General features: G+C 45.7%; 1 protein-coding gene across 1 annotated transcript; it reads left to right on the top strand.

Moving 5' to 3' along the window:
* The first annotated feature begins 214,621 nt into the window (after positions 1 to 214,621).
* Positions 214,622 to 528,511, top strand: CSMD2 (CUB and Sushi multiple domains 2). Its single transcript, XM_072885005.1, is given in 72 exon segments — positions 214,622 to 214,681; positions 214,684 to 214,764; positions 214,766 to 215,117; positions 243,976 to 244,192; positions 262,076 to 262,188; positions 296,723 to 296,917; positions 303,624 to 303,831; positions 355,915 to 356,027; positions 362,884 to 362,961; positions 370,126 to 370,213; positions 371,405 to 371,529; positions 373,954 to 374,075; positions 380,223 to 380,326; positions 386,085 to 386,197; positions 394,383 to 394,565; positions 406,624 to 406,950; positions 409,210 to 409,404; positions 410,999 to 411,137; positions 411,903 to 412,090; positions 412,481 to 412,669; positions 412,881 to 412,997; positions 419,069 to 419,284; positions 421,401 to 421,589; positions 425,627 to 425,796; positions 427,473 to 427,629; positions 428,014 to 428,205; positions 429,555 to 429,681; positions 435,832 to 436,034; positions 437,922 to 438,113; positions 440,618 to 440,756; positions 441,278 to 441,465; positions 448,777 to 448,971; positions 449,954 to 450,070; positions 452,246 to 452,359; positions 452,503 to 452,598; positions 454,769 to 454,972; positions 455,516 to 455,640; positions 464,366 to 464,462; positions 465,463 to 465,567; positions 469,397 to 469,515; positions 469,609 to 469,678; positions 472,036 to 472,152; positions 473,132 to 473,341; positions 474,974 to 475,162; positions 477,865 to 478,042; positions 479,810 to 479,955; positions 483,801 to 483,881; positions 484,636 to 484,749; positions 486,566 to 486,754; positions 487,500 to 487,646; positions 488,598 to 488,786; positions 494,189 to 494,374; positions 494,695 to 494,889; positions 496,284 to 496,457; positions 496,815 to 496,988; positions 499,712 to 499,885; positions 500,711 to 500,899; positions 503,472 to 503,645; positions 505,920 to 506,102; positions 512,937 to 513,113; positions 513,943 to 514,122; positions 515,346 to 515,519; positions 516,719 to 516,892; positions 519,936 to 520,009; positions 521,462 to 521,573; positions 523,491 to 523,670; positions 524,102 to 524,167; positions 524,763 to 524,924; positions 525,506 to 525,618; positions 526,370 to 526,457; positions 527,629 to 527,767; positions 528,352 to 528,511. Coding segments are annotated over 72 exon segments (11,130 nt in total).
* Positions 528,512 to 576,716: the final 48,205 nt, after the last annotated feature.

Raw genomic sequence — 576,716 nt, 5'->3', positions numbered from 1 at the left:
CCGGCCGCCCCTCGCTCCCGACGTCCCCGGCTGCAGAAGATGGGGCTGGATTGCCTGGAACAATCCCAGCAGCCTGCTCCTTCTCTTTCCCAGGCTATTTTTATCCTCCTCCCAATGACAGATTGAGGGCTTCAAAAACAGCCCCATGAACTCTCTCCTGCTTCCTCGCCATGGAAATTACTGCACAGCGGTTCAAAATGGGAGAGCAATTTGCAAAACAAATAAGTCTCCGATTAGCTAACAAGCGGCAGGCTGACCTTACAGGGACCCTTTCATTAGGAGACACTTATTTCCTGATACTTCTCTATAGAGCACCGATTAACTGCATTGGGATGGAGGGAGCTACTTCATACTGTTTTAATGAATTAAATATATGCTCCTATTTGGCTCTTAATGTTAAAAAAAATATTAAGTACAGTAATTGTCACATTCCCAAAGCCAGTCATATCTCTACCTAGCAGTTCATCACTACTTTCCCCTTCCCACCGCAAAGTTTAATCCATTAATGTGCTTCTCATGTCATGGTATTTTCCTCCGCTAACGCCAGCCCATCAAAGCGTCCCGCACCGTCCGGCTGGGTAAGCGAGGACAACAGCAGCGGAGTGAAGGAGAAGAATAAACGATCACAAATTTTACCGGGAGCTCAGGAGCTCTCTCGTCCAGGTCTCCTCCTGCTCTCCGAGGGTACCCCAGCACACAGAGGAGTGCTCCAGGCCCTGTCCCAGCCATTAGCTCCTGCTGGGGCTTTATCTTCTCCTCTTCCTTCTCCCGGCATCTGCAAACACAGCAGGTGGGAGCTGTGCCTCCACCACCGGGGCTCAGCCAGCCCGCGCTCCTGCCGGGGAGATGCTGTCAGAGCAACGCGGCTCCGAGGGATCGAGGGAGGTTCTGGGGACAGGTTAGAGGGTCTCAAGAGGAAACGTCTTCTCCTGGGATGTTCCTCAGCCTGCTCTGCTGAGGTGATACCCACCTCTGACTTTCTAGAAGCACATCCCCTCCTGGGATCTCCACGGGGCTGGGAAAAAATAACGACAAGGAAACAGAGGAGGAAGCAAGCGACAATGTCCTGGCCACAGGGCTGGCTGTCCTGAAGCTCTCCCCTGCTGCCCACGGGGCTGCAAACCTCACACGTTATGTTGATGTGCCTCTGACTGGCATGTAATTTAATTACCGCATGCTTAAAAGATTAAATCCACGATTAAAAGAATTTATATGGATTAGCACAGGATGATTTTAAATCACTGCCAGCTCACGGCAAAGCAAACCAGCAATCTGCAACCTACAGCAAAATCACCGGCGATGCGAAGGGCTGGGCGGCAGCCCTGGCCCCGCTCCCTGTGCCAGCCGGCCCCGCGACTCCTCGGGGAGGGGGAGAGCCGGGCATGGGGACGTTCCGAGGCCCCGCGCCCCTTCCCGGCACGGCTGGCTCCCTGCCAGCGGCAGCACAGGCACTGCTGCAGAGACGGGAGTGCTTTCACCTCCCCAGCACGCTTCCCTCCCGATCCATCACTCCATCGCGCACTTCGCTGCTTGACAGCATTCCTCTCTGAGTCCCCAGTCATGAATTTTAGGCCGTTGTTAAGCCCATCTGTTATTTTTCTTAAGTCACTTATTAGATGTCCCTTTATGGGGGAAAGAAAGAAGCTGGATGGGAGGAAAAATAAAGCATGCAAACTGGGAAGATTTACAAAATAAACTGGTTTAAATCAAATTCACAGGTCTCCAGCTAAAGCTGTGCTCCAGAAAGCGTTATTGTTTCCCTCTCAGGGGTGAGAAGGAGAATGTGAAATTTGTTTTCCTGTGCTGGGAAGGGAAGGGAGGATCAAGGGCAGCATTTTCACCAAACTACTTCTTCCAAAACAGCCATTTACAAACCTTCATCCCTTCACCCGAGCAGCCGCCTCACCCGGCTGCTGTGGGCATCCCCAGCCCAGGCAGGGATGGAGACCGAGCAGGTCCAGGGCCAGCCCAGGGAAACAGCTCCATCAGCTCAAAGAAACATTTTGCAGCCTCTCTGAGAAAACGTTGCTTTCCTAAACAGCGACCAGAGCGACCACCTTGCCCCTACCGCCACAAAGCACGGCAGCTAACGCTGGCGCTCAGGTTTGCCCTTGCTCCTTCGGCAGCACGTGCCTCGCTCCCCTCGCGGGCTGGCCGGCAGCCGCGGGCACACGCCGACGTGTGCAGCCGCAGCGCCGTCTCCTGCAAATCCCCGACGGCTGGATGCGGTTCGAGATGCCGGCCAAGGACACTCATCCCGCCATCTGCTAATAGCACGGCCGTGCGAGGAAGCCGAGAACAGCTTCCTGACCTCCAGACCTCTGTGTGGCTGCTGCATTAGGATATACTCGGTATTTTTGTTTGCAGTATTGCAGTGCAATACTGGGCCCTGTGCAATCTGTTTGATTTGAAATATTAGTGAAGAGATTAGAAACAGTGCTCATGATTTTGTGATGCATATGGTAATTAAAGTGTTACATTGCAATTATGATGTAATTAAACTGTGGGATGCTCTTCAAGATGCAATTGCCACTCATTTGCATAACTGATGGATTTGCTTATTATCACCCTTTTAATATATGTATTAAAAAGAGCATCAAAAGCATCAGCTATGGAAGCTCGCAGCAGCTCTACCCAGCGCCCAGCCTTCCTCCAGCACACCGCAGGGCGCAGGCTGTCGCTCCCCAGCCCCACCCGTTGCTGATTCACCTCCCCGGGCCGGGGCTCCCCCGGCCAGGACTCGAGAGTGGCTCCGCTGACCAGCAGCCCCCCTAAAGCCCAGCCCTTGGCGAGCACCCTGGTTGGAGCAGACGTACCTTCACGCACATCCACCCTCCAGCAGTCGGCAGAGGCTCGGTGCAGCATCTCGCTGGGTCCCCCCAGGCAGCCGCTAAGCAGCCTCTGGGTCGCCTCCCTCCGCACAAAACGCTGCCAAGCTCTCCCCTGCTCCGTAGCCGCCGGGCTCTTATTTCAGAGAATGATGTTTTCCCCTATTCCAGCCTCCCTAAGCCAGTTCTTGGTTATTCACCCTTTCAAGGATGCTATTTGGGGGTCCCTGTGTGGAAAGCCCCAGGAACCCACCAAACCTGACCTTTCCAAGCAATTAATGCAAATCCCTACACCCTGCTCTACCCACCAGCTGTACACATCTGGCACGGTGCAGGCACCGAAAGGCATGCTGTGCGTGCAACAATTATCCTCAGTCATGCAAACACCTTTCTGGATCTGTAGATTTTTGTAGGTACGGGGAAAAAAAATCACCTTATAAGACTGATTTTCTCCTTTTTAAACTCATCAGCACTTCCTCTGAGGAGCTAAAATAAAAATACCCTCAGAATTGGGCTGTCCATAACCTTGTCCTGATCAGACGGCTGTGAGTGGGTGTAAGACACGGCAGGGACGTGGGGACGTGCTGGGGCGGCCCGGGAGTAACGGCTCAGGAAAAGAAATCTTCACTGAAAGCCAAATCCTGTGTCTGGACTTTGCTTTTATCCAGAGAAGGCCATGCCTTAAAACATCCCTGACAGCTGGTAATGCCTCAGTCTGACTCACTGAAGAGCGCACAAGAAAAGGAGAAAGGACTTTTCAAATGGTTCCTTTTATCTGCTGTTTTAACCTGCACCGAGAAACACGAGATTCCTGAAAAAAATGGTGTCTGGTATTCTGCAGAAATAGATCTATCAGGAAAATAACAGTGCTGCTTTGAGAGGAGGAGGGCTGGGGCTCTGCGAGGTGCAGAGTGTTTCATCCCCTGCCCGGGGAGAGCCCGGAGAACGTGCCCAGGCTTAACGCCCTGCAGCCCAGCGGGGCACGGAGTTTTGGTGGCACGCAGGCAGGACACGGAGCAACTCGCACCATCAGACCGTAGAGAGACGCATGGCTATAAACCTCTGAATTGCCAGGCTTGCTGCTCAAAACGTTCTGCATTTTCTTAAAAATACATTTGTCTTTGCATAATTGCCTTCCCAAATGATATCTTTCATTACAGATTCTGTTAGCCTGCCTAGAAAAAAAAAAAAAGAATATTGATTTAGGCAAATAAGACTAGCTCTGTTTAGACTCTGAATGCATCCACGTGGTCCAGGATCGGGCCCCTGGCTGCAGCAGGACCAGGTGCTGCTCAGCTGCCCGGCACCGAGCTAGCAGGGCAGAGCAACGGGGCTCTTCTGCTGCTGCAGGGAGGCGGTCGGCTCCCTTCTCACCGAAAACGCTCTTCAGGAAAAACAGAAAGCGTTTTGCTATATGCATTGGTGAAACTCCAGCTGCACTGCCCAGGGGCATTTCAGCAGTCAGCAAGTCTTACAAAACAGATACAAAATGAGCACGGCTGCTCCGGTTTTGAGGCATTTTAGGCATTGTGCTGCAGAAAAAATTTCAGTTTTGCTTTTCAGCCCCTTCTGAGCAGAGCTGACCTGAAAAATCACAGCCTGACTCGCAGCCTGGCCAGGCTGGCAGGCACGGCTCTGCGGCGGCCGCCCCAGCTCGCTGCGAAGCCGGAAAGCTGGAAAAGGTCTGCTGGAAAGCAGGGGGACCTTGGGGTGCCTGCGCTCCAGGTGCCTGTGGGGCTCTCATTCATCTTCAAGGGAATACAATCCCTGCAGGCCTAACTTGCTGCAGATTTAATACATCTGGAGCTTAATTTCAGTTACATAAGGACTTGTCAAAGTTAGGAATAGAAGTCATCAGTGGAAAGATTTAGATGTATGGCTCTGTACATCTCTTTTTAAATTTTTTTCTTCCCCCTCCCTTAAAAAGCCACTGTCACGAGGCAGCAGCACTGCCCGCGGGGCACTGGTTGGGCTGCGGGGCCGGAGTTGGGACGGCCTTTCTCCAGCCCTCGCCCCACGCGCGGCAGCGAGCAACGGCGCTGTGAGGATGCGCGTTGAGGTTGTTGGTACCCGGGGACCTTCTGCGTGGGATCCAGGGGCGGTTTCTGGGCTCTGCCAACGGCCACGACCGCAGCGAGGGATGAGGCTGCTGCTCCCCCTCCAAACCGAGCCGCATGGTGCGGCGGGCTTGGGAAGTGGCAGGTGATGGAGGTCTCCATCAACCAGGTCAAACACCATCTCATCAATTGCCAGCCCCCTGTGAGTCGTGATCTCCGAGAAAAAAACATTTATAGTCATTTAGAGGCAGGTAGGGGAAAAGCTTTTTCCCTTCCCTCTAAGCTACAACAGATCTATGATAGGGCTTTTCAAACTTCGGTATCCCTACGGTAGCCAGTGTGTTAGGCCTGGAGGTGTAAATAAATGACTCCTTGCCAGATTAAAAGATATACGTGACAGCCGAGAAGTGCTGTAGCTGAGCCACATCCGAGGAAGTGCTGAGCACGAGCCGGGCCATAGACCGCTGGTGCGGGGAGGGCACTCGTGGGGCTCCCTTGCACTGGCGGACCCAGCTGGGACCCCCACGCCCCAGCAAGGGGCTGGGATGCTGGGCTCCCAAAAGCAGCCCCGAGGCCCAGGTGAGGGGCTGGGCTGCAGCCTGCAGCAGTGCCCCCGCCCCGGTGGCACCCTTCCTCTCCCAGTTTATTTTGGTTTAGTTGGGAAACTGTAGAAGCTTGCTAATTAAAATTGATGTCGTGTTCACCAGAGTCCAATTCCGCATCGAACTCCTGTTGCTTCCTTCTCCATGAGAGCAGGTCTGCCATATTCAGCCAACTTTTAAACTCATTAGCAAAAGCAGATGCTTAGATCTGCAATCCCTAATGACTGTAAGTGGGAGAATTAGTTTATTGATTGATGGCCTAATTGTTGCCACCATGACCACAAGCCATAGCTTTAAGCCCAAGTGCTCTGTGCTGGAGGACACCCAGCCTGCTGGGGGAGAGGGAGAGGGAGCAGGCACGCGGGCCAGGCCGTCCAGCAGCACCCGTGATGCGACCCACGTGCAGATTTCCAAATTATTCCAGCATTTCAACAGTCAAGCAGAAGTTAATTAAATTACACTTTACCTAACAGAGGTCAAAGCCTTGGAGCACGTACGGATGTGTAACCTTTTGCGGGGTGCACCGACTTGCCTGCGCTCTTCGCATGGTAATGAAGAGACTGCCGGGGCCTGTAAACAGCAGCGTGTGCTACCCTTCCTTCCCTCCCTCCCCTTTCCCTCCTTCGGTTGTCCATGAAAATGTAAATAAAGGGAAGGAGGGGAAGGTCACAGCTCAGTCCCTGTGCAGCCCTGCAATGGCTGGGAGATGTGCCGGGGTGACCTTCAGCCCCGCTCCTGTGCCAGCCCCGTGACGGACAGTCCGCAGAGAGCTCGCCGGCGTGATTAACCGTGGCTCTGCTTTAATAAAAGCATCTACAACCTGGCCCTGACCCAGACGGGCACAAACGCCCCTGAAATCTAAAGGTCCTGAGCATGTGCCCGAACGGCTCGTGGAGCAGGGACAGACTTAAGCCGCAGGAAGACATTGCTGCCTCGGGATGCTGTTGGGGAGACAAGATGCATTGCTAACAGGAGCTGGCTTTGGCCAGTGTCTTATCGGAAACAAGCCCGAGAGCGGCCCCGCAGACCCGCAGAGGCTGTGCGAGGTGCCGGTGCCCTGCCAGGTTGGGCAGGCGGCAGCCGCAGGAGCTGCTGCACCACGTACCCGAACACCTGAAATGCTGACACGGCATCCTGACTATCCAGCAGACTTCGGGGAAGAGAAATAGCCATGAAGAAAGCAGTCTCTGCCTTAAGAGTTTGGTTGATGTTTCTCTAACGCCTAAGAATCAACAGAAAAAACAGATTTGCAAGAGGATTTAAGAGGCATCAAGTTGCCTGGATACCAGATCCTGTAAGTACCCAAAAAGTAATTATAAAGCAAGAAATCTGTCTCAGCTAAGCAGGTGGACGGGAAATTGGAAATCCATTTGTGAGAGACTTTCTACTTTCTAACAAGACAGGTTACAGCTCACCCCTGTTCACAGCAGCCGCACGCTCCTGCTCCCAACCCTCCCTGCCTGCGCTCGAGGAGAACGATGCAGCGTTCCCCGGGCAGTCCCGCCGCTGCATCACTCGCACGTCGCATTCGCGGCTCTCCCCAGCCGCAGCGCCTGCCTGAGCGGTCCTCTGCTTGCACTCCTGCGTGCAAAGCCACGGCGGCGGCAGCTTATTTCGGACCAGCTCATCCCCCTCTGCAAGGCGAAGGCTCACACAACCTGACTTACCAACGCGGTGTTTGCTCCCGAGCTTGGCGCGCCGCCGCTGACCCCTCCAGATGGCTGGCACACGTGCGTCCCCCGAGTCCCCAATTAGCTGTGCGGGCTCAGCTCTCCCACGGCAGCCGCACAGCTCCTGCTCTTGGGCCAGTGCTGTGTTTAGAGCTAGAGCTGCCCAGCAAACCTCTCCTGCGCGGCGGTGAGGCGCAGGGAAGCTGGCAGCGAGGCGCAGGGCTTGCTGGAGCCACTTCCCTCAAGCTCCCCCTGCCACGTTTTGGGGTCTGGCCGACAGAGCCAGCTGGGCCCTGCCGCACCAATTAAAATAAAACCCTGATGGCCCTGCCAATGAGAAACCCACTTTGAAACCTGCAGGCCTGCTATTTTCCTCTTGGGGAAAGGTTAAAAAAAATTAAGAAAAATAAAAAAACCGCCCTCTGCAATCACAAGATCCAAATTCCTTTGCAAGGACTCGCTTCAAGCTCACATCAGCCGATAACGAGTTTGCAGTCCAAGAGCAAGGACTCCTCAGGGTTGTGTTTGGACCAGAGCGGTCAGCCTCATGGAGCATCCAACAGAAGTCCCCCGTGGCCTCCCCAGATGTTTCTGCTCTACATCCCAGCTCCAAAGCAAATATTGCTCCCAGCAATCATTGAGAGTAAGAAAATAATTTGTTTCATACCGATAGGGTTTCAGGTGCTTTTGAGGGATAAGCCCCAAAGATTTACATATATAAGAGTGAACACATTTACACACTAAGATCAGTATCTCATGCACAAGGACACCGAGGTTCAAGGGAGCACCGCTTTTAGAGACCAATTTCCTCACTCTGTCACAAATATTTCCATTTTAATAATGTCCAAAGCAATAATTTTTCAAATCCCATTTTCTTCTTAATGCTCATTCCCACTTTTTGCGTTTCACTCAATAAAACATAACTACTCAACCTCCCTTTGCTTTCCTGCTGCTTCTCATCACTTCCAGCTTTCGGCCCCGATGCACCAGGACACGGCGAGCCCGGCCTGGCCACAGTCTCTGTTCGAGGACAAGTCGCTTTCCCCAGCACAGATCTCTCTCGGTGCACGTCCCGGATACGACCTGCTTAAATCCTTAATAATAATAGGTGCAGTATTTCAAAAGGCGTCTGGCAGGAAGGATTCGAAGCCTGCTCAGATCACATCCCTCTGCAGGCGTAGGCTGTGAGGGACCAGGAGAGGTACAAAATGAGCAGAGAAAGCTCCCTCCTCGCTGGGCTCCCCACCTCAGAGCCTCAGCCTCCCAGTGACCCCATGTTGCTGAAACTTGGCCGGGCACCTTTAGATACTCGGAAGACCGAGGTGCAGGGGAGCTTCAAACGCTTTGAAGGAAAGCGTTCAGTACGAACAGGCTGATCTCAGCCCCACGCTCTGCCAGCCTGCGCAGGCTGTCTGCTAAACGGTGCAAATTCCTGGGCAACAACTAATATAATTTAGGCACTGCGGGAAAGGAGCGGCATACGACAGAGCCCCTGCCCTGGCAGCAGTTCCCCATCCGGGACGCGCGGTCCCCGCTGCAGCGGGAGACGTTATTCCGAGCAGCGCTGCAGCTATTACTGCACCAAACGTTGCCTTGGGAAACACGCGGGGCGTGATTCAGTGCTTTCCCTGGCTCCGTGCGCCCGAAGCCCATTGTCCGGGGCACACGGTGGGCACCCCAATGGCAGCGGGTGCCTGGGCAGCCGAGGCGGCTGCAGCCGCTTCTCCGGGCTGAGCCTCGGCAGGGATTTCTAACCACCACCCAAACCCATCTACCTTTCCGGAGCACAGCCTGCCAGTGCAGTGCAAGGAAGTATAATTATGACTACAGAAGACTTTTGCAGCTGTAATTGTTTCTGTGTGGCCCGGAAGGAGATGGGTTGTGCTGGAAGCAAGAGAGATTTTGCTGAAGCATGAAAAGAAAAGGCATTTAGTTTAGGTAACAGCTCCAGAGGCTCTAGGGGTCAACAAACTGAGAGCTCCAGGAAAATACTTTTCAGGGCAGGACAGCCTGGAGACAGAAGAGGAAAAAGGAATCGAGACAATACATTTATTAAGTGGCCAATTTACCCCCTCCCAGTCTCTGCTCCTTTTCAGCAACAAAATAGGAACCACAGAGGAAAATTAGGGGCAGCACTGCCAGCAGAGTCACCAAGCAGGCAAGGTACAGGGGCATCGTGAGGAGGAGAAATAAAGACAGGGGAATGCAATAGCGACAGTCAGTTTGACCTGCAAGAAGAAGGGGTAGGAGCAGAAACCAAGAGGAAAAGCCTGGAGACGCTGTTCCGCCCCAAGCCGCACAGACACACAGGCTCCTTCTCCCTCTCATTCGCTCAGGAAACTTCCATTTGGGGATCCCTCCTTTTCACGCAATATTTCTTTCTACAATAAGTCTCATAATTCTGCGTTTCTGAAGTCAATATTTTTGACAAGATAAAGGGCAGGTTGGGAACGCTCCCTGTGTAAATCAGCTCATTAATGCTGCGATGCGAAGGGCTTCGCTGCCTTACTCCGGCCGGAGAACTGCAGACAAATGCATGGGAAATTGCTGTCACCGGGGAACTGAAGGCAGCGTCATCCCATGCTATGGGGCTGGCTCAGACGTCAAGGAGGGCGGCAGGGATGCCGTAGGTGTAGGAGTGACCTACAGCAAGAGGTGACCTTGACCCAGAAGATTTCTTCTTTTTCTTTGCACCTCTCGCAGCACGGGCAACCTTTCTCTTTTTCAAAGGCAAATTCCAGCTCCAAAGAAATGAATTGCTAAACGTTTATCACAACTTGCCTGGAGGTATGTAAAATACAAGAGGAAATCTCTCCCCCTCCCCTCCCACTGCACCCTACCCTGAATGCAAGAGGAAAAGTCATTTGAGTGATCTTAGCGGAATCAGAACAAGCATTTACTGGTCTTTAAGGACCCATAAAACACTTCAGTAGTTTGCTGTTTTATATCTGACTATCTTCTACATTAGCCATTTAAATTAAAACATTTATAATTAATTGAACAAATCATTTCCTCTCGCCCCCTTTGGGGACTGGAGCGCGTAAGTCTTCAGTAAATTTTAGTCCCTTAAGCAACAGAGTCTCCATTTCTTTTATAGGCCTTATTTTCCTGCAGGGTGGGAATCAAGGGCAGGCAGAGAGCAGTTTTAACTGGAAAAATCAATTGATAGGAAAGACAAATTAACGCATATTTTTTCAAAAGGGGAAATGAAAAAGAGAGCTCGGCACCAGCAGCCTGCCCGACAGGCAGCTGCCTGCCCTCCCCTCTGCCCGCAGGAGCCGGCTGCGATCGGCCTCGGCAGCACCGCCGCACGCAGGAGCCGCGGCCGCTCGGGAGAACTGTCCCTAAATTTCGTGAGCGTTATGGTGGTGGGAAGCCCAGGGCTGCCCGGGCTGGCGCGACCTGCCGGGGTCCCGGCTTCCTGCTGCGATGCTGGAGCTGCACCAGGGCAGCCCCACAGCAGCGATGGGGAAGAGGGAGAGGAAGGGCTGCGGGTGGGGGCTTTCCAGGAGAAAGGGGGCCTGGAGCTGAGCGTGGATGTGGTGGCACGGTCCTGGCCCAGCCTCGTGCAAGGACAGGGGCACGCACAGCACCTGGATGCAGGACAGTGAAGAAGAAACCTTGATGTGCAGGGTTAGCCCAGCTGGGAACCCTGCCTGCGGTGCACAGAAGAGGCAGGTCGAGGGCTGATTCTGCCTATCGTTTCCAAAGAGCCGCTTTCAGATAAGAAGCTTAAACAGAAGGATTATCTGGGCAGCATGATCTTCCCCATCCTAGAACTGCTGCCGAAGACATCATCGGCAAGACCCGGCAATGCTGGGACCCGGGGCGTTCCCTGGACAAAAGATGGTCCAAACGACCCTACCTGAGAGCGCCCAGCGAGGGGGTCTCCGTGGCAAAGCCCCACCTCGGAGGAGGCAGGCTGGGACCATCGCTGCAGACCCCCCCCACAGCGGGACCCGGGGCAGAGGCAGGTGCACTCACCAAAAAACAAAGTCAGAGCCAGCAAAGGGAATCGGAGGAATAGACCAGGATAAAAAAAGCAAAGTAAAACCAGACCAAGGCTCAGGAATCCCGTAATGAAGAGGACCAGGAGCTGACGGGCTCTGGCAAGGCAAGTCGGATGCTCCTGTGCTGGCTGGCAGCTGGGCAAGTGGAGAGCAGAGTCCAGGTAAGCAGGGGATGAGCAGAAGGACCAGGACCCGGGAGGGAGAAAACCGACCCAAGATACACTACGCACAGGACGGCTCCCTGTGGGCGACAGACGGGATAACCCCCCATCGGGCTCAGGGGCCAGGCCCCAGTCGCCCAGGGACGGCTGGTCTGGGCGGCCACTCTCAGCTGGGCTGCCTGCAGAGGCGAAGGAGCCCTGCAGGAGCCCTGGTCTTCACTGAAAATACAGTTTATTTTGATGCCCTGGAAATGCCTTTGTCAGCAGATCTATTCTTTCATTGTGAAAAAGCCTATTAGCTTTTGCTTTCTACTTCTATGGGAATTTATTCCTCCATCAGATCTTCAATATAAAAGTGCTTCCCTTACGGAGATTGATACCGCGTATATGAAAAGCTCCGTGTGCCTCTGGGCAAGGCAGCCCCTTCCCTTAGGAAGGATGAAGGATGGCTTTGAGCGCAGAACGCTGAACAGCTCGAGATGATGAAATCTCAATTCCAAGGTCTGCTGTGACATCCCTGTGACCTTGGGCTGTCACCGGAGTCCCCGTGCAGCGCAGGACGTGCTGAGCTTTCAGCAGTAGAGCAGTCCCTGGGCATCGCTGAAACCTCACCGCACCCGCACGCGCCCTGCGCAGGGGAACGTCCCCCGGCAAGGGGCGAGCGCACTGGTAAAGCTTTATGACCCCGTTCCCTGCTGCTCAGCAGGCCCAAGAGCGAGGACAAATCTGGGGGTCATCTGCTCCGCTACATGGGGTCCGCCGCTGCCCTGCGCAGCTGGAGCAGGCTCCCAGCCAGCATCGGAGGGGAACGTGACGGGCAGCTCTGCTCGGCCATGGGCTGAGCTCGGCAGTGAAGCAGAGCTCCGAGTAGGGCTCTGCACAGAGGTGACACGATGATCTTTAAATTCAGTCCAAGCCAAGCAAAATTCAAGCCCCTTCTCTCTGTCCAGCTGTTAATCAGGAGGTAATGCTACTCGCATTGCCACTCACGGCATTCAGCACAGATTTTGTCCCTTTGCTCGCAACACAAATAGCACCAACGTGTGCAATGCCTCTGGAAGCGCCCACAAGTCCCTCTGCCTGTACCTCTGGACACACCGGGCTGCCCGTGACTGCGCCGGTATCAACAAATGAACAACGGGAAGAGAAATGTGCTCAACCAGCTGCATGCGTCTCCTGAGCCGGCAGAGCGAGCAGCAGGCTGGAAACAGGGCGCTCGTGCTGTGCACGGAGACAAACTTCTTTAACAGCCTGAATGCAGATGGAGGGAGTCACGCCTGCCTTCAAATGGCTCTGGCGTCCCCCGCGCCGGGCAGCGCTGGCACAGCACGCGGGGCGAGGGTCCTCTCCACTGCCGTAACCCCTTGAGCATCGAGGTCAGCTTGGTCCTGTCCCTGCCTGCCCAGCCCTCTGCCACCACTGGTTCTCTCTGACCAAAAGACAGTGCTGGTGTGGACATCACCCCCCCCCCAAAAGGAAATCGCCCCCGCTCCTCCTGCACCCAGACCCACCCGTCTCTCCGCCCAGCTCTGCTCCGTGCCCAGCAGCAGCCCCCACGCTCCTGGCTCGCAGGGAGCAGTGGCCTCGCAGCATTCCAGCTCCTGCAGTGGGGACCAGGGTGAGATTAAAATAATAAATTACAATAATCATCTGCTCGGGCCGTTACAGAACCACGTTGCCATGGCAACCTCCCGCCGGCAGTGAAGCTGCCTTGCTGATGGGAAGCATTTTCTTGGGACAGATGCAAATTCCTCCAACGCGACACGGGTGCAGCGTGTCACTGCTCGGGGAAAGGCCAGCACACGGGGAGAGGGTGACGAGGACAGGCGGTGACAGGGACAGGAACGAGCCCTGACTGCCCATACATGCGTACTGCAGAGGGAGGCGAACACAACCAACCTCACCGGAGCGCTCCGGCACCTCCGCACGGCTCCGGCGAGCACAGCCCTGACACCAGCGTGTGACACTGCCTGGCAAGGATGGTTCTTTAAAGCCAAGTGACAGAATAAATTCTCACCAGCAAAGAGCCATCACGTTGCTTTTAATTATCAGGAAAGGTCCCGAAGCATCGCAGTCTGTTTAACTCGGGCTGATGGAAACATATTTGTCACAGCTCCATTATTTTTTTCCTGCTGCATATTTTTTTCTCAGAGTAAACCAGCTGGAGAGACAAACCCACACGGGGCTGGGGGGAACAGGACAGGGCATGCTAACCCTGGACAACTAACCCGTGCTCAGGCTGCAGCTCTGCCGGCCGTGTCCCACTGCTCAGTCGGGACTCAGGCAGGCTCTCGGCTGGGGAACGCAACAAAAACACTGAAGTGGGAACCTCTCCTGGCTCTGCCTGTGCCTGCATGAAACACAGGATTCACATTAAAAAAAAAATTATTTAAACTCAAAGATGCCCAGGCTGAGTGCTCCTCTGAAATGCGGTGCCCTGGAGAAGAGGGTCACGTCACTGCTGCCTCCCTTTTTATCCGCCCAGAGTCAAGTTTAATATGCTCCAGCCTTATACCAGGCACTCTCAATTTAATCATCAAAATACCTTGCAGGGGATTAACTGCCAGTTTCCTCTCTTAATCACTATTGATATAATGAGATGACAGTCAGCTTTGCAGGGGGGCGGGGGGGACAGGGACATATTTGTCAGGAGGGCTTTTGCCGCTGCTGTCGCTTGCTCTCCGTCTGGCAGAGGCTTAGGAGCTCATCTGAGACGGAGGAGATGCATGCGTGACATGCCCATAAGAGAGCCGGACTCGGGTCCTCAGAGTTGAAGCAAGAAAGGTGAGGTAGAGATGCAAATAAATCTTTGAAAAACCCCTGCCCTGGGAAAAAACCTCCCTCAGCTGCTGGAGCATCTCCTGCCTGCTGGGACCCTGCCTCCGGGCAGGTCCAGCTAGGGGCAGGCGGAGCACTGCTGGGGGTTCAGGGCTCAGGGCTCCTTCACAGGCAGTTTTTCAGTAGCGCCTTCCCCTGGGCGAGGGCCAAGCCCTGTCTGCAGGGAAAGTTTGTACCAAACCCTGCCTGGGACCTCCTGCTCTTTGTGCCTGAGCCTGAAGAAAGCAAGGGCAGAGCATGACCCCTCGGCAGGGGACGGAGAGCCTTGCTCCGACGAAAGCGCTGGAGGACCCCAAGAGCCTGCCAGGGCTGCCCTGCCCCCCCTCCCCTCCCAATCCCCCTCAGCTTCCAAAATAACAAGTAGGAAATTAAAAATTTATTTTGCCAAGCCATAAATCCCTCGATAAAAGAAACGCTAAGGCAGCAGGACAGCACCAGACTTAATCCTCAGAGAGTTTTGCTCCTTTTGTCCTGGCAGGACGATGGCTTTCGGAGAGGACAGCTTCCCATGGGAAGGCTCCCGCCCCAGCTCACCTCTCTGTCCTGCTAACACCTGAGCCCACGGACATCACCCCAAATCCCAACCCCAGGATGGCTTCTGCCACCCATAAGGAGCCAGCAAAGGCTATAAACTCCAGTCAACATCTACCCCCTTCCCGCTGGTGGAAGCCAGGTGGCTGACACCGAGACAATAGCCCTGCCTATAAATCATATTTTGCCCAGATTTAGAGGAGAAAGGAGCTATTATGAGAAATAGATCAGAAGTGACACAGCTCATTATTACGAGGTGAGTCCGAGTTGGAGACAAGGGCAAAGTTAATAGAAAACATATCCAATCCACAATGGTAGCTTTAATTGTTACCACTAATGAAGCCTATTTAGGATGGATTATGTATCTGGCACTTCAGATGCAGCCCTCAATTCATCTTCTGCGTCAGATGTCTCATTGCATCAGATCCGCAGGCAGAGGGAGGGTTTTTCCCCTTCTTCTGAACAACTGGGGTTGAAAAACAAATTCTGCGTAATCCATCAACCGAGAGGACCAGCTGCCCAGTCCAGGGCAGGGACTTTGTGGAGATGCTCACGGGGGGCAACTCACCTCCCCAGCATGGCCGGGAGCTGCTGAAGGACCAGCGGCTGCAGCATCGGCACCGCAGACCCTGCTCGAGGGCAGCCACCTCCCCACCTTCCCGTCACCCTCCCTACAGTATTTCCAGCTACAACAGCCACCAAGGCGGCTGCTCAGGACCCCAGGAGGTGGCAGGCAGCTGTGGCTCTGCCATGGCCCTGCCCTGGACCAGCCCCCTCCTCCCCAGCCTCCTCCCAGCCAGTTTTCTAGGCACACTTTTGGAATTAAGGACAAATTGTAATTACTTTCCTCGGTAACATAAACCTTTGGAGGAAAGGGCTGGTGATAGATTTCAGGTTTTATTGGAGCTGACAAGGAGCATTACTTGCGCTGCACGAGAACTGGCACCTCGTCAGACATGGAGGGCTGTGGCGACCATCCCCTAGGGCACCAGCAGACACCAGGATTTTTTTTCTTAATATGGGAATTAAGCACGTTGTCTTGTTCAGTTCCCTTGGCTCTGCTGAGCAGCAAGCCCAGCCCTGACACATCGTCCCTGCTGGGCACGTCGGGCTGTGCGGCACGAGGGGCCACCTCCTCCTGCCCCAGAGCGGGAGCTGAGCTGCAAGGAAACACCCCGCTCCACTCTAGTAGAGGGTGAAGCCACAGCAAGGAGAGACAAGTGACCTTCACAAAGAGCAGACAAAGTTTTCTAACACTGAGTGTAACACCACACCAGACTACAGCACCCAGGGAGGAGAAAGAGCCTGTCACTGCAGCCTGATCCCACGCTGGGGCAAGGGCAATGAATTTCAGGATCCCTTCTCCCCCGTTTCCCATGGCCACATCAACAAGGCTCCCCCCACAAAGCAGCTGAGGCTGCACCCGCCTGCCAGAACCGGTGATGTCCCATCCCCACATAGGGGCCGAGCAGGAGGGCTGCTGCGTTCCTGCTGCATCGCCTGCCCAGGCACGGGATGTTCCCACTGGCGGGGACACAATCCGCACCCTCCGCTCGGCTGCTGCCACCGGACGGGGCTGTGCGACTCCTCTTGATTAAAGTTACAATCAACCAGTGAACTAATTGAGCTCGTTCAGTTTGATCTCTTAAGCCTAGCTTTAAAGACCACCTCTTCCCATGAGTCACCTGCACACATTAACCTCTGCTTTTCTTGCTCAGACAATATTTGCGGTCCATCTGCTTTTTCCCCATTTAGCTGTTACTTGAAGCTATTTACTGAAACTGTTGACTGCTTACAAGGAGGGGAGGTCTCGGGTGCGTTTCAGCCCTGTGCAGTGACGGTCTCTCCAAACTATTGCTTGAAAGGTCACTGCAACCCAAATATCAGAGAGCGCAAAAGCAAGGAGGAGAGCGAGCCAGGGCTTTGGTGTTAAACTCCCCACAGAAATGGGGTGCTGCTTGGGTATGCCCAAGCCAAACCCCGCCGCAGGAGCTGCCTGCTCCCCGGGTCAGGGGTTTGCCTCTCTCTGCGAGGAGGCACAGCCCCGGTGACTACCTGGGAATCGGCAGCAAGATGCTCTGAGATGGGGACAACATCAACATAACCTGCTCTGAAAGGCGAGAGCAACCCTTCCAGCACTGAGCTCCTGTTTACTCCGGGGTTTGCGTTAGGCCATGCCTCAAGTGTCAGTAATTCACTCCTATTTAGTCTCGATTTAGCTGGATGTAGTCATTCATTATCATGACTTCGTCATGAATTATAATGACTGCTGCAGCCTCCCCCGGAGCAGGCAGCCGTTAGTCACCCAGCCTCAAATGGGATCATTCTCCCTTTTGTCCCCATTTTCCCTTCCCAGCAGCACTGTACAAATAGGCAGCAAATATCTTTTCAGTGCACTCAGGATTTTCTGCAAGGCAAATCAGGGCAGAGGAATTAATTGTGAAGATGATTACTCAGCATTCAGGTGGGTGCCGTGCCCGTGCCCTGAGGAATTACTCCATCGCCCTTTAGCGGGACACAATGGCACCGGCTGGAGCGATGGCAGCTGGTGCAGGGAAACAGGGGCTGGCAGCCCCAAGGACCCCCACCCTTCCCAGCATGAGCACGGGGAAGGTGTGTTGGACCTCCCACGCTGTGCGGGAACCTGAGCATCCCACTGTCCTCCAGCTTTGCTCACCCTGAAAACAGGAGACTGAAATCAAGTGAGTAATGGGAGTCATTGAAAGTCTGAGATGGATGGATCCGTCTCATCTTCCACCCGTTGCACCCATCATACCGCTGTATTTTATCTCTGTGTCCCTTTAAATAATGCTGCTCGCTTTCCACTGGGGAGGGAAAAGAAGAAGAAAAAAGATTGATTAAAAAGAAAAGAAGGTGAGGGGGGAAAAGGATAATTATGTTCCACAAAAATTAAGGAAAAGAAAAATGATGTAAAGAAATTACTTCTCATATAAAAGGGTATTTTATAATGGACCTTTAAAGCATTCCATCAAGTAAAACCAACACATTTATTTGAAGTGTTAAAGAGGAACCTTCAATCAGATAACTTCATTTTTACACTGTAATGAATTCAATTGACCTTTGTGTTGCAAAGATACAGCGGTTGAGGCAAGGGGGGAGCCCGGCCCGGGACACAAGACACGGTGTTATCGCTGTGGGTGCCTGTCTGCCGATTCCAGGCTGCAGTGCCCTACGGGCAGCACGGCCGGCCGGAGGAGATGCCCTTCACGGCCACAGACAGGGAGCTGCAGCCTTACTCTGGGGCTCTGGATTTAAGGAGTCTTTAAGGAGACTTCAGATGCGGCGCTCGGGGAAGGGGCCGGCCAGCGCGGTGAGAACAGACATCACTGGAAACTCGCTCGGAGAGGGATGCTTTTGTATGAAATCCAGAGATTAAACCTCTGCTCTCAAAGCAATTATTACCAGCTAATGTGAGCTGGGAAGTCACCTCTCCCTTCCCACTGATTGAAATCCCATTTTGTCCCCCCATGTTGCAAATGGAAGGGCATTCACTTAGTAACCCATGAAAATTAGAGATGAAGTCTGTGGCTTGAGCTTCCCCATCCACAAGCATTCTGGATGCATCGTAAGTGCACACGGAAGTGCAGCCAGAGGGATTTTGGACGTCGCATCGCTGAGGGATGTTAGGACCTCAGATCTGCAAGCTTTTTGGGAGCACGGGTCCATCTCTCCTGCACCGGTACAGCAGAGTGCCAGTGTGAGAGCAGGCAGCTCTGGCAGAGCAGCCCCTGCCCCAGGCCAGGCGAGGCACCCACGCCGGGTCCCTAAATCACCCAGTGACATTAAACAGTCCCACCCCACCGTCAGCCGCTGCCCAGGCTGGTCCCAGTCTCAGGGTGGCTCTCTCGGAGGTGCAGCAGCCCCTGCGCCAGCCGGACACCTTCCCCAAAACACCCGAACCTCTGCTGCTCACGGGGGGCGAACTGCAGCCCCCACCAGCCTTTTCTCCCAAGTCATCTCCTGGATAAACAGCAGAGCAAGTGCTAATAAAAATGGTGGCTAAAAATATAGAAAAAGCATTTATTATTGAGGGAAGAATCCCTTGAATTGCACCCGGGCTAATTAGCATTTATACAAAGTGCACTCATCACAAACATATATTAACCTTTGAAGCATATATAAGAGCAATTGGAAAGTATATAATGAGAGCAGAGAGATGCCAGAGCACTAGACTTCCCTACTGAAAATGCCAGCCTTGCCTCCTCTTGGTTGAATTTTGAAGCAGTTTCCCCACAATTACAAGTTTTTCAGTGCTCCCGAGGTAGGTCCTTGACACCCCCCGGCTCTCCCCTCCCCGCTCAGAGCCGGGGGAATCGCCCACCCTGCCCGGAGGTCACGGCTGCGCCTGGACGCTGCCCAAGGCTCTTCATCCCTCTTGCTGCTATTCCACTGCGCTACGCCCCCAAGAAACCGCAATCGGTTCTCATGGCGAGCCATGCCAGAGAACGCAGAAGAAAAATGAAGGATTTTGTCCAAGATGTAAATTAAAATAGCAATCAATGTTGCTCCTGAAAGCAGAGAGAATAGCAGCCATGATGCTGAGATGTCCTTAATTATTCCAGTCAGCAAAGTCATTAGCAAAGTTAGTTCCCTGGCTTTTTTTTTTTTTAATTGGGGATGGTATGAGAGGCCCAGCACCCTCAAGGAAAGACAGAGAAATGTGAAAGACATCTGGGCAGCACTCGAGCTGGAAAGATAAGATGTGGTGCCGATCGCCACGTGCCAGTTGGGCTGGGTGGGGGAAAGGGAGGAAGAGGAAAAGAAAGCTTCAGAAAGAAAAATCCTGTATTTCTTCACCCCACTTACCTGTGTGGTAAGGAAATGGATAAGTGGTCAATGTCACACCTCATTTAACAAGAAGCTAATAATGATCAATACCTGCTCCTTAGCCTCCCCTGTCCCCACTTCGCTACTGGAACTGGCACACCATCACCGTGCGATGGCAGGGCATCAACACACGCACAGCCGAATGGATGAATGGGCATTTGCATTCAAAGATGCAACTTCAGACTGCAGAAATAACGCTGTCCTGTGGGGAGAGGCATAAAACCAGGTCCCCCAAACAGCCTGTGGGTTGTTTTTATGTGTAGTATTTTATTTTGCTATATAGTACAGTAAATATATGTATTTATACACACACACATATAAGCCCTTGGGGAGTTTCAGGGCTCTTTACGAGAGGGCACTGCTCCACCATGGGCTGTACCCCGGGGCAGGACGGCACGGGCCAGGTCTCCCCATGGCACCCCAAGAAGCTTAACCCACTGCCGAATCCAGCGAGGGGTCAGGGAAGGAGGAGAAGGGGAAGGATGCATTTCAAGAGCCATCACTGAAGCCAGGGCTTTTGTTTGCTCAGCAATCAAGAAGCACTTCTGATTTCAGTTGTGTGCAACTCTTTATAAATCCTCCCAGAGTCAACAAAAGCCAAAGTCATTTAACTCTGCACTAATATAAAAGCGAGCAGGAAGGAGCTCACGCATGGCAGCGAGCACAAGACTTTCCAGAGGAACAATGAGGAGCAATTATGCTTATCAGGAGCCGGGGTGGGATCCGGCACGTCTGCAGGCTGGTGCCAGTAATCACAGTTAATTTTACAAAGTCTGGATGACATATAGGGAAGATTTAGATGTTCTAATTACTCTGCTGAATACCAGGGGTGCTGCTGATGAGGGAGGCAGGCACATGCACATCCACACATATGCACTCAAAGCCAATTAAGAAAGAAAAACAGCAACAAGGAGCCTGCAGGCTCAAAAGCTCCTTATAAAAAATAGGTCTAAGCTGACCTACCCCTTGCTGTAAAACACAGCAACCACAAACAAGCTAGAAGATGTCCGATGACCGATTCCCAGCAGTGAGGGCCTGATAACTTTGTACAGGGCAGGAGAGGATTCAAGCCATCAGCCAAGCTACAAGGCTTGATTTTTAGCTAATAGCATCCCGGTACCCAATAGCATCCCGGTACCCAATAGCATCCCGGTACCCAATAGCATCCCATACACGGTCTTCCACCCAGCAAGGACCAGGAGCCAGGATGCGGGACAGCAGTGAGATGCTGCTGATCAGTAAAATCCCACCTCTCCAACCCACAGATTTTTTTAGCTCTCGCTGGGTGCCTGCAACACGCTCCATCTCTGGTGGCAAAAAAACCCCCAAACCAAAACCAAACCCAAAAGACACCCCAGCCCATCCCTTACAAGTCTGCATCACGGCACTGAGCTCCAGCTGTCTGTGACTGGCACCGTTTCTGGCCAGCTCACAGAGAAGCACGCGGGATTGCCACAGCAAGCCCCAGGAACGGGCCAGCCAGGGCTGCCCGGACAAAGCTCCCACAGAGCCAGCTCCTCTCACCAGCACGCCCGGGCACCGGCTTACCTGGGGCTGGCCCCTGCGCGGGCTGGCAACCCTGCTCCTCCTCTGCGCGGTCCCAAGAGCTCAGCAGGCAGTGCCGGGGAGGGAGCTGCGCCACTCAAAAGTACATCTCCATACACCTCTTTCTAACTTCGGACCATAACGGCTCCATTAAAAGCCCCATTTGGGGGTTTGTGTGCTTCTGGGTCAGTCGGATTTTCCTCTCTCCCCAACAGCATCTCCACACTCTCCTGGTTCCCCAGCTGCTCCAGGGCAGCTCCTTCATGGCCAACACGCTCCTGCCCACCAACCCTGTGCCCACAGCAGAGAAACTATGCCCCTGCAGCAGTCTCATCAAGTACCGGGTGGAAGGACTCATTTGCTTGTTACTAGAGCCTTGAACCCGATGGAGCTGCTGATTTAATCACAACCTTTTCTCCTGACTCGTCTGAAACCCACCTATAGGCCCAACCGAAGACCAGAAAGTTGTTAATAGGATACAGGTGCCTCTCTCTGTCCTCTCCTCGAGACTCTGTTGGTAGCAAGTCCCTTGCAGAGGAATATGGAATAAAGAACTCAAGCCTATAAAAATGAAGTGGACCTTTGGTCCTGGCTGGGGGTGTGGGAATTACCCAGAAAATCCAGCAGCAGAAGTTTGGAGGTGCCTTAGTCCTGGGAGCAATGGCACGCTGCACCGAGGACGCTCTGCAAGGGGAGACCTGTCAGCGATGGGGAAGGGGATGCCGGCTGGACAAAAAGGGCAAGAAGCAGAAGTTTTAAACAACCCCTGAGAAGCAATGCTATTATCAATGTTATTTATTGCAGCAAGTGGCATTAATATTACTATACTTATTAATACATAAAGCTGTAGCATTATTACAAAAACAGCTGCAAAACACTGCATTACTATTAATGCTGACATTAATATATTAATAATACATTATTACTGGCTTGTTTTGTGGCTTACACTTCCTCAAAATAATTTTTTTGCTCTAAGTTTTGTTCACGTTTCTTCAATATTTCGGCAAGTATTTAGATCTAATCAGTAATCAGGGCCCAGTTTTCTTAGACAGCAGACAGTGTTTGCCTGAAGAAGTTGGAAGCTTTAAACGTGGCCCAGATTCAGTGCTGGGAGAGGAGCTGGCTGATGAGGCCAAATCCTGATGCTCAGAGAGGGGCTTTTCAACACAGCCATCAAAAAGGACACATGTAAGAGGGTTACCCCAAAGCAGAGGCCGTGAGCGCTGCCCTGGGGGGCTGCCACCACCTCACCCCCTCTTTTGCAAGCCCCAGCTTGCTGCTCAGTGCAGCGGGGGTCCGAGTCCTGCCCTGGGCACGGTGACTGAGCCACCGAGACAAGGCAGCTTGGCACACAGGCTCTGCGAGAAGAGCATCATAAATCCTGGCACGGGGTAAGTTACGTTCTGCTGGGCTTTCTCCCAAATCGCACTCATTCCTCACACTGAAATCCTACCCTGTTTTGGCAGCAAATCTGCAAAAATGAGCAGGCACGGTTCCGCGTGCTTGTGCGGGAGGAAAGTCAGCGTGACAGAGAGTAAATGAGGCAGCACCAGGCTTTCAAGGCGTCTCAAGATTTCTTTGCAAGCAAAGTCGGGCATGATTGAGTTTAAAGTTACCTAAGGAGGAACTGGACCCTTTGAACAGCACGAGCCATTCGTCTGCTCACCCTGGCCCAGGAGCAGAGCCGCTGAAGCCAGCCGAACCGGCAGAGCAGCAGCAAAGCAGCCACATAAAATTACCCAACCTCCAGCCAGTGCTGTGCTCCTCCCAGGATGGTCACCAAACCCTGCTCTGCACTGGCTGCAGCCCGTGGGGCTGCCGAAAAACTCCCTGTGCAGTTTAGTCTTCACCCACGGAGTCAGAAATCAGCTGCACTCACTGGATTTAATCAGTCTCACTGGATTTAATAACTAAAAGCAGGATTGCCACAGCCACGCTTGTAAAACGGCCCGTGCTGGCTGAAGCTTCCTCCTTTGGCACCAGCTCCTGGAGTCAGGTGATGGTGCAGAAATCTCAGCTGGTTTTCCAGTGGTGCTTACGTGTGTGGATGAACGCTAGAAAGCACAATCTGAAAGACTTCACAAGCAGAAGACGAACATAAACATCAGTATTTCCTTCTTCAGTCTTGTCAGTTATATCCCAAGCTGCTGATTTATTTTAGGGCAGGGAGGGCTTGTAATTAGTAAGGGCTGCTGGTCGTGTCATCCCTCACTGGAGGTTACGGTGCAGAAAGGGAGACATCAGCAAAGGCAAAGGACTTTGTCATGCACGATATGGCATGTTTGAAATGCTGATTTAGCTCATGTCTCAGAGTAATACAGGTAACCTCTCACTCCCCTCTCCTTGTCTTCTAGTATTTAGAAAACATCTTTTAAAAACAGATAAATACATAATGGAGAAACTTTTCATTTCCTCTGTGGTCAGGGGCAAATATTTTTATTCACAGAGATAAGAATTTGATGTTCTGGATAAGTGCAGACTTCTGCTGTCCAGAAAGGAGACATTAATGCAAATTCCTGTCCCCTTCTATGTTTAATAAAAGTATCACTGCCTTCATCTTGTTTCCGAAAGTCCTCCCATCAAACATCAATGCAGTGAGCTGGAGCTGACCCTCCGCCTCCTGTGCCGGTGGGACCGACGGACGGGTGGGATGGTGGGGGGTGGCAGCATCACCCTGCTGCCCGGCTCAGCCGTCAGCCCAGCTGCTCCCGCTGCGACGGTACCCACTCCCGGCCGGGCTGATCCCGTTCCCGATCCCAGCATTGCTCTAGGTGCAGCACAAGTGAAAGCTCACAGCTCCTCAATCACTCGAGAACCATTTACAAACGTTGCTTCTTGCAAAATTGGGTGGGTATGAAAAATGCAGGCTTGGCCACTGCTGAGAGGGACAGACAGACTCCACCGAGCCTGAGTGCCAGGGCAGCGTGGCAAAACCGGCACGGGGCTGCACCTCCACCACCGGCAACGGCTCCATGGTGCAACGTGCTTCTCCCCGTGCCTGCTCCCCTTTCCTGTACAAAGAAAATAACACCTATTTAGTAAGTGCTTTAAAGATATATGGCGGCAAACTCCAGTCAATAAGAAAGCTAAATCCTTAGATCTTAAATATAAATGATCAAAAGTCTCCTAAAAAAACCCTTGAAAAATTAAAGAAAAATCTAAAAGTACACAGCTGAGTTTTAACCTTGATGCCACACAGTCTATGAAGAAATCTCTGTTGCTCTTGATTTGTGTGGAAAATGCTCTGATACGCTGCGGATGGACAGCGGGATGAAACATGAAGACAGAGGCAGAGATCGTGACCCCACGGCCTTCCACGTTTCATGAACGCCCAGCAAAGGCAAGCAGAGTGGGAGTTGCTTTGAAATTCATTTTGGTCTCAAACAAGCCAGGACCCAGGGTGCTCCTTCCCATAGCTTCTTTGATTCACAGTTTTTTGCAGCTGGAAGGGGGGAACAGGCAGAGGAAAAGCTGTGTGGCTGCTGCAGCAGGCAGAGCTTTCCTCCACCTCCCCCTGCCTGCGCTGCCTGGCTCAGAGGGACCCAGCTCCTCGCAGCTGGCTAAGTGTAGATACTGCAAGTTTCAAATAAAAACTGTACTTATCTTGCTGGGGAGAAAGCACTGGCTTTTAAATGCTACATGTTCAAACAGAAAATATTCGTCTCAGCCTCTGAAGAGCTTTACACAGAACAGCCTCATTTTTTCTTAGGGTGTTTTTCCTCCCTCGCAATAAAAAGCATCCACTATCAATATCCTTTCAGGATTTTCTTTCTTTAATGCACACACACGTTTTCCTCTTTCTGGCCCTTCTGTAGCTGTGCCATTGCCAAGGCTTTGACCTTCCAGAGCCAGCTGGAGCTGGGGATGCCCTGCGGCAGGGTCGGCCGGGCAGCGATGAGGCAGGGGGCTGGACAGCCGCGTGGCCAGGATCTGTGATCCCTCGGACCTGGGGAGACAAAAGCAAGCGCAGCTTCATTTGTACAGCTCATTCCAACGTTGCTGGCCACTCACAACTGCTCCACGTAACCACCGCTGGTCCTGGTGCTCCCTGTGAGTACCAAGGATCTGTAGTGACTGGACTAAGAGGGCACTGGCGGGTGGTGTCACCTTGGGCTGCTGGTAGGACAAGACCTAGTTTGCCTTCCTGGATCAGCCACTAGCTTACTGAGAAGAAGTAAAACAATTCTGCTACGCCTTTGTTCTCCCAGATGACATCCATCTCCAAGGATGTAAAAACCTTCCTTAGCATTAGGTGTAATTAAGGCTACTGGCTGTGCTGGTCCAAAATGCATCCGCTGCAGGCAGCGAGCTCACCCGAGCAGGGCTGCATGCTGGCCAACAGTCTCCACAGAACATCAAACCCCGTAAGATCCATCCTCGGCTCCACTTCTTCAAGCTGCATCGTGATTTCAAAGCACTTAAGGGTGCAAAGCAGTTGGAGCAGCTCTGTATTTCATTGCAAATCAGCAGTGGGGTGTTTTGAAGACACGGCATGTTTAAAGTAACTCGACTTGGGACTCACACAGGACATGAGTGGCAATTCCAGTGGTCAGTCCATACCCACCACAAACGGTGGCTTTCTTGAAATAAGTGTATCTATGGGGCAGCTTAACCGTTGCTCTGGGAAAGGCACTGAGGGGTACCACGGGTTTCAGCTCCGGCAGGCCCAGCCCTGAGCGAGCTCTGCCTTGGGCCAGGGAGCTCACCAGCTGTGAACAGAAGGTGCTTGACTTCCTTGGCATGTCTCTATTTATGGGGAAGTTTTATTTATTTCTGTATTCACTTGGTAATTGTCTAGTGGGTAGGAAGTGAAGGTGGTTAAACCGTTTTTTCCCCGGTATTTTTTAATGCATTTTTGGCATTCCTACAGGCCCTGAACCAGCAAAGCATGAATTTGACTTCGAACACACTGAGATGACATTTTCTAAGGCACGGGGAGGCTGAGGCCCTGATCCCCCATGGACCAGTGAGACCCCAACCAGCAAAGCCCCCCTCCATCTCCATGAGCACGTTGCAAACATCCCCGCAGATGCCAGCAGCGCAGCAGCAGCGGACGCACAGACGGGACTGAGGGCGAACTGCCCGACCCGGGGCGCTGCCGTCCCAGTCCCCGGCTGGCGAACGTGGCTCAGCCCCCAGGCTGGGACCCCCCGGCAGCGCAGGCTCCTCTCGCTGCCTTTGCCCCGGGGTGCCTGGCTGGCACCAGCTGCAGGACACAGCAGGGACACACGCTGTTCTTCTTCTGGCCCAAGGGGAAGACGTCACCGCGCCGTGAGTGATCTGCGATTTCTCTCCTTCTGAAAAGAACTGAAAAGCCTTGGCGGTATTTTCACAAAGAGTTCAGGGGAGAAAGAAATTACACTGCTGTAAAATCATCGGGGTTAAGAAACCAATTTCATTTCCAGCTCTATCACTGAATACGAGGAGAATCCAGTCATTATCGACTTACAAAAGTTTAGGGTGAGAATGCACTAGAGCTGAGAGGGGAACGAAGCCCGGACCTCCTGAGAGCCAGTCTCCACCTCACAGGCACATCTGCAGCCACTCTCCTCCCTGAAGAACACTCGGCGCTTTCTATTTTTATCCTCTTTTCAGTGCACATGCCTACCTGTGCCAGAAAGGAAGAAAGAGGAAAGAAAGTTCATCTCACGTTGAGAGTCAAAGGGAAGATAAATAAAAGCCCCGTTTGCTCGGAGGCAGCCCTTCAGGATCTCAAAAGCTGTTTCTCCTCCAGTGCTGCCAGTCCGGAGCGGCACCGGCCACAGCTTTGTCATCTCTCACCTGGCCTGAAGGCAGCAATCCACCCCTGCCCTCACGGGCATCGGCAGCCTCTTTCAAAGGGCAGGAGACAGGATTCTGTCCAGCGTGTACGGTGTGATCTTTGCCTTCTGCTTGCTCTTTCACTCCCTTCCTTTGTCCCCGGGCACTGGGAACGGGCTGCTCCGCAGGTTAGTGCCATGAATCAGCACCCAACCCGGCGTGCGGAGAGGAGGAAGGAGTGGAGGAAGAAGGGAAGACGTGCACATAAGCACAGCCCCCATCCAGGAACAAGTGTGCCTGTTTGGAAAGAAGCAGGGCACTGCTGATTCGAATCCTTATACAACCCATTTTATAAAGTCCAGCATCTTCCAGGCTTTAACACCTGTATATGTAGGTCATTCTCTCACTCTGGGAGGAAGATAAGTGTGCAATAAAACATATGAATGTGCGGCTTTGAAATGATGATAGGGAACACAAGCTGAAAAACTACGCTTGGCACAGCGGAGCAGAGGAGGCACCCAGAGCCCCTGCACCCACCGTCCCCGGGAGAGCTCCAGGAGCTCTGCTCCCCAGCAGCCCAGGGGCTGCGGGCAGGGCTGGCCAGCTCTGTCCGCAGCCCAGGCCTTCACCCTGCCTGCACTCATGCACTCAGTGAGCTGGGGATAAGGACTGACCCTCCTTTACTTGACTAAATTAAAGATAATATCTGAAAATGCCAAAACTCGCATCGAAATTAATGGGACTTAGATGCCAAAATACCTTTGTGTATGTGGCCCTCTAGGTCTTTATCTTGATTCAATATTCTTTGGAAGTCAGTGTAGAGTGAAGGATAGGTTTTCATCTAAGATTTTGCTGACTAGAAGTCATGGGCTGTAGGTATATCTCACCTGGTAATATCTTACCCGTCAGAGCCCTTTCAAAACTCTGGGTAGCGCAAGCATCCATCAGGGCTGACACATTAATTCAAACAGTGTTATTTTCACATCATTTAAGGCCTCTCTTCCCACTTTTGTTTTGCAATTGAAAATATTTTTGAGGCATAACACAACTGCCATCCTCACCCTGCTGTCTGGAACCACTGCCACGGTCCGCAGGGACTATTTGCATTCCAGTCAGAATTAAGCATTTGAAGGGGTTTAGATTTAATCCCATTCAAATATGCATTTTGCTTGGGATAAAAGAAAAAATAGCGCTCTCTTGCTGAAACAAATCAAGCCCAGGTGATGCTGATGGTGGCAGGGGTTGCTTTACACCTCATTGTATATGCAGGGAATAAAGATAAATCACACAAGCTGGGAGCAGAGTTAGGCTCTGGTTACAAGTAACGCAGCCTTGGCTGAATCTGCCATAGCAATATTAATGCATCCATTTAAAAGAGATCACAGCGTGTGTGCTCAGACAACACCGTACCATCACGTAGGAGTGGGCACTGGGAAGAGGCAGTATCTGCTCTTCACTAGGAGGCACGTTAGACCTAGAAGAAAATCAGTGGCTAACGTGGACCTGATGAGCCCCAAGCATCCTGCGTGGCACGCTGGGTCCCAGCAAGGTTTGTGGCCCTGTGCTGGACCCGTGTAGGTGAGAGAGGACTATCTGTATGTCTTGTCTCTCTAATGGTGGCATAAATGATGCCAAGACTCAGAGCAGGGGGTGAGCAGAGCTGGAGAGGCTGGTGCACAGCCTTTCAGCAGCACGCCCAGGCAGCCGAGCTCCACGCTGCTCCCCGGCAGCCGCCCGCCCAGACTCGGGCCGTTCAGCTGCTGCTTCCTGGAAGAGATGATTCTTGGTCGTCTCTGCAAGGCTGTGCCCAAGGGAGCCCTCCTCACAAAACCGCTGCCTGCCAGGACACGAAACTGCTTCCCCCAAAATTAGATCTCAAACAAGAGGCGCTGCAAAGACTCAGCTGCAAGCCACGGCGCGGGGAGCGGATGTTGACTTTCAAGTGACTCACTCATCCATTCAAGTGCCCAGCAGCTCGCCCTCTGCAAGAAGCTCAACTCCACTGACTTTTAAAAGCAAACTGGCTGCATCCTCGCCAGCTAAAATCCTGCTTTCCCCATTTATACCAACCGGAGTGGCAGCCGCCTCCTCTCCAGAGCCCCGGGCGCTGAGGCCGGCCTCGCTGAGGACCGAACGGTGGCTGCAAGACGTGCTGGGAACCCATTAACCTTCAAAGGCCACAGGGAGACCTCAGCGCCAGTGCTGTTAAAAATGCAAATTGGCCGCTGCCTCTGCGCCTTCCCCTGTAATTACTTTGGAGAGGGTTTCGTGGGATCAGCTGGGCTTCAAGGGGGTCTCTCCCAGCCAGCTGCTGAGCTGTCCCGCTCGCTGCGCCCGGGCTGTGCAGAGCACCCAGCGAAGTCGCCAGCCTCCTGCGCCGCCCGGGCACGACAGCCCACCCGGGACGGGAGACCCGGCTGAAGGGGCTCCCTGCCCTCTCCCGCCATTCTCGGGGTGCCCCTGCCCCCCAGTTATTAAAAGGCTTATTCCAAACCTCCCCTCACTTTCTGTGTTTGTATCTGAGCCATACCCCTCTTCTGCGAGGTTTAATTCAGTTTTCCTCAGTTTCAGCCAGATTTGGAATAACCTGAAAAACAACGTGTCTTTGAGGATCTCCTTCCCTTTCCCAGCTTCAGGCAGAGAGACACAAAATAGGTCCCAGATGGAAATTCAGGGGTGGGCCATACAGAAGGCTGCTTCCCTGATGGGGAGAAGACATGAGGCTCCAACAGTCATGGACTGAGGTCTTCTCATTCTCTGTCTCCTGGTGAAGCTTGGAAATCTCCTGCTCTGGAGCTGCTACCTCCCTCCCAAGCACAGTGAGAGACAGAGACACCAACATGGGCTTCCCAGCCAGAAAGACAGTCTGATACAGCTTGTTTATGACAGGCAGAAAAGTCAAATTACTGAAAACGTAATCTGGAAGTTAAAAAATGGGGACATGTTAAATGAAAAATTAAGCATTTATTTTTGTAACATTGATTTTTTCATCAGTTTAAAAAATGTTCATTTTGAACACTTTTTTTCCAGCAGGGGAAAAAAAAGCACAGTATATAATAAACATTTCCCTGTTAAAAAAGTTGATTTTGAAGCAGGTCCATATTTCATTCGTTCAGCAGTAACTGCTCCACCATATATTTGGATGAACATTTAAGGAAAAATAGTTTGCTGAGTTTTTTCTATGCCTGTGAAGGACTCGGGTCACATCCACTCAGTATTTGGGGAAGAAGCAGGACCAATTTGCCTCCGTGCAAATTTACCATTTGGCACGGAGCGCTCTCTTTTGAACAGACACGAACAGCTCGACGTGGGCACTCCTGCATCTGCTCACTGCTCGGTAACCAGACACAATTTACAGCTGCCCTGATCGTACCCAGCTACAAATGACCACCCAGCCAAAACTCCTCTTCTGTCTGCTAATTATAAAATTAACTTAAACAAGCATAAAATAAAGGCTATCAAGCTGAACTGTTGGACAAATAGGAGGAGAGATGAAATTAAGGCATAGCCGATGCTTTGGGGCACGCAGCTCCGTCCTGGAAGATGGGCTACTTTGTACTCACAGGCTTCTGGCGTGGGAAAACTCCCTGACCGTGCCTCAGTTTCCCCTTGGCCATGAACCCAATGACTGCCAGCCCGAGCCCTGTCCCAAAGGGTGAGGACAGTGCAGTGACCCTCTGCAGGAGCGGCACCAGCAGCGTTCGGCTCCGGTGTGGGTAGCAAGCGTTAAGCCGTGCAGAAATGTTCTTACACGCGGATGAAGGCGGCTCCTCTCCTGCACGACGGCCGTTGCTTTCACAGTTGCCCGTTCTCGGAAGGGCACACGTGTCGCTGCTCAACAAATACATGCCTGCAAATAGACATTTTATTAAGGGTTTTTTGCTTGTGCATTGTAATTTAATACAAAGCATTTTTTTGTCCCAAGAAGCAGAAAGGAGCTCTCGGATCCACTCACTTTCTCATCCCTTTGTGTGATAAATCACAGCAGCATTATTCTGGCCTCAAACGTTTCCAATGAGAGGGGATATCAAAGTGGGTTTGGTTTCCTGTGTGAGCTTTTAAACGCCTTGTGGTTTCTCAGCACATTTTCTTCTCTTTGTGTGGTGCATCTACCTCACTCCTCTTCTTTTCTTCTCTCCAGGAAGGCTGAGATTTCTTTTTAAGCAAAGAAAAAAGATTTTTTCTTCTTCTTCTTTGTTCTGCTGCTACTTCCTAAATGATTCCTCCTTCCTCTCTTGGGTCCCTGCTGCCCTCTCCCCGAGGCAGCACGAAGGGTGAAACTCCCGAGGCCCCCGGGGATCACGAGAGTCCTTCCCACAGGCTGCGGCTGCCAGCGGGCCGTAGGCAGGGCTGGCACAGGCAGAGGTGAGCAACTCAATCCAGCACAGGGGCATCCACGGCCAGAAACTGGGGAAACTAGCCGGGATGCAACAGCAGGAGTTCCCCGGCTCTGCACTCACGGCAAAAGAGCTGAAGCTCCCGGGTTAGCCCACCCAAACATGTCTCTCCTGGTCCTGCCCATGTGTTGGTACCCAACAGCATCCTCAGCTGCGCAGGGAGAGGCCGGCCAGCTGGCCATGAGAGCTGCCCCGTGGGTTTGGCCTCTCTCCTGCTGCCCCAGGGCAGGGGCAGAGCTGTGCCGCAGCGTGGGTGCTGGCTGGGTGCTGGCTGGGTGCTGGCTGGGTGCTGGGTGGGTGCTGGGTGTCTCTGGCTGTGCAGTTCCTCCAACGGCTCTGCTGCGCCGTGTCACCTAACACAGCAAGGCTATGGTCTCCGCCAGCTACTATAAAGCAATTAAGAAATAATTTCCAAGAGCACAGTGTCATTAGCACCTCGTCCTTTGTAACCCCAGCAGCAAATCGAGGTTTAGTGCATTGTCTCAAGTCAGACTGATTTCCTCTGACAGTGATCAAATGATCTTAATGATTTGTCAGGCAGCCATCATATCCAAATCTGTTTATGATGAGGACCAGGAAGCAAAAGCAATTCATTTAGTTTGTTTACCATCAGGATGGGCCTGGACACCCCAGAGTCATTAAAAGAAGAAAAGGCATCTCAGAAAAGCTAGAGCTATTTGATTACACCAAACAGGCAAACCATGAGCGGGCTTTCTCCAGCACAGCAAAAGACTTTCAAAGTGCATAAATCAAAAACTACAGCAGCGTGAAATTTGACCAAAGCAAGCCAAATTAGGTGTCCAAAGCCCTGGGCATGAGGGTTTTTCTTTAATAGCTTTGGTGACCTTTAGGGGTGGGTAACCTCTTGGCATGAAATGAGAATTTCTCCGATTTGCATGGCTTATCTGTAGATAAGTTGCATGTGTAAGCGGGCTGGGAGAAAGGGAATGAGGGGGTGCTGGAAATGGGAATCACACTTTGAATCAAAACACCCAGGAGAACTGGAGTGCCATGGACACACGCTGAAAAAGCTGACGGCCTTCAACCCACCCTGCAGGTTCTGTGGGACCTTGGGAAGTCCAGAGTGAAGACAGAGGCAGTGGTTAAGGAGGAAGAGGATGGCAGCAGAGTAGAGGTCCTTGAAGCCCCGTACCAAGGGTGTCAAGGTCCAGCTCTGCTCCCGGTCACAGGGCCCTGGGAATCGGTGCAACGCCACTTACCAAAGCCTCAGGGCTCTGTTTTCTCCAGACTGGCACCGTCACACAGACACATCGGACATTGCATCCAACCTCGTGCAAAAGAAGTTTTGGTGTCATGTTCCCGTGAACAACGCCCTTTCTGACAAACTGGCACGTCCCGAGGAAGCTCAGCTTTGCTGGAGCGCTCCCAGCCAGCTCTCTACGAGAGCTAAAGCAGTTTGCAAATCCGCACCTCATCTTCTATTCCATTTAAATGATCTACCATCTTTAGCAGGGCTGAGCCTCTCCAGAGCCTGTATCCAAGGCAACAAGAGCTACCAGGGAAAAAATGGATCCAAGAAGTTATTAAAATCACAATATCCTTTCTGAGCAAGGCAGAGATAATGAGCGTGTGTTACGCTGGTTCCCTGCACCATGGGCTGGCTACAAGCCACCTGCTGGGTGAAGCTCCCTGGCTGGTTACCAAACACCAGCTTTCTGGAGGCATTTAAGGTCCTAAAGATACCGAGCAGCGCCTTCGTACCTCAGCCCAAACCCATAAAACCCCAGAATTTATTCACTACCTGTGGAATCAGCCCCCAGCGCAGGACAGCAGCATTTCTAAGGGTTAGGAAGGGGCCTGTATTTCAAATTTACAGACATTTGGGGAATTGCAAGATGGTGAGGAATCAGTAGTTTTGCAAAGAGGAAAATGTGAAATGCTGCCCTGGCTTCCATGCAGCGCTCACAGCACCCCAGGACCCGTGTGCCACGGATGAGGCTGGGACCCCAGGGTTTCTCCTGGGTCTGTCCCTTGGCATGTCCTTCCCCTTTCCATACAGCAGGAGAGAGCACGGAGATGTGACGAGCCCAGACCTGGAGGCACCGATGGCCCTGAAGCTTCTGCGTTGGGCAATACCCTGAGCACCCCCCCGAAATAACCCCAAAAAGAGGTGGCATCAGCGCTGGGATGTTAGGGGTGAGGGGCCGCGGCAGGCAGCCACCGATCACTCTTCCTGCTTTGCATACGAGGCTACACGATGGTGCTGCAGTAATGAATCACTTCTGTGTGTGTCGCTAAGCGCTTTATAAATCCCAGGATTAGGAGAACATGTCAAAACGCTCACACTCTGCGTGCGCTTGGCACGAGACGAAACCTCCTGGAGTCAGACTGAGAAAAAGATCGCGGTGTAATTTGTTTTGATGTCTCAGGACTCCAGATCCTCCGGTTCCGTCACAGGACAAACTCCCACTGATTTTACAATGAAGGACAGCTTTGCCTTGCAAGCTCAAAGTCAAAATCTGGGATTATCTTTCCTCTCCGCCTCTCCAGAGCAATGCACGACATTAAAGATTTGATTTGCAAAGAGATTGTGCAAACATTTCTCTTTATCCGTCCCTTGGTTTGAGCTGCTCGAAGATTTTAAAGCAAAATGCTGATCTCTCCTGGGATTTATACTGAAACCAAAGGAATCGGCTGAGCATCAGTTCCATAAACTGCATCCATATTTGCTCAAAAAGGGAGCGAATCCTCTTCAAAATAAGCCCATGAGCAGCAGGCAGCCAGTGAACTGAGGTGATCATTGGAAAGGCTGCCAGTGACTTCAGCAAACCCACAGCAAGCCTTAGTGAACACGGTCTGAATTTCTGCTTACACCAAAACCAAGAATCAAGAGATTTTTGTGGATGTTGAATTTTGTCACAAATATTTATAGAGTCACGGTGAGCAGGTTTCAAACAGATCCAGGTAATTAATGCCTGGCATTAATGTGCAAATGCAGGCTGACATATAAACCACCTCCCCGGTCAACACTGCGACAGCTCCACCAAAACCACCCCCGGCTGCGCGTCTGCCGCGGTGGTGGGTGTTCCGTCCTCCGGTGCAGACGTGCTCACGCTGGCACGGCTCTGGCTTGGGAACCAGAGCCATTTGTACCAGCACAGTGCACCCGTGTACCAGAACAACTGCATCTGTACAGCGTCTGTCTTGTATAATTACGACAGCAAAACAACTGAAACATTTTATGATATACCTCAGCTTGCAAAATTATACCAGTATAGCTTTTAAAACGACGATTAACCAAAATTCACAGCCTCAATCACCGAATCATTAATTCAGTGGTTTTTAGTGTATTTTTCAAATGAAATGTTCAGCAAAGAGTATTTATTCATTCTTCATTGCTTTCTAGCTGTAAAAATAATCAAATTAAATTTCACTTTCAAATTCAAACAAGACTTTAGAGGTAGAGGCAGTCAAAACAAGCACGGGAGAACAGCAAAAATGTTTATGACATTTGCCCACCCTTTCCGGATCAAAACTCAAGGCTTGGATCACTGGTTTAGTCTGGCAAATCCTGGTTGAACAATAGGAGCAAAAAACCCTCACTAGAAACGTTTGACCTTTCTTCTTGGTGTTCCCTCCCTCCAAAATAAAAATTTTGATGGAAATACTTGACAGAAAATGAATAAACTGGGTTTGGGGTTTGGCTTTTTTTGTGTGTTTCTGCTATAAATAAGCCCTTTACCCACGGCCACTTCATTGCAACATTCACCCAGCTCTGACGGCAGCTACGGCAGGGACGCTCGGGACCCGCACGGCGGCAGGACCCGGGCTCTGCCTGCGCCAGCCGCTCCCCTGTCACGAGCCGCGCCGCAGCCACGTGCCCCCCGCTCCGCAGAGCCAAGTACCAGCGAAATGACTGTTTCTCTAAAGAGATGATCACAGCAATGCCCCAAAGGCCCAAACCTATATTTGTTTGTTTTCCTTTCATCCTCCCAGAATTAAAATATTTATGAGGTTTCTCTAAACTGCAGGCCTGGAGCACTTATATACGCTGGGTTAAATACCCACACACCCTCTCTGAAGCTTTGGGCTTTGCTTTCACCTCCAGCCTCGCTGTCTGCACTGGATTGCCGCTGTGCTTTCCCCTTCTCCTTCCTATGGTCCCTTCCCGGTGCCCAGCACCCAGGGTCGGACTCTGCGCTCCTCCAGCACAAGGAGCATCACCCCAGCACCACCCTGGGGTGCCCCCGGCCACGTCCTGCGCGAGGTCGGTGCCGTGACTGGGGGTAAACCTGGCGAAGCGGGAGGTAAATGCAAACCTGCTGCGTGCGGTGATCAAGGGCATCTTCCAAGAAGCCCGTTGTGCTGAGCTGTTCAGAGACATGGCCGGCATAGACCATGGCTGACATCCACGGCTGACCCACGGCATAGACATCCACGGCTGACCCACGGCAGGCCCCCACCCCCGCCCCACCTCCCCTCTGGAAAGACTCCGAGATGATTTGGCCATAAAAAAGTCGGGCCACTGCATGTCCCTGGGTCTCTGCTGTGATTTCCCTGGGGTGTCTGTGTTTGCAGCTCTGGGCTTGGAAAAGAAAGAAAGGCCGGCGCCAATTCCCACGCGAAGCAAAGGAGAACCCACCGGCACGGTGTCACCTGGCTGCCCCCTGCTCCTGCCTTCGCAGCCGCGCTCTGCGAGCCGGCAGCAGCCTCCGCCTGCAACATTTTGGGGTGCTCAGCCATGTGTCTATGAAGCAATTTCCTCTGCTCTCAGACACCAACAAGGCTTGCAGGGAGATCTCTGCAAGGGGCCAGAGGGAGAATTTCTTCTTCCTTTTCCTTTTTTTAAAGGGATGTAAATAAGGAAAGCAGCAGCAATCAGACTGCCGTCCCTAGGACAGCATCTCTGGAGCTTATTCTCTTCACCATGGGGGTCTGATGAAGGCAAACTTTCCCGACTCACTGCAGCACATGCAGAAAGAATCTGTTTCCAAGGAAACAGGGATCTTTTGCATGTCCAGCATGTGGTCAGAGACGGAGAAAGGTTGTGGAGACAGAGCCTGCCTTCCTACATGGCTGCTGCCGCCCTCTCTTCCTCCCAGGCAGGCACGGAGCATCCCCAACACACGCCATCGCACCCCAAATGGATGGGCAGCATCCATTTGGAGGGGAGGGCTGGTGCAGCTGCAGTTTGTAACTGCCAACAGCAGGCTTCCGTGCAGTATTGGGGTGCTTGTTTTAATTTGGAGAAGTAGGAGATGGGCAGTTTTCATCTCTGCATCACCTGTGAATTTTAGGGACCACAGCATCCTCCAAAAGAGTAACACCTTCAACCATAAGGAGGCTAATAATCCAGGCAGGACTTGGTCACTCATTCTCTGTCTTGCCTAGCCAGAGCAAATTGCCCCAAACCAGGAGCTAACCCCCAAAACGTATCACCTCTCTAGCCAGGAATAGGAAGCGGGTGCCTTTTACCGGTCCAGGACTGAGATGTAGGAAGATATCATGCTTACCGCTTTGCCACGTAGGGGCTGAAGCACAAAGGACCATGCCACCTGGTACACTACAGCATTACCTACCGCCAGCCTCCTTTTAACCGGGGAGATGTCAATAAACTGGTGTGAAGAAAGCCCGTTCCCCAGCCCCCGGAGGGGCACTCGCCCAAGCCGCAGTCCCGCTGTGCCGGTGACGTGTTCACAGGCACACGGGGGGCACAGGTCGTCTCTTTAATCACCTTTTGGGGCCACCTCCTTGCAGCTGCCACCCCCAGCAGGTAACGCCAGACCAAAGCAGCTCTGCCCGCAGAGGGGCTGCAGCAGATGTAATTTGTGCTCTCGCACGCTGTGAGACTCCCGGCTAAAAGCTGCGCGTGGCTCTGAAGCCGTGTGCATCTGCAGCTATACATTTGCAGACACTGTCTGTGTCTATAATTAATTAATGTTTGTACAGTGCTTTTAAGATAAAGTGGCATATAAGTACCAACTATCGTTATTATTAGACCCGTCCTGATTTAAACCCATCAAAAGCCAGGAAATTGGGGGTTTAAGAGCCTGGCAGCCTGGTCACACAGCACTGCTAAAACTCATGTCTTTATGCTCTGCGTTTTACTCAGCAGAGTAAGTTAAGTCACAAACGTCAGCTGGGGATTTGCAGACTTAGCCCACAACTTACTGGCTTCTGTATCTTGAAGGGAGAAATCTCTCACGAAAGGAACCTTCGTCAGGGAGTCAGGAAAAAAAAAAAATCCCCTTAATGCCTCAATTCAAGGGACCTTCACGGCCCCTTCCCAGGCTTCAGCACCTGCACCCGGGCAGCACTGCCATCAGGGCCGGGTGTCAGCAGCGCTTGCCCTGCTCCAGCCAGCGCTGCCCCGAGCGCAGGGCGGGAGCGAGGACAGCCGGCTTCTCCGCGGCATCTTCCCTGGCTGCCCTCCGAGTCCAGGGTTTTTCCCCTCTGTGCTCCCGTATCAGCACTGAAAACCCTGCTTACAAAAATACTCATTTTAGCTGAGTTCATTTTAAATGTCAACCTCTAAGAGCTGGGGAGGGCTAATTAGTAGGGGGAAAGGGGAACGGGGATGTCTGGAACTTTAATTTCACTCAGTGCAGCCAACCCTGAAGAGAATTCAGAGCTCACTATTAGCTACACGCCTTTAATTTGACTCCAAATGTTGGTCAATAACACTAACGAATGGGAAGAAGTCACAGCAGAGAAAGTGCTAATGCCAGGCAGGCCGGGGTGTCTCGGTGCACGGTGCTAATTGGGGGCTCCAATGGGTGAGGCTGTGGAGGAACAAGCCTCTGTCCAAACCACCCGGACAGCCGGCGGCACTGGGCTGCAGAGAGGGGCTGGCGGCTGAGCACCCCTTGGAGCGGGGCACGATTCATGGGACACAATAAAAGGGGTGTTGGAAACGTCATGTAACTGCCCTTGCAATCAATTGATTCGAGTTCCAGAAAGCAGAAAGAAAGAAGGAAAGAGAGAGGGGAAGAGAGAAGGCAGGACGGAGAAAGCAGAGGCTGCTGCATCCTTCCCCCGAGCCAAGGCTGGCAGAGAGGAGCCGTGAGCCCTGCCAGGTCCCCACCTTGTGCCTCACCTGCTGCTTCCCACCTGGTCAGCAGCAAAAAGAGAATAATTTATTCCTTTTGCTTCCAGAACTGCTTTTTTTCCATTTTCAATTTTTTTAGTTTTTTCATTTTTATTCTGCAGGACACTGAATCAGCACACGCTTTATACCACCTCCCCTCCTTGTCCACAAACTCCAGATCTGCAGTGATGTCTCCTCAAACAGACACAACAAAGTCCTGCTGATAACCCCTGCAGTCCCCTTCTCCATCTCTCCCCTATCACAAGCTGTTTCCAACCTCCGGTCTATAAAACCTGTCCTCTCTCTCTAGTACCAGCATGTATGTGGGATTGCACATGCACCAATGGTTTGGACAAGGCGAGGACCTTCCCGTGCAACCCAAGAGAGGCACCATCTTCTAGGATCCTGGACATCACAGCTGAGCAACTGAGCATTCTCATAGCCCAGTTCACATGGCACTCCTCTGATACTGGACAGACACCAAGCTGTCAGCGGGACTGAGAAGGCAAAGCAAAGTGGTGGGGGTGGTGAGTCCTGGGGCTCCCTCCCTGTCTCAGCCCCAGGGTTTTTTTTCAGCAAACACTTTCTAGAAAGAGATCCAAAAAGCTTTTGGATTTCTTGGATTTCTGGATGTTGTGGGACTCTGTGACACCTAGCTCCTAAGGGGTCCGGAGCCCTTTTTGAGCCCTGCAATCTGAAAGGCAGCCAGAGCCCCTCACCCCAACCCTACACCAGCCACCCAAGCGCTGCTGAAGAGCTTCGCTGGATTCTGCTGGTGGGTTTAGCCACACCGGTGTCTGGCAGGAGACGCCTCGGAGCGGGCAGCCGCGGGACGGGCAGGGGGAGCAGGATGTGGGCAGAGCCGCAAAGGACCCTCTGCCACCTCTGGCTGGGCTCGTCCCTCGTCCCCCTTTAGAATGGAGGTCCACGACGCAGGCGCGCCTGCTCCACGCTCAGCAGCCTAGATGTTCATGCAACGTCTTCGCAAAGCCTGGGCTCATCTTCAAAACGTTCCCGGGGATGGAGGGATCAATCGCAGCACTTTCTGAAGTGTCCAATAGTTAATTGCCTTCTCTGTTTAAAAAGTTGGCATTATGACTTGGGTTAGATCATTTGAATTTCCCTGTTCATTATTTTAACCCCTCTGTGATACAGACAGTTTCATACCCAGCTGCATTCTCCCAGCGCAGAGCATCTTTGCTGGGCCCTGGGAAAGGCTTCAAACACGCGTGTGATCTGTCGTACGCACAGAGCCCAGCCCGGGACTGGAGGTCTGCAGTGGGCTCCTCTCCTCTCTCCCATGCTGAGGCAGAAGGCTGGATCCTGCTGACACATCTTCCTGTCTAACCTTTTATCTGCCAGGGGGAGGACGTGGTTTCAGATGCTGCCTGTGAAAACTGTTATGAAATATCAATGATATAATTTTATCTACCTGCAGAACTGACAGGCATATTTCAACAGTGGTATATTATCAATTATAAGCCTAACAGAGCATGTTCTCCCATCTGATTGTTGGAAAAATCACTTGTCAAGGGCTGGTAAAGACCACAGCTGTCTTCTTCGGATAGACAGCCCTGCAAGAGATGCAAAAGCTTCTGTGGTACAATGCTTTTTCTTTTTCTTTCTTTTTTTTTTTCTTTTTTTAATCTTTGGTATAATAGAAGAGAACTGAATAAGGTGATTTCTATAGTGTCTTTACACCGACAATGTTTTACAAAGCAGTGAGTTAGATACTGGCAGCGCGGTGACAATGTTAATCAAACACCGCAGTCGCTGTGGGCGTGGGTACGGCTCCCGCACATCCGACGGGAAGAGCCAAGCCAGCCCCATCGGGCAGGAGCCTCCTCTCCCCCCCGCAAGTGCTTCGTGCCTGGGGAACGGGGGCTTTGCTGTCTCTGCAGCAGCCAAGAAAAACCGTGTTTCCAAGAGCTCCGTAAGAAGCCGTATGCAGTGCCCCTCCAGTTCCCTGCGCCGCGGGGCCGGGAGCTGAGCTGGGGCCTGATCCCCATTTCACCTCCGTCGGCTGCCGCAGCCGTCACCCTCTGCAGTGCCCATGGGCTCATCTCTTGGACATCATCTCACTCTCCCACTGCCTTCTCCAAACCTCAGGGTGACCCTCCCGTAACAGGAACCGGGGGTCTCCCTTGGAGAGAACGAGCAATAATGCTTCTCCTAACAGGCCTGTGCTCTGCAAGTTTTCTGCTTTGGTGCATAACCACCTATGTGGACACAATGCCAATTAGAACTACTTACAGACAGGACGATGCCAATTATACCTACTTACGAACAGGACGGGGGATTTCTAATTATTAAAAAGCTTTAGCGCTTTGAAAAGCTACAACAAGAGAGTGAAAAAGAAAAGACTTAATCAGTTTTGCTTTGGAGTTGCCTCAAATTTGTAATTCAATCAAACCTCCCATAGCAGTAAGGATGTCTTTCTGATATTCACAGGAGCATTCCAGGGGCTATAATCTCTGAGAGATTTATTCATACTTTCTGCATTAGCTTAAGACTATTTTGGAAGAAACACCTCTCCCTCCCTCCCTCCCATCAGCAGAGCTCCAGAGAAGATATTAATATTAAAACAATTCAATTACTATGACTTGGGGAGAACACGGGTCCTGGAGAAAGGGCTGTTCATTACGCCATGCCATGACAGCCCTCTCTTTCTGTTCCCAAGAACCCCAAGTTGTTGTTCTGAAAGAGTTTACTGAAAATTGAACAGAGCTATCGAAGACCACTAGAGGAGGGAGCCCAGCTCGCTCTCCTTACGAATAGCAGCTTGGGGTATTGCACTGCTATTTCACAAGTCCTCACAAGTCCTGAGGTCCTGGTGAGACCCCAGGTAACACCAGGGCTTCCCAGCACCAGTGCAAGCTGCACAGCATCCTGCCCCCGAGCAGCATTGCCTCCCCTGCTCGCTGTCCTGCACCTTCCCACAGCCCCTGCCTGCCCCCTCACAGCCCAACCCTTCCTCCTGCTTCAGTAACCCCCGACTCCTAACACTAAATCTAGGCAGCACCCCAGTATTTCAGGGCTGTCTGAATAGGCACATGGCTTTGAGGGTGCTTCAAAAAGCCAGTACCAAAATCCTGCATCTCAGGCCTCTCTTGCAGCCCCCCATACGGACGGCTCCAGCACCTCAGCCATCAGCAGCACTTTGCAGAAAGCAGCTGGACCAAGGCTGGGAGGAGGAGGAGGAGTGAGACCACTTCTTCGAGAAGGATGGGGAGTACTTAGCACTTCAAAGGACACATCATCTCCTTGCTTCACAAGATCACAAGGAAGAAAGAATAGCAAGGCTAGAGGATAGATTAACCTTCCTTCTCCCTCCTGCTTCCTTGTTCTATCCAATCCATCCTTCCCACAGCAGCTAATTAAACATGAAACAAGAAGAGGGGGTGCTGAGCCTCAGCAGCTCCAGCTGTATGTACAGTAATTCTGCTTCTTCAGCCTTGCAGCAGGAAATACTCCGGTGCTGATGGTGCTGCAGAGAGAACCACAGCACGGTCCAGAGAGGGACCAGAACAGACCTGCCCGCAGGCCCTCGTAGGCAGCAACGTGAGTCCACCGAACCGCTCTGCCGTGCCTTCCTTTCACAACGCCAAGCCGAGAATCCCTCCTGTTGAGTTTGGTGCTGTTATTTCTGATTGCACCAAGCATAAGAATACAGTCACGGTAATCAAATTAAAACCCATTGCTCCTGATTTACACTAGCGCGAGAGATGAGTGTTGAGCTGCCTTCTGGATAGGAGGATTGCTCACGAGCTGAGCTGGATCCCAGCGGGGGTCTCTCACTGCTGCACGACACGGTGCAATTCCTCACTGCTGAGTGGTGTCAGCATGATAAACCCAACATACGACCCCGCATCGCCAGGGAGAAAAGCCTTTGCAGCGGGAGGGCAGCTCAGTCCCTACGACACACCGTGTGCTGACATCTTCTGTAATCAAGGGATGTTCACCAGTGTTGATTTTGCTAATGAGTTCACTGCTGCAGGCTGAGACCCAACAAGCTCATTGGAAATGAAGCCTCCAATTCTACACAGCTCCAAGCCCCAATGAAAAAGGAGTCAGAAGGGGCATGAAATCAAACTGATGGCAGAGAAGAGGGATCAGATTTTGAAATGGAAAAGAGTCAGACACCCAGCTGTCACACTCAGCTGTACATCTCTATCCATATATCCAGATCTGTGACATCTATAGCTCTCGATATCAACAACCATATATGAAAGCACGAGAGAACTTTGAAAGAAAAATAACATCGCTGTGATGAGAATGTTTTATCTTTCTCTCTGGCTCTCAGGGGCAGCAGGCTGAAAGCTGTGATACGTGCAGAGAAACTGCCAGCAGAGGGAAGGAAGGTACCAACAAGGGAGTATATATTTTCCCTGAGGACACTGTTATTTTTCCAGCTTGCCAGTTCCAGCGAAGGCCTGCTGCATGCGTGTGCATATGCCAGCAGTCTGCATGGGGTAAAATGTACCTTTAGAATAACCTCCCAGCAGAGGGGCAGAACCATCTTACCAACCTTGAGCCAGGCTCAAGGTGCCCCAAACACAGCTCAGATGGGCACAGCCTGGCAAGAAAATGAGCTGGGAGCCTGCTCCAAGCTGCGGCTCTACCCTGTGCCTGCAGTGGGAGTCGGTGCCTTCTTCCCATCATGGCACACATCACACGCTCCCAGGTGAGACATGTAATTTTGCTGTGCCAGCAGAGATGCAAAAAGGGGCTACTCCTTCCAGCCTTGCAGGCAGCCACAGAAGCTGCAAGCCTGGGGAAGGGGCCAGGACCCAATTCACAGCCAGGTGACACAGACTTGGTGACTGTGAATAGCTATTTTTAACCTAATGATGTGTCCATTCCGTTCACTTCACTGATGGGACCTCATCAGGGGATTTATTACAGCAAATTCAAACGCAAATGCACACCACTGGGTTAAGCTGGCCAGGGACGCTCTCCAGTTTCTCTGCAACACTCGCCCAGGTGGCCTGACCTCCCCTCTCACTTTGTGACTCAGAAAAACTAGAATAAAGAGACTTTGCAAAATGGGACAAGATCTTCAGAAGAATAATGGTTTTCTTTTGAACATGTATGAAGCACAAGGTATTGTTACTTATCAGAGAGATTCAAGAATACAAACTTGCAGCTCCCCACACTGACACTTCAATGTATTTATTGTCAGAGAGGCAGCTCTGCAGAAATGAGCCACCTCTGCCACTCCAGGTTCTGCTTGCTTGTAAGAAAAGCAGAAAGTTTTTTCTATTACTGCCAACCAGCCCATTTTCTTCAATTTCAAGCTTCGCTCTCCCTCCCTCTAACGCCAATGCTTGCACCTCTATGAAACAGCAGCTCCCAAATGAGGCAGCGGTTCCTCGCTGCTTCCGTCCTCCCTTGATCCATCTTCCCCTTGCCTAAATAGGCAGGAGAGAGGCAAGGGGAGCCAGAGCATCTTGTCCCCAGACCATAGATAACTGCATTATACAAAGATGCTAAAACCCTTCCCGTCTAGTTCCATTCCTAGATAGCCCTACAAGTGTGAGTGCACTTGAAAGGAGCCCAGGAAATCCACCTGCATTTCCAGGAGCAAGCAGGAACTGAAAACTTCACCACTGCAGCCTCTCCCAGTTGTCAGCTACGCTGCAGCGCCCAAGCCTGGCTAACCCAGCCCCACGCGCGCACCCCTTCCCCGCAGCTCGCCTCGCTGCAGGGCCCTGCGCTCCCCGCTCCCAGAGCGCTTTGAGAAGGACCAGCCACCATATTTATCGAATGCAACTCTTGCTGATTTTCTATGTAGCTTTGCTCAGAAACAAGAAAGCTGAGCACGGGAAAGAACAGAGCTCCAACAGCTGGAACTCACTGCCAGCATTTGGAAACCAGTGCCCTCATCCGGGAAGGGCCAGAGGTGATGAGTGGCTCCCATGATGCAGGTAGGCATCTAGAGCATGCGCCTTAACGGCACTCTGTCACCCAAAAAAAGGACACTTGCGCTGGAACAAACTTAAAGAGAAGGTGCAAAGTTCTTTGTTTGCCCATTTTGCTCCTTTAGCTACTGGCCCGGTACTATCTGGATTTTAATTCATCCAAAAAAGCATCCCTTGGGGGTTTTCTTGTTGTTGTTTTTTGTTTGTTTTTAATATAACACTTACATACCTCAGTCCTAGCTTTTTATTATAGTTCCTACGTGCTACCACCATTCACGAAGAAATATTTCCATACCTACATCTACCAATGCGGCACAGGGATGGCAGATGGACAATCTGCTCTGCTCATCCAGGCTACAGGAAGGCTGCCGACGGGGTACCAAAGTAAGGGAAAGGATGCCAGTAAGAATTCAGGGGGTACATGCATCCCTCTGTTGCCAGATTTGGAAGAGAGGGGCTAAAGCCCAAACTCAACACCAGAAATGTGAGAGAAGTTCACCTCTTGGCATTGCCTAAGCCTTATGCCAGGCTGAGGTGAGCCCTCCGACCAGGTCCCATCCGCTCGGAGTTTTGGCATGTCTGATCATAGCCTAATTAATGTCACACCACACGATGGTGAAAAATGAAAAATTAAGAAAAATATTTCCAACGGGTGTGGCATTTGTACTGACAGAGCCTTCCATAACCAGTGTCAGTTTTTCTAGGAAATACATAAGTAAGAAGAAAATCTCAAAAATGTGCTCACTATTGCTAAGAGTTTCCAGCTTTTGGCTACTTAGCAAGAATAATCAGGTTTTCATTTTTTGTGTGCTAAAAACTTATTTATCTTGCCATAATCCTGAGTAGGGCTTTCTAAGGACTATCTAGATATGAAGAGTACCTAAATAAAGTCAGACGACACATCTGTACGTGTCTGAAGCCAAGCGTGTTTGTGCTCAGAGCAGCAGGACTGGCAGCTAATCAAGTGATGGAAAGGCCCCTTCAGGTCCATGCTCACTTGGCTGTGGCAGCTTGGCTCAGCAGCTCCTTAGAGAGAGCTCTTTATTCACAAGCTTTGTGAACACAGAGGTAGGGGGTATTTTAAGGCAGCACAATGACCTCGGAAAAGACAACTGGCATGATTTGACTGGAATAGAAACAAGGGACTGAGCTGCATTAACAACAGGAAATTGCACAGAGAAAGAGCTTGCAGTAAGAGGCAATTCTCATGTCCCATTGCAACTGGGGATTAAGTGTGCATGTAGATAGGGTATAAATATGCAGATCTGAAAACCAAAAATTTACCTAAAAACAGTTTTACTGTCTTCAATCCTCCTGCTTCTTGCAGCCACCTTGAAGGTGTCCGCTCTTATCTCCAAGGTACTCGGTGGTTTCCACCCAGCACACGTGAAGAATCCCCTAAGGAAGAAGGGCAGCACTGTCATCATCAGCTTCTCCAGCACTACAGCGTTTTCTGCCTGTCCCAAAGGCGCAGCACATCTGGAAAGGAGCGCTGGCACCCTTTGGGAGCTGCTTGGACAGAGAAAAGAGCTTCTGCAGAAACAAAGCACTTTGTGCCTTACCTGCAAGTTACACACCTCTCCCTGATCTTCTCTAACACAAAGCAGCGGGGCATTTCTGGAGAACACCCCAAACCAGGTGAAAACATACTCCATTTATTGCGCTCAATTTTCCCCTGGAGAAGAGAAGCACCTGATGAACCACAGGCCCAGTGGTATCCCTGAAAGATGTCCTGACATTACGGCAATGAAAGTGAATCCCCTACACTGAACAGACCTTTCTGTTTTGCAGAAAATAGCTATTATTGTTAGCCTTGAACATCCAGAGGGCTGATGTCTCAAGTTCACGAAGCCCTCTCAGTGTTTACACTAAAACTTGGTCTTGAAGACAAAAGTCTGATACTGTTCTGAGGTTGGTTTGATCTTGTCCTTCATGGGCCTTGAAGGTAAATTCACCCTGCTTGATTCGGTCTTTACAACGCAATTATCAGCCCATTCTAATGAAATTCACCCCAAGCAGAGAGCCAGCGTGAAGCTTCTCGTCCACAGCCAGGTCGTTCAGTTTTGCGCAGAGGCCATGAACGAAATTCAACCTTTTCTTCGCTTCGCAGGTCAATTCGAGCTCTTTCAGATATGGATGTGAAATCCTTTTGCAAACATCAGTAAACATTTGCCTGCTCAATTAGACAACTCTGGAGTCATCCCCTTGCTCAGAGGGGGCAAAGCTTCCTGCAGTGACTAACAAACAGCTCACCTTGTTTTCTCCGTGCCTCCTGGCTGTTAATGGCCCAAAGCCTCCCTAGCCAAGCAACAACCCAGAATTATGGGGAGAGGGCTCTTTTCTCTGAAAGTCCTGGCTCTTGTCAGGACTGCCTGTCCACTTCTTACTGTGATCAATTGCTTTAGTCTCTGGTGAGGTTTCCTCTCCTTTTCAGGGGTACCGAGTAGACAAAGCTGTGATCAGCTAATAGTTTGAAAACGTATACCCCAAATTTTTAACTTCTCTTGGGATGGGGATTTTAAAAAACTGACTCTGGTCTGTGTTTGGAGATGTACGTGAACTTGCCCCTTGCCATCCTGCAAGGCCTTGAAAATGCCAAGCGTTGGTTCTGAGCTGGAAGGAAATTAATTACCAAATAATTTACACCGCGTGGCCTCCCTGCCGCAGCACTGGCTGTTTGGGAATTGCTCACGGTGGCAACCGGGGTGTGCCTGCAGTGGACTACCCTTCCCTGCCCCTGCACCCTCGGCTGATCATAATGCGGTGCCTCACTGGAAGCAGCGAGGTTGGAAGAGACAACAGCAGTGAGACAAAGCCAGCACTGCTGAGAAATAATAGCTCAAAAATATCCCCGCAGCCCTTGTGTTGAGGAACAACGTACATTTCAATCCGAGTGGCAGGCGGCCACATCTCTATTTCGCTCAGTTCATCTCCATACAGCCCATTTCACTTGGACAGCATGGAGAGATAAGCAATTAGAGCCCTAATCAATAACATCCACAGCCCTCCCTGCTTCAAGCTACTTAATTGGCATCCCAGAGTCAAGGGGAAGGTGAAACTAGGTCTTTGAAAGCAAACAGAGGAAGAATCCCCGGGTGCTGGATTTAACAAAGTACAAACAAATCCCAGAGCAGGATGTTCTGCTTCAACCCTAAGTTTTGTTCAATACCAGCAGACAGGGGAGCACAAGGGGGGAGATACAGGCACGGTGCTTCTGGTGAGGATAAACACTTCCGATCCAAAGCTGGCCAAGTGTGCGACATCTAAAGTACCCTCCCCGCCATGGATCCCCACAAATACAATTTTGTAGCATTCTCTGGGGACGCTTCCAGGCTCTACGGCCTAAACAGCATCTCCTGTCAGCAGGCTGCAACCTTGGCACTTGTAAAAGCACAGAGCACGTCTGTCTGCAAGGATGCAGCTGGCTGCCGCAACCGGACGCATCTGCCAGGCTGGCCTGAGCTCCATCATCAGCCTCCCCCAGGTGCTACGCATCCTCTGACATCTGAGCACCTACAGACTCTCATGCCATCATTACAGAGGATTGCGTCACATCCACTCTGATGTTAGCCGGGACAAGCAGCATACAGGCTCCTTTCCCTCACCTACCATTAGCGATGGCTGAAACTGGGGAAGAGCCCAGGCAGGACTGAATCCGCACCCGCTTACTCGCCATTCCCAGAGGTTCTTTCCGTTCCCCAGTCACTGTCACCAGAGAAGACAACCAGGGGATTCCCACGCCAAGCCACCTCTCCCCCACCCAAATGCTCCTCAGGTCCTCCCAGCCCCAGATAGTCATGCTTGACCTAAATTTTCTAAAATAATCTGCATATGAAACCGAAAACAAGTGTGGAAGGTTTGGTCTTTGAGGTAATTTGCTAAATCTTAATAGTCCATAAATGACTAATTTAACAGGAACTATCCTGCCTTGAAACCACTACCTGTAGAGGTCATGAGCATATTTTTCTTCTCTTGAGGGAAGGGATAGAAAAAGCAGCTCAGCAACTACAACTACAAACTACAGTTTTGTTTAAATTCTCTCCAGAATTGTTGCGGCTTCATACCAAAAGACCCAGACCTTTTACCAGGACTCCATTTTTTCCATGAAGATGACCATTTCATTGAACAGGCATTCTCATTACAGAAAAAAGAGCATGGGAAAATCTGAATTGACACTTGGCTATTCAAGATGTATTTCTGTAAAACATTTACACGCTTAATCCTAAGTGTGTGCTTAAGTCTACTCCTGCTCCACCTGTTAGGTATGCGTTACCAGCCAGCTAACTCAAGTGGAGCATAACAGAGGAGCTTGAAGACAGGTCAGATCCCCATCCTTCGTAAACTGCCTTATTTCCACCAAAAGGGAGGCCAGCCCGTTCCAGCTGAGGATCCATCCCAAGCTTTCCTACTGAAACATTAAACTGGAGTAGTGTCCTCAGCCAACCCCGAACCACTGTTCTTTCTAGTAGCAGTAGCGGGATGGAGATGCCACATTCATCAGTGATCTCTTGCTTTGCCATTTCCCTTGACTTTAACTGTCACATCATCGAGCGCCGAGGGCTGATGTGGAGCAATACTCCATTTTCCCTCCCCTTCTCCCTGACTATGCTGCAACCTCAGCTCGAGACAGCACTAAGTGGGAACGTGTCAGGGTGGTGGAGTTGTTAGTGTTTACAGATGCATTGCTCCGCTTAGCTTGTCACTGTAGACTCCACCTGGGAGATAAATAGGCAGAAATTAGAGGCAGATCGGAAAAAAAAAATCTTAATATATCAAGTTGCTAGAGGGAGGCAGCTTCAGAGGGCCTGTGAGACAGAACAGCAGCAGCAGCCCCTGGGTAAACACTCAACTCCTGCACGGCAAAGAGCCTACGTGGGCTTAGCTCAGCTGGAAGAGGCACCTCGACAGCCGGGTCTGACGTCGCTACACAAACTCCTCCGGGATGAGGGTGGACCAAAGCCCATTAAGCTGACCGAGGGTAACGGGGGCCACTCACACTAGTGCTTTTGGAGCTGATGGCAGCACGAGGAGGTTTGCTGTTACTGGACTGGACACAGAGGGTGAGAAACCCCTGGGGTACCCAGAAGTACGGCGTGGGAAACGGGAGCCATACTATGGCGTGCTGCTGGAGGAGAAGTCTCCTCCATCGAGGCTGCAAACAGTGTCTGAAGCAATTAATGGGTTATTTTAACAGAATATGGGAGGCAAGAAGATTAATCCATGCCCTGTTACGGTCACACAGTGAGGTATTGGCAGACTGGGAAGAGAACAAAGTTTTCCAAATCCTTACAGCTCTCCTGAGCCATAAGCCACAATCCCAGCTAAATGGGTATCACAAAACCTGCCTGTCTCCACCCTTCTCCCTCCTGCAACACTTAACATTTCAAGACAAGAAATTATTTATCATTGAGCTTATTGTACAAGCTGGCATGATTTATTTAAACATTTGCCAATAAACACCAGAATGAGAGGCAGTTTTTCCAGCATTCCCACAGTGGAGTACTAGAGGAAACAATAACAGGCCCTGTGATTGTTACTGCGGGACTTCTCCTGCCAATTACGCTGAGTTACAACTTTCAGTTATGGGATATAAAATAATTAATTTCATAAGGTCCAAGAAGAATTGCTTGCTCTGTAGGAAGAATCTTCTTCCTCTGGCCTTTTATGCCAACACAATATATAATGACTAGAGTTTAAAAAAATGTTGTGCAGACTCCACATAACAGAGTATTTCATTGCTTTCCCTGCTTGCCACGATCTGAATAACAAAGACAGGTCGGCAGGGTCATAAAAAACAGGTGAATGTTCCCTTCCTGCCCACATTCCAGTGGCAGGAATAGGACTGCGCTCAGAAGAGCACTGCATGAAAACAAGGTCCATTTAGCAAAAGCTTTTGGAAACTTGTCATATAAGCTTCAGCTTAATGAAAATAACAATCAAATTAAAGATCTGCAAGTTCTTCCTTGGGATTTTTCAAGTGATGAGATTTAATTAAAAGCAAGCAAGCAAAAAAAAGCACGTAGCATTGTATGGACTAGAAGAGTAACCCAGAAACTGAATTGCATTCAGGTCAGCGTGCAGAGACTGGAAGGAAAAAAACGGAGTCGTGTGCCCGGGGAGGGGGGGATAAGCTTTCTCTCACGGCCCGATGGCATCATCTGCAAGCCTGGTCAGAAAATTCTGAGGTATCGCTTCAGACTGGAGTAGTCTCCTCCTGCCCCTCTGGTTTAACTGGGCTGGAGAGCGGGTGAGGGCTGGGACTAATGAAGGAAAGGGCTCCCAGCATCACGGTGCCGAGCCGGTGCTGTCCTCTGGGAGGAACAGGGGAGTTTGCTCTCCCTGCTTAGGCAGTTGCGGTGAGCCACCACATCAGCCGGAGGAGTTGGACGTGGTCGGATGGAGCACAGCCAGCGCTGCCGCTCCGGAGTGAGGAGTTTCAACCCAGCACATGCTCGTGCAGTTAAAGGCTGTATCACAAAGCACGCGCACAAGTAGGAACAAATAAAGTTGCCCGATTCTTGAATGACTCCCCACCACCACCGGAAGCATATTCTCTGTACATATATATATATATATGCTGTAAAAGCAACTTGTACAGAAACAAATAAAATAACCCCCAAAACCCCAACTGAGTACTTTCAGCCCTCAATAAAGATCTGAAACCTGTAGATGAAGGATCAGATTACATTTTGGATCCAAACTAGGTTGTATTTGCTTCTAAAGCCAAAAATAAGCTCTTATTCCAAAACCACAGGATAAACAGAAGCCTTTCCATCATCGTGGAGCATTCTTCAGTTTGATGTTCCTTTCAGAGCACAGTCCCTCTCATACATAAATGCCATGGTAGGATAAGGATTCAGGAGTGGTGGGTTAATGTAATAATGTTTTGCAAAATGAGAAAAATAATCAAATAAGCCCTCAAATGGAAATGCTGGCATTCATTCCCAACAGTGCAGTGTCAAAAAAGGAGATTATAATTACCTCTAAGCCTCACAACAGCAAATGCACTTTCCCGGGGGAGTTTTACCTCCATAAATTAAAAATATCCTAATTTACAAGTATGGGCACCATTAAGCCCTATAGAACTACTGCCACAATCCTGCAAATTGTAAAGCCCTATAATCCCACACCCAGACCTCGCAGCACTTGTGTGTGGTCTTTCCAGCTGATTAGAAGTAAGAACTCTGTATTCAAGTGCAATTCTTCCACTTTAAGCCCAGGCGGGGTATGCTAAGCAGGAATGACAGACGACTCTAGATACTATGCGAACCTCAATTGGAGGATCTCAAAGCAGATTTCAGCTATTACAGAAAACACGATAATAATCCCCCTTGCAGCAGACACCCACAAACCTGCCTGAACGTGAAAGGAGACGCCTGATTTTCCACGGACGGGGTCCTGGGTCTCAGCTCAAATGCTAGTTTTGCTTCTCAGTGAGACACAATGCAACAGTGACAACATATATCAATGCTATTTTTTGGTTGCTTCATTTATTTTGTGCCACCAAAGTTGAAGGATCCCGCCCTGCCCCTTCTCCCCCAGTGTATTTGCTGACAGCCGGTCACAGGCAGGACTGGCGATGGGCTCAGCAATCTCATGGGATTGCTGATCCTCTGCTTTGACTATCAGAAAACGCTGATGGGTCCAGAATCCTTTTGGACAAGTTGCTTACACTATACGCGTGGATCTAGATACCATTTTTGGTGTTGAGGCTTTGCAGTAACTCTTCACGTTCTGCAGCTGCTCTGTAGTGCTCCGCAGCCCCCCAAACTAGCAATTTCCTTTTCAAAAAAACCCCAAACAACTTTATCACTTGCTTTTAAGATCAGGGCTGTGGGATTAAACAAAAAACCCCAGCAAAACAGAACCAGCTACCTGTTCTTTGCTCCTTCCCCAGAAAGAAGCCAGTTCTCCCACGCTGTCCCCAAAATAGGAAGCGTGAAAGAGGCAGAAGGAGGAGCGCAGCACGGACCCCTGGAGGGGGTCAGGGACCTGTCTCCGATCACAGGACTACGGTCTGAGAGGAGCCGCTTAGGATTACTTTACAATCCACCTATCAGATCTTGTAACCAGCAGAAAAGATCTCCAGATAGCTTTGCCAATTAACATGTTGGTATTTTCCTAAGAAACCATTTGATGGATATTTTACTTTGCTGTAACCTGAGGGAAGATGCTGGGGTTTACCTATGGATTCCAGAACTTCAGGAAGAATTTGCAAATAATTGTGTGGCTCCTCCTTCTGCTTTGACTCGGCTCCAACCACAGCAAGAGCACCAATATATTTGCATTTACAAGGGCTTTTTGCTAACTCCATTTAACGACTGCGCCAGGGTGTGTTTCCAGGCCCTGACTCCCCTTCGGCCTCTGGGGTTTCCGAGAGGGCCTGGCTGCTTGCCACGGTCTCTTTGGTGCACACACTTATTTAACCATTGAATCTTACACTGCTATTTTATTTACAAAACCAGAAACGCATGTGAAGAGCTTGAGTCATCTGTTAGTCAGCGTCTTGCTGCGCACGCCGGGTGCAGTGCAGGGTACAAGCCAGGAGGTCAGCAGCTTGCAGAAAAGGAGGTATTCTGTATGGAGAATAAACTGTCACACCAGGAAGGACTAAGACTCAGGGCACGATCAGTCCCTGCAGAGATTACAGATGGAGGATACACTCTTCCTGTAAATTAAGTAATCGGTAGCATGGAGGGAGGCAAGACTATCTACCTTTGCTTGCAATGGACCTGCACAGCCCCGAGGAAGAGGATGCAACATTCATGAGTGCGTTGTGCCTCCACCTCTGGAAGCCCCAGCAGGAACCACAAGGGTGTCAAGGCAGCTGACGGCAGCAGCAGGACCTGATGGGATCCCTCCTCTTGTTGCTGAGCCAGAGAACGTCACGGCTACCTTGATCCGATGACAGATGTTACGAGACCAGTGAGCAGGAGAAGAGGAAGGCTAAAAGCAGGGAGGAGCAGGAAAGAACCACAAGTTTTTGGGCTAAAAATCACTCGGAGGCAGCTACAGGAAGCTGCTCCAGGTGGAAGGAGCGGCAGAGCAGAAGGGTCTCTCGCAACTGGGAACAAGTGAAAACCAGTGTTAGAGAGACAGCGTGGAAACGAGAGCACAGCACAGGCTTCATTATTGGCATTGATTTTACATGGCAAGTATTTAGCTATGATTGCAGCAGGTGTCGGAACAAACCCCTTCAATTAGATCAAGGCCTTGAGAGACTCTACGGAGAGGATGATAAAATCAAGAGCGCCATTTCATGCCAGACCCATTTGAATCTGGCTCTGCTGGGCCTCAAGCTTTGACACATCTCAGCTCATCCGACTTGTGTTTTATTCAAGGTCTATGTACTTGTTCTTATTGCTTTTCTCCTTCGCCACGGAATTTCTAACATTTAGAAAATAACCAGCTGTAGCAAAACTTCTATTTCCTCAGCTTTCCTCCTTATTACTGCTTCTTTGGTTTTTAAGTCTTCAGGCATTTGACAAAAATACTGCCTTTTCCACACAGCTCTGTGTCCTACACCCACCAACAAGCAAAAATAACCATTTTCTTATATTAAAACAAAAGTTTAATCAAATAGTGTTTTTCTAGATGCCTGCTCACACTCCACAGTATGAAATTAATTCCAGAGAGAGTCTTGCTGAACTCCAAGGCCTGACAAACTTTTCATTCTGTAATCGTTTTTCAGAGGAAGGGAAAACAAAATACATAAAATAGACAAATGGAAATATCACTAATCCCATCATGGCCACAGAGGAAAGGGTAATAAAGAGAAATATGACAGAGTGGAATTTTTCTGCAATGACTCTGCTCAAGTTCTTTATCTTCTGAGCTTTCCAGACCACTGCCTCACCTGGGGGAAGGCAAGGCAGCTCTGCTGATGGCAGTGAAAGCTCTGCTTCTGACTTTCAGAAGCTTTTACCGCCCATTACTTTTTGCACTTAAGAACAACAACGCAAAGTGGGGAGAAATGGTAGGAGCTGTCAACACCATTCTGCATACATGAAGATTTGTGGGTTTCTTTAATTATAGGAAAGTTTTTGTTAATATAGGGAGATCAGTGTCAACTTTAATGGCATGAAAAACTTTACTAGCAGTAAGAGCCACCTCATTGAGTATCAGCCTTTGCTTGGCAGCACAGATCTGGTGTTGGACACTTAGGTGCCATTTAAACAGTGCATAGTAGTACTGGACTTCAACATATGCTTAACGGTAAGCAAAATGCTGAAATGCTTTGATGAATTGAGGTTCTGCAGAAAGAATATAATCTATCCTTTCCTAACCCAGACTCATTAAAACATTATCGATTCAACTACAACCATGAACCACCAATAGATCAGTCCTGCAATTATGCTGTGTCCATCTCTACAGTGAAGAGACTGGATTTCCTCACTGAAGTCTGGGGCTAGCAGACAAAGTAAGCTGCAAAGAGATGACATGCCCCACTCCCCTCCCACCCCCCCCCCCCCAAGCTAGTTTTATGAGTCCCAACCCTGTCAGCAAATTTCCCATATCCACCAATTATAGCTAGGGGGAAAAAAAAAAAAAAAAGGAAAAAAGTTCTTCTCTATGCACCCCCCACCCGGCACCCAAGCATCGCCTAGAAGATCAACCAGACCTTTATCTAAGTGTTTGGTATCTTTCTTTGAGGAAGAATTCAGGGGATCTCACAAAGGAAAGCAATTTTTAATGCTATTTATTTGTTTTAAGTCTTGTTTATTTAAGAATATTTGTCTCAGTGGTTAAAAAAATGAATGTTTACCTGTTGCAAAGGAGAAAAAGTAGTAACACTTGCTCTGGAAAGTAGCTAAAAAACCTCCCATGAGTCCAAATGATTTATTCTCTCTGTGGTCCCTCAGACTCCTCTTCTATTAAAAAATGGGTGAAGTTTAGCCCTCTGAAAATTAATTGCTGACAACTTTCTCCTATGATGTATATCTCCAGAGGTTTTGTTGGCAACTGATAGTTGCTGCTCTGCACATCTGTACTAAATACTGTCTGCTGGCCATAAATCCTCCCTGCTCCCTTGAGTCATGTATGCCTCTCGTCCCATATATATTCCGAATGGAAATGAAAGCCAGCTGGAGAGGCAGGGGGGAGAGGGGAATTAACCAGGCAGGCAGCCATTTCACAGCCAGCTACAGAAACCCAGCACCGCACTGTACCTTCAGCTAACGAGGAAGGCTAAGCGGAGAGACAGCAAGAGCTATTGATGATTTGGGATGACCATCAAAGCCCAAACAATAAAATCACTTCAATTACCGCTTCATGCATGCAGGTTAAACCTCCTCCAGCTTTCACCATCATTTCAGTTCTTCCCCTCTTCCCCCCTCCCCTTCATGTCCCTAGGTAAAAGGAAAAGCTATTTTTGATGTAAAGGGTGGGGAAGAAAAAAAAAAAAAAAAATCAGCAACGCCACCAACAACCAAAACCTCTTAAGTTCCAAGCTCAGAAAGCTCAAAACTCCTTTTGTTCTTTTGAATGGGACAGGAAAAGAAGTAACGCATGCAAAATGGAACAAGGAATCAGTATTTATATTCACAAAGCCAAGGCAAAGGAACAGCTACTTGATAATGGCTTTCCTGCCACCAGCCTAGGAGATCTCAAAGGGAAGGATAAAAGCAGGGCATGATCTAACCAGCTCAGCTCATGCAGAGTAAGAATCTTGCGCCTTTCATCCGAGATGTGTTATTTGGCAAGCATAATCCTTGTTGGCTTGATGGGAATCTCCTGAGCTTGAAAGAAACCTGGGGTCTAAAGATCTCTGACATCTGGGAGCAGGAACAGCATCCATCACATGTATAGATTTTTAGCTAGCCCACAACCATCGTTTCAATTTTCTTTCTTGTTAACAGTTGATACTTCTGCAAGTAAGGAGACACCAGCAATGTGCATATCAGAATGCCTGGCTGTGCTTCAGATTGTCATTTTTGACATGGCTAGTCCGAGTGATTAGTTTGGATCTTCTTGTCCCACCTCTGGGAGAGCTGGCAGTTTCATTGCAGTCCCCCATTTCAGAAGGGAAGCACTGCTCTCACTTAACTGCTGAAAAGTCCGCACTAACTTACTCATCCACTGCGTTATAATTCCTTCTCAATGGCTTGGAAACCAAAACTCTATGCAGCTGGGAGCTAAGGCTCAGGGAAACATCACCCATCCTGCAGATGCAAACCAGGACTAAAAAGTTTTCATCGCTGAGTTTATTTTAAGGATAATATTTTGCTCTCAAGTAGAGTCTTTCTTCCAGAAAGCAGACGCAATGAGGACATGAAACAGCAGGGAAGAAGAGTTGTTTAGCGTATAAACAGGAATAATAATATTAAAATGAGTAATGGAAAATTTAAGCAGAATATTAGGGGAAATATCTACCATGGAGCATCACTGAGCTCTGCCAGTCTCTGATCTGGAAAACACCCCTCGACATGGCAAAAGCATCAGTCCTGTCCTGCTCTGAAGAGCGTCAAGATTGACCAAAAGCCAGCATTTCTGGTCAATCCAACAGGCATCAACATGCAGCCATGGCTGACTTGCAGCACCTCCACAATCTTCCCAGCCCATGGTTCAGCCTGCAATGTCCCTGTTTTCAGGGCTGAGGGGACAGAGGGAGCCTGCGTCTCATTTTCCTGTTCCCTCTCCAGGGAGAATTAGTATCCCTGTTTTGTAAGGTGAATGGCTCCTTGCCTTCTTACCTGCAAACTCTGCAATGTTTTCCCGTAATAGTTGCCCCAGGAATATAAGCCAGACACATTTGTGCAGAAAGAATGACAAGGATTAAGTTTTGTTTTATGTTTCCTTCCTCTCAGGTAATCTTTATGCCAAGAAGAGATGCAGATACATAAGGAGCGGAATACGACTCCACAATAAAAGAACAACAGGTAGAATCAAGCCATTTTAGAAGCAATAGCAATTTTACAAAGAAAAAAACAACTTAAAATATAAATAGTTATAGCAGGAGCACATACCAAGGAAGCATATGGTACAGTCTATTTTACTAATTAGTTTTCAGACCCTGTTGTGGAAATTAGAGGTGATAAACAGCATTTCTCTTTTAGGATCTAAAACTGTTTGAAAAACTATAACAGAGTTGAGTAATTGCAGGAGAATATTCATAAAGAGATCTAAAGTCCCTGACTATTTCAGTACAGTGTACTTTTTATTTCTTTAAGAAGTGAGTAGTAATAGCCTACATTCCTTCACATATGAAGGATTATAATTCATCTCATCCTGATTTTAAACTGGCAATTTTAGTGGGGTTTTTTGTTTGGTTGTTTGGGTTTTTTAAAATATTTATCATCTTCTTTTGTCCCCACGCATTGCCCAGTGAGATTCTCCGATGTATGCTCTCACACTGGACAGGCATAAGCTTGAGAGGTCCACAGACACCCTGTCACCCACAGACAGACATCCAGTTTCTAATCGGCTGTATCTGGTTGCACACAGCACATTTCATCAGCTCTCTGATCAGCTCACAAGTATTAATCAAGCTTCAGCTCCCGTTTTGTAGAGCAGATAAAACAAAACGTTGCTATTCCCATTTATATCTAGAATCACAGATGGTATGTGACTTAGCAGTAGAGCTAACAACTGAACCAGATCTCCCAACCATCCATTATTCAAAGAGGGTAAGCGATACGCAGTGTCAAAGCTCTCTCCCCCAAATTCATTGCTGTGCCTGGCATATTCGCTTTGCACAGGCAAGCAGCAGCAGAACTGTTCAGAACTATTCTTTTCCAGCCCAAATGCACAGAGATCTTCGTGGTTTTAGCGCCTACCAACAGAACTTTCTGCAACCTTTCAAAAATTATCAAAACAGCACTTTCAGGGCAAAAATCTGCAGTTTTGCGTAGAAAGAATTTGTTTCCTTTTGTATTGCAATAGGCAGCATAAAAAGAACTGTTTTGGCATTAACAAAGGAAGGCATTTATAGAGTAACTCAGAAACAAAGAATGGGTTTCCTTCCTGGTGGATCATGAAACACTGCAGGGAAAATAGGACTGCCATGAAGAGAAAAGCTAAATCTAAAGACTCTTTGTAAAAATGGCACCTCCGTCCTCCCTGCAGCTCCAGCGTTAAGCCATCTCCAGCCCCTCCTGGCTGCAAACCGTCCAGCGCAGCTCCACAGCGCACGTCACAGCAGCCTCAGCGCTCAGGGCACGAGAGGGGAATGGCCTTGGATCCCTGGGAAACCAGGTGCTTCAGGCAATTTATTGCATTTCAGAGAGAAGAAAGTCTACCAAAAAAAAAAATCAATGAGTCTAACTTGAAAAATGGTCACAAGTCATAAATCCCATCTTGCACCACAGAAGCTGGGCTCAGTCTCCACTCTCTCCCCCTCTCTCCAGTTACAGGGGTGTTGGGCTCCCCTCATTTCAAACATATTTTAAAACCACCTAAGAGGAAAACAGGCTGGCGTCGCATGCAGCACCCGGCTTTCGCTGTGCTTAAGACTAGGAAGAGCAGACGTGCCAGGACTGCCATCTCCTCTCTCGGGAGCCTCGGGCAGAGGGTTCGTACCAGAGCCAGCGGGGCAGCAGCACGGCACCGCGCAGGGGATGCTCTTTGCCCGGCTGAGTCACTACCCCAGAGACGTAAGAAACGGACTTCCCCTCCACTACCCGAAGCAGCTGCAGCTCTCAGCCCATATTATCCTGCATTACCCTATTCAGAGACACTCATTCCCTGCAGCAATATCCCCTAGACCAAGAGGAACATCTGCCAAAATATTTCAACAGCCTTTCCAACGAGCATTCATGAGCCATTCTGGCACAAACGCACACCTGGAGCCATTTCTGTGAAACCATTTCTTTTTAAACCCAGCAGGACAGAACAGCTGTATTTTATAGGGCTTAAGCTTTATTGGCAGTAGTGATTTATTTAATTGCACTGTGGCAAGAGCACAGTTATGTTTCTCAACTCACTCTTAAGAAAAGGCCAGAAAACTATCCAAGTGTCACTGGGCAAATTCCCCAGTCCGTAGGCAGAGCTGGTGACTTTACACACGTGCCCTCCTTTATTAACGACCCACAGTAAGTCAGTAGTTTAGACCCAGCTGCTGCTCTCACTCGCCTCCCCAGAGTGCTCCTGCAGTGCAGATTAAGGAGAAAGGCACAGCTTGCTTATGGCCACCCAGCCAGCGTGCCGTGTTTGCACCAACATCGAGGGACCCGAAAGGACCACAGCGGGTCGCAGGGAGAACGCCACCTCTCAAGTTAAAAAGAAATGTTAAACATTGCAACTATGGAGCAAGAGTAATAAAATACCAGATGGAAGCAAGGGATCAAAGGGGCTGTACTGCAGACAGCTGTTCCCAGCAAGCACAACAGCAGGAGAAGTTACTCAGCACCTTTAATCTGGTTAAGGAGGGACTTGTAACTTCATTGAAAGCCCAGTGGCCTTCCTAATACAGTCCTGCTTTGCAGGAAACACAATGTGTTGTCAGAGCAGCTCATTCTTTCGGATGCCCCTCGGAAACCCACCTGCCACGCTGACAGCACAGCACAGCCCTCCGCACGTCCCCAGGACTGAACTCCTGGGCTTACAGCTGAGAGATGGCATTTGAAAGCAAAGCATCTTATCACTGCAGAAGTGTTGCAACCCCGAGGACAGCACCAGCCAGGAGACTCCAGCCGGGTGGCAACGGCTGGGGATTTGAGGTGCTGCCAGGCAATCCCCCCCGTGGACTTCAGCCTCGGCACCTGCGGTGTTCCCATTGCCTTCAGTCTTGCAGCAAACTCTGGTCCACCACACGGCAGCTCTTCCAGCCTCACTCGCCCCTCCATTACCTGGCGGCAAGAGCCCAAACCAGCCTCTTGCCCCATCCGTGGACAGGACAGCAGGTCTATTTATAGTATAACTGATTGCATCTGTCTTTGTACCCCCCCCTTTCCCATTACATCATGTCTAGGGCTTGATTTCAATCACAGACCTATTTTCACATACAGCCCTAGCTATTTTTAGGGCTAAGTAAGTAAATGGCTCATAAATAGCTTCTTGATTCATAACAGTTTATATTGCTATTACATGCCCTACTTCTCTCCTCTGAAACTTTTGTACCTCCCTGGTGTCAACGTGCCACGTCGCAGCTTGCCCTTAAGTGTTTTATAACAAGGGAAGTCTAGTTCAAGTGAAAGGGATAGAGAAGAACCAGGTTTCTGCAAATTGCCTCAGCAAACAGTCGAACATGCACTTAGACATGCATATTAGGGGTACTGTGTGACAACTTAATTTCACACTGGTCATGATTAGACCTGGTAGGAAAATTGATTTCTCTCAGTCCATTGCGCACATTCCAGTTCAGAACAAACCACCAGAACTTTTCACAAGAGCAAATTTTTAGAGAGAAATTAATTTCAATTGACACAGCTCTTTTCTTTTTTTTTCTCTTTAGCTAATCAAAAGCACCCTCCTAATTAAAACAGTATGTAAACAGGAGAGTGAAAATACAACTGCTGTCCTCTCTTTATGCTTCCCACCTGGATAGATTTACAACATTGCTCAGCCCAGGAGAGGATGTTCTGCTCAATAAAGGGGTGTGGAATAATCTCCTGCAGGGTTATGAACCGAGAGCAGCATGAAACGGGTGGGGGAAGGAAGGAGCTGTGTAATTACTGCTGGGCAGCCCTCGCAAATATTAATCAAAGTCACAAACGAACCCCTTGTGCAAGAAGGCAGTATGAGGACTGGCTGGGAGCCAGCTTGACACAGGCTCACGCTGCACAGGTCTCATTCGTAGCTACCCTGCATTTCAGGCATTTAACTTCACCTGTTGGGCTCCAGTTTCCCACCTGGAAAACAGGGACAACCACCCTTCCCCACTGATGCTGTCGTGCAGCCTGCCCTGGCAGACGCACGGCACCCGGGGAAGGCTCTGCCACTCCAGGCTGGACCGCGTTGAGCCAACAGCCCCCTCGAATCAAGCACTGAAGCTGAGCATCTCCCATAGCATCTACCCCAAACACCCAGCTGCAGCACCAAGTTTTAACCACAGTAGCAAGAGGTCAGTGATCACGTTGCTTATTTGTAAGTCAACCTTCCTTAAAGAAATCCAGCCTGACCCCCAAAAGAGGGTGAGAAGAGATCTGCCTCCCCTAACCCCAAGGCCTTCAGGGCACTTCAAAAGCTTAAACACTGAAAAATACAACAAGAAGCAGCCAGGCCAAGAAAAGAAACTTATTAATAATGATGACAGTAAGAAACCCGCAGCATGATTTTGCTGCTCTGCACCACATATTTGTTTTGAGTTAATCTTATTTGCTTTCTGAGGGTTTTTCAGGTATTCAATAAACAGAACATGAAAGCAGTGACAGGTTCATCAGGTGCCTCGTACCAGCAGGGAAATCCTGGTCTGTCAATGAAACGCTCAAACAGTCCCACCGCCAAGAATATTCTGTGCAAACTCTCCAGCACAGGCTGTTTCCACCTTCGGTGTGCTTTTCATCCCATTGCTGGCAGAGGGGATCCCTTGGGGGCCACCCTAGCTGGACAGGCTTTGAGATGGGCTGAGCTTTCCCCACCTGCAACGCCCTGCTGGACCAGGATCCTGCAGCAGAACGAAGGGCAGCACTGGGCCCTGACGCTCTGACAAGCCTCAGGACCCCTCAGCTGCCCCATGGCTTCACCAAATCAGAGTGACACTATTTCACAAGTCGTGCTTAATGTGTGACAGCACACAATGGAGGGGGAAGAAAAAAACTCAGGGCCATAAAGTCTCTAGCAACATTTTTGGGACTGCATGAAGTACACAGACAACTGCTATTGTGTCTAATCTAAGCTCCCTGTCCCAGAAAAAGGTTATCAACAACTTCCCAGGTGACAACTTTATTTGTGTATTTATTCTTAAATATAGAGAGATCTCCTAGAGAGGTGGCAAGTGACATTTTATTTGGCATCCTTCTTAAACTGAGAAGGATTGCTCTATAGTTTGCAACTTACTGTAGATGTTCGCATGTCAGTGAAGACTACAAACCTATTTTAATTAAAAGTGGAGCTAGGGACTGACAGCTGAACTGAGCTGCTTTAAAAAGAAGTGCTGAGAAAAGCCTGGAATGGGTTTTAAGTTTCTATAATAGCCCCATGTTTTATATCAAAGGGAAATAGGAACATCCTTCAATTGCATTTTACACAGTTACCAAAGGACAATGAACTAAAAGCCAGGAGGTTTAGAATAACTCCACTTTGTATTAACTCGCCTTCAGGATGTTTGTTTTATCAGCGAGATGCCCAAGGCTCCTTACACTCATGTCATGTCTTCCAGAAGCACAAATCCCCTTCCTCCCCCCAACTTTCAGAACCACAGTGCTGGGAGGAGAAGAAGAAAATAGTTTTGATTTAATATACTTAAACTAAATTTGGCATTTTGAGGAACAGCTGCTCTTTTCAGTGGACAATGAGTTAAAAATGAAGCCCTGGGCATCCCTGCACAGCATGCTAAGAGGAAAGGGAGGAATGTCATCTGATGCCCTCTTTGCTGCAAGATCCACTGACCACAAGCAGAGCCAGCATCCCAGCAGCAGAACCCGGGCTGTGGACCACAGCTGACTGTGCCTGTCTACAAGAGCAGCATTGCAACAGCTCTCCAAGCACAATCTAATTGAAACATAAAAACACACTTCGGATTTTTTTATAGCATATACAAATATTGTTTCTCCTACTGGAACATTTGAACATTCAGAATGAGAGTGTGGATCAATAATTCTTCTATTAGATAATTGAAACATGCCTCTTGATTTACACTAATGCACTTGTTAAGCAATAAGTAATCAGGCTGTGGGCAGGTCTGCATTGCTGAAGCATGGATTTGATTAACGGCCTGCGAGAAGGTGAGGGGCAGACTGGCCCAGCTCAGCTCAGCTCAGCTCCGTTCAGGTGGCTTTACCTACCCGAGAGCTGCCTGTGCAGCAGGAGCCTCGCGACCGGGGCTCCTCAGGGCAATAAGCCATTGGGCAAGCACTGGTACGGCTCTTGGGTTTAGGGTCATTTAGGGTTTTAGGGTCTTGGTTTAAAGGGTCATTCTCTCTACTTAAATTAAATGCATCTCTTTAGATGTCTGCCAATGACAAAAGCGACCCGAAGGAGGGCCCTTCAGGCGGCTGTTGTGCTGATTCCCCTTTCACAGCATCTGCTGACATGCAACTCTGCCTGCAGATGAGGGGCAGGTCCCCTGTTCAGCAGTGACACCTTGGCTCCACCGCCGTCTGATAACCCCTGCCTGACAGCTCGAGGTCCTCACCCAAAACCCAGAGCAGAAAGGCAAGCCCTGCGCACGGTGGGGAGGCAGGAAGGACAGCCTTGGGAAGCCATTTTACTGACACAGACAGCGTGTGCTGCCAAGTCCCAGCACTAAGCCAAACAATTTGGTTCCTCAAAGATAAATACTTTGACATTGATTTGAGGTAAATTAGGCTGTGAATGCCAGGTTCACTAAGCCTCCATCCTACTGCATGTGTCTCCAACTTCGCTTCGGAAGGGCACTGCAGCACCAACACTGTTCCAGGTGTAGCAGCTTAGCCCTAGCTCAGTTCTTGTTCAAGGGAGAGATCTTGGTGCAGTTCCCATTGACCAAGACATCATTCCTGGCTCAAACTTTATTGAAAAGTTCAGCTCAATTGTACTTTCTTGAAACTTAAGCCCTAATCAATTCATGAGAAGTCAGCCAGCCTTCAGCCTGGTTCTGTTCCAGCACAAGCACGATTAATTCCCATCGGATGGGGAGCAGCAGGATCTGCTTGCACTCATTAGCGCGTTACTCAGCTCCTCAAGGACCAAACACCTCTTGTGCCATTTTGGTTAGAACTGCCTGATAAGTCACATGGAGTTCCTCAGGGGAAGTCAAACGTAGGACTTTTGCTCACTAGAAGAGGTGGTTGGAAACCTGATGCTCCAAGGACTGCCCGATTTTCCCACACAGGAAACAAAACCTGCCAGATAGCTTCACCGCAACAGAGCTGGCTGGATGAACTCCTTGCAGCAAGCAGGAGACCTTCAAAGGCTGTGCCCGAGAGGCTCTGGCAAGCGCATCTACATAAACAAGGTGGCTAAGATCAGCTCCAAAGAGCCACTTGAGCTGTGTGGTTTCACCCAGGCCTTCCCTCTTCCTTGTTTACCCAGCAGCTCGCCTGTAATCAAATTGGATAATGGAGTAAATCCCTTCAATTACACTTGTCAGAGCAGAGGACTGGTGACCTGCAGAGCACAGCTCACCCCTCCGCCCAAGAGGGTGGCCTCCATCTCCTCCAGAGGAACGCGTGCCAATCACACCTAATGCCACCACACACAATATAATGAGCACAGGTCGGCAGCTGGGGGAGAAGGGGAGGACAATGACATTATTTTACTGCCCTCTGACTAATGATGTGCTAGCATGCTCAAGCATTAAAGGTGAAGCTGCCAAGCAGTCATGGGAAGCATAATTAATCCCTTGCTTATTAAAGCATGTGGCATCTTAAAGAAATGCTGACAGTGTTCCATAAACAGCACCAGTGCGTCAGTCACACCCCCTGCCCCTCATCACAGCTTGCCCCATGGAGAATGCATCGAAGAGTCTAACTTGCAAGAAGTGGTCTTTTAATGAAAACAACGTGGGTTTGAGACATGTGGCAGAGATGTCAAGTAACACCAGCCGAGGGTCCATCCATTCTACCTGAGAAAAAGAGTTAAAACATGCATCCCTCAGATTATTTGGCCCAAGTTACTTCAAAGGCCTTTCAGTACTTCATATTCTCCTCCCCTCCTTTTCTTTCTAAAAGAGGAAAGAAGGGGGATTCATCTTTCTGCTTTCTGGTCAGCTTTGCCAGAACCCCAGCACTCCCTTCACACTCCTGCCCTCCCCAAAGCCCAGCAGGGACCTCAGCCATGCAAGAGCACCAGGAGGTCACAGAGCCCAGGAGTTATTTTCAGAGCAGCACAGATATCCACTCGCTCATCTGCCTGTCCATCAGCCCTCGAAGAAGCATCCTTGTGCTCACAACTCAGTATAAGAAGGTGCAAGAAAACACCCCAGACAAAGTTGGATAAATAGAGCCAGGGAAGAGTCTGAGCAAGCCACACAGCAGGCCCAGCTTGCAGCCACCAGCGTCACACAGGCAGCCTCCCTACACCCACAGCATGCAAAGCCCCCCCAGCACCCATCTCACCTCCAGGCATTTCTCTGTCTTTTCTGTTCAACAAACTCAAAGTGCCTTCCCCCCCACCCCGTTCAAGCCACATTAAGTCCTCCGTACCATTTCCAGAGCACACAGAACAGGAGCCTCACCTCCAGCCTGCCCAGCTCCGTAGCTCTCTGCCGAGGAAGGGGCTGCCCACCCACCCCAAGGCAGCCCCACGTCAGCCCCTCTGAACACAGAGAGCCCCAGCTGCCCTGGGCTCCCCTTAAGAACCCAGACCTTCCCAGCCCAGGAGGCACGGAGCAATTGCACTAGCTTAGATAGTTTTCAGCTGATACCAAAGCCCAGCTGGACACATTTATTTCAGCCTAGTTCAACCGATTTAGAAAATTCTTAAGCCTAATTGTGCAAAAAAATTCTAAAAAGAGAAAGTTTGCTTGTGCTTCAGTGACCAACTACTGTGAGTAGACAGGGCCAGGGGATTTCTTTACATTATTTGCTTCACAGCAACTACAAGTAAATGCATCAACATTTTCTCAGGAGTAGATCAGAAGTCAGGACAAGTCCCTGCAGCCACAGAAATAGGTGGGAAGATCCCAGCTGACTGTACAGGCTTTATGTCTCAGCAAGGAATGAGGGAGGTTATAATGACAATTAAAAATTGAGAGAGCAGGAAGAGCTACACTTTGCTTCACTAGGGCACAGATCCTCGAGTTAAACACACATATTTTAATGGAGAAATCTGCATGCATAAGTAAGCTACTCTGGGCAGTAGCCAAGCAACTGGTGACAGGAACCGTTCCACCAAGAATCACTGGGAGCATCGCATGGTCAGCCACAGCCTTCCTGGGAGCATCCTTCTGCGTGAGCGAGTGCTCTGCCAGCGGGGAGAGGCGGTTGCAGCAGAGGGTGGAAGACAGCAGAGTCCTTCCCCCTTAATGAAGATGCATCAATATTAATTGTTGCTAATGTCAGTCGGGACCTGCAAGTGGATCAGCTGAGCTGGAACATGCCAACGTGTTGCTTTGAAATGACCCAGCATTGATGCACCCTCTGACAGGGTGGCACCAAACCAATAATGACACTGTGGTGGCAAACGCACCCTCCGCATGGGCCACCTGGACAGCAGCCACCCACAACCGGGACTGATCCAGCAGGCGTAGGGGAACCAAGCGAAGCCAATGGGCTGTGCTGTACTGGGCTTGGGAGCAGCCCATGTGCCACGGATTCCTCCCATTAGTGTTTTTTTTTAAACCAGCTGCCCTCAGGCAGGTCCTTGGCTCATTAAAATGCCTCTCCAGCCAGTGCAGACCACGCAGTGGTTAACACCTTCCTGGGAGCAGGGGCCCCACCTTCCCCTCTGGGATGGTCAGTGGTTTTCCTCTGGGGCCTTTGAACACGGCCAGTTCTTTTAGTCTTTGTCCCTGGTGATGGCATGGGTGAGTCTTCCTCTTGCCCATCTTCCAGACACTCTGCACGGATCCAAAGCCTCTGACTCTCAGGGCCGGTCTCTCCCAGAGCTTGAAAGGAGGCAGATTGTACTTTAGCTGCTCAAAGCTTGCAGAAGGCTAAATGAACTCCAGTTACATCTTGCCTTAATGGCTCCTGCAGAGCTTTGCAAGGATGCAGAACAGCTGGAAATGGAGAACATGCTGCTGCTGCCCTGCTTCCACATCTCTGTGCTTTAGAGAGTCACAGAGAGAACAAGAGAAGCTGCAGAAGTGGCTTTGTGCCAGGCACGGGGCTCCTGTGCCTGCTCTGTTCCCCCCAAGCACCAGCCCGCCTGGATGAGTTTACAAAAACACCCCCAGGCATCCAACTTGCAGACAGAATTTGGTCTCAATTTTTTCTGGACATCCAATCTGTGTCCCTTCCCCTTTACTTTGCTGGATAAGCTTCTGAAGTGATACTTACAGGAGTTATTCATAAAATGAACAAGGGGTTTAAGCGTATAACATGAAATTGCTCTTATCTACTGCACACAATGATAAATCAGGCAGCTGTGCTGCTGACTCTCTGGGAAAATCTACCTCCAGAAAGTCTCCGCTAAGTTTCCTAATGCATTCCGGGAAAGCTGCTGGGAGGGAGGGAGACAAGGTGGGGGTCAGGAAGAGCTGCCTGATTTCAAACATGTTCCAGAGCACCTGCTCTCAGCTTGTTTGCTAATCTCTTGTGACCGATCATTGAACCAAATCTTGCTTCCTGGACAGGGAAGCAAGAAATAGAGAAGAAACAAAGAAAAGGGCAACACTTCAACAATAAATAGGACATCAATTAAACAAGGGAGCATTCACCGGCACAAACAGCTCAAGGAAGAGCCATCGATTCCTCCCCCTGACAGTCTGGACTTGGTTAGCACATGCCTGGTTTACTGTGATCCCCAGGGAGATAAAGTGTCTAAAATCCTCAGCAAGAAAAGGACAGGTTTCCCGATGTGGTCACGGTGTGTCTCCTTTTAATCAATTTTTTTTTTTTTATTTAGATAAAGAGAAAACAACTGTCACTATGGCTTGAAAATATATTTGATGAGAAAAATCTAAGGGATGACTACAGCAGTTAGCAGACCAAGTCTCTATCGCTGCCTCATCTTGCCTGGCTGAGAGATGCTAGCACAGATCACCCGGAAATTCAGCAGCTCTCCAGGATTTCAAAGCACTCAGTACTTCTGGGAGGAGTTCTACTCCCCTGGTTTTTACTGAAGAGAGAAAATCATGACTTTCTTAAAAGGAAGTAACTTGCTCGAGATCAAATGGAGGATCTGTCCCCACAGCCTTAGGCCTTTCCTCTGCTTTATGGTTCAACTCATCCAGTGCTCGGGCAGGCTGCTGCTGAGCAGCTCTTGCAGCTTTGCCAGTTTGTATTGCCTAGAGATGGGTGCTGGGTGTGCCAAGCAGGAGCGGCTCCTTGCTCCAGAGCTCCCTCTCCTACCTGCTCCAGCTAAGCAAAAATTCATCCATCTTTCAGCATGGGCTTTCAGAGCTTTTGCAGGAGAGACTGACACAGTTTAAATGAAGAGTAAGTGCCTGGCTGCAGACAGAGCCTTGCTGGAACAGGCTGTAGCGACTGATGCCAGGCTCTGATCCGAGCTGTTGTGTGACCTTCATTCCGGACCCATAAAGCACTTTGGGCCAAGACTGTCTCTCTCTACACGACTACAGCAACAACCACAGCACGGGTCATCTGATTCCCAGCATGCGACTATATGAATAGTGAAATGACAGATAGACGCATAGTTAGTATGCACAAATTTAAATTGTATTCCTGGGCTAGTTCCAAAACACAGGTGGTGATTGCTGGACACCGGATACATTATCTGCAGAAAAGCAAAAATTATAGTGATCAAGAAGAAAGGAGCACTATCATCCTTCCATCATTGCCCCTCTGAAAAAACTCAACAGGTCAGCTGCTTCTAAGCCCGCCCTGATCAATCACTGCAAATGCTAAAAGCATTTAGAAGACGGCCTCCTTTCAGCCATTTGTCAAGTGGAATCTGGCAGGTTTTAGTCCTTTTATTAGTTCTGCTTGTGAGAGAAATTCACTTGAAGCCAATGCTTAATGCAGTAAGAAAGCAGTACATATTTCTAGGGCAGAGATACCCATTATTCAGCTGTGTGCAGAGATGTGAAGGGGATTTAATAAAGCCCTGGGCTGGAAGAGAGAGGGTGCCTCAACCTGCTGTCCTGTACACATGTTCCTTTAAGTTTGCACTTCAGCCTCACCCTGGAATGTATTGGAAGTGGGGGGGGGGGGTGGAAAGCATGGTTGTGTGGTGAAAGGAAGCACAGAGTGAGCCCAGCACGCCCGCCTGCGAGCTGGACCTGCTGACTGATCCAACAGGCAGGAGCAAACCTGGACGGAGAGAGATGATGCAGGGGCACTGCCTAATGATCAGCTCCGTGCAATGGGGTAGTGCCTGCAGAGAGACGGCGTCTCATTGTGCTGAACGCTGCACCCAAGGACGGAAGAGCCGCGGGCACCTCACTGGCTTTTTAGCTGGGTGAGTCCACGCCTGCCCCTCTGATGGGGCTGTTCTCGCACAGTGCTGCCTACGGCCCCATCCCCTGGTGCAGGGTCAGCTGTACCTAAACCACCTCTCGTACGCTTTAAGCCTGGAGAACTGAGGCATAAAGGAATTACGAGAACTGCCCAGAGATCACACAGAGGAGTGTGTGTTAAATTTGGGGACTGAACTTTTATGTCCTAAAAACCCTTCTGGATCAGTGCTTAGTGCCTTGTGTCGAGCCTTTGCTGGTTGCACAGCAGCTGCTTTGGGGGCTGGTGCTTTCTACTCCCATGCATTTATACAGTGCCTGGCACGGAGGAGTACTAGTGCTGCTGCAAAACTAGCACTTATTATAACCCCCAAAATTAATATCCTTGGACAAAAAGTGGGAGAGGAGGAATACAAATCGGACACAACCCGCCTGGGACCGTTCTCCTCTGCTCCCTTCCTCCCTGCAACGCTCTCATTATTTTCCAGCAAGGGCAGTCTTCTTTTTCTCTCTCTCACTTGTCAGGATCAGATGACATTTGAGTTGTGCTGATGAGACCTACCAGGGCGAGACACATGTTTGTGGTCGCTTTGGGCAACCAGCTGCCAAGGCCTTTAACTGCTCTCTTCTGATTTTCCTACAAAGTCAACCTCTCTGCCTCCCTGGCAATTTGAGTCATGCTACCCAATGCTCTGCCTCCTGGGGATTTGTGCATGAGCGTGGGCTGCCCTCACCTTAGCCAGTCTCTCTTCCTTGAAGGAAAGGGGCTGATGCCTTTTTCTGGGGGAACTGGCAAGTGCTGCACAGAGATGCTGGGTAAGGGATGGCTGTGGGTGGCATTGCTCTGGGGAGAGCTGCTCTGCCGGGGGACCTGCTGTCCTGCTGCACAGTGAATCTCTTTGTAAGACAGCCATCCTCAGCTGGCTCTGTCCCATCAGTTCCATTTCCAGCTGTGGAGCTCTCCTGATTTAACGCCAGCTAAGGATCTAGCCCACGCTATCTCCTTCTGACCTAAAGTACGTGAGAACATTGTCGAGATGAGCGTCACACACAGAAGCTGTGACTTGCGATGCCACTCTTGCGAAGCACTGCTTACCCAAGTAGCACTTTCTCCGGTGATTAAGTGTCCGGGTCCCGTGGGGCTGAGCGAGCACAGCTAAGGACACCGCACAGGAACAAGGCTGCAAAAATCAGCTCCTTGGCTCCGGTCCAGCAAAGCACTTGAACAGTGCTTAACATCAAACACCGTCCTGGCTGCCATCGATCACAAAATTCACAGTTCTTCAGTGAGGCCCTTGCTCATGCGTCCCAAAGCAGCGGATGGGGTTGTCGCAGTGGCATTTCTGTAACATGGGGATTCACAGCCACAAACGCTTTGGGCCTGGTTTTATTCTGCTTTGCACATTCCCCAACGATTTATATCAGTGCATAAATCAGAAATAAACTCTCAAGAAGAAATTCTCATTTAACTTTCACAGAAGTGTTTTGTATTCATTTTGCAGAAGTATAAATGACAACACAAGATGTAAGATGGAGGAAGTTTTATGAGTGTCCTTAGGGGAGAGATCCTAGATCATTTAATCAAATGGATCCAGACACATTGTCTTTGCTGGAAGCGTGACTGGTGACGACTGTTTTGAAGAAAAGTCACATACCTTGTGACCCAAAAGAGAGACAAACATTCAAATAAAAAAGATAAACCTACAGCATTTGGGAATGGTAAGCAGGCAGATCTAGCAGGCAGGCACGCACACAATGTACGGGGCAGTCAGCATCTTGCAGCGATGACAGAGCTGTCAGCATCTGAAACATTTTGAAAGGGAAGCCCCTCTAAATGGCACACAGGATGCAGCAGGTTCCCAGCTCAACCCTCTCCCAGGGCTGAGCACCTTCTGCCACCCTTTTCTCAGCTCTCCTCTTCCCAGAGCTGAGAACAGAGCACAGTTAACCCCTTGCTATGACCACAGAACATTTTCCTTATGTCCATCCAGCTCTAATATTCCCAGAAAATGCAAAGAGATATAACGATAAAATAAAATCTGCTCTTGGACGTTGCGATGTTAACACCGATGTGTGTCACAGATTGAGGCCAGCTTGTTTTTCCTAATATAAAGTACTACCTCTAGCCTGTGAACGATTTCTGAACTGTAGTTGTTCTAGTTAGTAAGAAACATTTAGGTCAATTCCAACAGTGTGCTGGTTACTACAATTACTATTTTTCATTGTATTTGATTACACATTTGCAACTATTAAATACAGTATCTCTAGAGTACCTGTGTAGACTTTTAACTCCGCAGAAAACAATGAAAAGTATTTAGCACAGAGAAATGGCCAGATAATGCAAGGCTAAAATCCATGCTAGCCCCACGCATCATTTATCTCCTCTCTGCGTGTGCCTGGCTGACCAAGCGCACGAGACACACGCAGGACTTGTTTTCCTTCATCGTCTTTTCTCTCTGGACCGAAGTCCTCTTTCCTCAGTTGTCCTGTACGTGCCATGGCTGCTTGACTCCCCCTGTTCCCCATTATCACAGGCAGGTGGTCAACATCTCGGGAGGGCGGGACAGGTGATTATCTCTATCGGAGTTGTCCAGAGAAGGAAAATGCTGCTTTGTGGAGGCTTTTGGCATTCTACAATGTGGCTTCATCCCAATTAGGAATGAAAACTCAGACTTTCAAAGTTGTCTGAGAAAAATAAAACCCAGGGAAAACCCGTTTGGCGAAGGCTCTAGTGTTAGCTTTCCCGTGGGTGCAAGGGCTCTTACATTCACTCCCATAGAGCCAGGACTTTACACTACCTTAAAAAAAACCAATTCACTTTGAAGAAGTGTTTCTGTGTCCTACAATGTTAAATTGCTAATGGGAAAGGAAATGTATTCATGATTCAATGTATAAAAGTAGCCTTGGAGGAATGCAGATTGTATTTTCCCTCTGCAAACATTTGATCATCCCAATAAAACAGCAGCCCCACCTTTTCCACCAGCTCAATAAATCACAGACAATGGAAACAACAGGTTTACAGTTGTCATGATGATCGTTACTGAAGGATTTTATGGTGTACTGGAGAGACGGGGGTGCTTGTTTATAGGCACAAGGTGCCTTCTGAAGGACTGCGGGACTCTCTAAAACTCAACTTGCTGCTTAAGTTTCTGGTTTAAAAAGGAAATTATTCTCCTGATTCAGCCTCTGCCTCAGTCGTGATTGCATTCACTGATGCTCCAGCCCTTCCAGGCAGTCCTGCTCAGCAAGAAGCTGAGCCAACAGCTCTCAGAACGAGCAGAGGGCTTCTGTAGGCCATGACAGCCGCCATTTTGCAGTCCTCATACAAATAATTGCACTAGTATTGCATGGCCTTGTGCTAGTAAAGCACCCGCAAACCTGAGTCACATCACTGTAAGGCTCTGATCTCTGCTTCTGCATTTGTTACTGTTAATTATTACTACTGATTAGGATTTAAGCTTACAGCAAAGATCAAGGCCATGTTATACAAGTCCTGGATCATATTCAGAGCAGGAGGCAGCTTTTGTCCAGAAGCATTTTCCATCTACCATGTGCTGTATATCCCCAGGACCATCTGAGACACGAATAACCCTTTGGAAGAAGATTACCTCTTACCAGGCAGGTACAGAGGGAGCTGCCAGTGACCACCCCCCTCACTTTTGCATTGCCTTATGTATGCTGCAACATTACGTGCCTATAGTTTACTTTCAGCTTTAAAACCTCCAAGGAGATGCTGTCTGCTGCCCTGTATTATAAATAAGGCCAGGAAGGCCACGGCACTAATTTGAGTGATGACTTTAAGGTCTAAATGCTCCTTCGAAAGCCTGTTCACTCCCAGACCGATGCTGACACAACCCACTGGAGCCTACGTTCACGGGACAGCAATGAGCCAGAGTGGAGCTGGGGCAGCATCGAAGGGATGCTTCATGGGTGTATCTCTTGGGCTAACGCTATTCCCTCCACCATTTCTTATCTCCATCCTTCTGGGTGTAGGAGCTCTGTGTTCCTCTACCATAACATCTTTTTTCCCTTCTCCGTAGGATTGCCGACAAAGTTACATTTCACCCTCTGGAATGACTCTGTACAGTGAAGTATCCGTATCTTAACACTTGGACACGACTTTCATTTTATTGGAAATCTTCTGTGCTGTTTTATGGCCAGCTCTGCAGACTAACTGACAATAAAGCAAGAGGAGGAGGAGTGTTTCGAGAGGTGCTGAGCAGCTCTGACTTCTGCCAACTCAGTGCTTCACAAGAAAGCACTCAGCATCTGGCAGGATTGAGCTTTTACATATTTTTTGTAAACTCTCCCCCTGCCTTTTTGCAGTATAAATTAAGTTCAATACCAGAGCCAGTGTGCAATGCTGCCCAGGGCAGAGAGAACTCATGAGCTGAGCATTGTACTGCAAGAGCAACTTCCCTGTCCACCTCGCCTCTGTTTCCTTTTTTGCATTTTAATACTTGATCTTTTCTAAAAATAGCCACAATTCTTAGCCCTTTTAATATGGTCTTCCTAAAAAAAAGTTCTTAAAGATCTTTGAAAGCTTTGCTTTGGATTTAATAAGCTGGACAAAATGGTCATCCCAGCAACCAGGCTGAAGAGCACCCTGGGAACAGAAGCACCCAGCTCCTGGTGCAGGACCGATCTCCTAGTACTGGATGGAATACAAACATGCCCTGACTGCCTAGAGGATAACAGCAAACATGGCTGCCTCAGTAAAATAATGAAGATAATAAATCAGGTGCCTATTTAGCACCTTTTTCACAGCAGCTGTTCTCCATCTTCCACCAGAAAGGAAAGAAATAGGGGAGGAAAAAAATGACAGATCTAAGTTGAACTGAGACATAGGAACTGTGAAAAAGCATTTCAAATCAAGACTTATAAGGAGCGCTCTGGCTGGTTTCTCCCAGATTCATTAATAAAACCTTTTGTTGGAAAGGTGTTGCTGCAAATGAAATTTGGTTTCAAACGCTACAACTGCTTCTTACAGGTTTTCCCCCCAGGAGCCAGGTGCAGGCAGTTGGGTTCTCTGACTAGTTTTCACTGGTGTGATGTCCCAGGCATGTTCCTGACCTGCCTGAGCCACCATGGAGAATCAGCGTGGTACCTGAACCAGCACCCCGGGCCGTGGGCTATTTCTGAGCTCAGTTTAATGGTACTACACCTACGTGCAGTATCCGTGTATCGTTGCAAGACACAAATCTGGAGATAGGGCGCTGAGAAGGGATATGAGTGACACAGTGTCGTGGAAACAAATGCCTCTGAATGAAGACTGCAAAAAGATTAATCTCTTTAACTTATCAGGAAGAGATTCAAAAGATAATTTGATTACAGTGCGCAAGCACTTTCACCGGAAGAAACTATCAGATACTGAGGGCTCTTTAATCTAGCAGAGATGAGCACAGAGAGAATCTCTTGGTGGAAATTAAAGGCAGCCAAATTTGAATTCAAAATAATACTTGCATTTTTTTAAATGGAGTAATCAATCATTGGAACAACCTGGGAGTGGTAGGCTCTCCATCAGCTGGTGCCTCCCAGCATAAACCTGGCTCTCTTTGAAAGATACTTTTGGTAGGGAAAAACTATCTTCACAGCTTTGCCTGTGAAAGAAATCAATAAGGGATCTCCAGTCCACTACCAACAGCAACAAGGATTACCTTAACCTATGCATTAGGGTGCTTTAGACTCACCTGGCTGTACCCGGAGCAGGTGAGGAGATGTTCATAAGTTTCTTTCTATTTGCAGACCTGTGGGAAACTAATGGCGGGTGGGGAGCAAAGATAAGCAGGCTGTAGGCTGGGATGAGGGGGCACCACCTTCAGCTGGTGCTGCTCCCTCCAGAAGAGGAGAGCTAATGGAAAGAAGGACCTCCAGCAGCCACCCCACTCAGCACACAAGTGGTTACTGTTTTGATGCATTGTTCAAGCAGTCCTATTAATGATGCTCACAGTTGGTATGATGTTGCTCAGGACTGGAGGCAGCTTTAGAACACAGCTCTCCACAGCAAATTAGCCACTAGAGTTTGGATGTTCACTGACAGGAATAGCTTCGCATCCTTTATATACTCCTGGGTGGCTTCCCCCTGAATTCAGATATCACATCATTTGTTTAACTTACTTAATAAAGTAATTAATACTAGGGAGTTCTGACTGCTTGGCAGAATATACTGTTACAGCTAACAAATTTTATGTCTTTAGGCTTCACAGCAGAATTTGATTTAATTTGTCCCAAGGTTAAGAAAGACAGGAAGGAAATTTGATGGCTCCAGATCACAAATTCACTGCAATTTATCATCTTCACCATGTGGCATGGACAGACACCACTTCCAAGTTAAGGTGGTAGAAGTTTACCCAATCATCTTTGCTTTAAACCTGCTAGGGGCAAGGGGAGCAGACACTGCATGCAGTTATCCCCAGAACTGGCATGTCCTCCCCACCTTTTGCATGAGGGTCCCCAGAATTTTGGCATTAACTAGTTAAGACATACACAGTCCCAAGGAAAGCTAGGGAAGCATCTTAACCAGGCTTTTCCCCTAAAAGTTCTGTTTAAACTGCATTTTAAAAAGTTAAGAAATTCAACAAAAGGGTTTGAATTGTTGGGTTTTTTTCTTTTGCTGAAAGAGAAGAAAGGGAACACATAGCACAGTGGTTGTTTCTTAATCACATCCAGGTTGCCGGATGACACGTTTCTGCAGTCAGATTTCCCTCCTTAAATAACAAAACCGATAGAATAATAATTTCTCTACTTCATTATAAGCTAATGTTTACAATGGAGAAAATATAGTTATACAGAGGAGCTTCCCACCCCCATTTCCAGTGTCACAGCCTGGCAGAGCGCTACACATTTGGTCTCACCACAGAATTATCTTTAGGACTTCAAGAGGGCACTTCCCTCTGCTCAGCAGTGGGTCTGGGAGCAATGAGGCTTTTAGAGCCTCAAAAACTAGCATAGCAGTGGCCTGGCCAAGATCTCACAGAGCAAAGAAAAGGAACCAAGAGTTTTCCACTCTGTGAGCTGTATACCTGACCAACAGGTCAGGCTCAATTTCCAAAGCAGGGGCTACAGCATTACAACAGCTTCCAAGAGGACGTGTATGAGGCTATAGCTTGTGAACAGCATTATGCAGCAATTATGTACCAAAAGAGCTCCCAGATGTGCCGTGAATGCAGTAACAAAATGTCCCAGTTTATAGCATTTTCTCCCTCTCTCTTTCTTCTGTCATTGTCCTTTAGGAAGCAAACATGAAGAATAAAGCTCTATTTTTAGAAACAAGTCTAGGTCCTAAAAAGACAGTAAATTAAGTGCAGAGATTTCCTAGGCATAAGGAAATTGCATACTACATGCCAACTCAAGCATCCCCGCTGGGACAGACCCACTCCCCCGCTCTCAGTGGAGCTGGGGCTGTCCCCGTTGGAGCAGCACCACGGTGAAAGCCAGGAAAGTCCACAGGATGGAAGGCAGACCTTCCACAGGTTTACCCTCCCCTCTCCCTGCACTCATATGACTGAGAACTGAATTTGACTCTTCCTTTTCTGTGACAAACGCTTAAATTAACCTAATCGTATTGTCAACGATTCACAGAATACCTTGAAGGGCATAAACCACTTACTTATGAGATCTTCCTAAAGATTAATTCCATTTTGAGGGCTGATTTCTGCATCGGGTTTCCACTGCGGTTTCTCCAAATGGCTCCGTACATGAATCTCTGGGTCAGAGGCATTTGTCATTATTCCAGGTCAGCAAGAAGCTGGGTAAGAAAACAAGAGGAAAGCATTACTATAGGTATGACAAAAAGTCACGTGAAGTTGTCTAAGAAGTTGGGAGAACTTGGATTATAGAGATCAGAGATTCTAATGCAAAAATCCAGACTAATGTCACCAGTCTTTAAATCCATATCTTCTAAGACATGGGGCTTGACTCTCTACTCTCTTTCCTGGACAAGTTGTCTGGGACTCACTTCGATCTTGCCTGGATGCCCTCAGCAAGGTACCAAGCACCATGATTAAGTCACCATTAGTGGTTTCGCAACCAGGCCACTCCAGGTTTTGCAGTAAAAGAACAAACGTTTCATCAGGAATAGTAGCTCTGTAATTCATAAGCGGTGCTGGAGCCAGCTAGGGCATGTGTCCAGGATTCTGACTCTAATTACTTATGCTGCCCTGCTCAGGCAGTTCCTAACATGATTTATTTTAAAGATGACAAAAAATTATTATTGCTGATCACTTAAAATAACTGTCTTTGTAAGTACCTGGCGGTTTAAATCTAAGAGCATACGAGGGCGAGTCCAGGTCCTCAGCAGAGATGCAAGCCCTTCAGCTGAGTGGTTAGTTTCGGACACAGTGGACCATTTACTGTGGTTTTCTCATTAACGCCTGCGGGCGAGGCTCTGCTGCAGGAACCCCTGGGCCACCTCCTCTACACGCGGGAACCTGCCACCGACCCTAGCCTAACGCTTCCCCCTCACAGTCCGAGGCTGACGCTGGCTGCGCCTGCTGTTCCCCATCACGTATTACACAAACTGGCTCACTGCATCTTTTTATCCTACTTAGTTCTTGTCTCTCATAATATTTAGAGGCTCTTTGGGATACAAATAGATTTGTATGTACAACCACCTAGAACAAGGAGGGCTTAGGTCCTCAGTCCAAATAACAAATAATAGTTAATATAGTCCAGGCATGACTAGCCAGTTTCTACCTAAAAACGTCAATAAAGCAGGGCCATATTGATGCAGAGAGACATAAAATGTGAACTCCTTCAATACATGCACTTATTTGTCTCAGTTTGTGAGGCTAGGAAGGAAAGAGCTGTTAGCAGTGAATAGTATTTTATTAGCATCATAAACCCCAAGAGCAAAGTTTGTGTCACAGAGAACTGCACATGCATTTGAAGGCTTAATTTATGTTCCTGACTCCTCTTTTTTTTTTTTTCCCCTTCTCTTTTTTCAAGCAGGGACATAATATAATTTAAAATAAAGACTAAAAGACTCTGAAGACACCTTTGGGTGAAAGGGCTGTTCATGCAAAAGGTAAACCTACACCCTACTGAAATCCTGGCAGCTAGAAAGAGTTCAGTAGTATTAGTATGTTAATCTATACTGCAGAGGTACATGGAAGCTTCAGAAAAAATACAGTTTCACGTACACCAGGTTCCGAGCAAACAGTATCTTGAAATGCCAGCAACCTTGAAAGGCAAAGCCCAGAAGGAAGAGACAGATGGGGGTGAAGTGACTTGCTAAGGAACTCCAACAAATTAGCAATGGAAAATTAGTGGGAATAGAAAAGAAAGCCTGGCTATTGTCAGCTTTCCATGAATTTGAGCTTCAGCGATAAAGCAGCAGATCTTCAGCTGGTGCAAAGCCGTGCTGACAGGAGACACACACTGACCTACACCATCAGAATCCAGTCCTGCACAGCTGGCTTGCAGCACTGCAAAGACCCATCTCCACCAAAACCAATTCAACATTAGGGGTCAAAACTCCTCCAGCTTTTGGTCATTCTCCTGGACCTCTAACAGTATTTTCCTTTCATTTGGCCCTTTTGGAGATGGGTCAGGTTTCTGGTGATGCTAGGAAATAGATATTGCAATACAACTGCAATCAACCGTTGTTAATCAGCAAATTACAGCTTTCCATGCATTACAAAGCTTTTAACTACCAGCTGCTTATTCTAGTATATTTATGCGGTAACAATTCTGCAGAGCAAGTTCTATGCCTATTACAGAGCTGTTAAGTCTCTGTAAATACAGCTTTAATGACCAGTGAACATTTATTAAAGATTCTGTAGCCTGCCTGTTATGGTGAAGTGAAACCAGACATGTAGGTGAGTGCTATAGGCACAGCACTAGAAGTTTTATGACAAAAGAAACAGGCTGCACAAGCAGCTGTGAAAAAGCTGTTCTGCAGGGCACAGGATAAAACTGAGCAGCACGGTGCAAGTTTTTCAGCAGACTGTGACTTGCTACCTATTGAGCAGTAAAAGTATTTGTGGCTCTGAACAGTGAGGTGAGGTAAATCTCATATGTCACAGCATAAGCACAAAGGCTCTGGGAGTTCAGGAAGGACTAGCCTTTGTTGGGAAAAATATCCCCATGCGTTTTGCTGGAGCAAGGCTTGTGTACCCATATACAACTTCAGTTCTGCATCAGTGTCGAGTAAGGGCAGGAAGGTGTGGAATAAGATTTGGGGAGCAGACCCAACACAGCGTGACTATCTTTGTCTTTGGGGTTTTCTACGCACAGCCAAATGATGACTGTCTACAGGGGCAAAACTACCCTGAAGAATAGGCTAAAGCCCCTACTAAGGCTTTATGATATTCTTAATTATTTGCTTTGTGTTGGTGCCTAGGGAATCCCCTGCCCTTTCCATCATGCTCTTGAATCCCACGCTGTGGCGTTTGCTGTACGGGCACAAGACAAAAGATACTTGCTGCCACAGGGATTTTAGTTTTTAGGGCAGCACAGCAAAGAGCAGTTTTAAGATGTGATTTGCAGAACACCACAGTCAGCTTCACAAAGGTTAATGGTATACATCTTCAAGGCATAGTGAGTCAAATCATTTGCATGGCCACCAAACTGGGCTGAAACAAAACTAGTGGGTTCACCAGTTCCTGTCTCTCCTTCTGAAGGAGAAAATAGCAATTTACTTGTCCTGGAAGGGTTGTAGGAAAAGGAAATGAAAAAGGATTATTCTACAGTTCTTCCACCTTGTAACTGTAAATATTGCTCTGTATAAATACCATGCTGTAGAAGTGTATCATCTCTTTCCTTTCCCCCCCTTCACAATTTCAATTTTTTATTTTTTCCTCTCTTTTATTTCACAGTTTTTAACCTTGCCCAATTGTCCCTCTTAAATAATAATTAACTGTCTTGTTCAGCCAGAGAAGTGTTTTAAAGCTCTAGCAATTTTATTTTGACACCACAGGAGACGATGGGAGGGAAAAATTAAATCAGAAGGTTTCTCAAGAGTTGCCCCTCTAGAAAAACCATTAGTTGCCTCTCCCTGGTGAAAGGCGAATGCTGCTGCCAGATCCGTAGAGCAATCCTACAGTAACCAGCAGTGTTTACACAATAATTAACTGAAAGAGAAGAGAAAGAAGAAAATAAACAAGTAGGCAAGGCTGTTAGGCTGCACTCTCCAAGAACGCTTGCTCCCAACAGACCCACGTCTTGAGTCGTGAAGATACGCAGTGCTTCAGCGCAACAAAACGACGACCGCCACTGGGTGACCCCGAAAAAACAAGTAATGAAGTTGTCTCCCTTGCGCTTCGGGGCTGAATACAATGCAGACTGCTTTGCAGCCTCAAAAGCAGGACATGGGTGGAAAAACCCAAGAGCAACATACAACGATAAGTGAGAGAGTACTTATTTTAATTATAAACTGGACCAAATAAATTAGAAATTCAATTACAATGCCGTTCACCGACAAGAAATTCAAAACACTCAGGCTATTAGTTGCACAAATTAACTGTAGGAGATAACAGGATTTGTGGGGCGCAATCCTGTACCCTAGTTGTAATGAAAACATTAAGGTCGGACGTGAGGCAGAGTGCATCGGGTACGGTCTGAGATATTCTCATGCTCATTGAGCTTGTGAGAAACAGAGAAGTAGCAAAACATTCTTTCAGAGCATTTTTCTCATTAAAATACCTGGATTTTGGAAAAGGCAGACCTGCTCTACTATAAAAGTATTTCTGTGGTTTACATTTAGTATTGACAGAAAACAAAATAGCCTCACCTTAAATAGCCAAGGGATTGCAGCTTGGTTTAGGTGCTGCTGTCTCCAGGAAAGCTAGATTCTGCCCAGCTACATGGGTGTAAATCCCTTGGCTATAAAAGGATGTCTCATATTTGGCATGACTGAAACTAAGAGCAAGATCTAAGCTCCTGAGTTCCCCCTGGTTCATAGCTCACTGCCTCGAGAAGACAATCCCAAGAGCCACAAATTATTAAACCACATTCCTTCATGCTTCTCCTAAAGGGTCAATATTCTGAGTCTCTCTCATCTTCCTGGCCTAACCTAATATGAATAATGCACAAGCTACCAGTGGGTCAGTTGCTTACTGGACTGTGGCCAGCCAAAGGGCTCTCTCAGCAGATCAAATGCCAATCAAGTTCATTTCAATATTTATTTTTAATCTTCCATTCTGAAATTATAAATATTTAATGCTACGCCCTTACCAGGAAAGCAAAGCAAAGCAAAACCAGAGGAGAGACTGGACCAGGCAGATCAACTCTTTCATGCTAATTTGTGCCCAGGCGTACGCTGCTCCTTATGCCCATTAATATTCTTCAATGAACACAGCTTATTTATTTGAGTCCTCCGAGAGCCTGCAAGGACAGAGGTCAGAGCCAAGGAGCACAAAACAGACACGAAGGCAGGTTTCGTTCCTGAAGGCTTTTCACCGAGGTTAAATTTTCTGGCCCTATACAAATATTCAGTGGTAACATCACGGCTCTGACAATGCCCAATTACCCTGACGCCTCTCCGGCTCAGACCTGGCCTTCCCCAGACCCCGTGATGTTGACCCACAACACCACATACCCCCTTGAGGTACCTGTCAAGCGCTGGAGGCTTCCCAGCAGCTCCGTCCTGTCAGAGCCTTACCAAAGATTTTGGTGCTTTTATATATATTTACCACAGCAAAGAAAAGCCCCTCAGCCTTCTTTGCTGATAATCCCCAATCGCTTGTCCATTTTCCACACGTGTGAAGACGAGATGGGACAAAGCCGAACGTGGATGCACGTGGATGCAGCACCGTAGGGCTGCACCGGCCCGTAGGTTTTGTTGGCAATCAAATCCTGCCTACCTGGGAAGAAGCAAGGAGAAGAGCAACGGATTAAAGAGATGTAAATGAATTGAAGATGTAGGAAATCGGACTGAAAGGTAACTTACAGTTCTCCCAAAACCCACCTGCTGGCTTCCCTAATCGTGATTTAAAGACACGCACCCAATTCCTAATAAACAGTAGGAGGAACAAAGGCTTTTTGATGGGGATTCTGTTTTCCAGGGAGAACCATTTAATAAGCTTCACTCAGGAAGTCTCTGTTCCCAATAAAGACTTAACAAAGTTAATTAGACTAAACAGTAATTATTGTGTCTCTTCATTGTTCAATTATCTTGCTGAACTGGTGTTTCCTGATTAATTTTCTGATTAAAATGTATTAAATTGAAAAGCACTTGCAAACATGAGATGACAGGTTCTCTCCCGCGCCGCAGGATTTCCGGAGGTCAGGAAGGCAGGATGGCTGACACCCGCCTCGCAAACCACGCCAGCTCCGCACGCAGCGCAGAACCTGGTTCAACGCACTCTTCACAAGCACACTTGCAACACGCTCCTCCAGTTTACGATCCACCAACACGTTACTGGTGCGTTCCTCCTTTACACGTCTCCTGCTTATCTCTTCCAGACCTTTCTACTCCTTTCCCACTTTACCTTTCCCTTCGGTTTCTCATGCACAAACAAGGCACGGTGGTTTAATGAGTTACCGTGCGTAAGCTGAGCTCTGGAGCAGTCCAGCTCTGCTGCGGAGCTATGCACGGCTCCGTGGCAGCAGCCGCCAGGCAGTCCCCTGCAGCCTGGTCTGCAGCACAGGACGGAGGCCTCGTAGCCATGAAAGCCCGTTTCAAAGTCCAGTTCCTCCCTTCCACCAGAGCCACAGTCTGGGCTCCCTAAGCGCTGCCTCACATCCAGCCAGCTCAGACTGCTGCCTTCTGTCTGCAAAACGCCACGGAGACACACACTGCACTCTCCCACCTCCCACTCGTGACAGCAGACAGCACAGAGGAGTAAGCCCCATAGCTTAGCTCACAACACGGTATCGAGCAAGCCAAGTGAACATCTTTGCGTCAGACGTTGCATCCCCACGCCTTCAAGCATCGCTCTGCACTTCTCTGAAGGAGCTCAGCTCACCTCTTACGCGCTGCGTTTAGCATCCCAGTCTGCCTAAAGTGTCCTAACCAAGGCCATGCTCTGCATCCCTCAGGCAAATTCTCCTGATAGGACCAACGTACTTCCATGGATGACCTTAAAGAAAACTCCAACCTACAGTATTTTGCTATCTAACAGCAGAAGACATCTTCACAACTGGCACTTGAGCCACAATAGCATTGCTTTCCAGAGGGACTGCTTTAGTATTCGCTCGTAGCAATCCAGTCATCACTGGCATTTTGATCAGCCCCTAATACTATTTGCATATCTTTTATAATACAAATCAGAAAAGGGGATTAATTTTTCACTTTTATATCACCTGTGGCTGGGAGGAAACAAACAAATTCATTGCCTCCTTCCCTGAATCCTTATGATTAGGTTATTAAAGCCCAAGACTTTTTATAAATCATTGAAAGGACACAGCTGAGCCCAAATCCCACAGTGGGCTCTTTTTGTCTTCCATAATGCTGGTAATTCTTGATTAACTCCCATCTAGTATGAGGCAGGAAGGATGAGAGACATCTTAGAAGCTCCACCATGACTAACACCAGAGTAATTCAGCTCTGAATGAAATATGCATTTTGATGCACGGTTTGCATGGGAATGGGTGGGCTCCCAGCAGACAAGCCAGGAGGCACAAAGAAGATTTCTTCCCTTTCTGGCTTCTCCTTTTGGAAATTCAGCACAAGGCTCGTAGCTGCTGCTGGGACCGACCCAGCCGTCTGCTGGCCGAACTCAGGACAGCGCTGCTGATGGAGGACGCGCAGGGCCAGCAGCCATCTGTGGTCTCCTCGTTTTGAGTCTCCGTGCTGAAAGGCAGAGAACTGGCTTTCACTTTTGGATATTCATTCCTAGTCCTAAGAAAGGCATGTATGTGAATATGGAATAACAGCACTAGTGTTTCAGGTTTTCTCCTGCATGATACTTTGTTTTGGTCTATTTTAAGTCACACTTATAAAGACTAAAGCCAAGATTCCGATAAGGAGTTAACTTTGTTTATGATGTACTAAGCTTCTGAAAAGAGCTGCAGCTCAGCTAAGAATAAGTATCTATCTAAGAGCTAACAGCTTACACCTCCAGATAAAACACAGACAGAAAAAGCACTTACAATAGCTTCATCAAACACAGTTATACTGAAACTGTTTTCACAAACATGTGACATTTGCCACTGGTTTAGATTCATTCCAAAGGCCAAGACAAAAAAATTGAAGTCTAATAGCCCAAGTAGTTTTGGTTTTCTCTTTTTAATAATCATATAATCATAAGTAATGAATCAAAGTGCTCCCTGGCTCCTAAGCTATGATTTGGCAAACAACGACAATTATAAAACCCAAACCTAATGACTGCATTTTAACATAGCCCTGTACTTAGCAGCTCACGGTAACATTTATCCTGCATCAGGCTGAAAGGAGATGTCCGCAGGGAGTTAGCTGTGAAATGTCTGATTTCAAAAGCCTGCGGCAAGTTGATTCATATCTATTTAATTTTTCCAGGCAGTTTCACTGGAATGCCGTATATAAATCAAATACAAGGCTAGCAGAGAGACGTACCAAGCTGTGGAAATACTGTATGATTTTAATTAAACTACATGCACAAATCAGGCAGTAGTGAAGGTGGAAGGGGAGAGAGAGAGACTTGTATCACCCTGGATAAGCCAATATTTTTGTGCAAAAAAACAAATAACCATTTACTGTGAAAAGTCTGATTTCAAAAGCAGCATTTTGTCATTATGCTGATATTCATAATCAATTTAAATCTGGAAGAAACCATGCTTCAGCACAGAAAACAACGCAGCCTGGAACGGAAGTTAATTAGACTGTATCAGCTCAGCCTCGCTCGTCCTTTACTTACTACCCAACTTCACAGGCTCTGGCAGGCAGAGTTCACTCTCTGGCAGTCGTGCTTTAAGGACAGTACCGGTGACCAGCATTCCGCTGATGGTTACAAGGCTGTCCTCTGCGCTGTCCTACACAGCCACCAACCATCACTAGAGGAGAAACTAAAGACCCCTGGCTCAGAAAACTGATCCACCCACAGCCACCTTCTGTCCGTGGGGAGTCACGCTGAAACTGGTGGCATTCAACGGCACGGCTGGACACAGCTGCAAAGCACATGGGCTAGCGAATGGGAAAATAATATGGAAGCCGTACAGCGGCCCTTCTGTTAAAGGGCAAGACTTCTGGAAGAAAGCCCAGTAAAACTATTTTTGTTCTTTGTGGCCATGGGACTCGCACGTGAAGATTCAGCGGAAGGACTGAAGCTTTACTGATTTCTGTACAGAAGGAGGATGACCCAGTAACCAGAGGGCTCTAGAAAACACAGGAGTGTTGTTCCACCTTACGTTCCTCAATGAAGAAGCCATTAAGCAGTCTACATTTACTTTCCCCTCTCCCCACACCCTGTAAAGACAAAAAACAACTATGCCTAATAACCAATAGGCAGTGCAAGGATAAACGCATAAAATATCAGGTACTAAGATAACGGGGCCTATAAATACCTTGAATAGATAGGCACCTCCTTCCCTATCTAAAGGCCAGGGAAATACAAAAGTTGTCTGCTTTGAAAAATGAAGTAACATACCAAATTGCATTCAACAATTAAATCATCGCCTTGAATTGAGAAGTTGTGCTTGTGCTTACGATATGTCTGTGTTAAAATAGATTACAATAATTCCTTTGTATTTCCACCTAAGTATTGCAGCAACCGCTGACATCAGGGACAAAATTTGTCGGGCACGGCAGGAGACAATGGCTAGGAAAGCCTCTGCCGCACAATCTGTAGCCTCAACAGACAAGACAGAACAAGTGTAAAGCGATACCGAGGCCATGAGAGCAGAAGCGGCGCGTCATGGCGTAGGTCGTGGCTGCAGCTCACTCCCAGGGCTTCCCCGCTGACTCAGCTGCCTCCTTCGGAGACCTGCACAGGCAGGTCGGATTCTGATCAACCCAACGCTCCAGGCAGGGAGCCGCAGCATTCAGCACATCCACTCAAAGACATCTCTTATGCAACAGGGAGCCATTAGCTCCGATTAAAGCCACAATATCCCAAATCCCGTGAGGTTCTGTGGTGTTGAAGCTGTAATGAATTTTGCAGGGTTTTTCTCCTCCTTTTCCCCACCTCAATCACTCTCAACTACAGGGCATGAATAATACAATAATGTGTTGCCTGGTGATTGCTGTTGTGTTTTCCTTTACAAATGCAGTCAGGGAAGGAAGCAGGCTAGAAACGGCCTGAAGGAATCATTTGTTTAAAGACGACTACCAAAGGGCTGAGGTTCTGCAGATGCAAGACGCTCCAGACACTGATCGCAGCCTGTCCTAGGAATGTGGTTGCGAGGGGCTCTCAGAGCCCGCTGGCCCTGTCCCACGGCAGAGCACTCTTGACAACCCCAGTCCGTGTCTCCCCATGCACTGCAGCACTGAAGGGAACAGAGGGCTTGGCTGAACCTGGTGTGTGTAACTAATACTGCTGTGCAAGGTGCTTCACCACCTTTTACAGCAAAAACAAATAGGGCTGTAATAAAGGAAGAAGCTCTCAATAAAAAACATGCTATTTGGAGCCGAGAAGTTTTTCCTACTCTAAGTGAAGCAAGCCCATTCCCCAGAGTGCTTCTAGTCGGTGATATGGAGTGGAGCCAAGATTATCTTCCAGGATCGGTTTGCTCCCATCAGAAAGAAAAGCTCTTCCAGCTTTTACTTCTCTGCGGCACTATGGATACACGTAGGCATTTTAAAAGAATGCAAAAGAAGCTCCCACCCTCTCTTTGAAAACCCCTTCTTGTCCTCTCCCTTGGATGCACACAGGCCCAGAAAGACTGCATGAAAGTATTCAAAGACACACTCCATTCAGAACCAGAAACCATTCAGCGTGGGTTTCTGGAGTGGCTGATCACCACTCTCAAATTCTCTTCTTGGGCCAATTATATGCTGGTCTGAAAGCAGCAACTCCAGCACAGCTATTCCAGACTTACAGTGAAGGCGATAAGCAAGAAATTGGACTTGGGTTCTATTCCGTGTGCTTTCTGAAGTGAGTCATGCTGTGAACTGCCTTGAATGAAAGGGTCTCGCTTTCTGACCTGCATATGGGCTATACCCTGACACTTGTCTAATTGCCTACTTAGATTGCAAACTGCACTTTGGGAGGCTGTCTCTCCCTTTGCACAATCCAAAGAGCAATCTCAGCTGTAGCCTTTAGATAATGCAGCAATACAGAAAAATAGCAGAACTAAATACTCTCAGAAGGTATTTACTCCTCCAGTCTAATGATGCTGCCTTATACAAGCATGAGGTACTTAAATATAGATACTGGGACACTGTACTGTTGTGCTTTGGTGAGGAAGGGAAAAACAGGACAAGTTGCAATATTCCAGGTCCAACCTGATCCCAAACAGAGGAGCCATTAAGAACTGGAATACTTCAATAAGAAACAAAACCTCAAGGAATAAATGTTCCTAGTGTATTTAACGATGCACCAGCCTCCGGTGTATGTAAAGAGCAAGGCAATTAATAAGGTATATTTAGCATACTAAGCTGAGGTGTGCAGCTCCCACAGCAGCTGAGATACAGGAATTTAAATAACATTTATCTTAAAAATCGGCCTGGCTGTGACTACAGCTGGTGAGTGCTCTCTGCTGCTCTGCAAATATGCTGCTTTTCTCCCCGGGGGATACTTGCTCACTGCTGCATCGGTCCCGCAGAGAGCCGCAGCTCTGGGCTGTGATGGTGGGTGCAGCACAGAGTGGAGGGTCGGGATGCTGTTGAACCAGCCCAGGTGCCTTGGGAGAAACTGCGGAGACTTCACGGGCTGTTCCTTGGTTTGTGCAGCCTGAAAACATGAAGGGAGCAGATGGTGCTTTTCCCCCCACTGCTCAGTCTCCATCCAGATTCAAAACCAAGAAAAGGAGATGCCTTTTCAAAAACAAACAAACAAAAAGTAGAACTGCAGTTCTCCAAGCCGTAGGATGCTGTGGATGGAAAAGTTTTCATGGTCTCGTAAAAAACTTGTTAAACTTTGTGGAACAGAAAGCGTACCAAGAACACAGACTTGCAAAGCTGTATCATAATTCAGATGTTCAATGCTAGATACCTGAATAAAGAATAAAAAAACCAAAGCCTTTAAACAGCTATGAAACTCTCTGCTTAAATCCTTGTATTGCCACACTAGTTGTGCCACGGCATCCCAGAAAACATTAGCCACCCTGTGCAGCAGCCTGCTCCGTAACGCAAAGCCCTGCCTTCCAGTATAGGGTACAGCCTTTCCAAGCATAAATAGATTTAAATGGTTTTGAGTATTTGTACAGAGAACAAGAATAGCCAGAGTTATAATTAGTAACAATAAAAGTTTGGGAGAGGATAGCAAACTTCATATTTCAGTGTTGAAAACATGTCCTAATCACAAAGGCTTAAAGCAAGACCTCCTTGAGTGAGTTACTCCACTATCCCTGACTCCCATACCCCCTGCAAGGATCCGAGGCGGGCTCAGGAGGAACGCTGAATTAGACAAGCACACTTCTCTCTGAAAAGTCCCACTTTTTACCTCTGAAGCAACGATACCAGTTGGCCCACAAAGACAGAAAACACCCTGACCACTGCTGAGTCAGCACAGGAAATACCACATCCATGAAGTTTTCCAGTATGTACTGCTAGGGAGGAGGCACAGAGGCATTTACCTCCTCAGCAACTTGAACCGAAACCCCTCAAATACTGTTTATAACAGAGTTATTTTTTAACTTTTATTAATTAAATAGTATTAGGTTTTATGAGAACCACTAAAAATAAATCAGTAGTTGGGACTACACCTGTCTTTGAACAGACAAAATGTTTTTACTGCCTTTGAACTCACTCGCTGACTATTCCCAGCCTGTGCCCACCCAGTTTGCCACAAGGTGCCTGGCATTCAAGTCCCAAGGATAAAAGAAGCTGGTTAAAAATGAAATTAATATCCTGCATAGAAGGCTGTATTGCAAACTGAATCAAAGGAGAAAATAAAGACCTGAGCTAAGCAAAATCGGTATGCAGATGATTAGTTAAACTTCCAAGACTTGACATTTTGGAAGCAAAACATTTGGGAATCATGTAGAGAGCCTGACTCTTAAACCAGACAAAGGTTTGGAAAACACACCTTGTGTAGGGTTGTTTTATTATAATTTTAAAAGCATTAGTTTACTGCAGGACCTTAGGTGTAACTGAGGGGTGACCTGTCCTTGAGTCAGCCCCAAAAACAAAGGACGGGGACCTACTCTTGATGGAGAAGGTGAAAATCCCTCAATGCACTTTTGTTTCTGTTGGCACTTACACAGCCCAGCGCCTGTGGCAAGCAGGGACTGGATTCGATGAGCCTAGCACCCAGTGACACACACCAAAACACAATCCTCAGTGACCCAAAGGAAGCCATGGTCCCATCGTCCCTGCTCTGCCAAGTGCAAGTAGATCTCTTTCTAAGAAACCTCTGGAAACAAACATTTGTTGCTCTCAGGCTTCACGGGCAGTTGATAACAGGGAGCTACAGACCCAGCCAAGTCCATGCACGGCTTTCATAGCAAGCCAACACTCACAAATACTTCCCCTCCTCGCAGAAATATTTTTCCCAACTCTCCCCTGCACTAATAAACAGTCATTTTTCTCATGATAAAATCAGTCCTGCAGCACTGGCTACGGCAACTCACTGCTGACCTTAGCCCTCTGTTCCCCAAGATCTAACAAAACTATTAGAGGTCCTTAGAAATTGGAACAAAACATCTGTTTCCTTTATAGCAGCTGCCACTTGGAGAATACAGCCAAAGCTCTCCTGACCTGAATGCTACCTGTCTGTGGAAACGGCAGTGTTTCTAATAGCAGCCATAAGGATACTTGGCACTTCCACAGCTTGTAAAGTGCTTTGCCAACACCACAGCGGCCCCAGAGCCCCAGCATGTAAAGACGTTCCTCTTGGAGGAAGGCATGCCATGGCGTGGGGATGGTTTTCCCATGGTCTGCAGGCAAGAGGGGAGAAGGTCTGGGAAGAGCCTGCAAGTGCTCCAGCTGCTGCACTGCAGCTTTCCTCCACCACCGTGGGGAAGGACAGGCGTGCTGCTGGGCACGCTGACCCGGGACTGCGGGCAGGACCACCGCGGGGGCTAGACGATGGTGGGCAGCCCTCCTGAGCTCTGCCATCCGTGGGGCAACTCACAAGATGGCTTCATCTAGCTGTGCCCCTTCCTTCTGCTGTCCCTTAAGTCCTCGGAGCCGGGAGTCCTCAGAGCCTCGGAGCCGGGATGCAGCCCTCTCCCTGGAGGGGAGGCACGGAGGCCCAGGTGCCCATTCCTGCCCGTAGGCATCCAGCTGAGGAGTTTAGTCTCCCTCGGCCACGGCTGTAGTCAGCAGAGACAGACAGACAGACAGTGACTCAGGGCTGAATCACACCTCGGAGGTCTGTATTCACTGACTCGGGCGACAGCCACGTTCCCCATCTCAGTTAAGTGCTGACGAAGGCCCCAAGCGACCACACCGATGTGCTTTGCCTCCCAGCCCCAGCTGACCGCTGCAGTCACCAGCTCTGCTGCTGCAGGGCATTTATTGCTGCCCTTCCATCTGAGATAATTTAATTTCTGGTGGATAACTGATCAGCAGCAACAAAAGAAAAGAGACCATTCGGATTATAGGAATTAAAGCTTTAGAAAGGGGCAAGATAAGAAAAAGGAAAAAAATAGAAAATATATCCACCATTCTGAAGCAAACAAAAGCCACTATAGATTAAACAAACAATGCATCCCAAAACTTTTCTTTACAGCACTCTGACAGATAGACAGCAGACTCAAATAATTAATTGTGTCTCGGTATAGCCGCATGAGCCACCGTATGTGAGCATTGACAAAGCAATCTTTTTTTTTTTTGTGGCAAGTTGCAAACTGTGCAAATCGTCAACTCTGTCTAAAGCTGAGAACTGACACCTTTTACTGCCTTCTCCTGCTCTTGTGATAACGCAGACAAATCTGCAAGGTACGGGATTATTGTGGGGGAGCAGATCTGATGACAGCTTGGGTCTGGAGCCACTGCAAAATCACTCTTTGCAGAATGTAGGGTTTGATGTAGGTGAAAATTCACAAGATCAAAGAGGCATTTGAGAGGAAGCTGTTGTGGGAAGCCCATGAGACATGGTCATCTCCCTCTTGCTCATTTAGCATGAGGCTGTAGCAATGGCGTTGTCACTCTCACAGCCAAGCAGGAGTTGGCAGAACAGCCACAGATTAATAGGCTTGGAGGACCATAGCAAAGTATCCTCGGGACTGGACTTTGCAGGGCTGGTGGCTTGGCACAAACCTGGCAGAGCAGGAATTGCAGTAAGGAGAGAGGAACATCAGCACAGCTGGATAGGGGAATGCATGCTCAGTCCTTCCTTGTGCTGGCTTTCTGATTTCTCACAAGCATTGAATTTATGCATTTTGTTTTCTGTATCGATATCTATTAACAATTGCACTTGAAATGGCTGAAAAATATTATACTGCAAAGCCGAGGAAGCCTCTTGGAGATAGTCCAGACTGGCAGAGCTGAGTTAAAATGTAAATGCAGAGTGACTCTTCCGGGGTTAGGCCAGACATAAATCCACAACAGCTCTATTAAAGTTGCTCCCAGTTCACACCACAGATGAGGAGACTTGCTTCAGTTCTGGGGCTGATCCTGAATTTACCCCAAATGAAGAGAAAACTGGCCCCTTGAGATTGAAGTCTTTGCACGCTGTCTCTCCACGTCGCGCGCACAGCTCTCCCCTCCTTTGCATTTTTGTTTCAAATGAAAGAAAACACCACTGTCAATTTGACAACCAACAACGCCGTTAAACCCACCTGCCACTCGGTCACCTGAATCAGCCTGAACACCAGCCAGGACCACACAAGCACCTTTAACTGCAATTAGAGGGGTGGTGGCAGGGGAAATACTGGAGTTGTAAATATTCATCTTTGCCTCCAGAGCCTCCTTTGCTAAAGGTCATTTGAGATTAGATAAACAGGCTGTCACTGACACCGAATGATCCCGTCTGCATTTTGAGGACATTGTAAGACACAGGTTTAATGGACCCAGACGATACAGGTGATTCACCAGCGCAGTCAGTCTCTCCATAATGAATTCCTTTCTAACTCCCAGCCTCTTCCCTCCAGGAATCCCCCAACACCTTTAATTTAGAAGTGCCATAATCCATTCCCCTTCTGCTACCTCTTAAAGTTGATTTCCTCCTTGGCGTTCTGCAGTCATGACATTTTCACTGCGCTAGCTGCTTCTTTTGTTTGGCTGGCTTTCGGATGAGGAGCCGCAGGCCCCGTTTCTGCTCTGTTCCTCCCTCCTGTCAAGGTCCTTACATGGATTGCTTTTGAATTTTCTGCCTTTTCCCTAACTCACAAAGACACAAAAACTGCTGCTAGAGACTGGCACACTCCCATCTATCCCAAGCATCGCTGGAGTTCATGGTCTTGCCATACAACAGGAAATTAAGTAATAAGAAAAGATACACACCAAAAATACTCGGCTACAACAAAAATCAATCCTGCCCTATAGGATATTTTAGTGCCTAATTACGGTACCCAGACTTCACAGTGTTGGCTTCAATGACCGGCACGTAGTCTTTAAACGAACCAGAGGAGACTTACTCTTACATGCACCAGGTCCATGAATCCTGGTCTCACCACCGACTTCCAACCCAGTTTCCACACCATGCTAAGCAGCCCTTCCTTCTGTGCAAAGGTGTTTCCCATCCCACAGGAACTTCCAAGATCAGGAAAATAAAATATTTTCTTTGGTCTTTCTTTTGACAGGGTCAAGGGGAGGATGACAAAAGACAGAGTGCAACTGGAAATGTTTAAACATGATTTAGGAAGAGAAATGGATGGTCTTCAGGTCATGGAGGAGGACTCATGCTGAATTTTAGCCCTTACATTGTTAGTCTTTCCATTCAGGTCAGTCACTGCCGAGTCAAACTGCAGCTTTCTCTTGGCACAGCCCACTTTTCCTTCCTCGCATCTTTAATGACGACGTATGCACAGGACTCCTGTAAAACATGAACTTTGGCTCTCCAGCCTTCCCCTCCAACACACGAGCAGCGCACCAGAACTGCAGCTCTCCATCCATGTCCCAGCAGGGGCCCAGGGCTCTTGTTTTGCTCAGATAATGCAAGGTGCCTACTTCAGCTCTATACCTAACGTGGCATGTGTCTTCAGGAGATTATTTGAAGTGGTTATTTTTATGCCTAGAACCTTCAAAGGCGGAGTTATTAAGTGTATTTAAAAGGAAGAACTGGCCCAGATAAAGCTGGGATGTAATTAGTTACAAGCTACTGTACTTTGATGACAAAGCAGCATTTAGCACGTGGACTGTTCAGCAGCAGGCTCTGTAGGGTGTGCTAATTACTGATAGCAGTCACAGCAAGGGGATGCCTGACACTCCTCTGATAAAGCAGAGCCTTCTATAACTCGACGGCTTGGGTTTAACTCTTGGGGTTTAACTCTCAGCCAAAGCCTGGACTTTGGCACACAGCTCTTTACAATTAACTGTGTATTTGAAGGCACAGAGAGAGGGGAAAAAACCCCAAACTTTTCCAGTCGGCAGAGGGAGGCCAGCTCACACCCTGGGATCCTGGCTGGTAGCAGCAGCACAGTGGGGAAAAGAAATTCATTTTGTTTTCCCAAGGAACCTGCTCTCTTTCTTGATGTAGCTTCTTTCCGGCTCAGGGCATTCACCTAGCAAAGCAGCGCAAAGGCTGGAGATTCGTCACCAACCTGTGCAGTTACATCAGGTTTGACTCAGCCTCACTGATGTCAGGAGGTGACTTTCAGAGACTTGAAACAGGTTTGGCTCTGGCCCAAAATAAAACTATATTCCTTGGCCCAAGAGAAGATAGATAATGAATTGTAGACAAGTGGGAAAGAGAAAAGAGCTGGATCTGCGAGGCAGAAAGACAGGCCGCTGGCAGGAGGCACCAGCACACAACGTAACACATCTCAGACACAGGAGGTTTTGGGGAGAGGGTAGAATTCAAAAGCAAGTAATTGGGGTCAGCTGTAAAAGTGGTTTGATAAAGACTGCAGAAGTGCTGAACAGCTGGGGGACACTGAGATGTCTGGAGAGGGAGACAGCACGGGCTGAGAGCCACAAAACCAAAGGCGGTAACGATGCTGAAGTGTCTCAGCACTGCTCCTCGACCTCTGGGAAACACGGCAAAGGAGCACAGCAACAGCAAAACAAACGTAAGTGTCCGTCACCATGTCAGCTGCCAGCCTGCCACTGACAGATGGGCAGCTCATAGCAAATGAGCCCTCACCATCCTCTGCGCCTTCTCAACACAGCATCCACGTCCCCGCCGCCAGCCACCACCCCTCCCTGCCGCGAGCTCCATCCTGCGCTGGTCCTGCCTCGCTGATCTGCGGGTAAGGCAGCACGAGCCAGAGCTCCCAAAAGATGCGAGGTGACCTGGAGAGGGGAGACAAGAGCACAAACTCCTGAAGGCCTTTCACTTACAGAAAGACCCTGCAAACATCACTTAATCATGCGAAACAGATCCACCACTCACCTCAAAAAGCAGAGACTTGTATTTAAATAGGACAACAACTAGGTAGACACAGGAGCGTTTTAATGAACCAAGAAATAAAATTCCCCCGAACTCCACTAAAAGCAAAAAATTAAACCACCCATCAAGATTGACAGGATTGCAGCGAGTTCCCAGGCAGGGCAAATGGCATCCCAAGCTCAGATCTCTGCTCTCCAGGCTAATGACCGCAGTGTGATAAAATGAAATTATATTTCTATTCTGATGCTGGGGTGATTTTTTTCCATTTATCAAAGTGATGGGCTTTCATTACATTTTTGATAGTTTTGAGTTTGTTTGGTCCCCCTGGGAGGACCTGAGGGTCTAAGGCATATCTTATTACTCAGTTTTATGTCTTCAGAGCGCGTCGCCTTCCTGACTTTCTCTAGAAGCTGCTTTCTCTTAAATCCGACTTCCAATACCAGCAGGTAGTGTCTGGACAGACTGCTTTGCAAACACTGACAGGCAAGCCTTTCATCCCAGAGACATTTAAGGCTAAAACCACCAGCTGAAAGAATGCAGGATAGATCCATGGACCCCAGTGTCACAGTGCTGGTTTAGACTAAGCAAGGAACTCTCTCTCTCCAGGAGGCAGACACACACTTTACATGCCCATATGCAGACAGGAAAATCCAAAAGCATGACAATTCTTTCTTCATCACATCCAACTTTCTCACTAGGCACCAGAATATGAAATTTCACCTGAGGCTCACCTGTGGTACAATTACTTGTGTGGACCAAAGCCTGATGTTTGTGCGTTGCTTACTCCATCATTCGCACATTTCTAGGAAGATACGTCGTCCATAATATCTTTTTGAGTTCCTTAAATCCAATTACCTTCTTCCAGACTCTGATCCTAAAGAATTTCTATTGTTGCTATCACTGATGAATGTACAATTAACTCACTGACCTAAAGCTGTGACAACAGATCTCTCGACACCAGGAGCCTGTCAGCTGCAGATGGGGCAGGAGCCCGTAATTTCTCTTGCCACACTAGTGACATGGTACTGGAACAACAAATCTCAGCAGTGCAGGGTAGAAGAGGAAAATGGAAACCATTTCCATATTTATTGACAAACTTAATTTACAATCCGAGTTTACACTTTGGAGAGAATATATATTTTCTCTCTAAACGTATCAGTCTTTAGCAGTCAGCCCAGCAATAATGATTTCTGTGCCTGCAGACACTTTTACACTGGGTACAGCAAATTTATATGTAACACTTTTGAAAGAAAATGGTATTAAAATTCACCATTTAGGAGCAAGCTGTAAATTAACTGTTACTGAGCAGACAGGGGGTAAAAGCAAATTTTGCATGCATGTGTATGGCTTTTCTATCAGTGTTTGGTTAAACGCCTGTCCAGCCGAGCCCTGTATTCTCACTTGGAGTCTGACAAGCCTTTGACTCACTCACTCTCCTCATGTTGAAGTGGCTGAGAAAAAAATAAAGAATGTTCTAGCAGGTTTCATCTAGCAATATTAAAGGACTTGACAAATAGCAATTAATTCCAAGACAAAAGCCCCTTGTGAAAGGGGGGAGAATTATTGCTTCCACCTCACAACTGCCCAAGGGTTGGAGCCCAGAGGCAATTATCAACAAGATGGAAGGTCCTGCAGGAACAAAATACTCAGAGAAAGAAGCAGCCTGAGAAAATACAATACCACCAGCCACGTTAAACCACTCGCTGTTTCTACACGACTCCGCCACGCCATCACATTACATCCTCACGAAGCACCCTGGAAGAACAGAGCAGCGCGCTGAACCAGCCTACAGTCATCCCAGCACACCCAGGCACGACAGCAAACAAACTGTCATTGCCAGAGTCGTTTTGAATGACCCATGGGCAGAACTTCTCTTAACATTGCGACTCCGAATACTTGTGAGCGACCTTGCAAACATACTACTGCCTGGTGTAAGCTATTCTACACTAACAAAACTACAGGAGTGCGAGTTTGCGATGAGGACGTGACAGACTGGGGGGAAAGTGGGAGAAGGAGATGCCAGAAAAGTTCTGTTTCTGCCTTGGTTCCTATGAAAACAGTACTCTGAAGCTCACGATGTGATGCTTTTTTCAGAAAGCCTTTCCACCTACTTTTGGACTCCTGCAGGAGAAAGGCCCTCACCTTGGTGTTTATAAAGGAAACGTGGGAACAGAACCCCTCAAGGCAAAAAAAAAAACAAAACAAAAAAACCCCCCCAAAAAACCCACAAACCACCAAAGAATCCCTTTTGTTTATTTTAACTGTCTTGATGTATGCTGGCTTCATGATTGCAGGACTGGTCTGTTATATTTTCATTTTTTTAATAGTTGGATCGTGATGCCAATAAGGACACAGAATAAATGAGGTTTGTTTTTTCTTAATATCATAGATGGGTCTTCAGCTATGGCACTGTTCCTCTGAAGTCGTCAGAACCAAATTACGCTTACTCAGGATCTGGCCCTGTGACAAAAATATCTTTTTAATTTCCATTTTACTTCAGGAAGAGCCTTAAAAATGCCCCTTTCTACCCATATGCTTCAGTCCCAGCAGAACATTTACAGCTTCGCTTGCAGCCCTGGCTAATAGCCATCACATTTCTAGGAGATGAGTATAGTACTTCAGGTTGTAACAATAACCGGGAAAGCTGGGGCTACACAGGGCAAAGCCAAGCTGGTCTGTTCTCCAGCAGCACAGCCCAACGCACCCTTTGTGACACACAGGAGGACTGTGGAGGACCATAACCGTGCTTGTCTCCAAGCTCTGCACTCTGAGGGGGCTGGAGGGACCTACCCACGTGCTCAATCTATTACTTCCCTTAACAGAAAGAAAGATGCATCGTATATATTTTAACAAGAAAACAATTATCAGGTAACCCTGGAACCCAGTATTTGTTTTGTATCAGTATTCATTTAGTTGTCTCTTCGATGACTGGCCATGCAGCAAATATAAGAGGAAAAACTTAAACCTACCAGGAGATTAATGACAGACTCCAGGGGAACAGATGTATATGAATAGCAAATTAGGGCACTGAAAGCTTCCTATAAAAGTAACAACAAGAGGCTTTGCTGCAGCAGAATATACCAGCAGAGATGGAAAGGACACTAGTTACATGGCTGAGGCCATCGTCTCTGTTTGGTGGGCGCTGCTCTGCTCTGAGGCGGCAAGATTTAACAGAGTGATCAGTTCCAAAATCGGGTGAAACAGTGAAAATAAGCCACTCTTTGGGGAAGGGGAGAGGAGGGCATACAATACGGGAAGCAGGGAGCATCCAGGGACCCATCAGCCAGTTACTCCTCTTATGCTTGTCAACAGCCTTTCCTTTCGAAGCAGAGCTCAAAAGGCAACACATCCTAGCTGAGTTCAGCCTTGCTCTTTCCTGAGCTGAGACACAAAAGTTGCCTCTCCACTGACTGATAGTGTCATGCTCATCTGTTTCAGTGAAAACAGTGTTTTTCCCTACAATTGATACACACTGATAAAAATTGGATGGTTTTTGTTATGAAAAAAATCCCAAGAAAAGCATCATACACCCCTTTTTGAACGAGAAGTTTCTTCTTTCCTTTCCCACCCCTTAAAAAGTAAAGTTATTTTGTAATTTTGTATCTCCACAGAGGCTCTGTCACTGCAAGAGAACTGTGCTCTAGTAAGAGGAAGGAGACCACACTAAGCTCTTGGTCTGGGGAGGGATGGAGGGAGACACAAATTCCATAAAAAAAGAGGGATGGGAGAAAGCACTTCAGGTGAGCAAAGAGGTGCAAGCAGCTTCCAGCTTGTAGAATATACTCAGCCTGCAATAGCTACAAGATAAGCTATCCGGACTGTCAGAAGGCAAGTTTAAATGTATTTCAGTGCACTCATGGGAAATGCAGTGTGGGTAATCACACTGTCTAGAGAAGATGAAATTGGTAGGAGCAGGTATTTCCAAATCTGTGCCTCTTCGGCTCATTGCTAAAGGCATTGACTGCATGAAACCAAGTAGATGAATTTTAACAGCCTCCCTAAATCCACACACACTATGTCCATCTCTGAGCACTGCCTATGGAAAGTACAAACCTTCCTGGGAGATGAACTAGCCAATATACTGTACCTTGGTCTAGACAAGTTAATATTTCCCCTCGGAGGATATGGTTTAGAAAGATATGAACCAAAATGGCAGGACTAAACAAAACTGTTGCTGCCTGGTAGACTATCACAGTTAAATGATTTGATCTCCACAAAGGCAGCAAATCAAAGCACAAAATACCACAAATAGCTTCCGATAGCCCTCTCTCAAGTCTTTTTGAGCCGCAATGTGTGTCAGAAAGGGTAGGAACTCTTCCCTTTTCTTCTGGAGCATTGCCTGTAAGGTAAGTGCTCACACAGATTCGTACCATCACAATTTCCTTTGTGTGTAAACATTCACAAGCACGTGCAAAGCCTCAAAGCCCTGGTATGCCCACTGAGCACAGCTTGATACTCAAACCCACAGACCTTATATATTTTTTTTTGTATATAGATACGTATGTATGCACATATGTATATGGCTCAGAGGTGTGAAACCAGACACACACCTTCTTTTGCCCCGTACCTCTCTGGCAGCAGTGTGAATTTATCGCCCCAGTCAGACGTTACCACACCACGCTGCCACCACCCAGCACCACCACGGGCGCCGGGGCAGGCTGCCATACAAGCAGGGAATTTTTTTTTTTCCATCGCTTTCTCAACCAGAGCCTTCAGAAACTGCGAACACTGACAGTCTGGAAAGTGAGTGAGCATGGGAAGAAAAGAGAGTGAGTAGTTGCATCCTTAAATGTGACATCAGAGGCTTTATTTACAGCCACAGTAATTTCAGCCCCATGTGTCCCAAATGCACACAGAATGCGACAGCATCAATACACCGTCTCTCAGCCTGAGCATCTCCGCAGCAAAGGCAGAGGAACAGGACAGATGTTCGTATGTCTCTCCTTTCCCTCTGTGCTTAATTCACACATTAAGGGAGTGGATGGAGCAGGCTTGTGTCTCCTTTCTTGTACTGGAAATGGGGGGGGGGGAAGAGACTTCTCAGTCTGGCAACACAGCTCAAAGAGATGAGCTGTCAGGATGGGAAATGTCACCAGGTGCTAGGCTGCCTTTACCAAGCCGTGACACAGGGGAGAAGGGGAGTCTACTCTCTGATCTGCCGTCATAAATCCAGAGCGACTCTCCCGAAACCACAGCAGCACGGGGCACGGCCAGCCCCGGCAATTTCGGCACAAATCCCCATTGACTTGGCGAGCGGTTAAGAAAGAGTTTTTGCCCTTAGCCCCCGGGGATTAGGGAGTGAGGAGAGTCTATGGGCACTTCTACTTTTGCTACAAACAAAAACAACCTTCTCAGCCCCAGTGGATGAAAAAACAAGGGCTACAGACATCTTCCTCCATCACTTCTTTGTTTCCTCATTTACAACCCAGAAAAGAAAAAAAGTCTAAAGCCTTTACTGAAAATCTAAAAAGCAGCGTTAAACCAGTCTGGTACCCCCGCAGTTCAGCCCCGCAGGTCTCCGCTAACAGCCCGAAGCTACGGCCCGTGCACTCGCCGGCGGCTGACAACGCTGCAGCCGCAGGAGCCGGGCCGGGGCCGGGGCCGGGGCCGGGCCGGGCCGGGCGAGCGCGCAGGGAAGGGCCGAGCAGCAGCATCGCAGCTCGGCCGGAGCGGGGCGAGCACCCACGCGTGCTGCAGGCGCCGCGGCAGGCGCGGGGTGCCCACGTCCCCTCCTGGTCCCCGCTCCGCGCCTCCTCGCCCCAGGTGCGGCTCAGCCGTGGGAGGGCCCTCGCTCCAGCCGGGCCAGGGCCGTCTGCACCCCCAGCCCCGGCCCCGCCGGGGTGTCTGCACCCGAGTTCCACCGGCCGTACCGCCAAAAGCCGGGGTGTGTGTTCTCGAGCACCATCTGCTGGCTTCTTTTCTATTAACAAGCGAATGATCCATAGAAGACACCTTCGCACCAGCTAGCCCACTCTGAGGAGGGAGGAACACGAGTGCCCATCTGCACCACAATCGTGCAGGTATTTTCCTGTGAAAAACACTGGGCTTTGTTAAATAAGACATTTTGCATGGGCAAATGTCGCTGCGCATCTGTATTTTTTAGTGTGGGATACTCCCAAGTGAAAAGAAAACGTTAATTCCGAATTGTATTTTTACTTTGCTGCTGCTTGGGAAGTATAAAATGAAATATTTTGATTATGTGGAAAAGCAATAAAGGGAGAGATTTGTTTTTTCTTTTTTTGGCAGAAACGGTTTGCTGAATCTGACCCAAATTCACAAACAGCTTTGCCTCCTCCCACTCAGAAACTGCATTTCTCGGTGAGTAAACTCTTTGTTACACAAATTACCAGGTCTGGTGGTGACACGGCAGGAGCACGCGTTCCAAGCGAGGGTTCAGCCTGCCGGCTCTTGCTAGGCAAAACAACGGTTTTCATTGGGGATTAATTCTCTTGGAGCTAAAGAGGGGAGGAGGGAAACATTTTTAGTCATTGCTTGTTAGGCATCAGGAGGTCTGTCTGCAGCTAAGCGTGTAGGTTTGCACTTGTTCTCCTTCTCTGAGGATTACTGACTGTGGCTAAGCCAACGCATCATACAAAAACATATTCTTTTCCCTCAGTCCTCCTTAGCGGATGAATCGAAACAAAAATCCAAAATACAGATGTTGAATCTGAAGAGAAAGTTCAATTTACATTTCAGTGCATCTCCTGAATGCTGCCACAGGGTGAACCTGTACAATATTGCAATCTCCAGCTGGGAGATCTACGGTTAGACTGGAGGTAAGACTGCAACTCTCAGGATACTCAAGCTCAAAAACAAATCACCGAGGGACAGCCCAGAGGTTGAGAATCATTCAGGTAACAAAGTCTACCCACTTCTCGCTTGGGCAATATACTATGAGCCCTTTTCTCTTCAAGCATGCCCATATTCTAGTCACCATTTCACCTTTACATAGGGAGATTTTCCCTACTTTTTCCACAACAGGAGATTTTTAAGAATAGGTTAGGCAAGGAACCATCCAAAATGACCTATGATCTCTGGAGCGTCACTGGTTTACGTTAACTGAGGGTCCAATTCTGAACCTCCATTCTCCACTACTCTGCGGTATACCCAGTCAGAGAAACTAGAATAGCAACGTTTTCATACGCTTAGATGTCAGTGACCTAAGGAGATACTACGGAGTAGAAAATCAGGTCAAGAGCCAGGCCAGGACTCTGGATAAATAAAGTCACTCTGTAGGAGGACACTTCAACAGAAAACCTAGTGTGCTGTCACTGCAGGGACCAACTGTTCTACACGTGGTACCCATTCCTTCTTCCCTTTATACGTTAGTAGGAAACAATGCTGAAAGAGAAGTCTTGCCTTTAATCTGAGGTGAAACCGAGATCTTCACATATCACAGGAGACTTCACATGCAATAGGGATGAATAACGTCTAAGAAAAAAGTAGATGGACCTAAACAGATGGATTCTATATTGGTATTAAAGTCACACTTCATTCTTCATCCAGTCTTACCTGTTAAAGTACTTGTGATGAAATTTGTTAAATGCGAGTTGTTCCTATGTTACCCTGTGTTACTAAATTTTCCTTTGCGACAAGACTGTAGATAGCAATCAGTAACCTCTCTGCTCAATTTTTCCTTCACAGACCTTCTTTTTAGAATGAATAAAGAAAAGCTAGTAGGAACAGGAGAAAAATGGGTTGATATATTTTGCCATTAAACTGGAGCTAGGCTTCAGGTTATCATAAAACATGTTACCCGGTGAAAAGCACATCTCACTACTACACATTTATGGCCCTGCTGCTGACGTGTATCAAATCCACTAAGTTTAAAAGTCAAAACAAGATTACCCTGTCCTAATAAATATTGATCACCTTACAAGTCCTTGTTTTAAAGTCCTTAATTAAACACAATATCCCACTTTGCCTGTTTCCCAGTAGATCAGAATCGATACTTTATCATTAATGCAGTCCAGCAAAAAGAAAGGAGTCCAGTCCCCCAGCTGCCATAAAGTGACCACACCGGGCCGTCACCCCGTTATCTGCCTTACAGAGGCTCTAACAAGCCCACGTGAAATCAAGATGCCGCCGTGCCGGGCACAGAGCAGAGGCACAGTGCCACAGAGCCGTGCTCACTCCAGTGAGAAGTCCATAAGCAGCTGGAGATGGAGGAAAACACCAAGGGCTATTAAAGAAGGCAGTTGCAGAGCCAGACCTTTGAGTACCCGATCAGGGTACTCGCCACTACACAGATTAATCCTTGATAGCTGGCTTGATCAGCAACCAGGGACAGAGGAAGGCAGGCAGGGAGGGAGACTTTGCCAAAACCCCAGTCCCACTGCTTGCTGCTCCTTCATTGCTAGAAACAGGATTGTGCGCTTGCTTCACCCACATTTGTCTCTCTTTAGCCTTTTGGCCGAGTTGAAGGAATCTCAGCGCTTCGACGCTATTTGACGGTATGTATTACAGGTGTTGTCATGGCAATGATTTATGCAAGAATTAGTCACTGCAGCACTTCTACAATAGACTGAAGAACAATAGGAAAAACTGCACATTTTGAAGTTCCTGTGATACAGAGGTCGAGGGTTGGGGAAAAGAGATCAGATTCCTTTCACCCCTCTGATTCTGGCAGTGACATTTAAACAGCTCAGGGAAAAGTCAGTGCCTAATCACAAGTGTTATTAATAGCAATCTGACAATAACCCAAACTTAATATTAACTGTGCTAGCAGTTGCAATTGTATATTCACTACTGGCCCATTTCTGAATTAATTGGGGATTGAGTAACAACTGGAGCAGAGAAGAAATTATTACATTTGCATTGTTATATAATGAGGAAAGAATCAGAGTTTATTGACAACGGGGCGGTTTATCCCATGGGCCCCATTGCTGTCAAAAGTTCTGCTGACTGTTATGAGCCATGGATCTGTGCTAGGTTACTAAACTGTAGCAAAATTTAAAAAAAAAAAAAAAACCACCCAAAACTATAAGAAAGGAAAAGGTTCAAAAAATGAGCACTCAGAAGTTAGGAAACTCCAGTGCTGAAACTGAACCATCTGAATTCCCACTTTGTTATTACTTATTAGAATATGATTTTTAATTGAAAGATCATGTATTGGTTCATCTAGCTAAGTTTTGGCAAAGGCATGAGGAAGTTCAAACAGGGCTGTCACTCACCTTTAATAATAAATAATAAATAGAGCTTCTGCCTCTCCCTGGAATGGAGTCATTCCTCTCTCTCATGCACTGATAGACCTCCATCCCCACCAAGGCTCTCTGAATTACAGGGCAGTTATCCTCATTGTTCCCATCTCTTCAGAATCAGCTCTGAGATTTACAACTGTCAGGGTCAGACCAGAAGTAAGCTTGACTAAAGAGATGAAAAGGTTATTTAGAGCCGAGTTTGAAAATCTGCATCTCCCAGTCTTTGTGCGCTGTTCTCAGGGACTTAAGGTTGCCTTGTCCTCTTAATACCTGGAGCCTCAAATGCAATTTTCCCATTTTCCTTACAGGTTTTGAATGGAGCCTCATGGCCCTGTGAACAGGGTTACTTTCAAGCTCACTTTACTGTTAACAACCACTTTGGCCAAAAGGAAGAAGAAGCCCAAGAGGTCATTTTTCCAGCCCACAGTCATCAGCATTGCTACGTATCACTGTCACTTCACAAGGCCACACGGTGCAATTACTTCCATGCTCTTCCCTCTCCATTTTGTGTGCTGGCTGGCAGTAAATCTTTACTAAATTCTTAACAGTTTTTAACATATGCATTGTCACATGGATTTACCATCAAACTCAGCAGTTAAGCCCAGTGAAAGCATCAGAGGCACAGAATGTATCTGTCCAAATTATAGCAGTTTGTGTGGATGTCTGTAGAGGATAACAGATCCATACTGCCCGCTAGTGCTTCAGTAAAAGGTATTTTTCTCTGGTTGCTTTTAACTCATTTCCCTTGGATCTTTCTGAAATAAGAGTGCAATTGTTAGCATGAGGAACCAGGCAGGGAATGGCCAGGCTTTGCCAGTTTAAAGCTCTGAGTAGGGGAAAGTGAACATCAGAGCCTGTCCTTATTCTCCTTTATTCTTCAAGCCTTCTGTACCATTTCACATTACAGGAGTGCTTCAATTTAACTCCAGACAGGAGGAAAAAAAAAAATACAGAGACAGCAGAGCAACTGCTGTGACTTTAAGGAACTTGGTGTTCCACGGTAAACATGACAAGCATTGAAGATGGGTGGGAATGTCCTTTCTCTGGAAAGTCCCCAGCTCCAGGCATTTCACACTTGCAAGAAGAAAAAACCCAAAAGGATTCTGGAAGAAATATTTTGGTATGTGGCACATGGAGATGTAAGCTTGGAGGAATTCAAGCCAGCATTAAGCATCCCTGCATTCTCACAGGCTTCTCGGATCTGGTCACTTAGTTCAACATTACTATCTAACACATCTCTCGAGCACATAAATACTTCGGCTGCACTGAACTCTGCTGTGCTGGAGCTGTACAATAACCAGCAGTAAGAACCCTATACATCACAAAGGAATTCACATTAGAGCTGGATGGAGAACGACTATTGCATTTAGCAGAGAAAATGTTTTTAATTCTGCGTGAAATGGAGCAGGCACTGCCATCCTGAGGAGCACCATATGGGACACCAGAGCTGGGAGCCAGAACTCCCGCGCTTCCAGGCTTTTAGCAAGTTGAGTTGCTGGGCAGGCGCTCCAGCTCTAAAGCAGACCTAGGTAGGATAAAACTGCCAAGCAGACTGCATTCAATAGCTGCCTTCATTCCTCCAGAATCAAAATCACACTGTTTCTGCAAACAAATTTGACAAATTGGCAAATTCTGAGGGAAAACAGAACAGCATCACTTTGTAGAAGAGTTACTGCTAAGCTGTATTCACAGTCTAGAATCCAGCTCCCATAACAAACTGAACTTATCAGCACCACTTAAACTCCAAAGTCAAATTAGCAATCAAAAACACTGCAAAAATAGCAGGCCAGATTTTATTCAGTGAAAGGTATAATTCTACCGATGTCAAAAAATGCTCTACCAGTTTGTGCCAGCTGAGATCTAACTCCCTATATTTTGCATTTTTTATGCATTTTATTTTGCCTTTCTATCCCCAGCTTTCCTGCCAGTGCCTGACTGCAAGCAGCGAGGACTGGGTAGGCAGAACTGCCAGCCTGACCCATGGCAAACCTGCCTGGATGTTCTGGCAGCGGATTTGATGGGCCACGCTAATTGCAGCTAATTGTTAGACTGGATGTTCCCAGGTTTCCCCCCTGACTAGCTGTTTGACATCTTGCATTTGCTCTGGATGGATCTGAATTTGTAAAGTAGTTACTTATGGAATCCTTTGCTTACCTGCAGCTGTCATGCTTGCAGTCACCCGCCTCAGAATTTGTCCTCTTCCACTCAGAGGGAATGGCTTTTAGCAGGAAACTAGTCCCATTTCTGCCAAACAAGTTGAAATTTTAGCCTTCTGGACAACAAATTCCTTTCTCAGCCCTATTCTGCCCCTGTGGTGAGCACAGAAACCTCCAACCCTGCTCCACAGCTTAGCAGTTATCATTTCCCCACCTCTAGCAACAAAGCACCTGCCGGTCAGCCCCTCTCCAGACAACCAGGAAAGGCCTTTTACTCCAACATGGACAAAGCAGCTGCTGCCCAGCAGGCTGGGATACTGATGCCCTGGCACCACCCGAGTGCTTGGCAAGGCAAAGAGTGCTCCAAGCTCCCTCTGTGCAAAGCTTTTCTCTTCCACGGCTGCTATGGAAAAGGCTGGACGTGACTCCGAGCTCTCTAATACGCTCACCCAGCCAAACTTAACTGCTATCAGCTAGATTGTGTCCATAGCTGTGGATGCATTGCTAACCAACGGCTGGTCTCAGGAGGCAATGCTTCAGAGATTTCCCTGCATTCCACCTGCACACCCAGCACATAACTTTTTGCTTGTCTGTGTCGACTGCAAACCCTGACAGCACGTGGACTGGCTGATGGTACGCACCAGTACAGCTCTGTACACCAGTACAGTCTTTACGCTGCCCTTCCTGCCCTGCCAACTCTTTTCTGCAGAAAGAAGGAAGCAGATGTTTGCTCTTGCAAACTCAGACCTAAAACCTGGGATAGCCCTGTCTTGCGTGGCTGAATAGTTCCTCTCGTAGTCTGCTCCAAAGTATTTCCTGTTATGCTCAATTGATGGCTTTGCTCTTCCTCCTTTCTGCTGCATGACTACTCATCCGAAACACTGGTATAGTTTAATTTATTGGAGTGGATGCTTCCAGACCTGCAGTTCAAGGACTAGTGTCAAGGTACTCAACTTTTTAACTGATACGCAGTTTTGCTCATACAAGTATCTTGGCTGGGTGAATGAAGGGTGAGCATCCAAGAAGAAAAGAGTTCCCCAAATATTTGCCCAGCTCTGAGGATCATAATTACTCCAAAGTTAAAATGCAGGCCTGGGCTATGGATGTATGACTGCTTTTCTAATGATACTGCTCTGAATTATCTCAGCACTCCTTCCCGCTTCCCCTTTCCAAGAAAAATAGTCTCCTTCTGCAGCTATACCCCGAGAAACACACCCTTTTCCCCTCCACACACGCTTACTGACACAAAACAGCAAATCAGTTGATTAGCTTCAACCACAGCTCTTCATGTTTCTCAGGAGGAAATAAAGAAAGGACTTGATATCACAGCCCAGTCCCTGACCTTCGCAAAGCTAAATCAGGCTGAAGAGCTGGCTCTGCAACCCCCAGCACAGCAACTGCTGCAAAGCAGGGACACAAACACCATCTGACACACACAGCTGTGCTCAGCTGCAGAAAGGAAGGAACTTCAGCCTCAGCCTCTTCTGTAACTGTCTCCTTCCTAGCAATGACCACTGCAACCAGCTGCGTAGACATTTGTTCATCTACTCAAACAAGTAGCCGAGCAGTAGGGAAGCAGCCATCGGAAAGCAGAAGAAAGGCAGGCAGGCTCGGCCAAAAAGTCTGCTGGCTGGCAGGGTTTTATCTTGTGCCTGGAAACCTGCAGTCCTGGACATGCCTGAGCCCACGAACGCAGCCACAGCTGCAAGCAGCACAGCTGGGTGGGAAGATTTAACATGCACAAATAAGGAGCTGTATTTTTTTTTTCCTGGGCAGCTTTGAGGGGAGGCTTGTGGCAACATCTCAATGTGATAATTGTGATGAAAGAGGCAAAAGGAACCTAGTATAGAAACAGAATAAACTTGAATCTCTTAATACAGGGACCAGGGAGCTGCTTCCAGGGAGCTTCTGTCCCCCTCATTCTCTCATTTTGACATTGTCATGTCCGCATTACATGACAAAGTGACAACTTCAAAAAATGGCAGGCAAAAGAGAGCCCTCACACACAGTAATTTCCCAATGAAAACACTGTGTCTCTGGATCACTGATTAATCAGAGCCAAAGGCTGAAGACAAATGTCAAAGGCCAAAAATGGCAAAAGGTTCTCTCCGGCGCTCAAAAGAGCTGCGGCCATGGGTACCTGCCTTCGGATGCCAGCAGCTCACAGATGACACACAGCAGCACCGATGAGGTTGTATACCCTGCTTGCAGAAGAGCTTATTCAATAAAGCCTCACCTTGCACGAACACAACTACATGATGGTTGGTTTAGAGCTGGTGCACAGCATCCAGCTCGCTGCATAGAGGGTTCATGTCAGTGTGACACAAGGGTCGCTCTCCTGTCTCGGAGTGAGAAGGACAGATGTTGGCACAAAAAAAGCAGAAATACTTGCAGGGGAAAAATGTATTTACCTTTCTTTCTCCAAGAAGTATGTCTAATGTAATCTACATAGGGGATTCAAAATTACACAAGCAATAAAGAGGTAATTACATTCATACTCATGTCTTCAAGTGGTCTGGCAACACATGGTGGCATAAGACCAGAAAGTTATAGCAGCAAGGTGATTAGGGACAGGTAACAGCTAAAAATATAGAGTGAGATTAATTAATAATTGATGGCGTAGGTAGAACACTGCAGAAAGTATAATTAATACTGAACAAACTTGACATAACTGCCTTGTTAAAGGCTAATAAAGTGTTTTGGTGCTCTCCAGGATCTGTGTTTTAAACACTCATGGGATCAGACCATCCACTACTGTAAATCAGCATAGCTCCGCTGACTTCAGCAGAGAGATGCTGGTTTGTCACCTCAGGAAGTCACGCTGTAGTATCTCCTGACCACTTTTCACGTGTCAGCCTGTATGTGTGTGTTTGCACACAGATACGCACGCACATTCATACTGTACATATATGTAGCGCTTTGTTCCCAGAGTACGGTTTCATCCAGATAGTCTTTTGCAAACCTTATGAACTATAACATACTGTGGAAATGCATATATTAAAGTTATGAAACGTACTTCTTAACAACGGGAATTGCCGGCAAGTGATTCAAGTTGGCCAAAAAAAGCCATCATAACCAGTTATAGAGTCAGAGTCCTGAATCCCCAGATAAGTAAGTAGCAACTCACTGACTAATTGCTGGATACTGAATAGTCAGAACCAGTGTTCACAGACACCTGTAGTGTGATTTCCAAAGCTCACAAGAACTGACAGGCAGAAAAACACTCCATTTGTCTGTGAACTTTTCAAGTGCCAGGGATCATCTTATCCCCATGACATTTGCAGGGTTGGTAATGCTGGCTAATATCCCCAGCTGCAACAAATAATACCTGAACAGCAACAAAATCTAAGTCCCAAGAATCAACATCATCCCATGTAGGTCAAAGAAACTGAGCTGTTTTCCCCAGATCACAGAATGGGAGAGAAAGGACCATTTATGACTAACATTCAATATGAAGCACTAGCATAAAAACATCCAAGAGGATGCTTTTACGTCCTACATAGGTGCAATACAGAGGGATTGTCTTTAGAGCCGATGACACTTGTAGAAGAATCACAAGCAGAAAGAACCAGGCCACCGCTCTCAACATCAATACAAGGAGCCCTCCTCTTGGTATCAGCCCTGAGACTGATTGATTGCCTGTGCCTGCCCTGGCTCCTGCCTACGCCATCGCTCAGGAATCAGAACTGCCACGATCATTTCCTGACTCCAAGTCTGGGCTTTTAAGAAGCTTCAAAGAAAGAGCATGACAGGGCTATGAACAGGCTTTAGAAAATGAATCAAGTTCAACAGAAGTCCAGCTTAGTTCTGAACTCTCTCTCCCTTCACTTTAAAGGGAGCCCAGAGACACCAGCTGACTTACTGCTCAGCTACACGGGCTCTCAAGCTGGGTGCAATGAATACCCTGATATTTAGTGCGGTAGCTCAAGACACCTGGCACGCAGGACTCCTTCGTCCTACCAGTGACTTTGCTCTGCCCTTGACAAGGACCAATACATACCTCACAAGGCCAGTGTGAGGATTAATTAGGTAGTATTTGCAAAGTGCTTTGAACATGAAAAACTTGAGCTCTCTGTGCCTCTGTTTACACATCTGTTAAGTCAGTATCATAATACCTACCCTAGAGGGTTGACAGTAAGCTTATTTAGTTTTTGTTTGCAAAGCACTCAGATCCTAGATGGAAAATGCTGCAGAAATATTGAGTGCTATTGTTATTAGACAGACACACACTGGAAACTTTTTGGCCAGCTCCAGGTTCCAGGAATAAAGTGGGAAAAATTGAGGGCCAGCTCTCGATCCAAGACCAGCTTCTTTGGGTTCTGTTTCATTAGGGAATCAGTGAAGGAACAACTGATGAACCAGATTTGTTTTAACCATGGTGGGGGAGAAGGAGTCCAGCCAGCGCCAGTGTGATGGGTACTTGTCCTGCTGTAGCACTGAGGCCGATTAAACTGGCACCCACACGTGTGTTTTGGAGGACTCTAGCAAAATGCTGTCCTTCCACGGAACAGCAAGGAAAGCTTTTTCAAACAGCATTTGCAGTTACTTACTGGGAACAATGCAGCCTATGAACCACAAGGCTTTATTTTAATCACCATAAACTAATGGATGTTCCAAGGTGTTCGCTTTCATCATGGGGCACCGCCATGTGCCTTCAAGCTCCCAAGGCAATCAGTGATAAAGCTAACTGCAGGAGGGCAATGGCTGCCTCTTGTTCTTTCTCAGAAGTGAAATGCATCTTCTTTCTGGAGACAACTCGCCCCACCAAATTCTCCTCTGCTCGGCATAATGAGGGCATCACTCTTTGCAGGTAGTTTTTTGAAGTAGCTAATTATGCTGTGCTGTGGGAAGCTGCTGCACATTCCTCATGTTCTGGGTGATCCAAGAGAGTTTAACTAGGAATAATGGGACAAAACTGTGCGCAGAATATATTAAGCTGAGCATCAGGCAAAGACTCCTAGCAGGGATGCATATGCACTAGGTGGTGCCTGATAAGAAACAGGAAAGGGATCATTTTAAACTGGACAGGACACAGCAGCAGTAAGTGAACAATCCCCCATGGGTGTAATAGCTTTTATTAATCTCTTACGGGACCTAATATGGGGACATATCTTTCACCGAAGAGAGAGAAGAGAAAACTGAAAGAAATAAGGAGTCCTCCTTGTTTATACACCGAAAAATGTGCATGCAGTGCACCTAGTTGCTGGAGCAAGAGGCAAACCAATCATGAAATGACAGCCTGGAACGCAAGAGCTTTATCCAGGCTTGGAAATAGAAAGCAATAAACACACCATGTGTTAACTGAGCTAGGGTAGAGGACCAAGAGTTAGCCTTTGCCTCATCTTACTCCAAAAGCCCCAGAGGCAGAGAAGGAGCAGGCACATGGAAGAACTTACCTGAACTCTCCAGCTCCTGCTCCAGAGGGAGGAGCCTCACTGCAAGGTCAAAGGAGGACTCCTTTTCACAATATTGGAAGGTCTTGTAACCTAGGGCTTGGAAAAGGCAGTAGGAGCTTTTCAGTTAAATTAAGAGAAAGTGAGCCACACTTTCTTTCAAGTTATAACAAGAGTAGATAGCAAAGTAGACAAAAGCATTCAGGAGTTTGTGTCCAAGTTTCATGTTGCACCCCTCTCCCAGCGCAGGCACACTTGCAGAACAAGGCCAGTGAGAACGGAACATCTATCTAAATGTTGCCATCTTTTCCACATTCTCCAGATTGTGTGTGGAAGGAAGAAATCTTTTTTTTTTTTTTTTCTTCTGGTCATATCACTACTTTTTATTCCTGGCTAAATACAAAAAGTGTCAGGAATGCAGTCTGTTAACTGCTCATAAACAGAAAGCAGAAAATATATTCTAGCATATATGCTCTTTTTTCTTCCTTCCACTATAATACTCTGGACAATCTCTTTTACAACCTCTTAACACTTAACAAAGCAAATCCATGCCTCAGCTGACCTGTGCTTGTTTTTTGCAGGTCATTCTGATCTGTACTTGAATGCAAATGTTTTTCAAGTCAGTCCTTCAAGTCTCAAAATAATGCAGCTCTCCGGGGGAGCCTACCAGATGCACTCAGATGGATTTTAGGATGAGATTCCAGCAGGGCTGGGTCTAATCAGCAAATCAGAACTTTGCTTCCTAAGGCTTTTTGTTTTTCTGTTTGTTTAACATGAAAGACAGAGCAGCCCATATGAATAACTCAGGATTAGCAAGGATAAACCTGACCAGCACATTTTAACAATCTCGGAGCCATAAACCAGTATCAGGAATCTTAGTGAGGCCCAGGCAAGTACTGCACCATCAAAGCCCGCGGATCCCTGCTCACAGGCTGAGGATGCAGCAGGAAGAGCGACGGAGATGACCTGCCTTCCCGCATCCCTGGGAGGCCCAAGAAGAAATGGGGAACCTTGCGTTCAATGCTGTGTACACAGCTGAACAAAAAGCTGTGCCCCAAAGAAATGCCATCATTCACGGTCTCCCTCCTCTGACCGAGTTGCCCAACAGCGTGAGGCTGATGTATTCCCCAGGACTTTTAACACTCAATCTCTTTATCATACATGATGGTTCACAAGTGAACGAGACACACATAATAGAGCAAGATCACATCAGCTTTGCTTCCTTTTGAGGCCAAGCTAAACACATGAGGGCACAGACTGAACCATGCTTTGTGCAGTAGGCCACTTTCCCAAATCAGGGCCTACAAGATTCCCTAACGAATAACCACAGCAGGAAAAAAATGACAGCCCCCATATTGAGTCCCTTGCAACGTATGACCACCTCTACCTGCTTGATCTGATCTTCACCTATCACTCCCCACCCCAGGGAAAGAAGAAGGGTATGAGGCAGTAAGTGAACAGAATAGGTTATTTTCATGTTGTATGCATTTCAGGCTTTGCCTGAGGCACTCAAAGATAGTCTGCAAAGCTGTCTGGAATCCCTTGGTGTTTGTTAGCAGCTGCCGGTCCCAGCAAGTGGCAGTGATAACGAAGAGTGTAAATGGAAGAGTGAATTTAAAAAAAAACAGGCAGGAAGGCCCCCAGCGATAGAGCTAGCTCCACACAACTGCAGGCAGCACTGCGTTTTGAGTCCTCATCCTCCAGGGTTGTGGGCCCAGCAGAGACAAGAGCTACCTCCATTCCCTTGCCTCTAGCAGCCCTCAGCTTGCAAGAAGGTAGAAGCATCAATTTTTGGCAAAGGATGGATGAAGTATGAGCACATGCAGGTGCCTGCCCTCAGCCCTACTGCCTGCAGCCTCTCGCCCCAGCTGGACTCAGCAGGGAGAGGTCCTCTCTGAGCGAACTGCTGCAAGAGCAACGTGACTTATCTCTATAAAGAGTCATGTTTAAAAGAGGGCAAAAATCGCCCAAGACAGTGACATTGTTCTTTCCCTATTGAATCTGACCACTCTACTCTCCGTATGGTACTTCTCGCAACACCCTCAAAGGAAGGAGAAAATAGGAAACTGATACTCAGAAAATCTTGTATCACTTGGAGTGATATTCAGGCAGCCTAAATACCACCCGCACACTCATGCCATGTTTTCTGTCAGCTGACTCCAGTTTTCACAAGTACTTTCCTCAAAGGAACCTGAACCCAGACCTCCGGCTTTGGCCCTCTGTGACTTGTCCCAGGTCACACAGGCAGTCCGGAGCAGGGCATGGCACGCTAACCACTGGACTGTCCTTCCCCACAGGCCTCTAAGTGCATTTTCAAGATACCACTTTGGATAAACTTCATTGGACAGGATCATAAATTCTGTCTAAATAAGAATTAATGATACTAATAATGAAGAGAACCCACAAATCTTCAGTGAAACCAATGAGTATTTTGGGAGACAAATGACTCTATTACCGAGGCTATCGGAGAAGCCCTGAACCATAGCCACAGCGAGTACAAAGCAACAGTGCTCCCTGAAGCTAAGGGAACGGTGCCAGTTTGTTTCCCCAGAAGACCTAACCCCTTTTGAGTTTTTCAAAAAAGCCTTCAGTGGCTGTACATGGTCTTTGCTTGTCCCCGAGTCATTATAAATGACAATAAGTAATCACCGCTCTGTCACAGACAAGGCAACCAAGGTTATATGATTTGCTTCATGTTGTACAATCAACAGGACATTGAAAAAAAAAAAAACAACAACAAACCAAACCAGAATCCATACCTACCTTGCAAGGCAGTGCTAGGGCCAGTTGCCCTCACCTACACCCTCCAGTCTTTGCCGTGCAGGAACCAGGACCATCAGACAGCAACAACTTCTGTTCCAGCCACACAACATCTGGCTGCAGCTTCATCTCCATCACGGTATGCACTGCAGCTCCACAAGCTTCCTCTGAGGTGGGGGGAAGGCAGAGGAAAGGAGAGAGCAGGAGAAATCGCCATCCCTTTCTCCTCATTGCCCTTTCTCTGAACAAACTCACTAGAGTGACGCATGAGACACAAAACATTACAAATAAAATCTTCCCAATCTGCAATGTCCCAGTAACTTAATACACCAAAGGCCTCAGCTGCTCGCTTGAAATTTTCCACAGAAATGGGGCTCTGGATCCAACCTCCCAGCTCTGTTCCCTTGTGCACAGAGTTATGCAAAATGGCCTCTTCAAAATATAGATATCTGCCACTTTTGGCTACTCTGTGAAGTGAATCCCTTGATTGTACAATAATTGACGGGCAGGCTGAGAGACAGGTGAGTGGCAGAGTAATTGAAGCAATGTCCCTTCAGTGATGAAGGGATCATGTAGCATCTGTATTATCCTGAAGGTCTCTGCTACCCAATCTTCTCTCTCTTGCTGTCTGGATACAGCTCTTCAGTGCCCGAACAATCCAAATACGAAGACAAGTGAAGAGCAAAACCCTAAAGCTTCATCACGCAGCAGGAGCGCGAGCAGCTCTCCCAGCATGGCAGACCCAGGCAGGGCTGCAGTGTGTTATAAACATACATGTGTTTAGTAGAGCTCTCTCCAAAATAATCTCTTGGACATACGTTTATACATCTAACTAAACCGACAGAGATAAAACATGTACATGTACGTGCATATACATACACACAGCGTACATGGTTATGCAGAGCTCAGCATCACAATGAAACAGAGCTGTGCGTTCCTATGACACGTGAACGGACGGGTAGCTTTGAATCCAGTGCCGGATCCGACTCTCCCTAGGAGAAGAGACAGCCTTTGTTTCTAACAGTGAGGTCTCTAGTCTGAGAATCCCCAAAAAGCTTTCTCAGCCCAGACCATACACACTTTGCTGGAGTCCCCAGGCTCACATGGTATGTTGGGGTGGATTCAGAGGTTCTAAGGAGCTTTCGAGTGCAGACACCTGCCAAGCCAGCAGCAGAAGACAAAGGCCATGTCCCTTCCCCAGCAGAGGTTTCGAAGCCTTCCTCCATCTACCCGTGCCGGAGGGAGCGCTGCAGGACTGAGGGTTTCTGTTACACCATAAAAAATATAAGTGAAAATAGCCCCTGAGCTCATCCATTTTCAGACTAGCTAATTTGTCCCCAGGGACTGGCTGGAGGAGATGGGGGGAGGGAACCAGCACACTCTCTTCTGTTATAAAAATAACAAAAAGTGATGAATGACCCTCACTGCTCAGGATGGGAAGATGCAGCTTTTTTCAGCCTGAGACAAATTACTCCTGTCACAGCAGGTAGCATAGCGATTTACCCACAATATACCCAGGCCAGCTCCTCGGTGACCTGGCTTTACCAGCCTCGCTTATCTCATCTCCAAAGATTTTGTCTTGTTTAAAATCAAAATGAGACCAATTGGGGAACAAGAGGCGAGGCTGCGTCTGCTCACAGCGGCAGGCAGGCCGGCCAGCCAGGGACACGAGGAGATGCATTTACATCACCCTGTGCTTTCTGTTAAAGAGGATGTAAGGAGCTCGTAAAGGAACCTATTTGCAGCGCACAAAGACAACAGGCTCCATCACTCCTACCAAACCTATACGCGCCTCCATATATTCCTAAGCGCCATCTATTGGCATTTCTTCCTATTAACTTTCTGCTAACCCATACCCAGACAAGAAGCATTCTCTTTACAGGCAGTAACTAGAAAATTGTGACTCAGATGGAAAAGCTAACAGCACACAGGAGACGCACAGGCCCAGCACTCAGTGCTGGGTTTGAAAAGGGCTGGCTGAGGTTCTTTCCGAGTGTATGTGGAACACCCGTTATCTGCCAGGCATCTAACCCCACATACAAGCTTATAGATTCATTTATTCAGGACAGGGAATTGATAGATTTAGTTTGATTTTCTTTTCATAAGCCTTCCTCCCCGAGCTACATTTCTCTTTTCATTAATGTGCTGATGGAGGAATAAACTTTTAACTCCGAGGATCAGACCTGTCAAACAGAATCTCCTCTGCTCCCCAGGAAGGGAAGGTAGCTGGGGTGGAGGGGGGCTCCCAGCTAAGGAAGGAGGCTCGGCCAGTAATTTTAGGAAAATTGCTGCAGCCGATCATAAGCATGCTGAGTATCATTTCCGTAGTTCTCCAGCCACTGCTTCCATGGGAGGTTTAGTTATGCTTTTAACTTGTTCGTTTGCAGTGTCTAACACAGAGCATGCTGCAAAATCCCTCTTAGGAACAGAAATGCACCCTGGGGGAGTGAGAGGACAGACACAAATAGAGTGGGGACAAAGGTATGAAAGAAATAGAGATTCGGACAAATATATATGGGAGAAGGGAAAGCCTGGCCTTACGGGAAGAGAAACGGCAAGAAAATTTAACTAAAGAACCGAAAGCATCTCTGTGATACAGTTGACAACACCCCAAAAGAGATTAATCTTGACCCCCAAGTCAGCCCTCCATAACGTCTTTGTGCTTGCTGGGCTTGGGTGAGTTTTCCTGTGGGACTTATGTATCTGAACAACAAAAAGCACAGTCTATATTCTTCCATTTTGCATAAAAGCATAGAGAGTTTTCCCATACTTATGCATGCACACAGCCTCTGCTCATACATACATTCATAGAGCTTTTCTTCTTCCATTCCACACAAAGTTGTTTTCTTTGCATGCATGCATACAGACGCGCGTTATGGTGACGTACAGGCAAAACACACGTACATTACATCTCTAGACCTTCCTTACCTGCAAATACACTTTACAGATGAGGCATACATGTAACAAAGATCTAGTCTCACACGTGAAGTCATTCTTATCCCCCCTCTATCCGTCTTCCACCATGACTCATCATGCAGGTGAAAGATCCCTAGCAGAAAAGACACTCAACTCGCCCTTATGAAACCAGCTCTTTCCTCTTGTTCCACTTCTTTGTTCCAGTTTAACAACTTCAAGGCCAGGTGATGAACATGGTGCAAGCGGAGGCCAGCCAAGCTCTGATCAATAGTATTTGACAATAAAGTAACCAGCCCTTTTTCACTCTTCAATTTGACTTTGGGCCTTCCCATCACCATGCTGTAAAGAGAAAGGATTCAAAACACTCTCCTGAAGGGTACAGACTGGATAGCAGCTGGCATTGTAGTCTTGCAAATGAGAGCAGCACTGGGTTTATCTGCACAAATAAGAAAAATCCCTAGAGAGTTTGGAGTTCAGTTCTGAGTCATAGCCATAAGTCTAGGCAACTAATGCAAGCCTAGCCCAAATTATTAAGAAAATAATAATTTTGGGGCTGGAGACTATTCCTGCACAGGAGCTGCGAGACAACAGAACCCCACAGACACATCAAGGAGCTAGTAGAAAGATGACCATGTGATTTTAAATCAATTTTCTAGTCAAGACAAATCCTTCTCACCAGAGTGAAATGCAGTGTCCCAAGCATGAAAGTGAAGGTGTTAATTCCTGTGTAAATAGGGTGTGAAATGCCACAACATCAGATAGGGTTTCTACCCACTTTGCTAATTACGTTCTCTGCCAGTTTGCTCTTTGTGTCATATTTCACATTGGTACAAACTGCATCAGTAGGACAGAGCTCTGCTTCAGAAAGCAACGCAGAATTTTTAGACTTGAGTGGAAAATTTGCCAGAGGCTGTATTGTCAGAAGGGGGGAAAAAATAACATATGATATACCACCATTACTATAATTAGTTATTTTTCATAGTCAGAAGTCATAAATCCTACTTGGGGCGTATACAGATGGACAAACAGCAGAAAGCAAAAAACAAGTTTATTGTATCAAGCAGCCATTAAGTAACCCTCAATGGATGGAGTACACTGACATTTTACTGACAAAACCTTTCAGTATTTTCCCCCATACTAATTTTTTTGTGCAAATTTGACTTGTTAGCTGGCCCTACTTTATAAGCACACCAGTGCAGCTGCTTCGTTCATCTTGGAGTTAGCTCACATGCAAGGGTGTGAGCAAAACATAGTCACTACAGATTGTGTAGGTGTCCAAGCTTGCTTACCAAACACTGGTAGCACTGATGGCCTCAACAGCCCCAGCTAATAAACCAAATGCCCACTTATTTTCCCTGTGTAGGCTTTGCAACCCTCACCAAGCTGTGTTGGTTTGATGCCAGTGTTAGCAGAACCTGGAAAGGGCAATTTTGAAAGTAGCTCAGATCTGACTACAACACGCTGAAGCTACTTGCAGGAAGTGTTATCTGCAGGAGTGGTAGGCATGAATTCATTCCTTAATTTGCCACACTAACTTTCCCCTTTAAGCAAGACTATGGCTACAGGAACCAAAAGAGAGATGTGGTAATCCCATCTCAGCCTTTCATGGCCAGTTTACTATCTCCATCTCAGCCACCACAACGAGCCTTGTCTGGAACTTTCAAAATAGAGAAGTGCTTCTGACCTTCCCAGTGTCTTCCAGGGTTAACATGCCAAGAAGTACAAGGAGTAAATATGCTCATTTAGCACAATACTCTGCCTGTCACAGACCAGAGACCTTCCTCCATCCTAATGCCTGCTTGAGCAAGAGCAGTCTCTTAGAAAATTATCTGAACTTGATAGAAAAAGTCTGCATTCACATAGAATCCATTACAGTCCTTGGTCAGTTGTTCTAGTAGTTAATTATCCTCAGAAGCAAAAATATGTACCTTCTTGGTTTGAATTTCTCTCAGCTGAGCTCCTTACCCCTGGACTTGCTCTTGTTTTATCCCAGACAAGTAGAAAGAAAATTAGCTTTATTGACTTACAGCAAGTTACTCTTCATTTATTCCAGGTATACATGAAGAGAATCAGCCCCACCGGAGTTACTGCTGATTTACAATAGGTAAGTAGGTACACAATTACTTCTGGTGATTTACAACCAAGTTACCTGTTATTTATTCTAGGTATTTAAGGGTATATCCACATGGGGGCCCTAAGGAAAATTAAACCAAATTAATTTTAAAGTAGATTAGTTAAACTGTGTTACACCATGACACAAACCCTCCTCTTCAGAATTAGAAAGGCCTTAATTCATTTTAGTTCATCTTAACTCCTTCCCCAGTGAGAAGAAACTCAGCCCAAGTGGTGGTACTAGGGAATTACAATGACCGAGAAGGAGAAAAATTAGCCCTGCTCATTTGAAAAGTGATCATTGCTGCTTTACACTAGAAGAAAAGAGTAAGTCCCACTGACCTCGGTGGTGCAAAACCTCTGACTTGCACTAGAGAGTCCTTATGCTCAGGGCAGGTTAGAAGAGCACAGAAAGTAGTCACAATCTTTATTGAATTCCTATCAGCTCATTCCCAACACCCCTTGACAGCCCTTTTGCCCCCCCAGCCTGCTCCAAAGTGGCTATTCTGGAAGGGGGTAGGACGGGGCTATTACACTTTATTTAACATTTCTGTTTAAACTTCTCTGGTTTAGCTGCTTGATCTCTCCTCCCAGAGCTTCAGTTTTTAATCGGAGGGAGTACAAGGCCAAGGGGAAGTGCCAGGGTCCTGCAGAGCGACCCTGCAATAACCATTTCAGTATAGTCCAGACTGCAGAGACAGGGGATGCTGACTGGAGGCTTTGGGAGAGGAGGCTATGAGCCTGCTGTGCCCACACTGGCTTCTAGCCACAGAATAGTCCACAAATCCAGTGGTCCTCGGAAAGGATGCGATGTCTCAGGAAGGCCCCTTGCAGAAGGGACTAGGTGAGCTACAAGGGCTCTCCAGCAACACCTGACTTGAGAATAAGCCTGTCTGATGTACGCAGATTTCCTCATGGAGATCCATTCTCCGTATTAGAGGCCAATCTCCCATCCCCTTGCAGGAAAGGCAGTGCCACCCTAGGGATGAACTGAAGTGAGAGATGAGACATCTAGGAGGGAGAGCCTTCGCTTCCAGCTGAGAGTCAGAAGCAGCACAGAATGGACCATGAAAAACCTCCATTCTCTTCCATCTTTCACTCTCTCACACACCCTCTCACTCCCTTAATATTTTGTAGTCCATGTCTTCCTCTCTCCTTCCTTTTCACTCTCATACAATGCTTTTCTGTTCCAAGCTCTCTCCTTTACCACCTCAGCTCACACATGTTCTTCTTTGTGCAAGAGAGAAAAATCTCTTCCTTTCTCCTTCACTTACTCTGCTTTTCTCTTACATCCCATCTTTTCTCTGTGACCTTTTTCCTCTTGCTGGTGCTCTCCCAAGCATGCCCAGGAAGACAGCTAGCAGTGTGAAAAGTTGGAGGAGGTACTAACAAACAGTTTCAAGCAAAAATACCTAGGCCAGTTCCCAGACATAAGATCAGCCTGCCTAGATGAAAGATGAGGGAAGACAGAAGTGCACACAAACACATCCCCAATAAAACTACAGTGACTGCCAAACAGGGAAGTAACCTTTTCCAGAAGAAAAAGAACAAAGCATTCTGCTGTTATTAGCTATACGCATTTAACGCATTTATGAACTTCTCTATCAATCACCAGGCTGGAACATGAATTTTGGAAGGAACTGGCTATTTACAGATGACAATAAGCCTTCTCGTGGCCTTTTCTTCTCTTTCTTTAATGAACAGCCACCTCACAGAGGAAGGGGCTAGGTTTCCTAAGCCAATTATGTTTGCAAGCACGTAAGCAGCGTGCCCGACTGGGCTGCACCGGGGCTACCAACGATGACCCTCGTGTGTGCTACAAGAACAGACATCAGAGCTCCTAATCAGAGCTGATCGGTTATGGCTTTATGGCAGCCTCATTACTGGCTCGTGGGTTTCACAGACTCACTATAATTGTTCAGTCTTTTCAAAGTTATTAATTCCAAATGATCAGATATTAATTAAAATTTCCCTTTTGATTTCAGGGCAAGAATCCATCCGGGAGCTTGGCAGGTCTGATGAGGGAACTGACATGCCACAGCAAGGGCAGACTACCTGCGGCTATACAAAAGGCCAGCATCCAGGGATGCTCAACATAGCTGTTTGCATCAGACTTGGGTTTGGTACATCCTCATACTGTCCACCTGGGACAGTACTCAAAAAAAAGAGGTTTAAAGACTGCAAGAGTGTTGTTTTTTTTTTTTTTTGCTTTGCCTTTTACAATAACCTGCAAGCGTACATTACTTACACAAAGTCAAGTAAAGCAAAACTCTCAGATATGCATGTGATTCTAAGGACACGGCAGTATGATCACCGTTATAGATAAAAATCAAATAAGATATTTCCCAAATCTAACAGATTATGCCAAGTTTGATGATACACGTTAGTTTTTTGCTTCCAGTTCCTGGCATTACATTATTTTATGAGAAACTCAGCCTTCAGAAAAGCAGAACAAAAATTCGGCTTCCCACCCTTGTGCCTTTGAAGAAAGTCTGGTAAATGTGACTCTAGTGTAAATGTTCAAAATTCAGTAGTTAAGAGAGGAGAGGTCACTGTTGGAGGCAAGATGACCTGCATTTTAAAGGGTGCTGTCTGGCTGGGACAAACGTTAAGTCTAGGGACTAGTCCAGTCACACTGCATATAAGATCTGAATTTGAATTCAGCTCAAGCACCTGGGGTTCAAGGAACTTGCCAACTTCATATCAAGTCTAGATTGCAGTTCAGGACATTCAGATACTAAGGGTAACCATGCAGTACAGGCACACCCTCTATCTGCACAGCAACTACACAAGGCATCCAGCTCTTCCAGATGCTTCCAGCAGTATAAATAACACCACAAAACTCCATTGCCTTCAAACACAAGAGGTCTGGCTGAAATGCAACCTCTGAAGTAGAAACCTGGTGTTTCTGAGGTGCTTGCCTGGAGATAACTAGAGGTCAAATGGACTAAAGGAGAGTGCTAGTGTTGCAAAGGCCAAGAAAAAAATAGGAAAAAAATTAACAACACACAGGTCTTGGTCTACACTGCTGAACGGGGTGAATTTCACCTTCAGTAAATTACAGCACAGCTGAACCATGCTTTTTTTTTTTTTTAATATACAACCTAATTGCAATCTAAATGCAGTAGAGCCCAGCAGAAACAGAGCAGCCCGGCAGTATCTCTTTGCATTAGCTGCTGGGTTATGAGCAAAGGAGACATTTATTGCCCCATACATTCCCAGGATAATCACTTAACTGACTCAGCCCATGCACCATACTTCCTAGATAATAGGCTAAAGCATCACTTATTAGCCCAGCTGTACCTTGTGAGCAGCTCTGAAACTGCGGCGGCAAGTAGTACATGGAGTCCTAGGTGCCACAGCCTGCTCGGCACAGGCCGTCCAGAGGAGGAGTAGACTCCTTAAACAGAAAGAATAAAAGGTTTGTTTTTTCAAAGACACAAATGAGATTGGCAAGGCCCAATTCCTGCTAGATTTTAATGAGACTTAAGTACTTAAGCTGCTCAGGAAATCCCTACTGACAATAAATGCACCATGGGCTTCATATGTACCCAGTGGCATGGATGTTTGGAAACCAGAAAAAGCAGCAGGCTGCTCTGGCTGAATAAATACTCTTTTCTCTCCCACCCCACCATAGTCTGCGCGCATCCAAAGATCCTATTGACTTGTTGAGCACTACAGAAACTTCCCGAGTCCCCACCGAAACTCTTGGATTTACCTTCTGCTCTGTTGCCAGCTCACCAGGGATCTGGGTGAACTCTTTTCACCACTCTAACCCAGTTTTCCCATGAGGATAACAGTCTCGGCTCTGGAAGCACAATGCTACAGCACAGTGCTGTCTATTATTGGTGGCTGCCAGTCATTGTCGATCTCTAAGTAGCTGATAACCTAAACACTGTTAGTTTCCAAGGGAAGAAAACACAGGCCTAATCCTTACCTGAATTTGTACAGCTTGGATAAAATTATGTCTTAGCCAGGTCCCAGAGAGCACCATGGACAGTCAGTCATCAGCACGTAGAAACAAGACAGACAACGGCGAACGCAACTACGGTGGCCAAACAGGCATGAACATGAGTATACTGCATCTGGAAACAGACAGATATCTGTCACCACAGATATTATATCTGTCACCACAGATATTACGTTAGGCACTACCTAAGCGCAGAGCAAAAACTAGCCCTTGCTTGGAGGATCTTAGTCTGTTTAGAAATGAAAGGCAAAAGGAGAAAAGACAAAACAATTCACCTAACATCACACAAGAGTCAGACAGAAATACAGGAGACCAGGCATCTTCCCTGCTAGTCCAGGCTCCTTTGATGACAGTAAAAACACCGCATTCAAAACATGACGCGCACCAACATGACACAGTATTTACATCGTGTGGAAACTGCTGGTATAGAGGATTATATTTTTCCCCTCAGCCTAAAAGCATTTGGCATCCTCCTCCAGGACACCCTCCTCCAATCTCCAGAAAGTCTGTTCCCTACTCACTAATTCTGGAAGCCAATCGTCCCACTGTCCCATGCTCCACTCGTCACACCCTGGGTGAAGGTCGTCTTTGTCTCAGTTCGGTGTCTTTCCCTGGGGTGAAGAGGATGCTCTTTGTCTGGCATTAGGAGGAATCCATTCAGCCACACTCAGACATAATTAATCCAGGCGAATATCAAGAGAAAAGGCAGACATAATTATACAGCCATGCTTGAGAATTAACCCTGTGTTAATTGATTACACAAAGCTTCCTCTGTGAAGAGTATGGCTGCAGAGTTTGCTACCACCTCCACCTTTTATAGAGCTGCTGTTGCAATTCCTTTCACCTTGAGAGGGGATTATGACAAGGCTTGTCTTTGGAACAAGTCTTGTTAAGAAATAGGAAATAAATGGGGGGAGATTAATCTGAAAAGTCTAATGAATATTATCAGCATGATTCCCCAGTGAGGCTCAACAGAAGAGCTGGACACGCTTTTACTGTTATCACTATTAGAAAGGCAATAGTGCTTGGAGACCCCAGATTCTGCAGGGCTGGAGGCTACGCAGCCTGGGACCAAAGGACAGTCCCTGCCCTCAGTTGCCTTTTGTGAAGCACTTGTACAATGCCTGAAGTCACGATCCCAGCTTACCGCTGGCTGCAGGTAGCGCTGAGCACCAGCACTGAATCAGCCTCGTAAACCATCTGGGCATGTAGGTGGAGCTGGCGGAGCACAGAAGGCCACAGGTTGCTGGATCAATAGCTCAGAGCACAAGACTGGACTCAAGTTGTATCGGAGATGGAACAAACCACACTGCCACCTGCTTAACAGAAAGGCTGAGTATTTCCAAGGGATTCAAAATGTCTTTCTTATGGGGCAGATACATGATGGGCCGATGTCATTTGGACTCATGCCCCCAGTTGTCCCAAGCAAAGTCACAGGAAGTCACAGGCACATGATGCAGGGGCTCGCGTAAGATGGGTCTGGTCCAGCCTGCACCTGCGAAAGGTCTGCCCAAGCAGAAAACTGTGCACTGAGGGGTCAGTACCAAGGCCTGGGCAACCCTCACATGCTATGTAAGCCCTCCAAATGAGGCTTATATTCAGAGCAGCTGGTCTTTATTTTCTTTTGATTTCTAGGAGAGGGAAGGCAGCCATAAACAGAGGAAAACAAGCATATCACTTTTCTCCCGCGTTTGCTGCGGTAACAAGCTCTCCATGAGAGGCAGTGTTTGCTGCTATTTCACCGGGCAGCTCTTGGTCCTGGCTCTACCCACCCCCCTAGGGCTATCTCCCAGGCCCATTACTGTCCTGGCAAATCTGATGGCTCTTCAATGAGAAAAGCTCTGTTCTGCCACCAGAATTGTTTATTTTCTCCAGAAGCTGTGTGATAAATCAACCTGACACATCCTAGCCGCCATGAAGCCTCCTCAGCTGTAAGAAGTGTTGTGCAAGGTTTTGTCTGCACTGCTTGGTACATTCTCAACATTTAACTTCTATTTGCAATAGTGACTTGAGCAAGGTGAGATTGATGAGGGTGACAACACTAACATCCCCTGCTTTCTCCCCATTCACTTAAAGCTGGGAAATCCACCCTGTCTGTGCTATTCCAGCCCTTCACAGTACTTCCAAGATCATACCAGAAGCATACCCAATGCGAGATGTATGTTTTAACTCTGAAATCCTAATTACAATTCTCAGAGCAGAGCCACCCCAGTGCCCCCAAGGAACTCTGGGCGACGTTCCCAGCTGATGCCGGTCAATGCAGGACTGCAGGGAAATGGCTCTGACTGGCGCCGGAGAGAAATCCAGACCACTAAACCACAACTTCTTTGTTCCTACTTTGCACGAGAGCTACAAGGTGACCACTCGTGTCCCATGTGATGCTAAACAGCAGAATTTCTGAAGAGGATCACACCAGAACATAAAGGCTGTCCAAGTTTTGCATGCTGCAAACACTATGAGTTACAGCTAGAAATGCTTGTATACTTTATTTCTTGTTGGATTTTCTTCCTTTGGAACATAGGAGAGCAAGATAAGTTAAACCAGCAACCTGAATTTAAGCTACCCTAAATATGTCCCAAAACCACAAAGAGCCTAAATCCATCTTTCAGGGCCCCAAAGACTATTCTGATGCAAATACTCACAATAACCAAAAAGTGCTTGTATCATCATCCCTTGCTCAGAGATGCCAAGCTCTCAGCAGACTTATTCTAACAGACACTTGTGCAAATTTTAAAATCTGGGATAAGCACAAGATGGAAGTGCATCCTAGTACAGGTGTTGTACCTATATGGTTCCACCTGCGATTTTTAAAAAGTACATATTTTCTCAGTAAATCAGCAGCTCTGAGTTCACACAATCCCTTAATCCCTGGGTGGAAGATCCCCATTATCTGTCCAGTACAAGACACATTATTAACGGATTACGTTTGCAGCAGGTAAAGGTCATTTTTAATGCTTTTAATGATTTAAAAATGGATTTTGCTTTCAGCTTTACTATTTTCAAGAAGCTTGTCTGTGAAAACCCTACCCAGTAAGTAATATGCATTAAAAGGTAGAGATTCAACTTGTTCAGTTCTCTAAAACAGAGCTCAGAAGGAATGAATTGTAATTTGTGGTTGCCCAGTGGAGATTTAGAAGCCAGTCTGGACAAAGTACAGGCCAGATTTTCAACCAACCTCCAAAATTAAAAACTTACCTTTAAAGAGCAAGTTTATACACATTTGCTGTCCTCTGATTTGCTGGACAAATACCATCTTTGGCTGCACAAATATCACAGGGCATTGTTTATTTGGTCTCTTCTGCATAAATTTGGCTGGAAAGTACAAACATCTTCCTGCCCAGCCTTGTGATTCGATTACATGATGTTTGTTCATGCTGTAGACAGGAAAATACTTAAACCTCCCTGCAAGTAGATATCATCAAAGTCTGGCCCACACACGAAGTTTACTGATAGGATCTCTGGAAGCGTGGTTCATTCTGCCAACACAAGAATTTACACTGACCAAAGCAATCCGGGAATTCTTCCCTAGCTCCTTCCTATTTTCACCTTCTCCATTCTCCTCTGTTTCAGGACTGCTGCACGGCACAGCCTTATCCCAGCAACCCAGAATGGCAGAGGACAGGAAAAATGACAGGAACCCATTAGGGTTGAAAAGCTCTGCTACTGTCACTGCTCTTTCTGAACTTGTCACCTTGAGAGGTGACATCCAGCAGGTCCAGTGCAATCAGTGAAAGAAGCCTGGAAGACAAGAGCTCCACGAGGCAGTGCCGGAGCGCCTTATGATAGGTCTGGTCAGACAATTCCTGGGGACCAAACAGGGCTGGCTGGCCACAGGTCCCTTTAACCTTCAGGACACGTATCACAGCAGCACACTGTGGAACATCAGATGCCCCAGGTCTGTTCTGAAGTCCCTGGGAGTCAACAGGTAGCTCTTGTGCTGACCTCGGAGGAATCCGGCCCTTCCTTCCCAGCAGCTGCCCCAGCTGGTGACTGCTCTGTCTTTGAAGATTCCCTCAAGAGCAGAAGTGACAAACAGCAGCTCTTCATCAACAGTCACTGAGATGAAATGACTCATTATCAAGTATGATTCTTTTCAGGTTCTCACACGAGCCGTTAAATTGGAAGCACTGAAGCACTTTTCTTTGTATGATATTTGATTTCTGTTTTCTTTCTTTAATATTATTTAAACTTTAAGCCCAGCTACAAGGTATTTCTAAATAAAGGGAGAAGGGAGACAATCGCAGCTTTATTATCAAGCTCCACACAGCTCCCCCAAATTGCATTTGTTCTTTCAAGTGTCCCCAGTCTTTTTTTTCCCCGCATTGTGTAGCATCCCTGCCTCTCCAATGTGATAACAGGAACTGCATCGTTGATGAGGAACCCTTCTGCTACTCATTAATGCTGAGAAGTCAGGAGGCATTAGATGTGCAGCCAGAGTGACCCAGCTCTCGATGACAGGTAACAACCATGTACTTGTTTCGACTTACAACATTGCCCTCACCTGGTCTCCTGTCACACCCACACAGCAAAGAGATCTCAGCAGGGACTTTATGCCTTCTAAGATGTAGCATTTCCCTCTTCCCAAAGAGGGTAAGCTTGATAGGCCAGAACAGAGCCAATCATGGCGTGCACACCCCAAAAATCTTGCAAGAAAAACACATTCTGTCCAGAGACCTCAGCTGAGGTCAGAACAAGCTCAGCTTCCTCTGCACGGGCTAGAAAAACATTGCTTATTCATATGGTTGCATGCACAGACCTTTATGCAAATACAAATACTTGTCATCTTAGGAATTCACACTAATGCAACATACTGCCTGAGAAAAAAAACCTCAGGGAAGTAACAGGTGTCTCCATTAAACCAAAAATAAAGTGTCAGTTCCTCAGTGCGACAGTGCTCTCATTCTCCCCATAGATTTACCTTCTGGTTAGATCGCAGTAGCCACAGCACCATAGTGCCTTCCCACTTGGTGAAGAAAACAGCAGGTTGCAGCAGTCCCTAGCTATTCTGCAAGGTCTTGTCTGTCCTAGAGAATCAACTTGTCCTATCTGACCAAAGGCAAAACTCTTTGGCCAGAAGCCAGTCTCCAATGCAAAGCCAGAACAATCCATTGGAAGGAGTGGAAATACGCCGGAGGAGCTGACATCAGCATCTGGCCCAGGCCACTCCGCAGTTATTCGGCACACTGTGATTTTATGAATATGGCATTTTATCTCAGCAATCACATTAGCCTTGTGCTCAGGCGTTTCAGTTGCAAGCCTTAGTTTCCAGAAGCACGGCATCTTGGGATATGTTACAGGGTTGATACGAGAGCAGTTGGAGGATTTTCACTGCAAAACAAATGCAAGCTGTTTAGGGCTCCTCAGCAGATGACGCTCAAAATTGTCTGTGTTGCCTAGCATCTTTCTTTGCAAATCACCTATTGCAAGGACGCGCGTGTGCAAACATGCACGTACACATCACATACAAACATTTGCCCACAGAGCACAGAGTGGATGTTCTAAGAGCTTGTCAGGATCTGAGGATTTGGGTAACCACGTAGGTGTAGTGGTGTAAGCAGCTAGCACATGACAGCTGTCATTGTGATCAACACCAAGAAGAGGAGACAGACCTTCACAGCCAGAGGCATGAGTCGGTACCGATCGTGCACAGCCACGTGCGTAAAATCAGATTCAGAGGAGATCAGGCCAGAAAGCTGCTGAGGCAAGCTACGCTGGTGTTAAAACGTGCACTGCATAGGCATGGGATTTTCTACAGCTTCTACACCGGAGGTTTGCGCTAGCACAGTGCGTGGAGGAGGTGAAATTCAGGGTCTGGCCTGAAGCCCACAGCGGGCCAAAGTGAAACATCCCCTGACAGCAGAGAGCTGTTGCACAGCCTGTCCTGCGAGTCCATCACAAAATGAGCTCCAGGTTTTTTGACCTCGCACCCAGCTCTTTGCAAGACTCCGATACTGATCTTAACAGCATAAAGTTTACCATCAAGAGAGGAACGCAGTTCCGTTGATTTCTAGCCAGTCTCTCATGGCTTCAACAGGTATTCTGAGCATGGTGTATGTTTTCTGTGGTTCTATATCCATTAATGAGTTGGACAAAAGGCTGAAGGCTGGCTCTGCTACGATCAGTCCAAGGAAGATCCGGTAACACTGCAGGTAACAAAGGCCTAAGATCCTCATCTGCAATGAGCTAATGTGCCTTAAACTAGTGACTGACTCTAATCTTAATTCTTGGGAACCTGGCCAAGCACAGTACTAGAGATCCAAGTTTTGCAGAACTCAAGACACAGTTCAGTTAAGACTGCATTTTGCCCAAGTTCACACTCAGACATACTCAGATCACAGGAGAAACATGCCATTGCCAAGTTGTAAGGTTTTCTTATCCCCCAGAAAAGAAGCTTCCTGATTTAGCAGTCTTTAAAGGAAAGAGAAAGTAACCTTGGAGTGGCAGGGGATGAATTGGAGTACCAGCATCCACAGCCTGAGCACAGGCTCATTAGTCATTGTTTTTCCCTCTGATTTTCCCCAAGCTATTTTGTTTGTATATATCAAAACATGACTGATTACACTCTGGAAAAGCAAAGATTCTGGTCAACTTTCCCAACGTAAATTACAATTAATAGCCAGAGTTTTACTTTAAGGCAGTTGTTTCTAAAGATTCTTTCAAATATTATTTGAGTGGCCTGCAATAAAGGAGTGCCTGACCCTGCAGGGATATTGTCTGCCCTTGGCTCCTGTGGATGGCAGGCAGGAATCCAAGGTATTCAGCACCTTGCAGAATAAGCCCAGAAAAACATCATTTGACTTGGTCATGCAGTGCGGTAAATTCCCTTCTGCTGCTGGACTGGTTTGCTTTGTCCCAGGCATGCAACACCATATGCTGCTGCACTCCACAAGTGCCTTCTCAGGGTTTCGCCAGCGTATTTTATAGCAGCGCTGGAGTACTGCCTACCGCACCTGCGTTTCAGCTGATCCCTCTCTTGACTTCAACAGAGCAACGTGGACAAATCAGCCCAGGATCAGGCCCATAACAGCTGAGTGTGTGCTTAACACAATCACTGCATTACCAGTAAGTTCAGTTATTAATTCAAAATACTTCATAATAGCTTTGATAAGTGCTTTGGGATAGGGGAACTTTAAAACCTCATGGAGAAGTCACATCACACTATTCACTTATCGTTTTCTATTATTCATAACAAAATCATCTGGTATCAGATGTAGCTGTATGCCTTTTAAATGGAAACTGTTTTAAAGCAAGTAAACCCTTCCATTTGTAATTTTTCAAACAGTACATAAAAATACCATAATGCATCAAGTCTGCACAACTGTTCTATGGACTATTACGCACTTTAAACTACCCCTGAGATGAGGCATAATTTAAACAAAAATAGCTTTTAAAAATAAAATCATTTTGCATCTAGATAGCATCTTCTTGCTCTCCCTGTGCTTCACAAACTCAGATAACTTCCTATAATGTTCCTTTTGATAGCAAAGTAAATTAAGAACAGTCTTTAATGACCACCAGACACTGAAGCACTGGGACTGCCTGACAAGCGCAGCACAGCCAGTCAGGAAAAGAATCTCTGAAGTCCTCCATTCCCACCTAGTGACACCCACTTGCCACAGGGCAGTCACACACCAAGACCTGGACATCTGAAAACCTGGACGATGCTCTCTAGTAAAGCTGGTCCCAGCATGGGCTGAAGAGAAGCTCTATGTCCATGGTGTCCGTAACTAGAAATTCACCCACAGGATGCACAAGAAAGAAGAAAGGCCACTAATAATGCTGCTCAGAACCATTATCTGTTGCTAATGAACGTGTCAGGGTGGTAGGTTTCTCAGACAGGTCCTAAAGGACATTTGTGAATAATGCATGGTAGCTTCTGTCTGTCCTAGCCAGATAGCTCAGGGCATTACGCATAGCAATTATTAAGCGGTTTGCTGTAACAATTTAAGTTATAATGGTAAATAAACATTAGCAATGTTACAGGCCAGATCAGGGAGTCACAGTTATTTACCCCTAACTGCAGATTTTGGCCTTGTAAGTTTATTTACGATGTCAACTGTGTCCTGAAATAAATGAAAGCCACTCATTTCTGTAGGCACCTTCTCTATCCTGAATGCATTACTCAAGTCACACAGCAGGAGTCAAAAAGCATCACATTTCCTGGCAATTGAAAAGTTACATAACAAATTTGTTTACCCCTAACTCCTATATTTGGCAAACAACCATCGCTTTGTAGATGCCAGGCAATAAGGTTACAGGATAGAGCGAGCGCAGCACCCTTGTGCAGTGAGTGACAGACATTACCACAACACTGAGACTAGGACTGAATCTTATTGCCTCTGATAATGAGACTTTCTCTTGCTTTTGGATATGTCACTGTACATACTTCATTGCTTTGCTTTGAAGCTGTAGGACAGGGCTTCTCTGGGTGGACAAGGGGCTGACTCCTTCGGCAAGGCTGCTGAGAACACCACACTGGACACTGCCATCAGACCCACAAGTCAGCTTTCTCGTGTTTCATTTTCAGAATCTGCGGATTTTCAGCTGGCTGGGCACAGCTGTAGACTCGCTGCCTGTTTTCACCTGACCTGATTATTCTTTTTTTTCCAGATTGCTGTTGCTGCAGAGCATAAGAGGAAGAAATCAAGCCATTTGGGTTCTGGTTTCTCAGCAGCCCCCTCCTGACCCTGGTATAGGAACAGGCATCTCCAATTGGGCTTACTAAATATAAGAATCTTCTTTGTAAAAAAGGAGATCTCCCATCTCCAGTTGTGGCTTCCTGAGACATTTTGATAGCCCTTTTCACCAAGAATCACAGCTACCCCTCAAGTTAGAACCTCAGATCTGGCTACAGAAGACTTCCCGGTGAGACAAAGGACGTTAAAGACAGGTAAACATCCTCACGCTTCTCTGAGCAGCACAGCCCGAGAGTGGCAGGAGTCAGACAGGTGATCACTGCTGGTCAGCAAAAACTTTGTGATGCACAGAAATAAAGGGGAAAACAGGAGGAGTCTCAACAATACCGCACTTGGAGACGCAAAGTGCTCCCAGCAGTCCTTCCCTCACCCCATCCATGCCATATGAAGAGAAATAAAGCAGGATGCGTCTCATTCATCCAAGGAAGGCAGACACAGGCACAGTGCAAAGAGAGGTTTCTCAAAATGACCCCTTCTGTTTGGAGACTAGCCTTAAAAAGATTTTTCTAACAGAGGAATAGTGAACAAATCTGTATTTGTATGTTGCAGAGCCAAAGAACCAACCCTAGACGCTATCTATAACAAGCGCTGCCAAACAACATTCAAAGCCTATCAGTTCCTGCAGCCAAGATGTGCTGGCTGGGTCCGCCATGTCATAACCAGGCCCGTCTGAATTGGCTTGAATAACCCTCTTGACAGACAAGAGCAGGAGAAGAAAAAGGAGAAACTGCCCCGTAGTTTGGCCCGAAACAGCAATGGATCTACAGCCTATTATGCAAAATGCAAGCAGAGAAAAATTAAGTCAAAAGGGGAAGAAAATTGTTTTTGCTTGTGCCAGCATCGTTCGATAAAAGCAGCTTTTTCCTTCCCTACAGCAGTCATTTTGTTGTTGAGCTGTGTTTTGTCTCTTCCCCTGACCCTGCCCTCTGCATTTTGCTTTGGATAAACACTTGGAAAAGAAAGTTCAGCCAGCAACCCTCAGCACAGTCCATCACCTCGCAGTGTCCCATTCACACATCTTATCGCTCCCTGGGGCAGTTCATGGACCACCTAGTGAGAATGAAGCCTTGCTTTGCTGCGCACTGGACAAAAGTCGTCTTTCCCAGGCTTTTTTCCCTCCCGGTTTTCAGGGGAGGGCACTCTGTGAGACTGAGGAGTTTGTTGTGCTGTTGATGTTTAAAGGACAATGAGCACAGGAAACTGAAGGGGAATACCCTTTGCTGCTGAGCTATATTTAACCGCTCAACTAACAGTCCATGTGGTCTTTTCAGAGCTGAATCTGATCTACTCAGGATATTCTTTCAGGGGTTCAGAAAGAAGGAAGAAAACCCCTGTTTTCCTCAGCAGCAACTTTCCCTAACTACTTAAACACTCACCTGAATCACTTACTCTTCTTTTGCATCTCCAAAACATCCACATAATCTGGATGCTTAGCAAGAGATTTGATCACCACCATACCACGTTCCAGCTCCCTGAACAGAACATCAGGCTGCACGAGAAATCCTTCAGAGTATTTTAGATTAGCAAAGACCAGAATTAACTGAATTTGGAGATCTGTATTTAGATTAGATACAGATATGTATGGAATAGGTCCATGAACAGTGCAGGTCTACTGAACACATCCCACCTGTGACATTAGCTTTGTGCTCCCAGTAGGAGACTTTTTAGATCCTATGCTACATTTTGGCTAGCCTTTTCCTGCTTAGTATTTCCCTGCCTGCCCGGCAAAGCTGTTAAGGACTGGGCACTAAAAGGACTGTCAACAAGGACTACCATCAGTATCAAGTAGGTGAGAATTGAAATATCTTTTCCCTACACCTCAGATTTGTTGACATCTTTTTTGCAAGACACTTTTGCAAGTTTCTCTTCCCGTTTATCATTTGAACTTTACAGACCCTTCAGCCCTGCTTCCACTACATTGTACTTTGCAACAAACAATATTGAGCAATAACGCAACACCTGAAACTCAATGTTTCATGACCAACCATCACATGGCATGTGTATATTCAGGGGCAGTATGAAATACTCATACAATGCCATCGCTCTGCTGACAGTTAGGCATTTTAAATTGGTTTTATGCTTGGGCAGATGTAAGTTAGGCAGAAATCAGGTCTCCATCTTATGCTGGTGAAACTGGAAGAGATGCTTCACATAAAAACACAAGAAGACTTACTAGAAATTTTTCTTTATAAAAAGATATGCTAGCTATTCGTCTGTGTAGTCTTCCTTTATTTTTCTCACTTGGTAACAGATGGACAGACTGCAGAGAGCTACTCTATTGTTCCTTTGCTTGACACAAACTGACTTACACCAGAGCTATTTTTAGAGGATGTTCTAATAAGTACTGGTTTCTGCAGCATCAGCTCACTTGCTGTTTCACTAATCATACCAGTTTAGTCCCCTGGTTCAGAAAAACCCGTCCAGTCCAAGTAGCGTGAATACTTTTCCTCATGGCCCAACACTAGCAGTCCCCACAGTTTCAGGAATTTATCAACAACCCAGTATTGTCTTTTTGCTCCTCTGCTGCTTGCTGCTCTCTCTTTATGGCCACTTTCATCCCGTTTCTCTGCCAGCTGTGATCCTCTCCCCAGATGAAAAACGGGAGAATGAACTTGCTGTCCATAAGACTGTTGTGATTCCCCATTAGATATCTTTGAATGTGACTTCCATCTTCACACACTTAACGCCCACCATAAGTAAAGCTTAATGACTTGCTGCAGTTGCATTAATATACTTCCCGGGTTGGTGTGTGTCAAGTTTTCAGAATAATGCATGGGATTGGCATAGGAGGTATAATCCTAGCACAGCATGTGATTAACAACTGTTATCACTGCTATGAAAACAGGAACTTTGGTGAGTAATTATCGAGCTAATAGAGACACCGGGTATCTCAGCAGGAGAAGATAAAGTGCTACACTGGCACTTTGAAAGTAGAAGCTGATCTAAGAGCAGCACGTGGCTGGAGCCCTGCACCCAGAGGGGAGCCCGCGGAGGCAGGGCTGACACATGGGCCTGCCCAGACCCCCAGCAGAGACCCACTGCTTTGCGGCAGCTGACCCTCCGACTAACGCCTGTTCATACAGCTAAGGCTCGGCTGACTCGTGACGGTTAGCGGGGTACCCACTGATAGCTCAGTAACATCAGTGGAGTCTCATTCTCAGCCTAAAGCTCATCTACAGTCTCAATTCTGCTTAGCATTTCCTGGCTGATCCTCCATCCCCCAGAGTCATCCTAGCCTTTCGCATCCTGCTTGGAGCTGTTATTCCAAACCTTTCCGTTCCAGCTGATTTCGATGACGATTTAGTGATTTATATCAGTTAAAGTCTAGCCCCAAGACTCACGCCAGAGTTAATCACAAATCTCTTCCTGGGATTAGCCATGTCTACACAAACGTGCAGACACTTTTACTGATGAGCCCCTGCGCCGTGTTCCCTGAGCGTTGCAGGCAAGGCTGCGGTTTAGGAAGGGGCATCCCCGGGCACTAGGGGCTCTCATTCACAGGGCTGCACTGTGAAACCTCCCACACACCTTTGGTCATTCTATGATTATATAACTTAATCACCTAAAAATGGCGATAGGTTGAAGCACAAGGAAAACTGGAATAAGAAATGTACAGACACAGAGGAAAAGAGAGCCTCTGGGTTAGGGGAAAAAAAAAAAAATCAATAATTGCCATGTCACAGTATGACCCCTTCTCTCAGAATGAATGTTCAGTGACCTTAGTGTCACTTAAAAATGTACGTGTACTGTCTCTGTCACTGATTCCACGTTCAAAATCTTGGTTTCCTTTTGTGTTTAAGTCCTAAGAGAGGACGGACAGATTGAGCTACTCCTTACCCTGCCCATGGTACATAATTTATCAAAAATAATGACTCCTTTTTACTTACAAGTGCTTTGAAGATTCTCTGTATCATGTCACAATGAACACAAAAAGAGACCTTTTTTAAAAACATTGATGAGATTCACACCAAGAGGCAAAAATCATAAAGCCTAAATTAAACTGAAATTACCTCATTATGTAACTTCTTGTTGGCAGTGGTGGTAGGGATGCAATGTTTTGGGGTGTGGGGTTTTTTTTTTTTTCTTTTTTGAGGGCTGGGGGCTCTTTTGCATGTGATTTGGATTAGTTACTGCCTTGGTCAGGTTCATTTATTATTTTTTGTTGTTGTATTTCACAAGAGCCACTTTGATTATTGTTTGTTTTGGAGGGGAGGGGTAAAGCTAGATGATTGCATTTGCATTTCTTGCACTTCAAGGAAGTGTCTCATTGCAAAGACAAAAACCTCGATCTGCATCCTCTGGATTCATACCAGCATAACAAAGATCACATCCTACCCAGATTTTTCAAAGATAATAAGGACGCCTGCCAAATATCTTGAGATCAGACCGTGCTATTCCCTGCAACACCGACAGCTAAAAATATTCCAGCAGCAAAATTCTAGTTTTTACAGTAAAGCTGAAGGAAAAATATTCAATTTCCTCCTGTGCTTTTTTTGAAAATAAAAGTGTCAAAAGAGAGATCTCCCAGAATCTAGGTGCTTGTTCCATTTTAAATCTTGACATAAAACTTTCCTGTCCCCTACCTCTGTCTCCTGTGATGAGCTGGTGTAGGATGCAACATGGTGAGACTTTCAGGAACCGAACCGTTGTCTGTCTTCTCCAGGAGATTATTTTAAGCATATTCATTACAAATGAAACATTGAATCCTCTCATTAAAGAAATCAGACACTAAACAGATCAAGAAAGAGAGCTAAGAAAAATGATACACTGTAAATATCTTAAACCAACTATGTAAAGCAGATTAAGGTTACATGCTGGTTTTAAAGGTGCAGATCAGGCCAGTAAAACTAATTTACTAAGCTATCAACAGTATGCACTGGGCAATGTAAGCATTCCTGCAATCTGTTTTCTGCCCTCCCGGATGAAAGCTTCAAGGGTCCTTGGTGTTGTAACATCAGCTCATTTAAGGATGTGGACACAGCTGAGGGGGGACCAGAGACAAGCGTTCTCCAGTAGGTGACAGGAGCCTGCAGTGAAAGTCAAGTACCACAAATTACAAGACCACCCTCCATCATAGGGAGCCCTATCAAGGGCACAAATCCCAAGGGAAGCTCATTGAAAGTTGGATATAAAGCCCTGAGTTTTTTGGTCTGTCATGTTCACACCTTAAAATGGGTTTATCCCTAAGAACTTTTTTTTGCTCCTTTTAAAATTTTCTTTTTTTTTTCCTCCTAAGAAAAAAAAAAAATCAGTTATTTCCATTAGGGGTTTTCAGAAGAAATTAAAACAAAACAAACTTAAGTTAGTTCAAAATTACAAGTACCTTAAACTTTTCCCCCAGAATTCTGCTAGGGGACAGGGCATGCCAATGGACGGACAAACAGCTCAGGCAGGGGGACAGGCTTCTGAACACCACCACGCTCACTGAGTGGCTCTGGGCAAGTTTCAGTTAATTCCTTCCTTCATGTTGTGCATCCTTAGAAGGGATTAATGCTGCCTCTTTTTTCAGAGCATTTGAAATCTTTAGATGAGAAGAGTCATGCAACAGTATTGAGTTATGATGGGTCAATTTTTCATCCCTCAGACTGCTATTAACAGTGAAAGCAGAGAGCATGGCACGACATGTTGGTTTTCCCTTCTGACCCACTTCAGGAGAATTGTTTCTGAAGCTGCTATCGCTTGAGGTGTCTCTTTTCACCATTTCAGCCTTTTTAATGCTTGACCTGACCACCCTCCTTGTTTCTACTGCTGCAATTATACTAATAAAGAATAAAAAGGCTTATGCAATCAAGGTATCTTTTACCTTCTCCTGAGCTTGTAGGACAATTAAATGACAGCAAAAACAAACAAGGAGAAGCTGCTCTCCTTGCTTTTGTGATTTTCTGCACCTTGGTTCCTATTAGATCAGCATGCCCAGGCTTTCCCCTTCTCAGACACAACCTTTCTGCTTCCCTTGCACTCACGCAACGCACAACCTGTTCAATAAACTCATCTCAGCCTGTAGATGCCAGCTGTATATTGACCACACTCAGTTTACAGCATCTGTAATACCACTGTAGATTTGCTTTCCCTTAACCAGCCACTTTACCGCCCAGCTTGAACAACGCTATTCAAAATGCACTAATTGCATTACTGGACTTGTAATACACAGCAGGACAATTGAAACCTGTTCTCTTTGAGGTGTAATGCTATGATACCTCCTGAACTTTGTAGAATGCACAGAGAGTATGACGAGTTGCTCTCCAATTGTATGATAATGATACAAAACATCCTATTTTTACCTGTATTTCAAACAGCTGCTGAATTGTAGAGGCGACAGTATTTACGAAAGCAACCCAAGGAGATGAAATAATTTTATTATCTGTCTTTTGAAGAGTAGATGTTTTTGGTGGTGTGTGTTGTCGTGTCGTGTGTCCCCCCCCAAATATCTAGACAGTTCCTGCAGACTGCAACATATTCTGTTGTTTCTGTCAAGTTTTGGACAAGCCTCTCGATCACACCCTCCCCCCCACCGAAAGCAATTCTCTTTCCTTTCTATTTTTTCCCCTCTTTTCTTTTACAGCATTTGCTGAAGGAAAGGCACATTATCAGTAATAGGGATTGCACATGATGGAATCTGATTGATAGGCTGTAATAAATTATATTATAATTCAACCAGTGGCTCCGATAAGGTAATCTGATATATCAGAAGTGCAAGAAAGAGGAGGAAATATCTGCAGAAAATGATTGTAGCTTTTGGCTATATTGCTGTTTTCTTCCACACATCTAGCATAGAGATTGTGGCAGTGAACCGAGGTACAAAGCTACTTACATTTAAAGGATATACACATCAATCATATATTTTGAGGAAGCTAAAGTGGTATTTTTAATAGGTCCATCACCATTAAAGTGCATCATGAACGGAGGCTGGATGCAGTCCTCCTTCTAAAGCTTGGTAAGGACTGCAACGCTCTCCAGCATTAGGATGGCAAATGTTGGCTCAAGGCCACAGGGGACGGGGCTGTGCCGGGGTCACCCACTTGGAAGTGCAGCCCCAGAAGGGGAGTTCCCTACCAGCAAGCAGACTGTCAAAGGGTCCTCTTCCAGCAGGGTGATCGGAATATAAACTGCTTTCACTGAAACCTTTTCATGTTTCTCAGAAATATTCAAAACCACATGACACTTAAGTAGTGAAGTAATTTCTTAATGGAAATTAGAGGTAATTAGCACAGCAAGACCCTTTCTATCCTGTAGACAGTACAGCGATAACAGAACCTCCATTTTGGACTTCAGGGAAAGCAAGGTCAGCTCAGCTCTTCACCAAGTCATGCCTTATCATCCTGCAATTCCTCTTCAGGTGAAATAAATACAAAGCTCTCTCACTATCATACCATGCTGGAAGTTCTAAAAATAAACCTTCCCGCTACTCCAGGGTTACTGGAGGCAGCATACACTCAATTTTTGAAAAGCAACGTTAACTTTGAATATATTAGCAAGTAATAAAACAAAAAATACATTTAATTTGAGGAAGGAAAGAACAGACTATTTCCTTTGTCATGAAGAACACTAAAGATTTTCTCCTTCCTTCCTACAACTTTGCCACTTCCCCTTGGTTTGTTGTCCCTTCTCTTTAGTCACCCAAGACATTTGCATGGGTCATTCTTCCCTCAAGCATAAATGCTCTTTTACTTTAGATGTCCTAAGTATGCTATGTGAATGCCTTTGCATCCACAAATATAGAGCAAAGCTCTGCTCCAAAGGCTAAAGCCTGAACAATGACAGAGCAGATCTGTTCTTGCCCCTCCAAGGCTGGCAGCAGTGTTAGAGACTAACCTCAAAGTCTTGTTCAAGTCCAAGCTCACACAAATTTCATTATCCAAATCCTCTCTCATGTCTCTTTGCCTAAGGTTCCCCAGTTGAGCTCTTCTGGAGGTTCAGGACCTGACACAGTTGTGAGCTGGAGATACCGTACAACTGCACGATATGGCAGACCTGGGAAGAAAGCATCTTTTGCCCAGGCTTGACTGCACTGCAGGTCAAAGGTGTGTACAGCTGGTGTAATTTAAAGACCCTGAATCAAAGCCTCTCAACTCTCACAGCTTTTTTTTTTTTTTTTTTTACCAAAATAATGACATTTTACCAAATTACACCACCTATCAAACTGCCTTGGTAAACATTCTTCACCACCCAGAGGTGTTGAGAGGATCATCCAAGATTTCCAGAGAAGCACAAAACCCACAGCCTGTAGATTGCAGAGTTTTGCCCTTTTTAGGCAATGGATTCCTTTAGCATGTAATTTTGCACAGAACAGTTCGCCTGCAAATCCCCCTCCATGCATTGGCATGTATTTTATTTACTACACAGACACATTTTGATCTGCTTATTATAACTTTTAAAACCATCAAGCCTCAGCTGGACATCATAGTGTTGTCTGCCAAGACAGTAATATGCTGGCCTCCCATGTTCCCTAATTGGGGAGGCACAGCTATCCTTATTAACCTCATTATTTTGCTCAGGAGGGATTTCATCCACATCCTTTTTCTTAAAAGATGATGGTATAGCACATTGCGTTCCTTATTCCCAATTCAGTTGCTGAAAACTAACTTAGAGTTTCTAGTAATAAAGAAATCTCTTTTAATTTATCCTCCATTTTAACTACCTGCTTTGATTTATGTCAGATTCCTCTAGCAATTCAGTTTGCCATCCTGTCTGCACTCCCACTTCCACTGTACTGGGCTGCAGGGATTTTTCCATTATACTTTGGAAGTCAAATGGTAGAATCAGTTTAACAGGGAGCCCCATAAATACATGCCCTGTGCCTGAAAATCAGTTTGATGTGCATGGAAAGAGAACTGGACTGGAAGGGTGGGATGAAGAAGCTGAAGGTTTGAAGAGCATTGCAGGTCATAGCTGCACAATGGCTACGGTACCATCGCCCGGCAGAGCTGGGTCACACTGCCAGCGGTGGCACACACTGCTCGACTGCGCCACTGGAAACCCCTCGCACCAGACCTGCTCATAGTAGAGGGAATGTAACAAAAACAAACTGAAGTGACTTCTTTGTCAAGAAACCTACCCCATTAGTGAAATTGGTGCTTTTCTTTCCTTGTGTTTTCCTAAACCATTCATCACAGTGCCTTTATACTGCAGCTGATATGTTGCAAACTGTCCTCAGCTGCCAATCAAACTGAAAGAAACTTCATTATAAATGGAACAGAGCTCGCAAAACAAGATAGCACACAAATACAAAAAAGCAAGGTGGGAGGAAAGCAGATCCTAAAAATCACCAATTCTTCCCATCTAATATCTTCCTGTATTTATTTCCTTTGGAAGACGATTTCTGCCAAAAAGTAATAATGAAAACAAATATATATCCCAAACAGCCAGATGCATCAGTTCTATTTCTCTGGGAGATTTCTTGGGTGAATCTCAAAAATAAATAACTGCATATACATTACTCTGCTATAATGACTCTGCAGAACAGAACTTCCCTTTTAATTCATTGGATTTTCTATCCTTTGATATTCTGCAGTCCCGTCAAGCAAAGACAAAGCTGTGTAATGTCCACTACTTCAATACTCTTAGTTACCTCCTCTCCTTGCAGCGCCAGAATAATTTGAGAAACAAACCCACATGGATCTGGATACTTTGCAGGACCTGTGAGCTTCATTAGGAGCTGCCATTTGGGAACAGAACAGTATTAGCCTCATTTTACAGATGGAAAATGGAAGCAAAGGGATACTTGCCCCAGCCATATTAAAATTTAACATGCTTCTGAGCTAGACCACAACACGTCAGCTAGGTACATTTTATGCTGCACATGAGGAAGAAGATGGGGGCAGACCTCTCTGAAGACTTCTGCTTCAAGCTACAAGTCCATCTTTACAAGAGAGATTCCCATGGATGCTTTTATGTACCTCAGAGTAGGTCAGCAAGTACAGGAAGGCACTAAATACCAAGAGACGCTCAAAGATGAAGCCAACCAATTTGAACATTTGGGGCAGGGGGACCAGCTGTCTGAGCTACCACTTTTAGGCTCAGGCTGCCCTTCTACAGTGCAGACTCCCACGGCCTGGGGCACAGCATGCGACAGTGACGAGAAGCACACGGGGCCAGCCACTCCCATCTGTAATGCTCCCTGCCCTGGTGTCACAAGAATACAGCATAACCCTATATATAGCATTTATTTCTATGCAACAGACCATCACCCACCTCTGGGTTTCCAAACACTGTGCTGACTACATGTCTAGTGTGTGTTTACAGGGGCTGCGGAAAGAGCAGGAGATTTCTTCTGCCCTAAACCTGTGCATCTCTAGAAAAGGCAGGCGAAAGACTGTGGTCCAGATGCAACATCTTAAAGAGAAAATAGCTACAGTTGTGTGGAATAGGATGGCAGTTTGAAAGACATCTGTTTTCTGAATATAAAAAGGATCTTTATTTCTGCTTTAAAGTGCCCATAAAACCTTAAGTATCCATGAAAGGCTAGAATAAATGCAATAGACCTTTCTATAGCGTGTGCAGAAGGATTTTTTTAAAGTGCGTTTTTAATTATTAAAATAATGAAAGTAGCATATTTATCACTGCAGCAGCATCCCCTCACCACAAGAGTGTTTTCTGGGATGCATTTTAGGTGCAGCGTAGTTTTCCTCTTTATGGAGGTGAGTCCTTTCAGTGAAAGGAAAGAAATTCCACCAGTGAATCAGCTCGTTATTTTGTGCAATTTAAAAAGGTTTCCTAAAGGGTGAGTCAGGGCAATAAAGGACCCATGCTAGCAACAACAGGAAACCAATGCTTTTCCAGAAAGCAACAGCAGCCTTAAGAAACAAAACACAGGCAGAAGTTACCGTCATCACCTTGTGTCCCTGCAAATGGTCTGTGTGAGGATAAAGCATCACAGAGGACAGCTAGTCCTAACTAAATCACTCAGCTGCACATCTGGGGCTGGCAGGAGACGTCCACTCAAAGCAAGCTGTTCCCACAAAGCACAGGAAAAAACACAACCTGTTTCTTGCAGGTCTCTCTTGTGTTTCCCCTAATCCTCCCACCACAACGATCACAACTTCTTCCCAATGACACCTAATCAAGCAAGAGCCAGTGCCCTGGTTAGGCTGGAGCTATACGAAGGCTGACTGGCCAGTTGGTTGCCGTGAAATGGGAAGGTTAACAATTTGACTCTCTTTCTTCTCAGTGTAGAAAGTAATTTCATTATGTCTCCAACATTCAGTTACCAATTTCCATGAAACTTGGGGGAGAATCGGTAGGTACTAGAAAGGAACTGACGGGACAGTACAACGCACAACTCGCAAGCATTATTCCTTTGGGAAATCTCCCTGAATAGTGGCCGTGCAGATCTGGACACCACTGGTCTATCATCCCACAATAGCTCATCTAACTCAGCAGCAGAGAACATGTAGTGATGACAAAAAAAAAAAATCAACATATAATAATTTAAGAATCAGCAGAAAATCTAACCTCTTATTCAATAAATCTAGACCAAACAACACCCAGCACAGCCTTATCACCTGTGTCAGCAAGACCAAAGCTAACACAGGAATCCTCGTCTTTGCTACATGGATACTTTCATGTCCCTGTGTAGGTGGGCCCTTAAGCCTCTTGGTTCCTCTAACTATAAAATAAAGATAACAATAGTTTTCATCTACAGGCAGCACAGTGAGTATAATTTAATTGAACTCTAAAAGATGTTCACATGTGCTGGTAAGTCCAGCCAAGTTTCAATAAGCAGCTAGATCTGCCCAAGGAAACCCAGGGAGTCCATGGCAGAGGAGCTGCAAATTCAAAGCTGATTCCCCAGTTCAAGACCTTAAATAGAATATTTATAATTCCTCTCTTTTAAAAGAAAGAAAAAAAATAAAATATTTACCAGGCAGAAAAAACACATAGAAAACAAAAAGGAAAGTGACACAGACTTCCCAAACAGACGAGAAATAAAAAATTTAAACACCATTCCCTGAAATGCAAATTGTTCCTGGACAGATAAAATTATAAGGGAGGGGGTGTGTATTCAAACCCCAGAACACTGAAGACAGTAAAGCACTTCCCTGCTCAAAAGTAAAATGCTTTTTGAAAAGGTTTCATTGAACTCATTTGTGGATAATGTAAGTTACAGCTTCCAAATGAATTTGGCATAAATATTTTACATGACACTACAACAAGCTTTGTGCAGAGAGCCTAGGAAATGGGGGGTTTATTTGCCATTGTGCTGGAAGAATCAATTTCAATTGATCAGTTTCCGCAGCCGAAGTGGCCGTGCTGTTTGCGTGCGCCTGTTGTTTTAGTTGAGCTGTTAAACTGTAGAAATGGAAATGGCTTTTTTGGTTGCACAAGTAGCAAAGAGCAGTCACTTTCTTCATATCATCCAAGGGAACATGCGTACAATTTTGTAGAACGTTAAGTGCTGGAGAAGCTTTTGAAGTGACTGGGGACTTGATCTGAAACACTGCTGAGAAATCTCAGGACTATAAGGAATGAGGCCATGTGCTTTTATTTATTTCATAGGATGTTATTTATCCAAGAGGCCCTTAAGGCCCCAGCCAAGATCCAACTCTCCCTTACCTCTGTGCTCTCTCTCAGATGGCTCAAGACCCCTCCCATCATGCATATTACAGCAATGACCAGAGGCTGCAACTGAGATCGGGTCCCGTTATGCTTCATACAGGCTTCAAGCAACAATCTCTTGTCCTCAGGACATTATAGTCTTAATAATACGGATGAGAACAGGATGAGAAGAACTTCAGTTACCCTGCTTCAGCAGCTGGAGAACCAAAGCATTCAGACCTGCCACTGCCACTTGTTTCATCTGAGTACAACTGTATCGGGCCGGTTAAAATTAAGAGTTGTTGTCTCTGCAACTTACATGTAAATAAATCACCTATTTCAATATTAACAGTTCAGCACTCTGATACGCGCTCAGATTTTGGGAGAGTCACTAAGAAGAGATCAAGTGATCTCGGAGGTCTTCTCCACGGGGCTAGATGGGCTCACACACAGGGTATAAGCGCACACACCTACAGACCAGCGATGAATTCCTTGTTCTGCCATAGAGTCAGAGCCAAATGACAAATCAGTAACAAAGCCAGGACAAAAGTGACAGGAGTCCTTCAATTCTCACCCTCTTGTATTTCCTAGAACACCCTTCCCTCCGAGCCTTATTAAATATAATTGCTTAAACAAGGACAGCTATTTTTACCTTTCAATTTGTCTTGGCAAGTGTCTAAGCAAAGAAACATGAACAAAAGGAACCTGTCTTCAGCTGATCATAATGCCATCAAATTAAAAGTTTATGTTCTTTAAACATGGCAATGCCTGTCTTTGACTCCAAAAAAACATGGTTTGACAATGGAAAACACAGAGCATGTTAGCAGGAGTGGAGGTGGAAGCCAGGTGCATCAAAAGGAGTGAAACAAGCAGAAAGCTAATGAGTACAAAGGCTTTGACTTGGCTGAGTGGGATGCGATTTGTCATACGCAAATGCATTGTTTTCATATGGGAACAACAGAATGTTTCAAGGGTGTTTTTTTTCTTCAAATAGGACAAAAGAGGAGACTCACCACAGACTATCATTCTGAACCAGCAGTTGCAACTAAACTTGTCATATGGCTATTGCTTCAAATAATAAGAGTTTCATCTGGACTTCTTGTCACTTTTCTACCTGTCCATTACACAGCAAAAAGGACTACATTCATTCCCAACAAATAACTGCATCCCAAAGGCTTTGGAAAAGAGTGAGGAGTGATTAACTACTAGCAATAACTCAGCTAGGAACGTGGCTGACGTGTCCTCATGTGGAGTCTCTAAATCACTGCCTGCATCAGTGAAAGATTTGCTGGATAGGGCACAAGACACTATCCTGATGCAGTAATTGCTGAATGCTGCATTATGCTAGCTGTCAGATGAGATGATCTTGTAGTTCATTCTGGCCCTAAAATTTCAGACTCCCACAGACTCTGTGGCATCATTTCCCAAGATGCATGTGCTAAAATTAGGAAAAAGGGTGTTCTGAGATGAATTCACCCTCAAGGCAGGCTAATTTCAGAAACTGTAGCTACTTACTATGAAAACATTTTGGTCTGGAAATCTTACAAGATTCCGAATGTCTTATGCATTTTGTTGCTGTATGGACAAGAAATACAGACTTGTCCTTTCAATTTTATCAGCTGACATTACAAATGATAGAGAATGGTGAAAGCTGTGGCAGGGTGGCAGTTCAAACTCTGCTGCAATTCTGGAAGTATTGGGGTTCTTGTCATGCCCCTGCTAGACGTTTAGGTCTACTCATGTTCCAGCTAAACCATCTTTACCAAGCTACACTTATGCATGCCACTGTTCATTTGAATTGTCTCCCCTAATAGCAGCAAAACAAAAGAAATAAATAAAACCAAGACAGACACAAAACAGAAACCACCTCAATGATGAGCACCCTTCCCTGGCAACAACCTCATTTGCTTCTCCTCTAATTTATTAAAAGCTTTTTTTTTTTATTGCAGCACCACATTTAGAAGGGAAAATAAAAGGCTTTTTATGTTGCTGCCGAGTTCCGCTGCTGCCCACAGGGTTACTATCTGCATATGCAAAGAATTGAGAAAGAGCCTATAGACATTGTAATTAACAACACCAAGGACTCCTTCCAGCATACGTCTAGTCACACCAGTTCTTGCAGCAGCTCTCTGGGCTCCAGCAGCCCTCACAAAACTAAAGCACATAAGGATTATACCCATAAACCATAAGCCTGGCTTGGGCTCTTCACTACGGTGATACAAAGCCGCACCCATCCAGCAGCAACACCTGGGGAGTACTTGCTGCAGGACACGTCTCCCAGAGGCCTTGGGTTTGCCAGGGCATCTCCCTTAAGCTCTTCTCAGGGACAGCAACACCACCTCGCATCCCAGGTGGGAGAGCCACAGCCCAAGAACATATAGTTGTACCCACACAAACTCCCTAATTGCTCTGGCGGGGCACGCCACAGAAGGAGCACAGCTTGTTTCTAGGATGCCAGTTTGGAACTGGCTAGTCTCTCAAACCAATTTTGCTTTCTCCCTATAAAGTGAACAAGTTTGCTAAGATGAAATCAAAGAAGAATTAACATGGAGCATCCAGAAGACATTTCCATCCATAACATACCTCTTTCATTCTCTGTCTGCCTCGTTAAGGAAGCTTCAATGAAATCTTTTCAAAAACACACAGCACAAAAACAATGAAGTGATTGCAGTTTGTAAGGAAGTGGGATGCAATTAGCATATGAACATCAAAATGTTTCTGCAGTCTCCATTAGCTATGTGTTGTCTATAACTTTTTAGATTCCTACTTTTTTTTTTTCCAATTCTGTTGCAATTCCTACCCCTCAACTGAAGTCCAAGGTTCAGATAACCAACAGCAGGAAAATCGTTCAAGGGAGTAGTCCCAAGCAGCACAGACTCATACTGGATTACACATGAGAGTTCCTGGCTATCACTTCAGTGTCAAAGACAGATGCACTTCCGTTGGGTCCAGGTTCCAAATGATCCTCCTCTTACTGTCTCAGGTCAGACTTCAAACTTTGCAGCCACAATTCACCGTGAGGACAAACCAGTGATATTGAGCATTTCTAACTGCAGTGCTCAGGTTAAAAGGAATACAAACGTCACACAGACATATGAATGCATCCCTGGTAATGCAATCCTCATCATAGCAATAATGAGGACATTTCAACAACCTCAGCTCTATGGTATACTCTCTTCTTCATGTATTTAGGATTTCTAAAGCAGTATTATTCCCAAGTTCCTGCTTATGTACCATATAAACAGGTTACATGAAAGCTGTTCTGAAGATACAAAGAACTAGGGCCCTGTGATTTAGCACCATTGAAACTGGTGCTCAGAAACCCTGGAGCACAGAGTACGGTTCAGGTAATAGCTAGAACAGGGAAAGGTGAATAAATATGTCGCTATAGAGGCCTAGAAATACTGCGAACAGAAACAGACCTATAGTTCAACAGAGCGTTGAGAAATAGCTATCTATACTGAAATCTGTAAAAGACAACAGCTCAACAGGGATTTCATTTTCATGCCCTGGGACAGGTACCTTCTGATGCAGTGTGACTGATACAAAGGTGCTCTCCAGAGAACGGACTCTGAGTCTGGGTGACTGGGGATTGCATACAACTGGTTCATGCAGCCTGTGCCTGCTTTGAGAAAGAGCGGCTGGCTCAGGCCAAAGAAGCTCAAATGTGCAATTAATCTGTAGCCTGTTATTTATCAGCTCATTAAATAATCAATAGTTACCTTGTGAGAAGGCTTCCTCTTTCCTCGATATATCTCATTCTGCATGATCTTTGCTACCCTAAAGCAAAGGAGGACACTTCTTTTAGTCTGATTTGGCACATATGCCCGCGTGCCTCCCCACGTCCTGATGGTTTAACTCAGGGCACACCAGATGGAAGGGTGCTGACTGCTACGCTGAGAAGTTAATAAACATTTCCCTCCAGACACCTGGGTTAATTTCTCTTTTCTCTACAAATTAAGGACATTTCTTCTGCCCTGTCCACCACTTCCCCTGGTCAATCCACTGACTCCCTTAGGTGCTCTCAGGTTAGGTTTAAACACAGCTCCTTAGTGCAGCTAGGCTCTCTCCACCTCCTGCCCACCTCAGTGCCACCAGTGGCCAGGACATTGTTTCCTGTGCTTTTTAGACAGCACCTGGACCACCCCTGTCTTGACAGTCCATGTGTCCCAACGCTAGTGGAAACACCTGCAAACCTTTCATTTTACTGTCAATAACTGCTTACTTCAGGAAAAGGAAATAATCCCTTGCAGCCATCCAGGAGGTTTAAAATAAGGACTTTCAGCATTAAAGCTACGTAGCTGAAACTAAAGAAACAACTCCATTAGTTAGTACCAGCAGTTAACTAACACAATTCTTATAAAGGTGAAGTGAATAGAGTTTCTCCCACTCTCTAAAGGCTGCAAAGACAATCTACCTTAATGAAGAGGCACTGGAAAGCAATTCAAAGCCCACGCAGCCCTGAAGTGGCAGAGCTCTGCAAGTGAGTTTCAGCCTGGGTGTGCTGCCATCTGAGCTCAGAGCTATTCCTGCTCTCAGCAGCCCCTCGTCTCCCATTTTCTGACCCTTGCTGTTCCCTCTGGCTCGCTTCTGCTCCACTGTGTGTTGCATGTTGCTAAAGTACCGGTGGCTGTGAACCCTGTGTCTTTACAGCTATTTCATGGAAGGGGGTTCCCCTCTTCCCCAGTCATAGCCAAAGGGAAGGTCATTTCTGCCTTAGCTGTGATACACATGTGAGAGAAGGTTAATAAATATTTATAGGCCTCAATGCTCAGAGGTGCAAACAATCAAGTCTTTTGCAAATGTCACAGAATGTGGTAGAGTCTACGCAGATCCCTGAACACCCAACAGTGTGGGCAGATCCTGCTTTTGCTAACACAAAGAAAGAACATTAACTACGCTGGCTTTCATAGGCTCCAGGAAGGTATCTTGTGTAGACCAAGCTCCCACTCTAAACATCAGAGCAGTCTCTCACAGGCCTTTTGGCCAATTCAGCTACCACTGTTATTTACAGTAGAGCAACTCCAAAAGAATATGAACAATTCTAGGACCCCACTGTGCACTGCATGCACATAACAGGCAAGTCTGTCCCAACTAGCTTGCAAACTGAATAGACAGAAAGGGCAACATCGCTCCATTTTGCTAACAAGGCAAGGGACTTGCCCAAAGTCGTACAGAGCCTCGTACCCATTTTGTGTCCCAATAACAGTATTTCACATACACGCTCACGTTTAAACAGATTTGGTAACACACCAACTACCACATCTATTGCTGAAGTTTGGCTACTGAAATATTGTCCTGTATCTTCTGTTATGCATTACATTGTGCAATCTGTGCATGTTCAAAAGCACTTTCTACCTCTGCAGAAAGAATACTGTGGAGTCAAGAGGTATTGCTCCTTCCATCTATCACAGAATTGAAGCAGCACATCCCCAAAATTGCAGAAAAATGTAGGGTGTGGCGTTTACTTTATTTCAACTTGTCATTTGGAGAGTAGAGGTCTCAATTCTAATACGGAAAATCATAGACACTGCAAAGGACAATGGTGATTGTACAAACATAAGCAAAAGAGACAGAAATTGCAGTTATTCAGTGAACAAGCAAAAAAGAAAAATCTGTGACCTGGCAAGTGACCTTTTTCATGCTATTCTGTTCTCTGAGAGCTTAAAGTGTTTGTGCTACACCTTAAATAGTTACTAGATTCAGGGTCCACTTTGCACTGAAAAAATACAATCATTTCTCATTTTGTGCATTAATGGAAAGGGGATAAATCAATCTGATCAGCTTTGGGAAGGAATTTTTAATGCAACATACAATAGCATGCTGTCACTGTGTGAAGACAAGCCATAAATAACATGGGAAAAGTAAGCAAAATCCTTTCCCCACTTGTTTACATCTTAGGCCATGTGCAGAACCACTGTTGACATTGAAGAGATTCATTGTTTCCAATCTGGATGTCCTGGGGCTTTTGAAATGGAGGACTTCTAAATTACTGCCAATTAATTGCACTATTTGTATTCTTGGTAGATCTAAAGTGAGATTTAGTTACTAAGTTTTTAAATGAACAAGTGTTGCAGCCTCTTTAGGTTTTTTCCCCCCACTAACTTATGCATGCCATTTATTTTAATTATTTAAACACATTTGAAGTGCATACTAAATGACATACTTCTCAATAAATGACACAAGTGCTCAGAAACTGCTTACGGTGTTGGCCTCCCCTGCCAAATGGCGCTGTCCTGACTGCAATCCAAGAAGCCCTACTAGTAAAATATAATTTGAGTAAGTATATTAAGTTTTTTCCATGGATTTCCAAGAGTTGTCCCCAATGCCAGAAGGGGCTAAAAGGCGGGGGGAGGAAGGAATGAGAGCGCCATCCACATGAAACGGGGTTGCCTCAATTCCTTCCACTAAGTGTTAGACAATAGACTGCTCACGATCACAAATGACTACCTGACACTTGAGAGGTGCACTTGGATCCAAGTGTGTGCCACAGCCTGCAACAACCTGTCAGCACCCTGTGGCACAGTCACCCCAGGCCTGCTTGGAAGGCAGCACCGTGGGATCCGGCCAGATGGAAGCCTTACTCTGTAACCGCAAGTATGGGAGATTCCCACACTGTACCAGGCTCTACTGATTTGGGCATGACTCTGCACAAATGCTAAGCAACATCCATAGGAACCAGGAACTGAAGTGGTACCGAGGAAAGATTTGCCATCCGGGAACCAGATCACCAGCCAGATTTGCCACCCCACCTCTCGGCCAACCCCCCTCATGTAATTCCGATGTTCCAGAGTACAGGCCCCATGCTAAAGACTCGCATCCCCTGCAGCAGTCTGGCCCAGTGGTAGTGGAGATACAGAACATGCCCCATATCGCCCTTTTTGGATGTTTAAGAGACAAAATTGGTGACAGAGGCAGGGATGAATCTGACGTTTGGACTATGGTCCAGAGCTCAATGAAGTCCAACAAAGAGTTCCTGTTGCACCAAGTAGGAGTTTGGTAGAGCCCAGGCAACATAATCCCAAAAGCCATAATCCTCCATAAAAGCCAGACAGAAACATTCAGAGTTCAGCTGTGGTTATCTCCCTCCCCAGAGCCAATTCCAGAATTTGCTAGAGAAGTTTCTGAGAGCACCCAAGTACTACACTCCCTGCCTTTGGCACAGTATTCAGACCGCTGGAAGACCAGGAGTCCTTGCTGTTGTATTACAGCGGTGTTGCTGGTTTTGTGAGGCTGCTTCTGTTGTTCTTCCTAAGCTCACTTTTGGAAAAAAGCCAGCACTATTTGCTTCTTGGGCAGAGAATATGGAATTACCGTAAATCATATTGAAAAATTAGATTCATTCACCGCTGTGATAATTGATCTCCCAATCTGTCTCGGAGAGTTAGCAGCTGGTAAGAAAATAAAATGCAATTTAAATTTTTATTTATTTTTAAAAACCCTTTAATCCAAGCATGGCAACAAATAAGGGGAAGAGGAGGGAGCAAGTTTCTTATTTGCCAGTCCTAATATTAAATACTGATTATAAGAAAACAAAAGAAGAGATGATTGTACAGGTATTTAAGAAATTGGCATTGGCATTAAGCACCATATGCACTGCAGGTGGGTTTTATACCCTGGCAAATAATTATGTGCAATTATACCTCAGCCCTACAAAAAAGGATTATGGGCAAGGACTTGCGTGGAGTAGAAGCTCTCTATTGGGGTGTCACCTGAGGCTGACACTCTGTTAGAAGAGCTGGTATTGATGTTGCCAAACCAGTATTCCACAAGTGACTCCAGCAATTCAACTCCTCTATAAAAGCCTCTATAACTGGGCCCATCGGATTCACTGGCAAGTTTTGACTGCGTTCAGTTCAGGCTCCCAAAGAGAAAAGAATCGGACCCAAAACCTGGCATTCATTGCTGCTGTTCTCACCGAGCATCTTCCATGTCAGTCCATGCTTAGATCACATCACACATTACAGATGGAGACAGGATTTGATTTTTACATTGAGATTAGCTGCAAGGAAATGCATTTTTATCTGCTGGGAGTAGAAGGAAAGAACTCCATAATTCACAATAACCCAATAACTTACAAAGTGATCAGCCAAACAGTGTTTTCAGGTGGTTGAAAAATCTCATGCTGTCATCAGTAATAAAATAAGAATGATAATCCTCTTCCCTGGCTTAAGTGGACCATCACGAGCGATGGAATGGACATGATGTCATTAGAAGCCCAAGATAATGGTGTAAGGTTGATGGGAAGATCCTGGCTGGAGCCAGCTCAGTCTGGCAGCCCCATTTGAAAGCAACAGGTAAACACAATAAGCTCTTAATAGTTGTCATCCCTTGCACATGCAATATGGAACATCTTTTACATTATTTCCCTCCGTCCCTCATGGGGACGAGTAGCAGTGAGGTTTGGAAGAATCTGGCACTTAAAGGAAGGCTTCAGACAGACAGTTCTCCACTCAGCACATCAGTGGAGAAAACAGAAGGCCTGACCCTGACATTCAGTTCAATAAGTTAGACTGAAATGATTTCACCAGTAATTCATGACTATCAGAGGAGTATAATTCATCCCTCTTGTACTAGAGGCTTTGATACATCATGAAACAAATTATTAGCTGGAGTGGTCGTCTTTTCTAAATACAACTGTAAATAATATCATAGAAATAAAAGAGTGCAGGGAACCCAAACTTTTCAGCAGTATCATTAAAATTAAACCTTTCTGACAGCACAGTTCGGGTTAATCAGTCTTACAATTCAAAATCATTTTCTTCCACCCCTGTTTCAGTGCTGAGGCATTTACAGAGTATCAGTATGGTATAGCAACAAGAGGCGATCACATAGCTCGTAGTATATCCACGAGCACCCAGGCAGGCCAAGTGTATTTTTCTATTCTCTACTAATCTTCATCTCCAGAAGCTAAACTGCCATCTTACTTGCATGATCATCCCTTTCTGGCTACAGTATTGTTACTGTAGTTCAGTAGGTTAAGATGATTTTTATTATTATTCCCACTATTTCTGATTTGCATGCTAATAGTATCTAGGAGTTCAAATCTCAATTAGGAACCCACACAGCCAAGAGATACACAATTCATTCCCAGGTTGTAAATGTGTTAATGTACTTAGATTCACAATGAAGGGCAACTCAACACATGACAATATATTTTCTTATTATTAATTTTGTGTCATTGAAAGGCTTCATAGTAGTTGGTTAACACACATTACTTGATAGGTTGATTGCTTTTTATTGTTGTTATGGATTTGATATTTCAATCACACACAGTTGCCTGGGGCCTTACAGTAAGACCTTTTCCTTTTATAAAATCAAACAAAATTAAATAAATAAGCATTGGTCCAGCAATGCCTCTTCAATAGGCTTTTCTTCACCATCACTTTGATGGAACAAGCCCTGCAAAACCACTATGAAAACACTGAATTCATGGAGCCAGTCCTGAGCAAAAGCAGCAGGGAGTAGGCTAAACATGGGAATCAATTACTGCCTGAACAAACTCATATCACTTGAAATCACATCATCACAATCTCACACGCTAGGTTCTTATCCTGAAGTTCCCAGTTCTGCTCTGCACCTTCTCTACAACTTTGGAAAAATCCTGTTGTGCCTCCAGCCCTCAGTTTCCCCTTTGTCTGCGAGGCTTCTCAGAACGTGAGGCTGTGACTGCCAGCGCACACAGGGCCACGAAAATGGGACCCTCGTACCCAAGGACAGCAATAAGCTCTTGACAACAGAAACTACAAATACTGAAGGTAAAGAGGAGTTTTGCCTGGGCAAGGACAGAGCAAACTGATAATCTTATTCTGCTTATTTATGAGTTTTTATTAATGGTGTCAACAGGTTATTCTGACATGACTTCAGTGCTCACGCTTTGTCTCCCAGTACAATGACACCTGCCACCTAAGCAGCATCTGACATGCAGGAGGTTTTTTCTCCCTTATTGCACTCGAGATGGCTGCGACAACGACCTGAAGGTAATTATCCAGCAAGGTCACTGCACCATGGAGTGCAGGAGAAAAGAAGTCATTTCTCACTCCACTATTGCTATAAGGCCACAAGGTTAAACAATTGATGAAAAAACTCTGAGAGATGTTTTCCCCTTTTCCCTTGCAGACCCTCATGCATTTGTGAATTCTGTTTCCTCCCCTGCCCACAAGCTGGATAGCATTCGGATAATGTTTATTACATCTTGGGGAGGTAATAAATTGGCAGTGTAATACAAGATGCTTCAGCATGACTGCAGCTCACTGTCATACAACAGCTACGAAGAAGGGAGAAATGGAGAAGAAAGCTCCTGAAAATTTATGTGTAACAGCCACTAAACAAAGAAACCAGGCTTCAGGTGAAATCATATTGCAATTTATCTCTAACTAGCATTACAGCATAAGAAGGCTCTGGTACTAGAAAGCATTTAAGTACCACCTTAACTGTACACGACTACTGCTTCCAAAGGCATTGGACTGAGTCACATCCCTGGGACAAGGGGCTCCATTTTATTTGCAGATGGAAGAGCTGTGGCCCCTCCCACCAAGCATCTCTGAAGCACTTTAAAAATGCTGATAAACACCATAAACACCTCAAGCTAAGCAAACAGTAGGTATGGCTGGCCTGGAGCAGCACAGACACTTCGTAACAACAGCTCCTCCAAGGTTTCTGGCTGGATTTTGGCACCTAACACGCTGTGAGCAAAGAAAACGATCCAAGCATTGGTGTGCTCACCCAGACCCTTCTGATCATTAGCTCTGCAAGGACTCTGCATTATTAAACAGAATTCAAATAAGGTTTCTTAATCATTACTTATTACTATGGTAACACCAAGCAGTCAAACAGGATTATGCAAGGTCCTACACATGGGTGAGGGAGACACACCTCCTGTCACTGAGCACCTCAGAGCTGAACAGGTCGGTCAGTTAGCCAGGGAAGGGGAAGAGAGAAAAATCTAGCTCAGGGTTTTCCCCACTAATTAGCAACTCAACAATTAATATTGCAGGAGAACCTAGAAGCCCAAATCTTTCAGTGAACCCCTGGGCTTGGTGCTATACAAAACACAGGGGAGGAAGCTGGCTTTGGTAGAGAATTTTGATTGCAAAAAAACCACATAGATGACTTTCGACTTCTTTGCTATTTAAGGTATGGGTAGTAGCACAAGCTACCATAACCGAAGCAAGATGTGTGAGCATGCAGAACATTAGTGGTCCCACAGTAACCACTCACACTTAAGATCTCATCTTGCAATAAATGGAAAGTTTCTCATTCCTGAAATGAAAGAGAAGGAAGTTACCCCAAACCACACATCACACCAGCGGACACCACTGATTTCCCCACATGGACATTCCCTTAAAACCTGACCTTGGGTAGGGTACTCTCCCTGGGGTGCACATTTGTGTCGGCACAGAAGTCAACCTACTGCCGTTATTTCTGGCCCTTGTTTTACACCACAGCCTCCAAGAAGCTCTTGTTGCATTATGGGGGGGTGGGGGTGGGTGGATAAAAATCCTTTTATATCATTACAAGAAAATTATTAGAGAATTACTCAGCACGTAAAGTAGAACATATAGGAAAGGGATGTTCTCATCATCACTCCTCAAAGCATCTTGTCTATATTATTAGGAAATGATGTATTTGTGCCACACTAATTCATATGGATTGTAATTTCAGGACATAAATTACCCCATCATGTGTACAGAGGAACAGCAGCAGAGGTGCTAAATGTTTAAACACGTTTTGTTAACAAGCTTTTTCTCTCCAGCCTCCCACCCCCCTTTTTTCATCTGCCAGTAGCAGGATGGGGAGAAAAAGGGAAGACAGCATTGTTGGAAGCACACCCCAGCAGCAGGGGAGACAGCGGGTTGTGAAGGGAGACAGCCTGGGCACAGCCAGTTTTCAAAGTGGGAAGCGCAGGGCTTGGAGGTGGAACACCCAGCTGAGAATTGCTCATTTTCAAAACACCTGTAAAAATGCAAGGGCTCCGAGACCAGAGCCCCCTTGTTAAATCTGGCCACGATCATTCACAGGTTTCAAAGCAACTGGGAATGCAGCAGAGCTGCTCCTACAAACACACTCTACCTTTGGACAAACCTCCTCTGTTACAGTTGTAATGAGCCCATAAGCCTCATTAATTTCCACAAGTCATACTGACCCACAAACCAGGGCCAAAGGGTTCTGAGCAACATGTGATCCCATCCGACCACGAAGGAAGGCTCTGACAAAGGAAGAGTGTTAGATATAGCCGCCCCTTTATTACCACTGTAATTTATAAATCTACTTTTTTTACTGGGTTGCATATTAAGGAGTTGCCAAGTGCAGATATACACATATATTCATTAGAGAAAGCTATGCCCCAAAACATTCCAGGTTACTTCTTGGAACTTATTCATAGGTTCTCTCATAGGGAGAATAGTTTAATGGTGCAAGAAATATGTATATAAAAAGCTGTATACATTCTGCTTTCCTGGTAATAGAGATATTACGGTCCATCAAATAAGTAAATTAATTTAGTGTACATGAAGGAGGACAGAAGTGAAGGAGAATTCCCCTTGTGAAACTCAGTATCCAAGCACCAAGCTCCTCTTTCCTTATCTACTACCCTTGTACAGCTTCCAAGAGTTTTCTAGAGCAGCCAGAACATCTACACAAAGCGTTTAGAAAGCTCTCAGAAGCATGGGACAGCACCTCTTCTCCCTCAAGTTTGAATAGTCAAATAGTTTTTCTTCCTTGCATACCCGATACCCACCCCAACATAATTAAATGCAGGGACTTCTCCACCCCAAAAAGACAACAAATGTTGCATTCCTCCCTGCTATTTCACCATCAGAACACATGCTTTCTTCTCGTGCTCAAAACACACAGGATCATCCCTGTGTGCCCTGGATCTTTATTTTGGAGATGGTTCACTTCCTTCAACTATTTCTTGCCATCATCTTCAAAGCACGTTTGGATGCCAAGAACCTTTATCAAACATCTCTGTCAGAAGTGGTGCTTGAACAGCCCCAAGCCAGAAAGACCATCTGTGGATTGCAATCTAAATCACAGATGACATGAAGACTGAGAGGGTGGGTCTGCATTTTCCCTTGCCTTGGACATCATCTCCTAGGACCCTCTCAGATTGCCCATGTGGGCATGCCAGAGTATTCCTGTGGTCAGCAGCACCCATTCCTAAATCCGAGGCATAGCATCAGCATAAGTAAAAGAATCCTCTGGAACAATATCAAAAGCTCTTTGCCATTAGGTACAGTAATACCTGGCTTTGTTCAGAGCTGCAGAACGGCATGAAGAAGGGGTATTGCTGCATTTCAGGTATATATGCAGCGGGGTATTGCTGCATTTCAGGTATATATGCAGCGGGGTATTGCTGCATTTCAGGTATCCCATTCACCATTGCAAGGGTCATTACCAGAGAAATTCACAGGCACCAAAGAGGATGGCTCTGTCAGCAGCTCCTTTAAGGAGCCTTCCTGGCCTTCACTGATATCTTTGGAACAAGATATAATTTCCAAGAAGCAGAGAGGGAGAACAGCAGCAACTTTTAAACAAACCAACTACCTTGCCTTTGGCATTTCTTAGACCTATTCTCACTCTGTTCAGACAGCAGGACTTTGAGCAGGGATGACAATCAGTGGGTTTGCATAACAAAAACACCGTTTACTTGAGCAGTGGGGGAGGGAATCTCTTTAGGAAACCAGATAATCCAGAAACTAGTGCTAATAAGTTATTGACTTTCCTACAGTTCTTCCAGTATCGGCTGATGGCTTCCGGTAATCACTTTGCTTCCATATTCACAGAGTCCAGCTGCGTCTCTTCGAAGAGCTCATTTATGGCAGCTTGCGATAATGTGATATTTTAGCAATGTCAGCTCTTGCACAAGATATAAAAATCCTCCAATTTACTGCCCCTTGCTCCCAGTGCACACAAAAAAGGGAAAGAAACCCATAAAAGTCTCTCATTCACATTTAGGTGAACATGACTCCTTTTTCCTGTCCTCCCTGCGTTTGTATCAAGTTCCCTGCCAAGCACGGAGGAACCACATGCCCTTTCTGCTCTGTTAGAACCATTTAGCTTCGGTAATGCTCTGCCAAGCAGTGCAGATGAAGTACAGATGCAGCAGGCAGGATGCTAGCCCAAGAGCTGTGAAATGTTATTTCTGCTCCTGCCTCTGACACCAACCTGCTCTTTGTCCTGGTCAAGTCATATAACTGTATTTATGATTCTGAGCACAACTGGTCAGATCTACACGGCACTACATGACACAACTGCAGCTGGAATTGACATACCACAGAGGCTTTAAATTAGCTAGCTTGAGCACAGCTAGCAGATTAGTGTTTGGAAGCATTGGCTCTAAGATTTACCTGGGTGATATTCAGGGCAATTATCCAAGCTGCACTCCATGTTAGCAGAGCAACTGTTAGCAGATGAGATTCAAGGAGCAGTCGCCTCTAATTGCACTGCAGATTGCAAATTTTTGGGACCTGAAGTCTCTCTTATGCTGTGTTTCCAAAGCACCTGGCAGAACGACACGCTGATCCAAGGAGGGCTTCCAGGCAAATATCTGATACTAATTAAAAAGATGAGCAAGCCAGACCTTCAGCCCTATAAATCAATATCCCCCGCTACTACCATACAGTCAATTTACACCAGGCATCTATTCCTTACTATGGCTAGTGACACTTCTAACACCAGACAGACCTGCTCACAGGTAGCTCAAAACACCATGCACTCGCTGTACCAGTTAAAACAAGTTTTATTAGCATGGCTAGTGGAGAACAGACTGAGCGCTCCTTGGGCTAGCGGCACTCGTGCCACATTAGTGGCACTTGGAAGCACCCACGTGACTTGGGAAAGTCAGGAAAGGTTTTTAAAGCACCAAAGAGGTTCAGAGAGCATGTGTCCCTGAAAGACAGCGTAACATCTGCCCTGCTAACTTAGGCACATTCATCTCCACCCAGCAAGTCTAGTGTCTTTCTGCCTTTGCTGCTGCTCATTTTGGAAAACAGAAAGACTTGTATATCAGTGCTTTTGAGAAATCCTGCCTAAATAATCGAAACTGGGCCCTTTTGCCCTTAAAAGCTCAATATTTTCTAGAGTAGTGAAGAAAGTTTCTTGATATGATGGCAGTAGGGAAAGAGGGGCAGGGAAGACTTTCTGGAGTTGGGAGGGGAAGGAGAGAATAATAATTTTTTTTTTCCCCCGTTACCTGAAGCAGCTTTCAGTGCTGAACTAAAACACTGCAGGGACTCCAGGGGGAATCAGATCCTGTCAAAGGTTCCTATTTCACAGCTGATCTTTCAAAGGTTAGGGCAGCACATTTGCCAGGAGATAGAATGATAACTTTGTCCTTCAGACTAAAATAACAGAACTGAACATATTTTCATTCAAACAAGAGCAGAATTTATAGGATAAAGGGTAAGTAGGTGTGGATGTGTGCATTGCAGGAGAAGCAGAATGCAAAGTCCACAGAACATTGCTAGAAGTATCACAGGAGATATTCTGTGCCCCAGAGAGTATGTACTCAGGAGCTCGGCATTGTTTACGCTACCAGGCTGAAGGGATGCCAAAAGCTACAGCAGGGAAAGCTGTATCTGTTATGAGACATGCTAACTACACTGCAGTTCAGGGGAAGGGGGTTCAAAGTACAGTGTATGCAAAACAAGCTGGAGGAGGAAGAGCTGATCTACCAAAGACCTCAAATCATTCCATCCCAGTGAGAACAGCAGGGGAGAAATCAATAACCCGAGCAAGAAACTGTAATAACAACTGACATTTATACAGCATCAGATACCCAGGTGTCCCCAAACACTTGACAGATATTACAAGCTGAACTGATTTACAAGCAGGGGATCCGGCTCCTCGCAGAACATTGATTCCCACACCAAAGCGAAGGAACTCCTGTGGGTTTTGTGGCAACCTTCGCCCATCACTCCATTTCAGGGGCGAATGTCCAGATGCTCTGACCTTCCACACCCCATACAATTTAGCACAAAAATTTCCTCCACCATGGACAAGTCATCTCACATTCAGGGGAAGCAAATGTTTGTTTTGTACGGCTGGACAGAAAGCATCCCAACATTGTGAGGACAGACTCATAAGCATCTTTGCAGTGCTCTGCTCACCTTGCAATCTCCTCAGCCCTTCACATCAGGAGTCCAAGTTACACATCACTCTGCTTTATATTAGACAGGAAACTATTTCAAGCAGCCCCTAGCCATGGATTTGCCTTTGGCACAGATGCTCAGCAGAGGCAACAATGACATTTTGAACAGGATGTTTCCCTGTCTTTGCCTCAGCCTTGCATTTCTTTCACAAAGAAGAAAAATGAAAGTAGGAGAGGACATAAGAATGAGATTCAAAGGTCCAGTCTACACAAAAACCCACTCTCTTGTACCTAACGAGGAAAGCACAGGTCCAATGGCACTAACAACTCTAGGATCCAGATGCCTGTTAGGCTTGAGGCACTCAGACTTATTACAGGACAGCCTCTGCAACTTCTGATGACACTGCCTGCAGCAGGCAATGACTTGTCTACTCTGGAGTCCAAACAGGCCCAGCAATAACACGGAGGTGCTAGAAACTGTACATTACAATGTAGAAAAGATCTGAAGAGCGAGACAGAATCAGGCTGAATGTCGAGCAGAAAGGGCTGCTGCTAATGGCACCCAGCCTGCTTTACATCGCACCTCCTCAAGGGTCAGTTCACCCACTTCAGAGCAGAAGGTTATTACAGGAGCTCGCAGAAGGCAGAGCCACTGTGCCAGGTGCTGTACTTTACACATAGCAAGAGACTCCCATACCCAACGTATGGAGTCCCAAGCCTCTAAGACATTGCACCACTCCCTTCTCTCCCCTTGCGCTACAGGCACTGCTTCGGAGAGGGATTTCAATTTAATATCTAACATAGAAACACTACCTTTCCACTTTTCCTTCACATCTTTGAGCTGATGCAACTGTTTGGTTCTAATAACAATGTAAACATATGGGGACTTTTTTATTATTATTAATAAAAAATTCCTTGAATTTTTCATGTGTTTTTCATCTTGTGTTTTCCTCCTCAGGGCATCCTACCTGTACTGCACCACGTGCGTAGGAGGAAGCAAATGAAGCCAGTGCAATGAGCTAGCTGGGCTGTGAATACCAGCAGAATCGCCCTCTGCACTGAGAAGCAGCACAACTGCAACACAGAGCCCAAGGAGAGACAGTGATGTCTGCAACTCCTCACTACTTTTCCTTTCCTTGAACGGACACTCGTTTCGATCTCCCATTTACCTTCCACAGTTGTAGCTTAAGTTAGCACAACACCACTGATTTCAGCTGATGCCGGCTGTGGAATCAGTCTTTTCAACAGTCACCTGTCAACTTACTTCTTTCTGCAGAGGCAACTGCTCCTTCTATAGATTACTGATTTTTCAAATTAAATATGCAAGAAAGGTGGGAAGTTCTGTGTGGGGAAAGCAAAATAAAAGCAAAACCAACAGACATCCAAAATTTTTAAAGGGTTTCCTGAATTCCCACTTCACATTTCTCCCTCAGAACATCAATGCTGATGATCATCTCTGCCACTCTGGGACGTGTGACAATTCCTCTGCTATTTCGATAAGCCCTGGGAGAAGAGCGGAAGATGGCTTTGCATGCAACCACTGCAAAGTTTTTCAGCTCACTACAGCTTGCAAATCACAAAAAATGAAACTCAACAGGAGGTTGAGACTGGTATGACAGAAAACACTCCTCCTTTCAGGCAATAGATGTGTTTGCAGGCCTTGGGTAGTTTCAAATGGAGAGCAAAATTGTTCTAAAATATTCAGTAATTTTTTTTTCAGAATCAGTTTCAATCCATTAAAGTAATCAGTTTGGGTTTCCAACTGCAGCTAGGAATTTGCAGTAAGCCAAGACACTGGGAACAACCCTGATTTTCACAACTCTCCAATCACTCTTCCTTAAATCAGGCCTATTTTAGGTGCGTCTCTAAGACAGACAGGTTGAGGCATCTGAAGTTACTAGAAAATTCAACCAGAGTCTCCGTCATAAGAAACACTAGCATAGGCTAGTCTGCTCAGCTCAACGTCCAGTAAAACGTACAATATGCAGACCTCAATGTTATAACAACTCGTACATGCCCTCCCAACCCCAGAGTTTGTGCCAAGAATCCCCAGCAAGCACCCACAGCCAAGATCCAGAGGAGTCCTTTTGTGCTAGCAGAGACGCATGCATGCTGGAAGAATGTAGACTTCAGGTAAAAAGAACTCTTCCTTTTCAGGCATTAAAACAAGAGTCAAACAGGAAATTCTCACCCGTGGAACCCAATGTTCTCAATGGGATTTAGCACCAGGACACACTTACAGGACTGCACTCCTCAGCAGCTCAATGTTCCTGAAAACCTGGCTTCAGCTGCTTCTTTGTGCTCTGGCAAATATCCTTGCCATTGACGGGAAAGGCACAGAAAGGCCTGAAGTAGCAATGGAAGCAGAATTTGTCTTTTTGGAAGAACTACACGCCAAGGATGGGACTTACTCTCAGTGAAGACAAAGCAATACCAGATCAGAAGTTTGATTAATCGCTTTCAAGAGAGGGGTTATGGGACATTCTGGTGCTGATACTGAAACCAGCATAGGAAACACTGGCTATGGTATGCCAGAAAGGGATCTCGCTGTGGCTGTTGGAGGCTGACTAAAATCCTATTGCAAAGAATATAATCTACCAAGGGGTGCGCATCTAGCCCCTACAAAGTCTGAAGGGTGTCAGAGTGAAACTTTCTCAGCTAAACCCGCTGCTGTTTTTCTGATTACTGCTAATGTACTTGCTATACTTGAGCTCCTTGGGTATAAACAAACCTGGATTAAGTTTTCTAGTATCATAAACAAATAATTGTCGGAGAAAATTAAAATCTCACTGGTATTTGTTCAGCAGTGTAAGAGTGACTTTGTCAGGCCTAACAAGCATAATTAGTTCCACTGAGAAGCTTTTCAGTTCTACGTGGGAACACTAGAGCTTGGTTAAACACCTATCGAGACATCGTTTCCCAAGTCAGATTTTTCAGCTGCACAGGCTGGGTGACTCAACAGGCTTTTCCCAATTTGCCAGCCACACAGTAGCTGCCCCTAAACCCCAAAAGAGCACACAGAATGATTTTTGCCCGGTTGCAGTACCTGGAACGGGGTTGGGATGAGGGCATGTGCTCTCCTCATATCAAAACTTCTGAACACAAGAGATCCTATGAAGAAAAAGCAACATGGAACCTGACGAAGAGCTACATAAAGGAGCTTAGACAGCAAGCCGCATGCAGATCTTGTCCCAAGTGTTAACTTTATACAGCATTAACTGCAGGAGTCAGAGCTGAGGTGGTGGCAATGACTGTATGCACTCTCCATCTGCTTCAGGCAGCCTGAATTTTGGCTTTTTAAGTTTGCTGCTCAGTAATGTGGTCTCTCCAGTTGCTACATGAGACCAAGGGAGACCGTGCTATCACTCACACTCCCAAAAGCCTTGGCAGTAAACACCCGCCAGCCTGAGAGGATTTACTAGGAACACGCCAGTCCCCAAATCCCACTTGTTAAAGTTTATTGTTATGGCAAATCTCTTGTGCAAAGGTAAGTTGTTGTAGCAACAGTTTGTCAAGCTTTTAACTTCACAAGTTTTATATTCTCCTACCCCCAGACCTGTCATCTCCCATAACGGAGCTGCTTAGCGAGATGTCAGAGGCAAGAGGCCTCCGCCAAGGCTACCTGCAGAGCTCCATAATGCACCAACCTCTCTCTCCTGTTCTCTCCAGACACCTAGCCTGCTTCCCTCCAACATTATGCATTCATTGCAGACAGTTTTGCATCTTATTTTAAAAAGAACTGAAAACATGTTACAAACAAACCCACTGCCAAACAAACTCCATAGTCTGTGGCACAGACTAAGTGCAGCATATCTATCCTTGGCAGAAAGTTAGGATGCGGTCTTCAACAGTTTTGATCAAGCCTTCTTTTTCTTATCCGTTAGGAATTCAGTTTCAGAAGAAAACTATTCATGGACTCCTGCCTAAATCCAGGCGTATTTTGACTGTACCACATTTATGATGCTTATTCAGTTTCTGGTACCCAAAGACAGTGCCATAGTAGGCAGTGGTCAGGCACTTACAAGCAATTGGCACAAAGAAATTATGAACCAAATAATCCACACAAACATCCTTGGAACGTAACTTATCCAGATGATGGGGAGTTCCTGGGAAGCCTAGTTAGTACCAGTTACTCATGCTAAAAGGGCAAAGCTACACACCTTCCTGTCCGCTTTATTCATCCCGCCATGCAAAAAAGACATTAGAAACATTTTACCTTTGGTGCACCTGCTTTGTCCCCGTGCACTGAGCTTGGAGTATTACAGAGACATTGCACCAAGCATTGATGAATCTGAAGCACTCAAATCTTTTCAAGGCTCAAAGCCTTTTCAAGGCTTCAATAGAGGGTTTAATAGCCCAGAGTAACACTTTAAGCCGAAGCTGCTGTGAGAACTGCAGGAACCACACCAATTCTTAAAATTCTGAAGTGCTACTGACAACACTGCTGTTTTAACAGCACAAGTGACCTTGTCACAGTGCATACCCTCTCATCTCACATTGATGGAGCCAGTAGAAGACAAAGGAGATGCGTCACTTGCTGAACGCGGGCTCCAACAACCCTTTCTCCAAAGTTTTTCTACTTATCACACAATAAGAAACCCATTCATATAAACCGAGGTCCTTTTCAGGCAGTAACATTAAAATGATGACCTATTCTGAATAGGCCTAAGCAAGATCTAAGTTTAGATTCAAACCTGGGCTTCTCCAATAACTTCAGGCACTTTAGTGCCAGTTCTGTCTTGCCCTCATATTATTTTTATATCTGAGGGGTAGCTCCTCTGCAGTATTTCCTGACTTACACTCAGTGAAAGGTTCAAGTTTAAGGCACTAGTTTTATTACTCTAGAAACTCATTACTACATTGCTGAATAAAAACCATCCAGCATTAAACCCAAAATCCCAGTCAAAAGTGTGCATACAAAGCAGTATTTCTGGGTACCTTGTAACCCACTTTCCTATACCTTATATCTCAGTTTCTTTATCTTGATAAAAGCTTGAACGTAAGATAGCCGGGCATCTATCAGAACTCAGAATTCCAGCATTTCAGTCTCTTTCCCCCTGCTTTTCTTATGCAATTAATAGTTCAGCATCAATCCACAAAGATAAGAGAGAGACCATTGCCTTATCGCTCAACATACCTCTCTCCTAGAACTTCTACAACTGTCTTCACTTAAAAAGAGCAGCAAATTTCTTACGGAGTCTCTCTCCATCCTCTTTCCTAGAGGAATGACTCCACAGTTCTCAATCCCAGACAAGCTGCTTCATTACTTTCACAAGGAACAGGTGATCTTCACACTATCACCTGGTCCTACTTCTCACAGCATCTTATTTCAGCACAAGCACCTTGGGGTAATTACAAACAGGGAATGACAGTAAACCCAAGGTCAAAGACTTTTTTGCTATAGCCCTTGTTGATAACAGAGTAATACTATCCTGCTTTCCTGGCAGTTCACACAAGTATGGACTATAGGAGGTTTTAGGCCAAGAAAGAAGCTAATGTCAAGTTTCCTAATACTGCAAACTATTTAGGAAGTGTAATCATGCTAAACCTAGAAGCCCAGGAAGCATGAGATTCACTGCAACCTAACCCAAGTATTTTTCTGAACACAGTGTGCATTTTCACTCTGGCCTCTGATATTCCAACTCCTTGCCCTGTCCAGTGCATGACAAAGCCCTGATTACTCCCTTTGGCAGAGAGGGTAAGGAGCCCAGTGAAGACTGAACTAGCGTAAAACTATCCCATGGTCCTTCCTAAAGTTTTAGCCTTGCTATCATTTTTCTGTGCAATTGCACTAGGGAAAAAAAAGGCCCCATTCCACAGTTCTCGGCCATTTACTGTGTGTTCTCTGTGGTGTGTTCAACCAACTTTTAATCGGAATATCATACAGCTTGCAGCTTGTCCTGGTTTCAGCTGAGATAGAGTTAATTTTCTTTATAGTGGCTGGTATGGGGCTGTGTTTTGGATTTGTGCTGGAAACAGTGTTGATAACACAGAGATGTTTTAGTTGTTGCTGCACTCGTCAAGGACTTTTCAGCTTCCCATGCTCTGCCAGGCGCAGAAGAAGCTGGGAGGGGGCACAGCCAGGACAGTTGATCCAAACTGACCCAAGGGCTATTCCATATCACATGACATCATGCTCAGTATATAAAGCTGGGGAAGAAGAAGGAAGGGGGGACATTTGGAGTGATGGCATTTGTCTTCCCAAGTAACCACTACGTGTGATGGAGCCCTGCTTTCCTGGAGATGGCTGAACACCTGCCTGCCCATGGGAAGGAGTGAAGGAATTCCTTGCTTTGCTTTGTTTGTGTGCGCGGCTTTTGCTTTCCCTATTAAACTGTTTTTATCTCAACCCTCGAGTTTTCTTACTTTTGCTCTTCCGATTCTCTCCCCCATCCCACCGGGGGGGGAGTGAGCGAGCGGCTGCGTGGTGCTTAGTTGCCGGCTGGGGTTAAACCATGACACAGCTAAACACCTTAAAATAGTTTAAGCTTTTTATAGCTCTGCTGTTACCACTGTCAACCAAATTTGTGACCTCAAACAATGAAACCGGGTCATTTTGACAAGAACTATTTTCCACGAAACTCCATGGACTGCCATTCACTATATTCAACATATGTGAAAGGTGCAAAGTCTCAGTCCTGTTTCAGAGAGAAGAAAGCTGGGCACAGACATTAAGCAATACAGAAAAATGTTTCCCAGGAAAGTGGCAGCAGATCTGGAAACTGAATCTTGGTTCTATTCTGCCCAGCTTAGTGCTTCAGCAGCAATCTCTCTGGCCTTCCAATGCACTCATCTCTCTTTGTATTTTAAAGCAATCATGTTTAAGACCATATCTATGGCAAAAGACCAGTCTTTGTTTTCTTGTGTGTTGTAATAATAATGTAATGCACACATACATGATACAGTGAAATGGTAGCTCTGTTGTAAATTGGTGTACTGTAACCATGAGCTAGACAATATTTACCTGTTACTGCCAGACTTTATTCGACACCAGTCTGTAAGTCAAAATTCCCCAGCACAAAAGCAGACAGAGTGTTTAATACCAAACACAAAGGGAACAGAAATGGTTACGTGCAGAACACCTCCCACAAAGTTTGATACTGCTGGAGTGGCAATAGGAGCAGCCATGGGGGCAGCCCACTATGTAAAGCACAGGGAAATTATAAACAGACCTGTCTAGTTACAAACACCTAATTAAACTCCTATCCATCTAAGCTCCTTAAGGTAGGAAATTTTATTTGCTATGGAGCTATGTAACATGTTCAGATAGCATAGGTGTTTACTGCTGCTTAAAGCCGTCAAGAGATTAACAGAAGACTTGAGCAGGTCTCCCAGAGGCTTCTATTAGGTAGTCGAGGCCTGAGGAAGCTTACAGTTCAGCGGGTAACTACCATCTTAACCAGAGCTTCATGTATGAAGAACATGCTAGCACCTCCCACACAGCTTGTTATGGATGTGCCAAGTTTGCATCACATCTGTACGTGCACACACATTCAGAGCACAAGGCATTCCCACTCCCGGCACACAGTAACAGGCTGTAGCATTAAAATAAACCTTATGGCTGCTGGACCCAAGCTCTTTGGAAAAGCAAGACATTCTTGTGAGCAGGAGAACCAGTGAGGCCTGGACCCACATCTCATGGCTGATGGCAAAAGCTGACTGCTGCTTTTGCCCATGGCAGGGCTGTCTGTGAGTTCTCTCTCCCACTAGGGATCCCCCCCAAAAGGGCGAGTGCCATGTCAGAGGATGCAGACGCCTGCTCTCTTCTACCACTCCTGTTTCCAAGGTCCTGTTAGCAAGAAGATTCTCTTTGGTACTTCCAACCTCCAGAGGACTTTCACCAGAAGTAGCCATACAAGCACACAGGCACCTTTTATTTCACAAGCATATTTACACTTCGTTCAGTTGTATCCTCAAAAAGGCATGTGTTCCCCACACAAGAGACTGGAACTAGAACCTTAACACAGGCTCTAACTTAATATCTTTCCTTCCTTTTCTTTCTTCCTGTTTTTTAATCTTTTCTAGCGCCACGCTAGATTTCTTTCCTGCAAACACCCAATTTAGATTGCATCAGGAAGAGCTAACAAAAAGTGCTTCACTGTCTTGTCAGCAGATTACAGAAAGCCTTCTCATTCAAGTTTATCCAGTTGGAAATGCAAGTAATTGATGTGAACTTGAAAAATATATGATTTGGAAGAGGGGGGTGGGGGAAGCTTCTCACCAGCACTGCTGTTCCACCCAGCTTGTAGCTCAGTCAATCACACAGGGCTGGTTAATCGGTAGCTCTATTATCACCTTCCTTTGCTGCATTTACTTCAGGCACAAAGGTCACCAGGAGGGAAGCTGAAATGAGAACAAGGTGTAAATATGCACATGCTGCAGCTTCTTGTTTGTCACTGGTATCTGAAAATGAAGCTGCAGTGAAGGAAGAACAAAATATTCAATTAGGACAGTGGATGGTGACTCTGCTTGCCTGAGCGTGGTTGTTGTCTGGGGAGGGGAGGACTGGAATGAGGTACGTGTTCCCCCTCCCTAGTTCACAGACTCCTCTTTTGACAGCCAGAGCTTCATTTCGAAAGGCAGGAGCAGCAGGGAAGATAGATGCGCAAGGAGCACCTCTGTTTAGGAGTGGTAACTCCTAAGGAGGGCTGAGATGCACTACTACACGTTGATCCTCAGAGCCTGAGGCATGAAAAATGTCTAAGCCAGGGTATCCAGCTGTAGCTGCATCATGAACATCTGTTACAGTACAGTCAGGAGATGGTAACAAGAAGTCACAGCACAGACATTGGAAGCACAGGGGTCTTGACATTCCCTCCAGATCTCCCAGGTCAAAACCTGATCCTGAGCCATAGTAGTAAATTGGAGCCTATTTGCTCAAGACATACAAGTGCCTGAATGTGTGGGTTAACATTCTGACATTTCCTTCATGCAGTCTTCCACCATCTTAAAAACTGAATTACCCTGCACAATTGCCATTTCTTGTACCAGAAAAACAACCTATATACAGCCCTGCTCAATTATGCAGTGTTCCAGAAGTGTAAACCAAATAATTCAAAAATATAATTTGAAGCTATTACTATTTATATTGTGGCAGAGACCCCAGGCGAGCTCACAATCCAAACGTAACAGGTGTTGCACATATTTTATTTCAATTAAATACTGTAACAGGGAGACCAGCCCAAGGCTAGAGGGAGCCAAATTATGAAATTGCATGAAAAATACAAATAAAATGTATCACATTCATTCAAGTGAGGTTCACAGGAACTTGGCTGGCCGGTCCTCTGGGCAGCTCTCTCTAATATTAAGAACGAGGCAATCTGTCCTCACCAGAGAAAGACCCTCTCAAAGTGACATTTTCTGCTGACATCATGTCCAGCCATGATTTTTGCTGAAGGGGAGGAACAAATCCTGGAGCTCTACCACCAATATCTCAGATGAACCCTCGCAGGTTTGTCTGAGACTGTGCAGAGAGCCGAGAACTGAATTTGGGCAACTGCTGTTCAACTAGAAGAACGTACAACTTGTCTGCAACAGCAAGGTGACAGGTCACATGAGGCCATCAGTAGAAAGCCTTTGGCAAGGACATTTTCCAGGTCGATTGTTAATTTTGGAAAGAAAAAAAGATGTACTCCACTAGAAGCTCTCTGCTACCTGGCCAATGCAACTACTGGACATCGCTTTCTAAAGGCAGCTCACTTAAGAGTCCAAGAAACCAATCTCTCAAAACTTGAAAATAATTGCTTTTCCTCCTCCTTCTTCCTCTATATTATGGAGTCCTGCATCAAATCAGATAAATAAAACACAGTTCAAACTGCCCACACTGCCAATAAAGCTGTGATACTTTGCCTTGGGATCAAGCCATTAGCATGAGAAGCAGTATCTACAAAAGATGACATTGATTTGGGGAGAAATATATTGGGAACAGTGGAAACATGACACAATAATATCCGCCTTTCCTTTTCTTTTAAATTAAAAAAAAAAAAAAGCCCACAACCCTTTCCTTAGATTCTCCCCCTCCAAAAGATGAGACAAGTTGAAGCCAATTTTATAGCATCCCAGTGAATATTTCAAATATGAGTGTTTCCATAAGCTAATTGGTGCCCATTATAATGGAATTAAAACGCAAATGGATTGAAGGCAATCGAGCCTCATCACTTTCATTATTATCTTTTCCCGAAAGACATCTCAGATTTTTAACTCCTTTGACCCTTAGACAGGTTGCCTGCTGGCCCTGACACATTTTTGTCACAGAAAGAGACCTCAAAGAAAGGCCCAAAGAATTGTAAAGGGCAGCTGGAAAGGCAGCACCCGCGATGAATGGTTCCAGAGGTAATCAGCACCGCACCATTACAGCACACTTGTGCTCCCACCAGCCTGCACCCAGCCTCCATCCCCTGCCTCCCCCCATCTTCTCAACCCAGCACACAAGCCTCTTGGGCCCACAGCCTTGGTCCACCTGTATTTGCTACACACTACACAGCTGCTTTCTGGCTGTTTCCTTGCCAAATCCCACACTTCAATTGCTGTTAGCTTCCAGTCCAGCACACTGGATGCTGAATGGACCAGCATCTCTGCCACCCAGAAAACCTGACTGGCTGAACATTGCTTCCTAAGTGGGACAGATACAATCATCCAATGCAAACTACAAGAGCTTCACCTTGCAATAATCTCCAAAATATAACTGAAAGATTTCTGTCTTTTTTTAAAGTTTAAAAACTAAAAAGACTGACACAAGCAGCAGATGAAAAATAAATTCTGCCCTTTCCTTTTGTCACAGCTATTCTACCTATCCAGAGACACTGGGATTTTACTTTCAGGTTCTCCTCCTCCCCCCCTGCCCTGGCATTGGTTTTGCCTTTTTTTTTTTTTTGTGGCTGACTTCTCATTCCAAGCAACACCAAAGCCACCCAGGCTACCAGCACTGAACAGCTGCTTGCTTACTGAACAGCCCGCGTGCATTGGCACCTCTTACAAACACTGTCAAAGAGAACAATTTGTTACTCATCTGCAAGGTTCCCAAGGAAGCCTCCTTGACTGAAAAGTAACTTTTCCCCCTTTACTTTGCACAGAGGAAGAAAACAAAATAAACCAAGTCCTGCAGACACCTTCCCATTTATTGTCACCTCCTCTAGCAGCGTGCAGGGTGCACTGGGGACTGCTGTGAATAATTATACGCATCAGGAACAATTTCCTACTTTTGCTACCCAGACTCAGGCATTGGCCACTGCACAGGGAGACTAAAAAGGACTGTTGGTCTGTTCTGGTATTGGCATCTCCTTCGGGAGGGCTGTCAGTGCTAATAAGAGTCCATAATGAGCACGCAGGTCTTTGAAGCAGCTTGACTAGTGATCACAAGGAATGCCAGTCATCTTGAGCTCAGTTTTAACTCCCTCCCACACATGGCTTTTGTTAGCTTGCTGTTTACAGCTTAAAATTATTGACATCATAAATGTTGAATCATGAGGCTGAAATTAAAAGAAAAGATTCCTGCTTTGCTTGTGGCTCCCTCCTTTGTTGCATACCTCTCTCTCCCCCTGCTTTGGTTGTGTACCTCATTCAGCTTATGTGACATGTTTAAGTCTCAGAGGGATGAAAGCTATGGCAACAGGAGTTGTACATCTAATCCCTGATGCAGAGTGCTAAAATCGTACCATGCAGCATCACATTTCCTATTCACAAGATTGTTCATGTTTTCATTCATGTTAAACTTGGGAGAGAAGTTACAGAAACTCTGTACAAGGGAAAAAACCTCAGGGCAGCAGGTCTCATACAGGGTCAGGGCACTTGGTTTATAATGCTGAAGTAGGTTCATGGGGGCAGGTGGAAATCAGGCTCATGCCTGGAAGTGGGATTTCAGCCTGGAAACATAACAATAAATGGTATAGCCAGTAGAAGTGTCTGGGAATTACTAGGGACTTGCTTATATTGCATTTTTGCTCTAGGTCACTACTTCTACCCATGTAGAAAGGTTGATAATTCAGTATTACACACCTGGACAACACTCCCTAAACTTTGATTTGCTTCAGCTGCTCTCACATGCTAGCCACTACCTGAACCAGCACCCTCAGGTCACAATGCCACAAGCTGCTACAGCTGGGACTGAGACACCCTCACTCCACAGTTAAGATACAACTGCTTCTCCATGGGCCAAACCCAGAGAGCTTGCTGGGCACAGAGAGACGGCCACCAAGCCTCAACTCAGTGCCTCACCATTACCACCATCAGGAACAGGGCAGGAACTCCACAGAACATTCACATTTTTTGGAGACCCCCCCTGCTCTCTTTCGACCCTGGAAGAGGTAAGTGGTGCGGGCCCATCTGTCCTGTCTTTGCTAACCAGGACAGCTCCACCTTCGCTGGGCGAGCACTCCCTTTGTGCAGGCAGCCTGCAGAAGGCTGCACACCCCTGCCTAGCGGGAGTGCAACACCAGCAACCTGCTCTTACCAGTGCCTGGGCAGTCCTGCCCAGCAAAAAACTATGAATTAGACAAGCATTTAGAAATACCTGAACTCAACAGACATTTAAAAAAAAAAAAAGGCAGACAACCAAACCTGGAGTGTGCTCTCCATTCAGCTCTGCACTGAGAATTAATATGTGATTCACAGCTTCCCATCCGTGGGCTGAAAACCAGCTGCTTACAAATGAACATTTTTGCAACCTAGAGGATGTACAAGGCCCACTCTAGGATAGCATCTGCATACGGACTGCAACCGATACCAGCAGACAGTAGAACTATCACCTGAACCCCAAAAAGAGGCACGTGGACTTACCCCAGCTTTCACCCAAAGGGGCTTCTCCTTGAGAGAGGTTCAGCCACTCCAGGAGCAAAGCTGGGATCCTGGCACCTACAAAGAGGTGAGCCAGGGAGCTCTAAGGGACACCCCCAGCCCTTCCCCTCTGCCCTCCCTCCACAGCCATAAATAAAGGCTTTGGTGCAAACTAGATAATGCTAGTCTGGTGTGGGCTAGAATTAAATTTACGTGGGATTAAAGTGCAACCCTTTTGTAATTAGAGGCAGATGTAAGTAGAGAGCAATTAAGGATAATATTATCAAGATAGGTCAGATAATAAATAAATAAATAAAAAGCTTTTCTTTTTAGGAAAAGAAGCAAAGACTGAGATCCTGTAATTGGAGCTGGCAAACAACAGGAGGAGGCCCCCTCGGAGGGGTTCCTCCCTGCAGCTGCCCCTGCCTGCCATGGCCCACCTGAGGCGCGTTGGTGGGCCTCGCTGCTCGCCCACCTCAGGTGGGCACGGGGGCGACTGCAGGTGCGGCTGGGTGACAGGGCGGGAAAGGGAGGGGAGGAGCCCAGCCCCGCGTGTGGTGGGGGGGGCTGTGAGGCGGGGCTGGTTCCAGAAGATTCCAGAGTCCTGTGCTGGTATCAGGCAGCACCAAAAGTTCTGCAGGAGATGTCTCAGGCAGCTTTTCTGAAATTGAGGTATGTTTTATGTTCAATTTTTACTTTGGGAGAATTTTTTTCCTCCTGGAGGTGGTGCTGGTCCCTGTGTGAGCCACTGGCTGGTTGCAGGAGCCATGTCTTTCCCCAGTCTCTCTCCTGTAAGCAGCCAGGCTCCTCGCTTCTTGTTTGAGGTTGCTGTATGTTCTGGGGAGGCTAGCAGTAATTTATGTATGCAGTGTGTTTTCCTTGGAAAAACAGTAACTCGATGAAAATTGTCTATGTCACCCTAGGCTTCACAGTCAAGTCTTTAAGCCTCAAGTGTGCTCGTGATGCAGGAATGAGCACAAAGCAATGGGTGACTCCTGAGGAGCATGTGTGCTGCTGCGTTTGCTGAGCAGGTACCTGTTTACCAGGCACACATCCCTGGTAAGCCTGTCGCCTCTGCTAGGAGACGCTTCTTTTCTCTGCAGTTCTTGAACGGTGTCCAGGGGTGCCTTGCTTGAGTAGATTACAGGGTTGTTAGTATGCATGCACCATGGCACCCTCTGCAAACATGCACCCCAAGTGTTAATAAGCAAAGTAAACAGCACAAGCCTCCATGCTGAGCTGCTGCAACTCTTAATAACCAAAACCTTTCAGAGTTAATGTTTGCCATCAAAACAATCTGCTGACTATGGCCAATATTCTTTTTTTTTAATCTTTTTTTTTTTTCTTCAGTCAGAATGATGAACCGGCAATGCTGTTATTTACTTACAGCTAATATTCCAGTGCTGTTCATTCATCGTACTTAGTTTAGCTTGATAAATACTGTATCTTTTTACTTGCGGTGTGGGTCTTTTCTTAGCCTACATGGCAAATGGATGTCTCCTGCTGGCAAAAGTTAACAAAGAGTTAACGAGGAAGAGCAATAGACTTGTCATCTCTTGGGGGGAGCACAAAGACAGGCCTCCTAAACATCCCCTGGATGCGTGATGGGGTCATTGCGGTTTTATTGAGGACATCTTTTCTGAGCCCTGAAGGAGGAGCACAATCATCCACCATTAAAATTAGTGAGAGGTGTGAGTATTGATGTGGGCTCTAAATCAATGCTGAGCAAACACAACACACAGAGCAAACCTCCGCTGTGTGAAGCGCTCCCTGGCAGCGCAAGGGGCACAGGACAGAAGTGGCCATGCAGGTATTAATTTGGTAATAAACTTTAAATTGGGGTTGGATTTGAAACAACCGCCTAACACTGAGTCTGTCTTTATAATTTTCTGCATTAAGATGTTGCTTGCCTGAATTCCAGTTTAGACTGGAGAAATGGAAGAGGAAGGAAGTTGTTCCACTTTAAATGGGAAATAAAGCTAGCAGTGCAGTTTGGCTTACTCTGGTGGTGGAGACTTGGGGGGAAAAGGTGTGAGCATCTGAAAGAATCCCTGATGAGCATTTCAGTTTGCATAGAAACATGCAAATAAGATGGTTTTTGAAGCCATGTGGAGAATCTTGCTTTTTCAAGCTGCATGCTAACATCTGCTGGTTACCTCTTATGGCTAAAATCATAGGTTACCAGCACTGTGTTTCTTCAGTATATTTTGAAATCTTGCTGTTCTCTATATAGATGGTGTAGTTCTGTTTTTATTCCAGGAGTGCCTGTGGTACACTGGATATAGGTTTACAAATATATGTGAAAATTTTCAAAAAAACCTGGTGTAATGTAGAAACATTCCGATAAAGATCGTAATGGCATCTTCAAAGCTTGAGCACTTAATTCATTTGTGAACAGAAATCAGACTTGGGGGAAGTGTAGGCACTCATGCACCTTCCAGAGGCACTTAAAATAAGGACAGTATGGTTAAGGTGAGTGATGAGGGACAAAGCTCTCATCCTGAAGTGGTCCCTGTTACAAAAATGACTTGGGCTGTAAGCAATTGCTGGGGCTTATGGAGCAGTCCCTTGCAGGAGCAGTTTGTCCTTGCCTGGCTCCTAGGCTTTGGGACAGGAAAACTAAATTACAGAATCGTATAGGTTGGAAAAGACCTTTAAGATCATCGAGTCCAACCATAAACCTAACACTACCAAGCCCACCACTACACCATGTCCCTAAGCACTTCATCCAAACGGCTTTTAAATACTTCCAGGGATGGCAACTCAACCCCTTCCCTGGGCAGCCTGGTCCAGTGCTGGACAACCCTTTCAGTGAAGTAAAATTTCCTCATATCCAGTCTAAACCTCCCCTGGCGCAACTTGAGGCCATTTCCTCTCGTCCTGTCACTTGTTACCTGGGAGAAGAGACCGACCCCACCTCTCTACACTCTCCTTTCAGGCAGTTGTAGAGAGCGATGAGGTCTCCCCTCAGCCTTACTTTAGGCTAATTTTACTTATGTTACCGATAAGCTTTGAGCTAGCTCTGTACTATCATTTTACATGTGTCAGGATTTGCCTGGGTAGGGAAACAGATTCTTGCGAGTATTGCGAAGCAAGGTACTGTAGACTCTGTATTTGAAAACAGTTCTGTGTGGGCTCTCTTTTAGAATAGCTGGGAAATGGTTTGGTTAGTTTACCTGTGTAGGTGAGCCCAAAAATGCACAATGCGCTTCCCTCTGATGGCAGAGAAGTGCTGATGTAATTCAGATTGTAGTATGTTTGACAGCTTGCATACATTGTGAAGCACCTCTCCTAAATTTTCAGGTGATGAGGCTGTGCTGAGCAAAATGGGCTGGCTTCCTCTATGAAGGCTGTTTGAACCTTTTGTTAGATGAAGTCTGTCCTTGTGACTGAGATGCTTGTAGCTCCACAAACCTGGCAGTGCATCTGTAGGAAATAAGTGCTAAATACACAAAAGCATCTCTTCTTCCTGGTACGCGTTGGTCCTGGGAGAATCCATCCCAGGAAACTTCATTAATCAAGAGAACTCCCAAACAGTTTGAAGATTACTTTAATGGAATAGTTATAGCTAATGTAACAAGACATATTCAGCCCAGAAAATATCAACTAAATCCAGACATGGGAATTAACTGAGAGTATATGAGGTAACTTAATTATTTACCTAATTCTGTGCTTTGGATGTACCTGGGGGCTCTCACTGTTTCCCCATAAGCAAAGAGCAGCTTTGAGTCTGCATAGCATTTGCTTTAGATTGAGTGAAACAAGAATAAATATAGCAACAGAAGTAAAATCTTTATTAGAGAGCAGGTGTGCTGATCTCCTCTTCAGTGTGCCACATTAATTTGGCCCGCAGCAATTGCAGCTGCCCCTGCTGAAGAACCTTGAAAACAGAAAGGTGCAAGAGCAAGAACACAATCTCTGTGGAGGTATTTCCCACTGGTATTTCTTAGTGTGCTGTGGAGATTTAGATGCAGCTTTCATTTTAAAGGGGTTGCCAAACAGTTGTACTCAGGCTACTTCAAAGCAATACTCGGAAAAGAAAGCTTCTTTCTTCCTCATGTCCCAGAGGAGGTAGACGAGAGGCTGTTCAGGCAGTGAACGCAGTCTACAGCTGAATGTCTCCTCATCTGTCTGCTATTGCCAGCGCTGCTGTGATACAGGATGGTTTTTATTCTATGTTGGGAGTCTCTGAGCAAATGAAGTTTAGGAAACCTCAGTCCACCCATAGCCTCTATTGTGGGGTAGTTCCATTTATTGACTCTTACGAGGACATTGTCCAACACTGTAGTCCCTGGTTCTGATTTTCAGAAAGTGTAAATAAGTAGAAAGCTGCATAAGTACTGAAGGTGCTGCTGTTGAGGGAAGCAGGACCAGTTGTGCTTGCAGGAGAAAGAGGATGATGGAGGATAGTCTCTTCTCTTCTGGTAGTAACCAAAACTACTGGCCAAATTCTTGTTGAAACCTAATAATACAGATTGCTTATTTTATTAAGATACTTTATTATTATACTAAATAAAGGTATTTTAAGAAACCTTTTCCTGTTCCAGGAGGATGTATTTAAGCTAAAATTTCGCACTGGGAAGAGGTGTTGGTTTTTTTGGCTTTGCTCTTCCTGACCAGGTCTGTTACCTAAACTGGCCAGTAGAAATGATACCTTTATTTCTTTGCTGCATGTTAATCCTTGCATTCTAGCTCTTTGGGATACAGTCTGTTTCCTAAAAAGCATTGTTCTGGATAAACATGCAGAAGGGCTTTTGGCTCTTCTGTTCTAATGAGTAATTAGAGCAGTAATATGCCATGGGAAGGAGTTTCTTTGGAAGCACAAAGGGTAGAGGAAGCATTCTTGCTTAAGCAGAGAGGAGGAAGAGTATCAGAGAGAGGGTAAGCTTTGTTTACAGGCTCCTGAGCAAAGGTGATATGAGCAGTGAAAAGTTCAGCAACGATAGACTTGTTAAAAGTTGCCCTTGACTGCTTACAGGCATAATTTTAATTTAAATGTAATAAAATCCTAAAAGCGAAAATTAAGATGCGGAAAGCAGTTAAAAAGCCTGTCTGAAGACATCTGCAAAATGGTTTTATTCCAAGCAAATATAAGAAAACTGTTTGGTTTTTTTATTGTCAAACAATAATAGTGCCTCCATTTATACAATGCCTTTTACAACCGAATCTTTTTCATAGATTACTTCCAAAACAACACAGAAGTTGATTTATTTTTAAACCCTGTCCTCATAACCCTTTTCTTCCCAGTGGCGTAGCATCTCTTCATCGTGGCAGTGAGCAATTGAGAGCTGAGCACAAGGTTATGTAGTAAGTGGGGGGCCTGTTTGGCTGGGTCGGAAGAAAGCAGGGACTCCACTTCTGCACGTCAGCCTGTTTCCCTTTGTACTGGGCCCAGTGGCAATGCTCTGACATGAAACCATTTACTCTGTGGGGCCCAGTGCAACCCAAGTTAGATGAAGGGTGAGGGAGGCTTGTTCTGCTCAGGGTACCCTTTATCTCCATTGGTGTGTTTTGCTTTTTTTTCTAGGCAGTCCCTTTTCCAGCTGTTTGGTAGTCTTTTTCCCAGTCCACGTTATGTCTAGATGCCAGTAGATGTGCTCTCTGTGTTCACAACTCTCTTCTGCAGTCATTTTAGCATAGACGGATCCCTAGCAGGTCTGTGGATTCCACTTCACTTGACTTCCCTAGCAGGCCTGAAAATGAAGTGATCTGCTTGCTTCTCTTGCAATGGAGACAAAAATAGAGTTGTCTGTTTCCTGTAGTATACCCTCTAAAAATCCCACTGCTCTCTACAGAGGATAAAGAATACTTCTGCTGTGATACAGGTCACATAGACACCAACCCTGTCAGATCTGAGGATCTGGCAATATTTTGAAAGGGTAGTCAGCATAATCCGTAGATTGTTGCGGGGCGGGGGAATTGAGGCATATAAGCGCTCTCGGCTGCACATGGGTAAATCCCTTTGACTTCAGCTGGAGATGTAAGGCTGTAGCCACAGCCCTGCACAATATAAAGGATCTTGTGTGTAGCTGTGAAATGCCCAGTGCTCTAATGAACTGGATTTTTCTGTCCTTTTCTGTGATGGGAGGTCAGAGCCCTGTGAAATAAGGTTGATTTGTCCTGTTTGTTTGGACTGCCTTGACTTTCTGCTTGGATTTAGAAATATGAATGGTTAAGAAGGCTCTTGGTGTGGGGACGTGCAGAAGAGATATAAGGTACAGGTGGGAGCTGGAGACAAACTAGGAAACTTCAGTGTAGTTGTGATAGTGGCATTGCAGAGCCTGATCTTAGTTGGGCCCTCACTGTGCTGGGTGTTGTACAGCAAGAATCAAGCCTGACCCCTAGAAACTTATCAAGTGGCGTCAGGGGACTAGACTTGACCAGAGTCACCCAAGAGGCTTTGCAGTATCTGTATCTTCTAGCCCAGAACATTGGGACAAACCATGCTCCAGTTACATGATGGCCTTGCAGACAAATCAAGACAAGAAGGACCAGATGAAGCTTGCCAGCACAATGAGAAAGAAAGCAGTTGTGACAAGATGTCAGACCATCCAAAGGAAAAGTTAGTCCTGAACGATTAATTTCAGACATAAGAGGCTATAGCAGGTATGTTGCCAATTGTTCTTGGGTACCGATTTTAATCCCTTGGGTATCTACTGCATGCCTTTGCCTCCCCAAGGGAGCAGCTGGCTGGATAAGTGGTAATTACATGTCTAATGTCAGGAAAGAAAATCAATGGCAGAACCTAAAACTAGAAGCCCCAAAAATCCTGACTTTAAGCTTTGTGCTTGAAAGGCAGGAATTGAATCTTTCCCTGGGTGAGGAACTTGAAACCTATGCCAATTAATAACTTCTATAAAATAGTGCTTTAGTCTAAAAATGCTGACAGAGAATTTAATGCACCTTATGGAGGGCGGGGGGTTAGAGCTTAATTAATTAAGTTTTGGAAAGTCTGTAATCCTTGGACAAAGGGCTCTGTGTAAATGTAATATGCAACAGCTACTATTAATGCAAGCTGTTCTAGTTTCATATGAACTGGGGACATGAGGTGCTTTTAAAAAGAGAATCACTGTGGTGACACTTATTCAAAAAGGAGAGACTGGGAACCTGGCTCATGATGTGGTTACAGTCAAGGCAGAAGACTTGAAGACCTCTGCCTCCTGGGGTCTATGTGAGACTTGGGCTTCTGAGCTTCTTTCCCTGCTGCTTGGGAGTGATCAGCCTACTATAGCTGTCAGTGTGTGTCTGTATCTTAAGCAATTAAAGTTAACTGCAGGGACCACAGCCCCTCAGTTAACTGCCAGTTGGTTGATGTGCATCAGTTACTAAATAGTATTAGCTTGATCTGTGAGAGAGTAGTTTTACTGCACTAGTGCAACATGCTAGCAGCACGTGCACAGTTAAACTTTAGCCGATCAAGCAGTACCTCATCCATGATTGTCCACATACAGCTTTGTCATCTGCTGCCCTGATGACAATGGCAGGGTTTGAGTAATAGGAGCCCTTGCGTCGCTGTAAGTGCCCCACAGGACAGGACCTTGCAGTACTTCAGAACAGCGAGGATGTCATGGAGACTTAAAGCTGCATAACCTTGTGTTGAGCAAGTGTGAAGGACGTGAGCTGCTGCCAACCGGGCTGGGGAGCTGCCTTTCTCCCAGGGCAGCTACCTGTCTGCACAGAGGCACGGTGACTTGGGTCACCAGGACATGTCTGTCGGTGCTGGTGTAAACAATGCAGGGGCTTGGGACCTCTCTAGAGAGGAGCTCTTCTGGAGTGCCATCAATGCTACCATCTGTGCTGCTGCCAGGAGCTCTCACAGTTTGCTTCATCAGGGCTGCTCTTTATCCTCTCTGTTCATGGGGGGGGGTATTAAGTCATGTCACTTCACCCCAGCATGGTGGCCTATTTGTCCCAGCTGAGGCTGGCTGCCCCGCTGCCTGGCTTTGAAGGAAGCTGGCTCTGAGGGTTGTGCACTTAACTCTGAGCATGTCCTCCCCACTGAGCTAGAGCAGAGAGAGATCACACAAACCTGAAGCTTTCTGTCCCTGCCTCCTACTGCAAGTGATACTTGGCAGCTGGCAGCTACTTTGAAAGCTAGAGGGACAGAAAGATTTGGGGGTGGCCATCTTCTTCCTGAGATCCCTGTCCTCCGAGGGGTTAGTGCTGTGAGCACAGCGTACCTCTTGGAGCTGCTTGGAGAACAGTGGGAAGTGACAGAACTTCCCAGAGCTCCTCACTGGGGCTAGGCAGGAGCATATGGGCCTCGCATGCATGGGTTGTCTCTGTTGTTGGAGTAATTGCTCATCTGGCTAAAAGCCATTCCAATTCAGATGTTGAAAAGGAGCTGCTGGTGACACTTTCCATGTTTCAGTCCTCCCCCCTCACCACCTCCTTGCTGTCCTAATTAAATTTAATATTAAAGTAAAACATTGAAGGCATTATCATAGAGCTTTAATCTGACACACATAAGCCTCTTTCTAATTTGTTAGGTCATTAGCAAGGCAAAATAAATAGAAATGAGTTTGTGGAGGCTAGAATGCTTGAGGAATCAGCATTTTGAGGATGGGGCTATTTGTTGTTTTTTTTAAGTGAGCATGTGCTCCGCTGAGTGGGCTTGGCAGCATTATGTTGTCTAAACCTGGCATTTTAACAGCATCGCACATAGTTGTGCCAAATGTGGCAGTTGTACTTGTTTGTGCTCTGGGAGTTTGCAATGCCAATCCAAGAGCTGGGATTCCCTGTTTTCCTTCCAACACCATGAGACTTTCTTAATGTATATTTGAATTTGACTTGTGGGTTTTTGAGCCCTTTAACTCTTTGCATCTCTTACCTGCAATTGTGAGGATTTAGTCTGTCTTGTTTTGCTCGATGAGAGCATTAATCATTTGATTACAGGAACTGAAGCTTCCAGTAAAGCAGAGGTAGTGCAGTCAGCTGTAGAGATAGGTGTGCCTCTCCTGCATCCATCCTATGTAGTCACTGTGTCACAAACTCTCTGAAAAGCCCCTTCAAATGGCACTGAGGCTTATCAGAAGTAAGAAAGGATTGCACAACCTAGGAGATCAGAATTCTTCTGTTTTTGTTAGTGATGTAGGAGTAAGCTGCTCCCTTCAAGGTGGAATCATGCAACAGGCTTTATCAGGATATTTGGTGACTCTTCAGTAAAGCATTTACCTATGTGCTACCTTTGAGCCTTTCTGAAAGTGAGTCTCAAAAAATTGTAGAGACAAGGCTACCGTCATGTTAATTCAAAGTATTGCTGTCTGCACTTCAAATGCAGGGAGGAAGCTTGGGGAAGTCGAGGAACTAGGAGCCTGCCATGACTCCCTGTAGTCCTGAACAAATGGCGTGTTCTGTGCGGTTTGGTGTGTAGCTGTAGGGTGGATGTGATGGTGCTTTCTCTGTCGCAGGGAGAATTGAAGACTGCAGTCATTAACCATTTGAGTACCACAACGTGATTTGTATGATTCAAATGATTCAGTATTTGGAAGGCTTAGATATGCACATGAAGGTTTATCCCTTGTTTTACATGCATAACATTTAACTCATGTATAAAACCACTCTGAGTATTGGTTGTAAAGGTGCTAATGCTATGAACGACTGGTACTACTAGATGTGATTCATGCCATTCTACCTAGTATATTGGATTGAAAGTCACTAAAGGGTGGAAGAAATATTGCTCTGTATTTTAAGGGAGCATGCAGCATTTCTGCAGTCAGAACAGTTATAAGGGCTAAGGAACTACAAACAAATCACTTTTAGCTTAATTTATAAAATAAAGCCTTGCCGCATAGGTTGTGCTGGCCTGAGGGCTATTTTGACAGACTTGAAGTTTGGAGTAGAAGTTCAGTTGCAGGTGTGTCCAGGCTCACTAGGTCTTTAAACAGGGGGGGAACCAGAAGGTCTAATTCTCTCTGGTTCAGGAGAGGCTAAAGGTTTGGCTCTGAATTTTGATAGGTTTGTCTTCCATATCAGAATCCAGAAGAGATGAAATACCGGGGTTTTTATATTGAATAGAGGTCATTATTTAGCCTTATGTTGCAGTGAGCACGTGGTGGAACTGAGCTACAGTGTTCACAGGGTACTGCAGTAGCGGGTGTGAACCTAAAATAATACTGTTTTGTAAAGAAACAATGAACTCTCCAGGAAAGTGGATTTTTTCTTTTGGAAACCTTTAATAACAATTACTGCTGAAAATTATTAAAAAAAAAATTAAAAATATTTTTGAGGTGAATATTTGCTTCACCAGCTCCACTTACTGTGTTGTGGAGACTTGGCCGTGCAATTCACGCTGCCTCTCAATTTCAGGCAAGGAAAGGTTCTTTCATTAACATTTTTTAGAAGGCAAAAACTTGAGCAGTAGTTGTGCATTTGCTTGATGAATCTTCTTCCCAGCATATGTTCAATGCTTGGATGAATGAGTTATTTAAGTGTATTTGAAGGTTATGACAGACACCTGTAAACAGGCAGATATTGATAAAAATGTCATTTGGAACCAGATATCTGCCTTTCTTGCAATCCAATTACTACTGATGGCGAACAGCCCAGAACTAGCAGCAAAGTGCATTAACCCAAACTGTGATGGGCAGGCTGTCCTTAGAGGCAACATGATCAGGGCCTTATTTACCTCTTGCTTTGATGTAGCTCCAGGAGTTAATGGAGTTATTTGTAATTTACACTAGAGCAAAACAGGACTGACTCTGGATGTGTATCTATAGGCATACTGCGGACTTCTTAAAGCACAGTGTATCAGCTAAATGGTGCGAAGGCCAGTAGCTGAAGGCTCCGGTCTTACCTGCTCCTACAATTGTTTCTCTGAAAGGCTTACTCCAAACAAGTCAGTTCACCATGGAAGATTCCTTGTCTTTTGCTGCACTGTAAGTCATGCAGAGAGAAGAAATGCCTGTAGTTGTATGTTCTTCCCTGTATACTCATGAAAAGAACTGTGAGACCATGTTCTTGATCAGGGTGCTGCCGCCTTTGTGTGAAGTCAAACATAAATAGATGTGGCCATTAACAATTGATCTGCAAGATCTTCTCAAAGCTTGTAAATAGGATTGTTTTCTGCTGTGATGTGAATTGCTTGTGATGGCGGTAGCGTTTGGATACGTTGGAACTACTAACATACTTTTTAATAGGAAATGGACACTGAAAGTTCTATCAAATTACTGTTGTTCTTAACTTTTTAGTATTCTAAGTGGAAGCTCTCATTCTGGTTATCTTTCTCCAAGGTGGAGAGTAATATAATATGGATGGAAGTGGTACTGTTGTACAATTCTCTAGTTAGGTTGAAGTCCAGAGCTGTCCACAATGAAATTATTATTTGGTGGTAGTCTTAGCTTTCAGAGGAGAAGTGAAACCAAAAAGACAAGGTTAATGGAAGTTGCATTTCATCTGGATTGCTCTTATTTCCTGTTTTATAAGCTTGTGTTCTATGCAGGTGCTTGGCTTATATCTTCATGCTGTCAATAAACCCAACACGCTTGAAGCAGACAGGATTAATGCAGATTTTAAGGGCTATATTTAGAAGTAATTTAGCTATCATCAGTCAGAAGGGTGGGGAGAGATGTGATGGTTATTCATACTGATTGAATATTCTATTGATAGAGATACTTATTAACCCTAAACATGTCTTTCCATCATGCTTTCAGGTCTCAAACAAGAAAAAAAATCAACCCTTGAAATTCAGATAGAGGGAGGCAGAATTCAAGTGGAGAAATGAGCTGGGAGGGAAGTAGCAAGCTGGCTAATAAGACAGACCACTAAAGTTGGCTGGATGACACTGGAAGAAGTGCTACATAACATGACAAGCAGTAATGCAGGAGGAGGGATGTAGACAGCTGGGTGATGGGTTTCTTTTGTTGATGGCACAGGTGTTCAATGTGTTTAGAATTTGGGATGTGTCTTTTAACTTTCCTTTCTGAGCAAGCAATGAATGTACTTGCTCAGGGCTAACTTTCTCCTTTTTTTTCTTTTTTCTTTTTTTTGCCAGAGACATGAGGGGGAGGGAATAGTCTGTTAGTGAGTGATCTCTGCCTTATGAGCAAGCAAGATCAAAATGCTCCTGCTCTGATTGATGGTAATTAGGCTAAGGAGCCATGGGGCAGGAGGAGTCCAGTGAAGAACCAAGTGCTTGGCACTCAACACAATTTCATCTCAGTTTCTAAAGACTCTGCCCTGCACTCTCTGCTCCCTCACTGCATTTCCTGAACAGAGATTTCATTTCAGATAGTGCAGTCAGCTCTTCACACTTTTAGGAGCATTTATAAAATGGAATTACCAGAAATAATCACGGTAATTAACATATAGAGTTATAAGGAGGAAGATTAATTACAAAGCTGTAATTCATCTGCAAAATATAAACCATGAGGAAAGCTTGAATAGGTTAGCAGCAATGAGGTACGCTTCGGAGAACTGTGCACCCAAGGAATTCAGCCTGTGCTGCTCCACAGACTGAGCTTCCTGGCATGGGGAGAGAAAGGAAACGAAGGCAATGAGAGGCAAAGTGACTGGTCTTTGTCATCCAAAAAATCAGACAGATGGGAATGGGACCTGAAAGACCTGACTCTGCTCCTTGCTGTGAACAGGGGACAGAAATCCTTTTTCATTATACTGAGTGTTTTCTGCATTAGAATTTTAAAAGTTGCACAGGAAATCAGTGGCATTGCTGAGAAATGCATCTGTCTCCTGGACTCCTGTCTGGTGCCTGATCAGCAGTGTACTCCATCATGGCTTTCAGCACTGTGTATCAGTTTACACCAGCAGAGAAGCTGGCCAGTTTGATATAACAGTCTATTGAATAGCTCTAGGTTATTTTATGAAGGGAGGAGAGTCTGGGAGGTGACGGTAGACTACAGAATGCTATTCATTCCAGGGCAGGGGTTTTTGGTTTATTACAATGATTGTAGGGGAGGGCTGATTCCTACAACTAATTGCCTTTTTTTTTTCTGAAGATGCAAGCAGTTGATAATGACAGTAATTAACACTGTAGAAACAAGGTCAAACCCAGGAACATTACCCACTAAAAGTCACTTTCCCGAAAGTCATGTCAAAATCGTTTCCTTGGAGTAGCTTAAAAAAAAAAGAAAAGAAGAGGCAACTGATGATGAGCTGTTTGAATTATGTAAATACTCAGGTATCCATGGGGTTTGACCTTTTTGCAGATGTAATTTAGCATTCAAGACACTGTCATCCTGCTGCCAAAGTGAAATTAGATGCTTGCTACTGCAATTGATAGCTGATATCCAATCTCCTTCAAGAACAGGCAGTACAGAAAGGCAGGCAATGCTATTTGCTACAGGAATGGGAAGCTGCATTTTTAAATATAAAGTGGTTGAAGAGTTTTGGATCCAATTCAGATGAGCAATATGCTTTTATAAAAACATGCACCTGCTTCTTCAGGTCATTATACCCCATTTTATGCATCTGCAGTCCTGCAAGATGGCTGTGGGCTCAGTAGCTATCCAGGATTGTCTCACCTTGGGCTTGCTTCGTACCAGTGGAATGGCTCTGGGCCAAACCTGCTCCTAGCCACAGGAATAGGGGACAGCGATAGCATAGCCATGTTGCCCAGAACTGCTGTGTTTCCAGCTAGCAGTCAGAGATGGAAGGAGTCCTAACCCAAGTGAGAGCTTTTGAAGTGATGCCAGTGACTGTACTACTTCCAGCACAGGTGCAAAAATGGCTTCTGTGCCTGAAGCACAGGGGAGTGATACAGATGAAGTGCTAAGCCCTGTGCAATCCAAAATCGATGGAAAGTACTGGTGTCCATAGCATGTGGGTTATGTACCTGTGTAAACCTCGCTATCTCCATTTGTCAACCTGGTCCCATCCATGCTAGCAATAAAAAACCAAACAAAAAACCCCTGTTGTGTTCTGCAGAGAGTTTGGCTGCTTGCTGGAGGTTGCTCCAGTTCCCAGTGTGCCAGGTGGCTGAGCCAATTGCCTTCCCACCAGGTTGGATCCAAATAGCCTCATTGGCCTCCCTTCATACTGAATCAGTGTCTGCTGTAGTAAATAGAAATGACTCTGAAGAAACACCTGCTTTTTCTGGCCCTCATTTGACCACAGCATCTGAAAAAAGCCTCTGCTTCCCTGGAGCTGGAGGCAGGTAGCTCACATGAACTCTTCTGAATTGGCCCAGTTCACAGCCCTGCTAAGGCATTTGTTTTTGCTAATATCAAAAAGGCTTCCCTAAAGTTGTGGTTGGACAGTAACGCTTCCTGGCTAGAACAAAGATGTCCCAAGACTTCTAATCCTTTCCTAGCTTCTGTGCAGCAGCTGAGAGTAGTTTGGCTTCAGATGTACATCTGTCCTTCATACCAGTAAAGCTCTGCTGCTTGCACAGAAAATACAGACAGTGGAAGCTATCTACTAGCTGCCTGGCTTGCATGATTGGAAATGTATTTGCTACTGTTTGTCATAGGTATACAAAGGAAAACCAAAATGCAGATCTTCAACAGAGCAATTTTAGTGGTTTCCTGTGAGCCTGTGCAAATTAGTAAATGACTACAAAAGAGCAGCAATGAAAAATTAGGCTGTATGTTTCTCTGTGAGTAGGCTCAGAAGAACACTGCAGGCTGCTGTTAGCATTTTTCTTCAGTGTTAGCCCAGCAATTTCCCTGAAGTTGTTCTGTATTTCCACAGGAACAAATGAGAGCTAAAGCTGGCTCCAGATTCCTGCCTGTAATTGCTCTTCTGTTGTTGCCAAAAGTTAACTTCTAATCTGGTGCAAATTGTTACTGTTCAAGCACTTTCCACCTTGTGCCTTCAGTGCAGCTCTTTCTACCCAAAACTGGCAGAGAATTTGGCCCATGTGTTTTATTACACTTAAATCCCTTTCCCTTTCTGAAGGGTAGTTTTTGGGGGTGGGGGGTGCTTTGGCCCTAGCTTCTAAATTAGGCTCATGTACTCTGAATCTGGATAAGAGCACTTAACTGGATCCAGCTGTGTTGCCTTTACTGTTTAATGGTTCAGTTCAAATGCAGGTTTTGTATTTCATGCTTCATTATTTTTTCTTCCCCATTGTGTGGCCATTTGTAAACTGAAGGTGAATTGCACAACGTATTCCTCTCAGGCATGCAAAGAGGACAAATATCGAGGATAATTTGAAAACTTCTTTCCCCTGTTTGATACATTTGTAATGTTTGAGTGGCTTTTACAAATCAAGTTCTGACACTTCTTGCAGTTGAGCTCATCTTGTTGCATTTGGAAGTAGAGTTTGGGGAGCTGCTTCCCTGTCCTCTGTTCCAGAGGGGCATCCCCTGGGAAGTGATCCTGCCCATCCCTGCTGCTGTGGTCGGGGGAGGAAAGGGGCATGTTAGCTGTCCTGAAGTTGGAGGTGACGGTCGTAGCTAATTCCATCCCTGACGTCGGGCCTGCAAGTGTTTCATGTATGGCTTGAGAATATATAGGGAGTGCAGAGTCTAAAACTGCCACTGTGTGAGCTTTGGTGTAGGAAGGGAGTGTCACAAGACCACAACTGCTGTTTCCTGGAGGACTGTACTTTGAGTTGTGGGGAATCTGCTAAATTTTTTGGGTAAACTTTTGCATTTTTTTCTTCGCAGCAATAGCTGCTGAGGCACCATGCACCCCTACAGCTAACTTTATGTAGGATGGTATACTAATAATCAATATTTATTTAAAAAGGGACTTTCATGTTAGGGAAGTAATTCAAATAAGCCAGGTTTTAAAGTGTAAACTGTTTTCACCTTTCATGCATTCTGGTGAGTGTTTTCCATTTGTCATGGATTTAAAGAGACTCATGTGCTAGCCTCTGTATTCCCCCCCCCAAATCTATTTGAAGGAAAATAACTTGCAAACAAACATTGAGTTGTATTTCAAGAAATACTTTCTAAAAAGTTAAGCTGAAATGGTGCCTCCACTTTTAAAAGCAAAAACTCTGTCTTTGTAGAGGGAGGGAAAGAGTTATTTCTGTATTTGTAAGTTGTTAATATCAATGATGTGCTCAAGAATAGATGGTCCTTGTGTGCATACAATTAAGGATAGAAATGGGCTTTACAAGGGAGATGATTGCATCCATAACTCCATGTGTGAATTAGTTTGTCCCTTGGCAAGAAAAAGATGGTCCAGAGTTACGCAGTGCTGCCAAGTTACAGCTTGCATGGTGAGCGTAATGGCAGTCAGTGCTGTTTGAGGGATCCCGGTTCCTGGGGAGGTTTTCTGGAAAGGCCAGTAACTCTTCAGCCTGGAAATGCTGCAGGAAGTTACTGGCAGAGCTGGGGTGGGTCCCAGGTTAACTCTGCTTTACCCACCAGCTGCCATTCTTCAGTGTACCAAGAAAGAGTCTAAGTACCCTCCCTTGTTCATGAATCCATACGCCTCAAGGCATGTGCTCTTCATAGATGCTGTGGCTGTGGTAACACAGTGTTCTTGGAATGTATTAACTTGTCCTGACAAAAAGCTACTAACCAGACAGGCAAGACTGTATCTTACCCTGTAGCTGTGCCTGCAAAGCAGAGGCAGAATAATTTTCGCTCATTAAAAACAAACATTTGAAAACAGCGCTGCCTCCCCTCTGCTCAGATGGTCTGTCCAGCACAGGGAGAAAGAAAATGCTAACCCACTGGAAAAAACAAATGTGCATTTGGGTTTTTTCTCTCTCTGCCAGAGTTAGCAAATTAAGGATGCTCCTAGCTTGGCATCCACACTACATCTACTCATGTTTCTGGAGGCTTGAAACCTTATTTATGGATAAAATAATTTTGTATATATTAGATTTTGCTGCCATTAGCTGGCCCAGTCAGATGGGCCTTTGAAAAAGAGAATCCTCTGAAGGGGACAAGAAGCTTTTTTCCTTAGCCCTTGGTGACTGGCCACCCTGCACTCTGCTCTGTGGCAGTGGATCAGTGTGCCAGTAAATCTGTGTTTATCAGCTTTGCTGCAAAGAACTTGTGTGACTTCAACCAAGTAATCTCTCAGTTTCTCCCCGTTACAGGAAGTAAACTTGTCTCCGTGGTCTATGAAAGGTGAGCTCTTGACAATCTCAGTCACTGCCCTTTACTTGATACCAGAACAGTGTCCCACAATCTTTAAGCTGCATTGTAACCCACTGATAGATTGTCCAGGAGCTAGAAAGGACTGCTTTTATCTAGGCTTTTCATTCTTCCACAGTCTTGTCTTCATCAAGTAGCAAGTATCTCTTGAGTTCTCATGAACTTTTTCATGAAAGTTCAAGTGGTGGCACGTTACTAGAGCAAATAACCAGGACAGAGCAGACTGAAAGCTTAAATAGCCACAGGAGGCAAATGATGAATTTGATCATGAGAAATCCCAGCTTGTGTTGTATTGGTTATCTTGGTATCTCTCCAGCGAGGGTGGAGACATGAAATTGTGTCCATCAGCCAAACTCTAGTGATGCTTGTGACTTGAGTATACTGTGAGCTGAGAGTGAAGGTCAAACAAGTGAAGAACAGTTTCATCTATTTGCAAAATGTCGGTGAACGGAATCTGAGGGGAAGTATGCTGTATGATTTCCAACAGTTTATTCACCTACTTCTCATAACTAATGGGTGAGATTTACTTGTGTAAATGTAACAGGGTAAAGACAAATTTGTAATTCTCCCCTCTTTCTTTTAACCCCAGTTAGTTAAGTCTTTTAACTTTGTGCGGTTACAGTACTCCAATAAACGTCTGCTTTGGAGGTTTATTTAATATGGACCTGAGCCTGTGCTTGGCCAGACATGTGAGGTGAGTGTCACCCATCAGAGTCCATGCAGAATGGCCCCAGCTTGATCGTGAAACGTGAGTTATCCCAACGTGTGCTGCCTGTGTGGTAGCTCTTCTCAACCCTTCTCATAGCTCCTGTGCCCTTCCCCTTGCCCTATGCAGGGCACTACATGGCGCTGCTCAGAATTTGGCCTATCTCTGCATATAGCTGGGGACACTGATAAATGTTTGGGGCTGTGGTTTTCTTCTTGCTGTGGTAATTATAACTGTATCAGGAATAACAGTTTGCTTCACATTGGCTTTCTCACCATCAAGCCAATTCTCTCTGATGCAATCAGTTGCTCACTACACTGTAATAACCTATTTTGTTTCCTGCAGATTTGCAGCTGAATTATTTGCAAAAAAAGACACAGAAAAATGTGATTGTCTTCATCCAGTGCTGTCTGTCTTGCCACCTTTTCCTGTAGACATGGCCCTTGGTTTTGTAATTTAAGACACATTTGAAAACAGCCAGTCAGAAGATCTGTTATTTAAAATATAACCATTCTTTATTTTCAGTGTTACTGATATCATTGTAACTTGTATTGAATGATTATCAGGAGGTCTCAGTCCTGAGAAAACCCCTTCTTATGTTAAGTACTGAATAAATGTGCTGAAAACACACCTGCCTCTGCCAGCATTGAGTGATTGGGGATGAAAGCATGAAATTTGACATGCAGAGCACAGGAGTCCCCGAACGAGCGGCCGCTCTCGTGGAGGGATATTCCCAGAGGGGCATCCCCTGGGAAGTGATCCTGCCCATCCCTGCTGCTGTGGTCGGGGGAGGAAAGGGGCATGTTAGCTGTCCTGAAGTTGGAGGTGACGGTCGTAGCTAAGTCCATCCCTGACGTTGGGCCTGCAAGTGTTTCATGTATGGCTTGAGAATGTAGAGGGAGTGCAGAGTCTAAAACTGCCACTGTGTGAGCCGAGTTATACCACACCCACTTTTTTCCTGTTGCCCTCCTAGCTTTGTCTAGGAGTGTCAGGCTCCATGAGTAGTATTTTGGATGAAATATCTTTTGGAAGTGATAAATTTTTTTTGCCTCTTTACAAGACACTTCTATCTCAGTGAATGGTTTGACTTCAGCTTACAAAATATGGAGGGGAAAATACTAAAGTCAATAAATTCTTCATTTGCACACAATTTAGTCCCCAGTTGATAACAGGCATGCTTCTGAGTGAGGCAAAGAATGGCAGTAGTGAAGGAGTAATTTAAAAAAACTCACAAAAATTAAATGCTGTTTACAGGACTCCGTGCCTATGGTTAAGTCATTCATGAAATTGTGCAATAAAATCTAACTGCATTGTCAGCTCCGTCAGAATGACATTGAAATGTACAAGTAATGTATAGCAGGTTCAGATTACACCTTGGGATTTAACAATATTTTAGGTAAAATTAGGCTTTGTTTCGTCTTTTAAACAGGAGGTAAAATACAGGCTGGAGCAAAGGAAAGAATGTAGCAGTATTTCTTGAGCAGGCAAAATTGCATGGATTAAGACTCTTTCTAGCTATTCTGTTCCTTCTAGTGGAAGGATCTAGCCAGTTATCATGATTTCTTTTTACTAGTATAAGCTGTGTCTCTCTTAAGCAGGTTCACTAGTAAGTTGTTTCAGCAAGGCTGTAAACTGAAGACCAAAGCTAGCTCAAACCTGAAATTCAGAAGTGCCCTAACACTGTGGCAGTTGCACTGTAGGATACACTTAGGGGTTTGTAGCTCTTGTTTGTCCCTAGTTTTTGTGGAATGACGTAAATGCTACTCAAATTCACCATGAATTGAAGGGAGCTTTAGTGGCTGTATATGAAGCCAATGTCATCAATTGTCCCTAAACTGGCAGCATACCCTTAAATGTTTAACTTAATAAGTGGGTACTGGCACAGGGACTGGAGGAGGTCCTGTATGCAAAAAGCTGAATGTGTACCCAGGATGGTGCTAGCAGTGGCTGAGTAGAAAATATTTCTTTCAGGCTTTCAGGTGTTCACATGTACTAGGTTTTGGCCAAACACCACTTTAAGTAAATTAACACTTTAATCAAAAGCTAAAATTGAACTGAGTGAACTTAATTGCCTTAGTGCAGGAATCTTGATCACAAAGACTTCTCTTCACTTGATGGGCTGGATGACTTTTACATTTTTTTGGCTTTGGTATTCCTGGTTTTCTCAGCCCACTCTGTAAAACATTTCTACATTTGCACTTTTTAAAAGGGTATTACAGTTTGTTCTTGCCATAATGTGTTTATTTTCTCTTCCTTCTAACAGATGTTAAGCAATTAGAGAACATGGCAGAGCAACATATTTATACAAATGAAAGGAAGTAAGGAATAAATGCTCTGAATATTATACTTCCTAATAAGATTAATTCAGTAGCATACAAATGGTGAAGCACAGCCACCGCAGGAAGTGGGCATTTATCAGTGACTTATGTAATATGCAAGATATCTTACTAAGGTAGGGAAGTAACTTTACACACCCACCCCATAGATCCCAATTTTAAGCTGTTACAAATGAGTGGCAGAACGAGCCCATTGGAAGAGAATGACCAGATAACAAATTGTACAGAATGTTTTAAGAAAGAAAACAAAACAAAACAAAAAAAAACACAAAAAAACCCCAGAGCTGAAGTGGTAAGACCAGTTGATCTGTTTTTCTGAGCTCACCATTCCATTACCTACAGTGATGTTATACTGTCTTGTGAAGCTTTTTTTACTCCTCGAGGCTTGTGCCTAGCCAGATGTGCTCTGCTGTAAAATTAATATTTTACTGTTGCTTGTGCACATTAAGAATTATTAGTAGTCTGAGCCAGTCTTTTTAAAGCATGTGTAGCTACATGTATCAGTTTTTCAATTCCAGTCCCTGGTAGAGAAGTCTTACAGCAGGTGTGGATCCTGTACTGAGCATGATGGTGGGATGAGCTGGGGGGAGAGGCTGCGACGCTCAGCCCTTCAGCCTCCTACTGCTACATAAGGTGTGATGCAGTCTGTTGCAAACTGTTTACAATGTGTTAGAACTCACGGGCGTTAGTGAGCCGCTGGAGTAAACCTGCGTATAAGCAATTATAGCAAGGAAAGAGATCATCCAGTTAGAGCTCCGGAGAGAGCAGAGAGGGGTCAAAAGAGTCTCTGCAGCCTGCTTAGGTTTGTGTCGCTTCAGAGAGTTGCGTGTTTGAGTTAGTGTTGTGTGTTAGCTGAAGTCTTGAAAAAGACTTTGTGACAAAGGCACTTTCCTGGCTTGGGAAGAGTAATGTAGCAGTTCCTGCCAGAACTACAGCTTCCAGAAAATTGGACTGTATGGCCCCATCCCTGAGCTGTGCCAATATATGTGATGTGCAGAGAATGGGAACACTTAAGTGACCAGGGTTAAAAATACTCCTTCCCCTCTTCCTTTTTTGGAATCCATGTCAGATTCTTCATAACCAGTGGCAACAAACTTCTAATGGTTTCTTGTTAATGCAAGAAGCTGGCATCAAAATTTTTCTTTATGGGCCAGGAGTTTGAAACCCAAGTTGGTGGTAAGCTTTCAACCATAATTCATCTGCTTCAGTTTGAACAAATGAGCTAGAGAAAATAAGAACATTAGAGTTGCATTGATAGCACCAAATTCTGCATGAAGAGTAGGGCTTGGGTTAGAAACCTGCTATTTCTACTAGAGAAGATACTATAGGAAGTCGGTGGACAAGCCACTGAATTATTAATCTGTAACTGATTTGTCTTTAAGAAAATTATCCTGTCTTGATTTAATTAAAAAAAAAAAAAAAAGCCATTGTTTACCATGAATTGCAGCCTTTGGTAAAATGCTTGTGGGGGAATGTGTGCCTAGTTTAGTTAACTGTTCCACAAACAGGCAGATTACAAGACCTATGGGGGAAATCGCACAGAGAAGGTAGAAGTTGGTCTTAATAGTCACTGTATAGGGACAAGATGTATTGGCAGTGAATGTTTGGAAAGGGATGCTTTGGGGAACAGTTGGTCGCCTTTTTGTTAAGAAGATATGCTATGTAAACATGAGTAACTTACATGTGCAAAAAATTAAAACATGCAAAAGAAAGTAAATCTCTTTGCTCAAGGCAGGATCAGCTCTACCTGTGTCAACGATCTATACCTTATCTAGGCAGATGTTTCATGTGATGTTGATCCTGCCTTAGGCTAGGAGATGGACTAAGTGACCTTTGTAGTTTCCTTCTAGCCTTATATTCTGTGTGTATGTCTGAATGCCGAAGCAGAGTGCTCCATAGATCGTGCCAAAAGGAACAGGAAAGCACAGTGTGAAACATTAAAATGTATATAGACTGCTTCCTGCTGTTCACTTCCTCAGCTGGATACTTCCCTCATCCCAGGAGACAAAGTCTGCTCTCAGAGGTGAGAGAGGAGTGCATGTTCAATAAGACACTTCATTTCTGATGAGCCCTGCTTTTGCAGAAGCATCTGTGAAAGATTAACAGGGGCATGTTTCTGAGAGGTGAATATGAAAAGGAGATTAAATTGGCATACCAGCATGTTGGATGTGTTCCTAAGTGTGTTTCTCCTAACCTTGGGCTATCCCTAACCATAGTGTTCTGTCAGATGGATTTACCAGTTAAATAGCATAGACCCCCCCATGCAACTGCAGTTAGATTGATAAATATAGACTTGATGTAGTCTGCTCCCTACTAAGAGATTCTAATAGTACAATATAATTATCCACGTCTATCTTTGCAAGACAGAGTTTGGAGGGCAATATATAAAGCACAGCTGAGAGACTGAAGGAATTTAACATGTGGAAACTGGCTTCTGGTTCATCAACATAAATGAGCCATCTCAAACTTGTAAGACTATTTGCTTGTAGCGTTTTTAAGTGTCACAATTCTTAAGGGTATGGGTTCAGAATTTCATGTTTACTTGTTATGCTAGACATACCACATCTTGAATCACAGCACAACATCCCCTGGTAGTGTTCTTGTGAGTCCTGTTCCCAGAGGAAAGAAATTCAGTTCATCAACACTATTTGGGCATTTTCTTTGGAAGCCTTCCATCCAGATAATGTGACTCAATTGGCAGCTTGCAAGAGCTGGGATGGGTGCGCTTATGCTGAATCACAGAAAAGTCTTGGAGATTGAGAGGAAGTAGGATGGTGGGAGAATAATAAAAAAAAGAGGTAGTGTTGGATTTTGGTGGGCCTGGGACTATATAGGGGGATGCTTCTTGAACTGTTAATTAAGAGGTAGAAATAGTTGAAGAAGTAGCTAAGAAGAGGAAGGCTGTCCCTGCCGGAGTGGCTGTGAATAGTGGGCAGCAATGCTTTTCACGCAGACAGTTTTACAAAAGTTGTCTGGCCTTGGAGATGCTAATGACATCTCCTAGTTCTCGGGCTGGGCTGGATCTTGGTGAAGAGCAGAGGTTTCTGGCCAAGCCCCCTCCTCCTTTAGACACCTCTGCTAGCCTGGGACTTGCTGCTGCAATCCATAGGCAGCCCAGTACTCCGTTGCTCTAGTAACACCCGCTAGACTTGGGTGCCATGGTGGGTCCAGCCTGTGAGGGTGATGGTAGAGCACTGACAGGGTGTGATAGCCAGAGAGCTTTCTCCCTCAGACTGGCCTGCCTGTATGAGACATCTGTGTATTTGCTGTTCTTTCTTAGCTAATGCACTTGCGCTTTTAAGCTCAGAGGCCATTTCTTATCTTGGAACGATCCCCCCTCCTCTCCTGTAGACTCTGAACTGCAGTAATCTCAAATGTTAGCAAAAGAACAAACTTTTTAGCCTAGAATAATTGTATTCTCTATTGGTGACAGAATCTATTTTGGTTTTTCCCCCTTTTAAATGGCAATTTTATATGGTAGAAAACTTTTTAATTCTCTTCTGCAAGCTACATATAAAATATAACAGATAGGCAAAAATGTGTTATTAAAGCTATCTATTTTTCTTGGCATTCCTGTAATTTAATAAACTGCTTGAGCTTTATTTCTGCAGTTTATGACATCACAAGAATAAAACCCATCTTTTGATTAATAGCTATTCAATCAATCCCCCCTCCCCACATTATCTTAAGTTTAATGGACTTGGGAACCATGCAAGCTAATTTTGTAAAAGTTTGGTTTGGGTAGCTGGAGCTGCAACTCTGGAAAAACTGCAGTGGTAGCAACACAAACTGCGTGAGACTTTTAGAGGAACGGGAGAGAAACACTGTTCCATGCCTGCAGGTGAAGGTGGTTCTGTCTCCAAAGTAATATTGCAACTCTAGGCGTCTGCAGCTCCTACAAATGTCTGTTGCATCCTCCAGTTTATTCTGTCCTTACTGGAGCAGCAAGGGTAGGATTTTTACCCAGGAGGGGGAAGATCTTAAGCAAAACTTACTACTACTCAGTGAGGAGTTCTGCAAATCTGATCAGCAGGGCAATACAAGGGATATTTGAAAGGGGAAAAACTGTTGTGTTTGAAGCCAGTAATTGCAATGGCTTCTGGCATGTGCTAGCAGGTAATGAACACAGCGGTTCTAGAGGATCTGGTAATGCCAACTGGTTTTATGTACTAAAAAATAATGCCAGTTATTGTATACATAAACAAACACTTTTATGATATAAATTGCACAACCAGATTGCTTCCTCCTTTACAGTGAAGGAAGATGACCTAGGGCAAAAGAGGTGAATTGCGTTTTGATATGATTATGTATAATAATAGTAGGAGACAGGCAAGAAGATTTTACAGCCCCAGATACAAGGTTTCCACTTGCATTGTCATCCCATCTGTAAGTAATTGGGATCAATAGAATTTGAACATGAGTCTTGAGATTTTTTGAAGGAATTCAGGGAATCTTAGACTATTTAAAAAAACCACTTTTGAGTAGACAGAGGCTAAAGAAAGGGAGGGAGGGAAACTGTTAGCATGCTCAGCTAGGCTCTGGGTTTCTGACTTACGTAGGCTTGATGAGTCTTGAAATAAGAAGTTTATTTTTCTTATGGCAGCTTTCATCTATGTACGTCAGTTCTCTGAAAAGCTGTATAAAGGTTGTGTTGGGGACTTGGATCAAAAGCAATATGGCTGACCTGGGACATGAGTGTTGGTTCGGAAAAGGAGCTCTTGATAATAATCCCGGTCGGAGTTTGGCATGGTGGTGGCATATCCATGCTCACTGTACTTTCAGATTTTGTAAAGCTCTAAAGTTCTGCCTGGATCAGAAGTGCAGCTGGGCTGACTCCACCATGACCATCACCATGCTGGTCCTGGAGTTTCCATCCTGACTGTGTTGCAATGTGAGGCGCTCTAAAACAGAACAGCATTATGGATTATTTTTAACATTCATAACTAGTTTTGGTTTTAATTTGGGTTGGTTGATTGCCTGAGAAGGATCTAGTGTGCAGTCAAGTATAGGCCACAATAGGGCTTCTACATCCATTCCCTTCTGAGACTTTATTAAAGCACCATATAAATCTGCTAAGACTTTTGTAGATATGTGGAAGAATAGGATCACTAAGAATGTGTCTTGTAATAAATCCATAAATGGTGAAGAGTCAACAAGATGAAAATGAAAGTGACCCTTTTTAAGAAGGGTTGCTCTTCTGAGACTGTGTTGCGTTAAATACATGCAAGAAGGGCACCGGAGGTTCTCAGCAATGCCATGTCACGGATGACCTTTATTCCCAACAAGCTCTCTCTGCACTGAGTGTTACCCGTAGTACTCTTGCTGTAAGTGGCATGTTACGGGACTTCAAGGATCTTGGAACAAATCCCTTGAGCCAAAGCAGTGCAGATGGTTTGCATGGATTTGGATTATTCAGTGAGTGAGCTGAATGCGGAAAGGGAGGCAAATTTTCTGTCAGGAGCCAATATGGCTTGTTAGAGCGAAGGACTAGCACTGATCCTTCTACTTTTTCTTCCCAGATTTGCTGCTGAGAGCACAAAGTTTGCAAGTCAGAAGCACCTTTACATTTGAGTTTCCTGGTTGAGGAGGCTGGGAGCAGTGATGCTTCTCCGCCAGGATGCGGTAGTGCAGCTTCAGCCTCGTGTGTGGAAGCTGGCAGGAAATGCAGCCCCAGCCAGTCATCATCGGGGCCATTTGATATGTTGGAGTGAGATAGAAACTCAGGTTGCCTGATGATGCTCCAGCTATTGAAGCATCTCATGGTCTGTCATGCCCCTTAGCCTCATAATCCTTTTCCTGGTGAAAAGAGCTATTGCCACCACTATCATGAGGGGGAAATCAGGGTACCCTGGGCGAAGTCCTGCGTGCAGTCATGCTACGACTGTGCAGAAGGCAAGAGCCTTGAAACTGTGGCTTAGCATGCTAATATCTGAACTGTTCCTTATTTCCCTTTGTCTCAGTCTTTCTCCTTGCTCATATCGACTGTTTATGAGCTATAGAGTGCTCTAGAAAATAACCAGCTGTTCCTTTAAGTGGATTTGGTCTATCCTTCAAGTTGACAGACGACTTTTATTACGTACCATTACTTAATGAACTCTTTTGTGGCAAATGTAATTCAATACAGATTCTGATTCCTAGTTTGTCATCAGTCCTTTTATAAAGGAAGAAAAATGGAAAAGGACTTGATGATTCCTTTATCTTGTTATGCTAATTGCATTAGGAATATGGGAGAAAAACAGCCAGTGGACTTAACAGCAGAAAAATCCAAGCTTCTATTCTACTTAAAGAAAATGGGAATTTACTGGGGCAGAATGTATCTGATTTTAGCCAAAGCAAATTCTGATCCAAGTTTAGGTTTTGAAAAACATAAGTAAATAATTATTTTTGTTCTGTAAAATTCCTTTTGAAAGGAAACCTGTAACAGACATAATGGAGGATATGGGGAGTGTGTTGCAAGAGGAACCCAGAAAAATTCAGGACTGGCTTATGAAAGAAATAAGGATTTAGCCAGGGAGCTGCATGTGACATCAGGTAGTAGTGGGATGCACTGGCAGGGAGTTGCAAAAGGGTCAAGCTAGAGGAAAAGTGTATGTGAACTTTGTGCCCTCTAGATACTGGTTTGTGTTCCTGAGAATGTTTGCCTGTGGTTAGTGCTCTTAAACTGGATGGATGAAAACCTTGAGCTCTCATTTCCCAGAATCCAGCTTTTTATTTGTAAAATTGGGATATTTTCCCCTTCCTGCCTCTTAGAGGTTTGGGAGAAGTGTGTTGCGGAAAGGCTGGAACTGTGGATTTCAGAGCATGAGCAAAAAGCTCCTGAAAACTGGAATACTTCTGTAGCTATATATGGGGCCCATAGCCACATGTTGAATAATGGCAAAGAAAGAAAAATACTGATGAGCATCTTCATTAGGTATCTTTGATCCTGTGCTGAAAACAAGGCAAGCATTTTGGGTAGAAAAAAACCATGCAATCCTGCCTTAGTGTGCTAGTGTTATTGACTGAGGGATACAGCTGCGGTTTAGGCCACTTGTGCCTTAATGATCCTATGGCCTCATTCCTCCTGGGGCCCTGGCGGTAGCTCATTTTTGCATCTTGGCTAATCTTCAGTTCCCTGAAGGGAACAGATTTCTAGCCTGAACTGTGGTACAGTAGTGATATATCTGGTTCAGGTTACTTGTCACTAACAAATCAAGTGTTGGTGAGATGACAAAAGGGGTCTCTCTACTAGTGTGTCCCCTCTTCTAGTCTTTTCGGATATGAGGTGCATTGGAACTGTAAGATCATTGTTGCTTTTGCTGGTGGGATTTTGTAAGCAATATATGGGCTTTGGCTTCGATTTCTCCTGGCTGCCTCGGTATTACTTTAACAGTCTTTCAGATTGTGTTATCAACCTGTCACCTTACCCACAAGGCAAGGAGAGGGAAGAACGTTGATGCTTTGTGGAAACACTAGAGGTTCCTAACTGCTCGTCTAATTTATCTTAGTTGAAATTTTGGCCTACAGCGGGTACGTGGAGAAAAAAGGGCTAGTGGGCACATCTTGCCAAAGCGTGAATTTCTTATTATAAACTGTCCTAGATCGCCTCAGCCATCTGGGTAACCCAAAATAGATGTTGATGCAGCGTGGAAAGAGGAACAGTGAGAAGAGGAGTAAAGTAGTTATAATGTGGAAAATGTCACCTGAAGGATCCCTGTAAGACTGTTTATCAACCTTACAAGAGTAAACATACTCCATGTGAATTCTTTACTAGCTTCAGCTAAGTCTACACAACTCAGTTGTACTATTTACATTAAACAAGATTAAAGGGAAGGAAGATCTAAAATTTTTTTTAAAGTTGCAAGATTAGTTTTACTTACTAGGAGGAGAGAAAAAAATCTGGTGCGTGTGTATCTAGGGCCAAGTCTAAAGCTCAGTGAATGGAAGGACGCTCCATCTTTTGCTTGAATTATGGGCCACTATTGAAGTCTGTCCTCTTACAAAGTGCTTTGACTGCCTACAGAGGTTAAGCATGTCTGGTCTCACGGGCTCCTCCAGGAATGAATGGCACTCTACATTTTGTAGTACCTGTGCCCAGGCTTTTGTTAAGCAGTGTAAAGAGTTAATTTCACATCTTGACTTGTATGGGTGCAATATCCTTAAGCAAAGTATAAATTTGTCTCCTTGAATTTAAGAGCAGACTGACTTGCATACTACTGGGTATAGGGCTGGATGATTGCAAACTGACAGATCTTTGTGACTGAGACGTTATTCACTAGTTTTAAGGCCGGGAGAGACTTTTGTGGTAATTTGTTCTGACGTGCATCATGCAGGCTGTAGAATCCCATCTAATTGCTCTTCTACTTCTGACCCAGCAAACTGTGGCTGAAATATAGCGGACAGAGAGCCATAGTCATCGTCTAGAGGAAACTGTGCTGTGCTGGCTTGGCAGTAATGGTGCAGGCTCCAGAGGAAGCAGAAGATATTTTGCAGGGGTAAAGGCTCATTGTCAAAAGTTAGAGCCTTGAATCTCCTGAGTTAAATAACCAAGGGGATACAGTTAAACAGGATTCTCCATACCAGCTTTATGGCTTGATCTTCTTTAATAGTAAAAGGCAGATTACCATCAGGATTAGCATTAGAGTTTGAGGTAATAAGACAGGAACACGTCATGCATGGAGCTGCACCACCCAGCTATTGAATGCATTTGTGTTAATCTCACTTTGAATATACAACTAAAGTTACTATCTCTGAAATTTGTGGCCAAGACTCTTTTCCATCAACCATCTTTATTGCACCAACACTCAATTCTAAGCAGCTCAGGCATTTGTCATAAATAAAACATTTTTATTATTTGTCTCCATCTTCCAAAACAAAAAGCCCCTTTGTATTCTGTCATCCTAAAAAAAAATTATTTCAGACGAATTGTCATGCAGCTGTTTCTCACAATATAAATCATAGGGGATTATTCTAGATGGAAGTGTTCACTCTGGGGAAAACATAAAATCCTTATAGGACCCTAGGACTTAGATAGCAGGTTTTTCTCTGAATACTAGGATAGGAAAACTGGGTTCATTTAAAATTTTACATAGCTCTCACTGGAAAAGTAGTTGAGGTTAGTCGTCACAGCTCCTCCAGGTGTAGAACTAAACCTACAACAGAAAATGAAATTTAGTCAAGCTTCAGGAGATTACATCCAACTTCCAAATTACTACTTTTTCTTCCTGATAATGGAACTTTTAGAAGCATTTATCCACTTTTTTTTTAATGTGTAATATAGTTTATGGGAAGGTGATCTAGGGTGGGCATATGTGCTATTCCTGTTTATCCCATAAGCATTTAACAGGAGATGATATGTAGAACTTGACTCTCTGGAGATTATTTTACCAGACCTTGGAACATGTTGATTTTAACTACAGTTTTTATAGAAAGCTATCAAAATGAATCCTTTAATTTCATTTTGACAGTGTCAAAATATTTTGTTTTCTATCATGTTGAAGCATTTCCTTTTTGTTAAGTTAGTGTTTATACTTTTTATCCATAATATTGATTGGAAGTTGTAGGTGGCATCTCCTATAGCACAGTGTTTCAGCTTCATTCACCCAAAACTAATTACTTTGGTTTTGTATCAAAATTATTTTAGAATTTAGACCTTAGAGTAAATCTTTGTTCAGATTTGGAATTTGGTGAGAATGTAACTGGGATGCAATTGCTGATTAAATCTTTAGCTCTGTGCAGGTTTACAGCAACTAACAAACTCTCCCTAAAGTACTGGAAAAATAGAAGGTAAATCTGTGTGGCCATACCCATAGGAAGGAGAAAATGGATACTGGATCCCATCGCCTGCCATTGGTGATAGATCCTGGATGTTGCTGGAGAGTGTAGGTGGGGTCCTCTGCTGGTATGGATAACCAGGCTGAACCAGAGTGATGTAGTTCAACATCGGAGCGTAGGGTGGCTGGAAAATCTGCTGTGGGCTGTATGGAGCCACCTGGGGAGGAAAAAGAAATAGCATGCATAAAAAACCAGTGGGACAGGAATACTGACAAAGCAGTAGCCCCATAAATGGAAAGTGGACTTGTCAAAAATATTTTTTCAGACACACACAGTGGTCTCTCCCAATTTTATACAAAACTAGAGCATAAGCAATAAATGTTTTCAGTTAGAGGCTCAAGGCCATCTCTTGAGCTATTTAGAGCACATAGTGCTCTAGCAAACTGTATTAACTTATACCAGTTCAGCATCTTGTCCCCAAATCTATTTTTGCGATGGCACCAGTGTCAATCTTGGCACATGACAAACTGCTCTGACTAATCTATTGTGCTTAGCATCTGTGTTCTGCAAATTAAAGCGTGTTCATAACCATTTAAACGCACCTGTCTCGAATAGCATCCAAAGGAAGGGTGCAGAGCTTGCTGATAGGGGATCCTTGCTCTCTGATGATAGGGACCCTGTTAAGCATACATAAGGTGTGATTTTTAAGACAGTCTGAGTTGGTCCATTAATTACTTTTGTGTAAACTTTTTAGGGGAATGCTACGCTCAAAGAAAAGAGGTTGAGATAAGTGTATTTCTTAGCTTTGGGCAAAAGTCTTCTCTCTGTCTCCCTAAGTCTGAGACCTCCAGATAGCTCTGCTTTCCACGCTGTATCTCTATTCTGCCTGGGAAAAAATGCAATTGACTGGTGGATGGACTGTGCGCTCATCTTATGCTCAGTAGGTATCTGTTGTGCTTCATCATTGACTTAATAGAAAAAGTGAAAATTCTTGGACTGTAAGCTTCCAAGGGAGCTCAGTCTGGCAAAACGCGTGTGCTCTGGGTCATGTCTCCATCCTCTGTCTTTTGTAACAGGTTGGTGACAACTTTTGACAGCTTGTAGGATGAACAGAGTCCTGCTAGAGAAACATAGCTTTGTTTTGGTGTGGTTTTTGTGGGTTGCCTTTTTTTTTTTTAGCGGAATCAAAGGGAACTAGGGGAGCATAGCCCATAGGAAGCCACAGCTACATAGGATTCCCAGTATTCATTCTTTTATTTCTTTCAGCTTGAGCATTGAGCTTCTTCCTAATCTTAGTTGGCTTTTTTGCTTTGATATGAGGTTCTGTTTCACTAGACTAAGAAAACAGTATCCCAGTCTGTAAACAGGGCAATTGCATGAAATACCTGTAATTAATTATTAGGTCAAAATATTTGTAAATACAAGATAAAAATGGGAACTAATGAAGGCTGAGAGGGATCAACATTCAGTATCTGTGTCAATAATACATAATTCTTTGATATCATCACAACCGTCCCAGAGGACTGCATTATATGTGCTGTTAAAGCTTTGTTTATGACCTAAAGCCACTTAGTATAGTAGGATAGCAATCCGGTTTCTTACTCTACCCTGCAAATCAGAAAGCAGCTGTCAAAATAGCAGCAGGTAGTGCCCCGAGTCTGTCAATATAGGCCTGGGAGTGTTCTACTGTCTTCTCACAAAATGTGGGTCTATGTTACGTTACCTGAAACTGTGGAAAGTTTGAGTGGTTGGGAAAGATGGGAAGTGGAGGGAAGCTCAGACTCTGCCACACTGGCTGATTGAATGCTGTGGTCATTGAAGTAGTAGAAAAGCCTGAAGTACTTGCATTGTATTTAACATTTTTTTTATCTGATGTTGCAGTAGTTACTGTAAAACAAAACAAGGTTAAAGATATTAATAAACATGCATTTTCTTCATTAATCTGTAGAACATTTGCAATTAAGAGGACATGCTTTGCCTGTAAGCAAAATCTGTTTAAGATATGTTACTTCTGCAGGTTATAGTTCTGTAACACAGAGACCTAAACTCAGCAATTAGCAGTTCAAATTCACTTGTAGGGCCATCAAACTCTGACCCACAGGACCTGGAATAAAGCTAATTGCCTGAGCCATAAGAATGAATAAAATCATAAGGATAGAACAAGAACCTTTGTCCAAGGTTCAAAACTCTCTGAGATAAGGCAATTGCAACAGAGAGTAAGTTGATTGTGTCTTAAGTCTCCAGACTGATAAATCTAGTGTAGAAGCTTAAACAGTAGATCTGGACATGCACCATTGTGTTGTCTAGTCTAAGATGCTTCAAGGAACATAGTTATCAATACTCTGTGGAAATCAGGATCTATTAAATGTCTCACACTGCGAACCCAAAAATCATGACATTACAAAAAAACCTAAAGCAACAAAAAAACCCCCAACAACCCAACAAACACCACCCCAAACCCAAAAACTAGCTTCTAGAAAATACTGACCAAATACATAAATCTCTGGGGTCATGACCTTCCTATATCTATTTCAACATGTGAGAAGGACCTTGGATACGTGCTAGTTAGAGGGGAGAGAGATACTAGCATCCTAGTATAAAATGAGAGGTCTCGAATGGAAGAGATTAGTTCAGTAGTTGTCAGTCTCTTACACAAGACTTGGAAAGGACATCACCACAGAGCAAATGCTGCACTGATGCCTGACCAGCTCCTGCCATCTGCTTTTCAACAGGTTCTGGTTTATGTCTTAGTTTTCCCATGACTCCCAGCTGATGTTCAAGGACCATGCCCAGATCCATACCTGGATTCTTTGTGACTGCATCAGCATCAGTTTTGGAGCAAATCTTGGCAAATGGTGGGGGCTGCTGCTTCTGTCCCGTGGCTTGACTTTCTGCTGTTGCTGTTGAGGACGCAGATGTACTACTCTTGGCAGAGCTGAGCACGCTATCCTCTATGAACTCCTTCTCTACCTTTGTTTCCTCAGCCGTTACCGGATTGCCTGCACCTTTGGCAGTGTCTGTGTATTTCAGCAGAAATGGCACCTCTAGCTTGCTGCCCTCCATGCTGTGAGCGCCTGTCACGCTGCCATCCTCCGGCCCCTTGGAATTCTTGTGGGATTTTGCTGAACACAGAAGGCTGGTGATAACTGATTTAGCAGAAAGCTGAGTGTCACAGAGCGCTCTTAATTTCATCTCCCTTTCTCTGTTTCCAATCACTGCTCTGTATATACCTTCGAGTCCCTCTGGTTCATCTAGCAAGTAGTTGCTGTAAGAAAGTGGAATATGGCTGCTGTTAAAGGAGGTTTGACTTAAAATTGAGCTACTTTTCTTGACTCCTCCTAAACCTTGCATTTCTGTCTCATTAGTGTTCTATGTAAGACTCAAGTATTCCTCCTTAACCAGAATAAAATTTCATCTTTGACACTGTTCTTTTCCAAAGAACCACATAAAAGGGGAAAAAAAATTTATTTACTTAGTTAATGCATCTATCCAAGAATAACTGAAGTGAAGTTGGATAACAGCATTATAGATGTGCAAAGAACGATTATACAATACATGCTTAAAAATATTTGTGGGTCAAAATATGTTTTGATTGTAAACAAAATCTAAGTTTTGGGTCAAACAAGATGAATCTTTGCTGGCAGTGGGTGCGAACGAGTTAAACATGCTTTGAGTTGGGTTACACTTGCCTCGAGGAAGAACTAAATGGCTTCCTGTGCCATAGCGTTAGAGGAGTTGGTAATCATTACTGAAGTTATCCTCACAACAGTTTGTAAAGTGGAGAAGCCTTACTTCAGTTACACAGGTAAGCCCTGTGATGGTTTTCACGTCGTCTGTCAAAGATGGTAAATTTAAGCTCATGATTCTGGACGTGAAAAGAGTTTTCTGGATTGTATGCCTTGTATCCCAGTGTCCCTAATGGGAGAAACCTTGTTTGTTCTCCAGGCTCCAGCTTTGCACGGTTTCAGCCTTCAGGGCTCAGTGGATCCTTAAATCTTTGCAGGGTGAAGGCCTGAATTTCCTTGGACTTACCTGCCATCACAATTCAGTTACCACCTGTAAGGCTTTAACAGGGCTGGGTGTTGTAGTATTTGTAGCTCATTAACCATCTTTCATATAGGGAGATAGGATCATCAGATGGTTTAATCTGTAGGGGGCATCACAAAGTACCTCTATACCCCCCCAGAGTCCTCTGGGACCTTACAGTGGGACTGCTGTCAAAGCTGAACAATTTTGTGTTCTTTTAAGGCACGCCTAAGCGCTTATAATGGTTACCTGCTCAAAATACCAATTAGTGCCTATTGTGGTTACCTACTCAAAACGCCGATTTAAATTAGTTTGCTCTTTCACATCCAAGTATGTTCAATAACTTAATGTGTTATCTATTTACTTGTCTTAGCTTGATGGAAAGACTGGTGCTCTGTGCATGCACTATATAGGTACATATATGGTTCATAAACAGCTAAATTTAGGAATTTTAAAATTCTAAATGTATCTATCTCTAATCATAGCATCACTATAATTAGTAGGATGCTGCTTCCCCCCTGTTTTTAAAGAACATAGATATTCTCTTTAACAAAAACCTCAACAGATTTAGACTGTGGATATGAAAATAGAAAACTGTTAGGCTATTTCTGAGTACAGCTTATTTCATACAACTTTTTACCCCATCTTTCAGTGGAATTCCGGTCTCTTTTGGTTTCACAGGCTGCAGCCCTGATTCTGCAACTTCTTACTCAAATCTTGTACTTCTTACTCAAATCTTGTACTCTTCACGTCCTCTCTTGCTGCTTTGCACAACCTGTTGGCATTTGTGCCCTGACGGTATTTAGACTTGGAGATGAGGTGGCAACTATGCTTCTTGTCTCTCTGGGACTTACACATTAGGTTACTGGAGTCCTGTGTTTGAGTATGTTTGAAGACGTGAATGCAGCATGTCATGTTCCTAGCTCTGATGCTTGTCTATGAAGCTTTGTCCTCTTCTCATGCAATATCATAATGCTGGAAGCAACCATCATCATGGAAGCTCCTTTATGTTGGTAAATAGTGACATCCTCAACAAAAGAGGTTCTTCCTGTCACCACCTGCTCTGGCTGTTGTCAATAACTTGCTCTTCTGTATCCAAATGCTCCAGAACAAAACCAGGAAGGTGAAACTTGTTGTTGTTTGTTCAAAAGATTCCAGATATATTTTAAAATGAGCACGCTAGCAATTTGCATAAGTCAATATTTTAAAATTATTAAGGATTGCTAAATTGAGCAAGGTCATGTGGTGTAATCTGTGGCCACTGATGCTATTGCAGCTGACGAACTGGGTAACACCTATATTGACAGTTGGTATATACTGAAAGATTTTTCTTAATTTGTCTTTCAGGAGTGACAGAGGTAGCCAAGGTAGGGTACGGAAGCTTCTACCTCCAAGGTAGAAACCTGACCTAGGACTGTCTCACTTGAATTGCTTCCATTTTAAAGCAGTTCATTGAGCTCTGTACAGTAATTTGGTTTTTAGCACTTCAGTTTGGCTACTGTTGGAAGCTTCAATGACTCTGGGGTCTTTGAGCAACTGATGATCAACGTACTCTGCTGTACGAGTGTGTGTGCAGAGGGTACCAGAAGTACCTGAAGAGCCTGCTACGTAATTAGAGGAAAATGTTGCTGAGAGAAATGGCTGGATGAGTTGCCAAAGGTAACTCAACTCAGTAGATCAGTAGATGAACGATGAGTAGAGGATCATTATTCTGAACCCAAGGATAGTACTTCAGTCACTGGACTTTGCTGTCTTTTTCATTTCATCTAAACTGAAGTTGCTGAGTTTATCTCAGGTCCTTGAAGGCAGTGGCCAAGACACAACCACATCGCAGGGGTCCCAAAGTTCATAACCTCACAGTAAAGCAGCAAAACAAGAACTATTTTGATCTGCTGTCTCTGCCCAATTGCACTAGCTTCAGGGTAATTGCAGGTTGCGTGGGCTAGAAGTCATGTTGGTTAGGCTGGCCTTGCTGCAGTAGGCTTATTGCTAAAGACCAGATCTATATGCCTGTAAGAGTAAAATGTGTTACTAAAGATAAAATTGTTAGTAGTTCATAGTTCTTCACTGGGTTGTATAATGCCTTCTTTCCTAAGACTTCTTAGCAAATGGCAGGACCAAAATATGGGGCTAACTGAGCGTGTGCTAATTGTGAAGATATTTCAGCTGTGTAATTTAACCTACCATTATAGGCAACTCCATGGGCTTCACTTGATTTACCTGGTTTCCCTCTTCCTGCATTTATTCTGGAGATTCTTAAGATTCTGGCTTATTTAGGATATGGAGGAGAAAGGAAAGGAGCCAGGACTCCACGATGTAATCCCTAGGTTTCTACCTGACATAGTGTTAGATACTTTCCCTTTCTGTGCCTCCATGTCTTCATCTGTAAAATTATCTATTTCCTCATCTGTGAAGTTATCTTTTTTTTTAAAGATGAAATAACTGTTTACACTCTTTCATGTACTAAGCAAGATGGGCCAGGTTTGCATGATTTTTTAATTTGGACTTGAAGAACTGGACACCTGCTAATGCTTGCTGATTTCTAGCTGGGTTTATAAATTTTACTTTTTCTGTTTCAGGAGCATACAGTAAATATTATCCTATTAATCTCAAGAGCATACTTCCCTCTCTTACCATTATTTGTCCTGTAATACATGATTTGGCATAAATTTTTCTGTGCTAAATTCAGCTTTTCTTTGTAGAGATCAGCTGTTTACAGTAGCTTCCTTATAACACTTTAATTTTTGATTTTTCTCCTTTGAATGCTGCTTTCACTTCTTTCTGTAAATATTTTGATGTGTGTGTGTGGTTGTTTTTCTTTAAATGTTGTGGGGAAGCAAATGCAGCAGCTGCTTATGGTGCTTCAGAATGTGAAGTAGTCAGATTTCATGGGACACACTTTTTCCACAGAAAATTGGGTATAGTGGAAAAAGTGGGAAGAATTTGCCTCATTAGGAGGCTGTCAGACAGCAATCGATGTACCCTGTGCCCCAGACTTCAATTTCAACAGGTTACAAAAGTCTAGTTCGGGAAGGTGTAAAAAGGCAAGCAGCAGCCTTTTCCCCTAGAGCTCCTGGGCCATGCTTAAAGATCACTTACTTGCTCTGGGAGTCGATGCCGTCCCTTCGAAGGGTCCCCGACAGGTCTGAGCAGAGAGCATGCTGCAGCGGTGACACCAATGACGGGGGCTGCAGCTCTTCAGAGAGTCGTTGAACGCGTTTCCAGATCTCGTGGCAGGCCTCGTCCAGGCTATCCTGGGGAGTGTTGTTGTGGATCCAGATGTGCCTAGGGAAAGGTCCCAGTGGGAAGGGACCTTCAGATGTTACTATTGGAGCTGAAAACCTTTTCCTACCAGGGAGCATCTTTCAGCCTCTTTGCATTCACAAACGGTCTTTTTGAAAGAGGTGGTTTGTGTTGGTAATGAAGAGCCGTGGCAACCACGGAACCATGGGGTCTGGCAGCTGGTGGGAAGGGTAACAGCTGGAAATGTCCACTGGACTTGCAGCAGCAGGAATGGAAATGGCAGCATTGTGTCCTTTCACAATGTTGGGAGTTTTCTCCGGCATAAATCTCTAAATAGGCTCCAGTCTTCAGCATTCAACCGTGCCTGCCTCCCTATACCTGAGCTCCGTCTTGCTGCTTGTGTGTCTGCAGGTGGCTAAGCCCATGGAGTGCACAGAGGACTGTCCCTCAGTCCCTCATCTTTCCACTGACATGAGATGAAGAGCAGAGGCCTTGTGTGAGGGAAGCGGTGCAGACAGAAGGGGTGTTCCTGCTTTAGCATTTGCTCTTATTTTGCCACAGCCCAAAGAGGAGGAGCAGCATCCCTGTCTGAGGCCCATCTAGCAACGCATTTCACCCCTGCTTGGGCACTTTGTGTCCCTGAACTCTTCACAGCCCACTCTAGATCCACCCTCCACAGCAAGTGGCACAGAAGTCTGCTCTATCAGGAAATAAGAGGAGGGACTAATTTTCACTTGCATCTCTCAGTAGCTGAACCTTTTTTCTACTTGACTGCCTTCTGTTCATGCTGTGAACATCTTTGAGTCTGTGTGCCACCTAGGTTAGCTGGGCCCACAGGGCTGCTGCTACTGCAGTATTTCTAGTTGTGAGCTTCTGTAACTTTTCCACATTTCCAGAAGCATAGTAGCACTTCTGCCCCTCTGTGATGGAAGGGGAGAGTATCTTTAGCCACCTTGTAAGCCCTTTCACTGCCACGGAAAAAGAAATTATTCTCAGTTTTGGAGCTTGCATATTTTTCAGCATGAGTGCCACAGAATTTTGCTTTGGGTACTGTTTCTTTTCAACATCCTCTGTGGCACTTTGGGTGCTGGGCTATAAAACTTGATCTACATATGAAAATACAAGGCAAAGTATTTTTAAAATATAAAAGATATGTGCACACCTTCAGATGCAACAGCTGTGTATTGAATTCTTTGCTACCAAAATCATTACACTAAGATCTTGGCTCTGTACTTATCTCCTTTCAGATAATCCAGAACTGCACAGTCCTGTCATGTAAGTTAAATAGTGACTGCAGTTTCTTGCTAATAGAGATATTATTCATAGCTATCTCTTAACTCATGGTTATGCCTGGATAAATGCTCTTTATCCCCCAATAGTGCTAATATGTGGTTAAGAGAGAATAAATGAAATAAATTGTCTGGCATTTACTAAGATGTTTTGGTTTTTTTCCCCATACCAAATTACTGACTGTGGTACTTAAAATTTTAGGGAACATGATCATGCTCCCCGTGTGAATTCCTTCTATAGTTCCTCATATCACCAGGGTGGTTGTATTTGTGAGCCAGGGTACTCTGTATTCTTTGGAGCATGGTGCGTGCTGGAGAGAGGAGGGAGAGAGAAAGAGCAGCCCTATGGATGTGGCTTTGTGGCAAAACTAGAGGGAAAACCAGGTTTTGGCACTCTGTTTAAGTCCTTGATTTTTGCCAGAGTCTGTTTCTCTTCCTCCAGGAAGGTGTCGTGAGGACTTGGTTCAAGCCTGTGAATTGCTCTCGGCTCCATGGGTTAAACTGGACCTCGGGGGTGTTGCAATCGCTGTTGTTTATTTTATTCGGAGGAATCGCAAAGCAGATCAGACTGTTTAGTCGGGGGGGTGAGGTACTGTGTGCTAAATGGAATATAAAAAAGTCGGGTAGATATCTGCAGAGAATGTGGAAGGCAGTGAAGTCTGAAGGCGCAGCAGGCTGGTTTCAGCCCGGGCTCTGACTGCGGGTGGCAGTGCAGAGCAGAAATTGTCTCCTGGTGGGTGCTTACACCGAGGACAGGATTTCTCTGGTAGTAGAGAGGTAATTTTGCAAGGTGAGATGCGAAGTGAGTGGTAGGGGTTAGCAATGGGCTGTTAACCAGAACCTGCAAATGCCTCCCTGCTACAGATGGGTTGTAATCAAGGAAGGGGGTGACTGCAGTGATGGTTTCTGCTGTATTCATCAGTCTTGTCCATTTTGCAAATAAATGCAGGTTTTTTGTGAGAGTTAGACCCTCAACCTTCCTGGTTTGAGAAGGAAACTTACTTGGGAGGAAACCCTTGATTTGAAGTGGATATGATTTTATTAACCAGGAATAAAGTGGGATTGTATCTCCTCAATGACTGTATTATGCCTGCGGATTGTTCTCGACGCAGGGCTAGCTGACTTTGGCTCAGCCTGTACCCTGCTGGTGTGCAGAAAGCAAGTGACATCTTCAGCTGAATGCAGTTTTGGGATGGGGGATTCTTTGAGGTGAATAGCTGTACAGGGGAGAACCAATGTATGGAGCTGTGAAGTGTGGTACCCTGTTCTCTGATCCTTTTGTATTTGGATCCCTGCCTCTGAACAATAAGGTCCATTTGAATAGGACACTGCAGTTTAAACAGACATAAAGCAACTCTTTCATGTAACAGCCCTGGTTGCCTTGGCTCTTGGCATCGGTTCACAGTGTAGGCAGTGGAAGGATTGAAATGCAGAGGGGACACAGGGAAAGTGAGTGAGAAAGAGGATTGATTTGAGGGTGAAGGGACAGATTTGCAAGCCCTCGATATAATTTGTTTTTTAGCTGTCAAATAAGCTCATTCAAGGCAACCGGAACAAGACTGAAGAAGGGGGTTTTGCAGCAAGAAACTGCAGCAAATGCAAAGCACTAAGGCAGGGGGATGGGTGGCGAGTGGAGCCACCCGCCCTGGCTGGCCGCACGGCGGGGCGAGCCGGGGGGGCCGGAGCGGCGGGGGCCCGGCCCGTTCCCGGCCCCGGCCCCGGCCCGCCGCAGGCAGCGGCAGCGTCCGGCGGCGGGGCGCTGGGGCCCCGCCGCCTCCCTCCGCCCCGTCTCGGCGTCCCTCCGGGGGGAGGGAGGGGCGGCAGTAGGAGGAAAAAGGGGGGGTAGGGCTGGCGAGGGGGGATCTCGGTCTGGTAAACACCCCCTTCTCCGCAGGCAAGACCAGTGCTTTTGGGAGAGGGGCTGCTCCTTGTCTGTCAAACGAAGGGAAACGTTGAAGTAGGTTCTTGCCGGGAAGGGGGGGAGGATATTTGAGGATTTTTTTCTTTTTAAGCTTTGGTGTCATGTTCGAGTTATTTTTCTTGTCCGTGGATCTGAGCGTCATTACCAAGATAATTAAGTTCCTGAATGTGGCTTTAACGGACTGCATTTTTCCCCCATCTTGCGTGCAGCTACAGGGACAAATATACTAATAGATGTTTAAAATACAAAAACAGCGGTGGTGGAGGAGAAATGCCACTCTCGCCAGCCCTGCAAAGGGGCAGCAGCGCTACAGCCAAGTGTGCCCGTTGGCTCGGTGGAGGGGGCGCAGCCTTTCCCACCGCCAGAATCCCTTCTCCTCAACCAGTCCCGCCCGCGTCAGGGTGTTGCTCGGATCCGTGCTGCGGGGACAAGTTGCAGACTGGGGGGGCGGGGGGTGGCTCTTTTGTGATCTCTCTTGTGTTTGCAACAAAATTTGCTTCATCACAAAAATTGTGTCAATATCATCAAGTTGTTTACAGAGGCAGGGAGAAGGGGTGGGGGCGCGCCGGGAGGAGGCTGCATTGCTCTGGCAGATGTCTTAATAGCAGAGATGCTGCCTGTGTGTGTACGTATGCATGCTATGCTATGCTCCATGCAGAATGGGGGGCTGTGGGACTTAGTCCTATACAATAAACCTGTAGTGCATATTAAAAATAAATAGAATCCTAAAGCATAATTTGTGGTTTGTTTGGTTCTGGTGGTGTGGGTGCTGGTGGGAGGATTGTGCTGGGTTGGGGAAGCAAAACTGAGGCAGGTCTATTCGGTGGCTGCACAGCAGCCCCTCACCACAACACTCATGCCCTCTCCCCTCCCCAGCATTTAGCAAAGAGGAGAACAAAGATATGGGAACGATTAATCAACTGGCTAATAAAAAAGTATAAATCCCTGGGGACTGTGTGCTGCTAATGCCGAGGAGCTGGCTCTGAGACAGCCACCGGGAGGGACGAGCCAGCCCTCCTCTCCTTTCCTTGCCTCTCCTCTCCCCGAGCTGCTGCCACACTTGGTTCATTCCAGCTGCAGAAGCTCAGAGCCTTCCATGCGGTGGGATTTTTTTTTTCTGGGCTGAAAAAATAAAAAAAAAAAATAATCACAAGCCTGACCTGCTTCCCCCCCCCCCCCTTTCCTTTCTCCTCTTCATCCAGCCGAGCCGAGGACTATCCCAATCGCAAAGGGGAAGAAAAAGGGGGGAAAACCCAACAACAACCACCAACCCCCAGCACGCCCCATTCCTGCTGCCCTTTGACATGCAACCTTCCTTGGGATGGGACAAGCCGGGATGCAGCTGCAGCTTTGGAAGGAACTGGGGAAAATTGGGGATCTTTGCTCTCATGACGGTGGAAGTGAGCTCCTGGAGCCGGGTGCTGCTGCTGTCTGTGGGGCTGCTGGCTGTCTCGGTGACTGGTAAGTCTAATGGAGAAAGCAGGCAACTTTAGGAGCATTTTTCTTCCTGCTCCTTAGATCAAAGGACCACTGCTAATCCTCTTTGGGGGGGAGGATGACACCCTGTGTGTGTGCATACACTTGTGTGTCAGCACATGCTTCCCTGTAGTGTTCAATAAGGAGTATATTTTCCTCAGACCTTTGTAGCTTTGTACAAGATAGTTTCCCTCTGTATCCTTTGGGAGCAACAATTCTAAGCGATGGGATAATAAAAGGTGGCTTTATTTGATCTCATTCCCCTTCTCTGGTGGGTCAAATCATTTGTGCACGGTTGCTGTATGATACATAAGATGACTGTGAAAAATGCCATCACTGTTTCCCCCCCTGTCTTTCCCTTGCATCTTAATTCATTATTTCACTACCCCAGTGTTTGCCCATAGCTGATAAAACAGATTTAGGATGCCTTGCATGAAGATGGAAGCACTTTTCCCTTACTCCTCCCGCCTTTCAAGTTGATTCTCTTATATATGAGCTCTTTGGCCTCAGCATTGTGTTTTTTGTGAAATACATGTTTGTTGACTTGAAAGATAGCAAAAGAAGACTTGAATTTGGGGGGAGTTTGCTTAGATCCCCTCCCTAGTTTCCACAACTGCCCTTGTAGCAAAAGCATATCTAAGGACTGAAGTTTATTTCTGGTGTGAACAGCAAATATTTAGGGACTGTCCTTATGTGTGTGTAGGAGGGGGAAGAGTGGGAGAGCTGAGTGTTTGGCAGCGTCTTCTTTCGACACTGTGCAGTGCCCCGATTTCCAAGAGTTTCTAAGTAACGTTTGTCTTGTCTGCTGTATCTTAGGCTAGAGGAATGCGTGTCTGTGTGTTGATGTGTACAAAACCTTCTTGGGTTTCGTTTGTTGTTGGTTTGGGTTTTTTTTTGAAAACTTTGTTATCTGGAATGCAACACTGATTTTATTATGTAAGGCAGATTTCCTCTAAGGAGATCCAGAATAAGTATTAACTGCTCCTCCCGAGTACTCTTGCAGTGGACCTGAAGAGTTTTGCTAACGGGAAGTATCTGTCAGGAAAGGGTATGAAACCACCCCAACAATGTACAAGTCCTAAATAAAGATGGAATATTTATTTTAGTGACTATTTTGCCTTTCTGTAGCAAGAGCATTTAGCCTGTACACAAGAGAAAACCATTCCAGCAGCTTCTGTTGTGCTTTTCTGATACAAGTAGACCAACGTAGATACGTAAATATATGATTTACTATATCGGGGCTTTACAGTTTTTTTCTTTCTCAAAGCTATCTGTAGCTTATTCATACTATATCTTCCAGGCTTCTCTCTGTACCTACTTGTTCAGTATGTAATCCTTTTCTCTCAGGCCCCTAGCTCCTTTTTCTCTGCATTTAGAGTGCTGTCTGTTCTGGATCCTTCACCCAGAGGTTGGTGCTCTGTGGTGTTTTTGTTTGTGAGCAGAAGATCTGCAAAAGCTTTTTAGACCTCAGATGTTTATTTGATCAGAGCTAGAGGCATTGGTCAATAGCTCCTCTTTCCTAGCTCTTCTTTTTTTAACAAATTCTTAAATCCTACTAATGATCTTTTTGTTAAAGCAAGATACCAACTTTGAAATCAGTGGCTTACTGCTAGATATCCAGAACACAGTGAATATATATGGAGTGAAGGTGTACGGAGTGAATGCACCCACCCTTTGTACAGTCCATGGTGTGGTTTTAGGGTCTAATCCCAGAAAGTAAGTTTAGTCTGGGCTGGGACTTCTAGTACCTTCGCTGAGCAAATCATGAACCTCTGTAGAACGGAAGCCTCTTTGGAACTCTGTTCTAACCTCGCCTGTTCCTAGGGTTTGTGTAGGTGGTAATAACCAAGAGTACCCATAGTGTGGCAGTAGAGCTGTATATGTAAAACTATCAGTTAGTAGTTCTGGCCGTCGTAAAAATAAAAAGAGAAAGAAATCCTACTCGCATCACATCAGCTGTGCTATGTCAGTAGTCCTGTTGCCCAAAAATGTCCTTCTAAAAAATAACACAAAGCATGTGCTTTCTTCAGGTGCTGCTGTGTCTGAAGGCAAGATGATGTAGCTTCTGTTTGCACAAAGAACTGCGTGAGCTGGAGGGAAGGTGGTGTTTTGTGATGTGCTGAAGTTATTGTGTATGTGTGGGGTGGGGGGAGAGGATGTGGTTCCTATAGTTTCCCCTTTTAGTTTTAAGGGTGCAGTAATGATTTGACAGTGGTTTTAAGATTTGCGGAGGGCGCTGAATTTGCCTTTGGCTGCGAGTTCATTGTGATCCGTGCGTGGCCTCTCAGAAATACAGTGTGTATGATGGTTCTGAAATTGTATTTCTTGATTGTCAAAACAGGTGGGAACAGGAATAGTATTCCTTTCTGTTCCCTTCTTGGTAATTAGCTATGCATCAGCACTAGAAGGTGCATTTGGGGTATGTGTTGGCCAGGTGTGTATAGATATACACGTATGCAATTTCTTTTGAAGGCCTATTAAAAAGGGTGTCTTGATACCATTATTTACATATTGTGCTTTACTAAGAGGCACTGGCTTGAAACATGGTCTAATCAATTTAAACTCATTGGCGTTTTCTTTTTTCTTGATGGAAGATAGTTTTTGGCAGACTTCCTCTGAAGAGTGGAGGAGCAGGAAGCTGTTTATGAATTTTGATGTATGTGTGTGTATGTATGTTGTAAATCATCCTTTTATTTTGTTCTGTTGTCTTAAATCTCCAGAGGATGAAGAGCAATTCAGGGGCACTTACTCTCCCAGGGAAGGAACTTCAGTGTGAAATATTCAGTGATTTGAGTGTATTTTTTTTTAAGGGGTAAGGGTGTGAGATACTAACTCCCTGAAGTGGTGGATAGATGGTTTTGGTTTTGTGTTTGGTTTTTTTTTTTTTTTGTGGGAGGGAGGGAAGTGAGTAGTCACTAGCCTGATTACATTGATTGTGGCATATGATGAAACTACAGTGTTTTATGGCAATAGCTGAGCATATTGTTTTGATCTGAGTCCTGCTATCAATGCTGAAGCAGTGAGGATATCAGTGCTAAATGGAATGAATGATTCCCATCTACTCATTCATGTCTTGCTATTGCCTTCATTACTGGAAAGGAGTCATTTATGGAAAACGTTTAGAGGGTGCAGATGTTTAGAGGGTACAGCTCTTTTGCTTAGGATCAGGTTGGCGTCTTGGTCCTTAGAGAGGTTGGGAACACAGAAGGCGTCATGTTGCTGTACCTGCTTCCTTGCCCTTGTGACTGGGAGAGAGGATGTGATCTAGTCCCTATGTTTCCAGTGCTTCACGGTGGGGTAACACAGGTGATCCTCAGGTGGATGGGGAATAGGGCCCAATCCTTCCCTCTCCACGTGCCTGTGTATATTGAGGCTGGGCCACCATGTGGCCCTCAGGCTTGGCTGGAGTGTAGTGAATGTACTTGTTTCTCTCTTCACACTGGCGTGCACACTTGTGAGTTCTCAGTGAAGAACATCCAAATTCAGCATACTTTCCTCCGTGGAAGTATGTGCCTATAATGATGGGTAGGGAGGGGTGGGAGAAGAGGAGCCCTTGCTAGGAAGACTGCTGTGCAGTAGCTAGGACACTGCCTCAAGCCTTGGATGTGTGGGTCACGATTCATGCTGTGGCACTGTAGGCAAGCAGTTTCACTTTTGTTGTCTTGTTCTTTGTAGTGATTATTTGGGGTACAGGAGGCTTTCCTTTGCTGTACAATTGTCTGTTGCCTGTCACTGACTTTTTTTTTTTTGTCATGGTCTCTCAGTGCTGCTGAAGAACATCTAAGCTCAAGCTTTCCTTGCCACTGAGCTCAGTCTGTCATGTTGGATACCTCCTAGGGAAATTTTGTATTCTGCTGGTTGATGGTTCGCAGCTGAGCCAGCCTGCAGTGGTACAGAGGTGGATGTCTGTTCAACTGATCCTCGGTGGCTGCCTTCCAATTGTCTAGGAGTTTCTGTCAAAAGAAGGCGCTTGTCAAAATGGGTGCGGGGAATGTGATCCAGGCAATCTGCCATAGATCCCACTGGATATGCTTTTTGCCAAGGTGGTTTAGGGCTCAGGGTGTAGTTGAGCTGTTGATCAGGTGATCATTTGCAGTATCTCTGCTATAGAGAATACATTTCCTATGCAGAAGTGACTGTGCCTTATTAATCTACTTTCAGGGACAAGTGAAGAATAATTCCTCCCACCCCCCAGTTTGTTGTTAACCACTTGCACCTGTGCTCCAGGGATTTGCAACTGCTGAATTAGTGTGGTGCTGCTGCCTTGTTCTGGTTCGGAGAGGCCAGTTGTTTGTGAAATGCCAAATTTCACAGCTGTGCTTATGTTCCTGCTGATGCCTCCCCCCCAGCTACTTAAATTTGGCATGGCTCTTGACCGGAGGAAATTGTTATGATAGTGTTGAGGGTTACACAGGTTTGAGGGAAGGTCAGGCAGCCTAACCTCCACAATGCTGATTGTGTAACATCCAGCCATAGCAATAAAGCACTTGCGGAGAGCAGGCTGAAGGGTGAGTCTTATCTCCCTGTTGCTTCCATCAGGTGCAGCTAAGCCCTGAGCTAGTTTTCTAACAGTGAGACCCTCTTTGGAGACTGAAAGGATGCAAATTCTCTGGCTAGACTAGTACTGGATTTGGACTTGAGTTTTTGTTAGGACTGTGCACCTAACCTTCTGACTTTTCACTGCAATGCATACTTAAGAGGCATATTGTATAGGTATAGCTGGTATAAAGATTTTGGGGAGAAAGCTGCAGTAGATGTCTTTTGTGCCCATGGTATTACAAGAGAAGTCTTACTCCATTTTTGTCAAAAGTATCCTGAGACATAGGGATGGAGTAAGTTTTCATAGCCTTTAGTGAAATTATAACAAAGCTATGTTTAGCTGAGTAGATTTTAAATAATACTTCCTTACTATCCTCCATGTTTCTGGGCATTGGAAGGTTCAGAACTACAATTAGTAGTCCTAGATTTGAATTAGCCTTTTGACCAACAGAAGGTATGGCAAATTCAAATGGAAGGGGAAAGATGAGACTTTAATGGCTACAGAAAAGAAATTATTAAGTTGAGTAACAAAGATTCTGTACTGCTTGGAAGTCCAGCATTGAGTTGTCTATTTGACATACACAGCAGCCAAAAATGTCAGAGGTAGTGTAATCACGTGTGTTGGCTCTAATATCCAAATGCAGCCTCTGTGGGTGCAGATGAATGATGGGAAGGTTAACAGCATCAGGCTTTAAAGGGATTTAAAACCAGGTAAGTTTTTTGCTCCATCCAGAAGGACTGGCCATACGATAAAGAGATGACCTCATCAATCCTGCGTGTTAACTGGGGTTTTATAGTCTAGCTCAGTATTTTAATGAAGTCTGTGTGTTGCTGCTTATTGAAGTGTTTCCCTTAAATATATTTATTGAGAACTCCACTATGTGCACTTAATACTCGTCACCTAGATATTACAGTGCATAACTCCAGCCAATGAGGCTTGTATGATACTGTCCAATACCTTTGTTAACCTCTTTCAGAGTAGAGGCGAACATAGAATTAAAGGGCTTTCCTAACAAAGCAGTCTTTTAACCCGTATCAGTGGTAAATCCAGAGTATGGAGAGGGCTGTGGAAGTGGCAGGGAACATCCTGCTGTGGCCTGCTCAGTATCTTCTACAAGTGCCAGGCCACAGAAGGCGTGCACAAGTCCTTTTCCACCACAGTTTTCTGTCGTGGTGCTTTGAAAGGAGCGGTGTCACTGCGTGCTGCCTTTCGTCCCTCTCTGTGCCCAAGGGTGGAGAGAGGCGGGAGGAACCTCTGCCCCGTGCAGCCTGAGCCGCCCTCAGGGGTGCCTCTCTCCTGCCCCTGGGGCAGCCCAAGGAGCTGCCGCTTAGATGGAAAGCTGCTTGCTTTACGGAGTGACTTGGGGAATTTGTGGCAGAGGTGCAAACGTGTCAGTCTCGGCCTTAAACACAAGATCGCTTTTCCTGTTCTGTTTCCTCCGCAAAGGAGGGTGAAGCTACTTCGTGAGGTGCTTCCAGCGCAACTATAAGGTTATTTCTGAGGCCTCCTGTGGTGTGCAAGTGCCTACTTTGAGAAGTAGGCACTTGCATTGCTTTCAAAGAAACCAAGATACGGAGGTGAAAAAAAGTGATAGTAGCACCCACAGTTTCTGTGTTTACACAGTGTTTCTGGAGGAGTGAAGTACAGTGCAATTATGGAAATCAATGTACTTTGCTTGCAATAAACATGTAGTGCAGTAATCTGCAAAATACATGTGCTGCTGCCATGCTATGCAGTGGCAGACTGATCTGATAGTGGTTAATATGTAATTGGGAAAATCCCATTGATTAAAGAAATCAAATTAACTCTGTTTCAGTCTCTTTGCTGCTGCCATGGACACATCTAGCCAGAATGGAGACAGTATGCTGCAGGGAGCTTGTATGTAATTTTTTTTTATACCTCCCTTGCATGAAAGTGGAAAAGAGTTTTTTGGGGTGGGTTCTTCCCCCCTTTTTTAACGTGACTTCACAGTGAACAGTAGGGTGTTCTTCCTGCTCAGTGTCATTCCCTGAATTCAGTCCCTTGCAGTAATGGTTGCAGTAGTTTTCTATCGTTACAAGGTACAGGCATCATCACTGTAGTAGTAAACTAACTGCCTGGTTTTTGTGTGCACACCACTGTTGTCTGCTGGATGGAAAGAGCACTGGGGGCTGTGTCAGGGTCCTGCTGGTGCTAGTAATTTCCAAGAGGTCAAAATAATAGTGGAGTAGGGAGGTCTGATGATCTGTGACTTTCACTGGAAGAGGAGAAGGGTCTTGCAACTGAGGCCTGGAGCAGCTATGGTTGCCAGGGAGATGCGTGATAGGAGAGTAATAATAATTTAAAAAATCCTTCCCCATTATTGACTGAAAAAATCTACTTGAAAATGAACTGATGGCCTAGGTTTGGGGGAAGTGGGTATTTAGAGAGTTGAAGGAAGGGGAAAATGACTTGGAACACCTGTGCAGCATGTGGTATTAGTGTATTTATAGCATGGTATACTCAGTAGCTTCATGAGCAGTGGTCCTTGCGTGGCTAGTGCGGTGTAAACATACAGCTGAAGGCAGCCCTTGCCTGGAAGAGTGTACAATGTAAACTATTAAGAGGTATTGGATATAATTCTTGAGCATTGGAGGATTGTGAAGATAGGTGGAGACCACAACACAGAGGGGCTTTCTGCTTGCACTGCTGGAAGTCTGCTTCTTAAGCCAGGTTTGTCTAAGGACAATACATGAGAAAGACAACCAGTGCCACCAGAAGACAGCCTTATACTTGTACATACATGAGCCTGGCCTTGATAAGAGTGCTGCTGTGCAGGACTCGTAGGCTGGAGCTGCAGCCAAGTTCTCACAAAAGCCTGGTACCTCAACCCTCGCTGGCATTTGGGCTTCCTCCTTAGTAATTCTTGGTGACCTCAGAAGGCTGATCGCTCTGTCTGTAACCAGAAGGAAATTAACAGCATTCTTTATCCTGCTGGCAATTTTTTTTTCCCCTTCCCTCCATGTAAGGAGGCATTGCTGCTCCTTCTTCATTATTAGCCCTATAAGAGAAGGCACTAGGCAGAGCAGTCTGTGCCCAAAGGTGTTTTGCTGTAAGTGCAGGGAAGGTAGGAGTTGGAGCCAAATGCAGAACGGCTTGCCCAAGGTCATGCAGCAGGTTGCTAGCAGAGCTAGGAAGAGACTCTACGTCTCCTCACTCCTCTGTGTGCGTTACTGCATGCTGAACAAGCAGCACAGAAATGCTATGCTGTTGCTTCTGAGAGAGATGTTTTTGGGATGCTTTCTCTCTGCAGATGAGGTCTAAGCTATATCTGTGCTAGCGGATGTGAAGGCATTTTACAGTAGTTACACTGAAACAGAACAATTTCTCAATCCATTTATCAAAATGTCTGCAGTTCCCATTTCAAGGCAGATAAAACAACAATGAATATCAAATAAAGGTGTCTATCCAGAACACTTTAAAACAAAAGAAAGAGAAGATTGGTTCTTTTGGCCTCTGGCTTGCATTGGCTCTCTGGAATGTTAAGTCTGTTCTGTCCTAATGAAATGGCTTTATTTGGGTTTCATGCACTTGCCTTAGTGCCACCTATGGTTCTTTCGGTGTAAAGAACTTAGCTGCTTCTCATTTGTTAGTCTAGTGGGATGTAGACCAACAGGCTGTTTCAGCAAACCATGGTCCCAGCCTGATAATCCTGGCCCGTCAGTGCCCAGAGCCAGCTGCGTTAGAAGGTGCAAGAAGTACTGAAATAGATGAGAAAGATGAGTTAATCACAGCTAGAGAATTAACCACAACTGGGGATTTTCTGCTTCAGTGCTCTCCTGTTATTTGCACACACTCTCTCTTGACTTGCAGAAATCATTAAAGCCCAGTTCTTGCTGTTTTTCATGGCTGTTGGCACTTACAAATCCTTGAGGGTGTAAGCCTTAGTCATTCTGTTTCACTTCCCCATCTGTAAAATGGGGATAAGTAGAATTTGCAAAATCCTAAAATGATTTACAGATTTATTCTGCAGAGAGATCTTAGGATGTTTGTGAAAAGCTTTCAGCAGATACAAATTGCGCTAGGTTGATTAGCTACACAAGTTTTATGCTCTTGGTTCTCTCCCTTGATTGCATGGAGTGAATTCAACCATTTCATGTACAATTTGGGATTAATTGTGAACGATGTTCTGAGGTGAAAGTTGTCTGTCTGCTGAACTTCAAGAAGTAAAGTATTCATGGCAAAAAAGTCAGAAATATAATCAAATGTAGTTTCTCTTCCAGCAAGGATTTGCACAGGTTGCTCAGCTCTGTCTGTAAATCATGCTGTATCACTTGTACAGTTTTTATATGTTTATATCCACATTTGTGCCTTTTATCAAAAGACTGCCGCGCAGCTTTTAAAAGCATAGTGTACTCCAATATAGGAGGGGAAGGTAGGAGGCTTGTAGCAGACTTAGAATTTGCCAGAAGCATCAGGGAATTGAATACTGGTCTTCAGCAAAAGCAGGGTACTGGCAGAAAGGATGGTCTGGACCTTCAGACTTTAACCTGCCACAGACTCTTTGGCTTTGAAGCAGTTGCTTAAATTGTGTGAGCTTCAGCTTCTTGTCTACAGAGCGGAAAAATAGTACTATCTAATGTATTATGAAGATGAACGTCTCAAGGATGGCAGAGATCAAATAGAGAACTTGTTTCCTAATTATGGTGCCTGTTATTTATCAGCAGTTCAGCAATTTTTTTTTTAGTTAAACTAGTGAAAGCAGAGTTTGAAATATTTTTTTAAAGGCATCTATGTCGTGGCTTTTGGAGCCAGAGGGCCTGAGGTGGAGCTTATTGCCTGAAAGAGCAGGATGAGTGGATTTCCTTAACATCCAAGTTGGCTTTTTATTCACAGGAAGTTTGCTGAAGAACTTTACAGTGGAGAATGATGTGCTGTTGTGTGATTGCTTACGTGTTGTTACCACTCTCCCCTTGCTCTGCTTGTGTTACCGGTGTACATGTGCATTCCCAAACTCTTGAGGTCTAGTCGCCTGTAAGGAGGACCTTCTTTCACTCTTCTCCTAGCTGAAATGAGCAATGCTAGCTGGCAATTTAAGTATCTTGCAGAAAAGCTGGTCTTGCAGTTTGGAAATGTAAGGATGTAGAGAGTCTTATTTTGTTCCCCAGTCCTGCCTCCTTCATGTTCCTGTAACTCCATTATTGTCAGCAGCGTTCTTCCCTCTTCTCATTGCTGCAGGGCAAAGGAGGATCTGGTCCTTTGTTAGGCAGGTGCTTGATCTGACATTGGTGAGCAGTTAAAGCCAAGTTGGAGGTATGGAAAATGGAAGCTCATTTCTTCTGTAACAAAGGCACAATTTAATGTTCCTTTCCCATTTGATCCACCGAATAGTAATATCAAGAAAAATGTATTTCCTCCCAGAAAGGAAATCTTTCTTCAGAAGGATAACGAAGCCTGGTGTTTTTCCAAAGACAATGCTATTTTTAAAGATGCTACTTGCATCATGCAGCATCTTGTTTATATCCCTCTATTGTTGTTTTGTCTCCATTAGGGAAAGGTTAGGCACTGATTGTGGACACTGGACATCTGTCAGCAACCATCCTGGGATGTTTTCATTAAAGTTAAGCACCACTTGGAGAAGGACTCAGTCTGTTAATATTGAAATAATTTCCACCCACTGAAATAATAAGCATTTGAAGGATAGGGAATTTGTCCCTGATGGTGTTGGGGCTTTATTTCTAATGTTGGTTTTAACATGCAACCTCTGAAGGCAGCAGTCCTGGAACGCTCAGAGAGGGACGATCTGTCGCTTGCATGCTGTCCCCTCTGCAGGGTTACTTCCTTTTCTGAGGGCTCCACTTCCCGTGCTTTGGTGTCGTGGTGTGCAAATCATGTAGCTCTTCAAAGGGTGGTAGAGCAGCCGTATTGGAATTTCTGTACTTTGGTAGGGTGTTTTGATGAAAATACACTTAAAAACCCTGTCAGTGCTCATGTGCTGAGGGAACAATGTGTGGAATGGTCTCCCCACTGCAGATAGCATCTTGCTTAAGGCCTATAGCTAAAGCACAGTGAAAAGCATTGTGGCTTTGAGTGAGGTTCTTAGGTCTTGATCGTGAAGATAGATCATCTAGTACCTTGACATGGGTGTCTCGTAGACCAAGGTATCTTCTTTCAGTAGCACATACAGTGGCTGGTTTCTTTACCTTGGCAAGGTATGAGAGGGAACCCTGCAAGGCGTGTGCTGTTCCCACCTCTTCATAAACAGCTGAAGTGGTTCTAACTGAAAGAAGTCATCTTGGGAAGAGCAGGTTCATTTCACTGATTTAAAGTGCTCCAGAAAATAATGTTTTATGGGAGGTTCTGTCATTTGTTCCTGCTAAGTGCTGTGACAGTCTTAAATGAGACAACAAATTATGACCTTTTTTGCCTAGGAATCTGATGCTGAAGGCTATTATGGGGAGTTTTTTTCCCTTCTTTTCCATGAGTGCAGTTAGCAAATGAGACTTTTTACAAAAAATACCCAATTTGAGTCGATTCAATTCACCCCTTGTTAACTCTTTGATTGAGAGCTATGTAGATTGAAGAAGAAAGGTATTGATCTGCTTTTGGGATGGAAAACTAAGATTAAATAGAATATGTCTAAGGGTGAAAATGAGGTTTTAAATGGATGGAGGAGGTGAAAGAAAAATAAAATAGTACAATATAATGTTAATGGGAATAAGTTCTGAGTTTGTTTGTTAGTTACACATAGATGGAAGTCACAGGATACAGAAACTGGATGGAAATGACTTGGACTCTGCATACGACTAGATTGATCCACTGCAGCTGGTGGGAATATTTGTGTACAAGTTGTGGCAGATTGGTACCTAGCACAAGAATTTTTCTAAATTAGATCAGGACAGGATAAAAATAAGTCTGGTTTTGTAGTTTCAGAGCATCCATCAGTTGCCAAGATTATATTTGGACAGAGGGACATTTATCGTTAGAACAGAACTGATAGTTTTCAGTGAAGAATTTAGTTTTTGCTGTTGTATAAGTGAAATTCATGTGTAAAGGGACTGAATTTCAATATAATTGAAATGTTTCACTTTTTTACAGATAATCTGTTGGAAAGCTTTTGTAACTATTTATTGTTTAGGGCATGTGGCTGTTTTGGGGGGTGTTTTTTTGTGTGGTGGTGGGTTTTTTTTTTTTTCCCCTCCCCATTGGGTGAAGTGAATTGTTAACTTTTCTGTGTACCGTCAACTTCTGGTGACTTTCATTGATTGCTCAAGGTGACAAGTAGGCATTAGGTAATAAATATCAAGTGTGGCAATACTTAAAGGAAGTGAATGTGAAAGTGCTGTTAACAGAATCAAGTAAAAATTGGATTTATATCCCAACAAAAAATCCCAGGAGAAATTGCCTTCTGTTTGCCTCTTTGTAATTCAAATATGATAATACAAGTGCAAGCTGTTATAATACAAATGCCTGGCAGAGTGTCTTGTTAGAAGATCTCAAAGCACTCGTAAATGAACAGTACATCTCTTTATAGAGAGGGGGGGGAAATGAGAATTGTGGTAGAAGAGTGAACAGCTTTTAATAAGTGGAGTCTCTGCTTACTCAAGATAATTTTTTTTTTTTTTAATCTGAAGGTATAAGATTCTGGTCACTGTAGTGACGGCTAGTTGGCTGGTTATGGCATTAGCTGAATACTTGAAGCCAGTTCTTCTGTGTCATCTTCTACAGAACTTCTCCGTGTCTCCTTTCTGTTCTGAGCCCTAGGTGCTAAAAAGGGACGGTGGCCCCCCTGCCACTACCAAGAGTATATAGTAGATTTGTGTAACTTCTGTGTTTTCCGTGTAGTTATAAATGCAGGAAAATGTAACCAGATTACTTTATTGATATTTAAAGATATAAGCTAGAAACTGAAGCATGGTGGGGAAGGGAAAAAAACGCTTGCAACTCGCTTGGAGCTTAGGGCAGACTTATTTCTAAAGCGGAATCTATATCCACTGTATTATTCTCTTTAAACTGTCAGTTCTCCGTCAGTGTAATGATGAAATTGTTAATACTGTGAGAATTTCAAGGACTGAGGTCTTCTAAATTATTAGCGCGATGAGATTTGTAGCTAGGTCAAATATCTGGTTCAGGGCAAGTTCCATTCTTGCTGGCCTTGAGGGAGCATTGAACTTTATAGATGGACACACAGCTTCATAACTAATAATGGCAAATGAAATTGCAGCTACTTTTTAAGTCTTTTCATGATGACATGGATTTGGTAACAGGGGGAATAGAGACTAATCATGAAAATTTATCATGAGGAAATCTTTAAATTAGGTCTTCACTGTGATTTGTGAGATGGATTTCACCTTGAACCTTATTTCACCTTTCTTACATTTTTTGAGATGAAGGAGTCCTAACACCTGAGATGAAAATGAGTTTGTGTTTGAGCACAATGGATAAGCCATTTAAATGCAAATATTCTTTTACTGGAAAATAATTGAAATAGAAATTGAAAAATTTGTTTTGGAGATAATAATTAGCACCTTATAAATGAGGCTGAGTAAAAATGCTGCTTATGAGTGGAGTCTGTTTGCAAGGGTTTGTACAAATGTTTTTCATCAAATTAGCTTCCCTTTTCTGAGTTTCCATTTCAGTTGTGGGGTGAGATGAACTCCTGGGTGAAACACCAAACTTGTGGGAGACAGATAAAATCCAAGATTTACAAGATTTGCATATCGGGAATCACAGACATAGCAGAAAACCATGCCTGGCCTGTGTTGTTTTTATGGATGCCTGGTCCAAAGGTGGGGAAAAATCAAATCTTCACTGTGTTCATTTTACAGATGCAGAGAGAAAATAAGAGTAAAACTTTAAGAAGCTTTTGAATCATCCTGAACACTTTCATTGAGTCTTGGACTCCTGGGGCAAGATTTGCAAGGATGTTTAGATGCCTAAATAAGTGTATACTTGCCCAGTGGGGTTTTATAAGAGGATATGTTAGCTGCAAAACTCAGGTGCGTTTGTAAAGGCTACAGGGCATCTGTCTGCAGTTCTTAGGTTATTAAAAAAATGTTTGTAAATCTGGTCTGCTTAAGTTCCTTTTCAAAAGGGACTTGTGGTCCTTAGGTGAATTTGTTTTGGTTTTGTGGAATCTTGCACAAAGGAGTTGTCTAATCTCTTTGACGCCTTGCCATGAGTCCAGGGTCAAACTGAGGCCTCCCAAGTTGCAGCTTAGTGCCTTAACCATGTGTTAAACGATTTTCTTAGACTAACTCTTGGTTTCAGATGAAGTGTGCAAGTTTGCATGGTGAGTTGTAAAGCTATTCTCCTTTTACCAGAGTAGGATGCAGCACTTCTCTGGCTCACTCCGAAATGTGATGCATAAAGACTCCAAAGGAGACTGACAGTGGGATTCAATTAAAGGATATCGGGGCAACTGAAAAGCCATCAAGGGACATCGCAGGAAAACCCAGTGAGGCTGTTACTCGCACTAGAGACAGCATGGGAAGAATATGCATTAATTGGTTAATGCTTGTGAAGTGCTTTGAAGATGGAAATAGCTATATAAGTGCTTGGTATCATTATTATGCTGACAATGGCGATGTAGAAGAGTCGTGGCGCTAAGGGAGCAGTCAAAATTGATTAAGAGACAATTTTGAAAGAAAGTTTTGAAAGGATAAAATTGCATCCCTTGAGAAGAGGCCATTCTGGCTGAATATTGGGATAACTGTGTTACTTCTCTGAGCTGAGCAAATGCTTTCAAGTAATGGATGGTCTGCACAAGATTCCCAGTTTCATCAGGAATTATGCAGCTGTGAACTTTTGCAGATAATTACTGTTCTTTAGGTTGTTAATGACTGGCTGCTTGTGAGGGGTGGAATTGTTGCAAGTATTAGGAAACCAGTTGAGGCTTGTTTGGGGTGTGAAGGTCATATGGTGTTTAGTTTGAAACTGAACTCGTGAAATCTAGTTCCACTAAGAGCAATCAGAAAACCCTGGAGTTTCTGGGTTATGAATCACAAAAGCTTTGGTATGTGTGCAGACAACTCGAATGGATTTTCCAGCAGAGATGAGAGTTGATATGACTTTTTATCATTGAGGAACCTTCATTGGAATGATTGGAGTGGTCTGATGTCCTTTGCACAGGAGGAATTCAAACTGAAATGGGTTGAGGTTGGCAGGGGGGTGATCAGAGGAATGGAGGGTGTATCTCAGAAGAGTGAAAGCACAGGGTTTATTTAGCCTGGCAAACAGGGTTGCAAGGGGATCTAATTATTCTCTATAAATACATCAAGGTCAGGTAAAAACAAAACGGGGAGAAGGACTGTTTAAGCTAACAGAAAATGTTGGTATGAAAACAAATGGGCATAAACTGGTCATGAATTCATTTTATGTTGGAAATTAGAATAATGTTTAAAATCATCAAAGCAGTAAGGCTCTAATGCAAATCTTCCAGTGTGAAGTAGAGGACAGGAGAGTTCACATATTTATAAATGGGATTATATGGTGTGATTGCCAAGCCTGGAAGGAGACAGTGTGTAATAACCAGGAGAGCACTTTAGTTCTTTAGCTTTAGTTCTTTAGCTTAACTCTTTATCTCTGTGTGTGTGTATGTATGCGTGTGTGTATATATACACACGCACACATGAACACACATCCATATATGTGCTTCATAGTCCAATTTGTAGTCACTTGCTGGATCTCTGCATTTTTCTAACTGATGACTATAATAGTGGATGCGATTAAGGAAACCAAACTCAAGAGAGTTGAACTGGCAAAGAACACTCAAAATTTCATTTGCCGGGGACTTTGAGCACAGGCCCAGCTGTCGATCAGCAGGTTTAAGGCTCAGCAAACTTAGAAGTTGGACTCGTGAACGTTTCCCTTCAGTTGCTGTTCTTGCATCTTGTCCAACCTGTCTGAACCAGTCACACTGTAATGCTTGTCTGAAAGTCTTGTGTGTGTTCCCTGTCAGACTGGAAGCGGAGTGAGACCATCCTTTCTTACTAAGATTTTTGCACGTCCTCTATTTCATGAAATCCCATTTGGTGTGAAAAATTTTAAATTCTGAACACTGATATTAGTGATCACAATAGACATTGCTTTAAGTTTCTGCCAGGGAATATCAGTATTGAAACATGTACTTAATGCACCTAGTAAATCTGCTGGGTACAGAGTAAGAGCAGATCCAGTGTGCTAGCAATGCAGTTCTTGGTAAACCGAAGGAGGAATTGTCCAAGGTCAATCAATGGCGTGGTAAGGAAGCTGTAACTGATAAACCGAAGTTTAGCTGGGCTCTAAGGACAGGCTCATGCTTTTTGCATTCTTTGAATGTAACTTTATTCATGTGTCTTGGTATTTTTGCAGCCTGTCTCTGAGGTGTGCTAGTGTCAGTACTGCCTTGAAAGGGGAATAGCAGAAATGTGTGACTTGCTGACTAGCGTTGGCCGTGGCAATACATTTCAGTGACTTCTGCATTTATCCCAGCAACTTGTAAGAAACGAGAGTCTGGGGTCTTGTCTCCTCACAGATCTGTGGGGGATCGCAGGTGGTTTTCAAGGGGTTACAACTGATGACTGGACAGCAGAGGAGACCTCAAGGTGACTTATAACAGTGCAAGCCAAGTGAGTGTGAAACTGTCAGTCGGCCGGCTGTTTGATTCGTTTTTGCGTTGCTGTAAATGACTGGTGCAGGGAGCACAGTAGTTGTATAAGGCCTTTCATATCTGTTTTGCCTGGCAGGGCGTGGTAGCTGGGGAAGAAGAGGTCAGAGGCACTGTATGTATGCTTTTGCTTCCATGTGCTGCATGGCAGTAGTATTGCCTGGTGATGCCACGAATCTCCCTCTTCCGAGCACAGAAACTTTCTTCTCCTCATTCCAGCAGGTGTTACAAGGATAAGCTGTACTCTTTAGATCTGGCTAATGTACTCTGGAATATTCTGGTTAAAATCTGTTGCAGGTAAGTGGTGAGCAGCCTGTCAGACAAAGATAGACCCTATTACTAACTGATTATTTCTACAAATGCTTGTTCATTTATCTGCTCTTTGTATTAATGACTCATCATGGCTCTAACCTTTATTCTGAGTCTTCAGTTATTGCTGTTTAAGAAGCATCCTGTACTTCTGGTCCGGGAGGTGGCTAATGCTGTCATCTAGATAAAATACTTGATTCCAAGCAGATGGATGAAAGCGTCTCTGTTCCTGTGCGTAGTGCTAGAGAGAAAAGGCCGCATCCTGTGTCCTGGAAACACCTGCAGCCTCTGGCTTTGCTTAAAACATTACTGTTGGGCTCATCATCTTGGAGCCCTGTTGCTAAGAGGCCCTAGGCCAAAATTCAGGTCCAAATTGTGTGTGGAAGGCTCATTGCTAAGAATAGTCACACCTGCCTGGTCTGGTCTGGGGGTGTCACTTCTTCTCTTTCCTTGTCTCCTGCTGCCTCTTCTAGACCACTTTCCTCGGCTTCCTGCAATGCCCAGCATTCGGCAGAAAACCCCAAACGATTGGTGTTGCTGAATACCAAAGACATGAATGTTGCGAAGGAAAGGAGATTAATTGTGACTATTAGTGAAGCCACACAGTAGAAAGCTAGTTTGTCTGCAATATTGCCGAACTCCTATTAACTAGTTGTTTAGCATTCGAAGAAATTTCTATGTGTATATATAAAATCAAGGATATTTTTTTTCCTCCCCTTTCTTTTTCATTAAGGCTGTCCTGTAACGAAGCCGCGGTCGAGCTGTTGCATGTGTGCCTTTGCCTAGCAACTGTGCCTAGCAACGTCACAGCATCGCAGCGAACCCCGCGTTGGGGACGGAGCCGCTGGCTGTCAGGGAGCTGGTTAGAATGGTAATTTGTGATGAAAGATGCTAGAGCCTCTTTTCATGAGGCTTGCAAAGCCTTGTTCTTAATTTCTTGACCTTCAGGGTTTCTTGAATACCTACAGACAGCTTTCTGACACTGCCCTGCAAAAATCAGACAAGCTGAGAGTTGTCTGGTAGCTAAGCCGTTATATGTTGTGTGGGGCTTTGAAACCTTTTTCATTAGTCTTTCAGCCAAGTCACATTGCCTTGCACTTGAGGTGGGGTAGACTACATGCACGTGAACAATTCCTGTAACAGAGCCGATGCAGCATAATTTCAACTGAATCTGAAGCTGCTGTGTGTAATGCCCTTCTGCAGTAACAGAGGGGCAAGACTTCAAATATGTGACATCTGCGCTAGGAAGTGAATCTGCCTCTCTTAGAAGCAGCTCTGGGGGAGAAACCTGAGTGTATGCTTAAAGCATAGTCAGCTGTGGCTGCTTAATTTGTTTTTAAAGTGTTTAAAGCTCTTGTCTCTTCCTAGGGTATTCAGCTTGGAGGTGTTTTGTTTGTTTGGGGTTTTAAAAATCTTAATGTGTGAGTGTATTTCAGCCAAGGTTCCTTAAAGCCCCATTAAGATGAGTCCACGATAACTTGTGAAGTGCAGTGGAAGAGTGAATGTCCTTCATTCTAATGCAAACAAAGGACATGAAATAAAGTACTATTTGTCACTTTTGTCATAGGACAGAAGTGCATGTAGTTAGAACAGGGTACAGCAAGTAACCAGAACAGCACAAGCTAAATTGGCTCGTTTGGCCTTCCTAGTGAAAGCTTACAGCAGTGGGCGTTGGGCTCTGTAGCAGGCATGTCAATCTTGGAACACGTCTGGATATACTGGACAGATGAAAGAGCGTCTCCCTTGCTGACGGCTCTGAGTGCATTGTTAGTGCATGCCTGCTACCGCACAAGGCTTTTTTTTCTCTTGTTACCTGCAAAGCAAGTCACCAGGTTTTTTATGCTCATCCAAGATAGGGTGGTCATTTCATGCTAGAGTGCTGATGAGAGGGACAGAAGAGTGAGGACCTTTTGTAACCAGGCTTGTCTCTGGCATGGATTTGCAGTCAGCAGGCATGTTCATACTGTGTAGTGCAGCAAAGTGCTAGAGATTCTCCTCCTGGTGTTGACAGTGCTGCTATTTCCATGTGGCACGGTGCTCTGGAGAGGCCAGCCTGAATCCCGTTAGGGTACAGCTGTGTTAGCACTGTGGCATGTCCAGGCTGCAGTCAGGGATGGGGTTCTGGATATCACTGCCAGGCTAAGACTTCCCTACTGCCAGCAAAGATGGCCCCATTGCAGGCTCAGTACCTTGGTTGCAGCTCTGAGTTGTATGTCTTGTTGATATGATCTGTTGACTGATTCCATGACACTTTGATTGCAGTAGCCTAGCATGAGTTACAGGCTAGGGTCTTTAGTCTGGCTCTGCTTATGCTCCAGATCCTCCTGTGTTCACTGAATGGCTATGTGGAAGACTTGTATCTAAGTGGAGCTGGGCAATTGAACTTGGTGTGTTACATGAGCTAGGGGCGGTTCCTTTTCCAGGTGCCGCTCTTTCAGATTTGAGGAAGTGAAAAATACGCCAGCTCCCCACAGGACTGGAGGGGAGTATCATCATCCTTTTGCAGAGAAAGCACAGCCCCGGGGTGTGTGGGGTGTGAGATGTTCCCGATTCTGTTTGCATTCAGTACTAACTGCAAATGCTTCACGTAGCCATACCACTGCTTTTGATTTACGTGGTGCTTATTGTATGGGATAGAGTGGGAAGAAACAGAGATCTTCCATTTATATGAGGAATCTTATTCTTGAGTCCCTTACTCTGGTTTCAGGCAAGTACAGAGAGATGTCAGTGTGGCAAGTCTTCACTAGTGACTATGTTGATAAAGCTCAACTCTGCTTAAAGCAGGGTGAGCTGTAGTATATTTAGCCTTGCTGACAAGATTCCTATGCTTTGTTCGCTGTTAAAAGGTTCAGGGTTTTGTTTCTTTCTGTGTACGCTCCTTGCATCAACAAACTCTGCTTGCTTGGCTAAACACGATCTCTGTAGGTCAGTAGAGCGTGGAAACAATCTCTTCTGTGCGATACAGGCTGAACGGGCAGAGCCCATTTCACTACTTTGTTCGATGCATGCATGTTTCGGGAGCCTTCCAGATGAAGCAATCAATGTGGTCGTTGTCACCATGTTTTCAAGGAAGATGACGAAAACTGAGATTTGGTGAAAAGCTACTGAGGTGTTCTGTGTTGTGGCGTTAGTAATTTAGTCATTTAAATGCCTCATCAGTATTGGCCAAGCAAAGTTTTCTTTGTTACGTGCGTTTGAAATGTTTTCTAACGTTGTATCCATTGCTATCCACTGGATATTGGATCAGGTGGCGTATGAAGTGGTATGCATGCCTGTTTCTCTCCATCTAGCTAACTTGAGTTAGTGAAAATAAAATGCAATATTTTTAAGATCACAGTTGTAAATAGTCAGGAAAATCTATATTCATTGATGGGTCTTGATGAACACAGACTTGTCTAATTTTTACTTTGGTAGTGCTTATATTAAAAAGAATGCGTTACCAGGGATTTTCTAGGTGCTTATTAAAGTAACTCCAAAGTAATTTTTTAATATCTTCTGTTATTAGTCCTTAAGCCCTCCTGCCTCCCCTTCTAACAGTAAAATAGGAGGGAATCCATCTCCCTTCCCCTCACGATGTGCAAGTCTTTACTCCTAAACACTTGTCCTGTTTTCTAGCTCACTTTGATTCTGTTTAGAGTGTAAACTTTACAGATGGTAAAGTGGTATATAAATCTGCAGGAGTGATTGAGAAAGATACAGCATGCACCTGAGGAAAGCCAGCATGACACCGGAGTGTCTCTTTGATAACCCAACAGGAGTATGTGCTGTGGTGTTCGCTACAGAACCGCTGCAGTTCTTACCAGCTACACAACAGGTAGTGTGATTTTGTGTCCCTGCTTCGATAGCAATCTTTTTATTTAAAAAAAAAAATAAAAAAATCTGATGAGGGTCTCAAAGACTGAAGTCCCTTCTGTTTCCAGGCCATTCCAGAGTAGGGATGAAGCAAACTGGTGGGTGACCAGCCTGTGTCAGGTCGGCATGCCATGCTACCCTCCCTCTCTCCCTGTTAAGAACAGAGGACTTCAGCCTCAAGGGAAAATTTGGCAGCTGCTCTTGTGACCAGTGTACTCACTTAGGCAATTTCTAGCTTAACCAAATGAGGCATTGCTTTCCAGCAGCTGAAGTCTCTGGCCTCTCAGCATGTCAGGGAACTGCAGTGCAGCTGTAAGACAGGACATATGTGCAGTGTCATGTTCTTGTGATTTGAAGTTTTTTCCTGCAACGGCTTTTGATGTTACCTGAAATTGGACATTTCCTTTTTTCTCTACAGCGTGTCAGAACTCCTTTGACCTTGCTATTGGAAGTATATGCCCTTTCAAGGTTCAATCATGAAATATAAAACCAAAGTATAATAAAGCAGAAAAGACTTTCTTCAGGGGAGAAGGTTAGCCTGGCGTGGAGGAGGGAATGTACCAGTGGGGGTGATGGCTGGCTTTCCAACCACATGGATGAGGCAGTGTTGGGCTTGGGCTTAGCTGCAGCACTGTCCAGTTTTTGACTGTACACTTCAGGACAGGTATGGAACAGCTGGGGAGAGTCCAGAATGTCACTGGGGGTTCAGAAACATCATTGAACAAGGAAGCATTGAACAGGTTGGGTTCATTTATTCTATAATAATGGTTTCCACTATTTTTGGATCTGTTGACCTGAATGTTTCCAGTGTTAGGTGCCTTTATTTCTGTGTAGGTGCTTATTGCATTTCTAGAAAATTTAAAAGAATAGACATGAGGCTATGTTCTTTTCTTGCCTTTCACAGATGCCCAGAGGCATTATGAGCTGCAGGTTGAAAATCACCTGTCTCAGGAGGAGATGGGTGGGGAGAGTAAAGTGTTTTTTGAGTGCAGTGTAGGTCAGAGAAAATGCCATGGTCTAAAGTAATAACAGGATGAATCTGGGCCAGACATTAAGGAAATGGAGAGCTATGATGCTTTTGTCCAGGTTTTTCCTAATCTGAGTAAGTGTAATTTCTAAGATACTTTGGAAATGTTACATGGTCAGAGCAGCGTGGCAATACCTGAGGGTGGTGCAGTGACATCTGGAAATTCCAGCCTTCCCATTCCTCTTCTGCGCAAGTATTTGTAGTTTCCAGCTGTAAGGTGGTTTGGTTGGAGCTGTGCTGACCTTGGAGTTCACCAGCAAATGTGACTAGAAGTCCCAAACACATATAGGAAATGTGCATAATTTTCCAAGACAAATTTTTTGGTTGGGAGAGGGAAGGGAAGGCATGGCACGTGTGGGAAAAACAAAATACATTATTACAGCATCTTCACTCCACCATCATCTTTTCTGTTCTTCTCTTCTTTCTACTTGGGAAGCCCTTAAAATTGAATTGTTATGCTAACGTTGGAACAATGCCTAAATGTAACAGATCTCTGCAATAACAGTCTAAAAGCCTGGGCAGCACTAAAAGGGACAGAAAGTGATGACAGAGTGGGAGTGAAAGACTGTTGGAATGGAGGTAATGTCTCTCTCTCCAGAGAACTGGAGGTGACTAAGTTGGTTTCAGGAACGATATGTTTGATTTGCGGTATCACAGCATTGTGCCATCCTGCTGAAAACTCACATACTGCTTTTGATTTGAGGTGGATGTTATAATTCTTTCTGGAGTTGGCAGTAGTGGCATGAGCTGGATTCAGATAAAATGCATGTTCTTTGCCCTTGCATTCTTCAGTTTATCACTCCATGTGTTCAGAGAGAAAAAGGCACTGGCTATCTGAGATGTAAATCACCCCCTTGATGATGTTCTTGCATCCGCTGGCTTTTGATTAAAAGTTATAGTTAATGGAATGTCTCTGCATTATTTATTACCCAGAAAGCTTTGATATAAGACTGTAGGTTAAGTTAAAACTATGAAAAGGTGAATACTTAAGGAAACAAGCCTTAGATTTATGAAGTGTGAAGGTACTTTCCCTGTTTGCTCACTTAAATTGTGTGAGCAAGAGAGTCAAAGCTAGGCTACGGGTAAACTACTTACTGTTTGTGATTGTCTGTAATGATATTAGAAGACTACTGTGTAAGGAAGAATAATTACTTGCTGATAAGTGATTCAAAACAGTAAACATTGGAGGAAAAGGAACATTTTTCCTATTTAGATGGCAGATCAAACAATGTTTAAAAAAACCTGGAGTTCTTAAAGATGAACTGTTCAATACAGGGGGTGAGTTTTCACATGTTCTTTTTGGGGAGAAGGTTGTGAAAAGACCTGTGTGGAGAAGCTGGCGCTGAACATTTCACAACCCACTCCTGACACCCCCTGTTCTGAGGCCCCTTCAGAACAGGGTTTGTGCCTTCATGTGAAGGGGAGTGTTCGGCAGGGGCCTGAGGTGTTGATCCTGTGCTGTGGCATGTACCCAGTTGTGTGAGAAGCTGCATGAGATTTGCGTGGTTTCACAGGTGTCATCCCACAAAGCAAGCTGGGGCACTTCTGCACTGAGTTGGGCTGTTTTAACTGTGTCTCCATCCTTGAGCTCTACCCTGCTCATCACAGCGTCCATATGTGCTCTCAGGGGATGCTGAAAACCTATGTCAGCATTTGAGTGCTGTTTCTGAGTTGGGATCTAGTGTCTCGGTTTGAAGGACTTCATGCAATGAAGGTGAATGACTCTGGACAGTAATGTAAATAGAAAAAATTGAGAAGTTGCTGATGTATGAGCAGGATTTGCCCCTGGTATTTTAGGCCAGGACGGAATGTGTTTGTGTGTCTGCAGGGTATGGATTTTGGCTTTCTTGGGGAAAGGTTTTTTTTATGTTCATCTCTTTCATTGAATAGGCTAGAACAACACAAAATAGAAACATTTGTGCCTAAGTAACAATAACTAAAGAAAACAACAATACCAAAACCTACTGCATTAATGAGAAGACAGCCACGTATCACCAATAGATGATACTGCTGAGAGCAAGTCAGTGTATATGATTTGATATTTGTTCCTTTTGATTTGTGCAGTGACCATACATCAGTGTTTGCTAAATTAGATTTCTTTTCTGCTGAGAAACAAAGTGCATCAAGTTATATTTTAGGAAGCACTTCAGAAATAAATTCTGTTTCCCCCTCTCTAAAGTATTGCTTCCTTAGATATTAATATAGTGCAAATCAACAGAGTTAAAATACTTCCTTGATTTACACCGCCATGGATCTGGCCTGGTAAGTTTAAGGAATTGAAAGTAGGTGGAAGATGATGTTTTGTACCCATTTCCTTTGCACTTGTCATGTCACACAACGCCTGTGTTTGTTATTTAGCTTCTGACAACTTGGTGAAGATTTGTTGTGACAGAATTTGAATGTACAAGTTTATCTGAGTCTGTAGAGCTGCTGAAATTCTATGTCAAGTGATGAAACCCGGTCCCAGCCAGGGGCTTGAAGGGTACAGCAGCCGAGGCAGCTCACTCCTGTATGTAAGTGCTGCTTATTTGAAGGAAATAACAGAATTCTGTTGCTATGAATGTCCTTGAATGATTGAGTCTCCTCTTTCATAAATGTAACCTGGTTTGTTTTGACCAAAATATGCAGTGACCATCATGACTGCCAGTCACGAGACATCGAAGACATGAGAACCAGTTAATGCTATCCATGCTGTAGTCATTGGGGGGTGAACTGGTTCTGCTCCAGAACTCAGCTAGCCATGTTGCATTAGACAGAGGCCACTCTAAAGCTGGAGTGACTGACATGAGAATGGTCCTGTGCTCATGTGTCTAAACAAATTCAGATATACAGTGTAAATAAGCATCCCACTAGCTTCTGTTGCCAGTCATGTAGCTTGTACTGTCAAAAGAAGTCTTGGTTTTTGAGTACAAGGACATTCTTCCTGCCTTCCTTGTGGCAAGAGGCTGATCGATACCCGGAATGAAGCTTCAGGGGTTTGCAACTTGCCCGCTTAAGCAAGAGGCAGCCAGAGCTGCATTCAGCTGATATTTATTTTTTGCTTAAGTGTCCAGACATGTTAAGCTTTGTGGCATGTGGATTAACTGTGTATTATAAAATGCCGCAGGCAGCCCGTCTTTCTGTTAGAAATGCAGTTCTTCTATGAGCATATTGCAAAGTAAATATTTCATCCTTTTCCATGTGCATATGAGCCAGAAGTGAAGCCGATTAGTCTGTTTACATTGTTCAAGCAGTGTATATTGCACAAAACAAGTATTGTAAGTGGAGACTGGTAAAGCTGACTTTTAAGCTCTATTGTTGAGGAAATGGTTATGCCCCTGGATAAAGATGTTTCTCTGCAAAGCCCTAAGTCCTCCACTAGTGTGGGTTTCCTTGGGTTGTGTTTTTTTTCCTCCCCCTTAGGTTGTGATCCCTTTGGAGAAGGGCTCTGCCCACTGAACAGTGCCAAGTGTGGAAATGCCTTCGTCCTTGTCTGGAAACTTTTAAGTGCTACTGCAATAAAATTACACTGATGCGTTCATTAAAAAGATATACTCTCATAATAAACCACTTTCCAGAATTGAAAATAGCAGGTTGTGTTGGCAGAGTACAAGTTAGAATTAGCTCCCTTCTCAGGCTGGTCATCTCCGTAACAAAATAGGACATGTGCCCACAAATGCATATCCACTGATGAGTTTCATGTTGCTGTTACACCTTCAGAAAGTATGAGTCCATGAGTAATTGTATTAGAAGCTGGAATATCTACGTAAATACTTACACTGCCACTCTGAGCCTTCTGGCAAATGACATCTGATCCCTTAGCTTTGTGCATTTACCTTTCTCATTTGCTGTTGTAGCTTTTGAATAGAGTAGCAAATTGAGAGCGGGAAATGCAACCATTCTGGAAGGGTTGTAATTCCTCTGATACCAGGGCTGATGGTTAATCTGCAGAGAGTGTAAAGGAGGCAGTTCCTGGGTACAGCTTGTCCTGTCATTGCCACCGTTTCTTGTGGTCGCCAGGCATAGCCCCATCAGAGCTGAGACAGAGGGCAGGGCGGGTGGTTGACTGATCCATGAGGACGGCTGCTGCATTCCCATTCCTTGAGTAAGGTGTGTGGAGGTGCCTCGTGTCAAACTTCTGGGTTGGAGAGAACGCTCCAGAAATTTTGGAAGAATGTTGTCCTCTGTCAAATATGAATTCACCTGGAACAGACACTGGCATTGTCCTTTCATACGTTTCTACTTATTCATACTCCTGGGCCAAAGGGATAAAGAGAATTATTTTTGCAAGTCTTCAGAGGAGAAACTGAGTGTTTGCTTGTCATGTACTTTAGAATTTAGATAAGGTTTTGTCAGTTGAGGCTAAGCTGAACTAACTCAAACCTGAAAGCAAATTATAGAGTATGCATAAATTCTCTTGGGCTTCCTGGATCTCTTTCCCGTGCCTGCTGACTTTTTCCAGCAGTGTCCAATATAAATGAAGTTCCCTGCTATTACAGTTGATGAAGAATATATTGCTTTCCAGATTGTCAGCTTTTGGAAAACTAATTTTTGTTAGCAATAAGCAATTTTCTTTTAGCTGTGTCTAAAGCACATCTTGGTCAGAATCATGAACACACAAATATTTCAGTAGATTGATTTGATATGTCATGAAACTGTGTCCTATTTTTCTGTTATGTATTTGTTTTTCTTCAGCCAGATTTAAGATTCTGTACATTTTTCTGGCCTTTGTTCTTTGTTTCAATTGCTGATTATGCAAGGACAGCATAAATTTTTACTGATCTTAAAGCTTGTTGCCTTTCATGTGACGTTGGAAGTGTTTGGAACAATGTCTCTCTGACCTTGAATTTATTTTCTGAACTTCATGCAACATCAGTAGCTTTTATACCATCAGGAAGTGCAGAGATACAGCCTCTTTAATTTCCCAATTTCCTTAAATCGTTCTGATGACATTTACTTACGATTAAAATAAAAAAATGCACAGTAGAGGCAGATTCAGTATCCCCACATTGCCTATTGAGTGCCAGTCTGGTTGAAGAAAAGAGGATGTGATTGAATTTTAGAGAACTGAAGCTTATAGATCTCTGGCGATCTCCAAGTTATTAAACCAAACCAGGCCTCGTTTTACCGGTCTGTGATAACGGTAATTTTTCCAGTCCTGCAGCTTTCTGGCACCAACTTGATGCATCCTTTTGATGAACTCTACAAATAAATGGAGCTGAAGTGGAGGAGGGAGGTAGATCTCACTCTTGTATGTATTATGTATTGACAAAATGCACTGAGAGAGGCAGATGCCAGGTGCTATAGAAATGCAAAGTACTTTAGTCTGCCCTTGTTAATGAGTTATGTACCTAGCTCAGTTTTAGTCCCTGGTGGATTATGGGGCTGTCCTAACTCTCATTGATATAATAAACATGATACAAAAAGATTCCCTGGGTAGTAAATATTATTGACCATTTTAGATTCATAAAGGTGTGAACTTCATCTTGCAGAGAGAAGTTCCACTAAGCATTTCTGCACCAAAGTAGGTCAATCTAATTATAATTGGCTTTAATGAGCAGTACTCTGCAGTTCTTTACCTGTAGCTCGTTGGCACTCAGAAGTGCAAATGCCATTGCTGCCTTTGAAAAAAAAAAAAAAAAAAGGCAATGAGAAATCAAAGACATAATTTCTAATCTAATTCATTTCAACTTGAAAGCCTTGGTTATCTACATAAGCAGGGGTAAACAATCCAGCATCAGTAAGAAAAGGCAGAGCAAATGCAGGCAGCAGTGATCAGCTGCCCTGATGCTGGCCATAGGATAAAGGTGAAATTCTGCTTCTGGTCTCGCAATAGTTGCCTTGCAAACTGTCTGGAATTTAGCTTTGGTGTGGAGGAGTTATTCCATTAAAGCCAGTAGGAGTGATACCAGTTTGGAGTGAATTTTTCTTGGTGCCTCAAGAGACATTTGGGTAAAGTAGCAGTGAAGAGAGAGGAAAACACGAAGGAGAATTTGTCATTTAGGCTGTTCCCAAAACATATTTCTGTACCTGTTTCCCCAGAGAGAAGAAAATCTCATATATCCAGAAATTGTACATCAGGGCAGTTGATCTTTATCTTTGGGATGGAGTGTTCACAGGTACGGCTTTGGGGAAGGAAAATGGATTTGAGGGAGGTGTTAAGTATTCAGCTGGTGGGTACAGGACTGGGCTTTTGTTCTCAGGAGATGAAGCTCTACAGCAGCTCCTTAGGAATACTGATTGGAAGACATGTGCTATGTGTTGAGCCTGTGTGAGGAGCTGAAACCTTTCAGAACTGGGTGAGAGAAAACAAAGCAGCCTCAGAAGGCTGGGTCTAGCCAACAATTTCTTTCCTATGTACCCCCGTCAGGTCTAATAGGGGTATGTAGTGTTACTGGTGATGGCAGCTCTTCGCTCTGGGCCACAGTCCATATTGCTTTGCAGTGGTACAATTGCCAGTTTGGGGTACGCAGACCAGAGACCAAGTGGGAACATGTCATTTCTTTATGGCAGTCTGCATGGAAAGGCTCTGTATAAAAACCATTGGCTCTTCTCCCTGCTAGGAGGTAGTTTCAGGCTAGTGAGCAGTGTTTACCTGAAAGAATGTGGATGGGGAGAAAAGAACTGCTGTTCTAAGAAGTTGCAAAGGTTTGGGGGGTTTTTTTGTGTGTTTTTTTTATTCCAAATAACTATTTAAGAATGGTTTGCTCATTAAAGCCTTTGAACTGTGTCCTGCTCTTTCTGGAGTCAGGACAACTTTAATTTCTCATCTTTTGCCATTCAGTTTTCATGTAATCTTGTCCAGACAGACTACTCATTTGGTGACTCAGTTCCTCATTATGTATTACGTCCATTATAGTTTTTGGCCTTTCAAGGTGAGGGGTGGTCTGTCTCTTGTTGTCTGCACAGCTGAGCCCGGATCTTCTGTCTCTTACTCAAGTGTAACTAAGGGTAAAAGAGATGGTCAGCTTTGGCATTGTCATTCTGATTTTTTTTTTGTGGCTTCTGAACCCCTCATGCTTGAGGTACCCAGCACAGCAAGGCACTTTTGAAACGTGTTAAATCTTTGTTACACACCGTGCATTTACAGAGTATATTGGACTTTGTCGTGGGCTGTGAAAGGATGTCTGAGTAAGCATCTGTTTCCCACTTACAGTCAGGAGCTGCTGTAATCCAGCTGTAATTAGCCCATGTCGTACATCTCTGATCAGCCCTGTTTCCAGCACAAATCCAAAACATAGCCCCATGCTAGCTACTATGAAGAAAATTAACTCTCTCCCAGCCAAAACCAGCACAGCCCATTATGTTTACAGCTAGAGGGAGCAGTGCCCAAGAGACAGGTATCTGGGGTCCAAGTTCTTGCAGGGAGAACAAAGATGCATCTTCAGATTGTACCTTTATCTGTTTCCTGGGACCATGAACTGAAAAGAAATTCAGTGGAAAGAATCCTGTATGATCTGTTTTGATGGTGGAGATATTAAATGTGTATCTTACACCATTTGACTTGTACTTTTGTCTTTTCTCTTGCCAGCTCAGAACTGCAGTCACATTTTGCAGGGCCCAAACGGGACAATACAGAGTCCAGGCTTTCCATATGGATATCCAAATTATGCAAACTGCACGTGGACAATCACTGCCGAGGAGCAGAACAGGATACAGCTTGTTTTCCAGTCCTTCGCATTAGAGGAAGATTTTGATGTATTATCTATCTACGATGGACTGCCTCAACAGGGGAATCTGAGAACAAGGTACATTGTTCATAACGGTGATGTTTATAAACATGTTCCCATTTCTGCCACTGGGATTAAATCTAGGTTGGAGGCTTATGCTGCAATAAACTGGAAGTGGTGCTTCATGAGCAGTTCTTACAGTTGTTTTGATTTCTTATCTCTGATAAGGTTTGAAATGTTTCTCTGAATGCCTGACAGTAATGATTTATCAAGAGTCATTCTAGACACCCAGAGAAGTTAATTAGAAAATGGAGCAAGAGGAAAGCAGAGTTAATGTGCAGAGGAGCTTCCCTCAATCCAAAAGAGATTCTCTGAGTGGGAGGATGGATAATGGGTTTCAGTTTATAGCTCTGCCAAATGCTTTGTTGGGTGCATTTGGGTAATTCCCTAACTTGCAGTCTGTTCACCAGCTGGACAGGGGTGATATTCTCTCACATCTGACTAAACTGTTGGATCTTTAGGGGTAAGGAGTTACCAAGTAATATAGTTTAGCATGAAGACTCTCCACGGATTCTGATCTCTGAGAGTTTCAGGTACCATCCTGGTATTAATAAAAAGTTAATTGAGAGGCTGACTTTGAAAAAAATTATGTATTGCTGTAGTAGCAAATGTTATATGACATGTCAGACTTCTGCATTTGAAGGAGTCATGATCTCAGACCTCCAGATCTGAGGCATAGATGAAATCAGCTTGGTGACTTGTGATATGACTGCTGTTGTCTGATGTGGTGTCTGATTGCAGCTGAAGTCTGATGGTAATATATTCAAAAAGTAATTGAAACAGTGGCAGCATCCAGTGTTAGAATCCCTAGTAAGAATGCTGTAGTCATGGACAATCCTGGAAATTAACTTTACTTCAAACCACTTTAGGACAGATCCTTTGACCTCAGTGTCTTGTCTAACCCAAGTGGAAAATCTGAGTTAAAGAAACACTGGTGAATATCAGCTCTTTATGTAGATGATTTCAGTTATGCAAATAAATCATATCTTCATCTTGCAACTGTGCTTGAGAATCATCTTAATTACAGGACCTCATCATTTAATCAGAAGGTGGCATAGTGCTTTGCTTTGGGTATTATGTAAAGGATGCCTACATCTGGTATACAATTCTGCTCAGGAAACTTTGTATGGTGAGTAGTCAATGCTGCTCTTGCCCTGAGAAGCCCCCTGGCAAATGGCTCTGCTCATCAGCAGTGCCAGATGTTTCCTTTTTGCCCTCTAGATGTCAGTGGGAGGTTCTGTTGAAGAAGCAAAATCCATGAATGAAATTAATTCAGAATTGGGGTCATGGTGGCGTAAATTAGTAAGACACTGTAGATGAGTTGCATCCAGGCATTGCTCTGAGCTACTCGTAAGCATGATATGATTATAGATAGAAGTAACAGAAAGGGCATCTTCCTGCAGTTGACCAGTACAACGAAACTGAGATACAGCTTGGATACTGTCCTGATAATTTGTAGCCCTGCACTGGGGAAAGGTGAGGAGACAAATAAGGTCTTCCTTCTGCATCACTGGTGAACTTCATGTGCAACTTGGGTAGATAAGTGGAAATTGGGGGATGAAACCAGGAGCACAAAGCAATGTGAGAATGTTTCATCTCTAATGAGGAGATGAGGTGTTCAGGAAATGGTATGTATTTAGTACAATGGAGGAAAGTGAAATAAAAGGGGGAAAAAAAAAGGTATTGAGGAGGCTTTCTAGGGGTCTGAAAGCACTTACAGAGGACTTAGAAAAGTAAACGAGATATGGACTCTTGCATGATGGATATTTGTACTCTTGCCCTCGACGTTTCTGGATTAGTGACTTCAAAACCTGGAACTTGCTCCTTTGTGCTGTTTCGTGGCTCACTTCTTTCTTCAACTAATTTTTTTTTTGTATGTCAATCTCACCTCATTAAACTCTGTAGCTGTTGTCCAACATGTGGGTTTTTTTTTCTTTTCTCCCTTTTTTCTTTTTTCCCGTGGCTATCAATTTTGTTTTTTCTCAGACTGCTTTCCAAATGTACTCAATTCATCATCCAAGTGTAGCACTCGAAGATGGATGACCATGCGTCATTCATCAAAGCTCATGCTACCAGGAGGCGGGCCAAAATAAGCTGTAAGCGAGTGTAAAAAGGCGGGGGGGGAAGCATGCTTCTGTAGAGAAGGAGGTAGCTGTTTTGTTCAGTGTATTCGAGGCTGATCAACAGAACGGTTAACAGAGAGGACCTGTATCTCTTTGCTTCTCCCACTCTTGAGCTTATATTTTTGAGCATCACTGATGTATTTCAGTAGGTCATGCCTGCATGACTGGGAGAAGAGAATGATCTTGGTGTTGATTTCTTGTGCTGAGGAATGGAGGATGGTTAGTTGTTTCAATACCCTGCTGTTCCATTTAAGCCATATATTCCTAAGAGCTTCCTTGGCCTGATGGGTCAGTGTTGTGTCTATGTGCGTTTCTGAGAAGGGGTTAATAGTTGTGTTCATCGTGTGCTGGCAAACACCCTGTTGTCTTGCAATTTAATGTGGTGTGAAAGTTCCCTAATAGAATAAGAGCAGACTTAATCCAATGAGACATTTGCTAATAAACTGCTTTACTGTATATTAGGGAATTTGCGTTGTGTGTTTGTGATGAGTATGTGAATATTAAATGCGTTTCAGTGTCTTAATTTAGACATCCAGGGCTGTTGTCATCTTTCAGTGCCATGACTTTGCTTTGTTTGCTAAAATCAGAGCTTGTTTCCGAGTCCTTGCTCTTTCAGCTTCTCTCAAATAATTTATTTTTTCCCAACACCATACACTGGCTTTCAGCAGGGACCACTGTTAACAGAATCTTCTTTGAAACCTGAGAACAGTGATGGCTACAGATTTGTGTCTCCCTTGAGTAGGAGAGCGATGTGTTTTTGTGAGTTCAGATGAGATTTGTAACTTCCCTTCGATGCCTATATGTGGCTTTCCCTTCTCTTGAGCAGTGTTTATGCTTGTTACACCAGACCAAACTCTCCCAAATGCTCATCCTTCAAGCTCCTAACTATTCTGAACTGCCAGTGGGATCAGAGGGGGATGCATGTGGAGACCTGATCTGAAAACTGCAGTTGTTCAAGAACAATCTTTTTGCAAATTCCCATTGTGCTTTGCTGATTGTGTCATTGTTAAGAGGATGCTCCAATCAGGTTAGTTTCCTGATTGGTTTCCCACCATGCTGGGCTTAGAAGCTCAGCAGAGACCTGACTAAAATTTGAATATTTTGAGTTATTTATGGATCTAAAATTGCTATGGGATTTGGGAGACTCTCTGCACCTTTTTGTGTCAGACTGTTGTTACGTGACATAACCAGACAGTAGTTAACAAGAAAGCCACATGACATCTTCAAGCTTTTTCATCTGCTGCTGATAATTTGCAGGATGCTTTTAATGTGAGAATCTTAAATTAGTTGCTAATTTCCTTATTTGAAGTTTCAGGCTTGCACTCAGATCCAGGGAAAATACATTTACAATGTATGTTGTCAGTCAGTCATTTCGGATACCTAATTCTGTTTTCCCAAAGGGAGCCATTGAATTTACACTCCAAATAGGACTGGTCAATGTAGAGAAAGATTAATTTTTTTTTTTTTCCTTCCAAAGATGTTTAAAACTACTTTGGAAAGCCCAAGGGACAGACTATGCAATCTTTTTTACCAGGAGAGGCTGCTCACTTGTATACATGCTGAACAATGCTGGGGTAACTTCCATGATCTTACAACCTGTGGGCTTTCCTTCCCGCATGACGTGGGTAGGTAATTGCATTGTCTTCTGGTCTACCTTTCCTGTTCAAAGGAAATGTTTCAATGATACTGAATTTATTTGGCTAAGAAAATGTTTGTTTGAGCCAGTGTATCAAGAAAAATAAGTCTCTATTATAGCCAGAACCTCAGTAGTGCAGTTTACGTTTCCACAGAAGTTCCTAGGAGGTGTATATTTACACAGCTGTGAGGAACTGTCCCATTCTGATGTCTATGGAGGGTGTAAGGTTAGAGAAAAAGTTTGCAAATCATTACTGCAATAGCTTCATACTTAAAGAGGAAATCTATACTGCCTTTAGCTCACTGGCACTCTGAATAACTTATCTTCTAGCTCATGTCTCATTATGCACAGTGTCTTCTCTTAAAGTTGCCGTTGCTTATTAGAGATACTCATCCTTCTTCCCTGACAAATGACTGAAGAGTTGAGAGGAGGATTGCCATCAATATGCTGTGTATGCAGTTAAAAACCATATGATCTCTTTGGCCATATTTAATTGACTTGAAAGATTAAGTATTTTGTTTGAACTTAAAATTATGTGATACTAGTGATAAGAGTTGAATTATCTACTGGGGTGACCTATTTACAGATACAACAGGAATACCTGTATCTTGCCTGTTTCTCCCTGATAACCTTTTAATTACTCTTTGAAAAATTGGACTGGGTGACTTGTGCTTAATTACCAATCAAGAGAACAAAGCTTTTGATCTTAAACAATGGAAGGGAGGAGGGGAGGAGGAGAGGAGGAGACAAAGGGAACAGTGAAGGAGAGAATTCCCCCCACGTGCCATACGCTCTTGCTTGCAGAGATGTAAACCTGGGTTAACAGGTTTACAATCTGGGGTTCTGGCTTCACAGATACTGGATTTGCTGGGGTTCAGTGCTGTTAGAGAAATTCCTGGAGAAATAGCATTTGCCATCTGGTAATACATAGAGCTTATATTAGGGTTTTGTGTTGAGTCACCTTTGGTCCTGTGACATATTCCTTTGTAGCTACCTCATATCTCCAAGGTGGCTACAGTTCTTTTTACTAAGGATAAAGATAAATAAAATGGGGGGGCAGCTAAATCCTTTTGTCATCTTTAGCGAACTTCAGAATCCTACCTCCCTTTTCCCCTTAGCAGAGTCTTTTGTCACTTCACATTAACTTCATGGGAAAAAAAACACAACAAAAAACCCACTTAAATTTATGTTCTCTGCTTTGTAGAATAAAATACACTTTTTTCCCCTGAGAAGATACTTGTTTGAGCTGCTCCAGAGGTATTAGGGCCTTTTGCCAATGGCCCTGTGTTTTGTTCTGAGGCAGTGCTGAATATTTAAACTTCATCTGTGAGATAATTGATGGAACTAGATCTGAAAGTCCAGGAAAGCTAATGGAGTTAATGCAACTGCATCTACGGCTGTTCAATTTTGAGAAGCTGTATTCAATTTTTCCATATTTATTAGGAGAGTGTGCATCAGGATGAGTGATAAAAGCTGATGATTAAATTGGGGTGGGAGCTTTTTCCCTGCCACCATGCTGAATACAGCAGGCTTAGGAGGAGGCCTGCCTGATCTTTCTGCAGCCTGTTAAGCGGATGCAGAGGTAAGGTGATTGAGTAGCCTTGGTTCTGGTTTCGGGGCTAAAGGATCTGCTCTCTCGTGATATTGCTCGTCCTGTACAAACACAACTTGGCTGCAGCAAGGCCTGCCATTGGATTGTGGCCTGTACTGTATCTGGTCAAATAGAATCCTGTTGAAAATTGGAACCTGTTATTCATGGACACTGGATAAAATACTGATTGGGGAAGTAGTTTCCTGGCTGGTTGTTGTTCTGCATTTTGTCTGTTGGACTATAGAATTTTTTCCAGGTATGGCTCTCCCTGCTGTGTTTAGTACAGGGGGTTGTTTGTTGTTGGGCCTTAAGGTGTTGCTGTTACTCAAATAATATTTTGTTTTCAAAATAGTTTGTTTTCCCTCTATCGAAATTGTTTTTGTTTTCCCTCTAAACAGCTGATTAACCGTGTTTACAGGTAAAATCTACTAGCAAACCTTGACAATGACTCTTGCTTCATACTAAGGTATGCTAAGCGTATTAAGCGTAGAAAGATTTTCTGTAATTGGGCAACATCTAATAGATTTTAATTAAGACTCTGCACTGCAACAGTCTGCTTTTGATAGATCTGTGAGCACTGAATGCCATTAGTAATTGAGGTAGGTTTTAAATGGGTGAATTTAAGTAGTATGTGGAAATTCTGGGGAGGCTCGTGGTGTCCTTAGTCTTCCATGCCCAAGTTGATGCAACTCGTGGAAGCTTCCTGTTCCTTTGGCGTTGAGGTGGGGTAGGGAAGGAAGGGGAAATGCCCGTGAAGTGCCCTGCAGTAGGACGTTGCTGATGTGTTTGCTGGCCAGTGAAGGTCAATGTGCGGTACACTGAGACAGCAGTTTTATTGGGCTCTACTGTTAACCTCTTGTTGCATAACGTATTACACTTCCCTCCTCAGCTTTTCCTCTTGCAGTTTATCTGCGTTGTCTGATGACACGGGGCTTTGCTTTTGATAATACGAAGTAATTGCTGAAGCCCAGGTTCATATATTCTTCTCTAGATCCCTCTAGCTGATGTGTGGTTTTACTTCAGGTGGACTTCTAATACAGTGACTGGGAGCCTTTTAGACAACAGAATTAGAGTATTGTGAAGCCTGAATGTGATCTGATGTATGATCACTGTAGACCCTGCAGTGCATCGACAGTGTTCCAGGTAAATTACATCTGCATGGTGAGATCTCTGATAGCTTTCATGGGGTTGCTCCCTTTCCCTTATCGAAGATGGCTAATGATAAAGACAATAGCTGCTCGTGCTCTACTGATAACTGTTCTATATAGAGAAAGCTTATAATTTTTTTATGTATGTGGTGTTTAAAGTGATACATTTTTAGTCATCTCGAGTTGTTTATTTTAGACTGCTTTTATTCTTTAGAGCTGCTTTTATTCTTTTAGCAGGAGTGGCAATTTACAAAACCAGTGGGTGAGCTTTTGGGGTCAGAGCAAGTGAGATTAGATTTTGATTTTTAGCAGTGGAGGGAGAGAAATTGAACTAACCCATAGCCCTTGCGTGGTGCTTCTCATTTTTAGATTGCAGTGCTTTGAGAAGGAACAGGTCTACTGTATTGTCGTAGAAGGGAGAAAGCAGCACAGGGAAGTTCAGCGAGTTGCCTTAGGCAGCACAGGGAGTTACTAGCTGTTAGCTATTAGTTATTGAGCTCGGGTTGCCCAGTTGCTGGGTTACTGCAGAACCGTGTGATGAGAAGGTGACTACAGTCTGATCCTGCTTGCGTAAGAACTTGTACAAAAAGTTTCTTGACTTTATTAGTACAGAATCAGGCCTTCAAAAATAATTTCACTTTTAGTCAATAGATATTGACATCAGTTAGCATCAAGATGGCCACTTTCTTCACTGATAATTAGTGTCGGTCTCCCATGAAGCGGATGCTGTGAGCAGTGCAGCAAAGCGATGGACGTGCGGAGGTGGTGATAAAAGCAGCGCTGGCAGAGCGCTGAGGTGTGCTGGTGATCCCTCGCAAGAGCCAAAGTCAGATGTACGTCTTAGTCCTGTTCTGAGCCCAGCAGCTGCTCATCTCGGTGGCGTTGGGCAAATTACTTATCTCAGTTTTCCCATCTGTAAAAAGACATAATGTTTTGTTTTTGCAAGTTAAATTTGTAAGATGCTTAAAAGCCTGCAGTTGGAGGGTCTGTATGCTAGGGTGGGGAAAGAGAATCAAAGTACAAAACAGATAAAGTTCACAGCCATGCTTTTGAATCCATTTTCCTGAAGGGAGGAAAAATGTATGCACTCTCATGTTATCTTTTGAATGCAGTGAATCTTTAGGTCAAGAAGTTTTTGTATCTATAAGGTCTGACCTTGAGAGTTTCTCAGGCAAAGCACCTCTTTAGACAGTGTATATTTCCCTTTTATCAAAATTAATGAAAGTCTACAGGAGATGATACAATCTTACTAGATCATTGAAGATACAATGAAATTGTGGAGTGCTATTACTTGCAGTCTCAAATAGAAAATTGACAAATCTTCAGTGCCCATTGACTCTAATTCATTATGTTCCCGTTGGGCAGCTTAGGGTGGCTCGGCTCCTTTTAGACTTTTCAGGATTGGATTTTGGTGTGCTGCAAGAGCAACTGCTGACATCTGGTCCTTTTTCTTAATAAAGAATGTAATTGTTTGCAGTTTCGTAGCTGTTTGGAAAACATAAAGGCTTCTGCTCTCCAAAGATGCAGTAATTGTCCTTACATCTTTAGTGATTTTTATAATATTTAGGCTTACAGCTGATTAGAGCTGCTATAGTGGAATAAAAGGTTTAGGAAGGAGATAAATATTTTCATTTGAAGTGTTCGGTAGCTTCACTTGTCACTGATCCTTGTGTAAATTGAAGTGTGAAATGCTGCTGTTTTAGCATTTTTATATAATACTTTTTTAGCTATTGCAATCGGGCCCTTTAGCTATCAAGGTGCGTGGCAGGACATCCTCTCACTGAAGTTGGTCCTGGCTTACGTATGTGTGGCAAAGGAGGAGCATGGAAACAGAAGTGACTCGCACCAGGGCAAGCAGCAGCTCTGCTGTTGCTGGATTCAAACCCAGGGCTTTTCACCTCTAGTGCGTTGTGCATTACTGGGCTCTCCTACTAAACGTCAGCAGTTAGCAACGTGTTTATCCCATTTCTGCTTAATATTCAGCATTCATACAAGGTGCAAATGAATAGAGAATTAGATATGACATGAATCAATATTACAGTCTTTTTGGATAAATCTTCATTGACAGGAACAATGGGATTTGTTTCATTTTTTTCATCATACAACACATCTTCTAAAAATCAAATTTCTTATTAACCTACTTTTTTTGACTGCACTGGCTGTGGAGGACAACTTGCATTGTTTTTGTTCCATGTGGGTGCTTCTTTTTAACTCTCAGCTTTATAGAAAGTGAATTTCTAGTGTTTCCTTCTCATCTGTTGCCAATAAACTTTATTTTATTATGTGGTGTTAAAAATTAAAATCTTAAGGAATTAGTGTAGGCATACCTGTATTGTGGTGGGAAGTGAGACTGCAGTTTATGTGGAAATCCCCAAGATGGATCAAAGCTGGCTGTCCTGGGATCATGTAGGCAGAACAGTGCTTGCCTGATGCTGCAGCTTAATATTCACTTGGGGGAAGTAAAGATTCTCTCAAATCTGATGACTGAAGTCTAGTTCAAATCCTGATTTTTGTATGCATAAAGAGTAAAAGGGATGCACAGACTTGGCAGATGAGACCTAGATTCACTCTGTATGTCAGCTTTGGCTCTTTACACTTGCATAGCTTTAGCTGCTTGAGATTCAGATAGAGAAAACAGGAGGAACAGGGATGCATGCGTAGTAAGCATCTATACCAACAAAGCCATAATTAAAGTTCTGGCTTGATTGTTTCACCTACGACAGCATCTGAAACTAATGGTAGTTTATATCTATCTTCAGTCCCACAGTACCCATTTGTCATAAGTCTGGTGCTTGGTGCCTTTCATCTGGGAATCTCCATATGCTCTCACTGAGGCTTCTAAGCATCCCTGCAAGACTTGTGGGCGGTCAGGAATCTGTATGGCGGGGACTGGAGAGCGGAAGGAGCTTGGGGTTCAGAGGATTGCCTAAAATCTTTTAGCAGGCTAGTGGCGTACCTGAGAGTCTAGCCGTGGAGTTGCAACTTCCAGCGCTGTGGTTTCAAAAGCTGCCTTTGTGCTGAACAAGCTCGAACGAGTTAAAGGTGTTAATTCTGTTCAGAATGCTGCTGGCCTGAGAACTTTCATATTTACTCTGCCTTTCTTGCATTTAAAGCTGTTTTGAACATTCATGTCTGTTTACATTTAAAGTTCTTTAGGCTGTAGGACACTGTTTTTGCCCAGCATGTAGCAGAAAAGTTAAGGTTACTAAAGGGCTGGGGTATTTGCCACGCCTCCAGTATGGTAATGCTGTCTTGTAGTTCACCAGTTGCATTGCATTTAGCAAAAAGCCTTGTGTGATTTGCAGGGGGTTCTGAGAACTTATTTTTCCCATTTACTAGATTTCACACCCCTGATGATTTTTTTTTAAGAAAGCCAGAAATAACCTAAAACTGCCAAGTTTTGAATTAACACTGCTGAGCCTTACTTGGTTTATATCCAAACTTGTCTTTGTTTATTCAGAATATCAGCTCAGATTTGCCAAGAGGTTACTAAAATGTGGTGAACTTTTCTGTGAATTTGTGTTTTTCTTTTTTGGTTTGTAATAACAAGACGGAGAATATAGATGCCAAAGTTTGTCAGAGATCTGCTTGCATCTCACTGCTACCTGAGAAGGTAAAGGAAAAATGAGCATGTAAGGAACATGATAAAAATAATAAATCCAAGTCCATGGTCTTCCTACTCTATTGCATTCTATGGAAAATGAAATTTATTGAAATTTGATGCTTAGTACCTGCTCCCAGCTTGAGCCGTGAAGGCCTCGTATTTGAGATGGCTATGCTGGCTTTAGGCTCTATAAATAACACTTTTCTAGTGGGAATTGACCTAAACCCCATTTTAAATGAGTGAAGAAATCCATCCAGGCTGGAATTTGAGCGCTGTGACTGTCCCTAGAGAATGTGTTAGTTAACGAAGCCTTTGTCAGTGTTAGAGGTAAGCAAAGGACTCTTGTGGCTTGATAAATTATACTTGGCTTGGAGAAGGGAAGAAAGTACAGTTGATTCCTACATCATGCTGACACATGGGGTTTTGACTGTATAATGTTGGATTGAGAACTGTTTGCAAAGTGCTAGATTAACTTTTTGGAAAAAAATGTAGGTGTACGTGTATGTCGCTGTGAGCGAGTTTAAGGGACAGAGAAAGCTTTTTTTCCCTAATGCTTGTGACTCTCTTGAAAAGAAAAATGTATAGTAATGTCTGTCAGAGCCAATGGATTGTATTATTTCAGAAGCAACTTAATTATCAACCAGCTGGGCAGAGGGGATGGTTGGAAAGTAGTATGGAATAAAATGGGACATGTGGTGTCGGTTGGCAGCAAAGTAGCTTGGAGTTTCTTGGTGAAATATGAACAGAATATACAAGGGGTTGCTGCTGCTTGCAACATGCCTCAAAAGGTATTTGTTCAGGATCTGTTTGTAGCTTGACTCAAATAAAAGCAGCTTGGTTTTTGAGCATAAATCATTCCAACAAGTTGAATAAATCCAAATATGAACTGATACTGTTTTTCTTATGTCATTACAGTATCCTCTTAAGCTGGCTGAGATTTTTTTTTTTTGGGCCAGGGCTTCATTTCAGCCATACATGAATCAAAATTAAAGGACAACTGTCTAAATAACACCAGTGAGTTCTGCCTTGCAGACAGACCTGGCTTTTAAGTGTCTGCAGCATGCATGAGCTGGAAGTGTTCTCAGATTATGCTCTACTTGTTTTATTGATGATTAATGAGAAAGTTTATGGTACCAGTTATTCTGTCATTATGGTTAAAAAAAAATCAAGCTAACATCTCATTGTAATTGCTTGTTTCTTTAATAAAGTAATACAGAGAGGAAGGGAGAAAAACTAACAACCACTGAGGGAAAAAACTCTGAACCAGACAAGCCTGAAGAAATGCTAGCGGAGAGGCAGCTGCCTCCTCAGGTGTGTCTCTTTCATCCACACTTATTGCAAACGGGGGAAAAGATCTGCGCGGTTGTGGCTGAAAAGAAGGGATCAGATGTGTGAAAGAGGCCGAGGCGGCAGCAGCAGCCTATGGTACGGCTGCAGGGGATAAGCCAGGCAGAGAAGTACTGGGTGAGTGGGAGGAGGCGGCTACCGGAGCGGGTTACTGGTGGACAGCAGAGTGGTGGCATGGAGAGCCCTCCTGGAGACAGGGCTAGCGCTGAATCCTGCAGACAAAGATACGTGAGAAACAAAGACCTGTCAGCTTCAGTTTTACTGCACATACTGAAGTCCTTGTGCCTAGGGCATCTATGCTTCGCTTTTTTGCCAGCTTTGTAAAGTAGTATTTGAAATGCACGGTGATTCTCTTGGGATTTGGCCCATGATTTGGAGGAGACATTAAACTCCTTCAGGATGAAAGATGATTTCTAAAACTAAGATATTAATAGGAATGACAAGATGTTTTTCCCCCCATAGACTACTCTACCCTACACCCACCAGCAACTGTGTCTTTAAAGGAAAAAAATTTGCTACCTGTAATGAGATCTGAGATGGGATGGATTGCTGTGGATAAATTCCCTGATCTCTTGCATGTGTTCTTTTATTCTTGACATACATTCCGTGAAGCAGCCTTGAGGAGGACATCTGTGAGTGACCGCTGACTTTGCATGTGGCTGTGCTTCTAGTTTCCCCTAAGACTTTAATTTTTAAACATATATACATATGTATTTCTGAAGGTGTTCTCCCTGCAGCGGCTGGAGTACAATGCTTACACATCCTTTTCATCAAGACTGGGAAAGTTGCAAATGTTAATTAATACAACTCATACCCATTTTTCAGAGGGAAGATTGAACATATATTTAGCCTCTCATTGAAGCTAGTGAGTTTCCTCATTGCTATGTGCACACGAGCCAGCTGTCTAGCTGCATAAGGCATATAAAACTTGATTCAAAGTCAGTTGGAAGTTACTGGGCTCTTTCTGGTGGCCCCAGCTGATAATGGATTAGTCAAATACTTAATGAATGCACCTTTCAAATGACTTCAGATTGACTGCTGCCTTGTTAGCTGGGTGCCCAGTGTGAAAGAGGACTCGCCTGCTCATTCCAGACTGTTTTCTAAAGACCACTCCAAGGGGCAGCTCTCGCTCTGAGCTGTTGTTTTCTCAACATGGTGCCCTACACCTGACTTAGCTTGAGTACTGTCCTGGGATAGTGCAGGGGTGTCAGACTAGCACTTACAGAACCATGTCATTTAAACTGTATATACTGAAGAGAGTGGTTCATTTGATGGGAAATTTTCTTTAATAGGTGTCTTTAAATTACATGCAGGAAAAAATCACTGAAGTATGGTGTAGTGTAATTTAATGCTGGGTTAAACGATGCAATCCAATGCATTTTCATTAGATGTTCCGAGACACTTCTCTAGCATTTATGCTTTAAAGGCTGTTGGATTGCCAGCTGCAATAACTATTTTGATTGCAGCCCGAGCTGATGGTGGGCATCCTACCAGAAAAATAATGTGCTCTGTTTTAATTATGGCACCTGCGCTCCAAAATGGGAGCCTGCGTCATGATATACAATACAGTTGTACTTGATACAGTGGAACAGTGTAATGTGCAACAGATGGAGGTGAGAGCCATTTGCAAAGGGACTGAGATGTGGACTGTCCTGGCTGACTGTTCTTTTTCTAGGGCAAAAGAAGTGTTCAGTTGTGAGTTGAACCTGCTGAGCAGAGCAGTCAGTGGGTCTTTGTCTGGTGCTCAACTCCTTGCATAGGCGGATGGGACAATTTTCCACTGGGAAGGGACTTTGTGGCATTAGGGAAGATGGTGATATATCACGGAGGCAAGACAGTTGGGCTCTGTGTGGAGAGGAGAGCAGCACACGAGGCCCCAGTGTATGGTCCAGGCCTTGAGTCTTAGCAGCTGCTGGTGTGCTGAGGGGTGTTGGTGCTCGTGGCACTATGGAGAACCTGTCAAGAGGTGGTGGTTACAACAGCAGCTAGTTTTTACTGACAGTGGTTCTAGCAAAGCTGTTCTGTGAAATAGATTTTGCTGTCCTGCTGCAAATGGGGGAGTCACGCACCAGAAATACTTGCAGTGTCTGTGGCAAACCCGAGGCAAAGAATGAAGAAGGATGCAAATAGAGTGGAGCATTTCTGTGTTGATTTGTTTTGGTATATTGATTTTTGCCATACTGTGAAGCAAGGGCAAGCTTATGAAGCGGTATTTCTGGCACTGGTTTAGTTTGGTTCCTCACAGTAGGAGCAGAATTAAGCCAATGAAAAACACATTGAAAATCTCACACAATCAGTGTTGGCTCCAAGCAACTTAAGGGGATAATCACTCAATAATCCATATGGCCAGAGGTACAGAAGAAATGGAAGATGATTATTTGTGCTGTTATTACTGCCCTCACCTTCTTGTTATGGCCCTTAATAAAAACAAGGAACGGAGTTTGCTGCTTTTCTTTCTTCTTGGCATATATTTTTTTTATTGCTACACTAAATAACAGTGGTGTCAGAATTACTGTTTCATGCGTGAGGCCATTGGGGAATGATTTCATATTCTGTCTGCCATCACGTTGATCTCCATGCTTTAAATTTGCCTGGGCTGCAGATTTAGGGAGGAAGGCATGAGGACAGTTTACCAGCCAGGTCAAAACAAGGCAGGGCATCCTGCCAAGCTTTGCTGTTTCTGGGTCTTTGGAACAGGAGTGCTGAGGTTTTACAGGAGTGATTTGTGCAATGGCCTTGTTAAATCATTGTTTCTTCAAGAGGATATTGCCTGTGCTCTTGCTTGGAGAAGACGAGAACATCAGAAGAAGGGAGAACGTTCAATTGTGTGCATTGGTTGAAAGCTTAAGAGGAGGAATAACTTCTACTTTGGCTGCAGCTGCCTCCAGTGAGGAGCGGGAGGAATTCAGTCTCATTTCTAGTGCAGGTTTTCACTGCAGGAGGAGTGTTGTCATTTAACCCCAGTCAGCAACTAAGTACCACCCAGCTGCTCACTTCCCCCCCCCGCCCCGTGGGATGGCAGAGAGAATGGGGGGGGGGGGGGGGGGAGGGCGACGACACACACCTAAAACCTGTGGGTTGAGATAAAGACAGTTTAATAGGACCGCAAAAGAAGATAAAATAATAATGATGATAAAAGAATATACGAAGCAAGTGATGCACAATGCAGATGCTCACCACCCGCTGACCGATGCCCACCCCATCCCCGAGCAGCGATCGCTGCCCCCCAGCTAACTCCCCCCAGTTTCTATACTGGGCATGACGCCATAGGGTATGGAATAGCCCTTGGGGCAGTTTGGCTGTGCCCCCTCCCAGCTGCTTGTGTGCCCGGCAGAGCACGGGAAGCTGAAAAGTCTTTGACTTAGTGTAAGCACGACTTAGCACCAACTCAAATATCAATGAGTTATCAGCATTATTCTCATCCTAAATCCAAAACACAGCACCATGCCAGCTACTAGGAAGAGAATTAACTCTGTCCCAGCTGAAACCAAGACAAGGAGATGTGGAAATTAGTGGCATAGAGGGTAGGAGTTGCTATATAGATATTTTTCTTATTGAAGCAGTATTTCCTGCTTCCTTCTGAATAAGTTTAGTTTTAGCACTAACGGGGCCACTTTTCATCTTTTGTGGGCAGAAAGGCTGTTTGATCGAAAGGGGAAGACAGTGTTTGGTCACCTTTTCTGCTGTCAGGCAGCCCATTTTCTTCTGCTTGCTCCAGGGACACTAGGCAGACACAAATGAACATCTGAAGTTAAGGGCCTGGAGAGATGGTTGGGTTTATTAATTTTTAGAGGTTCAGGAAGCCCAGAGGTTCCCATGATAATTGTCTCTTCAGTCAAAGTGGAATCTGTAGAAACACTGAGAACAAACCCTCTGTTACAATTTCATGCCCTTATGCACAGGCCATCCTTTTCTTTTAAGGCCCTGTAACGAGAAAATATACAAATACATGCTTAAGGGCAATGTTGTTTTTGTAGTACTTAATTCCCATTGACTCCTATGGGACACATGCACTTGCTTACGGGTAAGCAGACACGTAAATGTTGCCCTGAATTAAAACCAGCATCTGCAAAGTGGGGTGGTCCTAGTATGTAGACTGTGAACAGAATCCACGATGTGAAAAGCCTAGTTCAGAAGAGAACAGATCTACTTTGGGTATGAAAAGCACAGACTACTATTAACTAATTCCTAGACAATAATAAAACACTGTGTGGTGATTAGAGGAAGAAAAATTGACGTGTTCTGCTGTCCCTTGTATCTTTTTATTAAAACTGGTCCATGCATTTCCTGGATTTTTTGAGTGCATGAAGGTTTCAATAAGCCATTTTAATTAAACTGCAAAATAAATTAATAGAAACTATGGCACTCTTCCTCAGTTCTGTGCACAGTAAAACTATCTTGAATCCTTAAAAATCCTGGAACCTTATGTTTTTAATGAACGGGAGCAATTGTTCTTTGAGCTTGTACCGACAATGGATTTTATGCTGAGAGCTGGTAAGTACTTCTTTGCTGACATTAAAACTTGACTGCCATCATTGGCTGGCAACTGCGTGAACTTTGCCAATAACTGGAAATTTTGCTGTTATGAGGCTCTCAGGCAGAGCATGTCAGCTTTCATTAGTCAGAGTTCAATCTGTTTGAAATAATTTTGAGGCTTACTAAATTAAGGCCAGAGAGTAAGAACAGTAGCGAAGTTCGCTCACTGTCTCTGGAAGTTGCCAGGGAGCTGGTGGCAACTTTAAGGAGAAATTGGGCTGAAAATTGCAGTGTACCTCACCCTGTGGTCAGAGAGAGGATGGTGGCCCCCAAAATTAAAGATCCGATTTTGTTCTATGAGTGCTTTTTTCATTCCATATAATATATAAGGAGAGGAAATACTCTGAATCAAATATATACTTACAGGTATTTCTTAAGGGGTCAGAGTACTTCGTATCACAAGTGATCTTTTGCCCTCGCCATAAGAAAGACTAGCTGCTCTATAAGATGATGTGGGATAAACCTCTGAGAATGTTTGTAAGAAGCTGTAAACTTTCTTTCTTACCGTAGCCTGTTTATGTCGTGCTACTTGTGTCCTTGTGATCCAGCTTGAATACTCGAGCTTGAATGATACCATGTGGTAGTGAGTTCCTTCACTTACCGCTGCTTCTGTGGTTTTGTAAAAGTCTGGTTTTAGGACAGTTATCAGGCAATGGGGATTGCATCTGAATTTGTCCTTGATAATGGCAAGTAAGAATCCAGTATGAGTCTGCTTTAAAACAAATGTTCGTTATGTAAATCACCTTAGTCAAGTGTAAGGAGAAGGCTTATAAGTTATAAAACTATAAGTGTTTGTGAAAAATGTACATTAGCTGTTCTTGGGCTGTGTCAATACAGTATCAGGGATTTAGTGTTTGGGATCTAATAATGCTAGTTTAAAATCATTACCAAACAGGCTTTTGTAATAAAATTAACAGTTGTCATTTAGCTCTCTGTCTGCAAGGAAAACCAGGGGGAGGGCAAGACACCTGGGCTATGGGTTTCTGCAGTGCTCTCTTTGGTCTGGTCACTAGACTTGTCGCCTTTTTATATAGTTCTTTCTACTCTGGCTTGTGGGCATGTGTCTGTATTCTAGGCAGTTCCTACAGTACATCTACTAGATCATCTTGTGCAAACGATTTCGTGTCTGGGGGCTTTGATTTCCTCAGTGAGTAAAGAGGTGTTAACCATCACAATCTTCGCTGTGGTACATATTAGATAGTAGGATGTAGGATGAAAAGTGCCGTCCTTGGGATTGTTCTTGCAGGTGCAGCTGGGTCAGGGTTGGGGAAGATTCCTAGAAGCTTCAAAACTTATCCACTGTAAAACTACAGAACAAATACTCTGAAGATAGCCACCCTCATGGGCTTTTAACTGGTGAAAACATTTTCTTGCCTGGTCTCCCCTGCTGTTTTAGATTGTGTTTGATTTAATGTAGTTTGTATAATGCTTCAGACCCTTACCTAATGTTTTCACTCCAAGGTTCTCAAAACGTGTTATAAGTATTATTGAATAATGTCTTGGGCTCACTCAGCAACCTTAAATATTGCTCCCATTTCATGGATGGGGAAAGTTATTCTGAAGGGCTCGGTGACTGCTCTGAGATCGCAGAGCTGGGGTTAGCAGAGCATTGCAGAGCAGATGGTGTTAGTGAACGAGGTGTGAAGCAGATAGACTGGTTTAAAATATAGTCAATGAAGAAATACAGTAGTAGTTATTCTGGTAAGCCAGAAGGTGTTAAAAGCCCAGGATGAGTTTGCCCAGCACTTGTTTAACAGCTATTGAATGAAGCTGTACCAGTCTGTTTTCTTTAGCTCTGAAGCTCCCTGCTTCAGGCTGTGGTGTATTGGCCAAAGTGGCAGCTGCCCCACTCTTCGATTTGCTGGCAGGTCAAAGGCAGAAATGGTGAGTGTAACCTTCCTCTTGATTTCTTCCAGGTTAACGGGTTTCCAGCTGCCTGCTCCTATTGTGAGTACAGGGGTTGTGCTGTCCTTGTGGCTTGTGAGTGATTATGCGGTCAGTGCTCAAGGCTTCCAGGCAAACTATGAAGGTAAGTCTGCCCAGTTCAGTAATTGTCTTGAATTGTATCCGCATTTGGCTTACAGTAGGATGTGAAACTAAGGTGCAGAGTGTATACCAGGATATATACATATGCAGACACTTAATCCAAGATGGGAGTGTCTGGTTCTTGTATAACTTGATCCATTTTTTCAGAACTGAAATTGCTAATTCCTTCTGAGCATAATGTATTTTTTCCTCTTAGCATCTGTGCTCAAAACATCTTTAAAAGCTTACTCTAACAGCAAAGCTAGAATGACTGAGAAGGAAGGGCAATGTGGGATTTGACAGTGGAATCTGCAGGGTTACAGCAAGCGCAGCTCCCCGTGTAGCCACTGGCATTTACAGCTGAGACAGTGGGGACTGCAGAGCAGTGCATAGGATGCTCGGACACTGCTGCATTTTTCCTTTACGTTCTCATCGCTTATTTGTTGTTTTTTCTTTTCCCCGCACCTTCCTCCCTGAGTGTTTAAATTCACCTCGTGTTTCTCTTATCGTAAATAACGTGCAGCGTTTGGTGGTTGTGGAGGTAGAGGATTGTATGTGAAGGCCTGGTAGCTTCAGAAAATCTGGGACAGTGGAAGTCATCAGATACATGAAATAACTGTTTATAGTAGAAGGCAGGTCTTGATTGTAATACGAGCTGGTACTGCTGGGTAAATAACAAATTAACCATGTTAAAATTTGAGATACACTTATGTTGATTATTTAACCTAGAATGTTGTTTCTATCCCCGTAAATGTTTTTCTTTGGAGTCCTTAGAAGTTCTCAGCCTTAATGATAATTTTTGGTAATGAGTCCTACCGGACAATTACCCAATACATTAAACCAAGAAAATGCCTCCATTTAGATGATATTGTAGTCTCTCAACATTTTCTGCACTTGATGATTGTTCAGGTTCAGGAGAATTCTGTTTAAATACCCTCTAATTTCTGATTAAAACCTTTGCTCTGCCTTGAGGCGGCAGTGGCACTAAGACGTTTTTATTAGTCTTGAAGCGATCAGTGTGTTAGCAGGTGTTCAGTGGCTAGGCAAGGGTGTTAAGGTTCATCCCAGTCGGAGACCACGCTCTGTTTACGCACAGGGTAGGTGCCTACTGGGGATGCTGGTGGTGTGTGCGGCCGTCGGGACAGGTGAGCGCAGCGGTGTGGTGAGGAAAGGCAGATCCCGTTTGCAGAATCGCCGCTAGAACGTATGTCAATCATGGTGTCTAGTAGACATGACAGAACATTGCTCCCGAATTGTGTGATAGAGGACACGTAGCTGTTCTTGTAATTTCTTGACATTTAGAGTTCATTTTTTGGCATTTAGTTACAGTTACTTGTACACTTTTTAATGGTTTTTTTTATTACCTTGATGCAGCAGGTAATCTTGTACAAAGGCTTCTTCCAGGGCTGCCCTTTAGTCGCGTATGTTTTAAATTACCTGAAGTTTATTTGACTGGTGATTAGGAGGCTTTAAAGCAGGTAACTGAGCGCATCTCCAGGGGAAAGAAGAAATGTGCTTAAAACTTAACCTGAGCCACTGAGTGACACAGAGCATTGGTGTAAATGAAAGCTTCATTTTGAGAGGGAGAGGGGCAGGCTTGCCGCCCTGAGCCTGCCTCAAAACAAGCTACTTGCTTGCTATTTGGACTGTTGTTAACTAAGACTAAAGGAGGAGATAAGTGTGTTTTTGATCAAAGGGACATGCTGCTGCTGTAATGCTGTTTCAGTTCATTGGTAATCTACGACTCAGTGAATAGCTTGTGATTCGATAATTCATGTTTAAAGACAGAACAATGCATCAGAGTCCTTGCAGTAAATGGCTCCTTTATGATCTGCTATCAAAGCATGTTCATTATTCTCCTCCTCCCTTTAAGCAATCATTGGGAAATGCACCAAAAGAAATAGTTTTAAAACTGGAACAAAAGATCTCAGGAACTTTTTTAAAGGAGGACAGGAAGAAAGTAGGTAGTTGGAGGCATCAAAGTGACACAAAAGCATTGTGCTTACACTGATGTCTGCTCTACCCTGACCCTCTGGGAAATACATAAATTGAGCTTGGCTTTATCTAACTTAACATCTTCCTAGCTTATCTATTCAGTATGATGCCTGCATGATAAGATCTCTTAGGAGCAATTTCTTGAAAACAACACAGACATCTGCTCATACCTGTGTATATTTCTTCATTTCTCGTTGTTTCAGGACGCACAGTTTAGCTGTACATTTCACTGGCTAAAAAAGGGAGGGCTTGTGTGCAGTGGTAGCAGAATGTATTAAAAAATGTTTCCACTATGAGAATGTTTAGAAATGCTTTGAGAACAGATAGGCAGAGTGAGCTTCTGACAGTCTGCAGAGCTTTTTTCAAGCCCCAGGTAAGGCAGGTGCCAGAAGTGACAGTGGAATTTGAGGAATAGCCAGCTCTGGGGCTGCTGTCCTGTGATGCTTCCTTTTTGAGCTCACAGTTTTCTGACTTCATTATATGTTATTGTGCCTTGCTGCTAGATCTTCCTTAATCCTCTCTTCCTCGTTCTCTGACTTCCTCTTCTTTCTTCATTTAGTTTGTGTGTTGCCAGCTTGTTTCTGTCTGTTTTCGTTGTCTGTTTTTTCATGTTCTCTGATCTCTTACTGTTTGTTGCAATTTTTCTCTAGATGCCAAATATTGTTTCAAAGCTCAGTAAACAGTACTGATTTCACATTCATTCTTCTGCTGTGGAAGACAGTGTTGAGAGCCAACGAAAAGGCTGATGTTCTCCTGCCCAGCCCAGCTATCTCTCAAGGAGTGGACACGGTTGCGACGGAGGATAATGCTGTTTGAGGGTGCAGCATCTCTGGGTTTAAGGCACCAGGTCACAGCTTCAGAGATCTGGCTTCTGTTCCCAGATATGATGTAGGTGGCTCTGCACGATCTCACATTGGTCGTGTAGTCTGGGTTCGCAGCTTCCAAGTTGCAAATCACTGTCAGAATGGCTCCTTGTACACACTGCTATGAATTTGTGTTCATGAATGCGCATACAGCATTCAGGAGCTACTGTATGACGTTGTGAATATGGGAAAACGCAGAGCGATATCACGGTTTGAGAGCAGGCATGACTAGTTGGGCACAAGTGACAGTCTGTCGTTAAGTGGATAATATGGAAAAAGAAATGGGGGCAACCATTGCAGGATGACTGGGAATGAAAAATGGTCAGCTTTTTTTGCTGAATTGAAAGAACAGAGAAAATTTCATTTCCATTTAAATATAATACTTTGATCTGAAGGTAGCGTTTTTACTTAAGAGATTCTTTTACTAAATATAAGCAGTTCTTATGAAGCTCCATTTCAGAACATATGATTTAGAAAATATTTAAATTAAGTGCTTTCATGCTTTTAGCATCTTTAAGTTTGGTTTTGGTGTCGTGTCCCCCCCCCGTTAAATTGTCCCTTGAATTCAATGTGATTTCACAATTAGCCTTGTTCACCCTCAGACTGTGGGATTTTTTCCTTTCTTTATGACTAAATGATTCTTCTGAAAAATCCTAACCAGCTGTTGTGGAGTCTTGCACTTCATTTCAGCTGCAGGAGAATTTCGAAGGAGAGACAGCTGTAAATAATCTAAGTTAGAATTTTACTAGGATGTGAATCTTGACAGTCTCATCTTGTGAAAAATATTCCTGAAGATTTAATGACCCAAAATGACCAATGCTTCCATTTATTGCTTCCCCTGAAAGATGTGTGAAGCTAATATTAAGGCACATGCCTAGACTACAATGTGAAATTAATTACAATCACTGCTGCCACACACCTAATGAATACATAGTAAGTTGACAAAATAAATTGGGCAAGTCTTTTGCAATAAGAGGAAAATTGATATAAATTCCACATCATTCCCTCAATAATGCTAATAGCGGTTCATGATGAATAGCAGGTGTTTTTTTGGTTTACTAATGTAGATATCAAACGAAATTACATTATTATTTGTTAAACCATTACTTCTTGGCTGCCTTGTTAGTCTTGAGGGTATGAAAAATAGAAAGGGATTTAAGGAAAGATACCCAAACCTGCTCTTTATCATACGTGACTAGAGAGCAGTGCTATAAACCACTGAGGCTTGTGAGCTTAATGAAACTTTATGCTTTTCGAGGCTGCACAGGTCCTTCTTTCTGAGACTCTCCGAGTGTTTATCAAACACTAAGCAAGCAGTCAGGGCCTGAGTATCTTGCATAAAACTTCCTTCTGCTCTGACGTTGTGTTACAACTTCTGCCGAGGTTGGGGGTGTTTGGTAGCTGGCTGGGACGGTCGCACAGGGGTTTCAAGCGGGGCGAGGGCTGGCTGCGCAGGACTGGGCTGGGGAGCAGAACGGTGCAGCGTGCGAGTGGCACCGACCTTGGAGCCCAAGGTCTGAATGTTGCGCGCTGGAGGTGGACAAAAGAACAAGCAGACAAGGAGGAAAGAGGACAGGTGACGCTAAGATGAGAAGCTGAAGCACAGAAAAGACCAGTGACTGATTGAGTTCATGGAACACAGCAGACTGAAAGTGGTTTTTCTCTATCCCAAGGGGGATAGCTGATATTTCCTTAGTCTGCTAACCAGATGTTTTCTTCAAACAGTGCAGAAATCTATAGAAGGCACACGGCTCTCACTTGAGACTTGTCCTGCTGTGGCTAGGACAGTGTTGTCTAGTGGATTTATAGTAGGAACAGCAAGGAATTGGCTTCTCACTTCAACTTTGTCCCTGTCCTGCTATACTGATGTTCTCAAGTCACAGTTTTGCGCTGTGCTTCAGTTTCTCTCTCTCAAACGGGGTTTTATTTTCATTCATGGTGTTTGAGTTCTAACAATGAAAGTGCTATATAAAAGAAGAGGGATGTGATGATATTGAATACATATTTTTAGGAATCCTCATCTATAACTTTTAGAGTTTTAACTTCCCCCCCCCAAGCCACGTTCAGTTAGAAACCCCTGGAGAGAACCAGGGCATTTTGGACTCTGGACTCTGTTGCTGCAGAAGCAGTGCTGTGTAATGCAGCAAGATTTAACAGTAGGTGAAGATTTTCCTTCCCAAGACATCGTGTTTGATTACAGCTGCAACAAATTTGATAGCTGCAAACACTAAGTGCCTGATTGAAAAGAAACAATTATGCCTAGAAGAACACTGCTTATTTTAAGAAATTAGAAGTGTTTAAATACAGAGGGAAACAGCCCCAAGTAAATGGTGCTGTTTTCCTTCATAATAAATACCCTCCTCTTTCTCAAGCACAAATATCTCATTCTTTAGAGGGTTGGTTGTGGAGTTGTGCATACATATTTAGAAAATACAATTAAAAACTGGTTCCTGTCCCTCTTTGACCATTCCTTTTGCTAAACCCAAATGAGGTTTCCTGATTCTGTGCTGCTCTGTGGATTTATTGCCACTGTGCACAAGTTGTGAAACTGCTTAATTTCTCCATTTTCCCATCTCTCATTTGGCTTTACAGTAACAGTTGCCCCATTAATGGAGGACAAATTGATCAGTTTGAGTTCTCTCTGTCTTTGGAAACAAGGGTATTCAAGATTTTTGTAAAAACAGATGATAACTGTCCAAATCGGCTTCTGATTATGATAAAGACCAACACTGTCTGGGGGGAAGGGGGGGAATAAAAAAAAAAAAGGGGATTCCCCAAGGCCTTGGGCAATGTGTGTTTTTTTTTTTTTTTTTTTGGAAGTCCTCTGATAAATTGGGAAATAGTGATCCTGTTCTTCAAAGACCAGAGTGGAGGAATTTGGATGCACAAATCCTTTGTCTTTTGAAAATGAGTCTTTAATATTAAACTCTGGGAAGTCTCTGAAAATTTGGCTCAAATTTGCTTGCGCTATGAGTAAAACTTGGGCTCTGATGGTTTGGATCGGATTCACTGGGCTGCAAGAAGGTTCTTCAGTAACAGTCTAGATTTCAGTCCTACCTGCCTGCAGTTGACACTGGGGGGTCAAAGCTGTTGCAGGGACTAGAGAGTCTCCAAGGCTTCAGGAGATGCTGGAGTAGAAAGGGTGGTAGAACAGCTGGGAGCAGCCTACCAGGGATGGTGTGTGGCCGTGCCGTCCCTGTGGGCTGGTCCGTGCTTACATGGTGACTCATGCTTGTCCAGTGGCTGCTCAAAGCATATTCTCCAACTGCGTAAATAAATTTCAGAACTGCCAGGCTAGTACTGAATAGGCTAAAATTCTTAAAGCCATAACCGAATGTAGTTGTTACGCCAATTTGCCTTCTGAGCGAACATCATATTGGGTTCATTTAAACATCTATCTGGGTCCCAATTCTCTCAGTACCTAAATCATAATTTGAAGCACACAGGGTTCTTAGTAAATTTACTAGCTTGATGCTTTTCTCCTTTTTCAGACCAAGGCAAATGAATGTGAATCCTGAGTTGCAGCAAAGTACAGATTAACCGTTGTTCTGGTGGCCGTGGGAAGGATGAAGGCTCTGAGCCTTGCTCTGCTGCTCCTTTTTTCTGGAAGTTTGATGTTGCTTTATTTGTCTGATGATTGAGTCTCTTTGAGAGATGGTTTAATGTGTTCAAAACCAAAATGGCCTTGCAGTTGAATGCATGGGTCTGCATGCCAGAGTGTATTGACTTTAACAGCTACTTCTGCTTTGGCCTGCTTAGTATTGGGCATGTTGAATGTGTGGCATAAAGCTTTCAAGGACTGTGTGATACCTTTTTAGGACTTTTCTGTTTTAATAGACATAGTTCTTTACTTCCCATTCAATCAACTGCTCCTGCAGTTTTTGTCATTTCATCCGTATCTGCTGTGCTTAACGTACCTCGCCTTAGTGGCTTTTTGTTCTTTGTTTACTATGCCTCCTAATTTTAGTATCGGTTGTGACCTGGCAAAGATTTAGCTTTGTCGCCCTCAGGCTGATCTCCCCCTCCTCCCCTGTATCTCACAAGCTGAGTTAGGGTCATGCTGGCGTCAGTCCTTGCAAGGGAGACTTCCTTGGGAAATCCTGTGATGCCGATGGAAGGTAGGTGTGGTGAATCGGCAGATAGTACCGAGTTAGTAGTGAATCTGATGGCATTGCGTGCTTCCTTTAAAAAGAGTAAAGAAAATTCATTTTGGGATGAGGAATGTGATTACAATCAGTGCTGGTTTGCTTCTGCAGGTGCTTTCTTGAGCTTCAGGCACACAATCTGAGTGGCTTGGTGCCTGTGAATATTAAAGGACGTGTACCAAATTTATGAGTATTGATAAGATGCTAAATACAAAATTAGTCTAGCATACTGATGTTGTCTTCCCCTTTAGACAATATTTTATTGTTTTAAAATTTCTTTTGCATTTCAGGTGAACAGAGAGCTCTGCTTTTTCAGGACTGGAGCAGTATTAGACTGTACTGTTTGAGGTTCTACTTCAGTGGTGGTTGTAACTGGTGAAATGATTCCTAAATGTGTAAATGGCCAGAGCCGCATGCTGAATCCACCCTATTACTGTCCGTTATTAAAGAGCTGTGCTCAAGAATTAAAGTTTTAATTAAAAAAAGTTTGTAGCCCTCACAGTTTGTAGAGATAAAACTATGGAGAGGAACAGCATGGAAAGCCATAAAATGGTGTTTCTCTGAATGTGCCAGCACTCTGAAACAGTGGGTTCAAAATGCCCCTTTGTCTCTCAGAGGCTTTAACACTGTAACTCTGAGATGCTCGTTACTATTTTAAACTAATTCATAGCAGATGATTGCAGCAGAGATGCAGAGTTGGTTTCTTCCTTTCAGCATCTTTCAGCTGTCTCTTGTTTGCAAACAGGGGAACCTGGCTACGCTTTATGCTGCTATCCAGGAGCAGCAGCCCGAACTCCAGCATCCTCTGTGATGTTGGTACAAAATACTGTTACCTGTCTGAAAACGTGCTGGTGGGATTAGTTGTATTGAATCGGTGAGAAAAATATCAATGTCAAGATTTCTGTCCTCATTACATATTGTTCTTTTTATAGTTAATTTGTTCAAAATTGTAATTCACTTAAATTTTAGAAAACTTCCCATCTGTTTGTATTGTGGAACCAAAAACCTTCCTGAAGGTTAAACCCTGATTGCTGCAAATTATACAGAGTGCTGCAAAGAGAAATTGCCCGTATTTTGTATGTAGGCCCACCATATGGAGAAGCAATGAGATAGCTTAGGACAGTAGCAGATGACCCAGGAGTTTTTACCTAATTCTACGTACCTAAAATTGGTATATTAGCTTATTTTGCTGCAGTAACTTGCTTAGAGCATTCAAACCAGCCAAAGAGATCAGCAGCTGAAATCCTAAATTGGCTGTGCTGGCCTCATGCACTTCTTAATAATACTTACTGTCACTGTATCTTATTGTTTATATCTTAGCAGGTTTGTGGGTGAGTTGACTTGTTTTGAGTCACATTGCTGTTTCCAAATGGCTGTAAAAGAACTGATTGTTCTAGAAACAAAGCAAGAACTCCACAGATTGTGCTTGAATGTTGATATTCCTGTGTCTGAAATGCCCCAATCCATTTTCATACGTGGAGATTAAAAAAAGCACGATTGATCACAATCAAAAGTCATGCCTGAAAGAAAGGATAGGAACAAAAACTAGGTGCTACCCCTTTCGTTTCACTGCTGCCTGTAAAGTAGCAATAAACCTGGAGGGAAGCAGAAAAAGCTCGAGTCTTGCTGGAGAGGGAGGCAGTGACGCAGTGACACTGTCTAATGATAAATAGCTGAAGGATAACTTAGCCCTGCAGCAGCTTTGCCTCCTGCTCCTCTTGTGCTGGAGCATCTGGCATGATTTTGCTGTGGAGCATGGTGGGGAGGTGAGGAGCAGGAGAACGCTGTGCACCGCTGTGTTCACCGCTCGCGTTTTAGGGTTCATAACACAGCACTCACGAATGCGTGCGTAGCGTGCTGTCAAAGCTCTGCCAAACCATGCAGCTATTCAGTTAGCACAGTGCGTTTTAATTTGCTTCTTGTTTGCTAAGTATTAGTATTTGGACTACATGATAAACCCAGATACCAAATAAGCAGTAAGGCAATGCAGCATTGTCAATAATATTGAGTGACAGGATTGTTTTACACAGTGTAGTGTCTGGAAAAGAAGTAGTGTTATAATTAGATTTAAAGCATAGCATTGGATTGATTCTGTCTCCAATTAAGTGTTTTCTACCTAATGTAAAAAAATTTGGTTGGTAATTGGTTTGCCTATCATATGGTTTCAGATTTTTTTTTTTATGGCAGCTCTTTGGAATTTTTCCACGGTATCTCAGTTCTGTAGCTGTGTCCCTGTTTGTCATCAGCTGTTCGCAATGTGCAACTACTGTTTCATTTAATGTACCATATGCATATTGGAAACAAGTGATTTTGCACAGTCAACTGTTCTGTTCACTCACGTGTTTGGAGTGGTGGATGCAAACTTGATGAAAGAAATAGTAAAGTGTCTGGTTGGTCGAAGTCCATCAACTGGGCTCTTTGATCCCAAATTAGCCTGAGTTCCTGCCAGTGCTTCTTGCTCGCCTTTCCTACTGGCCTGTGCTAGCACTGGAAGAACTGGTGTTGGCTTGACAGTGAATACATACCTTTGATGTCTTAGCTGTGATATCAAAAATAAAAAAAAAAAGACTCCTTCAGAATTTGGTAGTCATTTAGACAAGAGCAGTTGTTTTATAAACAAGTTTTAAAGGGCAAAAAGCCACCTGAGAAATCTAAAGTTGGCTTGGGAAGCCTATTTTGCTATTTCCTTCCAGTTATCTGTACCTGTTTACTCCTTTTTGTTCCATGGAGGAAACTGTTCTCATGGTCAGAAGGCTATTCTGGTCATCAGTGGTATTTCAGCCTTGAAAGGGAAATGGATGGCAAATTGGCATGACAGTAGTGACTCAATTATTTTTCACAGCCTTGGCAGGAACCTGTGTAAGTGCTGCTCAGTCTGATGCTTGCAGATGATGTCCAACAAATTAGCTGAAGTAAAATCAAGCAAATAAGCCAGGTGTTTGCCCATTGCAGTGGTTTTGAGCTTGGTGCTACATCAGGTAGTCAGGCACTCATAAAAAAAAAAAATCTCGATTAGAAGATGAAGAAATAAATGTAAATAGCTGTGCTGGCCACTGTGTTTCCCTGGGAAGTGTGGCTAGGGATACTTACATTTGTTTATGAAGGGGCACTTCTGTAGGTGGGGGGAGTGTTCAGGTGCAAATACCTCCTGGTGCATAAACCTGAAATTAGCTCTCTTGCCAGCTGAGGTGCATTTTGGCTTTGAATAACGGGGCCCTCTTACAAGTGCTCAAGGTCAAGTACTTGTGTCGCTGCTGCAGTTTGTAGCATTGGCTTAACAAAGCAGCAAGCTCCGGGCCCTGGTGACTTGCAGAGGCTGCATCTGCGGGAAGGACAGTACCTTGAAAGCTCCACCTCAGTCAGGTGCCTGGGCTTCATCTGCTGTCGGACGGGTGGGAGCCTGTGATTGACAGCTGTGCACAGGGTGGTACTGGGCCAAACCCTCTGCTGACCTAAATTAGGTTTGCTCTGATTTCAATGGATCGTCTTGGTGCAGTCACTTAATTCCAGAGTGGTGCTGGTGCTGAGCACGCATCAGGGTGGGGAAGCTAAGCCAGAACATGTGGGTCTGGGTGGGGGGGGGTTCAGTGGCTCTGCTGTAGGTGGATGAGGCCGGGGGGCTGGAGGCTGGGGTTTTGTTGGGCCGTTTGTTTGCCTAAGCTGATTGTGCAGCTTCTTGTGGCAGCGCTTGTTCCCAGAAGTTTGTGGTGTTAGTACTGGAGAGCCTGTGCTACTTGGTAGGTTGTTTCGTGCTGTGACAGCCTGGCGTCACTGCTCTGTAAATGTTAAGGCAAGGGAGGTGCCGTTGCAGCGTAGGATTAATGTCATGAATACAAGGGCAGAGGGATGTGTTGCTCTGAATTCCTCTTGCTGTCCGTGTATGTTAATATTGTTCAAACGAGGGTGGGGGAAAAAGTTGTACTAAAGGCTGGGTTTTTTTGGATACCCTTACTGCTTTCCGTCTGAAGCCAGCAGAAATGGCAGAGTGGCTCCCTGTTTCAGTAGACGCTGTGGCAGATGCATTGCTTTCCATTATGACTTCAGATTAAAACAACTCCCTGGGGAAGGAAGAGTCAACCTTCCTATTCTTTTTCTTTTTAGCTATACAAAAGATTTTTATTACTTAAATGAGCTCCCAGCAAGTCTGCCTTAATATACTACTAATTGATTTTAAGACTTGAAAGCAGCAAAGCTTATTAGCATTTGCTGACTCAGCTAGAACCTTCCCCTCCCCACATAGTAGAGGATGGAGTGAGATATTGACCCGTGTTGCTGCAGCACTAAATGAAGTTGAGGGAATATTAAGTGTCTCATACTGGCATTTGATTTGCATATGTAAATGAGATCAATCAGTGCAGACACAGGAGAACAGAAATGCTAATGCTTTGCAAATAGGATCCAGTATTAAGCATTTAAGCAAACATCAAGTGACACTTGCTCAGCTACAATACGGGGACGCTTTGCTGTCAAGGAGGTCCCACTGCTGCTCCCCTTGTGGTACAGCTGCTCTGTTGATGAGCCCATTTTTAGAGAAGAGTGTATAGAAATGGTGCAGAAAACACGAACGAATTTGTGAGACTTTGATACCGCTACTGCTTTCATGGCATTTGGAAATGGAGGGCTATTTGTGCTTGAGATGTACTTGCCTGACCTGTGGGTTGCTGTACGTGACTGTACAGCAACAGTCATGTTGACTGCAACCCCATGTTGACTGACATGGGGTGAAAGGTGTTGAAAATCAGTACCTGGAAGTCTCAGCCCAGCAGTGTGAGGGTGCTTCATGAAGGACTCTCACTGTGGTGGTTCTTTCTTAAAACCTTCATTTTCCTCCTTTCTTGCTCCTTTTTTTTCCCCACATATAATAGAGAGCCATTTCTTTTCAATCAAGGCATCTATTTGCAGAACATGTAGTTGTTAGATGCGTTTGGTTTTGTTTCAGCATACATTTCCATAAAAAGTCACCACTAATGAGCTGTGCGAAAATTTCAGACTTACTGCCAAGCCAATTTGGTTAAAAGCCTTGTCCGTCCTTCATTACCATTTGAACCTTACACATGCACAGTGTGCTCGAGCAGGTACAACCACGGTAGCTATAAAAAGGAAGGTGAAATGCTGAAGATAGCATCTCAGATCTCTGAAAAATCCTTGTTGCTACTAATGCAGCTGCTCTTCTTTGTTTTACTTTATCTCCATATGTTGGTTTCCCAGTTATATCTCGTCAAGGGATCAAGGTTGTGAGAATTAAGAAAGATCTTCTCCAAAGCTGTGGAGTTTCTTTTCATTGTCAGAATTGGTGGTTATGTCTTCTAATTATAGCCAGTGTTAAAGAGGTTTTTGATCATTTTTTCTTCCAAATCGACTGCTGTTGAAATTCTGTTGACTTTGAAAATCTGAATCCTGGTCTGTCTTTTCCCTGTTTGGAAAGTGTTGTGGTAAGTGATCCAACTGAATCCCAGTCTCTGCTCATAGCCGTTGGCCCATCCTGTGTTCCCTCTCTAGAATGACATTTCCAAGGGTCCGCAGTCACCATCTGAGCCAGCTTCTGTATTCTTGATGTCGGGGCTCCTTACTGTACTTCTCTATCTGTTTGCATTCCAAGAGGTTGGTATGTTTAATTGTTTTTATTATGTTTTAATTTGCTTTTAGGATGTTGTACAGAACTCTGCACCTTGGCAGGGGAGGGAGCTCTTTATAACTACAGGTTTTATTATTTCAGCCTTGTGATGTGACCAGAGGTTTGAATACTAGTTCAGTCCTGCAGCCTGCAGAAATCTACCGGCCTGGAAAATGTTTCTTGCTCCACAGGATTCACAAATGCAATTTTAGAGGTCACTGTCTAACAGTTATAAAATTTATCAGTTTGTTTCTGTGCGTAAAGAAAGGAACACAGAGCTGGTCCTCAGCTGGAGAGATCAGCTTGTCTGTCTTGCACCAGCTGGGACTTCTGCAAGAATCCTCATCTTAAACTGCTTTCAGTGGTCCATATTTTTTCTTTAGTGGGATATGTATTTGAGTGTCTACATCTTGATTTAGGCGCATAAGTAAATCTTCCATCTGATACACAGATCGCATATACTTTAGAGGAAGTTGTGTGTGTGAATTGCTGAAAATACAGACTAAAGCTGTCTATATGCAGCAAATTAGATAGGAAGAATTATCTTTAAGCTGCGGTTTCTCCATTAGTAGGAGGCTAGCTGACTTTTGATTATATAGGCAAAGCAATTCCTGCAGAAAAAGAGGAAGTGGTTTGGCTGACCAGCATTGTTTTTAGTGGCTTGCTGTGAACTGGACTTGCTGTTCCTAGCAGTGATGGCTGGGAAATAAAAAGTAGTTAGCAGAGGCACTGAAAGGAAGCCTGCCTGACTGAGTAACAGAAAACCTATCCCACAAAATCCTCTGACATGTGCTGATTGGATCTAAGCTCCTGTGAGACATCTTCTCTCAATCCGTTCAAATCCACCTAGCCTGGATGGTAATTCCTTCCCCTTTTCTTTACCCAGTGGTATTTCTTTCTGGTTTTGAGATTAAAATGTCATCTGTCCAAGTAGAATCTGACTATAAATAAGTAAATAACTTCTAAGCAGTTTGCTGGGGCCCACCTTACTGGAAGAGCCCTGCTCTATCTGTAGCTTAAGCTTTGAATTGCTGGTGATTCCTGGTGGTTTTGTGCAAGAAAAAGAAAAGTGGAAGGACCCCCAGCCCCTCTTCAGGTGACTAAGGTGCAGGCCAGCAGGAGGGGTTTCATGATGGAGGAGGACAGAAGTGTTTTCTCTTTCTGGACGTCCGTAAGGCTGGGCTGTATTAAGCAGAAAGCATCGTGTTTCAGATGAGGGATTGATCTAACACAAGGAGATCAGTGTTCAGGTCTCCATCAGTTCCACTCTTGCCCCGACACTGAGTAGGAATGGGGGTGATTCTTGGCCTTGTACTCTGCTTTGACCTCTTATCTCCTTTGCTACAACATTTCTCTTTGGTCTTTTTGTCAATCCTGCGTGCACAGAACTTGTGAACTGTGTGGTGTCATACAGGTGTCTCTTGTGCATCTGAAGAGCTCTTTAAGCAGTTGTCCTGTCCACTGAGGAATAGGACAGGATTCCTCTATTGTTCAGTCACCTGCATAACTCTATGGAAAGCAGAGAAGAATTTGAGAGCTAGAGCAGATGATATGAAAAAGGCCTGTAAGTATGTATTAGACTACACAATTAATGTATCTTCAGGAAAGCTTAAATAACAAAAGGCTGCTACTCTGTGCAGTATACCTTTCAATTTAGGGTTTTGATCATAGAATCACAAGGGGGACCTTTGGAAGGGACCTTTAAAGGTCATCTAGTCCAACCCCCCGGCATTGAGCAGGGACATCTTCAACTAGATCAGGTTGCTCAAAGCCCTGTCCAACCTGACCTTGAATGCTTCCAGGGATGGGGCATCTACCACCTCTCTGGGCAACCTGTTCCAGTGTTTCACCACCCTCATTGTAAAAAATTTCTTCCTTATATCTAGTCTAAATCTGTCCTCTTCTAGTTTAAAACCATTACCCCTTGTCCTGTCAGTACAGGCCCTGCTAAAAAGTTTGTCCCCATCTTTCTTATAAGCCCCCTTTAAGTACTGAAAGGCTGCAATAAGTTCTCCCTGGAGCCTTCTCCAGGCTGAACAACCCCAACTCTCCCAGCCTTTCTTCATGGGAGAGGTGTTCCATCCCTCTGATCATTTTTGTGGACCTCCTCTGGACCCACTCCAACAGGTCTATGTCTTTCCTGTGCTGAGGACCGCAGAGCTGGATGCAGTACTGCAGGTGGGGTCTCACGAGAGCAGAGTTGAGGGGCAGAATCACCTCCCTCGACCTGCTGGTCATGCTGCTTTTGATGCAGCCTAGGATATGGTTGGCTTCCTGGGCTGTAAGTACATGTTGTTGATACATGTAAGTACATGTCCAGCTCTTCATCCACCAGTACCCCCAAGTCCTTCTCTGCAGGGCTGCTCTCAGTCCCTTCATCCCCCAGCCTGTATTGATACTGGGGGTTGCCCCGACCCAGGTGCAGGACCCTGCACTTGGCCTTGTTGAACCTCATGAGGTTCACACAGGCCCACTTCTCGAGCTTGTCCAGGTCCCTCTGGATGGCATCCCATCCCTCAGGTGTGTCAACTGCACCACTCAGCTTGGTGTCATCTGCAAACTTGCTGAGGGTGTGCTCAATCCCACTGTCTGTCATTGATGAAGATATTAAACAGTACAGGTCCCAGTACAGACCCTGGAGGGACACCACTTGTCGCAGATCTCCATCTGGACATTGAACTGTTGACCGCTACCCTCTGGATGCGACCCTCCAACCAATTCCTCATCCGCTGAACAGTCCACCCATCAAATCTATATCTTTCCAATCTAGAGGGAAGGATGTTGTGGGGGGACCGTGTGAAAGGCCTTACAGAAGTCCAGATAGATGACATCTGTAGCTCTTCCCTTGTCCACTGCTGTAGTCACTCCATTGTAGAAGGCCATTAGGTTGGTCAGGCAGGACTTGCCCTTGGTGAAGCCATGCTGGCTGTCTCAAATCCCTTCCCTGTCCTCCATATGCCTTACCATAGCTTCTATCAGGATCCTTTCCGTGATTTTCCTAGGCACAGAGGTGAGGCTGACAGGTCGGTAGTTCCCTGGGTCCTCCTTTCTACCCTTTTGAAAAATAAGTGCAATGTTTCCCTTTTTCCAGTCACCAGGGACTTCACCTGACTGCCTTGACTTTTCAAATATCATGGAGAGTGGCTTGGCAACTACATCAGCCAATTCCCTCAGGACTCTGGGATGCATCTCATCAGGCCCCATAGATTTATGTATGTTCAGGTTCCTCAGGTGGTCACGAACCCGATCTCCTCTTACAGTGGGAGGGACTTTGTTCCTCCAGTCCCCATCTTGCGGTCCATCCCCTCGAGGGTGTGGGAAGAGAGGGTGCCAGTGAAGACTGAGGCAAAGTTGTTGAGTACCTCTGCCTTCTCCTCGTCTGCTGTTACCAGTTTGCCAGTCTTCCTCATGGGGGGGAGGTATGATTTCTTTGACCTTCTTTGATCAGCTCAAGTAGCGTGAATCCCTCTCAACTGAAGTTAAATGACTATTTAATTAACTTTACCTCCACTTCCAGAAGAGAATGCACATGCTATGTGGTGATCTGTGTGTCTCTGATTACCATGCATTCTCACCTTGAATAATATTTTGATGAAGAAAGGAGTATGACTAGCTGTCAGCCATTTAAGATGTTAAAAAAAAAAAAAAAAAGCCTCTCCTCCTTCTCTTCCACCAAAACATATCCCTTCATGCAGGCTGTGTTCAACTGAAATTCGTAATTTTAAAACCTAAGAGCATGGGACTGCTCATAGCTGTACGCAGCTGGAGGGATGTGTGCTGCTCTTCACTTGGACTTGTTGGTTACTTCAGTTGAGGCACTTTGAATTCAATCTCGCAAACTGAATATAAGTTAAAGGAAAATAAATTTATAGTTGTGTCCACGATGCATGTTAGGAGATCAGTGTGGCAAAAAGTCCTTTGCTGTACTGCTCTGCTTTATTCTCTGTGATTTACTTAGACGGAATTTTGTTAGTGAGTCCCCAAATCAGTCTCAGACCGATGCAGCTATCCCTGGCGAAACTACGTGTATTGAAGGATGCTGGGCAATTATTTTGGTTTTTGCCTTGAAGTGCTGTTCTCAGCCCCTGCTAGGGCTCTCCAACAGCTGTAGTGGTTCATGGATGGAGCTCTTTGCTTCTGTTATACTGATTTTTCTGTTCCTTGACTCAAACCAAGGTGTTTTGTATTGCGCTGTACAAAAGCTATGATATAAGCAGATACAAGCTATGTTGAGAATGGTTCAGCTTCCCCTATATAAATGGAAAGGGTGCATGTGTATGTATGCGTAAAGAAGATTTTTTTTTTCTCCTGATCTAATATTTTCTTTGTGTCCTAAGTATCAACTGCCTTTACAATTCTTGCTATTCATTACCATGTCTAAAAAATGGGTAGGGGAAAAGGCATTTACTTGAATGTGTTTGCAGCTCGTGTCTGGAAAATGCCACATACAGATAACGTGAGGCTGAGCAAAAGCAGCGATGCTTCATTCAGAGCATGAGCTGCTGCTGTGTGAGGAGACTATTAACAACAATTTTAGGGAGGTGGCAGGAAGCAGCGCCTGTAATGCTGTCAATATCTAGATGAAAAAGTACTTTTACATGGATATCTGCTTTGCCATCTCCATCAGAGATGATTCAGTGTTCAGGGTGTTCGGGGCTGTGTTCAGGGTGTCTTGGAGCGCGTAACCAGCGCAGAAAGTGCGAATTGGTTCTTTCCCCAAGTATTAGAAATGGTGAGATGAAATGCTGTTTAAAGAAGGGGGAGGAGGGAGTGTCATCGGTCTGAGTTTGTTGTTATCATTCTGATTATTATGGGCTGATGTGTCTGGAGACGAAGTGGCTGGAGCATTATCTCAGTTGCTCTGCATGTGGTTTTTTTGTTTGTTTTTTTATCAGCTGTCATTTTCAGTAGCAGCTTCTCAGGTGAGGAAGGTCACTATGGCTTTATGTTCTTGAGTCTTCCATATAAACCCTATCATGCTATTAAAGAGGAAATACAATGATTATTCAAGCACAGAAAGGCTCAGTGATATTATTATTATTCATAAGAACATGGCCTGTCAATCAGTAATCCCTGAAATGTAGAGCACATAAATATGACCTGGCTTGCTTTCACCTTGTAGAAGTACTAGTAGATCTGACCCCTGTTTCTCTGTGGCTGTGCTGTACCAAGCCCTGGAAAGTGCATTCTTTCTCTAGATGATAGTAAAGCCTGGTATAAGATAACAGGTAATCCAGCAATTAAAAATAAAATGGAAAAGATGAACTAAACATACTACAGATTAAAATATTTAAGGAAAATTATTCGACCTGTTTCATTTGCTAGATAACTCTGGTCAGTGAGAAATACTTCTGATGTAAAAGTGAAACACTTGCAGAAAATAGTTAAATTTGATGTAAACAGTCTGTCCTCCCCAATTTTATATGGAAAACTGCAACAGGTTCTAATTTGTTCCTGAAAATTGGCTTTTACACATTCTCTTTTGTACTGGAAGTATTTATCCCTAACGATTGTCTAGTAATTCTGCATCTTTCCTGCAAAAACTTTAAGTACTTAACAGTGCTTAATTATTAGATAAGTTGGTCTGACATGACCAATGCCCACTTGAAAGGAATGAAACTGAACCCCTCTTAAAAGAGAATTAGATCAGGTTCTAATATAAAGTATCATGCATATTTTGTCCAGACTTTGTGGAGAGCTTTAATGCCGTTAGCACCGAATGTCCTCCGCAGATAGCCCAAAAGCAGATACAACTCTTTCTGAGAACTGCCCAGTGTAAACTTACAGGCACATCTCTGCATCCTGAGCCTTTCAACATTGAATTACTGGCTATCCAGTTAGCTCTCGGTAAAGAGGATGCTTTGAGAAAACTTCTTCTTTCTCTGGGCAGTGAACATAATGATGCCAGCTGTAGCTGGTCAGAATGGATGATTGCAGTTGAAGTTCCTGATTTGCATCACCGCAGGCCCAGCCCGGTGCTGTAACATGCTGCATAAACTTCATTACAAGAGAAATCATTTAGTTTGTAAGAGTTAAGTGTGTGATCTTTAATTTATGCGATAGATTGAAAGGAAAATGTGTGTTACTTACGGCATTTATTTCCTTAAGTGTAGATTTTTTATTAGCTGTGTCTGAGTATCCCTGTCATAAAATTCATCATGTTTTTAGATTGGTTTCCGAAAGACATGAGGAATGCAATTATGCCCTCTGTGTGTGGACTAATAATTTTTTAACCCAGTATTTCAACTAAATTTAATAGGGATTAAGTGGTGTAAAAGACAATTCATGTCCTGTGAGTCTTACATTAAAAACAACAACGCATGCAACAAAAATGCTGCAGCCATGACCAGTTTGGAAAGATGAAGCTTTTCTAGATAATAAAACAGTGGTGAAATAGACCTGCCAATGTCTGAAAGCTCAGCTTCATGTGATGCTACCTTGAGGTTTGACAATCAGAAGAAGTAAGAAACCACCTCTGCTTTAAAAACAAAAAAAACCCAAACCCAACCAAAAAAACCCAACCAACAACAACAAAAAAAAACCAACCAAAAAACAACACCCCCCCAACCCCACTGAAAAGCTCTTTCAGATGATTTGATGTTTTTCTCATTTGTTCAACAGCTTCATCCATTCCTTAACACTCCGACTTGTCTGGTGCTTTGCCTTGAGGGATAGCAAATGCATTTTGCCTGTATTTCTGTGCCAGCAAAGATTGAGTAAAAATAAACAAAAAGTGGATACACATGCACATGACCCTTGAATATTGACCCGTAAATACAGTGTGCGCTCATGGAAGGTTGTTGGTATGCACAGTCTGGCAGTCTCACCCAGGCAGTTATAAGCAGTCCGAGAGGTTTTTCTTTTTTTCTTTTTAGCTCACACCAAAGCAAACAAGTTGCAAAAGGACAGATAACATCTTGAATGTGCTTTCTGTGAGGTCATCTGCTTGCTTTGATCATCTCATAGACGTTGTTTTCTTCCGGCTGACACAGCTGTGATAGTCGTTTGATTATTCTTGTTATTTGCATGAAAATTATAACTAGTTACTTGATAAAGTCACGGTGACTGCCTTCTGCCCCCAGGGAAGTGCTGTGCTATGCTCTATCTTGGAAATTCACAGCGAGAGATCTCATCTGTGAGGATATAACTGATATGACTGAAGAGTTGGTCTTATCTCTGTTTGTCTCTCTCACAGGAGTCTTCCCTCCACCTTGGCCACAGCTGATTGACAGACCAGCTCTTTTAAAATACCTTTCACTCAAAGGATTAACTCGTACTGTTTTCGTACACTTTGGGTACAGTTGTTCTGATTTGACTTTTAGTTTTTTTTCGCCAGGAGCCGTCTCACAGCTACAGAGCTGTCTTGCTTTTGCAGTGGAGAGGTATTGTCTGGCTGGTCTTCGGCACGGCTCAGTGGGGAGTCAACTGCTAAGCGTGCACCGAGGAGATGCACTGAACTCCTTTTCTGTTCATTTTCACTGCTGGTCCGCTGTCCACCCCCCGCAAGTTCTAGCTATTTCTTCCTAATCTTTCAACTAATTTCAAGGCCAAAACAGTTTCATCCACAACGTACTAAGATTAATAAAGGAATTTACAATTTTAGTTATGGGAAGTCTTTTATAGCATTGGTGTAAATCCAGATGTTTTTCTTCTCTGATGGGTCAGATTTTCATATCCAGGTATTTCAGTATTGAGAAATACTGAATCCAGATGACAAATCACATGCCATTAGTATATTTCAGACTGGGAAAAATATGAGCTCATTCATTCAAAATAGATCTTTCTGCCAAAGAGATATAAATACACATTGCTTCTTCAATATTGTGGCCTCCATTCTTGATAATAGGCAATTGAGAATGGAGGGTGGGGAATTTGGCAGTTCTGTCGTTACTTCCATAAACAGTAGGGATGGGATAGCTGGATATTTTCAGCTTAGCACAAAAGCTGAAGAAAAGAGAGAGGGTGGGTATAAAAAGCATAAAAACATGGGTTCCAACTAATCCATTAGAACTTATTGCTGCAAGAAGTGGCTAGTTTCTGAGCATTTTTTCCTTGTTATTTCTGTCTGATGGTTTTTAAGAAGTTAGTCTTTCAAACGCTTATTTATGTACCATGTAATGTCTAAAATATAACTTAGTATACTTCTCCCCTTCCAGGATTCGTAACTTTCCTCTGTGGCCTGTTTGGGATGCATATGTAAAAATGGTGTATCCTACTTGTTTGATGATGAGCACATGAATTTCATGATTGTTTTTTCTTGGCCTTATAGAGGAAGAAAATTTGCAGGAGTATTTTTTTACTCTTGCTTTTCTTTCCGTTTGTAGTTAGTTCCCCACTCCGTAAGCTAAGGTCAGAGGTTTTCCATGACTGCATGTTCAGTTGCAGGACCACCTGTAGTCGAAGATGCAAATGTCTGTGCGTTTGTCTTCTGAATGTGGGAATATCTCATGGTTCAGCCTTCTCCCGACCCCTCTATCCTGTTTAGACTGCTAGCGTTTTTTGCGCAGCCTGAGCACTTGCTGCTGGAGCTTTCTTTTCAGTGCTGTGTCATGAAATTCCATGAATTTTCACCTCCTGCAGACTAATCACTTTAGTGTTTGTGCTTCATACATCTTGGCTAGAGCTCAGAAGTGTCTGAGACTGGGCATTTGGAATTATCCTGTATTTTAATAGAATAGATGTTGTAGTTTGGCATCAAGTGAATTCTTATTTTATATTAAAAATTACATAAGCCTCACTCACTGCTAAGAAAACAGACTGTATTTGAAGCACAAGAGTTTTCATAGTCCTAATGGAAGTGACATAAAGGCGATTCGAAAATTATCCTGTTGGTCTCTAGAAAAGAGCAGTTCGTTCTACATGCTGTGTCAGAAATTGTATATATGCTTTTCAGAATGTCTTGGACAGAGATCCAGCTGTCAGACTCTCCCAAAATTAATTTTCCAGACATTGTGTTATGTTTTTTCAATTCTGTAAACTAACACAGAGGAACCTTTATGCTAATTAAAATTTCTTACGATCATTGATCTTGCTTTTATCCTGTTCTTCCCACGCAACCTCTCATCCTATAAAATTAGACCAGCCTTGCAGGAACATATAGTGGGAGGAAAATGAGTTTGTGCTAGCATATTTCATATAGTAATCTCATTAGCAGTTGTCCTCTGTTGTGAATACATGACCAAGTTGTCCGTGCATGCTTTCTTGATGCGTTTATCCTAAACCATCTTCCAGCATCTCCATCTGCTCTTGTTTTCATGATGGCGTGTGCATGGTGGTGTCCCCCTGAGCGGGTAGCCTCAGGTGGCTGGGAGATAAGAAAGTTAGTGGAAACAAAAACTTAATGGAAGTTAGGTTTCTTGTTCCAGACATGGAATTATGTATGAGCAGATTCTCAGTGGGCAAACCAGCTGTAATTTTTATATTTTACAGAAAAATCTATGTTAGTGAAAGTGCATTGGACCAAAGCGCAACAAAACCTAGTACAACTTCTGTGTATAGAAATGATAGCCATTAATTCTCCCTGCGAATTTTTGTTTCAGGCTACAGTGCTGAAAGTAGACGAGTGTCTTGGATAAAAGGAGGAATATCACGATCTTTTGTTTAGAAATCAAATTAAAAGGAAAACTTTATTTAGAGCTTGAAAAAGTGTATGTTATTCTTTAGAGACTAGGTTACAATGAAAGCATACAGGCTGTGCTACCCCCTAAACAGATCTATTTTTGTGGCATTTCTGGCACAAGTGAAGAATCCATTATCAGAAATCCCATGAGAACTAGTGCTAAATAGAGTTCCAGCCCAGCTGACCAGTCCCCTGAGCTGCAGGTAATGCCTAAACGATGCTTTGAACATCTAAAATATTATATAAATGCCACATGTTGTTAAGCTTTCTGTTAGGTCTCTGTACTGTGGAATATATCCAATTTCACTTGAGCCTCAGGTAGCTTTCGAGTGCTAGTAAACTTTGTCACAGCTGAAGTTTTACTGAACAGCCGTCTGTAATCCAGTGAGAGCAAAACTGACTGCTCATCTGCCTGTGCTGCTGGCCCCTCGAGGGGCGTTGGGCCAAGCCCAGCTGAGGCTCCTCACTCTCCTTCCAGGTCTCCTGGGGGCTCCTCAGTGGGACCAGTGGGAGCTGCTTTGTCAGCAGGGGAGTTGGGGTGGAGGGGGTGAAAGGAGCCGAGGAAAAATTGTGAGTTGAGTGAGGTTTGAAGCCTTTGCTCAAGAGAATAGATTTTCTGGTTGGAGGCAAAGATCTAGTAGAACTTAGTTCATCTGGTGGAAATGATCCTTTTTGGAAGAATTTGGGTGCAGTGAGTTGGAAAGGAGGATGGGGGTTACTGGGTTGAAAGGGCTCGGCTAGCCCGTGGAGCAAAAGCTGTTAAGAACTAATGGCATTAATTTGTTTGAAAGATGAGAAATTGAGGTGGGGTGCAGTTGAATGGCAGGTGTAATCCTGTAACTGGGAAAGTATTATTGCTTCTGAAATGCATTTTTTTTCCTCTATTCTTTAGTTGTTTAATCCATGTGTAGGGCGCTCTCTGTAACAAAACACATAGCAAGACCTATGATGTATTGGTACTATCACAGACCGTATATCTTCTTGCTCCAGGGACTGCCTCTCCCAAATACCAGGGTTCATAAGAAGGGCGAAGCATCTTTTGCCTCTGGGAATTGTAGGACAGTAGCAGGTTCTTTCTGTTCTTCTAATGTGTGATGTTGGTGTCCTTCTGACTTGTGGCACAACAACTTCTCTGATTTCAGTAAAACCTTTCAGCGTTTACAGAAGTAGGTGGGTGGATGTCTTTAAACATCACTAAAAGTTTTCCAAGTACTCTGCTGTAAGCGATGGAAGGTGTGCAGTACAGCAGCTCTCTTCTGGTCACAGCAGTGTGGAGTTTCTCATTTCAAGACAGTTTACAAGATGCTGAAGCTGTCTGGAAAGTTTGAAGTGTTGCAGTGTACAAATCTGCACTTAAAAAATGCTCTGGTGGAGGCTAACAAAGGCGTTTGCAGTGGGGAGTTCATTACTGAAAGGATACTTATATAACTTTCTCCCTCCTCTGTGGGATGCCTGTAACTTTTTAATCAAGTAAATCATATCCTGGATGTCTTTTACGATGTCAGCAGGAGACGGGACTGAGAAATGGCCGTAATCCTGAATATGTGGCGGTTGAGTCCAGCAGTTGCTTTGTGCTTTGTAAGAATGGGAAGGTTTAATCTGCAACCAAAGTAGCCTTTCTCTCCTACTGCTCTGATCTTTAGCTTGCATAAGCCACAGCCTGCTGTGCTGCTTTGGAATTTATTTAATAGCTCAGTTGTTTGGACATGATTAAAAATATAATGAATGGAATGAAGCAGTAATAAGATGAACAGCTCATAAAGGGTTTTAGTCTAAAAATATCTGTTTTGGCTCAGCTAGTATAGAGAAGACTGTGGCAGCAGTCACAGAAAAGTCCACTGCATGAATCTCTTAACAAGCTGTAGCAAGCTACTGCCGAGTATGAGGCGTATGTGTCGCCTTCTCTGGTTTATATTTTACAATGGGCCCCATTTTCTTCTGCTCAAGCATTGCTTTGACTTCCTAGCATTTCCACTCTGAGTGCCTGATGCATAGCTCCAGAGGAAAGAGGTTTTACTTTTCTTAGACTGAATTGCATGTCAAATAGGTGCTGTGTAAATTCTTTCCAGTGCGAGCGTTTGAAGGGGTTGAACTTGCACACTTTGCCTGGATGTGCTTTGGCTGTTTGAAGGGTTCAAGAGCTGAAGACTGTTTAGATTAAGATTTAGTGTTTTCTTAATAGAAAATATTCAAGGTGTAAACTGATAGTCACAGAAGCTGGGTGTTTTTCTGTGGTGGAGAGGTGAAGGGAACTGTCTGTAATAAACAGATTTTGTTCCTTTGCCTTCCTCTCAGCAGCAGTAGCATCTGCAGTAGAGAATGTAAGGGTGGGTGGGTGAGTGTGCCCAGCTTCAGGTGGGGAGTATAGGGAGTAAAGTAGGGTTTGCATCTTTGCCCTTGGAGAGGGTAGACTTGTGTTGCATATAAACAGCGTAATTAAAGTATCAGGGGAAAAAAGGAAGTGGAAGAAATTATTTCTGAGCTGTTTCATGTTGAATGCTCGGTGAAGTGTGCCTTTTTTCCTCCTTGTTATTTGCATGTGGGAACCTAACATGGTACTTCTGTGGTTACATGTGAACTCTTTCAGTATGATCTTTCTCAGTGTAGAATTGTATTGTCAGAGTCGAAACATTCAGCTCTAATATCAGTGATGTGAAATTCAAACAACACGTAGGTTTGCCCCATGTCGTGGAACAAGATTCAGGCCAGCTCTGAGATCTTGAGGTATCTTTTCTAGGTTCAGCCTCAGTCCTTTCTCTTTCCATTAATGTGCTCTGAGTGTCATTTAAAGCAAATCTGTATCCTGTTTCCATGACAATATTTATACAATAGACGCCTTTCTTGTAGCATGTACATATGGAATTTTCATTTGTAACATCTCTTTGTATCAATTCCTGGTATTTTCAAGGTCTCCTTGAAGTATTTGAACCATCATACTATTCTAGGTAGAATTTAGGTGAGCAGTTCTGGATAGATACGGGCCTAACCTATGAGTACAGCTTCAGTGTCTTGTCTGGGGAGAGAAGAGAGAATGAGGTGAATTTTTTCCATTTCACTGATGAGTAAAATGGAACAGGACAGGAACATTCATTGTGCGATAGGTGGTCTCTCCAGGTTTCCCTGCATCCCCCATCTTGTTTTCTTCAACCAGAAGGTGGGTTTTGTTTGGCAGAACTGGAGCTGTATACTTATGCTAAAGATTTGCAGCAACAGCTATCAGATCTTTTCATGCTGAGATGTATGAATGATGGCCAGCAGCCACTCCAACTGTAGAAGAGCTAAGTAGGTGGCTGGACATTTCTCCCACCCTCTCAAAGACATATGTCAGTGCAGAGGTCTCCAAAGTGGATGTTGGTAATCTGAACTGGCGGGCAGGCTGCAAGTGGCCCTGGAGGGCCTGTCTTGCATCTGGCCTGGCAGCGTGAGAGGCATACCATGCAACGCAGCCACGTCTTGTCTAAAAAGTGCATGAAATTACACCCACGTCCTTCAAACGACATGCTTGGAAGTGACAGGCAAGTCACCTTCCAACTTAAATTCAAGATGTTTACTTCAAGTGACTAGTCTTTATATCAATCAAAGAAAAGCTCACTTGAGGAAGAATGCAGCGCGTGGTTATTTGTTAGTGTGCTTCGGTTCTGGTGGTGTTTCTGTAACATGCTGACAGATCTGGAAGCAGTAGATATTCTCCTCTTTGCAGTAACAAAGGGACCGCAGGAGGGCTCTGCTGCAGGCTCCCCCTCAAAGCAGGAGTGTTGACCAACACTAGATAGGTCACCTGTGCTTTTATTTAGCTGGATCTTGAAAGTCTCCAAGGACAGCGATTCTGTAGGGTCTCTGGGAAGCCCGTTAGCATGCTGTACTTCCCTGCTGCTGAAGGATTTGACATCCACTCTGAACTCGCAAGCTATGATTTTTGGCTGTTGTTTTTCTCTCCTCTCCTGCCCCCCCCCCCCCTTTTTTTTTAACAGTCATCGTCTTATGGGCGTTTGCCCTTTCACCTTCCCTGCCTGCCTTAACCTTAGCTTGCATAAATGTCCTTTTAATGTCCGTTAAATAGGTTGGGATGTATGAAAGAAAAGATAGGGCAGGTCTGAGCACCCAGATCCACATAATCTACCTTTGAGTAACAGACAAGGATTTGAAATCAGAGTAAGGTCCTTGAAATCAGAACAAGCTCTTGCTCCTGAGTATATTCAGGCATTGGGCAGATCCCCTGTGGGGCTAAAAACTTGTTCTCTGAGATGAGTGCATGTTATTGCATAGCTTGCAAAATTATGCTTGTGGCAAATTTTGCAAGAGAGGCACCTGTGAATTTAGGAAACAGGACTTAGCCCTAGGCATGTTTTTATGACATAATTAGATCACTTTAGCTTTGTTTTCAGTGAAGAGTGTAAAATTACCTTCTAGATTTTTTTGATCAGTTATGACCGCAAATTAATAATGAATCTCTAGTGCCGGAAGCAGGAGACTACCTAATTGCTACGGCAGCTCAGTGGACTCTTTTGTGGCACCATCCTTGAAATGTGTTTGCTTTCTGGTTATTGATAGGAGGTGTCTGCGCTGTGAGCTCAGCATTCCTGGTTGCTTTTACTATTGACTGTTCTACTCAACGGCATAATATTTTACCTTTCCTGTTCTAAAGGGCATTTCCCCACGAACTGTGTGATTTCACTGATTAGTTAATGTACTGCTCTGTAAGGTTGATGTCCCAGTCAGTTAGTTATGCCTACAGTATTGGCCATTGTGTGGTATTGAGCAGCCAAGCTTCCTAAAGAAGTACAGAAGAGATAACTGTAGGAGGGAATAAATTAGAAGGAATAAATTATGGAGGCAGTTGAAAAATTAAAGCAGACTAGTTTTTCCATGCTTATTTGTGGGGGTGAGCCAGACCTTATGTAGTTTGAGTGGAAGCTGAAGCAAGTGGAAGCTGTGAATTACGGGAGTTTCTGGCCCCACTTCTGAGGAAATGGGTTGTTTGTGGTTTAACCTCAGGCTAGGTGTGAGCTAACTCAGTCTGTCTTGCTTGGGAAGGTGGGTGGGCTGCTGCTCAGAGCAGGGGTGTGGTGTGTGATCCCCAGCTGCCCCTCTAAAGGCTTCTGAAAGCCAGGAGTAAGGGGTGGGAAAGATGGGTGAAAGCCACCAGAAGAAAGAAAATCGAGCTGCCTGCGATGCTGGTGTGAAGACTCGGCAGGTCTGTGTGGGCACAGGGATCGCACGGTGCTGTAGGTGAGACCTGAGGAGCCCCATCGCTGCTGGCCTCCCAGCTGGCTCGGGCCCTGGCTGCTATTGCCCTGCACTTTGATACCTGCTGCTTCCAGGGAAGTGGCTGAAAAAACTAGCAATGATATGTTGTGGTGAATGCCCTTCCTCTGCTGTGAAATATTTATTAAAACAGATGTAGTTGGCTACAGTTTCTGTTTCTGGGTCATCAGCCAATAGCTAGAGAAGATCAATAAGCAGATAAACAATGTGGTCTCTAAAGTTGGAAGTGGCTTTTTTTAACAGAACAAAGAGCGTTCCCTGTCCAGGGACACGCTCCAGCAAAATGCAGAGCGGATCAACACTGGCACCCAGTGTCTAGATAGAATCAGCTCAAAGCTGGGTTTCCAAATCTGACACCCTTTTTTTCACACTGATGCCTTGGCTTTCAGTCTTGATGTGCACAACGGAGTGAGGTGCTTAATTTGATATGGCAGCTGAACTCTCTGGGGCTGCAGTTTTAATTCTGCTTTCGTTTGGTTCCTGCAGTTGTCTTCTGGTGCTGATAACCACTGCAGTATTGTTGTTCTTGGCTTGTCTTTTATGTTACAAAAAGATGCAGGTCTTCGTTTCCCTTGGAATGGTTAACCTTAGTTCAGGGAGGAAGAGAGAAAACAAATGTAAAACCATCCTCCTCCCTAGGGAAGTTTTTTCAGGTTACTCTGCAGCTGTTAAATGCCAGTTCAATGAAGCCTTTAAACATACACTTAAATCCATTCCTGCTAAGCAAAACACTTAACCACATACTTTAAATTAAGCTTGTGTTCAAGTGTTGTTGCACTGAAAAGCAGCAGGACTAGAGCATGTTCACAAAGATAAGCACATTCTCAAGTGCCTTGCTGATTAGGCTCCTGATGCAGGAGAGCATGCCAGGTTGGGATGGTATGTGAGGACCACTGGTTCTGGAAACTTAAGTATCTGCTGACGTCTAAGCATCTGCCAGCATGACGTTGTTCTTCAGGGCCCAGCAAAATATTTCTGTAGCCAGGCTTCAGTATCTGTATCTTCATTCTGGCCAGGCTTCCTCTACTGTGCTCAGCAAGTAATGACATTTATTTGGAAGTATAAATCATGAGTGTCATAAAGTCCCAAATGTTAAGGATCCCTGCTCACTGCATCTCTGAAGATACATGGGATTGTTTGTTACCATATCTCCCATGATCTTACTGCTTTCATGTTTTGAATCTCTTGTTATTTCGGTAGTGGGATGACTAAATCAAATCTAAAGTACTTCTCTCTCAGCTTATGTGGTCCTCTTGGAAGTTGCATGGAAGTTGCTGTAGCACATTCCAGGAAGGTAAATTGAAAACTGAAAATGAATTTTCGAAAAAGCCCTAGAACTACTACTACAAAGAAGATGGATGATGAACCATTCTGGTCTGTTATTATCCAGAAGTAACTATCTGGCTGTTTTTAGTGAACAAAGAAATATTAGAGGGGAAAAAATAGTTTCCATTTAGCTTTATCTCTGTTGACTGTACTGGAAATGAATCATGACATAAGAAAGGATAAAATGAAATGAAAAAGATAGCATTTATTTCCATTTCTGGAGCACACACTGGACACTTATTCTGAAGGTTAAAACTCTTCTGAACTAAACCAGATTGCACTAAAACACTGGTGAAAGATATTAGAGAGCCATGGAGTATCCCTATGGTACTTGGCACAAAAGTTACGGACCACGAGGGAGAGGATGTTGGTCTGTGTGGATCTCCGCCTCGCATTGGAATTCACCTTTGTGCTGGCCAAAGGTGCACTGTCCATGTCCTGCATAGGTGTTTCAGTTTTTGAAGCTGTGATGGAATTCTTAGATATATTCTCCTTAAAGAATCTGTTTGTCTCCTTGAATTTCTAGGAAGGTAGCAAATATAGTGCAGATTGTCTTCCGAGTGAAATGTTGCTCTGCCCCAGCCCAGCCTGGATATCTAGCAGAAGAGACCTGTCTGTTGATTCGCTTGGATGTCTTGACTTCCAACCCCCACGAGACTCAGGAAGTGCAGGAAAATGGAAAGAAGGGTTAAAAAAGCATAGTGGAGATTAATTTGGAAATGAGTGTGCAGTGATGACTGAGCCAAGTAGTTTAGGTCAATGGTTTTGTTATTGCGCTTGGTCTGTGTAGCATCCTTTCACTGGGATTTATAAATTATTCCTGCCGTAATAATGGTATTCAGGAGTTATAAGTGCCTGCTCTGGCATGGCTTGCTTGCTTTCTCTTCTTTTTTATTAGGAATGAAAATTAGTTGGGAATGAGGAGATAATGCATGGCCTCGTATCATAAAAGTTGCACTCCTTGATAAGATTTCAAGGTTAGAACAATGATAGCGTTGAAATATCTGTCGTAAACTACCATAGATAATTCAAGCAATAAAAATGCTTCTTTTAGTTATGTAAATAGGGTAATAGACTGGAATGCAGTATCTAGATGTATTAAATGTTGGGGTTATTTTATATTCAAACAATATAAACAGAGAAAATGGAGCTGAAGATTAATTTGAATAGGAAACAGGGAAGACTTCTCTTTGGAATGGTGAGCAAGCTAGGGATGGATTTGAGTTTGTTTGTTTGAAAGTACCTGAATTGGTAAGGTAACTCCAGTGTATCAATGTGATGAGCAAGAGGAGAAACATCTCGCTGCCTTTTTTTTTTTTTTGCCTTTTTTTTTCTCCTGACAAAAAGAGCTATGGGGTTTTAGGAAAGGCTGATGTAATTAGGCTGAATGCGTTTTGATGGTGGGATGCTGTCCAAGGATGCGTTGAGTCACATCTAATGACTTAAAAACTACTAATTAATTTTGAATGAACTAGAACAAGGAGACGTGGCTTGACAAGTACTGGATTTTTGAAAGATGCCGATTTTGAAAACTTCCAGCGTAGTGATCCTGGGCAAGGGGATGAGAAAAGTTGGGAACAGCCTGGTGAGCCTGTTGAAAAGGGTAGAAAGAAATGGGGGTAAAAATTAAAGTCAGTGAATGGCATGAAGCTTCTGATGCAGATCAGCAATTCTGGCAGCTCTTTAGCTGCTCTTTAGCAGCTCGTAGGAATAGATGGTGGAAGCTTCTCAAAGGTGTTGTTTCAGTTTCCAATTTGTTCAGTTCATTTTCAAGCAACACACTATGGAATCTGTGAGACACCTCTGGTCTTGTACTAATAGATTTGGATATAAAGTTTACAAGAAGTAGCTCTAAGAGGGAAATACATCTTCATTGCTCTATAAAAGCTATGTAGCACACAAGATCTTGCCTGATGCTCCCAGGGTAAGATGGAGGGTGAGATAAATCAGTGGAGCGTGTGCAGGTTCCAAAGGATGGGTCACAAAGAGCCCAAACTGAAAGGCAAGAGAAAACATAAAAGAAAAGAAAGTCTGGAGCAGAAGGAAGTTAAGTTGGGCAGAGGTTGGTCTTGTGCCCTACAGGGTTCTTTTTGAAGAATAAGTGGATTTGAAGGATAGGTTGAAAACTGCAGGGAGTGGGAAGGTTCTCGGTTTCAGTGGGTGTGTTCCTGGCTGATGTTTTCCACGTCCTGACACTCCACGGTACCTTGCTGAAAAGGTGACATTTCTGCCTTACTCTCAGATCAGCCGATCTCCTGTTACCTCTTAGGAGAGTTGTAGCTGTAGTTCTCACCTAACCTCCTCTCCAGTGATCAGTTAATGTTCTATTTGTGTCTTCTGGCAATTAACACCATGATTATGGTTCCTCTACTGTGTCATCTTGGGGAGTGGGGTCTCCAGGGCAGTGTATTTGAACAGCCCTTGGGACAGTGATGTTTGAGGTATGTTGAGGAGCTCTCCAGGTGCAACAGCAATAGAATAATGCTATTTCCCTTCCTGTGTCATAAAATAAGATAACGGTTTGGCAGCTGTTCAAATCAAGACAAATAAAATAAACTACTCTAAATTCATCATGGAAAGAAACAGACTTAGCTACAAAATGACTAACAGGACCTTCTATTCATCTGTACAAATCTGGTCTGTGGCTGCATTCATTTCCATACAATCACTGGAAAATATTATGCTGATTGCTGGGAACAAAGCTTTTATGGGGAGGAAAAAAATCCATGCTGCTAATCTACAGTGGAATTGGTAAATGGGTAAGACAAAGCTTTAATAATATTATTCTGTGCGACATCTGATGTAAATAATACAGTTCTATTAATCTCTCAAGCAATCAGAGAGTCTGGCTGTTAGAGGCAGCCAAGTATGAGCAATAATATTATCTCTTCTCAGGAATGTTGGAGTAGAATCACAAATCCATTGCTGTGAAAGCGGTTGCTGCACTAGCTCAGGGAGTCACACTCGGCAGCAGAACAAAGGCACGGACTTCTGGTCAGGGGGTTTGCGAGGACATCTCCAGACTGCACCCCAGCTGTTTGGACTCCCACCCTGCAGTCTGCTGTAGGCGTTTTGTGAAGCCGTGCTTTCTCAGGGGGCAGAGATGTTGTGTCCTTTGAGTCTTCTCCCTCGCTCTGTAGGGGAAGGTGTACTTTATCAGCTCCTGGGGGGGGGCTGACCAAATTAATCTTCTGCAAAAAGTGCCTCAAGGGCATGACTGACAGCAGATCCTCCTGTGCGCAGCTGACTCTGCTGCTTATGCTGAACCTGGCTCTGGATGTACCACCAGCCTCTTTGGAAGCAGTCCTTTCAGTCCACGAGGCAGCAGTTTGAAGAAGTGTTTGTCTTCTGCAGATGTGCACTGGTGTTTTTTTTAAAACAAAAAAACAAACAAAAATTAAAAAATCCAGGCTCACCGATTCCTGCAGCAACCCCACTGAATCCAAAGCAATCAAGGAGTTAATGTTGCTTTCCCCAAAAGCATGTGTGCGTTGTCTGTCCTGTAACAAGATATTAGTTAAGGCAGCCAAATGAAGCAGAATTTTTAAATGAGATCCTGTTTTTCAAGTATGGTTTCGAGATACGATGCAGGTCGGGGTAGTCTGATTCTTTCACAGTTCATTAAGTAGAGAGCAGCTAGTGTTAGAGATTGACTTTTAAAAATGATAGATTTTTATTTATAGCAAAGTTCTAGTCATTAATTTTAAAGGAAGGAAGCATAAAAGCAGGAATGGGTTCATTTTTTTACAAAAGTGACATTGGTAATTTAATTAAATTGGGGTTTTGAGTATCATTACAGAAAATGAAACATTAGTTCTACACTGCTTTTCAGCCCATCTGACGTCTTTGATAGCATCCCCCTGCTTACAAAACCTGCGTGGTCATTAATATTTCTATGTGAAAGTTGCTGCCGAACTTCCCAGCTCCAGGCGCTTTGTGGAAGGATGTAAATAGTACGTTGGGGAAGGAGCAAAGGGAAGAAATCTTGTCTGTCAGGGCTGTACCTGTCCCCCCGTTGCTGCGCGATGAAAGGCTGCGTGGAGAGGCTGGGGCCCAGAGCCGTGTCCCCGGGGTGCTGGCTGGGGCTCTGGGAAAGGCTGCTGGTCCGCACACAGATGTGTGGCGAGAGCTTGCAGTCACAGCGGGGAAAAAAGAAAAAGAAACTGAAGCAATGCAGGAGTAGAGATGTATGTGCCATTAAAGTTAATCAAGTTTAAGGTGGTAAGGTGGCATCTAATCTGGAAGTGGGTTAACTAGAAAACAAGGTGGTCTGTCTGGATGCAGGAAGCCTAATCCTGTATTCATTACAAATTAGTCTTTCATTTCCCTCGCTGTGGGGGATACTGCCTGCGTATCTGCTGTAGGGAGCCCTCTTAGGGTACCTGAACTCTGCTCCGAGGAGGCAGCCGGGGCTGCTGGCGGGGGAAGGCTTGTGCTGGAGCCAGAGCAGGGAAGTTTCAAATCCTGATCCTAAAGCGCTGTCCCACGGCAGGACAGAAGGGTGTAGCGTCTTTGCGTCGGTTAGTGTTAAGGATTTATGTTTCATTTCACATGCTCACGCACAGTTTTAGTTGTATTTTATTTTGCTGCATACCATGTATGCTAGCGTATCAGTTTCCTTTTAATCTTTCTCTTTTCCTTGGCAGAGCTGCAGACTAAACCTCCCTTTGCTTGTAGAAATTAATCTGGTTTTGTTCATGCCCCTGACAAAATTGTTTCCAATGATAAACCATCACTCAGCTTTGAATGACCATATTTTCCTTCCTCTGATGTTTCAGCCTTAATGAAAAAGAACTATAATACAAGATGCTGCACAAGGGCCTGATTCAAATTTGATTAAGTCATTCTCAGTCTTGGTTGTCTTCATCGGGTTTTATATTGGGCTTTAAAACCATGATTTGAGTGGATCTTTTTGGAGCGGCTTATGGGAACCTGTAACGTTTTATGTAAATTCTCTGAAACTGCTGTACAGAGGCATTGGTTAAGGATTTACTAGGATTTTAGCTGCATCTTCTCCATCTTACATTCAAGTATCCCATATTCTTTCTGATGCAAACTTTTGTTGGACTAGATTTTGCCTTCAGTGGAGTTGGGTCCAACTGCATTGTTCACAGTCTGGTTTGATGCATATGCGTGAAATCTGGATTAAACACACAGTGCAATGAAGTGTAAATCCTGGTAGGCTGAAACGTTGCTCTTTTTGTCTAGGTGATGGTTGGTAATTACAGGTTTTGCTGTCTTCTGTGTGGTTCTAAGGTATAATGCAACTCTGCTTACATTGCAGGGGCCTTTGAGGTGCCCAGCGAAGGTCTGTTGAAAAACGTTATTTCAAACAGGAATATAATCTCTGGATTCTAATCAGCTGCCAGTCGTGTTAAATAGGACTGCAGGGGGACATAGGAAAAGGGAGGGTGCTTTGGTTTAGAAACTGGTAAAACTGGTCAGGAAAGGAGTGGATCTTGTTTCTGACTCAGTAGCTTGGGGAGTGATTTTTGCTTCCTTATATATACTTGCTAGAAATGGTACTTCAGCGGTGACCGTAACTGGCCTGATGAATTCTGGTGCAATCCAGTAGGGTAAGTTTTGTGGTTATTTGCTCTTTACATTTTAAGTGATGCATTTACTTTGAGATGAGACTTCCTTCTGGATTCTTCACCTGACAGCTCTGTTACAATGCACTGTCCCTAACCAGAAGCAACTTTCTTTGGCAGTTCTACCAAGTCATACGTGCGGAAATCCAGGAAGGCTGCAGAATGGGATTCAGCAAGGGACAACGTTCAGCATCGGGGACAAAGTGAGATACAGCTGTAATCCAGGCTTCTTTTTGGAAGGACATGCGTTGCTCACGTGCCATGCCAATTCGGAAAACAGTGCCTCCTGGGATTTTCCTCTCCCCTTCTGCAGAGGTAAAGTGCCCTCTCTTCATCTGGAACAAGCCACAATGAAACAGGATTTAATGAGCTATTTCGGGGTGGGAAAAACTTCATGGACCATAAGCTTGATTTAAAAGACTTGAAAACTAAACATGATGTGGTTAATACTGAGGTTCCTTTTTATTGGATTTTTTTAAAGCTGCCAGGGTTTGGGTGAATAATAGGAAGGTTATGAAGTGCTCAAAGTATTCAAAATGCTGCACAGCTACTTTAACTTCAATTTCTTTGTCTAAAGTGGGGGGGGGGGGAAAGCAGGAGTATTATCCATAAGATAATGCACCTGCCGAAGACCATGGAGGTTTTCTAGATCAAACACTAGAAAATGAGACTGGATTTTCTGCTTTTTGCAATGTCAAGCTGGCTTCCCTCGTGGCGCGTTCCAAAGTGATTCTGGTGCTTTGCCTGTAAAGAAATGCGAGTCTGCGTGGAGTGATGTGCTGTGGGTTGCTGGCAGTGGAGCCGGCAGCCTCAGAGAGGGGATGCTGTATGGGAGGCAAAATCTGGCCTCTGGTTGAAAAGGCTGGCCAGCTTTCCTGCGAGCCCTTTAGGGGTAGGGAACCTTCGATTCCTTTGTGTTCCTTAGATCAGTGTAGAGAGCTCCTTGCTAATTCTCTGGGTCACAAGGGCCTAGAGAGTCTGTAAATATACAAGTGTCTGTGGTGTTATACCAAAACAGTTGCTGCTGCTTTGAAGTCTCTTCCCCTCAATTCCTTGTGTACTTCAGCAGAGCATCTTATATTGATTCTTTTTATTGACTCTGCTTGTGCAATCAATCAGCAGTTCTAAGCTGTAGCATAAATCTTGAATTTAAAGTGAGCAAATATTGTTTGCTTGGTGTGTTTTTAATGCTTGCTTGAATGAGTTACACAGCAGTAATATGTGCCACTTAGTGTATTTCCTGTATGCTTACCTACTGTTTTGGGGCCAAGGGCATTATACCACTGAAGGAGTGGTTTGTACAGCCAGACTGACACTGGAGACAGCTATCACTGCCATTTTAGTAGGATCAATTATGATTCTTTGCTTTTCCTTCAAATTAGGACTCTCGTTGTAACCTTTTTTAAATTTTTTTTTCTAATTTCACTGGAAGTGTGTGCATGAAAAACATTCACTGAAATTCAACCTCAAGAGTGCGCAAAGCAATACCCTTTTTAGAAGAGAAGGAAATTATCTGCATCAATGGACCAGTGTGTCCTCCAGTCTGACAGCATTCTCTGGTAGCAGCCTGCCTTTGGGCAGTATCTGCTCCTTGCCCTGCTATTACTCAGACATTGGTGTAGCAGACCCCAATAAGGGAGGGATTAACTTCTGCCCCCAACAGGTGTTGAAGTCCTGAAATGGGAAGGTTAGCATCATTGTAATTTTTGTGATCCCTGCTGCACATGGAGTAAAAGAGCATTTTGCATTTTTGTCTTGAACTGCCGAACTCGCTTTTAATTTTGACGCCACCATTTCAATCTTGAATCCAGCAATGATGATGGTGGCATCTGATATACTTCAGAATGGAGGAATATTCGGTTTTGTGGTGCTTGCATCAGTGCTGTGTGAATTGCTCTGATGGCAGCAAAATACGTGCTTGTTCAGGTGCACTTGTGTAGCAATGTGCCTGCAGGTTCCTGGAGGTATCCACTCCTTTTTAATAGATTTGGTCCTGATCCTTCAAGACTTTACCTCAAGTAAAACTTCCAAGGCATTTTTTGGAGGCAGGAACCAGAAATCTTCTCATGTAACATTTATATCTTTTTCCAGGAAGGTAGAAAGTAGCAAAGACAGTCTGCAAATTGACTTGCTGAATTTGAAAACCAGCTGCACTCCTTCTACCCTAAGTAGGCTTTCAGCAGTCAAACGTTCGTGCTTGGCTGATAAACTGGTGATACAGACTTCAGTTGTTGCAAGGGGCAAAAAGATTTCATACTGACAAACAGGTTTATGCCACCTTCTGCAGGGAAAATAATGTTTTCAGAACTGTTGCCTGAAGAATAATATATATTTCCTTGTGAGAGAAAAGATCTTTGTGGCCTAGGTAGCTTATAATTAATTCTATTAATATTGGCTTACTGGTAGTTGTCACGTGAAATTGTTAAATGTGTTTTTACATATTGTTTTATTTTTCTAACACAAGTTGGAGATGGGTCATGCTGCTGGGTCAGATCTGACAAATCAAGATAAAAAGTACCCTCTAGCTGAGCAGGTGTTAAAATCTCAGGAGCTGCTATCTCGGGAATAGACTTGTCAGCTGTCACTGCAAAGGACAGGGTTCGGTTTGGGGACTCTGCCCTTTCCTTCTCCCTCTCCTCCCTGCTATAATGGCAGAGGTATGAGACAAGTGTTGAAAACAGTTTAAGTTTTCTACCATGCTAATCGATATCCTCTTTCAGTTTCTTTATGCTCTTTTCTTTGTGCTTGTCTTCTGCTTTGTAACGTCCTTTTCTATATATTGGTAGCCTTGTCTCTATTCTATGCATTCAAATAATCAAAGATGCAAAGAAATGCATGGTGGAAAAGGAGAAACAAAGGTGCCAGGACAGCAGCACTTTGAAGGAGTGCTGTGGCTCAGCTGCTTTTTCTTCATAGGAGTTGTCTGCACGCCCTTTAACCAACTCGCAGTTTTGAAGTACAGGGTTTTTTGTTTTGGTTTGTTTTGTTTTGAATAAAGGACAAGTGTAATCTCAATGAGAAAGGAATGTAGGAAGGAATTCCAGATGCAGAAAGAATGATTTGGTGAAATGTGTCTTTGCAGAGCTGGTGAAAGTAGCTAGTGCTGCAGCACGCCAGTGGTTTTGAAAGCACAGTTATATCAAAATTGATTCTTGGACTCTGAGCTAAAAGAGACTATAAATTCAGTCTGCACAGACTCTGCTCCGGTGAGTTATGTTTCTTGCTTGCGTGGCAGGAAGGATTAAAACTGCAGTGATCTCATTCAGGGAGCACCAAAGCAGCAGCGAATGACATCTCCGTGCTGATCTGCAAAGTAGGAGAGTATGGAACTGGGTGGTGAAGGGCTGCCCAGAAGAAAACCTTGGCTGTGCCTGGTAGACCATGTGTAACTTGGAAATTTGCCTTGAGGACTGAAAGTCCTCAGCGAGTCTGGGTCAGACTGTAAAATCTGGACTAAGCTGACACTTATCCCATCTCTATAATTTGTGTCAGAAATATCTGGAATGATGTCCTTATTGCGTCTTGTGTGTTTTTACACGCTTTCTGCACAATTGTTCTGTATTCACAGAATGAAATGAGGCCTAGTACTTAATCTAAATGGGGCCTTAAGCAGAGTCCTACAAGTCTAGCTGTATTTTTATCTTGACAGTTGGTATGCTGGAGGCAAAACTCCAGCAGACTTGGAATGCTGTCTTCTGTTCTGCTGTAGCCATGGTAGGAACAACCCTCACTTGGGTCAGTTAATTTCAAATAAAGTAGAATAGTGCATTTGAAGCACCAAAAGAATATCCGGAAACATCTGAATCTGTTTTGTAAAGCGCTTTCATGCATTTGGAGAGAAGTCTTGTCCAGATTGTTTGCTGAATTTAAGTAGAACTGATAGGTTTATGGTTCTGGTAGGCGGTTGCGTAAAAATTCAGTCAGCCAGCTGAAAAGTTGAGAACATTTGCGAAGCTACATTTTAAGCATATCAAATATGCATAATCTCATTAAAAGTGGTCTGTCTTACTGTAACTCAAACAGCTGCCTAGACTGCACTGTGCCCAAAATAATTGAAGGGCTGTTCAAGAAGATTTTAGAAGATTGTAGAATATATTTAAAGAGTAACAACCTCTACAAACTTAGGAAGTGTGTATTTAGAGGTGGGTGGGAAGGGAATATGTTTTCCATTAAATACCTTTGCAATGAAAAATTTTCAAGGAATTTAAATACAAACCTCCTCTTTTAATTAAAGCTAAAACCACCCTACCTTTGGCTAGATCTTCAGCTACTGTAAGTTAGCTTAGTCCTGTAAAAAAAAAAAAATGTAGTCGCCTTGTTTAAGAATTCTCATACAGCATTGAGTCAAAATTCTTTAGCATATTTCTCCATCCCCTCCTATATTCCTTCTAGCACAAGAACAACTTTAACATACCAGACCCCGTCTCAGACTTCCCAGACCCCAATAGTAAACGTGGCTGAGAACTTGATAAGAATTGCTGCTTCCAAATCTTTGTTGCGTTTGCTCTTGGGGGTGTGTGTTTAAGGGCTCTGTGGGGGCCTGAGCTGCATGAATCCATGATGATAGTGAGAAGCAAGTGTTTGGCCAAGAGCACCTATGCCCTTGAAAGCAGCGTTCGCACGCAGAGGCTGGATTGCTTGAAGATGTCTATGGTAGTGGTGCAGGCCCTTGTTTGCAAAGGTACTTTGAATGGTTGCCTAGGGCTGATAGCAGCCAGGCAACGATAATGTTTAATGTGTTGTGTTGGAGATATGTTTACCTCTAGAGGGGCAGCTATCTTAAGAATAATTGCCCTCTCAGATCCCTGTGCGTTGCTGAAGCAGCTAATGACGCTGCTCCTGCTCTGCCTGCCTTGCTGCTAGGCGTGTGGGCTGAGAGTTCACTCTCGAAGAGTCTTTTTTGGACCTGTTTCTTTCTAGCATCTGTAGGGGCACTTATTCATGAGAAATTACATTTGAACATACCAGTAAACTGGTGAATTGTGCTTGTACTGTTGGGCTGGAATCCATTCATCCGCTAGAAAGCATTTTCATTCTGTCTGTCAGAGGGAGGCGTTTGGAAGTGGCTCTCTTGCTTTTTGCATGACCTTCTTTGGGGATCCCACTGTGAATCTTGTGTATCACGCATTGAAGTTTGAAGGATTTCCTGGTGCTTGGACTAGATGAGAGATCTTTCGGCCTAAATTTATTGATGATTCTATCTGCACTTCAGTGTCCATTCATAACTTGAATTCACTGACAATACAATTGCAGCAAATAGATAACTTTGACTGTTGTAAAAGAATATCAGGGAATAGAGCATCGAGCTGGGATTTCAGTGGCCTTTTTCAGGCCTAGTTTTGGCTGCTGGAGTGGCCCAGAAGTAGTTGCATGTCTGCCTCCACGTCTGGATTTTTGTCATATTTTTTTTCTGCCTTTCCTGCTTTCTGTGAGTTTTGCAACAATTAGCAACATGCCATGCCAGTCTGAGCACAGAAGCAGTTCCAAAGGGCCCTCCACCATCTCCCCCGGGGCTCGGAGGTGCCAGCGCACCATGCGTAGTGTGTTAATGCAGTACAAGCAGTAAGTTATAGCCTGGGGTGTTCCGATCTCAATCACTTGCTGTCAGTGAAGCATTCTGCTTGTTCGGGTGGCTGGCTGCGCTGGGATAGCAGATGGCCATGAGAAAGAAAAGTTGGCATATATGCTTGTCTTACTTCGTCTTTCAAGTTTCATGAGTTAGAGGCTGCAAGTTTCAGCCCTGCTGATAAAACCTGCTGATAGCACAAGGCACTAATTCCTGAACAGGTCTAAAAGCTGAAGGATGCTCCTGAGCAGCCTTGCAGAACTGTCCTGCCCTTTCCTCAGGTGCTGATGACCCATTGCACTTAACAAATGTTCTCACCTGTGTTAAATTTCAGTTTGGAAGGGTTTATTAAAATAGTTTGTAATGAAAACAAGTGTTTTATATTATAAAGCCCCAAACTCCTTGACTAAAGCATCTGAAATGCTGCTCTGTAATATATGTTGTAAAGTTAACAGGCTTTTCTTAGAGTTCCAAATACATGCAGCATCAGCTCAGCGTTTATGAGAGCAGTGAGCTGCCCTGATGCTAGTCAAATGAATTCTTGGTTTCCTTTATCTTCCTGCCCATGTTTTCTTCAGACCCTCCTCCTTTAATTGCTCTAACAGCTCCTGCTGATAAGATTCAGGTTGTAAAAATGAAAGCACCTGCAGCGAACAGGAGATCCAGTATGTAACCAGGAAATGTCGCTGCTAGAGTTCTGAATGAGTGCTTAAGTTTTTACTGCTACGATTTTGGTAACAACATCCATTTCCTTAAGAAATCGGAGTAAACAAAGACATGTAAGGAGGGTGTGGGGGATACTCCACTCCTGTTCTGTTAGATTTATATTAAATACAGTGCTTGTACTTCAAGTCCTGTTGTCCCAACCCCTGAGGATGTTTCTGTTGCTGATGAAGGTGCTGAGATGTAGGTGAGCTGGAAACCGACCTCTCCCCCCGCCGTGACAGAGTTTTCCCATGTCTGTGAAACCCTTCTCGGTCACTGAATTCCTAGTGGCTTTCCTCCTGCTTTGCTGGCTACACGGATGGGAGGAAGATTGCAGAAAACACCTCAAACACCTCAGAGGATCCTAATCAGCAATAAGGGATGGGACAGAAAACTCTGGCAACAACATGTGAGGAAACAAGTGTCCTGACAGCGAGACGTGTTAGGCTGAGAACCGCCTCCCCAGGGAAGTGGTAGAAGCTCTGTCACTTGGGGTGTTTAAAATTAGACTAAACAAATCGCTAGGAAGTGTACGGTGGGGAATAAGCTGGCACTTGCCAGGAGGCACTGGCTGACCTAATAGGATTTTGCATCCCTCAACATCTTTGTCTCTTAATAGCGTGTAGTAAAACAAACCTCGACAAAAGCACTGGGACTTTTAAAGCTTTGCTTTGAATTTGGACTTATTCTTTTTTGATGTACTGCTTTGTGCGTTTCAGCAAAATCTGATAACTTGCATTCTGTTTCCAGCTGATGATGCTTGCGGAGGGACTTTGCGGGGACAAAGTGGAATTATCTCAAGCCCTCATTTTCCTTTGGAGTATGGCAATAACGCAGACTGCACGTGGACTATTCTCGCTGAACCTGGAGACACTATTGCTCTGGTTTTCATGGATTTTCAGCTGGAAGATGGATACGATGTTTTAGAAGTTGCTGGAACAGAGGGATCTTCGCTCTGGTAGGTTACTACTGGCCATACTTCATTGTGGTCTGTACAGTCAAGCAGTCCCTGCTGACATTTTGTGTGCACAGATCCAAACTTTATAATATGTTCAGAGTGAAGAGAGTTTGTGCCTGCATGAGGGCAGTTCCCGGTTATTCCCAGTCACAGGTTGTAGCTGCTACCTTCTAATGAAACTCCCTGGGATGCTTTTTATTTGCTTGGTAAACATTGCAGTGACTATTGTCTACTTTGAAATCTTACTGCAGAGAATATGATTTATAGTGTAGCTGGTTAGAATAAATAAAGAATTAAAAAAAAAGAACAACAGACAAAAACCAACAAACCCAACACTTTAGAACCCAAGAAACCCTGTTCAAATATTGTCACGCTCAAACCTTGTTTTTGCTAAATTGTTTTCTGATTATAGCTAAATATCTTGCTGACAAGTTGACTTTACTGTTAATGAACTTTTGGCAAATGTTTCTACAGATCAGCTTGTCCTTCAGATAGGAGGCTGCGTATAGAATTTCAATACCCCTCTCATCCCATTGTTTGCTTGAGCAATGCTTTCAGAAATACTGTTTTTATGTGTCATAAATGCCACACTGATTTTTTCCGAGATACAAGAGCTGCCCAAATGATCAGTGCTATGAAGTCTGAAGTGAGGACTTGCAGAAGGAATCTGACATATTGCTTATGTTGCTTTTATAGCAGAGCACAACTCTGCCTCTAGTTGATCTTCTGCACTGTGATTGCACTCAACAAACAGTTAAAAGTCCTAACTAGCAGCAAATGGAAGGGAGTAGTCTTAAACCCAACATCCCTCTGGAAGGGAAGAATTAAGTGTTTGAGATAATTAGGTGTTGCCTGGGATTATCAGCAGGAAGTTAAATTACGATTATTTATGACGATTCTGCCACAGCCACAAATAACATTCATTTAAGTAATTTATACTTGCCTGGCAATTACGGGGGAATAGGATTTGAATGTTTAGAATGTATTGATGTGAGAGAACTTGCCATTTACCATGTACCAATTGTTTACTGTTCCCAGGACCCTTCTGAAAATTAGATGTTGGTTTCATGAAAAAAACCTGGTTTTATTAGCATGCATTAATATTTTAGGGCACCGTTAGTTTTTAGCCATTATGTACTGCAGTGAGGATCAGTCATCTGTGGTATGTGGTAAAGATGAATGTAGCTAGTTAAGAAACATTATTCAGCCTGGAGGTGTTGCCAGTGCAGCACTGTGTCTTGTCATACCAAAAATAAAACAATGCCTGTCAGAGTGAACCTGCTGGAAAAAAATTAATAAACTACCCATAAATACAGCATGGTAGAACTTTGGCAAATGTGTCTTAGAAAATTCAGCCCTTTGACTTTCAGTAGTACATGTGCGTGCACACGCACTCTTAAAAATGAGATTTAGGAGCTATTTTAAAGATAGTATGTTTTACAGACATCAGTTTTGGGGCCTTGTCAGAGGGGAATAATGATGTATTTACTTTCCTTCTCCCCCCCCCCAAGTGCCTATATGCTTTAATGATGCCTTTCCTCCAAATGTATTTTCACTGGGAGCTGGATGAACTCTGCAAGCTGTAACAGCCGAGGACTGTTGTTTGACTCAGCTGGTAGAGCAGGCCAGGTGAGATGCACTGTGTTAATGAGCGAAACAGGTCACACAAACATGCATTTCATCCAGGGCTCATAGAAGAAGCTGTTCCTGCTTTTTGAGGTTCATCCTGCATTTTTATAGCTCCATGAAATACCCACAGGCAAGATAAACACACCAGTCAATTCAAAGGGACCTCATTCAGTATTCTTGAGAAGTAAACTTTTCAGTCCCGTAAGCGGAATTACAAAGAGTCTTATTTTTAATTTAATTTTTCAAAGCTGGCCTTCACAACTCAGAGTCTGATAATTAAATTCAGATGACTCATTTTTCCCATTTTTTAATAATTTTTGCCTGTAGGGGGAAAAAACTGGAGCTCGTATCTCCTCTTTAAACATGTTGATATGATTCAGCTTGAAAATATAGCTAAAAACCTTTTTTCCTCTCTGTCTATGAAAACCTAGTTTTAATTATTGGTAATAAGGCAGATAGACTTGCGGCCAAATAAACCATTCCATTGAAGTATCTTGCAGCTAAATATTTCATTTCCTAAGCATTTTAAATAGTTTTAATCTGGTCCAGATGTACGCAAATAAACAAAATTAAATTTAATCTGGAGTATAATTCATATGTACTTTTAAGCTATGGAACGTTATATAATGGTAGCATTTCCAAGAGCACTAACTCAGCACATTAAGTAAACTTGACTTGGCCTGCACTTACTAAAAATCTCCTGTGTTGTCATTCACCCTCCCCTCTTTAAAAATGGATGCTTTGTTGGTTTTTTACGGGCCAGGTTCCCTTAACCCTCTTGCCTTCAGCGGTCGCCACCGCTGTATCCCCTGCGCTGCACGTTGATCTCGGCACAAGCAACTGCTCCCCGGAGAATCCTGTTACGAGTTTCATTTGGTCCCTGACCTGTTGGATGCGAATCCTGCAATAAGTCTTGAAAGGGAAAGGGCTTTGCAGGTCTAAGCACCCATATGTCAAGCAGAGCAATAGAGGTTGAGCAGCTATTTGAGACATATTAATAAAATAACACATTTACAGCTCTTTTAACTGCTATCGCAGTTTCTGTCATGGGACCTTGCGTCTAGATTTCCTTGACAGGTGAGAAATAAAAGTCTAGTGAGCAGAGAACAGGAGGAGAAGAAAGTAGCAGTGTGAAAAAGAGCCCGTCAGATTAGAAAGGACAATGTGGGGGGTCTCCAGGGTAGAAAGAAGAATTGGAAGGATGGCAGTAGCTGCCTTGTTCTCCTTTGAGGTTAGCTGGAGTGGCCATCCTAATCACAGCCCTTCTCTACTAGGGCAAGGATGCACTGGACATGGAGAGGGATGCGTAGTGTGTATGGTCTCTTAGGTCATTATTCCCTGACTTTTTCTTGTCTTCAAGACTTAGGGTTCTCTTCCCCCTCATTTTGTACTAGCTGAGAGATCTGAAAGGATTAATGAAATTCTTCTCCATAAATACATGTAAAAAAAGAAAATCCCTCAAAGCAGCTTGGGCTCCAGTCCTTAAGGGGACTGAGCTCTGTTGATTGTGTGCTTTGTGTCAGTATCTGCTCAGAGCTGACTAAATCCCTTGGCTAACGCTTCTCAGGAATATCTGCTGATTACGACTGTTTCGTGGTACCTGGTTTAAAGCTTTCTTCAGTGACGAGCATCCCTGTGGGTGCGCAGCTACACTGAAAATACCAAGGCGTTTCAAGCTTAGCGCCTAGAACGTCCAGAGACCGTGTCTGATGATAAGGAAGTCTCCAGGCTGGTCCTGGACGGCAGTGAACCTGCTCTGTGGCAGACGTGTCCCAGCCTCATCTTCTCTTTCATAGCTCGGTGATTGCTCTGAAGCTTTGGGTAGGTTTGACGTTGTTTAAAATACTGTCTTTGATCTCCTGCATGTTTTTCTGTGAGTCCCTAGGTAAGTTGCTGGGGGGATGTCTGAGGTGACAGGATGGGAACTCCTGGGGGGACGGTAGGAGCCTGGGTGCTGCAGCTCAGTACTGGGGGCTGTACCCTTTTGTCACACCTCCAGCATCCATGTGTCCCCTGAAGGTTTAGAGAAAGGAGGAGTGTGCTGTGCAGCAATTGTTTGACCGCACTCTGAGCGCACGCTAATAAAGGGTAAGTTTTTGCTCTGCCTGTGGTGGAAGAGGTCTGGGTTTCCTATGTTTGTGCATATTCGCTGCAGTTTCAGTGTATGCAAACAATGAAAATGTGGTTGTGTGTCTCTTGCTTTTCTTTGTCATGTGTTTAGATCTCATCTAGCTGGTCTGGGACTTGTATTTAATGTTAGGCATAATGACTTGTATTATTATTGAAGCATTATGCTGCTGTTGCCAGAGAAGGTGTTGGTGTAGGAAATGACTAATAATCCAATTTATGTATGTGTGTTTACAGGAATTGACTAAGATCAAGTGTACATTTTGCTGGCTATAATGTGAATATTTAGCAAAGAAGGTTTTTGCAGTCATTCCAATATAGCTGAAGCAGGCAAGATGGGTAAAGGGTAGAAGCCTTGTTCTTGGGCTGTGTAGGTGCAATGTGCACATGCAACAGAGTTCCTCTAGAGTGGGGATTTTCGAAGTTGTGGAAATAAGAAGACAGTCTTATGTTTGCTATATAAAGTTTCTTTTATGCTATTGAGTTGGCAAATAGGAGCAAGTGGAGGGGAGACACTGTAAGCTTTGGCTGTCTGCTGAACAGGTAAGCAGCTAGTGATACCCTTTCCCCCCAGAATGACGTTTGGCACTCCTTGGCTATTCATTCCTCCAATGAAACTATTTAGAACCCTCTGCTCCTGCCAAATGAATTAGTTCTGTGAGATAAAACTAACAAGTATCTCATTTGTCTGACTATGACAGACTGTCTGGCATGTTTTGAAGGTTCATTAGATGTTTCTAATTTTCAGATGGGGAAATTTACTTTGAGTTGTAGATTGACTTCTTTAATAATGAGGCTTTTCAAATCTTTTATAGCTGTGTTGCATTTTGCAACTGTATTTGGTAGATTATGAGAATCCGAATTGGTAGGGGGCTTTTAGCTAGGAAAGGTGCTCCTATTGCTGCTATATCGTAGTGTGGTGTTCTTCCGATCAAAAATACTATGGTATGAAGGGTCAGAACCTTTTTGGGTTGGTCTTTAGCCTTGTATTAGGTTCTAGTGCAGCAATTAACCTTCTTCCCCCTTGTCCTCCATAACCTTTTTTCACATAATCTCTTTGCTTGAGCTCAGCTGAAACACAATGTTGCCTGGCAAAGCACCTCATAGTATCATGCTGAGAAGCTGCCTGTTGACCTGGCCATGTGATTTGCTTTTGAATTATTTCCTTCATTTGCCACTGGGTCCCTGTGTTTCTGTCCAAATTTTGAGCTTGCTTAGCCCAACCTATAGAAATCACACTACAGCTTGGGAATGGAAACTCCTACGGTTGCTTTATCCTTTTCCTCTGTGCAATGAAGACTGTGTCCACCCTTCTGAATTACAATCCACCATGGTGCATTTCCTCTTGAACTTAACTATGTTTCTTTATTTCTTATTGCAACATTTACTGAATGTGGCTATGTTTTTGAAAGTTCAAATGCTTACCCTTGAAAGAAAGAAATGAGGCTGACAATTTCCAGATGCCACCCACTCCCTTTTATTTTTTAATCTGTTTCACGGTCCTTTAAAAACTTCTTTCTCCTCAATTGCCTCACTTTTGTATTTTGTTCCAGGAGGACGTGAGCACATACTGAATTGTCGTGTTAATGCAGAGTCTTGGTCTGTGGTATCCTTCTTCCCTATGATCCTCCTTTTGACTTAATTATTCTACCTTATGGAACAGAAGTCTAATTTCAGGGGGGTTGCATCATCTGTCATGGTGCCCCTCTGCTGCCCTCCCACTCTTTGAGCCTTCCCTTGCTGTTTCTCCTGGGAAACATTTTTTTCTTGATTTTCTGTTAATAATCCTGTGCTGAGTGAATGCAGTGGGAGAAGCAGGGCTGCAAGTGAGTAACTGCCAAATCAGTGGAGTTTATTCCTCTTTGAATCTGGTTCCTTTTCTTCAGTGTCTCATCTTCATTTTGCCTTTTCAGCCTTGGAGCCGTATTTTGCTCATCTTGCTTGCACAAATGCTTTCCTTCTCCTCCTTAGGACTATTTTTGCACTTAATTGGGTAGAATTTGGTTTTAGCTTTGTCTCCTAATTTCCTAGAAGCAAGGGAGAATGCCTTAACACGTGCACATGTATTCTTTTGCATTACTTTTCTAGCACAATGGTGCCTGATGTGAAGGCAACACAGGCATCTTGTTCTGCTTCGGTACTATGGTATGTACGTTGAGCAATAAAAACAAAAGGGACCATGTGCCAGGGTAAGCCTGGGAGGAGAACTGAGGACCTTCGAATTTAAGGTTCCTTTGCTTAATTCTATATCTAATTCTAATCTTCCTTTCTGGAGCTGAACCCAGGAGACCCCTTTCGGACACAGGCCTTTTCCAGAAAGCATTTTGGAAGTTCTCCCTTGTTGCTGCGTTTCTGCAGAGAGCTGAGTTAGGGGGAGGAATGGTTGGAAGAGTATCACCTATGTTTCAGCAGCTCTTCTTCACTGTTGCTGACTCTTTTTTTCTTTGTCATTATCTGCAGTTGACCCTTCCCTCCCCACCACCCTTGTCTATCTGCTAAGTGGTTTCTAATACTCATTAAAGTTCTCCTATGCGAGATCTGCTTTGTGCTTCCCTCTTAATGCCAGTTATTTTGTACCACTGGCCAGGCTAATCTATTCACACGTCTTGTGCTCTACCAGTAAGAGATCAGAGTACCTGTGTTTTTGAAGGTCACTGGTTCAGATGATGATAACGTTGGTTGGTGAAAACCTGTTCTCTGTACATGCTTGTAATGAACCAACCTATTTCCTTTATATCAAAGCAGCTTCTGATCCTTCGATAGCTGTCTCGGAGCTTTCAGCATGTATTTTCATCTCAGACCTCAGTCAATGTCTGCTGAAGTTGATGGAAAGACTTTGGCTCCAAAGGGCTTGTGAATCAGGCTTTAGTGTATTGTCACTTACTAACGTGCATTCCTCTTGCCACCATATTTGCAGCTCGAGAGCCCTAGGTCTGCATCTGACGTTGCTGCTGGCTATACTGATGCTGCTGCTACCAGTACAGGGTAGTGGGAGAGTGCTTGCAGGGATCTTGCAGACTTTGCATTACAATAAACAACTGCCCAACCCAGCGTGGGAGCCGGGAACGGGCCCTCTCCTCTGTCCTCCCCACGTGCTCCCCAGCAGCTGCCGTTCTTTGCAGGGATTCTGTAAAACAGATTGCCTGATGACTGCTTTAAATGATTTTCATTTCTCACTTGCCACTTTTTGATTTTTTTCCAGTCAGTAATTGCTTTTATTTGAAAGTTGACAAGCAGTATCCTGCCCTGGTGCGTGTATGAGGCTGAAGACTTGAATTGTGTGTCTTGAAATAACTTACTTCATCACTAGTTAAAGCCTAGATAATGCAAGTGTGAAAGTTTTCTTTTCCTGTGCAATGAATTAAGCTTCCTTATTGTAAGAGCTAGTTAACTACTGGATACTCTATTTGTAACATTCAGATACTTTTCTTCCATGGTAATGTTTTCCGTAGGACTGGGAATGAATAAGAAAATGTGTATGAAGTGGCTTTTGAAGTCCCTATTTAAATGTCAGTTACATCTTCACAGGGATCTGGAAAAGAGACTTCCTTATTTGACTGGTACAGTTAAATTTTATTTCTTTTTCTTCTAAAGCATTCATAGTGCTTTTAATTGGAAACAAATTCTACAAAGGCTTTAAAGCTGTTAAACATTGCTTTAGTGGGAAATAGTCTTCTGCAAAACCCCCTTTTCTTGCAGAAGGTGTACTCTCTGGAGACAACATTTTGGAGAAGATTATCGGAAACCAGACCATCCCTGTTCCTGCAGCCACCTTCTGAAACGCCTGCAGCTCTCCTCGCCGGCGGTCCCTTGCTGTCTCTGGCATGCTGTGTCAGTTCCCTGGGACGTACCAGCTTTTGTAGCTTGCTGTACTGCACTTCAGGCCTTATTTTAATATGGAACTGCAATATGAAGAGCAGGAATTTGTAGGTCGGTGAGCTGATTTCTCCCTGATGGGACACAGCTGGCACAGTACTGGGAGCCCTTGGTTCCTGGCGGTAGCTGAGAGGTAGAGCTGATTGCTTCCCTGGTGGATGCAAACGATTTGTGAGCATCTTGATTGCTGTTTTGAAGTGAAGTTAAAGGATTGATAATGTGTTGTACAAAATCATTTCTGTAGAGTAGTATTGCGCATTGTCCTAGAGCTCCTTGGCCTGTTGCACTGCAGAAATAACTTGGAAATTCTGGAAGAAAGGGCTGATCAGGGTGAGATGGTATTTAAAGATGTTCCATAGTTTAGCATATGTTTCTGGTAGGGAAGGGAAGATTTCAACTGTACCCCAGCTGAGAAGAATAATGTGCAGACTATGTTAGCTCTCATCAGCGCAGCACTTAGTTGACAATATGTACGACTCCTTCCCGCAGTCGCAGCGTGGCCAAAGACGGAGGCAGCGGAACTCGCTTTTCCTTGCTGGCTGCTCATCCCTTTGTAGGGACGTGCTTCCAAAAGCCTGAACTGCTCTTCTGCCAGGAGTGTGGCAGGGAGAGAGACCTTTGTGACAAATTGCAATGAACGGGCCTCATGACCTCTCCCACTCATGTTTCATTCAATAAAACATGATTAGATGTTGTATACCGCTTTCTGGCTAATCTTATTTTTCCATGCATTAATATGATTAATTCTATTTGCTAGATAGTCGAGAGCATTTCATGAATATTCAGGCTAGCTTTTTAAGCCAAGAAAGAAGATGCTTTTAGGCTGAAAATTACCCTGATCATGTTTTAATTGTGCTTTTTATCCCAATTTGTCCTTCTTTGTTGTTTGGTCACCTCTGAAGCAGAGAGAGAACCCGAAGTGAAGGCTACTGTTGTGTGGACTGCACCTCAAGGGATGAGGCGCAGGAAGGCCTGTAGTGTGTAGGAAAAATCCCTGAAGGTTACTAAACATGAAGAAATTAATATTTAGCTATTTCTGTCCTGGATGCAAGCACATTGGAAGCAAAAGACAGGCTTGTTTGCAAGAACACTCAATACCTGCAAGCTAAAGAGTTTTTTTTGAAAGACAGACCTTGTGCAAATGAGTAGAACACAACTGGCTGAAAGCTGAGAAAAATATTGGTAATCTCAAGAGTACCTCCTGGATGTGACCCAAAATATAAGTGACCATATAGATTGTAAAATGGTGAGTAATGCCTTTATTTGGCAAGGGAAGGAGACTTTACGTAAGTGCAAATGATGTCACAGGTTGTAAAAAGTTGGACATCTGGGATCCTCTTTAAGACACCATGCCTCTTCCTCCACTGTTACAGTGGGACACTGAGCTTTCCCAGTTTAAGCAAGGATTTGGACAGATGTTGGTGGGGAAGATCACTGACTTCACTTACAGGTGCTTCTATGAGATGTCTCTGCCTCACCCATTGTGTTTTTTCTTGTTCAGAAACCAATTCACGGCATTTTCTGTGCGAGGCTCTACCGTTGTTTAAGCTGACTGAGGATGTGTATATGCAGAGGGGTGTCCCTTTGCAGAGGTATTCACTGTGTTGAGGGAATTGGATTTGCGTGTCAAAATCTGTCTGCCAGAGCTGATAATAGTCATGTTTTACACTGCTCACCCTTATCTACAACTTCAAAGTAAAAGAGTGGAGACACCTCTGTAGCTGTTTCAGTACTTTCAAAGATCTCTTTCTTCTGGGGTTTCTTTGTGGACCAATTCATGGATGCTTTCTTATTCTTTAACACAACTTGTAAATATGTAAGTACTTTGTTTTCACATGTCACCTGCTTCACAAAATATATTTTAAATGATCTTTGCCTGCTGGCTTTTCCTCCCTAGGTTCACTGCAGCTGCTTCTCATATGAAAGCACGGGCTTGTTCACCTGCGTTCAGTTTCTGTAGCTCTCCTTCAAGTGCTGTAGGTGGAAGTCACAACTGATAGATTGTTTGGTGCTGAATTCATCGCTCTTCTTTAAATTGATTTTTTTTTTTGGATGTCTGATGCTAATGAATCTCATGTACTGCAATTAAACTACAACTCCCTTCTAATTTGCATTATATGCTAATTCATTCAAGTTGGGGAAGAATTGCATTTAGTAGCATGGTTTGCATAAGCTCAAGCTGCAGAGAAGTGTCATTTATTTTTTGACAATTCTCAGGTCACATGCATCTCTCCAACCTGTCTCTAGAAATATTTAAGTGCATGAAATACAGGGAAGAAATAGCTATAGAGAGCCTACTTTAGGAGATGTTTGTTGGCTGCTAAGGGTAATGTGGTGACGTGTGTGTATGTTATTTTCTGCTCTTTAGACAAAGTGTAGCCCTCTAGCAAGACAGAGGTGTCAGATCAGCACCTTCCAGTCACGAAAAATTGCACCAGTGAAGTGTAAGAGGCCCCTGAATGCTCCTGGTGGCAGGCTCTCTGAAGTTGGTCTCTCCGGTATAAGCAGGAGTTGGCTCGATATCTTGCGAAGTAGCAAGTTGGTGGCAAACAGAATTCTAGATGGCAAGGAAGAATGTTCTTGTGGTTTGGATTTATTTCCATTTATTGTCATGGTGGGCAAGCAGCTGCTCACCACACCTTTGTCTCCTCTTGTGCATTCAAGCCCTTTAGTCCAACCTTTTGCTATTTAGATTGCAGCTGAGATTTGGGGTTGTGAACTGGGGATGATATGAACATACTAACAGGTTTGAGATGATAACACCAGATCACAACTCGGGAGAACTGAACTTGGCCGTAACTTGTGGGCTTGTCAGAAGATCATTTTATTTCTGTTTTTCCTTCCCTTGTTTTTTTGTTTCTAAGGTAAGCTACTGAAGTTGGAGATCTTCGCAGTCTGTTACTTTAGAGCTGACTCAACAGCATCTTGTTTCCCTTTGGAGGTTTAAGTACAGGACCTATTCCCTGTTTCATCTAGGATGATAGAATATTTAGATAGAACAAAGCTTAAATATATTGCTGTTGATTGATACAGGTTTTGAGGTGGTTCTAAGGCTGGTGTTAGCTGCATTCCTTCAATCTATGCAGGTGCTCTCTTAGTCTGTACACAGACACAGCAAGGAGCTTTATTTTAGTAGAAGCTTCTGGTCTGATCTTGACGCATGAACAGCTCCACCACCCTTCCCCATGTATTCTTAGAGACAGAGGCTGTGAGATGGGGAGTAGATGTGAAGACAGTGGAGGAAAATTTCCGTTTTTCAAAGATTAGAGAAACACTGATGTGCTTTGTTATGGTTCCTCTCAATAGGACAGATTAAATAAAGTGTTACCACAGCCATTGCTGCAGCCATAGAAATGGAAGAACTATTCAGGTTAAGAATTAGTGTGTTTTCAGAGCTAGTCCGTTGTATTTGAGATATATCTTGACATATCTATACATCTGTGATGTGTCTTGAGAAATACAATGGAGTACAAAAACATAGACATACATATATTTTAGATAGCCAAACTTCTGCAATTTGATAGCTGTAGTGCTGTCCTGGAGGCCTTTTGTCCTTGAGTAACAACCTTTCAGCTAAAGTGAAAAAATTGACTTCTGTTCCTGTTGTTTGCTTAGTGCAGGCCTGAGCTGCTGCTGCTTTAAAAAATAGATAAAGATGCACCCTGGCAAGGATCAATAATAGACGGGATAAGCAGGAGAGCGCAGAGACTATTTTCTGTTCCAGATCCGAGAGATGCTTCTGGAAGTGAGCTATTCACAGGGGGGCTCCTGAATTCCTAAATGGAGAGGGAGTTCCAGAAGTGTTAAAGTGAAAAGCCTAATAGCAGTTCAGAATTGGTTAATACAGTATCATCCAGTAAAGCACTGTCTGAGATCTTAGGCGGTAGAAACCTGAACTGTGCATCCTCGGGGTGAGAGGTTCCTTTCAAGGGCTTGATGTTTCTTTAAGGAGTTAGTCCAAAACCTGATTCTGAGCGCAGGGAACAAGAATGGGCTGACAGGCAGATATGTGAATGATTTCTGTTGTGGGACATAGGAGGAAAATAGTGAATTCTACAAGTTTTCTTGCACCTTGGTATCTGTGTTTGTGGTTCAAAATTGAGTGTTTTTCTTTCTGTGCTGGGAGGTGCTGCTGCTCATGGGGCTTGGCACCGATCCATTTTTCTGTCTCACATGCTGCTTGACTCAAGCATGGACTGCAAATCTAGTAATATCAGTTTTTAAATCAAGACACTTAATTTAAATATCTTGCCTCTTAATGTCTCTGGTATCTTGTACACAGAGATCTAATCAGCCTTCCCAAAGCCCAGATGGGGGAAGCAAATAATGGTTTTGGTTTCATGTGGCTACTATATTTTGCTGCTTCTTGGCGGCATTTTGTTTTGTCATGGCAGGTCATGATCTCTTTAGCTCATGCTGAGCTTGTTTTTGACAGTCTTGGCTGTTTTACAATATGGATGTTTTGATTCTTCCTCACAGGGACCTCTCTTGTGGCTGGATTTATAGCGGAGATCAAGAAGATGCCAGGGCGTCAGTAAATATGAGAGGATTAGTAATAGACAAAATGTTGTCAACAGCTAATATCTAACGACTGTCTTCCTGGCCACAATAAGCTGGAATTTTGCAAGAGTCTGGCTAACTAGAGGCGTTACGGTTTGGTTCTGGGGTGATTCACAAGGGGCGATTCCTGCCTTGTAGAAGTCCAAAAAGGCAAACTGCAGGTAGCTGCTTTCCTGCCGCTATAGTGACCCACTGATTTGCAACATGTCACTGAACTGTTCAAAGTTGCTTTTTTGCCAGTGACCTGAAAGCTTGAGCAGCTTTCTCCCCATTTTGAAAATAGGCGTGTTGGTTTGATACTTTCCCAGTTGGAGCACAAGGGGAAATACCATCTCTGCGTGCTTTCCTTTATCCCTTTTGTCTTCATTCTGCACTTTCTTAAATTAATTTTTATAATCGTCTTTTAAATGATGGAACAGTTCAAATTGGCTCTTTTAGTCAGAATTACCTGCATTAAAGATCTCCCTTAAAAAGAAAGGCATAAAAGTAATTAATTGCTTCAATTATAATAATGTGGCTTAGCTTGTGGTTTTCTGTTAGAGAAACCTGTTTTTGATAAGTCAGCTGTTCTTAAAAGGGGAAAAAAATAAAAGTGCTTCAGGCTGGAAGCTGGCATGAAGGAATTTTGAAATAAGGTTGTTCGCTCTGTAATATAACAGAATAAATTAACACCATCGATCCTGGAGCAGTGCCGTGTGCTTGAAACAGCCTGCCGGGGCAGGGGAATGCTTGGAGAGGGTTGTGGTTTTCGTTTTTTTACCCAGTCACAGATGCTTTGTATGACTTTGAACAGATATCCTTTGGTTTTTAAAGCCACACTGGAATTTCTGGAGCCTGAAAGAAAGTCAAAGGGAAGGGAAGACTAAAGGAAAACCTTGAAAGAAGTTGCAAAGCCAGCCTGTGCAGTGTTAGATGACTGGGTGCCGGGGTATTGAAAACCTGCTTTGTGTGGGTGGCTGAGGACCCCGAGCGATGGTAGAAGGGGGGACAGGTTGGCCAAGCGCTTGCTTCAAGCCTGCCCCCCTTCACCTCATGAACGTTGGGTTGCTGCATCAGAGAGGATCTCCCAGCCTGGGGTGGACAGGGAGGTTGCAGTGGGCGATGCTCAGGTTCACGGTGCTCTGCTCTCCTGTTCCTCGTGCTTTGCTTCTGCCTGGGGACTGTTATGCCTCCCTGTGCTTTTTGTGCTGCCGGCACAGCTGCACCCCGGGTGCTGGGGCCCGGCGGGCACTTGTGCTAGGTAAGCGGTGCTGCTGGTTACTGAGCTGATGTCCTGGTGCAAACCCAGGCATTGGTGCTCTAATATGCCTGATGAGGCATCCATGTGTTTTGCATCTTACTGCTTTTAAGTGGTGCCAGAAGTGCATGGGCCTCTTATTCCAACCCCGACGCAGGGATTTTAAAAGGCTGACTGATTTCTTGTTGTAGTTAATGGGCTGTATGAGGCGTACTGTGGGAAGTGGTTCCTGATTGTAAGAACATCCAGCATGAAAAGCTCAGGCAGCTCTGTCCGCTTTGCTTGATGCGTGCACAATCACTGCAGGTAGAGGAAAGCTTGCAGTAAAAATCTTTTGGTCTTTTTAAACTCAGTTAATGCATGCTCTGACTTGAGCCTCATCTCCAGTTTAAAAAAGAAAAAGCTTATAAGCATCTATATTTTCACATTCTCCCTAAAAATAAAAACAGTTTTAAACCAGAAAATGTTTAAGCATGAGGGTCTGTATATTGTTGCTCAGTATCTCTGTCCTGTCCCCACTGTCCCCCAACAAGAAACCCTCAAAAGTAGGAAGACCTCAAGTGACTATCATTCAGAGCATGTTGTCATTGATTTTTATTTTTTTCTTAGACCTCTTAAGGGACTATAGATTTTTAGCATAAAATTAATATATTGGAATTTTTGTGGGAAGAATAAAATACTCATTAAATCTTGCAACCCTGGGATATGTATAAAACAGATCTTGCAATTAAAATTAATTTAGAAGCAAATTAACAGAAGTTTTGTTAATGTTTAACATCTTTATGGGTGCCATTCTTTGTAAATTTAAAGTAATTAAGTCCAAAGGGACAAAATAATAGATTCTGCATTTTCTGTGGATGCCAGTGCTCGCTTCACTTTTGGCGCTTTTCCTCTTTCTTTGTGCAAGTTCTGATTTTAATAAGTTGCCAAAAAAGTAACTATTTTGCTTTTTATAACAAATTATCAAGAATCCATCTTCCTAAATCTCTGAAAAGGCTACAATGAATCTTTGGTTAAAGACTTGATGCTTGCTTACCTCCACTGACTCCAAGGTGTCTGCTGCAATGAAGTTCAGGAGATTTCAAATTGGAATTTTTCTATTTTCCTTCTAAACATTCTGTTAAGAGAACTTGCAACTGCTCTGGGGTGTAAAAGTCTCGGATGGACCGGAGGCTGCATCCTGACATTCACCCTGAGGTTCTGAGGTTTCCTTAACTGAAATATAAACCAGTCTGAAATGTTTGGAATTGTGAATTTCATACTACTTCCTCTCCTTAAATATTTTTCCTGGGATACTTTTCTTGAGCAGTTTATGGGTAGCAAGCAATAAAAGTAACAGAAAATATTTCCAAGTATGTGGCTGCCATAATAACTCTGAGACCAGAACGTGACCTCGGCAGAGCTTTGAAACTCCCTTTGGCTTGCAGTTTAGAAGATGTCAGAGTTTGCAGAGTTAGTGGTTTGTAAGACTTTTCCCAGCAAAGTGGTATCGAACTGAAGTTTAATACAGTCAAGTAAGAATATCTTTAACAGGCTGCAGGCTCTACCATGGCTGTACCAAGCGTCTAATGCTATAAACAATGTAGAGCTTGGAATAGGTTGTTAATGGCACTTTATTGACTGAAGGGGTAGAAAGTTCATCGAAACTGTGGATAATTCTGGTAATTTCCTTGCAAAGTTGACTGCTGCGTAGCTGTAATTGCTGCAGTAAGCTTTCACTTATAAGTAGCAATGCTAATAAACTTGTTAACAGACGTTGCTGCTTTCAGTAGTAAAGCTGCAAGGTTTCTTTGTAAGGTGGCTTGATATGTCAGTCCTTCAGCTGCCTTGGCTCAAGTTTAACATTGAACTCCTGCAAGGGAGGTGCTCAGGTCCTTATAAAACAGGTGGGATTCCACAAATGAGGGACTGGCTGCAGCCCAGGACGGTGTTGCCTTTCTTGCTGCAAGGTGTCATTGCTGGCTCACGTTCCGCCTTGTCCACCAGGACCCTCAGGTCTTTCTCTGCAAAGCTGCTTTCCAGGCAGCGAGCCCCCAGCCTGTACTGGTGCATGGAGTTACTCCTTCCCTGGGGCAGGACTTTGTGTTTCCCTCTGAACTGCAGGAGACTTCTGTCTACCCATTTCTCCAGCCTGCTGAGGTCCCTCTGGGTGGCAGTGCACCCATCTGGTACGTCAGCCGCTCCCTTGAGCTTTGTGCTGTTCGCAGGCTTGCTGAGCGTGTGTGCTCTGTCCCATCATCCAGATCATTAATGAAGGTATGAAACAGTATTGGCCCCACTCTAACGATTGTGTAAAGGTGGATTTGTTTCTTAATAGAAAGTGGACTCTTAATGTCTGCTGCCTTTCTCTGAATGCTGTCATAGTCTGTTTAATTTCAGACCGAAGCATGTGTTTCAGGATTTCTTATCTGATCAAACACTTGGAAATACAGAATGATAGGCAAGTGTGGAGCAATCGGCTCCAGTGGTGCAACTCTCAGCAGCTGAGGAGACGGAGGGGAAGAGATGCAGAGAGATCTCCTCTGAGAAGCTGCAAGAGGAAGAGAAACTGTTACAGTAGCAAAGAGCACACAGAAGGCAGGTTTGAAAAATAAAAAATAATAAAGTAAACCCCACTGGCAGTGCTTTCAAGTAGTCAACAGTTTCTGTAGCTGGAAGACTTCAGGTTGTGTTAAGGTCATCCGCACAGACTTCTTAAAAGGGGAATTTTGCCCTTGTACAGTTCTTATTCTGCTGCCTTGGCAACTTTAATATGTCTGCTCAGGTGTCGCAGACCTTTTCATCTTCCCAAGAAAGCACACTGAGTCATGCTCCCTGCATTGGTCACTGGAGGGGAGAGACTGGCCCAAGGTCCTGCAACAAACCTGTGGCTTAGTCTGGGGTTCTGACGCTCAGCCCATGCCGAGCCCTCGCAGAGCTGTCACCATCTGTAAGCTGCTTTCGAGTGCAGCAAGGAAGGATTAATATGTTTGTCTTAGCTGTGTTGAATGCAAGGCTGCGTTTCATTCGGCATCAGGATTAAGTCAAGTGGTGAACTCTTCACTGATTTCTCAAGAAACGAGGTCATCCTGGGAGTCCCCCCCGTCGTCCCCCCCAGTGTAAGCCTTGCTGAAACAGTGGGCTGTGTTCTTCTCTTCATGCACACGTAATAGCGTCCTCTAATACAAGTGGCATTCGTGTGCATGTGCCCAGAAGAGGAATCGGTATCTTCACCCTCCTGATCTAGCCGATGGGGTGGATCATCCCAATAAATTAATCAACAATAATAGGCAGTTGTGAGATTACAGCTTTACTATCCCTGTCTCAGTCAAGTCCTGCTTCACAAGCAACCACTGGGACTCTGCAACTGATGTTTAATTTCTGGTTCCTGTTGAATAATTTCTCCAATGTCCTGTAGATTCATAAGTAGATATTTATTTATATTTTTATTATTAATTTATTTCAGTGAATACTTTTTTGTTATTTGCTGTTCCTGGAAGCATAAAACATTTTTGCAGTGGAAGTGACAGAAAATATACTTTGGCAAATGAAGCAATTTATTAAGCATATTTAATATTATCTTAACTGGTGGTTGTGGTCTCCTAAATGGTAGTGTGATGAAATTTTTATTTTTCACGTAGAGAAGAAATTAATATTTTAACCATATTGTTCATGTTCATATTCTGTGGTATTTTATGCATAATATCACCCCCCCAAAGAATTGCAAGTCGTCTCCGTCTGCCTGACTGAACTTACCTGCTGGTTTTATGTGAGGTAAGGAAGAGCACAAGCAAATATTTATTTTATCAATCTGAATGATGAATTCTGGGAAAGACAAAATTGGTTCTGTCGAACTGCTGCTCTAATTGCACTGCTGCTCTAATAACTTTAGCACCTGCTTTTTTGGTAACTATTATCAAATAAAAGAAGCAGATGGGTTTGCAGTTCGGTGGGAGTGGCGTGCTTTTGAAGAGCTGTTTCATTATCTTCACTCAAATTTGGAATGAAGATGCCCTCTCACTAAGAGCTGCAAGGTCAACAGGCACCATCCGTGCTAAATACGTTACCTTGTTGGACAGGAGGAAATGAGGGAGCTCTTAAAACTGTAGTAGCTAGCAGCCGCAAACCGGGGCTCCGCCGTGCTGTGTCGTACCGGCACGCAGAGGATGAGTTTGTTATTGCAGTGATTTGTGATCTAAATCAAAGTTAACGAGGGTGGCAGGATGTACTGCTTCTCTCAAATCTGTGCAGATGGGTACGTGCTCTGTAATGCTCAATCTGTGCTTTGTTGCAAGATGGACTTAAAAGAAGCAAGCTGTTGCTCTCTTCACCATGGTCCTGGTAGCTTTTTAGCTTCTGAGTAACTTGGTGTCTTTGTGGTCACATTAAAATCAAGCTGTGAACAAAAGCAGGTTATCGATTCTTTAAAACAAAAAGATTCTTTGCCAGCCAGTTAATGAGCGAAGAACAGTTCCAGTTTCTGATTTTTGTAAGAGAGTGTTTAAGGTGTCACATCTCAATTAACTCATGACAGGGCCCTTCCTACAAAGTCTCAAAGTCATAAAGAATTAATCTGTTCCTGACTAAGCAGAGTTTTGGGGGAGGTCTCTGCCAGGCTTGCCTGACTCAAGCTGCTGTGGATTGTTCTCTAAAACCCTTTTGGGTGGCCGTGAGCTGCTGGGAGCAAGAAGAGAAGAGGGCCTCCCTCTGATGGAAACTGCCCAGACCCAGGGCTGCTCCTTGCTGTTAGCCTGCGGGGGATTTACTGGGGTGACTCACTTGTCACTAACTAAACTGCATGGTAGTTGGTATGGGGTTCTGCTATAATGGTTTAATCTTATGTTCTTCTAATATTTCCTTTAACCTCTGAAATGCGAATAAAGCTAGTAACTTATTCAATATGTAAGGGGTGCCTCCTCTTTTAGTGGTGCATTTCCTATACTAAAAAAAAACCAACCCCACAACCCCCAAAGAAGTGCTTTCAAAGGCTCAACTCCTCACTGCAACATCTAGAAAGAATTGCGGTGTTTCATTTGTGGGTTTTGTTTTGCTTTTAGTCCCAACCTGTGTGATACACTTGGTGTATGAGTAAGCTGCTGCAAACATGACTTCTCGTGGCTGTGCTACACGGCAGGTAAGGCAACAGTGTGGAAGCATTACTGCAGAGATCATCTCTTAAATAAATCTGCTATTCAGAAATACTCTCCTGCTTCCACTACTATTGCTGTAATAGGAGAGCTTTCGGACTGTGTCTTCTACGCACAAGGAAGAAAATTGCTAGCGTAAGGAGAGTGGAGGCTAAATGAGGGTGGTAGGATGAGGTACCATTGTTCCCATTTAACAATTAAAAGAGGGAATATCTACAGAGGTACGTTTCTCTTGATGTCAGTAGGAGTGTGAGTGTAGCATCCACGTCTCCTTACTGATATTTTATGCTTTTGTGCTCGGATTGCTGCTTTTTTTTTTTTTTTAAGGAGGGGGGACTATGTGTAATTTTGGCTTTGGGGTTGGTTTGTTTCTTCAGCCTTTAGAAGTCTGACCGAGTGTGTAATGTATCTGTGATCCAACGTGTGCAAGTGCTGCTATGGCTGTAGTGACAGATGGGTGTTTGTGCCCCTGGTCAAAGCCCAGGGAAGTGGATTTCTGAAGGCTTTGGATAAAGATCTAACACTTCTGGCTCTTCTCTTCCACTCTGAAACTGCTGAGTTTCAAGCCTTTGAAGCCCCCACATCGAGATGGCAGGGAGAGCAAACCCTGTCTCTGTCAGCTATCCAGATGAATCCATTTAGCCAACTTGAAGGGAAGTCCAGCTGATTTTCTCCTGCAGAATTTATAAGGTATTCTTTACTCATCTTTCCCTTAGTAGTGACAACACAGGTAGTATTACAATAAAAATATTACCAGATCTGCTATGATGTCATTAACGTTAGTTTCGAGTACATGAAAAGCATGCAAAGGCTTGCAGTGAGCCTAAATTGTTCCAATACTGAAAGAAACCAAAGGCTTCGGTTAAAGTTTCATTGCATGCTTTCACTACGATGTGGAAAGCAGGTGAAGGAACCTACCCTAGGCCTCCAAATATGTTCCCCCCATAATAACCATATGAATCATTTACCCCCCTTTCTCCGTAAGTTGCCCACAGGCTCTTTGAAGACAATAGCTTCCTTGCTGCTGCTGTAAGGCATCTCCAAAAGTGTTATTTTTCATTGTTAATGCTTAGCTCCAACAATTATTTTCATCTGTAGTCTATATGCCAGTGGTATGAAAACAGATAGAGGTGAAAAACTTGACCAGCTTCAGGTGTAGTGTTTTCCAGGCCCTCCTGTTTTCCTCTCAGTAAAAGATTTCCTACTGTGGATAACTGGAATTTTCTTGTATATTCTGAGCCGGCAGTCAGAGTTGTCCTTCAGCCTCTCAGGTTGCATTCCAGCTGAAGAGGCTGGTAGAAATAGCCGTTAATGGGAGCTTACTGGAGTGTGTGTTTGCAAAGAAGTGTATGTTTTGAGGCAGTACTGCAGGTATTTGAAGACATTACTCATGAACAGACTGTGATGTGCTAAATTGTGTGGAACCTGTGTGCCAACTTCACAGAGCATGATTTTGCCTGAATGCCAGTTGTTTATGAAGTATGCAAGTTGAGGAATGGAAGACGCAAAGATTCTGTGTTAAAAGTATAATTGGATAGGTAATATCTTGGGCCTTTTTGATGCTTCTGTTTTAACCACTTCATATTTGTAATGTGACAAAAATAGCTGTACAGTCTGCTGTGGCCATCGCTAGTACAGCTGGGAATAGATTTTAATTGATGGATACTGTCAAGCTGTTAGCGGCCATGCAGTCATGAGAACCATTAAAGTGATATTTCTTGTCCCTGCTCACTTAAACACTGTGCTACCAAGTCATAGCAGAGTATTATTTTTTACTTAATATTGTCAGCATTTGTACTGATAGCTTACTAGGGCCACGTCCTGGATTTTTAAGTTTCCCAGCAGCGAGAGATGCTGACCACTGACTTCATCTCCAGGTATTACAGTAGATGGTGCAAAGACCCTAACAAAATCCAGTGTATGGAATAAGGGACAAGCACATCTTTGAAGTCTAGTTTGCTTGTGACTTTTTGAGCTGCAGTGTTTCCCTTGGTGCACATAGAAGGTAAGAAGGTGGAGTTTAACTACGGTACTTTGATGTGTTACGCTGAGGCTGTGCTCCGTCACGGACAACGTGGAAATGTTCTGGAGTATGCCACTTTCAATGAGTCTTCCACTGTTTCCTTTTGTGTGTGTGCTGAATGTAAGGTAGAGGAACTGGTTTTGAAGCCTCATCTTGAGTTGGGAGGAGACTGGTTAAACATCAGTACTTTTAAGTGTGGAATGAAATTTTAACTTCAGAAAAACTGGCCAGTACACCTGGGGCAAGGGCATGTGGGAAAAGACAGCAGCTTCATACACAAAGCAGCATTTAAGAATGAACACTTCCCCTGCTCTCTCCTGCTAATCTTTCCCTTTAAAAAAAAAAAAAAAGAAATTTAAAAAGTGCATGAGCAGGGAGCAGAGTGACAGAGGCTGTGCTCGTGGGCCAGGCAAGCTGGAGAGGAGCATTGGGCTTGTACGAGATGCAGGGAGCAAAGACTTCAGAGAATCTAGAAAGCAATTGACCTGCTCTCCGAAGTGCAGACTTTGCACAGATGTCATTACGAGCCAGATAACCTCTTGCCCAAGCAGTGCTTGCTGGTTATTTCACTTCAGCTGCTAAATAGCATGGGCTATCAGCCTTTCTATAACAAACCTAGTCTTGTGGATCAAATGTAGGCTTCCCTTTGATTGAGCCAAAGGAAAGAACTTGGGACAGAGTTGTTTAAAGAAATAGGCACTTGACCCTTCTGTGGAAATGGGCTGTGACTCTTCCTTTAGGAACCTGTAGAAAGGCTGCGGTCAAGAGGAGAAACCTCTTTGATGCAAGTCTTGGTCCTCCAGTCCTTCAGCAGGTTCAGATACCTGTGCTGGTTTTGGGTCTGAGTTTGTGCACCTTCCCAAGGCTTTCCTCTCCTCTCTGACCTGCAGAGAGTTGGCTGTTAGTTATTCCTGTCCTCTGGATTCCTGCCATCCCTTCCAAATTATGCTGCTGTTCAAAAGGTTGAAAGTTGAAAACAAAGAACAAAACAAGCAAGCTTATTTCCGTTTAATTGTTTAGATCAGTTGTGTAGGAGGCCCCCTGCATTTTAAATTTGCATATTGCTATATCAATGTACTATATTAATATACTAAGGTGTATTAAGTTAGTTGATAATCTCCCCAGACAGGGCCAAGACCAAACTCTTAGCCATCCATCTGGCCTCTGCGCAGTTGTCCTTCGGCATGTTAGTTATACCAGTGTCGGAAACTACCGGTGAACCTCACTGGAAGGTAAATATGTTCAGTAGAGGCAACTGGTATCTGCTGCTTTTCAGTTCCAAACCTTGCCGGGGCTCGGGACACCAAATGCCAGTTGTGGAGATGACCCGTCCTAACCAGACGATTGTGTAGACATGGTGCTATTTGGCAGGTCTTTGTGTGAGGCTGCATACGCAAGCTGGGAGCAGGATGCCGTGGTTCCCACACCCTCCTTCTGTCTGAAGCGGATCAGAGGTTTTGAAGCGGATCAGAGGTTTCAAAGCTTGAGCTGCTCACTGGTGTGGGGCAGCAGCAGAATGTAGGTGGGCAGCAGCAGAATGTAGGTCGGCAGCATGCTCTGTTCTACCTATCCTGTTGCCTCTGAGGCACGTATGGTCCTGTGGTCCTCCAAGGTCCTGTGGACAGGACCCACAGGCCAAGCAGGTCACCAGCTAAAGAGCCCTGGCAACAATGGAGTGCCTTGTGTTTCCCCTGAGGCAAGTCTGCATTATTGTTGTCTGTCAGGCTCCAGGACCTGCTGAGTTAGAGGACCAGAATTTCTCCTTTGTGGAAGGAGCATGTCTTAACTCACGATTTGGAGGAGAGAGGAGGCAGAGAAGACTCATTGCTATTTTCTTTGTGGATAAGCAGGAAACATCCATCTCTGAGCTGCACAAACCTTCCTGTTGCCATCAATCTGGAGCCAACTATATTAATTCTGAATTATTGCCCTGTCTAAAAAATCGTGGCTATCTAGCGTTTGCAGTTATTTTACTAAGGCTTATGAACTGTACCGACACTTCACAAGGAGCTGCAGTTGCACAAGTGATGAGATGAAATTGCAGAGGGTCACAGTCTTATCAGCAAAGCAGACCATCAAAGTCTTCATTTCCTCCTTTCTGCTTGGATTTTTTTCTGCTGTGAGCTCCTTTCCTGGCTGTGTCTGGCTCATGCCCTAACCTATGCTTTTCTCTTTTGTTTTTTCCTCCTCAGCCGTGCAGCCTTCTCTTTGTACATTTCTTTGTCTCTTTCTGGCTGTTTGTGCCATAGTTTCCCTAACTTCTTGACGGTGTCTACTGCTGTCCAGTGTGGATTTGATTTCCAAAGCTGTGGACGATGCTTTGCCATGAAGAGAAAGAAAGCAGGTAGCGGCTGCTTTGCTCTACTGAAGCGAACTCTTTTCCTCTGCCGTCTTCTCTGCCTTTTCCTCGCTCCCCTCGGAGGACCCGATGTTCTCTTCTTTGCGTGCTTTGTCTTGTGGTGCTTTGCCGTCTTTTTGTGCTTCTTTCTCTCCTGCCTGGACATGGCTTTCCGTATTTCTGAGCGTTTCTTTGAAGTCCTTCTACTAGTTGCAGGCTTCTGGCTGGCCTTGGCCTTCTTGATGGAGATGTAGAACTCTTGCCTGGCCTTGGCCTTCTTGACGGCGATGGAGAACAGCAGATAAGCGGTGCGCTTCCCCCTTTGGAGCTTGCGAGCAGGCCGAGCCATGGCGTGGTGAGCTGGTGCTTGTGGCGGGGGTGCGCTGGGCTGTTCTTGCTCCTTTTTGGAATGGAGCTACTTTTCCGGCATGATGGTGAGGAGGAGGTGGCTCTGCTGGCGGCAGGGTGGCTGCTGGAGCGCACTGGGATGGGTGGTGGTGATGACTTCCTCGTGCAATTATGACGCAAAGTTCCCAGAGCCAATCGGTTAGGGCCACATCTGCTTCCTGTAACTCTATTGGCTGAAGGGTTAGGGTGAAGTCATAGCTGTGGTGATGTAACAGCTCTTTCCTGGCCTAGGATTGCGTTCCTCCCCCGGCACTGGGATTTAGCTCCATTTAATGCACAGTATATTACAAATGTGTGTAATACCCAAGGAGATAACTGGATGCCTCTAATTTTTTGTCATGATAAAATGTGAAGCTGCTGTTAGCTGCTGAGAGGTGGCAGCTCATAATGTGAAAATGGTTTAGTAGCAGCCCTAAAAATAATTGTATGTGACAGCTGTTTCTTGGTTCCTGTCAGGATAACTACTGTAATTTAAATCTGCAGCTCTTGGACTACATGTCTAATTTATTTGGGTGGACTTTTCATTAATTTGAAAGGTTCTGAGGGTTTAAAAGCCTTCATTAATTACATTTTAGTAAATGAAAGTGTAATAAGGTTCTGCAGGTTTGTGTGGGAATAAAAGAAAGAAATTTCCCATGTTTTGTTTGTTTTTAAAAGGTTAAATCAGTTGTTCCCAGGAAATGGCTGGCTTTTCTGCCCCCTTCAGAATTCTTGTGACTAAGAACAGGAGTATGAATAAAACAAATTGAGATTTTGACCACTCATTGTAAGTACAAGATGACTTACTGAAGTTCCCAGTAGTGTTAAATATTCATATGTAGTGGATTGCATAAGTACTAAATTATGAAACAGACCCTACTTCTGTAGAACTTGTCTTTCTGAAAGGTAAAGATGGGCGAACAGAAGACTGGAAGTAGGGAGTCATCCCTGTGTTACGCACAGATAACTTTTTTTCTTTTAATTGCATAATTCTGTTGCAGCTAGTAGGACTTCTGTGGTTGCCGGGCTGTTTAATTCTGTCAGAGTTAGGGGCAGACGACTTGTCAGGCTACGTAGAACCTCGTGGCAAAATCAAGACTAGACAAAATACTTCAATGCGATGCTGCTTTTGTGCTTGTCTATTCCCCTTCTGTGTTTACTCGCCGTTGTTTTCAAGTGACCCCACAACAGTAAATAAAATTGGAACAAACTCAGCCTCTTTGTAGTACCATAAGGCTTGCTTCTTTCATGTCACGGCCCTTTTTTGCGCTCTCTCTGAGCAGAGAGGGTGATTTGCATTCTATTTATCTATCCCACTTTCTCTTCCGTTGTTTCTTTTGCTCTCAAAAGAGAACCTGCATTTGTGATTATTCTGGGGCAATGAAATAATTTCATTACAGCATTCAGAGGTCTCTTCAGCAGGTGCTTTATTATCTCAATAATTTAGCCTAAGAGACTTTTCAGATTCCCCAATACCCAGAGTTCAGCAGCTACAAATAAAACTCTTTTGCTCTTTCCCTGATTTGGTTTATTTAGCCTCATTTATCTGTGTTCTTTCCAGATCTTCCCCAGGAATTTCATTTAAATGTGGAATTGATGATATTCAGTAAAATTGCTTTAAGGAGTGCATTGTGTTAAAATGCACATGAGACTCTGTGTCCCGCTTGGTTTAGGTCATTTATAAAATTCACTTTGAATTGAGGCCATTAATCTGAACTCAGTAGAATGTTTGCTCATGTCCCTGAATTACCTACATAATTCATCAAAATAGGCCAACTCTGTTCAGCTAAATCCTGGGATCGGAGCGCTGGAATAAACACAGGTCAGTGCCGGTGTGGGACACAGCCGTCTGTCTTGGCCCTCTCCGTGCTGGAGAGGAGGGGCATGGTAGGGTTTAACGTCCTGCCGCTTCTGTGGGGCCTCTGTGGGCAAACATACTATAATAAAGTAGCTTTATTACTGTAACTTCCTCTATACTAGAAGGTTTTCAGGTAGAACGGTAATTGTTAAGAACAAATCATTTGCAGGCAGCAGAGCCCAGCAAAGCCCGGCTTCAGATGCGTTTGCATCTAACATGGTGTTTGTGCAAAGCTTTTCCTGTGACTGTGGCCACTCATCTTCTCTCTGGGGTCTAATGGCTAAACCTTTTCCTCAGTGGCATATTGAGCGTCTGCCCTCTGCCTGTTTTTTTAGAAACTTACAGGAGCTTAATGACCTGGAGCCCCCCAGCCTCTGGGAAACATGGTTGGGGTTCGTCAGCGGAGCCAGGAGCTGCTTGGTCCTCACGCAGGCCTGGTTTCTTTAGAAAGCCAACGTGGAAGACTTGTGCTCCATCCCGGCTTGAGCTGAAAAGTTTGCGTTATTGGCTAAGTCTAATTGAAGACCAAACTTGTTGGTGTTAGCTAAATACAGTTAGTGTCATGCTTCAGAGCAGACCCTTGAACTCAACGCTGTGTGCTTGCTGAGCGTGGAGGGGACAGTGAAGCTTGGCTGGGTCGTTGTCATCGTCTCTCCTCCCGCTTCTCTGTGCAGAGGTGGCAGATTCACAGCCGTCTGCAACTGATCCCTCAGATCTGGAGGAACGTTCCCCTGGGAAAGCAAAGAATATCTTCCCTGTGCTCCACCTTGCGTTGGTTGAATAAGATTGCTGAGCACCGAGAAACTTGGCCATCAGTGCGTTTCCAACCCTGCGGTATCTTGCTGCACCTGTGTGCTTACACGAGCAGGCTTTTGGCTGTGCAGTTATGTGGACAATGAATTCTAAGCCTGAAGATCATATTAATTTAATAAAATTTATTTAAAATATTATTTTATACAAATGTCAGTAGTTGGAATTATCCAGTCAAGAAATACAAGCGTTACCTGATGAGCGAGAGCCTATAAAAAGTGCCTGAAACAGACCCACAGCCTGTGTAGAGAGTTCATGCATGTAAAACGTTAATTGAAAACTGTTAATGCATTTGATGTATCAAATTTGAAACACAGATTAAAAAAAAATCTGGGGAGAAAACAAATGTGGTATGTGCTGCTAATAATGAGCAGTTTCAGCATCTTCAGGTTCCCTGGTTTGGTCTCCTGCAAGCGGTTTATCTGTTGGAGGTGACAGCTTGATGCTCCTGCAGTGTGGGGTCTGCTCTGCCACGTGCTGTATCTCACTGTCCACCGCTCGGCTTTTTCCTTCAGCTAAGGAGAACGTTTTACACTAAGGAGAACGTTTTACACTTGTCCTAGTGCTTCTGGAGTTGACTACAGCTAGGAATGGTTCCAAGGTTGTTGCTACCCCCCTTCCACTGCTGTCATATATGGTAAGTCAGGAACATCACAATAAAGTAGAAAAAGAGTTCTCTGATATGAGTTCATAGGGAGCTATAACTTAAAAATGACTGTCCCTTCCTGATAACGCGGCAAGGTACATTCAGTTTGCTGTGTGTTTTGCCGAGGGAAGCTCCAGTGCAGAATAGGAAAGATACTCTGTGCCTTAATAAGCTTCCAGTCTTTATTTTCACTTGACAGTGTTTACCTAAAAGCTCTGCTTTATCTCTGTTAGCAACCTGACTCTTTATTTCAGGATAAATTTCTTTCTGGGCTCCTGGGACATGGAAGCTTCCTTGCTGTTGCATTCCTGATGGAATTCATTCCTCGCCTTCCTCCTTGTTGTTAGCATCCCCGCGCTGCCCTGGGCAGTGCCTGTGGGTCAAGAGTTTGAAGGATTTCGGGGGAGAGGCTGGGTGGGTGTACGTGAAGGGGCACCGAAAGTGCATGATGTAGGTCGAAAAAAATCAGAAGACTTAATTGGGCTATTTTCAAAACAAAAGATAATTTCATCCTAGGTAGAATGCCAGAGCTTTCTTACTACTTTGCTCTTGCTTATCATCTCTAGGCGAGACGCTGATTTGGTGTGTTTGCTGTTTCTTAATGGTCTTTGGCTGGAAAGCAGTTGGGATGTAAGGCAGCGCTGTTCTTGTAGGAATTCCTTTGGGTGTCACCCAAGTTAGTTCTGAATGCTGCTACTGCTAGTTTAAAGCATATTCTTGCAAAGTAGGTGGCATTTTTAAGCCTTCAAAATAGCATTGTATTCCTTACCTTCAAAGTTCAATTGCCATGCTTGTAGTGACATGTAGGTGTTCTGTGAGCTCACTCTGCTCATCAGAAAGGAATAATTTAGTCTTACTTTCCTCAGACTAGTCTTTTAGTATGTGCATTTAGCACATGAACATAGCTGGCATGCAAAATGAGATTCTTGCGCTTAAAACCCCTTTCAGTGCACTCTGCTCCAAGCTGGCCCTCCCTTTGCCTGGGCTACTAAGACAGTCTCTGGTGGAAGCTATTTGTCGAATTCTCACAAGCATCTCCAAGGTGGATAAGTGGTGCAGTCCTTACGTGCTTGTGTGCGTAGGTTTCCCAAAGAATTCATGGAAGATGTGGGAATGAACCCATTCACGCCGGTGCTGAGTGTTTGATACGTCTCCCTGTGCAAAATGATTGGGGTGGTGGTATTTGTTTTATCATATGAATATACATAAAGGTGTCCTGAAATCGTTCAGTAAAGTGGAGTTTTGTCCATTCTCCTACCTGAATCTGAACAAGGCCTCTGGCTGTTCCGCGATACCTGCTTATTGTCGTTATCTAGTCGGTGCAGTAGCTAGAAACGTGTCCTGAGCCTGCAGACACCTAATTATGAAGAAGAGATTTTGCCATCAGTCCTGGCAGAAGAAAATCCTTGTTGTGAACCTGTTCGGATTTCTAGTGAAAAGTAGAAACTATAAAGCTTGTATATAACACACAATACTGTTTCTCTAGCATTTGACATTTCATTAAAAAACCCCAAGCAAACCAAAACAACAACCAAAAAATCTCACAGGTTTTGGCCACTGAAATGGCTCACTCATCTAAGACCTTACCTCTCTGCCTATTAGTTAATGAGTGTTGATTAAGGTATGAAATTGATTCCAATTTGTCATGGTAGGTGAAAAATTTCATGCTGGAAGGAATAAAGTAAAAGGCAACACAGGAAAATTAGCAAAAGTAGAAGACTCTACGTGAATTGCAATTAATGTAAAGGTAAAGCTATTGCCAGAGTGCTTCCAGCAGTGCTCAAAGTTATTGCCTCATCAGTAGTAATTTTGCAATATACATTAGCTGTTAATTTGGAATAACATTTTTTACTATTTCTTTAAAAAACTGAACGTGAAAACAGCCCCTTGACAGAAACTCCCAAGACAGAAAAAGGCAGGAAGATGAGAAAAATGTCACTGCTCATAATGATGTTAATTATAAGGTAAATGAATGTTGACATTTGAGAGTTCAGCTGAAAAGATCAGACGTGCTAAGGTGTAGAGGATCTATGTAAAGTATGTAGAGAGAAGAAAAGTTGTGTAATGTCTGAAAGCTTACCACTTATGTAAGAGCAGAAGAAGTAAAAGGTTCAGCGCTGTCTGTCTTTGCTGGTTCTCATAATTATACAGTGTGAATCTAGAGATACTTTTAAAAGTTTCATCTCTTGGAGTCTTTCTTAGACAGTCGGATTTGTGATTGCAGGAAAAGGTCCCAATGCAGTAATATTATCTAAAAGTCACATGGTAAATAGAAGTAATATATTACCCTTCGTAATCTGATGATATTTTGGTGAATGTTTTGCATTTATTAGAGATACAGGTATTCTCGGTTGCATAAAGCTAAGGTCAAACAACGTTAGTCAGAATACTCCCTTTCTAGCTGAGGTGTGCGCATAGGTCCTTTTAGCAAAATATTGGTGCATGACCTGTTTCTGTGGTGGCAAATATTGCTGCTTTTCCTCCTGCACAGAAGTTAGCAAAGCAAATGTAAGACATGTTCTTGCCAGTTTTGCTGTTTTCTTCTCTTGTTGAGGTTAAAGCGCTTTCACTCCAGTCTTTGAAAGTGTCGGCCGTCATCATCGTGCTCTAACTCCAGAGTCTGGGAGACTTGATTTTTGGCTTTTGGAAGCTGGAGTAAGGAGTACTTACCCTCAGGAACACGTGAAATTATGCGGTGGCATGCTTGCCTTCAGCAGTGCTGGGGGTCACCACAGATGTTTTTCTAAACGATAGCCTTATTTTTTTGCAGTCTCCTGTTTCCTGCCATAAAACTGGGAGATCAGCACGGTCTTGTTGCGCCTGGCGGAAGGGCTGTTTAACCGGGGGTGCTGGTGGTTAAACAGCTTTAAGACCTTGGGCTGCCAGACTATCAAAAGTGTTTGATGCAGAGTGCCGGTGTTACACTTGCAGCGGACGTTGCTGCTGCAATGCACCACCGCTCTGACTACGTCTCGGGAAAATCCTGCCTCTTGAGGTGCCTTGTCCTTGACCTACTAACTCTGTGCAGGACCCCAGTTCATCCCCCTGCGTGCCCTGTGACGTGTACGCTTTCAGCTCCCCCCATCCCCTTTATTGTCCTGACTGTGGCAAGCAGGGGTGACTGGGAGGAGAACGGTCTCTCGTGCTGAATTGGCTTTCACGATGCTGCTAAAAGATGCCAGATCTTCAGCTGCATGTCATAAACTATTTATTTTCTCTGTAATTCACACTATGTTGCCTTTTTATTTCTGATCCTTTTTAATATGAGTAGTTACTCATGTTTTCCACTTTAATGCAATTATACTATACTTTGCCTTTTCTCTATTCCAGGTAGCTGACAAGCTTGTTCAGCCATTACATGGTATTAAATGAAGTAATTGCAATATTAAGTTCTTTCTTCCATGCTGTAAAAAAAATGCTATTAAAGAGTAACTGCATGATACCGCCTAGAGAATTGGGGTTTAGGCTGAAAGCCCTGTAGGCACGTTTTATTGTTATTGACCACCCCAGGGTGCCTGGGAAGAAGGTAGCAAGGGCTCTCCTGACTTTTTTTTTTTTTGACCTCTGCCTCTGTGCTCTGACAAGGGACGGAATGCAGGAGTGGCTTCGTACGGCGGACTGGCTGGTGTCAAATGGGCTGTGCATTGTTGACTCCAACAAGAATTAAACATCTCTTGCACTGCTCCGATTCATCTCCCCCAAATAAGTATATTTGGCTGATATTCAGACTGAAGGTGTGAAGAAGCTCTTTCTCCTTTTTACCCTGGGTTAATTTATGGGAAGATACTGATTTTACTGCATTCTCTTGATGGCATCACCGAGGACATCATCTTGCCAGGTTCTTTCCCCTGTTTCTCTCTGGGTTGCTAACATAAAATCATTTTGTGAGGTGACATGCTTAGATGTGAGGCTGATCGCTTTCTTTCTCATCTCGATTTCGTGGCTGCCTGTGCTTCTGGCGAGTCGGCCATGGGCTCATGCCGCTTGTGCTTTGTCACGAGCATTTTACTCGTTTAACCTGAGACAGCTTCTCTTCACGTGAAGTACAGCTCTGATGTGTTACATGTGGGGAGAAATAAAGGACAGCCTGCAAAACCATCTTGTAAGTGAGGGAAAGGGACGTCATGGAACTGATAAGCAGTTTATTTTAAAGGAATTACTTTAAATGCTGTATGTAAATGCTGCAGAGCTGAAGTGCTGTGAATCCCCAGATAAGATGCTGGTGGGTAAGATAACAAAGGTTTAAGGAGTACCGATCTCAGGAATATTTCTTGATAGCAGTTGTGTTTGGATTGAATGTGCTGCCTGTTTTTCCTTGATAGCGTGATCACCTCCCTCTCATGCCCACTGTGGTTTGGGTTTTATATTTTGGTAATATTTGTCAACAGAACAGACAAAATGCTGCTACCACCCTCTGACTCGATTTTTGTTTTAATCTACCTGTTATTCGTTGTTGCTAGAGACTTGCCTTTTATGAGAGAGAGTCCTCTGTGGGAATGAAGTGAGGGTGTGTGATTTAATCTTGTGGCTGTAAAAATCCATTCCGGTTGAACTTGTTGATAATTTAACTGTGACACAGCAAATATTAAATGACTCGACTGCACTTTAATAGAGTTATCATAATGAAGGTTGATGTATACCGACAGGTAGAAGTAGTTGCTCAAACTTTGTGCATCTTATGAACAATTGCAACAATAGGGGTTTTTTTTGTTTTTCCTGCTTATTCTCTGGTATTGATTCCCCCCCACCAACAAGATTTACTTTGTTTGTAACAACTACCTTCTTTTGTAGTACTTTCACCAGTAGTTGTCTAGGGTTCCATAAAATAGTACTGGTTTTGTTTTAACAAAAGAAAAGCTGACTAGAGGAGAAAGACCTGGAATAGATCAGTTTTGGAACAGGCATAATGTTTAGAGAGAAGGAAAGAATCTCGGTGATGAAGGGTGGATTTCTTCTAAGGAATTTCTGGGGCAGAGCTAGGCTTTCTGTAAACTGAACGTGCTTTTGTGGTTGAGGCACTGGTCTTGTCAGCTGGTTTCAGGAGTACAGATGAAATCTTTGGGTGCTGGAAGGAGATCTAGGATTCTTGCTTTTAGAAAAAGAACAGAAATTATCATTTGGAACAAAACCAAACCTGTCAATCTTTGATGTTTTCATCTGTCACGGTGATGTCTAGGTACCTAGTGAAATTACTGCCTTGGGGTATCTGTATGGGAGGGCGTGTTTGTACAACTAGATGACTAAAAATAGGGAATGAGGTTTTTAGTATATGGAAGAATTGCTGACTTGAATGGCTGTCTGCCTGGGTTTTGTCTGTGCAGTAGCTTGGAAATCTAGGCATTGGGCGAGCTGAATCTTTCAAGGCTTCCCCGATAGCCAGTACTAATCTCATTACCTCAAGTGGCAATTTCAGCAGGTTAGCTCTCACGAGATCTCGAGCTGATCGGGTGATAGATCTCGAGCTGATCGGGTGATAGATCTCGAGCTGATCGGGTGATGTTTGGGGGTAATTCCTGTATTTTTGGCATGCCCCATTGGAAGGTGGTGACTGCGTGTCTTTCCCTTGCCTCCCTCCAGCCTCCCCACCATTGCTGTCGGGCATTGGGGTTCTCTGTGTGAGCTTTTTTGCTGTAATCCAGGGAAAAGGTGTTGGTGTAAGTACTGCTGTCATGAAGGGCTTTGTGCAGTGCAGCAGTAGCAGCCAGAACCCTCGCTACCTTCCAGCCCCAGTTCTCAGCCCACTGCTATTTGACAAAAAGGGGCATTTGTACTACCTGTGATTAGTATTAAACGCTGAGAAGAGATTGTGGCCTTCCAGCTATTACTGGCTGTGTTCCCTGGGGTATCGCAGGCAGGTCCCAGTCAGGAGGAGGTACTGTAGACACTGGTGCTAGACAGTAAATTGGGGTTCTCTGCGTTTCAGCCAGTACCATGTTGTGTAGCACCTAGCAGGAGATCTTGCTGCTCTCTGAAGTCAGCCACAGTAGCATCGTGGTGCGAGGTCTCTGCATTCGCTGTCCACCCTTCCCCTCCCCCCAGTTCTCTGAGAACACTGGTTTCTCCATGGGATTACACTGAAGAGCTATGGGGCAGTCAGGTCTGTCCAGGATTAATCATTTTCAATTATCTTTATGGGTGATATAATTAATTCAGACACAAGGCAACATTTAGTCAACCTTGACACGTGTCCTAGGATACTCTTAACCATTCAGAAAGTTTTCCTGTGCTGTATGTTACAGGACTGTACTAGAAGAAGAGGCAAATGAGAAGTGAAGGGTGTGGAAGCTTGTTGGTGGAGAGCTTGGGTCTTTGCCTTCCCTCAGGGTGTCCTGCCTACTACCGATGGTTAGTTGTGCTCGGGCAAATCTTCAGAAGATTCCATTAGTGGTGTCTGCCTGTGTCTGTACACAGCCCTGACAGCTGAGTTGTGCGGATAGTCCCTACAAAGCCGCGTTCTTTGTATGAGCATCCTACACCCAGGATGCGAAGCAAGGCTTCCTCTCCGAAGCCTCCTTCCTTGCGTGTGTGTGGGTGTGTAAACCCTAAGTCCTGAGACAGTCTGTAAGGTACGAAATGCATCACACGGTTTTTTGAGTCTTTTATGTCCTGATACTGTAGGACTCTGGGAAAAAGAATGGCTTTTCTCCCAGACAGATAGCAGCTGTTCTGGCAGAGGCTGCCGTGGGATTCATGCCAATTAAATCTCTGTTACTCTCTCTGTCCAACTCTAGAACAGACACAAGCGAAATCCATTGATATTAAGCAGACAGCATAAAACAACCTAAATTAACAAATCCTTCTTCCTCCTCCAAACTTTGGACTGTATTTTATAAACACCAGATGCTTTTCACAGGACTGTTGCATAGCTGTACTGTATATTCCATATATTAAATGAGTTCTAAAATGTATTGGTTTACTCCTACTGTACAGCTTGCTAGAATCCATTTCTGTGACCTTGGCTAATTCCCTTCCTACTTTTCTGGTTTTGTCTGTGGAAGATGTAAACTCTTTGGGGACGTCGCCAGTTGTGTCACTGTGATTGCTTAGTGCCTGTAGCCATGGGGTCTGTCCTGAGGGACTGTCTAGGTTGTAATAGGAACTGTTCACATTATGGAGATTGTTATGATAATTTTCCAATGTTTTCTTAAATGCAGCTGATTCAACAAGTAAAATGACTTCTGCAGACGTGAAATTTTCAGGGGCTGAGATTGGTTTATAATGCTATGGTTTGCATGATAAAATGATATGAACAACAATCTATGGTGGGTGTTTTCTGAAGTCCATCAGGACCTTTTTTTTTTTTTTTTTCCCAAACCTGCTCATAGCTTTGTGTACTTGGGGGTGATTAATACTCCAATGATAATATCCAGACCTTTATTCCTCTTGATGAAGTTAATACCATAATGACTTTGGCAGGAATGATGCAGTAGAAAAACTCTGATTTTTCTTAAGATGAAAGCGTTGCACCTGCAGACTGTAGGTTCGTAAGTCCCGAGAGCAAATTCCCCTGTTTGTCAGTGGAGGTGGTGTGCAGAGAGTGGCAATAAAGGGAAATCGGCAGGTGCCAGTGGAGACCCACGTGTTGGGATTTCTGAAGGACGAATTGGTTCCTTCGCACATCCAGCCCTTCCTAGGGCTGTGCAAAGGCTGGAGGGCATCAGCCAGGGAGGTGTGGTCTCTTGTCTAAGGAGGCAGCAGGCATCGCTGGTAACTTGATTAACCTGACTGTAGATATCTTACTGGTTGAAGATGGGAGTACAGGGGCAGGTGGAGTTTAAAATGAGTTTGTTTTCCTTTTTTGAAAGCTTTCACCAAGGGGATCTGTGAAGTAGTTACTACGGAGTTACTGGATGTGCTGGCATGTTAAGATAATCTTGACACAGGAGCCCTCACTTTGCTGATGAGAATGTGCCACTTGATCCTTAGGAACAATAATTTATTTACTTGGGTTGAATGCTTGGAATTCTCTCAATAACAAACTATTTTGTTACACCAGCCCCTTGAAAATGGATTTGTTTAAATAATTCACCAAAAAGGATAGGGACAGGCTTGTTTTATGCTCTTCTGCTCCAATTATTCAGTTGCTTGTTAAGTAAACATACGTGATATTGCAAGCACCTCTTCAAAATGTCTCTCTTGACAGGAAGAGCTGAAGCCGTTAATGTTGGCTTTGGAAAGAAAGTGTTAGGGTGAGCAAAGGGGGAAAACAAGTCTTATTTTTTCCATAGCTTCATTGACTGAATGTTGCTGAAGGGGCTTTCTTGTCTCTGCTGCCGGATTACAATAAAGCTCAAGCATTAGTTTATCAGTGAATGCAATCTCAAACCTTCCTGTAGGGTTTAAGCAGGTAACTCCTTTTCTTTCTAAAGAGGCAAGGAGGACAATGTGGTATTCAGTGCAAAAATGAGAATCTAACTTAATTTGTTGCTTTAGCTGGTATCTGGCACCTCTCACAGGGCTTTGGTATCCTGGCAAAATAAGTATTTATTACTTTGCAGGTCTCGCATTAAATAGTGTGGTGTAAAATGACAATGTCAAACCAAGTTAAGGATCTGCTTCATTATAAGAGATTTCCCTGCAATAATCCTATAAATTATACTTCTGTAGTCACTGTAGAAATTACCAGGGGGACCACTCTGCACAAACGACTGCTTCTTCAACATCATCATTACTGAATCTTTACTCCCTCATAAAAATTCCGCTCGGTGATTCCACAGATAATCTTTTTTGTTGCCTGTCTTTTATTAGCATAACCGAGCAACAACAGTGCTGGCCTTCTGAAGAGAAGGAAGGAGGTCTGGAAAGGCCTTGCTTTTTGTAAGGCCAGGATTGATGTCCTTGTTGGAGAAGGGAGGAAGAAGCCGGGGGAGCTGGGCTGAGAAGCCTTCGTGCCTGATGCTCTCTGGAGTTGAGCAGGTTCACAGGTGACTGGAAAGGGCTGATGCAGTTGATGGCATTGGCAAACTGTGAGGAGCTCCTGAAATGTTCAGCATTAATACGCTGAATTGGTCTGTTCTCCAACCCCTGGTCTCTGGGTAAATACAGTTCTGAGCCAGAAGGAATTTGGGACAGAAATATTTTATATGCTATATAAAATACAGGAAACATGAGAACAAATAAATCAGCGTGTACACATGACTTCCAGAACGAGGTCTTACCCTGGGCACGTCTAGACTTTCAAGCAGATTGCACATGAGTAAAGAGCACCAGATCAGGGCTTGGGGACCTGGGCTCTGGGCCATCAGCCTGTTGTGTCACCTTGGCCGCTTCCCCTTTCGGTACCGTAGATAATTATGTACTGACCTCTTCTGTGTAAAATAGAGAGATTTACTGATGGGCTGTCTGTGGAAGATATAGTGCTCCCAGGCCGTTTTTCTGGGAACTGTGCCTAGCTTTTGTTTAATTTTTGCCCAATCCCAAGCACCTTGATCAGAGGATAGGAGTATCAGAAATTAATAAGGTAAACATGTTCACAGTTGGAAACAATCCTTATCTGTATCTTTCTCCTCCGTTCTGCTCCTTTTGAATTTGATCCAGTGTTTGACTTAAACACTGGATTTCCTGCCTTTTATAGCTCTCACTCAGAGCTTTAATAATATTTGATCTCTCTCTCTTTTTCTGAAGTTTTAATATACAGGACATGTATATTTCAGTTTTATGAATCTTCAGGGAGGCCTCATTTACCAAGTCTGCTTGAATGACCTTGGAGAGTAATTTAATTTTTTTTTCTCCCCCCACTGCCCCTGCGACCTCCTTGAAGGCATAAAATGTTAATGGTTTATACTGGAGACAGAGGTGTTTTCACTTTTAATAGGAAGGTGCAAAAGGGGTTCCCGTAAGACAAAGGGGGATGTACTGGAATGTGCTGCCTTCTGTATCTGGCTTATACTGATGCTGTATCTGCGCTTACGTGTGGGTGGAGTTGTGTTCACACATTGCTGCTGCTGTTGACCACGGCTCTTGCCATAACTGGTGTGCTCTTGTTGCAGTTGTGTAGTTACGGCATTGCATGCACTTCTCCTGACAATGATACTCTGCTCCTGAAGTATTTTTCCATTAAATCTTCAAAGTAAATGACTTGCCATATTTTTGCAGGGAGTTTGTGGCTGAAAAGCTGAGTCCTGGCCCTGTAAGTCACAGGGCCTTGTCTAACTGTGGAAGCATCTTCTCTAAGGTCCCAAGGACCTTGCAGAGGAGAGCATGAAATGCAGAACAGATCTGACCCTGGAGTGGGTAACTTGTCGTTCCTGTATTCCGTGACGGCTTACGATGTGGTGCTTGGCGAAGATCAGGTTTTATTTCTGTTAAATACTAAACAGATAAGCCCTTGATTTGAAGACAATTAAATGGTTTGTTTGGGGGACTTGGGACAGTCCAGGTGCGTCCTCTGTCAGCTCTGTGCATCTCCCCAATACTGTAGTTTCCCCACAATGGGAGTGGGAAATGGGGAGATCGCACAGTCCAGCGCCCGTGCTGGTGTCCAGAGGAAGATGCAGTGGGCTCAGTGGGAGGAAGATGAAGATACGAACTTCTTTCCCAGCTCAGTGGTTTTAAGTTGGCTGCAGTGTAGAATATCTTTATCCCTTCCAGACTTAAGACAGAAAATAACACAAAATCGTCACACAACACAGTCCTCTCTGGATGTTCTCTTCCTGCCTTAAGCATGCAGCAAAACAAGCACATCTTTATTCCATCTTTTACAGCAAAGTTGCTCTTGTACATCTGTTAGCTGAGATGCCAGAACAACACCATCTTGTAATATGCCTGCCATGCACTTTGTGTTGAAGATGGTAAGATTGAGCTCTGAAATACTGGTTACTGCTAATGGACCTGCTTTTATTTGACCTCCTTGTACTGTCTAATTTCAAGGACATTGTTGTTCTGAATTATTTTTTTACCACTATTCAGAGGAAGGTATTTTTATGTAGTTTCCTATCTGAGCACGGGCGCTTGCAAGTGTCAGATACAGAGTTAATTATTTCTAAAGCTTAAGTTTTGGCAGCTTAAGTTTAGCACAGAAGTAATTTTTGTGATTGAGTAAGCCATTCCAGGAGGCTAATGTCTAAGGACAAACCTTCAGTGCTGCTATTAGAAAGGAGGAGGCAGAGTTTGGTTTGTGTGCGTTGCGGTGTTCATTGCGAGAGGGAATTTTAGGTCCTGACTGACAGAAGCGGCTGTCGGATAGTGCTGGAGGTGATTCTCGGGGAGGTTTCTTCCTCTCTTGCCCCCATTACTTCTGGCACAAGAGCTGTGCTTAGGAAAGAGGGAGTGGAAACAACTTCTTTCCTTAATGGGAAGGGTTCTGCTCATTCTTTCTGAATGAAAGGTTGAGCAAATATGCAAGGGTTTGCTAGGAGGGATGCAGCAATATGACAAAATGGAGCAGCTTCTTTGCAGATGTCCTGGAGTCTACCTCATCTGTCTACCAAAGTACCTTTCACAAAGAAAAATTTTCAGAACAACCTTTTCCCTTTTTATCTGTCTGAATTCAGAAATTGGAGAGTTTAATTTTAAGAAAGAAAGAAAAAAAAAATCCTCATTTCCAGCAAACCTCTTCAAGCTTTACAGACAGATTTTTTCAGACATTGTTGTATTGTTTGCTAATGGGATATATATAATTTTCCAGCAGCTGTCGCATGTCGAGGGGAATGCCAGTTCTGAATAAATACAAGATTGGAAACAAATTCCCAGAAAGGCAGCTAACAAGGTCTGGAAAAGAAAATTGCCATGGAGATGAATGTAAAAGATGATGAAGACAGACACAGTCACTATATAAACATGCGTGGCTATACCAAGGAGGAAGGGAAACTACTTTCTCTTGGTAGTAGCTGAAGGTTAGAACACGAAACTATTCCATACCTGTCAGGGTAATTTTTAAGCAATGGAGGAGGCTGCTAAACGACCGTGTTGAATCACTGTCAAATAGAGATGTTCAAGAGAGAAAAGGGTTGTGCGCTACTTTGAAGGAGGTTAAGGGTGCTTTCTGTACTTTCTAGCCTTGGCACGTGATCCTGGGGTGCCGAGTGTAAATGAGGGGCAGGTTTTGGTCTGCTATTGAAAACTGTGAGATGCAGCTGATTTACATGATGGAGCAGACTCCAGCTTGTTCTTGGCCAGCTCTGCATAAGCAGTGACAAAACCTCATTTTTTGTCTCTTGTAAAACACGCTTGCAACATAAATCTACAGTCTGGTCAAAATCCTGCTGAAGCTGATGGAAATACTACCTTAAAATGTATTATTCGCTCAAATTCTTTCTCAGCTCTAAGTATTACTGCAAAAGAGATCTTGAGGTTAGACTTTGAGTAAGAATCCATGGTTTAGCATTAGCTCTCGAGTTGCTGGCACTTGGTGGTGGGTGGTGATGCTGAATGCTAGAAATGACTGAGGGCTGTGCCATGTTTCAGGATGCTGCTGCACTTGGTGCTCTCTGTAGAGATGACGCAAGAAGGCCCTTGCTTAAAGAATTTAGAGCAGGTTTGAGGCTGGAGTTGAGGACAAAGTGGCTTCTGTGGATTTGGCTTAAAGCCATCATGCAGCTTTTCTTCAATTTTGGACTTCATGCTAAATTAATATCTAGAGTAAATAAGCAGATGGTTCCACTAAGCCCTTTTCAACAGAAATTCTAGTCTTACTGTCACCCTACTGCAGTTGGAAGTTATGAAGTAAAACAGTCTTGACCGTGATAGTTCAAAATTGTTCTGTCTGCTAAAAAGTTGGGAAATGTAGTCGTTTTATGTAAATATCCAGAAGTACAGAAGTGGTGGATCCACTTCCATCTTTCTATATGCTTTCTAATACAAGGCCGCACTTTTTCATGGTCTAAGCAAGGGCCAAGAACGCATGATACAGTAAAAGAGTTGAGCACCATGTAAGCAATCTATGTAGGCTGTAACTTTTGGCCAGGAGGGACATTGCCATCATTCCGGGTTCATGTACACTTCAAAATGATCAAAATAAAATAAAAATAAATAAAACCTTCAGCCTCTTGTGAGTCAATGAGGAGGGGGAACAGGACATACTGTTCCATACGCCGTAGGGTGCTGCGGTCATCAGTCAGTGTCCCATTCTGGAGGAACTGGTGGAAATGATCATGGGACTGAGCTGCTGCGGATGCCCTGGCACCCAGGGACTGTTCATCAGTTGATTAGTTCAGACTTTGCCTGGAGGCAGCAGCCATTAGACCTGGCTTACACCTTTCTCTGGGGGCTTTACCACCTCACCTTGTTACACAGCCCATCAGTTCCCTTCATCTTTAAAAGGGAGGCAGAAGTACTGTGCCTGTAAAGATGTATTTCAGCATCTGGTGCTTTTGTGTGCTGTTATTTATTACCAGCATTAAGTTGCAGTCTTACGTAGAAACTCTGGTCACGTTCACTTATCACGATGCTAAATGTGAAGCTAGAAAATAAGTCTTTGCGTAAGAGAATTTGCAATTTCTGGTTACTTTCTTCCTTCTGAGGCTGCTTTGCATTTTGTTGTAATTTCTACAGCCATGACTGCTGTAACTTTAGCGTGTCTTCATGGAGCTGTCAGTAATCTAAGCTTCAGTTTCCAAATCTTGTTTTCTCCTAGTTTCTGTGACTTTTTGCTACACTGTAGAAGAGCCTTTGTAGAAACTACAAAAAATAAATGGAAAAAGACGGGGAAAATAGGCTTTAGAGATGGCACATGGGCTGGTTTGGTGACAGCTGCTGACACCTGACTCACTATAGTGCCTTGTAGGTGCCTTGTGGCTAAAATCCTGAATATGGTGGTAAACCTTGTAAGCATCCTTTGGGACTTCAGAGAGGTCACTGTCTTTTGCATGCGACTGCCTCCTTTCCACCTCTTTCTTAAAGATGCTGTTTCTTCAAGAGCTTGAAAGGTTATCGGAGCAGGCTTGGATATGTCCCTTTTTCCTTCTTGAATGCTGAACTAATGCTTAACGAAAGCATACCTGCAAGTAGAACATACTGTAAACAGTGCCAGGCTGTAAAGACAGAGTCCTGTAGGAGAAAATAGGACAGTCATGAACTTCTGTGTCTGGTCTGAACGTGACTGAGCTTCAGTCTAAACTCTAGTTGTCAGTTAAGCTTAGCATCTTCCATTATTAATGTGAGATTGTCAAGTTAGGCAATGGCAGGCAGTATCAGTTCAGTGAGTTTTGTGTATTTCAGAACAAAGGTGAGGTGACCTGACTGTGCTCCACTTCCCGAAGGAAGCCAACTTCTGTGGCTGGGGAGCTGGAAAACTGGGAGGCTGAAATTCGAATTGTCTTTCCACTTCTTGGTCTCAGTCTGCAGAATTTTGTGGGCTGAATGTTGTGAAAACATGCCCCATGGCTTTCCAGCCTAATCTGTCAATAAAGAGTCCAAGTTTAATGGAACTTCAGTGCATTGTTAAACTGACAAAGGCGGGAGTGTATCTGTGCATGCAGTGATGGAAACGGTTGTTATTTATCTAGTAATAAATATAGTCTCTCTTGTTATCAATACATCTAACTCTGCCTGCACGGAGAAAAAAAATCTCTGTAGCACTGATAGTAAGGCAGAAAGGGTTTAGAGGAAATTGTAATAAAGCTGTAGCAGATTTCTTTGGGGGATTTGCAATGCAGCATTAGTAAGCTTCAATTGCATTAGCCATTCTTCTGTTGTGTTGAATTAGTGTTTGTTTTCTCCTGAATAGAATAAATATAATCATATTTGTTACCTTTTTTTTCTTGGTGTGACTGGAGCCAAATGCTATTTCCTTAGTAAAAGTATTATGGTAAGTACTTTCATGTAATAAAACGCACCCATTTCAGCAATACGGTCTCCTTTTTCAGTACCAACCGTCACAGCTGATGGGGCTGTGCTTTTGCAGTCTTGCTCTGAGCCACACGCACACATCTGTTCTGTCAGCTGACGTCCTCCGATTCAGTCAATTTGCAGCAAGGGTGGGTTGCATTAAGGGCCCTTTTACTTTGGGGGGGGGGCCTTTCTCTTCCCATCTGCAGGAAGTCCGCAAGATCTACCTGTAGGCAGTACCGTTCCAGTCACTGGCGTGTGTTGTACAGGAGGAAGAGCCTTTTTTCCTTAATAGCTGTTGATGGTGACCCGCTCCCGGAGGGTCCACAGCAACGAAGAGTGGGAATTTTTCATGCCTCTGGGATGTGGCTCTCCCAGCCTGGTGTGCAGAGAAAGTCTGTGTTCTGGAATTTGTCCCTCGGTTTAGTCTGTGGCGGAGCAGAGAAATCCCTCCCTCCTCCAGACTGTATCATTGGGTATGTCTCTTCTGAAGGATTTTAGAATTATTCAGACATCTTCAGCTTTGAAGTTTAAACCTTATGTATGACCTGAGTAACACTTTGCAGTTGAAGCTATAATATGGCTTTAGGTGCATTACGGTGAAGACTGAAGACTAGTTTTCTGTTCACGGCCAACTTGAGTGCTTTACAATTACCTTTCTGCACCATCTGCATTTTGCTCATTGCTCCAGCAAGTGGCATGTGAAGTTGTGCCTTCAGGCTGAAGTGGATTTTACTCTGAAAGTGAAAATTTAAATTTTATTAATGCCTTGACAACAAAGTATTTGCCTGCAAGATGAGCCATTTGCTTTTCTATATCTACATGTGCTTATATATGTATATGTGTGTATAGATATGTAATACCCTGTATATATATTTTAAATGTAAGAAACCAGTGATCTGTAGTGGGTGGGTATGTGAATAAATAACTGCTAAATTTAATAAGAATTCCTCAGAGACCATCTTACCTGTTCAATTGCTCTGTTGTGACAGTTTCAGAAATGCAGGTGGACTAATGAATCGCTTCTTTCATTAAAGTGACCGTAATTAATCTAGCATAGAGATCCAAGAAAGTTCAGACTAATGAGAGACTGAAATAATTTTGAAACACTTCATAGGTTAAGGAAAACGGCAGAGAAATTAGATTGTCAGATCCCCTGTACAGTGTAAATTAGTTTGGCTTTGTCTCCAATGGAACTACATCAACTCGAATCAGCCAAGGATTTGGTTTACACTCTTTTAAAGATGAGCTGGGGAAATGTCACTTAAAAAAATGAAGAATTAAGAGCTTAAATATAAAGGTTCCGGGGGGGGGAGTACTGATTTGGTTTTAGCCAGCAAATTTATCTGGGAGCAGGCAGTAATTAAAGTTGATGTCAATGACTGAAGTTTTGCTGCTGCATGGAAACAATTTCATCTTTCAATGGAATGCAAAAAAAGGGGGGGGGGGAAGTAAGCAAGCTGTGAGTGATAAACGAATCAGATTTCCCTTCCAGTGCCAGCTTTTGGAAGGAGCAAAGGCAGGTATCACTGTAACTGGGAGGCTTTGGGAGTGATTTGTTGCACTTAGAGCTAAAGCTGAATTCTGTTGTTAAAAGATCAGTGTAGCTCCATTGAGAGAAAACAAGAAGGTGGTGGAGGGTTTGAGGTCAAAAGTGCTGTGACCTAGTTACATCAGGAGAGGATTTACCCTTAAGCTGCATCCAGGAACTAAGGCTGAGGTGATATCCGAATCAGAAGAATTCTTTCATTTTCAGTACTACAGTCCTGAGTCAGTAATGGTGGCATTTCCTGACCTGGACTGATTTTGAGCAGAGCTCTCATATTCTGTCATTTCCAATAATCACGAGCTGGTCTGGTGTCACCAGGTTCACTGGAGTTTGTAGGGTCATGGTATGTCTGAACATGCCAAGAAGTTTCATTTCTAAAATAACCCATCCTCTTAAGCAAGTTTTCATTCCTTTTGGAAAAGGAGGAGAGTATTGCCTCTCTTGCAGAAAACAACTCTGTTTAAATCTGTCCCTGGGCTTAAGATGGCCCGTGAGCCCCATTGTGGGTCTTAAAAATGTGCTGATGGTGGAAAGGACTTTGGATCCCCTCCTCCGAGGGGATACGTACTTCATTTGACGACAAGACACAAGCCTGACTGGTCGAAGAAGTTCATTTTCAGTGTTTGCAGACTGCTTTTTTTACAGGCTGCTCCATAGTCAGGAGTCCCTAGGGATTTACATGTCAGCAGGCTGACACTTGCAAAGGCATGGGGTGACGTGGGAAGCGGATCTCTTGCTGCCTTTTCTGAGCATCTTCTAGGCTCGTGTAACTGTGCTTCTGAAATGACTTAAGATGCAGGTGTGTTCTTTCCATCCCTACAGCATTTAGCAAGGAACAATACCTTGATCTAATTATTCATTTTCCTTGTAGAAGTCCATTGTGATGGGATGTCTCTTGCGACTGAAAAATGAGGTCTAGAGGTGCTTAAGTATACTTTGTTTAAGAGAGTAGACATGCTGAAATAAGATGTTCAGAATTAATGGTACAGCTCTCATGATAATTTGAGTAGAGGTTTGGATGAAAAGTTAAAAATACAGGTGAAGTGAATAATAATACACAGAGATACGAAGAGCTTCTGCAATATGGCCCCTAGATGTACTGAAAGGAAAATTAATCTCTGAATAGTCAATGCTTCAGTGTAATAAAAGACCGTGAGGAAGTGGAAGTCTCTGTCAAGGCTGATGTGGTAGAGCTGCAAAGCAGCGCTGGGGGTGCTGGGGCTTGGGATGGTGTCGGTTCTGTACCCTGAACAGTTTTGGTTTAACTGAGCGTCTCTAGCCCCAGAATTAAGCAGTTTGTGTATGTTTTTCTCTTGTTCTGCTAAGGCTCCAGGAGCGCACGCTCTTCTTTTTAAATCTCCTATTGACTGTGACTGTCAGGTAGTGTTAAGCTTCCTGAGACTGCTTTATCCTGCCATGGAAACGCTGCTGAAACATCACCTCCTCCTCCTTGCAGACAGCCACATTGACTAAAGTGGGTCTCATTTGGGGTTAGTGTTAAAATCCAGCCACAGCAGGGAAAGGTGGAGATGTGCTCTGGGAAGGTCCAATGTCAAGTAAGCTCACCCTAAGTGTTGGAGACTCCAGGAGAACCCAGTGTCTGCCACGGACTGGCTGATGTTATTGATTATCGGCAGGCGTGTAGCTAGATGTGCATGTCCCAAGGGGATGTAAAAAGAGAGATTAAATAAAGAGTTGCCTTGTACTCTGCTGCTGAGAAATGCTTGCTGGGAAGTGAGAAGCCTGCTGCACAGTGTTGTAGGAGCACAGAGCTAAAGGCTGATCTTGAGTCCTTTTTGGTAAGAACGTGAACAGCGCAGCGATGCTGCCCTTTTCTTGCAAGGGCTTGTGCTTGGACATGCCCGTACAAATCGAGGATTCATGGTCCCCTGACAGGCTGTAACCAAGACCGGTTGCTGTTAAAGTCTTTATTCTAAAGTTATGAGGCTGTTGGAAGATGCAACACTTTGAAATTCATGATAGCCCTTGTGCAAGGGGAAGTGCTGCGGAGTTGCCATTGAATTTGCGGTTAACCAAGTGAAAGGGAGCAGGCTATGCAGCGTATGCCGCACGCAGGCTGGCAGCTCCCGTGGTCTCCTCCCTGATGGCCGGCCTTCCCCACGGTGTGTCTCAGCTGTGCTCGGGTGGGAGGCATTAATTCCAGATACTGGTGAAATGCAGAGGTCTGGGATTGTACATACTTGCCAAAGGGGAGGCATGGAGACTGTCGGACTGAATGCAGCCCTTCGCAAGTCGCGTATTGCTCGTGTCTGACACAAGCCACTGCTGAGTCAAAGTCCCAAGAAGGTCTCAGAGGTGCCAGTTATTAAATGTTCTCTCAGAAAAATTTTCTCTGAATCTTAAAAGCTTGGAGCGCAACTCCCTGTCCTGAGCTAGTGTTGGTGTGACCTTGGAAGGGTAACCTCCTCTCTGAGGCTCAGCTTTTTCTCTGTTGAAAGATAAACCAAAACAAGAACAGTCAAAAAAAAAAAAAAAAAAAAAAGGCAGTCCCGGTGATGTTCCTTTCTTTTATCTGTTTGGACTCACTGAAGCTGGTGTTTGACTACATCCTGATTCTGGACAGCACCAGGGCACACGCATACCTTCAAGTTCATGCTTAAATCCATTATCTCAGAGTAACGCACTTGACATAATGCGATTTCAAGTGGAGTTCTTACCTTTAGTTGTGACCTTTGACTCCCCGCTCTCCTACAGTCGGTTTGTGTAGCTCTCCTACATCCGCGCAATGAATTGCTCATTGTATTTGGGTTCTTTAAGAAGTACTGCGGTCAAATTCATGCTAATCAAATTTCAGGGTGGTTAAAATTGGATGTTCTGTCTGCAAATATCTTCTTCCACTATTCTAGTGCTTCTAGCTCATTTTGACATTTTATTGATTTTTTTTTCCTTTTTTTTCTCTCCGTGTGGAACCACATTAAAGCAGGAATTGGGATTGTAAATAGATAATGGTGTGTGAATGCAGATTAATCAGTGCTGTCCATGTACAGTAATACTAATTGTGCCAAGGGAGGAATGGCTGAATGAATGGTATAAATATTTAATGCCTGAATCCAATGTGAAATACAAGAGCAAGGAAAGAAATAAAGAAAATAGTTTAGTGGAGAAAACCACACTTCACTGCTTTTGCTCAAAAGAGGAGTTTTGATACCATTAACCTTTCTGTGTAATGCAATAAAGGTATTGGAGGAGCTGCATTTAATGCGGAGGCTTCAATTTCACTTAAGAAAAAAATGCCTTAATGCTCTGGTTAAAAACAATATTGGAAAGCATTTGGGATAAAATCAGTTACTTAAGAGATGCATTTTTCACAGGCCATCTAAACTTGCAGACAGTGTTCAAGGTGGGGGGGCTGGGGATAGGGTGAGGATTCGGAGTGAAATTCTGCAAATGCTGCAGATCTTTCTGCTTGAGCAAGAATAACGGGCTCGCAGCTACCTGCTAGCAGGGGAAACAGCTGGCTAAGGAGCACGCTGGGAGTTACAGCTGCGTATCTGCGGGGTTTTGGTTTTTTGGGTGGGTTGGTTGGTTTGTTTTCCTGGAAGTTAAGATGGCCAGAAAGGTAAGTAAATCTAATGCCTGGTACAGCAGAAGGAAACCTTCACGTAGTGCAGCAGGCCTGTTTCCACAGCAGATTAATCTACTTGGAAACAGCAAAAAGTGCCTGGCATGCTCCTATTTCTCTCTAGCTCTTTTCAAACTTGCAATCACAACGTGAATTCTTGTCTTCTGTGTATGCTGGGCCTCTCCCAAGGTAGTCCTCTCTGCCGTGTTGATACACCAAACAGCTGGGACTTGCATTCTGATCACAAATGTAAGTAGATAAACTGTTCCACTGACCTCATTCAACCACAAAATGACCCAGCTGCCCCTAGAGCAGTGTTTTTTCTCTACGTGCAGAGAAGAGCTAAGATTAAACTGGTTGTTCACGTTCAAAGCCTTCCGTCTGCAGGAGCAGGACGGAAGCTCGCTCTTCCCGTTGTTCTGGAGTATTTACCTGTGGAGATGGCCATGGGAGCCAGGAGCCTGCTGTCCTCAAAGCTCCCCGCATGTGTGCTGGAAACATAGATTTGATGTCTCTGTATCACAGAGGACCGTGAAGTAAAAAGCTAAAATCTGTTCTCTATCCACTGTGCATAGGATGAGCTTAAATTGCAGGAGAAGATAAGTCAGGCTTAGACATCAAGAAAAAAAATATTTTTAAATCCTCACTACCATTGAGTTTTTCTGAGGCTGTTAAATGCTCTTCAGGCAATTACAAGTGTTCCTATGCTTTCTGAGCACTGATTTCTGTGCACTGGTTGCTTGACATTGGTGTGGAAGACACTCGAAACTTGATCAGATTTATTCAATATCTTAATAGGGCCTGAACTGTTAGGCATCATCTAACAGGTTCTTTCTCATGCAAAGTATTCAGTGTGGTCCAGATGGTAACTTTTGCTTTCAAAGGCCTCTCGTGGGTAGAGCACAAGCCAAAGTGTACAAAAACACGGTCCTTGTGGGACTCGACTGGAGATATGGGTGAAATGACATTCAGAGAAAGGCTGTTCTCAAATTCTCAGTCACCAGGCCAGCGAGACAGAGGAAAGAGCCTGTTTCTCGCCCAGCCTTCCTGGCCTCAGCATCCTCTCTGGTCGCCTCCAGACTCAAAAAGGCAAAGCTGTGGAAATTAAATTTTTGGGTGGAAGCTCAGTTCATCTCTTTCTCCAAGTGACTCCAGGATTAAAAAGATGCTTAATATAAAATGGGTACCAAATTCCCATCAGTGAATAACGATTATTGATTTTACTTTAAAACCAGTTCTTATACTGCTACTTAGTCATTCCAAAGCCTTAGATTTCAGTTAACATGTTGCTGTATTCAGGAAGCTGAATATTTAATGAAGTGATTCATATCTCCTGGTGATGGCAGCAAGAAAGGGGAGGAGGGGGGAAATGGACATACAGAGGCTTGAAAAGTTTTGCAAATTGCTAATAGACTTATTTAAAAAAAAAAAAGAAAAAAGAAGAGAAGTCTGGAATATTGAAAAATACAGTGGCAGAGGTCCAAAAGAGAAGGGCTTTTATTTACATGACTCACTGGACTATTAGAAATTCAAACATTTATTGGGCTAATGGTAGGTGCTGAAAATTCAGAGCACGTAATGTAGTACAAAAGTATGCTGGGGAATGTGGAAAGGAGTTTCAGCTTCTTTTAATTAGCTCTGTGCATTTCTAAGTCTCTGTAATGTAGCTCCTCCTTTTTCTTGAAGACAGCAAGGCAGCATTGGGTTTATAAAGAAAAATAATGTGACCTTGAGAAGCTGGCGGTACAGACATTGTGTACTCTGTGTCACAGCGCAGTCAGCATCCTCTCCAAGAGCTCGTCGCAGCCTTTATCGTCTGCCTTTTTGTCTTAGGCTGCTGTCAGTCTGCCCGCAGGTTTGGCAGCGCTAATTGGTGCTGCCTGGCGTTATCCCCATGCATAGACAGGTTGGTGGTAGCTCCTGCAGGAGACTTGGGGTGTTTCTTTGGGTTTTGTGATTGCTGTTGACTCTTGCCTGCTGAGCATCCTTCCCATTTCATTTGAGATTCAGCAGCAGCAGCCAGGGCATTTGCATTCAAAGACCATGCAGCTGCTTCAGTTCAACTGTGTTTATCTGTAATTAAATATTCCATTATCAATTAACCATTAATGCTTCCTAATGATTATTTTAAACCTGTGGGAGCCTTATGGTGAAAAGCTAGTAGTTAACTGCAGGTGAGCATGATGTTTTCCATTAAATGCATAGCTCTAGCCATGCTATTTCTTATCTATCAGAACATTTCTGCCCCTGACCCATCCAGTCTGGTGCTGGGCAATGTCCATTTCAGTGGGAATGAACCCTTCATCCTGCAATTGTCCACCTGCAGACTTGGTGGTGGCAGCTGGGGAAGAGGAATTGGAAGACCGGCATGCTCTTGTTCTGGTTGTGAGAGGTGGCCTGCCTGCTGGCTGGCCCCTGTGAAGCAGGAGAAGGTGCAGCTTTGGGATTGAAGCATGCACCTTCTGGCATGTTCCCACCTTCAGCACTGAAGAAAGGGTGGCTGGTGTTTTTCTCCGTTAGATGTTCCACACGTGTAGGTTTACAACTGCCGTGGGGCTGGGCGGAGCAATAGCGTTCACAGATTAAATATTCCTTTTCCATTGTATAGAGATTTCTCTCCTTGGGGTATATGAGAGGGCTTGGGGCTCAGTGCAGATATAGAGCCTGAAGTTATATCTCTGCGAGCAATTAAGCTAATCAGAAAGTGAGGCCTTTATTTTCCTGAACTAATTCTATTAACTGAAATGAATTTAAAAAAAAAAAATCCAGCTCCTAAAACCACACTTCCACATGTTGCATGGTGCGTTTCCATGTGCTTGTCCCAGTGATTTCGTTAGGATTCTGGACACTTGGCAAAGATGCTCTGCTCTGGGACGTTTTGATTTAGCGTGGAGTGTGTGAAAAAGGGAGCAGCTTCTTCCTCTTTGCCGCCGTTGTTGGTGTGCCTTAGCTGCTCCTTCAGTGCTAAAATCTGAGCTGGGTGCCGGTGACCAGCAGGACCTGGGATCTAAACTTGCTCCAAATACCACAATCTGCAACTTGACGTTAACAACGAGCTGCTTAACTTCAGAAATAAAAGGGATAGGAAGATAAAAGGGAAAAAAGGGAGTCTGTTAGACTAGAGCCCTAGAGAATACAGTCTTTTTGTGTGCTGAGAATTTGAGCAGTGGTGTATATGGAAATGAGGACCTGATAGTGATTTCTTGGCTGATTTAGTCCTTTCAAAAAGCTGTCAATGTCTTAAGCAAATGACATATGGTACTGATGAAAATTTCCATGCAGGAAATTCAGGGAACCGTTTTCCTTCACCCTAAATCTTCTGTATTTCTTTATAGCAGTGCAAAGTGGGTGCAGAGCACTGTGGTTACGATTGATTATTTTCCTCTACTCCTGCTTTTGCCTTCAGTAATTACTTACGCTATTGCAAAGGTAGCAAGAAGTGCAATCCATTAATTTTTCTGATTGATTTTCAAAGTGTTAATTCACTCAGCTGGTAGAATTCTAGCACTTCATGTATGCAGGATCCTTGGAAGTTAATAGTGGACTATTCACATACCTAAAATGAAGTGTATAAGTAGATGACTAGTCTGCAGGCTACTGAATCCGCTTCTCAAAAGGATATGCATGTTAAAAAAAAAAAAAAAAAGGGTGACGGGGGACAGCAGAGGGAAATTCTGCCTCATTCAGGCAGGTTAATTTTGTTGTTCCCTAGTTCTTACATCATGCAATTGAATTACTTGGCTCTCCACAGTTATGAAGTAAAATTTGGCTCTGCATAGCTAAAGATTATTTATGAGAAGTTTGACTATTGATTCAGAATGAATAATAAAATAGCCTTTGGGGTAAGAGTATTAAGTTTAAGCATGTTGTCATAACAACCAGCCATAGGAACTTTCTCAGAATTGGTTTTAGGCATTCCCTGTTTGATACCAGCCCCTAATATGTTTGTTTGAACTTAGTTATTTGAAAAAGTTTCAAATTAAATTGGTTCAGCTGTCTTTGAATTATCCAAGGATGGCAGAATGCCGTATAGAATCCATTTTTATAACACCTTGTATTTCAAAAAGGTCTGCAAAACTGAGATGAAAATAATCCATGGAGAAATGATCAGGAACAATCTTAAACAATTTTATAGTGTAAAGAATGTTTTCAGTCATGCTTCGCAATTATGCAGAATTCAGCCACAAGATAATACAAGGTTTAAAGGCTGTACTGTAGGTGGCAGAGATGCATTAGTTATGGAGCATAATCATCCCTGCTATTTCATTAACAAGTAGAGCAGGATTACCTTGCAGTTCACCTACCATTAATAAATACGCTGCCAAGTACCATCCTGGCTCCCTACTGTTTGCCTTAGGAAAAGGTAAGTTCACCTTTGGAGGTGTTAGGTGACTGAAGGACTTTTAAAATATTTTCTGGGCTATCAGTTCTGCTGTTGAAAATGTGTAGTAATAAAATCTCAAGTATCCTTTTGAATGGAATAGATTTCCAGGATCCTTCTACCTTCATCTAAAAAAGCATAGGTATTGGAATGCCAATAATTTTTGAATAAGTGACAGTCTATGATTAAAAATTAAATGGGCTTTCATTAACAATAATAGGATTCCATAATAGCTTTTGTCATGGTACTGTTGTTCTCCTTACCATGGTTAATGTTACCATTATATACCTCAGTTCAAGGGTGCTGTGACTTAGGTAAACATTGTTCTGGACTAAGACTTGACATGTGACAAGTCAGCCAAGAATTATGATCTGGAGTTTAATAAAGCAAACAGCATAATACTTTAAAAAAAAAAAAAAAGTATAAAGAGGTATGACAGGAACAGTTGCTGAAGGACTACTAATGGGCTGTGGAGCTTTCCACCTCATGTTTGATGGCTGTAATCTCCTCCAGGTTGGGATAGATCATAAATCATTGCTTCTTGCTGGCTATTTCCAGTAAAAGAAAATTGTTCTTGCAATCCTTTCTCCTCCTCAGTTAAAATAAACATACTTTTTTTTTTTTTTAGCAGCGTTAACCAAATATGAAGACAGGAACTGAACAAGCTTGAGAGTCAAGCTCATCTTGCATACCTTAGGTGTAGCGTGACCCCTGAAATGATTTGATGTCATTTCTGTGTGATATCAATAGGACACAAAAGGTGACAGAGCTACGAGGCTCTGTTACTCTGTGGAACCGTGTAGAGCTCCTCTAGTTCAGAGCTGTCCTGTACCTTCCACTCACTCTCTGTGGTGCAGGAGAAGACTGGAGCCTCTAGGCTGTCCAGCTGGACCCGTTTCATTTGTCTGGTACCACAGATGTTGTGAGTTCCCAGCTCAGCTCCCTGCACCCTTTGCCTTAGAAGGAAGGAATGGAAAACCCCTGTAATGACAAATGTGTAACCGTCAGGTGAGAAGACAAGCCAAGGAATGCATGCGTAGAAACAACCGTGGGGTGCTTTCTTTGAGCACATCGTACTCATTCAGGATTTCCTGAATTCGTGTAGGAGGAGGATTACCTGGAAGGACAGGTATTTGGGGTATAATTCACAGAATAATATTTGGCTGTTATTGGTTGATTTCTTGCAGGTTTACTGGAATGAATTTGCCTGCCCCGGTTATCAGCAGTAAAAATTGGCTGCGGCTTCACTTCACGTCAGATGGCAACCACAGGCAGAAGGGGTTCAGTGCCCAATATCAAGGTAAGTATTTACTGCCCAGTCTCACTATTCACAGTGTGTGTTTAGCCAAACTTTTTTTTTCCTAGAAATCTACAACTAACTTCCTGCATGATCCTTCTGTATCCTGTTAACATTAATTTTCCAGCTAAGTATCTAGGCATTGTCGTGTGGAGAGCTACTGTTGGCAATCGTGGGGAGTACAAACACTTGTGAGCTATGGGAAAATTAATTTGCAGTGTGTGCTTTGTTAGTGGATGTTCCTTTATCAGCAGTTTTGCAGAATGCGTTGGGTGGGATATGGCGATACAGACGGGGTGCTGCCAGGAGAAGGGTGGTCTAGAGTCCCACAGTGACTGTGCTTACACTGAGCCCGTTTGGAATGAGGTGTAATCTGTCCTGTGTTTACTGGTCACCTCTTGAAGGATGGATTTCAGGATTGGGATCTTAAGATGCTGTTGAGGGAGAGGAAATGCTTTAGCACACGAGTCAAGCAGAGAAAAGATCCTGTTGTGTTCAGAGTTTTGTAGGCAACCATGGCTAACTGCAGTTCAGTGCATCCTGTCTGGGACCAAACGGTCACCAAAACAGGTGGGTTTGAGCGGATTCCTTGGGGATGTTTTACACCATTCTCTCTGAGGACTTCGAAGGACTTTGTGGGTGCAGTGGTGGAGCATTGCTTCAGGCAGCCGGCTCTGCAGGCAGGATCAGGGAGGGGGATAATGGAGCAGGGAAGGAGCAGGAAAGACATCCAGTTCCTCCTCCACCCTCCAGAGGTTTGTGTCGGTGTAGTTCAGGAGCTTTCCTCAAAAGGAAGGAACAGGACCTCAAAGAGAAAGTACCGTAGCCCTAGACTGCCAGGAACAGAGTGAAAGGGAGAGGAGTTTCCTTTGATAAATCTGCAAACTTGCCCTGTTTGTTCCCTGTTTGTTTAGCCTTAGCAGCGTTGTCATGGCCTCAACATGGGCTTTGCTTTATGAATCACCGTTGTTACTTAACTTCCCTTGCTTTCCTTTAACATACAAATTACTTTAAATTATAAGAAAAAAACCCTTTGTTTTTTCTGTATAACACAAATGACTGCATGCAGGTGATGGCTTTTGATATGACATTTTCCTTTGCTGTCATGATTGCTGCTTTTTATTAAAACACCTGTCTGAATCATCCTTTTTTCTTAAATAGAAAAGTAAAGATTAATGTTATAATTTCCTCTGATTAGATAAATGTCAGGGGGTTCTAATCTAGCACACTCCTTGGAAACTGTTTTGTTAGATATAATGAACTGTGCTTTTGTGTATTGAGTTTAAAAGATGAACTTAAAAATGTGTTCTTGAAATGGCATTGAAGCAGGACCTCTGTCTAGCTGGCAAAGGGAATCTGACATTCTTCACACACTTGCTGGGTTTTGTGGAGTTTGTCAGGTTCTTTCCATCTGTTAGGGAATATTTCAATACTTAAACAAAAACCAGAAACAAAACAAAGGTTTAAAGGCAGGATATTTGCAGTCAGTGGAATCTGTGTCCGTAGAACATTAAAGATGCCAATGCAACTTCAAAAAACTCAGCGTAACCCTTTTCACAGGAACATAACCTTGTTTGAACATAAATATTTTAATGGAGGTAAATAAATACCAACAAAATAGGATATATAATGCCATATAAAGTAGAGCAACTAAAACATGTTTTTCAGCAGTAGAGATGAAGCAGACCCCAGGACTGTCCAAGAGAAGGAAGGAGGGCTAGGATGCATCTAGTTTGTTGTCTGTTTGCCAAAGACATGTATATGCATCATTTATTAACATCCTATGTCCCTTGAGACAGTATCTGGCTTTGCTGATAATCTGTAAGAAAATAATTTCCCTTCCAGCTTGTTTAACATTGATACTTAATTTTAGCAGACGCCTTCTTTGTATGTTCTATTTCAGCTTTTTTTAATCCATGCCCTAATCTGGAAATCTCTTTATGAATGTAAAAGCAAGGTTAGATATAATCAGCCTGTATACAGGTTTTCTTTCTTGAACACGGTAAATTTGTTCCCTTCCAGGGAGAGTTAAAATATTTTTCCCTTTCCTTTTCCCTTTTATGTAAGGTGAATTGTGCAGTCTTGCAAACACTTTTTTTCCCCCCACACCCTGTAAAAGCAAATAAAAGGGACTGTAGAGCAATCGGTGCATCGATCTTTTTATCTTGCTCCCACTCCTTCTGCCTTCCTTCCCAGGAAGGTGCTGGGTACCTGCAGGTGGTAAGAAAACACGGCAGAAGTGCCTTACAGGACAGGTGACAGCACAGCCAGGTATCCCCGTCATCCCCTCTGTCAGCAGAGCGAGGAGGTGCTGTAAATGAGGTAATGAAGAAGCTGCTGAATTTAAAATGATGCCAAAGAGATCTAAATAATGCTCTGGCTGGTGTAGTCCATCTCTCCACATATTTTATTACATAAGTTGCATCCCAAATTGCTTTTTAGCTGATTGTTACCAACACATAATTGCATCTTTTATTGATCTCCCCGCCCCTTCTGTCCTCCACCCTCAGGTAGATAAATGTGGGCAAGTTTTAGCCTGTAGCACAGTGCGGAATACCAGCAGCCCTGTCGCCTTTAATAATGGTCTGATGGACTATCTATTGCACGTACTGCACCACATAAATGGCTTGTAAGGATATGTATATATCTATAAATATATATGATTCATTTTTGACAGATCTGCAAATCTTCATCTTTGATCACACCTTTGAGCTACGAAGGGGTTCTAGCTTATGCTGTGCAACCTGTTGAGTCTCCTGGGTAATCCGGAGACAGAGGCAACGGCAGGAAAATTGTGGTGCTTGTTGCAGGCTCTGACTCCTAAAGAACTGTTGCTTAGGCTAGCTAATGGAGGGCATAAATGAGGAGTTTCAAAATGGTTGCATTTGAGGGTGTTTCTCTTCACCTCCAACTCAAGTCAGAATCCCTGGAAGCAACCTGCCGCGGTATCCCAGATAACACTAAAACACCCTAGCAGGAAGAAAAGCGATTCAGGCAAGTCTGTATTTCATAGCAATCCCCCAGCAAGGGGAACAGAGGTTCATGGAATAGGTTTTTGCTGAAATGCTGTTTTCCAAATTAAAAATAAATAAATGTCTCCTTAAATTCTTGTTTAGAGCAACATGAAATGATTTAAAAGAAACACCCCAGACTGCCTGCTTGCTGGAAGAGCTTTGTAATGTCATCTTTCAAATTTGACAGGACACTGAGTATTCCATTAGATCTATCAGATACGTGTGAGCAGCAAAACCCTCCAGAAAACAGAGGAATTTCTGTTCATCCAATTATCCTGACACAGTCCTTTGTAGTACTGTTCCACATCCAAATTTATAAACAAAATAGATTTTTATATACTGGATTTTTGAGGGCATAGAGTAGGAGAATTGTTCTTATTTATTTATTTTTTAAAAAAGCAAGTGATATTGTATTCTGACTTGTTCTGATCTAAATTGAGTAATTTGTAAAGCTTGACTTTCATCATTATGTCTCCATGTCGCAAACAAAATGAAGGATTAAGAGGAGAGTATTCTAGTGATCTCTCTATCAATTATTGTTGAAAGAGACATGATGCAATTAGGGGAGTATGTACTTCATGGGTAATGCAGTTTAGTCTCTGTATTTTAGGATTGGTCCTTAGTAATGAATGTCTGGTTTCTGCTGCTGCTTTTCATTACTGTCGGGTGTTTTGGAGCTAGGTTTTCTATTAGTCACAAATTTGGAGTGGGGCTCTGTCTGTTAGCTGGATTCTGGCAGACAGGAATGAGTATGGGTGAACCTTTGTTATTTAGTGTGTCCTTTTAAAAATTTGCAGTTGTGTGCAAGGCCCAGATGCGTTGAAGTCGTGAACTCTCCATACCGGTTGCCTTCTGCCGGACTTTGGGATGTTCAGCAGCCCCGTGAAATCAATGCAAGTTGCTGTAGTTCAGTAGTCAGCGTGCCCCGATGAGAAGTGCTGACCCTCCCAGGGATGCATTATCCCATCCACAGTGTCAGCATCAGTACTGTGTGGAGGGCATACGCTGGTGATTGGAAAGCTTTGCTTGTCCTTTTAAGGCTACAGGCTTATTTTATCATGCAGAAATCATCAGACCTGTGCTTTTCTGTGTGTGGCTAGGAGAAAAATTCACTGGTAATTGTATAAAGTAACTTGCAAGGGAAGTTGCGGAGAATATAAAAATGGAAATGATTTTTATAAAGCTTCTCTCTTACTGATGGTGCCCCAAAGCACTTTAAAGAGCAATGAATTAGATACTGCAAAGTCATGAGCCATTGTACATCCTGCAGTAGCTCAAATTTAGCCTGAGATGCTTGGGCTTGACTGTACTTTATTGACTGGGAGGCAACGTTGGTTGTGACTATGAGGTTATCCCTGTACTTGCTTGGGAAGCGCCAGGGAATCGTTAACTGCAGCACTATGGAGGACAAGCAGAAGAGGACCTCCTCAGCGCTTTGTCCCAATGACAGTTTGAGTGCTGCGCTGCAGCGTCGGCGAGAGGCCGGAGAGCCCCAGCCCCGGTGCTGTGCTGCCCGGCGCGGGTGGAAACACCTCGGGGCAGCGCTGCCGGGTCCTGCCCAGGGCCGCTGCAGGGCAGGACAGGGTGGCCACGGCTGCGGGAGCCGGGCAGCCTCTGCAGGCAGAGGGAGTTTAGCTTTCCCCACTGCAAGAGCACTTATGTGGGTGCAGCCGGGCTGGCGGCTGCTCTCGCTGGGCTGAACAAAAGGGGGCCGGGGGCTTTGCACAGAGCATCATGGTAGCCGTGACCCCCTCTGTTAGATGGGAAGAGGCTGTGGATGCCTGGCAGAGGGACCCTGTGAACTCTTTCTTCCCACTCCCCATCTAGTATTTTGCTGCAAGGTGTTTATCTGTTGCTGCCCTGAGCCAGAGCACAGCTGAAATGATTGCTGGCTAGTGGTCGTTGTGCACTGGCAAGGGGGCGTGTGAGGTAGCCCTGTAATCCTGTGGCCTTTAGTACAGCCTTTCATTTCTCATTTGTGTTTTAAAGCTGTCACTATTCTAGTTGAGGCAGAAATAGGTTCCAGACTTGCCCAGACATTTTAGCTTTTGTAGCCCTGTGCCCTTTCTTTGGTCCCTTGATACAGTGCGTTTGTTAAAACCCTCAGGGTCAGACTACTCGAGTATACTACGAGTATTACCACACCGGGACCTGGAGGAATACGTGGCTGTTTGGGGCATTCTGAGACCTGCTGCTTTTCTCCTTGTGCATTTGCAGGTGGATTTACAGTAAAAAAGAAACAAGTGTCTGTTAGATTTGCTTTGAAAGTGGCATAGTTTTAATTACTTTTCCTCTCAAAAAAAAAAAGGGGGGGGGGGCAAAACCCCCCCAACAGATTAAAGATACTAATACTAGTAAGAAAGATATGAGCAGCATAAGCTTTTCTTCATGAATATTTTTTTAAGCTAATGTGGACCTCAGTTTGAAGTTATAACTGCTTTATTGAAAGAGAAAGCAAAAAGCTGTAACCAAACGATGAACAAAAAGCTCCAAGCTAGCATCTAGCTCAGAAAAGCACTACCTTAGGTAAGCTTCAAGGAATAATGCTTGACATCTCCCTGTCTGAAGCTTCTGCAAACAGATGTTATAAACAGATTTCTTTTTTTAAGCCAAAAAAGCATGATTAAAAAAACCTTGTTAGTTATATCGGTAATTTTTCTTGACAACTTTGTCTTAGAAATGTGCTAATTTAGGGATGAAAGTATGACAAGATAAAGAACAAGAAAAGAACAGTTTGAAGTGGAAGATGGACTGTTTTTCTCCGTAGATAAGGACTGGCTCATCAGAAAAAGGATCCTATAAAGTGATTTGGACATCATGCTTTCTGCTGTGAAGTTATTCTTTAACTACATTAACTTCAGATATGCCAGTAAAAATTCTGCTGTGTGTTCATAAAAAGTATCTGTGTGTATGCTGCAGGAAGCCCTTGTCTGTCTCTGTCCCATGATCCAGGTGGTTTTGAGAGTGTGGGTTTTGTGCAAACCCCTCTTGTCTAGAGAGAACCTCAGGAACAGCCAAGTCCAGATGACAACAACAAATAGCTGCTTGGTGGGGAACTTTCCTACGGCGATGAAGGGCGGGTCTCTCTTGGCGCTGGCTCCATAGAAATCTTGTTGCTCCCCTTGTGTGCTTTCTCATCTTCTGGATGAGGTTTAGAGCGGGGACATGAATGGTCACAGCAGGACCTCTGGTCGAGTCACCATGCAGATTTTGTAACTGATGTGCCTGTGGCTATGAACAGTGGCTCTGTAAATTTACGCTTGTCTTTGCCAATAGTATGGTTTTAATATGGCCCTTTTTTGTGCTAATTTACTGCCTTTTTGAGTCTACTATTTATGCAGATCATGTGTGTAATTTTTAGGTTGTGGGGTGTTCATTTGAGTGCTGTACTCCCATAGAAGCAGAGAATGGCTTTACTGTATAATGTATTAATGGAATAACTGCATCAGTAAAGCTGGGTGAAGCTAACTCAGCATTTCACTCTCGGGATCCCTGAGGTTTCTTAGAGCTTCCCTTTTGTCTGTTTCCCATTTTTAGTATGTTAAGCAAAATGGCATGGTTACAGAGGGATATGGGGGTTGTGCGCCCAATTTTTATATTCCCGTTGGGTCAGCTTGGCTCAGATCCCCAAAGACACTAGTCTAGACCTAACAAGGCAGATGAAAAGGGGACCCTAATGGTTTTGAGGGGTCAGGATAAGTTGCCTGAGCTGTCAGGGAAAGATGCAGGGTATCCTGCACTGTGGGTGATGTACAACTGTTGCTTCACTTTCTTTTTAAATAATCCCTAATGCTTAGCTAAATCTTTTTCTTGTCTTTTGCTCTGTTTTAAATCTGTCTCCGTAGTCAAAAAGCAAATCGAACTGAAGTCCAGAGGGGTGAAGCTAATGCCCAGCAAGGACAATAACCAGAAGACATCAGTGTGTAAGTTTTTTGGCTCCTCCTTACGCTGTCTTTGTATAATGATCTCCTTGAACATTTCATTTGACTTTCCAGTAATCTCTAAAACTCCGTCACTCTTAAAAGTTTTAATGCTTTTCCCTCTCTCCCCTCTGCATTACTGCATCACTCCCTTCCAGTGCTCTATTCACAAGCATATACTAACTCGTTAAAGTGGGAATGGAGGGGATTGGTGTCTGTGCATTTAATATATACTGTATGCTTCCTGCTCAATGACAGACTGGGGTTCCTTACTTCTGTCGTCTTTTAGTGTGGAAAGTGTCAAACTGTAACAATTTTGAAAACTGAATTAATGTTACTATTGTAAAGTTAGGAGTAGGGATAAGGAACCAGACCAAGAAGGACCTATGAGAAAATCTACGGAGGCAATAGCGGTCTCTCTCTTGTTCCTCTTTGCGTTTTATTTAATTGTCCCTGCAGAAAAATCATACCACTGCTGTGCAAGAGCTGATAATACTGATTTTTATGGTCTCCTGATTAGTTACTCATGTTCAGTGTATCTAGCGGCTGATACGTTAGAGGCGTGCTCAGAATGTCACTTTGTCACTGGTGTGTTTTCCTCTTGCAGGAAGTGAATCCATTAGGTCCATTCATCTTTACAGTAGGTTCTTTTCAACTCAGAAGCAAGACTCATAGTTTCTTTGTGCATGTGACTCTGGAGAGATGACTGGGCTCTTAAGGGGGCTCTAAGATTAAACAGGAGGGATTAGAATTAACTCAAGTTTATATTTTATATAGATTCAAATAGGAGCATAATGTAGCATTTCTTAAAATAGTTTTCAGAGAAGAGAGGATATAATTGCTCATTTTGTTGCATAGTCCATTACACCCATCAAAGAGTGGACCGTTTGGACCTTTCACTCGCCTGAATTTCAGATGCAAAATTCAGTTAAGAAAAATGGATGAACTGAATTTAAAACATCACTCGCTGTCTGTCTGAAATGAAAATGGCTCACTTCTAGGCTCACAGGAGAGTGCTTATAGTCTCCAGTCTTTCAGGAGCAAGGCCAAACAAGGTAACTGAATAGCAGGATGTAAATTGCCCAAAATATCCAGAGCAGAAAATGGTGGGGCATGTTTAGAGAAAATTAATTCAATTTTAGGAAAAACACTGTATGCAAGATGTTCCTGGTCCTATGATATATTCTTGCCAAGAATAATTGAATTGTTATAAACATTTCAGCTCACTTAACTGAGAAAGAAATTCTGTTGGAAAATATCACTGGCTTTGATTGTGTGGGCACTGGAGACAAAAGGATGTGCTTGGAGTGGGGTATCTGCTGCCTTGGATATTGGGGGATGTGGGGAAGGGAGTCTTCACCGAGTGAAAAATGTTAGCCTGGTTTGGAGTCATTAGTTTACTGTACATACGTATTCTGATATTGAGACTATATAGGATTCCCATTTCTCCTTCCTGGGAATGCTCGAGTGCTTCCCTGCAGCAGTTTTACCTGTGGCTAATGGCCGCTGTCAGCACTATCCCTGCCGGGGGCTCCGGGGAAAGGCGCTGAAGGCTGAGAAAGAGACAGCAACTGAACTTTCCTTCCTAGCATAGCCTGCTCTGTCCCAGTCGTGCTCCACTTCTGAGGATAAAAGTGTAGGACGTTCTTGTTGCCTCTGCCCAGTTTATCCTCACCCAACGGAGAGCAGGCTTCAGTCTTCAAAGCTGTCAATTCAGCATCTTGTGTAGTGCTAATCTTGTCATATTTGATAAGGCAAAACAGAGCGTAGGAAGGCAGCTTAGTCTGAAAGCTATTAAGCTATAATAATATAGATGGTGATAGTACTGTGGCCCAAATTCCTTTCCATTACCAGCATGGTGCTCGCCACAACCCTGGTGTCTTCAGCTCCTTCCATGCGCTCTGCTCTCAGCAAGGTCTGGATTGTAAACCCAGATTAACCTCTATCTTGCACAGCCTTCTGCTGTCACACTTCTGTTACAGTAAATTTTCAACTTCAGAAATGCTGATTCCGGAGAAGTTGTCTCCAGAAAATGGTTCACTTTCAGAAAATGGAGCCCAAAATGTTATCTTCTTTTTTCCCTTGCTTTTTTGGTTTGCATGGCTAGCCATGCTGCTTCTCTCAAACTTTCATGAGCTTATGAGTCTGCATATGCATCAGAGATAATTATACAGGTGGGACAGGCTGATTAAAGTTCTGTGAAGTTTGCTGCTGTTGCTCTTACTTCATCTAGCTCGAACATCAGAAATTTAGACATTTCTGTGTCTCTTGGTAATAGCTAGAGCTATGCCATGCTTTATTTTCAAAGACTTTCTTACCAGCAATGTTTTCCAGTGCTCTTTGCACCTGTCCCAAATTCCCCCTTGAAGAATCGGTGGCCACATAAGGCAGCTTGCAGCGACGTGCTTAATACCCTGCAGGGCTTTCAGAGGATTTCTGTTTTGCCGGATGGAGGCTGTGGTTAGCTGCCAGATCGTACCTGGCCAGATTACAGTCTGTGTGTTTCATGTGTCTGAATGGAGGCAAAATGTAGTCACACAACAGCTGTTGGTACTATTTCAGAAGAAGAATATATAAAAATATGGCATTTTGGGGGGAGGTGCTGATTCTCTTTGGTTGCAGTCAAACGTGTTTATTTGAAATTGAAATCAAGTGCCTCATACTGTTCACCATCCCTAAAATTAATTGGACATCTTGCTTTAATCATTTTTAGAGGAAAAATAATACAGCTCTGGAGAATAAGAGATGAGAAATAGTTTTTAATTTTAGATTGTATTTAGGAGATTATTTCTGTTACTGCATGCAGTATGTAAATGCGTGTATTCCATGTTCGCACAGCGGGGAAAAACATGGTGCTTTGCTTTTACAGAACAGTATCAAAGTTGCTTTTCTGACCTTTGAATGAGGCATACCTGAAAACGCACTGCTGGATATTACTGGAAGGGATTGTATGAAGTAGCGCAAGTTCTGTGTATATTCAGACTTGTCAAAATCTACTTTAAATGTACAAATGCAAAGTCATTTTGGAGGTGTTGACCAGTTTTAGGTCTCAGACAAGTGTATAGAAGCTTCTAGATATATTCAGCATTGCAGCAAGCCTGCTTTCGGCATCAGATGTTGAGGTGCGAATGTGCGTATGTGGGTCCCTGCTGCACCCCAGCACAAAGCGAGTATTGAGCAACAGAGGAGCCAGCCTTGGGTTTCTAGCGCTCGGCAACACAGCTTTGAAAGAAGCTGTGTTTGGTTTAAGTAGGGCATGCTGCAAACACGGTCTTTGCAAATGGTCTTTAAAATCTGAAAGTCTGTAAATGTTTTTGAACTCGCATACTTCTGAACTATTCTGAGATAGCAACAAGATGTGAAATACGGGTTCAGAATTCCCCAAGTAAAAAATTTCCAGCTGGAAGTAGTCTTCTCCAGTGTTAGGGCTTCACAGCCCAAGTCTGTAGCTTTTTCACACTTGCATATTGCTAGACATGTGAATATTTAAGGTCTGGATCGGTATCACTGAGGTTCTGGAAATGCTTAACGTTTGGCTGCTGGGTGCTGAAGGACCTTCCTGGATCAGAAGGGCAACAAGCACTTCACTGGAGTGAGCACACTATCAGTAGGTCAGCTCTCCTGCTTTTAGGGCTGAATTTTGTAAGCCAGTAACTTGACCAGATGGTTGCATGGAGTAACTGCAAGCCTTAGCGTGATCATAAAGATTAACCTTTTTAAAACAACTAATTACTGCTACAGTCCTTCCCTCCCCACTCCCCGTACCAGTAGAAGAGCTCACTTGCTTTCACTGTATTTCTCATGCTGAGAAATGTTGAGTCTTTGTAAAACCTTTTTAGATGCTGCTTTATTTTGTAGTTCATATTTTACATTCCTAACTTCAATTAAAAATTGTCCCTTGGGAATCTATCAGTGAACTTTCTTTATTAACATGGGGAGATACAGAGAGCTAAAGAAAAGGTTCTCAGTTCTTTTAACAGACGGCGTAAATTACTGTTTTGGGGGAGAGAATCCTTGAGCCTATAAGGTAGAAATTGAACAGTTCATCACAGTTTTTAAGATCTATTGTTTTCGTAGTAACCTTGAAGAATTTGTTTTGGAGTGCTGCAGCCCAGGCATAGATCAGTCAAACCTTCAGGAAGATGAACACAGTGCTGACAGCAAGTTCTCAGCATAACAAATATGGGTTTATAACCTTTGGTTTAGTTATGTTTACGTGTGTGTGTTTAAAACAAAAGATAGAAGAACAAAAGTTTATGTAGGTGACCATCTAATCCATCCTCTCCTTTTCTTTTGCTCTCCTTTACAAGTAAAATGTCCCAACTATCATGATGTGGAGATATCTTTCCTTCCTCCTTGCTCTGTTTTATCTTACCTGTTCTCTGGTTTATCTACATGTGTTATGTAGATATTAATAAAATGCTAGCGAAGAAGAGAAGAACTGGTTTTAGTCTTCAGAAATGTGATTGATAACTGACAACCTCCCTGCTGGCGCCTGGGGGTTTTGCTGGTCATCTGTAGCCTTGCTCTTCCTGAAGCTTTGAATCGGAGGCTTCAAGATTCGCTGTCATCTGATGTGGGATGTAATAAATGGATGCAATACCAGTGCAGAGTAACTAACGTGGGCATAAAGGACGTTGTCTGGATAGTCTTTTGACCATGGGGGAAAGAATTTGATGTGGAAAGGCAATCTGGTAATCTGCTCTGCAAGAAGGAGCATATAAGTGTTTGAATGCAGACTTACCTGTAGAAGCTGTGTTTGTGCACGTGTACATTATAGGCATGTCTCGTTTAGTGTGGTTTTACTCTGGAGAAGGTATAGAAGTAAGATGAGAAATCTTAGCACTTTTCCTTAAATACCATATGGACTCGTGACATACAATCCTCGTTTGTACACTCTATCCTAAGCATTAATTCTACTTTGTTTGGAGATACCTGTATCACAGTCATCGTATCTGCGTAGGTAGGTAGTGATTTAAGAAAACCCTAAGGATGACGGTGTCACTTACGTACTTTGTTCAGCCAACCTTTCATTTCTCAGAAGCTGCATATTATTTCAAGCACTAGCAGAGGGGCTCTTGGAAGCTGGTGTTTTCATTCGCAGAAGGATCACCAAATTATTTTGCATCTGTGAGACCTGCTGGAGATACCCACTCCTGGAGCGGGGTTTTGGCATGGCTGCTTCAGTTACCAGGGCACGGTTGCTGAAAGTATCGGAGATGAAGCCCTGCTGTGGGCAGGGGCTCCCTTCCTTCTGACTCCAATGTATGTTCAGAATCATCAGAATCTGTGAAAGGTGGCAGTAAAGCTTTGTAGCTACAAAACACAGCCACCAAAAGAGACTGTGTGCCACTTTCACGCTTCTCTGCTTGTCCACGTGACTGAGCTTAACGTGAGGTTATGAATATGCAGAAGAGGGAAAGCAATCTCTCAGGAGTCTGATTTCCTATAAAGCCATATCTCGCTTCCTCTTTTGCCCTCAAACGCATGGAGGAGACTGTGGAGCACCAAAGCGTCATGCCGAAACACTGAGCCCTGTGCAGCGGCTGTGCCGGAGGAGGGTGGCGGGGATGGCCCCTAGCCCACCCCTCCGGGTCCAGCAGCACAGCAGCCGTGCTCGGTGCAGGGGGCTGGCTCCGGCACGCTGGGGTGGGAGGTGGTGTGGAAAGGGAGGCCAGGAGAGACAAAGGCCCTTTCAGAATTGAAGCGGGTGGGATGAGATGTTAGTGCCTAGAGCTGAGGGGGAGTTCGGAAGCTGTAATGTTTTCAGCGTAGGTAGCCGGCAGTTAGGTGTAGATGCTCGGATGAAAGCCCTGTACCAGTGGGAGCAGAGTGATCCTTCCGTCCTTTTAGGAACAGCGTTATATCTTCCAGCGGTAGTGCCTGACTAGGCAAGGTGTAATTAACCAATGAATAATTACTATATTTGATGGTCTTGCCTTTTTGTGCGTTCATGCTGTGCAGTCTGTGTTTGTGCAGACGCTCCATGTGCTTAACTTCCCATGTCAATATTTACGTGCACGCACCTCCATAGCTTTCACCATGTTCGGGGCTGTGCAGATCTCTAATTGTTGAGCCAACATGTCTGGTGTGAGAAACATGCTTTTATCGCCACACCATCATCCATTTGGCAGTGCTCTTTGGGGAGCTGTGCTAACATGGTATGTTCTGAAGTATAATTGAGATTTTTTTCCTTTAATCTAGTGATAGGCAGAGGTAGAATGGAACCATGCTCGCTTAAGATACATGCTTTGCTGCTTCAGCATCATTGCCAAGAAGTGTGGCATTTTCTTTGCATCCTTCTCTTAGTGGTACAAGAAAACTGAGTCACATAAACTTCTACAACTCTGTGACAAAATCACCCCTTTGTCCCATATTATTGTGCATTTTGGTAGTTGCTGGAATTCAAAATTGAAATCAGTATATTGCCAGATCTCATCTCATCCTTGTGAGGAGCCACCCGGGTTATATCCACCCCCAGTGAATGCTTGAATGCTTGTTTGCGCCATGTGACAGGCTGGAGGGGGAAGGTGGAAATGGGGAGATAGAGAATGAAGTTTGAAGGTGTTTATTCAGTGCTGATCACCACGTCATAGATTTCCTGTTTGTTGGCAGTTACATTAAGGTTGCTCCATAAAATATTTCATATTCAAACTAAATTACTTGCTTAAAAATGCTAGACTTGCATTTCCCTCTCCTTTCTCCCTTTTGTTCTGTGCTTGGTTTTTTCCCTGGTATCATACACCTACCTTTTCATTGAGTTGTTTTCTTTCCCTGGCACCACTCAGGTGGGTTTGGAGGGGCGGTAGGCTGTCACCTTGTTGTGTCACAGGTGGCCGTTTTAATCACAGGCTTTGGAAATGGGCTGTTTAATTGGTGTAATTTTGCAGAATGAAAAAACTCTTTTCAGAGGTACTTCTGTAGTGGAACGGAGGGAAAACTGCGTCCCTAGCTGGCATTTCCTAGAAAACACTTTGGTGTATAAACTGAGCTGAAATGATTCCAGTTACATTTGTTTCCAAAGCTGTTTTTCTCTAAACAAAATGGAACATGTTCAGGTTTTCGAGCTACCAGTTGCCATTTTTCTCTCCACATCCACCAAGACAGTTGATGAAAGAATGTTTCTTTTGCTATTCTGTCTCTGTATGTGCTGTTTTTGCTTTGTAGTAACTCAGGTTGGTGTGTCCCAGGGACATAATATGTGTCCAGACCCTGGGATTCCAGAGAGAGGCAAAAGAATAGGCAACGATTTTAGGTAAGAACCTTTTACGTGTGTGTTTATGCATGCTGCAAAGCTACCGTCTATAACCGTCGTGTGTGCTCCTTGGCATTACGTAGTCTGTTTTTTAGAGACCATCTGCACACCTCTAAATGTATTATGGCTGAAAAGCTTGCTGAGACTAGTGATGTGGAAGAACAAGTGTGTATAAATGTGTATGCGTGTGTTTGGGAGGCTGTGTCCCAGATGAGGATCTGTAATGAGCTCTCTTTCAGAGTATTTCTCTTTTCACAATATGGGCGTTTAGCCAGGCTCGTATAATCAATGTTTGTTGTCATTCCCTCCTCCAGTTAAGTGCAGAAAGAACTGCCTTAAACAGCAAAAAAATCGCTTCTCAAATTAGCTGAAGTCACAGCATGGCCCTGCCCCTAGTGAATTTGAGGTGACTTCCCAAAGGACTGGTACAGTTCTTTGTCAATAAGCATACATGGGGCTAGATAATCGTTTTCTTATAAAGTTTAAAACAATGCTGTTATTGCCTTGTAGTTGCTAGCGTTCATTTAAAGTGTGCAGGAATGAATCAGCTTGCTGTTAGCAATAGTGAATCAATATTTAATCCTATTTTGCTGTCGATGGCTGTTTTGTTCACTAAAAGTGTCTTTCAGTTTAACCTGAGTCTATCAAATTCTCCTGAAATCCAGAAAATGGATCGGAGGGGTGAGGGTGGAGGAAAGGGAATTCTCAGTAGTCCCTAAATGCCATAGGATAAATTCTCAGCTGCTGTAAACTGGCATCGTGTCGCTTCAGTGAATAAGGCAGCATTGGCTTAAACCAGCAAAGGATCTGAATCCAAGGTGATAGAATGAAGAACAGATCTTTCAGTAGTAGATAAAGATTTTTTTTTTTTCCTCTTTATAAGAATGCTGAGCATGTCATCTCTTGGGGCTGAGTCTGTGCTCCCGCACTGAATAAAATTCCCACTGAAGTTGCATTGAAAGACTGAAATCTGTTCTTGGACTATCACCACCTCAGGCAAACAGTGCCCAGCACAAGCAAATGCATGAGGCAAAAGCTTGCCCCTCATTCATTTCTGCTGTTGCCTGGAGGGCCAGTGAACTCTCTCTGTTCACAGTTTGGAGAATCACTGGGATAGTAAAAAGTAAGTGACAAACCTGTTGCTGCAGAAGTGTCTCTGTTGCTAACTTCACCCTTTGTTCTGTCTGCTAGGCTAGGCTCCAGCATCCAGTTCACCTGTAACGAGGGCTATGATTTACAAGGGTCCAAAAGCATCACCTGTAAGAGAGTGAGCGACATAATTGTTGCGTGGAGTGACCACAGGCCAGTGTGCAGAGGTGAGAAGACAAAAAAATTTTACTGAGTTAATAGGATTAGTGAGAGAACCCATCTCCTTAATGTCCCCTTCGTGCATCACCCGTTCTGTCCGCAAGTGTGTCATCACTTGGTTAGGATCCCTCAATCACTTGGTTCGGATCCCTCAGCTGGTTCTGAACCTCAGCCTACTGCGTGGCCCATGGGTCATGCCAGCTTCATGGTCAAAAGGATCTTTATTCTTTTCTAATGGTGATTCTTGTTTTCTGGCTGAGTGAGAGTAATATGGGTTCACATTTTTCAGTCTTTTCAGCACAAGCCTGAGAAAAAAACCTTTGCTTGGTTCTCATGCCAATTTTTGATTCTAGTAATTCAGGTTTTAAGAAAAATGCCTGTTCCTGTTGCATAGTGGAAGTAATAAAGCTATTTCCATTAACTATGGAGCTTCACAAGCTATTAGTTCTGGACCATATGGACTCTATTTGTGTCCTTCATACCTGTGTACTACGTCCCCATCGCTTCGCAATGCTTTCTGTCCCCTTCTGTTCTCTCTACTCCAAGTATTTCTTTTTATGGGGTAAGGAGGAAAGGGGAGAAAAGGTGAAAACCTGAAACAAAATCTGGAAAAGCTAAGGTGAAGGGAGATTCTGTCAAATGGAACTTGCTGCTAGAAGGCAGCAGTGTGGGATTACTGAGACTGTGGTGCCTTACTAGCACGATCCTGATTATCCCGTGGCCCAGCCATGAGCCATCGGTGAATGGAGTTTTCTTTCAATGAGAAAAAACTTAATGCCCATTTTGCCCTTGGCCATTTTGTTTTTACTCCCTCTCTGTCTCTAAAAAGTAGCATGCGTAATTGTGATATTTATAATGCTAATAATGAACAACTTGTAATGTTTTTAATTAAATCCCGCTAAAGCTCTTAAAGTCATAAATTGGTATTTTTTCAGTTCTTTTTTTTCTTTAATTTCATCTGCAGATTTTTTCAAGGCTTTGGAATCCCATCTAATTCTTGAAACAAGCCTAGAATAAATTGAATCAGTGTAAGAGGATATTTGGCATAAATATGTGACACTATAAAGGAAATTTATGGTGTCCTCTTGCAAGAGATAAGAAAGGATTTGCCTGCATTATTATGATTCTATGAATCAGCTTAGTTTTTTTTAACCACTAACTTTTGGGGTTGGTTTTTTTCTTTTTCAAAAGTTTTCCATTTGCTTTTTATTTCAGCTTTATACCACTTTTTTCTGTTTGTTCCATTTTGTTACTGGGTATTGAGTTTCTCTCAAATTGCAGAAATCAGGGTGCCCGGTGAGCTAGCTTTTAACCCCCTGGACTGTACCAATTTCTAATACCCAGTGATCGAACATCTTGCCACTGTTGGGAGACTGTTTTTCAGCTTCCCCATCTACAGCAGATTCTGTCTGGGACCTGGGGGGACTGACTCAATCCCTTCATGCTCCTGTTGCCCACTTTTAAAATGGAAATAACGGGACTTACCTTTTTTTTCTGTAAGGTAGGATGGGACATGTGTAACAGGCTCCAGGAGGGGGTCACATAGGAGGGGGCAGGCTGCTTCTCAGCGTTCCTCACGTTCCCTTGTGACCACCTGTGTAGTCAAACAGTTTGGTCAGAGGATCTTTCTCCATGCTTTACTGCTGTTTGGAGGGGGGAAAAAAGCCTTGCAGATGCCACCTGTGCAAATACGGCTCCTTTGAGAGTTGAGATAAATTAATTTTGAGGATCCATCACAACAGCAGAGGCAGTTACAAAACGAGGATGCTGGTCTCCACATTTGCTGGTTAAATATTACATCAAAGAAACACCACCGGCAAAAATGTCCCCACTTAAGCACTTGTCAGCTTCTACTTTGCCTAAGATGTTTTTAAGATACAAAATTGAGCTGCCATCTTGTTTCTGAGTCCACAGTCATACCAGAACAGAGTCAGCCCTTACCTAATAAATACTTACTGTGCAGTTTTTTGGGTGTTTTTCTTTGACCTGCAATGAAGAAAGGAAATATGGCCTTCTGGGGATGTTAAAAAGGAACTGCATCTTACTGGCATCTTCCGTGTAGTTGCTTTCATTGTCCTGGACATGAAAGTATTTCTGTGAGGATTTTAATATAGTAAAAAAGCAAATAAAATCAGTCTGAGCGCTAGAGAGTGGGTGGATGTTGGTTGGTCTCGTGGTCCTTCTGTTTTATAGCCCCTGGAAACACCCCACTCAACTATTCGTCACAAGATAAATCCTTCATCATTGATGTTACATGAAAAAAAAATGAATCTTTTGGCTAGTGAAAACAACCCAGAACAGCAATTTTTAATTCTCCCCCACTTCTGTACTGTATGCATCTCTACTTCTCCCTCCTCCGTAAACAAAGAACACGGTATACATCCCAAAGCTGAGACCTCACTCCCACATCTGTCTTGTTTTCCTCTTCACAGCTAGGATGTGTGATATGTACCTTCGTGGTCCCAGCGGTGTGATAACTTCTCCCAACTACCCTGTACAATACGATAACAATGCCTACTGCGTGTGGGTCATCACTGCGCTCAATCCAGCCAAGGTAGGTCTCGGAGACATGTCTCCATGTCATTACTTCAGAGCCTTAGTTGAAATGTTGTATAGCTATGCTTCTTCACGGAGGACTAGTCTCTGATATTTAGCCATTCAAGGTTCTGTTTCTGATGTGGTACCTTCCTCTCCCCCCACAGACTTCTTCCACACGTTTCTCAACTGTCTTTAAAGACCGCGACACATCACATTCCCTCTCTGCTGAAAATTCATTTTGTTAAAGGATGTAATTAAAAGTGAATGTAATTATTTTTAATGAAAACCTCTTTGATATCTTGGCGTGAATGGTGGTGAAATGCCAAACAGCTTAGCAAAGCATCTCACTAAGCCAGCTTTCAGTTGCGGCAGGAAGACTGTGCCAGGAATGCAGTGCTGATTTTTCACTTCCTTTTGGCTGGTAGCTGGCCCCTAACCAACGGGGATTTCAGCCCCCAAAGGGCAGAGGGCAAGTGAGGAGGGAGGTATGGTTTCTATCTACTGCTATTTATGCAGTATTGTAAATTTATAAACAAGTCCTTTCTGTGTTCACTGAGGTGTGGAAGAGGGGAGGTTGGTGGGGATTTTTTTGTCCCCATTGGTCTGCACGTGTGACTCAAGTCTATTGTTGCCAGTAACGTAGAGAGCAAAGCTTGACTGCCTTGGCCTTTGTAAGATCAAGTCCTTTCCATTTTCACTGGCCCAGGGAGGGCAGTGTTCAGTTCCTCGCTGCTTTTTCCAGCCCTGCAAACTCAGCCTGTTTCTCTCTTCCAGATCTGTATGGGAACATAAGAACAAGAATTACTTTGCTGTGTATCTCAAAATACACTTTCTGAGGTGTTATGCACCATCTTCTGGTCTCAGAAGACAACGAGTTTCATTCTTTTTAGTATCTGGGTTCTTCCTAACATCACCTCCATTAGCTCATGAGCAAATCTTGCATGCCAAGTCACTGAGCTCATATGCTTATTCTGTCAATTATGCCTTGGTCCTTGCCTCTAGACAGTCCTGCGTTCTGGCACTCTGCCTTTTGCCGCTGATGCGAGGAAGGCGTTTCACAAACATGTTAGTATCCCAGGATCTCATCTTTTGCTAGAAATAGTCACGTCTGTAGAAATGCTGGCAACCATCGGCAGTTGTGGCCTGCTTGCTGCCGCTGATGGGATGGCACCTTGTGCTCTCACCTCCAGCACTTCACCTCCCTCTGGAGCGCTGGCCGTGGCAGGGCAGCTAGAGGTGAAGAGCCTGTTGAGGTCTGCTTCTCTCTCCGCAATGACCTCAGTTCAAGCCTTTATAATAAGTGCAGATCACTGGTGGATTATGATTTTAATGAGGAGTATTCCTATGTTCCAGTTTCAGAATGAGTTTGTATTTAAAGGGCTGTCATCGGCTGGTCATTTCATCCAGCAGATGTCTGGGTTTGGCTGCATAGGAGTGTAGTAATGACCCAAATTCTGGGAAACTGGAGTGTGGAATCAGGATATTTTTCAGTGCTGATTTATTAGAAGTGATTTACTGGTTAATCAGACCCAGGAGGTTCTCCTTCATCAGGGTAATGTGGAAGTGGAGAACAGACCACATGTAACAGCAGCTATTACTGCTCAAGTGTCAGCTGTGTTTTTCAGCCTGTGGCCTGCAGACCCTTGGGTATACATTGCCTGTGCACGGACAGGTTATTGCATACATCAGCATCTTAGGCTGTGGTATGTGTATTACACATATCTTTATTTTTGTGCATCTTCGTCTTTCGAAGATCAGCAAAATCCAGTTTTTGTGTATATAAAATAGTCCTCTGTGTTTGGAAAGAAGTTGTAGTGAGCTAGACATAGACGTGCCCCGGGTGTTATGTAGGCTAACACTTCCATTTGGGTTTTCCGGTACAAATTATGAAGGAGGAGATGGCAATCCATCGTCAAGAGGTGCTCATGGGCCACGTCCACTGTTTTACTGACCCTTTGTCACATTGCTTTCATGTTGAATATTCAGAGTCTAATCTTCAGCTCTGTTCATTTGCTTTTCTGCCAGCCTTGTGCACAAACTTTTTCTGCTTTTCCTTCAGCAGTGTGATAGGACACGCTTCTCCTTTGTAAGCTTCCTGGACAGACTGTCTCATTTTTCAAAAACTTACTGTCTTTTTGTGGATTTTTACTTGCAGAAAGTTCCTCCTCGTCCCCTGGTTAGTTTCTTCCTCAGCTTTTAAACCTGTGTAGTAATAAACTGTTGATTACAAAACAGAATCTGCAAGTCCTGATCCTCAGCTTTCATAAATCATAAAGGGGATTGAAATTGGTAAAATCCATTAATTTCAATACTTACCAACTTGGAGCAGAGATTCAACAGCACAAGAAACTGTAGTTTGTGCTCCGTGGGCTGCAACATCGTACACTGTAAAGAGGTGTAGCACAACTGAAATAAGGATAGATTGGTCAAAGCAGCAGCTTGTATCAACTGTGTAAAGAGACTGCATTTTCTTTTTCTTTGAAGTGATAAATAGTTAATTAGTAACACCAGTTTATAAAGGGTTTCTGGGTTTTGGATGTTTCATCCTGGAAGCGTAATTTACAGGTAGGGAAAAACTCTTCAGCTCTTTGAAGCAGGGAGGGTTGAGAGGAACGCGCTCATTGTTTTGGGAAGGCCGCTGCCGTGCCTGCTTGTTCCTCGCACGGTGCTTCGCCTGCTCGCGTCAGTCGGAGCCGCTCTTCAGAGCTGCAGCCCGATGCCGTTCCTCGGCGGGAATGGCAGAGATGGCTCCGCATGGTCCCGGGCGCCCAGGCGAGACGCAGGCTTCCTTCTGGCCCTCCTCAGGAAGATGGGAAACAGTGGAAACAAATCAATTGCCCTTAGTGTTTTCTGCTGTTTAAAGAATTCGTTAAGGCTCCAGAAACCAAAGTTGTGCAGACAGGACCATATCCGATCGGTGAAAATACAAAAAGGCAGGTAGATTCACTGGCACGGATGGTTTCTTCCGTCCAGCAAACAGCTCCCAAGGCTGGCTGCGTAGGCTAATGCAGCGGCTCACGTGTGCCTAACCCAGTATAGCAATGGGAGTTGCCGGTGTGTGAGTTTTAATGCCAACTCGGTCACTGGTATTCCTGCCTAACAAATCATACAGTGCTGCCTCTGAAAAGTACACATAAAACTCTCGCTTACTTAAAGCACGGCCTATGTTAGAAATATGTTGCTAAACTGGAGAATTCACCTCCCTGACTCACATTGCCTTTGTGCAAAGGGGATGATCTCATCATCGCACATTCCCCAGCATGGGTGAGGGAGGGATTGAAGATGAATTAATTAAAATGCCTGTAAAATACTTTGAAGATAAAAAGTATTATGGGCCTGAGCTGAAGCCTGCTGAAGTCAGTGGTAATCTTTTTATTGACTTGAGTGGTCTTTGGATCAGGTCCTGTTATATGAAGCTTTTAATATGAGCGATGGGAAAACCAGTGAGCTGAATTTAGAACTCATTTGCAAGTCATCTGTTCTATATTTGGAAAAGAACTGTGAGCCAGATTCACTGAGCTACATAATCCCCTCGAAGTTTGCTCAGAAACCTACATAAACAGTATTAAGGGCATGGTGCTCTTCAGTTGGCAACTTGGAATTATTTCCTACACAGAGGGCGACATCAAACCTATTTGGGGGATATTCAGGGCATATAGGTTATTGCTGGTCCCCAGTGCCATGGGAATTAATTTCAACCACAGTGGAAAAATAAATCACTTGGGAACTGAGAAATGCATACGATAATTGGTGAATTTGCATCAAAACTATTTCTGAACCTTCTTGACATAATGTACGTTACTGATTGATATTTCCCCAGGGGTTATTCTCACCTGGAGTCTAGCTAGCCAAATAAAGCTCTGTCCAAGCTTCTTGTGTCATCGGTGGAGAGAGATGGGCCCCTCCAGGGGATGATTCATCCCAAATGAAGATGGATGCTTGAGACTGGGGAGAAGGGGGAGGAAATGAGTTATGTGTGCTTGTAAAACATGTGAATATAGCTGCAAGAGGTGCTGCTCTCCATGGAGAGAATGACTGTGGTTTTTTCCTATGAAGGGGACTGCACTTCAAATCACTTAGCAGTACGAAGCCTTAGAATCGAGTGTCATGTTCCAGCCTATTTTCTTAACTTTCCTAATTGCTTCCTGTCACTTCAGTAGCTTAAAATTGAGGGTTTGTATCATCCATGTATTTGTGTGTGCTGGTAGGTCTCTTGTTGTTTGATGACTCATTAAATAATTTTCAGCTTTCAGACCAAAAAGAAAGTAGGAAAATGGATAAATAAATATTGTATTCAGCATCCTGTTCCTGTGCCACAAGGTTGCAGTCTTCACTATACTAGAATGTAATTAGTCATTTAATTAGGGTCAGACTCCTTAGAATGCAGTTTACTTGAATGACTGATTTAAGTAATGAAGTGTGCCATTTTACAGCAGTGTGTTCTTTGTATTAATTACATTATTCCATCATTACATGGTTTAATAATAATCTGCACAGGTTAATATTTTGGTACTACTACTAAAATTAATGGTTCCAAACTTCTATGAAGTATCACACAGGCTCCTGTTTCACGATCCCGGGGCTTTTGGGTAATACCCTATTTTCAGAATGTCACAGCTAAAATACCTAATTTGCTTTTCTATGCATTTGAAAAGTATTAATTGCATTTATATGTAGAAGACGGTAGCACATGACAGTTCAGTCTGAACTGTATACACACCCAGTTTTTTTAAAGAACACTCAAGGCATTGAATGTCTGACTAACCCGTGTTTTCTTAAGGGGTTGAAGTTGAGTGACTTTTGACAGAAAAGTGTTGTCAGCTTCCTAGAGAGACCATACAAGCCTTGAAGAGACTGTAGAGGCACGCTCGCATTTAAAGTAACGCAGTTAATTACTGCTTTTGCTTTTAACTTTGGGACTGTTATCCCCCCGTGATTGCACACATGCTCGAGTGTTTGCAGGAGATGCTGCTTTTATAATAGGCAAGAAATTACAAGACAAAGATTTTAGTTTTCCTGTGCCTTGCTCCCTTGCCCCGAGTCAAGAGGTGTAGGGTGGCATCATGTGTCCGTGCTCCTTGGCACACGTGTAGGTCCTTCTCGTTAATTGCTTTTGATAACTTCTGTGTTGTGTGAAACAGCAAAAGTAGCCTGAAACTAAATTTAGTAATTTAGTCTGTTAAAAGTTAGGAAATGTAATATATTTACGGGCACATGTACAAAGATCTGAACGCATTCAAGTGTTTAAGTACTTTCCTGAATCTGGTCAGTTAAAAAGCTCCAAGAAACAAAGTTCCCATTGATCTTTTTCTGGTGTTGTGGATGTACAGCATTTCTGTAAATTAAGCTCTCTTCCTTTCTGTTTGCTTGCACTGTCTGAGGCTGGATTAAGACCTTTGTCCCCCAAGTCACATTGTAATTTTCAGTTATTGGAGAATAATAGATTTCAAAAGCCACCAAGAGACTTGGTACGCGAACCTCTCAACTTCTGCGGGACCTCTGCTCCTGAATGATACGCAGAGGCTACGTAAATCGAGCAGGGGTGGGAGGTTAGGATACAGCAGGAGAGAAAACACAGGAAACACACAGCTGTGGACAGATATGTTGATGACTGTGTTTGCAGACAGCTTAAGACAATTTCCTCGAGCTACCCCAGCGGTAATTCACATAAAGCCTTTCTTGGGTCTGACAGAAGCTTCTGAAAACCAGGGGAACTTTCTGAGCAACACAGAGCAAAAGAAAGACTCTCCGCTTGCACCGTATGTAACAAACTGTAACAAACCGTATGTAACAAACATGTGCCTATATGCACATTCAAATCCATCACCATAATCTCAGGTTTATGAAAGAAATAGTAGCAGTACTTTGTGAAAAAAAGCATGCTGAAATCCCAACACACATATCTTTATCAATAAAGCCATCTAGAAAATCGATAGATAAAGCAGAAAAATCTGAGAGGTAATTTCAGTAAGAGCTCAATCTGTCTGGAAAGAATTGCTACAGTGCTATAAAAAGCAAGGACGGTCACCTTTGGTGATGTCCTGAAGATATTAATGCTCTTATAAATTGCTCCTCGATAGACAAACAGATAAATAAACAAGACAAGAGGATCTGCTGGCTGCCTTGGCAGTTGATTCATATTAACATGCTGCATCTTTGCCAGGTTATCAAACTCACCTTTGAAGAATTTGAACTAGAAAGAGGATATGACACTCTGACAGTGGGTGATGGAGGACAAGTTGGAGACCAGAAAACTGTGCTTTACGTGTAAGTAGCATGTCCTTTGTCCCTGTGAGAAATCCACACCTAAGTTTTGCCTTACAAGATGTAGCTGATGTGTTGGGATGAAGGAGTCCCGCTCTGCTTGCTGTGCTTCACTGGATGGTTTATGTGCTGTTTGTCATTTTTGGTGGAGCTGACTATTCTGGGTGTTTTCTTCTCTCATCACATTTTCTTAGGCTTCAGCTGACAGAAGGGCTGTTACCTCTTCGCTTAGCTTCTCTCGAACTGCTTTTGTGAGGGCCCCTTAGAGAGAGGCTGAGGCCATCCAGGGAGCTGAGTGAACAGGATTGAAGTTCAGAAACAAGAGTAAACACCAATCAGGCAGAAAGTGAGAACTGTTTGGCTCTCTCTCCTGTGCTGTCCTTCTTGTGCAGTCATTTTTAACAGTGCAAAGTGGCTGTAAATCCGTTATCTTTGAGCGACATCCTGAGCGTTTTACACCCAGTGTGCATTTGTGTAAACGATGACACATGCTGCTTCAAGGCTGAGCACTGGTTCCGCTCAATTTATACCCTTTGGTTTGCAGATGTGATGTTCTATGGAGGTTTCTTCAGTAGAGAAAACATTGTAAATAGTCCTACTTTCCCTCCAGGCCTTCTTATATCAGTGTTTCCCATCTGAATATGTTGGGGGGGAGGTGTTGGTTGTTTTTTGTGTGTTTTTTTTTTTTTAATTTTAATTATGAAGAAAGGACATTGGACCAGTACAGGGCCAATCTAGCCATGCTTGAAGGAAGAGATGAAATCTCTGATGGTGCCAGTTTTTAGAATAAAGAATCGCCGTGTTGTCAGTTTATTGTTTTTAGAAGATCTGAAGACCAAGTGTTACAGTGCAGCTAATACAGGGAATAAAGGGAAATGGGTTCTGTATTGGCATTTGCCATCTACTCGGTGCTTAATAACTGGAGATGGTTTTGGTTTCAGTTTGAAGGAGCGTGTCAATCAGAATGCTACAAAGGAGCGTGGGTTAATAGATCAAAGGCCAGGGTTTTCCCTGACCCATGTGTTTCACAGCATGTAAGCATCCATTTCTGGTGTCTGCTATGTTTTAGGCAGTTTTGAGGTTGGTGAGAGCCCTTGGCTGCTCTGAGGAAAGCATGTGCTGGGACCTCAGAGTTTTGATGGAGGGTGACCGTCAGCGTGCACACCACAGAGAGGTTTTTCCCCCTTTGAACTTTCACATCGATCTGAATTTTACTTTTACGCACACAGTGTGCTCCACGCTGAATCTGCACCATGCTAAAGAAGAGGTTGTTGTGGAAGCGGATTCCTGTGTAGCATAGGAGTAAGTCAGGATCTTTTGCAATAACCTCTAGAAAATGCCACAGTTGAGAGAGTGTGAGCCTTGATCATCTTTCAGAAGGCTGTTTATTCTCATTAACCTGCTGATGTTAATGGGTTATGTTTGCCCTTCCTCCAGTAAAGTCTCTCTGTTCCGTTTCTGAAGGGTCAGGGAGAAATCAATTTGTGTATCATTCAAATGTAATTGTGATGATTGTGTACCATTCAAATCCACTTTACTGAAGAAACAATGATTCTGCTATAGCTTCTCTGAATCATTAAAGTAAAATACTGTGTAGCTTTATGGAAATCCAAAATTTAAAAACTGTTGGAGACCTCAGGGTGCTATACGTTTGAGTGCTTCAGGAAATCTATCTTGCTCTCGGCATGTCTGTTCTGAGCCATGCAGTTCAGTACTGCAAGCCCACGGTTGCCTGGTACAGCCGTGCCATGGTGTGCGCAAATAGCGGGGAGAGTCTAAAAGCAGAGCAAATGGTGAGTAGTGCGTAGCACTGTGCTAGTGGAAGGGTGTGCTGCTTGCCTGAGCTCACTGACTTCGGGTCAGCTTTGAGCACCCACAGGTATTTTGCTCCATATTCTAGAGCTCAGACATGCCCCATGGCTGTGTTCAGGTCCTGGCCGCTTCTGAAAGCGTGGCTTCTTGCCGTGTTGGGGTATCGTTTGCCTCTTGTGAGTGAAGATAAGCCAGTGGTGTTTGTCAAAGTCTCAAATGTCTTGAGGGCACTTGCAAGGCCAGGTACGGGAGCAGAAGCAGGGAAAAGTCACCGTGACTTTTGGAAGGAATATTTGAGTGATGAACGGAGCGTTGTAACCAGGGCCACCAGCATCCAGCTTTCGTGTCTTAACTTGAAAGACTCCCTTCTTTTCTATCTAATAAAAAATGTATAGGAGCAAACAACTCTCCAAAAGCTACTCTAGCAAAGCTGTTGTACTCTTTCCAACTGGTAGAACGTATTTCATATTGTGTTTTTTTAATTCCTCCTCTTTGTTTGTTTTTCCACATGAATAGGCCTCCCACTCCATTTTTGTGTATCTTAATGTTTGCTTGTCTTTCCGAGGTTCTCTGTCTCTCGGAGGTTCACTTTCCTATACATTTCTTTTCAGAACACGAACACCGGTGATGCTTAGGTCAGGAACTCTAACCTGCAATGTATACAAATGTGAAGTCTGATGATTGCAAAAGTGTTTGTAATTAAAGTGTCACAGAACATTTCACAGCTGATTGGTCAAAATGTGCAAATTACTGCCAGGGGAGTAGTTTGTAATAACTTGCTGAAATGATTTCTCATTCCATCCCTTTTTGTTTGCCTAAAGCCCATGAAGATTTTCCTAGATTTGATTTTAATCATGCCACGTTTTCTCACTCTGTATTAGCTACTCAACACCTTGCTAATGGAAATTTGGAATATCTGAGACTATCTGCACAAAGTGCAGTGTGTGGTATCTTCTCCCAGTGTAGGAGAACTTTCCATTAAATTGCTGATGCTAATCCTAACAGGAAAATTTATTTATTTTTATTTTTAATCTGGGAGGATAAGTTGAAAATTAATGAAATGTGAAAGAGGTGTGAAGACCATGGAAATACTCCATTTGTAATGAATGTGGTTGAAAGTCCATGGACAACTTTTCTCGGCAGTTGCTGCTCTCTTACCTACTGTCAGCTGAATTCCTGTATCAGGTTGGATGTCCGTTGGGTACAAGCTGTAGGTTTTTTGGAGGAATCAATATGCAGAAACCTAACCCTGTCAAAGATAGGAGTTCCAGTTTCCTTACTACTCTTCGTTTATTCTCGGCTATTCAAGAGTGTTGTGGCTTAACCCCAGTCGGCAACTAAGCACCACCCAGCCGCTTGCTCACCCTCCCTGCCCAGTGGGATGGGGGAGAGAATTGGGGTAAAAAAAGTAAAACCCATGTGTTGAGATAAAGTCAGTTTAATAGGACAGCAAAGGAAAAGAAAATAATGATAAAACAATATACAAAACAAGTGATGCACAATGCAGATGCTCACCACCCGCCGACTGATGCCCAGCCCGTCCCTGAGCAGCGATCGCTGCCCCCCGGCCAGCTCCCCCCAGTTTCTATACTGGGCATGACGCCATAGGGTATGGAATAGCCCTTGGGGCAGTTTGGCTGTGCCCCCTCCCAGCTGCTTGTGCGCCCGGCAGAGCACGGGAAGCTGAAAAGTCCTTGACTTAGTGTAAGCACGACTTAGCACCAACTCAAACATCAGTGTGTTATCAGCATTATTCTCATCCTAAATCCAAAACACAGCACCATGCCAGCTACTAGGAAGAGAATTAACTCTGTCCCAGCTGAAACTAGGACAAAGAGGAACTCAGTCCTGCAGCCTTTCAAATCAAGAAATCCATTTGAATCAACTTGCATAGCAGCAGACGTTATCCCAAACTGAGGTATGAAGGACCATTTGTTTCCAGTCTCACTCACATCCCTGTAAAATGCGTCTCGGAGAACATAACAGATTGTTAGGCTGAGCTTTCTGACTCGCAGAAGAGGATTTTATTCCCTAAAATAACAAGCACCCAAATCAATCATTCAGCTTGTTAAAGTGGAATGGGAAAACATGCAAAAAACCTTTGGAGCGCCTTTTTCTGAAGGTTTTTCTCTTGGTATGTTCCTCATTCCTCCTGTCTGCTGCTTTAAGTAACTTGAGAAGAATCAACAATAGCACTTTTGCACTCCCCATCAAACTCTCTGGATGCAAAACAGTCATTAAGACAAGAGTACTTCTTAATTTACCAGCACCCTGGGATCAATAAAATTTCTGATGGAGGTCAAAGCAATAACAGAGCAAAGGTGGGGGCAGAACTGGGAGAGCTTTGATGGGCTTGGGAGACATGAATGTGATTTCAGGGAAAAACACACTCCAGATTCCATGGCCAAAGCTTGAGCAGTGCCTGGTTTCAGGTGTTACAGTAGTCCCTGGTGTGTGTGTGACTGGTGAACGTCTCTGGGACGGGGAGGAGAGTTATGTGTATGGCAAGGTTGGTCCCGTTTACTTTAGATACCTGCAAGGCTATTAGAAGAATCTGGCACTCAGCAGTAGCCAGTGTTAAGGATGTCAAGCAAGTAGAATAAGTAGCACAACGCTGCAAGCAGTCGTTTGGCTTCACTCTAAACAAACAGTAATTGGCAGATCGGCCATGCTGGCTATGATTACCCCGGAAACTGGGAATTGCAACAATTATGCCTGGAGGTTGCGAGTTACATTTATTCACAGGCTGCTATCAACACACAGCTGCTGGGTTTGTTCCCTTGCAGTATTGGTTTGCAATAATTCTGCCTTGAGAGCTCGGGGATCGATTTTATCAAGAAGTCTTTCAGGTGCTGCTATTGTACTCAAGAACAGCGCCAGGCAGAAGCCATACCTATACATATATATGTACTTAGATTTAAGCAAATACTACAGAAAAAACCCCACCTATCCACTTGCAGTAGTTGCACTTAAGGTAATTTATAAATTTATCACAGATGATACCTTGGCAGAAATAGTATAATAACAACATTAAACACTGCCACTGAGACAGGCAACATAACACTTATACTCCTGTAGTAATGATCCCTTCCCACGCAACCTTACTCTGTTTTCAGAAGCAGAGGGAAGGGAAGGAGCTGTGCTCAAAGCGGGCATTTGTGTGCGTGTAAGTGCTCACGCTGGTGCTTGTGTGGGTGGGGGATAAAACTCTAAAGCTGTGTTGAACCACAACGAGGTGATTAATCCCAAAGGCTGAATGAGCCACACACGGCTCATTAATACGGATATACTGGTGACATTTTTCTAAATCTCTTCAGCTCTCCTCGGAGTATCCCTGAAGGGTAGGCAGTGTCCTGATCATCCCGCACTGCCCGGATTAGTAGCAGTTTTCAAGGGCTCACAGGGCCTTCAGCAGATTTGAGGCTTATGCCCTGTCTTCCAGGGGTTTTTTCGAGATCCTTGTGGAAACCTCTTTGTCAGGATAGAAATGTAGCAGAAATGTGCTGAAAGTAAATTTTTGTAATACTAGAAAATACTTCTAAAGGTAGTTAAGAGGATTCAGTCACTGGTATGGGTTCTGGGAATTTTGTTTACTTATGTTTTGCTTCAGTGAGAAAGGAAATTATTACTACTGATGCTAGGTAATATATTATAATAATGGTACTAAATTGTAATTATTATAGTGGTGGTGATGATAACTTGCAGGCCCTCAACTATGGTAGGAGACTCGCTGTTTAGGTAGTATGCAGAAACATACTGAGCGGCTCATCAGTCTTGAAAACCTATCAGGTTTTTGGACAGTGTTCTGTTTTGGGGTTTTTCTTAATTGTGTTGGCATCACTCTTGTTATTTTCTGCTCCTACAGAGATATATGTGGCTGTTATTTTGGTGGGAAGATAAGTTTGGGGAGACATACAGGCTGTTTACTTGTTCTTATTTATTTTTACAGCTTGACAGGCACCACGGTCCCTGATCTGATTGTTAGCACACACCACCAGATGTGGCTCCTCTTCCAGACAGACAGTGTCAGCAACTTGCTGGGATTCAAAGCAACGTATGAAGGTAATCTAAGTGTCTCTCTCAGAATTTATGTGTTTTAAAAGGATCAGGGATGAGATGGGTATAGTTGTTTGGGAGAAGAAAGAGAAAGAAGCTTCCCTAAATATATTGAAGCTCTGCAGATTCTTTCTGAAAACTGAAGCTTTGCTCCAATAAGAACAGCGTTCATTATTTCTTTGCCATGAAAGCAGCCTGGGTGGGTGATGTTTCATGGCCATTTCATCTGCTTTGTTGGAAAAGAGTTGGTGAACTTCGGCTGATGGCAACAGACCGTGTCTGTGGGAGAAAATGAGATCAAGTAGTCAATGAGTCCAGTAGATTAGTGGTATCGACTACTTTAAACTTTGACTAGTCTGGAGTATTACAAATGAAATAAAAGTTAATGCTGGGATTTTTCAAAAGACACTCATGAAATGCATTAGGATGTGAATGCTGAACTCTGTCATAAGCTTCTGTGTTTACTGTTGTCGTAGGTATTTGCACAGTTAGAGAAAGTGTGATGGAAAAGTATCCCTTCTAACTCATGTGACTGGTGATTCTAGCTGAAGCTTTTCTCAGATTCCTGGTTTGAGTTGTTTTTAGATTTTTCTAGAAATCTCCATCTTGCATCTCCACGTTTGGTGTGAGCACCTAGGGTCCTTAGCTTCCTCTGCAAGCACTGCTCTGAAGAACGTGCTCTCCATCCGATAGCCTCGCGCCTGCCGAGGGGGAGCTTGTTTCTGTGAGGCAGCCACCAGTGTAGACACAAGAACACTTCCACTTAGATGTCAGCTTCTTTTTGGTTTTGTTGTCATCTTGAATCTCTTTTCAAGGCACTTGAATGCCTTTCAGTTTTCTCTATGACCTGCTGACGCCGGCATGGCTTACTCTTTTGGCTCTGGTGCCTAAAAGTACGCACACAAATCTTCATCTAGACGAGGGGGCTGATCCTTGAAAGGTCTGAGTATCAGCAGTGACATTTAAATCAAACTGGTTCTTTCAAGGGCCCCTAAACACACATTAGCGTTAATCATTTTTAAAAGTGTTTCCCTGGGACTTTCCATGTTTCAGGTAAGTGTCGTGTTGTGTTCAGGCCAGGACCTGCCCATAGTAGTGCTGCTGATTGATGCTGAAGTAACAGCAGTTAGGAGCCTGAAGGGACCTGACCTACCAGAAAACCTAGATGGACTAAATGCCAGCATGTCCAGGCAGGCTGGGCAGTACCTTGGAGGGGGGACGGGGTCGTGATGCTGGAGTATTTACAGGATTGCAAGACCAGGTCAGCAGAAAAGTCATAGAGAGACCTAGATAAAAGATAATGGAATTGAAAGAAGGAAAAGGCAAATCCAGCCTGATTGTCTAGGGAGCATCTTAATAGTACTACTTCAGTCTTACTGGCTGTGACTGTACCAGCCTGAAAGCTTGCTCTCTGCGGTAGCTGTGATGTCTGTCTCCTGCCACGTTTGTCCGCGGTCGATTCTTGGCAGCCTGGCAGAGCACGCTGCTGCACCCCTGCCTGCCAATGGGCGAAAGCACTCTCCGGCTCTGCTTTGAGATCCTGTCTGGTTTGTTAATCTCATCCAGAGGGCAATGTGGACGTATTCTTTCAGTCTTTTGATAAATCTTATGTTTACCCTATAGCATAGCACATAAAGTTGCAAAGGACATGATATAGGAACTTCCTTACACTGTTGTTCATCTTCTGTGAACTTTGGATCTATAAGGAGCTTGACTTTTTCCTCCTCTGACTTGCTTCGATGTTATTGGTAGCTTGATCTATAGCAAGGCTGAGCTGCTCTTGCTCCCTGTGACCTCACCAGTCAGTTTGGGCATCACCGTTATCACTCATGCTTCGATGTCCTGTTGTATGGAGCTTCCAATGTCAAATGTACTTCTCCCTTCCCTACTCACCAGTGTTACCAGAGGTGCATAACCTCCTAGAGAAGGAAAAAAAAAAAAAAGGGAGTGTTCTGGCTCTGCTGTCCCCTGATGAGCCTTAAAGGAAGGACCTTTCCTAGGCAGTGTCTGTCCTTTGCATGTGTTAGAAGTAGAGGCTACTCTCTGCCTATCGTTCAAATCTTTTCTCTTTTTCTAGGCATCTTTGCAGTTTTTGTACAGCAGCTTACTGACCTGGCAAAAAGGATTTGTGCATGAACAAAGAAATACACCCCGTGCCTGAGGTTCATGCTGGCGCTATCCTGAGGTTAAGCTAACCTCCAATCTGCCAGGTCCATAAAACCCTCTTAGTTTTTGCAAACGCTTCGAGTTACAAAGCAAGAGACATTTAAGTATGAGGCAATTAGCACTTGCCAAATACATTATGAAATTATATGCAACTTACTAACAAGTTTCAGTATCAGTTTTATGGCCACGCTTCTTCCTAATTGCGAGGGGAAGATTACAGCTAATGGAACTATATAAAGTCAAGACCAAAAATTTGCCTAATAGGAGGGCAGAGTATTGCCTATAGAGTATGTTTAAATAGCCATTTATCCTAAAACATGTGTGTTAGTGTACATTTTAAGTGTAAAGCAATCATAAAGCCTGTTGCTAGTGCTGAAGCAGTTATGCCTAAGAGATTTATTGATGCACAGATTCAAGGACCTGTTGGAAGGAACATGCTGAGGAGGGCAATATGCCATCAAATTTTTAATGTAGGGCTCCTGAGGAGGGGGAGCCAACCAGGTGCTTTTGCTTCACTTGTGAGTAAAGAGAAAGCATATTTGCACCAGGAAGAGTCCACAAAACACAAAGTATCTGCATTTGGGTTTTTCCAGATCTGCACCGCAAGATTGGATGTGTTTGGAACAAGTGCTCAGCAGGCGTAAATCGGTGTGACAGCATTGATTTTCAATTAAGCTGCGTCAGTCTTTACCAGCTGAGGATCTGGTCCATTAATGTTCATGAAGATTACTTCTAAATCTCCAGTGTCTCAACTGCAGCCACTTTTATCCTTTTAAACAGACATTCTCTCATAATAAGTGAACAATGTTTTTGGACTTCTAGTGCTTGTCACAAGAAATTTGTATTAAGCTCCACTTTGCTGGAAAACTCTTTTCTTTCTCACAGCTGTAGGGAGCTGATTGATACTGCGGTTTGGTGCTTGACTTGTGAGAGGGCTTACAGCCTCCTGGGGTCCTGGGTCTTATCTTCTCCCTTCTTTCCTTTAATCTCAGATGACTGCTTCTGAGAATACCTTCCCCTTAGAGCTGATGCCTTCCACAGCCATCGAAATGGTTCTTTGAAAGTTCCCACATCAAACCCTCCTAACGGTTGGGTATAGATAATTCCTTCAGGTAACATTTTCAAAAGTTATTGAGAAATTTAGGGTTCATTGAAGAGGATTCAGACTCCCATAATCTCACCCGCAATCCTTCTGCAGTTATGTTCCCCATCAGTGGACTGAAAACGCTTGGTCCTCCTCACAGGGGAGGTGTGGGGAAGAACATGGTTCTCTTACTGAGGAGCCTTGAGGTTATTACAAGCGATAGTATAAAAGTAAATCAATAGTGTAAAATTCTGTGGTAAGTGATAGAAATATTAAACCATGAAAAAATAGAACAAAGCCAGATTTTAATTTAGTCTTACATTTATATTTATATGTTTTTAATAGAAAGTAATAATTTAAAATTAAAACCAGATTTATAGACGTACACACTGATCTAGTTTGGATTTCTGTTGGAATTGGGTTAATTTGGGTAGAGCTGACTAAGGTCTATGTTCTGAACTACCAGCATGCTGCGGGCAGGGGATGATTAAACAATATTTATTGTTGTTGAAATGCTGACTAAGTGTTCGGCTCTGGAGAGCTTAGCTTTAGAGCTGAAATTTAGCCCTGTGGTGCAAAGAGGCTTAGGAGCTCTGCAGAGCTGGAGCCTGAAGATTTCCTCCACTGACCTTTCTGGTTTTAATCAAAGTGGTGCTGCCCAAGGTGTTTGGTTGGATGAGCTCACTGGGTTTCCATGTCTGTTTTTACATATATGCTATATGTAAATACAGAACTCTCTATATAGATGCCCGCAGGCAAGCTGCGTGTAAAGGTGTTTGCACACAGATATATATGCCAAATTGAGAACAAACAATAATGTCTTAAGTTGCCTGTTCCTAGGAGACTTGGGGAAAAAATACACCTATCTGAAACTAGTTCTGATGCTGCTGTTGTTCAGAGTCAGCTTTCGAAGCTCCCTGGTGTGGAGCACTGTCGTGGATTTTTGTCTAGTGAAATGCGCTCGGGTTTCACTGACAAGCCTAGATAACATGCAGGTAGTTTTCATTGATTATCTGTATTTATATTTTTTTTTTTTAGGTTCTACATTACCTAAGCCCCCAATATTGTTGATGGTGGAAGTCTGTCAGAAAACTTAGTGTGTATATCGTTCCTACTCTGCTTTTCCGTTAAATGTATTGACTCACGTCATAAAACACTAGCGCTGAAATACTGCTGAACCAACAGACGTGAAGGCTTTTAGCTTATGATGTGTTGACCTGAACTGCTCTCAGGGTCACGTTACTTGTATTTAAGTCTTGTATAAACCTTAGCGGGAGTGATTTGGTGTTATGCCACACAGTTTTAATGAGCCCACTAGATTCAGTTTCTGCGTTTGCCCTGCAACAGTGGTTTAGATGGGAGGGATGTCGCAAAGATATGCAGAAAGGGCCTTTCCTTCTTAGTTTATCCCCTCCTCCTCATTGTGCTTCCTTTTTAAATCCTTTTTTCCTCATTGTTGGAATCAACAAAAAGAACTACGCAATAGAAACTCCCTGGTCCTGGTTCCTTCAGCTATATACCTAACACTATTTGCTTTCATTAGTTTAAGCGAAATGGTTATATGAACAAAATAGTGTGTGTGAGGTTAAATGTATTCTTGAGGGTCTTTTCTGACTTAGAAGTAATGTTTGTGTGGTTTCCTCAGGTATGGCCTCTAAGTGCTCATAGATCCCACATCTTGTACGTATTTTTTCCAGAAACTGGAGTTTTGCTAGCGCGGTGCTTGCTTGCAGCTCCAAAATCCTCATTTTCCTCTGGAGCCGAGTCAGGCAGGAGCAGAAATCCCCACGGAACCCCAGGAAAAGTGGCCTAAATTTGGGGTGCCTGCGGTGTTTCTGTGCAGAGGAGCAGAGACTGAGCGTTGGCGCTCCCCAAACCAGCTCCTTGCCCACGCGGGCTGAGGTTCTCGCTCTCGTGAGTCACCCTGGCAGTGTAGGCTGGCTGCTCTGCGCTGAGCAAAGGGACCCAGTTTCCCCACCCACCACCAGAAGACAAATAGCATAAATAGCTGATGAAACATTCCTGGTGGAACGTTTTCTGTTAGAAAATGCTGTTTTGTCAAAATCTTATCTGCATGATATAATATTTGATGGAGAAGTTTTGAAAGATTCGTTTCAACTTGTTTCATTTAAATAATGTCAAAACACTTGATTTAGATGTTCTTGTTTAGTTTTGACTTTTATTATTCTAATGTGGAAGTGATTTTACTTAAACATTCATCAGGAGAAATGTTTCAATCTTATTGAAGTAACATGTTTTGATATTTCTGAATCACTTATTTTTGGAATTTCTGCTCTGCTAAATATTTCATGAATTTTACTATGTATGAAAAGAAATGTAGGAACCAGGGGATTTTCTCAGGACAGAAATTCCATTTTCTGACCTCTCTAATGTAATAAAATGTGCTAGGTTTGTTTGCCTGCTGCTAACAAGGAGATCACGTGCACGATGGAAAATGCGAGCTCTAATTCTTCATTTCTCCCATTCTTAGACCTGTGATTGCACTCTGTCTGTAGAGATGTTCCAGCCGGGTTCATGCAGTGTGACAGAAAAAGGACTACACAAGTGAGGGGGAGCCCTAGGAGGGAGGAGACCATTCAATCAGTACCTTGAGAGCATCTGTGTTACCTTTATTCTTTCTCAGCAGAGGGTCAAAAGAGACTTATTTTTCTGTGCTTGGCTGCATTTTTTCTGAGTATCTGGTAGCCTGAGCATGTCCTCATTTTACAAAAGCAATGAATATGCTGAACGCCTGTAGCTCCCTTTGGCTTCTGCAGTATCTGGAGCTCCTTAGCATGTCTGTCTGCAGCCCCTTGGCAGAGTTCCCGTGGCCACCATCCCTCCAGAGCCACAGATACGTGCAGAGGGAAGATCTTCAGGTTGGAGGTGAATTCTTAGCCTTGCTGAACCTAATGGCAAAACTCCCGTGGGCTTTAGGAGGACAGGGCTCCCTCTCTGGAGTCAGGTGTGGGCAGGAATATGTTGCATGTCTGTGTGTCAGTTTTGTTGCTTCTCAGTGGAGGAACCTCTGAACGTGGAGGAGTAGCCTGAGAAGTGCTGGCACTTCTGCTCCCCGTGGTCCCGGCAGAGCTGGGTACAAATTGGGCTGGGAGACGCCTGCATTGCTCACCCTGGCCCTCAATGCTGTGCGCATTGTTTTAAGAGATGGCTGGAGTGACGTACGTGACGTCCATCTCATTCTGAGCAAATATCAGCAACCAGAGTGGTACCGGGACGTGTAACGCTTCCTTCCCCAGGGCCCCCAACGTCGCAGGGTTCAGCGACAGCAGGAACTGGAGACGCTGGATGAAAGGGACCCTGCAGGACAGCTTGCCATCAGTGTTATTTGCTAATACTGTATATCAAGACTGCAAGGTGTGAGAAGGAAAGGAATAACAAAAATGAATTTTTAAAGGCTGTTGACTTGTACCAGAAAGCGTTATCAGTTTCCCCTGTCTCCATCAGGTCACAATGATACACGTTTAAAATACACATGCTGTCCTTTGATCTTGTTACTATTTCTTGAGTTTTAAAGCTGGATTTTCTTTACATCATTTGCATTATTTGTTTCCTGCCCTTTTTTTTTTTGAGAGTAATGTATAGTTCCGTGCTACTTTAATTATCTGATCTGCTTTATTTTTTGTCCTTTATATGCAAGTACAAATCTTAAACATTTGTGTCGTGGTTTAACCCCAGCACAAATCCAAAGCATAACCCCATACTAGCTACTATAAAGAAAATTAGCTCTATTCCAGCCAAAACCAGCACATTTTGGATTTTCAAAGTCTTCAGGAAGATACATAAATCCTGGCAAACTGTTTTCACTGACAGGCAAAAAAGAAACCTATTTCATTAAAACTTTAATATTAATATTCATTTATGTTAAACTATTTTGGGGATGCTTCATTACCTGGCAGTGACTTTTTAGTTCAAGATGCATAGAGCAGTTGCAGAAGCTAGGTGCCTTGTTGTGACTTCTATTCAAAATACACCTGTATCTAAGTTGCCTGAAGTCAGAATAATAACGAGGTGTTGCTTGTTATTCAAACCAAATTGGAATATTAGATGGAGTAATGCAAATCTCGGATTATGCGATTTTCCTCTGTAAAGAATATGTCATAAAAGAAGTTTCCAATTTGGTATAAGAAATTGAAAACAGGGAGAAAAGACAGCGAGGCTGATCATAGATGATGGGGATAAAAACTAGAGAACGTGGAAGACGAGATGAATGTGAAGCAGATAAATAATGTGGGAGCACTAAGGAGGCTGTAAAGGAATGAAGTTTTGTAGCTAATAGAGATGCAGAGCAGGGGTCCCTTTTGAAATGAAATTGTACGGAGCAGAATATAACAGAAAATTGTGTCCGCGACTTTCTTGAAGTCAAAATACATGCGCAGCAAGAGATTAACTGTATGTTTCCATGCAATAAGGTGTCAGCTGTCTGCTTCGGGACCACACGGAGAAATGGAAATGGGGGTAGGAGGGGAGGGAGAGACAGCAGACATCGCAATCCAGCAAACACACCCCAACCGCGTCCTCTTTGCCAAAGAGTCCTGGAGGTCCCCTTTAGTGACACGTGGTCTGTCTGCTTCAGAAGTCGTCCTTGAAGCAGGTGCAGATTAGGATCTCCTTGGGTATCTCTGTTTTTCATTTAGTTGTCATAATTTAAGGATGAGGAAGCACTTAGGAGAGGTTGTTAGGAAGGCTTCTCAGCGACAGTGGTAAAATGTGCGTGTTAAAGACAGATCCTGGCTACCCTCTGCGCCGCTGCTGACCCCGCTCCCGGGTGAGATGGCGCGGAGGGGACCGGCGCTCCCTTGGGGATGCGATGTCTGTGCCGCAGCGCTGGCGAGCAGCACGTGGCGCGGATGTACGGCGGGCACTGCGCCAGCTCGGCATCAGAGCCTTCCCCCCACGCAACTTTTGTTTTCTTTCTTTCAGAGATTGACCAAGGGAGCTGTGGTGATCCTGGGATCCCAGCCTACGGCAGGAGAGAAGGATCCACGTTTCGCCACGGGGACAGTTTGAAGTTTGAGTGCCAGCCTGCCTTTGAGTTGAAGGGACAGAAAACAATTACCTGCCAAAAGAGTAGCCAGTGGTCTGCTCAGAAACCAGTTTGTGTTTGTAAGTCAGTGAGGAGACGGCTCTAAAATACCTTCGTTGTGTGGTGAGGTGGTCACATAAACAGTATGTTTGTGCTCTGTGCTTGGTACCTGGGACAGGGCAAGTTCTTGTGGTGGCAGAGATGGCACCAAGCTGCAGCTTCGCTTACCTGAAGCCGTGGGGAGAGTTTGGTTTGGCCCTTCTCTCAGCAGAGGAGGGATGTGCAGCAGGGAGCAGCATCTAGGCGGAGATTTGGGCTTGCGCTGGGACTGTGTGCTCTCTCTGCTCTACCGCTCTGCCCTCCCGGCGTTCTGGTTCTGGAGAGAAAGTAGGGCTTTGGTGTCCGAGACAGGAGGCATGGACACACACACACACACGCGCACAAAAATTAAAACTTGATTCTATTTTTGGCCACTTAATTTTCCTTCATTATCTGACAATATTCAGGCTCCCTGCTGCTGGACCTCAATTTTTAATTTGTTGCATGAGTTCTCGGCAGAAGTGGGATATTATGCTCTCAGTAGTGACTAAGGATAAGATTTTTGGATGTAAATGGGAGTTACGTGCACAGTCCCCATTGGGTGTTAATGGCCTCACTGTCCTTTAAAGATGCATTGGGCAATCCGCTTCATTATATTGACTGAACCTTCACTCAGAAGCAATGTTGTATTTGAACATTTCCAAAACTCACAGATTTTCCCCAGTTGGTGACAAGCAAACTTCTTTTTGTCTCATCTCCGCTTATTCGGATGTGTTAAAATCTGTGCCTTTGAACAGATACTATGGTGTGGGGGAGTGAGACTGAACCTCACAAAAAAATAGGAAAGGAAAATTCAGCTGAGCAACAGACAGAGGACAAAAGTGTGGGGAAAATGGATAGAGAGAAAACAGGATAATTTTTAGAAGTGTGTATTCACTATGCAGATAAATAGATAAGCTGGTGTTAGGTACTCCAGTACAAGATGCTCATTTGTAGTGTGGCAGGACTTGATCCGTACCAAAGAGATTGCACAGCTGGGGGAGCAGACCCCAGGACTTCGGAGCTGAATCTGGGCTCTTCAGGAGCTGTGGGAGAAGCAGGGGCTTTAGTGTCCCTGCACTGGCAATTTTGGGGAGAATGTGGGAAATGGTTTCAAGTAAGTGCCTTTCTTTTCAAACACTAATTTAAGCTCTGAGCATTTGAGAATGTCTATTTGGGGAAAGGAAGCAATTACTTTTTGAATTTTGCCTTTTCCAGATGCCATTACTCCCTTCATACTTGGTTTTCTCTGTAAGCAAATCAGCTAAAGATGCTGATGAGGAAAATGGAGTTTCCCTGGTTATTTTTGAAGTGAGAAGTGTTAGACCATTTCTGTGCTTAGCGTCAGAAGGGTGGTGGGTTTATTTTTTCCCATTTCTCAGAAGTTCAGATGAATTTGAACAGCTGATGGTTTGCTTGAGGTTCTTGCTGACAGTTTGCAGTGAGACTAAACCCATAGTTTGTGCCCGTAGGATTGGATCCTAGTAGTATAGAAAGGAGACTTTCCAGTAAAGTAGGATTATTTTTTTTGTAGATACATACTGAACAGGGGCATCAAACCAAGCCCCAGTCAGCAGTCCATGCAAAGGCAAAGCATAGCACAAGCATGAATCTTTTAGTTAAAATAATTCCATTGTATTCTGTTCTCTGTGGCCCTCCAGCTGTGGATATTTATGAATCAACAAGGCAACATGTAGGTAGTGGAAAAAGTATTTCATAGCCCTCTCTACACCTTTATTCCCCTGCCTTTATTCTAAACAGCATCACATTAGTGTGCATGAATCAGAAGAGGTTACATGACAAAATGTGTAACCTGGCATGAAATCTGTAGTGGGATTAGTAACAACTCTCTGTAAATGTTGGGAGACCATTAAATGTATTGGGCATGAGATGGGAAAATAAGGTAACCTGATCTATGTGCTGCTAGTTGGAATATGCAAACAATTCAGTGCTTCTGATTCTGGCTGCAAATGCGTGACAAATGCAGAAGGAGATTAAACAGCGTGGTATGGCGCATCCTGCTGTCCTGAGCAAATGATTTATGAGCAGACAGAATTTATTGTGGAGAACTCATTTCCTGGGGCTTCGATGACAAAGCAACGCAAACCATTTAAGTAATGCATCTGCATATTGCAATGGGTTCTTAATTCGTGACTGACTGTGCCTTCATGATAACAGACCTTCCATCTTCATCCCCTTTGTTGTCATTGCATCCCTTAACCGTCCAGGGCGAGCACATAGGGCACTTGAGAAACTTTGCAAGACTTCTTAGTGCATGCCTTCTGCAAACCCCTTACTAAGCAAGGTATCTCTGGCCTTGCTGTGTATGCTCAGGTTATCTCTGCTGATCTGAGATTCTTGCAACAACTGCACTGGGGCCTGGGAACCTGTGGTACTGTAGCTGGATGGGGCAGCACAATCATCCATCTCTCTGCTCTGAGCTTGGTGTCTGCTGCTGTGCAATGTGGGTGTCTGGGTATCAGTGATGACTGGATACTGAAGACCTCCCTTTCTCCCTATTCTGCAGCACCTCGTAGTGCTCACATCACCTTTGTAGTTGCTGTTGTTTGCTCTGGCACTTGCATTTTCAAAGTTACAGAGCTGTGGTATCTGTCAAGGGCTAAGGCAGGTCTCATAACCCAGGATAACCTGAGCCATTGCTTTCATACAGAGCTACGTTCAGTTTTCTTGAATTCTTGAAGGACAGCAAAATGGGCTTAGGAGATGTCATGCGGATAAAAGGAAAACCATTGTGCTACTTAGATGAAGTTTGGGCTCTGATGGTAGGAACTCATAAGGGATATAATATTCAAACTGAAGTCTACAGTTACCTGTGGCTGAGGAGATTATTAAGCTTATGAATGGGGAACCAGCCCGTAATTACGGCTATAACGGGAAGCTGGTGATTTGTTCAGTTACTGCAGTGAGAATGATGATGAAGGTCTGGCTAGACATAGTTGGGGAGCAGGGCATTTCAGTAGTGCCATAACTTTCAAATACATGGTTGGAATTACTGTTTAAACATACTCATGTATAGTAGGGAAAAACTCATTATCTGAATTTTATGTGAACTATTGCAGTGGAAGGCCCTGCTACAAAACGTTTTCTATGACCACAATTTGTTTCACAAGGTTTATGTTTCCTTGCTAAGGAAAGGAAGAGCTAACATCCCCTTTGCAGGGGGATAGTGCTCTCGGAGGGTTTCTGCAGCAGTTCAGTAAGTCTTACAAGGTTCTTTGCTATTCCTTTCCAGCAGCTCCCCTTCCCTTCCCTCCTCCTCCTCCTGCCTGCAGCCCTGCCCCTGTGGGCTCGTGACCTACAACTCCCGAGCTTCCAGTCCTGCACCTTTAGCTGAGCGGGTGACTTGCGCCAAGCAGTGCTGTCATTTTACGTGATAGATTATGGCATAAACCGTCATGACAGTATATTTGTCCTTTGTAACCATCTCACTGAATAAAGGCAAAGTTTTTGCCTTGTTTTAATTATCCTCTGCCAGTTGCTCTGGGAGAGTCATTTCTGAAAACAACATATTTTCTGATACAAGTTCAGTTCGTTGATCTTAGGCTTGGCAAACTTCAAGTTTTCTGGACCCGTTGCGTGTTCTAAAGGTAAATAAATTATAGTGAAATAAAATGGTATGTACATTCTGATTGCAATGCATCAAGTAAACCTGAGGGTGGAGGTTTCTGCACTGAACTGAGGGGTGGGTTTTGTTTGGCGTCGCTTGACTGCAGCTCTACAAAGCCAGGGATAAATATGCGCACGCATGTGTGTATGTATCTCTGCGTGTGTATGTTGAAGTGGAGGGGCCGTCATTTGAGTTGTCCTGTTTCAGAGTACTTCTGGACTCCTCCAGACACTTTACGTCCATTGATCGGATAGTCATTACAGGGGCCTTGGTGTTGCTCTGGTCTTGCTTTAGGATCTTCATTAGACTCTTTTTGTTGTGTTTATTGTAAACTCTCTTTGTATTATAGACCTGCTTAGAGCAGCAGTCATGCATAATATTCCTCTAAAGAGAGCAGAAGGCATTTTCCAAAGCATTTCCAATTGAAATTGTGTGTTCTCTTCTCTGGCTTTGGAGCAGATGTTACGCTTTCTTCCCTTCTTGTTGACTTGAAAACCTCAGCCACGGCCCATTTCTCCTCACCGATTTGCTGACGGTTGCTGTGACGCGCAGGAACGCCGGGCAGAAGCAGCGCTGTGCCCACTAACGCTGGAGATCTGTGCTGTCTTGTTGCGAGTGGTGCATTGACTCTCTCAGACCACCGACGAAATCCTTTGCGTTGTTGAGAGTTGTCTTTGAGTTGGCTCCGTTAGGAGGTCGGCCCGGCCCAGGATCCCCGTCCTTCCACGCAGGTGTATGGCACTAACACAGTTGTCCTCTTTGGAGGCATTATGATTTTGTGCATTTTTCCAGTCTTTTAAACATCAGGTTTTCCTTAATAGCAGTATAAAATCGTTCTTCTCCTTAGTGGTAATTACTCCTTTTTTTTGTTAATCCCATATTGGCCTATTATACCTGCTGAACAATCTTAGCTCCTCTTTGCAAAGACTGCAGATTTCAGTTTTGAGCTGAGTGGCTAACCTTTTGTGTGCACTGTCTGGTACAAACATTCAGGATTAGTAGCTGGAAATACAAAGTGCAATAGATGTTTTCCCAGCAATGTACTGAACAGAACCATGTAATTTCATATCGCTTGACAAGTTTTTCATTTAGCTCTAAATTAAATTGTCAATTGGTCATTATTTTCTTTCTCTCTCTTTTTCTTCTCTTTTCTTCTTTCCTGCCCACTATTCACAGCAACCTATGGAGCCTTCCTTATGAAGAGTAATTTGGAGAAAAGTGTCTCTTAAGTTAGCAGTGATAAAAGCATAGTTTGCCTTTTTAAAAATAATAGCTTTTTAACAGAGAGAGTAGTTAATCCTTGGAGCAGTCTACTGAAGGCAGTGATGGGTTCTCCGTACCTAAACACTTATAAATTGAGATTGGATGGATGCTCCTTCCTGGAGATCTGTAGGAAGCAGGAATTGTTTCATAGTCTGTATTAAGGAGGTGGACAGATAAGATGATCAGAATGATCCTTTATTGTCCAATAATTCTTTAATCAGAAATTCCAGAAAGTTTTCTTTTAAAGGAATTGATACTTTTTTCATTATAAGGGGTTTTTTTAGACTTTTGAACTGTAGCCAAGGCTTTCATTCTTCTGCTGAAACCTGATCCTTTGTGTGCTCTTCATATTACTTCTTTTATTCTTAAATGGATGGAACAATGTGTGTTAATTCACAAAATGTTTCTCCCTCCTGCTGTAAACAGGTTTTCTTTTTCTAGCTAACATTGGGCTTCTTTATCTGCATGTAGATACAGTTTTAGTGGATTTTGGAAGAAGTGTAGGGATTCTATTAATTTTGATTTCCAAACTGTTTTGCCATGTGGGGTGGGGGGGGTGGTTGTTGTTTTTCTTTGTTAGTTTTGTTTTGATTGATGCTTTTATGAAGCATGCTGATACAATTTTCCTGACGTAATGGCAGAGGCACGTTCTGATTAGCTCTGCCAGACAAGTTGGGAAAGGAAACTGGTAGCTAACCTTAACCTACCAGAACATGTCAGCTCGACCTCTGCAGAGCAGCCGGTCACATCCGTCGTTTGTGCAGCTGAAAGCCTGCCAAGAGATGGGCTCATTGCCTGCTGAGGCCTCTTCCAGGGCTTAGATGGTTTCTACATTGTGCAACAGATGTGTGTCCTTCAGGACCCATTAACACCGTCTGCTTGCCCTTGATCCGAGTTGGGTTCAGAGCAGCAAATCGGTGGTGAAATGCTCCTTATCTGCAGCCTGTTCCTCTGAGCCATTGAGATCCAGTCTTTCTCTGGCAGTAAGGGAAGCAGATTAAATGAAGGCAGGATTACCATGATCTCTATATACATGTGGGATTTGTAGCTTTTGTTAACAACCTTGTTTCACGGTTGCAGCCATGTAAGACCATTCCGTTCTTAAAATTAAGCAGGGCACTTTCCCTCAAAGCCCTTGTTCTGCATTGCAGCCCTAGTTCATCAAAGCACTGAGATTTAAATGTTTGCTTAAGTAGACATACATGCTTAAGTGCTGTGCTGGGCAGGAATGCACTTAAGCACCTTCTTAATTACAATTAATTGTGTTCTAATTGTCCCCCACGCACTCCCCCAGCATTTTTTTGGTGTAACCTATATGAAAATTTTCCATTTTCCTTTCTGTGACTTTAAAAGGTGGCTGCTTAACCAGTCCCTTCTGCTCTTCCTTGAGAGTTGTCTCAAACAAGCTGCACGTCTTCCAGCATGCCACTTGGCAATTGAGTTGCAAAGTTTCCCTTGGTGTCTGTATCTAAGGAAAGCTGACGTCCACCTGGGTCAAACCAGAGCCTGTTTTCTCCTTGGTGTTACTTCGTCAGTGAGTTCTGTCTAGCAGTTGTAGAGCCAGAAGAAAGTCTCTTCTGTGAGTTGCTGCTCTGCGCGTTCTCTTGGTTTCCATCAAATTGTTAGGGGCTTGGGATACTTGTGCAGTCAGCCTGGTTCAGCACGAAGGTTGCAGTGATAAGGCTAGAGGGTGCGAGATGAGGCTGTGGTGGTGATCCAGCAGATGTGGCCAGCTCTCACGTCCTCAGCAGGGATGTTCCTCCTGCAGAGAGAGCCTGCACGTGGGAAGAGCTGGAGTGGAGGACTTCACGGTGGGGTCAGGCCACATCGCTGTGCATGCAGCTCACCAGAGGTGCTCCCAGCTGCGCTCTCAGCGCTGATCAGGAGGATGCAGTTTATTGCGTTGTCTCCATGCTTGTTATTTTACGGATTGAATCAGTTGAACTGTTACCCTGATAGGGTTTCATGCTGCTGTAAATGAGCTGTCCTGTGCCAAGGCATCTGTCCGCATTCTGACAGCAATTGCTCAGCGCGATGGGTTGCTTCTCTTTACACGAGTCTGAATCTGAAATGACGCTTACTGGTTTTACCAGGCGAGGAGGCTCTCTCTGTCCCATTCCCCTATCTCTATATCCAGAAAATGGGAATGTGGTGTGTGTTCTGTTGCCATCTTCAGTTTGGTCTGCAGAGAAGTTCCCTTATGCCTGCCTTATTTTATTTTAATGCTTTATGTGTGGGGTTGGTGTTTGAGAAAGCTGCAATGGGACATTTCCAGTTTGCAGGTGGAATCGATGTGTGCAAGTTTATCTTTAAGGCTCTTTCTGTTGCTCGCCATGAGCAGAGCTTCACGTGTGGCTGAACCTGCCTACACGCTCTCTGCTGTACTTCATCACCGGTGTGCAGCTGCTGTCACCCCAATTGCAGTTACACGCTTCGGAGGTGCCTTGCCCTTTCTGGTGGTACAGCAGTCATCCTTCATGCACTCCGTGTGCCGAGACCGCGGGACTGTGTGGAGAGCGAAGTCAAGTCCCAGCCTGTTGCAGCTTCCAGCCTGCAAGAGATGAACGTGCTGCAGCAGTTGGCAGACGGCTCCGAGCGCTGCAGCAGAGGAAGGATGCTCTGCTAAACCACGAAGGAGCAAACCGGGAAAGGTACATAACAAGAGCACTAGACTGCTTTGGGGCTTTTGCCAAAAAGTGACGATTAAATTTCCGTCTTCATGTGGACACCGCCACTGGTTCCCAAGAGAGACTGCAGGGAGGGGGAGAGTTCCCTTAACATAAACAGGGACACACAGGAAAGGATCTTGTCTTTGTGCAGAAGCCTTGGAGCACCTCCTGAATAACAGATGGCCGCAGACTGGCAGACAAGCAGCCCAACACTGCCCAAGTGGGGATTGGCATCTTCCAGTAAGTTTACAAAACTTAGCTTATTCCCAGTAACCCAGTCACTGCTCCTGTTTTGAGTAGGTAGAAATGAAACCCGCTTTGGTATTGTAGCGCTCTTCTGCGTGCACAGAGGCCCCTGTACAGTCTATTTTAAGATCACTGATGTATCCAAACTCTGCCTATTTTTCATTATTCTTAACGTACCTGCTCTCCCGCCCCTGGTTAGCCGCATGCTGGCAGTGACAGCTACTCCATCAGAGTAAGCTGAAGAGTTTGTTCCTCTGAAATACAGAAAAGTTCTCCCAGTTAATATTTGCTCTAGACTCCTTTCCCTCACCTCCCACTTGCCCTGTTGGTGCCTCAGGGTTTTAAGAAGGAAAATGCATTGTGATGCAGATGTGTGTATTGAAACAGCAGACACAGAAAGAGGAAAATACAAAATGTAAAGCACTTTGCTTTGCAGCTTGAACAGTGCCCTGAGCTTCCAGCACTGTTAGCTATTCGGGACGTATGCTTCCCTGAGTGAGGCATGCCGGTTATTAACCAGGCTCCTGCTGAGGTCCTATTTTTCCAGTCCATCAGAAAGCTATGCCTAGAGGAGGGATCTTCTTAAAAAGGAAAGGTAAAGCAGAAAATCCATCACTGTCTTCAGACTCTCTCCCAAGTGGTCAGAGTCTGTGGGAATGATATCTAAAAGCTGAGAGAGAAGCCAGGATTTTTTTTGTTTCCATGGAGACTGAAATTATTACAGTGACTCCCTGCTTGGTCTTCAGGCCCTGAACCTGGTGCCTTTCCCGTTCCCATGCCTTGCAGGTGTGCCCTCTCCCCGGGATCAGCCCTGGATTCTCGCGTGCAGGATGAGCGGAGATGGCGTGTCTGGGGCCACCAGGCATGCCTCGCCGGAGAAGCGAGGCGGTCTGTGAGGAGGCAGGATCTTTTGAAGGCAGAAGAAAAGAGAAGCAAGCTGTGCCTAGACTGACCAGACAAATGCAGGAATTGCTCCTGGCTGAAAGTGCAGAAGCAAGCAGCGGTGCTAGTGAATAACCGTCAGATGCCTCCGTGTTCAGCTCAGCCACGAGCATCTCACGCTGGGACCGTGGGGCAGTGCCCTCATGCCACAGCCGTGTGTCCCACTCAGCTTTCTAAGACAAGAAGCAATGAGCTGTTTCTTCACTGTTTCACTGCTCTAAATGAACGCAGAATGTTGACAATGTTTGTGATGACATGAATAAATATCTTGTACTCATTTGTTAATGACATGGGTCTCACTGGCTTTGTTAGGTACTCTGTTTCTGCTGGGTTTTGCTGTGATTTGTTCTGCTGTATTTAATAAAGGGATTTTTCTTATTGCTTTTGCAGTACTTGATCAGTAATAATTATTGACAAAGATCAGCGTAGGCTTATAAATTTGAACCTATGCTATGCACATAATGAAATGTCCTCTCATAACATTTAAGAACAACCGTAATAAATACTAATTTCAATCTCTTAGCGCAAGGCCTCAGAGTCACGGATATTCCTAACTCGGTGATCCTGACGGACAGGCTGCAGGCAGCGGGGCTGACCCCTGTCTGTCTGTCACGTTTCGAATGACTGCTCGCTCCTCGGGGGCACTTTGTTCCTGACTGTCTCGGATGCACAAAACAGCATGAGACAGGTAGCGCTCAGCTGTCTTCCACCTTTCTTGGGTACTATCATCTTCGTTCTGATAGCACATTTCACTGTCGGTGACACATTGTTAAACAGCTTCTGCTTTTACCCGAGTGTCCAGCAAAGCACTTCTGAGAAAGCGGAGAGGCTGATGTGGATCCTGGTGCTGCCTCTGCCCGGTGCAGCCCCAGACCAAAACTCCCTTTCATGCTGAAGAAAAACCTCTCCTGCTTAAAAAGATAAAGAAAATCTACATATTGCAGATACCGTAATCTTGTTAATGAACCCTCCGGATCAGTTGTTGCTTCCTGGGTTGGACGTGCCCCTCTGGGAGGCGAAGCCGGGCTCCCCGCTGCACCGAGGAGAGCTCGTACGCTGGTGCCCTGCCGTGGCCGTGGGCCTGGGACACGGACGCGTGGGACGGTGGCCTTTTGCCCTACAGCCTGCAACTTGGCTGTCTCCTACACTTGTTATTTTATGGAAAATCAAAATTGTCATTTGCTTCCCTGCAGTGGAGACTTTTGGGGGTTTTTTATCTGTTACTTTTTAATCTGTCATTTTGTTTTATCTAGCAAAGGTTAATTTTATATTCTTCCCTCACTCTGCTTTTCTTTCTTTTGTCAGCAAGTTCTTTGTTGTTGTTATTTCCCGAAATGAGCCACCAGCGCTGTGCTGTAATAGCTGTGCTAGCAACTGTACCTCTCTGTTGCTGGCTGTAGGTCCTGTATGAATGCTAATTTACCATTTTGGATTTAAAAATTTATAGGAGATACCTAGCTCCTGTGAGGAGTTCCTACTGCTAAGATGTTTCTCTGTGTGTGAATGCATTTATTTTCAACAGCTATTCCTAGGCAGATTATAACAAGCTTACGCTGACAGAATTATTTGACGGCATCCCTTGATATTTCAGCATCTAGTAAAGAGCCAAAATCCTGAGGATATTTTGCAGTTTGTTTTCTCTTTAATCTGTTCTCTTTGTTGCTGAGAGCAGGAAATAGATTGTGTAGCTCTTAGCCTTGATAACGTCATGGTAACGTCCATCTTGTTTGATCTGAAACCATTAAGTGTTGAAGGAAGACAGAGGGAAAATAACAGAGGGAGGGTGAGCATTGAACCAAATAATTGTATAAATGCCAAACTAAAACCAGCCTCATCCTCTGTGTGAAGTCCTTTTGCCAGGAATTAGTGAGATGTATGTTCCGAGTAAGGGATTTTACTAAGGGTGATGGTGGGGGAAAAAGATGAGTAAAGCACACATACATAAAATATCAAAAACATCGGGTAGGTACTACTTAAAAGGCAGCCTTGCTTTTTCAAATTAATGGACCTTGTCAGCTGAAATACAGTATATATTGAAAACCCTTGAGAGCTGAAGATTTTTTTCATATGCACTCTTCCCCTCAACTTCATTTTAAGACTGATTTTAATTATTTTCATGGGAATGGCACTCTAGTTTGATGCCTCTTTTTGGTAACATGGTAGCCCAGCAGAAGTCAGTGATTTATTTGTAATGGGAAGGGGAGCTGCCCCTGCCCCTGGGCTGCAGATGGCAGCCTGCTGGTGCTTGCTTTGAGTTGTCCCAAGGCCCTGGCACTGGGGGGAAGCGTGGGAAGGTTCTCGGGCTGTTCCTTGCCCGGTGCAGCAAAGTCACTCCCAAAACCAAACAGCAGCCTCCATTTTTCAGCGCTATTTGGCACAGGTGTCAGCAGCTGCCCAAGGAGATAGACAAAGGCAAATTGACTCACAGCTCCTTCTCAAAGGAGTTGTCAGTTTATTGCTGTATGGTACAAATATTTAATACAGGATGGGGATGGCCTGAATGCGAGGAGTTTGTCTAAAGGCAGTGGGGCTGCCTGGGTGCAGTTACGTCTGTTGAGGAGCATGGGTGAAAATTGCCTTTAGGAAACAGAGAGGTAAAGTAAAAGTGCAGATTTTTAAGCAAATCCTGAAAAGTCTGCACTGCGCTCCGAAGTGCATCTGCAGTTCACCCAGCACTTTATTCTAAAAAGCTTGGGTACAGATAGCAGCAGCGGAGCCTGGAGGTCTGTACGGGCTAGCAGCTGAATTGAGTCCTTACCTCAGGTTTTGTCAGTTGTGCTGAGTTGTGGCCACAACAGAAGACGTTGCTACGAGGTCTAACTCGTTTAACGTTAACTTTATTTTGCGCTAGCTGTAGTCACACGTTTGATTTCTGTGTAGGTTTCCTCTCAGGGATGTGCAGGAGAATTCACCTGCAAAATACCAAATCCCTGCCTGGCTGAGTGACATTTTCTTCCTGCAGTAAAAGAAACCCGTGCTCCGCTGTGCGTGGCACAAAGCCTACATAAATGTAAGGAAGCGCACTATTGAAAAAAGGGGCAGTACTGTGCTAGGCTGGAAAATTGAAAATCAACCAGCACCAGGACTTGGAGACTACTTTGAAGTCACTTCTTCCCCGTGCAAATAAATCACTGACATCTAGCAGTGAATGGAGCACTGAGCCCTTCCTTTCTTTAATCATCTCTGAGAAGCAAAGCAATTGGGAATTTGCAGGAATCGCCCAGCTCAAGGGATAAAGGGGGAGGGGGAAACAGGACAGAGCAGCTTGTAGGAGCGCCGTGCTGCATGATTGATGGTGATTTCTTATTGCAGTTTCCTGCTTTTTCAACTTCACCACCCCATCTGGGATTGTGCTGTCACCAAATTACCCCGAAGAATATGGAAGCAGCTTGCACTGTGTTTGGTTAATTATAGCTAAACCCGAGAGCCGAATTCACTTGGCTTTCAATGATTTTGATGTGGAGCCTCAGTTTGATTTCCTAGCCGTGAAGGATGGTGGGACTGCTGAATCTCCGGTGCTGGGGACCTTCTCAGGAAACCAGATCCCCTCCTCTCTGACCAGCAGCGGTCACGTAGCCAGGCTGGAGTTCCAGACCGACCACTCCATGGAGAAGCGGGGCTTCAACATAACCTTCACCAGTAAGTGCCTGATCCTTCCTTCTGGTTTTCATTTCAAGCTCTCGACTCCTGTTAGGGACTAATGGGCAAGAGTTTGATCTCACTAAAACTATTGCAAATCCAGAGTAAGTCTGAAAATTGGGGATTACTTCAGATTTGCAGTTGGATAATTGAGGATGGGTTTCAAGCTTAGGGCTGATTGCACAAGTTCTTTCTGGCTGTGAAGTTTAAGTGTTGTCCAGTGGTCAGAGAAATAGTTTGGCCCTGGATTATCTGTCCGTGGAGCAGCCAGGGTTTCTGTTCTCCCATCAGCCTGCAGCTTGCTGTGCGAGGTGGGCTTTCTGCTCTCTCTCTGTGCCTCCATTCTGATCGCTGAGGTGAGACAACGCTTTGTGGACAGCTTGGGGCAGATCGGGAGGGCTTACTAGATCTCGGATGGTTGTGTTCATCAGTCGATACTGTCATCGTTTGCTGACGCTGAAAAGCATGCAAGACTTTGAAGATAAAGGAAAACATGTAGCAATGTCTTATAATGTAAAGCATTGAAACTTCCCCAGATATATGGGGCTTCACCTAAGTCCAGTCTTCAAATCTCAAATGAATGCTATGGTAATTTTATCCTCGTATTGTCCTATAATTTTCTAAAGAGCGTTATTAAACCTATTCAGCAGAACTGATAAATGAGTTTGTTATAATAGCCTTTAGCGGCACAGCTAAATTAATAGCCTTTCTGGCTATGATTGCAAATCCTCTATTTAAAAAAAAAAAACCAGAGGTCTTAAGAAATCATTTGCCACACTACAGCAGGCTGAAGGCTCATCAGATGAAGTAGCTTGTGTACGGTAGTATCACACACCCGGGACTGAGTCCTAGATCCTGCAAGTGGGGAGACACCTCATCCAGAAACGCTAGTGCTGTCCTCCAGTGTGCATCTCCAGCGTATGACATAGCCGTGTTGGGAGCTGTGGCTGTCCCCTGTATGAAGACATTTTTAAGCCACATTTTTTATTGTTGTAAATGACTCAAGTATGCATGAGTTAATCTATCCTGACTGCGTGAACTACCGAAAGGGAGCTCCTGAGTCTTCCTCAGACACCTTACCATCCTTTCCTTCCGTTTGGGTATGAGAGGGGAGACAACCTATTGCTGCAAGGGAGAGATACAAGAGCACAAGGAACAGGTTCAGGCTGTGTTTTCCCCTTTAGCAGTGTACATAACAAGGTATTATAAGAGTAACGAAGCTCTGTAGGAAATCCAGAGCTCATCTGAATTTGGACAAGTGCGTTACAGATACTAAAAGCATGTGTGTGTAATTAATCTGGAGGCTTTAATCTTTCATATGTTGCCCATCTCTGAACACCACCTCCCAGCATATGAAGCTATAGTACATAATAATGTGCTTAATGGGGAATTAAGGCTATAGATTTACTTTCTGATTAGTTGGCTGGCCTAGTTTTTAACTGCTGGAAAAGGGCAGGCCTTTAAGCAGAGCTATGTGTCTGTGCAATTCCACGTGCAACTTTGCAACACCTAGAAGGGTAATTGCTGTGTGTCTTTCATTTTATCCTAGTTATGATGACAAGCAAGGTCGGGGACTCTCTGGCAGTCAATCACAGAACAGGCTGAGAGGACCCTTACTTTTAACCACAGGGCCTTAAAGCTTTTGTTGTTTCTCATTAACTGTTAACGTACGTCCCCTCTGTGCAGATGCCTGCACTGGGGTACTTTCAGAGTTTTTAAAAATCTTTCTCTGTTTTGAGTATTTGTGCATTTTTATATCTGAAAGATTGCTAAGAAGATAGTTTGGTTTTGCATGCTCTTTTCTAGCCCCTGTATCTCAGAACCTCTTGGATGCAAAAGGTTTTAATCTCATCCTTCCTCTCTCAGGTTGCAAATGAATACTTGCAGTAGAGACAGGGAACAGAAAAATTTAAGCCACTTTGACTAGATGAAAAGTTGAACTGTGGGAACACACACTTGGGTCTCTTAGCAGTGTAGGGAAGAGGTGGTGACGTGACTTCTGCCACAGACTGACTCATCTGTGCAGAACACCGTAGCTTTGCTGGGATGATAGCGGGCCAAGTTCAAGTCCATGCTGTTTGGTCTTCCCTGTGAGGAAGGTCTGCTGCCCAGGGGCAAGCTCAAGTGCTCTTGTCTCCATAGGAAAGACATGAAACTATGGTTTAATTTCTAAGTTTGTGGTCCAACATACTTATTTTTGAATTGGACAGAGATGGAGGAAAACAAGTTACTCACTATTCTCTTATCTTTCCCTCTTAGCGTTTAGGCATAACGAATGCCCTGACCCTGGCGTGCCTGTGAACGGAAAGCGATTTGGTGACAGCCTCCAGCTTGGCAGCTCCGTGTCCTTCCTTTGCGATGAGGGCTTCATTAGGACCCATGGCTCAGAAACTATCACCTGCATCTTGAAGGAAGGAAATGTGGTCTGGAACAATGCGGTGCTCAGATGCGAAGGTGAATTTTATCATCTTTCCTACTAGTCTGTGCGAGCACCTTGGAGGGAGAACGATCCTCCGGTGTATGCAGCCTTTCAGGAAAAAGGATAACAGCTCTGTCTGCCAGGGTCCCAGTCAGATAACCCACAGCGAACGTATACGGTGCTGACCTTGTGGGAGGCCTTTTGCCATCATATAGGCAGAGGCATTTGTTGTTGAGAGCTGAAGGACTATTGGACTTCAGTTCTGACCCTCAGCTTCTCAGTTATGGCTGTGGTTTTACACAGCTCTGGAAGGCGTTGTCTGCACAGAAGAGTTTGCTTGGGAGGAAGTGCCAGTCCAACAATCACTGAGCACTGAACTCAGTTTGTTTTCTAATTTTTTGTGAAATGAGTAATGGGGATTATTTTTATTGGCTCAGTTCCTGTTAGAACTGGTGTTTTTCTAATAACAATAATAAAAAGCTTTGATTTACTGATGACTAAAAGTAAAAAACTAATGGGAAAGAAAAAGACCTAAAAAAGAGTTGAAAGATGGATAGAAGTCCTGTGATTATGTAGCTTTGGGGCAGAAAGGAGCCTCTTGTTCAAAAATAATTAATTAGGATCCAGTTGAGATCAATTGACTTTCATCTGGCGTCCTTCAGATCAGCAGTGAAGGTTTTAGGCCTAGACTTAGATAGGCATTTAAGGTCATATCAAATGTGACGTTTTGTAGCCCTTGCGCAAAGCTCGCACCACGGTTGGCCCTGGGTTGGTGCTTCAGCAGCTGCTCTGGAGGAGCAGGGTCCCCTTGGTCCACGAGGACTCAGCTGGCAGTGAGCATCGTGGGACGGCAGCCTTGGTCTGCCCCGTGGGAGCTCCCGAAGGCTGTGAGGGTAACATGGTCGCACTGCCATGCGAGACGTGCGTGACCAGCACCAGTGGCTTAACTCAGCGGGACACGAAGAAACCACTGGTGATGAATCCTGCAAAGTGCTGAGCAGGGGGAACGCAAACTCACGGGAACAGACATACTTTCCATTCCGTGTGATTTTTTAAATTTTTTTTTAGAGGACAATGCATTGCAGTTGTTTAGGGCTACAGGATTTTGTACCTCTGGTCCATCAGATCCGGTGTCCTTTTTCCGGAAAAGATAATATGCCTTCAGCTTCTGCTGATGGCACAAGGGACCACAATGTCGAATAAATGCCATAGTCTTGTGCTGTCCCTTGTGGTAGAAAAGACATGACTCAATTACCACAGATATGAAAGATTTTCTGGCACCTGCAGCTACTGAAATGCAAACTGACCTTGCAGCTTTCTCTGGTTTGATATCTAATAATTATTATTATACCCTGTCCCCTTAGAGCCGCTGCACAAGGTCAGGCAACTGACTCCCACAGATACAGCAGCAGGCTGCTACATCTTCAGTTTAAGCTGAAAATGCAATTTCTTACCAGCTAGTGGTGTTATTTCGTCTGGTTCTGATTATTTTTAACACGTGAGAAACAATAATGTATGAAAGCTATTGCGTGGCAGGACAATACTGCCTGGCAGGAAGGGATACGTCCGATCACGCCACAGCTTCCGTGGTGCTCTTCACCTGAATTGTGTCATTTTCCTTGTCCCCAGCACCATGCGGGGGCCACTTGACGTCGCCCAGCGGAACCATCCTGTCCCCCGGCTGGCCTGGCTTCTACAAGGATTCCCTGAGCTGCGCGTGGGTCATAGAGGCCCAGCCGGGCTACCCCATCAAGATCACGTTTGACAGGTGCTCACCCTGGACTTCTCAAAAGTTTCCTCCTCGCGGTTGTTTTCGGTGGTTCCAGCAGTGCTGAGTTGTAGCCACCCCCAGAGGAAAAGGGAACAAACTGCTCAGCGCTGTGTTTGGCAGTGAGGTTCTCTCTTTCTCTCTCTCTCTTTTTTTTTTCCTCTCTCCTTTTTTTTTTTTTTTTTTAAAATTAACTCCTGACAAGACATTAAAATTCACCTAACATTCAAGAAAAAAAGGTGGAAAATGGTGGGTTTTTTTTCCCCCCTCTTGTTTTGACTAACTCCTGCTAATTTGCAGTGCTATTTTAGATGCACGTAGGACACGTTTTCAGAGGCTGAGCTCCCACGTGCTCAGCGTGCCGGGGAGAAGCAGCGGTGAGGATCTTGCCCTGATGCAGGTGTGCCGAGTCTCTTGACTTGCCCTGGATTTCCCTGCTTGAGGAGGGCTTTGCTTTCTTGAACCTGGGCCTGTATGTCTGAGAAGTGATTGTTCATGTAGCGTAAGATGCTTGTTGCTGCAAAGACTGTTCAGCGTCAGCAGATGAAGCAGGTGAAGGATCAGAAAGAAACCAAAATGCGTAGGAGGGGAGCGACGTGTTCTCAGTAAGATGCTCGGCCAGCTGAAGGTCAGGCAGTAGAAACGGACCCACGTACTGCCCCGCGGGCTGTGCTGCCTTCTGGTCATTAGAGTACATTCAGGACTGCAACGACGAAAAATTAGCCTCGCTGGTTTTTCACAGACATATTCTTGTGTCCCTTTCAGATTTAAGACAGAGGTGAATTATGACACCCTGGAAGTGCGAGATGGCCGGTCCTATTCTTCCCCGTTGATAGGGGTCTATGATGGGACTCAGGTGCCCCAGTTCCTCATCAGCACCAGCAACTACCTCTACCTCCTCTTCACCACTGACAAAAGCCACTCTGACATAGGCTTTCAGATCCGATATGAAAGTAAGTGCAAGTTATTCAGGTAATTACGCGCTCTCCAGCAGCACAATGGACTCAATCAGAGGCCCATTGGACTCGCTTCTGCCCTTTGCCAGGCCGTTAGCACTGTTACGGTGATTGGAGAATGCGAAGCTACTGCAAGTGAAGTAGCAGCTTCTGCTTTTTGACCGTCTTGGTTGTTTAAAGTTTTTTATTTTACCATCTACAGAATATTACTGATTTTAGGAGGCAGAGTTGAGTTCCTCTGTCCGTTTCATCCTCTTACTTTGGGGGTAATCAGTAGGACTTTGAGTTCATAGGAGGAGTTGAACTTTCCCCCAGGCTAATCGCTGCCCTTGCAGCAGGCTCTGCAGCCACTGAGGGGTCTGACACGAGTGGGTTTGTTTGCCACAGCTGTGAAGCTCCAGTCAGACCACTGCTTGGATCCGGGGATCCCAGTAAATGGCCAGCGCCATGGGAACGATTTCTACGTGGGAGCACTGGTGACGTTCAGCTGCGATTCAGGCTACACCCTGAGTGACAACGAAGCCCTGGAGTGTGAGCCAAACTTCCAGTGGAGCCGGCCGCTGCCCAGCTGTGAGGGTAAGGGCTGCGGAAATAACATCTGCAGGAGATGGCAAACCATTGCAGATCTACTGCAAAAGCAAAGCAGCAATCGTGAAGTTCACAGTGACATTTGATTTGTGTATTTTGTCTGATTTTGATGGGTTGGGCTTTGTTTTGACATTCAGAAGAACTGATATTCTTCCAGCTGATGATGGGTTTTGAATTCTTCAATTCTTCTTTTTTGCAGCTCTATGTGGAGGTTACATTCGTGGTTCCAGTGGTACCATCTTATCCCCAGGCTTCCCTGATTTTTATCCCAATAACTTGAACTGCACGTGGACAATAGAAACATCACATGGAAAAGGTGAGAAACCTTTAGTTTAGAGTGGTTCTAGAGATGGACTGGAGGATGGTGGTCAGTGGGGGAGGCAAGAGTTTGTAAACCAAGTGTAAACCAAGAGTTTGTCTCCGAGGCAGTGATGATGGGTACCCATGTGCTCAGCCGGTTGCCATTCTTGCCTCCACTCAAACATTGTGCAGAGGTTTTTGGTGCGCTCAAGATGCAAAGGTTTTTGGTGTCACATCTCTTAATCCCTTTAAGGTAGAGAGGATTAAGAGGGAAAGATGGTCCCGTATCAAACCCCCAGATCCGAGAGCCTGTGCCAGGCATTATCTTTGGTTTCAGACCTTTGTGGCGGTATCGTCTGGGAAGTTAGCTGGTATTTGGATACCTGGTATTGCCAGTAACGCCACACGGAGGAAGGGCGAGCTGACACTGACACTGCTGCAGTAGTGTTTGGTACTCGATAGTACTTTCAGCTTTTTTTTTTTTTGCAGTGCTGGATCGCTATCTATATAACATTTTACAGATGGCGAAGTGGAAGCTTGTAGTAAATCATTTCCAGACATGGGACAGAACTCAGGCTCTCGGTTCCCAGCTCTGCCCTAGTTCTGCAGCTCTCGTTTCCCCACTAGCTAGGAGTATTGCCAGCATAGAGGCAAAGCACAGATCTATTTAGTCCAATCTCCTGCGAAGCACGGGCTAATCTTTTGTCTTGGAGGAAAATTTCAACAAAATGTATCATCAATGATTAGATAGCCAGTTTTATGTACAAGGGCAGGAGGTAATTTCTCCTGATCCAGTCAGTATCTGCCTGGCGTAAGCACAAAAGGGTATAAACCCTTTATGTAACTTTATGCACTCTTATATAACCGTCTCATCGTACCGGATATCAGCACGACGGGAGCTATCATGAGCCAATTTTGCAAAAACCATTTGTATTACAGCAAATAAACTTGTCAATGAACAGCACAGTGCATTAAGGGAACCATCACATGCTGTGAAAAGTATTCTGTTGAGTAGCAGCAATCCACTCTTCATTAATCCACTCTGCCTTGGATTCAGCTCTCCGATGAGACGCTGCATTATCCTGTAGCTAAGCTAAGCACAACACAGCAAACTGATGCTCTTTTATATGAGCAAGTGCAGCTCTGGTGGCCTGTGTGCTTTTATGCCAACATCAGAAGAAAGTCTTCTGACCAAGCTAAGCAAGGCTCAAAAAACATGGTGCATTTTCAAAGGCAAAGGAGGTATGCCTAGACAAGTCTAGGGGCTTTTTGTCCCCTGTCCTGTAGAAGATCCTGCTGTGGCCACTTCAGTAGTACAGGAAACAGCACATCACCTACAGCAGTTCAGTGTGATGCAGTTCAGGATCATCCAAAGAATCCAGCCCTGGATCTGACCATCTTGAACCGGAGCATGTGTGGCGCACTAGGGGAAGCTGGATATTGAGCTCTCTGGAAGGCTGGTCCTAGCTTTAGTGGTCTGAAGCCTATGAGCTTCTTCAGAAATTCTAGCCTTAGTTGCAGGTAATGAATATTAGAAAATCAGACCGTGAGCTGCTCTGTAAATCTAGCTAGTTGTAGTGAAAATGTATAGGTCTCCAGGCCTTTGACAAGAGTTTCAGCTCTTCTTACCTATCAGGTTGTGCTGGAAAAGCGGGGATAAGATTCTGAGGAAAGAAGTTGAGTGTTTAAAGTAAGAGACTCCTCTATACCAATGAAAGGAGCACGTTCATACCGTGTTCTGTTTGGTATTTTCATCCCTCTCCTTACCCACTGCTGGTATCCTTCCTTCAAGGTTGTTCTCCAGGAGCTCGTTAGAAATAAACTGCAGCGTTCGGTGGGATCCCTCTCTTTGCGCAGGTGCCCTTCTGCGTGCAGGGCAGCGGGCTGCGGCTGCCAGCGGCCGGGCTTCGCCCCAGGCGGAATCACCCTTCTTGTGGAGCTTTCTGGGCTAGGAAAGCTTCACCCAGGCAGCTGCTTGGATGCAGGAAATCTCCAAATCCAGTTAGAGGTTAGGGCGAGAGGAGAGGATAGATAGAGGACGTTGTGCAGTAATAATAAGCTGGCATATAGCCAAGTCACATGTCAGGAAAACCTCTCCTTCCTCGTCCCTGTAGTTCAGGCGAGTCGTTTATTTACCAGTGCAATGCAAGGAGATGAACAAAGATAGATGTCCTTTTCTCTAATGTTTTGTGGAAGATGTTGAGGTGTGTTTAGATGCTGGGCTGTGTTGGTGGGAGTGTGCGTACACATACATACACCTACGTACGCACGCATCCTTTCCCCTGCAACAATATTCTGTCTTTCTTAGGGATCTACTTTCCCAGCTGTCGCTGTGTTAAACTGCTGTGTAATGCATTGCAACAAGCTTCTCCCAGCTCTTTTCAGCATTCCTGCAACGTTTCTTCTCATTCTTCAGTGAAGAGCAGTGGAACAGTGTGATCCTGAGTCAGAGCAGGAGCTGCTGAAATGGAATGAATTGAGTCCTTGGAGAACAGAACAGGCTTTAAGAAAAGGCGTAACTGAACCCCATTCTCGGCTAACTTCACCGGCAGTGCACTTGCAGTGCAAAGTCTTCTCTCTGCGCTTTGTCCTTGCCTTTCAGTTCCCTCTTCTTGGAGACCACTGGGTGCATCAGTGATCACAGGGTAAATTTGGTGCTTGCTGAACCCAGAAGCTGTAACAGTTCTGCTGCGAGCAGGGGATATATTTACATGACTTAAGTGTTTGCCGTTGTACCTGATTTTTCTTGTTCTAGTTTTACGTTTCCCACACCCACTTCTACTAAGGCCTTACTGCTTGGGCTTGCAGCCCTGCCGCTGTCCCAGGCCTGGGAAGTCTTTCAGTTCCCATAAAATAGTCTTTCAGTTCCCGGAGGCTTGTGCCTCCCGCTCCACCGGACTATTCCCTGCCAAGCCAGTGACCGAGCAGGGATGATCTGCATCATAAAAGCTGGTCTCAAGTTATTCACTCCCAGATTTTTATGAACATCTCGCACGTGGCCAGCACACACGAGTCCCCTAATTGAAACAAGTTGGTTGTTATAATAGTTATTTTTATGTGACTGCAGACGCTGATTTACTTTATGGACTCATGAGCTGTACAATTTGAGTTTAAAAGCCGCTTAATTTTAAAGGTATTTAAATGCTTAAAGAGAGACTATTATTTTTAATCTGAGAACTTCAAAGTGATTTCTTTTCCCTATAATTTGTTTTGTTGTTTCTGTTACAGAGAATGGGAAAAAAACCCTGCATTTGCAGAGACATTTTGTGCCACAGTAAATTTCAGACCAGAGCAAAGGTTTAATCAGAGCCACAAATCCTTTAAAATGAGTTTGTAATTAGCCCTTATGGCTACAGTTACACAGCCCTTAACTGGCTCTGCTACTGGAGAGGCCTCGTGCCCTGTGATTGGAGTTGTTATCTTAAAAGACCTGGAGTCAGGGGCTGTCCTCCCCGTTCTGGGGACTGTATTACGCTTTTGTTTCTCTGGTGCTGTGTTGATTTCGATGGAGTGACATTATTTCTGTTCCTTAGATTGGGTTTTGTAAAGGCGAGGGTAGAAATTTGCTCTCAGTTGATAAACAGCGAAAACTTAAGACATTTTATATTCACTGCATCTCACCAAGTTTTCAGATCAAAACAGGTCATACCTATTTTCAATTGACTGTACTGCTGGTAAGAGTAATAAACATTTGGAAACTGTTAGACGTTTCCTACTTTTGTGGACTTCTGCGGGGGGAACAGTGGAACTGAAAATTTTCTGCCAGGCTCCATGTGATATTTACCTGGATGTAAGGAAGGAATTGTCAAAGTCGAGACCCCTTTCAGTCATCACTAAGCAGCGAGTCGCACAAATACTTCTGCCTGGGACACTGAAGGTTAGCAAGGTGCGATGAGCTGCGTGGCAGGGATACAGATGGGGAGAGAACAGGGCAGGTGAGATGACCCTGTGAGCCCTGCTTCTTCCCCATCCAGTGATTTCCCTGGGAAAGGCTTTGTATTGGTTACCAGCCTCTCTGTCCTTCATTTCTTGGAAGGAAACTGCTGGCATGTGACCAGTAAACCTTCAAAACGAAATTGGATAGACATAGGGATAAATGGAATATTCAGACTTACAATTTGATGCTGACAAAAAAACTGTTGGGATGGATATTAAATCTCATGCTCCAGAGCTTTAATCAATCTCTAGGTTGGTCTCATCCTGATCTCCAGAAATTAATGGGGAATGGGGAGCAAGGAGGAGATTATTCCTCTGATCCTTATTTACAGATTTCCTGTGCTTGCTTTTGAATCAGCTGATGCTGTGCTTTGGCAGAGATGGGATGCAGAGCAAGACAGCCCTTGGGTCTCACCAGGCTGGCATTCTCTGCGTTGTTAATCATTGGCTTAAATGAAATAACTTGGTCGTGCCACTGGGCACTCCTGATGCGTGTGAGGAGGTAGGGATCTAACCGTGACTAATGAAGAGCAGATTACAGCACTTGTGTTTGCATGGCGGAGTCTGCTTCTCTGCAAATAGCCCTGTCGAGTTCCGTGGGGCTATGAGGAGTATAAAGCCCAATTCAGCATGAGCGGGGGCTCAGGAGCCTGCCCCTTGGTGCTCAGAAAGTGTGTGAAGATCTTTGGATGAAAGAAGCTGTATAAATGCAAAGAGGCTTTTTTATTGCTAGGCATTGCTTTAGCTTGCTAACTTTGTGTGACAGTAATGTGACGGGGTTTCTGATATAAGATCCTGCCTTGCTTTGCTCTCTGAAAGCTGTCGCTGCCATTTTTTGTTTTTCAAAGATGGAATTATTTTCCAGAGAATAAGTGTTTCTAATTGCATTTGAATTCCAGCATGAAAAATCACCTAGCTGGAGGCTTTTGCGAAAGCCTGAAGTACTTACTATTTTGTGTCTGTAGGTGTGAAGGATACTTTAAGTAATCCATTACTCCTTTCCTGTTCATTTACAAATGCAGCAAGGTCACAGCCTTCTCACCAAAATGTTTCAAATTGTTGAAATTGAATTTGGAAGAAGAGACAAAATAGTTTTCCTGTGTTTGTCTGTTCTTTCTGTAGCTGGATCTGTCGTGTTTTTTATTTTTGTCAATATAATGTGGATAAAAGTGTAGGATTCTCTTCGCTTCTAAGATCTGCTACGGCTGCGTTGCTACGGCTGGCAAGACCTGGGCCATCCACCCCGACTCTGCGTGCCCTGCCAAAATCTGCAGTGGCTGCACACGTGCTTCCCACCGCGTGCCTTGGAGGGGACAGCGGGTCCTGGGAGTGGGTCATGAGCAGGGAAGGGACAGCAGCCACCCCCCTCCCAGCAGGACAGGGCTGGGCTGGGCCCTGGAACAAGGTGCTGGGGTGCTGCTGGCCACACCGCTGTGCTGCTGGAAGGGAACGTGGCTGCATGACTTAGCATGACATAGCACACAGTTGGGAGATACACGTGAACGGCTTACGAGCCGTGTATGGCTGAGGAAACAGGTTTGTCCACGTGTGATCGCTCCTGTTGTCCTCCAGCCTCCGGGAGCCAGCATTCAGTCCCAGCAAAGGCAGGTATACGAAGTCTCCGCAGTGACGCTGCTGGCATACTTTATCTTCTGGAAAAGCCTCTCTGACCTTGATACTTGGCTTAAGTCCTGTTTTTCTAGGTATGAATTCCTTCCAGAACATAACTTGTTTTTGTTGTTTTCAAGTCCTCACAACTACAGCTTTTGCTGTTCTTGCTACCCATCTAAAGGTCAACACTTTTCAAATAAAATACTCCTCTAAGCTGCCAGGCTCGGTCCTTTCTGCTGCTGATCCGTCCCTCGAGTGAGCCTGTGTTGTCTCTGTTCCTGTGTTACAAAGGCACGGGGATCGAAGATCTTAACGGCCGTTCTCTGTTCTCGGCCTTGTACTGTACCCTTGTTTTACTTTTTTCATCTATTTCATTTTTTCTGTGTGCTTTTTCGTCTCAGTTGGGCTGCTACTTACTGGGAAACAGGGAGCCAATACTGGTGGTGTCCCAGGGAGAGGAGAGGGGCTTTGGCTCTGGGACGAAGGGGTGCCATATGAATGCTGCTGACTGAAGCCATCTCTGTTTTTCCTCCCCTGCAGGTGTGTTCTTCACCTTTCATACCTTTCACTTGGAGAACGGCCATGACTACCTCCTCATCACTGAAAATACCAGCTTTGCTCAGCCACTGAAGCAACTAACAGGCTCTCGGCTCCCTGCCCCGCTTAGTGCAGGGCTCTTTGGAAACTTCTCTGCTCAAATTCGCTTCATCTCAGACTTCTCCATGTCCTATGAGGGTTTCAACATCACTTTCTCAGGTAAGAAGAGGGGTGGACAAAGACTTAATTCTTTCTCTTTCCTTCCCATTTTTCTGCAACTCTTGGTTGGGAATCATTTTCTGTTGATGCAGTGCACGTGATTTGCGTCACTGACGGTCACATCTCTTATTACCCCAGTAAATCTTTGGTGCCTTCTCCCTCCTCACGCGGTCATCTTTTCTGCTCTGTTTATGGAGTTTCAGCTTGCGTTTTCTTGGGGTATGCTCAGCCCTCTTTCCTCCAGATGCCTGCCTTCTCTGTTTATCAGAGGAAAATCACTGCAGTAGGTACAGCATTTCCATTTCCAACATGGGAAGCTGGGACAGATGGGATCTTTTGGAAGGCAACGTTGAGCAATCTGGACTTCTTGGATAAGGAGCAAGGCAGAGCTGCTTGCTCCCATTGTCCGTCTGGTCTCTCTTTTTTCCTTTGGTTCATTGCTCCACTTGGATGCTCATCCAGTGACCCAGCCTCTGCAGCTGGCTTCAGCCTGTCCTAGATGTAACACGTGCCACCTGCAGCCTAGACCACATTTCCATGAGCCCACTGGCATTGCAGGGGAAGTGGAAACAGTATTTTCTCTTGCTGGGCTGCCTCTAATGATCTGCTGTAACAGCAGATGTAAGCAGACCTCCTGGGCCACATAGCAGGGTATCAAGGGTTGCGGGATTTTGCTCACTGCAGCAACCCTTCTTGCCCCTGCTGTGCCGGTGAAGATCTGGCTGTGTGCAAGCACCTTCTGATGCAGGCTTCAGCTGTTTGTGATTCTACAAAATACTGGCTTCTTCAAATGAAATTCCAGATTTTCAGGAGTTGTCAATGAAAAGTAGCATGTGCATGCTGCTATTGGAGAGAGACTCAAATAAGGGCACATTTGCCTGTGCCGAACAGATCATCGCACTTGTAAATAATCGCTTTGTGTGGGTAATCTCCAGTTGAAGTGCGCAAGGTGTTTAACTGTGTCCTTTAACCTGAAGTCCTACAAACGGCTGCCGAAGCGTTTGCCTGTGCATGCATTTCAGAAAATGTAATCTTTACTGCCTGAGTGCCCCGACAAACTGTTCTGTAAAACAATCAGTTACTGGACAAAAGCTTATCATATTGCTGCTGTTCTTTTCTGTATCTCAGCATATGTTTTAGTCCTGAGGGCAACAGCTGCAGATTCAGCCTGCTGGCGTGGAAGAGAAGTGACCGGTTTTATTGTGGAGCTCGGTGCTGATGTGCTCGCTGTCTCTGAAAGGCAGGGCTGTTGCCATAGATGCAGATAAAACCTGCTGCACTGAGAGAACTGGTTCCCGATACCTTTGTTCTGGCCTCTGAAGTCAGGGATTTGCGTATGAGACTCTGTGCAAACTAGTCAGAAAGTTTCCAATAACTTTCATTTTGATGGGGGGAAAATGGCTTTTTGCCTTAAAAAATTGCCTCAAATTATCTAATTATTACTATTATTTTTAATGGTTTGGGGACTTCTTTCTTGGAAAATGAAAATGGGAGTCAATTATATTTTTAGCTTCCTTTAGATATATATGTACGTACTATGTACTTTCCAGGTCTGTTATTTTTCAAAAAATAACCCTCAAAACAGGTTTCCTTCAAAATGTTCTGTGGTCAAAGACGTACATTTGGCTATTAGCCATAATGCTACATGACCTTTCATTTAGCAGCAGCGTAAATGTTCTCTTGCGTTCCCCAAGCAGGATGCTGCGTTCATTCAGTCTTAGGGTTAGTAATGTAGAGGCAACAGAAATCTCATCTGGATCAATTCATCTTCATTTGACTAAACCAGAAGGAAAATGAGAAATTCCCATTGTGTTTTGTCACCACTGGGGTCACTTTCTTGTTTGTCCGACAACAGCAACAGAAAATGAGACCTGTTGTATTTTGAGTTGGTTTAAATCAAGATCCTGGCGACACCCTGGGGGCTGCATATTGAGAGTGAAACCCAAGTTGGTCTTCATGGCTCCAACAGGACGTACGTCTTGCATGGATGCTTCCTGCAGCTGCATCAAAACTCAGAGCTCTCTCCTCATCCTCGTGTTCAGGGACTGGGGTACCCTCACTGGGGAGTACGAGGTGTCACCCTGCCGTTCCGTAAATGTCCGTTTGTCCCCTGTAGAGTATGATCTGGAGCCCTGTGACGAGCCGGAGGTCCCAGCCTACAGCATCAGAAAGGGCCTGCAGTTCGGAGTGGGGGACGTCCTCACCTTTTCCTGCTTCCCTGGCTACCGGCTGGAGGGTGCATCCCGCATCACCTGCCTCGGGGGGAGACGGCGTGTGTGGAGTTCGCCTCTGCCAAGGTGTGTTGGTAGGTGGTCATGTGCTTTCATTTTGCTTGGTTGGTTGCGCTGTGCTGGATCGTTTTGGTGGGCAGGGATGGGTGGCATCCCCCAGGATGGCATCTTTCAGCTCGCAGGGTGGTTGGTGCAGGGATGGGGGAGAGGGAGCTGGGATGAGCTTTCAGCCCTGCACCTCTGTGTGGGGACAGGAGGGACAGGCAGAGGGCTGTTGGAGCGCACCACGTGTGTAGCAGACTGGGTCACACACGCCAGCAGAAGCCCTGTGTCTCTGCAGCCCATCCACAGTGCTGCGGTCGAGCCCCGGGGATCGTACAAGCAAATGAATCGCGAGCTGTGGGAGACCTATCATCCTGTTTGGGATAGTTTCTGTAAAACAGCATGGTTTTAATGCCGTCCTCCCTTTGAATGTGAGTGTTGTAAAACTTAATAGTCCAGACGTGAAAGCTGCTTCTGGGTGGGTGATCTTAAGCAATGCAAGTTCCACGTTAGTATGGATGTCTCTGGGAAACCCCCTCTGGCTTTTACCTTTTCCTTATCCTCCAGGGGTTCCTCACACCTTACGCCTTTCCCTTCCTCTCCTCCTAATCATTGCAAGTCCTTTTTGCAATCCCTCCAGCCATTATTTATACTAATAAATAAATCTAAGGATAGAGGAGAGGAGAAATCCATCTGCAACACTGAGCTAGTCTCTGGCTGTCGTCCCTGATGCAGATGGGCTCCGGTCAGTCTTGTCTAGCAAGGTCTGCAGAGCACCCCCCGCCCAGCTCACGGTGCCCTCCAAGCGTAACGGTTAGCGTAAAAGAACAAAAGTAGCAGCGTGCTAAAGCAAGAAAGCAGAAAGGAAGAAGGATGCTTCAGGCCTTTGTAAAAAGATGTAGCATATTTTTTTGTTGTACAGTTTAGTAAGTAGGAAACTACCGAGTGCTCTGCTGCTGCCCGGCTCACCCAGAGCCATGAAGGATTCACTCAAATCAGGCAGACCAGATCTCTTACCTGTTTGCACTCTGGCAAAGCCTGCTAGGTAGATTTTCCTGATCTGTGTTAGTGACCTTTGAGGGCCATTGCAAAGAGAGCATCCCAGCAAGAGCCAGTCTGCTTTGTCAGTCTGTTGAGTCATGTCATGCTGAATGCATTTCCCAGCCCTGCTTAATGCTTAGGTCACAGGGTTGCATCATCCTGCTGTGACAAGCAGCCTCTTCAGGGCATGAATAATAATCAGGTTGCAGAGAACGCTAATCAGGGGAATAGAAATCAAAAAGAAGCGTAACAAAGCTTTAAACTTGATCCTCAAACATCATCACTAAGTGGACACACTGGCTTCCATTTACCAATTCCCTACTGCACCTGGCTTTGAATTAGTGTGTTGGTTTTATAATAATGGGTCAAATTCTCTGTCTGGTGATTTGCACAGCGCTGTCGTGGCAGGGTGACAGCTTTGTCCACAACATCCCTGCTGCACACTCGAGATCTGTGTGCTCGCCCTGGGTATAGATGGATATCGGAGACTTGTCCATTAAGATCGCAGGGGATTTAACTGGTTTTGCCAGACAACCCAGACACTGTATTCAATTCCTGTTCTAGAGATGGGTCTGGAGAGGAACGGGAGCAGTTTGTTCCTTTGGCCAACCCCTCTCTCCAGGGTAGGAACGCTCCCCGCCGACTGCTACTTCAGACCGGATCCCAAGCGGTGATGTCTCCAACATCATCCCTGGGTAACCTGTGCTAAAGTGAATGTCCTGCTTTTCATACGTGGCAAGAGAGGAGGAGAAAGTCTCCTCCAAAGTACCTCCTCTCGGTCTATCTGCTGCTGCTTCCTTACTTAACCCTCATGCTTTATTGGAGGGTGAGCAGAGGTGGCAGAGGCAGTGCAGAAAGCTGCACGTGCACCGTGGTGGTTTTGCTCAGCTCCAGCAACTTTGTATGCTGCGAAGGACTCATGGAGACGAGGCAGAGCTAGCTAATCAGAAAAGCTGTTTTCAGGGCAAGTTGGAGTGACTCTCCCCAGCCATGCATGCAAAACACCAGGACTCAAAGGAACAGGGAGCCAGTGTTTTACAGCTGAAAATCTTTCAGGGTAAATAGGCCGAGAAAACAAGGACTCGTGGTTTGCTCATGTGGGAGCTAATCAGTGAGTAACGAAAAATCCTAAACACGTGGTGGTTGCAAGGCAGATTTACATGTGTTGAGGGATTGTGTATATATGTAGCAAACAGGCTGCAAGGGTCCTAGCTGAAATCAGGCACTCAGACAAGGCAGCAACTGCTGGCAGCAGGCGTCCTCTAAGGAGGACAGCCTTTGGATGCCGTTTTGCAAGTAGGGCCTCAAGCTGTGTGTGAGTGTTGTGGACTTTTGCTTCCTGCCTGTGATAACAGCAGGTAAGAGCTCATTTTCACGTTGTCCCGTGAGCTCTGGTGGAGCTCAGTGCTACCACAGTAGTGCTGCATCTCGCGCTCAGATGCACTTGAATGTCTGTTCGCTACTTCATGTAGTGAAGATATGCCCATAGCAGTCCTGTTATACTCACTGTGGCATGTTCGTATGAGCGAGAGATTGTGTCCGTAAAAGCTTGCAATTAAAATACATAAAATACAGAGGTGAAGGATGGTTGTTGCTGTTTTCCAGAAGCATTCAACTGTGATCTCCTGACATCCAAGATAGGTCAAACCTCCAAAGCGCCATCCTCTTCCTTCTCTAAGGAGGATGATTCTGCCAAGCTTTGAGTCACACAAATCTTCTAAATTCAAATTTGGCTCAAAATCAAATGCTGTTTACACTATGCAGAGTAGAAAAGGAAGCAGGTCTGGTGAAGGAGCAGAGAAGTCTTACTAGAAGAATATAATGGAACAGGGACGGACTGCAGGTGGTAGTGAATAACAACAGGGAAGGGACTCCCTTATTTCCTTCCTTCCTGATTTCCTTCCTTCTAAAATCATGGCCGTTTATAACCTGCAATAGGATGTAAACTCATCTCAGGGAAGGGAGAAACAATTGCAGTAACATTAACTACCCCGGCCCTTCCAGTTCCCTGAGCAAGAGGTATATAGGGATTCCCACGTCAGCGTCTCCTCTGTCCCCAGCCCCTGTCTTTTTGAACCGGAAGGGTCAGTTTTGTCTATGCCACAGAAAAACCTGAGCCCACTGTGGTTCTTTGAGTGGCATTTTGGGAGGAAACAAAGATATGTAAATTTGAGCTAGTTTCTGAAACTGAGAGTCAAAAGCATCTCTGGTTTTCTCTCTTTTTCTAATGGGAATGGATGTAATTCTTAGCTGCAAAGCTGGGAAGAAAAAAAGTGCAGGGAGCAAGGGACAAGAGGTCCTTCAAAATACTGTCAAATGATGAACTGGAGAGCTGAGGGCAGCATTAACAACAAATAAGGTCAGATTTTGCCCTCAGCTTTCAGGAAATTATTTGGGGAAGATTCTGAAATTCAGACATAGCTTTATCATTTGTAATTATTTGGAAGTTTCAAAGTATCTTTCTGCACAAAGAGCTCTGGCACTTGCAACACATTGGTACCAGCAATCAGTGGTGTGCTGTGTTGGCTGTTGAATGAATAGCATGATTTTTATATACTATATATAGGTATAGAGTGAGCTTTGTATAAATATGGAAAAGACTTTAAATATTGCAATCTAATATTTATTTTTTTTTACTTTCCTTCTGGTTCATTAATCAGGAAGGAACATGAGCACAGGCACTGTTTCGAGCAGGTGATGGCTTTCCAGGGATTTTGGAATGTTTTTCTGAATTGGGTCCCAAGATAGCTTTTGAGCACGCCGACTTTCTGTGACTCAGTTTCCCTATCCATACAAGGAGAGGATATTAATCTTTCTTGTAAGGCACCTGAAGTTTAATGGTGATAGAAGTGCTATTAAGTATTGCTTTGTTTACTGACTGCACTTGGAAATAGAGTCCATGGATGTGTTAGCAGATGGGTATAGGAAGGAGTGAGCATCTGTGGCCATTTGGAGGAATCACCTGCATGTGTTGTATGGCTAGAATATACATGTGGTTATTAAAATGTGGTTTTGTGTCTTTATATAGCTGAATGTGGTTCATCTGTAACTGGAACTCAAGGTGTTCTGCTGTCCCCCAACTATCCAATAAACTATAACAACAACCACGAGTGCATCTACTCCATCCAGACCCAGCCAGGAAAGGGCATCCAGCTGAAAGCCAGGACTTTTGAACTGGAGGCAGGAGATGTCCTCAAGGTAATTCTTCTGTCTCTAGCAATGAAGCACTACCGTGCTGCTAATGAGAGCGAGATCTGAAAGGGAGGTGATGTTCTAAAATTTTAATGGAGTTAGCCGAGACTAATCTCTGGAGAATGCTGCCCAGGCAGTGCTGACAGTGCAGTGGTAATCTCTGGAAGAGTCTCATACTAGGAATTGAACTGACATCCCCCAAGAAGCCCTTCACAGGGCTGCTGTAACACGTAGTCACTGCTGTGTCGTTAAGTGACTGGCACGGCCGCGTTGAAGAGAGCAGCAAAATTCCCACGGACCAGACTGAACTTCAGGCAGGGCAGCTGGGCTAGAACGTTGTCTGTGTGTATCCCCTCTAACGTTAGAGCAAGACACGAGACATGCTATACATCTGTGAAACAATATCTTCTAGCCCAGGGACACTGCCTGATCTGCGTTTGTCACTGCTGTGCGTTAGTTTGCTGCGCTTAAAAACATACTGTGTAATTTTCAGGAATCAGCACCTCTGAATGTCACCAGCTCATAGCAGTCTCTGGCAGCAGCACTAAGGCAATAGTGAGTGTCCTTTGCACTTCAGCCTAGCTGATTATTTGAGGCTTCAGTCTGCAAATGGATGCGTAAACAAATTCTGTGTCCATTAAAAATGTAGATATCTTTGCCATATCAGTGCACCTTCTGCTGTGAAGTCTTCCCTGAGATTGAGAGATTTGTTGGAATGCCAGGGGTTCTTCCTTTGTAGCTAAACGTCAGTTCTTATCTGCATAGTTGTACAGGGGAAACTGTTAACACATGAGGAAGCGTGAGGTTCTTGGCATTATTTTTGTGGTTTTTAAGAATCAAGGCTGATTTGTCCCAAAAAGGGGTTTATTTAAATGCGGAACTCCAGACTCAACCTCTTCAGCATTCCCATACTCAGCCTTAGATTAATCTATATTTACAAGTTTCAGGACTCTCTATAGAAGGAGACAAATCCAGGCTGAGTTTCTATTAACCACAAAGAAATGGTTTTGTAGGAGGCATTAATATTACAAGATGTGTGCTGCTGTGCTAAGCCATCTTCCCAGAGAACTCTCTCCTTATTTAAGTGCCATACTTCTGCACCGTGCGATAGGTGTAATACACATATTTTCAGCCCACAAATGACTGGAAAGAGAGAGAGATTTGCAGCTAATGCAAAGAATATACTTGTGAAAGAAACAATGTTCTCTCAACAGGTTTGTCATCAACTTCTCATCTGCTCCTGAGGAAAGTTACTGTCAATCTCCACTAGTGAGAAGTTGCTCTTTATCCTCATAGAGAATCACGCTATCTAAAAGAAAGAAAAAAGACCTTTTGAGTTTTGTTAAATAATAGCGGGGTCAAGACACATCTGTGAGTCACTGTAGGGAGAAAATGTTTTTCCCAGTAGCTGTGCTGCACCTTTGGAAAGAGAGCTTCGTTCAGAAAACGCAGCCCTGAGTGCAAGTATAAGCTCAGGTGTAAGGAGAAGGATGCGAATCCTCCGGGGTATGAATCCTGCTCCTCAGATGAGCAGCATCGTGAAGTCTCGTCAAGGCAGACTCCTAGTTGGGATGATTTCACTGGCTTCAAAGGACCTGTCCCTGTTCGTACTCATGGACGATTTGGTCCCTGAAGTAGCAAACAAAATACGTTTTCCAGTATGTGTTTCTTGTTCCTCCCAGGTCTATGACGGCAGCAATAGCTCTGCTCGCCTGCTGGGCTCCTTTACCCGCTCCGAAATGCTTGGCACCAGCATAAACAGCACTTCCAGCAGCATGTGGCTCGAGTTCATCACCAACAGCGAGAACACAAGTAAAGGCTTTGAGCTGCAGTTTTCTAGTAAGTCTAGGCCCGTGTGCCTGTGAAGTGGGAATCTGAGGTGTAATGGTGTATTTTTGCGTTACAGTTGCGTGACCAGAGGAAACAGTCCTTCCCATAAAGATCTTGTAGTCTGAAGTGGAATTGGAGTGGGGGAGATGATTATGCCGGCAAACCTTTTCTGTTGTGAATGAGGCAGTGGTGACACAGAAACTTTGGATTGAAGCTGAGATACCAGATTTCTGGGATCTCGTTCAAATATTAATTAAAAAAATACTAATTTTCAATATGGTGTTTTTCTCTCCAGCAAACGATTTTAAGAAGAAAATATTAATATGATCTTGTGTTAATATCTCCTGGCTGTTAAATATCTGATGAAAACAGATGCTGTTTCTCCCGCTCCAGGTTTTGAACTCATTAAATGCGAGGACCCTGGCATCCCGCAGTTTGGCTACAAGGTCCGCGATGAGGGACACTTTGCTGGCAGCTCTGTATCCTTTAGCTGTGACCCTGGCTATAGCCTGCGAGGCAGCAGGGTGCTGGTCTGCCTGACCGGGGAGCGGAGAGCTTGGGATCAACCCCTGCCAACCTGTGTAGGTGAGACAACTCTTGCTTTTAAAACGTCCTCTAACAAGTACTTTGCTTGTGGGCATCACACTGAACGCCCTTTCTTCCTCCTTTGCTAATACATATGACATTAACTCTAATATTGATAACACCCATCTGCATTAATAAAGACCATGATAAGGATACTGTGTAAGGCATCTTCAGATTGACAGCACTGGTCTCTGCACAGCTTCTACAAGCAGTCTTACCATGGAACACTGTGCCCTGAGCAGAGATTTGACAAGGTTTCTTGCTTCACTGCAAGGAGACTACTGCTTTTCCAGTCCTTGTCCTTTCGCTTGAACGTGTTAAACAGAGTGGCACTTTCTGGTAATGGCAGACATCAACGTGTGTCCAGGCGTTTGACAGTCATGTTTCTTTGAGAGTTACATGACATCTGATTCCAGATCCTCAGACGTTTTAATTCCCTCAGTCTTTTCTTAGCAAAGTCCTGAGTTCCCTTTTACCTGTAGCTCTCCAGAAGGTTGTCTTCTTGCTTGGAAAATTCTGATATTAAGTTTTGTGTATCTAAATGAAGTGCTGTTGGTCTGTTACTTGACAACTTCATAATCAGCCAGTGTTTCCAGGACACGGTGAAGTTCTTACAGACTTAGTCCTCTGAGAGATCTCAGCAACCAGAAGGCTGCTTTCATGTTTATAAGTCATGTGCTCAGACATTGGCACTCTGTATTCTCCCATGAGTTAGGACCATTCTTTATGTGGTGACTCTCTGCTGAATTTTAGCCTTGATTATTGAGGTAAAAAGAGAAATTTCTGTGATTTATACATCTTCTTAACCTTTACCCTATTTGCTATACATATATTACATATGAATGGTCGTGTCTGTGTGAGCACGTGGAAACTTACAGAATTTTAATGGATACGTTATGAAAACGTATTCAAAATCCTCACGTTCTTTTGAGGTTCGTTTAGCAGATACATACGTTGGCTTCTTCATTTTATCACGCTGTTGAATCATTAAGACTTTTGGCAGATACAGGCAGAAGAATTGAGCTCTTTCACCCCACGTGTGTGAATCAGGTAAAGCAGGATGCTGGCAGGCTCTGCCTTTATTCACTACAAAGTCAGAAAGGTGGAGGGAAGCTTTGACAGGATGTCAGGTGTTAGGAATGCGCACAGAAGTGCAGAGTTAGTCTGATAACTCAGTTTTTTAGCTGAATTAAATGACTCTCTTTTATCTTTGTTTTGTAGGCTTTAAGAATCTCTTTAAATGGCAAGAAATACTCCCTGTTGTATTCGTAGGATGAGATTTGCATTGTTGCCAAGTGAGAACCGTAATATGTCATAAATCTTCTTGCTAACCCATATGTTTGTTTCAGCTGAGTGTGGGGGTACTATCAAAGGAGAGTCATCAGGACGGATACTGTCTCCCGGCTACCCAACACCCTACGATCATAATCTGAATTGTATTTGGACAATAGAGGCAGAAGCTGGTTGCACAATAGGGTGAGTTGGGCCAGGTTGTTGTAGCTTGTTTTTCTTTCCATGTACAGCTTATTTTTCCAGAAGTAGATCAATAATTATGTGAGGCAAGTAGAGAGAATGCCTTGTCACTTTGAGAGTCCCAAATGAAGGAACAAAGGCTGCTTTATCTCCTTGCCAGGTTGGACAGAAGCGCCATCGCTTCTCCTTTCTCTTAAGCTTTTTAGCCCTGGGTGGCCTGTGCCAGTAACAGCTATTGTGCCATGGGTGGTGAAGCCAGATTATTTGCTATTGCTGCCTGTGGTATTACAGTATGAAAATAACATCCAAGAGTTTTTACGGCATGTACAATGGAAGTGCTTTTCACCCCTCTCCTTAATGGGGTGTATTCAGAAACAAACCTTTTCCACCAGATCAGTGTTTAATTTCCCAACAAAGTTTGACGTGTGTCCAAGTGACATAATACTAAAATGAGGACATATATATAAAATTGCTTGGAAGATCACATCCCAGGAAAGGATAAATGGAAGGCAGTTATGGGTTTGGTTCATCTCCCATTCATGCTGCCAGAGTAAACTAACACTGAAAGGGATGAGCTCTGTCACGTTACCTTTGTGAGAATGAACGGTCAGGTGTGATGGTCCCCAGATGTGAGTGGACAGCTGGAAAACTGAGACCGCAGCTCTTAGCCTTCATCTTCTCATTGCATTGTTTTATTGTTTTAATAATAAATAGAACAGATACAGTGTAATTATCCTCCCAAAGGAAGGACTTAAGGTGGTTTCTAAACATCTGGTCTGTACAGAGACCCAGGACTGTTTTCTCCTCCTGCTCCTCTGACTTCTCTTTTTGTTCTGTTGCCACTTTGCTGTTGGAAAATGGCTGTTTGAAATGTAATTTGTTTATAAGTTATGTGAATTCAGCAGTTTGGTAAGCATGGTATTGAGAACATTTGGCTCATAAAGTTAGTGCAGTCACCAGCAGAACCCAGGCAGTTTCTTGCTCTGTGGTACTTCATCTGTGATCCCTGCTGCTTAACCACTGTTCCCATGCTGAAGTTTGCCCAAGCCATTGCAGTACTGCTCTGTGTGCACCTACATATTCTAGTCCAGCTAAAGCCATCTTCGACAGAAAACTGAAGTATATTGGCAAGTAAAGTTTTTGCCAAGTGATGGGACTTGAGGGGGAGAAATGTAGATTATGAGGTCTATTCAACAATAATCTTCTTTTCCCATGATCTCCCATCATAATTTCTAGTGCTTGTTAGCTGGTGTGTCAGCCCCGTTTCTGTGCTGACCCGAGACCCGTTGCTGTTCCAGTCCTGCACTCCTTCCTTGCCAGTGTCCTTTTGTCTTCGCTGTAGCTTCCTTGCTGCATCAGCACTCATCATCTCTTCAGTGGAGACTGTTAATCATGTTGAGCTCTATGGTGCTTTTAGTCAATGGATTTATGCTGGAGATAGGTCTGGTCCAGTATTTTAATTTTTACTTAATGCAGAAATTCCCACCATTAGCTCAGTATGGTTCAATAATGGATGGTTTCTGGTATGAACACAGGAGAAAGAGCATAGCCAATGCAGCTTAATTCCTGCACAGGCAACTTCCAGTTGAAGTCTCCTCGTTTTTTTCATTCTCCTGTAAAAGATTCTGACGAATCCGAAGATTCTTATAGGACAAATTAGCCATGAGACCCCCTCTTCTCCCTCTCCCCCCCCACCCAAAGTGTAAGAGACTGCTTCAGCAAGTGAACTGTACTCACACCTGTGATCCCTCTCTGCTTCTGTAAGAGCGCTCAGACGAGCGGGGCTCTAGGCTTGCGTGTGCAGGACCAGCCAGAGGCTCGGAAGGCACCGAGACTGAAATGAACTGATGCCAGGCAGTAGTACGGTAATATACCTTGTGACCCTTCCTTTCATCAGAGATGAAAGCTCCATTCTTCTGTTCCTTTATTTGGCAGCTCAAACAGAACAGATGATCTCTGGGTAGCTGAGAGCACATTTTCAGCAACTTCATTTTTATGGTAATCCATTGGAAAAATAATCCTCTTCACGCATGATACAATTGTATAAAGCTCTCATTTATAACTTACATTAAAATTAATCACCAAAGCTTTTTGAATAAAGCTGTATCTGCACAGAACGAGGGGAAGGAAAGATAGAAAAATTAGTCTGTACATCATTGCCATGAAAGTTGAAAGGTTGCACTTTGAGAGAGGATTAATTTTGTGCATGTGCAAACACACACATGCACACGCACATAAAATTACAACTAAAATGACTTGTCTTATCTGTGAGACTCTGGGGAGAGAAAGAAGAAGTGGGAGGGTGTACTGGAAAATGAACGGAACTTGCCTTCGAGTACTGCTTGCACAGCTGAGAGCAGTGAATACACAGTTAGGAGTGGCAGTGACATTTTATTGTATAGCAGTGATCTCAGTGTCATAAGAGGGTTTAATGATACTGCTAATCCTAGTTTAATGGATGGTGCTGTATTGACAGGTTCCATTTTTCACATTCTCATCTAGAAATATAAGTGAGAATATTGGGATGTTCCAGTTTGCTTCCTTGGAGATTTCTAGGGACATAACACTTAACAGCTTTTACGTTTGGGAACCCTCTCTGGGCGACAGGGAGCCAGCGGGCGGCCCTGCAAACTGCTGTTAGCGCGAAAGGCCTGCGGCTTTGCTGCAAGCTGAGTGGGCATTACCAGTGTGCCCAGCTGCGTTCAGCCGCTGAAGCCAGCTCCAGCTGGGAGCCCAGCCTCTTGCGCAGCAGAGCCAGGCTGGGGCGGCCAGAGCTTGGGTGGGGAACGTTAGCAGAGAGAGCCCCAGGGTGGTGAGCCCAGGTGTGGAGGGGCTTTCTGAAGAGCTGGGACTAAATGCCTCACCAAAGATTGTGGAGATTGTCAGTGCAGAGCTGGTCTCTCCTCCTCTCTGCTCCTTGCTAAGCTGGAAGAACTTTCTCTCTGTCACATACATATATAACCACAATTCCTAATTTGCTTTTTGCTGTATTTTCATGCATGTAATTGGGATTGTCAGAGTGAAAGAATAAAACTCTCTTCCTCGCCATTGTCTGCTAAAGCAGTGTCTCTGTCTTGTCTTAAATGAAGCCCTGCTGGGTCTAGAAGCAGGCTGATAGAAAAATCATGCTGTTTGGTTACAGATGTGCCTGTTGATTTACTCCAGAGCATACCAGTTTTCTTAATAAAATCAGCTATCCCAATAGACTCCTGAACCAACTGGCGTTGGACAACCTGTGCCTTGCCACTGTGTCATGGTTATCATGCTAAGGCTTTCTCCTCACGGTGAAGCCTTGCCTGCAAGTTGTTTCTTAAAAATAAATGAGGGCGGTGAGTTGCTGTAGGCAGCCTTGGTCCCACGGGGAGCTGGTGGTGAGCTCTCCCCAGCGGTGGCAGCTCCAGGCTGTCCCCCCGCCCCAGGTCAGTCTCTGCCAGCATCTACCTGTTCCCAAGGTCTTCAGCAGTGAGTTTTCTCTGGCAGTTTTGGCTAATGAGAACCAGTTAGCCTGAGAGCAAACGTAATCAGGCCAACGCACTTGTGGAGAACGGCTCTGCTATGATCTGTTCTTATTTTCCTCGAGTCTAGCTTTTTTTTCCTCTTTGCTCAAGGTCTCTGCTAGGTAGATTTATGATTCGGCTCTTTTGGTTTCTGTCGGATTCTGTGGACGTCATTTTGTTGCTGAGTACACTGCAGTGTTGGGTGGTTGGTTTTTTTTCCCTTTTGTGCTTCTACCAGATTTATTTATGTTTGCCCCGGATAAATGGGAAAGCAGCCAAGCGAATGCTTCCTTGTTTTCCTCCGTGGGCTGTCAGGGTTTTAAGCACAATACCCAATTGTTTTATTTTTTGCAAATTTTTCTCAGTACAGTTTATAGATTTCTGTCCCCGTTTCAAACTGGCGTGCCTCGAGTTACCCCGTGTTAGCCTGATGTCATTGTGTCAGATGGTATTTCCGCCACTGATAACGTGGCAATGAAAAACAGAGGCAATTAAATGCCTTCTCTTCAGTTGGCATTTTAAGTGCAGGAGCGAAAGGGACTGAACCCTGACATATCGCAGCCTTTAGTTGTTAACTCCCTTGGGTTAACAATAATAATGACAGTACCTTATGCTTAGTACCATAAGAAGTACTTATGGTACTTCTGATCTTGGAAGATCCCAAAGCTCTTGGAAAAGCCTGGATTCATCTGCTTCGCATCCTTCCACAGCAGAGGTTGGTTTGGTGGGGAGAAGCGCAGTGTTATACCCCCCCAGCCCAGGGTGGGAAGAGGAGCATCCTACCAGGCATTGATGTTGGGACCAAGTTTGTCCTGTCCCAGAGTGCCACCAGGCCTCTCCTGGGCATAGAATCATGGAATCATTAAAGCTGGAAAAGACCTCTAGGATCCTCTAGTGCAACCATCAACCCAGCACCTCCACGCCTACTAAACCACGTCCCGAAGTGCCACATCTACACATTTTTTGAACTCCTCCAGGGACAGTGACTCCATCACCTCTCTGGGCAGCCTGTTCCAACACTTGACCACCCTTTCAGTAAAGAAATTTTTCCTAATATCCAGTCAGGGAACTTGAAGGGACCTGAAGGGAACCAGGGCATGAAGGGAACTTCTGGCCTTCTCCCATCCCCTTAGGTCCATCGCTGGTACAGGCTCAGGAGTTAATTTCTTCACCACGATGACTCCTGCCAGCATCTTGGGCTTTCCCTGGGGAACTTGCTGTGGAAGTGCCAAACAGGCATAGCCCTGTTTTAGTTTAAAAGCAGAAGATGAGAGCTCCGAGGAGTACTGCTGCAGGCAGTTCAGGACTAAGGAGCATTTGCTGCGCTCGCTGAAGGCCTTGCAGCCTTCTCTCCAGGGCAGACAAAACTATAAAATACAGAGAGTAAGGAAAAGAAATCTGCATTCAGAGCATCGGAATAAATACCTCGTTGAGAGCACAATGTAATTTCATTGCCAGCTTCCACTTTCTTAATTTTTCTTTTCTCTCCCTTCCCTTCCTGCTAGGGATTTTGGAGAGCTGCGTCGTGCTGCCTCACTTTTTCTTTATTTCTTGCTGAAGTTATTCTGTTAGCTGATCTAGATACAGTTTTGCAATATCCAGAATTTTGTAAAACAAGTCAAAATCCTCGGAGGTGCTGCAATCCAGCATTCAGAATTTGTACCCACCTGTTTGCCACCCTCCCACACACCCTCTTCTGCCCCTTTTTATTAACCTCCAGGGCAGTTAACACCTGGTAAGGGTTTCTTTTCCAGCATGATGCTGTTTTAATTAAGAGTGGTGTTGGTTGTTTCCTTTCCGTTTTTTCCCCCGATACACAAGATTAGCTTGGTGCCAGGAGCAAATTCTTTGATCTGAGTGCAGGTAACAAAAATCAGTGCATTTTATCAGTAGATGCTGGCTCTTGACAATAAACTGTTCCTTGCAGGACACCAAAAAAAGCAAAAGGACAGCCAGGGTGGTTGGTGTGTGGAGCATAGGGGCAATGTGTGAATTGGATGAATATATGTAAGTTGTCTGAAGGGACCCCGGCACAGTTTCTGCTAATTCGCTTTTTAGAATAAGTTTCTCAATATTTCTGCGTTTATCTGTTACAGAGCTCAGTGAAACTACGGACAAAGCCCCATCCTCTCTTTCACAGCCCCTGTATCCCTCTGCTACAGGTTTCCTATATGTCCTTGACTGAGCCTTTTGTCTGTGTGACAGCTACTCGTTGCAATGTCTGAGCACCTTGGGTGTAAAACCAACTGTGATATTCTGGCTAGGGACATTTCCACTGCCCCCGATGGGCTTTTGGACCTTTACCTTGTTCCTCAAGATTTTTAGGAGAGATTAGTAATTTTGTTCACTCAGGAGAGAACACCAGAAAGGACCCAGCTTTTCAGAAAACATATTAGTATCCGTGACTCAGTTGTTTTTTGTTTATGGCTGTGTTTTATTAGGGAGGCATGCGACTAAGGTTTTGGGTTTTATAGACAGATGAAATTTGGTAGAGGGCTAAAGTACTTTGTCCAAGCTGAGTTGCAGATAACAGGAGAGAACACGTGCCTTGTGGGCCAAGCTGCCTTAGGTTGGTACCAATCATATTTCTGATCCTTTCAGGAAAAAAGGCAGAGCTCAGTTTGTGGTCTGACTTCCAGTTCATTTTGCCACACAGGCTCCATTTCATGGTTTTCCACACTGAGGAGTTCCACGATGTGCTGAGGATCTGGGATGGTCCGGTGGAGAATGGCATCCTCCTAAAGGAGATGAGCGGGTCCATCTTACCCGGCGATGTCCACAGTACTTTCAACTCTGTCATCCTTCAGTTCAACACTGATTTCTTCACAAGCAAGCAGGGCTTTGCTGTTCAGTTTTCAGGTAGGCTTTACATGGTTTCTTCACCATTGTCCAAACCTGGCTTTGCTGATAAGTGATTTCCGGTCTATCTGCAAGCTACTGATGCTGAGCAAATGACATTGTATTGAACACGATAGCAGGAACTGTGTGGTCTTCCAGCCATTTGTGCTCTACTGCGTTTGGGTACAGTCTCTGCAAATAGAGAAACACTCTTGTATTTTGTGCTTGCAATGCAGGTGAATTCTGTGCTCCCCTCTGCTACAGTCACCTTCACAGTGGTGATCTTGGCAGCAAGATGTAGAGCAGTACATTGTAGAATACACAAGAAGGCATTACGGATATTTTCCACCACATTCCCACAGGTCCCTTAGAGACACCAGTATGCGGGCAACTTCCCACAGGTGTTCTGCGAGCACTTGGTCAGTGATCTCTGAAAACCAAGTCTATTTAAAATCCCTCAAATTGGATCCCCTGAGATGCAGATCACAAAAAGCTCTGTCGGCTGTGGGGATGTCATTGCTAGCAGCAGCACTACCTGTAATGCAACTGCAATCTGTCGTTGCCTGAGTCCTGGCGACCGTTACCTAAGGCTTGGCCTTGCAAACACTTTAATTTCAATTATATTAGGGTAATACATTTCAACATGCACACACAGGTTTCCAGGACGCAGGCCTTCACTGACATGTCCAGTAACCAGCCAGCAGATGCCTATTTTGGAGATGATAGTAAACAGGGAGGCTGTTGGGTGAATGATGATATGACCTTCCTGAGACTCAGACACATCTGAACATCAGAGCTCATTCTGTGTCTCCCAAGTTTTTGCCCATAGCTTTCTGTTTGGGGTGCCCTGCATGGCCGGGAGAGCAGGCTAGCTCTTTGGGAAGAGTTTGTGCTGGGTACAAGACCTTCTGGGATGGCCAAGACAGAGGGAGAGCTTTGTGTCACCCAGCACAGCTCTGCCGTCCTCTTTCTTTGCCAGGCTTGTGTCTCAGCCTGCCAGGAAGGACCAGACTGGGCCGCTAACTTCAGTTGCACAGAAGGAGAGAGAAGGATTTCCTCTGGCCCTTTTAAGAAGAGCTTTCTCTAAACCGGCTAGGTGTAACAGCCTCTCATCAACTTAGCAGGAAATAAGCTCTGCTCCGCAGCCTGATACGGAGCTGGTCTTTATTGAACGCTTCTGCTCAAAGCCTTTGTTCACAAGGTGTGACAAAGTAGTCAGACCTAAGCTCAGAAGTATACGGTTTTGGATCTTGTGAACTTTAATGATCTATATAAGCTTGCAAAACTTCTATTACCCCGGGATTTTCTATACTGTTAAGTTGTTGTAGTGTTGACAGACCTTGAGCGCAGTCAGCGGTGAAGCTGTGCTGCCTGCCCCCAGCTGAGAAGAAGCTGAGGGGGTCATCTCATGCCTCAAAGGGATGCAGCAGCGAGACTGGGGGGGAAACACGTGCATTTCTAAAAGGTCAGGCTTGATGCTGCACAGGGCTAAAGGCTAAATTGCTCTGCCACTCAGGGGAAGTGAAAAGTGCTAGCGGATTAGTTTATTTTGCAGCATGTGTCTGACACAGAATTCTATAAAAATGCCGTGTAAGATCAGTGGATGTCTGGACTTATTAAGTAAACATGCATGTGCACAATTATACATCAAACTTGCACTCTGTGTAGTGCACTTGAACTTGCCATTCCCCAGAGCCTTTACCAGCTGGAGTGGCAGATGCTCAGTGCAAAGTAAAAGCCAGTTTTTGTGTATGTGGCAACTTTAAGGGATACTGAAGGAGGAGAGATGAAGAATGAAGCCATTGCTTGGATATCTGTTTAAGGACAGAGTCTAAGTACAGCCGGTATTAAAGCCTATATTAAATATAAATATATATATATTAAATATATATTTTTAATACTCTTCAGTTTCTACTGCCACTTCCTGCAATGACCCAGGAATTCCCCAGAATGGGAGCCGGAGTGGTGACAGCAAAGAGGCAGGTGACTCCATCGTCTTCCAGTGTAATCCAGGATACGCTCTGCAAGGGGAGGCCAAAATCACTTGTGTGCAGATTGAGAACAGATTTTTCTGGCAACCAGACCCTCCCTCCTGCATAGGTATGAGCACACATCCATCCTCCCATGGCACTGCTTCCCTGCCTTGTTTCATTGCAAGACTTCTGTATCTGACGGGGGTGAGTCCCACCTGGTTTGAAGAGGTGTACGACAAGGTGTATATGTCTTGGGTAGCTGCCTCGTAGAACTACTTTTTAGGTTTATCCCCAGAGTGTCTGGGACAACGAGAATCTAGTTCATGCTGGAAGCTCATAGGACATACTGCAATGTAAGTGATGGTATTTAACCTGACAAGTCAAAATTAAAGGCTTCTTTAAAACTCAGGCTGGTAGAGAGGATTGGGGTCATGGGTGAATAATTTCTGCATGAGGAGACAGCAAATTCTGTCACAAGAAAGAACTATCTGACATTTTCTTTGAGTTCATAAGGTAATAAAAGAAGCTCATAAAAGTGATTCTTTTTAATATGTCTGGAACACATAAAAATAGTCATGCTAAGCACATAAGAGCAATAAACATCAAATTTGCTGGCCAGTTAAATGCTAGCCACAAATTACTTATCCTGTAACCTTCATTCCTGTTTATGCACTGTTATCCAAAGCAAGAAAAATCAGTTAATTCTGTTTCTAACATCTGATTTAATGCCAGCTAGGAAATTTCTACAGCATACACAGGATTTATGCTCCCCGCAGGATGACTTGGTTCCTGAATGACTATCTTGATGATCTAGTGTGGCACCCTCTCAGCCTGATAAGAGACAGTCCTTTTAGTCTTCCCGGAGCTATAACTAAATCATGTTGTTGCACGTCATGCCCATCTCATCATTCTCCTGTTGAGTTTTCTTTCACACCAGAAGCTGGGCTCTCAGTCCTTTTCAGAGAAATGTAGCCAGTGCCTTAATCTTGGTGTGAGATGAATTCCCATGAGTCGTCTCCAGTTTGACGTGGAGATACTGTGTTAGGTCCTTTTTGAACAGAAGTCTGGCAGTCTTGTTTTGGGAGTCATAAGCTCGGTGAAAAAGCTGAAAGCACTGTCTTGCTCCTTACCTCTATTCAGTGACAAAGGATTTGGAGGAATAATCAGTAGCCAAATAATACCAGTTTTATGGTTACTGTGTAACAGGCTGCCTAGTTAGAGCTGAATTGGAAAATGGAGTTTAATTTAGGGCTTGGATTTTATGTTTGTATTTAGCATTTCAAATGTATTTTCACATCTTTATTGTACAACTGCAGTCCCTAAATAATGTGGGCTGAACTGGAACCTCGGCTGAAACAACCCCCAGAGGTCTGGGGTATTTGAAGTCTGCATCCTGACCCAGCTCCAAACAGCTATGGCTTGGACCACTTTCTACTTTAAATCCTTTGGAGACTATGGGTTGGATTTTCAAAGAAATCAGAGGGTGTTGAACAGTCGTCTCCCTTAGGCTTTTCAAAAATGAGTCTGTATACTTTAGTTTCTTCCTGAATTTTCCCTGACTTTACAGTCTGGAAGAGGAACGCACCCTAAAGGTTAAGATTAAGGTAGATGGACACAGAATAGATGCTTCTGGTTCTTCCAAGTTACTTGTGCATGACCTTCAGCTAAACTTCACTGTCTGTGCTGTGATTTCCTTGTCTATTCGAGAGGGATAACAGTTCTCAGTGCCTGCAAATGGACTTGATTGAAGAACTTGCATTTGGGCCTTGGAGAAGGGTCTCTAGTTTAATCTCTACTGTGATCTTTATAGAACAGCCCCACTACATTTTACCTGGTATCTGGAGATTCTTGTGTATTTGCAGGGCTTTATAAAAGCCCACAAGATATACACACGTGCTCGCTCCTTCATGGAAGATCCTTCCAAGATTTGTTCTCTCCCATGCTAGGTCATTTCCTGCTCGGTGTTGGCTGTAGGCTGGTTAGTGTCAGACACCTGGGTTTAACACAGACTGTGCTCCCCTCTCTCTCGCCCCATCCCAAATCTGGGAGGACTGATCTGAGCAATGGGGGGAATCTTAGAGCATCGACCCTCATGAAGAGACTGCAGAGAGGCCGACAGTAATAAATCAATTGTGAATATTTCCCACAGTGGAAATATATGCAGGCACTTTCAGCCTTAAAACAGTAATAATGGATTTTTCAATCAGCTTGGCATTTAATGTGTTGGTGACTGTAATAAACACGAACAAGCCATTAGACCCAGACAACATGTTTTCACTTATTTAGCAACCATCCAGACTTTGACCAGGAGTTGCCTAAATAAACGCAACAGAAAAGCATAAAGCATCTCTCTCTCCTTCTGGTTGCTCACTTAGATACGAAGATTGTAATAGTAGCTACGGCTCTGTTTCTGTGTGTGCTACCCTGTCTGGAGTAACAGAGCCCTCATCTCTGCTAGGGCCGCTGCAAGCTCTTGTAACACATATCTTACTGTCAGCCAGCCTTGCAAACTGCCTCTCTGCCCCTTATCTATCCCTCTCTCTCACCCCCCCTCCCCTTCCTGCATCTCATCTACTCTTTTTTAAGTTTCTGTAAGACAAAGCCTCATCCCTTTGCCTGATTGCCTTCCAGCTCCCTGTGGAGGTATCTTGACAGGACCGGCAGGAGTGATCTTGTCCCCGCAGTACCCGGAGCCCTACCCGCCGGGGAAGGAGTGTGACTGGAAGCTGACCGTCTCTCCTGATTATGTCATTGCCCTGGTGTTTAATACGTGCGTACCCGAGAGCTCTTTGGTTCCCCTTCTGTAGCTGCCTGCGGGGATGGGCGGGGGTGCCAGTGGTGGGGCACTGCCTGGGTGAACTGGGTCTGCTTGGGGGTCCTTTCCTCTCTGAAGGAACCGAACCAAACCTGGTAGGGCTGTCCCATAGTCCTGGGTAATCTGTTCTCAGACGTTACCTTAATTTGGGAGAAGATGCACGTACGTCAACTGCAGCTCCTCTTCGATACACCCATGGTTTTACAGAACGTAACCATGTAACTGGTGCAGCATAGGAAGCCCCTGCAGCAACACTGGCTTATGCTTTGGTGCTCTTGACTGTAACACCAGTCCTTGAATCCTGACATATGGAAGAGAGACAGAAATGTCCTGTACTTAGCTGAGGAGCTGTTTTGGGGCAGCAGCAGTCTCTCAGCTGTGTAGTTGTACAGCCCATCAAGACCACAGTCTCTGTTGTTCTCCAGGGGCTGCTGTAGCATGCTCATACTTCAAGCACTCTTCCTTTGGCTTTGCAGCTTCAGTTTGGAGCCGGGCTATGATTTCCTTCATATCTACGATGGACCCGATTCACTCAGCCCCCTGATCGGAAGCTTTTATGGCTCCCAGCTACCCGAGAGGATAGAGAGCAGCAGTAACAACCTCTTCCTTGCTTTCCGAAGCGATGCATCAGTCAGCAACACTGGATTTGTCATTGACTACACAGGTAAGAGCTGTCCGGGGGTGCACCTGGCCCAGCTGACTCAGCAAATACGTGGGATTTTACGTGCACTTGTTCTGAGGTTCAACCGCCCAGCTGAACCAAATGGGAAAAGCTCTAGAAACTGTGGAAACCTCTTCAGGCAGTAATCCTGCTGTCTGTTTTGCTACCACCAAAGCTGATGAGGAGGCACAGGAGAGAAAATTGGGAGTTGAAGAGAGGGGATCCTGTAGGCTGGCAGAAGAGCCAGGATGCATAAGGTAGATAAGAGCAGCATAAAAGGACTGTTATGTGGCTGAGGATCAGTCACATGTAGCTGCTTCTGTGTGGGGCCCTCATTAACAGAGAAGAAAGCTTTTACATCTTTCTGGTTTTTGATTTTTTTTCCTTTAAAGAAAATCAAGGGAGATTCCCAGAAAATATATAGTTATATACAGGCTGTATTCTGTATAATCTTTCTTGCTCCACGCTGAATTTAAATAGTTCTGTCTTCTCCTTAGTGAGCAGAACATGCCGCTTCATTGCAGATTTGAGCTTTCAGTGTACTAGAGAGTGCTGAACTGTTAACTGGTTATTAGGAATACTGCTCGTTGCCATGGATTTAAGGTTTATTCTTAGGGGCAAGAACGGCTTTGTCCAAGAAAAGGAGGTGCAGACATACCTATCCAATATGGGATCTCGGTCTGAATTTTTGATACTGTCATTCACGAGTGTACCAAATGATTGAGTGGCTGTGTGTAGAGGCGAGGATCACGGAGGTGGATGCTCAGCTCTCTTCAGTCAGTGGAGCTCTGCTGCAATCTGTGCATTTTGCTTCACTTAAGATTCTAAAGCATCTACTTAAAAATTCGCTAATAATTAGTAAAATGAACAGAATAGTTCACAGGTATCTGTGCTGTTAGAGCAGTGGCGTTTTTTTCTTGCTTGCTTGAGGAGGAAGTAAAACGTTTTGGTGGCTTCAGCTCTAATGGTGAGAGGCAGGGGCAATGGTTAGAGTTTTCCCTGGGTGCTTTTAGCTCTCTGTCGATGGAGCAAGCTGAGGAGTGACAGCCCTGGCACTGCTGTTCTGGGAGATGGGGAAAAAAAGGGAGGCTTTGGCAGAGTGTGTTCCTTGTTTGTGCATAGGGTAGGTGGAAGAATGGAGTTGTTACAAACTGTAGTAAAAAATACGCTCTGAAAAGCTGGATCTGATGAGCCGGGATTATGCAGAATGGAGAAAAGGATTAAAAACTGGGAAAAAAACAGGGCTGGAAAGAAACACTTCTTCAAGCCTGCTCTGGCCTATATGGACTAGTGTGCAGTATGGGAAAAAAGCACCGATGGCTTCAGGTGTACTGGATGCGTGCTGCTATGAAACGTGGCTTTGCCCCGGTGGTGTACACTGTGAAGCAGGCTGGTGAGCCCTGTTGGCCCAGCTGAGTGCTGTGGGAGCAGCAGTAGCTCGTGCTGGAGAGCTGATGGGCTGTTGCTGCGTTTTCAGGGCTGCTGCTGCTTTCTCTGTGTGCTTGGGCGATTCTCTTTTCCTATACCCTGTCTCCGGTCTGTGGCTCCTGCTTTTGAATTTAGCTGACCAGAGGCTAAATGATAGTGAAATGGCAATTCCTATTAGTTATGCTGAACAGATGAATTTCCCTCTAGTAAAGTTATGAAACAATAAGACAATCAGCACTGCTTAAGATTCAAGAGATTAAAAGTTTTCTGCTCTCATTAGAATTAATTTTACTGAAAATTAAGTCTTGGGTTTTCTTCTTCTCCCCTTTCTTTTTGGGCAGCCAGAAAGTGGTTAACAAATGAAATCTCATTAAATTAGGGTGGTTGTGCAATGCATTTTTCTCCTAAACACTCCTACAGTGTTAATTGCGCCTACATACTTCCCACAAAGCCAAACTGCTGGGAGAAAAGAATGAGGCTTTAAGTTTGCTCATTAATTTCCCCGCACTTTAAAAGGAACCTGGGATTCAAGTCTGAGAAGCAGCAGAAAATAGAACTTCGGGGAATTGAAGGAAGAAGAAAAGAAATGCAGGAGGGAACATGTGTGAAAGAAAATAAAATACCGAGCTCGGCTCCTTGCCAGCGTGGAATCCCAAGTACAGTTCAAAGACACCGTCTCCTCTCAGCCATCTCATCGTGTTTGGTCAGTGCTGCAGCCCACGTAGGCTTCTGCCCCTAGCTCCCTAAATACCATATATCACCTGTGTCAGCTGTGTGCGAAATACTGTTAATTACCCAGGGCTTTGTAGTCCCCTTTTGGTAATGTTTGGGGAAAAAAACCGAAGCAGCCATCTGTCAGTCCCTCCTTGAAATCCTGAATCTTCTCTGGGACTGGGACTGTATTGCTAGCCTGCAGCTACGGTGTGTCGGGTGAATTTCAAACAGCCTCAGCACTTCATTTGAAATTGTTTCAGGGGCAATGGCTCTTCAAGAGAAAGTTGTCCTCTGGGGCCAGGAGGAATGGAGAAAACAGAGAGAGAAGAATGAATTTGGCTTTTATTATGCCAGTTTTTGCATAGAGCATGGCAGTGAGAGCGAAGTGGGAATGCAGCAATGCCATAGAAAGGTGTTTGAGGGCAGATTTTCAGCCAGGCAATTTCCCACTTTAGCTGCACTGACACAGGAGTACACCAGCAGGATTGCTGATAGATGAACTCCTATCTTTTGCTTTGCACCCATAATGCACTGTCAGCTGTGCAGCAGAATGAAAAATCAAACTAAGGTTACCAGCAAAGAAACCCGATGTGTGCTTTCCCCACACACGCTTCAATTTACAGAGGTTTGGTTTCCTGCCTGCCTAAAGCCTGGGATTGGTTCAGAGGGTCAGGTGAAGCTTAAATGCAATAGTTTGGGATTTCAGCTGGGGAGGAGTTTATTCTTGGGATGACTTAGCAGTAGAGAGTAGATTTTTTAGTTCAGGCTGGTTCCTGAAAAGGAAGACATGCTCTGCTCAGGCATCCCGTTTAAGGTCTGTTGAAGTTATCATAATCCTTAACAAAAAGTGCTTATTTGCAACACCAACTTAGTGAATGTTGTCATTTCTGTGAAAGCAATGTGCTGTGTTCGTAGCAGGTTCGCTTGAGCTCAACAGGTATTAGTCTAACAAAGCAAAGGCTAAGTTCTTGATTACAAAATAGGAAAGACAATTACAAACCAAAAGCTTAAACACAGGAAAGAAATGGCTTGCAATATACCTAGGATTTATCTCTTGTGCCAGTTGTTGCTTAAGAATTTTTTTAAGTGCCTCAGCTACAGAAAACTAAGGTTTTTAACTCAGTATCTCTACATGTATTGTCTTTTGAACCAAGATAATATTTGTGTGTCTTAATTATACTCGGGAGATTTCTGATTACAGAGCAACACTGGGTAAGTTTCAAAACCTGTTTCCCGTCAATTTAAAAGACCCCTTGGTATGAGGGTCTTCCATTAAGCTGCGATTGCCAGAAAATGCTATCAGACGCTCTTTTAAATTCGGCCAGGGATGAATCTCTAAAGTGAAGATTATCTTTTCTCATTGGGAAATCAACTGAATTCCAATACTCAGTTTGCACTGCAGCATCTCGCAAACCACAGATTTCATTAAGATACGTTTTATGTATTCATAGACTGATTTTTTTAAATTGAGACCACACTTCGTTAGTAATGTAAAGGACAGGCTAGTCGTTTGGAGAGCTTTTCCCAAATTATTCCCCCTCCCTATATTTTGTGAGTGTTGGGGACCTGTTGTCATGGCCACAGAAGCAAGTCAAACTCCGTCCATCACTGCCTCCGTCCGAGCAACTTATCCTGATGGGTTGGTGCCGAACGGGACCCAAGGTGCATGTTTAGGTTTGGCTCCTCATGCATGGGCAGAGGGTAGGAAGGACTTTCCAGGTTGGATACTCCGAAGCCGGAGGTTTTCTCACGCTTTTTAGTACTTCCTGTTTCTGTTGTGGGCCAGAAGTGAGGAGGCGTGAAATTGAAAGCAAATGAAGCAAAACTGATTACTTTTCACCCTTCCAAAGGAGTGAAAAAAAACCCACCCCAAACCCCAAGCCTTATTTCAAGTCTGTTGTTATTTCGCCAGAACTATTTTGCCCGTCCTGAGCTTATAAACATATATTCAGCATTACTGACGGGTTATTTAAGGTGGAAATTCCCCACAGAAACACTATTCTGTAAAATCCGTTGCAAGGCAAGCTGTTGAAGAACATCCAGCCCTGTTTGCCGTTAAAACAGTGAGAAATGGGAGATGATGCTTGACGCTAAACAACTTACATTTGAAAAACAGATCTGTCCTTTGGAAAAGGTCATCCATTTAGCTGGGATGAGTCGGAGGATGCTGGGCTCCTGGCAAGCTGGTGGGGCAGCAGCCGGGCTGCTCGGGATGCCAAGGCTGCCCCTGGTCTGGAAGATCCTAATGTAATTTGTCCTGTCTTCAGTACATGATGACTGTTGTGGGGAAAAAAAAAGTCTTCTAGACAATTTCTCCCGGTGTTGCTTTAAGGCTTAGCTCTTAATAAAGGCTTGCACATGTTCACAGACATGGGGTTCATGATGCACTGGGCGGACAACCACTCTCTGGTGAAGCTGCTCTCTAACGTGCAGATGAAAGCCTGACCTCCTGGTCTAGGAGCTCATGCAGGCTTTGAGTTTTCCTTGGGAAAGGAGAAGGGGAAGCACAGAAAATTTCTGCTTTCTGTGGACTAATGAGCCAGTTCTCATGGCGTTTTTGTCTTGACTCTTTTCTAAACATTTGGCAGCCTGAATCCATGTTAATTGGGACATCAGGGTGAAGTCCTTGATTTCTGAAGTGTCTGAGTGAAAATAAAACATTAATTCTAAACGGGCAAGCTGTGCTGTACTCACTTCATAGCCTAATAAATCAAAGGCTGGGAAAGCTGTGGCTTTTTCCCACATCCCTCTATGAGCCTTTTGCTGTCACCACGCAACCAAATACTTCCTTGAAGTTGAGCTCCTGCCTCCCTTTGTAGCCTACGGCTGAGGATCATCGGGGCAGTTCATCTGCAGAGGAGCGTTCAGCTGGAGATATGCGTAGGACTAGTGTGTCAGGATGCATCGTCCTCTAAGGTGAGTGGTGTCCCTGCAGGCACAGACCCTCAAGGGAACGGAGAAACAGTCAAGAATGGGGGAAACACAACAAAAGCAGTGGGGCTGTTGCTCAGCCATCAGCCACCACCCTTTTTTCAGCAATCAACAGAGAGACTTGAGCGCTGAATGTCATGATTCTTCAAAGTAAGAGCAGAGGGCTGAGATCAAGCACGTGGCTAAGACATCTGACAGCGGGGTGGGGGGCTGATTGACAGGTTGAAGCCACATCAGCTTGTTAGATGAAAGGCAGTGAGACTGTTCAAAATAACAAGAGAGGCATAAAGTGGTCAGCAGGAAGCCGTTGGGTGCAGCTTTAGTATGAAAGGGTCTAAAAGTGAATATTAGCAATTCAGAGAAATAAAAGCTTGCGGAGTGAAAAAATATTTTGGAAAAGTAGATGAAGCATTTACACTTGCAAATGGCTTGTGTGCTACAGTGGACTCTGGGCCATGCAACTGCACTGCTCATCTCCAGTGCTCTGGTGACTGATGCACCGAAGCGATTCGTCACTTCTGTGGGCTCTGATGACCGGTCTGTACAGGAATATTCTGCTGACTCACAGTGATGGTAAAAGCTCACTTCTCCGACTACGGCTGATGTCTCACAAGCATAAGGATGAATGAGGAGGGAATGCGTTCACCTGAGCTGCCCAGAGAGCCAAAGGCTTTGCTTTCCAGTGCTGTGACTGAAATAAGCTTTTTGGTCCTGGTACCTTACTCATCATAATCAAGACTTCTCCATTGTGTCTAGCTGGTGTCTCGGCAGGACCTACCATCAGATCACACCCAGGAAATAATGTGATAAAAATATTTGTTGGATTCTTTTGTCTTAGAACCCCAATCTTCTCCATCATGGTCCCGAGTATCAAAACTCTCTTTTGAATGCTGCTTCTAGGCACACGTGTGTCTCTTCCCAGGATCAAATAAACTGGAACATCTTGTTACTTGGTTGGGGAACAGGGTTGATCAAAGGAAAAGTGGCTTGGCCAAAGTTCGTGCAGCAAGACACCCCTCACACAGAGGAGAACCCAGGACTTCATGATTTAAAGTTTAATAGTACAAGCATGTGACGGTCTGTGAGGAGCGTTGAGGGCTGACCAGTCTGTGGCTCCCAAAATAGGGAACTGGTGTTCTAGGAAAAACCAGTGGCCTCACTTCTGCATTTCAGGGCAGCTGTTCCTGGTGGAAACATTTCACGTCCTTCTGTGCTCTGTTTACCTGGGTCGCTAGCCAGTGGTACAGCTGTTGTGTGAAGGAAACCATAGAGCTAATCCTATTTTTCACTGCAAACAAAGAAACAAAAGCAAGATCTGGGGGCTTTACTGTTTTCTGCTTTTCCCTCCACCCCTTCCCCAAATGCTAAAAGCCCATGATTTAATGCTTAAACACATTATAATTGTTCACAGACCCGCTGCTCTCAGAAAAGCCCTCATCTTTAATGAGCAATTTCCAAATGACAAAAGAGCGGGATTAATCAAAGCCTCTAATTATATTTCATGCAGAAAAAAAAGAAGGAAAAAAAAAAAAAAAAGAAAAAAGCCCTCAGAAGAAGAAGGAAAGAAATATCCAAGTCCTGACAGCTCTGTAGTCTTTACTGGAATTTTCATATGTAAATGCGGTTTTTAACTCTGCAGGGCATAGTGAACAGAGAGAAAAATGTCTTCATTTTGTCTAACTGCTTGTAATCATTCTGCCATAATTGCAGCCATGCTGCACATCTGGAGAGTCAACCAGCTAGCACATGGCACTGTGCATTTCCATGGTGAGAGCAGACAGCTCTTGGATACGGGAATGATAGGTGCCAAGGAGATAATGGGAACAGATGTAGCACATCTGATTTAGGTTGCACGTTCAATCTGTGTTTATATGCCCTGGTTTGCAAAGTTCTTTGCAGCCTGTCCCCTGTGCAAGAAAGGAGAGCAAGTGTAGAGAGTTAAAGCTTTGCCTCATTGATTCGGTTTTGGGTACCAGTAAGTATGGGTGTGAACGGAAGCCTTCCTTCTGCCAGTGTACTTGTGCTGGAGCTGGGCATCCGGGAGTCATCTGGACCAGAATCTGACCTGTGTAACTCCCCAGATTCAGCAGCCTGAGAGAATGCTTGCAGTTCTAAACTCTGCAAATGGTAATACGCTTAAGTGAAATTGCCAGATGAGAAAAGCCAAAAAACATGCCATTGACCAAAATTTTAGAGTAGCTATATCAGACCACTAAAGATCTTGGCCATTCTCTCTTGCAGAAAATCCCCGGGAGTCGTGCTTCGATCCTGGATCAATTAAGAACGGCACACGAGTGGGTACAGATCTGAAGCTGGGGTCTACGATTACCTACTACTGTGACGGAGGGTATGACATTGAAGGGGTCTCCACACTGACGTGCATAATGGGAGGGGATGGAAAACCCACGTGGAACAAACCTCGACCTACCTGTACGGGTAAGGCCCAAGGGGAGAAGGTGAGGAGAGCATGATCTGCCTATTGCCAGATACTTCAGCAGTTTATTCTAATGCAAAGCTTGATGTTAAGTTTTCATAGAGCTGCTTGCAAGGGGACAGGGGTGTTTTTCCTCAGTGTTTCATAATTTTTCATTTTTTTTTAACACCCTGAGGTCAGGAAGAGCTAACTTATATGAAGTTTCTTGAACCTTCTTTTGAGAGAGAGAGAAAACTGGACAGAACAGATTATCTACGTGACAAAACCTGCATCCTAGTGCCGGGCAGGATTCAGGAAGCCACTTAAACGTTTGCTTAACGTGATCCCTGCTAATCAAAGCCCTTAAGCATGTGCTTTCCGGAGCAGGGTCAGAGTTTATTGAGAAAACAGAAAGCAATTTTTTCTTAGGGGTTCTGTGGTTTTTTTGTTTTGTTTTCTGGCTTAATGAGAAAATTATTTAAATGATGGGTTTGCAGTCAGACCTCCTTAACCTGAGAAGTGAGTCAAGAGATAGCTGTCAGTCTGTGGTGACTGGAAGAATGAAATCTCTGACTCGGAAAGGCAGTGGTGGGGAGGATGCCATTCCCGCTGGAGCCGGGCTCCTGCCGCTGAGAAAAGGCAAAAAGAGTAGGAGCTGATTCTGTCAGGTCTTGAGCTTTAAGGTCGGTGGAGAGCAGCACAAATCACACATTAGGCTACACCACCATACACGGCATCCCTTAGCCTTGCCTTGGTCTTGATAATTAAATGTGAAGCAGGCATGAGCTCAGCTTAGTATAAGCCTTATTTTTCTTAATAAGAACTTGCAGCGAGAGCTGCAATGCCTGAAGCGTGGAATCGATCACGGCTGGGGGCAGCTGACATTGCACAGCGCTACAGCGCGGGGCGGGGGTGGATCTCACAGCAGCAGGAAAAAGGCCGATGTTTCAAGGCAGGCTTTGGTACGGGTACGCTTGGTGATCTCTTCTTGACTTTCTCTTACAGCACCCTGTGGTGGTCAGTACACAGGCTCAGATGGCATCGTTCTCTCTCCAAACTACCCCCAGAACTACACCAGCGGACAAGTCTGCTTGTACTTCATCGTTGTGCCGAAGGACTATGGTAGTGTTTTTGGACGGTTTTTGAAAACCTGTCCTACTGTCTGTGCAACTCTCTCGTTTGGTTTTTTTGTTTGAACAAAGCAGTAGAATAAGGGCATATATAAATGGAGATAAGGGAGATTGAAAAATAGTAAGGGGCACTGTTGGATGCTATTTATACTTTGTTGTAGTCAGTAAGGATGACGGGAATTTTCTGAATTTCAAAATCTATCAAAAATGAGGGGACAAAAACCAAACCTAACAAAAACCACCATCCTGTGATTCCCCTTCCAGTTCCTGCACTATATCCAGTCATGCAGAGTTGAAAAATTGGCAAAAAATAATTAATGGTGATTAATACTAGCAGCAGACTCGGAGAATCTCTGAGAGTACAAAATGTATTTACCATAAACACATGCTAACTGTGGTGCTAAATAGTCTGTCTGTGCAGAGAAGCACATAAATGTATAGTTTTGTGGATGTGCAGCTACGGTACTTATGACTAATTTTTATTTTTAAATAACTTGTAAATTAAATTTTAAAACTAGATCCAAACAAAAGCCAGATCCATTTAAACAGACCGGCATTCTTTTTATAGAGTCTAGTGCTGCTTAATTTTGGTCAGAGCTTGAATACAAGAATGATCGATGTTCTAGAAACCTTTGAGGCAGCTAGCTGGATATTAGTACTGGTTAACATATTTTCTTATTTGAAGGGAATTTAAAGTTCTTAAAGAGCACTTGCACTGATAGCTCTGGCAGCTGAAGGTGTCTAAATTCTGTTATTTGATACTGCTTCTCAGTGCGTTATATTGATCTAGTCAGTCCCCGTGGTCTTTTCAGTTGGTTGTGATTTCCTTTGCTAAGACAGCACGGTGTGACGTAAGGATGCCGTGTACAGACGTCAGCTGCAAGCTCCTTTCACTCGACTTGCCCTTCTGCCTGTGTGCATGTAGGTTACGGCTGAGCTCCTGGATCTAGCTGATGAAATGCTGCACTGTTCTCTTACACCTCTTAACCTGTTTTATTATAGCTGATCTTGATATTGTCTTAAGAAACACAATAACCAGAGGGCTAGGCAGTCTTGATCTGCAAGTCTGACTTTTGCCTACAGTAGGATGACAGCTAAATTAGTTTCTCTTCTCCGCCTGCTACCTTTCAATAGCTTCATTAAAAACAAGCAGGAAACCATTAGTAGTGAATGTTACGCATTTCCCATCTCCTTCACCCCTCAGATTCTGTGTCCAGCAGGCCTCAGGGTGTGCTATCATCACTTTTTCAGTGTTCCCAACATCAAAGCTGGGCTGGAAACCTGAATGTGCAGGAAACAAATGTCATAGCTTGGTGGATGATGAATTTCACAGCAAGAGACCTCTCAGCTTGTGAATCTGCAACTGGGCACTTACAACTTGAAAATACAAAGCTAGGAGAGGAGACAAAGGGGAGGAAAAAATTTTCTATGTACAGATTTGGGACGAAAAATACTGTTATGATATTCTGAAAAATAAAGATAAATAACTAAAGTCTCTTTGCTCTAGCTAAAAAAAAAATGCTCTGATCCTCTCATTATTATTTTCTCCCCTTTATAAGCTCTGCCTCCTCCAAGGTGCATTTACAATGTATACAATAAGACCCAGAGCACTGCACAGCTCCCTCGTTAGCAGTCTCTGTAGACAGGCTTAGGACTGACTGTCAATAAAATTGTGAGTGTCCTCTCTCCCTAGCAGTCATCCTCCCTGACCAGAGAGGTTCAGCCTAGAAATCAAGTTCTTCAGGACAGGGATTGGTATTTTCTTCAGATTTTGTACAATGCCTAACCCAACGGGAGCCCGCTTCATGACAGAGATTCAATACAAATAATAAATAATAATTATCAGTTGGTGAAATTATATACCTTGTGTTATGTAGGCAGGCAAATGGGATGATTCATAAAAGAATGCCTTTTGGCCTATGAATCAGTGTTAAAGCGTACTGGCAAGTGAACACGGGGGAGGCTGGTTGCTGCTTCTGTTATGCCTACTTTGTGGATAAATAAAGGGCTCCCATCTTCCAGGGCTGTCAGTCAGGCCCTTTTTATCTTTGCCAAGCTCCTGAACTAAAAGAAGCTGAAATGTCCCGGCTCCCGGCCCTGGCTGTGTGGGGACGGCAGCGCGGCTCGTCCCGCTGCCCGCCCTGACCGGTGCTCCCTCTCTTCGCAGTGGTCTTTGGGCAGTTCGCCTTCTTCCAGACCGCACTCAACGACGTCATCGAAGTCCACGACGGCCCCAACCAGCACTCCCGGCTCCTCAGCTCCCTCTCGGGCTCTCATACAGGTAGGGAACGTATCTCTGTTGCTGCTGGGAAAAGCAAGCTAAAAATACGGCCTGCCATTTACCACCTTGCTCTGTGCAACCCATTTGTGTAGCTAATGCTGTAAGCTCTGTCTTTTCTGTTTTATCTCTTTCTCCTCATCTAGGTGAATCATTACCATTAGCTACCACCAACCAGATTCTCATCAAGTTTAGTTCCAAGGGTCAATCTACAGCCAAAGGTTTTCATTTTGTCTACCAAGGTGAGTACAGTTGTATTCTGGAGATGTCCTTAGGTTGGTCCCGAGATAATGGTCAAAAATACAGTGATGTCTTGAAGTGTCCTGAACTGCTTTTGGCATCTGTGGGTCCTTGCACACTTTCTCTCTGAACAGGAAAATACCACAGGAGATTAAGATTATTTTGGTAGCAGTGAACTTGCAGGGCTGCCTGGCTCCTGTAGGTACTTCGTATTCAGACCTTCCATTTGCACTCAGCCTCAACCCTTGCACGTCCCAGGATTAGTATCAGGAGTATCTCATTGAATCATGCCCGGAGTACACAGTGAGTTCTTGAGATTTATACCCAAGCAATTTTTCCCACTGGCGTTTTAGCACATTTCTCAGTGTAAGCAGCTGAACGCTTGTCTAGCAGCTCTGTAAAATCCTTCCTCTCCGCGTGTCATAGGCTTAGGTCTCCTGCTGTCAAACTTTTGCCCCTTGATCCTTTCAGTAACAGCTTGCGTTGCATTGGGCGAGTCCCACTTACAGATTTTCAAGTAGTAAATAGAAAGTGATGCACAGAATAGTGGGAAAACAGAAGGGCTTTCTCACCCACGTTTTGTATAGTTATCTGTGGTTCAGCCGAGCTTTTACATGCACATTACTGTAAAGTGGGGACAGACAGCAGGGCAACCTGTGCCTTCTCCGGGGGCGAAGCAAAGCATGGTTTGGATTTTATAGTATCCAGAGATCTGTTCTCTTGAATTTCTGCCTAATTATTGTAAAACAACCATAGTTCTGATAGTAATCTTTAAAGATTTCAGCAAAGCAAAGGTTTTGATGAACTCAGTAAAGATTATCTCCTTCCTGCACGCTAATTACGAGCTGCACGCTATTCAGTGGTTACTGCATGGAAAGCAAGAGTAAAAGAAAGAGCCAGCCCTGGTTTTGATCTGCCTGGCCAGGCTCTAATGGCATTTACTCTCATTTTTACATGGACGAGGAGTTCTCTCTCCCAAAGCCTCCCCCATCCAGTGACACACGTGTGTGGCTAGTTTCCCCGAGGTGAAGGAGTCGGAAGCCTGAAGCAGCGTGTTGAAAGCAGGCTGAACTGGAGAGCGGAGCTGCAGGGTCAAGCCCACAGGCACGATTCTTTCCATGGTTTGGAGAGAGGCCAAGCACGCGCTCGTCGGTCACAAATGGCTGAGCTGGGGTTATCTGAGCAGGGGTATCCATGAGTATTTTGGCTACCTTGGATTTGCCCAAAGCAGTACATCATCAGAAGTGGCTCCTTTCTGCCTCTCCGTTCCTCTCCCCAGACCACTGACACGCTTCAGACTTCAGCTTCTTGCTGGTCATCTTGCTTGATGCCTTTGATAGTGGGTTTGACATTCATCTCTCCGAATCAAATTAAAATAAAACAATACAGCTAATGTGCTCATCATCTTTGCTTTTTCCCCCCATTTTCTCCCAGCAACTCGGGCATTAAACACTAATAAATCGTAAAGCGACTCAGAGAAAAATACAAATTGATTTCTTCCTCAGCAATAGACATTTCTTGACTCATTTTTCCCCTCACTTATCTGTCAAACTCTCCATTTCTTTGACTGTTGTTTCCAGTATCGAACAGGAATGCAGGCAATTTCAACAGTTGGCGATGCAGCGTCGCAACTTAAATTCCCCTTTTCTTTCTCTTACCCTTCTCATCATGAAGAAGATTGTTTAAAATTGCTGTCCTTTATAGTAACGAGGCCAAGTGAGCTGAGAAACCTAAAGGGTTTCTGTTGTGGCTCCAGCATTATATGGCAAACCAACTTTTTGGAAAGTCATTGCTGAATGCCTTGGTTTCCCTATTTAGAAATGACCTTTCTGATGGGATGATAAGTTTTCTGAAGGCAAACGATCTCATCTTAGAAAGCATGCGCGGTTCTGTAATGTCCTAGCTGCTTTTATTGCTGTTACTTATTCAAGTAACATTTGAATCGACAGAATTTGGAGTGAAATGTTATTTCTTTTTCTTCCCAATGGTTGTGCTTGGGTTCAGCCACTCTCTGGGGTTTAGGTATAATCAGATTCCTGTGTTGTTTTTAACATATCTTTAACTTGGTACGTAATATTTCAAAATGTTTGCTCTAACCATGTTTTGGTTTTGTTTTGTTTTTGCTTTGCAATTGCGCACTCACCTGCTGGTTTCTCCTGTCTGCAATGCAAGCGGTTCCGCGGACCAGTGCCACCCAGTGCAGCTCCGTCCCGGAGCCTCGCTACGGCCGGCGGCTGGGCAGCGATTTTGCGGTGGGAGCGGTGGTGCGGTTTGAGTGCAGCGCTGGCTACGCGCTCCAGGGCTCCCGGAGCATCGAGTGCCTCACCATGCCCGGGGCACTGGCTCAGTGGAACGTTTCGGTACCCACCTGTGTGGGTAGGTGTCTTTGGGTTTGCGGGAAGAAAAGACAAAACAGTTCAGCAGTTTGTGCTAGAAAAATAAATTACGTCCTTTGGGATGGTTTAAAAAAAAAAAAAAACACCAACGAAACAAAAACCCCCTATTTCATACCTCTTACATACAAAAGCCAGGCCTGCCGATGAACAAGGGCAGTTAACCCCAAATGTCAAGGAAGGGACCTTTTGATCCAGTACTCAGTTGTGGGATATGGGACAGCGTCTAGAATAAATTAGATCTGTCTGAAAGCTGCTTTCACCTTCTTTGGAGGAGAGCAGTTCCTAAAGAACCAGTCTCGTGGGCTGATGGACCCAGTGTTCCCCACACCTAAGGACTGTGTACTGCTTGTGTGAGAAGTTATATGAGAGATTGACTGAAAAGAGGATTATTTCGTACAAATCTTATCCTTAAATCATGAGCCAATTCTGCTTGCATTTTTGTCCACGGACAGATGTTTTGAAGAGAACGCTTTAGTATAAAGCCACGTTCTTCCATGTTCAAGCATAACTTTGCTTATTTCAGTGCCATGTGGTGGAAATCTGACTGAACGCAAAGGAACCATCCTGTCCCCTGGCTTCCCTGAGCCGTACCTGAATAGCCTCAACTGTGTGTGGAAGATAACGGTCCCCGAAGGAGCAGGGATACAGGTACAGTGCTAGCTGCTGTCGCTGCAGCATGGTCCAGAGAGGAGAACGCACGGTCTCTGGTACACTTAAAGAGGCCACGTGTTATGAAGTTGCTGCTCCTCACAGGAAAGAGATTGGTTGAATGTCTAATTCTCTGGAATCAGACACTATGACTGCCAAAAGTGGGTAATCTTTCAACGGATTTTTGCCTCCTGGAGGCACTCTCTGTGGGAAATCAACTGGAGCCATGTGGCTGTTCTGGTGTAACAAAATAATTGTGGTATTTTGGGCATATATCTTTATACTGCTTAATTATGCAATGTTGAAAGCAATGTAAGCTACACCAAGGAAGAGTTGCTTGCTCGGAGTGCCTGCGTGGATTTGTTATGCAGCAGTATGATTGTACAATTACAGCTTTGCTGTTCATTGTCTCCAGGTAAATGAGCTCTCTCTTCAGGTCTTTTTGTCGTCCTTATCATTCCTCTGCAGAAATAGTCACGCAAACTAGAGGATGTTGAGAATTAAGCCCAACATCAGAGACCAAACCTTAGATAAAGTTTCCATTCAGCACATACGTGCCTTGTCCTCACAGAAGGTGTCTCGCCGTGTGTTGCGCTGACATCTGTTGACACACAGGAGATGGATTCTTTAACAGGTTCATTCATTCCAGAGGCCTCATTATCAGAGGGTTTCTTTCTTCTTTACACCGCTTTGTGAGGGTTTTGTTCATTAAGTGCTTTTATTTCTCTATCATGTGTTTGGCTAATAGGCTTGTAGGTGGGTTCCTCTCACTGTGCAGCACTCACAGCTGTTGGCACACAGCAGTTGTGTTTCTCTCAACAGTTTTATCGAAACATCAGCTCTGCCTTGCTGGATTACAGTTCTGCTCTCCCAGGGGGAATTCTTACCCAGTGCCACCCTCACTCAGTCGCCGAGGCGAGCAGCTCCAGTGCCGGCAGGATCTGCAGCGGAGCGCTCCAGCGCGGTGCACGGGGGGTTTCCTGAACTGGGGGAACCTCAGGGGGAGCCGAGAGAGCTGCCAGGAGCCCGCAGCACGTGTGACAGCGGCTGAGAAGACCTGGCCAGGGCCAGGAGCAATGGCAGCCAAGGCCTCCCCACGTATAAAAGAAGCCCTTAGGGAGCGCTGCGACCAGGAGTGCCGTGAACAGTGCGCGGCGCGGCAGTTGGTGCGGAAGGGCGCGCAGGAAGGGCGCTGAAGCTCTGCCAGCTTAACCAGGGAGCGATGGTATCCGCCCAGCAGAAAGCCATGGCCTCTGTAAGCTCTGCACCCACCACGGCCGACGCAGCTTCCCAGACAGAGCTCGGGTGGGAACACGCTGCGGCCCCGGTGCCAGGCCGCAGGGTGTGCCCTGCTCTTGCGCCAGTATGGGACGGCCGCAGTGAGCACGTGGGAGGTGTGCCCAGGCGGGGGAACTCCTCCGCTTAGTGACAGAGCTCCGGGAGGAGGCGAGTAGGTTGAGGAGTATCAGGGAGTGCAAGAGAGAGAGAGAGAGGCTACTGGAATCGCGCCCTGCCTTCCCTGCGACAGTCCCAACGGGCAGGCAGGACGCGTGATATGGAGGATTCCCTATCCTCGCTGCGCCTGGCTGAACGCAGTGACTGAAGGGATAGGGGGAATGGCGATGAGTTCCTGCCCGGCGCAGCAGGTGCGTCTCCTCTGTGACTGCCCCACCGTCCCAGGTGCCCTTGTATAATAGGTACGAGGCTTCGCAAGTGGAACCGAACAATGACGAGGACGATGGTTCATCTAGCTTGGAGGTGTCACTGAGGTTAAGTCGACCTACGCTCTGCATCAAAACTGCTTCCATAAAGAAAAAAAGATGGGTCATTGTCATAGGAGACTGCCTTCTGAAGGGAGCAGAAGGCCCAATATGCAGACCAGACCCGCTTCTTAGGGAAGTCTGCTGCCTGCCTGAGACCTGGGGAAAAGATGTGAAGAGAAAGCTTCCTACCCTGGTACAGCCCTCAGATTATTGTCCATTATTGATTTTTCAGGTAGGCAGCAATGAAGCTGCAAGTAGAGGTCCGAGGGCAATCAAGAGAGACTTCAGGGCCTTGGGACAACTGGTTAAAGGATCAGGAGCACAAGTAGTGTTCTCCTCTACCCTTCCAGTCGCAGGGAATGTTGAGGGAAGAAACAGGAAGAGCCAGCAGATCAATACCTGGCTCCGAGCCTGGTGTCACCAGCAGAATTTGGGGTTTTTTGATCATGGGTTGGTCTACATGACACCAGGCCTGCTGGAAACAGATGGGGGTACACCTGTCTCAAAGGGGGAAAAGGATCTTTGCCCAGGAGTTAACAGGGCTCATTGAAAGAGCTTTAAATTAGATTTGGAGGGGGAAAGGGATAAAACCAGGCTCACTAGAGATAAGCCTGAGGGCGGCACGCCAGTGTTTGGGGGATGGTGTGCTAGCGAGGTCCTTCTGTCTGCCGTCTCAGTGGAGGTAAGGGATGGAGATCCGTGCGGCAGCAAAGACGAAAGGGTTATGGACGTGTTAGAAACCACGGAAGCACCTGAGAACGGTCACGTAGGAATTAGGACTTCTCCCCCCAGAAAGGTGACAGGATCAATAGCCTAACTGAAGTGCATCTACACCAAGGCATCTACACATCTGCACCGAACGTGGTGGCATGACTCGCACAACTGGAGTGCTGCAATGGATGACTGCAAACTCTTCAGAAGGGATAGGCAAGGAAGGAGAGGTAGCCCTTGTATGTTAGGGAGTGGTTTGATTGTCCAGAGCTTAATGATGGTGATGATAGGGTTGAGTGTTTATGGGTAAGAATCAGGGGGAAGGCCAACAAGGCAGATATCATGGTGAGAGTCTGTTATAGACCACCCAACCAGGATGAAGAGGCAGACGAAATGTTCTATAAGCAGCTGGCAGAAGTCTCACAATCGCTAGCCCTTGTTCTCATGGGAGACTTCAACTTACCCTATGTCTGCTGGAAATACAACACAGCAGAGAGGAAACAGTCTAGGACATTCCTGAAGTGTGTGGAAGAGACCTTCCTGATACAGCTGGTGAGGGAGCCAACTAGGGCAGGCGCCTGCTGGACCTGTTGTTGGTGAACAGAGAAGGACTTGTGGGTGATGTGACAGTTGGAGGCTGTCTTGGGCATAGTGATCACAAAATGATAGAGTTTTTGATTCTTGGAGAAGTAAGGAGGAGAGTCAGCAGAACTGCTACCTTGGACTTCCGGAGGTCAGACTGTGGCCTGTTTAGGAGACTGGTAGACAGAGAGTCCCTTGGGAAGCAGTCCTGAAGGGCAAACGGGTCCAGGGAGGCTGGACATTCTTCAAGAAGGAAATCTTAAAGGCCCGGGAGCAGGCCATTCCCATGTGTGGAAAGACAAGCCAGCGGGGAAGACGACCGGCCTGGCTGAACAGAGAGCTTTGGCTGGCACTCAGGAGGAAAAGAAGAGTTTATGACCTTTGGAAGAAGGGGCAGGTGACTCAGGAGGACTACAAGGATGCCGTGAGGTTATGCAGGGACAAAATTAGAAGGGCTAAAGCCCAACTAGAACTTAATCTGGCTACTGCCGTAAAAGACAATGAAAAATGTTTCTGTAAATACAGTAGAAGAAAAGGCGGGCTAAGGGGAATCTCCATCCTTTATTGGACATGGGGGGAAACATAGTGACAAAGGATGAGGAAAAGGCTGAGGTACTTAATGCCGTCTTCATCTTATTCTTTAATAGTAAGAGCAGTTGTTCTCCAGGTACCCAGCCCCCTGAGCTGGAAGACAGGGACAGGGAGCAGAATGAAGCCCCCATAATCCAAGGGGAAATGGTTAGCAACCTGCTACACCACGTAGACATGCCCAAGTCTATGGGGCTGGATGGGATCCACCCAAGGGTACTGAGGGAGCTGGCGGAAGTGCTCACCAAGCCACTTTCAATCCTTTATCAGCAGTCCTGGCTCACCGGGGAGGTCCCAGTTGACTGGAGATCAGCAAATGTGATGCCTATCTACAAGAAGGGCTGGAAGGAGGATCTGGGGAGCTACAGGCCTGTCAGTCTGACCTTGGTGCTGGGGAAGGTTATGGAGCAGATCATCCTGAGTGCCATCATGTGGCACGTACAGGACACCCAGGCGATCAGGCCCAGTCAGCATGGGTTTGTGAAAGGCAGGTCCTGCTTGACCAACCTGATTGCCTCCTATAACAAGGTGACCCACTTTGGGGATGAGGGAAAGGCTGTGGATGTTGTCTACCTAGACTTTAGTAAAGCCTTTGACACCATTTCCCACAGCATTTTCCTGGAGAAAGTGGCTGCTCATGGCTTGGACGGGTGTACACCTTGCTGGGTTAAAAACTGGCTGGATGGCTGGGCCCAAAGAGTGGTGGTGAATGGAGTTAAATCCAGCTGGTGGCCGGTCACAAGCGGTGTTCCCCAGGGCTCAGTATTGGGGCCAGTTCTGTTTAATATCTTTATCAATGATCTGAACGAGGGGATCAGGTGCACCCTCAGTAAATCTGCAGACAACACCAAGCTGGGCGGGAGTGTTGATCTGCTGGAGGGTAGGAAGGCTCTGCAGAGGGACCTGGACAGGCTGGATCGATGGGCTGAGGCCAGTTGTATGAGGTTCAGCAAGGCTCAGTGCCGGGTCCTGCACTTGGGCCACAGCAGCCCCATGCAACGCTACAGGCTTGGGGAAGAGTGGCTGGAAAGCTGCCCGGCAGAAAAGGACCTGGGGGTGTTGGTTGGCAGCCACCTGAATATGAGCCAGCAGTGTGCCCAGGTGGCCAAGAAAGCCAACGGCTTCCTGGCTTGTATCAGCAATAGTGTGGCCAGCAGGACTAGGGCATTGATCGTGCCCCTGTACTCGGCACTGGTGAGGCCGCACCTCGAATGCTGTGTTCAGTGTTGGGCCCCTTACTCCAAGAGAGACCTTGAGGGGCTGGAGCGTGTCCAGAGAAGGGCAACGGAGCTGGGGAAGGGTCTGGAGCACAAGGCTGATGGGGAGCAGCTGAGGGAACTGGGGTTGTTCAGCCTGGAGAGAAGGAGGCTGAGGGGAGACCTCATCGCTCTCTACAACTGCCTGAAAGGAGGCTGGAGAGAGGTGGGGGTTGGTCTTCTCCCAAGTGACAAGCCATAGGACAAGCAGAAATGGCCTCAAGTTTTGAGGTTTAGATTGGGTATTAGGAACAATTTCTTCACCGAAAGGGTTGTCCAGCACTGGAACAGGCTGCCCAGGGAAGTGGTTGAGTCGCCATCCCTGGAGGTATTTAAAAGCCGTGTAGATGTGGTGCTTAGGGACATGGTTTAGTGGTGGACTTGGCAGTGCCAGGTTTAACGGTTGGACGTGATGATCTTAAACATGTTTTCCAACCTAAATGAGCCTATGATAACTCAAACAGAAACCTGCACCTGGGTCTGGGATGGCAGAGCTGGTCGGAGCAGCACTGGGGGCTTCGTGGCAAAACAGCACAAGCCTGGAATAATATTTTGTGCCCTCTGCCAGGCTTTCACTGTGCCCAGTCCAGCAAATTCTGCTCCCCTCTTTGTTTTTGAAGCCATTTAAAACAGTATTTTCAAAAGCCTCAGAGCTCACTGTTTTGATACCTTCCTGTTCATCTGAAATTTTAGCCGGTCTCAAAACCCCCAAATGGCAGGAGGATCCATTTAACTCAGCCAAATGTCTGAACAGTTGAGGCAGTTTGCAAGTTGCTTGGGACTCCTGGGATCAGGAGGTGATAATTCACTTAATTTTTAAAGCGATGTAAATAGATGTCTGTATTCTGCACTGCCGTGTTCTGAATGCAAACCCTTGCTGCCACTTCTCAGCCCGCAGAGCTGTTTTTGCACGTCTGCTGAGCTTAGAGGAAAGTGGGTATTACAGCGGGCTGTAAAGTCATGTCTTTACTCATAAGTACTTGTTTCTCACCTCTTTGGTTGTGCAAATGCAGCGCTCTCGTGCAGAACTGGAAAATGTAATGCCAAAGTGTTTTAAAGGTTTTCTTTTTTTCTTTTTTTTTTCCTTCCCCCCCTCCCCTTCCTGCTGGACGTGGTCTCTTGCAAGGGAAATAGATATTTTGGGGTCTAACACAGAATGCATGCAAACAAGAAAGCGTATGCTGTGGCTGAGCTTTGACACTGCCAGAGCCATAAGTTTAGTTTTGAGGTCTAGAGTGGGAAGTTTTTGGGGAAGGGCTGGACCGTGGCCATTCAGCGTGACCCCTTCCTCTGGTGCTCGGCAAGAGTCCGTGTGGACCTGCACTGGTGCTGGGGTCTGCGTTTCCAGCTGTGCCGGGCTGCGTGGGGGACGTGGCACCCTCGGTGTGCCGGGGGACCTGCCGCCCCTCGGCTCTGCCCTTTGACAGGGGCCGGTCGCAGGGTGACATCTTCCCTCGACATCAAAGCAGATGGCGTCAGCCTGTGACACTGGGACTTCCACTGGAAGTCTTCTATGGGGGGGACGAAGGCATTGTGAAAGGTATTGGCCCCCGGGAAGTAAAACAGCCACAGTGCAGCCCTGTGCAGGAGCTGTCGGTTGGGGGGCAGCCCAGAGGCAGGGTGATGGCCGCAGGGCTGGACCCGCCATGTTCCCGCGCAGAGGCTGCGTAACCTGCCCCGCTTGTGTTGGCTCCGCTTCCCCGGTCACCCGCCTTTGTGTGCGAGATATTCTCAGTTATTAGATAGTAATTTAAGCATCAGTTTACCCTCATTTTGTACAACAATTAAAGGTTAAACAACTGTAAATCAGAGGAGGAGGTGAAATTAAAGCTTTCTTGGTAGCGGCGAGTCACTGGCAGGATTTTTATGTAATCAGTGTACAAGCTAGCGCTTCTGCCATGAATTATTCATTCCAGCAGCAAACCTTCCTGAGTGAATTGATTTATATACATGGCAGTAAATAGATGCAGATCCCTTGTGAATCCACATGTCAGACTAGAATTAGGACCTTAAAAATGTTTATTCCGCTAAGTTGGGGGGCGAGGAGAATAAATAATTTAGAAAATGTAAGAGCAAACAAAATGCACATTCTCAATCCAGGTTCTCTTTCAATAATGTAAATCACAATAGGGGTGTAATTATGCAGGCTGAAAGGTATTGACTTGGTCAGTGTGATCAGTAATGGCTCTGCAGGGGTCACTGCAATTTCTGCTAGATGAACTCCACTTATTTTTTGGGAAAAAAAACAACTTTGCAGGAACTTTATAGCCTGCTTTATTATTCAGGATAAATCAAGGACGAAAAAGGTTAAAATGGCAGAAATAATGGGGTTTGGGTTTTTTATTATTATTATTTTTTTAAATGTGTGTGTTTTATGTTTAGCAGGGCAAAGGCAAGCGAGATATTTGGAGTGGATGAGTAAATACAGAATAAGAACACTCCAGGAAAAAAGGGAGGGGGGTTTCCCAGATTTACCAGAGGGAAGGGTGAGTGTGTGCATGTGCATATGTGTGCGTGCAGTCGAGGTTTGCAGGGCATTGAGATCTCTTCACAGTGTTCAGTCCGGTGAATGTGTCCTGCTGAGCTTGGTGCTTAAGGGAGTCGTTCTATCGAATTCCACAGGACGACCGCAGATCAGAAGCATTAGGCTGAGTAGGAAATCTTCGTCCAAAGAGACTGCGAAGAATTGAGGCTCTGCAGTAAGCAGATGTGCGAAGGCTGGAAGTAAAGGGAAATCTACCTGCCGGAATTACCAAAGTTCCGGCATTCTCCCCAAACCCACCGGCAGTGGAGCCGAACAACTGCGGCTTCTGCCGCCGGCCAAGAAATGAAGTTTGGGGCCAACTTGTACAAGTCATTTATGCTTCCGATTTGTCTTTAAGGGCCCTTTTTTAGGTTGTTGGCCTAGAAGTTTAATTTGAGGTATGCAGTGTTTGAAAATTTCATCTAGAGCTTACAGATTAAAGCTGTTTTTTTTCCAAATACTGTTGGCACTCTCTCAGGTTTGCTCTCTGACTCTCTCAGGCTGTTCACCAAACTTGATCTACAGCACAGCTTATTTTTCTTAATGGGACACTGAATACTTTGAACTCCCAGTATTTAGGAATAAAGGCAGAATCCATTTTAATGGTAATCAAGGAAAACAAATCTGTGCAATTACATGTAGATCTTTGCTCAAGTATAAGAGCTGCTTTTCAGTGTGAATGCAGATTTATCAGATCTCATGATGTTACTCATTGAGGATTGCATTGATTGTCTAACTAATGGAGTCAAGTGACTTCCTTAAGCCTCCAAATGTTATGGGGCATGGCAGAGAAAGGTGGGAGATTTGAAAATGCAACTTGAGTGATTTGACTAAAAGCTGAGAAACAAGGCAGTTCCTTGGATTAAAAAATCCTGTGGTTTAATGGGGATTTCTTTGTTTCTATTTTAGCTCGTGGGTTGCTAGTGGTTGCTTTCATTTGAAAGTGTTGCAAAAGTCTTCAGGGATTCCTCAAAACAGAAGAAAGGCTCAGATTCTCAGCGCTGTAAATTAGCTGTGAAATTACAGGAGCTCTCCCTTTGTAGCAGGAGAAGCCAGCACCCCGATATGGAAGTCTGGAGTGTGGAGTTTGCTGGAAAATAGCTGTATAACCCAGACGGTGGTGGTCAAAGGCAATAGGTCTCCAAGTTTTGCCAGTGCATTAGCACAGATAAATACCAGAGCTGACTTAAAACCTCAGGGTGTGTTGCTAACTTTATTAGTGGCCCTTTCACTGATACTATTTTGGTTTATTAGCATGATTGCAGGAGCTGTACTGTTACTTTTTTCTTTTTTCTCTTCAGATCCAGGTGATCAGTTTTGTTACTGAGCAGAACTGGGATTCCCTGGAAGTGTTTGATGGAGGAGATAACACGGCCACCATGCTGGGAAGTTTCTCTGGTACGTGTTCAGCATCACGTTCAGTGAAGCCTATCAGTGCATGCTTAATTCCTATTCATGTCAGCTGGACTTCAGCACGTACATAAAATTAAGCGTATGCTTAAGTGCTTCAAAAACTCAGAATAGATTTAAGCATGTGCTTAAAGGGAACCATATGCTTTGTTGAATGGGGGATTTGATTACTGTCTTCCTGCAGAAAATGTTGATAGCGAGCCTTAAACACAAAACCAGTGGGTTAGGTTTGGCTTTTTAGCAAAAACCCATGAGCACTTCCATGTCCTAGAAGGGGGAGTTCCCGCAGCGCTGCGGGGTTGTGTGGGGTTAGCTCAGACCACTGCACTTGACAGGTTAACCTCACCTGGCTGATTTGCACCAAAATAGATGAAGGGCTACAAAACAACCTTTCTTTTGCTCGGCAGTGGGGACCGTGGCTTTTAGCACAGCAGGGAGTAGCAAGCAGCCCAAGAGCATTGTAAAGCTTTTAAATAGCAGAGCCCCTTGCAAACCGATGGCTCCGATTCTTGCTTATTTAACGAACAAATGTGTTCAAAGTGCTTCGAGGTTGGTAAGGAGAAAAGTCATGCATAAAGACCAGCAGATTTTGCTCCCAGCGCTGCGTTTGGGATAGAACTGCCTTGACCTGGTGCTGCAACAGCTTCCAGGGAATGAGGCAGGAGAGGGAATCCGGACCTTGCAGGGGACCTGCACTCCACCCACGCTGTTTCTCATCACCGGTTCCCTTCTCCATGCTTTCAGTCTGTCTGGTCTGTAAGTGGTAAAACATCACATGACGAAATTCATCAGTAGACTTTAAAAAAGCCATTGCGGAGAGGCCTTGGGTATTTCTCAATTGGCCTCATTAGAACCTGATCAAAACCAACAGAGCTTGTTAAGTTAAAGGACTTTCTGTTCTCAGCCTCTTCTGCAGCTAGTCTCCGAGGACACGGGGGAGGACAAAAGAATCCTCTTCAGTATCTTTGTGCCCCTCTTGTTTTCCCAGGAACTACAGTGCCTGCGCTGCTGAACAGCACTTCAAACCAGCTCTATCTGCATTTCTATTCGGATATCAGTGTCTCTGCTGCCGGCTTTCACCTGGAATACAAAAGTAAGAGCAATTCAGCCTTGATCTTGCAGTTCCTCTGAGCAGTGGGGAAATGGTTACGGAGCCGTTGCCTGGTAGAAGTGGAAGCTGCTTAGTGGGGAAGGCGGTGAGCTTAAAGGTCCATGCTTATGTGGTTCCCTGCTCTCAAGTTGCAGAGAGGGAGTGAGCGTTAAATGGAGAAGAGATGCAGCAGAGGAGATGTGGGGTCATGGGGTGACCCTCATCTTGCTGCTGATGCACTTTGTAGCACCTGCTTGGTTTCTGTGTTGTAGTGCAGGAGTTGCGGAGGCCAAAGTATTAAAAATTCATGGCGAGTTGGCTTGTTCAGCACAGCGCTGTAATCTTTGCTCGGGAAGTGCCTAAAATGATGCTTGCCAGAGTTTGGGAGGGGCTGCCTGCTCTTTGCATTCAATGTCAGTCATTGCTGGAAACAGCACGCAGGGCTAGACAGATCTTCATACGACAGTTCTGGTTGGAAGGACCTCAGAGGTCATCTCATCGAACCTCCTGCGGAAAGCAGGGTCAGATATGAGATGAAACTAGATTACTCACTTTACACATCTTTATGCAGTCTGTGCTTGAAAAACTCCCCACAAACATTCTGGGCAGCCTTTCAGCACAGGATGAGTGCTGCAGCCCCCGGCCATCCTGGTGCTCCTCTGCTGAGCTCAGTCCACTTTATCAATGTTTTTCTTATGCCGTGGGGTGCAGAACTGGGTACGATATTTTAGGTGCTGTCTAATGGGTGTTGAGTAGAGGGGGAGTAGTCACCTCCCTCCATCTGCTGGCTGTGCTCCTGTCCGTACAGCCCAGGACACTCTCGGCTACCTTTGCTGCCAGGGCACGCAGCTAGATCCTGTTCAGCTTACCCGCTGGCATGGTGTCTCTCTCTGCTTTGTGCTTAGAGGTGTAGCGTCCAGACACTGGACAGCACCATTTCCCTTGTGATTGATAGGAATGCGTGGCCACCCGCCTTTTGCAGTCTGCAACTCAGGGATGCACATTGGCCTGAGCTAATTGGGAAGCTTTGAGATCAGGTTCCAAAGGAGGCAGTGCCTGACGTGTGGGCACCCACTCCTTTCTCCCTCTCTATTGTGTTGGACAGTTTAGTGGGTCCATCCGTTATGGATTATGCCGACACCCTAGCAGAACGGCAGCACTTTGCTTCCAGCAGGTCTCATGCAAGGCTGCATTCAGTTCTTGGGTATACAGACCTGAGAACATGATTATATGTGATGATATACAGAGACTATATTTTAAAAAAGAAATCCTCAGTGGTAAGAGCACAGACCTGACTAAAACTGGAAGGCATGGCAGGGAAGAGAGTCTCTTGGGAAAGGGCTGTCAGGTTTGGATAAGGATGCCAAAAATTCATTCTCCCCCATGTCTGTGTTTTGATTCCTGCTATTGGAGCAGATGTCCATTCAGGAAAGGTGTGCTACAGCCAAGCTGCAGTGGGTCACAGTGATGGGGGCTGTTATCTCGCTGGTGGTACTGTACCAAGGGCTTGAATTATTCACATATAGTCCGGCAGCAGCACAGACAGTGTACAAGCAAGCAGGTGCAGAATAGCAGCTCTCAGCTCTATTCAGCGCATCTAAATGGAATGTTTAGCCAGCAGTCAGGAAAGCAAGCAGGCTTGTGCATTTGCAGTGTACTAAAGGTACGGGTGCACCAGGGCCAGGAGCCAGTCTGGTCTTTGTGCAGCTCTCAGGGGACTGGTTAATGCGTGGCGATGGTCTGGCTCTGTTCCTGCGCTGGTAGCAGGGATGGTGAGCTGATGAGAGATGTGCTGGGACTGCTGTCTCTGTTCACGCAATCTTCCTTGGGGCAATGCAAACATAATTGTTTCTTGCTGGACACAGTGTCTGACAATTGGTTCTGATCACGAATCTCGTGTTTGTCTCTGAAGCCAACCAATGTTCTGTTTATTTTTTCCAAAGCAGCAAATAGATTTGAAAGTGCATTTCATTTTGTAAAATGTCCACAGAAATGGCATAGCTGTTTGACTGCAGAGACTGTGTGCTTTAAGAGGGCCAACTAGTACTAAGCTCTCCAGGTTTTACTGGGTTTTCAGGTTGAAACCTTGCACATTAATGGATCCAGCAAGATTACCGCAACCAAGACTGGGGAGAGAAAGTGTGCCCCAGATAGCTCTCTGGGAGCTGGAGAAATGGATGTTGTTTTAGAAATTCTCTTGCTGCAACTCTGTTTCTTCTCCATTTCTGTTTCAGTCAGTAAGTTCTTTGAGGATGGTATTACCCCATTGCAACAGTCATGTTCAGGTTTTTCATGAGGCTTGGGATTATCAGGCTTGTTTGGTTTCTTTGCTGAGAAAATACTAGGTGTTGATTTTCAGGGCAGCTGGAAATAATATATTTTTTGCTTTGCTTGCACAGTTGGAATTTCACAGCTCTCAGCCCCAGGTTTTGTCTTTGTTTGGTTAGAGGTGCTGCAAGGAAGTTTTGAGAGATGAGTTGAACACCGGAGTTTGTTTCCTCCCCTTTCTCCCTCACTGGATTCCTCGGGCAAAGCTCTTATCCCTACATGCTCGAAAGCCAAAGCAGAGCAAGAACAATTTAGGACCGAGTGAAACTCAGTGCCCACTGATCTGAATGGGAAGTTGTTTCAAGCTATTTTCTCTCTTGTCTCTCTGAAGGTCAAGCAATACAGCCATGTGTTGGGAGGGACTCCATGTTTTCTTGCTGGGAAGCGTGACTCGGGTTTTAGGAGGAGAGTCAGCATCTTCTCTCTCATTTCTTTTTTTCATCTGCTTTCGGCTCAGCCTGCAGCCTGTAGGGTTTAAGCAGAGCATTAGCCCTTGCAGTGCTGCAGAAGGTTATCTTTTGGTGGCAGCTGCCAGCACTGAGAGCGAGGGAGGTGCTGGCAGGCAGCTGAGCCGCGGTGGGTGCGAGGCGACTGCAGACGCCGGTCTTCGTTTTATCTCCGTTTGGTGTTGCAGAAGGCGGAGGGGGCAGCGGGTGTGTAAAGGAGAGCACGTCACCCCACACGCGACTTCAGGGATTGTTAATTGGGTTTGCAGCAGGATATTCCCAGTTGTGAATGTAGCTCAGATGGAAATGGGATTGAATGAAATTTTTGTAGGCTGTTCTGCAGGCACCGTCAAGGACCGGCCGTGCTTACTGCTGCTTATATCTCATGGTAAATTCAATCTGTAATTGAAAACAGGAAGAATAGGGTCGGAGAATGAAACCATGCTGCTTCTGCCCAGAAAGGGACAAATTACATGCAACACATACCGTATGCCCTTGATATTGCCAGCGAGGGACAGCAGATAGTTCCCTCTTGCATCCCCTCTGGTCTTCTATCAGCTGCTGCCGGGTTGGTAAAGGAGCATACGCGTAACAGGGATACGGGCCTCGGATGGGGAGGGCTCGTGGCGGGTGTTTTGCTTTGTGAACCGTTGAGAATGAGCTGGTTTTTGCTTTGCAGTGGACATGCTGTCGCAGCTGCAGCTCTTCCATCAAGTCATTAGGGTTCAGTCAAAAACATTTTTAGCCATGAATCACAAAATTATTTGTGATACCTTTGTAAGTTAAAAATAGTGTGTTCCAGGTAAAGCGAAGGCACTAGGCGTGAATACCTCTGGATCCTGGACGTGCCCTGTGACAGAGGGGAAGGCCCTGTGACCAGGGGTGTCTTTGCGGAGAATCCAAAGGCCCTGGGACTTTCCCACCCAGTGTCTGTGGTGGAGGTTGTTGGTAAACAGGGGGCTGGGATAAAATGGAGGTGTGCGTTTCTGTTCCTTCTGCCTTGAGCGCAGACCCCATCCCCGCTCCCCGGAGCGCTCAACTCGCTCTTGCCTTCACAGCCGTCGGTCTGTCCAGCTGCCCCGAGCCCCCCGTTCCTGGGAACGGCCTGAAGATCGGTGAGCGCTATTTAGTGAACGATGTCGTCTCCTTCCAGTGTGAACCAGGCTACGCCCTTCAGGTACTGAACATTTTCCAAAAAAAAGGACGAGAACAAACACCTGGGATACAGGGCGGCCCTCCAAACCCTGTGTCTTGTTTTTCTCTCCTCCAGGGCCACTCTCACATTTCCTGCATGCCAGGCACCGTCCGCCGCTGGAATTACCCACCTCCGCTTTGCATCGGTAGGACTCCTTTGTACCTAGCAGATATTTATAGCACTTTTCTCAAAAAAAAAAGGTAAAGGTCTGAGTTAGAGAAATGCAGATTTGCTCTGGAAGTGAGATAGTGTGTGGAAAAATCTTCATTTGTTGCAAGGGGAAATTTCAAAAAAGAAGTCCCTGTCGGTCACCCAGAGTGCTTTATTTTGAATGCTTAAAATGTAAAATACAAAAAAAGAGTTTTCTCAACAAAAACTCATTCAAAAGGGAAAACCTAAAACTTCTTTATACTGAAAGCAGATTGGGTTTATGGGTTGAGAGTTTCATTTCCATCTTAAGCAGAGATCTTAAGACTGTGGTTTATTTTTATAAAATGCATCATGATATCACTAAAACTGCATCTTTTACTGGAGCCTGTTGCCGTCCCAGGATCTCCGAACGGCACCACCTGGTGCCGTGCTGTCCCTGCTTTGGTGTCTGGCAGGTCCGGTGTGACCAGCAAGAGCCAGGTCCCTTGTCAGGGCAGCTGTGTGCCTGCGGCACCCTCAGAGGAGCAGGGCTGAGACTGCTGAGTGTTTCAGGCCTTCGGAGAAAAGGACCAGGCAGTTGTTTTCCAGCGTGGAAGAAATAAGCCCTAGGAGAAGAGGCACAGAGGTGAAGGGAACTTGCTGGAGTTTTTGGATTATTTTCAGTATTTTGCTTTTAGCAAATCTAGATGTTTAATATTCATATTGCACATTTTACAGCTTTGAGAGAGACATTTATGCATTTAATAGCTTTAGTTAACAGTTATTTCAGGCTCCTGCTGTTCTAGCTTACATCATTTTGCTTTAAAGTAATTATAAGAGCTAACAGTTCTTTTATCCGATGATCTGCAGGCCAGGAATAAATACAGAGACATTTACAGCAGAATGGCTGAGCTAAAGGGCTCATACCCATGGGAGTTGCTCTGAAAGAAATCAGAAGCCCTTCAACTCAGCATTAGAGTTGGGGGATCCCAGCGTGGAGGAGGATCCCAATATTATCATCTAGCTAATGACTAGCTGAGCAACTACAAGCTTCAAGTTTTCTTCTTTTAATCAGCATCGGTCACCCCATTCAGTAGGATTTTGCCTGGTTGGGCTGTGCCTTCTAGGCACTATCACGGGGTAAACACTAGTGCAGTTTAATTCGGATTGTCTGCTTTTGGACAGTCAGAGCAAGTGCAGCGGCACCAACGCCCATGCCCCTGTCTGTTCGTATCCCTCAGCTTGCATCACACTTGACTGAGAAAGGTCATCCAGCTTGAGAGAGGCATAAATACGTCTCTGCAGCCAAGCGCAGATCATCGTGAGTGACCGTCATCTCTTACGGGGATGCCGCAGCACCCCATGCTGACAGTCCTGAGGCTCGCTGTCCTGTGCTAATCACGCACTGACGTGTCTAAACCCTGTCCAGAGCACCGCTGGCTGCCGGCCACACAGGAGCCCAGGCTTTGGTTGTTCCTCTTCTCAGAGAACAGCTTGCTTCCCTGCGAAGCGTGCTGATTTTCTTTTGGTCTAGTTCATCCAGATGCTTGACTTCTAAATAATTTAGAAGTAGTTCTTTTAAAGAGCCATTAAGAGGAAAAAGAAAGAGAAATCTTCTGGGAGAAACCTTGTTAGCAGCAAGTACACACGTAATGAGATACTGGACGAAGGGAGTCTGTACCTTCCCTGTCAGAACGTGTTAGGAGTACACCTGGGTGTATTTGGCTAGATGGTATTACCGTAACAAGGTAGAGGTCATCCAGATAAGCATGGGAAGATGCTATCTATGCATAAATTTCATGTGATGCCTTTTGTAAACATATTTTGTGCTGTCATCTCTGGATCGCTTCTTGGTAGGGAATTTACTTCAGTCGGTGTGCAAACACGCTGTTCTATATTTATCAGTAATTGCCCAGAGATTGACAAGTATAGCAGTCAAGGTAGATCAGTTAACCAGAAAAAGAAGTAGTGGTAACTGGAGTCAAGACAGGATCAGTCTGTTTTCTTCACAGTAATTTTCAAACAATTTTAAAATTCAAACAAGTGCTGTGTGCATGATGTGCACTGTCACAATGTCTATGGACAGAACAGAGCGTCTGTCTCTTCTCTTGCAGCTCAGATCTGTCTCTCCCACCGTGATTGCCAAACTGGATCTCTGGGTCCAGGCTTTTATCTCCCTGGGCAGGAGAAAGGCAAATGCATTAGTAATGCGGTCATGCAGCGCCCGGCAAACTTTGTGCTAGTTCCATAGCAGGCTTTCCTTTTTCTCTTCTTTGTTTTTAATTTCTTTATTTCCACACAGCTTGCCGGCCGTGGCCATCATCCAGAGAGACCCATAAGTGATCCTGACTGTTAACACTCTTGATTTTACAGCCCAGTGTGGAGGAACAGCAGAAGAGATGGAAGGAGTGCTCCTGAGCCCAGGGTTCCCAGGAAACTATCCAAGCAACCTGGACTGCACGTGGAAGATATTGCTGCCAGTGGGGTTTGGTGAGACAGCTGGGTTTGGTTTGATGCTATCACAAAAGAGATGATAGGAAGATACCGACCCTGTTCAGTCAGTGCATGGTCAGTGCTGGATGCATCGCTTGCCAAGTTGAGTTACAGAAACTCTGTTGTTTGACCTCCTGATTGCACTTTCCATTAAGATGCATTTATATGGTGCTATGAAATGATAAATATTTTTTCAAAAGGTGATTACAGGTCACCGTGGAGTGTAACAGGTTGATACGGATCTGTGGGCGCGCCTCTGAATCAGCTGTAACATCCTCCCTTCGTGTGCTTGTGTACTTCCCCAGGAACTACTCACGTTTGTAATAGCCTTAAAACATCACCAGTTGCATCACCCTTTATAAATGCAACAAGTGACCAAAGCTTGTGTTGGATTATATCCTGCCTCAGCTTCAGTTCACGCAGGCATCAGCATGTTCAAAATGAGGATCTTTCCAGCCATTAGTGAGAGAGAAATTTGCACACCTCCAGCTCAGCTCTTCTCCGGGCCAGCCCCATCAGGGTGCCTCATTGCCAGGAGGTGGAAGTATTGCACGCCTGGAAAGTGCTGACTCTCCGGGTTTCCTGAATTAACTCTCCTCCTCCTGGTGTAGCTGCCGTGTGCTGCCGGGGAAAAGAAGCACCTGGCTCAGCCTGGCCTGCCATCTGAGCTGGTTACGCTCAGTTTGGCGAGGGGTGATCCGTGTAGCTCTGTGCTTGCCTTCCTAATTTCTCTGGTGTCAGGCAGAGGGAGAGGCGTGCACAGGCACTCCAGCAGCTTGAAACTATGGGCGTTAATAGCCTGAGCTTGTCTGAAACGAGCAGGACCCATATACCTGCAGGCACCCTCTACCTCCAACACGGTAAATGTACTCCTGCTGATTGACCAGGCTATACTGGGCATCACTGGGTGAGCAGTGCTGATGTGCTGCGGCTTGGGTATAGCTTTAGAGGCAGACTGTTCATTCCTCCTCTCCAGGTGCTCACGTCCAGTTCCTAAACTTCTCCACTGAGCCAAACCATGACTTTGTCGAAATCCGCAACGGGCCATATGACACCAGTAACGTCATCGGGCGGTTCAGCGGCACCGAAATCCCAGGCTCTCTCCTGTCGACATCTCATGAAACCACTGTGTACTTCCACAGCGACCACTCACAGAACAAGCCAGGCTTCAAGCTGGAATACCAAGGTAAGGAGGCCACCGAACAAGCAGCAGCGGGACAATCCTGTCCCCAGGTGCTAATGGTGAGGGCAGGGGAGAGAGGGCAGGCATCATGGTTGTGGCTATTCTGTTGAATTAATTCCATGAGGACTTAATCCAAATGAGTGGAAAGGTGTTACATGAAGGCTATGCTTAATCCTAATAACTGAGATCTGTTCACCCGGACTTATGCCTACAGCAAATAACAAATGTTCCTAGAGTGCTTTGTGACAGTGAAATGCCTTTGAATTAATTCCAGCCAGACTCACTTAGATCTTGGCTCTGTCGACTGTCATGTACAAAGAGCAGAGTCCTCAGCAGCCATGAGTTTGCTCTGGATTTTTGCAGCCGCTTTTCAGTCTCAGCTGAAGTCCAAATGCATCCTTAGCTGCAGCCTGGCCTTGAGCTGGGGTAGGCTGGTGGAGGGAACCGGGTAAATAAGTAAGTAGCCAAATAACGTAACGACATGGCTGGCGTGGATACCTGGAGTAAAAGTAGAGAAGTAAGTTATTAAAATCAAAAGATGCCCTCAGAGCCGTTCTTGGAGATGATGGGGGAATGGAGGTGCCTACCTTCTTGCCCAGCCTGAGTCCTTGGGCAGTTCCCTGGTTTTGAATGTGATGTCCTCTGAGCAGCAGCCGCCTTGGTCTCTACAGCCAGCAGAGCGAGGCCCTGGAAATGCTCCTTCTCTTACTGGATTTGCTGCTCTGTGAAGGTGCTGGACTGGGGCTGCCCGAGTGAGCCTTTGCCCTGTTGAAAGAGAACACGAACTTTTGGCCCTGCCTGATCCGCAGCTCTGCCTTGATGAGTGTCTTTGCAAAACCCTTTGGTCTCCTCTGTCCACCTGTCCTTGGCATATGGGAATACAAAGGGGCAAAGGATGTCCAGGGCAGATCGTGTACTTCATACTGAATACAGTTAGGACGGGCTTTGCTACGCAGGAGCTGGGAGCCAAGCGGTCCAGCTGCTGCCTGGGAGAGAGATCTGAGGAGTGGGAAGGATGGAGCGTGTGTCTCCAGCCATGTGATACAGCCAAGGACTGACAAAGGGCTGACTCCCCAGAAATAGCAATAAAAGCTGCTACTCATACTTAATTGAAAACATTAATTTTGTCTTGGCTGTCCTGTTCATGCACCATATAATTCATGCGCTACTGCACAATTTAGGAAGGAATGTGCTCTGTGAGGCACTCTGGGTAATCTCATGGAAATTGCTATGCAAATTAGCTCTAGCAAGGCTGACCAATAATTTATAATGCCAGGTGGAACATGTTAACCAATTGACTTGCATTCGTCATCAGGGTTGTCCATGTTTTGTTGAAAAACAAGGCAGATTTCCCAATTAGAAGTGAAGTGCAGGGTGACTCTGTGAATACAGGCTGTGAGACTCCGGCGGACCAGGGCAGACCCCGGTGCTCATGTCTGCGGCTACCACAAAGCAGCAGCAGGATTTTCCTTCAGCCTTCATGCAGATGTGTGCATGGTTCATTAAAGTTTATCTCCTTCAATTAAGTCGCTGTATGAGGAGGAAGTAGCCAAGCAGCGTGGTGGGTGTACTGTTCCTGCTTTTGTGAGAAAATATGAAGTATGAAACATTCCTCCTTATTTTTTATTTTTTCAGCCTACGAGCTGCAGGAATGCCCTGACCCTGAACCTTTTGCTAATGGTGTTGTAAGAGGAGCCGGTTACAACGTTGGCCAGTCCATCTCTTTTGAGTGTCTGCCTGGCTACCAGCTGATCGGCCACCCGGTCCTGACCTGTCAGCACGGCACCAACAGGAACTGGGACCACCCGTTGCCCAGGTGTGAAGGTATGGCTTTGGGGTCACCCTGAGAGCACCTGGACGGCCATTTTTGGGAGAGAAAAGGCTTCAGCTCTCTGTTCTTGGCCTCCTTTTGAATTGTTGTTTTATAATTGGGCTGAAAGTTTCTCTGGAAGCAAGCATCGCTGGAGGCAGGCTGGGAATATGCACTTTGAATAAAGCCTCAGCCCCTGAGGTGTTGAAGCATGTTCTCAGTGGGTTGATGTTCAACGTATTTCAGCCTAGTCAAAGTGAACATCTTGAACGGTTCAAAACCAAGGTGCATCTTTTGAGATCATGGGTTTGAATCTCATGCTATGGGTGAGGACTGTCTCTAGCTGTCAGTCTCACTGCTGGTGCCAGTGGGAGCTGCGCTTTCAGAATGAAGCAGTCCAGGGTGATTGTAACAATCATTCTTGTCTGCTTTATTTCTTCAACAATGCCTACCTTCCGTTGATTTAGTATTGGTAAATAAAAACAGTCCCTGGTAAAAGACCCTTGCAGCTCTGGGGGCTCTTAGTGTGGGAAGACTGTGTCCCTGTCTAGTCTCCTTAGTGTGGCAATGATGGCATCTCCAAAATGATCCAGATGGGAGTTCTTCAGTAACGTTGCATGGTCTCCTTTCTGAAGACCATGTATGCTAGGAGGACCCTGTAGGCTGAAGGAGTGGATCTATGTTCTAAGCACCGAAGCTCAAATGTCAAAATTCTTTTTTCAAACCCCAATAGGGCTGTTTCAGCCTTTCATCCTTTGGGCCAATGGACCGAGTTTTGTGTGGTTTACTTTAGAAGGTTTTTGTGTGAACCCTTAAGAAGTTCAAGGCTGCTTATTGAAGATTTCCCACCGCATTTCCCAGGAGCACTGACCTTTATCCCAGCCTCTACAGCACTCGGTCTGCAAGAGCTGTGCGCTGGGGAAAGAGAGGGAGAGGTGATATTTTTCCTCTTTTAAGTTCTTGAACCCCAGAGAACACAATGCATAAAGAAACAAACCCTCAGCTGCTCTTTCGCTGACCCCAGCAATGCAACGCGGATGCGTGTTAGCTGAGAAACTGCCCAGTGCTCAGCTGGGTGCTGCTGGTAGGGTGGGGGGCTGCTGGTAGCAGGATTATGCCCTTACCTACCTCAGGCATCAGCTCTGCCAGCTACAACCATCCAGTTCTTCCTTCTTTATTGTGGTTTTTTTAGGTAGCTTTCTTGTTCTCCAGCACTTCCGATAGCACGGGGGGGTGAGGGGTTAGGTACATTTTGGACCGTTTGCTTTTTTTCTCTGTGTGCACATCTGGTGGGCTGTTAGTGCTGTTAAAGTCAATGCAGAACTTTCCTTTCCTAGCTGTTTCCTTAAATGGTCCATTTTTGCATAGCAGCAAGTAGTGAGGACTTGCTGCCTTAGGCTAACCACCTCACCTTTCCTGCACAGGTCACAGCTGAAAGCCCTTTTAATTAAAAGAGAAGCTGTAATTCTAAAATAAATGCACAGAAGCTGAGGTTTCTAGCACCACTCCGGGGAGTTTTTCCAGTGATCAGCAGGCTGCCTGCTGCTTTGCAGGGCAGAAAGGAACTTGGCCCCCAAGGTTCCTTGGGTGTTTGTTTCAGAAAATGAGCGTATGGAGTTATATAAATACACATGCTTTTCTCAGCTTGACAGACCACGTGAGTAAGCAGAGCAGAACCAGGCAGGGAATACATGGAGCTTGGCTCTAACCTCACATCTGGAACATCAAGTCAGGGCCAGGGTGGTAGAATTCTGTGGAGCTACTCCTGTACAAAGCAGAGTGAGCGTTCAGCACTGAGCCTGAATTAATAAGTTGTGTTGGGAGGGAGAATGTGTTAACCCAGTCCTTGGCTTAGGCTAATACAGCTACGTGGCTTCTAGAACGGAGCTGGCTCAGGCAGATGACACTGTCTGCAGCTATCCCTGTGCCTTCAGTTGTTGCAGGTTGCCAGTAACACGCTGCAGATGTTACCATCATTTCAATTGAACTTCCATGCCAGAGAGGTCCAGAAGCCGATGCTTGTACATGGGACTTTCAGACCGAGGGACCTGCTGTGGCCCTCCTGCGTTGCCTTCAGCAGGATGTCATCTTTCTCTCCCTCTTTTTTGCTGCCCAGGCTGTTTCTAATTGCCTCTCTTCAGTTTGCAAGTTCATTTGGACCTGGAAGATACCTAGTGCCATAGAACTGTCGTCTTGATTAATGAATTGGATGCTGCTGTCATACAAATCATCATTTCCCCCCTGCTCAGATGTGCTCTGTGAAAAGCCAGCTGCTCGGTGGCGCTGGTCCCGGCCACGCTGTATGAAGAAGTGGATAGATTTGCCCACTGGTGTGATCTCGTCAGGAGCTGTATTTTCCATGCATGGGTGCAGACAGCTGGTGGAGCCCAAAGACTCTTACTGGGGCATAAGATAGAGTTTATTTGCGCACCTGGCTATCACATCTGTACAAAACACCCTGACAGTCTCCTTTCAGCTCTGAAGCACTTAATAAATTTATTGTAATGGAATTAAGTTGAAAATGTTAGATGTAGTTGTGACAGATATGAATTATTCGAAGCAAGCTAGGCCAAAGTTTGGGGGCTGGATCCTCCAGAATTGCTGTCTTTTTATGCAAAATAAAGGAGACTAAAATGGGAAATAGAGGATCTTTAAGAGTTATTGTTTTGGAGGGTATTTCTTCATTAGGTTTGTGTTTCTATTTGATTACCTGCAGTGCCTTGTGGGGGGAACATCACCACCCAAAATGGTACGGTTTACTCTCCTGGCTTCCCCAACCAGTACCCCAATTCCCAGGACTGCACTTGGCTTCTCACAGTGCCGGTGGGATATGGAATCCATCTCAACTTCACTCTGCTGCAAACAGAGCCCTACAACGATTTCATCACTGTTTGGTGGGTACAGCAAAGGTGTTGAGGACTCACTAGAGTTGCTACTAAGGCTCCATTTCAGAAAGATGCTCTTGCTGATAAATAGAGCACCCGTTGCTGCGGTGCGTGGGTGGTGCTGTGTCTGAGAGCAGGAGTATCCTCTGGGGACACTGGGATGAGGATTTGGAATTTTTTAAACTCGGTGTGCTTGATAGAGCCTTTAGATTGAGGACCATGTGCTGCAAGGGGTTAGCAAATTGGACAAGGTGACTATCTCCAAACACTGTTAATGTTACGTTCCTGAAAAATGCAGGCAGGGAATGCAAGGTCAGTGAAGGGAATGATTGCTGAATGACTGGGCTGCTCGTGCCAAGTGATGGAAATGTCATCCTTTGGGTCTAGAGGGGAGTCCGTGCAGGAATCCTTAGCTTTCATGGTGCTTTTGCCTTGGTGTTGCGCAGCTCACAAGGAGTAGTCCCACCCTTGGCCCTATAGCAGCGCCTGTAAGACCTTATAGGTCTGTCTTGCCATTCAGTTCTGTGATCATCAGCAGTTAAAAGTGAAGCACATCAGAGCCCTGCTGTGACGGGGATTAGCAGTCACTGTCCCACTGGTTTGCTACAATTACCATGAGTAGGGGCTGAGCTGGCGGGGGGATGCAGACCGGCATCCCAGCTGTGGCGGGAGGGTGTTCGGGGGCAGAGCCCCGCTCGTCCCGCTGGATGCTTGCATCAGCCTGTCCCTTCATCTCCAAAATGCTCTGCTGAATGGAATAAGGAAACATCTCTTGGGAAGCCTGAGGGGCTTTACAGAGGAGACTTTATGAATGGTAAACGGGGTCTTTATCTCAAGCTGAATTTAGTTGAAATGAATCTTGTTCGGACTCGCATAATAGGAATTGCCTTCCACTTCTGATTTCTCTGACAGACATTTTCTGGGGCTCATTTTTTTTTTCTTCCTTTTGCACTTTATCTATGGCTTACCTGTGTATGGATAGAAGCTGAATGAAGAAAAAAGCCATTGGTAAATCATTTACATTTACCAGTGTCCTCTTCTGGTTTTTCTTTTGCAATCAGAGATACGCAGCCCTGCAGTCCAAGCTGATCTCCCAGACTGCAAAGGCAACGCGGGGATGGCGTTAGGCACCAGAACTGGCTGTGACCCCCAGCTGCCTTTTAAATAGCAGCAACTGGGAACTGTGCCCTCTGATGGAAAATGGGCGCAACTCTGCTGCGGTTAATGAAGTGGCACTGATTTCTTCCCCCCAGGAGCCTTACAGGCTGGGATCTTCCTCTCCTATTTGGAGAAGGGAAGAGAAATGGTGTATTATCAACTTCAGTCAGGCAAGGGAGCACACATAGCTGCACTGGCTAAAGAGCTTGTGGCCAAATTCTTGAGCTTGCTGCACTCAATCAGTATCTGATTTTCAAAATATCTCAGTGTCTGCTGTGCAAACAGAGAGTGAAACTCCTTTGAAAACTGGCCCTAATTCTTCAAGTTCTGAGGTTATGAAGTTCATGTTTGTAATTGTCTACTGGGTGAGCACTGCACTGCCAGAGAAAATTGTCCTGGTTACAGTGGAGTGGGGAGGGGGACTGGGGGTCCAGGTCAGCAGCCTAGGGAGCTGCTAGGGAGCTGCTGAGGCTATATATAGACTAGATGTAGAAAAGGGAGGACAAGGAGGGAAGAGCAGGAAGGAGTTCCTGTGCATGCAGTGTAGGAGGTTGGTTGTTGCCTAGGATTAAAAACATGTAATAATGCTCTTTTCTTGTGTTTCTGACATGATTTTAGGGATGGTCCACAGCAAACAGCCCCACAGCTTGGTGTGTTCACTGGCAACTCTGCTAAGAAATCAGCCCAAAGCTCTTCCAATCAGGTTCTGATGAAATTCCACAGTGATGCTGCCAACGGAGGGATCTTTGCCATTTATTTCTATGGTCTGTATTGCTTACTGAGCAACGCATGCTTTTTATCTGCCTATGGGATGCAGAGGGGCATGGATCAGTTGTGGCTTGTGGAGAGGACTAGTTCTGGGGAAGAGAAGATGTGGAAAAAATACACTTTTACCTGAAATCTTCCACAAAGGGCCCAGTTTTCACAGATTTGAGATTGAAGGTCTCTTATGCAATCGAGTGCTGGCAAGTGGTCACACAGTCTGTGCAGATGTGGAAATCCATCTGTGCAGATGTGGAAATCCAGTTGTGGTAATTCAAGCACAGATCAAGTGCCTGCAAACTAACAGCCATGCCAACCCTACGCCTCTCTCAAGGTGGTGCCCGTAAATATCGTCCTCTCCATGGCAGATCCCATTATGGATAGCTCCGCTTCGCTTACCTAAAACTCTGCTTCACTGCAGTGTTGGCTGGCTGCAGTACTGTCTTTCCAATGCTATGCTAAACCAGTTGGGTCATCTTGGTGGCCTGTTTTAAATGGCAGCTATGTTCCAGCTGAGAGGTGACTTCATTTCTCTGGGGAGGAGAAGGGTTCCTGTAAATTCCTGAATTACTTAGGGATTCTTTGATGCGAGTGCAGCTCACCCTAGAGAGATGTTGGGTATTACATTGAAATGAGAACATTTGCTTTCCACCACTAAACAAGAGCCCAACTTTAAATTGGATTAGCTAACAAGTTCCTGCGGCAGTACTGGGATTTTGGAAGGTGCAAATGGAAACCTCCTCTTGCTTTGGTAATTTGCTGGCAACAGCATCAACAAAGTCTTAGATGAATTACACGATGAATCTGTGCAGAATGTCTTATCTTATGTTCAGTTCCGACAGGCAAGTATTATACGGATAGGCTGAATTTAAAGAATGTTTGCTAGGCTTCGGAGGGAATTGGTTTACTGCTGCAAAACACTGTAAGATTTATATTACTAGACAATGGCGCGTATATAACAGTTATGCAAAAAATTATGGTTTAGGCAGTTTGGCTCAGAAATGAGCAGTATGTAAACACTGCTGCAGCTCAGCGAACGCTTCCTTTTGTAATATGAATTAGACACTATCATTGCTATGGTTAGAGCCCATCAGCATCTGTTGCTGTTCTCTAATCTTGATAGCACTTCATAGTGAGGTTTCTTTAGCTTATGGTTTATGTGGGGTATAAAGCCACTCGCAGGCATGAGAGGGCTGGGGTTGGTGCTGGTAGGAATCGGTGCAGGCCAGCAGTCATTTGGAACCTGTTAACCAGCGGGGCTCTCTGGCAGCTGCCTGGCCTTCTATTAAAGCGTCATTTACTGGCTTATTGCTCCCTTTATACGTGGGACTTGAGGAGAATGCCTCACCCCAAGGATGTAAGTGATTGAGATGTTTGCCTCCAGGTGAGACTCTTCCCTCTTTCCCAGGCTCTCGTTCTGCGCGTGGTGCCTTGCACACCAAGAAAGGTGCGGGAGAAAGGGGGGAAGTTCTCACACCGGGCTCAGGCAGTGCAGTCAGTTAAATCTTTGGCATCGCCCTTTGGGGTGTCACTGCGGGAAATGCAATGTCCTCGGGATCTACAGCAATGTATATTTTCATTTCTGTGTCTGCGTGCTGGCCGATCTAGGACGTAGGAGACGTCCTCCTTCAGCTTTAAATTGTCTTGTCCTGTACAGGGATGATCAGCACCGTGTCAGAGAACCATTGCCCTTTTAAATGCCTGCAAGGAAACGTTTCCTTAGGGTGGAGGAAGGGAAACAAAAGAATGATTCACAGAGCTTAAAGATTCAATAGCATCCCTTGAAAAATGATGATGTTGCACCTATTATTAAACGGGTTAGTTCAGGTGCCAGCGCGAACTGATGTGTGAGCGTGATGGGAAAGGGTTTTATGGCACGGTAACTCAAGGGGGTCCCAGTGTGGTTTCAAGGACGGGAACTCTGTTTTGTCCTGGTGAGAACAAATGGATGTGCTGTTGAAAGGAGCTTTACCGGTGCTGTATCACCCATATGCTGAAGCCATCTTAATCACACCTCTGTATTGAAATATGGCCCATTAAGGAGAGGAGATTAATGCTGTAAATGCTGGGTTATCTTTCCACTTCAATAGATGCTGTCAAGCACTTTTTAAATAGCATTTAATTTAAATTTTTGTTACAGTTTCCTTTCCTTCTTCCCCCACTGTCAAACATCTGTTTGAAAGATTGCAAATAAGTGTGTTCCCTCCTGGGATGGCTCTTTGCTGCGTAGCAGAAGGGTTCTCCGCCGCTGCCTCCTGCCTCCCGCTCCTCTCCCATCCTGCATGCAAGCTCTCCCGGCTCCTTTGCTCATCCATTCTCTGTGCTGCTGTGGTGGATTGCAAAGAAGGGGCTGACTGTCCGAGTTACAGAGCTGGCGCTTCCCTTTGACACCCACACACACGCACACACACACCTTTAGCTCACTGTAGTAGCCTGTGTTTGTTCCCCCCCTGCCCTTGCACACATGGGATGCGTAAGCCCATCCCTCACGTTAAGCAGAAGCGGCTGCATTCCCTCCAGCCCATTCCCCGGACCTCCAAACATCACGTTTTTCCACGCACCTTTTGGGAAAGTACTATCCTACCCCGGCTTAGGGGGTAAGGAAATTGGGGTAAGACGATGGGGCATCTACTTCTGTGCATGTGTATTTAAGCGTCATCGTAAACCTCATTAAGGTTGCTGCCAGGACTGCCAGCCTTGCCATGGTGTGAAGAGTTCGACATCGTGGCGTTAGTAAGAATTAATATTCAGTGGCAGCTTGAGCTCCACTATCTTAAATTAAAGGGCTGATATAAATTTCAGAGGAAGTTATGCTTGTCCAGGGTCAGGTGCAGGGGGAGCAAAGATGCAGAGAAGTGCTGAGCAAATAGCAGAAAATGTCTTTCATTAATATTAATTTAGTTCCCAGTACCATATTTTCAATTTAACCGTGCTCACAGCTCTTGTGTGTTTATTTTCATAAGCAGCACAGTGCTCAAGCCTTATGCACCCACATGCTTGTAAGCAGTGCATTTATTTTGCTCAGTGTTAGCTGATCTTTAATTTTTGGTGGAAAATTTGCTATTTGCAATGTATTTGGTCAGGTGCGTGAGCCGTAAGGAATTGTTTCTGCTTCTCCACTGGATTTCTTTTTCCCATTAGCCACATGGTACCCCTGAAAAAATCCTAATTGGGCAAAAAGTACAAGGTCTGTTTTGCCTTCTGTGAGGCACTGACATCAACCTTGCATAGGTAACTTTGTTGTGAACTGCAAGCTACGTATAGGATTTTCAGTTGAAAACATTAGCACTCCTGGAATTATTTGCAGAAGAAAATAATGAATAATTCCAAGTTTAAAAAAAAAAATCAGTGAGTTTTGCGATCTCTGTTCAAGGACAGGCGGTAAGGATGAAATTCTCCGAATAATTATTGTAATCTACTTGGTGCTGGAGCAGTCTGAGACTCTCCCTCTTCTGTGATTGACCTAATTCCACTGAGGTCACCAAGATCTTCTCTCTTAGTATCCCAAAAGTTGCCTGTAACGTCGCTTCACATCAGTGCCCATTGGTCATTGTTCAGTGTTCATCCAAATGGACTAACGCTGTCTGGGTGCCTGCATCTCCACAGACTGACAAAAATCTGTTTCCTATTAGGTGTCAGAAACTGGAGAAAGCTGCTTTGGGGCACAAATACCTGGAGCCACCTCTGCAGGGTTTGGAGGGGGAAAGGGCTGGTTGGGCCTTTGCCAATTCCTTCTACTGGTGGAGAGGGAGGATTTGCTCTGATGTCTGTTGTGCTTAGCACCACGACAGCCGTGGCTGCCTTCACCCCCAGCTTAACATCTGCTACTCTTCTTTTGCTCTTTCAGCCTACCAGCTCTTCAGATGCCAGCCTCCGACTATCGTTCCCAACGCAGAAATCATCACTGAGAACGAAGAATTTAACATAGGTAGCCTCTCCCAGTCCTCTTAGCCCTCCTTCCCCCCCACCCAGGTGCTGGGAATGCCCACAGGAAGCCCACACGCGTGTTGTCACCCCATATCCGGAGCTTCAGGAGACCTCTTCACGTGTGTAATTGTGTGTGGCATGGAGAGCTGTGCGTGACCTTGCTCAACACCCAACATTCACACAGAGTCAAACTGATCCAATTGTCCCGAGGTTTTTCCTCTCTGTTAGTACAGAAGTGGTTTGGCTTTTGTAAAAGCCCTGAGCTTGTTCGGAAACATTCAGAAATCTATGCCACAATAATAGTTTTCAGGTGTTTCAAACAAAGCATTGTGTGAAAGCTTAAGGCCATTATTCTTTTTTTGAGAACCTTTCACCCATATCAACTGTGCTTTTTGTATTTTTTGCTGCCGTTCACGGTTACGTCCACATTTTTCAGTGTGTCTGTAACCAGTGAAGTAGCCATGAGTTTTTTAAAGCAGCTTTTCTCACTGTCTGCACTCTTCGAGGGAAGTCTCCACTTGAAATAGCTTGCACAAATCATAATAGTCTCGGCAGCATGACAGCAGTTTATCCCAACTGAGACTCCGGTGTGGCTTTCTATGCCTTTTATTTCTGCACGGTCATGCCAGAGGTCGATGGCAGAGGCACGGTCGAGAGGTCTCTGTGCCCCATGGTACCCTGTTCCCAGGCCACAGTTCAGCCTTAATCAATTGATCTTTCTCTTGAGTCAAGAAGTTTTCTGTTTCTGTCTGTAGGTGACATAGTGAGGTACAGATGCCTTCCTGGCTTTACCCTGATTGGAAATGAAATCCTGACCTGCAAACTGGGCACTCATCTCCAGTTTGAAGGACCTCCACCCACATGTGAAGGTAAAGCCAGGGGTGCCCAGCATGGCAGCCAAAACTGCCCTACCCAGAGACTGCTGCAAAATGTGGGGGCTTGCTAGGGGAGGGAGCAAGCTGGATGGCAGCTGGGGGAGGTTTCCTTGCACATACTACATCTTTGGGGTTAATTCTCAGATCTCCAGGGTCCCAGTAGCGCAAAACCACCCGTCAGGACCTTGTGAGGAGGGTAGCAAGGCACCCCTGTGCAGGGAAAGGCTGTTCTCCCGACCGGCCTCGCGGCCTGTCCCGGGGCGGTGCACCTTGGCTAGGCTCAAGCAACCGCCAGCAAATAACAGTGAGAGATTCGCTGGGTGATTTATTGCAGCCACCCTCTGATAAACGATAGGGAAAGTTCTTCCACCCCCCGCTGGCTCCAGGGAATTTGCCGGGTCTCTGCACCTTCCGAGGGGGTTTGCCTCGTGTTGGGAACCCCTGGATTATAGCCCAAGCCCCTGGTTCAGGAAAGTACTTTAAGCTTGTACTTTCCTGAACAGGGACTGAGCAGAGGTCTGACGCGCTGTGTGTCTGACTGCATTCGTGAGGTCATTAACACGGTCCCCCAGATGTCCTTACCCAGGGAGGGGGGAGGAATTCTGCGCTGACAGTTTGCTAAGCGATATGTGAACAGCCAAAGGAAGAGCAGGCTGTAGCCAAGTGAGCTCCTCCGGCAAGGCAATCCTGCGAGGAACAGCTTCTCTATTAGTGCCACAGAATGTATTACATGGGAGAAAAATGAAAGCCCCAAGCATGCTGCGTTGTACACCTTGCTGCTGCTCAGGAGGGATCCCAAAGATGTTTCCATGCTACCATGTTCCCTTATTTATCCTCTGGATTCCTGCTGGTACTTTTGTTCACTCCAGCCGTGATTATTTCATCTCCTTCATTCCCTCCTATCTGAACATTTTTACCATATAATGGGATATTTTTCTGTAGCTTTATTCTCTGTGAAATAGCATGAACTGAAGGAGAGAAAGGGAGGTCATTCAATTATTTACTGATGGTTGTTAGCCTGGGGGTAAAGGGACTGCTTAAATTACATCTGGCCACCAATTTATAGAGGTCAAAAAAATCACTGATGGGATTAAGGATTTTGAAAGAATACACTGTTCTTTCTGGATAGTTCTGGCTGTTTTCTATTAATACAAGTACAGTGTTTGCACTAGGTTTTAGTGACAACGATGGATAAATGAAGATCCCTTTCTTTTTATGCTTTTTGCTCTCTTTGTGTGTTTGCCTCCTCTTCTGGGGTGTTTTTGCTGGCCTTTTTATCTAGCGCTTTTAGCTGGATTTAATATTTCCAGAAGCTGATTAGAGAAAGGAGTTGGAGTTGGACACTTATGTCCTACTTAACAACTCCGTGGGTGACCTGGGATAAGGCCGTAGTTCCCCACCTTGTTCTAACCCAGGCAGTAAAGTTTCCAGGGATTCCCGGGGAGTGTTTTGTCACTTGAGAATAGTTGCTTGGTTGCAGTGCCATTCATTTTGAAAGAGTTGTGAAATAATGCAAAGACGGTTGAAATTGTTTGTATTGTTGCTTTTTGCCTCTTCCTTTAAATGCGGCAATTGCTCGGATTTGTGGAAACGCAGCATGCTTCATTTGGAGCCTACATCAGGGTTTAAGGATTCTCTGTGAGCCCCAAGGGTCAAGGTGTGCAGTGGGTGTGCGTGGGTGGGAGTTGTGCTCTATCTTGACCTAGCTCGTCAAGACAGACCTTCCTGGCCATAGTATCTTATGTTTCCTTCCTTCCTCTGCAAATGGGAAGATTCATTTGCTATTGTCCCTCCTTCACGTTCCCTGCAGTGCGCTGTCCGATGAACGAGGTTATGACAGACTCCACCGGTGTGATCCTCAGCCAGAGCTTCCTGGGGAGTTACCCTCACTTTCAGACCTGTTCTTGGGTGGTGAAGGTAGAGCCTGGGTATAACATCTCCCTCACCATCGAGTACTTCCTGAGCGAGAAGCAATATGATGAGTTTGAAATCTTTGACGGTAAGAGATTCTCCAGTTTGACTTGCATAGAAACTGAGGGGAAAGGAAAGAAACAGCAGAGTTTCTTAGTTGTTAATCTCTGTTCCCAGAGCACTCTGGGGAGAGCTTTCCACCACTACGCCTCTAACCTTCTGCTGGACTTAGGGAGCTCCTCCTAAGACTCATTGATTCTCTGGATAAGAAAATATCAATGATTTGATTTTTGGATGACTCGAAAGTATTTTTCCAAGGGGCAGGAGTTAGCAAGGTCCTGGGAGAAATTGTAGCGAAGGTTGCTGGGAAAGGTTGAGCTGGGAAGGTGGGACTTCTCATCCCTGAAGTCCATGCAGACCAGATTTTCTAGACCCACGAGTTCTCATGAACTGAGAGGGGATCTGTCAATATTCACACTGATGCAGCTTTGTAACCAAACGCAGAATTACAAGTGCTGTGCTGATGCTCCTGTGCTTTCCCATCAGGACTTGAGCCAAAGGCATACTGCCTGGAGCAAAATCCTGGTCTTACTGCGATCAGCTGGGCTTTATTTGCCGTTGGTTTCCCAGGAGCCAGGTGTCTGCACTGGGACTCGTGTTCACAAAAACCCCTGAGCATGAGCTGCCATTCCTGGGCTCATGGTGAAAGCTCCTGTGCTACAGTTCCACAATATGCTTGTTCCTTCTGCAGAAGCACCCTGGCACATAAGGCCCACGGGTGACTGTGTGTGCGTGCCAGCCCTGACTTTTCCTCGTTCCCTCCATCCTGACAGGTCCCTCTGGCCAGAGTCCACTGCTCCTGTCGCTGAGTGGGAACTACTCTGCCCCTCTGACCGTCACCAGCAGCGGGAACAAAGTCTATCTCCGTTGGTCCTCTGATCATGCCTACAACAGAAAAGGCTTCAAAATCCGCTACTCTGGTAAGCACACAGCAGAGAATAGATGCCTCTGCCAAGAACGTGGCCATCTTTTCAGCCAAGGATCTCCACGAAATTGCTGCAGAGGGGCATAGGCCATCTGTGTCGGCAGAAGCTGCCAAGGCCTGGGAAGGCGCACAAAGCTGGGATCGTTCGGAGCTGGTGGGGCTGGGGAAGGCAGGTTTCTTTCCAGGAGAAGCCTTGAAGCTTTGGCTGATTTCTCAACCACTCTTAAGAATCAGAACCAGAATATATAACCATAGATGACATGGCTCTGGATGAATGAAACCCATCCCGTGCAATTCACAGTGAAGATTGCCGTGTTACTGAATTATTGTGTCCTTGCAGTGAGGCCATTTTGAGATGTTTGAAGATGAACATCACAAAACATAAGAACTTGTGCTAGGAGCTGCTTTGGTGCATGAGGCCCTACTTACATGTGACTGATCGTGTTACAGCGTTTGCAGTTCGCTGTTTAAAACACGTTGTGTTCCTGCTGAGGCGTTCTGCCACTGCTCTCGCAGGAGCAGGACCGGGGAGTCTTGGTTGCTCATTCAGCACAAAACCGCTGCTGGATACTGAATGTTTGCTGAGAATTCCTTAAAATTAATTACTGTGTTTTGGAACTTAGCAAATCTTAATTAATGGAAGTTATAAAACTGGGTTGAGAACTTGCCAGTATGTCATAAATAAATAATGACTTTACTCAGTAAATGAATTAAGTAATATTTAATTATCAGAAATTAGTCTTTATTTCTAGAGCTGAGTGAAACTTGGATAGTAGCCCTGCAGTCTTTCCTCCTTTGACTTTGTATTTATCCATCACAAGTTCTCTGTTTCTTGTACAGCCTTAGGTTATGGTAAGCACGGTGTAATTCCTGAGAACAGGAAGGGAATTGTTCTTGGTACTGCCCATCCAGTGATTGATTTATTTTCTTCTGCGTTTCTCTCCAGCTCCTTACTGTAGCCTCCCGCAACCGCCAGCCCACGGGCTGATTCTCAGCCAGACGGGTCTGCACCCCGGCAGCACGGTCCGCTTTGGCTGTGACACAGGCTACCGTCTCGTTGGCCACAGCACCACCACCTGCTCCCAGCACCCTCAGGGCTACTTCCACTGGAACGAAGCGATCCCTCTGTGCCAAGGTGAGGGCAGGCAAATGTATCGTTACGAGGATCCGGGAGTCCTATGAAAGACTGAGGAAAATGCGGTAAAAATAAAAACCTATTGTAATTCCTCCAATTCCCTATTGAGAACAGGCTTGGAGCTGCAGGTAGGCAGTGAGGGGTGCTCCTCTTACATCCGAGTCCTTGGGAATAGATGAGCAGGGAGGGAAGGGAGTAACTGTTTGGGAGCGTTCAGGATGGGGGAGGAAAAAAGCATCTGTGTAAAGGCTAGCGCTGTAGAAGTGTTTGAACTCTCAGTAAAGACACAGCCAAACCTCGGTTAAGGACAGGAGAAGCTACTGCTTGGAAGAATCTGGAAAGGCTGGCAGGAGCACGGGTCCCACTGGGTTTTAATGACTGGAATTTCCTTTGGTATTTCTGGAAGTGCCCTCTTAGGTCTGTGTGTGTCAACGGGGGATGAGAAATTTCTTGGGATTCAGATGGCGCCCAGTTTCTGTTGGCTTCATACAAGATTAGGCATGTAGCTGTTCCTTCCACATTTCCTCCTAATTAACCATAATCTTTATGACATACCATACCAGCACAGGGCTCCTTCCAGGCGTGGGAGTGGAGGGGAGGACAGGGCAGTGTGCCCCAGGGGGCTTTGCCTCTGTGCTATTTTGTCTCCCTCACTATGTTCGCTTTCTGATTGCACCTTTTTCTCAATCTGCCAATCATCCCTGTTCCTTTGTGTTGATAAAATGCCCATCTTTATTCTGATGAAGCCTTTCAGTGTCTTTGAACATTCATCCATGTTCTGAGGGGACCGAGCACTGGGGATTAATATTGCATTGACTTCCCTGGAAACTAGCCAGAGAACAGAGACAGCGTAGGCAAAGTCTCATTGCAGTGTCTGCATTGTTGTCCGGTCCAAGCCGTAAGGAAAAGCAGAATTATTTAGTGTGGGAGGTACCAAAGAGCCTTGAAAAAATCCTTTCTGTGCTCCTGAACCACTTAGTCTCTTTGGAAATTGCACAGAGGTGCAAGCAGTCCTGCCTCTAAAGGGTGGTTTTGTGCTGTGGGTGCTTATTTCCATTTGGAGCCCTCTCAAGGCTGCATTTATTTAAAGGTGAGTGGAAAGCAGCAAACCAAGGCCCTGCCACCCAGTTCGGTTGGCGAGGGGGAGCTGGGAAACGGGGCACAAGCTCAGATAGTGATTTAGCCTCCGCGATAACGCGGATGGGGGCAAACGCCAAGTGCTGGAATGAGCAGATGAACCGCGCAGCAAGACCGGCGGGGTGAGGGGCTGTCATGGCAACTGTGCCTCCCGAATCCTTAGCCCAGTGTAAGGAAATTCTCTGATGTATGGCGTCTTTTTTAAGGAAAATCGTGTAATCAAGAATAGGTACAAATGCTGCTGAGTACTGCTCTAGTGTGCTGGAATGCCACCTGCCCCTCGTGTTCAGCTCCAAAATCTATATTTACTTGCAGGAGGTGTAATGGTGTGTGGGGAATGGATTTTAAACACCGAGGCGGGGAGGAGATAGAGAGAGGATGTGTGGGGAGGCTGGGAGAGGATGCACTGGGACGAGGTATCACCTGACAGCAATGATTCAAAGCAGAAACAAGTCCCTGCGCACCAGTTCCCGGGCCACCAGGGAGGGAGTCAGAGCCAGACCGTCTGTGGCTTGTCACTGCCTGATCTGGAAATGCGGGGGGACTCCTGCGGTGTTGCTGAGCACCCCAGGTCTGCGCCGTGGGACGGAGGCGTGTGGGAAGAGGATTTCCCATGGGAGCTGCATGAGAAGCACTAAACCCACCCCGTGCCGTTCTGGACACGTGACATGTCGAGAGTTCCATGGGCACAAGCCGTGGTGGCACTCTGTGGCAGTCACCGACAGAGAAAGAATTTGGGGGCCAATTGATAGCATTTTAGGTAGGCTCCAGTTTCCCCTTTGGAGGGGTGTGTGTGTCCCCACTGAGCACACAGAGAGCAGCTTGGCCAGGATCTTGGCGCTGGATGTCCCTCTGGAAGAACCTCCAGAGTTCCTCTCCAGCGAGTAGGAGAGCTTGCTGGTCATGTTAGATCCGGAGGCTGAAATAGCCCCTTTGGGAAAGTCACCTCCTCTCTCTATTTCGCCGTATTTACATCAGGAATCTTAATACTGGCCCGTGGTTATCAAGTGCCTTGAGATGGATGCAGGAGATGAGTGAGCGGCAGGGAGCTGGAGCTGTAGGAGGATTCATGGCGGAGCAGCTCCCCCCCCTGGCCTCGAACAGCTGATAGCCAGGGCTGGCTCCAGTCTTCTTGCCCGCTTTAGCGACATAAAATCCAACATCTTTTTTTTCCCCCCCCCCAACGTTGCTCTCAAAGCCACCTGGCAACCTTTTGTTTTGGGCTGTACTCAATTTCTCATCCTTCCTGGTCGCCAGGACCGCATGGCAGAGGTTTGGGAACTCGATCCATAACACTGCATAAACTGCTCACACCATCAGCTGTGTCAGGAGGAGGAGAACTGGGGTGCCTGTAAACACATGGTCTAGTTAACAAATGGCATTTCCCATAGCTCCTTTCTGCCAGCGCATAATCCTCTTCTTCCCGATCCCCTCTGAATAATCTTTACTACGTGCTCTGTCCTAGCTGACATTTATGGAAGCAGCAGAGAATATTCTGCAGGGAACAATCTTGCGTTGGCACAATGGGGGAGAACGCAAGATGATCTAATATGCCTTTTCTGACTCTGCTGCCTATTTTTAAGTTGCTTTGGTTTTGGAATCCCAGCTGCAGATTTGCTTTCATAGCCTCTGTCCCTTTTCCTAGCACATCATCTTCCTGCAGACAGAGCTTTTGTACCTCTGAACCCCCATAAGTGCTCCTTCTCCTTTTTCCCTGGCCCACACTCTCCATGGGTCTCTCCAAGCCAAATGCTGGTTTGCTTTCCCTTGGAACAACTACTCTTTTTCATCGTCTCTGATTTCTGGTGGATTGCAGTGCCCGCAATTTGAGCCTCAGAAATGCTCTTTGGAGCACCCCAAAAATCAAGCTTCTCGGCTTTGTGCAGGGCTCTGTAAATAAAAACTTCCTAATACCACGTTCTGCTCAAGATGCCGGATTTGCAGGGAAGGAAGGATCCTGCCACGGGTGCGGGGCAGCAGAGGTCGCAGCCCCAGTTGGCTCTCCCTGTCCGATCTTCTTCATGTTGTAGCCCGACTATCTGCAGGTGAAGAGGGTTAATTTTTTTTTAGTATTTCTGGTGGCTTAATGACAGTTCTAGTTAACTGTGTCTGGCCCAGAAGCACTGTATTATTGCTAAGTTTTGTATCAGGGCAGGGCTTATGCAATGGAAAGTCTCTAAATGATCAAACAGACCACTCGAGAGGCAGAAGGAGGGAGTTTGCTGGGAGGCAGGACTAGGCAGCGGTAAGTCATCCTTTCCTTGGGCAGAGGAACGAAGGCAAGTGGCAGCTCAGCCTCGCTGACCTGGAGCACGGCTGGCCCTGGCCTCTCTTCACTCCGGTGTCCTTCCCTGTCAGTCTCTGTGCCTCAGTTTCCCGGTGGCAAGTAGAGGTGATGAGTTTTGGTGGAGCATCAGGCTGCAGAAGAGAATTGAATGGAGAAAGGAGAAGGCTTTGCTGCGGGCAGTGGCATGGGAAGGGGGTCAGCTTTCTCACCAGCCTCTTTGGTTGGATGCAACATCAGAAAGTAATAAGAGAACTGCCGGGTGGAAGTGAAAGGGTAGGACTTTCCAGGTCCCCTCTTCTTTTGCCTCAGAGTGAAATTGGTATTCAGCGTGGCTGCTTGTCTAGACACCCAGCCTTGTAGAGAGATTCGCCAAGCTCCTTAGCTCGATGAAGTGACATACGTGTGATTATCATTTCAACCAGGGATATGCCTGATCGTGCTAATACGAGCCTGCTGAATTACTCACACCTATTAGCAACACCAGCATCTGCAAGGTGCTGTGTAATTGTGCTCCAGGCTGGGGCACTGGCCGACTCACGTAGCAGTAGTGGGATAAAAGCGTCTTGGACATTGAGTGGTAGAAAGCTCCAGTGGTTGTGCTGATGCTGTACGCAATGAGTTTGGTGTCTCCTTTCAGCGCTCGGTGGGGTCCATGTCACCAGAAGGCGACTTTTCTAAGGCTGCTGATTTTCTAGCCCTCGTTTGTGTGCAGAGGGAATAACAGGAAGGTGAATGTGTGTTGAAGTATCAGCATGTGGCTCAGGGGACAGAGGCTCAGCCTCCAGTTCGTGCATTAGCTGAGTGGGAGCAGCTCAGGCTACTCCAGGAAGGAATGGATTTCCTTTAGAGCATTTTTAAAGTGAGACAATTGTTTGGGTTAGGTGTTGGCCTCCAAATCAGTGCTTGCTAGCAGGCTCTGCTCATCTCGGTGCCCCGCAGAGGCTGTTGGCAGCCCCGCTGGCTGATGGTCTCGCAATGGCAGCTTTACAGGTCCCCGGCTGCTCTTCCCCCTTGTCATCTCGTGCCTGTCCAGATGGGTGGGCTGTGCATTTCCAGCCCGAGCGAGATGGCCTTCCCCCAGAGCCAAGACTCAAAGAGAGGGATGGGAACCTGCATGCTGGTTTTGGAGGCAGGTCTGAGCTTGGTTTCCCAGCTCTTCTGAATGCTGATAGAAGGGGAAAAAAAATAAAACCAGATTTGAGAGATTTGAGTGACAGACTCCCAGTGCTGGTTTTCCCAGCGGTAGGGAAGAGGGTAACAGGGCTTGTCATGTCTTGTGAAACTCTTGCAGCATAAATGAGCGTGATTCTGGTCTGTCTGTATTTGGCTGTTGCTCATCTTCCTGTGACCTGCCTGTCCCCTTTCTGCCCTGTTTGGCCGCAGAACTGAGGATCTCAGCAGGAGTGGTGCAGAGCATCTTCTCCAAAGTGCTGCCATCTTGAGCAGCCATTTGGCATTGTGCCTGTTTATCAATTTTTTCCCTGAATTTCCCCCCTTACCTTCTCAGCCGTAGTGCTAAATTTAGCCTTCCTTCTGCCACAACACGATTATACAATTTGCTGCTTTATGTAATCCAGAAGTGCTGTTGGAAAGGGGTTTCAGGTTGGTGCTGCTGTGGGATGTAAATACAAAACGTTATTGCTATCTAATCCTTTATCTCTGTGTGAAAACTTTGGAATAGTGTGTTGATGCATTTTCTGTTACAGATATTATAGAAAGTACGAGCCAGAGTCTCTTCCAGTAGGAATTGGTATTCAGCGTTGGCTTTGCTGTTACCACACTGATAGACAGGAGTTGAAAATCTGATCCTCTCTGAAAGTGGGCATTCATTGCAGCTTCTGGGGTTGAACGGGGGCTGGAGCTTTTGTAAATAGGCGAGCTTGGGATCCGGGCTTTCAGCTCACTTACCACAAATCCATGATAAAATTGGAAGCTGACTGACTTCTCGGCTGTGTTTTTTCCTCCTCCTCCTTCCCAGCTCTCTCCTGTGGAGTTCCCAGAGCCCCAAAGAACGGAGTTGTCTTTGGCAAGGAGTACACAGTGGGTACAAAAGCCATGTACCATTGCAACCAGGGCTTCCAGCTGCAGCCCGGGGAGGAGCCCAGCGCAGAGTGCCTGCAGGCAGGGCAGTGGAGTAACGGCAACCAGCCCCCGCAGTGTGTGGGTGAGTGTTTGCAGCCGGTGAAGTCCCACAGGGAATTTTGGAAGTCCCTTCAGTAATGTCTTCCTGCTCTAGCATGCATAGCTTTGCCTCACAGGTGCAGTATTTAGGACACTAGGTTTCTAATCCTGCAGAACTTGGGTCTGATATACTATCTCATGGTGTCTTGGTTTCTCACCTGTAAAACAGAGATGCTAATACCGGCCCCCTTGTTAAAAAGCCAGCACGCTTGCTGAAATGCCCTGAAGTGCCCTGGAGTTAAACACCTATTAACATCTTTCTGTCTCATTTCTTTTCCCTGACTCACCACATCTGGTTTTTAGCTGTCACCTGTCCCGATATCAACAGCATTGCAGTTGAGCATGGTCGGTGGCGGCTGACCTTCGAGATCCAGTACCACTACAACGCCCAGCTAATGCTCATCTGTGACCCCGGGTACTACTACACAGGCCAGCGGGTCATCAAGTGCCAAGCCAACGGGAAGTGGAGCATAGGCGAACCGATGCCGACCTGTAAAAGTAAGAGCAGTGAAGCCCCACGCCAGGGCAGGCCAGCTTCACGGGATGTCTTGCAGGGGATGGGATTTCTGGTTTCCATGTGGTGGCTGCGCAGGCTCTGCTGTTGGCATGCAAACACACCACGGCCCTGGCAGCATCTGAGAGCGCGGCTGCAGAACTGCTCTGGTCGAAGAGAGTTTGGATGCAGGGAGAGGTCATCTGTTGATCTGATTCTCAGTTTAATCTAAACAGTTCTGCAGGAACTCAAGCACATTAGCTCATCTGTTGCTGTCAGGTCCCAGCAGCTTAGCTGTCACTGATGCCAGATGCTCTGAAGTTTGCTTTTAAGAAAGGAAATAAAAAATTCTGATCTAAAACCTAACCTCTTCCAATTTTATGCAAACGCCAAGTTTACAAGGGTAACGGTGTCACCTGTAAATCAAAAACACTCTTGGCAAACAAGCAGCTCGCTCAGTCATTCTGACACGACTGCTGTGCTTTGGATCTTTTCTTTTGTCAAAGGTGGAGGTTTTTTTCTCTCTAAGTGCAGATAGAGACAGAAAAATTTCTCTTTCAGAATGGCAGCTTTCCCTTCCCTCCTGCCTCCCTTTGTTTCTAGAGATGCAACTGCTGACTTCGGTGACAGATGTAGTTTTACCCCTGCTAGCTCTTCAGCCAGATCCGGGAGTATGAGCCTGACCCCATTTTATTTCTTCAGCGTTATTGCCACCTAAATTCAAATGACAGGATCTTGGCAATGCACTAAGGTCAGAAGCACCCAGCGTGAGTCTCTTGATTTCTTGCCGAGTGCGAAAGCTCCAGAGGGCTTGCAGATCTTTAAGGTAGATAAAATAAAGAGCTGAAGTCTGTGGCTGGGAGCTGCATTTGCAAGGGCTCCTGGCCAGGCTCAGCTGCACCCTGCAAACCTGGCTTTTGGCTGGGTGTCCTCGGTGGGGCTGATCTTTAGACATCAGCTCTGTCCTGGAAGTCGCTACGTTCGAAGAAGCTGGGTGTCCCTTTCTGATGGGAAATCTTGTGCCATATTGTGGTTTTTCTGGAAGTCAGGCTTCCCGGTGTCTCTAGCAATGGGCTAATAATAGAAATATTCCTGTGTTAAAAACTTCCTGTATGAAAAACTTCTATAGTTTCTTCCTAGCCAGTCTTATCTTTAGTACTTACCTCGCGTCCTGAAGCATAAATATTAATAGCACTTATATTTGTCACCTCACGTAACACGACTCTGAATTGTTGTTGGATAAACAACAGTTACATTGTATCCATGTAACTGTTCAATAATCTTTCCTACTCGTGTCCAACTTCAATAATAACGTGGTGAGAAGTGTCACTGAGTGCATTCTTTAACAGACGCATCTCCCTGCCTGTTCTCACTTACTATACTTTGGGATCTCTTTTAGTTATCTCATGCGGAGACCTGGCAACTCCACCTAATGGGAACAAGATTGGCACGCTGACCAGCTACGGGGCCACAGCCATCTTCTCCTGCAACACTGGCTACACCCTGGTAGGGTCCCGTGTGCGGGAGTGCATGGCCAACGGACTCTGGAGTGGAGCAGAAGTCAGATGTCTGGGTAGGTGTGGAGTATCTGTGATGTGGTGGGGAAGGAGTCCTGATTGCGTTGCAGGAGGGAATAGGAATTCTAGTTAGTGATTCAGGAGGGAATCCAAGCAAGGACTCAGTGCTACTGAAGCGGTAGGGGTTTAAGTAGATAGGAAGCAGACATTGATTCCTTACCGCTTAGTAGATGTGAGGTGTTTTGAGATTGGAGAGCTTTAAAAATGATATGTTGTCTTTACCGCTGCTCTGGTTTTATTTACGACTGCAGAGACTCGAATTCAGATCCACCCAGAGAGTCAGGGTGGCGTGCGATGCCTTCAGGAGGGGCAGGCGCGAGCTCTCGGTGATTCTCCTTGTCTCCCTCCTGCAGCAGGGCACTGCGGTGTTCCCAGTCCCATCGTCAACGGGCAGATCAACGGGGAGAACTACAACTACCGCGGCAGTGTGGTTTATCAGTGCAACCCCGGCTTTCGCCTAATCGGGATGTCAGTGCGGATCTGCCAGCAGGATCACCGCTGGTCTGGGAAGACGCCTGTCTGTGTGCGTAAGTATGTTGTCAGATTTCTTTAGCCCCGGTGACCGTCAGAGGACAAAAGCACGTGTAAAGACCATTGTTCCGAGTTTACCCACCCAGGCTGTGTACGGTTGCTTTGCACACGCACAGCGAGTGTGCTGCACAAGCGTCCCCGGGGTTCATGTAGGAGAGAGCTGAGGTGTGGCAGGAGTGGCAATGCTGCAAGTTTGGCTGCTTTGCTTCTTCCTTCTGCTTTGTAAATTCCACCTTTCTTTGGTGTTTTTCTAATGGATGAATTTCTAATGGATGAGCCCAGTTGAAGGTGCGGTTTCTGAGACGACCACCCTTTATCGGGGCGCGGGGAGGTTACCCAAGGAGGAGCCCCACCAAGCACACCACAGTTGTCACCGTCTTTGAGACCCATGCTCTGTGCTGGGGGAAAGTCAGTTGCTCTCCTCTAATCCACATTCACAAGTCACCTTGTACAACCTGCTCGTTTATCTTTCCAGTAAATAAGCTAATTAAGTCTCTGGAGCTCTAAGGTGTTAATAAGTTTAAGCATCTTCTTATCAACAGACAGTGCAATCCATGTATTTCATATCATGATTCTCCAGTTGTTTGCTTCCAACCTCTCCTGTCTGGTTTAGAGCTTTATGTGCTGAGGCACAATAATAACAGCAAGATATGAAGTAAGAAATGACCTATCAGATTCCAGCCTAAAAATAAGAAGCAGACTGAAGTTGTCAAGGTTAGCAGAGACTCCAAAATTTGGAGGATGTCTAGGATCCTGCATGAGCTTTTTAGGAAAAGAATTATTGGAAAGGCTGTGTCTGGGTCTATAGGTAGGTTTGAATTACTCCAGTGTCTGAGGATGCTCTGTTGAAAAAGTTCTAATTCACTTCTACCTGCCAAGCATATACATACTAACCTTGGACCAGGAAATCATATTGATAGAGGTCCTCCTGCTGTCAGGCAGATTTATGGAAACGCAGGATTTTCTAAACATCCATTTTCATAGCTCATCTTGTTTCTTTCGGGAGGGACCAAACCCATTAGAACAAAGCAGATGAAGGTAGCTCATCTGTATCTGTCTTCTGACTACTGAACCAGCGCAGGGCTGGTTCCCGAGCAGTGCCTTTGTCTGGCTCGGCTTTGTGCTGGCTTCTGACTCTGGCACCTGAAAGCCCACCAAGCTTTTGTGCAGAGATCTGTAAAGGTGTCTCATGTGCAGAAGTTGGCCTTGAAGTTATTACACTACGTTAGGCCTTACAGATAACATAAATTTAATGTCGTTAAAGCAGAGCACTGTTGGGTTCTGAAATTAGATGCCTTGAGGCTTTATTGCTTCTGAAGAAGCTCAGGGTACTGTGTGTGTTAGCACATTATAATTTCCTATTGTCCTGGTATTTTCTCTTTAAACCTGCTACAGTTGCTGCTTCTGTGTGAACGGGTCTTTTTGATCCACGCCAACTGCAGGGAGCCTTTTTTTTCTGGGACAGAATCCATCACCTATTTGAAAACATGTATAATCATATTCAGAAGTACCTCAGAGAATCTGACATCTGCTTCCTGCAGGACTGAAAGGCTACCTTGCTTCATATTTTTTAGACCTGTACCTGTCACCAGCTTGCATAAGGAATAAATTCCCATCCCTATGGTATAGTCCAGCCCTGGCAGTCAAACGTGTTATGGATCTTTTGTGGGAATTCCATCTTCCCCTCTAGCTTCTGGCTTTGGCAGCTGTACAGCTGAACTGCTGGACTTCCACTGATGGACCATTACCCTGTTTCAGCATGACAGTAATCAATATTGCTTTGTCCTCAGCTGTCGGAAGACGTCGCATTCCTTAAGCAGCCAAAAAATCTCTGTATGGCGTATCCTGACATTTCTTTTGCGCAGTGGAACTCACTGCTGTGCTCAAAGCAAAGGTCTGCAGGCTTTGCTCACAGCGGGGGCTGTGTCCTCGCTGTATCACCCGCCTCTGCCAAGGTGCCAGCAGAGTGGCCCAGGCAGAAGCACTTTGAATTTCAGTAGCGCGTGTGCTTCCTGCTGCTCCAGCCTTTGCCTCTGCACCTTCCCCACCTGAAGCTGCCCCGGGTGTTGTCGGAGCGGCTCAGACTGGGACCTTTTAGCCCTTCACCTCATCGCTGGCCCAAGCTAACGTCAGCCACAGGAACAAGAACTACACAGAAATCCTCATTTCAGGGATTTAGAAATAAAGGGTTTCCCCTGAAGTTTTTCGAACTTCAAGCAGGAAGGTTTAAGCTTTCTAGGCCATATGCTAGAAACCTGATTTTTCTCATGTTTTTCCTCTCTTTTAACTATCCCTCCAGGTGTAACTTTATACTGCAGCGAGCATACATCTGACTTACACCAGGGAGAGGGAGGAAAACATCGGGTTTCATGACTGTGTGTGTGATGCCCAGGGTAACGTAAGGCAATAGATTAATAGCAGTAGCTGGGATTTTTGAAGAGGAGCTCTAGGGATTTACAGTATAAGTCAGTAGGATTCTGGCACTCAGCTGCTTAGAGAGTGGCTCAGAGAATTGCTTATGCCAGTAAAATGAGCAAAGGTACCATGCTCTCAATTTGATTCAGTATTTCGACGGAGCTGGCCACAAATCTTTGAAGTCGGCGTGGGTTTCAGCATTGATGTGGGGGGTTTTTATGGTCTCCTTCCTTGGGAACTTTTTCCAATGGATAATCCACTTTCTTCTAGGCGAAAAAGTAACATCTCCAATTTCTAATCGCAGCCATCACTTGCGGCCACCCCGGAAATCCTGCCAATGGCTTGACCCAAGGGAGTCAGTTCAATCTGAACGATGTGGCCAAGTTCGTCTGCAACACCGGGTACCACCTGGAAGGAGCATCGCAGTCCCAGTGCTTGGCCAACGGGCAGTGGAGCAGCACCCTGCCCGCCTGCCGCGGTAAGTCGTCTGCCTCCAGCCCGGGCTAGGCAAATGGGACTTGTCTGCGCCTTCCTCGTTGGTTTCTCTGGGTTCCTAAAATCCAGCTTGACACCGTCATAAATTCACGTAAAACAAATCTTGCGGTTCCTCAGGAATGTACAAGTGATGCTTGAGCTCCGAGGGCTGTGTAAATCTCATGCAACAAACCTGACTTTCCCTTGGGCTTCACCCAAAGCTGTTAATGGACCCCGCCCAGCCCTGCATCCTCCAAGACATTGAAGTATGTGTTGTAAGTGGGGAGGACACAAGAAAATATCAGGCCAGACCCTTAGCAGAGGTCATGCTGCTGTAACCCTCGACCAGTTTACTCAAAGCAGACGCCATGGTCTTTGTGCAGAGGTCTTTGTCCTTCGAGGTTGCCTTACTTCCATTGGTATTAGCACTCAAGTTCACTTATCAAATTCTCTCCCCTCCCTGCACTCCCTTCCTCTGTACTCCCTTAATCCAGTATCTCTGTCGATACTGTTGCTGTGTTGGTCAAGAAATCGGTTATTCTCAACTGGCTAATGTAAGTCCCAGTGTGGGGCCAGAGAGCAAGGCTCTGCTGCCGAGCCTCGTGTGGCAGGGCGAGAGCCTGCAGGATTGCCTCTACTCTCTCTTTTTTCTTTTTAATAAGGATTTTTTTTTCTATTTCTGCCCCAAAGAATCTTAAAAAAAAAAAAAATTTAAATTGTGGAATATGTGATTTGCAATTTTTTCCCCTTTTCCTGCTCATTTTTGGAGAATCCTTTGTTCTTTGTTACACCCTTTGTTTTGTATTTTTTTGTTGTTGTTTGTTTGCAGTTGTAAACTGTACTGACCCCGGGCACCTGGAAAACAGCATCCGTCAAGTGCAGCCAAGTGGTCCTCACAGATTCAGCTTTGGAACAACTGTCTCATATCAGTGCAGCCATGGATATTACTTATTGGGTACACATGTCCTTACCTGTCAGGGAGATGGCACTTGGGACCGTGCCCTCCCACAGTGTCTTTGTAAGTTCTTCAGAATAATACCCATCCACCACAGGCTTTCATCCCATGTAGTTCTCTGTCGCTTAGCTGAATGGTCATGTAAAAAGTCTGGATCCAAAGCCCTTTGTAATCCCTGGGAGTCATTCCATCAGCTTCACTGGCCTCTAGATCCTGCCCACAGAAGGAAAATACGTGGTCTGAGGAGAGAAATCCTGTTCGAGGTGGTTCCCCTCTGCAGGGGAAGGCAGCTCCCGCTGAGTTCTACTGGTTCCATGCAGCTCCAGCAAAAGTATTGCAGGTGGAGAAGGGCAGCAGAACTTCTGCAACACGGATCTTCATAGGAAGCAGCGTGCAATTAGCCTGACTGAGGACAGAGCATATTTAGCACCGCTCAGGCATGGCTGAGTTTTCATACACCCACTCATCCCCGCGGCTTTGAGGGAGGGAAATGACAGTGCGACGGTGAAAGAAATGCAGCCTTTATTCTGCTGCGACACAGGTGCTAAAGAGGATTTGCTTCCTGACCCTTGCTCTGTGTTTTTCCCCCTTTCTTACAGTATCCTGGCCCTTTCTGCCATTGTGGTTTGCAGAGAGAATTGGGAGGTTCTGGGTGATGGTTTGGCTTAAGGAGTATTTTCAGTAGCGTAGAAAGACACAAAATACTCCTGATGGTCACGTGCTCAGTGCAGGAAGGTGTCAGTGGTGGTGTCCCTATCTTACACTGGGGGAAACCCAGGTCCAGACTGGATTGGGAGTTGACGTAGGGCTGCCCAGTGAGCGGGTGGCAGAGGCAGGAGCAGACCTCTGGCAGACCAACCCCCAGCACAGCTAGTATTTCCTTTGGAGCCTAAAGCAGCTGCCATCTCCTCTTACCTGGCATAACGAATCGCTAAAGCAGTCAGAATTATGCTCCTTAAGTTCCAATTGGCTGAGCTGTTCCAAAGCCATGATTGTTTCTTTTTTTCTTGTATTATCCTTCGACACCTAATCATACAAAGTAGGTTTTGGCACATTTTCCTTTCCTTTTGTTAGCAGCATGCCACCTTCTCGCATTTGCAGCACCCTGCATGGGCCATGGGGAATTGACAAGTGATAACCGCGTGTTCCCGCAGCCGCAGGGGCCCCGGGAGAGTAGTTACCTTTTAAAACCTGGGAGCCTAATATCTCGCGCTCCCCTCAGCACGCAGCTTTCCAGCTAAGTAAAAGTCATCTCCTTCCTTAAAATGTTGAGCATCCATTGACTTGGAGGATTTGTGGGCATTCCCAAAACTTTGGAAACTCAGTTTTGGAAGGTCAGTTTTATGACTGATTATCTGGATTCATGGGCTTAATAGTTTAGAGAAAAAAAAGTAAGAGATTTTTGCATCTTTGTTTTCTGTGTGTTAAACTTAGGATGTGCTCAGTGCTGAAACCCATACCCCTTTAAAGTGTTTCTAGCTGGGCACTTAAAATTACTAGGCACTTCCTAAAACATAAATTAAGAAGGTTGATGCCAGACAAGCCTGGTTGTGACTGTTGTCTCATGCCTGTTTCTGAGGAGGGAGTAAAACAGAGCTGATCCCCTTTGAGGGGTGGGAGAGCAAGTCCAATAAGTAAAGTACACAGGAGCAGAGCCTAACGCATCAGAAGAAACAGTCTTCACACCGTGTACATAAATCCTTTAAAAACCTCAATGCTGCCACAGGTTTTAAGCTTAGCTGAGTCTGCTGGAGTATCTGTTATTAAATTGTTAGTTACAGTGTGAGTTTAAGTATTAGCTATCAAACCCATTTCCTTGCAAAGCGTCCTTGGTTTTAGTCACAGCTCTGCACCAGTACATTTCAACGCCCACGTGCCCAAACATACGCATGCTCTCCTTTTTATTGAAACATACATCATGTTTTCTACCTAATGCCAGTATTGGTATTTTTAGACTCTAGCAGAGGGAGATAAGATATCCGTTACAGACGCTTTCCTTCAGAAACCGAGTGGTGCATGGTCTTCAGGCTGAGCATTCTCATCCAAGCCTGCCTAATAGCCCCTAGATCTGTCAGTGTATTTGTCAACCACCTGCCTGTCTCCACTCCGATTGCTAAGCTAAAGTAAACCTATTAATTATTGTTAGCGGCATTTTTTTACCAGCGATGGTCGAGTGAGCAGTGCTCAGAATCTGCCAGGATAATTTGCTCAGGTGTGACACGGCATCGATTGCAGCTCCGTGTCGCAGGGCCTGGCGCTGCCGGGGGTGGGTGGGGGTGAGGGCGTGCATGGAAATATTCATGTTTAAGAAGGGATGAGTTTTCCAAGGAACCTGCAAAATGCCTGTCGGTGTCAAGACTAGGCATTTATGCACAAACTCTTGGCAGTTCTTACAGGACGAGCTCATGTCCCCCAGGAGACCGAAGCAAGGTCTGCTATGCCATGCCTGCACCGTGGCATGAGCCACCAGGCGTTTGGTGGGCTCTGGGGCAGACGAGTGGGTTTAAGCTGCCAAGGTCCTGTGCAGCGACCTGAAACGTGCGGTACTTTGCTGTGTGCGTGCTGCATCTGTCTTCGAACGAGCATCACGGGCTCGTTCCCTCGTGGCTGAAGCTGTTGCATCTGTCTCTTACAGTGGTCTCTTGTGGCCACCCCGGCTCCCCACCCCACGCTCAGATCTCGGGTGACAAGTACACCGTTGGCTCCGTGGTCCGGTACAGCTGCCTCGGGAAGCGGACTCTGATTGGCAACTCCACTCGCATGTGCCAGCTCGACGGGCGCTGGAGCGGCTCCCTGCCGCACTGCTCAGGTGAGGTGGGCTTCAGGAAGGAGGGGATGGGGCAGTCCCATCCTCCACTACCCCTTTATATCCTGTGAGGGGACAGCCTGATGTGCTGCGCTTTGAGCTGGAGAAATGCACGTGCTACAGAGGGAGATTGTGGAAGACTCTGAAAATCACTGCGTCTCAGCTATCCAGTCTCCTGCAACTTGGATGATAAGCAGTGGCAGAGAGGAAACCGCTCGGCTTGCAAGACGAGGAATAAATCACTGCAGCAAATGTTTGTGGTAGGAGGTGCTTGCTGCTTTACAGTTTTCTTCATGCAGAGTCTGTACAGGATGACCGTGTCTTATGCAAAATCAGGTCCTTGCATCCTGACTGCAGCATCTGACCCTCTTTCTCATGCGTTCCAATAGAAGAAGCCCATGTGGCGCCTTTCCAGGGCCTGACATCTGCTGTTATGGCACCACAGCAGTGCCCGGTCTGCACGAGGCAAGTGGAAGCTGGTACGATGAGTTTCCACACCATCAGCATCTCCACTGAGAGCAGTTTGGCAACAGAAGTCCACCCCCGCTCCTGTGCCAGAATGAGAAAGGTCTTGCACTGAAAACATCCTGATAAGCAAAAAAAGTCCCTGATGAGACGGACTTGGGTCAAAGTCATGGGGGGTGCAGTGAGATGTGCTTGCCAAGCCTTCCTGAAATGGGGTTGCTGGGATCTCAGCTGATGGCCTCCAGTAGAAGGAAGGGTGCTGAATGCCTGGCAGGATGCTGTGCAAAGCCCTCCCCACGCCATCCTGTCACTTGTTCCTTGGAGAGCACAGAGGCAGACAAAATAAGAACTTAGCTGGAGCAAGGCATTTGGGACAAGTGTTAATTTTTAATTATGCCACTTAAATTTAGCAGCTCCACTTGACTAAGTTTAACCTCTGCTTTGGAAGGGAGAAGGAAATTAGGCAGAGTCATCTTCATATTCGGAAGCCATATCTGCAGAGTTCTTGATGTGTAGCTGCTCGGAAGGGTTTTCTGCTCTAATTCTTGCCTTTTCCCCATGTGGTTTTCCCTGTCTCTCCTGTCATCTTTGCGGGTGGATTTTTGGAAACGTTCAGCATTACTCCGACTAGTTCCTGCTGTCATCTGTTGCACGTGATTTTTCTGAATGACTTCATGGAGGCAGCTTTAGACCAAGGCTGATGGCGTTTGACAGGCCCTCTCTGATTTGGGGCCAGGTGAACGACCAGTACCTCAGAACCACGATTTCCACCCAAGGGCTTGGGGAGAGGCTCCTCTTCTACACCGAACTCAGGCGGTACAGTTACAAAAGCCGTGAAGAGGCAGAATACAGCTCAGATCATCTCCTGCCAAAGGTTCTCCATTGTCTGTGGAAGATCCCTACAGTGTGACAGCAGTTTTTGCAAGATGAAACAAAAGACTTGGATATAAGTCTTTATGTGAAAGAAAATGCTGAACCTGGAGCGTTCTCCCCCTTCTCTTTACAAGCAAGTACATTCCCCAGATGATGAATATGCTCATTATATTTTATATTACATGTAACGCTGCAAAGGCTGTACCTGCAGCAAAGCACAGAAGGCCCAGGAACCGGGAACTTCATTGCTAGCTGCAGGAGTGAAATAGTCTTTCCTGGCTTGGGGGTGGATGTGTTTACACAGATCATTAGTGGAGAAAGCCAGGAGCAGGCATACACGGTGTGAGCCTGTGTCAGGCAGTGAGGAGGTGGGCATTTCTCCAGCCTGCTCCAGAGAACCCCTGCGAGGCATCTGCTACAGCTGCTCCCTTCCTCCTGTCCCCCCAACTTACAGACGGCAGCTCAAAGTGTTCACAACTTGTACGAGCGGATGTTTCTCAGCTGGATCCCTCCCGCCTCTGTGCTCCAAACCCAACAGCGTCTTGTTCTGCAAATACAATAGGGCGTGCTGAGGTGGCTTGGAGCATGTTGTCATTTCTGCTTGGAGGGAAACCATTCACTTGACTGATGCTGGCAACCGAGCTGCTGTCTGCTGGAGCAGCTGCCACGGAAGCGGCTGCAGCTGCTGAGGGCTCCATCTTGAGATGCAGGAGTTATGGCCATATTTTGCAACCAGCTTAAAACCAGTGGACTCACCGAGTCAGGGGACATTTCATCTGGAATTTCCCCGCTCTGCTGAGAGCCAGTCAGAGTTAAATCATGTCAGCCACACGATCCAAATCTACGTGCTGGCCCTCTGAACGTGCGCAGTTGAGAGGGAAGAAGGGCCAAACGCCATGACTTGCTTACTCTGCTGACACTGTGCTCTCTTCTTAACAGGAGGCAGCCAGGGCGTGTGCGGTGACCCAGGGATCCCCTCTCATGGCATCGGGCTGGGAGATGACTTTGATGTAGACAGCGTGATCCGGTTCAGCTGTGAGCCCGGTTACATGCTCCGGGGTTCATCCGAGAGGACCTGCCAAGCCAATGGCTCCTGGAGCGGCACGCAGCCAGAGTGTGAAGGTACTTTCCCAACCCCGCATCCTCTCCTGCATCACACCGAGCCTGCTGGGGGTGTCCCCAGAATTACCACAGCAGGGACGGCTGCCCAGCCAGCCCGGCCCCTCTGTTTTAGTTGCCAGGAACAGTCTGGTGCTGTGAGAAATAATACTCTTGTTCAGCATTTCCTCCAAATACTCCATGTATGAAGGAGCCTCAATTCTCCCTTTCCCAAACATCTGCAGGTCACATCTTACAGGAGGGTTTTTCAGTGCTAGAAAAGGAGTGTCACCTTGTTGCGTGCCCAGCTCTGCCCCGCTGTGCAGGGTACACCGGGATGGTGTAAAGGGTTTCAGGTCATTCACGTTCATGCCAACATCTGGACTGAGGTATAGAGTAGGAAGAGCCTTTGGGCTCTGGTCCTCGCTTCCAGTCATCCCCCGAGACTGTCGCTCACAGGCTCGCTGCCAGAATCACTGGGGTGAATGTCTCTTGATCTGCATCATGTATCCAGCTAGATGACCAGGAATGCCCCGTTTTGGCGTAAGATCGGTGGGTACCGCTGACTAATTCATTGTTGCTTTGTTGAGGAAATTCAGCAGAATGAGAAATGTCAATAGCTTCAGACCTGCGTTAAAGCTGGAACTGGCACATGCAAGAGTCATTTACATTAAGCAGAAGCACAAAATGCAAATTATAATCCAGTAAGCATATTTTCATATTTGAAAACCCCAAACCCCTTATTTTTCCATTTGAAGGAATCAAGTAAGACCCTATAATCCAATCTAATAAACCCCCAGCCAGATTCTCTGAGCTGTGCTGCTCACTGCTTCTGTTTTATAAAAGAGTTTAAAAATCAACTGGGGAAAGAACAAAAGCCAAAACGGGGCAGGATACCAAATGCAAGGAGACCTGGGCAAGTGCTTCTCTCCAGCTGATTTGAAAGCCAAAAGCTCAGAGAGAGTTTGTAAATGAATTGGAAATTTATTCCAAATTGATGGAGCTCTTGATTGAAAAGACACTGAATCATGTTATTAATATACTCAGGTCTCGGGGTTTTTTTTCATTCTCTGTTTTTTTCTTTTGGTGGAAAGGCTCTGTTCATTAATCTCAGGATAAATAACCCATTGGGTTCCAGCGGCACCAAAATACAGATTCCTGGCAGGTTTTTTTTCATACTTTATGAATAATAATAACATTATGCCTATAATGTAGTCATTTAATGTTAAGTGCTGACTGGCCAATATAGGAAAGTAATTTACAGTGATGAGCAGTGTGCTGTGTCTCTGACATTTGTATTCACAGCGAGTTGTAAGCGCTACAAGGTGTTCTTCTGACTGCACTTTGAGTGTTATATTCAACTTTCTGGAAGAGGTATTTATAGGAGAGGGAGGGGAGAGATTAATTTTGGGATTGAATTCAGGGCAAATGAAGATGAGAGCTGAGTGCCCAGGCAGGTGCATGGAAGGAACGGGCATCTCTGCTGATGTGGAAAGGTTCCAGCCCGGCAGCGGAGCCGCTCGGCACCTCCGTGGTGCGTTAGCTCTCTGACTCAGCCACTTGTTCGCTGCTCTCAGCCACCAAAATGGAGCAAAATCAAGCCTGATGGGGCTTCACAGGTCAGCGGCGCTCGTCTGCCCAGGGAATCCAATGCAAATTGTTCTCCAGAGTAGCTGCTAAATGAGCACAGAGGGTCCCGGTCCGTTCAGCAGGAGGTGAGGGCCCGCTGCAGAGGAACGCGTAAGTGTGCAGGCATACAGAGAACACCGTGCAATCCTACAGCATAAACAGAAGGGAAGGAGAGAGGAGCTGTTACCTCTGTTTCAGAGAGAGCGAGCTGCCCTAATAGGTTCAATTACAAAACATCCGCTTGACTTTGAAGTCAAGGGGCTGACGTTGGACTGTTGGTGTCTTCCTGCGCCGGGACCGGTACAGCTCTGATCCACAGAGGGGCTGTGTGTGGCAGACGGGAGCACTGGGCTTCGCAGAGGGTCACCTTGAAACTCATCGGCTCTTAATCCTGATATCTTCTAGCCACTGTCCTGGTTTCGGCTGGGACAGAGTTAATTCTCTTCCTAGTAGCTGGCATGGTGCTGTGTTTTGGATTTAGGATGAGAATAATGCTGATAACACACTGATGTTTGAGTCGGTGCTAAGTCGTGCTTACACTAAGTCAAGGACTTTTCAGCTTCCCGTGCTCTGCCGGGCGCACAAGCAGCTGGGAGGGGGCACAGCCAAACTGCCCCAAGGGCTATTCCATACCCTATGGCGTCATGCCCAGTATAGAAACTGGGGGGAGCTGGCCGGGGGGCAGCGATCACTGCTCGGGGACGGGCTGGGTGTCAGTCGGTGGGTGGTGAGCGGTTGCATCACTTGTTTTGTTTTTTTTTTTTTTTTCCCCCTGGGTTTTGTTCCTCTCTCTCTCTCTTGTTGTTTTCCTTTTCATTAGAAGTTATTATTAGTATATATTTAAAAAAAAAAAATATTAAACTGTTCTTATCTCAACCCACAAGTTTTCTTACTTTTGCTCTTCTGATTCTCTCCTCCATCTCACCAGGGAGGGAGGGTGAGCAAGCGGCTGGGTGGTGCTTAGTTGCCGACTGAAGCTAAACCACGACACCCACTAAAACATTTTTTAAGAAAACTGAAGGAATAGGGAGGCAGGAAGAAGTCACAGCTGATTTTTCCAAAATATACAAATGGTTTAGAATTAAATTAATTGCAGGGACTCCTTCTGAGATTCCTGCTTCAGTCTGTTTTACGTAGCTCTGGTTTTGTTGTCCCCAGTAAGAGCACCTTCCCTGGCTTTCTAAAATTGCAGATTTCAGGCTTCATTTAGCTTTAATTTCCAGCAAGTTTTTAAAGTGTAAAAGAAATTTTAAATGCCTTTTTTTTTTTTTTCCTTCTTTCTCCTCCTTCCTGGTGCCCCGTCTGTGTTCACCGAGTGGTGGTGCCAGGAGGGGGCTCATCAGTTGTACTCTGCCGTGCACTCCCTCGTCCACTTAGAAGTTGAGCAGAATATTTGCTTTTATAATGTTTATTGTTTCTCCAAGTGAATTAAAACTGCATCCAAAATGAGATGGGGGTCTGGCTGCTCTTTGGCACTTTCAGTAGGCAGAAATGTGTTTAAGTGGTAACGCTGGGAAAAGAAACTGAGTTTTGTCTCATGCCCATTTGACCACCGAGGACACGGGAGGTGGCCGGGCTGGGATTTGGGTCTAGGCTGCTTTCTTCTTTCTCTCTCCGCGTGGTTAGGTGGTTTACGGGTTACTGGGTAAATTAAACAGCATGGAAATTACCAGGCCTGAAGCAAAGGCTTTGAGACTCCAAAGGCTCTCAGCTGTGTCTTATTCCAGCAGGAGGTTTTGCCTGATGTGTCAGACATCATTAGGAGAGCGTTTCAGCCGGGCGGTCAGATGGCAGCAGAGCCCAAAAGAAGGACCAACAGTTATAAAGATCAGGGCAGAGGAGGGGCAACATGCAAAGGACGCTGTATTCACACGCCGCCTCGAGCATAGTCAGACGGGCACTGATAGCAGTCGTCAGCCCTCGGCTTTTCCTTGCTGCAGTTTCCGAAGAGCAGGGCTTGCTGCTCCTTGCAGAAATGTGCCTTCTCTTGGCACTGGCTGAAGGAGAGGCCCTGAGACGAGCCCCTCTCATGGTGCTCACGGAGGTGTTTGCTGTGCGGGGCTGGGGGAGCTTAAAGTGCATAACAAGATGCAGCCCTTGCCCTGCTCTGGGCGATGCTGGTTTGGTTAATGGTGGTACGTGGCGGGGGGAGCTCGGTGGTCTCGTCTGACCATACTCAGAGCATCGCTCGCTTCACGCACAGCTACGCTGGCTCCGAGCTGAGCGCCTGAACAGGACCCAGAGAAATTCCCTTCTCCCGGCAGCTTCTCGCTGTAAAACATGTAGAAAAAAGTAAAGGCAGGCAAGGGGGGAATCTTAATAAGCTTTTCAGAAAAAGGATGCATGGATTGGAATCAAATTAATTATTGCTGAGCTTTGGAGCATATCTGAGCTTTGTGATGTTTTATATAGCAGAGGCCACTTTGTAGCATACAGAAGCTTCCCAGCTCCCCCCAGCAACGACGGGATCGCAGGGAACAGCTCCGGCTGTCTTCAGGAGTCACGGCAGACACCAAAGTCCCTGCTGTCTCTGCTCGCGGGCCGCCCCAGCACACGCGCACAGCACGCATCCTCAAAAATCAAAATTGCTTCCTCTCTAGGTGGAAGAACTGGGGTGGAGAGTCGCAGCACCAGCTCGTGCAGCCTGCTGTCGCGCCCGCTGCGGCCAGGCACTGGCTCCGAAACTCTGCAGTCAGCAGCCCTTCATGTTTGATAACTGCAGGTGTAAGAGTTAGCAAGGAACAAGGGGAGCGAGGCAGTGTGCCCTTGACTTCGCGACAGCCCTGAGGAAGCAATAAAGCGTTGAAAGGAGCTTTACAGCTCCCAGGTTAGGGCAAGTAGCTGAGTTTTCAGGAGGGCTCAGGAGCACGTTTTTAAGTGTTTGGTTCCCACTGTGCCATCTCCCGTTGGACTTTCAGAGGAGCTCGGAGCCTGCCATGCTGAGCTCAGCCCATCCCGCTGCTTGGCCTGGAGCTGCTTGGAAAATCTTGTGCTGCGGGCAGGCTTTAGAGGTGTGCAAGTACTTGGTGGGGATGGAGTTAATTGAATTTAACAAGCCTTTCCGTGGGGTTTGCTCAAAAAGGACTTCATAAAAATCACTGTAGGAACACAGTTTACTTTGACAAAGAAACAAACCCAGAACCCCCAAGGCGGGGAGTTCCATAACAATCTGTAAGTCCCAGGGACGTTTGAAACGTTTCAAAAGCAGCAGTGGGGTTTGGCATTGTAGGAGTGCCCTGCGGTCCTCAGCCTGGCAGTGCGGTACGGCCGGTCTGCATGGCTGGAGCAGACTGGGGGTCGGGGCTCTGGGGTCTTCGGCACAGGCAGGGAGACGTGTGCTGATCGGGGTATGAAGGGTCTGGACCCTGCGCTTGTCTGTCGTGTCTTCTGCAACGTGGCAGGAACCGAGACTCAGGGGCGAGAGGAGCAGGACGAGCTGGCTCTCAGCACCCCTTGCGCTCCCCGCTGCAGCGGAGAGTCAAACCTTGCTTGTCATATCAGTCATTTCAACTGAGCATCATCTCCTGAAATATTTCCCTGGTAAAGAAGCAGCAACTCTAAGAAATCCCCATCTGATGCAGCTGATTTTCAGGTTACTTTCTTGAATTTCGACTTCAGTTTAAAGGTGATTGGGTTTGAGATTCTTAAGGAGGCATGGGTGGGTATGACTATGGGACTTCCAGGGTCTTTAGGATTTATACTCCATTCAAAAACCAGAGCCAAAACCAGTTTTCTTTTGGGGCCTAATTTATTTTATATCTCCCACTGAAGCAAAAGGGAATTATTTACCTGCTTACTGCTCACTTGCATGATTAGATCCTATTTATATTTAAATTATGATTTTAAAAGTTCAAACCTTCCATCTTTACGTTTATGGCTTCTTTTATATCTAACCTATACAGGTCGCAACTGGTGCACGCTGTGATTAAACCATTTCCACGAGTCTCCTTGTAGTCACAAAAGCAATATTTTTGGGTCATCTCTGTGTGTTTGGCCACATGCATAGGTGGAGGAGGTTGGGCAGGAGGGAACAGCTGATGTATGGGCAGGCAGTGAAATAGTAATTTAGAGCTTTTTCTGAGTTGATAGAATCTGACTTTTATCCCAGCATCTCTTGGAAATGACACCGTGTATCACAGAGACGTTGGCTGCATGAGAAATCTGTAACGAGAGCGCACCTCGGATGACTTCAGTGCCATGCAGAGTTTCTGTGCACACAGTCCAGAACGGTTATTAGTTTCCTCCTGTCAAACAGATATGCCTCCCACAAGCTCCTGTGTTAACAGGCTGTCAGCAAACTAAGCAACAAGGCAGAGAAAGACTTCTCTCCTTGCGTTGGTGGCCTGTGCTCATTGCTTTCCTGCTGGGGCCTGAAGTTGCGTTTCCTCGTGGAGAATGGCTGGCAATATTGCGTGTGTGTGTGCTGGGGAGGACTCCCAGGGTCACCTTGTGTATGCACAGACTGATGCTCTTGCAGAGATTGTGGCATGTCGCTGGGGAGGTGCGGGAGCCAGGAATTTCCTTGTCAAAGAGCTGGGAGCATGCGGTTTAAGCCTTTCCTTGATTCATGTGATTTTCTTTTATGTCCTGTAATTTCAGAGTAAATGAGGGCTGGATGCAATTATTGCAGGTGCTTATTTTGTCATGAGAGGGCTTCGTGCACCACCATTCACTCTGATGCCCTTTTATTGCTGTGGTGCTGAGGTACTTTAGACATAAAACTTGGGCACTGACAAACCTATAATTGTGTTCCCACAGTATTCTCCCTCCTCTGAAAGCGTAATTGGATATAGCTGGGCAGTGAGCAATGCCACAGTGGGAGAGCAGCGGGCTCCCTTGCTGCTTTCATTCCTTTGAAGTCTGCAAAGTTGTCGGCTTCCCGAGGGGGCCGGAGGCAAAGCGGCACGCTCAGGGCTGGGCTGCCAGACTCCTGGAAGATGGAGGGACGCCCGGCTTGGCACCGCCTGCTTTGTTGGCCTGGAGGAGCAGGCAGGAGGAGGTTGCTCCCAGGCTTGGCTGTGGTGGTGAGCTGCAGGATTTTGCACAGAATTTTGCACAGAATAGCCTGTTGCGTCTGAGCTGATCCAGGGGCTTTGCAGCTAGTGTTACTTTTATTGAGAACAGTCAATTGCAGGATGAAAGCCTTGTTTTTTGGTTTGGGGGGGTTGTTTGTGTGTTGTTTTTGTTTTGTTTAGTTTTTTTTTTTAACTTTGCCATTTTGCTTTCTAGTTATATCTTGTGGAAACCCAGGAACCCCCAGCAACGCGAGGGTTATATTTAACGACGGCTTGGTTTTCTCCAGTTCCATTATATATCAGTGCCGGGAAGGCTACTACTCCACAGGAGTGCTGAGCAGGCACTGCACGGTGAATGGGACGTGGACTGGGACCAGTCCAGAGTGTACAGGTGAGCGCTGGGATGGATTCCTGGAAGATGAGATGAACGATGCTGCCAGGCTCCGGGGACGGGTTGTCAGGATGTGTTGGATGCTCACTGTGGATGTGCGTGTGCTGTGCTGAGAAACTCAGCTAAACCGTCTAGTGGCAGCAGCAGTCGCTCAGCCTGCAATCTCTGAGGGTACCTAATGGAAAACTCTTGCTTTGGGTTTGGTTTTTTCCAGTTGGATGAAGGGAGCTCTGTAATAACTTTCATGAGTAGATGTCAGCCGACCTGGAGGGGCTCTCCGGGGCTGCTGCTGAACATGAGCGTTCCTGCCTGCCGGCGTGCCGGCATCGGGACGTGCGTGGGCAGAACCCCAGCTCAGAAGCCCTCGTGAACGTGTTGCATTTCCTCACGGTTCCCACCCGCAGGTGCCTGCAGCAGGAACGTGGACGATGGCAAACGTGGTTTTACATAAGAGACAGTAACCTAGAGTAAAAAGAGGAAGGGGTGCCATGGGCAAACTGTCTTCCACCTAGCCCAGGTTTGACCCAGGTTTTCTTTAATGTTTAATGGGTGTTAATACTTCTTGCAAGGTCTTAATGTGCCATTAAGATCACTGCACACTCTGCTGAGTAGAAGCAAAGTTTTCTCCACGTGCTGTAGCCCAGCCTGCTCCGTAGCTAGTGCCGCTCTCCAAATCCTCTGTGCTACAAATGCTCCCTTCTCCACGATTAGTGGATTACATCCTGTGTTGAAAAATGCTCAGGACCCTCGGGTTTCTAGCTATTGCAGATCCAGAAGTGTGAGACAAGGGATGGTCAGCCAGAAGTGCTTCATTCTTTTTCTTTGGCAGTGATCAACTGTGGTGACCCTGGTGTGCCAGCCAACGGCGTTAGACTGGGCAGTGATTTTACCTACAATAGAACAGTGGTGTTCCAGTGCACGCCTGGGTATATGATGGAGTCAGACAGGGCATCTTCTCTAACCTGCACGAAAGACCGAACCTGGAATGGCACCAAACCTGCCTGCAAGGGTAAGACCGGTTGCTGAAAATATTGGAGGATACAAGTTTTACAGGCCACAAACTTTTTGTAACTTGTGAGAAGGTAATAGGCAGCACCTACGGCATAGTGCCTGGAGCCCACCTGGGAGTTTCTCAGTCCTATCGTTCAATCTGTCCCCTGTGTTTATGGCACTTACACAATTTTATCAACATGGCATGAACACCTTGCTATCTTTAGGTCTATCAATCATCATGATATGCCTGGGAGGGAGGCAATTGCTATTATCCTTGTAGTAGAGAAGGAAAAGTGAAGCACAGAGCATGAAGTGACTTACTCTTCACAAAAACTCAGATCAAACTCGAATGAAATATTGTGTTTTGCAAGCACACACTTTTTGGCATCATCTAGAAGTCTGAAAAATGTTTCTTCCAACTCCTTTCATTATTTCTTAGTTCTGAGATTGCCTCTAGTTCAGAGATAGGAAAGGGAAATAATAGAGCAGTTGCAGGACAGGCTGGATCTCTTCTGCAAGTGTTTTTACTCACCCACCAAGTGTAGATAAGGTTTGAGGCAGCATCTGTGTTCTCTAGCAATCTGGAAAATTCACCTGTCATGAATCCGATATAAATGCAGACCACATAGAGACTTCCAGATAGACTCCAGTTCCTTCCGAGGCTGTAAAGAGCAATTCTTACACTCCTCTTTCATTCTCTCCACTGAGCTGATGTTGCAGGAATAATACAGAATGTGGCCAGAGTCTCATTTGGAGGCCAGGATGATTTGCATGAGCTTAGCATCTTTCCCAGTGCTCCCCTGAGCTGAAAAGCAAAGCACTGCAAAAATGTCATATTAAAACACCTTAGAGTAGATGAAATACAGACTGGTTGTTGACTCAACTGCTAATCTGAAACTCAGCCAGGTTGTCCAAAATGTATGAATCTTTCAGGGAATCTTAGATGAGTTTTCACATTAAGTCAGGCTGGATTCTTACCTTCAGTTGGAGATGAACACGGACTCAGAAATCTGACTTTGAGATTTGGGATTTGATTAACTCCAAACTTCAAAGTAAAATCCGAGGGTTTACAACTGCGTGCACAGCTGGAGAAGTTTGTACAGCCCCTTGCTAGGCCAGTCCCTGGAGGTGCTCTTTGAAAGCGGAATATAACTTTGATCCTACATGAATTTGCTTGTTAATGGAAATAACTATGCTGAGAAGTCAAGAGAACTGAGCGTGCTTTTGTTTTTCATTCAGCTATCATCTGTAAATCCCCGCAAGCCATCCCCAACGGGAAAGTCGTGGGCTCAGATTTCAGCTGGGGCTCCAGCGTGAGCTACGCCTGCCTGGAGGGGTATCAGCTCTCCCTGCCCGCGGTGCTGACCTGCGAGGGGAACGGGACTTGGAGCGGGGAAATGCCCCAGTGCTTTCGTGAGTAGGCAGCCATCTACGTGTTCACGCATGAATTGCGTGGAGAACTATGATTAAAGCCCAGTTGTTTGATGCTCTCTCTGCAACATCTCTGGTCTCCGTGTAGCTGATTTTAGTGTCAGCTCTGCCTTGCCTGGCAGTATCACAGAGGCCAGAGATTGACCGTTCTCAGCATGCAGGAATTTAAATACCTCGTTGCTGTGCTTCCTACCCCTAAACCCAAGGGAAGTCTTGCATTAACTGAAGTCAGTGGGAGTTTTGCATGCCAGGAGAAAAGCACGATGATGCTTGGAGTGCTGTAGCCCAAAGTCTGAATGTTCTCCCCACCTCCGACAGCAGCCAAATTGCTGGGAGACTCGGTTTGCCACCTCTGTGACGAGGAGGCAGTAGTGGCCGTGGGGATGCAGTCAGCCACTCCACCGCTTGTAACGGAGACGTGAGCTCACGTTTGCAACAAGTCTGAAGATCTTGCATGTTCCTGTCCACAAAGCATCTTTAAAACTGGCTGTTTGTCTGTCTGTCTCCCCAGTGACTGAGTCTGCAGTCAGGGCTCTTGAAACTGCCAAAGGCCGTAGGAAAAAAACCTTTTGGCAAAGGGCACTGTGTTGTTGCAGCAGAAGTTAGGAATGTTTTGTGAAGGCGGAGCTTTGGCTGGCTGGAAACCTGTGTGCTTGATACAATAGCTAATGCAAAAAAATTAGTTAAATGTCTCATAATGATAAAGGCAGATTTGAGTTTCTTTTCTGGGCTGAATGGCTGGCAGCTGCACAATAGCCATTTTCATATTAAATCATACAAAGCCCTCACTGTGTTCCTTGCACCTTTCCCTGGATCTTGTATAATTAGTGGGCTTTCTGTGTGACATGGAACCATATAGTAATTTGACATTGTGCAATTAGAGACATTTTAAAGCTAAGCATGCTGTTAGGAAAAAAAGAAAAAAAAAAAAAAAAAAAACAGAAAAAAGAAAAGATGGGGGAGAAGGTGGAAGTTAATTAACAGCAATTGACAAAAAGAGAGAATTACAAGGGAAGTAGCCAGCAACGCCTTCTGCCGCTACTAATTCCCTAGTCAATCACAGAGTTTGATGGCAGGGAGTGGTAAGGTTCGGGCCATTAACAGACCCATCTTTAGCTTATTAACATTGCTTGCTCTTGAGGAGGTTCATCACAATCCACTTATCTCTTTGCCTGTTGCAGCTGTGTTCTGCGGTGATCCGGGGATCCCCGCTCAAGGCAGGAGGGAGGACAGAGGCTTCACGTACCGCTCTTCCGTCTCCTTCTCCTGCTTAGCCCCGCTCGTGCTGGTGGGATCAGCCCGGCGGTTCTGCCAGTCCGACGGGACGTGGAGCGGGACCCAGCCCAGCTGCATAGGTGAGGGGAGACTCCTCTGTCGTGAATCTACAAGCAAAGAGCTTTGAGTTGTCACCTTGTTTTTCTGTTTGTAACAAAGTTGGTTTTCTTTTCTGGCTTTGCAGAAATTAGCACTTTGTTTCCCTGAAAATCAGAATGTATAAGGATGATGCGTTTGGCTTGTGCGTACTAGCTGGTGGTAAACAACCCATCTCCTTCTCTTGGGGCTTGCTGCTTAGATTCAGCGCCTGTCCCCATCATTCCTGTCCTGAAGGTGGCCAATACACAGTGCGTCCGAGGAAGATGATCTCCTCCCTGTTACTGCTCCTCAGCGCTGCGCTTGGGCTGCCGGTGGGCAGGAGGGAGAAGTTCCTCTGCAGAACTTTCAGGTTAACGTTTGCAACCTGGGCCGTAAGGTTTGAGGCTGTGTGAGAGCCTGCGGAGGGTAGCACCACGCAGAGTTCCCGAAGGCTGGTGCTGCCTGAGTTACCTCTGGGGCTGGGGACAGTGGCCCAGTGCAATGCTGCGCCTGCACAGTGCTGGGCTCTGGTTCTGTGCTGCTTCCAGGCTTCCTCGGGGACCTCCCACCCAGCACGCTGCTCTGTGGAGATGCACGGTATTGTTATCAGTGGTGGGACTGAAAATGCAAAGTGACCACAGAGAGCAGCCGTGGGGAGCTCTTCTGCTCACAGAAACTGAGCAAAACTTGAGTCCTGCCTAAAGGGTGCACGTGAGAGCTCTTACGTTCCCTGCTGCCTTTGAATTATATCCAGAATGGCAGAATAGCAACTCCTAGAAGTATGCAAGTGCTGTATACAGAGATCAAAATCCTACAATTGCTTTGCCTAGCTGCAGTGTTGGGATTCAGGCTGAAATTTCCACACATTCTTCAGGTGCCCATTTTCTGGGGCTTCCAGAACCCTTCGAAACCTCTGGGAGGTGTGTAATCATAATTAGTCACAGCATTCTTCACCTGTTTAAAACTCTGGCTACGTTCTTGAACTCTAGGGCTCCTGTGGTGATAAACTGCACGGGCTATGTGCTGTTACCTTAACTGTCTGCCCGAACACCACCATCATCACCTTATGTGGGCATCCGGGGCAGAAACAGATCTCAGGCTGTTCTCCACGGTTTCCAGTCGTTCTAGTTACATCTTAAATGCATCACCAATTACAGTAATGTAAAAATACTTGTGGCCTGAACCTCCAAGTTTCATATTGATTTCACCAGGAGCTTTCTCACGTACAAAGAGTTGGGAGCACCTGCCTACTGTTGTAGTTATTGGCTTTAAATGCTTCATCGCTTTCTTGCAAATCCTTGGCCGGGATCCTGTTGTACGTACGTGGCACCCAGCCCTCCAGAGCCATCTATGATTGAACGCAGCAAATACAGCTGTTCATGCTGCTGATGAAATGTGCTTAGAATTTGTCTCCCCAAAACAAACTATGGGAAGGGAGAAGGCTTGTGTGTCTACAAAACCCTAACACCCAAAATGTCAGTTTCTGACCCAGGCAGCTGAACCCAAGGTGTTGTATTTATTCAGATCTCACCCATTTTTGAGACACGTTAGACTGCCAGCACCAGAGACCCGCCAGATGCAGCCAGGAGACGGAGGCTCTGCCCTGCACCCTCTGCCATCCATCACCTGCTACCTCATCCAGCAATGGGGCTCCTTATTTATTTATTTTAGACGCTGTGATTTATCTGGGGGCTTCCATGGAAACTGCGTCAGTGATAAATGACAAAAGCTCAGCAGAGCCGAATGACAGAAAATGAATTAGCTTGTGTGCCGCAGCCCCGAATCGGCCACGTTTTGTATCCCTTGTTTGGTTACTCACCGCAGCTCCAAGGACCTGGGGACAACACCAACAAGTGCATAATGTTTCAGCGTGAAGAGGCCGATTAGTCCGATCATGAGGAATAAAGGCAGGAAAAAACCCAACCATGCTGTTAGTTACAGAAGTTGTGCTCCGTTGTCCTGTAGCTGCAGGCTATAGTGACAGGCCACTTCTGCCCCACCGTGTTGGGTTGTGGAGACTTTTCTTAGTTTATTTCTTGTCTTGCACAATCCTGTTAATTGGAGTATTTTGAGTAAGTGCAGAGAGGGATTTGCTGTGGGGCTTCTGGTCCTTCTCGTAGCAATGTTGAGCTTGCTGAAGAAAGAAGGCTGGGGATCAGAGCAGACACTCATCTGATGGCACTGAGATCCTGCGATGCTCCAGCTCCCTGCTAACGGAGCTACCCCTGGCCGGGTGCCGGAGCATCCCTGTGGCCAGCATTGCAGCTCAGCTCGATCCTTTGATCCCAAGGAGCAGGGAACCTGCTGCTGCTGAGCTGCCTTTCAGACAGAAGCTTCAGTTTCCTTTTCTCAGTTTGGGATGCTGATATTAATGTGATGCATCTCTGCCTTAATTCCATTGATGCCTTGCTACTGTCGACATGCTGGGATAAAAAAGAAAGTGATAGATGCTAGAAGAGCAGCAGCAGGTATTCCTACTGAATTGTGTGTATTCATCTTCTGATAGATTGAGACCAAACGAGGCGTAAAGAGAGATTATGTATCTGAGATGCATTAAAACTTCCAGCCCCCATCTATCACTACGAAATAGCGAGGTGCGAGTGGTGGCCGAGCTGAGCCCAGAAGGACGAAGGCGCTGACCCAGGGCACAGGAGAGGACAGGGTCACCGCGGCCCTCGGGGGGAGCGGTGGCCAGTGGAGGCGGAGGGCACAGCACTGGTGAGCCGGGTCCTTCGCTCATCAGGTGTAGAATAGGGGAAGGGAAGAGAGTTGTCCCTGACACAGGATTTACGTTCTTACTTTTTCTCGTGGGTGATAGAGTGCCTCTGGTTAGTTTGCGTTGCAGCAGTCGGGGATTTAAGAAACAAAAATTTCCATGTATTTTTCCTTGTTGCTGTGTATTCCTTCTGTAGCAAAATACTTCTCTCTTGTTGCAAAGGCGCAGCACGGTCTTTCTGTGTGGAGAGCAGGGGAAGGCAGAGCTCTAACGTACGTGGCTTTCACAACTGCTCCTTTAAAACACTGCCTCTGTTCTTTTCTTTTAAGACCCCAGCCTCACAACATGCGCGGACCCCGGCGTGCCTCTCTTTGGGATGCAGAATAACTCCCAGGGCTACCAGGTACTGTCACGGCAGCGGGGTCCTCTGGGCTGCGCCCTGATACTTGCTGTAGTTAGTCCGTGTCTGAGTCCTTACATGGATTAATGTATCTTCCCGTGAGCAGGACATCCCAGCATGCTCGATTAGACCTCAGAGTGCATTTGTACAGGATTAACTAGCAATGCATTATTTATGATATTAATTACAGTGCTAATTAATAGTTATTAGTGTAATTAGTATTCACATTGGAGACATAATTTCCATTCATTTTCAGACCAAATTCTGTAGGTGGTTTTCTTAATCTCAGCTCCCGTACAGTGTGAAATCAGTGGAAAGGAGAGAAAAAACCAAAGCGATTCCCCGGGGTGCTCCATCTCCAGCCTCCGCCGCCATCCCTGCGGGTGCCCGCTCCCCACTGTGATGGAGCCGGGCGCGGGGCCGGGATAGTTGATTCCACGCGGCTATTCCTGCCAGAGTGGATCTTTCAGTTTTGCTGCAAATTAGTTACCTTAATCCTGGGTTTTAATGAATTAACTCTAGTTTTTAATTAATACTGAGACACCGTAAGGCTGACTTCTGTAAGAGCTGCAGGTCCGAGAGCTGCACGCCGTAGCGGAGCCCCCTCAGGTGCTCAGGCAGGGGATGAGGCGGTGGCTGGAGCAGGGTGTTTCGGGGCAGTGTGGTACCCAGGGGACCGCGGCAGCCAGGAGAGGCCAGGAGCGACTGGGATAAAACCCGGCGGCAGGGTCAGCGAGGAGGTGGCCCGCACAGTACGGCCTCGCTAGGGAGGATGGGAAAGGTACTTAAAGCCCTGCTCGGCGATTTTATTCCAGTATAATCTGGTTTTAAAGCAAATCCAGTTGCAATGATGGGGCTCGCAGCTGAACAGCATCATACTGCCAACCTGTCTGAAGCAGGGAGTGAGCTCCGTTATAGGATAATGGTTTGGTTGAAAGAATAGTAATTTGGTTGAAACCAAATGCAAAAAAGTGGATAGTCTGCAAAAAGTAAGCATACCTCAAAAATACTGAAAAGTCAGTTTTCAGGTTTTGTGATCCTTTTTGCTGCTCACAATCCAAACTGGCATTTATAATATAGCTACAGGATGTTTGTTGATACTAGTTATATTGAATATCTCTTTTGGCAAAAATTTCAGCCCATTCTAATAGCACCTGTGTTTGATGCTGGCTTTGGGTATATTTAAAAGACAAAGCAGCCTTGCCTCTATCACTAAAAGAAGTAACTCCCTGCACAGTTAAAAGCCGCAGCTTTCCAGGGGCTCCGAGAGCTTTCTCCACACCAGACTCTGGCAGGGCGGTGAGGGCAGGAAGCCGGTGACTGCCCTCTCCAGCATATAGAAGGTGGAAATTTATAGAAGTACTTTTGCATTATAGGCATGGGTGAATCCCGTTGCACTGGGAAGTTCCGTGTTTTATCTCCTAGTGTTTTTATCTCCTGTTTATCTCCTAACAGGTGGGAAGCATCATCTTTTTCAAGTGCCAGAAGGGATACCTGCTGCAGGGCTCCACCACCAGGACCTGCCTCCCCAACCTGACGTGGAGCGGCGTGCAGCCGGACTGCGTCCGTAAGTCTTGAAAAAGTTTTTGTCAAAGGAAACCGGTGCCTTTAACCATGCTGTTGCCTTGTTTTGTTGCTGTGCTTCAGCGTGCAAATTGCTGGCTCTGAAGAGCTGGTAATTTGGGGGGGAGCTCTGAGAAAACATACTCTTGAAGAAAAGGGAGATCACACAATCACTTCTCTCCTGACCTGACTACACCAGCAGCCACTTCTGATTTCAGATGAGATTTTTTTTTTTTCACTTGTCCCTTCCTCAGAGACATAGTTTCAGGTGAGACTTTGTTTTGTGCTTCTGAAACCGCATTTGATGGCCGAGACGTGTGCTCGCACTCCAGGGACCAAGGTTAACATTTAGCCAGAAGGGCTCTCCAGCAGAGCAGTGTTTCTCCTCATCTTTAATAACATGTTGCTCTTTCTTTTAAGCTGTCCATCATCTTTTCCCTGCTACACTAGAAGGAGTTTAATTTAATGTATTTAAGTGGTAATATCCATCATGGCCTCTGTATCATAAGCGTTAAAAAGCTTTTTCCTCTCCCTTGTGAGCTGGTTTATTGGTGAGTTATTTTTCCGCTAACAAACCCTGTAGGTGCTTGTTCTGCAAGCAGCCCAACCGGGGCACCCGCCTTTAAAAACTCTTACACGTAGCATCAGGGGAGAGGGCGCAGTTGCTCTGGAAGGAGCTGCCCTTCCCTGCTGCTTGCCTGGGTGCTGGGAGCGCGTCCCCACGTTCACAGGCTTCTCTCTGCTGAACTGGAAGACTGCAGGGATGCAGCAGCAGCTGTGGCTGTACGTGGGATTTTGCTCCTGATGCTAGGTGCATTGAAATAGAAGATGGTTTTGGCTTACCCGTGCCAGCAAGGACTACTGAGTTGTTGCCTTTAGGTTTTGTGTAAAGCCCTCTCCATCCGCAGCGCGGGGTTGGATGCAGTTACTGCTAATGAGTGCTGAACCGCCGCCTCCGAGCTGGGCTGCGGGCTCGCAGCCGGGGCTCCCAGACCATGCGAGTTCAGGTTAGTCTTTCAGCTTTCGGGGTTTTATATTTCATCTTCTGTAAAACAAGGATGAAGATAATACCTCGTGAAGGCTGCCAGGGATTTGTTTTCATTCATGAGCAGTTTGAGGGCTACAGAAAGGGCAAATTTACAGTGTGGGTGAGAGGGAGCTTCCTGGCTCTGTGATTTATTCGTTTTGTGTCGTAACTTCTCAAGGAAAGTGGTGACACATTTACAACAGGACCTGATAGAGCAGTGCGGGCAGACGCTCGCTCTGGTGGCAGGGAGCTGGACAAGCTCAGCTTCACTTTCTATGGCCAAATCCTGAAAGTTATTGAGCAATTATAGGAATTTATGACTATTGCATGCTTCTGAGGACTTACTGTGTGATCCTACGGACAGGTGGGTGCAAATTATTAGTAAGACAGTGGTCCTATGGAGAAAGATTATACAAGAACAGATCTGTAATGCACTCACTGGAATCACTGGCTTAACTTACTGGGTCTTGATGTCCTGTAAAGGCAGTTTTCAGTCTGCAGATACACCTGGGACACAGTCTGGGGTAAGAGTTCCAAGGAAGGAGGAAGGTGTCTTTAGCGTCGTTTGGGTTTGACTTTTTTCCCTTAAAAGGTGGGGGATGGCAGAGCCTGATTTTCAGTTCATGGAAGCTGGAACCGAGTGAAGGATCCCCTGAGAGCTTTAGCCAGAAAAAGCAATCTAGCCAGCGAAGCACAGGAAGCGATCTCATTAATTCATCTGGCTGGGAAAAATCTAGGCATGGCATTGTCTCCCTCAGTAAGCAGAGAAAGGTTTTGCTGAAAAAAGCTCTTCGAAGAGATTTCTGTCCTTGCTGACATCATGGTGTCATTCTTCTGCCTTTCTGCGTACGACTGGATGGTGTCTCTCATCTCTGTTTTCCTTCTGCTTTTCAGCTCACCACTGTAAGCAGCCAGAGACCCCCTCCCACGCCAACGTCGGTGCTCTGGATTTGCCATCTCTGGGCTACACCTTGATCTATTCCTGTCAGAGCGGGTACTATCTCACCGGAGGATCTGAGCATCGAACCTGTAAAGCAGATGGCAGCTGGACAGGAAAACCACCTATTTGCCTCGGTAAAAGCTCTGAGCAGCGTGACCCTGGTTCCACATTTACCTGCCCCTCTGCAGAGGGGAGCATTGCAGCCCAAGAGAAGACAGCTATTGTCTTAGACCTGCACGAGTGCGTTTGCATGAGCTGGCTGTAGAGACCACGGCTCTCACATTCTTGAAACAGAGCTGTGTGGCTCTCATGCAGCATGGTGGCTCTCTCTGGACACTTTGGTTTGGAGCAGATGGCAGGGGAGGACAGTAAATGAAAGCTTTGGGCTCTTTGGGCTGGGCAGGAACCCGTCCAAAGCCCTTGTACACAGGGACGTGCAGCCACGTTACGTGTGTGAGCAATGCCAGCTGAAGGCTGTCCTCTGTTAGCACCAGCGCAGTAGAAGCATCTCAGCAGCGTCAGACGCCGCAATATTCACCAGCGGTGGTTTGCCCCTCTCTTTCAGCTGATGTCCGCCCCAGCGGAAGGCCGGTCGGCACTGCACGGGACCCACCGCTCGCCAAGGTGTCAGGTACCGTAGCGGGGCTCGCTCCTCCGTGGGACACAACAGCGCTAGATCTGGACCTTGCTAGCTCCATCCCTTCCTGTCCCTTCCCCAGGGCAGCCAGAAACCTGGCTGTTCCTTGCAGGTCTTGAAACTGCTGAGCTGGTGAAAGCAGCCCGCATGCCCCATCCTGTTCATGCTTCAGTGGAGAGAGGACAGGAGCCTTTAGGGAGTCGGGCACCAACATTTGCTGCCCTCCCCAGGGCACTCTGGAGACTGGAGCCCTCTAGGATGTCTTACATTAGACCTTTTTTTTAAAAAAAAAAAAAGGGGTTTTGTTAGCTTTCCCTAATAAATTATTTTGGGGGTTGGTTTGTTTTTAAAACTTCAGAGGCATTTTTTGTCAAAACAACAAAATTAAAGTCATCAGCTTGTTTGTTCTCCTCTCTTTGGCTTTGTACTCAGCGATGATAACACAGAGAGTGGGTGGGATTTGAGATATTTAAATACATATTTATGAATTCAAAGGAGGAAAGGAATTTGCTCTATTTTGATTTCTGAAAAATGGAAATAAATGGCAGTGCTCTTGTTTTTCTGCATCCCCAATTGCTGTGGTTTCTAGTGCCTGCTGATGTGTTTGCAAGGAATTCCCTTTGGAAAGGCTCCTATGAATACATGGGGAAAAAGCAGCCTGCGATGCTGTCTGTCACTAGCTTCGACCCTGCCACCAGTAAAGTCAATGCCACTCTGATAGACCACAGCGGCGTGGAGCTCCAGGTGTCTGGTAAGGGAGCTGACGTGGCCGTTTGTAGGGATTTACACTTGTCATAAGTGCTCTCACAGAGCAGGGGCAGCGCGCTCTGCTGTATCAATGGTGTTGATGTTCTGATAGAGCTTTACAGAACCACCCAGGTTTGCAGTCTCCAGTCTCTGGTTGGACTGAGACAAACAAAATCATATACCTGAGTTTGCTTTGACTACCTGAATGGCAGCTGAACCCAGTCCATCGTCCGTTCCCGGTGTGCTGGAGTGGTGGACTTGCAGTCCAAGACAAACAAGATTAAAGTTGTGAGTGCTCCTTGTCCCTGCCCTCCGTGGAGCACCAGGTTGTTACTGATGCAGCAGCATAACCTAAACATTAACAGTTGGGTCTCTTCCCATGTGCAAAATGTCTTTAATATCCCGGGGGGTGGACGTGGGATTGTGTGTTTGCGGTGTGTTTCCCCCTGCATCCCACTGATAGGGTTGGTAGCAGTTGTTGTCCACTCTAAGATGATGAGCTGATTTCTCTGCTCTCAGAAAGCTGATTACTTCAAACTCGAAGAGTCATTGTGATCTAGTGATGAAAAGTCACTTATTTTTCAGGCATTTACAAGAAAGAAGATGTGCACCTGCTTCTCCAGGTTCACCAGATAACGGGGCCAGTGGAGATCTTTGTCAACAAGTTCAAAAACGATAAATGGGCTCTAGATGGACATGTGAGTGCACGGGCACCTCATACACAAAGTCCACCCACACAACTCCTCCCATTGCAATTGCAAGGCCAGCTTTTTTCTCGCTGAAGCTGAGGGAGTAACTCCCTTAGCTGGTGGCAAGATGAGGCTGCTATCCTCCAGTCCCCTGCCTGCTTGAAGGGGACGTAGGGTATTCTTCCAGCACGCGAGATAACATTATATGATAGTCGGCTCTTCCGTGCTCCCTTGGAGCTGTATGGTTTTTCTTATTGCCCTGTGGTTTTAAATCTGTAAGTCTTCCAGATAACACTAAAGGAGAAACCAACATGATTAATTCCATTTTAACATTTTATATCTGTTAAACATCAAGCTAGAAGAGCTAATCTTCCCTTATGGAGTCAGCTTCTCACCCCGATTTCTGTGTCTGGTAACTTCCCATGCCCTTAAGAGATCCACTGGAGCTTAGAAGAAACACGCATCTGATTGACCCGTGGCCAGTTGTAGCCCAGAGCCTTCGCTATCACTGTTGAATCAGCAACGGGTTCTGTAGTTTATTGCAAACAAGAATTTTTTTTTTTTCCTTCCTTTGCGATGTGAGAGTCTTAACAAGTTGTTGTTGGGCAGTCAGACTTCTTAAAAAAAGCCATGATTTTCTGGGGAATTGAATTAAATTCATGCTGTGCACGAACTTGAAAGAGGCTGTGAAAAGATGGGTGCTAAAATCCCAGGGAAGTGTTGAACAAATCTGTTGATCTCTGGTCTCCTGTCATTCCAGGTCTCGTCGGAGTCGTCAAGTGGCACATTTGTGTACCAGGGCTTTGTGCGTGGCAAAGGCTTTGGGCAGTTTGGCCTCCAGAGACTTGGTAAGCTTCCTCTGATTACTACTTTTTCCATTGATTGCTGAAAGCTAGATTTTGGTGGTAGTGGAGGTTTTCAAACAGGAAACATTTCTCCCATCCCTGGCTTTAACTTTCAACCCCAGATCTATCTTTATAGCTGTTTTTGAACTGTCAGGTTTAACCTAACCCTTTCCAGCTTCCCTCCGCACATCATTTGTAAGAGAGCTGGCAAAACCCACTGGGGCAGAGAAGTTGGGTGCCCTCAAATCTCTGTACCCCAGGGGGGTGGGAGATGGTCACATCCGAAACGGCTTCTGTTTCTTTGCGTTTGAGGCAGAGCGGTGCCACGCTGCAGGGGGAGGAGGGGTCCCCATTGCCTGGCAGCACGCCCACCCTGCACTTTGCTCCTTTCTCACCTCCAGTTCCTCCCTGTACGCTGGATGCTGCAGCTCTTCCCTGGCTGGTGTTTAAACACTAAATACATTGAGCACCAGATATTCTGGCAAGGGGGCTAAGCCCATCCTCAACTTGGATAACACAAGATCTGGGGGAGACAAACAGCAGAACAACAAGATTTTTAATTTGGGAACAAAGTGAGGCATTTAAATAAACAGGTTTCTGTTCAAAGACAGAAAGAGTTTGGAGCCACAAATAGCACCTGGACACATTTTTTCTCCATGTTGCCAGATGTCTGATGTAAAAGCCCAAGTCCCATTGCAACCACAAAAAGTGCCTCCATCTCACTCTCAGAAATCACAGAGGCACTTGAGAGCTTAGACAACCCAAGGTCTAAGCTCCTAAATATCTCTTAAAATGTGGCTTGAGCTCTTGAGTCCCTTAGGATTTTTGGAATCCCATCCTGGAGTCTTGTCACCTTTGTGGAGAATTAGATGCTAATTATTGCAGCCTTTGAAAGTCTCCCTTAAAGCCTAACTTTTAAGCATCGGAATTTGAGCATTTTGGCAAGATAAATCTCTTTACATCTCTCTCTAATTGCAATTCTAAATAAATGATGATGTCTAAGCTAGGCTAGATCTCCAAACCATTCTTCACGCAGCTCAGAAGGTTTTGGTTACCTTTTACAGCAACACTTGTAACCATCGTGTTCTGTTGTTGATGGTGTAACCTGTAACTCAAGCAAACCCCGTTTCCCACAGCGGTGTTTTGAAATGTGTTTACTTCTGCTGTGTTTCAGACATCAGCATGATGGAAAATGATCCAGAATCAATAGGACACCATTTTGCATCCAACAGCAGTTCTGTGGCAGCTGCCATTCTTGTGCCTTTCATAGCCCTGATTATTGCAGGGTTTGTGCTTTATCTCTACAAACACAGGTAGGTTTCAGGAATGATGCGAGTAGGGTGAAACAAAATCAGGGGGCTGGCAGAAATATTTGTGAGCTTGCCTTAAAAGCCCTCCCCCTAGACCTGGTTTCTCATTTAATTCAGAAAGTGAAAAAATAATGGAGCAAACATGCGTGGAGGGGTGAAGGGTGTTAGGAGAAGAGAGTGTTGAAGGCTTTTATGACCGTTAATAAGATTTGTGGCAACATTAAGGTAGGATAAGGCAAAGTAAATTTCATACTTCAGCGTTCAAGCTGGCTTTGCGTATTGTTGTAAATTAGTTATTTCTCCTGATCAATGCATTGCTGTGGAAATGTTGCTGCACTGCAAAGCATCGTGCAGACTGGCCGCTCTGCAGAGGGAGCACGCTTAGGGCCATAGCAAAGCCCAGGGAGCTGCCTGTGCTACGAATCTATAGTAGGATTTTTCTATAGATCCCTTCTGCTTTATCCCCAGATGTTTACCCTCTTCAAAAGCAGCTTTTTCCTTTCCACTGACTTCTTGTCAGGGCTGTTCCGCTGGCTACAGCAGGAGTAGCTGTGACCTCTCTGGATTTTCTCTCTGACATCCTGCAGGAGAAGACCAAAAGTCCCCTTCAATGGCTACGCAGGCCACGAAAACACCAACGTCCGAGCAACGTTTGAAAATCCTATGTACGACCGAAACCTGCAGCCCACGGACATCATGGCCAACGAGACGGAGTTCACAGTCAGCACTGTGTGCACAGCTGTATAGCACCCGTCCCCTCTGCGGTGAGTGGGCAGAAGGGGAGCACGAGAGCGGGACAGTGCCACCGCCCTCCTTGTGTTTGTCACTTGTAAAATGCTGGGTCGAAGCAGTGGTTCAAAGGAGCACCCAGCGTGGTTCCGATTGCCCAGGAGATCATCTCTGTCCAGGGCAAGACCCAAACCAGCATCCCCATCTCTGCGTGTCAGGTGCTCACTGCCAGCTGGGGCGGGACCTCTTGGGGACCACTGGCAAAGCAAATCCAGATAGCTTTGTGGTGAGGACAGGCACCAGGTGAAGGAAAAAATGAGTCTCTAAGAGGGATCATTCACTGTGTGACTCCAGACAGGGTGTTTTGCACAGTGATCAGAGGAGGGTAAAGCAAGGGGTTTAAAAGTTTTACTGCACAGGCACAGAGAAATAACTCAATGCCATAAACAAAAGTACCCTGTGGTCTTTAAGAGCGCTTCTAGGCTGGAAAGTTCGTAGTTTGAGATAATGAAGCCATTGCAGGCTTTCCCAGCATTTCTGTGTGTAATAACAAACTGTTTCCTTCTCTCTCGCCCTTCCTTTCCCATTGTCCCAGATTCCTCCGGGGTCGGTGTCTAGTGGATGATTGTGTTTCACCTCACTAGTCTTCATCCATTCCCTCCCCATCTCCCTCCTCCCAACCTTGTTGAGGCTGTGGAGAAGCTGCTACACCTCGTTGGACTTCGCGTTAACTCCTGAGAGACTGCTGGGTCGTCCTCTGTCGTCCTCACCCACCCTCTCCATCCTGCCGTGGATAATGAAGCCAACCAAAGGTCTGCTCTGGCACAGCTTCTCTCTCCCACCCTGCCGATGGGTCCCAGCGCAACATCGAGACCTGGGGAAGCGGAGGAGCTGGGAGGCGAGGTGATGGGAAGGCTTTTACAACCTGCGCTTGGTTACGTGTTCCTGGAGGGAGCAGTGGGGTATGTGGGGTCCCACCAACTGCCCCCCACTTTTGGGAAGAGCTTGGACAACAAAGAGGCAAAAGCAGGTTGCACTGCACAAGGTGCTGACTGGGGTTAATGGAAACTACCAGTATGGGACAGGATGAGTACTTGTTTTGTCTTCATTTGGTTTTGTGGGTTATTTCTTTGTCGTTTTTTTCTAACCGAGGGCTTTGGCAGAGGAAGAGTTTTCAAATGGGACCTTTGCAATGAGAAAAGCAAAACTTTGCAAGCTTTTCTCCTCTTCCTGATATTTAATTTTCCTTTGGACATTCTTGCTGGGTTTCTTCTGCCCCGTGTTCCTTTCAGGCAGCTCTCAGGGCTGGTAAGGAAATGTCCCCCCATCTCTGGCCCTCTCCCAGCAGCTGCCAATTTTAGCTGTGTCCAAACACCCTAATCAGGAAATTGCTGACAGACAGGAAGGGACAAAAACCTCTTTAAAAAGAACTCTTAACAAATACTGATTTCCCCCCAATAGCATTGAAAAGCCTTTGCCCTTTCCATATTGATCCTCCAAATGGCAATGCAATAAGAGTTTTAATTTCTATCCAAAGCTGTTCCCTTTATTTCCCAGGGGCAGAAAGGTTGCCCTGGCTTTCATGAGAGCAGATAAGGCAGCTTGACATTTTTCCTCCCTTATATGAGAATGATGCTTTTGTGATGACACTGTCCTCCTCTAATAAAGAGGAGAGCTGCTCTTGTTGGTTCGGGGTTTTAGTCTGTTTGGTTTGAGTCACCGTTTCTTAGGCCAGGCTGGAGTCAAGGAACGCAACAGTGCCATTTTACCAACTGTAAGTCGAGTGAAATCCAGCTGATGTAGAGCAGTATGTGTCAATGAAGCAGCTGCTTCTTACAGAAGACTTGAAGGGAAAACAGAATTAAAACAAATGGGGTGGGGTTTACATCCAGGCTCGCATTTAAACGCTGGCTTTCCCCTGCCTAATGTCGGCTGAGGTTTTGTCTAATGAAAACCACAGGGTAGGTTTTTTCTTTTGTTTATTCTTTTACTCTGTGTTGTGTGCGTGTGTGTGTGCGTATATATATAAAAATATATATTTTTTTTTTTTTACTTCCGTCTCTTATTCAGCGCTCTTAGAGTAAGCAGCATTCTACAGCCTAATTGCTGAACAGCCAGCCTGCCAAAAAATGCCATCTCTGCTCCCCAAAGCATGCAAAGGTGCTCTGATTTATTCCTGAGAGGTGGGTGCAAGCGCATGCGTGAGCCAGAGCCCTGATCCAGCACGGGCAGAAGTCAGCGAGATGCTGCCCGCGTGGAGGTGGGCACACAGGTAGCTCAGGGCCAGTGCTGGACCGCGGGAGAGCGCGTCCCGCAGCAAGCCGTGCTCCCAGCTCAAGCCAAATACACAGACAGGCAGAGATGGTTTCACTTTCCAGCTGGCTGTGGGACTAAATTCCCTGGGGTAGCCAGGCTGGGCTGCCAGCAGTGCCTGCCCCTCTCTGGGCACCTCCAGCTTGCAGGACATGGACCCCAGAGCGAGCTGAAGGCTAAGTGAGAAGAGGGGACCCTGACCGGGCTGCAGTGGCACTCGGGTCTGGGGCCAAGGCACATCTCCCCTCCAGTTCATCAGCTGAGCGGCTGCAGTGGAGGCAGGGAGCTGCCTCCCCTTTACGCCGGTGTAACGAGAGCAGGATATTCCCCTGGTTCCTTTGCTTGCGTCTGCAAGTACAGCTGATTCCTGCCTTCAGGTCTGCTCTCCTGGACCATATTTGATCCCAAGGGTCCCTTCCAACCTAAATTATTCTGTGATTTGTGCCCTTGGCCAAACCCACAGCCCATTCTCCTGGCCTTTGTCCAGCCCCCGTAACGCAGCCCAGGGACCAGGCTCCCCTGCGTAGCAGACCCCAAAGGCAGTGCCATTTTGCAGTCCCTGGTGCTCCGGTGCCGACGATTGCAGCATCCTGGCTCCTCTTTCAGTACCCAAAACTCGAACACCTCGCAGTATCCCACAACAGCAGAGCTTGGATCTTGCCAGCCTCCCGTCACTGAGCTCGAGAAAAACCTCTCCCATCTGTGAACGGTGCCGAGCCGCGGGCGCGCGCCGAGCAGGCTGGTCTGGGCGGAGGGCAGGGATGTACACGCACCCCCACAGCGCAGCAGCGCCCACGTCTGCTTTTCAGACCTTTCTGAATCCCGCTCAGTCAATGGAATAGCCAGGAGAAGCTCGTGTCAGGGTGTGTAAAACGAACCCGAGATATTGTAACACCAAGGCAGGGAGAGGGGAGGCTCTGCTTAAACAAGACTTGCTGCTTTCAACCCATTAAGTACCATTTTCTGCTGTTGCCCAAGCAACAAAGGAAGTGGAGGGGGTGTTGTCCCATTTTTTTGCAAGCTGGCTGGGACCCGATACATGACATTCTCCACTCTTGTGCCCAGAGGACTTGCATTATGGTTTAAAAATAAAAAAATAAAAAAATTAAAAAAAAAAAAAGACAAAAGGAAAAAAAAAGAAAGAAAAAAGAAAAAAATGAAAAAAATCCCTCTTTTGTACAGAGATATATTTTTATGAATCAAAAGTTTGTACAGTTAAAAAACACAATGTAAATGTTTTTTCATTATTGTAGTAAACAGTAGTGGAAGATCAGCTTTTTTTTGTAAATGTAATAAAATGTATAAATATGGTTTACATAAAAGTGTAAATATGTAATCTATACATACACTTGGCTTGTCTGCAGTATATACAATTTAATTTATCTGTCTCTGTATATGAGGCTTTTCATTGTGTCCAGGCATACTTTACTGAATTTGAAAGCTATTTTAAATTTTTGAATTAAAATAAAATATAAATTTTTGCATTGCTTTTCTTACATTTTTCTGGTGCCTTTTTCATGAGCTGCCAAAGGTTTCTTCTAGGATCCTCTGGATGCCGACCTGCACGCGCACACACGCGCGTGTGCACGAGGACGGCAGGGACGAGCCCGCGCCCCCGGGCTGGAGGCTCCTGACCCTCGCGTTTGGCCTCGTGCCCCAGCTGCTCGGAAGCACGTCCCGGCTCTCGCGAAGGCGCGGCAGCGGTAAATGGCGGAGGACTCGGGCAAGACCGAACCCCTTTCCCCGTGGCCAGGCTTTTCCCTCCTGTCCCAGGGAGCCCGTGCCACGCGGTGCCCTGGGAAGAGAGCCCCGATCTGGATGCGGTCTGTGCCGCGTGGCTGGCAGCAGGCTCATCCGCAGGGGGCTAAACCAAGCCGACGTCTGTCTGCCGTTCCTTTCGGTGCCCTCCTCTCCTCTCGCTTGCTCTGCGCTAATGGGATGTGATGTTATTCCAGCTGTGGTCCCACCCCTCCAGCGAGGAATCGATGCTTGGTCTGCTGGGGAGCTCATGGATCCTCTGTCACAGCAGATCAGCAGAGCCCCTTTGAAAACGAGTACTTAAGATCCTCAAAGAAACAAATGGAACCCTTGAAATTGTGATTTATTTCTCAACATCACTACTAAAAATAAAAAAGGTACAACTGCCCAAAGTGAGACCAACTGCTGGTAATGTCGCTCTTGATACAGGTCTGGGGCTGAATTCACATTGCTTTTTAAGTTGGAAATTAATTTAGCAGAGAATTTGCTAGTTGGAAAGCAACATGGAATAAGTTGTTACACGTCTCCTGTCATGCTTTCTGAAAGTATCTGAGATGGTTGAATTTTTCAGTGGTAAATAGGCACGCTTTCATTTCTGGTTTCCTCAGTGGAGTTTGTCCATGTGGTTTTGCTCTGACCTGGATTAAGCTTTTTCATAGGGGTCCCCGCGCCAGTGGTTTTCCTACTGCAACGTTGGCTCAAGCAGACCACCACCTTCTACCGAGCAGGGTAGCCGTCACCTCGCTGCAGCCCAAATAGGAAGCATCGGCTTCTGACGATAGGCAGAAGGGAGCCTAAAGCATCCGTGGACGTCCCCGCGCAGCTCAGCGCCTGAAACAGGCATGGCGGGTAGGGTCGTGGGAGCTCTCGGTGGCCCAGTGCTCCCTCGACGCCTGGAAGGTGGGAGCGATGCTGCTTAGAGTGACCCAAGGGGGTGACAACCCCGGGCCCCCGTCCTCCTCCGGTCCCTTCTCCCCTCCTCTGGCTGGGACTCCAAATGAGATGTTTTGGAGCTTAAAAGCCAAAGCTGTAAAAGAAGACATCTGCAACAGGGCAAAACTTTAATCTCTTCAAGCCCTAGAGAAAGGCACAGCCAGACAACAAATTAGCCATTTAATTGCTGCGGCAGCCAGCCTGGAAGAAAGAGCTCCGCGCCCCTGCCAAAATGGTGCAGTCCGTCAGTCCTTGGGACCGTGTTAAAAAGCTGCTCGTTGAGTTATTGCAGCTCCCACGGGAGCCGTTCCCGCTGCTCCGCCTCACCCGTGCGGGCGGTGGTTCCTGCCCCGCTGCCGGGGCAGGGCCAGTACCAGCCTCTTTGCTCAAGCCCAAGTCCACATGGTCCAGGAAATAATTACTTGTCACTGTCCCCTCCCAGAGCGCCGAGCTAATTCCCCTCTATACGCAGAATTGATTATTTTGCTTTTCCAGCAGGTTTTTATCAGGCCTAGTCAGCTCTGTCAAGGGAGGCGGAAAAACCATGCCCGGTGCGGAGCGAGGCTGCGAGTGGAGCTCTGTGCGGTGGGAGGTGGGATAACGGGGTCCGCAGAGCCCCCGCACCCCCTTCTTCTCACACGCCCTCCGAGCCCTGTGCTCTAGTGCTTCTGCTCCAGGATGCCCCAATTTGCTTTAATTAGGTTGCTTTCTCAACGCCTCCTCTCTCCCCCTTGCCAATGACTGCAATTAGCTTGTGTCTCGGCACTGATTGACAAAATTGTTTTAAAGAAGGGCGTTACGCGGCCTTTGATGTCCTGCTGCTGCTTCTGCTCTGCCCACGCCGGCTTCACTGATGCAAGTTTGATGCTCTCTCTGGCTTTCACGTTGCCTTTTATTTGTCTCTTCCAGATCACAGATACTTTATCATTTTGGTTTTATTCCCTTCTTGTCTGGCCTCAGCTGGTTTACTTGAAATAAGGTCGGCAGGGAAGGCGGTAGGACAGAGCTGTTTTTTTCGGGAGGTTTCAGCAGACCGTGCCACGTGTCGGGCTGTGCTGGAGTTTGGTACAACCAATTCATGGCATGAGGAGCCTGAGATGTGTTTTGCTTTGAGTTTTGGGGCAGCAGTAGTGTTCCTGTTGGATTTAAGAGGGCACTGATGGAGGAAAGATGGTCACAACCTCTTGGAGCTCCACAGAGCTTGGCCAGTAGGTTATTGTCGGTCCTTTCTGCTTCTAGTTCAGAAGGGTGCTCTCCTTGTTCGGGTCCTTTGGGGACAGGCTGTCTGCCTCTGGCTGCAGGCTCAGCTGGTGGCTTTTGCGTGTTCAGTGCTGCTGTTAGAGGCGATAATTCTTCAGTTGCCAAGCATTGTATTGCCACCGGGTTTTGGCGCTGGAGTCTTCTGCAAAGGAATGCAGTGTCCTTCTTAAGGTACGTTCTCTTGGGTTCTTGCTGGCGTCCTCAGCACACAAACAAGGACTGTGGGGCTGCTCAGCGCTGGGTCCCATGGCACTAGGCATGGCATGAATGTGTGGCAGGTCTCCGGTCACGGCCTTGATGCCCAGCAGCGTCATACGTAACCCCATGGCCCTCTCCAGCCGCTCATCCTAAATCGGCCGGTCATGAAGGAAATGGCAGAAAATGAACGTGCATGGAAAAGCAAATGTCCCAGCGGGAGAGGGCTGTGAAGCCCTCCCATCTCTCAGGGCTCCCAAACCCTCTGCAGACAGTCCCCTGAGAAATAAATAACATTTAAACCACATTGGCACATCTAACCCCTTCCAGCAGGTACTAATTTAGCCAGCACAATAGGCATTTACAGAGCTAATTAACAGCAATTTATATCAACGTTTTGTAAATGAGTGATTAACTCTTCGGGGTGTCCCATACACGCAATCCACCCACGGCTCCGGCTCCCTTTGCTTTTTCGCAGAACTTAGCCTGAAGAAAGAAAACGTTATACTAATTGTTTCAATTAGATAAAGCAGCCACCCTGCCCCGTCTAGTTCTGCCTCCAGCCTTGCTCCGCACAAGGAGGTTGAGGTGGTATTTATTTATATTATCGGTAGACGCTGCTGGCTCTGGGGGTCTGTAGATGTGCCGTTGCATGCCTGCATCCCCATCAGCATCCCGCTGCGTGAGCACCGGAGCGAGTACGTGGGCAGGGCGGGCTCTTCCTTCTCGCCCCATGGCCGACGTGCTGGGAGGGAGGAGGGAGCGTCCCCGGCAGCGCCGCTGTCCGAGTGCATTACGGCCGTGCCACGGCTGCACTGATTTCACTCCACAGCACTCGACAGAGCACCTGGCAATGCATTTGTCACTGGAGAAAGGAAGATACCAAGTGAGGTGAATAATGAAATGCTGGAATAATTAACTGCAGAGGTAAATCAGCTGGCAACAAGGAGCAGGCACCGGAGGCTTGGAGGAGGGCTGGGGCTGGGCTCCCTGTGCCAGATGTCAGGGCTGAGGCTGGCCGGGAAATGGGGGTTTCAAGGGACCGAGGCCACACGTGCAGGGGTGGCTGGAGCAGCGGCTCTCGCTGTAGCTCTGCCTCTTGCTCCGTGTGCTTTTTCCTCACCTTTGCCTCCATCCTGGTTACCATCCACAAGACCAGACTGTCACGATCTGGACCAGTGTGTCCCATCTCCGCTGACTTGTGGTTTCACAACGCATGTGGGTTTGGGGTCAAACAAGGCGGTGCTAAAGCTCTTGATGAATTTACCCCAAGCCAGCTTATCCAGGGAGACCTGCAGCTTCTTGGATAGAGGGGAAAAAATGTTGTGTCCATCCACTTGAGAGAGAAAGGGAAACCCCTGAGCTTACATTAATGAGCCGGGCAGTTCAGGGATCCAAAAGGTGGGTGCTCCGGTGGGATCTCCCAGCACCAGCTTAAGCCGGCAACAAGTAGCCCATGAGCATCGCTGCGCCCGTGGCTGATCTGCAGCTGCCCCCCATCCACCCTTCCCTGCCCCACGGGGCAGTTCGCTTCCTCCCACAGTCATCTGAGATAAATTTGTTCACATTGCCAAGGGAGTCCCTGACACAAGTTAAAGTCCAGGAAAAGCTTTAAATTGATTTTAATGGGATTTCAATTGGACCCGGGAGCTGAAATCTATCCCTGTGCGGAGCCCTTGCCCTGGGCCCGAACACCGCTCCAGCTCTGGGCTTGATCAGTCTGTATAAGGCATGGAGAGATGAAAAAGGTTTGGTGGGTCGTGTCTGTCTAAGGACCACTTACATGTGAGAGAAACTGCACCCCCGATGTTGCCTAATTCCTCAAGTAACGTTAACTTTAGATTGTTCTGGTTTTCCTCATCAATTTTTAAATTCCATTGTAAGGATCCCACTTTGTACATGGCTCTCTCTGGGCTCGCTTGTGCTCTTTATCTCCCACAAATGAGAAATTTAAACCTATTCCTAAAAAAAAACCCCAAACAAACCAGCAGAAATTCTTGCACAGAGCTAATGCGCTGTTTGGGTGTTTGCTGCTGGGAAGTGCCGCGGTATTTGAGAAGCTGGATGAAAGGCGCCGGTGCAGCGGGGTTGGTTCCCGCAGTCAGGTCTCGCCGGAGGACGCAGGAGACGGCACCGCTGGCAGTCAGGCTCTGACCGCGCGTGCAACCGAGCCAGGCAGAAGGAGCGATGGGTTTCACAGCTCCGTCGAAGCGCCTTCACGACTGTGCAGGGACTTTGCTGGATCGGGGTCGAAGCTGATCTTCGCAGTGGCTCCTCTGCTGATGCTTCTCCCGGAGCAGACGCAGCTGAATCTCTCTGCGGAGCTTCCTTTCAGCCCTGCCTTCCCCGGGCAGCCACAGCCCCCGCGGGCAAGTCGCTTTGCCAAACAAAAACTTGGTTCACAGCCCAGGCAGGGGTAGAGCTGGGGAATAATTCACAAGGAATAATTTACAGCTGATTTATCTCCCTTTCTCTTTCAAGAGAATACCCAGCAGCAGGTTGCAATTTCCTGTTTCTTTCTTTATTGAAAGGAGTTGACAAATATATTTAAGTCGTGATCAGGTCTGGCGCTCTGCTAGATTTTGTTGCCGGCTCTGTGTTAATGAAACACGTACTTTGCTGTGGCCAGAGCACATTTGCTGGGTGCTGTTTCCATGCCCTTACTGGATCACTGCAAAACTACCCACACTGCGAGTATCCCTGATGCACCACATTTGGAAAATATTCAGTAAATCTACCTTGGTTCTTCCTAATAGTCAAAGTGAGTCAATGTCTGTTTTCTTCATCATTCAAATGGCTGTTCTGAAAATGCATCTCAAGACCAGGATCATAAATTATTACGTGCAGAGAAACAGTGATGAGGTTTGATGCTTGACCCGCTGCCGAGCGTTTAGCCTGGCACATCAAGTTTCCCAGTTGAAACACAAGTTTTTCCACCTCTGGGACTGAACCGCCTGCAGCACTCGATGGGCTTCACCTTGCGATCGGACAGCGTCGCAGGCACAAGCGCTGGCGTCGGGCTCGGTGTGACTGCGTTCTTGTCAAGCCGATGGGTACCGTGGGTGAAGCGTTGGTCTCTCTGCCAGCGGTCTGGTTCCCGAGACACTTCCCTCTCCCCCCACCAGCTTTAGCACCGAGACGCAGGCTCTGCCCGCTGCCGTGTCCTTTCGCAAGTGAGGTGGTTCTGCCCAAACGTGTCACTTCCAACAAGACAACCCCACCGGAGGGCTAAATTGCTGAGTCTCTGAGCTCAGCCTTCCTCGCTGCATTATCACAGCTGGATGTCCTACAGAAAACTGCTCAGCCGCCCTCTTTGCTTGTCTCCTAAAGGTTGGAAGCAATCGGCTTTTCTGGCATGGTGACAGCGATAAAATAATAATAATAATACTAAAATAAAAGGGCTTTCTGAGACTGGGAATAATCCTCAGTCTGCTGGGGCTGTAACAATAGAGATGGAGATCACATAGTAGCTGTGGGACGGCTGCCGCAAATCAGCTTTTCTTGTCTTTGCGCGTTCCCTTGCAGGGCGGTGAGGTGACCTCGGCTGTCAAAGATGCATAAAACCGGGTAACGCTGCCCCACCATGAGATCCAGAGCTCAGCCAAGCATTTTAACTCTTTCGGAGAGGGTGGGAGCTACGGGATTCATCTTCCCTGGCCATCGAGTCTCTTGTTTACAACTCGACCTAGCCAGACTAGGAAAACTGAGCACGGTTTTAACATGCTCGATAGCTTTCTAAAGTTCTGTGGCTACCCAGGGTTTTGCACCTGGGCTTTCAGGTGCTCTTGGCCGGGGGATTTGGAAACCTTGGAAGAGGTTGGTATGGAAAAACTGACTGTACAGAGCCTTCGAAGCCATGGTTTGGGGGGTTGAGGGGCAGTTAAAGCCCCTTAGAAGAGTTCCTGGAGTTATTTGGGAGGCTGGGAAAGCGAGGAGCGCGAGGGTTTTGCCAAAGGGATGCAGAGAGCTGGTAGCAAAGTCAGAAGCGGCTCCCAGGACTTGAGTTGCGGTGGATGATGCTGCGTCTCCTTGAGCTACGCCGGGGCCTTGGGATAAACACGCTTGGTTTTATCTCCTAGGAAGATGCTGAGATTGTACAAATTCTTCCCATCCTCATCTGAACAGATGAGTGATATAAAATCCACCACAGGGGGCTGTTAGATGAGCAGCAACCACAGTAAATCTGCACCTAAATAAAAAACCCAAGTACGACATATTTTTGTATTATTTAACAGAGATTTTGCATCTCGGAGGGAGGAGGGGCGCAGCAGCCAGGGTGCCTCTTTTCTTCAGAAACGTTCCAAGCACTAAAAGGAGAATTTATAGTTCAGCGCTAGGGGGGAAAATGCATAATTCATTTTCCAGACTTTGGAAGACCAAAAAAAGAAAAAAAAACCACCAAAAAAAGTGGCGTTTCATTTGTACTTGCACTGTGAGTTATAGACAAGGCCCCCCCAGCCTGCCCAGCGGGGGCCGAGGGTGCAGGAAGCATTTACCTGCCGGGGAGTTGCGCAGAGCTGGAATTCAGCGTCGCTGGAATTCAGCGTCGCTGTGCAGGTGTTTGTCGGAGCGGGGAAGAAGCTGGGGCTTATTTGTGGCTCTGAATCTGGCGGGGGGGGTGAAAATAATGGCTCGGGGCAGGACTGGCTTCACCTGCTGCCTGGCAAAAGGTTGTGTTTCGGCGGTGGGCAGAGCGGTGCCAGGGGAACCCTTCAGCCAGCCTCGGCAGCGCCGTGTCCTCGTTAGCCAAATAGGTGTGAAGTGCTTGGATTTAAGATGCTGTATGATGGCAAAGTGCTATTAGTGTGTAAAAGAAGCTGTTTCGGTTATTCTAGTAAAGAGAAAATTATTCCCCTTGTAGACAGGTGAGATAATGAATCATTCTCATCTTACCCTTACATTTAATACTGCAGGGCTGTGCACGTACCCTGGTTAGGGACCATGGCCTTTATCAGCCAGCCTTGGGCAGCAGCAGCTTTCCTCGGCGCTGATGGAGCTGCCTCCTCTGCCAGCCCCCGTGTTCCCGTTTGCGGCCGGCAGTTCATTGCGGGAGGTCGCTGCCTGCACGCGAGGGCAGGGGTAGGGCAGCGCGGCCAAGCCGGCTCCCTGTGCGCCGGCGGGTCCCCTCGCCGACGGGTCCCGCCGTCCCGGGGAGCTTTAACCAGGGCCAGGGAGCACCACAGCCCCGAGCAAATCCCTTCCCCTCCGTGCTGGGAGCGGCTGTTCCACTGCATGGAAACTTGGGGTTGTTCCCAAAGAAAACACAGAAAATAACATCCGCGTTGTTCCCAAAGCTTTTCGCAAGCCGCCAGCTGGTTTGACCGGCTGCTGGAAGAGAGCGCTTGAAACCCTCCCTACAGTTGCTCTTCTCTTTCAAACCTGTGCCAGTCTTCCCTTGCTCCGAGATTTACGTTTTCGCCTGCCCTTTATTATTGAAAAATCCTCATTAGGATATAAACTAGCAAAACAAAACCCCCAAACCATCAGAGAAAAACAAAGATAAGCTTGGAAAGACGGGATTCAGGGGCAGTGAAAACCCCTGAGCAGGAGGAAGCACAGAACCGGGTGTGCCGCAGCTCCCCGATGCTGGGAGCGCTCAGCCAGGACGGGGCATCAGCGGCATGCGTTGCCCATTCCCGTGCCACGCAGAAAACTGAAGCTCCAATGCTTGGTTCTTTCAGATGCTTTTTTTTTTTTTCTTTAGTTTTTTTTACTTCTTATTTCTTCTCTGCTGCCATCCCAGTTTGATGTACCTCTGCTCAGTGCTGGGCTGGGAACAGAGCCAAGGAGAAGAGCTATCTTTTGCAGCTGGCATCAATATTGGTCCTTGGATAATTGCTGCCAAATGCACTTGCCTGAACTGACCAGGGGAGGTTTGGTTTTTTTCCTTCCTTTCTAGAAGTTGAAAATACCAGCTTGTGATGAGAGAATTCAGCTTCTATTGATCCCAGAGCCTCAATTCTGCTCTCTAAATTCAGCGTTAATAGCAAGATCTCTGCAAAACTTCGTAAAAAGTCAGCCTTTCTCTTTGGGATGCCTCCGGGTTTGCCCAGACCCGTCGGGCTTCTGCCCCCCGGCACTGGGGAGAGCAGAGGGTGGGCATCGCTCTCCGCCTGCCCAGGCTGCGGGGGGAATTTCAACCTCCCGAGGACCCTTCTTCATTCCCTGGGACCCCTCAAGCTGTCTGGAGAGGCAGGAAATCCTCCTGGAAATGCCCTGGGATATAGGACTATTAAAGTAGATAGATTTGCTGAGCTAAAGCCACTCTTTTCCCTTTTTATCAAGCTACTTCATATTCTTATTACTGTATTGACACATCCTTCTCCCCACTCCAATCTAGCCTTAATTTTCAACTGTTAATCAGGCAAAGCACTGTGGCATGCTCTTCTGTAATTAAAGAATTAAAGCCATACCTGAAGAATGCAGATGTGATGGCAAAATTAAATTATTTAAATAAAGCCAGGCCATTAATTATGCATGTCCTTCAATCTTTCATCTCTTGATAAGCTCCAGCAGCTTTTGGAAGGGGAAAAAAAGAAGTTAAAAAGTCTGTGTGAATTAATGAAGCACGAGAAGCCCGGTCTGGGGTCCTGGGGAGTGCGGCTGTTTAAATGCAGTTTGCGGTGGGGGCAGATTTCTTCACGTTCAGACCCACATCAGGCTTTGGACGGCTCTTGGCAAAAAGGATGGGGGTAGTTGTGGACTACTGAAGTGTTTTTGGGGGCTACCACGTACAGCCTGAACTTCCAGCCTCCACCCTCTCTGCAGGCAGCAGAGAGCCCTTCTCCCAGCATCTCTCCAGGCTCGGCTCCTGGAAGCTGGAGGAACAAGCCAGGCTCCTGGAGATGCGGCTGAAATAAATGACGTGACAGCGGTAGATCTGATCAAAGACAACGGGAAAACAAGTGAGTGGCGGAGGGGGACGAGTGGCCAGCTATTTCTCTCATTGCCAGGCACCGATGCAGGTCCCTCCTGGCAGAGCGGAGCTGACGTCTGCTCCCAACGCGGGCCTGCAGGGAATGGCCCTGGAGAAGCAAAAGGTGGCTTTGATCCACAGATGGACCTTCAGGCGCGCGCAGCTCTTTGATCCGCAGCCCAGCCTCCAGATGGAGCCGAGGGCTGCAGGAGCAGAGTGCCAGGTCCTGGCTCCTGGCCTGGGTCTGGGGCCACTTGTCAAGAGCACGGATCCAGGAATGGATAGTCGGACATGGATGGTGGCTTTCATCCCAGAGCGAGCCTACAGGCATGTATAAACAGTAAGGAACGGCCTTCACGCATGGTAAAATTTGTTTCAAGCCACAGGTTCCTCTGAACTCGTGTGATGCTCTGCGGCTGCAAGCAGTTGCGAGCGGATCCCCTCCATCCACGAACGTGGTTGCGATTGCTGCCAGCTCCTAAGGTGAGGCAAGGGGGAAAGAATTAAATGTATGATTTCTGTTCTTAGGAAAATGGAGAGGATGTAAAAACTACCTCACAGCCTCTTTCTTCCTGTTTACAATGAGCTGGAGGACAATGTAGTGCTTCCCTCTTTTACCACCTCTCTAGAGAAGCGGGAAACATTGTGCTTTAGAGAATCCTGTCCCTTCTAGACCTGTCTAATCTGGAAGACATTCCTCCCTGTCTCCAAGTTACAGCCTGTAACTAACTCTTGCAGGGATTTCATTATTTTTTACCTGCGTCCAAAGCAGCTCGTTCCGGCTGTGGCTGGAGCCAGGGCTCGGGACTCCAGAGCAGCCGTGACCCTGTGTGTCAGCTCCTGTCCTCTGCCAGCCAGGGGCCGTATTTTATTATTATTATTTCATTATTTCATTAACCTTTTCAATTATTTCATAACCCTTTTGTTATCTGGTTAGAAAGAACAAGTCCTCACCCACACCTGCAGGGGTACCCAGCCCCAGCCCGGCTTCCTCGGTACATCAGCACCGGCAACCAGGAAAGATGGAGGTGAGGCGTGGGTGCTTACGGACCAGGCTGAAGCTTTAAGAAGGAATTTGTGCTCATCACAATCTCTGTGGTACCACAGGTGAGCATCTCTGTGGAGCAAGCGGCAGTCGCCAGCAGCCTGGAGTGAAAACGTGTTGCTGTTCCCGGGAGGGACCCGGCTCTTCTAGTGTGGCCTCAGATGGGGTTGTCACCTGCCTGGGGACAAGGTCAGCAATCCACACCATCTGCACCAGTGCTGCCGTAGCCCTGGGGGCAAATCCAGTCCTGCTTGCTCAGGCAGAGGGGTAAGTGTTTTAAGATGAGTTGTTTTCCTCCAAAAGGCATGAAGGACGACACCAACTCAACACAGCTCCCGCTCAATCCAGCACCCAGCTTTCAGGACACGTCACGCTGGGACCAGTGACCATCTTCACCGCAGCAGCCAGGTACCTCTCCAGCTCTCTGGTGTGCGTGCAGGCGTTTTCCCTTGCAGGTCTTGCGTGTCCACCCATGGCACATCCAACACCATCCCACAAGCCAATGAGCCGGAGCCAGTTCTGTCCCTATGGTCTTGGTCAGTGCAGATTAAGCAGCCACAGCCAGCAATGAATCTTAGCTGAGGAGATAAAGCAACAGGGAGACTACTGGAATTCTTGCTTTATTGCATTTCATATTAATTAGCACCAATTGTACCCTGTTATTAATGAAAACTTTGGCAAGGGAAATATTGCAGCTGAGATTCCAGATATCAGTATAGGAAACTTTAGCATGTAGGAGTCAAAATTAGGCATGACAAAATAATCACATTACTTTGGTTGGCCTTGAGAGGGGCTGAGCCCCTCGGACAGAGGAATCCCACCCAAGCCCATCCCCAGCACCTAACGGCATCCTGCATCGTGACGGAAGGCGACCCCCAGTTACATCCCAGATCTGATTCAATCTCTCCTTAAAAACACCCAGTTACTCTCTCAGGCTAGTCCAAGCGGTTCTGGGACGTTAATTGCTGAGGGGGACAGGAAGGAGGGAGAGGATGTTATTCCACAGGACAGGATTTTTTCATACTCACATCATTAGTACAGCCAGGGGAGCGTATCGCTGATTACAAGTGCTGGACCATCAGAGCACGACACCCTTTTTCTCTGGGCTGTTGTACTTGGCTTCCCTCCCTTTGCTTGCTAACTGCATCCTTATTCATGCCCTGGCTAGCACCCTGCCAGCACAGCGGCCTCCAATAAATATGTCAATAACAATCTGAAATCATCAGGTCGTGATGCCCTTGGACTGGCTTTATTGAGTGAGATGATTTGAAATATTTATATGCGATAGCTGTGCTGGTAGAAAAAGAGTAATAGAATGGAAGGAGGCTATTAATGTTTGACAAACGGATTTACTTGGATGTAATCAAATTGCAACATATGCTTGGGGGGGGAAAAATCAACAATGTTAATGAATTGCAGCGCGGGCATGGTTGGCAGTAGCCAGCCCCTAACTGTATTCTGTAGCAGTTTCTGCTGAAATACAACATTTATAGCTATCACGTTATCGCTTACAAAATTAAATGATGCTTTTTTTGGTAATAGGCATAATAATTCTCTCTGCTTTGGTCATGAGGATAGCGCATGTTTTGGAGAAACGGGTCGGCGTTATGTGCTGGTTAGAGCGCAGGACTGGGCTTTGGGACCAGGCAGGCTCAGCCCTGCTCTGCCGCTGGATAATGAGCCACCCACTGCCTCGGTTTTCCCCGTTAGCTTAAAGATTTTTTAGGATGCTGGCCAAGATCAGCCCTGGGCTGTGAGGTGTGAGGAGCGACTGCACAGCCCCTCTTAACCGCGCTGCTGAGCTGTGTTCTCCGTGGGTTGTAACACACGTGTGACCACGGGGGACGTCCCTGCAGAGGTGCTCTTGGCTGGGTGGTGTTACACACCCACCACAGCGAGCGTTTAAGTCCCCTATAGCTGCTTCTTTCTGCGTATATCGATGCGCAGGTGTGTGGGTGACTTCTCCCCGCGCTTCCCCGGATTCCCTAAGGCAGTCAAGACCGATAGGTGAAGCAACCTGCTGTGCAGCAGGAGGCTGGGGAGACACATTTCCAAAGGATGCTGGGCTCCTGGCCTTAAATGCATGTGGAGCCTTATCTGCGCACTGACTCTTTCATGGGCTTTCAAGAAAAACTGTTTTTGGGAGGACCTCACAGGTTTTTTCCATGCTGAAACTCTGCCTCTTTCCCTACAGAACAATGTTTCAGAACAAAATATTGCTCCGGGTTCTGCCGTGGGTCTGCTGGGCAGCACAGGGACAACACTGAAGTGCAGCAGGGTGACAAATACAGCACACGAGGACAGAAAAACACTCCTGACCTTTGCAAATCCAGCACGGCCGATGGCTTCAAACCAGGGCGAGAAAAATACAGTGTCATATTCCCACTCAAAAGGGGAGAATTAGGGCAGGGGAGAACAAGCTGCAGGGGATATTTTTCCATGCCACCTTACAAAGCGTGTCCGTGGTGATTTCGGGGCTGCCCGGAGGCGGCTGTGCAGTGCCCCGCTGCCAGCCCGGCCCCGCGGCGGTGGCAAGAATACGAGGATGCTCCTGCTTTGAGCTGCGGTTACTGTCACTGAGCAAACGAGGCCTGGGCCGCACAGCTCATTCTTCTGCTCTCATCAGGGAGGGAGGAGTGGCCAGCACCCCCCCCCCCAGCTCATTTCGCACCAGATTTACATAGTTCCCTTACTAAAATCCCTTTTAATATTGCATATAGAGAAATCTTACATAAGTGGCTGTTCTCAGGGAGGCTTTGTTCAACATCTGGCTTTGGGGAATTAGCTCCTGGTAGGCTGGTTATTTCCGTGGCTTTAGCGATGAAGGGATGCCAGGGTTTTTTTGGAGGCTGTGGATAAAAAAAGAGAGAGAAAGAGGGTGCTGGAAAGAGAAGGGAGCGGTTTGGCTCTGTGCAGCTCCCAGATGTGCTCCGAGTCACAGCACGAGGCGGGAGAAGCACGTGCAAGAGGGTGCTTGGAATGGCTGGAGATGCTGGAGAGGTGCTGGAAGGGTCGGAGATACGGGGGATGCTGACCTTCCATTTTCCTCCAGCGCCGCAGAGCAGACCTCCTGCCTCCAGAAGCAGATGTCTTTACCTAAGACTAGACCCAACGGCTAGTTCAAACCGGCCAAGGCAAATTGCCAGAGCGATCCCAGGTGGCTCTGAGGCTGTAGATCACTGCGCTGAGCAAGCCATCCCCTGAGCCGTGCCCCAGCTCCACCTTGCCCCGCTTGGCTTTCTCAATAATTTATGACAGGTGGCAATACAGCAGAATTATTTAAACGGTGGCTCTCTCTTCCCTTCTACCTTGTATTATCTATCTTATTTTCTGTTTCCATGTGTTATTCATAAAGCTTTTCATGTCAGCTTGTTTGCCAGCCAGCTGACGGGGAAGCCTGTGGAGGCAGGCAGGTTTGTTCTGCATAAAAGGCCATAAATAATCTGAAAACTGCCAAGCGGTAGCACATGTTGGGGACTTGTGCTTAATACTGGGAGACTTCCTGCAGCATCATCTGAAATTTGCAGCCACTGGCAGCTAACTTTGGGGTCTTTTCCACTGCACCAGCTGATTTTCCCCTCTGTTAGTTCTCTCCGCAAATTAAAGGACAGGGAAGGTGATGTTCTAATAGCATCTTAGTATCTCTTCAATAGCCTCCTTGGGAGAAGTTCATTTCTGATCAGAAGCATCAGCATAAAAACCCCTTGGAGGGTGAATAGGCACTATGCAGGGAGCGGTGAATTCCTTCTGCTGTCATCCAGCTGTACAGAGCACTTCAAAATAGGGAATAATACAAGCCCTTTGATCTACTGGGGAGAGAGTCCTGCAATTTAGCTCTTGACAAGAAAATCTAATTTGTTTTTAGCAGAGGAAAGCCATTATCCCACTGCAGGAGTGAGGTAGAAATGCAGCTGCAAGGGGGTTGCTGAGAACAGTCCCCTTGGTGGCACCCGGACCAGACACAGGAGGAGCAAACTTTTAAGAGACAGCCCTTCTTCGGAGCGCTTCGGGCTGAAAGGGAGAGGGCAGGCTGAGTGTTGGGGGTCCCGGGGCGGGGGGAGGACTGGTAACAAATCACCGACAGCTCCCCATCAGGCACCGCGTGCCTGGGCAATGCAGTGCCCAAGAGTGACTGCAGAGGAATGAGTTTCCCCCAGCCCTTACCTTGGCACCCAGCTTGTGACCGACTGCATCCACCCCCCGTCCCCGGGTTCCTCCAGTCCCGCTCTGCCATAGGAAAGGGCTTCTGCAATTTATTGTCTTCTTTGTTTCTTTTTTTCTATTAACTTATTCTTGGTGCTTAAGAATAAAAATTCCAACCCTATACCTCCAAGAGGGAAAAACTTCACGCAAAACGCATCTACCCCCTCCTGGGCTCTCTGAATAGAAATACATACATCTGAGACTCCACTTTTTTGTCAGAAAAAAACATTACCCGGAGGGAAGATACACATCAGCAGGAGACTAAGTATTGTACTTCCACATCCAGCCGCCTCCTGTGTTGCTGCTCCCTTGGGAGCTGCCTTGTTTGAGCTGGAGGGAGCAAAGCCCCAGGCTCCCGATCCCCAGCACCCCACAGCCATGGGTCAGGCCCCTTAGTGCAAGAGGGGCATTTACTGCATTGGCAACGGGGTGGGCAGCACCTGAACGCTTGTATTCTGCAGCCCTGCTCCTCCTTAGGGTTGTGGAGTGATTTACAGGGAGCTGGTTTAGCAGCAGAGTCGCTGGGGTTTATAGCAAGGGACGCTGAAGGATGGAGACATCCAGGATCTTGTGCAAAGCCATGGAGAGAGTCTGAGCATCTTTGAGAGTGCTTCTGCCTCAGGTACATCTTTCTTTTCAAAGAGGAGATGAGAGGGAAATGGTTTCTGTTGGGGCGAAGGGCAGTGTTTAATAGGCAGCCCTGCATGGTCTGGACAGGAGAGCAGGATCTGGCCCGGCACACAGCCATGCTTCTGGAGGTGGAGCTCAGCCAGATACAGAGCACGAAGGAGCTTGTAACAAAGCTCATTCTCTTAAAACCCATTAACTAACCCAGGCTGTGTCTGTGAGCGAGCTGGAAATTCATGATCGTCTGAAATCCCGAATAGCTTTGGGTTTCTTTTAAATCAAATTGTGAATGAGCGACTGCTCTAACTAGGAATACATAGAGGCTTCATTAGGAGGAGAGCAGACTTTATTTTATCTGGACAGTTATCTGATCAGGACTTTTGGAGGAGTCAGCTATCGCACCGTGCAGCAAACAGGGCTTTCTGCTAAATCCCTAATTCTTTCTTCCTTTTGGCAAAAACAGACAGAACTTCATTTTCTGGCAATTACCCTGAGCTGAGAGCAATAAATAACTCCTGCAGCAATGCTGAGAAGGAGGAATGGAGGAACAACACCACCCCACGTATGCTAGCTCCTGAAAGCTTGCAAGAAAAGCAAGAGCAGAAGCTTGACACACCAAATAACCACAATTGCTAGCAGATTTATGGATCGCACCATGATATACAGAGGATCGGAAGCTGGGCAGGGCATAACATAATAAATCAGACAAAGCCAACACCACACGTGCTGCCTGCTTCCTCAGAGCGGGTTGCTGTAGGCTTCTATTAAAAATTAACAAAAAGAACTGAGGAATGGCTGCGCTCGTTTGCAGTGTAAAGATAAAGCAATAGGGGTGTTGATGTGCAAAATGAAATAAAGAAATAGAAGTTTCTTGCAAATGAGAACACCTACTTCTACTCAGGTAATTTAATGAGAATTTTACCCTTGACTTCATCCAAATTAGATGAGAATCACCACTGTATTAAATGATCACAACTTAACGTGCACAATTAGGTTATACAACTTTGTATTTTAGGCCAAATCCTGTTTCTGGCTCCCCTTAGAAGATGCTGAGCGAGGCCACGGGGGCACAGCCCGCAGGGATGAGGGGCTCTGGGGTGTTCACCGCTTGAAGGCTGAGAAGCCGCGATTTGCAGAAACTTTTAGATTTAAAGAGATTTTTACGTGATAGGGGCACACAGCTGCTGTCCTTCTGTCTTGCCAGAGCCGGATCGAGCCCTTACTCTAAAGCAGTGGCTGTGCTGGAGCATCCAACAAATGTCTCCTCCTCTGCTCCCCCCGTTCCTGGGTGAGAGATGCTCGGGGGGACGAGCGGCTCCGAGCTGCCAACTCGTGTGCTCGGAGCGGGGCTGAGGCTGCCTGGAGATGTCTGACTACTGAATTGGCACTACAGATTGGCAGCCAAGTCCATCTGAGAAGCATCCTGGGGGAGAAAATCAACACCCAGAGCTGTCTTTCGCTAAGGAGCTGGTAGATAGAGCGATTAAAAGGCATAAATTCCCAGGGAACTCGCAAGTAAAGTGTGATAGAAGAACCCGGCTGCCTTTAAGAGAAAGGGTGTTGAATTTAGGTACATTTTCTGTATGTGAAAGCAAACCATGATCAAGAGCGGAGCTGTGTTCTCCAAACTGGAGAGCTGCTGTGGTCTCTCCCGTGAGCCAGCCCCAGTTCCCGTGCCCCCTGCCACATGCTACGGCGTGATGCTGATTAATTCCTTTTTTCCTTTATTTCTTTTTTTTTCTTGAAAATGGTGACCTGAGCTGGCTTTGCAGCAGCAGCACGAGTGGCTGCGCCGTGTCGCTGTCCCCCAAGTTGTGCAATCTGCCAGCAATAATCTTTCATTAATAACTGCTGTGATGGGTACCGGAGCCCAGTGGGAGTCAGGGGAGCTGAAAATTAATACTTCTGCCTTCTCCCTTCTCTCCTCTTGTCCAGAGCATCGCCAGATAAACGACATCAGGTCCCCAGGGGCAGCCAGCAGCCTCGCAGGGTCTCTCTGCCGGCCAACGGTGCCCGGGGCTGAAGAGGTTTGTAATGTCAGCCCAGCTGAGATGGGCTTCCAGGGGCGGCCACGCTGCTTTTGATGACCCCATCCATATTCCGATCAGGAGGTGTCGGTGGTTATGGATAGCACCAGTGGGCCTTTCGCACCGGTGATTTATCACCGCTGGAGCAGCAGCCGCACATGCCCTGCGGCACCGGGGCACGGGAGGCAGCTCGGAGCCAAGCAAAGGTTTCTTTTGGCCGTGTCTGTTCCTGCTGCGGGGAAAGGAAAGAAACCAGATGGGCCAGGGGGAGAGAGCAGGGAAATGGCAGCCCTGGGGCTGCTCCGACGCAGGCAGGAGCTGCTGCCTCTGCTCCCGGAGGGGAGAGACCCCGTCCTGTCCCGGTGACCTCCCCAGGCACACGCCTTGCTGCCGGGTCTCTGAGCCCCTCGGCAAAGCGGATGACGGAGGTGGGACTGTCACCGCCACCATGGTCCCCAACCCAGCCACAGGCGGGTGCTGTCACAAAGAATGCCGGAGCTGCCGCTTTTTAGCTGGGTTAAAGAGGCAGCTGAATGCATTAGTGCTCCGTCTGCCTCCATCCCTCGGTAATTTCCTCTCCTGCTGCTGTGTGCGTTAATGCTCGTTACGTTCGCCGAGCATCCCAGAAATGCCTGAACCCATCTCGTTCACAGCAATGTAATTAGGACAAATGCTTTCTGCTTTTATATCTGCCAAAGGACTTGGTAGTGATTATGGTTCCTTATCGGGTTCATCCCCACGGTCCCAGCCGAGAGCGTGGCTGCACAGTGCTGGGCACGGGAGAGGAGGTGGTCCCGGCCCCCGGCACGGAGAGTCTCGCTCGGGAAAAACAGCAGGAAAAGGGCAGGAGAGGAAAGAGGCATGAAATGATCCACCCACGGTCACGGGACAGGGCAGGCGCGGAGCCCTCGGAGGGGCCGAGACGCCCCACGCTCTGCTCCGGGTCACGCTGTCCCATGGCAGGAGCGGGGACAGGGGCTCCATGGCCACCGGGCATCAAATCCCCCCCATGGCCATCACCTGAGCCTCGGGGCATGCAGCGTGCCTTTCTGGGGGTTACCTCTTCTCTGTGCTGACGGTCAGGCAGGGGGAAAGACGGAGCCCCAGGAAATTTAACAGGGCGAATGGTGGAGAGGTCCCTTTCCGGCTCCACGCGTGCTGTGACGCCCACCGAATGCTGTTAAGTTCTCGGCTTAAAAGTGAAATTACAAAATAAATCCAGATTTCATATTCAGAGAGTTAATCACTTGAGCTCATCCTCTTATCTCCAGTTCATAGGTGTGTGCAGGCACGCATCCATACATGCTTTCAAAGGAAAAATAATTATCGCAGAGATAAAGCTTTCATTATTTTTAATAGCATCAGGTCCACCCGTTGAGTTATTACAGTAATAAAAACTAATTAGATCCCTGGTGATACGTTCCCCCTGTGCGCGCTGCCTGCCTACCTTATCGATTGTTATTATAAAAACACATAACTGTACGTCAGATCATTGGTAATAATGGCTGAGCCTTTTCCACAGGCGTAGAAACCAACGCGCATCTTTCCTATAAATAACTGTTTACTCTTATTTAAAAACCTGAAGGGAAAAGCCCTGATTTATTTGGCAGCTGTAGCTTTTTGTCGAGGTTTGGCTGCAGATGCACAACCGCGAAGGGTCTCTTTCCCCTTCTCCCCGTCGTGCTGGCAGCGCCCGGTTCGGGCTCCGTCGTACCAGAGCCTGCCGCGAACGCCTTTCATCTTGCTGAAATGGCTGTGTCAAAAGAAAACAAATCAAAACACAGATTTTGAATGTGTCAAAACATTTTCATTCAGATTTTTGAAGTTTGACTGTAGTTTTCAGTTTGATTTGTATTCTTTCGCTTACGAATGTTCTTTGGTATGCCATGGTTCTTCTAGAAAAACGCTGCCGTCAAAAGCAAAACAATTAATTTGAGGTTGAAAAAAATGTTTCATTTATACTCACCGGCTCTCTAAGTTGTCTCTAATTTTTCAAGCATCATTTTTTTTTCACTTTCTAAAAAATATTTCCAGATTTGAGAGCACCACAAAAAATCAATTATTCACCTAGCCCAATTTGTAACACACGTTCCCTGCTGATAAACGCAGGCATCGGTGCCTGCCAAGTACAACTGCTGAAAACCTACTAATTACCAGTGCCGGAATGGTAATTTCCAGCAATACAGGACCGTGTCATCTGATTACAGCCCTGCGCTGCCGGGAAGTTTGGCTGCCCAATTTCCAGCATTATCAGATGGATGCAGTGTCTGGGCCAGAGGAGAGGACGTGCGATTACAACACCCCGAACGCAAAAGCCAAAGCAAATTTACTGTTGTAATACAACATAGGCATGTTCCAGCGCTGGGGAAAAGGCGGTTAGTAACACGTTATTTGCTTGAATGTGCAACAAGAAGGTTTAAATGCTTCTGTGTAGCTAATGCTAACGTAATTATTGTTTTTACTGTTATCTGTGCATATGCACGCTGTATAGATATATATCTCTCCCTCTGAACGTGTAGAGGCTTTTTAAACTGGCAGCAGAATATAATTACCCCAATTAGACTTTGGCCATGACCCAAGTTGAACCTTCCAGCAGTGGCACCATCAGTCCCGGCTTAAAAACCCGTTTTCACCGTGTTTCAAGTCTGAGGCTCGCTGCACATGCGTGCCGCTGTACGCAGGTCCGGCTTGGCTGGCCTGCTTGATTTTATTTGTGCGTATATATATATATGTGTGTGTATATACGGTATATTTTTATATTTTAGTGTGCATATATCAAAGCGCATCCCTTGTCTGCCAGGGTGGGTCCGAGGTGCTGGCGGGTGCTGACGCTGGCTGCTGCCCGGGACTCGCTCCAGCAGCTCCACGTCCTCCCGGCCGCCGTGCACAGCACCGACACCTTATCAGTGCCGAGCAGAGGCAGCGGCTGCCGTCGGACACCGTGCGGAGAACCGCTATTAAGTGTCTGCTGCTACAGTCTGCAGATGAAAACAGTGCCCGGGTACATCGGGAGCCTGGCTGCCTGCGATGAACATAGCGCTGGGAGAGTGATTTTTCAGAAGAGATAACCCTGCTGCGGACACGGGGGTTTTGCTGATGGTATTTGCGGTGTTTGTTGGTGACGGTGCCTGCCGTGCTGTTGCTCCCTGGTTTGCGCGGTGCAGAACTAAGGGGGTCGGACCCCTCTGTGCTGGGTGAACGTCGTGAGAAACGGGGGCTCCCGCGAAGCCCTGTGTCTCAGGACCTGCCCGCGGCAGCTTTGCTTTGCCCACCCGCGCTTGCCCTGCTCGTTTGCTTTGCTTGAAGATAAAAAGCGAGCAGCTTTTCTGGGTGTTACCGTAGATTTGTCTCGACATGAGGAGCGGCGCAGGGAGGGGAGCAGAGGGTCTCGGTCCTGCTCAGCTGCAGCGGTTTCCACCTCTCCCTTCGGCTGCCGGCTCTCGCCGAATGCCACCGGTACGGTGCCCGCAGGACCTGGCACCTCTGCTGCTGCCATACAATCTCTGGTTGCAAGCAGGGCTTTTATTTTTGTTGAATATTCAGTTTGGGGTTTAATTTGTTTTCGGCACCCAGGCCAGCCCCGCCAGCAGCGGCACCTGGCAGGTTTTTCGCTCCCATGTCTGGAGGGGGCATCAAAATCTGAAAATCCTGTTTTAATGAGAAGCTGCTGCTTTCTGCTAGAGAAAGCTGGGACTTTAATTATCCCGTAGCGTTACCCTGACAAGCCACCCGGCCTCAGCAGATCTGGGTGATAATTAGGCCTGTTGGCTCTCCAGTGGAGGAGAACAGTAATTTTCGAGTGCAATGCTTCTGTGCATCCTCTAAGGAAAGCACAATCATTCAGAAATTGAAAGTTTGACAGGATGCCAGTTTTAATACACCCATTGAAATGTTTTCTTGTCAACAGTGGTATAGCCACATGTCCATCATGAGAATTTTCCTCTAGAAACTTTTTTGGCAGAGAAGAAACAGCAAGGAATTACCTCTATTCTGGGATTTGTTTGGGGTTTCCTGCTTTTGGGTTTGGATTTTTTTTTTTTTTTTTTTAATGTGGCTGTCCTTAAAAGGGGACATCAAGCCGAGAAGGGGGAAGATGTTTCTGAATCCCTCCTGCGTAGATGTCCTCATTAGGGCTAACGATCTTTGGAGTCCTTTCTTTGGGGAGGACGGGCCAGGAGGCAGAGCCTGCTTTTGGAGCGATGGGGAGGCAGAGGGAGGACGGGATTTCGACACCTCTTGGGCTGCTGCTGCCTCTGCAGCCCAGCCCTGCCCTGCCGCTGGCTCGCCCGGCTCGGCAAAGCAGCCGCTCAGTTTTCCTGCGCTGGCTGACTTCGGTGGCATTTCCCTGCGCGCTTAAGTGCTTTGCTGAATCTGGGGTAAGAAGCGCTTTGGAGGCTGCGTTCCCATTTGCTTTCACAAGACTCAGATTTGCTGAGCCTGTCATACATTGCTCCGAACGTGTAAAGGGGCTCTAACCTGGGTGTAAATCACATTTACGGTTGGCGGATGGCCCCTTAGTACTGCCAGCGCCGTGCAAAGCCATGCTAGCAGCGCCGAGAGTCAGGCACAGAGCATTGCCGCTCCCCGGGTGGTAGTAAAGCGGCTGCCTGTGTGTTTTAATCTCCATCTCGACAAAGCACGGAGTTTTCAAGGCAGCCGTGCCCTGCCCAAAGCCCCTCTGGGCGAAGGCAGCCCACCAGCATCGTTTCGGGGCGGCCCCGGAGGGCCGGGATGTGGGTATCAAGGAGGCTCCTTCGGTTACATGAGCAATTTGGGGGAGCAGAACACACACTGACATTTCTTTTCAAAATGAAAGACTACAAGCCAGACAGGGTTCGGGCTGAGTTTTCCCTTTTCAAAAGGGACTTAGGTCAAAAATCTCAACAGCATTTTGTGCTTAGTGCCCGCACCGCAGCCAGTTATCTGCAAGCGCTGAGCCTGGTGCTAATGGATGTCATGGGGCATTAGGCACTGCTGGAGAACATGCTAGGAAATCTCCTGGGAGTTTAGGTGCTTGAAGATCTTCGCAAGATAAATGTTATGATTTATTGAAACACGGAGGAAGGGACTTAGAGTAGCCTAGACAAGCTCTTTAAGGTAGAAATCTTCCCTCGTATCTACTCTAAGTCTCCCTTGCTGCAGTTTAACCTGACGACTGCTTGTCTTACCTAAAACGGCCACGGAGAACAGTGAATTAATTCCCTTTCTCTTCTCAGCTCCCAGCCATGACCGTCCCTGGTCTCCCTTCAGCTGTCTCTCCTCCAGGCAAGCCTTGCTCAGTGCCTCCTCAAGCCCTCGGCTATCTGGAAAGCAAAACCCTTGGGATTTCTGGAAGTATATAAATCTACGGTCCCACTCGCTGTAAGAAATAGCCAGTAAGAGCCATGTGGGCATTTAAAATCACCCCACTGCTTTGCAGCTCCCTGGGCTTTGCCACGGGACTTCTGAGCATCGGCTTCGAACGGAAGCCCAGGTCATCCTCTAACTCCCTTTTACCCATTCGGGATTTCCTTCCCTGGGGAAGGGCTGCCGTGGCAGGGGAGGGATCCTTCTCTTGCCCTCCGTTTCCACATGAGCCACATGGTGATGGCCCCGTTGCTGGGCTGAACACACCAAATGCTGTGCAGTGCCTTTGTAAAGCGTTGGGGATCAGCGCTGGAAAGCAGGCACTGGCCTAGAAATAACAGAGCCGCTTCGTTCTGACTTGTGGGTATAACCCCTGTCGTCCTCGCCGTCCACGCTGCTCTCCGGGCTCCTGCTATCAGGCCTGGTGCTTCGCAGGTCTGTGCAAACCCTCTCGGGAGGGGATGGGAATCGATTTCACACTGATCGGCTTGATTTTCTCTGGAGAGTTATCCTAATAGTATCTGTCTTCTCTGGCTGGATTCAATTTCTTTCGCTGCTCCCATGTTTTAATGGCCTGCAAGGCAGGGTGTGCATCCATCGCTGGCTTTGTGCGCGTTATTCTTCTCCCTTTGTGCGACAGTAAACGAGTGTTAGTGCCGGGATTGTGTAGGACACTGTTAGAGCCAGCTGCCCTGCTGCCGCATGCGCTACCGTCCGCTGTCTCTTGTTGTACAGGAGGAAATTAAAGCCATGGGCTTTGATGCATTTCTTTCTTATTCTGCCAGAAGCAGGGGCAAAGCAGCATTATTGCAAGGTCGGTTCCTGAACGAGGAAGAGGTTTAATCACTTACGTGCAAAAAACATCCCCCCGCCCACCAGCTGTGCCGGGACGGCCGTTCTGCAGATCATCCCCTCCTGTCGCTGGGGGAGGAGGCTGGATTTGCACGGGGTGCGAGACACCCATTGCCTCTGCAACATGAGGCCACAAACCTCCTTGTGCTTCACTTCAGTGCAACACCAGCTGCCTCACGACAGTATCATCAGGATTAATTTATATTTACCCAAAGCCTGGCAATCCCAGGTGATAAAGCAGCAGGTGACTGCAAAGAAGTGATTTGAAAACAAAATCACCGCTCAGTTTTTATAAGCAACATTTCCCTGTATTGCCTGGGGACTTCAGAGCCCGGTGAGCAGCAGGTGATGTCTGTAGTTATCTGCCCCAAAACAATTTGTCTCCTAACTCTTCACAAAAGCCAACTCCTACCGATGCTCTCAACCACGTCGCTGCTGCAGACAGGGAGGACGGCTCTGCGGAGGGACGGGCTGCGTTCAGGCTCACCAAGTCGCTGCTTACACGCTCTTGCAGGACATGTTGCGAAAGCATAAGATGCCAAGTCGTGTTTGGGGTAATTTTTTCCAAACGAAAGCAATTCCTGCAAAACAGGCATTACGCAAATGCATTTGCTACCAAGACAAAGACCTGCCTGAGTAATTAAAAACGAGAGAAGGGAAAAGTCATTTGAAAAGAAGAGGCTATTTAATTGCCTGCATCTGGTTTTTTTTTTCTTCTTTAATTTAAGAAGGAGAAAGAAGGAAGCCTGGAAGAGCTGGCTGACTGAAGAGGGTGCTGGGGTGATGCTCAGCTCTTCAGCCCTGCCCAGGGAGCTCCAGGAGCAGCAGGCACATCCAGGGACGTGGAGGGGGATGCCAGGCTGCGCTCCTGTGCCCTATTTGCTTGCTATTGATCTGAGATCCTGTATCCCGAGAGAGAGCCATGGTTCATCCAGTTCTTCACCCTTGCAGCATATTTGCTCGCTGTTTGTTATATATCTGGTTTAAAAGTTTCATTCAGGAAACCAGAAAAAAATTCCTTAAGCTTCCCGTACTTCATAGTTAGGCAATACAGTATCTCTATAGCCATGGTTTCCACAAGGGTGGTATTCAGCCTTTATTCATTTTAATGGGGGTGCAGGCTCTTGGGCAGCAAATGTGAGCTCACCAGCAATAATATTTCTTTACTTAGCTATACTTCACGCACTTTATGAAAGCAATTCACATATGGTAAGGGGTATGCGGTCTACAGGGCAGAAATCAACGATTTGACAGCTTCTGCCATCCTATTACCAAAGGCTGGTCTCCTCTGTAAAACCCTCTCATCTATAAACAGTAAGCGCTAGATAAGAAGTGGGCATTGCTGTTATATAGCTGCAGGCTGTTTGTCCAAGCTATCTGTTGAATACTTATAAATAGCAAAGATATTTACATAAATAATTCATGTGCACACACAAAAATGTGCTGGGAGGAGGAAAAAGACAGCGGCCGCTTCCGCAGCGAGCACTGCACCCGCTGTACCCCCCCTGCTCATCTGGCTGGAGCCCCTTGCACCCTGCTGACCCCCAAAGAGAAGGCACTGGGGCTCATCCTGGGCACCCCGGGAAACGCGTGCTGAGAGACGTGGCCAGGCTGTGCCGGGGACGGATGGCTGCTCCCTGCTGTGCCCGCAAGCGGTTCCCAAGCCCCCATTCCCCTTTTTCCCCTGGGGACATCCCAGCAGCACTTCTTGTAGCTCAGGTGCAGAGGTTCAGCTTCGGTTCCTCTATTAATCCCAGTTTTATACCTTTTATCCCATATTTTTTTATACCTTTAACTAGTAGGGACATAGGCGAGTTAATTGAATCAGGCTTTGCATAAGTTTCATGTCTTAGTAATACTTCTTAATTCCAGCCGCCCTGTTGGAGAGCCTGTAACATCGCTTTGGGAGCGTGCGCTGACGGGGAGGGCTCAGCTCGGGGCCGGCAGCTCAGCGGCTGAGCAGGCGGCACAAACCTCCAGCGCTGCAGCCACCGTGGCAGCACGGGGTTTGCTCCTGGTGTAGAGGGACTCGGGGGACCCCCCCCTTGCTCCGGCAGCCGCAATCCCTCCCAGGGCCTGTCGCATCCATCTGCCTCCATTTATAATCATGATCAATGGTGTTTTCCCTCGTTACCCCGCTCCTGGCAGCACCAACGTATAAGAACACCGGAGCCTTCATAAATCTTGGTTACCGTCCTCACCAGCCAGTGCAGCAAAGGGACCTTCTGCCGCGGTCCAAAGCACCAGGGAGTGGGAAGAGCCGCCCCATGCCACTGCGACTCGGTCAAGTCTCCGCAGGGACAGTCACCTTGGCTGGTGACCCCGGTGGCGGGGGACCACGCCAGCCGTGGGGCAGAGCAGACAACCTGTGTGCCCCACGCACATCCTCGAGCCCCTAGAGAATCCTGCTCCTCGGGCACAGGTAAATAAATAGAAACCTAGGCAACCCATTAGGGTGTCCAATTTGCTCTTTCTCAGCCATGAAATTTAGGATTTTTCTTCGTCAAAGCTCGTCTCTACTTTGGTGCTTGCAGAAGCGGTCTCAAACCCACAGTGACAGCTCCTCTGCTCCACAGCTCCTGCAGCTCGCTCATTCCCCTGCTGCAGTTTCAAACACTCTTCTGAAACCCAGGAGCATCGCGGTGCTGTCAGTCCTGCTCCAGAGCCCCCCAGCCCGTTGACTCCCAACCTTCCTTCCCCGGGAGCCCGCGCAGCCCCCTCCCCAGCCCACGCTGCCCTCGGCCCACCCTCCACCCCAGCCCAAGCCCTCGCAGCCTCCAGGCACAGCATCTTCCTTGTAGCTGTTTTTCCAGTATGTAGGTGAAGCGCAGCCAAGGGAGGAAGGCAGACGGAGATGCTGTTGGGAAGAAAGCGCAGCGCCGTGGACAGTGGCCGCACCAACTTTCCTCTTTTCATCCGCTCCATCGTTATTGCAGACCCCGGTGCTGCAGCAAGGCTGCGCTCAGACCCTGCGATGAAGAGCTGTGGGTGCTCCTGTGACCCCGGCTGAGAGTAACCCAGCGATGGGTGCGGACGCGAGGAGCCTGGGCTGGCTCGCCCCAAGGGAAGAGCGTGAAGGTGGCCTTTGGCAAAAGTACTGGGCCTGGGGCTCGGCAGAGTCGGCTTTGCTTTCTGCCGGTGCCGTTGGCTCTTTGCAGCGTCGTTTGAGATGCTTTCCAGGTTGGTGGTGGCTCCAGGTCACCCACGTGCATTCCTGCCCTCTGCAAGCCCAGTGTCCCACATGCTTACCCCAGACCTACATAGCCTTAGAAATCCTGCCCACGAGCTCCCTGTCCCTTGGTTTCCCTCCTCCAGCAAGGAGGGTTTGTCCCCTCGGAGCACTTACTCTTACTCTTTGCAGCGGGGTCTTGCCTTGCCTGTGACAGCCCCAACACAACGGGGTCTGTCAGACCCCACAGCCAAGCACCGTGGTCTTGGTAACAAATCATCCCAAAGCCAGGAACATTTTGGGGCACCAGGTGAATGGCATTCTCCAGAGAAGCCTCATGGGGTTGTTTTCCATCCTTCTGTTCCCTAAATCTTTCATTTACATTTATGTCATCTGCTGCATTCATGGCTCCTGCTGCACTTTTACTGCTGCTGCCCCGGCTGGGGAGTCCCTCTGCACACCCAACGCGGGGCTGAGAAGAGGAGGAGGAGACAGCAGCAGGGAAAACATTGGCGGAGGCCGGCTCGGGCTGCGAGCGGGAGCATCCCGAGTGCCCCGCGCGGGGAGCCTGGCCGACCGTGCCCACTGCCGTGCCCTCGCCCCCCTGCCCACCCCCAGCAGCGATGAGGGAGGATTTCAGAGCGTGTTTTACGGTGGCTACTAAAAGTAAATGTGCCATTTCCCTCCCTGGGAAACAGAACATAAAAAATGAGCTGAATAACAGTGCTTTCCATTTCCATCTTCTACGGGGGCAGTGGGAATGAATTATTCAACAGGCTCATGGCCTCCTGCTCGGGAGCCAGGCACTGCAGGGACCGCGGTGATGTGAAGCATGAAGGGACGATGGCAGAAGAGGACAGGACACACGGTGTCCCCCGGTGTGGTCGGTTGTACCCCCTCCCTTTGGGTCGTGCTCTCACCCAGCACAGCCACGAGTGCTGGAGGCGGCTGCACGGCCCCAGCCGTGCCTGCGAGCCCCGGCTCGGCTGCCCGCCCTCCAGGCACGTCTGCCCTCTTGGCTACTCCATCCCTGCCCGAAGCCATTTGATAAAGCCACAGCAGCACAGAAGCAGCAGGCAGAAAGCATCCTTTTGTGCTGCCCCTGTCCATTACCAAGAGGAAGCAAGCAGATGCATCCCCAGCTGCTGGTTTTCCCGCCGTGGGTCACCCACGGGACAGAGGTTCCCACCATCTCGCTCCCAAGGCTGAAGCCGAAACAGCGCAGCGAGGCACAGCTCAGCCCAAAGCTGTTTGCAGCCACAGCGCAAACCCCAGCGCTTCTTCTGTGAGCGGAGCTGGAGCTTCAACCCGGCACCTTCTGGAAAAAAAAAAAAAAGGTGACGAGAGAAGCGGCACAGCAGCTGGGAGAGCGAGCTGGCAGGCGTGGAAGCAAAGGTCTCTGGAAAAACTTTGCATATCTAATTGGTCTCAGTTCAGAGTCCGGCCAACCAGTCATCAAAAGCCTCGGCAGTTTGGCTTTTTAATGAGAGATTTTCATATATTAACACTTCATTAAGTCTGTAGCCAAGTCATTTTTAGGGTAATTTAAAATGCACATGCCACATGGCCCTGACTCTTGCCTGGCTTCTTACGATAATAGTTGGTGCAGCCCAACGTAACCCGCTCTGCCTCCACCACGGCCACGGAGAGCCAGGAGCAGAGCCGCGGTGATGGCGAGGGCGGATGTGAGCACGAGGCGAAGCAGAGGAGGATGTAGACAAGAGCTCGGCGGGTTTATCTCCTGGTTGGTGGCTCCAGGGGTCACCACTCCACGTCCCCCAGCCCCGTCAAGACTGGGGGCTGTTCATGCACAGCGGGAGCTCTGGGAAAATCCCTGCCTCCACAAAAGGCTCTTTCAGATGCTCTTGAGTCGGAGCTGTGGCTTAGAGGGCCCTAGGAACCAGATGGAGGACAGCTGAGGACTTCACCATGAGCATCGCACGGGACCCCCAGCTCCTGCCTCGCTGCAGTGGTGCCCCGGCTGCCTGCAGTAACGGGCGCTGCGGAGATCCGTGCTCTGCTGTCAATAGCTGGCGTGTTCCAAAAATTCATGAGATGGTTTTAATTAGAAGTTTTGTATTTTAAAATAAATCCCCAAACGCAAAAACTTACGCAGAAAACAACCATCTGCCATGCTAAAATAATACAAGCTACGGTAAAAACAAGCCATCGAAAACTCCCTGAGTAACGACTGCATGTACGGTAAAGTACAAGCAGGAAAGCAAAAGACTGAAACAGTGGTTTCTCCCAGCTGTGATTTACTACTACTCTTTTTATAAATTAAATATAACTGTATGTTAGCCCTTCAGCCTGAAGATGGAGCGATAAGGGTGTGTACAGGCAGGGGCATGCTGCGTCCAAGAATTACTCTCAGGAAATATTGCTCCATTTGCCCTTTTAAACAGTCATTTCAGCTTATTACTGAACACATCGCTGTGGCTTCTTAGAAATCCTTCACCTATGCAGCAATCCTTGGCCTCTCTCCCATTAAAGGATTGCAGCGCACATCAGCAGGGTTATTAAATTAAGCCTCAAAAATTGGAGGGGCGTGTCTGCACCTTTCAGAGAGAAATAAGGTGAGCAGAAGGTTGAGTGGAAGAGGCAGCGAGAGGGCACCAGAGGTGAGCCCTGCGCGCCAGTCAAACCCCAAGGCAGTGGTCTCTTCCCCGGGACAGCTCAAGGAACATCCACCACTTCTTAGGTCCCAAAAAATCTCTTGCGTCCCCTCTGTCCCAGGGGCTGGGGAGTCCTGCAGCAGGTGCAGGGAACCTGATGTTTTCCTCGTGGCTGCCTCATCGCTGCAGCTTTTTCTTGAAAAAGGAATGGTGACAAAAACCGCCTGTAATATTTCCATCCCCTGCCCTCTCCTGCTGCCTCAGCTCCCAACATGCATGGCACCGTTGTAGTAAGAAATGTAATTTAGGTGATGGATGGGCTCTGCTCAATTCCTGTAATATCCTCATGAAAATTTTAAACAGTGCAGATTGCCTTACTATACATAGCTGCCTGGTTTGGGCACCCCGTGCACTGTGGGGAACCAGCCTGGCGGGCGGAGGGGTTGTCCACAATGGAGTGAGACCAGTCCCTCCTGTCCGAAAATGGAAGGAAAGGAGCTGGGCCGTGCTGGGGCAGGGTGCTCACGCGTTTTCAGGCAGAGGATGCTGTCTTGCAGACTGGCAGTGCCGAGCACTGAGCCCTGGCACGGCTGCCCGTGGCGCTGGCATTTGAGGCAAGCTGGGTTTTCCTGATGCTGCGAGTCTGCTACGGGAGGCAAATCTGCCATTAAGCAGCTTTGCGGTATCGGTGAGGCTAATTCTTTCATGGGGTAGGAGCGCTTTATTTCAATACTGCAAAGAAGGTGTAATACCTTTTCGCAAACTTAGGAAGGTAATTCCAGTGACCCCAACCCCGATGCAGAGCAGCATCAATAATAACTTCCTAACACATCCCGGGTATGATGATACCCTCCTGACCCCTTGCAGATGCCCTGAAGCGTGAGGTCAGACAGGGTTTACGACACCAGGATCCAACACTTTTCCCACCCTGACTGTAGCGTTGGTGGAGCCATCCCAGCAGAGCGTTAACCGCGGTGAGGGATGGGAGCTGACGTTATTTCTTTGGTTCCTGCTCCTCCGCTGCCTGCCCCATAGGGAATCGGAGACTCCCTTCTTGGGGCTCGTACTGTGACTGTGCACAAATGCACATACGAACTGTATTTTGGCCTCTGCTTCCCCTGACCAGCAATTTCTACCCACTGCTGTGAATCTGATGGCACTGAGCGGCTCTAAATAGGTTTGTCCCCAGGACGCCTGCTTGGCTAGACAAGGTCTCCGTCTGAAAGGCGAGCCAGCCTTCCCGGGTCATTCTCAGTCATTTTCCAGCTGCAGAGAAGAAACGGGCAGGAAATTAGTCAGCAGTGTATTGGGAATAGATTGTGTGGGAAGAGAAAGGGAGAGCGATGCAATCCATTCCCCACGCAGCTGAGGCCGTTGCAGGAGGTGTTTGCTGGGCTCAGCCTGAGCAGAGGCAGGCTTCCCAGCACAGAGCATTTGACAGATACAATGCTCTGTGAGCATTTGACAGATTTGACAGAAGAGTCAAATCCCTTTGATTTTTAAATGTCTGGGTCTTGATCCCATAACACTGTCTGCACTGCCTGGGAGAAGCCACCCGTGCTGAGTGATCTTTATTTACATGTTGTGACAGTGATTTATTCTCCATAAAAGCCGTCCCTGCCTCCTCTCCCTGCTGTCTCAGCCGTGGCCCGGTTCCTCTGCCGAAGCCCTGCCACGAGCTCGCTTTCACCCTCTGTGCCTGCTTTGCAGCAGGGGAGGGAGCAGTGCCAGCCCGTCTTTACAAAAATCCTTGGGATTTATAGCCGTCAGCGTCACCGGGTCCATCATTTCTCCACCAGTGAGGTGTGCTGCATAAATAGCCTGGAAGATGGGAAGACCGGAACAGCGGAGCCGGTGTTTCTCCCCAGCAGAAGTGAGACGTATTCAGCCCCTTCCCCATCCCCGGGAGCCGAAGACCACGAGCTCCTGGGCTGGTCCTGCCCCGATCCCCCCGACCTTCGGGCTCTGCTGCAGCTTGGATGAGTGCACATGGACGGACTCACGGCTGTCCGGACAGCAGCTCCATGACCTCGTCTCGGCCACCCACCAGCCCAAGCCCTGGCGATGCCGAGGGCGCAGCCAGCACGTGGGAAAGACGCCGGCTCAGCAAGGGAGAGAAAGGCAGGGAGGCAGAAGGGGGGAGGCTGCACGCGAGGAGCGGCTCGTCAAAAGTACCCGGAAAGTTTGCTCGAAGCCCATAAGGAACAGCCGAGCCCAGGCTCCCGAGGAGCGCGTGCTCTGGGGGATGAACGGGTCCCCCTGAGGGGTGAATGACTGGAGCCCCCGACTAAGCTGAACGTTGTCGTACCGGTGCAATTATTGATGAGCCTCCTTGGAAGAGCTGGGACTGCTTCCCTGGCTCGGTGTCTGGGCACTGCAGAGTAGAAATGATTGAGTACCCCAAAGTCTGACCTGCGAGGGACCCTAAAGAGGCTTCATAACTAACTGAGCCTCTGCAGAGGAGCGCAGGCTCCCGAGGAGGTGGCCTGCCTGCCTTGCCCCACTGTGTTATTAAATCCACCCGTCTGGTATCTCAGTGCCCTGTGGTAGCCCGTAGTTTCCTGATTACGTTGCTATTACTAGAGACCAGTTCTTCTTGTACTTGGATGCTGCGATGGAGGCATAGCTCCATACACACAGCTAAGGATTGCCCTTCTCCAGGGAATTCACGTTTTAAACAGGCAAGACAGAGCAAGAAGGGAAACTGAGGCACAGACCTATGAAAAGGGTAACCTAAACCAGCAGCAGTGCTAATTTAGCATCCAAAGCCAATGCCCCTCCCAGGAGCCAGCGTGAGTGACCTTTGGGGAGTCTTCCTTCCTCGCTCTTTGCCTTTGCACCTCCGCACAGGGCAGGAGGCGATGCCCTGCTCGTCACCGGGCTGGGAAGGAGAAGAAACACCCCTTCCCCACGAGGAGGGAGGCATCGCCGTCTGCGGCAGCTCTGCTGAAGATTTAGACCCCAAACTTTCCTCTTGAGTTGGTAAATCTGCTCTCGCTGCCCATAGCTGGAGCAGGTTTAAGCAGACGGTGTCTGCGGCCCGACACATTTAGTCCGATTATTTTGACCGGATTTGCTTTTTAAAGCCTCAGAAGTTCAGCGGGGCTTTTTTACGTTGAACCTCTCCCCGCGCGCACACCGAATTGTTTCTGGCCAACTGAAAACCTTCTGCTACATGAAGTAATTTTCAGTTAGAGAAGCTTTTGCAGCAGAAAGCATGGCTCATCGGCAAAATCAAGCCAATGGGATTGTAGCTATTGATTTTTTCCTACTTCTACCACTATTCGGCTGCCTAAAAACATTTCTGTAGCAAATGATAGTCACTTTGGGGCAGCCTTGTAATTGCGGGAGCTCAGCAGACAGTTTACCTGCATGCAACCTTGTTGTCCTACCAGCAAATTTTTCAAAATATTGAAAGAAACTATTTAAAATCTGTGTACAGACACCACAAAAGAGCCCACTAGCCACGCGCCGGCCTGCGCGCTGTTCAACGCTGTACGGGTGAAGAACGATGAAGCATCTCCTTCCCCATGGTTTTTAAACAAAAAGTAGACAAACACAGCAAGCCCAGGGAGTCAGGAGTATAATACTCAGGGTTGCATCTGTATGGTCATAAAGAAATGTGATTGCGATACAGACAGACAGGGCTGAGCTTGCCTTAACCTGGAGTGCTCTGGGCTCGGACGCAGGATCAGCTGAGAGGGGCTTCATAAGCTGCCCAGGTCAGCTCTCCCACGGGAACGGGTTGGGAACACGCTCCGTGACCCGGGCAATGCAAAACGGGCGAAGGCACAAGGAGAGAGGGCACAAATGCACAAATTAACTGCCCCGTGCCACATCTGCCAGGAGCTGAAGCACTCCCACGGGCAGCCCTGCAAAGTGCTGCGCCTTGATCTCGGCTCTGAACCACCCGGTCCTGCCGGGAAACAGCTCTTGCCTGCTGGCGCTGAAACCCCAGAAGGTATTGGCTTCAAAAATCTGCTCTCTGCTGGGTTTCATTATTTCTTCCTACATGCTCCTCAGCGGTGGCACGTGCGGCAGCAGCGTGGCAGCCCGGCCGGTGCTGCTGTTGCCTCCGCCGGCAGCTCGCACCGCGCCAGCCCCGCCTGCCCGGCACACCGGCGAGTCGAGACGTTTCAAGCAGGGACCGCTGGAAGGAAAGCGGGGAACAGCGATGTCCCAAAACACCAGCTCCCTCCTGTAGCATTCCTCATAGCAAAGCCACGAGCTCGCCCCAGGCCGAGCGTTTGGCGCGGGATGCCCAGTGAGCGCAGCACCTGACGATGCTGCACCGAGCTCGTGGGGAGAGAGGCTTTTGGGGCGGGATGGTGCTGCCCGGTCGGAGCTGGGCTGCGGTGACCTCCTTTGGAAACCCCCTGCTAAACAGATGGGAGCAAAATTGTGTTGGCAGCATAGAATGGTTTAAAGACGCCACACTGAAATTTTGTCTCCAGCCCAAAGAGATGACGGCAGCCGGTGACAGAGCTGCCAGGATTTGAAGTTGATGCAGGGTAAACGACAACAGAGTAAGGCCCAGAAATCCTGCACCCCGAGAACTGGGTTTCTCGGCCCCCAGCTCCCCACCCCAGTTGTCCTGGTTTCAGCTGAGATAGAGTTAATTTTCTTTAGAGTGGCTGGTATGGGGCTGTGTTTTGGATTTGTGCTGGAAACAGTGTTGATAACACAGAGATGTTTTAGTTGTTGCTGCACTCGTCAAGGACTTCTCAGCTCCCCGTGCTCTGCCAGGTGCAGGAGAAGCTGGGAGGGGGCACAGCCAGGACAGTTGATCCAAACTGACCCAAGGGCTATTCCAGACCATATGGCGTCATGCTCAGTATAGAAACTGGGGAAGAAGAAGGAAGGGGGGGACATTCGGAGTGATGGCGTTTGTCTTCCCAAGTCACCGTTACGCGTGCTGGAGCCCTGCTGTCCTGGAGATGGCTGAACCCCTGCCTGCCCGTGGGAAGCAGTGAAGGAATGCCTGGCTTTGCTTTGCTTGCGTGCACGGCTTTTGCTTTACCTATTAAACTGTCTTTATCTCAACCCTCGAGTTTTCTTACTTTTACTCTTCTGATTCTCTCCCCCATCCCACTGGGGGGGAGTGAGTGAGCGGCTGCGTGGTGCTTAGCTGCCGGCTGGGGTTAAACAACGACACCAGTGCTGGGCTGTCTCGCAGCATCCCAGGCCTTCCTCTGCCCCTCCTCATCGGCACGACAGCCGCCTCGCTGGGATCGGACCCCTTCCAGCATCTGCTAAGGCTCAGCGTCTGGTAGCTAATTAGCTGTACAGCAAGCCGGCGTTAGGAGGCCCAATCACCATTATTTCATTTCTAAACAGGAAACAGCTGTCCCCTTCTTTGCATACAGAGCTGATTTTAAAATGCATTAACCCCTCCCTGCAAGGCTGCCTGGGGAGGGGGGGTCTGCCACGTAACCTCAGGTGTCGTGGGGCTGGGTTAGGCTCATACCTGTCAAGAGCTTTCCCAAAACCGAGAGCTTTCCCGTTTCGGTGCAGCACATCGCCCGGATCCGTGCGGGCTGCAGCGGGCTGCACACCGGCTGGGTGGGGGAACAGAGAGGGACCCTTGAACCTTCACCAGCTCTGTATCCTCAAAGGAGGGTTACAAAGCCGAGGACATTTTCAAGGTGGCTGTTTCTGGCCCTTAAAAACATCTCCATATTGCGGTGCTGGTGTAGAGAGACTTTTTCGGTAAGAATTATCCAGGTTGAAGGCACTGGCTTCCCGGGGAAGATGGATAATGAATTTTGCAGCTGGGTCAGAGGAGAAGTGACTGACCCCACACCAAAGCTGTCCTGGAGTTAACTCCAACAGACCCCGCACAGCCGAGAGAGCAGTGGCAGAGGCACGGCACGAGCTGCAGTGAGCCATCCATCACTGTCTCCAGCAATTTGTCCTACGTCTCGGAGCTGTCACAGACCTCATCGGCTCCTGCAGCTCACCAGCCCACATGCTGCTGGTGCCTGCCAAGCAGAAAGGACACCAGGAATAAGCCTGCCGTCACTTTCCAGGGCACATTACGGATGCCCCAGAAGGGCAAAGATCCAGTTTTGCTTTGCACACCTTGGCATCATGGCTGATTTTGCCTTAGTTTGGCATCTGCTGCCCGCAGAGACGGAAACCGCTCCTGCGGTGCTTTGCCCTGCACCGAGCCCACCTGCAGGAGGGATGGAGCCGGCTGGATGCACGGTGCTGTGAGCATCCTCAGAGCCACCTGGATGGAAACCTTGCAACCAGGCACCAGCTGGAGAAGGCTCCGGCCACTCAGATGTCCTCCCCTGGAAAGCCACCACCTCCCAGATGACAGGGAAGGCGAGACGTGCAGAGGAGGTGGCTGGAGCGTGGCATTTTGCCTCCTAAAAGGAAGGGATTTTGTTGTCACACTGCAGCTCAGCTGGAAGCTTCACCACCCTCCTCAGTGCTTGATTTCCCGTATCCCATGCTTACAGCAGAGAGAAATGGGCTTCATCATACAGTTTATAACCACCACCCGCAGTGGTTGGTCCGGTGTAAGGCACCTGAAGACTATTACAGCCTTGCAAAGAGCTGCATAAAACAGGCTCCTGGCCTGGGAGCTTGTTCCAGGCTGGGAGCTTGTTCCTTCTCCACCTTGCAGGAGCCAGCTGGGAGCGAGGAGCCAGGGGCACACGCTGCCCGGAGGCTCAGCACGAGGCACCGCGGAGCCGAGGGATGTGGCAAGAGCCAGGACGAGCCCAGGACGTAGCCTGGCCAAGGCAGAGCGCAGCCCCGGGTGCAGCGCACCCATGAACCACTCCGGGTGGGAAGCGACAGGCACGCACTGCAGATGCTTTCCAGAAATAGGCGAGACGGAGTTTGGATCCCGCTCGGGGAAATTCGGCAGCTTGCCGCTGCCACGATTAACATTCAGGAGCTCAGGCAGCAGTAGCGAGCTCGGGTTATTCCTAACACATAAACACCATCTGTGCCCTCGGAGCGGGGCCCAGCGTCTCTCGCAGGTTGCAGCACCTGCTCGGAGGAGCTCGCGACGTGGGCGATGCCCTTGAAATCCTGCCCCGCCACCCCTGGGTCAGCTCAGAGGTGGCAACGGGTGCTGCCGTGCTGGAGAGAGACCGGCTGGATAAGGGAGAGAAACAGGGAGTGAATGGAGGGGAAGGAGGGAGCTGGGAGCCCAGCAGCCCCTGGAGATGCCGGCGTTGGGTCCGGGGTGCTGCACCGTGCCGGGCACTGGTTGCTCCTTCCTCATTGGCGTTGCAGGGGCTGCTCAGGCTTAGCTGAAAGGCTTGGGCATAAGTGCCCAGCCTGAGAAAGGTCATTTTTACGTCCCACTTAAGGTATTCTCCCAGCTTTACAGAGGGACTTTTTGGGAAAAAGAAAAAAAAGAATTATATATATATAGGGGATATCAGACAGGACAAATTTTTCTGCCTCTTTCCCATTTATCACCCTGAAGAAGATTAAAGCTTGTGGTCTCCTTAGCCTACAGTCACATGCCAAGATCTCTTTTGGTTTTTTTCCTCTCCTCTAACCTAGTTACATTCCCATAAATGTAGTCCAGCCTCAAGGTATTAAAGATGTAGTGAGCGGCAACGCAGCCTGCAAACTCGCAGCTCGGCTGCAGGGCTGCCAGCAGCGTGCAGAGCCTCAAGGAGCAACGGCCGGGCTGGGCTTCGAGAGGAGCCTGGTTCCCGGAGGGCAGCGGGGACGCCGGGATTTAATCACACCCGCAATGGGAAACGCCAGAGAGGGGTGGGATATTTTATTTGAATGTCTGCGAAGAAAAAATGAAATGCAAAAATAATTTGCCGCATCGAGAAATTAGAGATGGGAAAGGGAAAGACCCGGAGGCGGTGGGGATCGCTGTCCCGTGGCTGGCTTCGGCAGAGCCCTGCGGGCGACCCTCTGCATACCTTCATTGAATTAGGGCTCGTTATGAAGTAATAACCAACTTTCTTCCCAGTCACTCATAGTTTATTCATGCATCGCTCAATTTTTGAAATCCCTCCGCTTTTCCCCCCTCAAAAGGTGCTCTCCTTCAAATCTTAATTACCACCTACACTCCGGATCCCGGCTGGTGTGCCGTTCCTTGCAGCGAGGCCGTTTGAACTCTGCCATCGACGCCTTCAGAGGCTTTGGTATTACACTGAACTCCTTCCATCACCATTAGCATATGCAGTAATTTATACAGTGATTTTAATTGAATCCTCAGACCTCGGGGTCACGTATGGAAATCGAACAATACCAGGAGCGGCTTCAGCTACTTAAATACCCGGGAGCAGGCGGACGCAGGCGTGAGCTCAGCACTGCGGGTGAGCAGGGGGTCGAGCTCGACCCAAGGCAGATGCTGATGGCTTTAGGAAGGAGAAAGGTGCCCATGCGGGTCGGGAGGGACCTCGCTGCCCACGACGGGGCAGCTCCCAACCAAGACGGTGAAAGAGGAGAGAGCGACCGTCTCCAGTTGCACTGGGGAAACTGAGGCAAGGAAGCAACTTAAAGCAGCTTAACACAGGATGCCCGGTCATGGCTATTGTATTTTCTCTAAAGACCCGCGAGTGCTGGGTCTGATTTGTTTTTGTGTTGCATTTAGCACCATTCTGGGAAATGTGAAAATAATAATGACAACTATTAATAATATGCAATGATCCGATGACTCACGGGTTAATTCTGACTCACAAACAGACAATTATTCCCAGAATGTAAAACATTTTAACAATATTTAATGGTGAAAAAGGAATGGGGGCTCTTTTGTTGCGATTTTTTTTTAAGTTCCATTAATTCTTTGTTCAATTGATGCATATTCAAAATGGTATAAGTGGGGCCCTCACTGTTTCAATTAGCATTAATGCACAATTATTTTTCTCCATATTTATGCTGCTCTTACAGGGCATGGGTTTTGGTTGTTGGTGGGGGTTTTTTTTACATTTGTATGTTAATTCAGCGTTTAAAATATCCTACTCTCCAAACTGTTTGCATGGTGATAAAGTATAATGAGAGGGAGAGAGATTTATGGCTAAAACACTAGAGGAAGAAAAGGGCTGCCTATCAAAGCAGGAGATAAATCCTGGCTTTTACCAGATCATAAGATATAATTGCACCTAACATGGAGATTGCACAGAATCAATTCATTCCTCGACGCTGTTTACTGCTGGGAATTTGCAGCAAATAAGGCAGCCTTAAAAATGACTCGACCCTGCGGTGCGGTGGCGTTTCCTCGCCATGCTGCAGCTGAAATCACTTCCCTGCACCGCGGGCTCTGCTCTGGGAAATACCTGCAGCTGAGACGTGTGACAGGGACAAACTGGTTGCAAAATAGCTCCTTGTGAGCTTGGGGTTTCGTGACACCTCTGCGCGTTGAAATGGAACTGGGACAGCTCTCCTTGCACAGTTCTTTTGCCTGGAGCAGATACTAAATTTTGAAGCGCTGGTAGTCACCTCCCTCCCACGCAGCAGGGCGAGTGGGAGAGACGGAAACGAGCTTCCCCCATCCCTTATCTTTAGAGATGCAAAAGCTGGATTGTTAAATACTTTTATTTCTTTATTCTTTTTAAATACTACTTTATTTTTAAAATACTTTCTTCGTTAGCCTTTTGCAGCATCCCAGTCTAACGACGTTGGGGTACAGCGGAGGAAAGGTCCTTCCGTGCCTTGGCAGCAGAGCCAGGTGTCCACCCCCGGTCCGCAGCGGGGAACCAGCGCAGAGCGAGGGGCCGGTGCGGGATCCCACCTCCAGCCCCGCACCGTTTGCCACGAGGCCGCCTGGGCTTGCGGCACTGATGAACATCCCCCTCCTCCCTTCCCATCAGCTGCTAAAGAATTTTTTTTTTTTTTTTTTTTTGAGAAAAGAGACAGAGAAGGGCTCTGGGGAGCGGCGGAGGGGAATGCTGTTGATCAGTCTTCCTGTGGCCCTTTGCCAATGGCACTGGCTGGGCAGGGAGGGAGCTGAGCACAATCGATGCTCGTTAGCGATGCTTTTAAAGGAAAATAGTTTACAGCTCCCATTTGGGGAGGGAGATGAGCTGTTGCACTGTCCTTGAGAGGTGGGAAAAGGGCCACCTTAGCGATGGGGAAGAGCTCGTGCTGGCAGGGCTGCAGCCAAGAGATGAGCTGCTGCCGTCCTCCTCCTCGGCGGGAAGGCTGGTGCAGGCAGCAGGTAACGTCTGCCTCAATCTTACCCTGAGGTCCGGGAGAGAGGGGCTGGGGTCTGCTCCCTGCTGGCTGCCAGTCGCTCCCCTCTCCTCTCCTTTCTGCTCCAGAGAAGCAGGGCTTCGCAAGCCATCGGGCCGTTTCACCCGGGCAAGCGCCTGGGGGTGTTCCCACCGAAGGGCTGTGCAGCAGCCCTGTGGCCAGCTGCACCGTGCGGGTCTCGGCAAGCCCATCGCTGGCCTTGGAGATGCTCCAGCCTCTGCCTCTCCTCCCGCGCTGAGCCCGCCCCAGCACCCAGCAAGGATTGGGGATGGGGCAAAGTGGGTAGGGTCACAGAGGGGTCTGGTTTATTCCCCAATTTAGGGGCTGAACTTGCTGCAGAATTCCCTGAACTGAGGCAAAAAAAGCAAGCCAGAAAACCCCTCCCTTTCCCACTCAGGTCCATAAATCATGTGTTGATTCAGGGCCCTTTCACCCACGAGCCGGCGGCTTGGAAAGCCTGACCTGTAATAAACGCGGAGGCAGCGATATCTCTCCCTGCAGAGCAGGTTTATGGAGGTACGTGCTGGGGAGGGAGACACTTGGGTGGACTGGTTCCTTTTGGGGACCTCCCAGAGACCCAGGAGGGACCCTCTGGGTCATACTGGCGCCATCAGCTGGGACCTTACCTGCTGCACCAAAAGCATCATGAAATCTGCTCAAGGAGAATCGGGGGAAAAAAAAAAAGAATCAATCAGCAAAAAGCTGAAGCTGATTCTCCATGTGCACCTTAATTCCCTCCGGGTCACACCTTGCCTCCGGTTTAGGTTGCATTTTAATTGCTGTTCCGGGTGCCTCACAGTTAATTCCTATTTGCACCAAGGAGAGAAAATGCCGCTGTTGTAGGTACGAACCTTGGCTTGCTATTGATGGTGCTGCTGTAATTAGCACCACTAAAATATTTCTGCTGGCCTCCAGTTTGCCTTGGCTGCTGCGTGGTTCTGAGTAAGTAAATGGATCCAACTGGGCAGCTGTTCTCCAAGTCTCAAAGCTGTGGAAAAAAGGAGGAAAGGGGGGGAAAAGCTGAGCGGCAGCATCTGCCTGTGCCTGGGGAGCCTCCTGATGAGGTGCAGCCGGGGCTAATGAAAGGGAAATAATTACAAAATTACACCTTTCTGGCAGATATTTAGGGCTGGTGAACAACAAGGGTAAATGGAGCAGGTAATGCTCCCTCCTCCCTGCCCGGGTACCGAGTCTGGCTCTGGCAGCTCCGGGTCTCTACAGCCTCTGGTTATGGCAAGGGTGGGTAAAAAGCAGAGCCAGGATTCCCAAAGGAAGGTGCCAACACTCGGATTCACCGCAGAAATGCTGAGTCCTGATCCTGCACTTGGCCATAGACCAAATCTTTGCCTACCCTCAGAGAGGGTTCCTGCAGCCAGCAAGGAGACGGAGGATTTAAGGCCTAATTTCCCATTAAATATGTACAAGCTAAAAAGGGCCAAGGGGATTTCTCATGCCAAAGAACATCTGCAACAGCGAGATGAATAGTTAGGGACAAAGATATTTATAGTTTCATTTATTTTGGCTCCTTTTAAGAGTTTCAGAGGCATCCTTTTGTCCACTATGAGCTGGTTTCTGTCGAAAGCAAAAAGCTCAAGCAGGGCAGTCAGGAGAGCAGAGCTGAGAGAGAAACTGGGGTTGCTGGGGGAGCCCGAGGTGTCCTGGACCGCTCTCCTGGGGCTCAAGGAACATGACTGAAATGAGCTAGGACTGAAAGAAGCTCCAAGACAGACCCCGGGGTGCAAACACAGCGGTTTTCACCCCAGACCATGGTCCCAGGAACTGATTTGGGAGCGTTTGCCCTCTAAGCTCTGATTTTTCCCTTCCCAGGAGCCAGGCGATGACGTTACTCCTTTGGGCAAACAGCAGGAGCTCATGGCTTGAGCTCTGAAGAGCTTGAGGTTCAATCCTTAGCTCATTAAAGTCCCTCATGCAGAAGAGATTTAAATTTTGGGACCCTCCTGTTTCAGGCTTACGGGGAGGTGTATATTAATGCTTCCCTTATTCCCTAACCTGCCATTATAAGCCCCATCAGCTCAGCTTGATTTCCTTGCGCCTTGTGTTATGGTGGGGAGTAAAATACACCCGGAGAGAGCGTGGGCAGCGCTGGGGACACTGCACAAGGGCAAGTCACCGGCCCAGCTGCAGGCACGGGGGATACACAGCTTGGTGTGAAAGCAAACATGAAAGTACAGCAAGTTTAGGAAGTGGCTGACAATCTTTGTTTAATAAGTCAAAAATGCAGTTGTGAGTGTTCTTCTGGTTCTGAATTTTGCTGAACATCTCCCATCGCTTGGGAAAGATCCCGACGACAAGGGCTCGCGCGCCTGCCGCGCAGGCTCCTAATTTCATAGTTCAGTGTATTAGAAAATAGGAGGAGGATTTGTAAAGAGAAGGAAATAGTTTAAAACACCTCACAGCTCTTTATGGCTGAGCAGACCTGGGTCCTGAATCGCAGCAGACGTGGGAGTGTGAAGTACATGCAGAGATGTATGCCAAGGATGCATTTATTTTAGGATACACTTAGCATTAATGTGCATACATAAGTTTGGGGGCTGAATATAGTTGTAATATCCGTGGAGAAAGCTGTGTTTTCCTCACCAGGAGGCACAGACCCCACTCCACGGAGCACCATTAACATGGGGAGGGGGTTACCGTCCCCACAGCTCCCATTCCTGGTTGCAGATCTGCACGTCGCGCATGCGTACCCTGCATCAGCCTTACACCGCCTGATGCTGCTGATGCCGAACTGTTGCTATTTGATGCCTTTTTCAAACGCCTGCGCTGCATTTGCTGACATCGGTGTTCATCATCATCATCGCCCAGACCCTGCCCGAAACCCTCTTTGGCTGTGACGGCTCCAAGGCAGCGCACAGCCCCGGGTTTGCTGAGCTCATGAACCGTCATACAAACCAACGGTCGTGTTTCCCTGCACATCAAGCATCTTCCACTCGCACGTTACCCTCTTTCATTCTGCGTTTTTAACAGCATCTACAGAAACAGGATCCAAGACACCGTGCTCATCCTTGCCACATAATAATGCACAGCCTGCAAATACTAATCCATATTCATTTCTATTCATGCATATGGATATATAAGCAGATATGTACTAAATGCATGCAGGGATATAGAGAGGAGTTGGGCTGCATGTTTCCCAGGGACCCGTAGGCTTGTGTGAGTGCACAGCTGAGAGAAGTTGCTGCAGGCGCGCATTTGCAAAGACGTGCACACCTACATATGTACATGCACATTTTTAATGTCTAAGGGGACTCGAGGCTTACAGCTCTTGCGCAGATAACGTTACGATGTTCTGGGCTACTTTTGTAAGACGAAGATGCTAAGAAATAATGCTCCTCACCAAAGTCCACTGAAAATCCCACAGCTTTAGGAAACAGCCATTCATTTTCTGCCTCGCTCTCTCAGTGTTTGAATTTCGCAGGTACCTGACGAAGTGGTGTAAGCGGGTGGGGAAAGATAAAGTAGAGCAAGATCAATACAGAGCAGTTGGAGCGATTCATGTACGTAAGAACGGGCTCTGCACCTCCCTCGTTTTGTATCTTTTTCTCACAAGTCCTACAATAAAAAGGAGAGGGGTGTTTCCCACCTGTGCAGTGACCTGCTACGCCTGGCATCCAAACAGCACCCAAAGGGCTTTGGCTCAGTCAGCCACGTCTTGCTAGGGGAAGGGGGAGCGGGGGCTGCCCAATGCCCCCTGTACCGGGCAGCTCGGGCCAGGCGGGAGCCCTCCGCAGCAGCAGGCAGGGACATCGGCTGGCTGCAAGCGCCGATGTTTATCGACATTATCTCGATTGCTACTATTGCTCCTAAAAAGCAGAGGTGCCGAGACGGCCCTCCCATCTCCATACTGATGTGCAAGGATCAGCATGGGGGTACGAGGGATCTTGAGCTTAAGGACAAGAGGCTGGAGGGGAGGCAGGAGACCTAAAGGGCCACTGCAAAGACCCGAGGGAGCTGCTGTTCCCCGTCCCATGCTGGATGGGGAGAAATCATAGCAAAGGTACGTCAGGGAGGATAGTAAGGAAAACCTTCTGGCTGAGGGAAGAGTGAAGCTGCTCTGAAGACTTCCCCAGGCACCCAGCCGGCATCTCAGGGCTTGTCTACACAGCACCAAATAGGACGATGCACCTAGAAAAAAAAACCGTGTGAGGGAAAAAAATCACCCCGGTTGTCCCGGCCCACCCATGGCAGAGCGAGGGGGAAGGTGGGGAGAAGCGGCCCGGGGATGCGCTGGGACGGTCCCCGCTGCCCGTGGCAGGCTGGGCTGGCAGCAGCGGGGATGCTGCTGCTGCCGTCCCTTCCCGCTCCCCATCGTCTGCATCAGGAATAGAAGAGGGGTTCTTTGCTTGACCTGTTTGCTTGACCTTGACAATGTTTGGAGGCAAAGCAAGCAAAGCAAGCTTTGGAGGCAAAGCAAAGCAAGCTAGAAAGCTCTTGCAAACTGAAAATACCCTCTTTCTCCTCTTCTTCCCCTCCTGAAATAGGAACATTCCTACCCGGCCCTGGAAGGAAATCAGTAGATGAGTTTCCTGCAGCGGTGATGCAGTCCCTGGTACTGGGTACGTGCAATCCCGGGCAGCGAAGCAGCCGGGCCGAGATGTGGCTCAGCGCGGCACAGGCTGAGCTGCCCTCAGCAGACAGCAGGACATTTAGTCCCGTTTTCCGCAGCTCGCAGGAGGACGGATGATACCTGATCTAGCGTAAACCCGTCATACGGACATAGCCTATCAAAACCGCCTGAGCAAATTTGAACTGGCAGAGTGAATT

Source organism: Ciconia boyciana, chromosome 21 (genome assembly GCF_034638445.1).
Source record: "Ciconia boyciana chromosome 21, ASM3463844v1, whole genome shotgun sequence".
NCBI classification, from domain to species: domain Eukaryota; kingdom Metazoa; phylum Chordata; class Aves; order Ciconiiformes; family Ciconiidae; genus Ciconia; species Ciconia boyciana.
This window is presented reverse-complemented; position numbering and strand designations above follow the sequence as displayed.